This window comes from Chiroxiphia lanceolata, chromosome 2 (assembly GCF_009829145.1).
Source record: "Chiroxiphia lanceolata isolate bChiLan1 chromosome 2, bChiLan1.pri, whole genome shotgun sequence".
In the NCBI taxonomy this organism is placed as follows: Eukaryota; Metazoa; Chordata; class Aves; order Passeriformes; family Pipridae; genus Chiroxiphia; species Chiroxiphia lanceolata.
The window spans coordinates 119,819,204-120,370,462 of record NC_045638.1 but is presented as its reverse complement, the minus strand read 5'-3'; the positions used below and the strand labels follow the sequence as shown (position 1 = coordinate 120,370,462).

The following is a 551,259-nucleotide window of genomic DNA, read 5'->3' as shown; positions in this document are numbered from 1 at the left end:
TCAGGGCTTGGTCCTGGCCTGGAAGAGAGGAGAACAAGGCAATTAAGTGCACTGGGCAAGTCCAAGGCTCCTGCCCCTCACCCTTCTCTTCAGTTGCTCACTAGAGAGTTTTAGCCATGAAAAATCCAGGGGGGACGACAAATGAAACGTGGCCTTTTCCAGCATTTTTATTCCTCTCTACTTCAGGCAATAAAAGGAGGCTCATTTTTCTTACTGCATTCCTTGCCCCATTGGAACAGAACCTTCTTCATTCCAAATCCCCCTTGGGAGTTAGTCAATCCTCTGCCATTGGACTTTGGGCAAAGGAAGAGACACCTGGGATGCTGGAGCCCAGGAAATGAGGGAGAGAAACCTGACAGGGAAAGGTTTCAAGGCACTCCAGGACTCAGAAATATGTTCAGGCCTTGCCAGGCCACCCCCATTCTGTGCCACCCACCTGAGCTGGGCAGGTGAGGCCAAGGCTCCCCTTCCTCCTGCCAATCACTGTCCCAGCACACGGATCCCCGGGCTGGGCAGCCCTTGGAAAAACCTGGGAAAGGCAGAAGGAAAAGGGCCCTGCCTGTCAGAAAGTGAGTGTCTGTGAACATCCCTTCTGCACAAATTTAATGCCATCCCTCTGCTCCAACAAACCAGGGCAGGCAGATCTCTGCAGCCCAGGGAGAAGAGAAAGGAGAACTGCAGGAACACAGGCAGACATGGGCAGAATGGGGGGGCAGCAGCCCAGGAATGCCCAGCAGGGATGGGAACTGTAAACAGGGGAGGCTGGAGGAAGGTAGGGGGTGAGCACTGGCCTGGCTTGGCTGAATCCTTTTGCCCTTGACTCAGGGGCCTCAGCTCCCCTTCTGTGAGAGCAGCAGGGAACTGCTACAGGGGAAGAGTTCATTTAGGCACAAGCCAGTGATGCAGCCACTGGGGCAGGGGAAGAGGGGAGAGGAACAGAGAGGAAGTGACACAAAAATCACACAGTCACCACTGAAAGGGACTTTATTGAGCTGCAACACAAACACATTCACAGCAGGCCAGGGCAAGAGGTGCCCCCAGGACCACCACCACAGCAGCTGGACCTGCAGGAACACCATCTTCTCAAGGGATGGAGCCAGGGGCGGGCAGTTGGGATCCATCCTGGGGGGCTGGATCAGGGCATCAGGGCCAAGTCCTGCCCCCTCCCTGCAGACAGTTCAGCCCCAGCAGCACTGGGACTTTCTGCCTCTCACTCCACTATTCTTTGGGACCCAACAGCTCAGGGCTGTGGAATTTTAGCTTCATAAATGTTTTACAAAGTCAAGCTTCCTGAGAACTGGTACATTTTTGAGTATTCCTGACAGGGCACTCCAGAAAACAACTCCTCCCCAGTCATGGAATAATAGGAACAGCTTAAACAAACCCAATCCACCACCGGGGATAGAGATTGAGGGGCTACAAGAGGAAACGAGCAAGGCCTCACCTCCTGAGGGCCCCAGAGCCAGAGCTGTGGCTCAGCACAATCCCTCCCCACGGCCCCTCCCGCTCCCCCCCAGCCCACACGGCAGCCCCGGGGCAGCCGAGCCCGCAGCTCCGGCCCTGGGACAATTCCTGCGGGTGCCTCCAGCCCAGGGGAGGCTGCGGGGCGGCTCCAAGGGGGTCCCGCTGGCCAGGCTCTGCCCAACAAAGCCGGCTTTAGGCCAGGCCTGGCCCTGTGGGGCCGTGGACACGGGCAGGTTCCGTGAGCTCCCCGGTGGCCACCCCTGGAGCGCTGGGCAGGCGCCCGGCGGGGCCGAGGGTGGAGGGCACGGAACAGCCGCACACACCTTGGCTGCCTCGGCCCAGCACACACTCCCAGCACCTGCAGCCTTCAGCCAGGGCCCCTGGGCACACACAGCCCTTACCCTGCTCCTCAGGGGCAGCAGCCCCGGGGCTCAGTTCTCAGGGAACTTCTCATCCTTTCCCTTTGGGCCTTTGATACCTGGGCAGGGCAGAGACACAGAAGAAACAATTTCTTGTAATTGATCCCAGAGACAACAACTCCATATTGTTCATAAAATCAGTATAATTACTGTGATCAGGGGATGGATTAAAGGGTTCAAAAACGTGGTAGCAGATGGTGAGAATCCTGTAAATATGTCCCACCAGTGGGGAGCAGGGACTTGTTCTACCTGATGCCCAAAGGTCACTAATTGACCCCTATATTTACTGTTTGCATATGGTGATCAAGTCAAGTCTTATTTCAAATTTGCAGGGCAATAATTCGCTCTAACATTCAAAAATCCCTGGTTTACTTACACTGAAGTGTGTTATTCTTCCAGCACGATATCAGTAAGTGCACTGCAGCAATTCAGGGGACAAAATCCAGTTATTTTTTGCAATCCAGGATGTGAATGCAGTCCTGCAGATCAGTTCACTGGTTCTCATTAAGTCGTTCTGTGCCTCATTTCTTTGTATTACAGTATACACACTCTGGCATGTGCACTCAGCTCATAAATTACCACCCTGATCAATACTGGCCTCGGGAGGATGATGCCCAACTGTCCCCTCCCCTGCCCAAGCTGCTCCCTTTGCTCTTTTGGCAGCACTTCCCCAGAACAGCCCAGCAGGCAGAGCCCAGGGGAGGGCACCTGCTGCTGTGGCACTGTGGCAGTGACTGGCACCGTTCACACAGGGGGACAACGATGCCAGGGAGACCCCCCGGACCCCGCAAGGGAAAGTACAGCATTGCCTGGCCCCAGTGCCCCCAGCCCATGGAATCCCATCCATCCAATCCCACTGAGGGCACCACCAGCCGCCCGCACAATGAGCCCGACACACCCCGGCCCTGCCATAGAGTCCCCCCGGGCACAAAGGGAGACTGACCCCTGGGCAAGGGCCATTTGCTTCCCAGGTCACCTGGTCCTGGGGTCCTGTTTTGGAGCTGCTTTTCCATCTCCATCCAAATCGAACCAAGTCACCCGACCCAGGCACCTTTTCCAGGGAACTGCCCGGGCCAACAGCATCGCCCAGAGGGACCACAAGGGGTGTGAGGACAGCCAGGATCCACAGGTTCTGTAAGATATCAAGCTAAAACATGGCAATATCATTCCCTCCACTAACATTTATTCACAGGAACATATTCCCACAGGTAGGGCATCTCATTCAGCACATGCACTACTTTTGCCTCTCCCCAGCGTGACTTCGAACTCCCTCTGGCACGGGTTATAAGCTCCTGCTTTCCAAAAGTGCTTCCCACTGACAGATGTGGCTGAGCCAGCAGTGAGCCATGCATGCTCCCTCTCTTCTCCCAGCACTTGCTCTGGGGCTTTTCCCCATTTGCCCAGTGATCCGTGCTCACTGTCCAGGGGATCTACACTTGTTGCTTCAACCACAGGGCCGTTGGCAACTCCCTCACGAGGCCTCGCTCCTGCCCCGGCCCCTGCTCTGGCTTGGATACACCCTTTCCATGTCATGATCCTGCCTTCCTGAGCGTGGCCTGACCTGTGCATCCTGGAGGAGCTTTTTACCCACGGCCTTACGGGGATTTCAGGCCCTCTTAGCATTTGTGGAGTTTCCACTAAAGCCCAAGAACAGACTCAGAGCCGCTTCTCCAACAAGGGCTACCTTGGTCTGGCTTCCAGTAACTTCCTATTCCCAAATCCTAAAGGCACCTCCTTCCCACCCTCCTTCTGCCAGAGGCTCCAACTGGCACCATTACCATTGGCAGGAACCTTTAGTTCCCCCTCTCTGGCTCGGATTGGCCACAGGTCTGGAGCCTGTTGAATTGCTCCCTGAGCTGTTTCCAACCCTCCCTGCTGCTCATTTCCCACTCAAACTCACAGATCTGTCCTGGGACTTCATGGCCCAGGCCAAGGATTGGTCCCAAAGGAGGACCTTGTTGTCACCAAAAGCCAAACAAACCAATCGACTGCTGGGCTTCCACCTCGCTCTGGGGGTGACAAAGCCTGAAGTCTCCTGCCTAGTCCTGGGCAACACTTCCTGGGGACCACAATGCCTCTGAGTTCCTAAAAATATCACAGGTTGGGCAGGTGCTTGAATTTTGTGTGGATTAACTGCCCCCCTTCCTTTCCATGTGCTGCACTACTCACTCTAATGGTGCTTGTACTCCCTGACCCATTCCCTCACCCCTCCAACCATCCCTTGTCCCCTCTCTGGCAAGGACAGTGGGGCCAGGTGTTCTGCCAGGCTCCCAGGGCAGAGGGTGGGACTGTGGAGCCACCCTCGAGGGGGGGTAAACATGCCCTGCCTGCCTTGCCCAGGGAAAGGGAACTGCCCCCAGTGTTCCCAGCACAAGGCACCCTTGGAAACATCCACTGCAATGGGACACTCAGGGACACCAACAAGCACTGCACAGGACCAACAAGCACTGCACGAGGCTGCTCTGGCACAGGGCCAGTTTTATCCTCAGCTGTTCTCTGGTCCACTTCACTTTGTTTGCCACCTCATCCTGCACTCAAAACTTGCTGTCCTTGCACCCTTTCAGGGTGACCATAAATTACAGAGGCCTCTGCTCCAGCACCCACAAGGGCTGAACCGTCTGACAGGATCCATTTTTCCAGGGAATTCAAAGCTCCACCTGAGGAGCAGGGTCTTTTCTCCCCCATCCCCGTGCTGGAGCTTGGCCTCCATCTCCCTCTGCTTTCAGTTCTTTCCCTGGTTGCACATCTGCAGCCCTGGCCCTGGGCGGAGCTCGGCATCCTGATCCCATCCCTCCTGGCCCCCGGAACCGCTGACTCAGCAATGGGGGGCCCTCCATTGCCAAGGGCACGGTCCTGTCGGGGCTCACGGGGGGAGCAGGAGGTCCAAGGGCTCCAGCCCTCCTGCTACAGCCTTCCACCACTACAGCCAACAGAGGAGCCTCTCCAGCCCTGCCTCCCAAGGCATCCTGAACAAACCCAACCCAACTCCACAGGACAAACTGCTCCCTGTCTGCACAGCCCAGTCTAACCCCAGAGACTCCTAGGTCATGCAGAACAACTGCCCAGGAGATCAGAGACTCCACTCCATCTCTTCCTAGCACAGCCTTGGGTGAGTCTGGTAAACAGACAAACTCAGGAATCAGCCAATGTTTTCCCAGTCTGACCCCTGTCACACCAATCACCTTAACAGTGCCAGTCCTTAATTCTCCCTCTACTCTGTTAAGGACTGAGGAAGTTGGACCTGTGTCTGACCAGGACATGTGCAAACCAAATGCTGGGGACTGGAACACACCCCTTGCACTCCTGCAGCTCTTACAGTCACATTCCAGAGCAAACAGCCAATTGCACCATCACTGCTCATTTCTTAATCCCAATCCCACCCTTCTTTGGCACTTGGAGCCCCACTTTTATCACCCAATTACAGCCCATGAGAGAGCTCCATGTCCAGCAGGGCCAGGTAGCCCTGGGATACTGTCAGCAATGCCTGAATCCATTGCAGGGACCTTGCTTTGAGCTCCCCAGGGCCGGGCACCCCGAGGATCTCCCCGAATAATCCTTTCGGTGCGCGCTGGAGTCCTCGGGGTGCCCCAGCCCGGGGGGCACCAACAGCACTGTCCCTCCAGGGGCCCAATTTGCTGCCAAGGCTTCAATGCACAGCCCAAAAGGCATTTCAAGAGGCCTTCTTGGGAACCCACCAACGTGGACGGGCAGGAAGCCCCAAGAAGGCCTCATTTCTAAAGGCAGGGGGATCTTGCCTGTGTCCCAGACTGGTCCGGGGATCTGAGGCCCTTCCCGAGAAAATCTCGGTGCCGGCGTGAAGGCCCAGAGATCCCTTGGAGCCACGGGAGAGCAGGCACAGAGTCCCTCCTGGGGGCCAATTCTGCTGCCTCAACTCAGCTCTGCAAAGAAGCCTCTAAGGCTCAGCTGGTGAGTTTTACAAGCCAGGCATTCCTTGCTTACAACACCCTGCCATGATCCCAGCCCGCCGGGTGTCCTGGCAATCCGCTCCCAAAGGGCACACGGAGGTGCCTCCACTGCAGCTCATGGGAGGGGGCAGCATTACAGGAGGGTTCATTTTCCTTCCCTGCATTCCTGGTCCACATTCAGGACATTTCCCAACACTTATCACCATACACACCTACCCTCATAAGGTTTCCAAGGAGCTTCACCGAGGGCCTTCCCAGGTCTGCTCTGTCTGGAGCCCTCCAAGTCCTCAGTGCCTGCCTGAGGAACCTCAACACAACTCACCTGCTGACACAGCAACTTGGTGCTGCTTGGCTGCTGCCTCAGTTCCCTTCTTCCTTCTTTCTTCACCTCCCTTGCTTGGTCCCTTGAAATCCCTTGGCTCAGCTCTGGGCAGTTTCCAGGCTCCATCCCACTGCAAAAAGGATCAGCTCTTGTTACATCTCCACACTCAGACATCATTTCCCCTTTTTCCGTGACACTGGGCCATCAGGCCAGTGTCTCCTTATTTAAAGCAGAGTTTGACTCCTCAGTGACAACAACTGACAGCCCTGAATCATAACACAGGCTGAGACACAAACACGGATGGGAACTCTGAAGGATCCACTTTGTTCTGCTCACCAAGCAAAAGGAGCTTTCCTAACTCAAGAATAACAGACCCCACGTCCTCGTTCTGCAACTTTACCTGCTGTAAATGGGATCCCCAAGACCTGCAAAGGCCCTTTCCCCTTCACCTGCAGGGCTGGCAGTGCCACCACTCGACACGGCCCCAGTGGCTGGGCAGGAACGGAGGGGCTGGGGCGTCCAATCCATCGGCCCAGGCGGCACCAGGAGTTCCTGGAGGTCCTGCAGGGGAGAGCCTCAAGCCAACAAAGGATTAGGAAGAGCAGTTTCAACTTTAACATGTGTATCTCCTGGAAGATGGGGAGTTGGACAAGGCCTACTGGGGCAACAAGGACACAACAAGGACACACTCAAGGCTACCTATTCAAAGGATCTCCTAGCACTCAAAAGCTACCACTGTCCTTCTGTCAGGGGGAACTCAGCAAACTCTCTTGGCCAAGAGCCTCCAGGAATATTTCCAGCTCTTGTGGCTCTCTTTTAACCATTTTTCCCACCTTGCACTCCTGGAGCTCTCACAGTTACATTGAAGAGAAAACAGCCAATTGTACCATCACTGTTCATTTCGTCTGTGCCAGAACAACATCATTCCCCACCTCTCACTGCCAATGCTCCACTTCTCCAACAGCTCCAGTGGCAACTGAACTTGTTCTGAAGGCACAAAGGTTCCTTTAGGGAGCACCACGACCCACCTAGACTGTAGCACTGGAATTCCATCTCCTGGACATGCTGGGAGAAGCAGGGAAGAAAACCAGGACCTTAGGAGTGAACTGGGGGCACCTCTTCATCCAACAGCAGCTCCAAGAAAGGTACTGAGTCAACACCTCACCAAAGACACAGGAGGTGTCTTTGACACAGGTGTGCTAACACCTTGAAAATCACTTCAGTTTTCAACTGATAAAGCAAAACAAACAACAACAAAAAAAGCTTTTCAGACTCTTGGGAAGAGTCCATCCCACTTTAACCAGTTTGGGGGACTCGTTCCCAGCCTCCTGAGGTTCATTTCCCACCTCACTCGGGGCTGCAGTACACCTGCTTCTACACACACACACACAAGGAGCTGCTGCTCCTGGATTCCAGTCTCCTGGTTCTCCCTGCAACTCCCCCAGCTGTTTGCCCAGCTCTCCAGTGCCCATTCCTTTGCCCACTGCACTGGTTCACAGCCCCAGGGCTCCCAGGGCCACCCTGGGCTCTCCCCTGCCCCGACACTCAGGGCCCTTTCCCAGCCCCGACTCCATCCAGCACTGACCCAGCTGCTGGTAGCTGCAATTCTCCTGCTCCTGCCCTCCCTCTGCCTGCAAACACCCCTGCCAGCTCCTGCACCCCCACCTCTTACCTCCCAGGCAACATCAGCTGCATCCTCCTGGATCCTCCAGCTGGATGCTGCTGGCTCTGGGCAGCTCCCACCCTTCACCAGGGGATGCCAAAGGGAGCTCTGGGGACTGTCCCGAGGGCAGGGGACACCCACTGTGGGTCACACCAACACTCAGCCAGCTCAGGCCTGGGCTCTTCTGCCTGCAGGGCAACAAACAGCCAAGCAGGGACACTGGGACACTGAAAGGAAACAGGCACAACACACTCAGGAGCCTGGCACACCACAGCCCCCAAACCTGACCAGGCTCCAGCTGCTGCACAGACCTGTGGCCACACAGGACCCAAACCCACCCCCAGCACAGACAACCCTGGGGACGTCAAGCTGCTCATTCCCAACCACAACCAAACATCCAGTGCCACTGTCTGCCAGCCCCTGCTCCCAGGAATCAATCACCTTGCCCCTTCCTTTCTTTACAGGTCCTTGCATTCCCATTCTACTATCAAACCATGATTAGCAAATTTAGCTGTTACTGGAACCAAGGCAGATTGGCTTCCTAATTTTAAAGGATACTGGGTTTGCCTTACCAGTAGAGACTCGGGCTTAGGGGTAATTCTTACAGGTTCTGCCCTTGTCCATTTTCTTGGAATTCCACTGGCCCACACCACAGGAACAACTGCAGCTGCCACTTCAGTCAGGCCCTTGCTGCTGACAGGAGTTATTCCCTGCACAACAAGAGCTGCTGCTTGGACACATTTAGTTTCAGCAATTACAGTGTCAATAGCCCCAGTTTTCCATTTCATTGCTGCCTCAACTTTTCCACTCCATCTCTTCCTAGTACAGGTTTGGGTGAGTTTGCCAAATAGACAAACTCAGGAATCACCCAATGTTTTCCCAGTCTGAGCCCTGTCACACCAAACACCTTAACAGTGCCAGCCCTTAATTCTCCCTCTACTGTGTTAAGGACTGAGGAAGTTGGACCTGTGTCTGACCAGGACATGTGCAAACCAAATGCTGGGGACTGGAACACACCCCTTGCACTCCTGCAGCTCTTACAGTCACATTCCAGAGCAAACAGCCAATTGCACCATCACTGCTCATTTCTTAATCCCAATCCCACCCTTCTTTGGCACTTGGAGCCCCACTTTTATCACCCAATTACAGCCCATGAGAGAGCTCCATGTCCAGCAGGGCCAGGTAGCCCTGGGATACTGTCAGCAATGCCTGAATCCATTGCAGGGACCTTGCTTTGAGCTCCCCAGGGCCGGGCACCCCGAGGATCTCCCCGAATAATCCTTTCGGTGCGCGCTGGAGTCCTCGGGGTGCCCCAGCCCGGGGGGCACCAACAGCACTGTCCCTCCAGGGGCCCAATTTGCTGCCAAGGCTTCAATGCACAGCCCAAAAGGCATTTCAAGAGGCCTTCTTGGGAACCCAGCACCGTGGACGGGCAGGAAGCCCCAAGAAGGCCTCATTTCTAAAGGCAGGGGGATCTTGCCTGTGTCCCAGACTGGTCCGGGGATCTGAGGCCCTTCCCGAGAAAATCTCGGTGCCGGCGTGAAGGCCCAGAGATCCCTTGGAGCCACGGGAGAGCAGGCACAGAGTCCCTCCTGGGGGCCAATTCTGCTGCCTCAACTCAGCTCTGCAAAGAAGCCTCTAAGGCTCAGCTGGTGAGTTTTACAAGCCAGGCATTCCTTGCTTACAACACCCTGCCATGATCCCAGCCCGCCGGGTGTCCTGGCAATCCGCTCCCAAAGGGCACACGGAGGTGCCTCCACTGCAGCTCATGGGAGGGGGCAGCATTACAGGAGGGTTCATTTTCCTTCCCTGCATTCCTGTTCCATATTCAGGACACTCCCAACACCTGTTCCCATATACACAAACCTTTATAAGGTCTCTCCATCGGGGGTCTCTGGTGCTCACCTGTGCCTGCAGCCCCCAAGTTCTCAGTGACCACCTTATCAACTTCAAGACAACTCACCTGGTTGTAGAGGAGCTTGGTGCTGCTTGACAGTTGCCTCAGTTCCCTTCTTCATTCTTTCTTTACTTTGCTTGTTCAGTCCCTTTCAGTTCCTTGGCTCAGCTCCAGGCAGTTTCTAGGGTACATCCCACTGCAAAAACTACCAGTTCTTGGTACACCTCAGAACTCAGACATCAGGGAGCCAGGCAGAAATCAACTAATCCAGGGCACTGCCTCCAAATATTGGGACAAAAACACCATAACATTCCACAGCCTCCCTTGGCAAATAAACCCCAAACTGCTCAGACACAAACAATAACCTGCACACTACAACAATCTGGCCCTGTGGGTTCAACCCGGCCAAGTCAGCGGGGACATTACACAAGGTCAACTTTCTTCCACGTTTCAGTTGTGATACAAGAATCAGGGAGATCACAGACTCCCCCATACAGTTTTACTCTGAGGAGAGAAGGAAACCAAAGCCATCCCCAGGGCTGCAACAGCTCAGGTTCCCAAAGAGGCCCAGGGGCTGGGCTGGGGCTTTTGGCTGCCCTGGAGCACAGGCAGGAACATGATGTCACCACCCCACGGGCACAGCTGAGAACCCAAAGAGCAGCCACACCAGCAGCTCCTGCCAGCCCTGCTGGGCTGGGCCTTGGGGAGGAAGGGCACTGGTCTTGCTTCCTGCCTAGGAGCAAAGAGCCTCCTTGCTGAGCACCTCTCCTGCCAAGGGCATCAACTCACACGGTAAGTTCATCAAGTGCAACTTCTGGCACTGAGAAAGATTCCTGTTCCCTGGACAATCTCTTGCCAACTGAACTCACAAGTCCATACTAGGGGTTCAGATGCCACATAAAATTTCCTAGAAGAACCTCTAAGACTCAGCTGGTGAGTTTTAGAAGCCAGGCAATCTTCTATTACTGTGCTCTTGAATCATTCCAGCCCACCAAGTGCACTGGCAATCAACTCCCAAAGGGCACACGGAGGTGTCTCCACTGCAGCTGATATGGCAGCATTACAGGAGGATTCATTTTGCTTCCCTGCATTCCTGTTCCACATTCAGGACATTTCCCAACACTTATCACCATACACACCTACCCTCATAAGGTTTCCAAGGAGCTTCACCGAGGGCCTTCCCAGGTCTGCTCTGTCTGGAGCCCTCCAAGTCCTCAGTGCCTGCCTGAGGAACCTCAACACAACTCACCTGCTGACACAGCAACTTGGTGCTGCTTGGCTGCTGCCTCAGTTCCCTTCTTCCTTCTTTCTTCACCTCCCTTGCTTGGTCCCTTGAAATCCCTTGGCTCAGCTCTGGGCAGTTTCCAGGTTCCATCCCACTGCAAAAAGGATTAGCTCTTGTTACATCTCAACATCATTCCCCATTTTCTCTTGACACTGGGCCATCAGGTCAGTGTCTCCTTATTTAAAGCAGAGTTTGACTCCTCAGTGACAACTGACAGCCCTGAATCATAACACAGGCTGAGACACAAACACGGATGGGAGCTCTGAAGGATCCACTTTGTTCTGCTCACCAAGCAAAAGGAGCTTTCCTAACTCAAGAATAACAGACCCCACGTCCTCGTTCTGCAACTTTACCTGCTGTAAATGGGATCCCCAAGACCTGCAAAGGCCCTTTCCCCTTCACCTGCAGGGCTGGCAGTGCCACCACTCGACATGGCCCCAGTGGCTGGGCAGGAACGGAGGGGCTGGGGCGTCCAATCCATCGGCCCAGGCGGCACCAGGAGTTCCTGGAGGTCCTGCAGGGGAGAGCCTCAAGCCAACAAAGGATTAGGAAGAGCAGTTTCAACTTTAACATGTGTATCTCCTGGAAGATGGGGAGTTGGACAAGGCCTACTGGGGCAACAAGGACACACTCAAGGCTACCTATTAAAGGATCTCCTAGCACTCAAAAGCTACCACTGTCCTTCTGTCAGGGGGAACTCAGCAAACTCTCTTGGCCAAGAGCCTCCCGCAGCATTTCCAGCTTTTGGGGCTCCCTTTTAACCATTTTACCCATCCCTGTAGCTGGGACTATCACCTGCCCTACAGGGGGAACAGCCCACAGAGGTCACCATCAGGGATGCCATGAACTCCAAGCCCCTTCTCAGGGGGGTCACTGCACACCTTGTCCTTTCTTTGCCCTCCCCACCAAAGATGCTGCCAACAGTTCTGAGACATCTGGCAGACCCAGAGCTCTCCTCAGGGAATGCTTCAGCTGCTTAAAGGCTGCCCTTGCACCATCTAGCCAGGGCAGCAAATCCTTACAGGTTCTGTTTTTAAAAGTTGGCATCACAGTCTTACCACACATCCAGAGGGAGCAATCCAGAGTCCAGCCCGTCCCACCATTCCCAGGGAGGCAGTTCCTGGGCTGTCTGGGGCTCAGGGAGGAGTCACGGGGCTTCTCTTCTTCCTTCCCGTTTCCCCCATTTTCTCCTGCAAAAGCAAAGGTTTCTTGGCTTTCCTCGCTCCAGGAGATGCAGCAAAGGCCATCTTTTCAATCTAAGACTGCAAACTACTCCAGGTTGTCATTTCAGGGGGTTCTCTCAGGTCCTGCACTCATCAATCCCCTTGGCCATTGGTTTTCTTGGCAGGTTCTTGCATTCACGTCCTACAAGCACACCAGGAGGAGCAAATTCAGCTCTTACTGCAACCAATCCAAGCTGGCATTCTGATTTTAAAGGATACTGGTTTGGCCTTACCAGGAGAGATCCCACATCAGGGGTAATACCTACAGCTTCTGCCTCTTCCACTCTCCTGCAATTCCACTGGCCCACACCACAGGAACAACTGCAGCTGCCACTTCAGTCGGGCCCTTGCTGCTGACAGGAGTTATTCCCTGCACAACAAGAGCTGCTGCTTGGACACATTTAGTTTCAGCAATTACAGTGTCAATAGCCCCAGTTTTCCTTTTCATTGCTGCCTCAACTTTTCCACTCCATCTCTTCCTAGCACAGGTTTGGGTGACTTTGGCAAACAGACAAACTCAGGAATCACCCAATGTTTTCCCAGTCTGACCCCTGTCACACCAATCACCTTAACAGTGCCAGTCCTTAATTCTCCCCCGACTGTGTTAAGGACTGAGGAAGTTGGACCTGTGTCTGACCAGGACATGTGCAACCCAAATGCTGGGGACTGGAACACACCCCTTGCACTCCTGCAGCTCTTACAGTCACATTCCAGAGCAAACAGCCAATTGCACCATCACTGCTCATTTCTTAATCCCAATCCCACCCTTCTTTGGCACTTGGAGCCCCATTTTTATCACCCAATTACAGCCCATGAGAGAGCTCCATGTCCAGCAGGGCCAGGTAGCCCTGGGATACTGTCAGCAATGCCTGAATCCATTGCAGGGACCTTGCTTTGAGCTCCCCAGGGCCGGGCACCCCGAGGATCTCCCCGAATAATCCTTTCGGTGCGCGCTGGAGTCCTCGGGGTGCCCCAGCCCGGGGGGCACCAACAGCACTGTCCCTCCAGGGGCCCAATTTGCTGCCAAGGCTTCAATGCACAGCCCAAAAGGCATTTCAAGAGGCCTTCTTGGGAACCCAGCACCGTGGACGGGCAGGAAGCCCCAAGAAGGCCTCATTTCTAAAGGCAGGGGGATCTTGCCTGTGTCCCAGACTGGTCCAGGGATCTGAGGCCCTTCCCGAGAAAATCTCGGTGCCGGCGTGAAGGCCCAGAGATCCCTTGGAGCCACGGGAGAGCAGGCACAGAGTCCCTCCTGGGGGCCAATTCTGCTGCCTCAACTCAGCTCTGCAAAGAAGCCTCTAAGGCTCAGCTGGTGAGTTTTACAAGCCAGGCATTCCTACACATGGAGAGATATTTTAAGGCTTTACTGACTGGAAAGCATAAAGCTTTTATCATGGACATCTGACCTCCCACAGACAGCTCCTTTCCCCTTTCAGTACAACATTATTTTCATGGAATCACTCAATAGGAAGTGCCCAGGAACCCCAGATTGTTCTTTCCAGAACAGAAAATAAACAGAGGAAAGGAGCATTGCAGAAATTTAACATACTCCAGAACAGACCTGACTTTAGTTTTACCCTTTGTGTTCAAATATTCCATAGAAAAGCTCTAGGAGGAGAGTTGACACATTCCCAAGAGTGTCCTGGAAGTCCCTTTCATGAGGGCTGTAGGAAAATCGCAGTTGTACGAGTCCCTTGCGCCTGCAGATCCTGTCCATCCACCTTGTGCTCTCCCAACAGGAGAAAGGGTGCTGAAACAGGAGGAAGGAAACCTTTAGCATAAAGCTGGGGAGGAATCTAAAGCTTCCTTTCCTGGGGAGTTTTGTGAAGTCTGCAGATAAGAAAGGGAAAATTTGCATCTCCTTTGGTACAGGTGTCAACAGAGGCTGAGACTTTTTGCCTTTTTCAGACAACTGTGCCCTTTTTGGCTCCCTGGCAGTTCCCATGGCACCAGAACCCCCTTCCTGCACACCCACGGGCGTCACACACAGGCACCCACACACCTTTGCTCCAGCCCACACGTGGCCAACATTTCCTCACCTGGGACATCCCAAGGGGAGTATTTCTGCTAAAGAGCACAGCAACCCCCCTGTCCTTGCAAACTGCCTCCCTGCAAAAAAGGAATCATTTTACCAGGACAATTCCCCCACAGTCAAGGTCTTTTCAAACTGCTGTCGTGCCACCAAACCTGCTCAGGGTCCCTCCCAGCTTCTGCCTGTCCTCGCATTTAAAGGCACGGGCATATTCTATCTGCCAACAGCAAACCCAGCTCCTCCCTGGCAGTACAAGCCCCGCTCTTACCTGGACAGACTCCCGGGCTCAGCACAGCTGGGGGTCATGGAGCAGCTTCCCGAGGCCCTTCTCTCTCCCCGCAGGAAGCACAACTCGCCTCCGCACCAGGGGAAACCACGAGCCAGCCTGGAAACCGACACAGAGCGAGCAAAAAGCATTAACGCAGCACAAAAAACCAAGTTCAAGCAGTCTTTGCCTCGTAACCCTGCACGGGGAAAGGCTTTGGAATTGCAAAGCAAAACCCGAGACACCCAGAGAGCACCAGCCCCCCAGCCCTGCCCCGGCTCCCCCCGGGGGCATCCGACAGGTAACTGGCTTACCCGGTCCCCGCCGCCCAGCACAACGCGCCCCTAAACGCCCGCAGCTGCCCCGGTCCATAAACCCAGCGGCCCAGGCGCTCTCCCCTCCGCAGCCCGGGCAGCAGCGGAGCCGCCCCCGCAGCCCTCACACACAACCGCCCGCACCTGCCCCGCCGGCCCTTCTATAGCGCGGGCCGGCAGCGCTGCCCAATCAGCACTCGAGCGCCTCCGCCCAATCGCAGCCCGCCTGGCCCTGCGGCCCCGCCCCGCCCGCTCAGCCCGGCCCCGCCCCTCGGCGCGGCCTCGCCCCCCGTTCCCTCAGCGCGGCTCCCGCCGCCGCCGCCGCCGCCCCGGCAGCGCTGCTGGGGCCGGGGAAGGGCGGGTGGGAGCTCCGCGGGCACGGCCCGGCCGGGAGCTCTCCCGGGACAAGGGGAGCGGGGCCTACGGGGACAGCGGCGTTCTCGGGGGCGGGGCGGGCGGGGCGGGGGGCGGGTCGAAGGGCGGGGCCGGCAGGCCGGGGGGCGGGGCCGGCGAGAGCCGGGGGGGTCGAGATGCGGAGCCGGGCGGGTCGAGGGGCGGGGCCGGGGCGATCCCGCGGCGCTTCGCTCTGGGGCTGTTTCGGGCCGGTTTTGGGTGCGGGTGTTGGGGCCCTGCGCACACCCTGCCCTGGTCACAGCCCCGCCCCAGCTCCCTGCGCTCCCCGCACCCCTCGCTCAGCTCCGCGGGGATTTGTGCCTCCTCTGAAGGTGGCGAATGTCTGCAAAGCCAGTCGGGAAGCCAGAGAGCTGCAGCCCCCGGGCCCCGCCGCGGCTTCCCCGCCGTCACCCGGCACCTCCCGCCCGTCCCGCCCCGCAGCACCGCCCCCCGGCCAGCCCGGCCCGCCCCCAGGCCGGCCCAGCCCCGCCCGGCCCACCCCCAAGAACGCCGCTGCCACCCGCCCTTCCCCGGCCCCACCAGCGCTGCCGGTGCAGCGCTCCCTGCTCGAGTTAAGGGCCGGTTCCGGCGGCACGGCGGGACTCGCGGTCTCCCGTCTCTCCCGGGGGGTGTGCGGGGGGGAATAACATGAAGATTTTTCGGGGCGAAAGCGCAGAAATCAGCGAGGGACGCTAATTTGGGTAAACTCGGACGCCGGAATTCGAGAGCGACCGCAAGTCCTCCAAGGCCCCCGGCCCGGAAGTTCGCCAAGCCCACAGTAAAGATGGCGCCACCAGGACCGGAACTTAGCGGAGACCACAGTAAAGATGGCGGCCCCGGCCCGGAAGTCCGCCAAGCCCACAGTAAAGATGGCGCCACCAGGACCGGAACTTAGCGGAGACCACACTAAAGCTGGCGGCCCCGGCCCGGAAGTTCGCCCCAGGCCACACTCAAGATGGCGCCGCCAGGACCGCAACTTAGCCGAGAGCACACTCAAGATGGCGGCGAGAGGACCCCCTTGCCTCAGAGAGGCGTCTATCCTGTTGCCTGACCTCCGCCGCGACCCGGACCCCCGCCCCGCGCCCGCAGCGCCGTCTCGCCGCGCCACTTCCCGGTGTGGGGACAGGGCGGGGCGCTCGGCGGCGCCGGGCGCGGGCGGCAGGTTCGTGGGCGGCGGCAGGCACCGGCGCGGCAGCCCCCTCTCGGCGCCGCGGCGCGCGCAGGACGCGCGAGGACCCCCCCCAGGCGCGGCCCCGCCCCGTTCCGCTCCGCTCCGCTCCCGCTCCCGCTCCCGCTCCCGCTCCCGCCCCCGCCCCGCTCGGTCCCGCCGTGCCCTGGAGATGCTCTCGGGGCTGCGCCGCCGCTTCTTCCCCCCGGAAGCGACCCACGGCGGCAGATCCGACCGAGATCGTCCCCGGGGTAAGCGGCGGGGGCGCGGCGGGGGCGCGGCCGCTTTTCGGCCTCTCCCGCGGCCAGCGGGGACCGCGGGCAGGGGAAGCGACAGGCAAGTTTCTCGCCTCTGCGGAGAAACTTGCACCTGCGTGCCGCCGCAGGGCCGGGTTCGGGTGTGCCCTGGCATTGCACGCACCCCCCCCCCGCGGGGCGGGGTCTGCGCTGCCTCGGGGACCCTGTCCGTGCTGCCGGGAGAGAGCGATCCTTTGGGAAGCCGGGGTGGAAACAGCAACTCTGCGAATTGCTCAGCTTTTCCTAGGCGAGGGCGGGTTTTAGGGAAGAAAGGCCCGTCCTCGCCAAAGGCGCCGCGGGTCTCGCCAAGGGCGGGGGGGGGCGCGCGGCTGCAGTGGCGCGCGCGGCTGCAGTGCCGCTCCCGGCCGTGTCCGCCAGGCGGCGACTGTGAGGCAGGGCCCGGCGCTCGGGGCGGGCTCGCAAGCGGCGCCCGGGGGAAAGCGGCAGTGGTTTGGCCCTGCCGGGCTTCTCCGAGCTTAAAGCCGGAGTCGGAGGCGTCGAGGGAGCGTGTCCCTGCTGAGTTCAGCGGGCGTTCGGTGAATTTGGGCTTCTGCGGGGGAATTCAGTCCGGCGTCGTGGTTTTTTGTTTGTTTCCATCCTCGGGACGGCGACCCAAAGGTGCTTTTTCCCCTCGCCGTGGGCGCTCTGAGGAGAGCAAAGGTCCGGAATTGTGCCGCCGACTTGGCTTGCGTTGCCAGTCCGATTGCCAGAATCGAACAGGGACGGAGATTCCTCCCGGGGAAAAGGGGCCACCGCAGAAAGCTCGGGCTGCCCCCGGGAGTGCCCGGGCTGGCCCAGCACCTGGCAAAACCCCTTGGTGAAAAGGCAGGCAGCAACTGCGGTTATTGTACCGTTTCTTTAGCCGGGGACTGGAACACAGACAAAATCAAGGTGGTCTTGGAGCTGTGCGGGCTCCGAGCATTTTTCAGCCTTCCTTAGCGGGGCATTCTCCCCCTCTGAAAAGCCGGAAGACTTTAACATCTGGATCCACACCTGCAGCCGTGCAAATTAATGGAGTTTCTTTTAGGAAACGAAGGGGAAGTTTTCCCGTTGTGAGCCTGAATACCGAGTCTGCTCTGCTTTTTCCATCAGGTGACGAAGCTTATGGAAAAAAAGACCAAAGGCCTCGAGGTGAGTGCATTCTACCGAGTTCTGCTTTTCTGGGATGGGTTTGGGAAAATCACGTGACATTCTCAAAAGCTTCTCTCCGTGTTTTCTAGTTGCTTTTTCAGCCTCGGTCTAAGTTTCGTGTAGAAAAGGGCCTAGAATTATTAGAACAGAGAAACACGACTTTCTCGGGAGAGATGGAAGAAAAGTCTGCTGATTCCAGTTCTGCTTTTCCTGTCTTCCCTTCGGCTGTCATTTTCTCTCCCCTGCTGTTCAAACAGGCAGCAATTAATTCCTCTGCTGAAGAGTTTGCCGTACTAAGCGTCCGTCCAATCGATGCCTTCGACTCAAGATAGCACCTGCTCCTTAGTTACAACAAGTTCCTCCCGGGAAATTTTCAGGCGTGCCCATAAATCTCCTCGCTGTTGGTTTGGGAGAACGGGGTTTTCTCGTCGGTGACAGAACAGCCGTGGCATTTGCTATTGAATGCCGGGGGCAATCTAGTCAGAAGAGGCCCCCGTGCTTCACTAATTTTCCCTTTTTGTCCTTCGGGGTGACTTCTTACCGGGGATGTTATTCTTGACCCCCCGGGGCAAGGGGAGGTGTTCACCTGGGCAGCGTCAGGAGCCACCCTAACTGAGGCCCTGGCAGGTGAGTGCTTTTTGTGCGACTGGACGGCGAAGCCGTCCGTGGGAGTGACCTGGCTGTTGGTCAGTGCAGTCCTAATTCAAGTGGCTCTTACTCCGTGTTCCCAGGCTCCCTCTTTTCCTTCGCTCGCCGTGGCCGTGCCGGACGCCTCTGGCAGGACTGACCCCGTGGCTTTAAGGTCCGGCGTGCCGTGTGCCTGCGGGTAAGAAAAGCTGGGAGTGCAGTCCCTCCGCTTTGATTGCTGTGTCTCTTTGGCAGTGATTTGGGAGGGGAATCCCAGAGCGATTTGCTTTGAAGGGGACCTTCAAAGGCCACCCTGTCTTCCGTGGGCAGGGACCCCTTCCACTGTCCCCGATTGCTCCCAGTCCCGTCCAGCCTGGCCTGGAACACTTCCGGGGATGGGGCAGGCTCAGCTTCCCTGTGCAGCGTGCTCTGATATTTCTCCACTGGCAGCAGGAAAAGTTTTGTCAGCGTGTTTTGTTGGACGATGGTAAGCGGGACCTGGGGTGAAAATGACATTCTGTTAGGTGCAGAGGGAAATAATTCTCCTTTGAAGTCAAACGTAATTCAGTTTTGCACGAGTCTCGTCTGCCTTATGCTTGAATTGCTTTCTATTCTAGGCAGTTGTTTTAAATTCAACTTTTATTTTGTGTCTCCCCCCCGCCCCCCCAGTATCCTGTACAAGACAAAGCTGCCTTTCCTCGTGGGAATGGACTGGCCGGGCTTTGGCAATCTGGCCCCTCGAAAGACTGAAGTGACCTCTTCCAACAGGGGAAGGCTCTCTGGCGAGCGGGGCCAGGAAGAACTGGAGTTTGTGGAGAATAAAAGCTGGAAGTGTGCCCCCAAAAATGCCCCGCCCCGGGTGGTCAGTGGGCTGCCTTGCACGGACCAGGGGCCTTGGCCAGGAGCGGTCCTGCCGGCCTGTAATTTTAATTTCCTGCCCAGGCTGTAATTTCAATTTCCACTGGGTGCTGGCAGAGCCCCCCTGTGGGTGAGCCCCTGTGCCTGGCAGGAGCGGAGCGGGCTCCCAGGGCCCTCATTGCAGGCGTTGTGTTGAAGGGAAGAGCAGGGGAGCCTTTCTCTGGCCCAGAGGAGCTGCAGTGTTCTTCCTCTCTGGAGGACTAAGAACTAAAAAAATAAAAACCAAACGAGAAAGAAAACTAAAAATAATAAAGAGAATAAAAAATAAACGAAATAAAGAAGGAAATATAAAACACAAAAGAACATTAAAGAAAAAAAATAAAAGCGAGCAAACTGATAAGGCAATAATAAAATGAAAAGTGAAATGAAAGAGGGAAAAAATCCCCCACCTTCTTGGGCACCCCAGGGTTTACTCCCCGCCCCGCCCTCCGCCCCGTAACTTGGGGGTCACCCCTAAACTGTGAGAAGGGGACCCCAAAAGGTGGGTGAGGGAAGCCCGGGGAGCCGAAGAAGCGGCGGGGGGGGGGGGAGGGGGAAGCCGCGAAATGTGAGGGAGGGGCCCCGGCAAAGCGGGCGAGGCGCGCGCAGCGAGAGAGCGAAGCCGGGCGGTGGGGCGGCGGCGCCTGCGCCTGCGCAGTCGTTGGCAAGACGCCGGCGATCACGTGGTAACTAAGGGCGGCCAGGAGAGGGAACGACGACGCATGCGCAGTGGCTCTCGTGCCTCTGCAGCGCTCCCCGTTCGACTTCAGGGCCGGCTCCGGCGGCACGGCGGGACTTGCGGTCTCCCGTCTCTCCAGGGGTGTGCGTGGGGGGAATAACGTAAATATTTTTGGGGCGAAAGCGCAGAAATTAGCGAGGGACGCTAATTCGGGTAAAGTCGGGCACCGGAAGTAGAGAGCAACCGGACTGTTTTCAGCGGCGCACCGATAAAGATGGCGCCCTCCAGGACCAAAAGTCCTCCGAGGCCGCCCCGAAAGAAAGATGGCGGCGCCCGGACCGAAAGTCCTCCAAGTCCGTACACAAAGATGGCAGCCCCAGCCCGGAAGTTCGCCCCAAGCCCACAGTAAAGACGGCGCCACCAGGACCGGAACTTAGCCCAGACCACACTAAAGATGGCGGCGAGAGGCCCCCTTGCCTCAGAGAGGCGTCTATCCTGTTACCTGACCCCCGCCCCGCGCCTGCAGCGCCGTCTCGCCGCGCTGCTTCCCGCTGTGGGGACAGGGCGGGGCGCTCGGCGGTGCCGGGCGCGGGCGGCAGGTTCGTGGGCGGCGGGAGGCACCGGCGCGGGCAGCCCCCTCTCGGCGGTCCCGCTGTGCCTTGGAGATGCTGTGATTGTGTTTAAGGAATGCTGATTGTGTTTCCCCCACTTTGGCAACGCGGTCATTAAAAAGAGAAAAATAACAAGTCTATGGAAATGTCCTGCACTTGGGAGCTTGCGGCGCTCTGGGTTAAATCCTGGTTCTCCAATGTTAAAACTGTGGGCGAGGGCCGGTGGCCGAGCAGGGCCAGCGGCGGGGCCGGACGGGGCCGGACGGGGGGTCCCTTCCCGGCGGGGTCGCAGCCGCGGGACCCGCCCCCGCCCCGCGCGGCCCCTCCCGGCGCGCCCCGCCCGTCGTCGGGGGCTGCGGCCGCTCCCGGCGCTGCCGAGGAGGGACCGGCCTGTGCTCGGGGCACGGGGGTTCGTTCCTTGTGTTCGAGGGCGGCAGCGGGAGCGGCGCTGCGGGGCGGGACGGGCGGGAGGTGCCGGGTGACGGCGGGGAAGCCGCGGCGGGGCCCGGGGACTGCAGCTCTCTGGCTTCCCGACTGGCTTTGCAGACATTCGCCACCTTCAGAGGAGGCACAAATCCCCGCGGAGCTGAGCGAGGGGTGCGGGGAGCGCCGGGAGCTGGGGCGGGGCTGTGACCAGGGCAGGGTGTGCGCAGGGCCCCAACACCCGCACCCAAAACCGGCCCGAAACAGCCCCAGAGCCCAGAGCGAAGCGCCGCGGGATCGCCCCGGCCCCGCCCCTCGACCCGCCCAGGCCCGCCCCTCGACCCGCCCGGTCCCGCCCTCCGGCTCGCGCCGGTCCCGTCCCCCGGCCCGCCCGCCCCGCCCCCGAGAACGCCGCTGTCCCCGTAGGCCCCGCTCCCCTTGTCCCGGGAGAGCTCCCGGCCGGGCCGTGCCCGCGGAGCTCCCACCCGCCCTTCCCCGGCCCCAGCAGCGCTGCCGGGGCGGCGGCGGCGGCGGGAGCCGCGCTGAGGGAACGGGGGGCGGGGCCGCGCCGAGGGGCGGGGCCGGGCTGAGCGGGCGGGGCGGGGCCGCAGGGCCAGGCGGGCTGCGATTGGGCGGAGGCGCTCGAGTGCTGATTGGGCAGCGCTGCCGGCCCGCGCTATAGAAGGGCCGGCGGGGCAGGTGCGGGCGGTTGTGTGTGAGGGCTGCGGGGGCGGCTCCGCTGCTGCCCGGGCTGCGGAGGGGAGAGCGCCTGGGCCGCTGGGTTTATGGACCGGGGCAGCTGCGGGCGTTTAGGGGCGCGTTGTGCTGGGCGGCGGGGACCGGGTAAGCCCGTTACCTGCCGGATGCCCCCGGGGGGAGCCGGGGCAGGGCTGGGGGGCTGGTGCTCTCTGGGTGTCTCGGGTTTTGCTTTGCAATTCCAAAGCCTTTCCCCGTGCAGGGTTACGAGGCAAAGACTGCTTGAACTTGGTTTTTTGTGCTGCGTTAATGCTTTTTGCTCGCTCTGTGTCGGTTTCCAGGCTGGCTCGTGGTTTCCCCTGGTGCGGAGGCGAGTTGTGCTTCCTGCGGGGAGAGAGAAGGGCCTCGGGAAGCTGCTCCATGACCCCCAGCTGTGCCGAGCCCGGGAGTCTGTCCAGGTAAGAGCGGGGCTTGTACTGCCAGGGAGGAGCTGGGTTTGCTGTTGGCAGATAGAATATGCCCGTGCCTTTAAATGCGAGGACAGGCAGAAGCTGGGAGGGACCCTGAGCAGGTTTGAAAAGACCTTGACTGTGGGGGAATTGTCCTGGTAAAATGATTCCTTTTTTGCAGGGAGGCAGTTTGTAAGGACAGGGGGGTTGCTGTGCTCTTTAGCAGACATAGTCCCCTTGGCATGTCCCGGGTGAGGAGATGTTGGCCACGTGTGGGCTGGAGCAAAGGTGTGTGGGTGCCTGTGTGTGACGCCCGTGGGTGTGCAGGAAGGGGGTTCTGGTGCCATGGGAGCTGCCAGGGAGCCAAAAAGGGCACAGTTGTCTGAAAAAGGCAAGAAGTCTCGGCCTCTGTTGACACCTGTACCAAAGGAGATGCAAATTTTCCCTTTCTTATCTACAGACTTCACAAAACTCCCCAGGAAAGGAAGCTTTAGATTCCTTCCCAGCTTTATGCTAAAGGTTTCCTTGCTCTCTCAGCAGGATGTCGAGTGCCACCATGTCCCTGAGGTCACCTTTTCTGCTGTTGGGAGAGCACGAGGTGGATGGAGAGGATCCCCAGGCATCTGCAGGCACAAGGGACTCGTACAGCTGTGATTTTCCTACAACCCTCGTGAGAGGGACTTTCCGGGTACCATGGGTCATGTGCCAGCTCTCCTGCTGGAGCTTTTGTCTGCTGGGTTTGAACACAAAGAGCACAACTAAAGTCAGGTCTGTTCTGGAGTGTGTTACACTCGTGCAAAGCTCCTTCTCTCTGTTTATTTTCTGTTCTGGAAAGCACAGTCTGGGGTTCCTGGGCACTTGGTATTAAATGATACCAGAGAAGTAACTTTGTACAGAAAGGGGAAAGGAGCTGCCTGTTGGAAGTCAGATGTCCCTGATAAAAGCTTTATGGTTTTTCACTCAGTAAGCTCTAAAAATATCTCGCCATGTGTAGGAATGCCTGGCTTGTAAAACTCACCAGCTGAGCCTTAGAGGCTTCTTTGCAGAGCTGAGTTGAGGCAGCAGAATTGGCCCCCAGGAGGGACTCTGTGCCTGCTCTCCCGTGGCTCCAAGGGATCTCTGGGCCTTCACGCCGGCACCGAGATTTTCTCGGGAAGGGCCTCAGATCCCCGGACCAGTCTGGGACACAGGCAAGATCCCCCTGCCTTTAGAAATGAGGCCTTCTTGGGGCTTCCTGCCTGTCCACGGTGCTGGGTTCCCAAGAAGGCCTCTTGAAATGCCTTTTGGGCTGTGCATTGAAGCCCTGGCACCAAATTGGGCCCCTGGAGGGACAGTGCTGTTGGTGCCCCCCGGGCTGGGGCACCCCGAGGACTCCAGCGCGCACCGAAAGGATTATTCGGGGAGATCCTCGGGGTGCCCGGCCCTGGGGAGCTCAAAGCAAGGTCCCTGCAATGGATTCAGGCATTGCTGACAGTATCCCAGGGCTACCTGGCCCTGCTGGACATGGAGCTCTCTCATGGGCTGTAATTGGGTGATAAAAGTGGGGCTCCAAGTGCCAAAGAAGGGTGGGATTGGGATTAAGAAATGAGCAGTGATGGTGCAGTTGGCTGTTTGCTCTGGAATGTGACTGTAAGAGCTGCAGGAGTGCAAGGGCTGTGTTCAGTCCCCAGCATTGGGGTTGCACATGTCCTGGTCAGACACAGGTCCAACTTCCTCAGTCCTTAACAGAGTAGAGGGAGAATTAAGGACTGGCACTGTTAAGGTGATTGGTGTGACAGGGGTCAGACTGGGAAAACATTGGGTGATTCCTGAGTTTGTCTGTTTGCCAAACTCACCCAAACCTGTACTAGGAAGAGATGGAGTGGAAAAGTTGAGGCAGCAATGAAATGGAAAACTGGGGCTATTGACACTGTAATTGCTGAAACTAAATGTGTCCAAGCAGCAGCTCTTGTTGTGCAGGGAATAACTCCTGTCAGCAGCAAGGGCCCGACTGAAGTGGCAGCTGCAGTTGTTCCTGTGGTGTGGGCCAGTGGAATTCCAAGAAAATGGACAAGGGCAGAACCTGTAAGAATTACCCCTAAGCCCGAGTCTCTCCTGGTAAGGCAAACCCAGTATCCTTTAAAATTAGGAAGCCAAGCTGCCTTGGTTCCAGTAACAGCTAAATTTGCTAATCATGGTTTGATAGTAGAATGGGAATGCAAGGACCTGTAAAGAAAGGAAGGGGCAAGGTGATTGATTCCTGGGAGCAGGGGCTGGCAGACGGTGGCACTGGATGTTTGGTTGTGGTTGGGAATGAGCAGCTTGACGTCCCCAGGGTTGTCTGTGCTGGGGGTGGGTTTGGGTCCTGTGTGGCCACAGGTCTGTGCAGCAGCTGGAGCCTGGTCAGGTTTGGGGGCTGTGGTGTGCCAGGCTCCTGAGTGTGTTGTGCCTGTTTCCTTTCAGTGTCCCAGTGTCCCTGCTTGGCTGTTTGTTGCCCTGCAGGCAGAAGAGCCCAGGCCTGAGCTGGCTGAGTGTTGGTGTGACCCACAGTGGGTGTCCCCTGCCCTCGGGACAGTCCCCAGAGCTCCCTTTGGCATCCCCTGGTGAAGGGTGGGAGCTGCCCAGAGCCAGCAGCATCCAGCAGGAGGATCCAGGAGGATGCAGCTGATGTTGCCTGGGAGGTAAGAGGTGGGGGTGCAGGAGCTGGCAGGGGTGTTTGCAGGCAGAGGGAGGGCAGGAGCAGGAGAATTGCAGCTGCCAGCAGCTGGGGCAGTGCTGGATGGAGTCGGGGCTGGGAAAGGGCCCTGAGTGTCGGGGCAGGGGAGAGCCCAGGGTGGCCCTGGGAGCCCTGGGGCTGTGAACCAGTGCAGTGGGCAAAGGAATGGGCACTGGAGAGCTGGGCAGACAGCTGGAGGAGTTGCAGGGAGAACCAGCAGACTGGAATCCAGGAGCAGCAGCTCCTTGTGTGTGTGTGTAGAAGCAGGTGTACTGCAGCCCCGAGTGAGGTGGGAAATGAACCTCAGGAGGCTGGGAACGAGTCCCCCAAACTGGTTCAAGTGGGATGGACTCTTCCCAAGAGTCTGAAAAGCTTTTTTTGTTGTTGTTTGTTTTGCTTTATCAGTTGAAAACTGAAGTGATTTTCAAGGTGTTGGCACTTGTTTTCCTGTGTCTTTGGTGAGGTGTTGACTCAGTACCTTTCTTGGAGCTGCTGTTGGATGAAGAGGTGCCCCCAGTTCACTCCTAAGGTCCTGGTTTTCTTCCCTGCTTCTCCCAGCACGTCCAGGAGATGGAATTCCAGTGCTACAGTCTAGGTGGGTCGTGGTGCTCCCAAAAGGAGCCTTTGTGCCTTCAGAACAAGTTCAGTTGCCACTGGAGCTGTTGGAGAAGTGGAGCATTGGCAGTGAGAGGTGGGGAATGATGTTGTTCTGGCACAGACGAAATGAACAGTGATGGTATAATTGGCTGTTTTCTCTTCAATGTAACTGGTGAGAGCTCCAGGAGTGCAAGGTGGGAAAAATGGATAAGAGAGGAGCCACAAGAGCTGGAAATCCTCCTGGAGCTCTTGGCCAAGAGAGTTTGCTGAGTTCCCCTGACAGAAGGACAGTGATAGCTTTTGAGTGCTAGGAGATCCTTTGAATAGGTAGCCTTGAGTGTGTCCTTGTTGCCCCAGTAGGCCTTGTCCAACTCCCCATCTTCCAGGAGATACACATGTTAAAGTTGAAACTGCTCTTCCTAATCCTTTGGTGGCTTGAGGCTCTCCCCTGCAGGAACTCCAGGAACTCCTGGTGCCGCCTGGGCCGATGGATTGGACGCCCCAGCCCCTCCGTTCCTGCCCAGCCACTGGGGCCGTGTCGAGTGGTGGCACTGCCAGCCCTGCAGGTGAAGGGGAAAGGGCCTTTGCAGGTCTTGGGGATCCCATTTACAGCAGGTAAAGTTGCAGAACAAGGACGTGGGGTCTGTTATTCTTGAGTTAGGAAAGCTCCTTTTGCTTGGTGAGCAGAACAAAGTGGATCCTTCAGAGTTCCCATCCGTGTTTGTGTCTCAGCCTGTGTTATGATTCAGGGCTGTCAGTTGTTGTCACTGAGGAGTCAAACTCTGCTTTAAATAAGGAGACACTGGCCTGATGGCCCAGTGTCAAGGAAAAAGGGGGAATGATGTCTGAGTGTGGAGATGTAACAAGCGCTGATCCTTTTTGCAGTGGGATGGAGCCTGGAAACTGCCCAGAGCTGAGCCAAGGGATTTCAAGGGACCAAGCAAGGGAGGTGAAGAAAGAAGGAAGAAGGGAACTGAGGCAGCAGCCAAGCAGCACCAAGTTGCTGTGTCAGCAGGTGAGTTGTGTTGAGGTTCCTCAGGCAGGCACTGAGGACTGTGAGGGCTCCAGACAGAGCAGACCTGGGAAGGCCCTTGGTGAAGCTCCTTGGAAACCTTCTAAGGGTAGGTGTGTATGGTGATAAGGGTTGGGAAATGTCCTGAGTGTGGACCAGGAATGCAGGGAAGGAAAATGAACCCTCCTGTAATGCTGCCCCCTCCCATGAGCTGCAGTGGAGGCACCTCCGTGTGCCCTTTGGGAGCGGATTGCCAGGACACCCGGCGGGCTGGGATCATGGCAGGGTGTTGTAAGCAAGGAATGCCTGGCTTGTAAAACTCACCAGCTGAGCCTTAGAGGCTTCTTTGCAGAGCTGAGTTGAGGCAGCAGAATTGGCCCCCAGGAGGGACTCTGTGCCTGCTCTCCCGTGGCTCCAAGGGATCTCTGGGCCTTCACGCCGGCACCGAGATTTTCTCGGGAAGGGCCTCAGATCCCCGGACCAGTCTGGGACACAGGCAAGATCCCCCTGCCTTTAGAAATGAGGCCTTCTTGGGGCTTCCTGCCCGTCCACGGTGCTGGGTTCCCAAGAAGGCCTCTTGAAATGCCTTTTGGGCTGTGCATTGAAGCCCTGGCACCAAATTGGGCCCCTGGAGGGACAGTGCTGTTGGTGCCCCCCGGGCTGGGGCACCCCGAGGACTCCAGCGCGCACCGAAAGGATTATTCGGGGAGATCCTCGGGGTGCCCGGCCCTGGGGAGCTCAAAGCAAGGTCCCTGCAATGGATTCAGGCATTGCTGACAGTATCCCAGGGCTACCTGGCCCTGCTGGACATGGAGCTCTCTCATGGGCTGTAATTGGGTGATAAAAGTGGGGCTCCAAGTGCCAAAGAAGGGCGGGATTGGGATTAAGAAATGAGCAGTGATGGTGCAATTGGCTGTTTGCTCTGGAATGTGACTGTAAGAGCTGCAGGAGTGCAAGGGGTGTGTTCCAGTCCCCAGCATTTGGTTTGCACATGTCCTGGTCAGACACAGGTCCAACTTCCTCAGTCCTTAACAGAGTAGAGGGAGAATTAAGGACTGGCACTGTTAAGGTGATGGGTGTGACAGGGGTCAGACTGGGAAAACATTGGGTGATTGCTGAGTTTGTCTGTTTGCCAAACTCACCCAAGGCTGTGCTAGGAAGAGATGGAGTGGAGTCTCTGATCTCCTGGGCAGTTGTTCTGCATGACCTAGGAGTCTCTGGGGTTAGACTGGGCTGTGCAGACAGGGAGCAGTTTGTCCTGTGGAGTTGGGTTGGGTTTGTTCAGGATGCCTTGGGAGGCAGGGCTGGAGAGGCTCCTCTGTTGGCTGTAGTGGTGGAAGGCTGTAGCAGGAGGGCTGCAGCCCTTGGACCTCCTGCTCCCCCCGTGAGCCCCGACGGGACCGTGCCCTTGGCAATGGAGGGCCCCCCATTGCTGAGTCAGCGGTTCCGGGGGCCAGGAGGGATGGGATCAGGATGCCGAGCTCCGCCCAGGGCCAGGGCTGCAGATGTGCAACCAGGGAAAGAACTGAAAGCAGAGGGAGATGGAGGCCAAGCTCCAGCACGGGGATGGGGGAGAAAAGACCCTGCTCCTCAGGTGGAGCTTTGAATTCCCTGGAAAAATGGATCCTGTCAGACGGTTCAGCCCTTGTGGGTGCTGGAGCAGAGGCCTCTGTAATTTATGGTCACCCTGAAAGGGTGCAAGGACAGCAAGTTTTGAGTGCAGGATGAGGTGGCAAACAAAGTGAAGTGGACCAGAGAACAGCTGAGGATAAAACTGGCCCTGTGCCAGAGCAGCCTCGTGCAGTGCTTGTTGGTCCTGTGCAGTGCTTGTTGGTGTCCCTGAGTGTCCCATTGCAGTGGATGTTTCCAAGGGTGCCTTGTGCTGGGAACACTGGGGGCAGTTCCCTTTCCCTGGGCAAGGCAGGCAGGGCATGTTTCCCCCCCTCGAGGGTGGCTCCACAGTCCCCCCCTCTGCCCTGGGAGCCTGGCAGAACACCTGGACCCACTGTCCTTGCCAGAGAGGGGACAAGGGATGGTTGGAGGGGTGAGGGAATGGGTCAGGAGTACAGGCACCATTAGAGTGAGTAGTGCAGCACATGGAAAGGAAGGGGGGCAGTTAATCCACACAAAATTCAAGCAGCTGCCCAACCTGTGATATTTTTAGGAACTCAGAGGTGTTGTGGTCCCCAGGAAGTGTTGCCCAGGACTAGGCAGGAGACTTCAGGCTTTGTCACCCCCAGAGCGAGGTGGAAGCCCAGCAGTCGATTGGTTTGTTTGGCTTTTGGTGACAACAAGGTCCTCCTTTGGGACCAATCCTTGGCCTGGGCCATGAAGTCCCAGGACAGATCTGTGAGTTTGAGTGGGAAATGAGCAGCAGGGAGGGTTGGAAACAGCTCAGGGACCAATTCAACAGGCTCCGGACCTGAGGCCAATCCGAGCCAGAGAGGGGGAACTAAAGGTTCCTGCCAATGGTAATGGTGCCAGTTGGAGCCTCTGGCAGAAGGAAGGTGGGAAGGAGGTGCCTTTAGGATTTGGGAATAGGAAGTTACTGGAAGCCAGACCGAGGTAGCACCCGTTGGAGAAGCGGCTCTGAGTCTGTTCTTGGGCTTTAGTGGAAACTCCACAAATGCTAAGAGGGCCTGAAATCCCCGTAAGGCCGTGGGTAAAAAGCTCCTCCAGGATGCACAGGTCAGGCCACGCTCAGGAAGGCAGGATCATGACATGGAAAGGGTGTATCCAAGCCAGAGCCAGAGCAGGGGCCGGGGCAGGAGCGAGGCCTCATGAGGGAGTTGCCAACGGCCCTGTGGTTGAAGCAACAAGCGTAGATCCCCTGGACAGTGAGCACGGATCACTGGGCAAATGGGGAAAAGCCCCAGAGCAAGTGCTGGGAGAAGAGAGGGAGCATGCATGGCTCACTGCTGGCTCAGCCACATCTGTCAGTGGGAAGCACTTTTGGAAAGCAGGAGCTTATAACCCGTGCCAGAGGGAGTTCGAAGTCACGCTGGGGAGAGGCAAAAGTAGTGCATGTGCTGAATGAGATGCCCTACCTGTGGGAATATGTTCCTGTGAATAAATGTTAGTGGAGGGAATGATACTGCCATGTTTTAGCTTGATATCTTACAGAACCTGTGGAGCCCGGCCGTCCTCACACCCCTTGTGGTCCCTCTGGGCGATGCTGTTGGCCCGGGCAGTTCCCTGGAAAAGGTGCCTGGGTCGGGTGACTTGGTTCGATTTGGATGGAGATGGAAAAGCAGCTCCAAAACAGGACCCCAGGACCAGGTGACCTGGGAAACAAATGGCCCTTGCCCAGGGGTCAGTCTCCCTTTGTGCCCGGGGGGACTCTATGGCAGGGCCGGGGTGTGTCGGGCTCATTGTGCGGGCGGCTGGTGGTGCCCTCAGTGGGATTGGATGGATGGGATTCCATGGGCTGGGGGCACTGGGGCCAGGCAATGCTGTACTTTCCCTTGCGGGGTCCGGGGGGTCTCCCTGGCATCGTTGTCCCCCTGTGTGAACGGTGCCAGTCACTGCCACAGTGCCACAGCAGCGGTGCCCTCCCCTGGGCTCTGCCTGCTGGGCTGTTCTGGGGAAGTGCTGCCAAAAGAGCAAAGGGAGCAGCTTGGGCAGGGGAGGGGACAGTTGGGCATCATCCTCCCGAGGCCAGTATTGATCAGGGTGGTAATTTATGAGCTGAGTGCACATGCCAGAGTGTGTATACTGTAATACAAAGAAATGAGGCACAGAACGACTTAATGAGAACCAATGAACTGATCTGCAGGACTGCATTCACATCCTGGATTGCAAAAAATAACTGGATTTTGTCCCCTGAATTGCTGCAGTGCACTTACTGATATCGTGCTGGAAGAATAACACACTTCAGTGTAAGTAAACCAGGGATTTTTGAATGTTAGAGCGAATTATTGCCCTGCAAATTTGAAATAAGACTTGACTTGATCACCATATGCAAACAGTAAATATAGGGGTCAATTAGTGACCTTTGGGCATCAGGTAGAACAAGTCACTGCTCCCCACTGGTGGGACATATTTACAGGATTCTCACCATCTGCTACCACGTTTTTGAACACTTTAATCCATCCCCTGATCACAGTAATTATCCTGATTTTATGAACAAAATGGAGTTGTTGTCTATGGGATCCATTCAAGGAGTTGTTTCCCAGGCGTCTCTGTCCTGACAAGAGATCAAAGGCCCAAAGGGAAAGGATGAGAAGTTCCCTGAGAATTGAGCCCCGGGGCTGCTGCCCTTGAGGAGCAGGGTAAGGACTGTGTGTGCCCAGGGGCCACAATTCTGTCTCTGGGGGCAATCAGCACGTGATGCCTTGCTCATTTCCTTTTGTATCCCCTAAATCTGTATTTGATGTGTTGGATTGGGTTTGTTCAAACTGCTCCTATTAGTCCATGACTAAGGAGGAGTTGTTTCCCTGAGTGCCCCGCCTGTCAGCCAAACACCAGGCCCAAAGGATCCTGGCAAGTGCAGACCTGGAAGAGTCAGGAATACTCAAAAATGCCCCAGTTCGCGTGAAGCTCAACTATGTAAAACATTTATGAAGCTAAAATTCCCCAGCATTGAGCTGTTGGGTCCCAAAGAATATTGGAGGGAGAGGCAGAGAATCCCACTGCTGCTGGGGCTGAACTGTCTGCAGGGAGGGGCAGGACTTGACCCTGATGCCTGAGTGCTCTCCAGCCCCCCAGGATGGATCCCAACTGCCCGCCCCTGGCTCCATCCCTTGAGAAGAGGGTGTTCCTGCAGGTCCAGCTGCTGTGGTGGTGGTCCTGGGGGCACCTCCTGCCCTGACCTGCTGTGACTGTGTTTGTGTTGCAGCTCAATAAAGTCCCTTTCAGTGGTGATTGTGTCATTTCGGTGTTAGTTCCTCTTCCCCTGCCCCAGTGGCTGCATCACTGGCTTGTGCCTAAATGAACTCTTCCCCTGTAGCAGTTCCCTGCTGCTCTCACAGAAGGGGAGCTGAGGCCCCTGAGCCAAGGGCAAAAGGATCCATCCAAGCCAGGCCAGTGCTCACCCCCTGCCTTCCTCCAGCCTCCCCTGTTTCCAGTTCCCATCCCTCCTGGACACACAGCCTGTTCCCAAACAACCCCTGTTCCTGTTCCCTCTCTGTGTCTCCTCTCACAACTCCCCTCCTCTCATCTCCAGCTGCCAAGGCCCCTGGTTTTTAAGGGGCATTCCTGGGCTGCTGCCCCCCCATTCGGTATAAATGAAGTGCCAAGAGCCCCAAGTGCAGAGAGGGCTGCAGGGAATCAGTGTCTGCCTGTGTTCCTGCACTTCTCCTTCCTGTTCTCCCTGGGCTGCAGAGACCTGCCTGCCCTGGTTTGTTGGAGCAGAGGGATGGCATTAAATTTGTGCAGAAGGGATGTTCACAGACACTCATTTTCTGACAGGCAGGGCCCTTTTCCTTCTGCCTTTCCCAGGTTTTTCCAAGGGCTGCCCAGCCCGGGGATCCGTGTGCTGGGACAGTGATTGGCAGGAGGAAGGGGAGCCTTGGCCTCACCTGCCCAGCTCAGGTGGGTGGCACAGAATGGGGGTGGCCTGGCAAGGCATGAACATATTTCTGAGTCCTGGAGTGCCTTGAAACCTTTCCCTGTCAGGTTTCTTTCCCTCATTTCCTGGGCTCCAGCATCCCAGGTGTCTCTTCCTTTGCCCAAAGTCCAATGGCAGAGGATTGACTAACTCCCAAGGGGGATTTGGAATGAAGAAGGTTCTGTTCCAATGGGGCAAGGAATGCAGTAAGAAAAATGAGCCTCCTTTTATTGCCTGAAGTAGAGAGGAATAAAAATGCTGGAAAAGGCCACGTTTCATTTGTCGTCCCCCCTGGATTTTTCATGGCTAAAACTCTCTAGTGAGCAACTGAAGAGAAGGGTGAGGGGCAGGAGCCTTTGACTTGCCCAGTGCACTTAATTGCCTTGTTCTCCTCTCTTCCAGGCCAGGACCAAGCCCTGAATGCAGCCCAGCTCTGCCAAGTGCCCTGGGCTGTGAGCAGCCCAAGGCAAGAGGCTGCAGCCCCGCCGGCCGGCGCTGGGGGCTCCTGGTGCTGCCCGTGGGCTGGGGTAAGTCGCAGGGACACGTTTCTCTCCTCCTGGGGTTGCCATTTGCTCCCTGGGCACTGGAGGTGTAAGGAAGGATGGAGTAGCAGGGAAGGGCAGTGTTTCCAAGCTGTGTGAATGTTGCCCCCAGGTTTGGGCTGGAGCAGCGATGGGGGTGGTTGGGTTTGGCCTGGGCCGTCGGGGTCAGCCATAAACGACCCACCAGCCCCTGAACCCTCACTGGACACGTCCAGCCCCTCAAGTCATTAATTTTCAACAGAGGACAAAGTATTGGTAATTGCTTCTAATCTCTGGAGAATTTCCTTTGGAATGATCAACCAGAGAGTGTATCAGTGCAAAGCACCTTTTTGGGTCTTTGGTTTGTTTTGGTTTGTAATTTCCTCTCTGGCTTCAATGAGTTTGGTGTTCTCCTGTTAAGGAAGCAACCTGTTTTGATCTTGAAATTTGGGGTGGTTTGGTTTGTGTAGGGTTTTTTTCCCCCCACTGACTCGGGCCTTCCGTGCGTAGTCCGTGTTGTCCCACAGGACTGCTTTGGTTCTGGGTCAGAGAGAGAGAAGGGAAGTGGCTTTTCCTCATCTTGGATGTTTCCAAGCAGAAGTGGGGCGTCGTCCTGCCCCTCCCCAAAGCACTGCAGGCACCTGGGAGTAGCTCAGGGCTGGCCCAGTTCTCTGAGACAGAGCCATGGGGGAGAGGTTTAAGTGTTAATCACGTCTCTGGTGTCACTTGGTTGCAAAGATTGGGTCCTACAGTCCCAGAGTGTTAAGGAAAACAAGGAACTTCTGTTCTTCCTGGCAAACCTTCTGCTATTGCTTGTGCAGTGTTTGGGTTCTGTTGTCTGAGTCCCTCTCCAGGATCTTTCTAAGAGAACCTGTTAGAAATTTAGAGGTAGGATTGGAATTTGGATCTGTTGCCTACCAAACTCCCCCCAAATCCTGATGGACTGAGTGCTGTCAGCCCAGGTTATTTCTTAACATTGTGTGGCTTTCCCTGAGCTGTGGGTGAGGAATTGTGCAAGCAAGGCCTGTGTGTCCGTGTGGCAGGGCTGGGACAAGGACTCGTGCAGGGACCCAGCTGGCACTGGAGCTGCTGCCATTCTGAGCCACTGCCAAGGGGTGGGTAGAGACCATCTGGGAGGCTGTTGCCAGCATTCCATTGGGAGCTGGATCTCCCTCCGGCTGCAGCAGCCAGGGGAGGGTTCTTCCTTGTGCAGCCCAGCGGCTTCTGCTCAGCCTGGCCCAGAGTGGGGCTGGGGCAGGTTCTCCAGGGAGCTGGAGCCAGCCCTGAACGGGGCTCTGGAGAGCAGGGAGCTGCAGCGACTGAGGTTTGCAAAGCTGGGCTGAAGCTTGTCAAAGCAGCAGAACATTGTCATTCTGGTGGGTTTGTGGAGCCCGTGTTGGTGCCCAGGAGAACTGGGTCAGACTGGGTGTTGTGGTCCGAGAGCTGCAGCCCTAAATGTGGCAGGCTGTGTGTGCTGGCAGTGAAGTGCTATCCCCAGAGGCTGATGGTTTCTGTCTCCAGGGATGCCCAGGACGCTGCTAATGCCCAGGGATCTGCTCTGGGTCCAGGCTGTCCGTGCTGGAGGGCCCTGGTGGCTGCAGTCCCTGAGCCCGCAGAGACAGAGAGAGCCCCGGCCCGAGTGGCCTTTGGCCCCTTGTCCTGAATTTGGGGTGAGCCTGGGAGCGTGTGGAGGGTGAGAATGAGGGCTGTGCTCCCAATGCATCATCCCTGGGAAGATCCTGTTGTTCCAGAGCGCTGGGGACAGTTTGGGCTTGGCAGCTTCAGAGCTGGATTGGAGCAGTCCTTGGAAAGAATCAGGAGAGTGGAGGTTTGTCCCAGTGGTGCTTTCACACCCCACTGGACAGTCTGGGCTTTGTGGTTGAGGTTGTCCTGTATTTGCTCTGCAGATAGTGGGCCCTTCCCAATTCAGCCCAGCAGATCCCAAGGGCTCTGACAAGAATATTTGTTCTTTCCTTCCCTTTGGGATAACTTCATCTCCAAACTGCCATGAGCAATTCCTGAATTTCTGCTGGAGAAAACCAAGTGTCAGAGGCAGTTTGCCAAGGAGCCCAGAAGTGTCTTTGGAGCAGAGAGAGCTGCCAGCTGCGTGTGCCTGTCCCCAGCCTGGCACTGCCCACAGGGACACACTGGGCACTGACCATGAGAGGGAACAAAACCACTGCCTGCCACAGGGTTTGTCCTGGGCCAGTCAGGCCTTGGGCAGGAATTGGACTGGGCAACTCCATCAGCTGCTCTTCCTTCCCCCACAAAGCACCATCCCCTGGGCATTAATGACGTGCCCTGTGCCCACCCCTCACTGTTCACCCAACTCAAACCAAAGCAAGGCTTGCTTTGCTTTCAACAACTTAAAATAACTTGGAAACCAAAGAAATCACTTTTTTCTTCTTTTTTTCTTTTAGATGCTGGAATTGCCTCTCTGGGTGTGTGCTGAGCTCTGGCTGCAGGGGACTGTCAGGCCTTGGTGGCTGTGAGTTCCTGTTCTTCTCCCTGGGAAACTGGAAAGAGTTATTCATTGGATTGCAGAAACGTTTTCTGAAACCTGTCCCCTTCTTTGTGCCTTTTGCTGACACATCTTCTCTTTCTACCTTTGCATGTACAGCTGTTCCCTGATGTCGATTCCTTGGCCTGAATTCCTTGCAGCTCCCAGCTGGGGAAACCTGGGAGAACATGGCAGGGACAGAGGTGACATTGGTAGCTGCCAACTTGGGGTAATTTCGAGGGGACACAGCAACTGTTTGTGTAGGAAAAGGTGAGGTGCTGCAGAGGGGAGGGAGGTGCATTTTGGAGGGGTCCCACTGAGGGGGGAGTGGAGAGCCTGGGGCTGGAGTGTGAGTTATTAAACAGGGAACAAGAGAAGGATGCTTTGGAGGGAAACACTCAGGGAATGTGTAGGGATGGAATGGAAATTTGGGGTGTCCGGAAGAGCAAATGGGTGATGTAGAGGAAGGGAAATGTTGGGGGTAAGACTTGATCTCATCTGTAGAGAACAGAATGACCATTTAGAGGTCAAGTGAGGCAGTTAGTGGTGGGCAGGTAGGGAAAATTGCTGTTTGTAAAATTTCAGGTCACCTGTAGCAGAGAGGATGTACCTCCTGATGGACACTGAGGCAGTGGGCAGTGGGCAGGAGGGGAAACCTTTGGGGGTAAAACTTGAGGGAACGTCCAGGGCAGAGACTGAATATTTTGAAGGATAAATGAGGTACTCAATGGTGGACAGCTGGGGAGTGTTTTAGGGTAAACTTGGGTTAGCCCACAGAGTAGAGAATGAACCTGTATTTGTACAGAGGAGCTGATTACATGTGGGTAGGTAAGGAGAATTGTGGGAGTAAAATCTGCGCAGTCTGTAGCAGAGAGAATGAATACCTTGGGGTAAAGTGAGGCAGTCAGTGTTGGGCAGGGAGGGAAAATTTGTGTTTGTAAAATTTAGGTCACGTGGAGCAGACAATGTACATCCTGAGGAAAACTGGGGTAATCAGTTGTGGACTCGTAGGGAAAATTGGGGGGGGAAATATCTGAGGTAATCTGCATGGTAGGGAATGAATATTGAGAGATGAACATGAGGTGATCAGCTGTGGAGAGGTAGGGAGAATTGTGGGGGTCAAATCTGTGGCAATGTGCAGCAGAGGGAAGGAACATTTTGGAATAAAGTGAGGCAGTCAGTAGGGGAGAGGCAGAGAAATTTCTGAGGGTCAAACTTGAGCAAATCTGCAGGGCAGAGAATGAATAGTTGGAGGTCCAAAAGAGGTAATCAGGAGTGTGCAGGTAGGGAAGAGTTTGGGGGTTAAAAAGAAGATAATCTCTAGGGATAGAATGACTCTTTTGTGTTCAGAAAGAGGTAATCAGGAGTGGGCTGGAAGGGGAAACTTTGGGGGTTAAAAAGGAGGTTCATTCTCTCCAGGGCAGGGAATGACCACATTGAGGTAACCTGAGGTAACGAGTGGGGACAGACCCAGAAAACCGTGGGTGTTAAACTTCAGGGAATGTGCTGGGAAGAGAAGGAATGTGTTGAGGTAACCCGAGGGTCTCTGCAGTGGCCAAGTAGGGAACATGTTGGGCTGAGCCCTGAGCTGCTCCTCTGTGGGGCGGCTGCAGCGAGGCCGAGCCCTGGCCCTGATTTGCCAGCCATGGGCAGGGGGCTCTGTGCCAGCCGGGGGAGCAGCGGGGCCCCCGTGGCTGAGAGGGCAGGGGGGCTGTGGAGCTGCCCCGGGGGGAGCGGGGGGTCCTTTCCTGGGCCGCCTCCAGCCCCCCTCGATCCCCGGGGCTGCGCTGCCCCCCAAGGCTGTTTGGGGCAGAGAGTGCTGCCAGCTGCGTGTGCCTGTCCCCAGCCTGGCACTGCCCACAGGGACACACTGGGCACTGACCATGAGAGGGAACAAAACCACTGCCTGCCACAGGGTTTGTCCTGGGCCAGTCAGGCCTTGGGCAGGAATTGGACTGGGCAACTCCATCAGCTGCTCTTCCTTCCCCCACAAAGCACCATCCCCTGGGCATTAATGACGTGCCCTGTGCCCACCCCTCACTGTTCACCCAACTCAAACCAAAGCAAGGCTTGCTTTGCTTTCAACAACTTAAGATAACTCGGAAACCAAAGAAATCACTTTTTTCTTCCTTTTTTTCTTTTAGATGCTGGAATTGCCTCTCTGGGTGTGTGCTGAGCTCTGGCTGCAGGGGACTGTCAGGCCTTGATGGCTGTGAGTTCCTGTTCTTCTCCCTGGGAAACCGGAAAGAGTTATTCATTGGATTGCAGAAATGTTTTCTGAGACCTGTCCCCTTCTTTGTGCCTTTTGCTGACACATCTTCTCTTTCTGCCTTTCAATTTACAGCCTCCTTGCAGCTCCCAGCCAGGAAAACCTGGGATAACTGAGGAGGGACAGAGATGAAGGTTTTATCTGCAAACTTGGGGTAATTTCTAGAGGATACAGCAACTGTTTTTTAGGAAAGTGTGTTTAACCACATTGGCCCTAGTTGTGTTTGCACCAGCTGGGGCCAGAGGTGCAAGGCAATCCAAAGCAAATCCTGCTCAGCCTCCAAATCCCAGGGGAAGTTCTTCAAACTGCTCATTGAGGGCCTAAGGATACATTGAAATGGAACCAAGAGCACTACTAAGTTTCCTGGGAATCCCAGTATTGTTGGCCTAGAATTTTTAACAGGTTTTTAAATTTTTTATGATAAAAATTGCTTTCTTCCTTTAACTGAGTCCCTTGGTAGGATTTGGGGTTTCTTTGCATTCCGAATCCCTCCCAGTGGCCCTGCCCCTGGTCAGGAGCTGGCAGGACAAACAGAGTCAGAGCTCCTGGCAGGCACAGGGGCTTTCCCCCAGAGTGGATCCAACTGCTGCCCCCCAGCCTGGCCAGGCGGGATCTGCTTTGGCTCCCGGCTTCTGCCAGAGACAGAATGTGTTCCCTTGATTGGAATGAGGATCCCGTAGCTTCATCTCCTGGAGGTTCCCTGGGCAGCTGATCCACTCTGCCCCGTGTCCTGCTCTCAGTTCCTGCCCAGCCACAGCCAACTGTGCCAAGGGCACGAGCACTGACAGCCTGGAGAGGGAATGGGGGACTGGCTTGTGTACAATTCACCTAGAAGGCCAAACGAGGGGATTGTTGGAGTCTCTGGCTCCTTGGGGAACCTGCTGGGAGTAGAGAAGCACAGCCCCACATCTCCAGCTGTGGGTGGAGTCATGGAACAACGTAAACCAGGACAAACCGATCCCCCAAAATGAACCGTGGGAGAGCAGGACCAAACAAGGGTCACTGTCCCTGTGGAAAGGCAAAAGGAATTGGTTGGGACTTGGATTGTCCCCTTGGGAGATGGAGGTTGCTGGGAGGCAGGGAATGCCCTCCCTCAGGCTGCCAAGATCTCTCAGTGCAGCGGCTTTGGCCGACAGGGCAGCACAAGATTGTTCTCTGCGCGGGGCCCAGGTTTGGGTTCCGGTCTCAGCTTTGCAGGTTTAGATGAGTTCTACCTACAGCCCACAATTCCCTGCCGAATTCCTGCTGGAACAGCCTCCCAGTGCCTCCTGGAGCCCGGATCTTCCCCTGCAGAGCTGCCGCTCTAAGGCCACGTTTGCCAGGGAGCAGCGGCGGTTCCAGGTTTGCTCAGCGGGATCGGGACAAGGACAGGTTGATGTTGCACAGACTTTGCTGTTTCTAACCCTCCTCCCCCGGCCCCGCAGGTGTCCCTGGGGGGACTTGAGCGAGTTCCCTGGAATTGGGCCGATTCTCCGCCCCGGGCCGGGCTCCAGGGGATGTGTTCGCCCAGGAGAAGGCGGGGGCCGGACGCGCTCCCGGCCCGGGGCGAGGCAGCCCCTGGGCACGGGCGAGGACGTCTCTCCGGCCGGGAAGCCGCTGTCCCTTCGGAGCCTCGGGAGCGGCCCCGGCGAGTTCTTTTCCCGAGGAAAGGGATGCACATCCCTGCCTTCGGGGCACCTCGGCTCTGACCCACCTGTTCAAGCTGTCCACGGGTTCTGTGGTTGCGGTTGGGTCCCCGAAAAACTGCGGATTGCCTCCAAGACCAAAGCCTTTGCCTGGGAGCGAGGGATCGCTCCGGACTGGGTTGGCTCCTTTATCCCTGCAAATGAGCTCGGACGTCGCACGAGCACCTTTGCAGCCGTTGGGTGAATCCCGGACGGGGCCGGAAAACCTCCCTGAGCGCGGCAGTGATGAATTGGTGCCCGTCCCCAGCCGGGCACAGCCCAGCCGGCCACGCTCCCTCGGGCCGTGGCTGCGAAGGGCTCGTGCAGAGGAGGGAGAGCTGCAGAGATTGAATAAAAGCGCAGTTCCTGACTCTATTTCCCTGCCGTCCTTCCCTCCTTTGACTCGCGCGGTGGCATCCGGTTGGAGCATTTCTTGGTTTCCTCTCCTGTAGCCGTTTCCCTCCCAGGCAGGACCTTCCCCGTTTGCAATTAAAGATGAAACGTTTCAATGGGTTTTTTAAAAACCGGAGGGTTTGCCCCGGGAGGGTGCGAGTTGCCGAGGAAGCGGGGGAGAGGAAGGAGAGCCTCAGGTCTCACCTGGCAGGTGTCAGATGAGCTGCCCCTTCTGGATGGCAGGGCAAAGAACTGCTGTCGGCAATTGCCGAAGTTCCGCGGGCAGAGCTGGGAGCAGCCTGTGCCCGACCCGCGGCACGGTCAGTGCCGGCTCCTGGGGCTGCCTGTGGACAGACACAGGGACACGGTGACAGACAGGCATCGAGGAAAGGGCTGCCCTCATTCTTCCTTGCACCAGCACGACCCCGGCTCCCCGCGGCCGGAGTGAACCCGTGGCCGGAGCCCCGGCGGGCCCCAGAGCCCTCGTTCCCGGGGGACACTCCGTGCGGGAACCCCCCGGGGCCGCGGGGAAGGGGCAGGGGGGTGATGTTCTCCCCGGGAGGGGGTGTGTGCCGTGGCCTCGGGGGTGCCCGAGCGCGGGGGCTCCGATCCCGCGGGGGGTGCGGGCAGCGCTGCGGGCCCGGCGGGATCGGGGGTCCCGGGGCCGGGCCGGCGTGTCCCCGCGCCCCGGCCGGTCCCAGCCCCGGCTCCGCGTCTGCACGAGGAAAGCGCCGCCGTTCTGCCCTGGCCGGGCCCCGGCAGAGCCCCGGCCCGAGCGGCCCCGCCGGGATCGGCCCCAGCGCCAGCCCCGGAGCGGCTCCTCCCGCCCGCGGCGCCGGGACACAGGACCGATCCCGGTCCCGGTGCCCGTCCTGATGCCGAGCCCCATCCCAGCCCCAAGCCAACCTCGATCCTCCGGTGCCGGTCCTGAGGCCGAGCTCCATCGCCAGCCTCGCTCTCCGGTGCCGTCCCCGCTCAGCGGCCCGGGCTCGGCGCAGCGCCGGGAGCAGCCCCCGGGCCGGGGCTCCGGCCCCGAGCGCCGATCGCTGCCACAGCATCCCGGGACGAGTTTCCTGCACAACAGCGGGCCGGGCGCGGCTCTGCCGCTTTTGAGGGGCGCGGGCGGGGCGGGGCCGGGGCGGGGCCGGGGCAGGGCCCGCACAGGTGCGAGGGGAGGGGCCCGTCCAGGTGCGCGGGGCGGGCACGGGCGGGGGCGGGTCGGGGCGGGGGGTATTTAAGGGCCGGAACTCGCCCCCGCTCCCGTTTGCTCGGGCAGTGCGCGGAGCGGCAGCAGCGCCGCGGGGGCCTCGCTCTGCCGCGGCTCTTTTCCTTTGCTTTTCTTTTTCCCTTTTCTTTTACTTTTTCCTTTTCTTTTACTTTGTCCCCGTTCCTTCGTCCCCTCCCTTCCTCCGCCCTCCCCCCCCCCCTCCATCTCCCGCCTAGCCCCCTCCCTCCTTTCCTCCCCAACCCGCTCGTCCCCTGCACCCCCTCCCTGCCCCGCAGGGGCAGCCCGACCCCCCCAGCCCTCCTTCCTGCCCCTCCGTCCTCCGCCCCCCCCGGCCCCCCAGCCGGCCTGGCCGCGCTCCCTCTCCGGCCCCTGCTGCCCACCCCGCCCCTCCCTGCCCTCCTTCCCGCCCCTCCGCCCTGCCCGGCCCCGCACGCCGCCTGCCCCCGGCCCCTGTCGCTGCCCTCCTGCACAACCCGGCCACCCCTGTCCCCCGCTCCGTCCGTGCCCCCCCGCCCGTCCCGTCCGTCCCCCTGTCTCCCGTTCCGTGTCCCCGCAGCCGCGGGCTTGGGGGCGCCGGTTTTAATAAAGCCGCGAGGGCCGGAGCCGGCGCCCCCCCTGGATCCCCCCCACGGGGCCGGGCCCGCTCGGCGGGTCCCCCCCTGCAGTTGCCAAGCACCGCCCGACACCGCCGGGGCTCCGGCCCGTCCCGACATCACACGGGGGGCTCCGCGGGCGGGGGGGCAAAGGGGGCGGGTTCGCTGTCGGCAATGGACTTGGCGGTGTGTGGAGATGTGCGGTCCATTGCCGAGAGCGACCCCGCGGGCTGGGGGGGACTTGGGAGGGGCCCCCTCCGGAGGAGGGGGTCCGGGGAGTGGGGAGGTGGGAAGGGGGGTTTGGGGGGGTGGGAGGGCGGGTTGTGGGGAGGGAGGGTGGGGTTGGGGGGTGGGGGAGGGGGGGGGGGGGGTTGGGGGAGGGAGAGGGGTGGGGGGGGAGGGAGGGAGGGGGGGGGCGGTGGGTGTGGTGGGGAGGGAGGGGGGTGTGGGGGGATGTGGAGGGGGGGGTGGGGAGGGAGGGGGGGTGGGGGGGGGGAGGGGGGGTGGGGGGGGGGGATGGTGGAGGGGGGGGGGGGGGGGGGGGAGGGGGTGGGGGAGGGGGGGTGGGAGTGGGGGGTGGAGGGGGGAGGTGGGGGTGTGAGGGGGGGAGGGAGGGTGGGAGGGGGTGTGGGGGAGGGCGGGGGGGGTGGGGGGGGGGGGGGGGAGGTGGGGGGGGAGGGGGTGGGGGGGGGGGGGGGGGGGGGGGGTGGGCTCCATTGTTCTGTGGTTGTGTGTGTGTAGCACACTTCGAATTTTTAACGTTCAGAGTGACTGAAGGCAGGGGGGCTTCCAAGCCTCCCCCCCCCCCCCCCCCCTCCCCCCTCCCCCCCCTCCCTCCCCCCCCCCCCCCCCCCCCCCTCCCTCCCCCCCCCCCCCCCCCCCTCCCCCCCCCCCCCTCCTCCCCCCCCCCCTCCCCTCCCCCCCCCCCCCCCTCCCCCCCTCCCCCCCCCCCCTCCCCCCCCCCCCCCCCCTCCCTCCCCCCCCCCCTCCCCTCCCCCCCTCCCCCCCCCCCTCCCCCCCCTCCCCCCCCCCCCTCCCCCCCCTCCCCTCCACCCCCCCCCCTCCCCCTCCCTCCCCATCCCCCCACCCCCCCCTCCGCCCCACCTCCCCCCGACCCCCCCTCCCCTCCCCTCCCTCCTCCCTCCCCCAACCCCCCCACACACCCTCCCTCCCCACACCCCTCCCTCCCTCCCTCCCACCCCCCCAACCCCCTTCCCACCCCTCCCCCCCACTCCCCGGACCCCCTCCTCCGGAGGGGGCCCCTCCCCAAGTCCCCCCCAGCCCGCGGGGTCGCTCTCGGCAATGGACCCGCACATCTCCACACACCGCCGTGTCCATTGCCGACAGCGAACCCGCCCCCTTTGCCCCCCGCCCGCGGAGCCCCCCGTGTGATGTCGGGACGGGCCGGAGCCCCGGCGGTGTCGGGCGGTGCTTGGCAACTGCAGGGGGGGACCCGCCGAGCGGGCCCGGCCCCGTGGGGGGGATCCAGGGGGGGCGCCGGCTCCGGCCCTCGCGGCTTTATTAAAACCGGCGCCCCCAAGCCCGCGGCTGCGGGGACACGGAACGGGAGACAGGGGGACGGACGGGACGGGCGGGGGGGCACGGACGGAGCGGGGGACAGGGGTGGCCGGGTTGTGCAGGAGGGCAGCGACAGGGGCCGGGGGCAGGCGGCGTGCGGGGCCGGGCAGGGCGGAGGGGCGGGAAGGAGGGCAGGGAGGGGCGGGGTGGGCAGCAGGGGCTGGAGAGGGAGCGCGGCCAGGCCGGCTGGGGGGCCGGGGGGGGCGGAGGACGGAGGGGCAGGAAGGAGGGCTGGGGGGGTCGGGCTGCCCCTGCGGGGCAGGGAGGGGGTGCAGGGGACGAGCGGGTTGGGGAGGAAAGGAGGGAGGGGGCTAGGCGGGAGATGGAGGGGGGGGGGAGGGCGGAGGAAGGGAGGGGACGAAGGAACGGGGACAAAGTAAAAGAAAAGGAAAAAGTAAAAGAAAAGGGAAAAAGAAAAGCAAAGGAAAAGAGCCGCGGCAGAGCGAGGCCCCCGCGGCGCTGCTGCCGCTCCGCGCACTGCCCGAGCAAACGGGAGCGGGGGCGAGTTCCGGCCCTTAAATACCCCCCGCCCCGACCCGCCCCCGCCCGTGCCCGCCCCGCGCACCTGGACGGGCCCCTCCCCTCGCACCTGTGCGGGCCCTGCCCCGGCCCCGCCCCGGCCCCGCCCCGCCCGCGCCCCTCAAAAGCGGCAGAGCCGCGCCCGGCCCGCTGTTGTGCAGGAAACTCGTCCCGGGATGCTGTGGCAGCGATCGGCGCTCGGGGCCGGAGCCCCGGCCCGGGGGCTGCTCCCGGCGCTGCGCCGAGCCCGGGCCGCTGAGCGGGGACGGCACCGGAGAGCGAGGCTGGCGATGGAGCTCGGCCTCAGGACCGGCACCGGAGGATCGAGGTTGGCTTGGGGCTGGGATGGGGCTCGGCATCAGGACGGGCACCGGGACCGGGATCGGTCCTGTGTCCCGGCGCCGCGGGCGGGAGGAGCCGCTCCGGGGCTGGCGCTGGGGCCGATCCCGGCGGGGCCGCTCGGGCCGGGGCTCTGCCGGGGCCCGGCCAGGGCAGAACGGCGGCGCTTTCCTCGTGCAGACGCGGAGCCGGGGCTGGGACCGGCCGGGGCGCGGGGACACGCCGGCCCGGCCCCGGGACCCCCGATCCCGCCGGGCCCGCAGCGCTGCCCGCACCCCCCGCGGGATCGGAGCCCCCGCGCTCGGGCACCCCCGAGGCCACGGCACACACCCCCTCCCGGGGAGAACATCACCCCCCTGCCCCTTCCCCGCGGCCCCGGGGGGTTCCCGCACGGAGTGTCCCCCGGGAACGAGGGCTCTGGGGCCCGCCGGGGCTCCGGCCACGGGTTCACTCCGGCCGCGGGGAGCCGGGGTCGTGCTGGTGCAAGGAAGAATGAGGGCAGCCCTTTCCTCGATGCCTGTCTGTCACCGTGTCCCTGTGTCTGTCCACAGGCAGCCCCAGGAGCCGGCACTGACCGTGCCGCGGGTCGGGCACAGGCTGCTCCCAGCTCTGCCCGCGGAACTTCGGCAATTGCCGACAGCAGTTCTTTGCCCTGCCATCCAGAAGGGGCAGCTCATCTGACACCTGCCAGGTGAGACCTGAGGCTCTCCTTCCTCTCCCCCGCTTCCTCGGCAACTCGCACCCTCCCGGGGCAAACCCTCCGGTTTTTAAAAAACCCATTGAAACGTTTCATCTTTAATTGCAAACGGGGAAGGTCCTGCCTGGGAGGGAAACGGCTACAGGAGAGGAAACCAAGAAATGCTCCAACCGGATGCCACCGCGCGAGTCAAAGGAGGGAAGGACGGCAGGGAAATAGAGTCAGGAACTGCGCTTTTATTCAATCTCTGCAGCTCTCCCTCCTCTGCACGAGCCCTTCGCAGCCACGGCCCGAGGGAGCGCGGCCGGCTGGGCTGTGCCCGGCTGGGGACGGGCACCAATTCATCACTGCCGCGCTCAGGGAGGTTTTCCGGCCCCGTCCGGGATTCACCCAACGGCTGCAAAGGTGCTCGTGCGACGTCCGAGCTCATTTGCAGGGATAAAGGAGCCAACCCAGTCCGGAGCGATCCCTCGCTCCCAGGCAAAGGCTTTGGTCTTGGAGGCAATCCGCAGTTTTTCGGGGACCCAACCGCAACCACAGAACCCGTGGACAGCTTGAACAGGTGGGTCAGAGCCGAGGTGCCCCGAAGGCAGGGATGTGCATCCCTTTCCTCGGGAAAAGAACTCGCCGGGGCCGCTCCCGAGGCTCCGAAGGGACAGCGGCTTCCCGGCCGGAGAGACGTCCTCGCCCGTGCCCAGGGGCTGCCTCGCCCCGGGCCGGGAGCGCGTCCGGCCCCCGCCTTCTCCTGGGCGAACACATCCCCTGGAGCCCGGCCCGGGGCGGAGAATCGGCCCAATTCCAGGGAACTCGCTCAAGTCCCCCCAGGGACACCTGCGGGGCCGGGGGAGGAGGGTTAGAAACAGCAAAGTCTGTGCAACATCAACCTGTCCTTGTCCCGATCCCGCTGAGCAAACCTGGAACCGCCGCTGCTCCCTGGCAAACGTGGCCTTAGAGCGGCAGCTCTGCAGGGGAAGATCCGGGCTCCAGGAGGCACTGGGAGGCTGTTCCAGCAGGAATTCGGCAGGGAATTGTGGGCTGTAGGTAGAACTCATCTAAACCTGCAAAGCTGAGACCGGAACCCAAACCTGGGCCCCGCGCAGAGAACAATCTTTGTGCTGCCCTGTCGGCCAAAGCCGCTGCACTGAGAGATCTTGGCAGCCTGAGGGAGGGCATTCCCTGCCTCCCAGCAACCTCCATCTCCCAAGGGGACAATCCAAGTCCCAACCAATTCCTTTTGCCTTTCCACAGGGACAGTGACCCTTGTTTGGTCCTGCTCTCCCACGGTTCATTTTGGGGGATCGGTTTGTCCTGGTTTACGTTGTTCCATGACTCCACCCACAGCTGGAGATGTGGGGCTGTGCTTCTCTACTCCCAGCAGGTTCCCCAAGGAGCCAGAGACTCCAACAATCCCCTCGTTTGGCCTTCTAGGTGAATTGTACACAAGCCAGTCCCCCATTCCCTCTCCAGGCTGTCAGTGCTCGTGCCCTTGGCACAGTTGGCTCTGGCTGGGCAGGAACTGAGAGCAGGACACGGGGCAGAGTGGATCAGCTGCCCAGGGAACCTCCAGGAGATGAAGCTACGGGATCCTCATTCCAATCAAGGGAACACATTCTGTCTCTGGCAGAAGCCGGGAGCCAAAGCAGATCCCGCCTGGCCAGGCTGGGGGGCAGCAGTTGGATCCACTCTGGGGGAAAGCCCCTGTGCCTGCCAGGAGCTCTGACTCTGTTTGTCCTGCCAGCTCCTGACCAGGGGCAGGGCCACTGGGAGGGATTCGGAATGCAAAGAAACCCCAAATCCTACCAAGGGACTCAGTTAAAGGAAGAAAGCAATTTTTATCATAAAAAATTTAAAAACCTGTTAAAAATTCTAGGCCAACAATACTGGGATTCCCAGGAAACTTAGTAGTGCTCTTGGTTCCATTTCAATGTATCCTTAGGCCCTCAATGAGCAGTTTGAAGAACTTCCCCTGGGATTTGGAGGCTGAGCAGGATTTGCTTTGGATTGCCTTGCACCTCTGGCCCCAGCTGGTGCAAACACAACTAGGGCCAATGTGGTTAAACACACTTTCCTAAAAAACAGTTGCTGTATCCTCTAGAAATTACCCCAAGTTTGCAGATAAAACCTTCATCTCTGTCCCTCCTCAGTTATCCCAGGTTTTCCTGGCTGGGAGCTGCAAGGAGGCTGTAAATTGAAAGGCAGAAAGAGAAGATGTGTCAGCAAAAGGCACAAAGAAGGGGACAGGTCTCAGAAAACATTTCTGCAATCCAATGAATAACTCTTTCCGGTTTCCCAGGGAGAAGAACAGGAACTCACAGCCATCAAGGCCTGACAGTCCCCTGCAGCCAGAGCTCAGCACACACCCAGAGAGGCAATTCCAGCATCTAAAAGAAAAAAAGGAAGAAAAAAGTGATTTCTTTGGTTTCCAAGTTATCTTAAGTTGTTGAAAGCAAAGCAAGCCTTGCTTTGGTTTGAGTTGGGTGAACAGTGAGGGGTGGGCACAGGGCACGTCATTAATGCCCAGGGGATGGTGCTTTGTGGGGGAAGGAAGAGCAGCTGATGGAGTTGCCCAGTCCAATTCCTGCCCAAGGCCTGACTGGCCCAGGACAAACCCTGTGGCAGGCAGTGGTTTTGTTCCCTCTCATGGTCAGTGCCCAGTGTGTCCCTGTGGGCAGTGCCAGGCTGGGGACAGGCACACGCAGCTGGCAGCACTCTCTGCCCCAAACAGCCTTGGGGGGCAGCGCAGCCCCGGGGATCGAGGGGGGCTGGAGGCGGCCCAGGAAAGGACCCCCCGCTCCCCCCGGGGCAGCTCCACAGCCCCCCTGCCCTCTCAGCCACGGGGGCCCCGCTGCTCCCCCGGCTGGCACAGAGCCCCCTGCCCATGGCTGGCAAATCAGGGCCAGGGCTCGGCCTCGCTGCAGCCGCCCCACAGAGGAGCAGCTCAGGGCTCAGCCCAACATGTTCCCTACTTGGCCACTGCAGAGACCCTCGGGTTACCTCAACACATTCCTTCTCTTCCCAGCACATTCCCTGAAGTTTAACACCCACGGTTTTCTGGGTCTGTCCCCACTCGTTACCTCAGGTTACCTCAATGTGGTCATTCCCTGCCCTGGAGAGAATGAACCTCCTTTTTAACCCCCAAAGTTTCCCCTTCCAGCCCACTCCTGATTACCTCTTTCTGAACACAAAAGAGTCATTCTATCCCTAGAGATTATCTTCTTTTTAACCCCCAAACTCTTCCCTACCTGCACACTCCTGATTACCTCTTTTGGACCTCCAACTATTCATTCTCTGCCCTGCAGATTTGCTCAAGTTTGACCCTCAGAAATTTCTCTGCCTCTCCCCTACTGACTGCCTCACTTTATTCCAAAATGTTCCTTCCCTCTGCTGCACATTGCCACAGATTTGACCCCCACAATTCTCCCTACCTCTCCACAGCTGATCACCTCATGTTCATCTCTCAATATTCATTCCCTACCATGCAGATTACCTCAGATATTTCCCCCCCCAATTTTCCCTACGAGTCCACAACTGATTACCCCAGTTTTCCTCAGGATGTACATTGTCTGCTCCACGTGACCTAAATTTTACAAACACAAATTTTCCCTCCCTGCCCAACACTGACTGCCTCACTTTACCCCAAGGTATTCATTCTCTCTGCTACAGACTGCGCAGATTTTACTCCCACAATTCTCCTTACCTACCCACATGTAATCAGCTCCTCTGTACAAATACAGGTTCATTCTCTACTCTGTGGGCTAACCCAAGTTTACCCTAAAACACTCCCCAGCTGTCCACCATTGAGTACCTCATTTATCCTTCAAAATATTCAGTCTCTGCCCTGGACGTTCCCTCAAGTTTTACCCCCAAAGGTTTCCCCTCCTGCCCACTGCCCACTGCCTCAGTGTCCATCAGGAGGTACATCCTCTCTGCTACAGGTGACCTGAAATTTTACAAACAGCAATTTTCCCTACCTGCCCACCACTAACTGCCTCACTTGACCTCTAAATGGTCATTCTGTTCTCTACAGATGAGATCAAGTCTTACCCCCAACATTTCCCTTCCTCTACATCACCCATTTGCTCTTCCGGACACCCCAAATTTCCATTCCATCCCTACACATTCCCTGAGTGTTTCCCTCCAAAGCATCCTTCTCTTGTTCCCTGTTTAATAACTCACACTCCAGCCCCAGGCTCTCCACTCCCCCCTCAGTGGGACCCCTCCAAAATGCACCTCCCTCCCCTCTGCAGCACCTCACCTTTTCCTACACAAACAGTTGCTGTGTCCCCTCGAAATTACCCCAAGTTGGCAGCTACCAATGTCACCTCTGTCCCTGCCATGTTCTCCCAGGTTTCCCCAGCTGGGAGCTGCAAGGAATTCAGGCCAAGGAATCGACATCAGGGAACAGCTGTACATGCAAAGGTAGAAAGAGAAGATGTGTCAGCAAAAGGCACAAAGAAGGGGACAGGTTTCAGAAAACGTTTCTGCAATCCAATGAATAACTCTTTCCAGTTTCCCAGGGAGAAGAACAGGAACTCACAGCCACCAAGGCCTGACAGTCCCCTGCAGCCAGAGCTCAGCACACACCCAGAGAGGCAATTCCAGCATCTAAAAGAAAAAAAAGAAGAAAAAAGTGATTTCTTTGGTTTCCAAGTTATTTTAAGTTGTTGAAAGCAAAGCAAGCCTTGCTTTGGTTTGAGTTGGGTGAACAGTGAGGGGTGGGCACAGGGCACGTCATTAATGCCCAGGGGATGGTGCTTTGTGGGGGAAGGAAGAGCAGCTGATGGAGTTGCCCAGTCCAATTCCTGCCCAAGGCCTGACTGGCCCAGGACAAACCCTGTGGCAGGCAGTGGTTTTGTTCCCTCTCATGGTCAGTGCCCAGTGTGTCCCTGTGGGCAGTGCCAGGCTGGGGACAGGCACACGCAGCTGGCAGCTCTCTCTGCTCCAAAGACACTTCTGGGCTCCTTGGCAAACTGCCTCTGACACTTGGTTTTCTCCAGCAGAAATTCAGGAATTGCTCATGGCAGTTTGGAGATGAAGTTATCCCAAAGGGAAGGAAAGAACAAATATTCTTGTCAGAGCCCTTGGGATCTGCTGGGCTGAATTGGGAAGGGCCCACTATCTGCAGAGCAAATACAGGACAACCTCAACCACAAAGCCCAGACTGTCCAGTGGGGTGTGAAAGCACCACTGGGACAAACCTCCACTCTCCTGATTCTTTCCAAGGACTGCTCCAATCCAGCTCTGAAGCTGCCAAGCCCAAACTGTCCCCAGCGCTCTGGAACAACAGGATCTTCCCAGGGATGATGCATTGGGAGCACAGCCCTCATTCTCACCCTCCACACGCTCCCAGGCTCACCCCAAATTCAGGACAAGGGGCCAAAGGCCACTCGGGCCGGGGCTCTCTCTGTCTCTGCGGGCTCAGGGACTGCAGCCACCAGGGCCCTCCAGCACGGACAGCCTGGACCCAGAGCAGATCCCTGGGCATTAGCAGCGTCCTGGGCATCCCTGGAGACAGAAACCATCAGCCTCTGGGGATAGCACTTCACTGCCAGCACACACAGCCTGCCACATTTAGGGCTGCAGCTCTCGGACCACAACACCCAGTCTGACCCAGTTCTCCTGGGCACCAACACGGGCTCCACAAACCCACGAGAATGACAATGTTCTGCTGCTTTGACAAGCTTCAGCCCAGCTTTGCAAACCTCAGTCCCTGCAGCTCCCTGCTCTCCAGAGCCCCGTTCAGGGCTGGCTCCAGCTCCCTGGAGAACCTGCCCCAGCCCCACTCTGGGCCAGGCTGAGCAGAAGCCGCTGGGCTGCACAAGGAAGAACCCTCCCCTGGCTGCTGCAGCCGGAGGGAGATCCAGCTCCCAATGGAATGCTGGCAACAGCCTCCCAGATGGTCTCTACCCACCCCTTGGCAGTGGCTCAGAATGGCAGCAGCTCCAGTGCCAGCTGGGTCCCTGCACGAGTCCTTGTCCCAGCCCTGCCACACGGACACACAGGCCTTGCTTGCACAATTCCTCACCCACAGCTCAGGGAAAGCCACACAATGTTAAGAAATAACCTGGGCTGACAGCACTCAGTCCATCAGGATTTGGGGGGAGTTTGGTAGGCAACAGATCCAAATTCCAATCCTACCTCTAAATTTCTAACAGGTTCTCTTAGAAAGATCCTGGAGAGGGACTCAGACAACAGAACCCAAACACTGCACAAGCAATAGCAGAAGGTTTGCCAGGAAGAACAGAAGTTCCTTGTTTTCCTTAACACTCTGGGACTGTAGGACCCAATCTTTGCAACCAAGTGACACCAGAGACGTGATTAACACTTAAACCTCTCCCCCATGGCTCTGTCTCAGAGAACTGGGCCAGCCCTGAGCTACTCCCAGGTGCCTGCAGTGCTTTGGGGAGGGGCAGGACGACGCCCCACTTCTGCTTGGAAACATCCAAGATGAGGAAAAGCCACTTCCCTTCTCTCTCTCTGACCCAGAACCAAAGCAGTCCTGTGGGACAACACGGACTACGCACGGAAGGCCCGAGTCAGTGGGGGGAAAAAACCCTACACAAACCAAACCACCCCAAATTTCAAGATCAAAACAGGTTGCTTCCTTAACAGGAGAACACCAAACTCATTGAAGCCAGAGAGGAAATTACAAACCAAAACAAACCAAAGACCCAAAAAGGTGCTTTGCACTGATACACTCTCTGGTTGATCATTCCAAAGGAAATTCTCCAGAGATTAGAAGCAATTACCAATACTTTGTCCTCTGTTGAAAATTAATGACTTGAGGGGCTGGACGTGTCCAGTGAGGGTTCAGGGGCTGGTGGGTCGTTTATGGCTGACCCCGACGGCCCAGGCCAAACCCAACCACCCCCATCGCTGCTCCAGCCCAAACCTGGGGGCAACATTCACACAGCTTGGAAACACTGCCCTTCCCTGCTACTCCATCCTTCCTTACACCTCCAGTGCCCAGGGAGCAAATGGCAACCCCAGGAGGAGAGAAACGTGTCCCTGCGACTTACCCCAGCCCACGGGCAGCACCAGGAGCCCCCAGCGCCGGCCGGCGGGGCTGCAGCCTCTTGCCTTGGGCTGCTCACAGCCCAGGGCACTTGGCAGAGCTGGGCTGCATTCAGGGCTTGGTCCTGGCCTGGAAGAGAGGAGAACAAGGCAATTAAGTGCACTGGGCAAGTCAAAGGCTCCTGCCCCTCACCCTTCTCTTCAGTTGCTCACTAGAGAGTTTTAGCCATGAAAAATCCAGGGGGGACGACAAATGAAACGTGGCCTTTTCCAGCATTTTTATTCCTCTCTACTTCAGGCAATAAAAGGAGGCTCATTTTTCTTACTGCATTCCTTGCCCCATTGGAACAGAACCTTCTTCATTCCAAATCCCCCTTGGGAGTTAGTCAATCCTCTGCCATTGGACTTTGGGCAAAGGAAGAGACACCTGGGATGCTGGAGCCCAGGAAATGAGGGAAAGAAACCTGACAGGGAAAGGTTTCAAGGCACTCCAGGACTCAGAAATATGTTCATGCCTTGCCAGGCCACCCCCATTCTGTGCCACCCACCTGAGCTGGGCAGGTGAGGCCAAGGCTCCCCTTCCTCCTGCCAATCACTGTCCCAGCACACGGATCCCCGGGCTGGGCAGCCCTTGGAAAAACCTGGGAAAGGCAGAAGGAAAAGGGCCCTGCCTGTCAGAAAATGAGTGTCTGTGAACATCCCTTCTGCACAAATTTAATGCCATCCCTCTGCTCCAACAAACCAGGGCAGGCAGGTCTCTGCAGCCCAGGGAGAACAGGAAGGAGAAGTGCAGGAACACAGGCAGACACTGATTCCCTGCAGCCCTCTCTGCACTTGGGGCTCTTGGCACTTCATTTATACCGAATGGGGGGGCAGCAGCCCAGGAATGCCCCTTAAAAACCAGGGGCCTTGGCAGCTGGAGATGAGAGGAGGGGAGTTGTGAGAGGAGACACAGAGAGGGAACAGGAACAGGGGTTGTTTGGGAACAGGCTGTGTGTCCAGGAGGGATGGGAACTGGAAACAGGGGAGGCTGGAGGAAGGCAGGGGGTGAGCACTGGCCTGGCTTGGATGGATCCTTTTGCCCTTGGCTCAGGGGCCTCAGCTCCCCTTCTGTGAGAGCAGCAGGGAACTGCTACAGGGGAAGAGTTCATTTAGGCACAAGCCAGTGATGCAGCCACTGGGGCAGGGGAAGAGGAACTAACACCGAAATGACACAATCACCACTGAAAGGGACTTTATTGAGCTGCAACACAAACACAGTCACAGCAGGTCAGGGCAGGAGGTGCCCCCAGGACCACCACCACAGCAGCTGGACCTGCAGGAACACCCTCTTCTCAAGGGATGGAGCCAGGGGCGGGCAGTTGGGATCCATCCTGGGGGGCTGGAGAGCACTCAGGCATCAGGGTCAAGTCCTGCCCCCTCCCTGCAGACAGTTCAGCCCCAGCAGCAGTGGGATTCTCTGCCTCTCCCTCCAATATTCTTTGGGACCCAACAGCTCAATGCTGGGGAATTTTAGCTTCATAAATGTTTTACATAGTTGAGCTTCACGCGAACTGGGGCATTTTTGAGTATTCCTGACTCTTCCAGGTCTGCACTTGCCAGGATCCTTTGGGCCTGGTGTTTGGCTGACAGGCGGGGCACTCAGGGAAACAACTCCTCCTTAGTCATGGACTAATAGGAGCAGTTTGAACAAACCCAATCCAACACATCAAATACAGATTTAGGGGATACAAAAGGAAATGAGCAAGGCATCACGTGCTGATTGCCCCCAGAGACAGAATTGTGGCCCCTGGGCACACACAGTCCTTACCCTGCTCCTCAAGGGCAGCAGCCCCGGGGCTCAATTCTCAGGGAACTTCTCATCCTTTCCCTTTGGGCCTTTGATCTCTTGTCAGGACAGAGACGCCTGGGAAACAACTCCTTGAATGGATCCCATAGACAACAACTCCATTTTGTTCATAAAATCAGGATAATTACTGTGATCAGGGGATGGATTAAAGTGTTCAAAAACGTGGTAGCAGATGGTGAGAATCCTGTAAATATGTCCCACCAGTGGGGAGCAGGGACTTGTTCTACCTGATGCCCAAAGGTCACTAATTGACCCCTATATTTACTGTTTGCATATGGTGATCAAGTCAAGTCTTATTTCAAATTTGCAGGGCAATAATTCGCTCTAACATTCAAAAATCCCTGGTTTACTTACACTGAAGTGTGTTATTCTTCCAGCACGATATCAGTAAGTGCACTGCAGCAATTCAGGGGACAAAATCCAGTTATTTTTTGCAATCCAGGATGTGAATGCAGTCCTGCAGATCAGTTCATTGGTTCTCATTAAGTCGTTCTGTGCCTCATTTCTTTGTATTACAGTATACACACTCTGGCATGTGCACTCAGCTCATAAATTACCACCCTGATCAATACTGGCCTCGGGAGGATGATGCCCAACTGTCCCCTCCCCTGCCCAAGCTGCTCCCTTTGCTCTTTTGGCAGCACTTCCCCAGAACAGCCCAGCAGGCAGAGCCCAGGGGAGGGCACCGCTGCTGTGGCACTGTGGCAGTGACTGGCACCGTTCACACAGGGGGACAACGATGCCAGGGAGACCCCCCGGACCCCGCAAGGGAAAGTACAGCATTGCCTGGCCCCAGTGCCCCCAGCCCATGGAATCCCATCCATCCGATCCCACTGAGGGCACCACCAGCCGCCCGCACAATGAGCCCGACACACCCCGGCCCTGCCATAGAGTCTCCCCGGGCACAAAGGGAGACTGACCCCTGGGCAAGGGCCATTTGTTTCCCAGGTCACCTGGTCCTGGGGTCCTGTTTTGGAGCTGCTTTTCCATCTCCATCCAAATCGAACCAAGTCACCCGACCCAGGCACCTTTTCCAGGGAACTGCCCGGGCCAACAGCATCGCCCAGAGGGACCACAAGGGGTGTGAGGACAGCCAGGATCCACAGGTTCTGTAAGATATCAAGCTAAAACATGGCAGTATCATTCCCTCCACTAACATTTATTCACAGGAACATATTCCCACAGGTAGGGCATCTCATTCAGCACATGCACTACTTTTGCCTCTCCCCAGCGTGACTTCGAACTCCCTCTGGCACGGGTTATAAGCTCCTGCTTTCCAAAAGTGCTTCCCACTGACAGATGTGGCTGAGCCAGCAGTGAGCCATGCATGCTCCCTCTCTTCTCCCAGCACTTGCTCTGGGGCTTTTCCCCATTTGCCCAGTGATCCGTGCTCACTGTCCAGGGGATCTACGCTTGTTGCTTCAACCACAGGGCCGTTGGCAACTCCCTCCCGAGGCCTCGCTCCTGCCCCGGCCCCTGCTCTGGCTCTGGCTCTGGCTTGGATACACCCTTTCCATGTCATGATCCTGCCTTCCTGAGCGTGGCCTGGCCTGTGCATCCTGGAGGAGCTTTTTACCCACGGCCTTACGGGGATTTCAGGCCCTCTTAGCATTTGTGGAGTTTCCACTAAAGCCCAAGAACAGACTCAGAGCCGCTTCTCCAACGGGTGCTACCTCGGTCTGGCTTCCAGTAACTTCCTATTCCCAAATCCTAAAGGCACCTCCTTCCCACCTTCCTTCTGCCAGAGGCTCCAACTGGCACCATTACCATTGGCAGGAACCTTTAGTTCCCCCTCTCTGGCTCGGATTGGCCACAGGTCTGGAGCCTGTTGAATTGCTCCCTGAGCTGTTTCCAACCCTCCCTGCTGCTCATTTCCCACTCAAACTCACAGATCTGTCCTGGGACTTCACGGCCCAGGCCAAGGATTGGTCCCAAAGGAGGACCTTGTTGTCACCAAAAGCCAAACAAACCAATTGACTGCTGGGCTTCCACCTCGCTCTGGGGGTGACAAAGCCTGAAATCTCCTGCCTAGTCCTGGGCAACACTTCCTGGGGACCACAACGCCTCTGAGTTCCTAAAAATATCACAGGTTGGGCAGGTGCTTGAATTTTGTGTGGATTAACTGCCCCCCTTCCTTTCCATGTGCTGCACTATTCACTCTAATGGTGCCTGTACTCCTGACCCATTCCCTCACCCCTCCAACCATCCCTTGTCCCCTCTCTGGCAAGGACAGTGGGTCCAGGTGTTCTGCCAGGCTCCCAGGGCAGAGGGTGGGACTGTGGAGCCACCCTCGAGGGGGGGGTAAACATGCCCTGCCTGCCTTGCCCAGGGAAAGGGAACTGCCCCCAGTGTTCCCAGCACAAGGCACCCTTGGAAACATCCACTGCAATGGGACACTCAGGGACACCAACAAGCACTGCACAGGACCAACAAGCACTGCACGAGGCTGCTCTGGCACAGGGCCAGTTTTATCTTCAGCTGTTCTCTGGTCCACTTCACTTTGTTTGCCACCTCATCCTGCACTCAAAACTTGCTGTCCTTGCACCCTTTCAGGGTGACCATAAATTACAGAGGCCTCTGCTCCAGCACCCACAAGGGCTGAACCGTCTGACAGGATCCATTTTTCCAGGGAATTCAAAGCTCCACCTGAGGAGCAGGGTCTTTTCTCCCCCATCCCCGTGCTGGAGCTTGGCCTCCATCTCCCTCTGCTTTCAGTTCTTTCCCTGGTTGCACATCTGCAGCCCTGGCCCTGGGCGGAGCTCGGCATCCTGATCCCATCCCTCCTGGCCCCCGGAACCGCTGACTCAGCAATGGGGGGCCCTCCATTGCCAAGGGCACGGTCCCGTCGGGGCTCACGGGGGGAGCAGGAGGTCCAAGGGCTGCAGCCCTCCTGCTACAGCCTTCCACCACTACAGCCAACAGAGGAGCCTCTCCAGCCCTGCCGCCCAAGGCATCCTGAACAAACCCAACCCAACTCCACAGGACAAACTGCTCCCTGTCTGCACAGCCCAGTCTAACCCCAGAGACTCCTAGGTCATGCAGAACAACTGCCCAGGAGATCAGAGACTCCACTCCATCTCTTCCTAGCACAGGTTTGGGTGAGTTTGGCAAACAGACAAACTCAGGAATCACCCAATGTTTTCCCAGTCTGACCCCTGTCACATCAATCACCTTAACAGTGCCAGTCCTTAATTCTCCCTCTACTGTGTTAAGGACTGAGGAAGTTGGACCTGTGTCTGACCAGGACATGTGCAACCCAAATGCTGAGGACTGAACACACACCTTGCACTCCTGCAGCTCTTACAGTCACATTCCAGAGCAAACAGCCAACTGCACCATCACTGCTCATTTCTTAATCCCAATCCCACCCTTCTTTGGCACTTGGAGCCCCACTTTTATCACCCAATTACAGCCCATGAGAGAGCTCCATGTCCAGCAGGGCCAGGTAGCCCTGGGATACTGTCAGCAATGCCTGAATCCATTGCAGGGACCTTGCTTTGAGCTCCCCAGGGCCGGGCACCCCGAGGATCTCCCCGAATAATCCTTTCGGTGCGCGCTGGAGTCCTCGGGGTGCCCCAGCCCGGGGGGCACCAACAGCACTGTCCCTCCAGGGGCCCAATTTGGTGCCAAGGCTTCAATGCACAGCCCAAAAGGCATTTCAAGAGGCCTTCTTGGGAACCCAGCACCGTGGACGGGCAGGAAGCCCCAAGAAGGCCTCATTTCTAAAGGCAGGGGGATCTTGCCTGTGTCCCAGACTGGTCCGGGGATCTGAGGCCCTTCCCGAGAAAATCTCGGTGCCGGCGTGAAGGCCCAGAGATCCCTTGGAGCCACGGGAGAGCAGGCACAGAGTCCCTCCTGGGGGCCAATTCTGCTGCCTCAACTCAGCTCTGCAAAGAAGCCTCTAAGGCTCAGCTGGTGAGTTTTACAAGCCAGGCATTCCTTGCTTACAACACCCTGCCATGATCCCAGCCCGCCGGGTGTCCTGGCAATCCGCTCCCAAAGGGCACACGGAGGTGTCTCCACTGCAGCTCATGGGAGGGGGCAGCATTACAGGAGGGTTCATTTTCCTTCCCTGCATTCCTGGTCCACATTCAGGACATTTCCCAACACTTATCACCATACACACCTACCCTTAGAAGGTTTCCAAGGAGCTTTACCGAGGGCCTTCCTAGGTCTTCTCTGTCTGGAGCCCTCACAGTCCTCAGTGCCTGCCTGAGGAACCTCAACACAACTCACCTGCTGACACAGCAACTTGGTGCTGCTTGGCTGCTGCCTCAGTTCCCTTCTTCCTTCTTTCTTCACCTCCCTTGCTTGGTCCCTTGAAATCCCTTGGCTCAGCTCTGGGCAGTTTCCAGGCTCCATCCCACTGCAAAAAGGATCAGCGCTTGTTACATCTCCACACTCAGACATCATTCCCCCTTTTTCCTTGACACTGGGCCATCAGGCCAGTGTCTCCTTATTTAAAGCAGAGTTTGACTCCTCAGTGACAACAACTGACAGCCCTGAATCATAACACAGGCTGAGACACAAACACGGATGGGAACTCTGAAGGATCCACTTTGTTCTGCTCACCAAGCAAAAGGAGCTTTCCTAACTCAAGAATAACAGACCCCACGTCCTTGTTCTGCAACTTTACCTGCTGTAAATGGGATCCCCAAGACCTGCAAAAGCCCTTTCCCCTTCACCTGCAGGGCTGGCAGTGCCACCACTCGACACGGCCCCAGTGGCTGGGCAGGAACGGAGGGGCTGGGGCGTCCAATCCATCGGCCCAGGCGGCACCAGGAGTTCCTGGAGTTCCTGCAGGGGAGAGCCTCAAGCCAACAAAGGATTAGGAAGATTTTAAACTTTTCAATTTTCAACTTTAATATGTGTATCTCATGGACTATGGGGAGTTGGACAAGGCCTACTGGGGCAACAAGGACACACTCAAGGCTACCTATTCAAAGGATCTCCTAGCACACAAAAGCTATCACTGTCCTTCTGTCAGGGGAACTCAGCAAACTCTCTTGGCCAAGAGCTCCAGGAGGATTTCCAGCTCTTGTGGCTCTCTCTTATCCATTTTTCCCACCTTGCACTCCTGGAGCTCTCACAGTTACATTGAAGAGAAAACAGCCAATTGTACCATCACTGTTCATTTCGTCTGTGCCAGAACAACATCATTCCCCACCTCTCACTGCCAATGCTCCACTTCTCCAACAGCTCCAGTGGCAACTGAACTTGTTCTGAAGGCACAAAGGCTCCTTTTGGGAGCACCACGACCCACCTAGACTGTAGCACTGGAATTCCATCTCCTGGACGTGCTGGGAGAAGCAGGGAAGAAAACCAGGACCTTAGGAGTGAACTGGGGGCACCTCTTCATCCAACAGCAGCTCCAAGAAAGGTACTGAGTCAACACCTCACCAAAGACACAGGAAAACAAGTGCCAACACCTTGAAAATCACTTCAGTTTTCAACTGATAAAGCAAAACAAACAACAACAAAAAAAGCTTTTCAGACTCTTGGGAAGAGTCCATCCCACTTGAACCAGTTTGGGGGACTCGTTCCCAGCCTCCTGAGGTTCATTTCCCACCTCACTCGGGGCTGCAGTACACCTGCTTCTACACACACACACAAGGAGCTGCTGCTCCTGGATTCCAGTCTCCTGGTTCTCCCTGCAACTCCTCCAGCTGTCTGCCCAGCTCTCCAGTGCCCATTCCTTTGCCCACTGCACTGGTTCACAGCCCCAGGGCTCCCAGGGCCACCCTGGGCTCTCCCCTGCCCCGACACTCAGGGCCCTTTCCCAGCCCCGACTCCATCCAGCACTGCCCCAGCTGCTGGCAGCTGCAATTCTCCTGCTCCTGCCCTCCCTCTGCCTGCAAACACCCCTGCCAGCTCCTGCACCCCCACCTCTTACCTCCCAGGCAACATCAGCTGCATCCTCCGGGATCCTCCAGCTGGATGCTGCTGGCTCTGGGCAGCTCCCACCCTTCACCAGGGGATGCCAAAGGGAGCTCTGGGGACTGTCCCGAGGGCAGGGGACACCCACTGTGGGTCACACCAACACTCAGCCAGCTCAGGCCTGGGCTCTTCTGCCTGCAGGGCAACAAACAGCCAAGCAGGGACACTGGGACACTGAAAGGAAACAGGCACAACAGACTCAGGAGCCTGGCACACCACAGCCCCCAAACCTGACCAGGCTCCAGCTGCTGCACAGACCTGTGGCCACACAGGACCCAAACCCACCCCCAGCACAGACAACCCTGGGGACGCCAAGCTGCTCATTCCCAACCACAACCAAACATCCAGTGCCACTGTCTGCCAGCCCCTGCTCCCAGAAATCAATCACCTTGCCCATTTCCTTTCTTTACTGGTCCTTGCATTCCCATTCTACTATCAAACCATGATTAGCAAATTTAGCTGTTACTGGAACCAAGGCAGCTTGGCTTCCTAATTTTAAAGGATACTGGGTTTGCCTTACCAGGAGAGACTCAGGCTTAGGGGTAATTCTTACAGGTTCTGCCCTTGTCCATTTTCTTGGAATTCCACTGGCCCACACCACAGGAACAACTGCAGCTGCCACTTCAGTCGGGCCCTTGCTGCTGACAGGAGTTATTCCCTGCACAACAAGAGCTGCTGCTTGGACACATTTAGTTTCAGCAATTACAGTGTCAATAGCCCCAGTTTTCCATTTCATTGCTGCCTCAACTTTTCCACTCCATCTCTTCCTAGTACAGGTTTGGGTGAGTTTGGCAAACAGACAAACTCAGGAATCACCCAATGTTTTCCCAGTCTGACCCCTGTCACACCAATCACCTTAACAGTGCCAGTCCTTAATTCTCCCTCTACTGTGTTAAGGACTGAGGAAGTTGGACCTGTGTCTGACCAGGACATGTGCAACCCAAATGCTGGGGACTGGAACACACCCCTTGCACTCCTGCAGCTCTTACAGTCACATTCCAGAGCAAACAGCCAATTGCACCATCACTGCTCATTTCTTAATCCCAATCCCACCCTTCTTTGGCACTTGGAGCCCCACTTTTATCACCCAATTACAGCCCATGAGAGAGCTCCATGTCCAGCAGGGCCAGGTAGCCCTGGGATACTGTCAGCAATGCCTGAATCCATTGCAGGGACCTTGCTTTGAGCTCCCCAGGGCCGGGCACCCCGAGGATCTCCCCGAATAATCCTTTCGGTGCGCGCTGGAGTCCTCGGGGTGCCCCAGCCCGGGGGGCACCAACAGCACTGTCCCTCCAGGGGCCCAATTTGCTGCCAAGGCTTCAATGCACAGCCCAAAAGGCATTTCAAGAGGCCTTCTTGGGAACCCAGCACCGTGGACGGGCAGGAAGCCCCAAGAAGGCCTCATTTCTAAAGGCAGGGGGATCTTGCCTGTGTCCCAGACTGGTCCGGGGATCTGAGGCCCTTCCCGAGAAAATCTCGGTGCCGGCGTGAAGGCCCAGAGATCCCTTGGAGCCACGGGAGAGCAGGCACAGAGTCCCTCCTGAGGGCCAATTCTGCTGCCTCAACTCAGCTCTGCAAAGAAGCCTCTAAGGCTCAGCTGGTGAGTTTTACAAGCCAGGCATTCCTTGCTTACAACACCCTGCCATGATCCCAGCCCGCCGGGTGTCCTGGCAATCCGCTCCCAAAGGGCACACGGAGGTGCCTCCACTGCTGCTCATGGGAGGGGGCAGCATTACAGGAGGGTTCATTTTCCTTCCCTGCATTCCTGTTCCATATTCAGGACATTCCCAACCCCTGTTCCCATATACACAAACCTTTATAAGGTCTCTCCATCAGGGGTCTCTGGTGCTCACCTGTGCCTGCAGCCCCCAAAGTTCTCAGTGACCACCTTATCAACTTCAAGACAACTCACCTGGTTGTAGAGGAGCTCGGTGCTGCTTGGCTGCTGCCTCAGTTCCCTTCTTCATTCTTTCTGTACTTTGCTTGCTCAGTCCCTTTCAGTTCCTTGGCTCAGCTCCAGGCAGTTTCTAGGGTACATCCCACTGCAAAAACTACCAGTTCTTGGTACACCTCAGAACTCAGACATCAGGGAGCCAGGCAGAAATCAACTAATCCAGGGCACTGCCTCCAAATATTGGGACAAAAACACCATAACATTCCACGGCCTCCCTTGGCAAATAAACCCCAAACTGCTCAGATACAAACAATAAACTGCACACTACAACAATCTGGCCCTGTGGGTTCAACCCGGCCAAGTCAGCGGGGACATTACACAAGGTCAACTTTCTTCCACATTTCAGTTGTGATACAAAAATCAGGGAGATCACAGACTCTCCCACACAGTTTTACTCTGAGGAGAGAAGGAAACCAAAGCCATCCCCAGGGCTGCAATAGCTCAGGCTCCCAAAAAGGCCCAGGGGTTTCAGGTTTCCAAGGAGCTTCACCAAGGGCCTTCCCAGGTCTTCTCTGTCTGGAGCCCTCACAGTCCTCAGTGCCTGCCTGAGGAACCTCAACACAACTCACCTGCTGACACAGCAACTTGGTGCTGCTTGGCTGCTGCCTCAGTTCCCTTCTTCCTTCTTTCTTCACCTCCCTTGCTTGGTCCCTTGAAATCCCTTGGCTCAGCTCTGGGCAGTTTCCAGGCTCCATCCCACTGCAAAAAGGATCAGCGCTTGTTACATCTCCACACTCAGACATCATTCCCCCTTTTTCCTTGACACTGGGCCATCAGGCCAGTGTCTCCTTATTTAAAGCAGAGTTTGACTCCTCAGTGACAACAACTGACAGCCCTGAATCATAACACAGGCTGAGACACAAACACGGATGGGAACTCTGAAGGATCCACTTTGTTCTGCTCACCAAGCAAAAGGAGCTTTCCTAACTCAAGAATAACAGACCCCACGTCCTTGTTCTGCAACTTTACCTGCTGTAAATGGGATCCCCAAGACCTGCAAAGGCCCTTTCCCCTTCACCTGCAGGGCTGGCAGTGCCACCACTCGACACGGCCCCAGTGGCTGGGCAGGAACGGAGGGGCTGGGGCGTCCAATCCATCGGCCCAGGCGGCACCAGGAGTTCCTGGAGTTCCTGCAGGGGAGAGCCTCAAGCCAACAAAGGATTAGGAAGAGCAGTTTCAACTTTAACATGTGTATCTCCTGGAAGATGGGGAGTCGGACAAGGCCTACTGGGGCAACAAGGACACACTCAAGGCTACCTATTCAAAGGATCTCCTAGCACTCAAAAGCTACCACTGTCCTTCTGTCAGGGGGAACTCAGCAAACTCTCTTGGCCAAGAGCCTCCAGGAGCCTTTCCAGCTTTTGGGGCTCCCTTTTAACCATTTTCCCCATCCCTGTAGCTGGGACTATCACCTGCCCTACAGGGGGAACAGCCCACAAAGGTCACCATCAGGGATGCCATGAACTCAAAGTCCCTTGTCAGGCAGGTCACTGCACACCTTGGCCTTTCTTTGCCCTCCCCACCAAAGATGCTGCCAACAGTTCTGAGACATCTGGTAGACCCAGAGCTCTCCTCAGGGAATGCTTCAGCTGCTTAAAGGCTGCCCTTGCACCATCTAGCCAAGGCAGCAAATCCTTACAGGCTCTGTTTTTAAAAGTTGGCATCACAGTCTTACCACACATCCAGAGGGAGCAATCCAGAGTCCAGCCCGTGCCACCATTCCCAGGGAAGCAGTTCCTGGGCTGTCTGGGGCTCAGGGAGGAGTCACGGGGCTTCTCTTCTTCCTTCCCGCTTCCCCCATTTTCTCCTGCAAAAGCAAAGGTTTCTTGGCTTTCCTCGCTCCAGGAGATGCAGCAAAGGCCATCTTTTCAATCTAAGACTGCAAACTACTCCAGGTTGTCATTTCAGGGGGTTCTCTCAGGTCCTGCACTCATCAATCCCCTTGGCCATTGCTTTTCTTGGCAGGTTCTTGCATTCACGTCCTACAAGCAAACCAGGAGGAGCAAATTCAGCTCTTACTGCAACCAATCCAAGCTGGCATTCTGATTTTAAAGGATACTGGTTTGGCCTTACCCAAGAGATCCCACATCAGGGGTAATACCTACAGCTTCTGCCCTCTTCCACTCTCCTGCAATTCCACTGGCCCACACCACAGGAACAACTGCAGCTGCCACTTCAGTCGGGCCCTTGCTGCTGACAGGAGTTATTCCCTGCACAACAAGAGCTGCTGCTTGGACACATTTAGTTTCAGCAATTACAGTGTCAATAGCCCCAGTTTTCCATTTCATTGCTGCCTCAACTTTTCCACTCCATCTCTTCCTAGTACAGGTTTGGGTGAGTTTGGCAAACAGACAAACTCAGGAATCACCCAATGTTTTCCCAGTCTGACCCCTGTCACACCAATCACCTTAACAGTGCCAGCCCTTAATTCTCCCTCTACTGTGTTAAGGACTGAGGAAGTTGGACCTGTGTCTGACCAGGACATGTGCAAACCAAATGCTGGGGACTGGAACACACCCCTTGCACTCCTGCAGCTCTTACAGTCACATTCCAGAGCAAACAGCCAATTGCACCATCACTGCTCATTTCTTAATCCCAATCCCACCCTTCTTTGGCACTTGGAGCCCCACTTTTATCACCCAATTACAGCCCATGAGAGAGCTCCATGTCCAGCAGGGCCAGGTAGCCCTGGGATACTGTCAGCAATGCCTGAATCCATTGCAGGGACCTTGCTTTGAGCTCCCCAGGGCCGGGCACCCCGAGGATCTCCCCGAATAATCCTTTCGGTGCGCGCTGGAGTCCTCGGGGTGCCCCAGCCCGGGGGGCACCAACAGCACTGTCCCTCCAGGGGCCCAATTTGGTGCCAGGGCTTCAATGCACAGCCCAAAAGGCATTTCAAGAGGCCTTCTTGGGAACCCAGCACCGTGGACGGGCAGGAAGCCCCAAGAAGGCCTCATTTCTAAAGGCAGGGGGATCTTGCCTGTGTCCCAGACTGGTCCGGGGATCTGAGGCCCTTCCCGAGAAAATCTCGGTGCCGGCGTGAAGGCCCAGAGATCCCTTGGAGCCACGGGAGAGCAGGCACAGAGTCCCTCCTGGGGGCCAATTCTGCTGCCTCAACTCAGCTCTGCAAAGAAGCCTCTAAGGCTCAGCTGGTGAGTTTTACAAGCCAGGCATTCCTTGCTTACAACACCCTGCCATGATCCCAGCCCGCCGGGTGTCCTGGCAATCCGCTCCCAAAGGGCACACGGAGGTGCCTCCACTGCTGCTCATGGGAGGGGGCAGCATTACAGGAGGGTTCATTTTCCTTCCCTGCATTCCTGGTCCACATTCAGGACATTTCCCAACACTTATCACCATACACACCTACCCTTAGAAGGTTTCCAAGGAGCTTTACCGAGGGCCTTCCCAGGTCTGCTCTGTCTGGAGCCCTCACAGTCCTCAGTGCCTGCCTGAGGAACCTCAACACAACTCACCTGCTGACACAGCAACTTGGTGCTGCTTGGCTGCTGCCTCAGTTCCCTTCTTCCTTCTTTCTTCACCTCCCTTGCTTGGTCCCTTGAAATCCCTTGGCTCAGCTCTGGGCAGTTTCCAGGCTCCATCCCACTGCAAAAAGGATCAGCGCTTGTTACATCTCCACACTCAGACATCATTCCCCCTTTTTCCTTGACACTGGGCCATCAGGCCAGTGTCTCCTTATTTAAAGCAGAGTTTGACTCCTCAGTGACAACAACTGACAGCCCTGAATCATAACACAGGCTGAGACACAAACACGGATGGGAACTCTGAAGGATCCACTTTGTTCTGCTCACCAAGCAAAAGGAGCTTTCCTAACTCAAGAATAACAGACCCCACGTCCTTGTTCTGCAACTTTACCTGCTGTAAATGGGATCCCCAAGACCTGCAAAGGCCCTTTCCCCTTCACCTGCAGGGCTGGCAGTGCCACCACTCGACACGGCCCCAGTGGCTGGGCAGGAACGGAGGGGCTGGGGCGTCCAATCCATCGGCCCAGGCGGCACCAGGAGTTCCTGGAGTTCCTGCAGGGGAGAGCCTCAAGCCAACAAAGGATTAGGAAGAGCAGTTTCAACTTTAACATGTGTATCTCCTGGAAGATGGGGAGTCGGACAAGGCCTACTGGGGCAACAAGGACACACTCAAGGCTACCTATTCAAAGGATCTCCTAGCACTCAAAAGCTATCACTGTCCTTCTGTCAGGGGGAACTCAGCAAACTCTCTTGGCCAAGAGCCTCCAGGAGCCTTTCCAGCTTTTGGGGCTCCCTTTTAACCATTTTCCCCATCCCTGTAGCTGGGACTATCACCTGCCCTACAGGGGGAACAGCCCACAAAGGTCACCATCAGGGATGCCATGAACTCAAAGTCCCTTGTCAGGCAGGTCACTGCACACCTTGGCCTTTCTTTGCCCTCCCCACCAAAGATGCTGCCAACAGTTCTGAGACATCTGGTAGACCCAGAGCTCTCCTCAGGGAATGCTTCAGCTGCTTAAAGGCTGCCCTTGCACCATCTAGCCAAGGCAGCAAATCCTTACAGGCTCTGTTTTTAAAAGTTGGCATCACAGTCTTACCACACATCCAGAGGGAGCAATCCAGAGTCCAGCCCGTGCCACCATTCCCAGGGAGGCAGTTCCTGGGCTGTCTGGGGCTCAGGGAGGAGTCACGGGGCTTCTCTTCTTCCTTCCCGCTTCCCCCATTTTCTCCTGCAAAAGCAAAGGTTTCTTGGCTTTCCTCGCTCCAGGAGATGCAGCAAAGGCCATCTTTTCAATCTAAGACTGCAAACTACTCCAGGTTGTCATTTCAGGGGGTTCTCTCAGGTCCTGCACTCATCAATCCCCTTGGCCATTGGTTTTCTTGGCAGGTTCTTGCATTCACATCCTACAAGCAAACCAGGAGGAGCAAATTCAGTTGTTCCTGCAACCAATCCAAGCTGGCATTCTGATTTTAAAGGATACTGGTTTGGCCTTACCAGGAGAGATCCCACAGTAGGGGTAATACCTACAGCTTCTGCCTCTTCCACTCTCCTGCAATTCCACTGGCCCACACCACAGGAACAACTGCAGCTGCCACTTCAGTCGGGCCCTTGCTGCTGACAGGAGTTATTCCCTGCACAACAAGAGCTGCTGCTTGGACACATTTAGTTTCAGCAATTACAGTGTCAATAGTCCCAGTTTTCCATTTCATTGCTGCCTCAACTTTTCCACTCCATCTCTTCCTAGCACAGGTTTGGGTGAGTTTGGCAAACAGACAAACTCAGGAATCACCCAATGTTTTCCCAGTCTGACCCCTGTCACACCAATCACCTTAACAGTGCCAGTCCTTAATTCTCCCTCTACTGTGTTAAGGACTGAGGACAGTCTGATCAGGACATGTGCAATAGTCAGACTATTGTGTCTGACCAGGACATGTGCAACCCAAATGCTGGGGACTGGAACACACCCCTTGCACTCCTGCAGCTCTTACAGTCACATTCCAGAGCAAACAGCCAATTGCACCATCACTGCTCATTTCTTAATCCCAATCCCACCCTTCTTTGGCACTTGGAGCCCCACTTTTATCACCCAATTACAGCCCATGAGAGAGCTCCATGTCCAGCAGGGCCAGGTAGCCCTGGGATACTGTCAGCAATGCCTGAATCCATTGCAGGGACCTTGCTTTGAGCTCCCCAGGGCCGGGCACCCCGAGGATCTCCCCGAATAATCCTTTCGGTGCGCGCTGGAGTCCTCGGGGTGCCCCAGCCCGGGGGGCACCAACAGCACTGTCCCTCCAGGGGCCCAATTTGGTGCCAGGGCTTCAATGCACAGCCCAAAAGGCATTTCAAGAGGCCTTCTTGGGAACCCACCAACGTGGACGGGCAGGAAGCCCCAAGAAGGCCTCATTTCTAAAGGCAGGGGGATCTTGCCTGTGTCCCAGACTGGTCCGGGGATCTGAGGCCCTTCCCGAGAAAATCTCGGTGCCGGCGTGAAGGCCCAGAGATCCCTTGGAGCCACGGGAGAGCAGGCACAGAGTCCCTCCTGGGGGCCAATTCTGCTGCCTCAACTCAGCTCTGCAAAGAAGCCTCTAAGGCTCAGCTGGTGAGTTTTACAAGCCAGGCATTCCTACACATGGCGAGATATTTTAAGGCTTTACTGACTGGAAAGCATAAAGCTTTTATCATGGACATCTGACCTCCCACAGACAGCTCCTTTCCCCTTTCAGTACAACATTATTTTCATGGAATCACTCAATAGGAAGTGCCCAGGAACCCCAGATTGTTCTTTCCAGAACAGAAAATAAACAGAGGAAAGGAGCTTTGCAGAAATTTAACATACTCCAGAACAGACCTGACTTTAGTTTTACCCTTTGTGTTCAAATATTCTATAGAAAAGCTCTAGGAGGAGAGCTGACACATTCCCAAGAGTGTCCTGGAAGTCCCTTTCATGAGGGCTGTAGGAAAATCGCAGTTGTACGAGTCCCTTGTGCCTGCAGATCCTCTCCATCCACCTTGTGCTCTCCCAACAGGAGAAAGGGTGCTGAAACAGGAGGAAGGAAACCTTTAGCATAAAGCTGGGGAGGAATCTAAAGCTTCCTTTCCTGGGGAGTTTTGTGAAGTCTGCAGATGACAAAGGGAAAATTTGCATCTCCTTTGGTACAGGTGTCAACAGAGGCCGAGACTTCTTGCCTTTTTCAGACAACTGTGCCCTTTTTGGCTCCCTGGCAGCTCCCATGGCACCAGAACCCCCTTCCTGCACACCCACGGGCGTCACACACAGGCACCCACACACCTTTGCTCCAGCCCACACGTGGCCAACATTTCCTCACCCGGGACATCCCAAGGGGAGTATTTCTGCTAGAGAGCACAGCAACTCCCCTGTCCTTGCAAACTGCCTCCCTGCAAAAAAGGAATCATTTTACCAGGACAATTCCCCCACAGTCAAGGTCTTTTCAAACCTGCTCAGGGTCCCTCCCAGCTTCTGCCTGTCCTTGCATTTAAAGGCACGGGCATATTCTATCTGCCAACAGCAAACCCAGCTCCTCCCTGGCAGTACAAGCCCCGCTCTTACCTGGACAGACTCCCGGGCTCGGCACAGCTGGGGGTCATGGAGCAGCTTCCCGAGGCCCTTCTCTCTCCCCGCAGGAAGCACAACTCGCCTCCGCACCAGGGGAAACCACGAGCCAGCCTGGAAACCGACACAGAGCGAGCAAAAAGCATTAACGCAGCGCCGAAAATGCAAGTTCAAGCAGTCTTTGCCTCGTAACCCTGCACGGGGAAAGGCTTTGGAATCGCAAAGCAAAACCCGAGACACCCAGAGAGCACCAGCCCCGCAGCCCTGCCCCGGCTCCCCCCGGGGGCACCCGGCAGGTAACGGGCTTACCCGGTCCCCGCTGCCCAGCACAACGCGCCCCTAAACGCCCCCAGCTGCCCCGGTCCATAAACCCAGCGGCCCAGGCGCTCTCCCCTCCGCAGCCCGGGCAGCAGCGGAGCCGCCCCCGCAGCCCTCACACACAACCGCCCGCACCTGCCCCGCCGGCCCTTCTATAGCGCGGGCCGGCAGCGCTGCCCAATCAGCACTCGAGCGCCTCCGCCCAATCGCAGCCCGCCTGGCCCTGCGGCCCCGCCCCGCCCGCTCAGCCCGGCCCCGCCCCTCGGCGCGGCCCCGCCCCCCGTTCCCTCAGCGCGGCTCCCGCCGCCGCCGCCGCCGCCCCGGCAGCGCTGCTGGGGCCGGGGAAGGGCGGGTGGGAGCTCCGCGGGCACGGCCCGGCCGGGAGCTCTCCCGGGACAAGGGGAGCGGGGCCTACGGGGACAGCGGCGTTCTCGGGGGCGGGCAGGGCGGGCCGGCGCGAGCCGGGGGCGGGCCTGGGCGGGCCTAGGGGCGGGGGGGCACGAGCCGGGGGAGTGGGCATGGGCGGGCCGAGGGGCGGGGCCGGCGCTAGCTGGGGGGCGGGCCTGGGCGGGTCGAGGGGCGGGGCCGGGGCGATCCCGCGGCGCTTCGCTCTGGGCTCTGGGGCTGTTTCGGGCCGGTTTTGGGTGCGGGTGTTGGGGCCCTGCGCACACCCTGCCCTGGTCACAGCCCCGCCCCAGCTCCCTGCGCTCCCCGCACCCCTCGCTCAGCTCCGCGGGGATTTGTGCCTCCTCTGAAGGTGGCGAATGTCTGCAAAGCCAGTCGGGAAGCCAGAGAGCTGCAGCCCCCGGGCCCCGCCGCGGCTTCCCCGCCGTCACCCGGCACCTCCCGCCCGTCCCGCCCCGCAGCGCCGCTCCCGCTGCCGCCCTCGAACACAAGGAACGAACCCCCGTGCCCCGAGCACAGGCCGGTCCCTCCTCGGCAGCGCCGGGAGCGGCCGCAGCCCCCGACGACGGGCGGGGCGCGCCGGGAGGGGCCGCGCGGGGCGGGGGCGGGTCCCGCGGCTGCGACCCCGCCGGGAAGGGACCCCCGGGCCGGCCCCGTCCGGCACCGCCGCTGGCCCTGCTCGGCCACCGGCCCTCGCCCACAGTTTTAACATTGGAGAGCCAAGATTTAACCCAGAGCGCCGCAACCCCTCTGTCCCTGCAAACTCCCTCCCTGCAAAAAAGGAATCAATTTCCATAGACTTGTTATTTTTCTTATTAATGACCACGTTGCTACAGTCAGGGAAATCCAATCAGCATTCCCGAAACACCATCACTTCTCCATCCACCTGCGATCGGGGGCCGATGGGCAGCAGCCTGCCCTGGACGGGCTGCAGGGATGCTGGGAAGGCCGCTGTTCCCAGATTGGAAGGACTCTGGCCGTGATCCCTGGCCCGTGGACAGAAAGCCCAGAGCCAAGGGGAACTCCAGCCAGCTGCAGGCAGATGTTACTCCGTCCCCGTGCCGGGGGTGGGGACGAAGGTGCCCTTCCCTGTCCGAAAGTGGAAGTCGTCCCCTGTGCAGAGCCCGCTCTGATCCTCGGCCTCGGGGGAGCCAATTCCCTTGTCCCAGCCCACTTCTGCAGAGAAGAAAGGGAAAGATTGCACATAAGGGAGCCATTCTTCCCTGGGAGGGTGGGGAGGTGGCCTGGCACAGAGAAGCTGTGGCTGCCCCATCCCTGCAAGTGGCCAAGGCCAGGCTGGATGTCTATTAGAAGGTGTCCCTGCCTGTGGCAGGGGGTGGAAGGAGATGATCCCTGAGATCCTTTCCAACCCAAACCACTCCACGATCCCAGGATGATTCCACGCTCTCTCTCTGCATTTATTTGGCCTCACTTCCTCTCAAAAACAACATCTCCAATTTAGTTGATTGCTAAAGCCATCATTTTAAAATCATCCCAGGAATCAAAAGGGACTGAAAACCACACAGAAATCATTCCTACACCCACCAAATCACTAGGAATTGGAACCTGATTCCCTCATCTCCCTCCCTGTTTTTCTTGACTGGAAAACCTGCTGACCCCCACTGGCTATTTTTGGGCTGGTTTTCTTCCACAGCTCCTTTCTCCCGGCTGAAACCTCCTGGCATATTCAGGGCTTATCTGGAGGGAAGCCCCTCTGAGGTATTTCCTCTCGTGGCAATTCTGTGGGATGAAGAAGTAAAAAAAGCACGTCAGGAGCTCCCTCTCCCCCCTTCCTTCGCAAACACCCTCCCGGTTTGTCCTCGGCAGCTCCATCCCCCCGGCACCCGCCCCCGACGCTTCGGCTCCGCGGGGAAAGGGACAGCAAGTGCAGGAGCAAGCTCAGTGCTGGGCAGGGGCTCCCTGGGGAACGGCTCTTCAGCGCTTTAGTCCGTGGCCTTTCCTGCTGCCCTCCCTCCCGGAGGCAGAGGATGACCCGGCCCTTGTTTCTCCCACGCTCGCAGACCCAGGTCCTGCTCTTTTGGCCCCGCTTTTCTCAGCAGACCCGGCATCATTTTCCAGGGTCCCCAGGAAACTTCTGCACTTGACCCATTGCTAAGTGCAGAGCACAGGGCAAGGGAAGGACAAATTTCTCAGCACCCAGCACCTGGAATTTTCCTTCTCCGCAGCACGCTCCCGTTCCCGCTGTCTCTGGAGGTGCCCGCACGAGTCCTCCTTTTGTCCCAGCACCTCAGAGGACGCAATTTTCACCCAGGTCCCGCTCACCGGCGTCGCACAAAACGTGCCGACAACATTTCTCGTGACGCCAGTGAAGAGCTCTCAGAGCACACTGCACAGGGAAGCCGAGGCTGCCCCTGGATCCCTCCAAGTGTTCCAGGCCAGGCTGGACGGGACTTGGAGCATCCAGCCGGGGATGAGAGTGGAAGGGGTCCCTGCCCACGGAAGACAGGGTGGCCTTTGAAGGTCCCCTTCAAAGCAAATCGCTCTGGGATTCCCCTCCCAAATCACTGCCAAGGAGACACAGCAATCAAAGCGGAGGGACTGCACTCCCAGCTTTTCTTACCCGCAGGCACACGGCACGCCGGACCTTAAAGCCACGGGGTCAGTCCTGCCAGAGGCGTCCGGCACGGCCACGGCGACCGAAGGAAAAGAGGGAGCCTGGGAACACGGAGTAAGAGCCACTTGAATTAGGACTGCACTGACCAACAGCCAGGTCACTCCCACGGACGGCTTCGCCGTCCAGTCGCACAAAAAGCACTCACCTGCCAGGGCCTCAGTTAGGGTGGCTCCTGACGCTGACCAGGTGAACACCTCCCCTTGCCCCGGGGGGTCAAGAATAACATCCCCGGTAAGAAGTCACCCCGAAGGACAAAAAGGGAAAATTAGTGAAGCACGGGGGCCTCTTCTGACTAGATTGCCCCCGGCATTCAATAGCAAATGCCACGGCTGTTCTGTCACCGACGAGAAAACCCCGTTCTCCCAAACCAACAGCGAGGAGATTTATGGGCACGCCTGAAAATTTCCCGGGAGGAACTTGTTGTAACTAAGGAGCAGGTGCTATCTTGAGTCGAAGGCATCGATTGGACGGACGCTTAGTACGGCAAACTCTTCAGCAGAGGAATTAATTGCTGCCTGTTTGAACAGCAGGGGAGAGAAAATGACAGTCGAAGGGAAGACAGGAAAAGCAGAACTGGAATCAGCAGACTTTTCTTCCATCTCTCCCGAGAAAGTCGTGTTTCTCTGTTCTAATAATTCTAGGCCCTTTTCTACACGAAACTTAGACCAAGGCTGAAAAAGCAACTAGAAAACACGGAGAGAAGCTTTTGAGAATGTCACGTGATTTTCCCAAACCCATCCCAGAAAAGCAGAACTCGGTAGAATGTACTCACCTCCAGGCCTCTGGTCTTTTTTTCCGTAAGCTTCGTCACCTGATGGAAAAAGCAGAGCAGACTCGGTATTCAGGCTCACAACGGGAAAACTTCCCCTTCGTCTCCTAAAAGAAACTCCATTAATTTGCACGGCTGCAGGTGCGGATCTGTGGCAGTAAATCTGCATTATATGGGAAATCTGTTGTTTAAATGTGTCTTAAAATGGCTTTTGGTGGTCTTTGCAAACACATGCTTCTTCTTCCCAACACCCCCCACGGTAATGTTATCCATGCAGGAATGTCCTGGGAAGGTGTCCTGAGGTGTTTCCCATTGGCCTTTGTTAACCCCTTCCTGTGATTGGGTGTTCCTGTAAGCCCCTTGAGTCTTCTAATTGGTTACCCTGTGAATCCTCCTAAACCCTATAAATGTAACATCCCCAACAATAAACCCTCTCTTGCCTCCTCTCCACGCCCGGTGTGCTGTCTCTGTGCCTGCCATGGGACCACGTGCGTGGGGGGAGGGGAGGGCACCTCTCCCCTCCAGCCTCAGGGACAGAAGAAAACCCTGAGAAAACCTCTGGAGTTCCCTTTCCCCATCCTTCAAGACGTCGGAATGGTTCTTCAGATGGAAATGGAACTAGAACTGGGCCGCCCCACGTCATGGGTTGGGAAAGGGATCCAGACGGATCCAGATGTTAAAGTCTTCCGGCTTTTCAGAGGGGGAGAATGCCCCGCTAAGGAAGGCTGAAAAATGCTCGGAGCCCGCACAGCTCCAAGACCACCTTGATTTTGTCTGTGTTCCAGTCCCCGGCTAAAGAAACGGTACAATAACCGCAGTTGCTGCCTGCCTTTTCACCAAGGGGTTTTGCCAGGTGCTGGGCCAGCCCGGGCACTCCCGGGGGCAGCCCGAGCTTTCTGCGGTGGCCCCTTTTCCCCGGGAGGAATCTCCGTCCCTGTTCGATTCTGGCAATCGGACTGGCAACGCAAGCCAAGTCGGCGGCACAATTCCGGACCTTTGCTCTCCTCAGAGCGCCCACGGCGAGGGGAAAAAGCACCTTTGGGTCGCCGTCCCGAGGATGGAAACAAACAAAAAACCACGACGCCGGACTGAATTCCCCCGCAGAAGCCCAAATTCACCGAACGCCCGCTGAACTCAGCAGGGACACGCTCCCTCGACGCCTCCGACTCCGGCTTTAAGCTCGGAGAAGCCCGGCAGGGCCAAACCACTGCCGCTTTCCCCCGGGCGCCGCTTGCGAGCCCGCCCCGAGCGCCGGGCCCTGCCTCACAGTCGCCGCCTGGCGGACACGGCCGGGAGCGGCACTGCAGCCGCGCGCGCCACTGCAGCCGCGCGCCCCCCCCCGCCCTTGGCGAGACCCGCGGCGCCTTTCGCCAGGACGGGCCTTTCTTCCCTAAAACCCGCCCTCGCCTAGGAAAAGCTGAGCAATTCGCAGAGTTGCTGTTTCCACCCCGGCTTCCCAAAGGATCGCTCTCTCCCGGCAGCACGGACAGGGTCCCCGAGGCAGCGCAGACCCCGCCCCGCGGGGGGGGGGTGCGTGCAATGCCAGGGCACACCCGAACCCGGCCCTGCGGCGGCACGCAGGTGCAAGTTTCTCCGCAGAGGCGAGAAACTTGCCTGTCGCTTCCCCTGCCCGCGGTCCCCGCTGGCCGCGGGAGAGGCCGAAGAGCGGCCGCGCCCCCGCCGCGCCCCCGCCGCTTACCCCGGGGACGATCTCGGTCGGATCTGCCGCCGTGGGTCGCTTCCGGGGGGAAGAAGCGGCGGCGCAGCCCCGAGAGCATCTCCAGGGCACGGCGGGACCGAGCGGGGCGGGGGCGGGAGCGGGAGCGGGAGCGGGAGCGGAGCGGAGCGGAACGGGGCGGGGCCGCGCCTGGGGGGGGTCCTCGCGCGTCCTGCGCGCGCCGCGGCGCCGAGAGGGGGCTGCCCGCGCCGGTGCCTGCCGCCGCCCACGGACCTGCCGCCCACGCCCGGCGCCGCCGAGCGCCCCGCCCTGTCCCCACAGCGGGAAGCGGCGCGGCGAGACGGCGCTGCGGGCGCGGGGCGGGGGTCCGGGTCGCGGCGGAGGTCAGGCAACAGGATAGACGCCTCCCTGAGGCAAGGGGTCCTCTCGCCGCCATCTTGAGTGTGCTCTCGGCTAAGTTGCGGTCCCGGCGGCGCCATCTTGAGTGTGGCCTGGGGCGAACTTCCGGACCGGGGCCGCCATCTTTACTGTGGTCTCGGCTAAGTTCCGGTCCTGGCGGCGCCATCTTTACTGTGGGCTTGGCGGACTTCCGGGCCGGGGCCGCCATCTTTAGTGTGGTCTCCGCTAAGTTCCGGTCCTGGCCGCGCCATCTTTACTGTGGGCTTGGCGAACTTCCGGGCCGGGGGCTTGGAGGACTTCCGGTCGCTCTCGAATTCCGGCGACCGACTTTACCCAAATTAGCGTCCCTCGCTGATTTCTGCGCTTTCGCCCCTAAAAATCTTCATGTTATTCCCCCCCGCACACCCCCCGGGAGAGACGGGAGACCGCGAGTCCCGCCGTGCCGCAGGCACCGGCCCTTAACTCGAGCAGGGAGCGCTGCACCGGCACGACAGCCACTGCGCATGCGTCGCCGGTCCCGCGCCTGGCCGCCCTTACTTACCACGTGATCGACGCCGTCTTGCCAACGACTGCGCAGGCGCCGGCGCCGCCACCTTGGCTGCCCCGCCGCCCGACCTCCCGGCTTCGCTTTCTTACTGCCGCTCCCCCTCCGCTTTTTCGGCTCCCTGGGGTTCCCCCACCCACATTTTGGGGTCCCCTTCTCCCATTTTAGGGGTGACCCCGCAATTTACGCTTCGGAGGGGGGGGAAAGGAAACGGGGTCCCCAAGAACGTGTTTTTTATTTTTTTTTTCCTCTTTTATTTCATTTTCATTTTATTTCCTTTTTCGTTTTTTTGCTTTTAATTTTTTTTTTTAATTTTTCTTTTGTCTTTTATGTTTCCTTTTTTATTTCGTTTATTTTTTATTCTCCTCTCCCAGTGCACCCCAGTAACACCCAGTGCTCCCCAAAAATTGACCCAAAACCCACCCAAATCGCCCCAAAAACTGACCCAAAACTGACCCCAAAAACTGACCCAAATCATCCCAAAAGCTGACCAGAAACTGACCCAAATCTCCCCAAAAAATGACCAGAAACTGACCCAAATCACCCCAAAAAATGACCAGGGGGCCGCGCGGGGATCGAGGGAGCGAGGTGGGAAAGGGTGGGAAAGCAGGAGGGGGGTGTGCAGCCTGCAAGGCCAGAGCAGCAGCAGGGCCAGGCCAGGACAGCCTGCAGGAGAGATGGCCAAGGGCTCTGGCAGGGCTGCAAGGCCCAAAGGCACCCAGGCCTTTGTCCCCTTGCCTCTGGCAGCTGCCTCTGCCACTCAGGCCACCACAACCAACTTGCCTGGCAGGTTCTGCACTTGGGTTCTGCCTCGCCCCTCCCTCAGCAGCCTGGCAGGGGTTGCCCAGTTTTGGGCCTTTGTTGTTCCTCCCCCTCCCATCCCAGTGCCCCCCAAAGAGCCCTGAGCCAGCCGGGAGGGACAGGATCTGCTGGGCCAGGGCCTGGGGCTCAGGCCTTGGCCTTTGTGCTCCACAAAACCAAGGCAGGCTTTGCTCAGCACTGCAGGGGCCTGCCCAGAGCCTTTGTCTGCCTGCACTCCTGGCCTCCAAGGAGCTGCTCCAAGGAGTCCCTGGGGAGGCTTTGGCAGTGCCTGCCCTCAGTGGGGCCCAGCAATGCTTCAAGGCACTTGCAGTTTGGCTTCTGACTTCTTCAGCACCTGCTTCAATCTTCTCTCAGTACCTCAGCATCATGGGCTGGGCTGCAAACACACCGTGGGGCTCATTAAATTCCAGAAATCCCTCAGGATCTCTTTGTCTTCCTTTAATTGTCTTCAAGGTAGTTTCAAAACAAGTCTTCAAAGTTTGTACTTTTTTTGTTTTAATTCAATGATGGATATTTTGTAGTTCAGAGAAGAGGTGATAGAGGTGTCTGTGGGGACGGGGCGGGGCGCTCGGCGGCGCCGGGCGCGGGCGGCAGGTTCGTGGGCGGCGGCAGGCACCGGCGCGGGCAGCCCCCTCTCGGCGCCGCGGCGCACGGCGGGCGACGCGAGGACCCCAGGCACCCGCGGCGCCCGCCCCGCTCCGCTCCGCTCCCGCTGGGTCCCGCCGTGCCCCGGAGATGCTCTCGGGGCTGCGCCGCCGCCTCCCTTCCCCGGAAGCGACCCACGGCGGCAGATCCGACGTCGGGCTCTCCGGGAGGTCGTCGCCGGGGTAAGCGGGGGCTCGGCGGGGGGGCGGCGGCCGCTCTTCGGCCTCTCCTGCGGCCATAGGGGACTGCAGGCAGGGGAAGCGACAGGCAAGTTTCTCGCCTCTGCGGAGAAACTCGCACCTGCGGGTCGCCGCCAGGAGAAGGGGCGGCGAGAGCGGCAGGCGGCAGGGCCGGGGTCGGATGTACCCTGGCATTGCACCCCCCCCCGCGGGGAGGGTCTGTGCCGCCTCAGGGACAGGGGAAGCGGATCTTGCAGGACCCCTTTGTTCGCTCGTTGAGATCGCAAGAGACACAAGGGGCATGAAATCCCAGGGCAGCTGCGCCTGCCGTAGGGGTTGCAGGGAGAAGCAGCTGGGGGGGGGGGGTGTTTGCTCTCTGCCCCTTTCCCACCTTCCCCTCGCTTCCCTGGGGCTCCAGGGAATCCCAGCTCACTCCCCTTGGCTTCTCCGGGAGCCTCGCGGCAGGGTTTCTAAGTGTAGCACTGTGATTTTCTGGCCTTGGAACTGGTGGCTGTTTCGGGGCACGTCTCACTGGGCAGTCTGTCTTTTAACACTTGCCGGGGCAGGAGAATTGCGGCGGAAGAAAGCAAAGGAAGCCCAGAGCCTGGAGTAGGCAGGCCCGGGCCTCTGGCGAGCCCAGGCCTTGCTGCTCGGTGCCGATTGTGCCCGGGGCTTGTTCCTCACCGTTTAGTTCCAAACGAGAGGGGAGCAAGAGGCAGAACAGCCCGCTGCTGCTGCTGTACTGTCTGCAGTGCCCGGGGGCCGGGCAGGACTCGGCCCCGATGCCTTCGTTGCTCTGCGGTGGCCAGGGAGGGGTCCTGAAAGTCATCCCTCCGCGTGCTGTGCGGCACAGCAGGGGCTGGGTAGCCCGATTCCCAGGGGGTCCCGGGGGACCCTGCAGGAGGCCGTGCTGGGGCTGAGGGGCTGCTGCTCTCTGGGCCTCTCGGGGTTTGCCTTGGAATCCCAAAGCCTGTGCCCGCGCGGGGGGGAGGAGGCAAAGGTGACTGTCAGTTGGTTTGTTGTGGAGTGTTTTGGGGCCGAGTTCATGCTCTTGGCTTGTTGTGTGTCGATTCCCAGCCTCGGTCAGGGCTTCCCGGGGAGCCTTGCTGCTGCCGCTGCTGCTGCCCCTGCTGCAGCTGCCGCCGCCGGGAGAGAGCGATCCTTTGGGAAGCCGGGGTGGAAACAGCAACTCTGCGAATTGCTCAGCTTTTCCTAGGCGAGGGCGGGTTTTAGGGAAGAAAGGCCCGTCCTGGCGAAAGGCGCCGCGGGTCTCGCCAAGGGCGGGGGGGGGCGCGCGGCTGCAGTGGCGCGCGCGGCTGCAGTGCCGCTCCCGGCCGTGTCCGCCAGGCGGCGACTGTGAGGCAGGGCCCGGCGCTCGGGGCGGGCTCGCAAGCGGCGCCCGGGGGAAAGCGGCAGTGGTTTGGCCCTGCCGGGCTTCTCCGAGCTTAAAGCCGGAGTCGGAGGCGTCGAGGGAGCGTGTCCCTGCTGAGTTCAGCGGGCGTTCGGTGAATTTGGGCTTCTGCGGGGGAATTCAGTCCGGCGTCGTGGTTTTTTGTTTGTTTCCATCCTCGGGACGGCGACCCAAAGGTGCTTTTTCCCCTCGCCGTGGGCGCTCTGAGGAGAGCAAAGGTCCGGAATTGTGCCGCCGACTTGGCTTGCGTTGCCAGTCCGATTGCCAGAATCGAACAGGGACGGAGATTCCTCCCGGGGAAAAGGGGCCACCGCAGAAAGCTCGGGCTGCCCCCGGGAGTGCCCGGGCTGGCCCAGCACCTGGCAAAACCCCTTGGTGAAAAGGCAGGCAGCAACTGCGGTTGTTCTGCCGTTTCTTTAGCCGGGGACTGGAACACAGACAAAATCAAGGTGGTCTTGGAGCTGTGCGGGCTCCGAGCATTTTTCAGCCTTCCTTAGCGGGGCATTCTCCCCCTCTGAAAAGCCGGAAGACTTTAACATCTGGATCCGCACCTGCAGCCGTGCAAATTAATGGAGTTTCTTTTAGGAAACGAAGGGGAAGTTTTCCCGTTGTGAGCCTGAATACCGAGTCTGCTCTGCTTTTTCCATCAGGTGACGAAGCTTATGGAAAAAAAGACCAAAGGCCTCGAGGTGAGTACATTCTACCGAGTTCTGCTTTTCTGGGATGGGTTTGGGAAAATCACGTGACATTCTCAAAAGCTTCTCTCCGTGTTTTCTAGTTGTTTTTTCAGCCTCGGTCTAAGTTTCGTGTAGAAAAGGGCCTAGAATTATTAGAACAGAGAAACACGACTTTCTCGGGAGAGATGGAAGAAAAGTCTGCTGATTCCAGTTCTGCTTTTCCTGTCTTCCCTTCGGCTGTCATTTCCTCTCCCCTGCTGTTCAAACAGGCAGCAATTAATTCCTCTGCTGAAGAGTTTGCCGTACTAAGCGTCCGTCCAATCGATGCCTTCGACTCAAGATAGCACCTGCTCCTTAGTTACAACAAGTTCCTCCCGGGAAATTTTCAGGCGTGCCCATAAATCTCCTCGCTGTTGGTTTGGGAGAACGGGGTTTTCTCGTCGGTGACAGAACAGCCGTGGCATTTGCTATTGAATGCCGGGGGCAATCTAGTCAGAAGAGGCCCCCGTGCTTCACTAATTTTCCCTTTTTGTCCTTCGGGGTGACTTCTTACCGGGGATGTTATTCTTGACCCCCCGGGGCAAGGGGAGGTGTTCACCTGGGCAGCGTCAGGAGCCACCCTAACTGAGGCCCTGGCAGGTGAGTGCTTTTTGTGCGACTGGACGGCGAAGCCGTCCGTGGGAGTGACCTGGCTGTTGGTCAGTGCAGTCCTAATTCAAGTGGCTCTTACTCCGTGTTCCCAGGCTCCCTCTTTTCCTTCGGTCGCCGTGGCCGTGCCGGACGCCTCTGGCAGGACTGACCCCGTGGCTTTAAGGTCCGGCGTGCCGTGTGCCTGCGGGTAAGAAAAGCTGGGAGTGCAGTCCCTCCGCTTTGATTGCTGTGTCTCTTTGGCAGTGATTTGGGAGGGGAATCCCAGAGCGATTTGGTTTGAAGGGGACCTTCAAAGGCCACCCTGTCTTCCGTGGGCAGGGACCCCTTCCACTGTCCCCGATTGCTCCCAGTCCCGTCCAGCCTGGCCTGGAACACTTCCGGGGATGGGGCAGGCTCAGCTTCCCTGTGCAGCGTGCTCTGATATTTCTCCACTGGCAGCAGGAAAAGTTTTGTCAGCGTGTTTTGTTGGACGATGGTAAGCGGGACCTGGGGTGAAAATGACATTCTGTTAGGTGCAGAGGGAAATAATTCTCCTTTGAAGTCAAACGTAATTCAGTTTTGCACGAGTCTCGTCTGCCTTATGCTTGAATTGCTTTCTATTCTAGGCAGTTGTTTTAAATTCAACTTTTATTTTGTGTCTCCCCCCCCACCCCCCCAGTATCCTGTACAAGACAAAGCTGCCTTTCCTCGTGGGAATGGACTGGCCGGGCTTTGGCAATCTGGCCCCTCGAAAGACTGAAGTGACCTCTTCCAACAGGGGAAGGCTCTCTGGCGAGCGGGGCCAGGAAGAACTGGAGTTTGTGGAGAATAAAAGCTGGAAGCGTGCCCCCAAAAATGCCCCGCCCCGGGTGGTCAGTGGGCTGCCTTGCACGGACCAGGGGCCTTGGCCAGGAGCGGTCCTGCCGGCCTGTAATTTTAATTTCCTGCCCAGGCTGTAATTTCAGTTTCCACTGGGTGCTGGCAGAGCCCCCCTGTGGGTGAGCCCCCGTGCCTGGCAGGAGCGGAGCGGGCTCCCAGGGCCCTCATTGCAGGCGTTGTGTTGAAGGGAAGAGCAGGGGAGCCTTTCTCTGGCCCAGAGGAGCTGCAGTGTTCTTCCTCTCTGGAGGACTAAGAACTAAAAAAATAAAAACCAAACGAGAAAGAAAACTAAAAATAATAAAGAGAATAAAAAATAAACGAAATAAAGAAGGAAATATAAAACACAAAAGAACATTAAAGAAAAAAAATAAAAGCGAGCAAACTAATAAGGCAATAATAAAATGAAAAGTGAAATGAAAGAGGGAAAAAATCCCCCACCTTCTTGGGCACCCCAGGGTTTACTCCCCGCCCCGCCCTCCGCCCCGTAACTTGGGGGTCACCCCTAAACTGTGAGAAGGGGACCCCAAAAGGTGGGTGAGGGAAGCCCGGGGAGCCGAAGAAGCGGCGGGAGGGGGGGTGGGGGGGGAGGGGGAAGCCGCGAAATGTGAGGGAGGGGCCCCGGCAAAGCGGGCGAGGCGCGCGCAGCGAGAGAGCGAAGCCGGGCGGTGGGGCGGCGGCGCCTGCGCCTGCGCAGTCGTTGGCAAGACGCCGGCGATCACGTGGTAACTAAGGGCGGCCAGGAGAGGGAACGACGACGCATGCGCAGTGGCTCTCGTGCCTCTGCAGCGCTCCCCGTTCGACTTCAGGGCCGGCTCCGGCGGCACGGCGGGACTTGCGGTCTCCCGTCTCTCCAGGGGTGTGCGTGGGGGGAATAACGTAAATATTTTTGGGGCGAAAGCGCAGAAATTAGCGAGGGACGCTAATTCGGGTAAAGTCGGGCACCGGAAGTAGAGAGCAACCGGACTGTTTTCAGCGGCGCACCGATAAAGATGGCGCCCTCCAGGACCAAAAGTCCTCCGAGGCCGCCCCGAAAGAAAGATGGCGGCGCCCGGACCGAAAGTCCTCCAAGTCCGTACACAAAGATGGCAGCCCCAGCCCGGAAGTTCGCCCCAAGCCCACAGTAAAGACGGCGCCACCAGGACCGGAACTTAGCCCAGACCACACTAAAGATGGCGGCGAGAGGCCCCCTTGCCTCAGAGAGGCGTCTATCCTGTTGCCTGACCCCCGCCCCGCGCCTGCAGCGCCGTCTCGCCGCGCTGCTTCCGGCTGTGGGGACAGGGCGGGGCGCTCGGCGGTGCCGGGCGCGGGCGGCAGGTTCGTGGGCGGCGGGAGGCACCGGCGCGGGCAGCCCCCTCTCGGCGGTCCCGCTGTGCCTTGGAGATGCTGTGATTGTGTTTAAGGAATGCTGATTGTGTTTCCCCCACTTTGGCAACGCGGTCATTAAAAAGAGAAAAATAACAAGTCTATGGAAATGTCCTGCACTTGGGAGCTTGCGGCGCTCTGGGTTAAATCCTGGTTCTCCAATGTTAAAACTGTGGGCGAGGGCCGGTGGCCGAGCAGGGCCAGCGGCGGGGCCGGACGGGGCCGGACGGGGGGTCCCTTCCCGGCGGGGTCGCAGCCGCGGGACCCGCCCCCGCCCCGCGCGGCCCCTCCCGGCGCGCCCCGCCCGTCGTCGGGGGCTGCGGCCGCTCCCGGCGCTGCCGAGGAGGGACCGGCCTGTGCTCGGGGCACGGGGGTTCGTTCCTTGTGTTCGAGGGCGGCAGCGGGAGCGGCGCTGCGGGGCGGGACGGGCGGGAGGTGCCGGGTGACGGCGGGGAAGCCGCGGCGGGGCCCGGGGACTGCAGCTCTCTGGCTTCCCGACTGGCTTTGCAGACATTCGCCACCTTCAGAGGAGGCACAAATCCCCGCGGAGCTGAGCGAGGGGTGCGGGGAGCGCAGGGAGCTGGGGCGGGGCTGTGACCAGGGCAGGGTGTGCGCAGGGCCCCAACACCCGCACCCAAAACCGGCCCGAAACAGCCCCAGAGCCCAGAGCGAAGCGCCGCGGGATCGCCCCGGCCCCGCCCCTCGACCCGCCCAGGCCCGCCCCTCGACCCGCCCGGTCCCGCCCTCCGGCTCGCGCCGGTCCCGTCCCCCGGCCCGCCCGCCCCGCCCCCGAGAACGCCGCTGTCCCCGTAGGCCCCGCTCCCCTTGTCCCGGGAGAGCTCCCGGCCGGGCCGTGCCCGCGGAGCTCCCACCCGCCCTTCCCCGGCCCCAGCAGCGCTGCCGGGGCGGCGGCGGCGGCGGGAGCCGCGCTGAGGGAACGGGGGGCGGGGCCGCGCCGAGGGGCGGGGCCGGGCTGAGCGGGCGGGGCGGGGCCGCAGGGCCAGGCGGGCTGCGATTGGGCGGAGGCGCTCGAGTGCTGATTGGGCAGCGCTGCCGGCCCGCGCTATAGAAGGGCCGGCGGGGCAGGTGCGGGCGGTTGTGTGTGAGGGCTGCGGGGGCGGCTCCGCTGCTGCCCGGGCTGCGGAGGGGAGAGCGCCTGGGCCGCTGGGTTTATGGACCGGGGCAGCTGCGGGCGTTTAGGGGCGCGTTGTGCTGGGCGGCGGGGACCGGGTAAGCCCGTTACCTGCCGGGTGCCCCCGGGGGGAGCCGGGGCAGGGCTGGGGGGCTGGTGCTCTCTGGGTGTCTCGGGTTTTGCTTTGCAATTCCAAAGCCTTTCCCCGTGCAGGGTTACGAGGCAAAGACTGCTTGAACTTGGTTTTTTGTGCTGCGTTAATGCTTTTTGCTCGCTCTGTGTCGGTTTCCAGGCTGGCTCGTGGTTTCCCCTGGTGCGGAGGCGAGTTGTGCTTCCTGCGGGGAGAGAGAAGGGCCTCGGGAAGCTGCTCCATGACCCCCAGCTGTGCCGAGCCCGGGAGTCTGTCCAGGTAAGAGCGGGGCTTGTACTGCCAGGGAGGAGCTGGGTTTGCTGTTGGCAGATAGAATATGCCCGTGCCTTTAAATGCGAGGACAGGCAGAAGCTGGGAGGGACCCTGAGCAGGTTTGAAAAGACCTTGACTGTGGGGGAATTGTCCTGGTAAAATGATTCCTTTTTTGCAGGGAGGCAGTTTGTAAGGACAGGGGGGTTGCTGTGCTCTTTAGCAGACATAGTCCCCTTGGCATGTCCCGGGTGAGGAGATGTTGGCCACGTGTGGGCTGGAGCAAAGGTGTGTGGGTGCCTGTGTGTGACGCCCGTGGGTGTGCAGGAAGGGGGTTCTGGTGCCATGGGAGCTGCCAGGGAGCCAAAAAGGGCACAGTTGTCTGAAAAAGGCAAGAAGTCTCGGCCTCTGTTGACACCTGTACCAAAGGAGATGCAAATTTTCCCTTTCTTATCTACAGACTTCACAAAACTCCCCAGGAAAAGAAGCTTTAGATTCCTTCCCAGCTTTATGCTAAAGGTTTCCTTGCTCTCTCAGCAGGATGTCGAGTGCCACCATGTCCCTGAGGTCACCTTTTCTGCTGTTGGGAGAGCACGTGGTGGATGGAGAGGATCCCCAGGCATCTGCAGGCACAAGGGACTCGTACAGCTGTGATTTTCCTACAACCCTCGTGAGAGGGACTTTCCGGGTACCATGGGTCATGTGCCAGCTCTCCTGCTGGAGCTTTTGTCTGCTGGGTTTGAACACAAAGAGCACAACTAAAGTCAGGTCTGTTCTGGAGTGTGTTACACTCGTGCAAAGCTCCTTCCCTCTGTTTATTTTCTGTTCTGGAAAGCACAGTCTGGGGTTCCTGGGCACTTGGTATTAAATGATACCAGAGAAGTAACTTTGTACAGAAAGGGGAAAGGAGCTGCCTGTTGGAAGTCAGATGTCCCTGATAAAAGCTTTATGGTTTTTCACTCAGTAAGCTCTAAAAATATCTCGCCATGTGTAGGAATGCCTGGCTTGTAAAACTCACCAGCTGAGCCTTAGAGGCTTCTTTGCAGAGCTGAGTTGAGGCAGCAGAATTGGCCCCCAGGAGGGACTCTGTGCCTGCTCTCCCGTGGCTCCAAGGGATCTCTGGGCCTTCACGCCGGCACCGAGATTTTCTCGGGAAGGGCCTCAGATCCCCGGACCAGTCTGGGACACAGGCAAGATCCCCCTGCCTTTAGAAATGAGGCCTTCTTGGGGCTTCCTGCCTGTCCACGGTGCTGGGTTCCCAAGAAGGCCTCTTGAAATGCCTTTTGGGCTGTGCATTGAAGCCCTGGCACCAAATTGGGCCCCTGGAGGGACAGTGCTGTTGGTGCCCCCCGGGCTGGGGCACCCCGAGGACTCCAGCGCGCACCGAAAGGATTATTCGGGGAGATCCTCGGGGTGCCCGGCCCTGGGGAGCTCAAAGCAAGGTCCCTGCAATGGATTCAGGCATTGCTGACAGTATCCCAGGGCTACCTGGCCCTGCTGGACATGGAGCTCTCTCATGGGCTGTAATTGGGTGATAAAAGTGGGGCTCCAAGTGCCAAAGAAGGGTGGGATTGGGATTAAGAAATGAGCAGTGATGGTGCAGTTGGCTGTTTGCTCTGGAATGTGACTGTAAGAGCTGCAGGAGTGCAAGGGCTGTGTTCAGTCCCCAGCATTGGGGTTGCACATGTCCTGGTCAGACACAGGTCCAACTTCCTCAGTCCTTAACAGAGTAGAGGGAGAATTAAGGACTGGCACTGTTAAGGTGATTGGTGTGACAGGGGTCAGACTGGGAAAACATTGGGTGATTCCTGAGTTTGTCTGTTTGCCAAACTCACCCAAACCTGTACTAGGAAGAGATGGAGTGGAAAAGTTGAGGCAGCAATGAAATGGAAAACTGGGGCTATTGACACTGTAATTGCTGAAACTAAATGTGTCCAAGCAGCAGCTCTTGTTGTGCAGGGAATAACTCCTGTCAGCAGCAAGGGCCCGACTGAAGTGGCAGCTGCAGTTGTTCCTGTGGTGTGGGCCAGTGGAATTGCAGGAGAGTGGAAGAGGGCAGAAGCTGTAGGTATTACCCCTACTGTGGGATCTCTCCTGGTAAGGCCAAGCCAGTATCCTTTAAAATCAGAATGCCAGCTTGGATTGGTTGCAGTAAGAGCTGAATTTGCTCCTCCTGGTTTGCTTGTAGGACGTGAATGCAAGAACCTGCCAAGAAAACCAATGGCCAAGGGGATTGATGAGTGCAGGACCTGAGAGAACCCCCTGAAAGTGACAACCTGGAGTAGTTTCCAGTCTTAGATTGAAAAGATGGCCTTTGCTGCATCTCCTGGAGCGAGGAAAGCCAAGAAACCTTTGCTTTTGCAGGAGAAAATGGGGGAAGCGGGAAGGAAGAAGAGAAGCCCCGTGACTCCTCCCTGAGCCCCAGACAGCCCAGGAACTGTCTCCCTGGGAATGGTGGCACGGGCTGGACTCTGGATTGCTCCCTCTGGATGTGTGGTAAGACTGTGATGCCAACTTTTAAAAACAGAGCCTGTAAGGATTTGCTGCCCTGGCTAGATGGTGCAAGGGCAGCCTTTAAGCAGCTGAAGCATTCCCTGAGGAGAGCTCTGGGTCTGCCAGATGTCTCAGAACTGTTGGCAGCATCTTTGGTGGGGAGGGCAAAGAAAGGCCAAGGTGTGCAGTGACCTGCCTGAGAAGGGAGTTTCAGTTCATGGCATCCCTGATCGTGACTTTTGTAGGCTGTTCCCCCTGTAGGACAGATGATAGTCCCAGCTACAATGATGGGAGAAAAGATTAAAAGGGAGCCCCAAAAGCTGGAAATCCTCCTGGAGCTCTTGGCCAAGAGAGTTTGCTGAGTTCCCCCTGACAGAAGGACAGTGGTAGCTTTTGAGTGCTAGGAGATCCTTTGAATAGGTAGCCTTGAGTGTGTCCTTGTTGCCCCAGTAGGCCTTGTCCAACTCCCCATCTTCCAGGAGATACACATGTTAAAGTTGAAACTGCTCTTCCTAATCCTTTGGTGGCTTGAGGCTCTCCCCTGCAGGAACTCCAGGAACTCCTGGTGCCGCCTGGGCCGATGGATTGGACGCCCCAGCCCCTCCGTTCCTGCCCAGCCACTGGGGCCGTGTCGAGTGGTGGCACTGCCAGCCCTGCAGGTGAAGGGGAAAGGGCCTTTGCAGGTCTTGGGGATCCCATTTACAGCAGGTAAAGTTGCAGAACGAGGACGTGGGGTCTGTTATTCTTGAGTTAGGAAAGCTCCTTTTGCTTGGTGAGCAGAACAAAGTGGATCCTTCAGAGTTCCCATCCGTGTTTGTGTCTCAGCCTGTGTTATGATTCAGGGCTGTCAGTTGTTGTCACTGAGGAGTCAAACTCTGCTTTAAATAAGGAGACACTGGCCTGATGGCCCAGTGTCAAGAAAAAAGGGGAAATGATGTCTGAGTGTGGAGATGTAACAAGAGCTGATCCTTTTTGCAGCAGGATGGAGCCTGGAAACTGCCCAGAGCTGAGCCAAGGGATTTCAAGGGACCAAGCAAGGGAGGTGAAGAAAGAAGGAAGAAGGGAACTGAGGCAGCAGCCAAGCAGCACCAAGTTGCTGTGTCAGCAGGTGAGTTGTGTTGAGGTTCCTCAGGCAGGCACTGAGGACTTGGAGGGCTCCAGACAGAGCAGACCTGGGAAGGCCCTCGGTGAAGCCCCTCAGAAACCTGAAACCCCTGGGCCTTTTTGGGAGCCTGAGCTATTGCAGCCCTGGGGATGGCTTTGGTTTCCTTCTCTCCTCAGAGTAAAACTGTGTGGGAGAGTCTGTGATCTCCCTGATTTTTGTATCACAACTGAAACGTGGAAGAAAGTTGACCTTGTGTAATGTCCCCGCTGACTTGGCCGGGTTGAACCCACAGGGCCAGATTGTTGTAGTGTGCAGGTTATTGTTTGTGTCTGAGCAGTTTGGGGTTTATTTGCCAAGGGAGGCTGTGGAATGTTATGGTGTTTTTGTCCCAATATTTGGAGGCAGTGCCCTGGATTAGTTGATTTCTGCCTGGCTCCCTGATGTCTGAGTTCTGAGGTGTACCAAGAACTGGTAGTTTTTGCAGTGGGATGTACCCTAGAAACTGCCTGGAGCTGAGCCAAGGAACTGAAAGGGACTGAGCAAGCAAAGTAAAGAAAGAATGAAGAAGGGAACTGAGGCAGCTGTCAAGCAGCACCGAGCTCCTCTACAACCAGGTGAGTTGTCTTGAAGTTGATAAGGTGGTCACTGAGAACTTTGGGGGCTGCAGGCACAGGTGAGCAGCAGAGACCCCTGATGGTGAGACCTTATAAAGGTTTGTGTATATGGGAACAGGTGTTGGAAATGTCCTGAATATGGAACAGGAATGCAGGGAAGGAAAATGAACCCTCCTGTAATGCTGCCCCCTCCCATGAGCTGCAGTGGAGGCACCTCCGTGTGCCCTTTGGGAGCGGATTGCCAGGACACCCGGCGGGCTGGGATCATGGCAGGGTGTTGTAAGCAAGGAATGCCTGGCTTGTAAAACTCACCAGCTGAGCCTTAGAGGCTTCTTTGCAGAGCTGAGTTGAGGCAGCAGAATTGGCCCCCAGGAGGGACTCTGTGCCTGCTCTCCCGTGGCTCCAAGGGATCTCTGGGCCTTCACGCCGGCACCGAGATTTTCTCGGGAAGGGCCTCAGATCCCCGGACCAGTCTGGGACACAGGCAAGATCCCCCTGCCTTTAGAAATGAGGCCTTCTTGGGGCTTCCTGCCCGTCCACGTTGGTGGGTTCCCAAGAAGGCCTCTTGAAATGCCTTTTGGGCTGTGCATTGAAGCCTTGGCAGCAAATTGGGCCCCTGGAGGGACAGTGCTGTTGGTGCCCCCCGGGCTGGGGCACCCCGAGGACTCCAGCGCGCACCGAAAGGATTATTCGGGGAGATCCTCGGGGTGCCCGGCCCTGGGGAGCTCAAAGCAAGGTCCCTGCAATGGATTCAGGCATTGCTGACAGTATCCCAGGGCTACCTGGCCCTGCTGGACATGGAGCTCTCTCATGGGCTGTAATTGGGTGATAAAAGTGGGGCTCCAAGTGCCAAAGAAGGGTGGGATTGGGATTAAGAAATGAGCAGTGATGGTGCAATTGGCTGTTTGCTCTGGAATGTGACTGTAAGAGCTGCAGGAGTGCAAGGTGTGTGTTCCAGTCCCCAGCATTTGGTTTGCACATGTCCTGGTCAGACACAGGTCCAACTTCCTCAGTCCTTAACACAGTAGAGGGAGAATTAAGGGCTGGCACTGTTAAGGTGATTGGTGTGACAGGGGTCAAACTGGGAAAACGTTGGGTGATTGCTGAGTTTGTCTGTTTGCCAAACTCACCCAAACCTGTGCTAGGAAGTGATGGAGTGGAAAAGTTGAGGCAGCAATGAAGAGGAAAACTGGGGCTACTGACACTGTAATTGCTGAAACTAAATGTGTCCAAGCAGCAGCTCTTGTTGTGCAGGGAATAACTCCTGTCAGCAGCAAGGGCCTGACTGAAGTGGCAGCTGCAGTTGTTCCTGTGGTGTGGGCCAGTGGAATTCCAAGAAAATGGACAAGGGCAGAACCTGTAAGAATTACCCCTAAGCCTGAGTCTCTACTGGTAAGGCAAACCCAGTATCCTTTAAAATTAGGAAGCCAAGCTGCCTTGGTTCCAGTAACAACTAAATTTGCTAATCATGGTTTGATAGTAGAATGGGAATGCAAGGACCTGTAAAGAAAGGAAGGGGCAAGGTGATTGATTTCTGGGAGCAGGGGCTGGCAGACAGTGGCACTGGATGTTTGGTTGTGGTTGGGAATGAGCAGCTTGACGTCCCCAGGGTTGTCTGTGCTGGGGGTGGGTTTGGGTCCTGTGTGGCCACAGGTCTGTGCAGCAGCTGGAGCCTGGTCAGGTTTGGGGGCTGTGGTGTGCCAGGCTCCTGAGTGTGTTGTGCCTGTTTCCTTTCAGTGTCCCAGTGTCCCTGCTTGGCTGTTTGTTGCCCTGCAGGCAGAAGAGCCCAGGCCTGAGCTGGCTGAGTGTTGGTGTGACCCACAGTGGGTGTCCCCTGCCCTCGGGACAGTCCCCAGAGCTCCCTTTGGCATCCCCTGGTGAAGGGTGGGAGCTGCCCAGAGCCAGCAGCATCCAGCTGGAGGATCCCGGAGGATGCAGCTGATGTTGCCTGGGAGGTAAGAGGTGGGGGTGCAGGAGCTGGCAGGGGTGTTTGCAGGCAGAGGGAGGGCAGGAGCAGGAGAATTGCAGCTGCCAGCAGCTGGGGCAGTGCTGGATGGAGTCGGGGCTGGGAAAGGGCCCTGAGTGTCGGGGCAGGGGAGAGCCCAGGGTGGCCCTGGGAGCCCTGGGGCTGTGAACCAGTGCAGTGGGCAAAGGAATGGGCACTGGAGAGCTGGGCAAACAGCTGGGGGAGTTGCAGGGAGAACCAGGAGACTGGAATCCAGGAGCAGCAGCTCCTTGTGTGTGTGTGTAGAAGCAGGTGTACTGCAGCCCCGAGTGAGGTGGGAAATGAACCTCAGGAGGCTGGGAACGAGTCCCCCAAACTGGTTCAAGTGGGATGGACTCTTCCCAAGAGTCTGAAAAGCTTTTTTTGTTGTTGTTTGTTTTGCTTTATCAGTTGAAAACTGAAGTGATTTTCAAGGTGTTGGCACTTGTTTTCCTGTGTCTTTGGTGAGGTGTTGACTCAGTACCTTTCTTGGAGCTGCTGTTGGATGAAGAGGTGCCCCCAGTTCACTCCTAAGGTCCTGGTTTTCTTCCCTGCTTCTCCCAGCACGTCCAGGAGATGGAATTCCAGTGCTACAGTCTAGGTGGGTCGTGGTGCTCCCAAAAGGAACCTTTGTGCCTTCAGAACAAGTTCAGTTGCCACTGGAGCTGTTGGAGAAGTGGAGCATTGGCAGTGAGAGGTGTGGAATGATGTTGTTCTGGCACAGACGAAATGAACAGTGATGGTACAATTGGCTGTTTTCTTTTCAACGTAATGGTAAGAGCTCCAGGAGTGCAAGGTGGGAAAAATGGATAAGAGAGAGCCACAAGAGCTGGAAATCCTCCTGGAGACTCTTGGCCAAGAGAGTTTGCTGAGTTCCCCCTGACAGAAGGACAGTGATAGCTTTTGAGTGCTAGGAGATCCTTTGAATAGGTAGCCTTGAGTGTGTCCTTGTTGCCCCAGTAGGCCTTGTCCGACTCCCCATCTTCCAGGAGATACACATGTTAAAGTTGAAACTGCTCTTCCTAATCCTTTGGTGGCTTGAGGCTCTCCCCTGCAGGAACTCCAGGAACTCCTGGTGCCGCCTGGGCCGATGGATTGGACGCCCCAGCCCCTCCGTTCCTGCCCAGCCACTGGGGCCGTGTCGAGTGGTGGCACTGCCAGCCCTGCAGGTGAAGGGGAAAGGGCCTTTGCAGGTCTTGGGGATCCCATTTACAGCAGGTAAAGTTGCAGAACAAGGACGTGGGGTCTGTTATTCTTGAGTTAGGAAAGCTCCTTTTGCTTGGTGAGCAGAACAAAGTGGATCCTTCAGAGTTCCCATCCGTGTTTGTGTCTCAGCCTGTGTTATGATTCAGGGCTGTCAGTTGTTGTCGCTGAGGAGTCAAACTCTGCTTTAAATAAGGAGACACTGGCCTGATGGCCCAGTGTCAAGGAAAAAGGGGGAATGATGTCTGAGTGTGGAGATGTAACAAGCGCTGATCTTTTTTGCAGTGGGATGGAGCCTGGAAACTGCCCAGAGCTGAGCCAAGGGATTTCAAGGGACCAAGCAAGGGAGGTGAAGAAAGAAGGAAGAAGGGAACTGAGGCAGCAGCCAAGCAGCACCAAGTTGCTGTGTCAGCAGGTGAGTTGTGTTGAGGTTCCTCAGGCAGGCACTGAGGACTTGGAGGGCTCCAGACAGAGAAGACCTGGGAAGGCCCTTGGTGAAGCTCCTTGGAAACCTTCTAAGGGTAGGTGTGTATGGTGATAAGGGTTGGGAAATGTCCTGAATGTGGACCAGGAATGCAGGGAAGGAAAATGAACCCTCCTGTAATGCTGCCCCCTCCCATGAGCTGCAGTGGAGGCACCTCCGTGTGCCCTTTGGGAGCGGATTGCCAGGACACCCGGCGGGCTGGGATCATGGCAGGGTGTTGTAAGCAAGGAATGCCTGGCTTGTAAAACTCACCAGCTGAGCCTTAGAGGCTTCTTTGCAGAGCTGAGTTGAGGCAGCAGAATTGGCCCCCAGGAGGGACTCTGTGCCTGCTCTCCCGTGGCTCCAAGGGATCTCTGGGCCTTCACGCCGGCACCGAGATTTTCTCGGGAAGGGCCTCAGATCCCCGGACCAGTCTGGGACACAGGCAAGATCCCCCTGCCTTTAGAAATGAGGCCTTCTTGGGGCTTCCTGCCCGTCCACGTTGGTGGGTTCCCAAGAAGGCCTCTTGAAATGCCTTTTGGGCTGTGCATTGAAGCCTTGGCAGCAAATTGGGCCCCCTGGAGGGACAGTGCTGTTGGTGCCCCCCGGGCTGGGGCACCCCGAGGACTCCAGCGCGCACCGAAAGGATTATTCGGGGAGATCCTCGGGGTGCCCGGCCCTGGGGAGCTCAAAGCAAGGTCCCTGCAATGGATTCAGGCATTGCTGACAGTATCCCAGGGCTACCTGGCCCTGCTGGACATGGAGCTCTCTCATGGGCTGTAATTGGGTGATAAAAGTGGGGCTCCAAGTGCCAAAGAAGGGTGGGATTGGGATTAAGAAATGAGCAGTGATGGTGCAATTGGCTGTTTGCTCTGGAATGTGACTGTAAGAGCTGCAGGAGTGCAAGGGGTGTGTTCCAGTCCCCAGCATTTGGGTTGCACATGTCCTGGTCAGACACAGGTCCAACTTCCTCAGTCCTTAACAGAGTAGAGGGAGAATTAAGGACTGGCACTGTTAAGGTGATTGGTGTGACAGGGGTCAGACTGGGAAAATGTTGGGTGATTGCTGAGTTTGTCTGTTTGCCAAACTCACCCAAGGCTGTGCTAGGAAGAGATGGAGTGGAGTCTCTGATCTCCTGGGCAGTTATTCTGCATGACCTAGGAGTCTCTGGGGTTAGACTGGGCTGTGCAGACAGGGAGCAGTTTGTCCTGTGGAGTTGGGTTGGGTTTGTTCAGGATGCCTTGGGAGGCAGGGCTGGAGAGGCTCCTCTGTTGGCTGTAGTGGTGGAAGGCTGTAGCAGGAGGGCTGGAGCCCTTGGACCTCCTGCTCCCCCCGTGAGCCCCGACGGGACCGTGCCCTTGGCAATGGAGGGCCCCCCATTGCTGAGTCAGCGGTTCCGGGGGCCAGGAGGGATGGGATCAGGATGCCGAGCTCCGCCCAGGGCCAGGGCTGCAGATGTGCAACCAGGGAAAGAACTGAAAGCAGAGGGAGATGGAGGCCAAGCTCCAGCACGGGGATGGGGGAGAAAAGACCCTGCTCCTCAGGTGGAGCTTTGAATTCCCTGGAAAAATGGATCCTGTCAGACGGTTCAGCCCTTGTGGGTGCTGGAGCAGAGGCCTCTGTAATTTATGGTCACCCTGAAAGGGTGCAAGGACAGCAAGTTTTGAGTGCAGGATGAGGTGGGAAACAAAGTGAAGTGGACCAGAGAAAAGCTGAGGATAAAACTGGCCCTGTGCCAGAGCAGCCTCGTGCAGTGCTTGTTGGTCCTGTGCAGTGCTTGTTGGTGTCCCTGAGTGTCCCATTGCAGTGGATGTTTCCAAGGGTGCCTTGTGCTGGGAACACTGGGGGCAGTTCCCTTTCCCTGGGCAGGGCAGGCAGGGCATGTTTCCCCCCCTCGAGGGTGGCTCCACAGTCCCACCCTCTGCCCTGGGAGCCTGGCAGAACACCTGGCCCCACTGTCCTTGCCAGAGAGGGGACAAGGGATGGTTGGAGGGGTGAGGGAATGGGTCAGGAGTACAGGCACCATTAGAGTGAGTAGTGCAGCACATGGAAAGGAAGGGGGGCAGTTAATCCACACAAAATTCAAGCAGCTGCCCAACCTGTGATATTTTTAGGAACTCAGAGGTGTTGTGGTCCCCAGGAAGTGTTGCCCAGGACTAGGCAGGAGACTTCAGGCTTTGTCACCCCCAGAGCGAGGTGGAAGCCCAGCAGTCGATTGGTTTGTTTGGCTTTTGGTGACAACAAGGTCCTCCTTTGGGACCAATCCTTGGCCTGGGCCATGAAGTCCCAGGACAGATCTGTGAGTTTGAGTGGGAAATGAGCAGCAGGGAGGGTTGGAAACAGCTCAGGGAGCAATTCAACAGGCTCCAGACCTGTGGCCAATCCGAGCCAGAGAGGGGGAACTAAAGGTTCCTGCCAATGGTAATGGTGCCAGTTGGAGCCTCTGGCAGAAGGAAGGTGGGAAGGAGGTGCCTTTAGGATTTGGGAATAGGAAGTTACTGGAAGCCAGACCGAGGTAGCACCCGTTGGAGAAGCAGCTCTGAGTCTGTTCTTGGGCTTTAGTGGAAACTCCACAAATGCTAAGAGGGCCTGAAATCCCCGTAAGGCCGTGGGTAAAAAGCTCCTCCAGGATGCACAGGTCAGGCCACGCTCAGGAAGGCAGGATCATGACATGGAAAGGGTGTATCCAAGCCAGAGCCAGAGCAGGGGCCGGGGCAGGAGCGAGGCCTCGTGAGGGAGTTGCCAACGGCCCTGTGGTTGAAGCAACAAGTGTAGATCCCCTGGACAGTGAGCACGGATCACTGGGCAAATGGGGAAAAGCCCCAGAGCAAGTGCTGGGAGAAGAGAGGGAGCATGCATGGCTCACTGCTGGGTCAGCCGCATCTGTCAGTGGGAAGCACTTTTGGAAAGCAGGAGCTTATAACCCGTGCCAGAGGGAGTTCGAAGTCACGCTGGGGAGAGGCAAAAGTAGTGCATGTGCTGAATGAGATGCCCTACCTGTGGGAATATGTTCCTGTGAATAAATGTTAGTGGAGGGAATGATACTGCCATGTTTTAGCTTGGTATCTTACAGAACCTGTGGAGCCCGGCCGTCCTCACACCCCTTGTGGTCCCTCTGGGCGATGCTGTTGGCCCCGGGCAGTTCCCTGGAAAAGGTGCCTGGGTCGGGTGACTTGGTTCGATTTGGATGGAGATGGAAAAGCAGCTCCAAAACAGGACCCCAGGACCAGGTGACCTGGGAAGCAAATGGCCCTTGCCCAGGGGTCAGTCTCCCTTTGTGCCCGGGGGGACTCTATGGCAGGGCCGGGGTGTGTCGGGCTCATTGTGCGGGCGGCTGGTGGTGCCCTCAGTGGGATTGGATGGATGGGATTCCATGGGCTGGGGGCACTGGGGCCAGGCAATGCTGTACTTTCCCTTGCGGGGTCCGGGGGGTCTCCCTGGCATCGTTGTCCCCCTGTGTGAACGGTGCCAGTCACTGCCACAGTGCCACAGCAGCGGTGCCCTCCCCTGGGCTCTGCCTGCTGGGCTGTTCTGGGGAAGTGCTGCCAAAAGAGCAAAGGGAGCAGCTTGGGCAGGGGAGGGGACAGTTGGGCATCATCCTCCCGAGGCCAGTATTGATCAGGGTGGTAATTTATGAGCTGAGTGCACATGCCAGAGTGTGTATACTGTAATACAAAGAAATGAAGCACAGAATGACTTAATTAGTACCAATGAACTGATCTGGAGGACTACATTCACATCCTGGATTGCAAAAACTTACTGCATTTTATCTCCTGAATTGCTGCAGTGCATCAACTGATATCGTGCTGGGAAAATAACACACTTCAATGTAAGTAAGCCAGGGAGGTTTTGTATGTAAGAGCGAATTATTGCCCTGCAAATTTGAAATAAGACTTGACTTGATCACCAACTGCAAGCAGTAAACATATGGGGTCAATTAGTGACCTTTGGGCATCAGGTAGAACAAGTCCCTGCTCCCCACTGGTGGGACATATTTACAGGATTCTCACCATCTGCTACCACGTTTTTGAACACTTTAATCCATCCCCTAATCACAGTAATTATCCTGATTTTATGAACAAAATGGAGTTGTTGTCTATGGGATCCATTCAAGGAGTTGTTTCCCAGGCGTCTCTGTCCTGACAAGAGATCAAAGGCCCAAAGGGAAAGGATGAGAAGTTCCCTGAGAATTGAGCCCCGGGGCTGCTGCCCTTGAGGAGCAGGGTAAGGACTGTGTGTGCCCAGGGGCCACAATTCTGTCTCTGGGGGCAATCAGCACGTGATGCCTTGCTCATTTCCTTTTGTATCCCCTAAATCTGTATTTGATGTGTTGGATTGGGTTTGTTCAAACTGCTCCTATTAGTCCATGACTAAGGAGGAGTTGTTTCCCTGAGTGCCCCGCCTGTCAGCCAAACACCAGGCCCAAAGGATCCTGGCAAGTGCAGACCTGGAAGAGTCAGGAATACTCAAAAATGCCCCAGTTCGCGTGAAGCTCAACTATGTAAAACATTTATGAAGCTAAAATTCCCCAGCATTGAGCTGTTGGGTCCCAAAGAATATTGGAGGGAGAGGCAGAGAATCCCACTGCTGCTGGGGCTGAACTGTCTGCAGGGAGGGGGCAGGACTTGGCCCTGATGCCTGAGTGCTCTCCAGCCCCCCAGGATGGATCCCAACTGCCCGCCCCTGGCTCCATCCCTTGAGAAGAGGGTGTTCCTGCAGGTCCAGCTGCTGTGGTGGTGGTCCTGGGGGCACCTCCTGCCCTGACCTGCTGTGACTGTGTTTGTGTTGCAGCTCAATAAAGTCCCTTTCAGTGGTGATTGTGTCATTTCGGTGTTAGTTCCTCTTCCCCTGCCCCAGTGGCTGCATCACTGGCTTGGGCCTAAATGAACTCTTCCCCTGTAGCAGTTCCCTGCTGCTCTCACAGAAGGGGAGCTGAGGCCCCTGAGCCAAGGGCAAAAGGATCCATCCAAGCCAGGCCAGTGCTCACCCCCTGCCTTCCTCCAGCCTCCCCTGTTTCCAGTTCCCATGCCTCCTGGACACACAGCCTGTTCCCAAACAACCCCTGTTCCTGTTCCCTCTCTGTGTCTCCTCTCACAACTCCCCTCCTCTGATCTCCAGCTGCCAAGGCCCCTGGTTTTTAAGGGGCATTCCTGGGCTGCTGCCCCCCCATTCGGTATAAATGAAGTGCCAAGAGCCCCAAGTGCAGAGAGGGCTGCAGGGAATCAGTGTCTGCCTGTGTTCCTGCAGTTCTCCTTCCTGTTCTCCCTGGGCTGCAGAGACCTGCCTGCCCTGGTTTGTTGGAGCAGAGGGATGGCATTAAATTTGTGCAGAAGGGATGTTCACGGACACTCATTTTCTGACAGGCAGGGCCCTTTTCCTTCTGCCTTTCCCAGGTTTTTCCAAGGGCTGCCCAGCCCGGGGATCCGTGTGCTGGGACAGTGATTGGCAGGAGGAAGGGGAGCCTTGGCCTCGCCTGCCCAGCTCAGGTGGGTGGCACAGAATGGGGGTGGCCTGGCAAGGCATGAACATATTTCTGAGTCCTGGAGTGCCTTGAAACCTTTCCCTGTCAGGTTTCTCTCCCTCATTTCCTGGGCTCCAGCATCCCAGGTGTCTCTTCCTTTGCCCAAAGTCCAATGGCAGAGGATTGACTAACTCCCAAGGGGGATTTGGAATGAAGAAGGTTCTGTTCCAATGGGGCAAGGAATGCAGTAAGAAAAATGAGCCTCCTTTTATTGCCTGAAGTAGAGAGGAATAAAAATGCTGGAAAAGGCCACGTTTCATTTGTCGTCCCCCCTGGATTTTTCATGGCTAAAACTCTCTAGTGAGCAATTGAAGAGAAGGGTGAGGGGCAGGAACCTTGGACTTGCCCAGTGCACTTAATTGCCTTGTTCTCCTCTCTTCCAGGCCAGGACCAAGCCCTGAATGCAGCCCAGCTCTGCCAAGTGCCCTGGGCTGTGAGCAGCCCAAGGCAAGAGGCTGCAGCCCCGCCGGCCGGCGCTGGGGGCTCCTGGTGCTGCCCGTGGGCTGGGGTAAGTCACAGGGACACGTTTCTCTCCTCCTGGGGTTGCCATTTGCTCCCTGGGCACTGGAGGTGTAAGGAAGTGTAAGGAGTAGCAGGGAAGGGCAGTGTTTCCAAACTGTGTGAATGTTGCCCCCAGGTTTGGGCTGGAGCAGCGATGGGGGTGGTTGGGTTTGGCCTGGGCCAGTCGGGGTCAGCCATAAACGACCCACCAGCCCCTGAACCCTCACTGGACACGTCCAGCCCCTCAAGTCATTAATTTTCAACAGAGGACAAAGTATTGGTAATTGCTTCTAATCTCTGGAGAATTTCCTTTGGAATGATCAACCAGAGAGTGTATCAGTGCAAAGCACCTTTTTGGGTCTTTGGTTTGTTTTGGTTTGTAATTTCCTCTCTGGCTTCAATGAGTTTGGTGTTCTCCTGTTAAGGAAGCAACCTGTTTTGATCTTGAAATTTGGGGTGGTTTGGTTTGTGTAGGGTTTTTTCCCCCCACTGACTCGGGCCTTCCGTGCGTAGTCCGTGTTGTCCCACAGGACTGCTTTGGTTCTGGGTCAGAGAGAGAGAAGGGAAGTGGCTTTTCCTCATCTTGGATGTTTCCAAGCAGAAGTGGGGCGTCGTCCTGCCCCTCCCCAAAGCACTGCAGGCACCTGGGAGTAGCTCAGGGCTGGCCCAGTTCTCTGAGACAGAGCCATGGGGGAGAGGTTTAAGTGTTAATCACGTCTCTGGTGTCACTTGGTTGCAAAGATTGGGTCCTACAGTCCCAGAGTGTTAAGGAAAACAAGGAACTTCTGTTCTTCCTGGCAAACCTTCTGCTATTGCTTGGGCAGTGTTTGGGTTCTGTTGTCTGAGTCCCTGTCCAGGATCTTTCTAAGAGAACCTGTTAGAAATTTAGAGGTAGGATTGGAATTTGGATCTGTTGCCTACCAAACTCCCCCCAAATCCTGATGGACTGAGTGCTGTCAGCCCAGGTTATTTCTTAACATTGTGTGGCTTTCCCTGAGCTGTGGGTGAGGAATTGTGCAAGCAAGGCCTGTGTGTCCGTGGGTGTCTCCCGGGTGTGTCCGTGTGGCAGGGCTGGGACAAGGACTCGTGCAGGGACCCAGCTGGCACTGGAGCTGCTGCTGCCATTCTGAGCCATTGCCAAGGGGTGGGTAGAGACCATCTGGGAGGCTGTTGCCAGCATTCCATTGGGAGCTGGATCTCCCTCCAGCTGCAGCAGCCAGGGGAGGGTTCTTCCTTGTGCAGCCCAGCGGCTTCTGCTCAGCCTGGCCCAGAGTGGGGCTGGGGCAGGTTCTCCAGGGAGCTGGAGCCAGCCCTGAACGGGGCTCTGGAGAGCAGGGAGCTGCAGAGACTGAGGTTCGCAAAGCTGGGCTGAAGCTTGTCAAAGCAGCAGAACATTGTCATTCTCGTGGGTTTGTGGAGCCCGTGTTGGTGCCCAGGAGAACTGGGTCAGACTGGGTGTTGTGGTCCGAGAGCTGCAGCCCTAAATGTGGCAGGCTGTGTGTGCTGGCAGTGAAGTGCTATCCCCAGAGGCTGATGGTTTCTGTCTCCAGGGATGCCCAGGACGCTGCTGATGCCCAGGGATCTGCTCTGGGTCCAGGCTGTCCGTGCTGGAGGGCCCTGGTGGCTGCAGTCCCTGAGCCCGCAGAGACAGAGAGAGCCCCGGCCCGAGTGGCCTTTGGCACCTTGTCCTGAATTTGGGGTGAGCCTGGGAGCGTGTGGAGGGTGAGAATGAGGGCTGTGCTTCCAGTGCATCATCCCTGGGAAGATCCTGTTGTTCCAGAGCGCTGGGGACAGTTTGGGCTTGGCAGCTTCAGAGCTGGATTGGAGCAGTCCTTGGAAAGAATCAGGAGAGTGGAGGTTTGTCTCAGTGGTGCTTTCACACCCCACTGGACAGTCTGGGCTTTGTGGTTGAGGTTGTCCTGTATTTGCTCTGCAGATAATGGGCCCTTCCCAATTCAGCCCAGCAGATCCCAAGGGCTCTGACAAGAATATTTGTTCTTTCCTTCCCTTTGGGATAACTTCATCTCCAAACTGCCATGAGCAATTCCTGAATTTCTGCTGGAGAAAACCAAGTGTCAGAGGCAGTTTGCCAAGGAGCCCAGAAGTGTCTTTGGAGCAGAGAGAGCTGCCAGCTGCGTGTGCCTGTCCCCAGCCTGGCACTGCCCACAGGGACACACTGGGCACTGACCATGAGAGGGAACAAAACCACTGCCTGCCACAGGGTTTGTCCTGGGCCAGTCAGGCCTTGGGCGGGAATTGGACTGGGCAACTCCATCAGCTGCTCTTCCTTCCCCCACAAAGCACCATCCCCTGGGCATTAATGACGTGCCCTGTGCCCACTCCTCACTGTTCACCCAACTCAAACCAAAGCAAGGCTTGCTTTGCTTTCAACAACTTAAGATAACTTGGAAACCAAAGAAATCACTTTTTTCTTCTTTTTTTTTCTTTTAGATGCTGGAATTGCCTCTCTGGGTGTGTGCTGAGCTCTGGCTGCAGGGCACTGTCAGGCCTTGGTGGCTGCGAGTTCCTGTTCTTCTCCCTGGGAAACCGGAAAGAGTTATTCATTGGATTGCAGAAACGTTTTCTGAAACCTGTCCCCTTCTTTGTGCCTTTTGCTGACACATCTTCTCTTTCTACCTTTGCATGTACAGCTGTTCCCTGATGTCGATTCCCTGGCCTGAATTCCTCGCAGCTCCCAGCTGGGGAAACCTGGGAGAACATGGCAGGGACAGAGGTGACATTGGTAGCTGCCAACTTGGGGTAATTTCGAGGGGACGCAGCAACTGTTTGTGTAGGAAAAGGTGAGGTGCTGCAGAGGGGAGGGAGGTGCATTTTGGAGGGGTCCCACTGAGGGGGGAGTGGAGAGCCTGGGGCTGGAGTGTGAGTTATTAAACAGGGAACAAGAGAAGGATGCTTTGGAGGGAAACACTCAGGGAATGTGTAGGGATGGAATGGAAATTTGGGGTGTCCGGAAGAGCAAATGGGTGATGTAGAGGAAGGGAAATGTTGGGGGTAAGACTTGATCTCATCTGTAGAGAACAGAATGACCATTTAGAGGTCAAGTGAGGCAGTTAGTGGTGGGCAGGTAGGGAAAATTGCTGTTTGTAAAATTTCAGGTCACCTGTAGCAGAGAGGATGTACCTCCTGATGGACACTGAGGCAGTGGGCAGTGGGCAGGAGGGGAAACCTTTGGGGGTAAAACTTGAGGGAACGTCCAGGGCAGAGACTGAATATTTTGAAGGATAAATGAGGTACTCAATGGTGGACAGCTGGGGAGTGTTTTAGGGTAAACTTGGGTTAGCCCACAGAGTAGAGAATGAACCTGTATTTGTACAGAGGAGCTGATTACATGTGGGTAGGTAAGGAGAATTGTGGGAGTAAAATCTGCGCAATCTGTAGCAGAGAGAATGAATACCTTGGGGTAAAGTGAGGCAGTCAGTGTTGGGCAGGGAGGGAAAATTTGTGTTTGTAAAATTTAGGTCACGTGGAGCAGACAATGTACATCCTGAGGAAAACTGGGGTAATCAGTTGTGGACTCGTAGGGAAAATTGGGGGGGGAAATATCTGAGGTAATCTGCATGGTAGGGAATGAATATTGAGAGATGAACATGAGGTGATCAGCTGTGGACAGGTAGGGAGAATTGTGGGGGTCAAATCTGTGGCAATGTGCAGCAGAGGGAAGGAACATTTTGGAATAAAGTGAGGCAGTCAGTAGGGGAGAGGCAGAGAAATTTCTGAGGGTCAAACTTGAGCAAATCTGCAGGGCAGAGAATGAATAGCTGGAGGTCCAAAAGAGGTAATCAGGAGTGTGCAGGTAGGGAAGCGTTTGGGGGTTAAAAAGAAGATAATCTCTAGGGATAGAATGACTCTTTTGTGTTCAGAAAGAGGTAATCAGGAGTGGGCTGGAAGGGGAAACTTTGGGGGTTAAAAAGGAGGTTCATTCTCTCCAGGGCAGGGAATGACCACATTGAGGTAACCTGAGGTAACGAGTGGGGACAGACCCAGAAAACCGTGGGCGTTAAACTTCAGGGAATGTGCAGGGAAGAGAAGGAATGTGTTGAGGTAACCCGAGGGTCTCTGCAGTGGCCAAGTAGGGAACATGTTGGGCTGAGCCCTGAGCTGCTCCTCTGTGGTGCGGCTGCAGCGAGGCCGAGCCCTGGCCCTGATTTGCCAGCCATGGGCAGGGGGCTCTGTGCCAGCCGGGGGAGCAGCGGGGCCCCCGTGGCTGAGAGGGCAGGGGGGCTGTGGAGCTGCCCCGGGGGGAGCGGGGGTCCTTTCCTGGGCCGCCTCCAGCCCCCCTCGATCCCCGGGGCTGCGCTGCCCCCCAAGGCTGTTTGGGGCAGAGAGTGCTGCCAGCTGCGTGTGCCTGTCCCCAGCCTGGCACTGCCCACAGGGACACACTGGGCACTGACCATGAGAGGGAACAAAACCACTGCCTGCCACAGGGTTTGTCCTGGGCCAGTCAGGCCTTGGGCAGGAATTGGACTGGGCAACTCCATCAGCTGCTCTTCCTTCCCCCACAAAGCACCATCCCCTGGGCATTAATGACGTGCCCTGTGCCCACCCCTCACTGTTCACCCAACTCAAACCAAAGCAAGGCTTGCTTTGCTTTCAACAACTTAAGATAACTTGGAAACCAAAGAAATCACTTTTTTCTTCCTTTTTTTCTTTTAGATGCTGGAATTGCCTCTCTGGGTGTGTGCTGAGCTCTGGCTGCAGGGGACTGTCAGGCCTTGGTGGCTGTGAGTTCCTGTTCTTCTCCCTGGGAAACCGGAAAGAGTTATTCATTGGATTGCAGAAATGTTTTCTGAAACCTGTCCCCTTCTTTGTGCCTTTTGCTGACACATCTTCTCTTTCTGCCTTTCAATTTACAGCCTCCTTGCAGCTCCCAGCCAGGAAAACCTGGGATAACTGAGGAGGGACAGAGATGAAGTTTTCATCTGCAAACATGAGGTAATTTCTAGGGGATACAGCAACTGTTTTTTAGGAAAGTGTGTTTAACCACATTGGCCCTAGTTGTGTTTGCACCAGCTGGGGCCAGAGGTGCAAGGCAATCCAAAGCAAATCCTGCTCAGCCTCCAAATCTCAGGGGAAGTTCTTCAAACTGCTCATTGAGGGCCTAAGGATACATTGAAATGGAACCAAGAGCACTACTAAGTTTCCTGGGAATCCCAGTATTGTTGGCCTAGAATTTTTAACAGGTTTTTAAATTTTTTATGATAAAAATTGCTTTCTTCCTTTAACTGAGTCCCTTGGTAGGATTTGGGGTTTCTTTGCATTCTGAATCCCTCCCAGTGGCCCTGCCCCTGGTCAGGAGCTGGCAGGACAAACAGAGTCAGAGCTCCTGGCAGGCACAGGGGCTTTCCCCCAGAGTGGATCCAACTGCTGCCCCCCAGCCTGGCCAGGCGGGATCTGCTTTGGCTCCCGGCTTCTGCCAGAGACAGAATGTGTTCCCTTGATTGGAATGAGGATCCCGTAGCTTCATCTCCTGGAGGTTCCCTGGGCAGCTGATCCACTCTGCCCCGTGTCCTGCTCTCAGTTCCTGCCCAGCCAGAGCCAACTGTGCCAAGGGCACGAGCACTGACAGCCTGGAGAGGGAATGGGGGACTGGCTTGTGTACAATTCACCTAGAAGGCCAAACGAGGGGATTGTTGGAGTCTCTGGCTCCTTGGGGAACCTGCTGGGAGTAGAGAAGCACAGCCCCACATCTCCAGCTGTGGGTGGAGTCATGGAACAACGTAAACCAGGACAAACCGATCCCCCAAAATGAACCGTGGGAGAGCAGGACCAAACAAGGGTCACTGTCCCTGTGGAAAGGCAAAAGGAATTGGTTGGGACTTGGATTGTCCCCTTGGGAGATGGAGGTTGCTGGGAGGCAGGGAATGCCCTCCCTCAGGCTGCCAAGATCTCTCAGTGCAGCGGCTTTGGCCGACAGGGCAGCACAAAGATTGTTCTCTGCGCGGGGCCCAGGTTTGGGTTCCGGTCTCAGCTTTGCAGGTTTAGATGAGTTCTACCTACAGCCCACAATTCCCTGCCGAATTCCTGCTGGAACAGCCTCCCAGTGCCTCCTGGAGCCCGGATCTTCCCCTGCAGAGCTGCCGCTCTAAGGCCACGTTTGCCAGGGAGCAGCGGCGGTTCCAGGTTTGCTCAGCGGGATCGGGACAAGGACAGGTTGATGTTGCACAGACTTTGCTGTTTCTAACCCTCCTCCCCCGGCCCCGCAGGTGTCCCTGGGGGGACTTGAGCGAGTTCCCTGGAATTGGGCCGATTCTCCGCCCCGGGCCGGGCTCCAGGGGATGTGTTCGCCCAGGAGAAGGCGGGGGCCGGACGCGCTCCCGGCCCGGGGCGAGGCAGCCCCTGGGCACGGGCGAGGACGTCTCTCCGGCCGGGAAGCCGCTGTCCCTTCGGAGCCTCGGGAGCGGCCCCGGCGAGTTCTTTTCCCGAGGAAAGGGATGCGCATCCCTGCCTTCGGGGCACCTCGGCTCCGACCCACCTGTTCAAGCTGTCCCTGGGTTGTGCAGTTACGGTTGGGTCCCCGAAAAACTGCGAATTGCATCCAAGCCCAACGTTCTCCAAGCACCCCCTTTTCTTTTCAGGCAGCTCCGAGGGCTCTGGCTCGGGATTTAATGCCGCTGAGGGCAGATTGCCCTGGTTTTAAGGCTGCTGCTGGCCTCCGGCTGGAAGGGCAGGGATTTGGGGTGGGCGGGACACACGTGGGGGGCCCGTGGGAGCTCTGGGAGGTCGGCGCGGGGAATGGCTCCCGTGCTGCTCTGCAGCCCCGCCGTGCCGACACTGCCGAGTGCCAGCTGGATTCTTTGGGTCCTTCGGGGCTGGCGCTGGGGCGTGTCCAGGGTGAGGCATCTCAGGGTGCCCGTTCAGAGCAGCCCTGGCTGAGGAGCCGTGGGCAGCCCTTTCCCCTGCCCACCCCACGTGGGCTGTAGGGCACAGCTCCCGGGCACAGCTCCTCCAGCCCCTGGCAATAGGAAGGGCAGTGCAGGGCAGGGCACAGCTCCTCCAGCCCCTGGCAATAGGAAGGGCAGTGCAGGGCAGGGCACAGCTCCTCCAGCCCCTGGCAATAGGAAGGGCAGTGCAGGGCACAGCTCCTCCAGCCCCTGGCAATAGGAAGAGCAGGGCAGGGCAGGGCACAGCTCCTCCAGCCCCTGGCAATACGAAGCCCAAGCAGGGCTGGGTCGCTCTCTGTCGCTCCGGCCTCCTCCCGGCCCGCGTTCCCTGCCCAGCTGGGACTGCCCAGGGAGCCCCGAGAACATTCCTGGCGGGAAGCAGGAGCCGCCGAGGGCTCCGTCCAGCTCCGGGCCCGAAAAGCGGCCCCGACCTGAGCCCCCCCCGGCATTTCGGGTTCCGAACGCTCACCTGGAGGAGACGCCGCCCCGCCGGCGGGACCAGGCGGCGACACTCGAGCAACGCCTTTGCCTCGGAGCGAGGGATCCCTCCGGACTCGGTTGGCTCCTTTATCCCTGGAAAGAGACGTTGTACGAACCCCTTTGCAGCCAATGGGGAAATGCCCGACGGGGCCGGAAAACCTCCCGGAGCGCGGCAGTGATGAATTGGTGCCCGTCCCCAGCCGGCCGCGCTCCCTCCGGCCCGTGGCTGCGAAGGGCTCCTGCAGAGCACGGAGAGCTGCAGAGACTGAATAAAAGCAGATTTCCTGACTCTATTTCCCTGCCGTCCTTCCTTCCTTTGCTTCGCGCGGCAGCGTCCAGCTGGAGCATTTCTTAGTTTCCCCTTCTGTAGCCGTTTCCCTCCCAGGCAGGACCTTCCCCGCCTGCAAATAAAGATGAAATGTTTCAACGGGTTTTTGACAAACCAGAGGCTTTGCCCCGGGAGGGTGCGAGTTGCCGAGGAAGCGGGGGAGAGGAAGGAGAGCCTCAGGTCTCACCTGGCAGGTGTCAGATGAGCTGCCCCTTCTGGGTGGCAGGGCAAAGAACTGCTGTCGGCAATTGCCGAAGGTCCGCGGGCAGAGCTGGGAGCAGCCTGTGCCCGACCCGCGGCACGGTCAGTGCCGGCTCCTGGGGCTGCCTGTGGACAGACACAGGGACACGGGGACAGACGGGCAGCTCTGCTCGGGGTCCCGGAGCACGGGAGGAAGGGGGAAAGGGCTGCCCCCGTTCTTCCTTGCCCCGGCAGGGCCCCAGCTCCCCACGGCCGGAGCCCCGGCGGGCCCCAGAGCCCTCGTTCCCGGGGAGCACTGCGGGCGGGAACCCCCCGGGGCCGCGGGAAGGGGCAGGGGGGCGATGTTCTCCCCGGGAAGGGGGTGTGTGCGGTGGCCTCGGGGGTGCCCGAGCGCGGGGGCTCCGATCCCGCGGGGGGTGCGGGCAGCGCTGCGGGCCCGGCGGGATCGGGGGTCCCGGGGCCGGGCCGGCGTGTCCCCGCGCCCCGGCCGGTCCCAGCCCCGGCTCCGCGTCTGCACGAGGAAAGCGTCGCCGTTCTGCCCTGGCCGGGCCCCGGCAGAGCCCCGGCCCGAGCGGCCCCGCCGGGATCGGCCCCAGCGCCAGCCCCGGAGCGGCTCCTCCCGCCCGCGGCACCGAGACACAGGACCGATCCCGGTCCCGGTGCCCGTCCTGATGCCGAGCCCCATCCCAGCCCCAAGCCAACCTCGATCCTCCGGTGCCGGTCCTGAGGCCGAGCTCCATCGCCAGCCTCGCTCTCCGGTGCCGTCCCCGCTCAGCGGCCCGGGCTCGGCGCAGCGCCGGGAGCAGCCCCCGGGCCGGGGCTCCGGCCCCGAGCGCCGATCGCTGCCACAGCATCCCGGGACGAGTTTCCTGCATAACAGCGGGCCGGGCGCGGCTCTGCCGCTTTTGAGGGGCGCGGGCGGGGCGGGGCCGGGGCGGGGCCGGGGCGGGGCCGGGGCCGGGGCAGGGCCCGCACAGGTGCGAGGGGAGGGGCCCGTCCAGGTGCGCGGGGCGGGCACGGGCGGGGGCGGGTCGGGGCGGGGGGTATTTAAGGGCCGGAACTCGCCCCCGCTCCCGTTTGCTCGGGCAGTGCGCGGAGCGGCAGCAGCGCCGCGGGGGCCTCGCTCTGCCGCGGCTCTTTTCCTTTGCTTTTCTTTTTCCCTTTTCTTTTACTTTTTCCTTTTCTTTTCCTTTGTCCCCGTTCCTTCGTCCCCTCCCTTCCTCCCCCCTCCCCCCCTCCATCTCCCCCCTAGCCCCCTCCCTCCTTTCCTCCCCAACCCGCTCGTCCCCTGCATCCCCTCCCTGCCCCGCAGGGGCAGCCCGACCCCCCCAGCCCTCCTTCCTGCCCCTCCGTCCTCCGCCCCCCCCGGCCCCCCAGCCGGCCTGGCCCCGCTCCCTCTCCGGCCCCTGCTGCCCACCCCGCCCCTCCCTGCCCTCCTTCCCGCCCCTCCGCCCTGCCCGGCCCCGCACGCCGCCTGCCCCCGGCCCCTGTCGCTGCCCTCCTGCACAGCCCGGCCCCCCCTGTCCCCCGCTCCGTCCGTGCCCCCCCGCCCGTCCCGTCCGTCCCCCTGTCTCCCGTTCCGTGTCCCCGCAGCCGCGGGCTTGGGGGCGCCGGTTTTAATAAAGCCGCGAGGGCCGGAGCCGGCGCCCCCCCTGGATCCCCCCCACGGGGCCGGGCCCGCTCGGCGGGTCCCCCCCTGCAGTTGCCAAGCACCGCCCGACACCGCCGGGGCTCCGGCCCGTCCCGACATCACACGGGGGGCTCCGCGGGCGGGGGGCAAAGGGGGCGGGTTCGCTGTCGGCAGTGGACTTGGCGGTGTGTGGAGATGTGCGGGTCCATTGCCGAGAGCGACCCCGCGGGCTGGGGGGGACTTGGGGAGGGGCCCCCTCCGGAGGAGGGGGTCCGGGGACGGGGGGGGTGGGAAGGGGGTTGGGGGGGTGGGAGGGAGGGGGTGTGGGGAGGGAGGGTGGGTGGGGGGGGTGGGGGAAGGAGGGGGGGGGGAGGGAGGGGGGGAGAGGGAGGGGAGGGGGGGGGAGGGGGGGGTGGGTGGGGGGGAGGGAGGGGGGGGGGGGAGGGAGGTGGGGAGGGGGGGAGGGAGGAGGGGGAGGCGGTGGGGGGGGGAGGGGGGAGGGGGGGAGGAGGGGGGGGGGCGGGGGGGGGGGGGGGGGGGGGGGGGCGGCGGGGGGGGGGGGGATGGAGGAGGGGGGGGAGGGGGGGGGGGGGCGGGGGGGGAGGGGAGGGGGGGGCGGGGGGGGGGGGGGAGGGGGGGGGAGGGGGGGGGGGAGGGGGGGGGGGGGGGGGGGGGGAGGGAGGGGGGGGGGAAGGGGGGGGGGGGCGGGGGGGGGAGGGGAGGGGGGGGGGGGGGGGGGGGGGGGGGGGGGAGGGGGGGAGGGGAGGGGGGGGGGGAGGGGGGGGGGGGGGAGGTGGAGGGGGGGGGGGGGGGGGGGGAGGGGGGGGCTAGGGGGGGGGGGGGGGCGGGGTGGGCCCCATTGTTCTGTGGTTGTGTGTGTGTACACACTTCTAATTTTAACGTTCAGAGGACATGACGCAGGGGGCTTCCACGCCTCTCCCAACCCCACTCCCCCCCCCCCCCCCCCCCACCCCCCCCCCCCCCCCCCCCCCCCCACCCCGCCCTCCCCCCCCACCCCCCCTCCCCCCACTCCCACCCCCCACTCCCACCCCCCCCCCCCTCCCCCACCCCCCCCCCCCCCCCCCCCCCCCACCCCCCCTCCCACCCCCCCCCCCCCCCCACCCTCCCCCCACCCACCCCCCCCCTTCCCCCCCCCCCCCCCCCCCCCCCCCCCCCCCCCGCCCCCCCCCCCCCCCCCAACCCCCCCACCCACCCTCCCTCCCCACACCCCTCCCTCCCACCCCTCCAACCCCCTTCCCACCCCCCCCTTCCCCGGACCCCCTCCTCCGGAGGGGGCCCCTCCCCAAGTCCCCCCCAGCCCGCGGGGTCGCTCTCGGCAATGGACCCGCACATCTCCACACACCGCCAAGTCCATTGCCGACAGCGAACCCGCCCCCTTTGCCCCCCGCCCGCGGAGCCCCCCGTGTGATGTCGGGACGGGCCGGAGCCCCGGCGGTGTCGGGCGGTGCTTGGCAACTGCAGGGGGGGACCCGCCGAGCGGGCCCGGCCCCGTGGGGGGGATCCAGGGGGGGCGCCGGCTCCGGCCCTCGCGGCTTTATTAAAACCGGCGCCCCCAAGCCCGCGGCTGCGGGGACACGGAACGGGAGACAGGGGGACGGACGGGACGGGCGGGGGGGCACGGACGGAGCGGGGGACAGGGGGGGCCGGGCTGTGCAGGAGGGCAGCGACAGGGGCCGGGGGCAGGCGGCGTGCGGGGCCGGGCAGGGCGGAGGGGCGGGAAGGAGGGCAGGGAGGGGCGGGGTGGGCAGCAGGGGCCGGAGAGGGAGCGGGGCCAGGCCGGCTGGGGGGCCGGGGGGGGGCGGAGGACGGAGGGGCAGGAAGGAGGGCTGGGGGGGTCGGGCTGCCCCTGCGGGGCAGGGAGGGGGTGCAGGGGACGAGCGGGTTGGGGAGGAAAGGAGGGAGGGGGCTAGGGAGGAGATGGAGGGGGGGGAGGGGGGAGGAAGGGAGGGGACGAAGGAACGGGGACAAAGTAAAAGAAAAGGAAAAAGTAAAAGAAAAGGGAAAAAGAAAAGCAAAGGAAAAGAGCCGCGGCAGAGCGAGGCCCCCGCGGCGCTGCTGCCGCTCCGCGCACTGCCCGAGCAAACGGGAGCGGGGGCGAGTTCCGGCCCTTAAATACCCCCCGCCCCGACCCGCCCCCGCCCGTGCCCGCCCCGCGCACCTGGACGGGCCCCTCCCCTCGCACCTGTGCGGGCCCTGCCCCGGCCCCGGCCCCGCCCCGGCCCCGCCCCGGCCCCGCCCCGCCCGCGCCCCTCAAAAGCGGCAGAGCCGCGCCCGGCCCGCTGTTGTGCAGGAAACTCGTCCCGGGATGCTGTGGCAGCGATCGGCGCTCGGGGCCGGAGCCCCGGCCCGGGGGCTGCTCCCGGCGCTGCGCCGAGCCCGGGCCGCTGAGCGGGGACGGCACCGGAGAGCGAGGCTGGCGATGGAGCTCGGCCTCAGGACCGGCACCGGAGGATCGAGGTTGGCTTGGGGCTGGGATGGGGCTCGGCATCAGGACGGGCACCGGGACCGGGATCGGTCCTGTGTCCCGCTGCCGCGGGCGGGAGGAGCCGCTCCGGGGCTGGCGCTGGGGCCGATCCCGACGGGGCCGCTCGGGCCGGGGCTCTGCCGGGGCCCGGCCAGGGCAGAACGGCGGCGCTTTCCTCGTGCAGACGCGGAGCCGGGGCTGGGACCGGCCGGGCCGCGGGGACACGCCGGCCCGGCCCCGGGACCCCCGATCCCGCCGGGCCCGCAGCGCTGCCCGCACCCCCCGCGGGATCGGAGCCCCCGCGCTCGGGCACCCCCGAGGCCACGGCACACACCCCCTCCCGGGGAGAACATCGCCCCCCTGCCCCTTCCCGCGGCCCCGGGGCGTTCCCGCCCGCAGCGCTCCCCGGGAACGAGGGCTCTGGGGCCCGCCGGGGCTCCGGCCGTGGGGAGCTGGGGCCCTGCCGGGGCAAGGAAGAACGGGGGCAGCCCTTTCCCCCTTCCTCCCGTGCTCCGGGACCCCGAGCAGAGCTGCCCGTCTGTCCCCGTGTCCCTGTGTCTGTCCACAGGCAGCCCCAGGAGCCGGCACTGACCGTGCCGCGGGTCGGGCACAGGCTGCTCCCAGCTCTGCCCGCGGACCTTCGGCAATTGCCGACAGCAGTTCTTTGCCCTGCCATCCAGAAGGGGCAGCTCATCTGACACCTGCCAGGTGAGACCTGAGGCTCTCCTTCCTCTCCCCCGCTTCCTCGGCAACTCGCACCCTCCCGGGGCAAAGCCTCTGGTTTGTCAAAATCCCGTTGAAACATTTCATCTTTATTTGCAGGCGGGGAAGGTCCTGCCTGGGAGGGAAACGGCTACAGGGAAGGAAACCAAGAAATGCTCCAGCTGGACGCTGCCGCGCGAAGCAAAGGAAGGAAGGACGGCAGGGAAATAGAGTCAGGAAATCTGCTTTTATTCAGTCTCTGCAGCTCTCCCTGCTCTGCAGGAGCCCTTCGCAGCCACGGGCCGGAGGGAGCGCGGCCGGCTGGGGACGGGCACCAATTCATCACTGCCGCGCTCCGGGAGGTTTTCCGGCCCCGTCGGGCATTTCCCCATTGGCTGCAAAGGGGTTCGTACAACGTCTCTTTCCAGGGATAAAGGAGCCAACCGAGTCCGGAGGGATCCCTCGCTCCGAGGCAAAGGCGTTGCTCGAGTGTCGCCGCCTGGTCCCGCCTGCGGGGCGGCGTCTCCTCCAGGTGAGCGTTCGGAACCCGAAATGCCGGGGGGGGCTCAGGTCGGGGCCGCTTTTCGGGCCCGGAGCTGGACGGAGCCCTCGGCGGCTCCTGCTTCCCGCCAGGAATGTTCTCGGGGCTCCCTGGGCAGTCCCAGCTGGGCAGGGAACGCGGGCCGGGAGGAGGCCGGAGCGACAGAGAGCGACCCAGCCCTGCTTGGGCTTCGTATTGCCAGGGGCTGGAGGAGCTGTGCCCTGCCCTGCACTGCCCTTCCTATTGCCAGGGGCTGGAGGAGCTGTGCCCTGCCCTGCACTGCCCTTCCTATTGCCAGGGGCTGGAGGAGCTGTGCCCTGCCCTGTCCTGCCCTTCCTATTGCCAGGGGCTGGAGGAGCTGTGCCCTGCCCTGCACTGCCCTTCCTATTGCCAGGGGCTGGAGGAGCTGTGCCCTGCCCTGCACTGCCCTTCCTATTGCCAGGGGATGGAGGAGCTGTGCCCGGGAGCTGTGCCCTACAGCCCACGTGGGGTGGGCAGGGGAAAGGGCTGCCCACGGCTCCTCAGCCAGGGCTGCTCTGAACGGGCACCCTGAGATGCCTCACCCTGGACACGCCCCAGCGCCAGCCCCGAAGGACCCAAAGAATCCAGCTGGCACTCGGCAGTGTCGGCACGGCGGGGCTGCAGAGCAGCACGGGAGCCATTCCCCGCGCCGACCTCCCAGAGCTCCCACGGGCCCCCCACGTGTGTCCCGCCCACCCCAAATCCCTGCCCTTCCAGCCGGAGGCCAGCAGCAGCCTTAAAACCAGGGCAATCTGCCCTCAGCGGCATTAAATCCCGAGCCAGAGCCCTCGGAGCTGCCTGAAAAGAAAAGGGGGTGCTTGGAGAACGTTGGGCTTGGATGCAATTCGCAGTTTTTCGGGGACCCAACCGTAACTGCACAACCCAGGGACAGCTTGAACAGGTGGGTCGGAGCCGAGGTGCCCCGAAGGCAGGGATGCGCATCCCTTTCCTCGGGAAAAGAACTTGCCGGGGCCGCTCCCGAGGCTCCGAAGGGACAGCGGCTTCCCGGCCGGAGAGACGTCCTCGCCCGTGCCCAGGGGCTGCCTCGCCCCGGGCCGGGAGCGCGTCCGGCCCCCGCCTTCTCCTGGGCGAACACATCCCCTGGAGCCCGGCCCGGGGCGGAGAATCGGCCCAATTCCAGGGAACTCGCTCAAGTCCCCCCAGGGACACCTGCGGGGCCGGGGGAGGAGGGTTAGAAACAGCAAAGTCTGTGGAACATCAACCTGTCCTTGTCCCGATCCCGCTGAGCAAACCTGGAACCGCCGCTGCTCCCTGGCAAACGTGGCCTTAGAGCGGCAGCTCTGCAGGGGAAGATCCGGGCTCCAGGAGGCACTGGGAGGCTGTTCCAGCAGGAATTCGGCAGGGAATTGTGGGCTGTAGGTAGAACTCATCTAAACCTGCAAAGCTGAGACCGGAACCCAAACCTGGGCCCCGCGCAGAGAACAATCTTTGTGCTGCCCTGTCGGCCAAAGCCGCTGCACTGAGAGATCTTGGCAGCCTGAGGGAGGGCATTCCCTGCCTCCCAGCAACCTCCATCTCCCAAGGGGACAATCCAAGTCCCAACCAATTCCTTTTGCCTTTCCACAGGGACAGTGACCCTTGTTTGGTCCTGCTCTCCCACGGTTCATTTTGGGGGATCGGTTTGTCCTGGTTTACGTTCCATGACTCCACCCACAGCTGGAGATGTGGGGCTGTGCTTCTCTACTCCCAGCAGGTTCCCCAAGGAGCCAGAGACTCCAACAATCCCCTCGTTTGGCCTTCTAGGTGAATTGTACACAAGCCAGTCCCCCATTCCCTCTCCAGGCTGTCAGTGCTCGTGCCCTTGGCACAGTTGGCTGTGGCTGGGCAGGAACTGAGAGCAGGACACGGGGCAGAGTGGATCAGCTGCCCAGGGAACCTCCAGGAGATGAAGCTACGGGATCCTCATTCCAATCAAGGGAACACATTCTGTCTCTGGCAGAAGCCGGGAGCCAAAGCAGATCCCGCCTGGCCAGGCTGGGGGGCAGCAGTTGGATCCACTCTGGGGGAAAGCCCCTGTGCCTGCCAGGAGCTCTGACTCTGTTTGTCCTGCCAGCTCCTGACCAGGGGCAGGGCCACTGGGAGGGATTCAGAATGCAAAGAAACCCCAAATCCTACCAAGGGACTCAGTTAAAGGAAGAAAGCAATTTTTATCATAAAGAATTTAAAAACCTGTTAAAAATTCTAGGCCAACAATACTGGGATTCCCAGGAAACTTAGTAGTGCTCTTGGTTCCATTTCAATGTATCCTTAGGCCCTCAATGAGCAGTTTGAAGAACTTCCCCTGAGATTTGGAGGCTGAGCAGGATTTGCTTTGGATTGCCTTGCACCTCTGGCCCCAGCTGGTGCAAACACAACTAGGGCCAATGTGGTTAAACACACTTTCCTAAAAAACAGTTGCTGTATCCTCTAGAAATTACCTCAATGTTTGCAGATAAAACCTTCATCTCTGTCCCTCCTCAGTTATCCCAGGTTTTCCTGGCTGGGAGCTGCAAGGAGGCTGTAAATTGAAAGGCAGAAAGAGAAGATGTGTCAGCAAAAGGCACAAAGAAGGGGACAGGTTTCAGAAAACATTTCTGCAATCCAATGAATAACTCTTTCCGGTTTCCCAGGGAGAAGAACAGGAACTCGCAGCCACCAAGGCCTGACAGTCCCCTGCAGCCAGAGCTCAGCACACACCCAGAGAGGCAATTCCAGCATCTAAAAGAAAAAAAGGAAGAAAAAAGTGATTTCTTTGGTTTCCAAGTTATCTTAAGTTGTTGAAAGCAAAGCAAGCCTTGCTTTGGTTTGAGTTGGGTGAACAGTGAGGGGTGGGCACAGGGCACGTCATTAATGCCCAGGGGATGGTGCTTTGTGGGGGAAGGAAGAGCAGCTGATGGAGTTGCCCAGTCCAATTCCTGCCCAAGGCCTGACTGGCCCAGGACAAACCCTGTGGCAGGCAGTGGTTTTGTTCCCTCTCATGGTCAGTGCCCAGCGTGTCCCTGTGGGCAGTGCCAGGCTGGGGACAGGCACACGCAGCTGGCAGCACTCTCTGCCCCAAACAGCCTTGGGGGGCAGCGCAGCCCCGGGGATCGAGGGGGGCTGGAGGCGGCCCAGGAAAGGACCCCCCGCTCCCCCCGGGGCAGCTCCACAGCCCCCCTGCCCTCTCAGCCACGGGGGCCCCGCTGCTCCCCCGGCTGGCACAGAGCCCCCTGCCCATGGCTGGCAAATCAGGGCCAGGGCTCGGCCTCGCTGCAGCCGCCCCACAGAGGAGCAGCTCAGGGCTCAGCCCAACATGTTCCCTACTTGGCCACTGCAGAGACCCTCGGGTTACCTCAACACATTCCTTCTCTTCCCAGCACATTCCCTGAAGTTTAACACCCACGGTTTTCTGGGTCTGTCCCCACTCGTTACCTCAGGTTACCTCAATGTGTTCATTCCCTGCCCTGGAGAGAATGAACCTCCTTTTTAACCCCCAAAGTTTCCCCTTCCAGCCCACTCCTGATTACCTCTTTCTGAACACAAAAGAGTCATTCTATCCCTAGAGATTATCTTCTTTTTAACCCCCAAACGCTTCCCTACCTGCACACTCCTGATTACCTCTTTTGGACCTCCAGCTATTCATTCTCTGCCCTGCAGATTTGCTCAAGTTTGACCCTCAGAAATTTCTCTGCCTCTCCCCTACTGACTGCCTCACTTTATTCCAAAATGTTCCTTCCCTCTGCTGCACATTGCCACAGATTTGACCCCCACAATTCTCCCTACCTGTCCACAGCTGATCACCTCATGTTCATCTCTCAATATTCATTCCCTACCATGCAGATTACCTCAGATATTTCCCCCCCCAATTTTCCCTACGAGTCCACAACTGATTACCCCAGTGTTCCTCAGGATGTACATTGTCTGCTCCACGTGACCTAAATTTTACAAACACAAATTTTCCCTCCCTGCCCAACACTGACTGCCTCACTTTACCCCAAGGTATTCATTCTCTCTGCTACAGATTGCGCAGATTTTACTCCCACAATTCTCCTTACCTACCCACATGTAATCAGCTCCTCTGTACAAATACATGTTCATTCTCTACTCTGTGGGCTAACCCAAGTTTACCCTAAAACACTCCCCAGCTGTCCACCACTGAGTACCTCATTTATCCTTCAAAATATTCAGTCTCTGCCCTGGACGTTCCCTCAAGTTTTACCCCCAAAGGTTTCCCCTCCTGCCCACTGCCCACTGCCTCAGTGTCCATCAGGAGGTACATCCTCTCTGCTACAGGTGACCTGAAATTTTACAAACAGCAATTTTCCCTACCTGCCCACCACTAACTGCCTCACTTGACCTCTAAATGGTCATTCTGTTCTCTACAGATGAGATCAAGTCTTACCCCCAACATTTCCCTTCCTCTACATCACCCATTTGCTCTTCCGGACACCCCAAATTTCCATTCCATCCCTACACATTCCCTGAGTGTTTCCCTCCAAAGCATCCTTCTCTTGTTCCCTGTTTAATAACTCACACTCCAGCCCCAGGCTCTCCACTCCCCCCTCAGTGGGACCCCTCCAAAATGCACCTCCCTCCCCTCTGCAGCACCTCACCTTTTCCTACACAAACAGTTGCTGCGTCCCCTCAAAATTACCCCAAGCTGGCAGCTACCAATGTCACCTCTGTCCCTGCCACGTTCTCCCAGGTTTCCCCAGCTGGGAGCTGCAAGGAATTCAGGCCAGGGAATCGACATCAGGGAACAGCAGTACGTGCAAAGGTAGAAAGAGAAGATGTGTCAGCAAAAGGCACAAAGAAGGGGACAGGTTTCAGAAAACATTTCTGCAATCCAATGAATAACTCTTTCCAGTTTCCCAGGGAGAAGAACAGGAACTCGCAGCCACCAAGGCCTGACAGTCCCCTGCAGCCAGAGCTCAGCACACACCCAGAGAGGCAATTCCAGCATCTAAAAGAAAAAAAGGAAGAAAAAAGTGATTTCTTTGGTTTCCAAGTTATCTTAAGTTGTTGAAAGCAAAGCAAGCCTTGCTTTGGTTTGAGTTGGGTGAACAGTGAGGAGTGGGCACAGGGCACGTCATTAATGCCCAGGGGATGGTGCTTTGTGGGGGAAGAGCAGCTGATGGAGTTGCCCAGTCCAATTCCTGCCCAAGGCCTGACTGGCCCAGGACAAACCCTGTGGCAGGCAGTGGTTTTGTTCCCTCTCATGGTCAGTGCCCAGCGTGTCCCTGTGGGCAGTGCCAGGCTGGGGACAGGCACACGCAGCTGGCAGCTCTCTCTGCTCCAAAGACACTTCTGGGCTCCTTGGCAAACTGCCTCTGACACTTGGTTTTCTCCAGGAGAAATTCAGGAATTGCTCATGGCAGTTTGGAGATGAAGTTATCCCAAAGGGAAGGAAAGAACAAATATTCCTGTCAGAGCCCTTGGGATCTGCTGGGCTGAATTGGGAAGGGCCCATTATCTGCAGAGCAAATACAGGACAACCTCAACCACAAAGCCCAGACTGTCCAGTGGGGTGTGAAAGCACCACTGAGACAAACCTCCACTCTCCTGATTCTTTCCAAGGACTGCTCCAATCCAGCTCTGAAGCTGCCAAGCCCAAACTGTCCCCAGCGCTCTGAAACAACAGGATCTTCCCAGGGATGATGCATTGGGAGCACAGCCCTCATTCTCACCCTCCACACGCTCCCAGGCTCACCCCAAATTCAGGACAAGGGGCCAAAGGCCACTCGGGCCGGGGCTCTCTCTGTCTCTGCGGGCTCAGGGACTGCAGCCACCAGGGCCCTCCAGCACGGACAGCCTGGACCCAGAGCAGATCCCTGGGCATTGGCAGCGTCCTGGGCATCCCTGGAGACAGAAACCATCAGCCTCTGGGGATAGCACTTCACTGCCAGCACACACAGCCTGCCACATTTAGGGCTGCAGCTCTCGGACCACAACACCCAGTCTGACCCAGTTCTCCTGGGCACCAACACGGGCTCCACAAACCCACGAGAATGAGAATGTTCTGCTGCTTTGACAAACTTCAGCCCAGCTTTGCAAACCTCAGTCCCTGCAGCTCCCTGCTCTCCAGAGCCCCGTTCAGGGCTGGCTCCAGCTCCCTGGAGAACCTGCCCCAGCCCCACTCTGGGCCAGGCTGAGCAGAAGCCGCTGGGCTGCACAAGGAAGAACCCTCCCCTGGCTGCTGCAGCCGGAGGGAGATCCAGCTCCCAATGGAATGCTGGCAACAGCCTCCCAGATGGTCTCTACCCACCCCTTGGCAATGGCTCAGAATGGCAGCAGCTCCAGTGCCAGCTGGGTCCCTGCACGAGTCCTTGTCCCAGCCCTGCCACACGGACACACCCGGGAGACACCCACGGGCACACAGGCCTTGCTTGCACAATTCCTCACCCACAGCTGAGGGAAAGCCACACAATGTTAAGAAATAACCTGGGCTGACAGCACTCAGTCCATCAGGATTTGGGGGGAGTTTGGTAGGCAACAGATCCAAATTCCAATCCTACCTCTAAATTTCTAACAGGTTCTCTTAGAAAGATCCTGGACAGGGACTCAGACAACAGAACCCAAACACTGCCCAAGCAATAGCAGAAGGTTTGCCAGGAAGAACAGAAGTTCCTTGTTTTCCTTAACACTCTGGGACTGTAGGACCCAATCTTTGCAACCAAGTGACACCAGAGACGTGATTAACACTTAAACCTCTCCCCCATGGCTCTGTCTCAGAGAACTGGGCCAGCCCTGAGCTACTCCCAGGTGCCTGCAGTGCTTTGGGGAGGGGCAGGACGACGCCCCACTTCTGCTTGGAAACATCCAAGATGAGGAAAAGCCACTTCCCTTCTCTCTCTCTGACCCAGAACCAAAGCAGTCCTGTGGGACAACACGGACTATGCACGGAAGGCCCGAGTCAGTGGGGGGAAAAAACCCTACACAAACCAAACCACCCCAAATTTCAAGATCAAAACAGGTTGCTTCCTTAACAGGAGAACACCAAACTCATTGAAGCCAGAGAGGAAATTACAAACCAAAACAAACCAAAGACCCAAAAAGGTGCTTTGCACTGATACACTCTCTGGTTGATCATTCCAAAGGAAATTCTCCAGAGATTAGAAGCAATTACCAATACTTTGTCCTCTGTTGAAAATTAATGACTTGAGGGGCTGGACGTGTCCAGTGAGGGTTCAGGGGCTGGTGGGTCGTTTATGGCTGACCCCGACTGGCCCAGGCCAAACCCAACCACCCCCATCGCTGCTCCAGCCCAAACCTGGGGGCAACATTCACACAGTTTGGAAACACTGCCCTTCCCTGCTACTCCATCCTTCCTTACACCTCCAGTGCCCAGGGAGCAAATGCCAACCCCAGGAGGAGAGAAACGTGTCCCTGTGACTTACCCCAGCCCACGGGCAGCACCGGGAGCCCCCAGCGCCGGCCGGCGGGGCTGCAGCCTCTTGCCTTGGGCTGCTCACAGCCCAGGGCACTTGGCAGAGCTGGGCTGCATTCAGGGCTTGGTCCTGGCCTGGAAGAGAGGAGAACAAGGCAATTAAGTGCACTGGGCAAGTCAAAGGCTCCTGCCCCTCACCCTTCTCTTCAATTGCTCACTAGAGAGTTTTAGCCATGAAAAATCCAGGGGGGACGACAAATGAAACGTGGCCTTTTCCAGCATTTTTATTCCTCTCTACTTCAGGCAATAAAAGGAGGCTCATTTTTCTTACTGCATTCCTTGCCCCATTGGAACAGAACCTTCTTCATTCCAAATCCCCCTTGGGAGTTAGTCAATCCTCTGCCATTGGACTTTGGGCAAAGGAAGAGACACCTGGGATGCTGGAGCCCAGGAAATGAGGGAGAGAAACCTGACAGGGAAAGGTTTCAAGGCACTCCAGGACTCAGAAATATGTTCATGCCTTGCCAGGCCACCCCCATTCTGTGCCACCCACCTGAGCTGGGCAGGTGAGGCCAAGGCTCCCCTTCCTCCTGCCAATCACTGTCCCAGCACACGGATCCCCGGGCTGGGCAGCCCTTGGAAAAACCTGGGAAAGGCAGAAGGAAAAGGGCCCTGCCTGTCAGAAAATGAGTGTCTGTGAACATCCCTTCTGCACAAATTTAAGGCCATCCCTCTGCTCCAACAAACCAGGGCAGGCAGGTCTCTGCAGCCCAGGGAGAAGAGGAAGGAGAACTGCAGGAACACAGGCAGACACTGATTCCCTGCAGCCCTCTCTGCACTTGGGGCTCTTGGCACTTCATTTATACAGAATGGGGGGGCAGCAGCCCAGGAATGCCCCTTAAAAACCAGGGGCCTTGGCAGCTGGAGATCAGAGGAGGGGAGTTGTGAGAGGAGACACAGAGAGGGAACAGGAACAGGGGTTGTTTGGGAACAGGCTGTGTGTCCAGGAGGGATGGGAACTGGAAACAGGGGAGGCTGGAGGAAGGCAGGGGGTGAGCACTGACCTGGCTTGGATGGATCCTTTTGCCCTTGGCTCAGGGGCCTCAGCTCCCCTTCTGTGAGAGCAGCAGGGAACTGCTACAGGGGAAGAGTTCATTTAGGCCCAAGCCAGTGACGCAGCCACTGGGGCAGGGGAAGAGGAACTAACACCGAAACGACACAATCACCACTGAAAGGGACTTTATTGAGCTGCAACACAAACACAGTCACAGCAGGTCAGGGCAGGAGGTGCCCCCAGGACCACCACCACAGCAGCTGGACCTGCAGGAACACCCTCTTCTCAAGGGATGGAGCCAGGGGCGGGCAGTTGGGATCCATCCTGGGGGGCTGGAGAGCACTCAGGCATCAGGGCCAAGTCCTGCCCCCTCCCTGCAGACAGTTCAGCCCCAGCAGCAGTGGGATTCTCTGCCTCTCCCTCCAATATTCTTTGGGACCCAACAGCTCAATGCTGGGGAATTTTAGCTTCATAAATGTTTTACATAGTTGAGCTTCACGCGAACTGGGGCATTTTTGAGTATTCCTGACTCTTCCAGGTCTGCACTTGCCAGGATCCTTTGGGCCTGGTGTTTGGCTGACAGGCGGGGCACTCAGGGAAACAACTCCTCCTTAGTCATGGACTAATAGGAGCAGTTTGAACAAACCCAATCCAACACATCAAATACAGATTTAGGGGATACAAAAGGAAATGAGCAAGGCATCACGTGCTGATTGCCCCCAGAGACAGAATTGTGGCCCCTGGGCACACACAGTCCTTACCCTGCTCCTCAAGGGCAGCAGCCCCGGGGCTCAATTCTCAGGGAACTTCTCATCCTTTCCCTTTGGGCCTTTGATCTCTTGTCAGGACAGAGACACCTGGGAAACAACTCCTTGAATGGATCCCATAGACAACAACTCCATTTTGTTCATAAAATCAGGATAATTACTGTGATCAGGGGATGGATTAAAGTGTTCAAAAACGTGGTAGCAGATGGTGAGAATCCTGTAAATATGTCCCACCAGTGGGGAGCAGGGACTTGTTCTACCTGATGCCCAAAGGTCACTAATTGACCCCTATATTTACTGTTTGCATATGGTGATCAAGTCAAGTCTTATTTCAAATTTGCAGGGCAATAATTCGCTCTAACATTCAAAAATCCCTGGTTTACTTATACTGAAGTGTGTTATTCTTCCAGCACGATATCAGTAAATGCACTGCAGCAATTCAGGGGACAAAATCCAGTTATTTTTTGCAATCCAGGATGTGAATGCAGTCCTGCAGATCAGTTCACTGGTTCTCATTAAGTCGTTCTGTGCCTCATTTCTTTGTATTACAGTATACACACTCTGGCATGTGCACTCAGCTCATAAATTACCACCCTGATCAATACTGGCCTCGGGAGGATGATGCCCAACTGTCCCATCCCCTGCCCAAGCTGCTCCCTTTGCTCTTTTGGCAGCACTTCCCCAGAACAGCCCAGCAGGCAGAGCCCAGGGGAGGGCACCGCTGCTGTGGCACTGTGGCAGTGACTGGCACCGTTCACACAGGGGGACAACGATGCCAGGGAGACCCCCCGGACCCCGCAAGGGAAAGTACAGCATTGCCTGGCCCCAGTGCCCCCAGCCCATGGAATCCCATCCATCCGATCCCACTGAGGGCACCACCAGCCGCCCGCACAATGAGCCCGACACACCCCGGCCCTGCCATAGAGTCCCCCCGGGCACAAAGGGAGACTGACCCCTGGGCAAGGGCCATTTGCTTCCCAGGTCACCTGGTCCTGGGGTCCTGTTTTGGAGCTGCTTTTCCATCTCCACCCAAATCGAACCAAGTCACCCGACCCAGGCACCTTTTCCAGGGAACTGCCCGGGCCAACAGCATCGCCCAGAGGGACCACAAGGGGTGTGAGGACGGCCGGGCTCCACAGGTTCTGTAAGATATCAAGCTAAAACATGGCAGTATCATTCCCTCCACTAACATTTATTCACAGGAACATATTCCCACAGGTAGGGCATCTCATTCAGCACATGCACTACTTTTGCCTCTCCCCAGCGTGACTTTGAACTCCCTCTGGCACGGGTTATAAGCTCCTGCTTTCCAAAAGTGCTTCCCACTGACAGATCTGGCTGACCCAGCAGTGAGCCATGCATGCTCCCTCTCTTCTCCCAGCACTTGCTCTGGGGCTTTTCCCCATTTGCCCAGTGATCCGTGCTCACTGTCCAGGGGATCTACACTTGTTGCTTCAACCACAGGGCCGTTGGCAACTCCCTCACGAGGCCTCGCTCCTGCCCCGGCCCCTGCTCTGGCTCTGGCTTGGATACACCCTTTCCATGTCATGATCCTGCCTTCCTGAGCGTGGCCTGGCCTGTGCATCCTGGAGGAGCTTTTTACCCACGGCCTTACGGGGATTTCAGGCCCTCTTAGCATTTGTGGAGTTTCCACTAAAGCCCAAGAACAGACTCAGAGCTGCTTCTCCAACGGGTGCTACCTCGGTCTGGCTTCCAGTAACTTCCTATTCCCAAATCCTAAAGGCACCTCCTTCCCACCTTCCTTCTGCCAGAGGCTCCAACTGGCACCATTACCATTGGCAGGAACCTTTAGTTCCCCCTCTCTGGCTCGGATTGGCCACAGGTCCGGAGCCTGTTGAATTGCTCCCTGAGCTGTTTCCAACCCTCCCTGCTGCTCATTTCCCACTCAAACTCACAGATCTGTCCTGGGACTTCATGGCCCAGGCCAAGGATTGGTCCCAAAGGAGGACCTTGTTGTCACCAAAAGCCAAACAAACCAATCGACTGCTGGGCTTCCACCTCGCTCTGGGGGTGACAAAGCCTGAAGTCTCCTGCCTAGTCCTGGGCAACACTTCCTGGGGACCACAACGCCTCTGAGTTCCTAAAAATATCACAGGTTGGGCAGGTGCTTGAATTTTGTGTGGATTAACTGCCCCCCTTCCTTTCCATGTGCTGCACTACTCACTCTAATGGTGCCTGTACTCCTGACCCATTCCCTCACCCCTCCAACCATCCCTTGTCCCCTCTCTGGCAAGGACAGTGGGTCCAGGTGTTCTGCCAGGCTCCCAGGGCAGAGGGTGGGACTGTGGAGCCACCCTCGAGGGGGGGTAAACATGCCCTGCCTGCCCTGCCCAGGGAAAGGGAACTGCCCCCAGTGTTCCCAGCACAAGGCACCCTTGGAAACATCCACTGCAATGGGACACTCAGGGACACCAACAAGCACTGCACAGGACCAACAAGCACTGCACGAGGCTGCTCTGGCACAGGGCCAGTTTTATCCTCAGCTGTTCTCTGGTCCACTTCACTTTGTTTGCCACCTCATCCTGCACTCAAAACTTGCTGTCCTTGCACCCTTTCAGGGTGACCATAAATTACAGAGGCCTCTGCTCCAGCACCCACAAGGGCTGAACCATCTGACAGGATCCATTTTTCCAGGGAATTCAAAGCTCCACCTGAAGAGCAGGGTCTTTTCTCCCCCATCCCCGCGCTGGAGCTTGGCCTCCATCTCCCTCTGCTTTCAGTTCTTTCCCTGGTTGCACATCTGCAGCCCTGGCCCTGGGCGGAGCTCGGCATCCTGATCCCATCCCTCCTGGCCCCCGGAACCGCTGACTCAGCAATGGGGGGCCCTCCATTGCCAAGGGCACGGTCCCGTCGGGGCTCACGGGGGGAGCAGGAGGTCCAAGGGCTCCAGCCCTCCTGCTACAGCCTTCCACCACTACAGTCAACAGAGGAGCCTCTCCAGCCCTGCCTCCCAAGGCATCCTGAACAAACCCAACCCAACTCCACAGGACAAATTGCTCCCTGTCTGCACAGCCCAGTCTAACCCCAGAGACTCCTAGGTCATGCAGAACAACTGCCCAAGAGATCAGAGACTCCACTCCATCTCTTCCTAGCACAGGTTTGGGTGAGTTTGGTAAACAGACAAACTCAGGAATCACCCAATGTTTTCCCAGTCTGACCCCTGTCACACCAATCACCTTAACAGTGCCAGCCCTTAATTCTCCCTCTACTGTGTTAAGGACTGAGGAAGTTGGACCTGTGTCTGACCAGGACATGTGCAACCCAAATGCTGGGGACTGGAACACAGCCCTTGCACTCCTGCAGCTCTTACAGTCACATTCCAGAGCAAACAGCCAACTGCACCATCACTGCTCATTTCTTAATCCCAATCCCACCCTTCTTTGGCACTTGGAGCCCCACTTTTATCACCCAATTACAGCCCATGAGAGAGCTCCATGTCCAGCAGGGCCAGGTAGCCCTGGGATACTGTCAGCAATGCCTGAATCCATTGCAGGGACCTTGCTTTGAGCTCCCCAGGGCCGGGCACCCCGAGGATCTCCCCGAATAATCCTTTCGGTGCGCGCTGGAGTCCTCGGGGTGCCCCAGCCCGGGGGGCACCAACAGCACTGTCCCTCCAGGGGCCCAATTTGCTGCCAAGGCTTCAATGCACAGCCCAAAAGGCATTTCAAGAGGCCTTCTTGGGAACCCAGCACCGTGGACGGGCAGGAAGCCCCAAGAAGGCCTCATTTCTAAAGGCAGGGGGATCTTGCCTGTGTCCCAGACTGGTCCGGGGATCTGAGGCCCTTCCCGAGAAAATCTCGGTGCCGGCGTGAAGGCCCAGAGATCCCTTGGAGCCACGGGAGAGCAGGCACAGAGTCCCTCCTGGGGGCCAATTCTGCTGCCTCAACTCAGCTCTGCAAAGAAGCCTCTAAGGCTCAGCTGGTGAGTTTTACAAGCCAGGCATTCCTTGCTTACAACACCCTGCCATGATCCCAGCCCGCCGGGTGTCCTGGCAATCCGCTCCCAAAGGGCTCACGGAGGTGCCTCTACTGCTGCTCATGGGAGGGGGCAGCATTACAGGAGGGTTCATTTTCCTTCCCTGCATTCCTGGTCCACATTCAGGACATTTCCCAACACTTATCACCATACACACCTACCCTTAGAAGGTTTCCAAGGAGCTTTACCGAGGGCCTTCCCGGGTCTGCTCTGTCTGGAGCCCTCCAAGTCCTCAGTGCCTGCCTGAGGAACCTCAACACAACTCACCTGCTGACACAGCAACTTGGTGCTGCTTGGCTGCTGCCTCAGTTCCCTTCTTCCTTCTTTCTTCACCTCCCTTGCTTGGTCCCTTGAAATCCCTTGGCTCAGCTCTGGGCAGTTTCCAGGATACATCCCACTGCAAAAAGGATCAGCTCTTGTTACATCTCCACACTCAGACATCATTTCCCCTTTTTTCTTGACACTGGGCCATCAGGCCAGTGTCTCCTTATTTAAAGCAGAGTTTGACTCCTCAGTGACAACAACTGACAGCCCTGAATCATAACACAGGCTGAGACACAAACACGGATGGGAGCTCTGAAGGATCCACTTTGTTCTGCTCACCAAGCAAAAGGAGCTTTCCTAACTCAAGAATAACAGACCCCACGTCCTTGTTCTGCAACTTTACCTGCTGTAAATGGGATCCCCAAGACCTGCAAAGGCCCTTTCCCCTCCACCTGCAGGGCTGGCAGTGCCACCACTCGACACGGCCCCAGTGGCTGGGCAGGAACGGAGGGGCTGGGGCGTCCAATCCATCGGCCCAGGCGGCACCAGGAGTTCCTGGAGTTCCTGCAGGGGAGAGCCTCAAGCCACCAAAGGATTAGGAAGAGCAGTTTCAACTTTAACATGTGTATCTCCTGGAAGATGGGGAGTTGGACAAGGCCTACTGGGGCAACAAGGACACACTCAAGGCTACCTATTAAAGGATCTCCTAGCACTCAAAAGCTATCACTGTCCTTCTGTCAGGGGCAACTCAGCAAACTCTCTTGGCCAAGAGCCTCCAGGAGGATTTCCAGCTTTTGGGGCTCCCTTTTAACCATTTTTCCCACCTTGCACTCCTGGAGCTCTTACCATTACGTTGAAAAGAAAACAGCCAATTGTACCATCACTGTTCATTTCGTCTGTGCCAGAACATCATTCCACACCTCTCACTGCCAATGCTCCACTTCTCCAACAGCTCCAGTGGCAACAGAACTTGTTCTGAAGGCACAAAGGCTCCTTTTGGGAGCACCACGACCCACCTAGACTGGAGCACTGGAATTCCATCTCCTGGACATGCTGGGAGAAGCAGGGAAGAAAACCAGGACCTTAGGAGTGAACTGGGGGCACCTCTTCATCCAACAGCAGCTCCAAGAAAGGTACTGAGTCAACACCTCACCAAAGACACAGGAAAACAAGTGCTAACACCTTGAAAATCACTTCAGTTTTCAACTGATAAAGCAAAACAAACAACAACAAAAAAAGCTTTTCAGACTCTTGGGAAGAGTCCATCCCACTTTAACCAGTTTGGGGGACTCGTTCCCAGCCTCCTGAGGTTCATTTCCCACCTCACTCGGGGCTGCAGTACACCTGCTTCTACACACACACACAAGGAGCTGCTGCTCCTGGATTCCAGTCTCCTGGTTCTCCCTGCAACTCCTCCAGCTGTCTGCCCAGCTCTCCAGTGCCCATTCCTTTGCCCACTGCACTGGTTCACAGCCCCAGGGCTCCCAGGGCCACCCTGGGCTCTCCCCTGCCCTGACACTCAGGGCCCTTTCCCAGCCCCGACTCCATCCAGCACTGCCCCAGCTGCTGGCAGCTGCAATTCTCCTGCTCCTGCCCTCCCTCTGCCTGCAAACACCCCTGCCAGCTCCTGCACCCCCACCTCTTACCTCCCAGGCAACATCAGCTGCATCTTCCTGGATCCTCCAGCTGGATGCTGCTGGCTCTGGGCAGCTCCCACCTTTCACCAGGGGATGCCAAAGGGAGCTCTGGGGACTGTCCCGAGGGCAGGGGACACCCACTGTGGGTCACACCAACACTCAGCCAGCTCAGGCCTGGGCTCTTCTGCCTGCAGGGCAACAAACAGCCAAGCAGGGACACTGGGACACTGAAAGGAAACAGGCACAACAGACTCAGGAGCCTGGCACACCACAGCCCCCAAACCTGACCAGGCTCCAGCTGCTGCACAGACCTGTGGCCACACAGGACCCAAACCCACCCCCAGCACAGACAACCCTGGGGACGTCAAGCTGCTCATTCCCAACCACAACCAAACATCCAGTGCCACTGTCTGCCAGCCCCTGCTCCCAGAAATCAATCACCTTGCCCATTTCCTTTCTTTACAGGTCCTTGCATTCCCATTCTACTATCAAACCATGATTAGCAAATTTAGCTGTTACTGGAACCAAGGCAGCTTGGCTTCCTAATTTTAAAGGATACTGGGTTTGCCTTACCAGGAGAGACTCAGGCTTAGGGGTAATTCTTACAGGTTCTGCCCTTGTCCATTTTCTTGGAATTCCACTGGCCCACACCACAGGAACAACTGCAGCTGCCACTTCAGTCGGGCCCTTGCTCTGACAGGAGTTATTCCCTGCACAACAAGAGCTGCTGCTTGGACACATTTAGTTTCAGCAATTACAGTGTCAATAGCCCCAGTTTTCCATTTCATTGCTGCCTCAACTTTTCCACTCCATCTCTTCCTAGCACAGCTTTGGGTGAGTTTGGTAAACAGACAAACTCAGGAATCACCCAATGTTTTCCCAGTCTGACCCCTGTCACACCCATCACCTTAACAGTGCCAGCCCTTAATTCTCCCTCTACTGTGTTAAGGACTGAGGAAGTTGGACCTGTGTCTGACCAGGACATGTGCAAACCAAATGCTGGGGACTGGAACACAGCCCTTGCACTCCTGCAGCTCTTACAGTCACATTCCAGAGCAAACAGCCAACTACACCATCACTGCTCATTTCTTAATCCCAATCCCACCCTTCTTTGGCACTTGGAGCCCCACTTTTATCACCCAATTACAGCCCATGAGAGAGCTCCATGTCCAGCAGGGCCAGGTAGCCCTGGGATACTGTCAGCAATTCCTTGAATCCATTGCAGGGACCTTGCTTTGAGCTCCCCAGGGCCGGGCACCCCGAGGATCTCCCCGAATAATCCTTTCGGTGCGCGCTGGAGTCCTCGGGGTGCCCCAGCCCGGGGGGCACCAACAGCACTGTCCCTCCAGGGGCCCAATTTGCTGCCAAGGCTTCAATGCACAGCCCAAAAGGCATTTCAAGAGGCCTTCTTGGGAACCCAGCACCGTGGACGGGCAGGAAGCCCCAAGAAGGCCTCATTTCTAAAGGCAGGGGGATCTTGCCTGTGTCCCAGACTGGTCCGGGGATCTGAGGCCCTTCCCGAGAAAATCTCGGTGCCGGCGTGAAGGCCCAGAGATCCCTTGGAGCCACGGGAGAGCAGGCACAGAGTCCCTCCTGGGGGCCAATTCTGCTGCCTCAACTCAGCTCTGCAAAGAAGCCTCTAAGGCTCAGCTGGGGAGTTTTACAAGCCAGGCATTCCTTGCTTACAACACCCTGCCATGATCCCAGCCCGCCGGGTGTCCTGGCAATCCGCTCCCAAAGGGCACACGGAGGTGCCTCCACTGCAGCTCGTGGGAGGGGGCAGCATTACAGGAGGGTTCATTTTCCTTCCCTGCATTCCTGGTCCACATTCAGGACATTTCCCAACACTTATCACCATACACACCTACCCTTAGAAGGTTTCCAAGGAGCTTTACCGAGGGCCTTCCCGGGTCTGCTCTGTCTGGAGCCCTCCAAGTCCTCAGTGCCTGCCTGAGGAACCTCAACACAACTCACCTGCTGACACAGCAACTTGGTGCTGCTTGGCTGCTGCCTCAGTTCCCTTCTTCCTTCTTTCTTCACCTCCCTTGCTTGGTCCCTTGAAATCCCTTGGCTCAGCTCTGGGCAGTTTCCATCCCACTGCAAAAAGGATTAGCTCTTGTTACATCTCAACACTCAGACATCATTTCCCCTTTTTCCTTGACACTGGGCCATCAGGCCAGTGTCTCCTTATTTAAAGCAGAGTTTGACTCCTCAGTGACAACAACTGACAGCCCTGAATCATAACACAGGCTGAGACACAAACACGGATGGGAACTCTGAAGGATCCACTTTGTTCTGCTCACCAAGCAAAAGGAGCTTTCCTAACTCAAGAATAACAGACCCCACGTCCTTGTTCTGCAACTTTACCTGCTGTAAATGGGATCCTCAAGACCTGCAAAGGCCCTTTCCCCTTCACCTGCAGGGCTGGCAGTGCCACCACTCGACACGGCCCCAGTGGCTGGGCAGGAACGGAGGGGCTGGGGCGTCCAATCCATCGGCCCAGGCGGCACCAGGAGTTCCTGGAGTTCCTGCAGGGGAGAGCCTCAAGCCACCAAAGGATTAGGAAGAGCAGTTTCAACTTTAACATGTGTATCTCCTGGAAGATGGGGAGTTGGACAAGGCCTACTGGGGCAACAAGGACACACTCAAGGCTACCTATTAAAGGATCTCCTAGCACTCAAAAGCTATCACTGTCCTTCTGTCAGGGGAACTCAGCAAACTCTCTTGGCCAAGAGCTCCAGGAATATTTCCAGTTCTTGTGGCTCTCTTTTAACCATTTTTCCCACCTTGCACTCCTGGAGCTCTCACAGTTACATTGAAGAGAAAACAGCCAATTGTACCATCACTGTTCATTTCGTCTGTGCCAGAACAACATCATTCCACACCTCTCACTGCCAATGCTCCACTTCTCCAACAGCTCCAGTGGTAACTGAACTTGTTCTGAAGGCACAAAGGCTCCTTTTGGGAGCACCACGACCCACCTAGACTGGAGCACTGGAATTCCATCTCCTGGACATGCTGGGAGAAGCAGGGAAGAAAACCAGGACCTTAGGAGTGAACTGGGGGCACCTCTTCATCCAACAGCAGCTCCAAGAAAGGTACTGAGTCAACACCTCACCAAAGACACAGGAAAACAAGTGCCAACACCTTGAAAATCACTTCAGTTTTCAACTGATAAAGCAAAACAAACAACAACAAAAAAAGCTTTTCAGACTCTTGGGAAGAGTCCATCCCACTTTAACCAGTTTGGGGGACTCGTTCCCAGCCTCCTGAGGTTCATTTCCCACCTCACTCAGGGCTGCAGTACACCTGCTTCTACACACACACACAAGGAGCTGCTGCTCCTGGATTCCAGTCTCCTGGTTCTCCCTGCAACTCCTCCAGCTGTCTGCCCAGCTCTCCAGTGCCCATTCCTTTGCCCACTGCACTGGTTCACAGCCCCAGGGCTCCCAGGGCCACCCTGGGCTCTCCCCTGCCCTGACACTCAGGGCCCTTTCCCAGCCCCGACTCCATCCAGCACTGCCCCAGCTGCTGGCAGCTGCAATTCTCCTGCTCCTGCCCTCCCTCTGCCTGCAAACACCCCTGCCAGCTCCTGCACCCCCACCTCTTACCTCCCAGGCAACATCAGCTGCATCCTCCTGGATCCTCCAGCTGGATGCTGCTGGCTCTGGGCAGCTCCCACCCTTCACCAGGGGATGCCAAAGGGAGCTCTGGGGACTGTCCCGAGGGCAGGGGACACCCACTGTGGGTCACACCAACACTCAGCCAGCTCAGGCCTGGGCTCTTCTGCCTGCAGGGCAACAAACAGCCAAGCAGGGACACTGGGACACTGAAAGGAAACAGGCACAACAGACTCAGGAGCCTGGCACACCACAGCCCCCAAACCTGACCAGGCTCCAGCTGCTGCACAGACCTGTGGCCACACAGGACCCAAACCCACCCCCAGCACAGACAACCCTGGGGACGTCAGCTGCTCATTCCCAACCACAACCAAACATCCAGTGCCACTGTCTGCCAGCCCCTGCTCCCAGAAATCAATCACCTTGCCCATTTCCTTTCTTTACTGGTCCTTGCATTCCCATTCTACTATCAAACCATGATTAGCAAATTTAGCTGTTACTGGAACCAAGGCAGCTTGGCTTCCTAATTTTAAAGGATACTGGGTTTGCCTTACCAGTAGAGACTCAGGCTTAGGGGTAATTCTTACAGGTTCTGCCCTTGTCCATTTTCTTGGAATTCCACTGGCCCACACCACAGGAACAACTGCAGCTGCCACTTCAGTCGGGCCCTTGCTCTGACAGGAGTTATTCCCTGCACAACAAGAGCTGCTGCTTGGACACATTTAGTTTCAGCAATTACAGTGTCAATAGCCCCAGTTTTCCATTTCATTGCTGCCTCAACTTTTCCACTCCATCTCTTCCTAGCACAGCTTTGGGTGAGTTTGGCAAACAGACAAACTCAGGAATCACCCAATGTTTTCCCAGTCTGACCCCTGTCACACCAATCACCTTAACAGTGCCAGTCCTTAGTTCTCCCTCTACTGTGTTAAGGACTGAGGAAGTTGGACCTGTGTCTGACCAGGACATGTGCAAACCAAATGCTGGGGACTGGAACACAGCCCTTGCACTCCTGCAGCTCTTACAGTCACATTCCAGAGCAAACAGCCAACTGCACCATCACTGCTCATTTCTTAATCCCAATCCCACCCTTCTTTGGCACTTGGAGCCCCACTTTTATCACCCAATTACAGCCCATGAGAGAGCTCCATGTCTAGCAGGGCCAGGTAGCCCTGGGATACTGTCAGCAATGCCTGAATCCATTGCAGGGACCTTGCTTTGAGCTCCCCAGGGCCGGGCACCCCGAGGATCTCCCCAAATAATCCTTTCGGTGCGCGCTGGAGTCCTCGGGGTGCCCCAGCCCGGGGGGCACCAACAGCACTGTCCCTCCAGGGGCCCAATTTGCTGCCAAGGCTTCAATGCACAGCCCAAAAGGCATTTCAAGAGGCCTTCTTGGGAACCCACCAACGTGGACGGGCAGGAAGCCCCAAGAAGGTCTCTTTTCTAAAGGCAGGGGGATCTTGCCTGTGTCCCAGACTGGTCCGGGGATCTGAGGCCCTTCCCGAGAAAATCTCGGTGCCGGCGTGAAGGCCCAGAGATCCCTTGGAGCCACGGGAGAGCAGGCACAGAGTCCCTCCTGGGGGCCAATTCTGCTGCCTCAACTCAGCTCTGCAAAGAAGCCTCTAAGGCTCAGCTGGGGAGTTTTACAAGCCAGGCATTCCTTGCTTACAACACCCTGCCATGATCCCAGCCCGCCGGGTGTCCTGGCAATCCGCTCCCAAAGGGCACACGGAGGTGCCTCTACTGCTGCTCATGGGAGGGGGCAGCATTACAGGAGGGTTCATTTTCCTTCCCTGCATTCCTGTTCCATATTCAGGACATTCCCAACACCTGTTCCCATATACACAAACCTTTATAAGGTCTCTCCATCAGGGGTCTCTGGTGCTCACCTGTGCCTGCAGCCCCCAAAGTTCTCAGTGACCACCTTATCAACTTCAAGACAACTCACCTGGTTGTAGAGGAGCTCGGTGCTGCTTGGCTGCTGCCTCAGTTCCCTTCTTCATTCTTTCTGTACTTTGCTTGCTCAGTCCCTTTCAGTTCCTTGGCTCAGCTCCAGGCAGTTTCTAGGGTACATCCCACTGCAAAAACTACCAGTTCTTGGTACACCTCAGAACTCAGACATCAGGGAGCCAGGCAGAAATCAACTAATCCAGGGCACTGCCTCCAAATATTGGGACAAAAACACCATAACATTCCACAGCCTCCCTTGGCAAATAAACCCCAAACTGCTCAGACACAAACAATAACCTGCACACTACAACAATCTGGCCCTGTGGGTTCAACCCGGCCAAGTCAGCGGGGACATTACACAAGGTCAACTTTCTTCCACATTTCAGTTGTGATACAAAAATCAGGGAGATCACAGACTCTCCCACACAGTTTTACTCTGAGGAGAGAAGGAAACCAAAGCCATCCCCAGGGCTGCAATAGCTCAGGCTCCCAAAAAGGCCCAGGGGTTTCAGGTTTCTGAGGGGCTTCACCGAGGGCCTTCCCAGGTCTGCTCTGTCTGGAGCCCTCACAGTCCTCAGTGCCTGCCTGAGGAATCTCAACACAACTCACCTGCTGACACAGCAACTTGGTGCTGCTTGGCTGCTGCCTCAGTTCCCTTCTTCCTTCTTTCTTCACCTCCCTTGCTTGGTCCCTTGAAATCCCTTGGCTCAGCTCTGGGCAGTTTCCAGGATACATCCCACTGCAAAAAGGATCAGCGCTTGTTACATCTCAACACTCAGACATCATTTCCCCTTTTTCCTTGACACTGGGCCATCAGGCCAGTGTCTCCTTATTTAAAGCAGAGTTTGACTCCTCAGTGACAACAACTGACAGCCCTGAATCATAACACAGGCTGAGACACAAACACAGATGGGAACTCTGAAGGATCCACTTTGTTCTGCTCACCAAGCAAAAGGAGCTTTCCTAACTCAAGAATAACAGACCCCACATCCTTGTTCTGCAACTTTACCTGCTGTAAATGGGATCCCCAAGACCTGCAAAGGCCCTTTCCCCTTCACCTGCAGGGCTGGCAGTGCCACCACTCGACACGGCCCCAGTGGCTGGGCAGGAACGGAGGGGCTGGGGCGTCCAATCCATCGGCCCAGGCGGCACCAGGAGTTCCTGGAGTTCCTGCAGGGGAGAGCCTCAAGCCAACAAAGGATTAGGAAGAGCAGTTTCAACTTTAACATGTGTATCTCCTGGAAGATGGGGAGTTGGACAAGGCCTACTGGGGCAACAAGGACACACTCAAGGTTACCTATTCAAAGGATCTCCTAGCACTCAAAAGCTATCACTGTCCTTCTGTCAGGGGGAACTCAGCAAACTCTCTTGGCCAAGAGCTCCAGGAGGATTTCCAGCTCTTGTGGCTCCCTTTTAATCTTTTCTCCCATCATTGTAGCTGGGACTATCACCTGCCCTACAGGGGGAACAGCCCACAAAGGTCACCATCAGGGATGCCATGAACTCAAAGTCCCTTCTCAGGCAGGTCACTGCACACCTTGGCCTTTCTTTGCCCTCCCCACCAAAGATGCTGCCAACAGTTCTGAGACATCTGGCAGACCCAGAGCTCTCCTCAGGGAATGCTTCAGCTGCTTAAAGGCTGCCCTTGCACCATCTAGCCAAGGCAGCAAATCCTTACAGGCTCTGTTTTTAAAAGTTGGCATCACAGTCTTACCACACATCCAGAGGGAGCAATCCAGAGTCCAGCCCGTGCCACCATTCCCAGGGAGGCAGTTCCTGGGCTGTCTGGGGCTCAGGGAGGAGTCACGGGGCTTCTCTTCTTCCTTCCCGCTTCCCCCATTTTCTCCTGCAAAAGCAAAGGTTTCTTGGCTTTCCTTGCTCCAGGAGATGCAGCAAAGGCCATCTTTTCAATCTAAGACTGCAAACTACTCCAGGTTGTCATTTCAGGGGGTTCTCTCAGGTCCTGCACTCATCAATCTCCTTGGTCATTGGTTTTCTTGGCAGGTTCTTGCATTCACGTCCTACAAGCAAACCAGGAGGAGCAAATTCAGCTCTTACTGCAACCAATCCAAGCTGGCATTCTGATTTTAAAGGATACTGGCTTGGCCTTACCAGGAGAGATCCCACATCAGGGGTAATACCTACAGCTTCTGCCTCTTCCACTCTCCTGCAATTCCACTGGCCCACACCACAGGAACAACTGCAGCTGCCACTTCAGTCGGGCCCTTGCTGCTGACAGGAGTTATTCCCTGCACAACAAGAGCTGCTGCTTGGACACATTTAGTTTCAGCAATTACAGTGTCAATAGCCCCAGTTTTCCATTTCATTGCTGCCTCAACTTTTCCACTCCATCTCTTCCTAGCACAGCTTTGGGTGAGTTTGGCAAACAGACAAACTCAGGAATCACCCAATGTTTTCCCAGTCTGACCCCTGTCACACCCATCACCTTAACAGTGCCAGTCCTTAATTCTCCCTCTACTGTGTTAAGGACTGAGGAAGTTGGACCTGTGTCTGACCAGGACATGTGCAAACCAAATGCTGGGGACTGGAACACACACCTTGCACTCCTGCAGTTCTTACAGTCACGTTCCAGAGCAAACAGCCAATTGCACCATCACTGCTCATTTCTTAATCCCAATCCCACCCTTCTTTGGCACTTGGAGCCCCACTTTTATCACCCAATTACAGCCCATGAGAGAGCTCCATGTCCAGCAGGGCCAGGTAGCCCTGGGATACTGTCAGCAATGCCTGAATCCATTGCAGGGACCTTGCTTTGAGCTCCCCAGGGCCGGGCACCCCGAGGATCTCCCCGAATAATCCTTTCGGTGCGCGCTGGAGTCCTCGGGGTGCCCCAGCCCGGGGGGCACCAACAGCACTGTCCCTCCAGGGGCCCAATTTGCTGCCAAGGCTTCAATGCACAGCCCAAAAGGCATTTCAAGAGGCCTTCTTGGGAACCCAGCACCGTGGACGGGCAGGAAGCCCCAAGAAGGCCTCATTTCTAAAGGCAGGGGGATCTTGCCTGTGCCCCAGAGTGGTCCGGGGATCTGAGGCCCTTCCCGAGAAAATCTCGGTGCCGGCGTGAAGGCCCAGAGATCCCTTGGAGCCACGGGAGAGCAGGCACAGAGTCCCTCCTGGGGGCCAATTCTGCTGCCTCAACTCAGCTCTGCAAAGAAGCCTCTAAGGCTCAGCTGGGGAGTTTTACAAGCCAGGCATTCCTACACATGGCGAGATATTTTAAGGCTTTACTGACTGGAAAGCATAAAGCTTTTATCATGGACATCTGACCTCCCACAGACAGCTCCTTTCCCCTTTCAGTACAACATTATTTTCATGGAATCACTCAATAGGAAGTGCCCAGGAACCCCAGATTGTTCTTTCCAGAACAGAAAATAAACAGAGGAAAGGAGCTTTGCAGAAATTTAACATACTCCAGAACAGACCTGACTTTAGTTTTACCCTTTGTGTTCAAATATTCCATAGATAAAGCTCTAGGAGGAGAGCTGACACATTCCCAAGAGTGTCCTGGAAGTCCCTTTCATGAGGGCTGTAGGAAAATCGCAGTTGTACGAGTCCCTTGTGCCTGCAGATCCTGTCCATCCACCTTGTGCTCTCCCAACAGGAGAAAGGGTGCTGAAACAGGAGGAAGGAAACCTTTAGCATAAAGCTGGGGAGGAATCTAAAGTTTCCTTTCCTGGGGAGTTTTGTGAAGTCTGCAGATGACAAAGGGAAAATTTGCATCTCCTTTGGTACAGGTGTCAACAGAGGCCGAGACTTTTTGCCTTTTTCAGACAACTGCGCCCTTTTTGGCTCCCTGGCAGCTCCCATGGCACCAGAACCCCCTTCCTGCACACCCACGGGCGTCACACACAGGCACCCACACACCTTTGCTCCAGCCCACACGTGGCCAACATTTCCTCACCCGGGACATCCCAAGGGGAGTATTTCTGCTAGAGAGCACAGCAACTCCCCTTCCTTGCAAACCGCCTCCCTGCAAAAAAGGAATCATTTTACCAGGACAATTCCCGCACAGTCAAGGTCTTTTCAAACTGCTGTCGTGCCACCAAACCTGCTCAGGGTCCCTCCCAGCTTCTGCCTGTCCTCGCATTTAAAGGCACGGGCATATTCTATCTGCCAACAGCAAACCCAGCTCCTCCCTGGCAGTACAAGCCCCGCTCTTACCTGGACAGACTCCCGGGCTCGGCACAGCTGGGGGTCATGGAGCAGCTTTCCGAGGCCCTTCTCTCTCCCCGCAGGAAGCACAACTCGCCTCCGCACCAGGGGAAACCACGAGCCAGCCTGGAAGCCGACACAGAGCGAGCAAAAAGCATTAACGCAGCACAAAAAACCAAGTTCAAGCAGTCTTTGCCTCGTAACCCTGCACGGGGAAAGGCTTTGGAATCGCAAAGCAAAACCCGAGACACCCAGAGAGCACCAGCCCCGCAGCCCTGCCCCGGCTCCCCCCGGGGGCACCCGGCAGGTAACGGGCTTACCCGGTCCCCGCCGCCCAGCACAACGCGCCCCTAAACGCCCGCAGCTGCCCCGGTCCATAAACCCAGCGGCCAAGGCGCTCTCCCCTCCGCAGCCCGGGCAGCAGCGGAGCCGCCCCCGCAGCCCTCACACACAACCGCCCGCACCTGCTCCGCCGGCCCTTCTATAGCGCGGGCCGGCAGCGCTGCCCAATCAGCACTCGAGCGCCTCCGCCCAATCGCAGCCCGCCTGGCCCTGCGGCCCCGCCCCGCCCGCTCAGCCCGGCCCCGCCCCTCGGCGCGGTCCCGTCTCCCGTTCCCTCAGCGCGGCTCCCGCCGCCGCCGCCGCCCCGGCAGCGCTGCTGGGGCCGGGGAAGGGCGGGTGGGAGCTCCGCGGGCACAGCTCGGCCGGGAGCTCTCCCGGGACAAGGGGAGCGGGGCCTACGGGGACAGCGGCGTTCTTGGGGGCGGGCAGGGCGGGCCGGCGCGAGCCGGGGGCGGGCCTGGGCGGGCCTAGGGGCGGGGCGGGCACGAGCCGGGGGAGTGGGCATGGGCGGGCCGAGGGGCGGGGCCGGCGCTAGCTGGGGGGCGGGGCCTGGGCGGGTCGAGGGGCGGGGCCGGGGCGATCCCGCGGCGCTTCGCTCTGGGCTCTGGGGCTGTTTCGGGCCGGTTTTGGGTGCGGGTGTTGGGGCCCTGCGCACACCCTGCCCTGGTCACAGCCCCGCCCCAGCTCCCTGCGCTCCCCGCACCCCTCGCTCAGCTCCGCGGGGATTTGTGCCTCCTCTGAAGGTGGCGAATGTCTGCAAAGCCAGTCGGGAAGCCAGAGAGCTGCAGCCCCCGGGCCCCGCCGCGGCTTCCCCGCCGTCACCCGGCACCTCCCGCCCGTCCCGCCCCGCAGCGCCGCTCCCGCTGCCGCCCTCGAACACAAGGAACGAACCCCCGTGCCCCGAGCACAGGCCGGTCCCTCCTCGGCAGCGCCGGGAGCGGCCGCAGCCCCCGACGACGGGCGGGGCGGGCCGGGAGGGGCCGCGCGGGGCGGGGGCGGGTCCCGCGGCTGCGACCCCGCGGGGAAGGGACCCCCCGGCCGGCCCCGTCCGGCCCCGCCGCTGGCCCTGCTCGGCCACCGGCCCTCGCCCACAGTTTTAACATTGGAGAGCCAAGATTTAACCCAGAGCGCCGCAACCCCTCTGTCCCTGCAAACTCCCTCCCTGCAAAAAAGGAATCAATTTCCATAGACTTGTTATTTTTCTTATTAATGACCACGTTGCTACAGTCAGGGAAATCCAATCAGCATTCCCTAAACACCATCACTTCTCCATCCACCTGCGATCGGGGGCCGATGGGCAGCAGCCTGCCCTGGACGGGCTGCAGGGATGCTGGGAAGGCCGCTGTTCCCAGGTTGGAAGGACTCTGGCCGTGATCCCTGGCCCGTGGACAGAAAGCCCAGAGCCAAGGGGAACTCCAGCCAGCTGCAGGCAGATGTTACTCCGTCCCCGTGCCGGGGGTGGGGACGAAGGTGCCCTTCCCTGTCCGAAAGTGGAAGTCGTCCCCTGTGCAGAGCCCGCCCTGATCCTCGGCCTCGGGGGAGCCAATTCCCTTGTCCCAGCCCACTTCTGCAGAGAAGAAAGGGAAAGATTGCACATAAGGGAGACATTCTTCCCTGGGAGGGTGGGGAGGTGGCCTGGCACAGAGAAGCTGTGGCTGCCCCATCCCTGCAAGTGGCCAAGGCCAGGCTGGATGTCTATTAGAAGGTGTCCCTGCCTGTGGCAGGGGGTGGAAGGAGATGATCCCTGAGATCCTTTCCAACCCAAACCACTCCACGACCCCAGGATGATTCCACGCTCTCTCTCTGCATTTATTTGGCCTCACTTCCTCTCAAAAACAACATCTCCAATTTAGTTGATTGCTAAAGCCATCATTTTAAAATCATCCCAGGAACCAAAAGGGACTGAAAAACACACAGAAATCATTCCTACACCCACCAAATCATTAGGAATTGGAACCTGATTCCCTCATCTCCCTCCCTGTTTTTCTTGGCTGGAAAACCTGCTGACCCCCACTGGCTATTTTTGGGCTGGTTTTCTTCCACAGCTCCTTTCTCCCGGCTGAAACCTCCTGGCATATTCAGGGCTTATCTGGAGGGAAGCCCCTCTGAGGTATTTCCTCTCGTGGCAATTCTGTGGGACGAAGAAGTAAAAAAAGCACGTCAGGAGCTCCTTCTCCCCCCTTCCTTCGCAAACACCCTCCCGGTTTGTCCTCGGCAGCTCCATCCCCCCGGCACCCGCCCCCGACGCTTCGGCTCCGCGGGGAAAGGGACAGCAAGTGCAGGAGCAAGCTCAGTGCTGGGCAGGGGCTCCCTGGGGAACGGCTCTTCAGCGCTTTAGTCCGTGGCCTTTCCTGCTGCCCTCCCTCCCGGAGGCAGAGGATGACCCGGCCCTTGTTTCTCCCACGCTCGCAGACCCAGGTCCTGCTCTTTTGGCCCCGCTTTTCTCAGCAGACCCGGCATCATTTTCCAGGGTCCCCAGGAAACTTCTGCACTTGACCCATTGCTAAGTGCAGAGCACAGGGCAAGGGAAGGACAAATTTCTCAGCACCCAGCACCTGGAATTTTCCTTCTCCGCAGCACGCTCCCGTTCCCGCTGTCTCTGGAGGTGCCCGCACGAGTCCTCCTTTTGTCCCAGCACCTCAGAGGACGCAATTTTCACCCAGGTCCCGCTCACCGGCGTCGCACAAAACGTGCCGACAACATTTCTCGTGACGCCAGTGAAGAGCTCTCAGAGCACACTGCACAGGGAAGCCGAGGCTGCCCCTGGATCCCTCCAAGTGTTCCAGGCCAGGCTGGACGGGACTTGGAGCATCCAGCCGGGGATGAGAGTGGAAGGTGTCCCCGCCCACGGAAGACAGGGTGGCCCTTGAAGGTCCCCTTCAAAGCAAATCGCTCTGGGATTCCCCTCCCAAATCACTGCCAAGGAGACACAGCAATCAAAGCGGAGGGACTGCACTCCCAGCTTTTCTTACCCGCAGGCACACGGCACGCCGGACCTTAAAGCCACGGGGTCAGTCCTGCCAGAGGCGTCCGGCACGGCCACGGCGAGCGAAGGAAAAGAGGGAGCCTGGGAACACGGAGTAAGAGCCACTTGAATTAGGACTGCACTGACCAACAGCCAGGTCACTCCCACGGACGGCTTCGCCGTCCAGTCGCACAAAAAGCACTCACCTGCCAGGGCCTCAGTTAGGGTGGCTCCTGACGCTGCCCAGGTGAACACCTCCCCTTGCCCCGGGGGGTCAAGAATAACATCCCCGGTAAGAAGTCACCCCGAAGGACAAAAAGGGAAAATTAGTGAAGCACGGGGGCCTCTTCTGACTAGATTGCCCCCGGCATTCAATAGCAAATGCCACGGCTGTTCTGTCACCGACGAGAAAACCCCGTTCTCCCAAACCAACAGCGAGGAGATTTATGGGCACGCCTGAAAATTTCCCGGGAGGAACTTGTTGTAACTAAGGAGCAGGTGCTATCTTGAGTCGAAGGCATCGATTGGACGGACGCTTAGTACGGCAAACTCTTCAGCAGAGGAATTAATTGCTGCCTGTTTGAACAGCAGGGGAGAGAAAATGACAGTCGAAGGGAAGACAGGAAAAGCAGAACTGGAATCAGCAGACTTTTCTTCCATCTCTCCCGAGAAAGTCGTGTTTCTCTGTTCTAATAATTCTAGGCCCTTTTCTACACGAAACTTAGACCAAGGCTGAAAAAGCAACTAGAAAACACGGAGAGAAGCTTTTGAGAATGTCACCCACCCCAGAAAAGCAGAACTCGGTAGAATGTACTCACCTCCAGGCCTTTGGTCTTTTTTTCCGTAAGCTTCGCCACCTGATGGAAAAAGCAGAGCAGACTCGGGATTCAGGCTCACAACGGGAAAACTTCCCCTTCGTCTCCTAAAAGAAACTCCATTAATTTGCACGGCTGCAGGTGCGGATCCAGATGTTAAAGTCTTCCGGCTTTTCAGAGGGGGAGAATGCCCCGCTAAGGAAGGCTGAAAAATGCTCGGAGCCCGCACAGCTCCAAGACCACCTTGATTTTGTCTGTGTTCCAGTCCCCGGCTAAAGAAACGGTACAACAACCGCAGTTGCTGCCTGCCTTTTCACTAAGGGGTTTTGCCAGGTGCTGGGCCAGCCCGGGCACTCCCGGGGGCAGCCCGAGCTTTCTGCGGTGGCCCCTTTTCCCCGGGAGGAATCTCCGTCCCTGTTCGATTCTGGCAATCGGACTGGCAACGCAAGCCAAGTCGGCGGCACAATTCCGGACCTTTGCTCTCCTCAGAGCGCCCACGGCGAGGGGAAAAAGCACCTTTGGGTCGCCGTCCCGAGGATGGAAACAAACAAAAAACCACGACGCCGGACTGAATTCCCCCGCAGAAGCCCAAATTCACCGAACGCCCGCTGAACTCAGCAGGGACACGCTCCCTCGACGCCTCCGACTCCGGCTTTAAGCTCGGAGAAGCCCGGCAGGGCCAAACCACTGCCGCTTTCCCCCGGGCGCCGCTTGCGAGCCCGCCCCGAGCGCCGGGCCCTGCCTCACAGTCGCCGCCTGGCGGACACGGCCGGGAGCGGCACTGCAGCCGCGCGCGCCACTGCAGCCGCGCGCCCCCCCCGCCCTTGGCGAGACCCGCGGCGCCTTTGGCGAGGACGGGCCTTTCTTCCCTAAAACCCGCCCTCGCCTAGGAAAAGCTGAGCAATTCGCAGAGTTGCTGTTTCCACCCCGGCTTCCCAAAGGATCGCTCTCTCCCGGCGGCGGCGGCAGTTTTTAAGAGAGCTTTAAAATAAAGTAAAAAACCATCAGTTTACCAAAAAATCCTTCTGCAGTCCGCGCTGTCTAACAGCTCAAATTGCTCACTAAGAGAACTACCTGATTTAGAACAACTGAATCGTAGAACCTCAATGCTTATAAAATGCATTCACTGGCACAAAAAAAAAAAAGTTGCAAGTAGCGAGACCCACATGCAAATAAGTCTTTGCTTGAAAAACAAACAGAAAAAAGAACCCAAAACACCAAAACAGAGCTGCGAGGGGAACCAAAACATGTCCGGAAAAGAACTAGTTATCGTAAGCTCTCACCTGCAGGAGCTTTAGTTTGAGAACGGTTCCCAGCTCCCACGTTGGGCAGAGTTTGTGGTTTTAGCAGCCCCTCAGCTGCCCGGCAAGGCTCGTGTCCCACCTGAGGATGCTGCTTTCACCCAAAGGTCCGGTCTGGAAGCAAGACGTGGTATAGCAGAGGACTGGACAGAAGGACCTACTGCTGCCACTCCCCTTGGAGCAGAAGCCACTGGCTCAGGTCAATTCCATCTGAAGAAATCTTTTTCTTTTTTATTTAGTTTTTGATTTTTACTTTTTATTTGATTTAAAAAAATATTTTTATTATTTTATGGCAGTTCCAACCAGATAAAACCAGTTCCAACCTGATCAAACTGGTTCCGACCTGCCTCCCCTGGGCCACCTCTTGTCTGCACCACCAGCACTGGGGCTGGGTGCTGCCCTTCCCAAAGGAAAATAGAGTCATTCTCTTTCTGGAGCCCACCTCCAAAACTTAACCACCACCTTCGGAACACAATATGTGCAAGGATTGCTCCCACACGAGAGAAGTGCCAGGACAGAAAGCTCTGTCTGGCCTTTACCTCCACTGCAAGGACTATTATCTGCACCACCAACAGCTTTTCTGTCTGACACACTCGAAGTCAGCCAGCACCCACGTAATTTCCTTCACTCCCTTCCTAAAGGAAAAAAAGCTTACCAAGTTGCACCGCAACAACTCCTCCACCAGATGAGTTTATTGAAACAATTTTAAAAAGCAGGTATTTCGGAGTGTACTCCATCAATCCCAACAGTTCAGAAAAACAACTGTCCAGCGTCCAAAGAAGTGTGCATGTGACAAACTGTACGTTTTTACTGTAACTCATTTATACCACAACAGGAGCACAAATGTGACTCATTACGCAAATTGCTACAGTTCCCCTCAAAAAAGTAGGGCACATGTGGAAATAGCTCTTAACCCAAGGCTATTACAGCTGTCCCCATGCCTTGGACCCCAAGATCAAGTCACTAGTGTTCTGATATAAATCAACAGATTTTTTAAAGTGTTTTCTTTTTTATGTACATTTAAATTTGATCCCTGTTAGGGCTTTTTTTTGAAGGGCTATTCTTATATGGTATTTAGTGGAAAGCGTAACATTTGAATATTTACTACAATATAAATGCTTCAAAGTTTTTTTCACCTTCATTTTGCTCGACCTCTTTAGCCACACTAATCTGAAGAAACAGGTTCCATGGACAACATTAGAAAAGAAACCACAAAACAGGAAAAAAAAAAAACAACCACAAACCCAAAACCCCCAAATCCTGACACAAACAGTGGATTTAAGCAACTTAGAAAAGAAAGGAGGGTCCAGAGTTCAAGGGTAAACCATTACTCCTACAAAATGACAGGTGTTTGGAGCTTAGGAAGTGCTGCCACCTACACATGCACAACCATCACAAGTTCTAATCGTTTGCCTGCATTAAAATAATTCAGCAGCGATTTGGGATTTTCCTCTCGAAGAACAGCCTTCAGAGTTCCACATTCCGAGCGCAAATCACTTTTCAGCTACTCCACTTGGAGTGCAGCACAGCTGCTTTTTAAAGGTCAGGTTCCATTTGAACGTGTCTCTACTCTTCAGCTCAAATGATTTTCACATATTTGAATGTTTTACCAGCCCTTTGACCAATAAGATGATCATTTTATTGTCAAAATAAGTAATTTTTAGCAAATGAAAAGCTTATTGCAACAGCACAACAACTCTATATCCAGTGTGAAAGCAACATGGTGGTATAAATATGTGCATACATTGGATTACACAAAATATATTATACACATTCCAGTTAACCATGGAACAATTAACAGGAGTAGATGACCACTGATCATGGGCACAAAGTATTTCTGTAAACAAGATTTTGAGAAACTTGAAGGAAAAGTTGGTTTCTGGAAAGATGACAATCTTGGGATTCCATTTTTGTTTTCAATGAAGTCAATGATTTTTATTTTAAGGATGCTGTATATAAGAATGCACTTTGTATTAAAACAAAGATCAATACTTTACAGTTTAAGAAACTTTACATATGTACATAAATTACACATCAGGAATGGTTTTAAAGCTCAAAATGAGTTGTGGGAAAAGTCTATTTTCCTTCTATTAAAATCTTGAACTCTCTTACGTTGTGATCATTTGCAACTGTAACAGCATGATCCAGGGCTCGGATACTTGCTAAAAGCTTTATGATCTGCTTGATGTGCTCCCTAAAAGGAGGAAGGAGAAGTCAATACAGGAACAGAACCATCAATGACATGGATTAATATTACAACAGTAGATTACATTAGGAAGCCATATAGTTAATATTCCTGCTGCAGGTTTATTATATTTGCTTAATTAGGGTAATGGCAACAGCTCTGTCAAACACTGGGGAAAAGCAGGACAGAAGACAGAAATTAAATGAGAACTCACTATGAAAACAAGGCTAACTGGATGTTTCTCTTCCACTACAGACTTCTACCAAGTTATCTTTTCACCCGGTAAAAAAAGTTCTTTCAAATCTAGAAACACACTATCAAAAGAGAGAGTTCAAAAATTTAAACCTGAACCCCAAATTATTGCACTGATACACAGGACTATTGGAAGACTGGAACAAGACTGGAAGATTGTTTATTCCTGTGCTGTTGCTGTTCCCGTAGCATTTCAGGCCAGCAGTAACGGGTCTAATCTGAACTCTTCATTAAACTGCTTATTGGATTCAAGCAAAATGACTCTTGGATCTAGGGCAAAGCAGCTTCATCTAGCTGGTTGTGTCAACTAAGTCAGAACTTTTCCACTGTATACGACAGACAGTTTGGAATTTAGAAGCCATTAGGCAGGAATCAGCAACAGGCTCACCAAGTGAAACAGTCCCAACGCAGGAGCTACAGAATTTGGCAGAATCATGGAATGGTTTGGGTTGGAAGGGACCTTAAGGACCATCTCATTCCAACCTCCCCTGTCATGGGCAGGGACACCTCCCACTAGATCAGGTTACTCCAAGCCCCGTCCAACCTGGACACTTCCAGGGCTGGGGCAGCCACAGCTTCTCTGGGCACCCTGTGCCAGGGCCTCACACCCTCCCAGGGAAGAATTTCTTCCTAATATCTAACCTGCGTGTCTCCTCTTGCAGTTTAAAACCACTGCACCTGACACTATCTGCCCACATAAAAAGTCCCTCTCCCTCCTTATTATAAACCCCCTTGAGAATCTCTGACACTAAGCAGTAGTGCAATATGTATTACCAGTGTTTCAATATTTCCAGTAGTTGTTAGGTTTAGACAACTTCAAAATATCCCCCTCTACCACACTGTAACATATTTCAAGTCTGAATTCAAAGAGGTTTCCAAAGACATGCAGCAGGACGGAGACAGTTACTCATGTTTGCATGCACAGGCAAAATAAAACAGATCACAGGAACTGCAGCTGCTTTAACTCAAAGTAAGTTACCTTGCATTTCTCTTCTCTACATCAGAGCAACCAATGCTGTTTCTGTAAATTGTATCAGCCAGGTGAACAAGGTACCTACAGAAGTTTTCTAGCTGAGAAATAGTCTTGTCTCCTTTTAGATTACTGAACCACTGTTTAGGAAAGCAAGCAATTACCTAGGCAGAACAGGAAAAAGAAAGTTAGACACAATGTAAGAAAAAGTTTAAAAGCTATGTAACACGATTTGTGAAATCTGCCAGGTAAGACTGCAGTGACAAGGCCCAACTGAGTGAACAAGCGAGAAAACTACCAAAAAAAAGTAACCAAAATCCAAGCAGTAAAAATCTGAAACCCACAGTATACCTAAGCCATCTACAGATACGAGCCAATCTCTTGGTTGGCTTTAACTCTTTCTTTAGTTTCTGTATTAAGAAAATATAAAATCTGTTTTTCACTGACACTACAAACTTTTGAGATATCAAAGCCAAAATTTCACAGGCAACCTCGAATTTTAACTACATTTTCCCTTCAACTGCAATCTATGACTTTAAGCATTGTCTGATTTTACTTACACTTTGAGCTTTCTTAATGCTGTCCTCTCCATACTCCGAGTTTTGAAAAGCCATAAGAATATATCTATTTAGCAGCCCATCTATGGACAGCTCTTGGAGAGTTTTATTTGAAAGGATCCCATACCACTGGAGAAAGTTTCCTAATAACTGAAAACACAACACAGGGAAAATAAGTATTTCAAGATGTACTGAAACCAGACAGTTGATCAAACACATAAAACACTTTTAAAATATTTAGATTTTTAAAATATTTTGCAAACCTATTCAGAAAACAGTCTTCCTCACTGCTGCAATTTAAACAGAAAATTCCAGAGAAGAGTTCTCTTTGTGTGATTGTGGAGAGCAGGTGTTCAACCAACACGAGTCTCTACTTTTCTGTTTAGTTGGGAGATAATTTTCTTTACAGCCTTTTATTGGAAAGAAACGATGACAGTCACAGCTTCGAGCCCTCCCATTCCCCCAGAGCAGTGTATTTTATTCTGGCAAGCACAAGGACACAAAAATCCTGGGCTGAGCACACTCAGTGACAGGCAAGTTGAAATGACGGTGCTTTCCCTTGGCAATCTTTGAATCACAGAATCAATCAGGCTGGATCTCTGCTGAGATCATCCAGTCCAATCCTTGAATGAACACCACCTTGCCAACTAGACCATGGCACTGAGTGCCACGTCCAGTCTTCTTAAACACCTCCAGGGATGGTGACTCCACCACCTCTCTGGGCAGTCCACTCCAATGTTTAATCACCCCTTCCTTGAAGAAATTCTTCCTAATGTCCAACCTGAGCCTCTCCTGGCACAGCTTGAGGCCATCTCCTCTCATCCTGTTGCCTGGGGGAAGAGGCCACCCTCACCTGGCTACAGCCTCCTGTCAGGGAGCTGTAGAGAGTGAGAAGGACTCTCCTGAGCCTCCTCTTCTCCAGACTAAAACCCAACTCCTTCAGCTGCCCTTCTCTGAACACGCTCCAGCACCTCAATGTCCTTCCTGACCCGAGGAGCCCAGAACTGGACACAGCACTCAAGGTGTGGCCTCACCAGTGCCAAGTACAAGGGACAACCCCTTCCCCAGTCCTGCTGGCCACACTATTCCTGATACAGGCCAGGATGCCACTGGCCTCCTTGCCCACCTGGGCACGGTGCTGGCTCACGCTCAGCTGCTGTCAGCAGCACTCTCAGGCCCTTTTCTGCTGGCTCACTTTCCAGCCACCCTGTCCCCAAGCCTGTAGTGCTGCAGGGGGTCGTTGTGACCCAAGGACATGGCACTTGGCCTTGCTGCACCTCACACTGTTGGTCTCAGCCATGGATCCAGTCTGTCCACATCCCTCTGCAGAGCCTTCCTGCCCTCCAGCAGATCAACACTCCCACCCAACTTGGTGTCATCTGCCAATTTACTGAGGGTCCACTGGATCCCCTCATTCAGATCATCAGTGAAGATATTAAACAGGACTGGGCCCAAAGCTGAGCCCTGGGGGACACCAATAATGACTGGACACACTGTGCAGAGGCACAGTGCATTACCAAAGACTAAGAATCCTCAATTAGAGTTCTGGCAAATAAAATTAAAGCAGTTTCCATTTACCCTTTTCCACAAATTTGAGGAGTATTTTATTGCTACACTGTCTTAGACCAAACATTTACCAGATGTATTTACTGACTTACCTTGACAGAGGACCAAAACTGACGTTGGAAAAACAAATATGGACCAGAGTTCTTGTTTTCTAAGATGCTGGAAAGTAAGAGATTTCTTTAATGAGCAACCAAGACCACACCTCTGTCTGGAATTTCTGTCTTCCTGTCTCCAGCACACACATCATTTCCATAACTGTTCCCTTCCATCCTTCTTGTCTTTGCTAAATGCTACCAGCAGGATAACAAAAGATGTCCTGTATCCAGGCACTGAACCACACTGGGAAAAACCCCTGTTAACTATGGACAGAAGGCAGAGACTTGCTAAGAAAGATCTAACACCATAGTTGAAAGTAAACTTACTTTTTTGGATACAAGGGCATGAATACATCATCATCTAGTGTTCTCCTCATTCTTAGCAATAATGCCTTTAAAAGCATCTGAAACAGATAAATTTTTTTTAAATGTCCAAGGTGTTCCTTAGTAGTTAAATGTCAGGAATTGATTTTTAAAGCAACAAAGAACAAACAGTAAAGGCATACATATTTCAGCACACATATAGTCTTAAAGTCTCTTAATTTATCACCATATTTGACTGTCCACAACCAAGCTGCAGAGCATCAAATGGCTGAAAAATTCTCTTTCTTGCTGTGTTTTCCAACAGTAAGTGTATTAAAAATAAATTCAAATTCCTTAACTTAGGCAAAGCATTTATGAAAAAAAAAAAAACAAACCAACTTACTTGTGTATTTTTGTTTTCTGCATTCACCACTGAGGGATATCCATCTACTAGTTTCTGTACAATTGCTACCATTCTAGATGTCTGTGTGGTAGAAAAAGGATCCCAGATATTTTCTGAAATCACTGTAAGAGATTAAAGAATTGCTCCACTTTGAAAATACTCCAATACAGGTATTGAGACATTAATGCAATTATTTACAAAACAGTAAAATCTGAAAGCACAAACAAGCATCAGATTCCACAATCCTTTCCCTCCCATCTTCCAAGCCTGTACCTGTTAATTTAGGAAGAACAACTCTCTCTACAATGGTAGGCAACAGTGAAATATCAGCATCATCTTTCACTTGCTCCTGCTCTTCACAGCCATAAAACAGCAATGATTCAAACCACAACATCGTTTCAAAATCTCGACACTTGCCCTAATTAAAAAAGAACTGGGGTTAGATTCCTAAAAGGAGATTTGAAGTCAACACACAGAAGAAGTATTACGTAGGCAAGTATGATACCACCCACAAAACAGAACAAAACAACTTTAAAACAAATGAACCAATTCCCTCTACCACCACACAGTCACCAGATGTAATGAAAAGTCAAAATGGCAGAAGATTGATTTTTTTTTTTTAGCAGTTGCTGCCCTACAGATTTTAACTTCTACTTTATAGATGCAGCCAAACAAAAGCCCACAGATCAGGGTACAAGAGGGAAGTACAGCTCAACTGTGCTGCATTATAAAATTGTGATTGCTGGATTTAAAATCTCTCTTCTTTATGAGCACCTTGAAATTTTTCTCACTCAACAAAATGCTTACCAGGAGCAGTAACAGAGAGTAGTGAATACAGTTAGACTTGATAACTCTGTACCATGTCTCCAACTAATGTGAGCTTTGTTTTGTCAGCCTGGAAACTCACAGAGAAATAGCATGGGGGAAGGGACAATGTGCAAAAACAGTTTTAAATTTAATGAGGATATCTTTCATAGATTTCCCCTTGTTTGATTAATGAATCAAATTAATAAAATTAATACTCTGAATTCCCTCTGAAGAGGACTTATGCTTCCCTCCCTCTGCAATGAGCAGAGGTGACAGAAAATTCTCCTCTAAAAAAATTCTCCTAGTAGTTAAGAAAAAAACTCCACTTCTGAAAAAAGGAGGAAGAAGAGAGTGGGAGTCAAAAGGTACCTGAACTGCTTGTCCTGGTGGCATCTCATGTAAGCACACTTATGCAGGCTGCACAACAAACACGTGCCAGAGGTACTGGCTGCTGTACTGCTTTTCCCATGGTCCCTACCTAATTTATTGGGCAAGGAGGACTATGAGGAAGACCTGGAAACTGCCAGCCAGAGCTCTGCAGGGTATGAAGGTGCAGGTGAGAGAAAGAAAGATATATAATCTAGAGACATAGGTTGTAACTCAACTTAAGAACAGGCTTCTTACTTCCACTTCTGAAGACACAGCATATCTAGAGTCACAATCTTCTCTGAAGTATTTTAGAGCCTAAATGTATTTTCATAGAATCACAGAATGGTTCAGGGTGGAAGGGACCTTAGAGATCACCTAGTTCCAACCCACTGCCATGGGCCAGGACACCTTTATTTACGCTGTTTGACTTTCTGGTCTACACCACCCACTGCGAAGGTACTGGCAGGTGCTGAATTGGACTCTGGCCTGCTGGGAAACTAGAGGACAACAGCCTAGAAACTCCAGAAAAGCTCTGCCCCACGAGAGGTGCCTGTTTTAAACTTCACCCCTTCATCTCTTTAGGAGAAGCACACATCAGAGGTGCAATTTACTTTGCTCTGCACAAGTGTGAAAGAACCGCTATGGAGAAGCTTATGCAGAAGCTACTTGCAGACGACCTTACCTCCAAAGGAGTCCAGATAAGCAGCTGAAGTCTGATTAAAGGGTTAAACAGCTTTGGTAAACAGAGGCCAATGTAAGCATCCTTATAAGAAGCGAAGTACTTGGAGCGCCAGGCTTCGAACTGTGACTTAATGCAATCAATTGAGTAAAAGCTTTCCAAAACATCTTCGAACACTTTGCTGGACTCTTTCAATATACGATCTGGCAGGGGAGAGAAGGAGCAATAAGTTAATTAACTATTCCCTGTAATATCTCTTTCAAGACAGTCTTTGATGCTCACTGACATAAGCTAAGTCCTGTAAACAATACCAAAAAAAACCCCACCACCTTTAAAAGTCCTGGTCCTTCTGCCTAAAATATACAAGGCAATAAAAACACGAGCACATGAGCACTCTCCAACAGACTGTCCCGCTTTAAACAGTCCATAAAATGATTTTCATCCGCCAGATGCAGGACTGGTGATGTATTGGGCTGTGCAGTGTCAGGTAACACACAGGTACCCCCTGGAATGGCACACGGAAGGAGTTCAAGGAAATTTATTCTGAAGTCGAGAATACCAGATCTACAAGGGAAAACTGCACCAGTGCTGCAAAAGCACTGGGCCTGAGAAAGACACACCTCCTGTCCTTCTTCAAGACTTTTTATCTTCTCAGTTCTCACCCTGCCACCAGCTCTCTCCACCAGCACTGCCTGCAACATCTGTTTATCTCTCCTCATACTAGAGAGAGAGAAAGCCTGCAGGCCTCTCTGGAATGCAGAAAGAAAAGGAAAAAAAAAAACCCAACACCTAGCCACCCTTGAGAAAGGCACTTCCCAGGCAGGAAAGACTTCCTAAGCATCACCTGCCTCCTCAAAGTGAATCCTTCCAGCAGAAAGGATTTTTACCCTAACAGGCTGTATTCAGAGTGGATCTAGCTTCAAAGCTGGCCTTGCTGTGCATGGGAGTTTCAAACAGCTCATCTCCAGGTCCCTTCCAAGCCAAGTTATTCTACATCTTTGATGAGCCAAGTGCAAATATAGGAGGGCATCTCAGATAAACCAACTGAATTGGCAGCTCAGACAGAGCGAGTCCTGGCAGGCACCATGAGCTCACAAGAGCATGTAGTGACAGCACAAAGGGGAATGGCTTCCCACTGCCAGAGGGCAGAGTTAGATGGGATATTCAAAAGGAATTCTTCCCTGTGAGGGTGGGGAGGCCCTGACACAGGTTGTTCAGAGAAGCTGTGGCTGCCCCATCCCTGGAAGTGTTCAAAGCCAGGTTGGACAGAACTTTGAGCAACCTGGGATAGTGGGAGGTGTCCCTGCCCATGGCAGGGGATTGGAACCAGATGAGATTTAAGGTCCCTTCCGACCCAAACCACTCTGTGATTAAGCTTCAGTAGCTTTTCTAACCTCGCTCCAAGTTGAAGTTTGTGATATCTGTTGAAGTTTCCTCGTCATCGCTGGAAAGGCCTTCGAGGTGATCTGCCATCTTCCCAGTTTGCTCTCTTGCTTGTCTGCGGCGAGCTCTGCAAAGCACAAACCAGTCACCACTTTTTTCTTCCTACCTATACAATGAGCACACCCACCTAAGCTTGTCCTAACTTTTAATTCAAGGAGAGTCAGGGTGAAAAGAACTTTTACTATGCCACCAGCTCAAACATTCCACTATACTGCTGCCTCAAACAAAAGAAGGAAAAGAAACCAGCAGAGACCATATAGATGTAGAACAGATTTACTGTGCTTCCTTTGAGTGATTTTAAGTCAGAATCACGCAATGATTCCTTGTTTTGTACACTTGCATGGTAAATTGGGATATATAAGAATACCCCTGGCCCAGCACACCAGGTGAAGTGTTTTCTTCCCTTTGCAGGGAAGAAGCAAACATTGCCACTCGTGTTAGTATGTCACACAGGACAGTTGTATCATGTAAGCAGGCAAAGACTCCTCAGTGGACAAGAAATCTCATCCTCTACCTTCTGGCCTCTCTTTCTGCAGTTCGGCGCTTGACTTGTTCTTGATAGATCACTCTGTCTCGCCCAAAAGAATCAAGATTTGGTGCCATCAGTGCTTTATCTGTAAAATTACATTGGTGAAAATTAAAATGCTTATTTATGATTCTAGAAATGTGCTGTAGGCAGTTTCATAAGAGCCTTTTACCTACTTTTAAACTAAGTGTAATTTGAAGTAGAAAGTTGAAGTTTTAAAAAAAAACAAAAACAAAAACAAAAAACCCAAACAAAACAGAAGCCTTGAATTCCCCAAGCGTAGAGGTTAAAACAGAAAGCAGCGGAGTTTGGAAAAATTTCCCCTTAAATGTCAAATAGTTTTCACCATACTTCACTCTTGTCCGTCTCACAACAGTGCCCAACTACATAAGAGTCAACAGTTATAAGAGAAATTGCTTAAATTGAATGGTCCAAGACAAAAAGTGCTCCTTACATAAACACATTCACCATGTAACTGTTGAAGAGAAAATTAACAAAACGAAGGTCAGGGAATAGTGACTGGAGCAAGAACATAAAACGTTTCACAGTTCTAGTCATTGTGTTTCTAAGTTCACATGCTTTAGACTGCCTAAAGTTTAACACACATCAAAATCTACAGGAAGACAAATCATCTTCCTTCCTCTTCAAGCTGTGATTATCTTTGTAGATGTTCCTGGTTACAGAAAGCACGTAAGAGTGTTTCCAGTTCCTTCTTCCCAGGTAAATTTTAAACAGTGGACTGAATGCTAACTAGTGCTCAAGTCCACCCACTGAAATATTAACATTTAAAAAATCAGCCTATCCAATTTCTGGAGTAAATTTACATGTTCTAACTAAATCTATTTACAAATTCATCATTACAAGTATTAATGATGATCTGTGTCAGTATTCCAATTCAATACCAGAACTACTAAGAGCCCTCTCAAAACTTCCAGATACTGTGGAAGAGCTCTCTGTAAAACCCAACCTCAGCCATGACAACTATTCCCACACCCCCATTCAATTTCAGTCTAGAAGAATCTATTCCAAGCTTCTTTTAGGAAATACATTCCTAGTACACCAGGTTTCTGGTTCTCACATTCTCACAACAGCGTTTTCATGGCAAAACTGCAAGGCCTACGTGTGATGCCTGGGGCTCCAAATACAGTCCTAAAAGGAATATGTATGCCAGGCACTCTGTAAAGGAATAGCAGCTCTGCCACCCTAACACTTCATCACCCTCAGTCAATTCTACCTAATGGCATTAAAAGATTTCATCTCTGGGCACACTGCGACAGAACAGGAAATGGCTTCTATTACAGGATTTCACATCAGCAACAGGACAGACAAGGAAGCCATTTCTAAAAATGGGAAGCTCTCTGAAGCAGAAGGAGGACTCCAATTCCTCGGATATTTTACCCGTCAGTTTTTTTGAATAAAACCTCCAAGAAACATATATTTCCATCCAAGTTAACACTTATACTTTTGGAGAGTTTTACATACTGAAGAGTAATAACCACAAGAAACCTCCTCAGTGAGAACCTCCCATCTGCAAATGCACAGCAAGCAGGAGTTTGAACTGGCTAATCTCAAGCTGTATTTCATACAGGGTCACTCTGTATTAGTCTGATTAGTCTTCCAGTTCTTTAGCTTTACCAGTTAAGTGCCTGAAATTAAATACTTATGCTGGCTACAAACCAGAGCATTACACAGAAGTCTAGCCCAGTGCTTCATGGCTTTGTACAGAACTAACTGTAGATGTTAAATGCCATGTATAGATTCAGGAAGGTTAAAACAAATTTTTAAAAAGTCCTGACATAAGAGGAAAATGGGGAGACACATGCTACCACTATTTCCACTGCCACCATGCATACACTTTCAGTGCTAGGAAGGAGAAAATATAGTTAAGAGAAACAGAAAGGAGAGATGAAGTCAGAATTAGAGCGGTTTGGAGTTCAAAACAAAACAGATTAGAGAACTTCCATCTAAACGTGCTGCTACCCATCTCTAGAGTAAGGATAAACGTTTAAGACACTCATATGTTAAACATTTACATTTCAACTTAGTCATACTAAGTAAACAAGGTTGTTTAATGAATAATAAAAACCTTCAAGATGGACTGACTTGAATGGCTTGAAAACTCCGAAGATTCATCTTTAATATCATCTTGTCGTCTTTGGACAAGGCGGGAGGCTCGCTGTTTGTACAGCTGGTGCATTGCAGACTCCAGCTCGTTAATCAGGGGCACCTGTAAAAATACAACACACTCCGTAACACCCGGTTCTCGGGCTGCTCGGCTTCCGGGCTCCCATCCTACTCCGAAGCATAACGCTGGGGCTGTGCTCCTAGCAGCACAAACTCTTGCCTTTTACTCCTTTGAAGGTGTGGAAAACACATGCATTTACTGTTGGCAGCTTGTTCAATCAGAGCAAGAGCGTTCTGAAAGCAACTTCTGTGGACTGAATGAGCCTACACAGCAAGACAATCATTTCAGAGTGTGAAATAGCCTTTCCAGTACTCTTGCTTTCTCTACCAGGCACGTTACATGTTGTACAAGGGTTTACACTTCTCAGACCTTACTGTTTCCTATCTTTATACAAGAATGTGGAGGTATTCTATAGTTAAATGAGAAAATAACCCAACTGTACATAGTGGAAAAAAAAACACCTATCAATCCATCCTCCTGAAGCCAGCAGCTATTGTTTCACCCTAACTCTTATTACTGAAATGGAATCAAGCCCTGCATAACCATGTCATGCCAAAGGGCAATTCACATCAGCCAAATGTTCCTCTAGACAATTACTAAAACACTACAATTTGTGCGAGTTATGCATTAAGTATAACCTTGAATGACACACAGGTAAGTCAGCTCAGACCTGTCACTTTGGTTTTTTTAGCGGACTAAATTTTAGTAGCAACTCTAACAGAAATAGATGATGTTAGGACAGTCCTGACATTAAATAGCAGGTTCATTGATCACTTCTGCGAAAATTCATTTCCTGGGACAGGTTAAAACTAGATCATTCTAAATATCCAAATGCAAAACAGAGGTTTTCACGGTCTCTTAATTTGGAAAGGCAAGTCCTTTTGGCACGAACACTTCAGCCAGATCCTCCTTACCTCCAGACGAGTGCTTACTCCAGTCTTCCAGCCTGTTAGCTCAAATATTTCATTGCTGCCTACCATCCAGGATTATGGGGGTTTTTCAAAACAAAAGATGAAATCGGAAATTGTTTCCTGATGTAATTTAGGATGTGACTCAGCAGCTATTAAAGAACCTCCTTCAGTAAAATATAAGATTCTGAGATTATAGCTACAGGGCCTTTTCACCTGAGACTGACACACACATCAGAGGAGATACTACATGAAAAGAAGTATTAGCTCTTTGTGGGATAAACTGGACTGCAGGGATTAAAATGAAAGCAACTCTACGCCAACTCAAAATATGTACACCTTTCTTTTGGAAAAAAGACTAGTGAGAAAGATATCCCTGCACTGGAAGTCTATGTTGAAAATTTAAGACAATTCTGAAAACAGAAATAATAATCAAAAAATACTAGTTTTACTGCAATTTACCAGAGAAAATATAGCTTCTTCTCTTAAGTATGTAAAGGAAATTCTAACATTGAAAAGCTTAATGAATTTTTTTCCAAGCATCCGCAGAGGTTTTCTGTAATTGTCTCAGGATTAAAAGAAAAAACAACCAGTGATGTATTCAGATATATGAATCCACTCAATCCCATTTAAAACACAAGAGAGACTTAGAAGCCCTTATTCTTCTATAATCAATACCATGGTTAATGAGTCGCTGACAATTTCTCTGACTACTAAAAAGTTACAAGCCTCATTCCCTGTTTTCTTTACTCAGTACCTTAAATTTGGTGTTTTCAAGGGTTTTTTTGTTCACTTACACTGTAAACAGTGTAAGAGGAAAAGCAGAAAGCTCCCTAAACATTTAGATCACAAGGATAATTTTAAGGCACAGCCCACATCTCTGACACACAGAGTGTGTTCTGATAATTTGCTCTGCAGGTAAAGTAACAGCTCATCTCCCTGTGCTGTCAAAGTAAGCTCAGAACAACTCCATCTTTCTGCATCCACTGTACATTCCTACACTCCAAATGTAAAAACACCCTTGCCACTCGCTAGCCTTCCCAGAAAGCACCATTCTGACAGGAACTACTTCACAAGGAAGTCATGCAGGCATCTTCCACTCTCTTATTTATGGGGGGGAAAAAGATATCACAGGGATTTTGACCTTTCTAGTGCTTGTTTCTAAAACCTGCATAACAGCTGCCTCATTATACTCCTGCTGTGCCTCACAAATAGGCAAAGTGATTCTAACATTCAGAATCTTTTCAAAATATCCCAAGATATGTGTTCATATAGGTATGTATATATACACGTACAATAGCATTATTATTACACATTTTATATGCTTATGCATATTATAAGCATAACTATGCACATTATTATAAACAATAATAGCAACCCTTTAAATATGAAGCAGTTAGGGCCACAGGTTCTAGCAAAAAGCTGAAGGTAATTTATCTCTACACTCAGAACAACAATTTACTGTCCTACTGCGTTTCATTTAAATAAAAACTGATACTGATTTTATTAATTGATTTTTTTTTTCCCCTCCCCACACCTCCTTTTTAGAAAACCTTGTAGTGCCCTGTGGACTGGTGGTTCTGAACTGGATGGTACTTTTGTCATGCTGAAAGCACTGAATTCCAAACCGCACTATCTGGCCAAATAATATCATCATAAATGAAATGCTCCCGTTAGCCTGACCACATCACCTCCTGCTTTGGCAGCTCACTGCGCACACAAATACAGCAACAGCCTCCTCCTGACACCAGCAAACCTCTGTGAATGCCCCTAAGAAGCACGAGATGAGAAAAGTCACGTCTCAGGAGTTCAAGGGACTGGCGTGGCAGACGAGGAGTGGGGACGTTGAGAAGGGGGAGGAAGGCAGCCAGGTGTGGAATCCTCAAAAGACCAACTACCAGGGAAACAACTGTAGCTGCTGCTAATTTACCAAACAGGCTTGTTAGTTTGCTGCAGAATGGCTGGATGGATTTATTTACTAGTATATAGAGAGAGGCCAAAAACCTTCCTACCAACCGAACTGAAATTGTTACACTGTAACTTAAGAGTAAATTTTCCGGGTTTATACAGAATCTGTCAGATTTGGGATTATGGCTTCATCAGGAAACAATCAATTGCAGGCAATTAGTTACACTAATCCATCAGCTGGGTGAATTAACTGATCCACACTTCCTAGGTTTGTTCATGACATAGTTATTCTTCACTTTACAGGACTGAAGATTGGTCTCTCCCAGTTCCACTAATGCTGGACAATCAATGTCTAACCCATTAACACCCAGAATGCTTTTCTGTTCCTCTCCCACACCTAACGAGCTGGGCAAACAGTAGCTTAAACTACTCAGTCATTTTGACAGGTAATATATTAAGAAGCTACTATACTACTGTACTCAAGTCAGAAGACAATGAAGAAACAGCCTGTATACTGATAACTGAATTCTACAGCTCCTGTGTGTGCCTAATATACAGATAAATATACATAAATATATATATATATATTCAGGAGCTCCTACAATATTTACAACAAAGTAAGTATTCAAAGCACAACGAATATGTTTTTGAGTTAGACATATACAAAGGTATCACACTACATGAAAGAGGGATATTTTTATGTTTGGGTGTCTTTGAACAGCTACATTACTTTTAAAACTTTTCTCCTTCAGACTAGAGTAATACCAAGTAATGCCTGGCAGGAGGAAGTCTATAATAACACAAAAAAGAAAAGTCTCTGCTACTGTGTGCACAAAGCACTCCAGAAACTAGCAAGGTCATAATCCAGTCCTTATTTGTGCTAACCTGAAGTCCAACACAAGTAAAAAGCAGCATCTGAGTAAAGCTGAAATGCCAGAGTACCTACCAAAGTCCTAAAGACATAAAATCTACAAGTTTTTAGGCAACCTAAAGTCAGCGATCTCTTACACTGGGAAGAGAGGTTCCTGACAACCAGCTTAGCATGATGAAAAGTTATTTTTTTCAATCCCTGAACAACCAAACTTTCAGAAGAGTTCTCAGGGGACTTTTTTTTCGAGGACAGAGGGAAATGTGGTGTTTGGCATGTACTAAGAGACCCCCTTTTTTTTTTTTTTTTTTTTTTGGAAAAGAGATGAATGTTTTTGCATCCTTACCTTTTCACTGAAACACTCAAGCAAGTCTTGGACATACCCTCGCATTTCTTGCAAAAACTTATACTGTTCACCAATACCCCCAGAAGACCCTTCTAATCTTTCAATTGCCTTGGTAGAGTCCTCTCGGCTTTGCTGATGTTTCTCATATTGCTGCCGATTAGCCTTGTGCACTTCTTTCATAGAGTCCAACCTGAAGGGCAATGGATAAATAGTAAATTTACATCCAAAAGTCTATTTCAGACCATTGAGATATTAAACAGACAGTGCAAGTACTGAGCCCACACGCGGGAAATACTGCAAAGGCATTCTCCAACTTTCATTTGTCACTTTGTCCCCTCTCTCCACCACCAGCAAGGCTAAGGGTTGGCATCCATTTGCTGGACTCTGCTGAGTGCATGGCATGGCCACTCCCACTCCTCCTTACAGGAGCTGACAGCATTTACAGCAGTGCAAGGCTGGCCCTAAAGAAAAGATGGGCATCAAGGCTGCAGGTACAGGGGAACTACAGCTTATACAAAGCACTCTTTTTCCTCTGCTAACTCCACTCACTGTCAAAGGCTGTAACGCTACAAGGGGCATACAAACCAATTTTGAAGACATGTAAAGTGCAAGCTGTTCGTTACAAATGGTTTCTCATTGCAATTGGGTTGTTCATTCCACACCCCTTTTGTGTACCTGACAAGCAGATTACAGTGTTTAAACCAAAAAAAAAAAATAAAATAAAATCAAAAAACCCCCACCCAACCAAAAAAAAAACCCACGCCTGTATACACTAAAAATTAAATTCTTCATCTAGTGAAGGGGAAAACTCTGATTTGTAGTTTAAAAGAATGCAGCTTGATAAGCTGAACACCTCACTGGCCTTTCACTTCTTCACTATAAGACTGTGCAGTGTCCAGAAGATGCAACTCAGACCTGTCTTCAACAACATCAATGGCCTCATATTTAAAGCTTCACTTCCAGAGAAGCAATCCAAGGAGAGTTTCGAACAAAGTGTCAATGCCATCTTCATTTTGAGCTTTTTTTGTTTGCCTTTTTTTTTTTTTAAGTGGATGTGCCAGTCAGTACTTTTCCAGCGATGAAACTCTGTGTTTGCTCACCGAGACTAAAGACACCTGAGGAACAGAAACCTAGGGGACAGGTCTTTAAGTCTAAAAAGATGGTCTGTCCTACCTGTCTTTAAGCTGTTTCTTTACCAAATCAATAGTAACAGGAGTCATCTCATTACTGGGAGTTTTGAAAGGAACTGTATTATCTGTTTTTTGAGACTTGGTCTCCGATGATCCGTAGGCAGTGTAGGTGTATGGGATACCATACGAGGAACCATAAGACAGTGTCTGGTAAGTGTTCTGGTAGTACAGATTATTCACTTCAGCAGGCTGACTTGGTTGAACCTAGTGGTAGAGGAAATCCAAGTGTACTGTATTAGGCTTTAAAGAAAGGAGAAACTTGCTTTCTTACACGTCTCACACTTTATAAAGTGAAAAATGTAAGCAAATACATTTACAAAATGTCCTTATCAAGTGGATTTAAGCATAGAACTTCCAACCTCTCCTTTAAAGTGGAAGAAATTAATACCCTCAGAAGCACCTTCTTAAATGGACAAATTCTCAGTGTCATTATAATTCTAAATATTTATACTAGTTCTCTTTAAACAATATCAGCATTTACACAATGAATTTCTCAGATAAGAAAAAGCCTTCTGGAAACTACTCAAGTTTGTAACAGATTTAGCCAGTACATGCAGAAACAAACCAAAACCAAGTTCAGTTATATACATGCCTGGGGTATGTTGATTCCTTTTCGTATCTGCTCTTGCTCCCATCTACTGAGTTCTTCATCTTGCTCCCCTGCCACCAGTGCTTCATCATCACTTCCCTCAATACCTTCAAACAAGGAAAACAGACAAGTAAGGAAAAGGAGGAGATGATGCATAACTTAAAAAACCTGCGACCAGGCCTCACTGAGAACTCAGAGCATCTTCCTTTCCTCCTCAGGAGGAATTAAGGACATCGACCTGTGAATTATTAGCATAGGGATTCCACCTGAAAGACCCAAGGAGTAAATCTGCAGTTCACCGCTGGTAAAACCCTCTAATGTTAAAAACCCATGTATCTTACCAATTCTCATCTTCCAAGAGGTTATTTTAACTGCTTGTCAGCAAAGAGAATTCTATATCAAATGTTTTTTCTTTTCACAACTATATACTTCCTAAAAACAGAGTACAGGAAAAATAAGGATTGATCCTTAGTGGAAGTTTCTATTAGATTCAGCAGTGTGCACAGGAACATAGTTTTGTGCTCAACATTTTATAAGCAGATTCCATTGGGTAGTACTTTTTGTCAGCACTGGAACAGAACTCCAGATTGTCTGAAAAACACGCTCTTTAAAAACGCTTAACGGGAGAATCCGCAGTGAAAACAGTGTGAATGTTTATCAGCTGTCCTTCCAAAAAGGGTTTTACCTATTTCCTCAGCAATCTTTTGCCTTTGGGATTTTTCCTTCACCGTAAAAACAATCCTCCTCTTCTCGTCATCATCTTCATCGTCACTGGCATCGTTTTCATCCTCTCGAACGAGGCGGCCTTTCCCCGGTTCGCTCTCAGCGGGGGTGAAGTCCCCGAGCTCCCGAGCCATTTGACGCTTTTTCCTAGCGGCATGAATAAAAGCAGCATCTGGAATTTCTCCTAGAGACAGACGTGTGCACCATTAAACAACCACTGCAGCAAAACGGGCATTATGATTTCTTATCACTCATCTCTGCCACCCTACCAAATCACCTTGGCACACAGAAAAAAACCAAACGCGGGAGGAAACAAATCCATACTCACAGAAACACCTGCAAGCAACTTAGAAGCTAAACATGTAAACTTTCTGACCAGAAACCCTCAAAGGTGGGATCTTCATAAAAAGTGTGGCTCTGCTTCCGGCAGCTCACACGTCTTAAGAGCAGAAGCCTGATGTTCCTATAGGAAATACTCCTAAAGAAGAGGAAGCCCTTTGCAGGAGCTGACTATTGCAAAGGGAGGAAGAAACTGAGGTGCGTGACTGTGTCACCTCCTGTCCTGATATTGCCCCCAGCTCTTCTTATTTTGGGGGAACAAAAAGCATCAACCATTTCAACAGATGATGACAGCTCAGAGACTAAGAAGACACCAAACCAGACAAAGTTAACATGAGAAGATTGTACAACTGAAGAGAAAAGAAAAGTGGATCTAATGAAAATCTCTAAAATCTACAGCACAAAAGTAATGCAACTTATGTAAGTCACATCAAGAACAGTTCCCAGGACATCCATCTTCTATTTGGTGAGCAGACTACCACAATTAGCAAACCAGTTTCAAAAATACTTTCTCAGGCTGATTTCTTTGGCCTCAGGGTCTGACTAGAACCTCATTACACAAAACAGGTTAGGGAAATATTTCCGATCCCTTGCAGACCCGTAACTGAAACACCCGCATTAAAGAACAGATTTTAACCGACAGCAGTTAAATCTCATGTGAGGTCATCTATTCCAAATCTAGATTTTCTTACAGCTTGTCATCTGTTTGGGAGACAAATTCCTGCTTTTGACATCAAGATGAAGCACTCTGTAGCAAAACGTTTTCTCTTGTAAGGCTCGTGAAACTGAACCCCTTTAGAAAACAGCAGTTTCTTGAATTCTCAGATGCCAGATACATTGTTGGAAGCTGTTTCCTAACCCCTCATGCACATTAGTCTGCTGTAAACATTGGCTAAAGCATTTGCTAACTAATCAGACGAATTACAAAGACCAACCTGGGCGGAGAACATTCAGTGAGGACAGAGCATTTGAAAACGCCCCACCAGCTTTCGGTTTTTCATCTTCCTTCTCACTTTCAACTTCCATTTCTTCTTCACCATGCTCACTGTTTGCAGTCCCATCTTCTTGGCCTAGATCCTTATTCTGTCCTGTCTTTTCTAGTGGTGCTTCGACTGATAAGACAACAAAGCCCATGTTTTACTCCTTTTATAAAGATCACTTGGAAGTATTTTTTTTAAGATACAAAAACCAAAAGGAAAAATCAAATTAAAATTTTGAACGACAATTTTATCCCTTGTGATCTAGTAAAATATGCTTTCTTAACTGTGGTTAAGTCACCGACATCCTCTCAAAATAAAATCTGACAAGGCAGGCACACCAACAGCCACTAAACATTGTCCATATTGTCAAGTATTAAGAAAGTAAGGGAACTCGAGATCATATAGGCAACTTTGTCTCTTACATATGTGATGAGAAAGCATTGCCTGTATTACACCCAATCTTTCCACAAGAACAAACTCATCTCAAAGGAAGCTTTCATTTTCGTCTTGGGCTGGGTGTAACAACCCCTTACATCAGGTGGGTAACATACAGATAGATACAGGCAGAAAGTACAAATACTGTGTAAAACAGTGCAAGTTAAACTCAGCTATCCCATCCAAGCTGCACATATCTGAGGTTTTAGACTCAAGCATTTGAGTAGAGAATCCAGGCTGCTGACTCAAGTAGCAGCCACAAGGTCTTTACACCATAACCACATCAATTAGGGACAGTAAAACAAAGAGAAAACAGGCACACACACAGCCATGTGCAAAATGCAATTTTTCAACGATCTTTGTGACAGAAGCAAGAATTAAGACCCAGGTTTCCACAGATGACCCTGAACACTACGCACACAAATGACCATTTCTGGTTTTGTTTGTGCCCCACACCAATGCACAGGCAACTTAAAGATTCTAGTAAGAAAGAATTTGTGGGTTTTCTAAACACAGACAAAACCTTTAAAAAAACCTTTAAGAATTTTTAAAAAATAATTTAATTAAATATAAAAAGGGCATTTCCTGCACGGGACCGTGTTCAGCTCCCATATGCTTCAGCTGTACCACTGCAATCTTTATACCATGAGCCTCTCAGCTCATGCTCATAGCATTATACACTCTATGCAAAAACATAACTGGAAAAGGAATCACTACACTTTACCAATGAGCTTCCCAAAAAACAATAGCACAACTGGAATTGAAGTGCCAGGCTCCACTCCAAGCTGTGGAGGACTGTACACTGTTAAAAGATCCTTCTGCTCCAACACTTTCAGTCTGTCACCTTAATCATCAAGTCTACTCTAAGGTCCAAGTCCTGAAACAGGCAGCTTACTTAATGACAAAGAACACCACTCTGCTCACCCCGAAAGTCTTCCTCTTTGAAAAAGATGCATTACAAGGACACATCCTGTCAGACAAGCACCAGGCATATTTTTAAACTAATATAACTCCTTCCTAACTCAGTAAGAAACTCATTTGTCATAACCACAGCTGAAATTCAGAAAACTGATGTCTACTGGCAACCGTACAGAGAGCTGAGAAGTTTCATCCTTCTATATTAATTTCCACATAGGAGAGATTCAAAGAACTCTCTACCACCTTCAGAACAGCATCTGTAAGGTCCAAGTAACACATTTAATGTGTGCTTTTCTTCAGCTCTAAACATGAAATCCTCTAGAAGTCTAACAATTTCTCTTGGAAACAAAAAAAGAAATTACAATACTCCATCTTTCCCACTACAAAAGTTACTATTAGTTTTGCAGTTACCATCTGTTGGAGAATTGACCTCTGTTCTAACTTTTGATTTTTCAAGATCTTCTTTGTATTCTTTCTTCAACTGTTTTACAATCTTTTTGCTGTAACTTGATTTCTTCACTTTAAAAACTTCTTCAGTTTCTTTAAAAGAGAAATTGGAAAACATTACATTAGACCCACCATCAAGAATACTTACCTATTAAATATCTTAATTTTGTACCTAGAACTTTAGAAACGCCATTAAAAAATAACTGCCAGGGTTTTTCAAAGTCTATAGCATTATTTCACGTTTTCAGTATTTCTGTCAAGATTTCTAAGCGCAAATCTGAGAAACCAAGTTCTGGTAGTTACAAGAGAATTCCTTCTAAGACACCTACGAGGTGCCAGGGCAAAAAGGCAGTCCGACGTGACCCGTGAACAGCGGCCACAGCAGATTAAAGCAAACCCGACACGAAGCCCCGGGGCAGATGCTCCTCAGCCGCCCCCGCCGGTGCCGGGGGAAAGCGGCAGGTTGGCACAGGTGGGCCCAGCAACTCCCACGGCACAAACCCCCGCCTGCGGGACACCACGTGCAGCGAACGCAACGCGGGGGGAACGGTCAGGCCCCAGCAACACAGAAGGGGAGGCAACTGAAACCCCTACAACCAGAATTAAAGCCGCTGCCCCGCGGTGCTGGGAGCGCGCTGGCCCCGCAGGAGCCGGGCCGGGCCGGGCCAGAGCAGCGGGACCGACGGGGCGCTCCCTGCCCGCCCGCACCGCGCCGCCAGGGCCCTCCCCCTCTCAGGGGACCCCACAGCACACGCGGCAACCCGACCGCCTTCAGAAATAAATAAGGGTCCCGGCTTTCTGCGAGGGCAGAGGGTGCGCGGCCGGCGGGGCCAGGCCGAGCAGCTCCGGGCCCCTTCCACCCCCGCAAGCGGCGAGCCAAAGGCCGGGCGACCTCTCGTCTCACCCTCTTCCTCGTCCTGGAAGCTGAGCAGGCTGGCCCGCGGCACCTCTTTGTTCTCTCGCGGCCGCTTCTTCTCCTTGGGGCGGCCGGCCGCCGGCAGCCCGTTGCCCTGCTGGGGCTGCGGCGGCGGCGGGGGGGGGCAGGAGGGCGGGCGCCGGCAGAGCCCCCAGGCCTGCCCGGTCGCCTCCCATCAAGCCCAGCCCCAGCCCGAGCGCCGCGCCGTAGCTCGCAGCGCAGGCGAAGGCCGCGGGGCTGCCGGGCAGGGCGAGGGGCACGCAGCCCGCGGGCAGCGGCAGGAGCCCGGCGCCCGCCGCCAGCGACATGGAGGCCTCGCTGGGCCCTTCCCCCCCCGCCCCGGCCGCCGCCGCCGCCGGCGGCGGCTCCTGAGGCGGCTCCTCGTCGCGCTCCTCGTCCTCCTCCTCCGAGTCGTTCCGCTTCCGCACGTTCACCCTCCGCGCCTTGCGGAACATCCCGCCGGGCACCGACCGGGCGGCCCCGCGCGGCCCCGACACCGCCCGCCCGCTCGGCTCCGGCCGCCCCGCGCCGCGTCCCGGCCCCGCCCGGCCCCGCAGCGCCCCCCGCCGCCCGCGCCCACAGCGCCGCCCCCGCCGCCATCTTGTGGCGAGAGAGCAGCGCGGGGCGGGCGCGAACGGCGCCGGGGAGAGCGAGCGGAGGAGTCACCGCGCGGAGCGAGTTCATCGCCCCAAATGCGTTTTATTGTGCCGAACACACCGGTGCTGGGTGGGCGTTGCTCTGAAAAAGAAATCTGCAAGCTTCTAACGCGCAGTACTTCCACAGGGCAAAGCCACGTAAAGTTGGAAGTGGGAGAATGGGGCTCTTGGTATCTTGGAATTGGAGAGGTCGCCGCGATATCGGTGCCGTGGATTTCTGCAGTTCAGGACTTTTCTGCCGTTTTCCGGGAAACTCTCTGCAGCGCTCGCTTGGGCACAGGAGTAAAAGGTCTTTTACACCAGCCTTATTCAGAACACTTACCACCTAAGGAGCCTTTCTGCTATGCCTTTTGCAATCGGACACGTCTGTTGGCCTTATTAGCCACCAGCGCGCTTGTCACAAATGTGGACAGAGCCTTTCCCAAATCTTCGTTTGCGAAGCCTGGCCATGATTATTCAGAACGCTACAGTGGCAAAAGTAACTGAGATTTTCATTTGCTCTGTTAGAAAGCCCGAGGATTTATTAATCTCATGGTTTCTTCCCAACAAACCCCAGTTACTGCTGCGTGCTTGAATTTCTGGACACGTGAGCAGTTTGCCATCATCACAAAAGATGAAGTCAAGCTCCCCAGTTTGGGGAAACTGCAGGTGTCCACACATCCAGCATGGGCTGGCTGACAGGCCCTTCCCTGGGAAAATACAGATCAACTGAAATGGTCCGGTGGAGAGCCACCAAAATGGGCAGGGGTACATGTCACTGTGAGGAAAGTGTGTGGGAACCGGGCACACAGCCTGGACAAGGGAAGATGAGGTTAATACATGAAAAAAAAGTTGCCCCATGATATCAGGCAGGCAGTGGAGCAGGTTGCCTAATGAAGGTGTGCAGGCTCCATCCTTGAGAAATTTTAGGACCCAGCTGCAGAAAATGCTGAGCTGCCTCCTCTGATCCCAGAGGTGGTCCTGCTTGCAGCAGGGGGTTGGACTGAAGATCTCCCGAGCTGCCATCTAACCAGAGCGATTCCGTAGGAGCCTCAGGTTCTTCTGCAATGGGAAGTACATGGTTATGTCTTTTTCTGTGTGAGGCACAACCTTAAAACAAAATTTACCTGCAGATTTCAATTCTCAGCTTACAATATATTAAAAAAAATTCTAACAAGGCTTTCTAAAACATTTGTTTCACATTTACTTTGGTCTTTAAGAAAGTGTTTACCGAATTAGTCTGATGAGTCTTGTCTTAACTTCAAACACCTCCTTGTAGAGTGCTCTCACAGTCAGAACTGTCCATCCCCTAACAGCTCCTCCTGGCCAAACCAGACAGACTTAAAGATGTCCCATCACTCTCTTAGCAGATCGCCAGGCCTCCCACTACTGAATATGTTAAATAACAGGGCTACCCCACCACCTCCCAGTCCTTGCCTGTCCCTTCTGAAGAGTTCACCACCATCCATTGCACCACTCCGGTTGTGCCAGTCATCCCACCATGTCCCCATGATGGCAACTATGCCACAGTTTTCCTGTTGCACCGTGGCTTCCAGGTCCTTCTGTTTGCTGCCCATGCTGTGGGCATTGGGGTAGATGCACTTCAGGGGGGTTATTGATCCCAATGCCTTTTTGGGGAGAGAAGCTCCAGTTCCTGAGTGACCATTCTCAGGAGCTTCCATGGGTTCTAGAACATCATTAACACTTTCATCCTTGCTGTTGCATGGATCTCCATTCCCAGCCTCTGCTGAGATGGCAGACTGAAGGACCTCGCTAGCACACAGTCCCTCAACACTGGCGTGTCACCCCCAGGATTACCTCCAGTGACCTGATTTTATCCCCTCCCCCTTCAAATCCAGTTTAACTCTCACCCAGCATGCCCTGCTAACTCCTGTGCAAAGATCCTATTCCCCTCAGAGACAGGGGTGTGACAGCACGCTTGGTGTTGGCTAAACCAACCCACGATCAAAAACCCCAACATTCTGCTGCTGGGGCAGCATGAGGAGCAGCAAAGATGCTCAGCACTGACTGAAACATCCAGGGCTTATCAATGCTCTGTCCAGCACAAATCCAAAACACAGTCTCAGGGAAGAAATGGAACTCTTCCTCCCTGCCCAATGCAGCACATTCTCCACCTCTTATTCTATGCCACGTACATCCTGCTCAGGTCCCACACTATCCAATACCCAACACCACCCTCTGCTATCATACACAGGTATCATTCCCTTTGTCTGTGGACCACTCCTGTGAAAATGTCCACAAAATGTCCACAAATGTTCACAACATCATAGAATCACAGAATGGTTTGGGTTGGGAGGGACCTTTAAGTCATCTTGTTCCAACCCTGTGCCATGGGCAGGGATACCTTCCACTAGATCAAGTCGCTCCAAGCTCCACCCAACACTGAACACTTCCAGGGATGGGGCATATACCTGCTCCAGTGTGGCCTTATCCATGGCTGCAGTCCTTCCAGGGGTGTACCTGCTCTGCTGTGGGTTTATCCATGGTCACACACTTCAGGGTGCTCCAGCATGACTTCCTGCACAGCCACGGATGCTTCAGGATGTACCTTGGGCCACATTCCCTTCAGAGATGCTCCTGCTGCAGCACAGACATATCCATGGCCACAGACACCTTGGGGTTTCTTGCTCCCACGTGGACACATCCACAGGTCACAGTAAGCAGAAGCAGCCACTAATGGGAACAAGACTAATTTACAGTAAGGTGAGCACAGAAGCTCTGTGGTTTTGCTTTCCCTTCCTCCTTGGCCTCCTGGCTCTCTCCTCACACAGGAGCTTTCTCCTCGTCCCAGGGCTCCCCAAGAGGACAGTGTCTCCTTCCTCTCACCAGGGTCCCCCCCAGCTGGATTCCTGCCCCCAAGCACGGGCAGTGCCACTTGCCCACTCACGCTCCCCCCACTACAGTAAATCCTCTGTGTGCCATCCCAGCAAGATGCAAGACCCTTCCATGTCCCCAGCACCTTCAGCTCTCATCCCCCTAACCCCTCATCACCCACGGGTATCCCCCCACGTTTGGCTGTTGTCCATCTCCTCACTGGTTGATAGGGCCTCTTGTCTGGGGAGCACCCTGCTCCCAAGGGACAGGGACCCTACTCCCAAGGGACAGGAACCCTGCTCCCGAGGGACATGGACCCTGCTCCCGAGGGACATGGACCCTGCTCCTGAGGGACAGGAACCCTGCTCCTGAGGGACAGGAACCCTGCTCCCGAGGGACAGGAACCCTGCTCCCGAGGGACATGGACCCTGCTCCTGAGGGACAGGAACCCTGCTCCTGAGGGACAGGAACCCTGCTCCCGAGGGACAGGGACCCTGCTGGTGTGTGTGGTGACGGGTGAGCACGGCCGAGGCTGTCACAGGAGCAGCCAGAGGTGGCTCAGCCAGATGAATGATGATGTTTTGGGGGTTCACTTTGGCTTGGAAGTGAGGCTGGGGGCCCAGCTGTGGGCTGCCACCCCAGTGTCACCAGTGTTGGCCCCATGGTCCCCCCTTTGTCTCTGATCCTCCAAGTGTTCCGTGCCGTGCTGTGCAGACACAGGGGTTCCCTGGGAGAGATGTTGCTGCTGATCTGAGCCACAACCTACTGTGTCCTCAGCAGCATGAGAGAGGGATTGGTGCAAGCACCACACCCCTAGTCAGGAGCACCCTGACCCGCACCCACGAGGCTCAGGACACACTTCTGGCTGGGATCCCAAGGGGGTTGCTCCTGGTGGGTGACACAGCAGGGCAGGTCTCAGCTGGTGCCAGCACTGGGGTCTGGGTTGGTGCTGGGACATGTGCCAAGGAGGTGCTCTGGCCAGGGATGGAGCTGGGGGTGCTTTCCCCCAGCCTGCCCTGCCTCTCTCCACAGCCGCCTCCCAAGCCCCGCCACCCTCCCTGAGCTGGCCCTGCTCCTGCTGCCCCACCTCCCCAGGCATTTACAGAGTAACCTTCCCTGTCCACAGCACCTCGGCCTCTGTGGGCTTCCCTCAGGGGCTCTGCCCTCTGCAGAGCATCTGCTGGCCAGGACCCGGCCACTGACAGCCCCCAGCACTGGTGAGACCTCGGCCCCAACAGGAAGACATCAGGATGGGTGTAAGGATGCAGCTGAGCGTGGGGTCTGTGAGGGGCTGTCCCAGGGATGGGGGCTGGCATCAACAGGGCTTGGGGGTGCAGCAGGGCTGTATTGGGCAGGTCCCTGCCCAGGTGGCTGCTCTGCTGCTCACCTTCTCCTGGCTCCTAAGAGTAGCTGTGGGACAGGGATGTCCCCAGGAGTCTCCTGTGGTTCCCTGGACTGAGGGCAGCTCATGGGGGCTGCAGTTGGGGGCTTCTTCAGCCCCCTCTATCCCTCCCACATCCTGTGCTGCAGTGCAATGCCTGCAGCTCAGTCTTGCTCAAGGGGTCCAGGCTGTCCCACAGCCCCCATGAGCACACGAGGTAACAGGGAGGGGGCTGGCACCAGCGACCCCAGCCCCAGCACCCAAGAGCAGGAGCCCTGCCAGGACAGCATGGTTAGGGGGGCTGCCCCATGGAACAGAAGGTGGGGCTCAGCAATGCCATGCTGGGGGACAGCCCCAGCTTCCCCCAGGTGCAGAGCGGGATGGGATGGGCCTACCTCCCCGGGGTCCCTGCACCCCAGGGCTTCCCCACATATCCTCCTCCTCTGGGGCAGGGCACAGCCATAGGGCCAGGCATTCCCTGGGCAGAACTGGGACTGACCATGGTTTTCCAGCACTTCACCAGGCAGGGAGGGGGTCAGAAATGGATCCTGCCCTTTGTGGGCACCAGGGCCACTTCCTCTCCCTCCCTCCTCATCCCACAGGTGCCCTGTGCACTCATGGGCAGCACCATCCCCAGGATGCAGGTGACAACGGGGCAGCCTGGATGTACTTTAATAAACCCTGGGGTCCCATAGCCAGCTACAGGCAGGGCCGGGGGCGGCCCAGGCACCAGAAGCCCCAGGCTCAGCAGGCTGGCACATGTGGGGCCATGTGGTCCCCACAGCAGGTCACGGAGATGGGCCTCCATGGAGGTGTCACACACACACACAGCGGTGCGGGGCCTTTGGAGCAGGGACCCCTCACGAGGTGCTCCCTGGTGTCAGCCCAGCCCCCCACTCTCAACAGTGACAGGGGCTGGTGCTGGCTGGGGCCATCGCACCTCCCTGGTGTCCACACCGAGAGGGCTGAGCACCACGCAGGTGAAGTTGGTGAGCAGGTGCTGGGTGTTGAAGGAGCTGAAGTGCAGGTCACGGCGCAGGGCCGCCCCCGAGCCCCGCAGCTCCTCTCTGCAGACCCAGGGGGGACCCATCAGTGCCCACCCTGGGCTGGCAGATCCAGGGGCCCTGCCCCAAGCGGGGCCACCCCGCTGCCTCTGCCCCCCCATGTCCCCTGTCCCCATACTCACTGCACTGTCCCCTCGTACACGGCCCCATCTGGGTACAGGCTCTCCACAAAGGAGCCGTTCCCCAACCAGTAGAGCAGCGTCAGCTCTGGGAGCCCACTTGTCGCCTCACATGACACCGTCACGCTCTCGCCTGCAGCCAGAGGGGACGTGGGGATCAGGGGGGCTGCAAGGGTCCCCAGTGTCCCCCTGTTCAGGCTGGCCACAGTCACAGTCCCCCCGCACCCCTCAACAACGGAGAACGTCCTCCCACCTCATCAGCAACCCAAAATCTTGGCTGTGGGTAGAAGATGCACCCTGTGTGTGTGCCGGGTGCTGGCGCAGGAGCTGACCCCACTGTGCCTCCCCCAACTGGGGGGCTCACTGCAGCTTCCCCATCCCTAGGCCATCCCTGCCATGGCCCCAGGGGTCTCTCACCTGGACGGGGGGCCTCTGCCGGCATCCGCAGGATGGTGATGGTGGGGAGCTGCAGGGCCATGGCACCTGGAGGAGCAGAGTGGAGTAAGGCAGGAGGTCAAGAGCGACCCTCTGAGACCCCACATCTCTGGGGTGGGTGAGGGGGCAGAGTGCCATAGAGGGATGGGAGCACTCCTCACCCCCAGAACCCTGCACAGGCCCCTCGAGGGGCACAGAGCCCAGAGGTGACCTGGCCTCCCCGGCTCGCCCAGAAACCCCCACCTACCTGCACAGAGAAGAGCCAGGGCCCAGCAGGGCAGAAGCAGGAGTAGCAAGGCAGGGAGTCCCAGGGGCCCTGCAGGCAGAGATGGAGCTCAGTGCTGCACATGCCGGGATGCTCCCCACGAGCCTGGGATGGTTCCATCCCCTCAGCATCCTCCCAGCTGGTCACGGTCCCTCCAACATCTCCCCCCCAGCAACCCCTGGGCTCGTCCCCTCGCATCTCCCCAGCATTCCCCCCAGCAGGCCATGGTCTCCCCAGCATCCCCCTCCAGTACTCCCCAAGCCTAGGATGGTCCCGTCCCCTCGCATCCCCCCAGTTAACCATGATGCACCCAGCGCCTCCCCAGCATGCCATGAGGCTGGGATGGTCCCGTTCCCCCCGGCATCCCCCTCCCGGGGTCCCTCAGATGGCGGCTGGTGTCCCCAGGGCTGTCCCCCACCGCTCCGTACGGGCAGACCGTGGCTCAGCCATGAGGCGGCGGCGCTTGCGGCGGCGGCGCTTTATGGGGCGGCCCCGCTTTATGGGGCGGCCCCGGGGCGGGGCGAGCGGCAGCGCCGTGACTCACCACGAGCCGCCCCCGGCCCCGCCGACGTGCCGCGATGCCGGGACACCGGGACCCGCACTGGCCCCGCTGCGTGTCCATAGGGGCAGTGCCCCCGTGTCCCCTAGTTCCCAGAACGTGCCCGCTGTCCCCAGCACTCCACGCCCCCATGCTCCATGTCCCCTACACCTGCGGCGAACGTCCCTCAGGCAAGCCCATGATCAGCACACCGTGTGTTCCATCCGCTCCTGGGCGAGCATCCATGGGCCCCCCAGAGATGAAGGAGCAGGGCTCGGTTGGGCCCCCGCGTCCATCGCATGGGGCACTGGCTGAGCCAAGGGGCGTCACAGGACTCTGGGACATGCGGGTTTGCCCCCTGACACTCTGGGGGCAGGGGCAAGGCAGGGTCTGCACAAGAGGAGAGGGAGGTGGGTTAAGCCCCTGGGGGACTGAGCATGCACAGCGGGTGGGGGGAGCTCTGGCTGCTGACCCCCGGGTGTCCCAGCTGGGGCAGGACAACAGCTTAGCAGAGAGGAACCCCCCAGGACCCAACCCAGGCTTCACGCTGGTGCTTGGCCGTGGGAAGCCTGAGCCAGGGCAGGACTGGGCCCCTCTCCCCTGTCCCACAGCAGAACCCCCTCATCCCCTGAGCCAGCTCCTTGGCAGCAGACATGGTTTCAACAACCCACCAGTCCCGTTCCCCAGCACCCTCAAGGCCAGGAGCCAGTGCAGGCACAGCCACCTGAGCTGCAGGCCCTGGCACTGCCTGGTAAAAAGTCCCTAATTCCCCAGTGAGTTTCGTTATCCCTGTTCCCAGCAAGGCAGAAAGGTGGTGGGAACAGGAATGTTTATCTTGGGGACCTGCCAAGTGCAACACGTCCCTGTCCTCCTGCTGGGATGAGGTCAGCAGCCACATCCTTCCCACAGCACCCACAGGTGTCCAGTGGGCAGTGACGGGCCAGAGGCCACTCTCATGGCAGCACCCAGTGCCCTGTGCTCCTCTGCCACCTCCCTGCTCCCACCAACACCAAGCAGCTGAGCTCTGGGTGCCGCAGGTGCTTGTTTGCCATCCACACGATATCTGTCCCCCTGGGAGAGCCGAAAGGAGGAACCATGGCCTCACCCTGGAGCAGGGAAGACGATCAAGAAAAACCCAGTGCCACGTCTCCATTTCCAGGACTCTTATTTCAGTGTTTGGCACGACACTGCAATGTGGTTTCCCCCGAAAGAAAACCCAAATGACGCAGCAGGGCGCTGGGGTTCCCTGGGGGAGGGGGGCACACAGCCCACATGGTGCCCACAGCCATGCCACTGCTGCGGCCACTTCCCAAATCCCCCGAGCCAGGAGCTGCCTCATAGCCCCTCACCAGACCCCAGTCTCCTCAGACGACATGGTTCAAGTATCTGCATGCCAAAATACCACCACTGGCCCTTGGGGGACTTTGCCCCCACCCAGTGCCAAAAAATGAGCCTGAGCCCCTCACACCAGCAGGACTGTGGCACGGCTCCCTCCAGCACGGCCAGGAGGATGCCATGGTGCAATGCCGGGGCAAGGAAATGCCAGCACCAGCCCAACCTTCGCTCCATCCCTTTTATTCCAGTGCCAAGAAGAGCAACACCCAGCGAGGAGGCCCCCGCACCCTGGGGCAGGGGCACCCACTCCTGGGCTGCTCTTGATGTACCGTCGCCGTCACCCAAAAGGGCGCAGAGAGAGGAACAGCACCGGTCCCACTCCATGCCCTGGCTGACAACCCCGAACAGCCAGGGGACAACGCTGGCCTTCAGGGAGAAACATAGAAAATTTGGGAGCATATAAAAGGGTTCCCCGAGACAGAGCCCACCATCACCGTGCCAGTGAGCAGCTTGGTTCCTCCCAGCACACCCATGGCACCCAGAAGGGGACCCAGCAGCCTGGGGTTGCCAGGCATCCCTCTGTCCCCTCTTTCAGGGCACTGGGCTCCAGCCTCTCCTCTGCAGCCCCCATATCCCATCCTTGCTGCCAGCAAGGCTGCTCCGGGGTGCCAGCGTCGGAGCCGGCAAAGCCTCGGCCCTTCTCCCCATGGCCTCCCCCGGCAGAGCGGCAGGAGGGAGCTGGAGAACAGCCCCCAGCCCAAAGCTCAGCCCAGCGGGGTGCTGTGGAGGACCCAAGAGGGGCAGGGAAAGGGGACGAGTGTCTCTTTTCAGCTGCAATAGAAAGTTTTAAATACGCTCATTAAAATAATTGCTTTTTAAAAAAATCCTCCCTCAGCTCTGGCAGGAGGGGCCCCAATGCTGCTGTCCTCAGGGGTGGCCGAGGTCCTGAGAGGCGATGGAGCAAAGCCAGCATCCCCGGTGGCAACTGTCCCTGGCCCTGGGCACGCGTCCTCTCGTGGCTCTGCGGCTCCCACCGCCTGCGCTTACTCCAGCCCCAGGATGTAGTTGATTCCCTGGACCAGTCCGATGATCACCGGCTGCCAGGCCACCAGGTAGCGCAGCCAGTCCAGCAGCTGCCCATACATTACGTGAGGCCTCTCCCAGCTGGGCAGGAAGGAGTTAAAGAGCCATGGGGAGATGGGTGAGAGGAGTACGGCCCACCCAGGAGCCACCCAAAGGTGCCCCAAAGCAGGGACAGAGAACACAGGTGCCCAGGGAGGGACGGACACTGGCACCCAGGGAAGGACAGACATGGGTCTCTGCAGAGGGAAAGCTGTGGCCAGGCTTGCTTTGGGTTTTGCAGGGTCTCTGCCACTGTCATGGGCTGCAGTGGCTTACCCAGGTAAGATGAGCCCCTCACTCCTTATGTGCTCTACCCACTGCTCTCCTTCCCACAGTCCTGGCTCCCAGCAGAAGAAAGGATACGGATTACTGAACATCCTCTTGAGATCCACCTTCTCTTTGCAGTATGGACACGTCTGCTTCTTCCCAACAATGCACCAGCCACGGATGCAGAACTCATGAAACCTGGGGAGTGGCAGGTTAAGGGGAACTAGAGGAAGAAGGGCACACATGACTGAGCGTGGAGGGAAGCACCAAGCCTAAGGAAGTCCCCCCAAGCCAAGGGAACATCCCACTGCATGAGGACGGTGCACTGCACAACCACAGACCTTTCCTAGAAGGTGCAGCAGCTTCCAGGGACAGCAGAAGGGGCTCACGGGGCAGCAGGATGGGACCAGGGAGGCAGCATGATGGCCCGACCAATGCATGGGCACCAGGGAGACTGAAACCCTTCACTGATGGTGCCCAACACTGGGAAGGTTCAGACAGTCTGGGAGAGCTCTGTGAACTATGTGCATTTTGGAAGCCTTCTTCAAAGGCTTCTTGGGGATAGACAACATATTTATGGAATTTCTCCCAGGGTCTGACTTACTGCTATGCTCCGTCACAAGGACGTGCACAACTGAGCACTGCCTGGGGAAGTTACAGGGAAACATGAAGTGGCTGCAGCCAACTTGCCACACACAAGGGTGTCACTGAGCAAACAAACTTCCCCCAGAATCTCTCTGCTGCTCAAACCAAGGGGGAATGCCAGTGAATCAGCAACAGGAGTCACTCCCTTGTCAGCTCCAGGGGTGCCCAGCCAGCCCTCACCCCAGAGGACCACCAGGAGCATAGACCAGCTCCTCTGACAACGACACTGCCATAGTCCCAGACTCTGCACGAGTCAGCCATAAATCTCACAAACAGTCCCTAACAGTTAAATTTAGGCCATGAGTTTTGCCAGCATGACCTTTGCCTAGGCCCAGTTTGGAAACCACCTTGCAGGCAGTAACGCACGCGGTGCCAGAGGACATTCCACTTCCAGGCTGAGTCACCACAGAGAAAAAACCCTGACCTGTCTCAGCTGGGGCTGAGCAACAACCAGGACTTCCAGTTTCAAAACCCACTTCACATCAATCAGCTGATGGGAAGGGCTGAGTGACTCCAGAGTCCTGGAAACCCTGGAGGAGTTCTGGGAAAGGAGGAAGCTGCCAGGCTGTGATCAGAGCAGGCAGTGACCAGCAGTGCTGGACCCGGGGGCTGTTTTCAGAGGGAGGCCAGCAGTGCTTCCCCCTGATTTTTCCTTACAGAGACTCAGACAGGACCCACTGCACTGGCTCTCTGATGAGGGGCCAGCATGGCACAGAGCAGGGCACATCCCAACCTCAGAGCATCAGAGCTGCCACTGCCAGGCAGATAGGTCAGAGCGGATTTGGCAAAGGCAGGTGGAAAGTGAGGTGCAGCTCCATGGCCGAGCAGAGGGAGGGAGGGAAAGAAAGAGGAAATAACCACTTGTGATGCACATGGAGGTGGCAACCAAGTGATTTCATGGATGCTGAGTCAGTGAGGACACAGTCATGGATCACATGCCAATTCAGCCAGACAGCCCCAAGTCCCAGGACGGGCATTTCTTCACCCACTGTGGGAGAAGCCGTGGGAGCAGGAGCTCCCTGCTGCCCACCCCAGCATGGGGCCAGCGAGGCGAGGGGCTGGCACCTGCAGAGAAGGATACACGTGGTTGCAGGAGAGGCGGTAGGTGTTCTCGATGATCCCCTCCTCGTTGACGTCCACAAAGATCTGCTGGCCACAGACGGCGCAGACGCTGTCGGAGAGGTGCTTGGTGGGCATTCCCGAGGCGCTGTAGAACTGAGCGAGGGCAGAGCAGAGGGAGAGCGGTGACAGCGGGAGGGCACGTGTCCCACGCCCGCGGTGGCACGGCTAAGCTCTAAGGAGGGCTGGGGGCAGCACCCCGGGAGTCGCCTCGGCCTTTGGGGCTTAAAAACCCTGTTACAGGTCCGGCTGCGGGAAACAACTACAACAGGACAGGGAGCTGCTCAGTGATGCAGTGGCCCGTCACATCCCAGCCCCATGCACCCCCTTCCCGTGCTGAGGGACTTGCTGTCAACCCCAGCTCCCTAATCCCTTTCCACGGGACTCTCTCCAGGCTCTTGTCTTCAAATTTGTACCTATAACCAGGATTATGTCACCCCAGGAGGAGAATCTTGGCACTTGCCCTGCTAAATTTCACATGGCTGAAGCTTGCCCAGCTCTCTTGTCTGTCCAGCTCTCACTCCTAAGAGGCCACAGCCTCTCCTGGTTTAGTATCATCAGCAAAAACATGCCTCCCTCAGAGTCCTGGCACATTTTTGCTCTGAGCATCTGACAGAGCCCTGGGGACCTGAGAGAGACCTGAGCTGTGCCAAGGTGTTGCAGTGTGGCCTGTGAAAAGCTGGAGCAGAACCTCAAGAAGCAGCAACAGAAAGCTCAGAAAGGAAGAGGAGGAGGAAAGACGAAGTCCAAGACCCTAAACAGCTGCTGAAAAGAAGAAATATGACCTACTTCACTGGTGTCCTACGTTGCATATTTTTAGTGGATTGGGTTATTTTGATACCACACGAGTGGGCTACAGATTTTGGGCCACCAAGCCCTCTGTCCACAGGGACAGCAAAAGTCTCTGAACAACCTGTGCCAGTGCCACACCACACTCCTGGGGAAGTACTTCTTGTCCTTCTGGGGCTGAGGGGACCCAGCAGAGGCTTCACTCTGCAGGAAGGTTCTCAGAGCAATTCTTGCTATGTTATAGCCAGGGACTCTTCCTTGAGGGGGAGGTTTGATGCACTTTCCCATTGGAGGGAGGCCAGAGCTGCTGCCGGGACCAACATGTTTCAGGCCCCCCGATCTGGGGATGACTCTGGCCTGGGGGACAGCCCCTGGTGAACTCACCCCAATGGTCGAGGCCATGTAATCCGCACACATCTCAGCAAAGTCCCGCTCCAGCACCCCGTAGTAAAGACCGTAGAAGAGGAGGGAGATGCCAAAGTCCATTGCATCTTCTGGTTTGATTCTACAACAGAAGAGCCAAACCATCAAGAGGTTTTTTTGACAGCAAAGCTGCTCTTATCATATTCCAGAGAACATACGATTCTAGAGAATATTCCAGAGAAGTGGTCAACCTCTCTAAACATGAAGCTGGCTTGGACCAAACTCCTCTGCCGCCACCTCTGGGCTGGCTGCTTCTTGCAGGTACAACTTCATCAGTATAGCAAAGAAAATCCCACTGCTGCCCCCAGACTGGACACCACAGAGCTGAGGGAACTGCTGACACATGAGCTGGAAAAAGGGCTCTCCAGCAACCTGGACCAGGTCAGGTACCAGCACCTCACCCATGATCCTCTCAGGAGCAAAAGGACACCCCAATAGTCTCTTTGGTGCCATTAATCAGATTGCCAAGACAATTATTTTTCCAGAGTAATACTCAATGGCATGTTAGACCCCATTGCCCCAAGAGTAGGAAAGATTCACTCACCTGAATAATAAGTTAAGACCAAAGAGTGTAAACATGACAGCCATGTACCCCACGATCCCAGTTGCATAGCTGATCTTGTATATTAGTAGAAACCATTTATAAACCAGCCTGTAAAGAATTAAAACAAAGAATTTAACAATTTCATTTCTTCCTGAATGAAACCCTGCCAATCACCCGAAGAGTTTTATTTCTCAAACCCACAGTGTTTTTGCAGACACATCACCTACCCCTACACATGGGCAAGAGCGTTACATTCCTAATTCAACCTGCCATGGGGTGCTCACAGTCCTGACTTCCAAACCAGAAACCTCAGGATCTCCAAAGGCCATAAGGAAGCATGCTGCACACTGGGAATGCCCTGGGTGAGGCGACCAGCCCACGTGGAATCTGCCTTTCCACCACCCACCCGGGTACCAGGTGCATTGGGCTGGCTGCCAGCAGCCAATAAAGTCCTTCACACCAGGCTCCCAGGATGCAAAGCTTAACACAGTCATCTGTGGCAGGGAAACTGGAAAAAACTCCTTGTAATGGTTACTCTGGGGCTGAGAAGTTTCCTCAGGAACACACGGACGAACCTGGGTGTTGTCTGTACCAGAGGCTTTCGAGTTGCCCTGAAGGTGACAAAAGCTGTGACTGCTGAGAAGAGCACCCAGATCACCAGGAACCGCCACCAGTACAGCTTGATCGTGAAATACAGAGGCACTACCCACATCTGGAAGAGGGTCACCATCTGCAGGAACAGAGGAAAGGCACTCGGAGCTGGTTCTCTGCTCCTCAGACATCAGAAACATCCTGACAGTCGTGGCAGCCATTCTCTTGCCTGCATCAAAGGGCCCTGAAAAGCACCAGGAAACTGCAGAGATTGGTCTGTGACACCCAGAAAACAGCTCAGAGCTCGGCTGAGAGCATGAGTCTGATGGAGTGCAACTGAGGGAGCTGGGGGGGCTCAGCCTGGATAGAAGGAGGCTCAGAGGGGACCTTCTTGCTCTCTGCAACTCCTCGACAGGAGGGGGGAGCCAGGTGGGGTCAGGCTCTGCTCTCAGGGAACAAGGGGCAGGACAAGAGGAAATGACCTCAAGTTGTGTCAGGGAAGGTTTAGGTTGGATATTGGGAAAATTCCTTCCCTGAAAGGGTGATCAAACCCTGGCACAGGCTGCCCAGGGCAGCGGTGGAGTCACCATCTCTGGAAGGACTTAAAAGACATGTGGATGTGGCACCTGGGAACAAGGGTTAGTAGTGGGCTTGGCAGTGCTCGTTGGACTCCATGATCTTGGAGGGCTTTTTCAACCCAAATGGTTCTGTGATTTTGTGAGGGAGTCAGAGGCAGCAGTCAGGTGATTTCTGGTAGCAAAGGATAGAGCTGGAGGGAGAATGTAGAGGAACCATCTCCAGAGTAAGGTACAGGAGATGGTCCACCCAACCAGTTGTTGTAAGGCAGCTTCATAAACCTTTGCCTTCCCAGGGTCCTGACGCTGCAGCCACAGACAGGTATTACACAAGGCGAGAAGGTTTTGGCTTGTCTCTGCACTCCAGCCTATTCCCAAATGGATCTACAGCTGTGCAGCTGAGCTCTCGTGGTGCCGCCGGAGGGAAACGGGCAAGCAGGTTCGGTTCAAAGTTCACAGAGGATTACAGGTACTCCCAGGAAACATTAATTATGACAATATTATCATTACTGTTATGACAAGGAGGTCAGAGTGAAGTTGGTTCAGCTAAATAACAGACCCAGCCACCCAGCTGGTGGCATTGGCAAGTGGCAGGTCTGCTCAGCAGAGTGCTGCAGGTACCATCAAACCCAGGGTCCTGGCAGCAAGGAGCTCCCATTGCTTCCGAGGAAGCACCCACAAAATGCAGCTTCCCTCTGGACAACACCTGAGATCTGCTTGTCAATCCCGGGCGCCAAGGCACCACGTCACACGGAGTTATTGGTATCGCTTCCAGCGAAACCTGAGGCCTTCAGGTCCATCCATCCTCACCCCTACTTAAAATCCCCCCAAGCTGCTGGGAAGTCAAGGGAATCCCAACACCAGACAATAGGAAAACCGGGAACACACTTCTCATTGGCAAGAGGAGGGTGTCAGTCAACGCTCACATCCAGCCTCGGGCAGAACAGCTGTGGGGGGTCACTTACGTTGTAGGAGCGAGGGTGCCGCTGCTTCCACTGAACCAAGAGGAGCTGTGCCACCACCAGCGTGGCGATGAGGATGAGGACCATCTCGGCGTGCATGGCCTCGTGCCCGCGGTGCTTGGCGTGCATCCGGGCGTGCTCCACCCTGCAACAACCGGGAAAAGGCGGCTGAGACTGCACAGTGGGGGACAGACACCTCGGGAGAGCCGGGAACACCAGACAGGAAAACAGCCCAAAGAAGAATCGTGGAGTCAGGGGCTGTGAACAATCCACAGGAGAAAGGACGAAAGGTTGCTCTGGGACCAGCTCATTTCTACGCTGTGAAAGTCAAGAACAACACCCAGCCCATCCAGGTGTGAATGAGGTGGAGAACTCCCACTGACCTACCTGAACTAACGAACAGGGAGTGTACGGTCCACATAACTCACAATCCCAGAACGGGCAAGGTTAGAAGGGACCACTGGTGGGGTCATCTGTTCCAACCTCCCTGATGAAGCACGGTCCTCCTAGAGCACATTGCAATGTTTGACCCCCTGAGTGCGTGTCAATTCTCATTACCAAACTCTCAGCCCAGGTTCAGAGCCACTAACACCATTTTCCCTCTTGCCCAGCAAGGGAAAGGCTGCAAGGGTCAAGGGTGGGGGACAGCTGACACCTAACAAAACCCCCAAGTACCAGCAAATCGCTTCTCTCCACCATGAGCATGCTGGAACAAGTGATTTCCAGACTGATGCTTGCCAGATCCCTGGGGTTTCTTTGCAGCTTGTGCTGTTTGACCAAAAAGCAAGGTGGAATTAAGAGCTGTGACATCCTTATGTCTTGGTCTCCAGGTGATAATACGGTTCAAATTAGAAGAAAAAAAATCCAAATGCAATAAATATGCCAAATTCTCTGATTTTAAGTCATCCTCTAAAAATTAACACAGAAACACAGAATCAGGGAATGGGTCAGGTTGGAAGGGACTACAGTGGGTCATCTGGTCCAACATCCCTCCTCAAGCAGGGTCATCCCAGAGCACATGGCACAGGATTGTGTCCAGACAGTTCTGGTATATCTCCAGTTAGGGAGACTCCACCCCCTCTCTGGGCAATCCATCCCAGTGCACGATCACCTGCACAGGGAAGTTCTTCATGTTCAGCTGGAACTTCCTGGGCATCAGTTCCTGCCCGTTCCTCTTGTCCCATTGCTGGGCTCCCCTGAGCAGAGCCTGGTCCATCCTCTGCCCCCTCCCTGCAGCCCCTGACACAGCCTGGGGAGGGCCCCTCTCAGGCTCTGCTCTGGAGGCTGAACAGCCCCAGCTCCCTCAGCCTTTCCTGCTCCCAGAGATGCTCCATCCCTTTGGCACCTCTGCAGCCTCCGCTGGACCTGCCCCAGGAGCTCCATGTCCCCCCTGTCCTGAGGAGCCCAGAGCTGGACACAGCACTGCAGATGTGCCTCATCAGGGCTGAGCAGAGGGGCAGGATCCCCTCCCTCAACCTGCTGGCAATGCTCTTCCCAATGTCCCCCTGGACACCACTGGCCTTCTTGGCCCCCATGGCACACTGCTGGCTTAGAGGGAGCTTGTTGCCCACCAGGACCCCCACGTCCTTCTCCACAGAGCATCCTTCCACCTTCCAGCAGGTCGACCCCCAGCCTGTACTGGTGCAATAGCGAGAGACCAGTCTCACTGTGATTTTCAATAAACATCTGGCTGAAATTGGTTTAGCTTAAGGAAAAGGAGGATTTTTGAGGCCCCTTACTACAAGGCAGACATTGAGGGGCTGGAGGGTGTCCAGAGAAGGACAACAGAGCTGGGGAAGAGTGTGGAGCACAAGATTGATGAGGAGCAGCTGAGGGAGCTGGAGGGGGCTCAGCCTGGAGAAAAGGAGGTTCAGGGGGGACCTTTTCACTCTGCAACTCCCTGACAGGAGGGTTGATTGAAGTGGGGGGTGGTTTCTTTTTCCAGGTAAAAAGTGACAGAACAAGAGAAAACAGCCTCAGATAGTGCCACAGGATGTTTAGGTTGTGTATTTGGGAAAATTTCTTCACAGAAAGGATTGTCCAGCCCTGGTACAGCTGCCCAAGGCAGTGGGGGAGTCCCCATCCCTGGAGGGATTTAACAGGGGTGTGGATGTGGTGCCTGGGGACATGGGTGAGTGGTGGCCTTGGCAATGCTGGGGGAATGCTTGGACTTGATGGCCTCAGAAGGCTTTTCCAACCTAAAATATTCTGTGATTCTAATATTTAGCAAGTAGTTTAGAAGAAAAAACGTGCCTTTTAAGACAGTTCATACTTTCCCTCAGCAAAAACTGCTGGCCCTGTCCTCTCCCACTGTGAACACGGGCTGTGCTGCCAGTCGCTCTGGCCCGGAGCAGGAGCTCGCTCCAGCTGTACGCGCTGATTCACCTCCCAGCACACTCACCTCCATCTCTCCTCTGGGGACAAGTGCGAGAGGTCAACCTAGGGAGACAAGAAAAACACCCATGAAATCAGCCACTGGAGTTTGGGAGCAGCAGCAGCACCACAGCACGGGTAACTCGTTGCCTCCCCCTTCCTGAGCAGCACGGTGCTGGCTGGTGCCCACCCGAGCAGGACTCTGTGCCTGTGCTGCCCGTTCACCACCACAAACACAGCACCCAGCTCCTTCATCTCCTGGTGAGACCCTGAGCCGTGCTGACAGCCATCCCCTGAGACCTCCAGGATTGCTCTCTGAGAACTTGAAGAAGGAATCTCTGGATTCAGATACTTTAAATAACAAACCTGGATGTGCCCATGGTGACAGCACAGCCCAGAGTTGTCCTTCACCCTCCCAGGCCGCACACGGAAAGCGGTGAGCCCCCCTGCTCCTCTGCCACCTCCACTTCCCTATTTCACTGGAGCTGAGGCTCTGCCCACTATCTCACACCACCACTACCAGAGAATTGGTTTAAATCCCATGTTCAAAACCCTGCCCAGCATCTCGGGGCACGGAATGGTCATCCCAGAGTAGCCAATGCAAACACAGTCCAAAATCCCACCAGGCTGCAGGACAGGGGACAGTATCTGCACACCAGCAACGAAATAGTGCTAAAAAACCCTCAAAATCACAGAAAAAGAAAGATTTAGGCCTTGCTTTGCTGAGATGGCTGGAAGTTCCTCCCAAACGTTACGGGCAGGAGCAACCCAAGAGTGACAGGAGCTGCTGTTATTAGTGATGATTGACAATGGGCTCAGGTAATCCATCTTCTCCAGTGAGATTTTTGTGTGAATACTCTTGCTTTTGGACAGGGGAGGAGTGGGGGGAGCTTTGACACTACATTTCAGCTTTCACTTGGAGCTTTATATAGAATCATCGAATCACAGAATGGTTTGGGTCAGAAAGACCTTAAAGCTCTCCTTCCTATCCCCTGCCACGGGCAGGGACACCTTCCACTAGACCAGGTTGCTCCAAGCCCCATCCAACCTGGTCTTGAGCACTTCCAGGAACAGGGAGTCCACAGCTTCTCCGGGCAAAATCTTCACCTTCACAAAATCTTCACCTAATTGCTGAGGACCCTCCAGCCCCAATCATGTCCCCACATGGGCTCCCAGACCAGGCATCACACTGACCCACAGCACTAGGGAGGGAATCCCGCAGCTCTGGGTCCCATTGCCTTTTCTTGGTGAGACATAAACTCAGATTAAACCAAGAGCAGCTCGTCTGGGGCTGGGAACGTACACACGGGGTTTAGAAATCCTCACGGGGCCGGAAACACTCCAGCATTGCCCAGGCATTGGGGATGGAAACTGGAAACAAGCCATAGCAAGGACTTTGATATCACTCTGTCCTGCGCACACAGCAGAGATGTGTACACAGGAACAGGCTCCACCTCGCCCCACAGGGTACGGGGCCATGGGCTTGGCTCCAACCTTTACCCCAGGGCTCTCCCCGGCACGGCACAGCCCTCAGCCTCGCCTGCCCGGGGCACCACTGCCAGCACAAAGGTGTGTCACAGCCAGCAGCTCCCATGGCAGCCGGGCTTGGCTGAGGGCACACACAGCTTCCCCTGCGGCGTCTAATTACACCCCAGGGTGAGGAGGCAGGAAAGACACACAGCAGCAATCTGACTGCCTCATGTGGAACATCTGCTGAGCTTCACCCCAGAGCAACACTTGCGAGAGATTCAGCTCCTGAGGCCCTTGAGAAGTACTTCAGGACCTAGATGCAAAATCTAGAGCCACGACAATCCGTGTTGGAGCTCGCTGGCTTGTGTCAGAACCCGTGGGGAGGCGGTGACAACCTGACACCGACACCGAGAAGGGTGTTTGTATCGACCAAATTCCCCGAGTGCCTCTGCTCCTAAAACAGCCAGTTCAGATCCATCAGTTCAGTTGCTGTGACACAATCTGGAGCAAGAACAACTGTTCTGATACAGACAGGAAAAAAAGAGATTTAAAAACTAGTCACTGCACGCAGGAGAAGCTGAAAAACCCCAAGCGCTTGTTGGCTCCAGTGTAGGTCGATCCCTCTGCAAGCTCTGGCAGTCACACAGGTGCTTCCACTGCCTCCCCCCAGGAGATCCCTGCTCCCCCCAGGCTCTGGCCCCATCCTTGCTGAATAAGGATGTTTGACAAGCACCTTCCAACCACACCAATTTTTTTATCCCTATACAGTGGCTCTGCTCACTCCTCTGTACCACACCAGCAGCCACGCCATCCACAGAGTCAGTCCTGCCTTGGGAAACACTTCCCAGCCTCTTTGCTTCAGCATCTCCCCCAAATCTCCAAATTCTTCCAGCAGCCCCAAACCCTGTGGAAATCCTGCTGATATTCCACAGAGGTTCCTCCAAGCTGTGCTTCCAAGCCAACCACGGATCCACAGCACCAGACACAATTTTGTGCCTCAATCACAAGGACTGAGCTTCACCAGATTTCCCAGAGCTCAAAGCTCCTGAAATAACTTTATTAAGGGGGGGCCAGGACATGACATAAGGGATGTTGAGAGGCATCTGATGGCTGTCAGACAGGACTTGGCACAGCAGCCCCCCCAAGCAAGATGTTCCAGCTAACCCCTCCTTGATCTGCACACTCCCTTAGCACAGAAGTTTTGGGTTGGGGCTAAAAATGAACAGTGATGGTGAAGGAAGCACCTGGGCTCACCAGCAAGCATTCATTCTATTTTTAGTTCGGGGTTGTCTTATTTTAATACCCAGTTTTTGGGTCTCTTCCTATCTCTGATGACAACACTGAAGAACCTCTGCTTGTAAATCTCTACCAGAGGGGTTAGACAAGAACGACGAGGGTGAAGCAGCTAAAGACCAGCTCTATCAAGTGTTGAGCACCCGCCCACTCCTGCTGCAGCCTCCTCCAGCTGTCACAGCAACACAGGACCCAGTGTGCAACCAACTACAGCTCTTAGAAAAGCTTTTTTTTTAAAAAAATTAGGAATTAAGAATGATTCTTCCGCTCTCTGTCTCTTCTGCAACTCACGATCCACTTAAAAACCCCAACCTCCTCTGTGTGACGACTGGGAGAAACTGGATACCTTGGACTAAAGTCTAATCATCTCCTCAGACGTGGTACGATGGCCTTTGGAAGAACCTCGTGCCACTCCCCGTTTTTTTAAGGGCCTGATGCCCCAAAGCCTCCACAAACCTGTGATCCCCACCATTGGGACAGTCAGTGGAATTACCCCCTCAAGGAAAACGCAAAGGCTGTTGACAGGGTCAGCACCAAAACCAGAACCACCCGTTCCTCAGAGCCCAGGGGCTGGGGGGATCTCCAGGCACACACACGCTGCTGTGAGCCGGCTCTAATCTCCTTAGGCTCTAAATCTAAGAGCCTCTAAAGGAGGCAAGGAGAATGCCTTGAGGATGGAGAATAAGCAGCTGCTGATTTCAGTTCAAAGCTCCAGAGCAGCCACCAGCCCTGATCTCACCTTTCCCACAGCCCCAGCCTCAGTCTTTGTCTCACAGCACCCACTAGGAACAACCTGACATAATGGGAAGATAAATCTCAAAGTGCTGCACGTTCAACCAAGGCAGGTTGGGAAGAGGCACGTTCTTCAGTGAAAGTCTGGAGAGATTTTGGAATCTCAATTCTGCTTTCTTCCTGCTCATAAAACAGCGCAGGAACAAGGATCAGGGAGGAGGAAGGTCCCAACTGATCAAACACTTGGATAATTGGAAACTAAACGTTTGTTGAAGGCCCAAGCTCCCCGCAGGCAGAGCCAGAGCCACAGGACACTCGGCTGTATTCCAGGGGAATGTTAAACTGCTTTCAGGTCCTCACTGTTAGTGATTCATCAGCAACCTGCTCTGCCCAAAGAGCTGCCAGGACCTCTGGACAACACAAGCAGACAGATTTTGTCCTGACGGACACGGATCGTGTGGAATCACAGGGATAAGCACAGGTCCTATATGCACTCCCTCACCCGCTGCCTCCTCCTGACGCCCTCACTGCCAGCCCCAAAAGTAGCTTCCTGACAGAATGAGAACTGGGATTCACTTCTGAGCATCAGAGACCTTGGATCTTTCACATTTTTACATACAAAGTCACCAGAAAATATCTCAGAAATATAACCAGTAGCAACTCGACAGTGATTGCTTTGTGGTCTAAATCTCCATCACCCCACTGCACCTGCTCTCTGACAGCAACACAGGATGTGGGGAGGAGGCACAAGCTCCCACAGTTCAGCCATACACCAGGGAATCTCCACAGCTTGACTCTGCCAGGAATCTTCTCCAACATAACCATCAGCATCTGAGAATTTTTAAGCGAAACCACCTGTTCTTGAGGAAAAGCACCAAAAAGCACCAGCAGTCACCCACAGTAACACACAGTGCAGGCAGGATGGAACCACGTTCTCCACACAGAACAGACCCAGATTCTCCTGGTTCTCCACAAGTGGAAAGAAAACTCCTGAGCATAAAGCACAGGGGACGGCGAAGAGCCCCTGCAAAGCCCGGGGCATCAGTGCCGGTGCCCGTGGCACACACAGCACCCTGCTCCCAGTTCCAGCTTTCCAAATAGAGTTCTTGTTTCCAGTTTTGTAATTTTTCATCCCCAGAAACACTTGAAAGCCAGCATGGGAACAACAGCCGAGCCTCCATCCTCGCCCTCCTGCCCCCGAGACCTCCCCTGTCCCGCTGCCCCACGGGCCTCCCGAAGCCCCCAGTGCCCCTCTGCCCCCGGGACGCTCAGTGTTCCCCTACGCCAGGGATCCCCAGAGCCCCCCCCAACACTAACACTCCCCACACCCACCTGCCCCAAAGCCCTACAAGCTCAGGGTGCCCCAGACTCCCTCTCTCCCACACCAGGGACCCTCAGAACCCCTCAGCGTACACCCCGACTCCGCTCCCCCACGCCCCCCAGGCCCCGCGCCCGAGCGGCTCCCCTCCAGCCTCCCCCGCGGGGGAGCTGCCGGCCCCGCAGCCGCCTCCCCCTCCCCTCCGCGGCTGCCCCCGGCCCGGCCCGGCGCAGCCCCCACACCTCCTCCACATCGCGCTCGACGGGGCCGCCAACCTCCACCTCCAGCACCGCCGCCATCTTGCCCCGCCCCCCCAGCGGCCAGCTCCTTCCGCCGCCGTCCGCCAATCACCGGCCGAGCCGCCGCTCTTGGGCCAATCCCTGCGCGTGGCGCTGCCCCGACGGCCAATCGGGAGCGGGGAGGGGCGGGCCGCGTGCCAGGCGCGGGGGAGCCGTCCCGGCCGGGCCCGCCTGCCCTTCGCAGCGCCGCGGGCTCGGTGCCCCCGGGCCGCCCGCCCACCCTTCCCGCCGCCGCCTCACTGCTCTGCGCCGTCAGTAACGCCGCCCGCGCGGGGCCCTGCGCGGCCCGCAGACTACGAGTCCCGTCAGGCCCCGCGGCCGGGCCGGGCTGGGGACGGCGGGGAGCGGGGGGCGGGGCCGTGCGGTTCGAGCGGGAGATTCGGGCTTTGGGATCGGTGCGTTGAGGGGCCTGGGGCCGTTGGGCTGCGGGGGCACTGCCGCGGGGGGATGGCGCGGAGGGGCTGCGGGGCACAGCCGGGGTCTGATAGGGCTGGGGTCGAGGTGGAGGACTGGGGGGCTACTGCGATGAATAGCCCTGGGGGCGTTGTTTGTGTGTCTGGGAACACGGGGGGTGAGGGGAGCTGTGGGGAAGGATTGGGGGGTACTGGAGTGACAGAATGGGGCTGGGGCTTGTGGGCTGGATGTGGGTGGCACCCGGGGATGGGAGGGTTGTGGGGTGAGCGGCGGACACAGGGGTGGCCGAACAGGGATGGGGAATTGTGAGCCAGCTGTAGGGGTTACTGCTGTGGCAAAGCAAGGCTGAGGGGTGGTGGGGCGGGTCCGGGGGCACTGAGGCAGTGAGATGGGACTGGGGTGCACTGGAACTGCTGAGGGCGTGTGGGCTGAGGCTGGGAGCTGCTGAATAGTGCCAGAGCTGGGAGACACCCGAGCCCATCACAGACCTGTCTTCTTTTTCCACTAGGCACTGGAGGGCTCTGAGGGGAATCTGTGTCCTAGCAGGACACTGACTCTAGAGGATCCCGAATGGCTCCAGTCAAAATCAGCTACGTGGTGTCCTTCTCCTCACAGGTACCTGGGGGTTTCCTCCAGGGGGGCTCGTTCCCCCTGAGCTGTTGGGTTCTCTGAAGAGGCGGGTGGGGGTGCGACAGGGTGCAGCACCAGCTTTCCTTGTTAGGCTGAAGGGCACTAAGTGGGGCTGAAGGGCAGGAATTCCAGGCAATTCTCAAAGCGGGGTGTTGTTCCTTGGGTTACCAGGGAATTCCCTGCTTCTCCCCTGGGCCCAGAATGAGCTGGAGCCGGAGGGGGAGGCATTCAGGGAGGGAGCCGTGTCATGTCCCTGCTGTGCGTGCAGGACCCCAAGTACCCGGCGGAGAACCTGCTGAGTGAGGGCAGTGTCCGGCCCTGGCTCGGCTGCCCCCAGGACCGCAGCACGCGGCTGAGCGTGGAGCTGCAGCTGGAAAGAGCCAGTCCCATCGGCTACGTGGACATTGGTACGTCCCCGTCCCCGTGCGGGAGGCAGGGCTGTGCCCCCGATGGGCTCAGCAGCTCTGAACCCCCCGTGCTTCCCACTGTTCCCCAGGGAACTGTGGCTGCGCCTTCCTGCAGATCGAGGTGGGACGTTCCTCGTGGCCACGTGACCAGCCCTATCTCACCTTGGTGCCCACCGTCACGCTGATGACGCCGGACGACTCAAAGCTGGGCCGGAATCGCTGCGGGGTCCGGATGTTTAAGGAAGGTAAAGATCGATCCGAAGGAAAAAGGCACAGGGGAGAGCTATGGCCCTGGTGGTGGGCTGGCTGGGGGGGCTGGCAAGGCATGAGGGGGCTGGCAAAGGGATGGGGCTGGCTAGGGGGTTGGCAAAGGGGCAGGATGGGGGGCTGGTGGGGGAGGCAGAAGAGGACAGGTAGACCAGGGGTCATGGTTGTCCTTGGGAGAGCCATACCAGCTCTGCTCCCCTACCCCAGCCTTTCTTGTGCCCGTAATCTCCCAGTTGTTGCTGTTTCCTGGGTGTCACAGTGACAGGGCGACAAGCAGAGATGGGAGTAGTGCCAGGACAGTGGTCCCTGCTGCGTCCCCTCCACGCCAGGTGCTCTCCCCCACAGCAGACTTCCCGGTGCCGGCGGTAGGGCAGCACTGGGACCGCCTGCGGCTCACCTGCAGCCAGCCCTTCAGCCCGCGCAGCCGCTTCGGGCTCTCCTTCATCCGCCTGCGCACGCCCCAGGAGCAGGAGCCTGAGCCCCCCCGGCCACCCCTGGGCCTGGTAGGTGCCTCTCACACCTCCGTGTACTGCTGTCCATGGGGAGGCCGTGGGGATGGGGCAGCTCCTCCACGGGTGCCACTCGTGCCCCACGGAGAGCACAGGAGAATGCTCGCTGGGCTGAACCAGGGGCTGTGCCAAGATAGTGGGCAGAATGCTCCTGCTTGATTGCCTGGGGCGTCCCCTTGTCCCACAGGAGGATGCTGAGCCCTCAGACAGCCCCTGGTGCTCCAGCCCTGACTTCCACCAGACGTTTTTTCCCAAACCGCACTCGTAAGTAGCCTGGTCTGATCCATCCCATCCTCTCCCTGTGCAGCGGGGCCTGGAGCCCCTGGAGGTGCCGCCTCGGAGCCCAGAGCCCTGGCTGTCCCCTCCTGTGAGCCTGACCCTCCCTGTCCCCAGGAGATCCAGTGCAGAGGAGCAGCTGAGGAGCCGCCTGTGGCAGCTGGAAGGGGGTGCTGGAAGCCCGGCCTGCCTCAGCCGCCCGGCCCGCATGGTGCTGTTGGCAGCGCGGGGTCGGGCACTGAGGCCGGGGGGTGACCCAGAGCTGCCAGCCAAGGACCTGGGAGGGCCCGTGGTGCCAGAGGGTGAGCCTGTACAACTGTGTCCTGGGCTGCATCCCCAGCACTGTGGGCAGCAGGGTGCAAGGTGGGGGTTCTGCCCCTCTGCTCCGCTCTGCCTCTACGGAGCTGCCTCCAGCTCTGGGGCCCCCAACATCAGAAGGACATAGAGTTGCTGGAATAAGTCCAGAGGGGGCCACAGAAGTGTTCCAAGGTCTGGAGCACCTCTGTTACAGAGCCAGGCTGAGAGAGCTGGGGGTGTTCAACCTGGAGAAGAGATGGCTCTGAGGAGAACTGAGAGCCCCTTCCAGGGCCTAAAGGGGCTCTAAAGAGCTGGAGAACTGGGCTCTAAAGAACTTGGGACAAAGGCCTAGAATGACAGAAGGGGGAATGCCTTCACACTGACAGAGGACACTGCTAGATTGGATACTGGGAGGAAATTCTTCCCTGTGAGGGTGGGGAGGGCCTGGCACAGGTTGTCCAGAGAAGCTGTGGCTGCCCCATGCCTGGAAGTGTTCAAGGATGGGGCTTGGAGCAACCTGTTCTAGTGGAAAGTGTCCCTGCCCATGGCAGGGGGCTGGGACAACGTGAGCTTTAAGGTCTCTTCCAACCCAAACCATCCTGTCTCCATGGTTCCTGCCCACTTGCTGTTTCCCAGGCTCTGCACAGGACATCCCTGCAGCCTCCCCAAGCACCTGCAAGGAGCCAGGCAGGTGCCGTGCTCCCAGCCCTGCTGGCAGGTAATCCCTCAGGTCACTGTTTTCTTCCTGCCCTCGCCCTGGTGATTTACCACTCCCAGTCCCAGAGAGCTCTGGGTCCAGCCCTTCACTCCTTTGGGCTGGCAGAATGTGGCACAGGGTGCCTTCAGGACGTGACCACTCTGCAGGGCTCCAGCTGCTGCCTCAAGGCCACCCATGGGCAGAGGAAGAGCCCAAACCCACGGCCACCAAGAGAGACGGGCCAGGAGGAGGGGCAGGGGACAGGCCAGCAGTGACAGGGAGACGGGCATCTGCCCCATCTGCTCAGGTGGGTGCTTGGAAGGGGTGTCCTCTGGTGGCAAGGGGACACCAAGCAGCAAATGGGGACAGCAGTGGCATTTCCATAGCTGAGACACCTCCCTCCTGCTGGTGCCCAGGCACCAGCCTGGTGACACCACAGTGTATCCCAGTCTATCTCTGCCATAAAAACCCTCAGGGAGGGTGTCAGCCCAACCCCCGTGTCATCCCAACACCAGTGAGCCTCTGACAACCACATCACCTCTCCTTTCCACAGGCCTCTTCCTCCTGGATGTGCTCCCCACGCACGCCTCCCACTGCGGGGAAGAGCCCACTGCAGCCTGGCCCTCCTTGTCCCCTGACACCCGGGTGTCCTGCCCCATTTGCCAGCTGCCTTTCAGCATGGCAGAGGTGGAGCAGCATGCCAGCACCTGCGGTGAGACGCTGTCCTCATCCCACTGCCTGCAGTAGGACAGCAGAGCCGGGGACAAACCCTGTGTCACCACCCCCCGGGGGCTGAAGCCACAGTGCTGGACTCAGCTGTGGTGCAAGGAGCGAGGGGCAGAGATGCAGCAGCCCCAGGACGTTTGTGGCAAGACTGGTGGGGCGGATGGAGAAGGTGTTTCCAGCCCCTTGGCTGGGTTTGGGGGGGGGGGCTTAAGGGGCTGGAAACACTGTAATGGCCGGAGTTGCTGCTGGAGAAGAATAAATTAAAGGAGAGAACGAGGGAAGAGAGAGAGAAATGCTCTGCGACTGCCCAGTGCCACAGCAGGTTCCCTGGGCGAGCATTCTGCCTTGGGGCACGCTGTGCAGCTGGTGGGGACAGTGAGGGGACAAGGAGGAGGTCACGCTTTTCCTCCCCTCAAGCCCCACTTGGAGTTCCAGCAGGTGTGGCCCGGGGGAGGAGGAAGCCAGTACCCCTAAAGCAGGAGAAAAATACAATTTATTTACAAGTAGAAACATTTAAAAATGTTGCCTCGGCTTCCCTGGGAGCTGCAGGAGGGCAGGGGCAGGAGTCCCACACGAGGGGAGTGGGGGGGGCGGTGGGGGGGGAGGTCAAGGGACGCTATGTCTTACCTCTGTCCCTGTCACTGGGGCTGCAGGATATCCCTGAGGAGGGCTCAGACCCTCCAGCCCCAGCCTGGTGCCAGCCCCTGCACCCACGGGTGTTTCCAGCCCTCGCTCCCTGTCATGCCCTTGCCTTGGGTCCCGGGAGGGTTTACGGTGACAATGGGTGCAGGAAGGACACGGGGGCCCTGCCGTGCTCAGGGCAGCCCCGTGGTTGTCAGTGGGACGTGCAGGGCAGCGTCACACGGGTGGCCCCATCTGTTTCCCCTCGGTGCTGCTGGGCCCCGGGGATGTGCTCGCAGCACTGGGGGGAAAGGGAGAAGAGGCAAGGGGGTGCAGGTAGGGGGCCAGGGCAGAGCCTGCAACACAAGGACTGGGGAAACCTCAGAATTTTGTGTCCTTGAGCGATCGGCGACTGGCCTGGAAGGGAGAGAGCAGAGAGGGGACGTTAGTGACCGTGAGTGCGACCAGGGCCCTGGGGAGAGCGCGTGCTCAGAAGCCCACCTGGGGGTATGGGCAGTGCCTACCTTGCCCTTGGGGGACTTGGCAGTGGCGATGCGGGGCGAGCGGCGGGTGCTGCCGCTGGGGGTGTTCTTGGGAGTGCTCTTGCGGGCGGCTGCCCGGCGCAGCAGGCGGTTCCCCAGCTTCTTGGGGGTGGTGAGGATGCTGAACGCCATCGACTGGCGCCTCTGAGCCTGCAGGGCAGGGGGCAGGACCATCAGCTCAGCTCAGGACAAGACAGGGAGGTCCCTCCCGACCCCTCCTTTTCCCTCTGGAGCTCACCTGCTTGGCGGGGGTCGGCTGTTCGCTCTGCCGGCTGCCCTGGGAGCCGCGCCGCTCACCGCGGTCCTGGGCGGTCTGGGGCCGTGGGAAGCAGCTGGTCGGCTTCTTGGACTAGAAAAGAGGGGAACCAGCTGGGATTGTCATCCGGGGGTCACCCTGCTGGGAAGCTGGCAGCAATGAAGGAACCGAGGGGCTGCAGGGAGTGGACAGGAGCGAGGGCAGCAGCACCCAGGGAAGGCAGAAGGCTCAGCCTTGGAAGCATGTGGAATACTGGACACAGCACTGGATGCTGGGAACACAGGGCACTGGAAGCCAGGATCATTGGGAACATTTGGAGCACTGGGAGCATCTGGGAATACTGAGAGCATCTGGAGCACTGGGCAGCAGGAGCGGTAGGGGCACTGAGAGCACAGGAGCACTGGGGTGCCACCCCCAGAACTGCAGCAGCCCCCTCAAAACCTGGAGAACACCTGGAGCTGTCCCGAACCCTGTGTCCCCTGCAGGGTGCTGCGGTGGGGGCTGGGCTGGGCTCACCTGGGGGGTGTCGGGGCCCTGGTGGGTCTCATCTGAGAGGCGCTTCCTCTGCTGCCGGGTGGTGATGCCGGCCAAGGCGTGGCCCAGGGTGCTGCGCCGGGTGCCCACCCCACTGCCGGCAGGGATGATCTGCGAGGGCTGCATGCTGGCGCGTCGCAACGTCTCCTTAGGGTCCCCCATCTTCACCTCCTCATCCGTGATGGTTCCCAAGGAAGTGGAGGGCTGGGGAGGGGGCACGGAGATGTTGTCGAGGGGCACTGCCCATCCCCAGACCCGCTCCCAAACCCCACTTCTGGGGAAGGGGCCACCCGCCCTCCGTGTCCCCCCTGTACCCTGCTCTCCAGGGGGTAGCAGGTCTTCAGGTGTGGGGGGCAGGCCTGGTTCCGCCGCTGCAGCTCTGCAATGCGGTTCCAGTCATCCGGCTGCTCCGGCTCGTCCTGGCACGTGCCCAGGTAGATGCTGTTCCGGCCTAAATGCAAAGCAGGGAAGGCTGAAAGGGGGGTCCCAGATAAGAAGTGACCCCCCCCCAAGGCAGGTGGAACCCCACAGCCAGCAGCCCAGGTGCCCACCCTGCCCACACACACCGAGGCTGGAGCTGCTGGTCCCCTGCAAGCGCAAGGATCTGCGAGTGACTGGCCGGTACCCGGGGAGGCCCAGCAGTGCTGAATTGCCAGGGGTTTCCTCCGGGGAGGAGGCTTCCAGCTTGACAAGAGTTTCCCGGGAGGGAAAGCTGGTGAGGGAGCGGGTGGAGGCAGCTGAGCGCAGCCGTCTCTTGGCAGGGGAAGCGCTCGGGGACTGAGCTGACGGGATGCTGTAGAAGGAGAGGTTGACGCAGTCCAGTTCCTCAGACTTGGCCTGTTTCTGAGAGAGAAAAATCGAGAGACCGGGGAATCACAGATGCGTTTAGGCTGGAAGGAACCCTAAAACTCATCTGGTTCCAACCACCTGCCATGGGCAGGGACACCTTCCACTAGAATAGGTTGCTCCAAGCCCCATCCTTGAACACTTCCAGGCATGGGGCAGCCACAGCTTCTCTGGACAACCTGTGCCAGGCCCTCCCCACCCTCACAGGGAAGAATTTCCTCCCAGTATCCAATCTAGTAGTGTCCTCTGTCAGTGTGAAGGCATTCCCCCTTCTCCTGTCATTCTAGGCCTTTGTCCCAAGTTCCTCTCCAGCTCTTTAGAGCCCCTTTAGGCCCTGGAAGGGGCTCTCAGTTCTCCTCAGAGCCATCTCTTCTCCAGGTTGAACACCCCCAGCTCTTTCAGCCTGCCTCCATAGCAGAAGTGTTTCAGCCCTCTCAGCATCTCTGTGGTCCCCTCTGGACTCGCTTCAACAGCTCCACATTCTCCTCATGTTGGGACCCCAGAGCTGAAGGCAGCACTACAGGTGGGGTCTCACCAGAGCCAAGCAGAGGGGCAGAATCCCCACCTTCTGGTGCTGCTCATGCTGCTGGGAACCAGCCCAGGACAAGGTTGGATTTTAGGCTGCCAGTACACGTTGTCAGGCCACATCCAGCTATTCACTCCCCAGCAGCCCAAGTCCCCCTGCAGTGCTGCTCCCCCTCCCTCATTCCCCAGCTCGCGAGGGCCCCCTGCTCACGTTTGTCATGGTGATGTTGATGGTGGTGCGGCGCCGGGCCGAGCGGGTCTTGCACCCGGATTCGAGCGAGAGGTTGCCCAAGGAGTCGGCGCTGCTCTCCAGCTTGGACCGCGTCCCGCTGGGGATGGGGGTAAAGTACAGGCTCTCCAGGGACTCCACCTCCCGAGGCAGCCGCTGGGACACCAGCGACTCTTCCCTGTCCAGTGGCACTGCCGAGGCTTCCGAGCTGCTAGCCTGCCTGCAGAGACGAGGGACGAGCGTAGCACCAACAGGCTCACCCGACCCCTGAGGAACAGTGAGCAAGAGGACAGCGGGTTTTTGGGGTGCTGGCAGTCGGATGGGCTGGTACCTGGTAGAGTTGAGCGGCTGTGCCTCATCGAGGCTGTCAGTGCTCTGGTCCGCCAAGTTCTGGTGGCAAGTCTCCTGGTCCTTTAGTGAGGTGCTCTTCACCTGGAGCTTCCTGAGCTCCTGTAGCTGCCGTTCAGCAATCTCCACCTGGGTGTGAAGCAGAGAGGGATGGATGGACCCTCCAAGTGAGGTGGCAGAGGAGGAGGGTGAAGCCCCACTGCACCGTGCCTACCTGAGCCTCCAGGCTGCGGACCTGGCTGGTAAGGTTCCTGCAGCTCAGCTCCGACTCCTTGGCCTGCAGGATGCTCTGCTGTAGCTCCTTGGCCAGCCTGTCTGACTCGCTCCGGAGCTCCGTGTTCTCCTTCTGCAGCCGCTCCATGGCCTTCAGCTTCTCTGCCAGGTCCTGGTTCTGCTGCTTCTTGGCGTCGTAGTAAGTTTTTGCCTTCTCCATCTAGGATGTCAATAAGAGGAATCCTGTCAAGCCTCCCAGCAGTGCCAGGGACAGTGGGGCCATGCCAGCCCCTGGCATACCTGCCCTTTGTAGTGCTCAGCTGCCTGCTCCTTCTGGGCGAGCTGCCCCTGCAGCTCTGCAACCTTCTCCTGCTGGCGGGTGGCCACTGCCTGCAGCTCCTCTTCCAGCGCCTGCAGGCAGGGAAGAGACTGGATCAGAGGCTCTCCACACCCTGGGTGAGCACCCTGGGCAGCACCAACAGCTCCAGGGCTGCCCAAGAGTTCAGCCCCCAGGTTTTTGGTCCCTCTTTACCTTAACTCTCTGCTGCTGGGTCAAGGTGGCCTTCTCGTGCTGAGTCAGCTTTTTATTCAGCTCCTCCACCTGGAAGAACACAGCCTGGTCAGACCAGCTCCAGGCACTAAACTCCAACAGCCCTCCCACGGAGGAACACATCCCTCCTCTCCAGCCAGCTCCAGGGCAGGGCAAGGAGGTTTCCTGCCCCAGGGGGATTGTTCAGCAGCACCCACCACCAAGAAGATCCCAGGACATTACAAAGTGACAGCCACCCCACGTTAGTCCTTGCAGGGAGGAGGCTGGCACTGCCCAAGTGTAAGGAGCAGCCACGTGCTGGAAGCAAAGCCTTTTTCAGTACCCAGTGCCCCAGCAGCCATCTCTGCTGCCAACTATTTGCTGTCAGGTGCCAAACCTCAAGCCACACAGTTCAAGGGAAGCCCATGCCCAGTCTGGGGAAGAAGAATCCCACCTCCAAGGGTTTGAGAGGGGAGAGCTGGCAGCTGTGGGATGTGACACCATGGACCAAGGGCCAAGGGACCCGGTCTAGGCCTCTGGCCACAGCGGGAGTCCCCCATGGCATGGATGGGAGGCTCGTAAATCTTCTACCTGGGCACCTGCAACCTGGAGTCCCACAGGTTATCCAGCACTCCTAGCACAGGTAGATGGTTGGTGTGAGTTCTGGCCTGGACATGCTCTCCCTGCTCCAGGGGGTGCTTGGGGAGCCCCCAGCCCCCTGGTTATAGTCACAAGGCCTCTGCATAGTTCCTGGACAACTCAGGCTGGGACTAGACAGGGAAACGGGGCTTTTCCAGCATTATGTCTCAAGTGTTAACTCCCACCATGCCCAAGATCGATGCTACTGGAATGCCTCCTATCTCTGGCCACCTCTGGACCATGCTGTCTAGCAGCACAGCTGTTCCTATCACCTGGGCAAGAAGCTGAACCTCAGTTAAAGGGAGGGGGGAAAAATAGATGTGCAGAAGGAATGGGGTTTTGCAGCTGCCTCCAAATCCTCTCTATCTGAGGACAAGGCATCACAGGAGTGATGGTGCTGCGTTGAGGAGCCCTGGATGCCCCTGGCAGGCACTCACTGCGTGTGCTGCCGTGGGGCGCATGAGAAGCCGTGCCAAGTCGTGGGCACCACCGTGAGCGGGCAGGTGGCAGGCTGGGACCCCAGTTCCTACTTCCCAGGGGTGTAGGTGCCCAGAGACCTGAAGCCAACTGGCCCATGGCTGGGTCCCCACTGCAAACGGTTCAGGAGAGGAGAGGGTGGCTCCAGTGGGAAGCGGCAGCAAGGAAGGCTGTGCAGTCACCGTTTGAGCAGCCAGCACTTGGCATGCGTTACCTGCTTAGCCTGGTCTTTCCGAAATACCTCCAGCTGTTCCACCTGAGGGCACAAAAGGCAGAGGTGAGTATATGGCTGGCACACGCCAGGCTGCTTTTCATAGAATCACGGAATCGTTCAGGTTGGAAAAGCCCTCTGAGACAAATCGAGTCCAACCATTCCCCCGGCACTGCCACGGCCACCACCAAACTGTGCCCCTAAGTGCCACATTCATAACATTTGTTATATCCCTCCAGGTGTGGGGACTCCACACTGCCCTGGGCAGCCTGTGCCAGAGCTGGACAACCCTTTCAGAGAAGGAATTTTTCCTAATATCCAACCTGAACCTTCCCTGACGCAACTTGAGACCATTTCATCTTGTCCTGTCACTTGTTATCTGGGAGCAGAGCCCAACCCCACCTGGCTCCACCCTCCTTTCAGGGACTTGTAGAGAGTGAGAAGGTCCTTCCTGAGCCTACTTTTCTCCAGGCTGAGCCCTCCCAGCTCCCTCAGCCACTCCTCATCAGTCTTGTGCTCCAGACTCTTCCATAGCTCCATTGCCCTTCTCTGGGAACACTCCAGCACCTCAGTGTGACAGTCCCTTTCACACCTGGGAGCTCGTCCCAGTCCCCAAACTGATCAGGCCGTGGATTCAGGGGTGTGCAGAAGACCAAACACACCCCTTTTGCAGGAGGACTCCCTTGCCCACAACCCACCTGCTGGGAGCAGAACCCCTACCTGAGCTGTCAGTCTGTGCCTCTCCTCCAGCAGCTTCTTCCTCTCCTCCAGCAGCTTCTTCCTCTCCTCCAGCGCTGCAGCTTTGCTGCTCTCATACTCCTTACTCATCTTCTCCAGCTTCTGCGCCGCCTCCTCGGCCTCCTTCCTGCTGACGGTCACCAGCTCCTCGGACGCCGCCCGCAGCCGCTCCAGCTCCTGCACGTGCCGCTCCCTGGCCTGGCCCAGTTCTGCCTCAAGCTGCTGCCGCCCCTGGCTCCGGCTCTCGCTGAGCCCCTGGTTCTCCTCGGCCAGACGAGCGTTGGCCTGTTGCAGCCCCGCCAGCTGCGCCGCTGCCTTCGCCGCCTCAGCCCGCAGCTGCTGAATGGCCCGGTCCTGCTCCGCCGACCGCTCCCGCAGCGACAGCGCCTCGGCCACCTCCTGCTTGGCCTGGGCCAGCTCAGCTTGCAGCGCACCCGTGGCTTTCATCCTCTGCTCCAGGTCCTGGCGGTGCTGGCTTTCCAGGGAGGCACGCTCGGCCTGGAGCTGCTGGCAAAGGTGCTTCAGTGCCGGCAGCTCCCCAGCGAGCGCCTGGGCGCTGTCGAGCTCCTGCTGCAGGGCGGCCAGGAGCTGCTCCTTCTGCTGGCACTTGTCCTGGCAGACCTTCGCCTCCTGCCGCAGCTCATCCTCCCGCTCGCTCTGGCAGTGGCGGTCCCTCTTCAGGGCCTCGATGGTCATTCGCTGCTTCTCCATCTCCTCCTGGCAACGCTGCACCTCCACCTTCATCAGCGAGCACCTCTCGGCCGCGCGGGAGGCAGCGGTGGCCATCTCTGTCTGCAGCACCCGCAGCCTCTCCTCCAGCTTCTTGCTCTTCTCTGACTCGGCCAGGATCAGGCGCTTCAGCTCCTTGCTCTCCCCCTCCTTCTCCGTCACCTGCCGATGGAGAATGGAGACCTCGTGCTCCAGGCTGCCGATCAGGCTGTTCTTCCTCTCCATCTCCTGGACGCACTGGGACACTTGCTCCTTCCAGCTCTCCTTTTCCTGCACGGCGGAGCGGAGGGACGCCAGTTCCTTCTCTGCGCTCCGCAGCCGCTCCATGGTGCCTTCCAGCTCCTTGGATTTCAGCTTCTCCTGGGAGAGCTGCTGGGAGACCCCCTCCAGCGCCTCGGCAGCTCTACGGGCATCCGCCTCCAGCCCAGCCACGCGTTGGGCCGCAGTTTGCTCTGCCATGGCCATCTTCTCCTGCAGGGAGGAGACCTCAGCTCTCAGCTTCTGCTCCTCGCTCTCCTTCTCCTTCGCCCATGCCTGGGTGCTGGACAGGTCAGCCTGGAGGGCAGCCAGCCGCTCCTGTTGCTCTGCAGCCAGGCGCTCTGCCTGGGCCTCCAGCGCAGCCACCTTCTCCTGCTCGGCCTGCAGCTGCTGGCAGACCTGGCCACGCTCCCGGCTCAGCGCCCGGACCTCCTCCTCCAGCCGCACGCGCTCTCTGTCCTCCCCTCGGGCAGCAGGAGAGGCTCCCATCGGCTTCTCCCGGCTCTCCTCCAGCACCTGGTGTGCAGCCAGCTCCTCGCCCCGCTCCTGTGGAGCCTGCTCCCGGCTCTGCACCAGCTGCTGTCTCTCCGCCTCCAGCTCAGCGATCCTGGCCAGGTTGCCCTCCAAGCAGTCAGCTGCCCGCCTCTTCTCATCCTCCAGGATGCCCTCGGTGTTCCGCAGGGATTCCTCCAGGAAGAGCAGCTGCTCCTGCAGACGGCTGTTTTCCCGGGCCAGCTTCTCCTTCTCAGCCAGCCTCTGCTGGCTCTCCTTTAGCCGAACCTCCAGCTCCCGCACCTGGACTTTCAGTGCCTCTGCTGCCACTCCCTGCTGCTGCTGAGCACTCAGCTCCAGGATCTGGGCCTCCAGCTTGCTGACCTTGTGGCTCAGCGCAGCCTTCTCCTCGGCCAAGGCGGCCTGGCTGGCACCTGTGGCCTGCAGCTGGCTGCTCAGGGATGCGTTGGCCTCCCGCAGCTGCTGGAGCTGCTGCAGGGCAGAGTCCCTTTCCTGCAGGGTCTGTTCATGCTGGACACTGAGGGCAGCCAGCTGCCCGGCCTGCCCCTCAGCATCCCGTGCCTTCAGGTCCTGCTCCAGCCTCTCTTGGGCCCGGTGGCTCTCAGAGAGGGAGCTCTGGAGGCTGGTGACAAGGCTGCTCAGCTGCTGCTTCTCCTCCTCGAAGCGGCCACGTTCAGACTGCAGGGCTGCCTCCCGCAGCTGCTTCTCCTCCTCCAGCCGCAGGACCGTGGCCTGGAGCTCTGCTCCTTTGGTAGCGAGGCTGGACACCTCCTGCTTCAGCTCCTCCAGCTGGCAGAGAGAAGAGGGGGAGGACAAAACATGCACCCCCCCAAGGTGTTACCCAAGCTGCAGCCAACGTGCTCACCAGAGACCCACGTGCTGCATCCCAGTGGGAGATGCCCAATGTCTGTCTTCCCTCCCAGCACCCCCAGTACACCCCAGCACACCTTGCTTTCCCCTTAGTCTCGTGCCACTATGCTCCCTGGAATCAAACACCTTTTCTCACCATGCAGGAGCCATTCCCTTCACAACAAAGCCATGCTATGGGAGGCTGGGGGAGCCAGCAGGTTCCTTGGAGCAGATTCAGCCCAAAAGGGGCTCTCCCAGAGTGCTCAGCCCCACAACCCCCACCAGCAGGAGAGGGCAGCCAGCTCTGCCTCACGTGGCTTTGCCATGCATCCCCAGCATCCCCTGCTCTCTCCAGCTGGAGGAGCTTTCCATTCAAGCCCTCGCTGCCAGGAGCCTCAGTGTACCTTCAGAATGTCCCCCATGACTTCTCCCTTCTCCTGGCTGCTGCACTCCTCCAGCTTGGCCAGCTGGTCTTCCAGCAGAGAAACCTTTCCCTGGAGAATCTCGATTTTCTCTTCCGAAGATTTCTAAGGGGACAGAGACATGGGACTGAGCACAGTGGAGGCAGGAGGAACAGGGAGAAGCTTCCCACGGGAGCTGGCAGTTACACAGCTCCTCCCCGTGTCCCGGCACGGATGGGTGGGCTCCCAGCCACTCCACCCCGCCTACAGTTGGCACATGTCCCCCAGCCAAGGTGGGCAATGTGGGGCTGCAAGGGGGCACCCACCACTCCCAAGGTCCCTTCACCTTGTCCTGCAGGGCAGCACGCAGCTCATTCTCCAGCTGTCCCTGCTTTTCCTGAGACTGTGCCAGGGCAGCGTTGTGCTCCTCTGAGAGCTCGTTCAGGGCTTCCTGCAGCTGGACCATGTGGCTGGCGATCTCCCGCAGCTGCCAAGCAAAAATCCCCCCGGTCCAGAGGAGGGTCAGAGCGTATCCTCGCTGCCCAGCACCCTGCCCACTCCCCACTCCCGACAGCTGCAGCACACACGGGCACCTCAGGTCCTGGGTGCTCACCACATGCAGCAACCTCCACCCAGTCCCCATTCCCCCAGCAGAGTTCTCCTTCGAATCAGGATCTGGAGCCCGAAGCAGGCTCGGTCACTGGGTCAAAAGTCACATAAGCCAGTGGCAGAACCATCAACATCCCAGCGTCTGGCACCGCCACCAAATCTTCCGCCAGGTCCAACCACAACCGACTGGGCTGTGGGGACACGGAGAGGACACAGTGCCCCATACCTTGAAGGAAAGATCGCCGTTCTCCTCAGAAAGCTGGTTGATCTTTCGGTCCATCTGGGCCTTTTCAGTCTTCAGGTCCTGGCACTGCCTGAAGGCCTCGTGCAGGCGCCCCACCAGGCTGTGGGAAAGGAGGTGGTTAAAGGAGGGGGTGAGCTCCCGAGGCAGGTGAGGACATCACCAGGGATCGGTGCTGCTGAATACTGCCAAGGAAACTAAAGGTTCAAAGGAATCTCTATGCCCTGCTGTGACTCTACCAATCAACCCAGCTTTAAAAGTGAGTCCCAACGCGTGGCAAAGCAAAGATAAGCGATGTTTGTGCTTTGCAGAAGCCCAGCCACTCCAAACTGAGGGCAGAGGCAGCTGTGGGACTCCAGCCACCCCCCACAAAGTGAAATAAGAGAGGAAAGAACAAAAAGACATGGCACTTGCAGCACAGGTTGGGCATCCTTCCTGAGTAAACACAGTGCTGCACAGGGAGAGAGCAAAAACCAGGATGCAGTGGGGCACGTGATTTCAAGGGTGTGAAAGCCCAGTTTATAGGATAAAACTGAAGGGCTGAGGAAGGGGCTGGGGTCAGGAGTTCCAGGGTCATGTTAAAAGCTTTCAGTGACGCAGAGCTTATCCCAGGGCAGGCAAGACCCACACGGGCAGCACAGCCTTTTCCCACAGCAGGGACAGCTGTTCCCATGCACGGTCTGTTAGGAGTGGGCTGTCAGAACAGGCTGCGTGGCTTGGGACTGGCTCCCTGCCCACTGTGATAAAAACGGGCTGCAGGCCGTGTCTGCCTCGAGGGCGAGGCACAGCATGACAGCAGCACAGCTGTGTCCTGGGCTGATCCCCAGAAGAGTGGGCAGAAGGGCAAGAGGGGGATTCTGCCCCTGTGGCACTGGCACAGCGTGTCCAGAGAAGCTGTGGCTGCCCCATCCCTAGAAGCGTTCAAGGACAGGTTGGATGAGGCTTGGAGCAACCTGGTCTAGTGGAAGGTGTCCCTGCCCGTGGCAGGGGGTGCAACTGAATGAGCTTTAATGTCCCTTCCAACCCAAAACCTTTTTTGATTCTGTGCCTGCTGCCTTCTCCCCAGGGCGCAGCTGCAGAGGAACAAGAAGAAGGTTTGCCTTCTCCCATTTCACGCACTGCTAAGGAAGAGACAGACAGCGTGGAGTCTGGGGACAGGGGAGTAAAAAGGTGCAGCCTAGCAGGAGGGAGCAGACATTCCTGGAGGATTACCTCTCGTTCTTCTCCCTCAGCTCCTCCATTTCTTTGGGCTCCAGCTGGTCTGCAGCTTGCTTCTCGTTGAGCTTAGCCAAGCGATCAATCCGCTGCTGCATCATGGTGATCTGAGCCTCTGAGGAAGCAGGGGGAGAAAAGGCGTTACCGACCACCCAAACCCCCCCAGCAGCATTTCTGCACAAAAACTCTTTGCAGCAAGAGACAAAAGAGCCAGGCCACCAGGGCTGCTGCTCAGCACAGGTGTTGCTTCAGGCATGGCTTTTGTTGCCCAGGATATATCAAGGAATACAAGAGAGAAGAAGGAACCCAGAGTCTCACTTGGGGCCTGGCAGGATGGACCCTGCACGAGCAGAATTATGGTGGGGTGAGAACAGAAAGTAAGAGAAACAAGGGGAGGGCTCAGTCCCACAAACCCCTCCCTGCCCCACAGGACATCCCGCTGGAACTGACCTTTCTCCATGAGGAGCTTGCGATTCTCCGCCAGCTCCACCTCCAGCCCGTCCCGGTTCTCCCTCTCAAAAGCCAGCTGCTTCTTCAGCCGTCGCAGCTGGAACTGGGGGGTCTGCATGATGTCCCCCATGGGCGAAGATGGAGGGCTGGGCAGCATGCTGCAGAGAGGCACACCACACAGCTCGGGCACCCAGAGCAGGGCACGGGCCCTCCCCGCGCACCCAGACCTGCTCTGGTTCCCCCATCTCAGGGGCAGGTTCACAGCAATGACTTTGATGCCACCTGAGCAGAAAGGCCACATTCCTCCTCCTGACTGCACTAATGCCAACCTCCAAGTGCTGGGCAAAAACCACTACCAGCATGCCCAAGTGGCCAAAAAGGCCCAGGGCATCTTGGCTTCTGTCACCATAGTGTGACTCAGCAGTGTCAGGGCAGTCACCATTCTCCTGTGCTGGGCACTGGTGAGGCACCTTGAACCCCAGGTTCAGATCTGGGCCCCTCTTGACAAGAAAGATACTGAGGTACTGAATGTCCAGGGAAGGACAACAGAGCTGGGGAAGGGTCTGGAGCACCAGGAGCGGCTGAGGGAGCTGGGGGGGCTCAGCCTGGAGAAAAGGAGGTTCAGGGGGGACCTTCTGGCTCTGCAACCCCCTGACAGGACAGGGGAGCTGGGGGGGGTCAGGCTCTGCTCCCAAGGAACAAGGGACAAGATGAGAGGAAACAGCCTCAAGTTGCATCACGGAAAGTTTAGGTTGGATGCAGTGAAAATTTCTTCCCTGAAAGGGTTGTCCAGCCCTGGCACAGCTGCCCAGGGCAGTATGGGAGTCCCCATCCCTGAAGGGATATAAAAGAGGTATGGATGTGGCACTTGGGGCATGGTTTGGTGGTGGTCTTGGCAGTGCCAGGGTAACAGCTGGACTCAATTGTCTCAGAGGGCTTTTCCAACCTTAATGATCCTGTGATTCTAAAAGGAGCTAATAGAATCTGAGCTCACCCCTGTCATCCATCCATCCCTCCCTCCCCACATCATGCCTGAGCACTGTGCAGCAGGACAGCACCACGGCAGAACGGGATATTCTGTGGAGTCAGGGTGCAGCCCGACTACACCTTTGGGTCCCAGAAACCGCCCCATCCATTCCCCACCCCTCTCCTCGCTCCCCCTGGCAGCCAAGAGGTGGGGGACGTACTTGTTGGTGCTGGGGAAGGAGGCAATCTTCTGCAGCTCCAGGAAACGCACCTCCCGCTTGTGCGGGAGGGAATGTGGCAGGGAATGCTCCTCCATGCTGCTGCTGGACGTGCCAGACGAGGATGGCGCTGCTGGAAATAAAAAGGGGGAAGCAGGCCGTGATCTTTAATACCTGAGGGGCTGAGCAGCTGAAATCCCAGGGGCACAGAAACCAAAAATTCCAGTAGGGATGGAGCAGTCCAGCCGAGGAAGCCATAAACCTTCTCTAAGTCCCCATCCCACCTGCTCCACAGTCCTGTCCCAGCACTCTACTCCCACGGGCTGTGGGCACACCTCCCGCTTTGCCCCTCCAGGGAAAGGCTGTGGAACTGCTGAGCAGGAAGAGCCCAGCAGGTCTAAGGCAGCCCTACTGTTAAGGAAGAGTTCACAGGGGACCGTGTCGTACGTGAGGGGATCTGCGTGGTGCTGCTCCCTTTATGGCTGGGCAGCTACAGCAGCACAAACGGGGTGAAAACTGCAATGTTTTTATGCTCTAGAAAAGCATGATCCCGGATAGCTGGGTGCTGCCAGTGTGGGAGCTGTGCAGGAATATGCCAGCACTGCAATATCTGAAAGGTTATGGCCTGGTTCTGTCCCACTCCAAGCTGCCACTTGGACATCACCGCAGCAGACACCTGCTGCTCGTAAGATGTCGGTGTGCCAGGTGCCAGTGAGGAGAAAAACACACAATGCCCACCCTGCCTGCACAAGGCTTGGCCTGTGCATGCCACAGCACAGGTAGCCAGGGCCCAGCACTCACCTTTTGTCAGCAGAAATGGCTCTAGGTTCTCATTCAGGCTCTCCTCATTATCCAGCACAAATTTGAGGATTGATGCCAGCTCAACCTGTGTCAGAGGAGCCATGGGGTCAGCAGCTCTGCTGCAGCTCACAGGCAGCAACCACAGCAGGCCTGGGGCAGCAGGCAGCTCCCTTGCCTACCCATGCTGGTGCCCACACTTGCTGCCACAAGCCTTTGACAGACCAAAACCACCGGTGAGCACTGCAGTACCCACTCCACACTGTCTTTTAAGGGGACCCAGAATAGGAGGGCAGGTCTCAGAGCACCCCCTGAAAGCCACCACTGCTCCTGCTGCACCCCAAGGGAGGGAACCCCAGAGGGATTACCTGGGTCTTGTAGTCAAACTCATTCCAGTCACCAGGGCTCTTGCAGCTCATAGAGGTGTGATACAGGAGCAGCACAGCCACCTGAGCAAGGCAGGTAAAGTGTCACTGACCCCATGCCAGTCATCAGCACACTGGTGCCAGCCAGGACTAAAGCATGCCACACAGTTACCTTGGCCAGAGCCAGCTCCTCTCCATCCACCAGCTTCTGTGCAGAGACCAGGTTCTCTGCAGCCAGTTTGTGCCTGCAGTGCTCTGCAACACGAAGCAGGATTCCCAGTCACGCAGGATTCCCAGTCACACAGGAGTTGCTGGGCATGCTGCCTGCCCATGGCATGTGGCCATCCCCCGAGGTGACACTCAGGGGCAGGGGGGCACAGTGATGCATCCCCAAGCACAAGGGGCCAAGGGCAGGCTGGGCTCTGGAGCTGAGGACCCCAGTGCTCAGCCTTGGCCGTTAACGCTGACCGGCTTTTATTACCCTCCCTGGAACTCCACCCTAAATCTCAGCCCCCCACCTTGGCATCTCTCCCCCCCCACCAGCACAGAGTCCCACCTCTGGAGGGTGGGGTACAAGGTGGGTTATGGTGTCTCCCCTCCAGAAAAGGCTGAGCAAAAGTGTGAGGTACTTTCAATTTCCCCTCCCAGGATTCCTGCTCGGGTAAAGGTTTTCCAGTGGGATTTGAACAGCTTGAGGCCAGGTATACAGGTAAGAAAACTGCCCCAAAGCAGCATCTCCTGAGCACCCACCGGCACCCTGCCCTTCACACCCAGGACCTCCTTTGCACTGAACCCAGGCTCTGCCAAGGATCGCCATCTGGAAGTTTCCCATCAGGAAGCTTTCCTTCCCACAGGTTGCTGCGGGAAAGCTGCTGGCATCTCACAAAGCTGCTGGTGCAGCAGCAGGGGGTCACTTTGCGGAGGGGGAAGCTGCAGACAGCAGACCAGACCCCTGCGGGGGTCGGGGGCACCAAGCAGGGGCAATCGGTTTCCCCAGCGCCAGCGGAGGCTCTTACTCTGCAGGAAGCCACGGATGAAAGAGATCCTCTCCGGCAGCGGCTGCTCCAGCACGGACTCTCCCTCCTTGCTCCTGTGGCTGGAAGAGCGCAGGGGTTGTGTTATCCCGAGGGATTAAACCGAGGGTGAGTTTCGTGCAACGGGGTTTGCCGAGCGAGGGGCTGGCTCGGGGCGCCGCCGTGCCCTCCGCCCCCGCGCCGGGGCTGCTCGCCCGGGAGCCCTGACGAACAGGAGCGAGCCCTGACAAACATGGCTGCGCTGGGCGAGCAGCAGGGGCCGGGCAGCCAGGTCCCCCCGCGCCAGCCGGGCCCCCCCGCGCCGCTTCCTCCTCTGCCTGCCAGCCCCGGCATCCAGCGCCGCACAGGGAGCGGGGCAGCCCCGCCGGCCGGGGTCGGGGGGCACGCGTGGGGCCGCTGGCTGGGTTTCGGGGAGGCTGAAGCTTCCTCTTGCTCTTGAGACTCCGCTCTTCCTCGGCAGCTGCCAGCTCACAGAATATTGGAAGGGACCCACGAGGATCATCGAATCCAACTCCAGTTCAGAAACACGGTGCCCAAAACTCACACTAGCCGTGCCTGACCAGCACTGCTTTGGTACTGTCAATTGCTCCCAGGGTGCCAAAAACAGGGGCCTGGCCCAGGGGAGGGGCTGCCACAAGGATTTGCTCCTCCTGACAGATTTCCCAGCCCATCCCCTGGTGCCACGAGCTGCCGTGGTGGCTGCCCCTCTGCCACCCCACTTATCAAGCTACGGCCAGGCCTGTTTAGCGAGCACACGCCACGGGCAACTCTGGCTAATCCGAATTCGAGCACAGACCCAGGAGATTAACCATGTCCGACTAAATATATCCACGGTGGAAGGCAGCTCCTTCCTCCCCACCCACCACAGGCAGATCCCTGCTCCAAGCAGGCTCTCCTTACCCCGTGCAGGAGGTAATTATAGCAGACAGGCTCCCGACAAACCTCCCACCGGAAGGGTTTGAAAGAAATGCATGGCAGCCTCACGCCCTCTCAATTTGCTTCACCAGCTCCTTAACCACCAGGCTCAGTCCCACCTCTGATGCCCATAATGGCCCGTAGGTTTTAGTTGCCCTTGCTCCCAGGCAATTCCTGAGGGAGGCATTCCTCCCATCCCTTCTGGGCAACTCGGGTCCCAGGACAGAGCAAACAGGCTCCACCCTGCCTGCACCACACTCAGCAGCAGCCTGACATCCGCAGAGGAGAGGAGCACTTTGTGGGGCAGGAACTGTCATTCTATGTGCTGCTATCCAGATACAAGAATTCCTCAGGATCCCAAGGCTGCTGCCCAGGAAAACTTGCTGAGCTGTTCCCTCACCCAAGTAGCATCAACGGAAATGAATAATTTCCCTGAGCCACTGGCAGCACCGCTCAGCTCTTTTCTTCAGCGCCAGCAGCGAGCCCAGATGTCAGTGCCAGATGTGATAACAAGTCTCAAATGACAGGAACTCTGACCCAAATCCTCCCTGGGCAGCTCTGTGGGGCCCGACAGCTCTGCCCAGGCAGACCCCGGTTGTGCAGTGGCACAGAGGAGACAGATCCCAGCATCAGATATGCCAGAGGAGGAATAAATACCCCAGGACCCCTACTCCCACCCTGCCCAAGGAGAGACCCCCTCAGCTCCTGAAGGCCGAGGCCATGGCTCCAGGAGGCAGCCCAGCACCACCTGGGTGGTTTGGCACAGCTCCCTGTACTCACATTTTGTGGATAATCCTGATGAAGACACTACAGTCCCGGAGCTGGGACAGATCATTGAGGGGATCAGGACAAACCTTTGTGCTGTTCACCTAGAAACAGGGGTGAGATGGTCAGAAGGCAGAAGCCAACACCACACCATGCTGTGCCACCTACCACCTCCCAGTCCTGGCAGGGGACAGCAACAGGTCTGGGTGTGAGAGCAAATCCAGCCCTTCCAACCACTCCTGCCCTGCCCAGGGAGCAGATGAACGTGATCCCCTTGGCTCCACAGCAGGGCAGGCCAGCACAGGACTCATTTATCACACTGCTGGAGCACCTCTGCTGTGGAGACAGGCTGAGAGGGCTGAGGGTATTCGGCCTGGAGAAGAGAAGGCTATGGGGAGACCTTAGAGCCCCTCCCCGTGCCCAAAGGGGCTCCAGGAGAGCTGGAGAGGGACTTTGGACAAAGGCCAGCCGTGACAGCACAAGGGGGAATGGCTTCCCACTGCCAGAGGGCAGGGTTAGATGGGATATTGGGAAGGAATTCTTCCTTATTAGGGTGGTGAGGCCCTGACACAGGTTGCTCAGAGAAGCTGTGGCTGCCCCATGCCTGGAAGTGTCCAAGGCCATGGTGGATGGGACTTGGAGCAACCTGGTCTAGTGGAAGGTGTCCCTGTGCATGGCAGGCGGTTGGAACAAGATGGTCTTTAAGATCCTTTCCAACCCAAACCATTTTGTGATTCTTTGCTAGGTCACAGCACTGGTTTGCAAGGCAGATCTAATAAGCCCTCTGCAGTCCAGCTGCTGCCTGCTCCAGGCTCAGCTCCAGCTCCCAGGCAGTTTCCGTGACCAGACCAAGCCATTCCGGCATTTCTGGTTACCCGACAGGAAGGGAGAGCAAGGCTTCTCCTACAAACACCCACCTGCCCAGCTGCCCCAGCCACAATCCCTCCTGTGACCAGCCCCAGCACTGTGCCCCAGAGGAGCTACCAGTGAAACACGTCCCACCTACGGGCTGTGGCAGAGGAGAGGGAGGCTTACCCAAGCAAGGAGAGCCGCGGCTCTCGCGTCGTGAAGAGACATCTTGGCCAGCCTGCCAGGTCACTGCCCAGACCTAAAAACACCAGCAAAGGGGGGTGGGGAAAAAAGAAATGAAAAACATAGCAATTACTTTACTATATGACCTGCACTCAGCACCAGGCATTCGTGTCCATCACGGGAGGATGTGCCGCTGAGCCTGGTCGGCTGTGGGGGAGCTCCCCCTCCTGCTTTCCACAGGCACAGAGCAGGGAGCAGCACTGCCCAGAGCAGCCAGGTCCACTCCTGCAGGTCAGGATCCTGACAAGAGGTCAATGGAAAACCACTGCTCAGGCTCCTTGTCCTCCAGCCACGCCTCCTTCCCTCTCCGTCACCCCCAAATGCTGCTAACATTTCTTTTAAGAGAAATTTAAAGCCCTAGTGAGCTCCTGGCACAGGGCCTGGCAGCTTGGCAGCACTTGCTGCCCCCCCCAGGGACAGTGTCCTCCCTGCTGCTGGTCACAGCTGAGCACCAGCATCTCTGCTGGCACCACCAGCATCCCAGGAAAACTCACCTCCCTCCAGAAAACACAAGCAGCAGCTTTTAGAGGACGACGGTGTGGTCCAAAGCACCAAAAACTGGCCCTGTCCACCAGGAGGGGACTGAGCTCCCACTGTGCCACTGCCCACACCTGCTCTGGCTTCCTCCCAGCTGCGTGGCCACCCAAACCCTAGCAGCCCGGGAACAGGGGATCTCTTGCCCCAACTGCCACCACTGCAGCTGCTGGGATCTTCAGAGGGCACCAGGCTGCCCTCTGCCCCTGGCTGGGACACAGCCACCGGGGTTGGAAGCTACTGGCAAAGGTCACCTGGCCCCAAATAAGCCCAGCAAAGCAGTGGCCAAGCCGTTGGAGCACTGCCAGCTCCCCCGCTCACTGCTGCCAGTGAAAGGAAAACAACCTGCTGAGGGCAAGGGGAGCTTCCCGGGCATCGCTGCACTGGGTGGGATCAGAGACAAGCTGCCCCACCGTCCCCGGGATACAGGATCACTGCCAGGTCCCCTTCACAGCGACCTTTGCCTCTGCACTGCCCGTCCCCGGCGCCACCCCGGTAATCTTCCTGGGAAGGAAACTGCTGGGAGCCAAAAAAATCACCCGGATGGGGAGGGGGGCTCCTCGCCCTGTATTGCACCTGGATACCCCCACTGTGATGGGCCTGGATCTGCCACCACTCCCGGGAGTGCCCAGCACAGCAGGGCCACCAGCCATGGTGGCTCTGGGCGCCACGGAGCTCCCACTGCCATCAGCCCAACTGGGAAGCATAGGATCATCGGCAGGACGGGTCCTCCCTCCAGGCGGGCTAAAACACGGCTCCTTGCCCCCTGGCTGGGCCCCATGGCACCTACTGTCCCTCCATCCGGGGGCACTGCCAGGACCTCTCCCCAAAAATCCACCCGAAGGCAAAGCGGGCAAAGCACACGTGCAGCCCTGGGATGCACCCGAGAGGGCCGTGCTCTGCCAGCGCCGAGCTGGGTTTTACTGGAGCCACTCTGCACACACCCCGGTGCCTGGCGTGAGATCAGGGCGGGCAGGGCTGTCCGCTGGCTCGTCACCGGTGGCACCGGCCACGCTGAGCATCGGAGACAACGCCATGACCCCGAGCGAGGACGTGCCACTCGTGACGGCGGGCGGGCAGCGGCTGGGGCTCAGCGCGGGGCGGCGGGAGGGCCGAGCGGCGGCACTGGCGGCGTTATTGTCCTCCGCCGCCGCTCCGGTCACAGCGCCGCGTTACGCAAGCCCGCGGCCCCCGCCGCGCCGACCCGGCCGGGGGGACGCGCGGGTGGCCCCCGCCTGCCCCGGGCCGGGGCTGCGGCTGCGGGAAGCGCACGGCGGCTCTCCCGGGCGGGCCGAGCGGCCCGCGGAGCCCCCGCGGAGCGGGGCCGGGCCCAGGGCGGGCGCGGGAGGCGGCGGGAGGGGGGGGGGGGGAGCAGCTGCCGCTCCCGCGCCCGCACGTCGGCGGCCCCGACCCGGCCCCCGCGGCCCCGGGACCCGCACCCCGGTACCCGCACCCCGGGGGCTGGCGGGGCGCCGGGCGGGAGCCGCGCGGTGCGGAGAGGCGGCGGAGCTGGGAGACGGCGAGCCGAGCTGCGCCTCCCCCGCGCCTCCCTCCCCCTCCTCCTCCTCCTCGCCAGCCCCGTGGAAAACAAACAAGGAAGAGGGATAAAGTCTTTGTTGGGGCCTTACCGGGGGCGCGCGGCCGCCGTCGGCGCGCTGGGGTTAATCCGCCATGAGCGCTGGCAGCCGGGGAGGGCCGCCGAGCCAGCGGCCACGCACAAAAGAAAAGTTGTTGGGCTTCTCTTCGGCGGGGCTGGCAGGCGGCGGTTCCCCTTCCTGGCCCGGGGCCACCCCACGTCACCGCGCCGGGGCCGCGCTCGTTAAAGGCGCACGGCACACAAAGCTCCGCCGCCGCGGGAGCGGACACGGGCAGCGGGAACCGTCCGGCCTCGGCCGCGGGGAAGGGGAGCCGACCGCCCCCGGCCAGGGGTGTACTCACTGCCGGCACGCTGCCCGGGCCCTGGGTGACAGAGAGCCGGAGGGGCCGGCGCAGACCCGCTCCGGGCCCCAGAGCAGCTCACAGAAAGCCGGGGCCTCAGCAGGGAATGGCCCCTGGCGCTACGTCTCCCGCTAACCTGGCTGGAGTCACATCCCAGCTGGCCCCTGAAAAATTGCCCCCGATACGCACACACCCCGCGACCACGGATTCAGCGGGAACCGGACCCGCCGGGTCCCCAGCTGGAGCTGGCGGGGGCCGACGCTCACCCCTCGCTGCCGATGCGGAGATCCTCGGGAAGCATCCCCACAGCGCCCGGGCTACCTGAGGAAGCTCGGGCTGCAGGATGGGGCTGCCCCGAGCACGGCACAGGAAGGGCACAAGGAGAAGGTTCTTTCAAACCGGCGCTGGGGGCAGCAGAGGAACCCGCGGGGGACGCGGCCGCCGAATGCCAAGAGCTCTTTGCCAAGAGCCGGGAAACGAAAACACACAAGCCTGAGCCCCCGCGCTCCGTCCGGGTGCCCCCTTCTTAGAGAGGGGGACCCCGCTGAGCTCGGCCGGAGGCGGAGGCTGTGCCACAGGCGGGGGCCCGAGCCTTGCACAGCCTCCCCTGCGGCCCCGAGCCCCGGCCCACGGAACCACCGGCGACCGCCCCCTCCCCGCCGTGACCTCAGCACCCCGCGTACCGTGGCCGTGGCCGCCGCCAGGGCCGGGGCCGTGTCCGTGTTCGGGGCCGCCGGGGTCAGGATGGAGGTCGGGGCCGGGGGCGGGATGCGGGTCGGGATGAGGGTCGGGGCCGGGATGGGATGGGGGTCGGGGCCGGGCTGGGGATCAGGGTCGGGCCGGGCCGGGTTCGCGGCCGCCGCCCCGTTCGAACGGCAGCGCTCCCCCCGCCGCTCCCCATTGGCCGCCGCCGGCCGGGGCGCGTCACGTGCGCGGGCGGCCCGCGAACCGAGGGGTCCGTCGGGGGGACGGGGACGCACGTGGGGCTGCGGGAGAGGGCTCCGGGGGCCACGGGACACGCGTAGGGCCGTGGGGAAGAGGCTCCCGCGAGGGTACGGTGACACACTTCGGGCCGTGGGGGCGTGGGTCTCAGGCCCCCACTCCAAAGGGGGGGCACACGAGGGGCCCTGGGGTGCCCATGGAGGGGAGCGCGTGGGGCCACAGGCAGAGCAAGGAGTACGTGGAAGCCCACGGTGCGTCAGGGGACACGTGGGGGACTCTGGGGATGTGTCACATGCAGGCACCCCACTCTGCTCTGCAGCACCAGCTGGGCAGGGGTCCTCACCAGCCCCCAACGGTGCCCTAACCCACTAGTGGGACCTTACCTTGCTTGGGGAGGGGGGGGGTGGGTCCTGGGCTTGTCCCTGTGCTCACAGCTTTATGTCATCTTGCACAGGCCCAGAAAAGTTGACTTTAGTCACACTGTGGATTGTGGTGGTGCCTCCCCACCACGACCCAAGCCACACCATAATCTGGGAAATGCTAGTTAAGCCTCAGCCTTAATGAACAGCACCTGGGCTAAGCCTCTCTTCAGTTGATCAGAAACAGCCTGTTCCCAGGATCTAACAGGTGTCTAACAAGCATCTGTTTGTTAACAGCCTCAGAAACTTACTTTTCTTCCTGGAGTAACAACCCGAGTGGAGTAGTATTTTTGTTACTGAACCTTCAAAGAAAGTCACCAACTCAAATTGTGGCCAGGATAGAAAATTACAACGACTGAAGCCCACTCTCTAACAACCCTATAAACAGGGGTCCAAAGTGAGACCCACTGAGCTCTCGATCCCCAGAAGGGGCTAACACGTATGTCTCAAACACTGATAACCAGATGGCTGTGGAGCCAACAAGGGACTGTTGGTAATAACAAGATAAGAATTGTTGGTAATAACCAAGGATATTAATACGCCATAAGATGTGGCTGGAGAAGGGGCCAGGTGGAGACAGGGCAGCACTTTTCTGGGACAAACATCCTTGTTGTAGCTCCTGGAGATAAGTACAACACACTACAGCACAAGCACAGGAGTGAGGCCAAGAAGTGGGAATGGACTATACAAAGGGGATTAGGACCACCAAAGACCCCCAAAGCCCTCCAACCCACTTCCAGAAAGGCCTAAAAGAACAGACTGTGCATGATAACTAATTTGCATAGAAAGCCAGAAAACCATCTTTAGGGTGGGAAAACCTGTCCACAAAAAGGTACCCACCAATTTCCATGCCAAATGTGTCATTTACTAATAAAACTTTCAAATTGTTGGCAGATCCTCTGACTTTTGTTGTTCCTTTTGACCATGAGCCTTTAAAAACCTTTGGTGCTTCCTTCCCCTTAAGGGTGGGTCATCACACATCCTCTACCCAGGGGCACCCTCTTGGCCCCAGGGGTCGTGATGGTGACAAGGGATAGTGGGATGTGTGTGTCCCCTCCCCACCAGAGCACGGCTCCCCCTGGGCTCTCCCACCACATCCATGCTGCGGCCGGCAGAGAACGGCAGAGACAGGCACTGGATGAACATGGTTTTATCTACTGTGGCCAAAAACAATAATTAAAAAAAAAAGAAAAAAAAAAGAAAAAAAAAAGAAAAACAACAAAACAAACAACCAAACAACAAAACAACCCAAAATAAAGGTCTAAACATGTAAAAATTGAGCAGGGAGGGTGTCAGAGCCACCAGGCCCCACGCAGAGCATCACATCCACCTGGCTCCAGCCCACCTGTCCTGGTGATGTGGCACGCGGTGCTGACCTACACCGGGGCCTCCTTGTGCCAGTTGTTCCCTTTGTGCTCATCCCTGTGCAAGGCAGCGTCCAGGTGACACAGCCCCCTCCCCACACACACCCACCCACGAGGAGGAGAAAGCCTCGAGCAATGCAGGTGGGCTCGACGTGCCGGTGATGGGCGTCTTGGCATTTGGTAGGAAACAGGGTATCTGTCCAAGTTCCGTGGCAGCACCATGGGGAGGGAAGGGAAACAAAGAGGAAGAAAAATGGGAAAGAAACCCCAAAACAACCCAAAGCGGTGAAGCGGCGGTGCTGGAGGCAGGCTCAGGGGATGCCAAACTGTACAACCAGTTCTTCTTTGGCGTCGACGCGGATCTGTGAGAGCGCGCTGAAGGCGTAGGCGGCTATCCGGGACACCTGCGGGCACGAGGACACGGCTGTGGCACCGCCGGCTCCTGCAACTCCCAGTTATCCAGAAGTATCCCAGTTATCCGTCACAGGAGGTTAGCCCCCAGCTCTAACGAGTCCTAAACCTGTCCTCGACTTTGCCCCCCCAATCTATCGAGGCCTCAAACCTGACCTGCACCAACAACCTAACAAGTCGTAACAAGTCAGCTAACAAGGCAGCACTAACAAGTCGTGCCACGGCTCTGGGCAAGTGGGGAGGGCAATGCTGCTCCTCCAGGACGGGGAACACTGCAGGCTCCCAGGGCTCACCCCGGCCCAGCTCACCTGCTGCAGGTCTGCAAAGGGGACGGGGTCGCTGGCGAGCACTTGGTGCGGTTGGTTAGTCAGAGACGGCAGCAGCGGGAGCTTCTTCCAGTGCGTCAGGTTGTTGCTGAGCATGGCCAGGCGTGTGCTGTGAGGGGGGAGCAGCATCAGCACCGTGCCAAGACACAGGGAGACCCAGGAGATGGGTGTGGCACCCCTGGGCACCCAGCACCCCCGAGGGAGAGGGAGGGAGGGAGAGCAGTGCTGCCGCACTCCCAGCATCCAGCCCTCTTTGCTCCCCACAGCAAGAGGATGAGAGAGCTTCCAGCTCTCCAACACAGCGGGAGCTGGAAGCTACTGAAAGTACACCTTTCAAGCAGCAGCAGTCACATCCAGCCCACTGCCGTCTGCCCCAAGGGCCGGGTGAACACAGGAGCCCTTTGTTCCGGGCTCTGCTGCCAGCACTGCCATGGGCCTCCCCCGAGTGCTGGGAGGGCAGAGGAGAGGCGTGGGGCTGCACGCTGCTCTCCGTGGCAGGGCAGCCTCACTGCGTGCTGAGTTCACTCCCCTCAGGCCAAACCCCTGGGGCCCTGCCCAGGGACGTGGCTGTGAGGGACTGCGGGCACCCCGAGGGAGAGGGGCAGATCCCACCTGTACTGCCTAGCTCTGTCCATGTACTCATGCTGCTCCATGCCCTGGGAATCCGCTGCCGACACGTCGATGATGTTGCTGCAGAGACACAAGAGCGGGTCCCGCTGCAGGCTCACTGCTCCCCCTGAGTTCCCTCCCCATCTCAGAGCATCCTCCGACGAGGGCAGCCAAAATCCGGCACCCTCCAGCACCCCAAAACAAACATCTCAAGGCCAAACTCACCCCATGAATGATGCCAGCTGGACATGAGTGTGCCAGGCATGGGAGCATGAGCATCCCAAAGCCCTCCCACCCAGGCTGCCCCTCTGCATTTGGGGGGAAGCCTCCCCAGAAGGGGACACAGTGCTGGTGCCCCCCCAGCCATCCACTTTGCATCCCTATGGAGTCACTTGCTCATCCCAGTTTGGAGCAGGGGGCTACCCAGGCCCTGCCCCTCCTCCCAGCCCAGCAGCCAAGGGGCACCTCACATATGGATTCTCGTCCCTGTGTCCCCATGGGGCTCAAAGCCAAGGCAGGGGGTTGTCTACAGGCAGAGGGACGTGGGGGGCTCTGCCACAGCTCCCTCCTTCCCCTCAGCACCTCTGGCTGGTCAGTGGGACCCGCAGCCAGGCAGCTGCCCAGCTGTGTGTCCCTCGCAGGGTCAGTGTGGTCCCCAGGGAGTGCTGCCCGCCCCGCGGTGCTGGCACTGAGGCGGTGGTGGCCTGGGGCTTACATGGCCGTTTTGGCGAGGATGGAGGACAACATGGCCTGCTCGTCGGTGCGTGCCGAGGGCAGGTTGTGGTAGCTCTGCTCCGCTCCATTCAGCACCTTGCTGGGAGGGCTGGCTGCCGGCTCCAGCAGCCGCTTCGTCTCTTCTTCCTGAGGGAAAGGCAAGAGGAGAATCAGCCCCGGCTCCCCCACACCAGCACCGTTCACCCCAAGGGATGAGGTGCATCTCACCCTCCACCTGCCAGGAGGGCTTCCTGTGCACCCCAGTGTAACCCGGCACAGCCTCGGCTCTGCTGAGGCAATGGCGAGGCTCCTCTTCCCCAGTTCCTTTGCTTTTTTCCAGCTAAAGCCCTCACGGCCATGAAGGGACCAAGTGTGGCTGAAATCAGGCAGCGTGTGGCAGCACATCTGGAGGGGCCAATCCTGCAGGCAGGAGCCCACTGCCAGCACTGCCCTGCCTGAAACCTGGCAGCTATCGAGGACCTACAGTGGCCTCACCCCCGACCACAGAAATCCCACCAGTCTTTGGTCTCCACACCGGCATGGCCAGGGGCTCATCGAGGTCAGGTGAACCCCACCTACCACAGCCCAGGGACAGCAGGGGGTGGGGGGTTCCCAGAGTAACAGGGCATATCCCACCACTCAGTCCAGGGGTGCAGAGCTGTGGCTCAGGCCTTAATCCCCTGGCTTGGCCGAGCAGCGCCGCAGGGGCCGGGAGAAGAGCCCAGCAGAGAGACCATGGACACAAACACCCAGGAGAGCAGGATCACAGAAACATTAAAATCGGAAAAGCCCTCTGAGGCCATTGAGTCCAACAGCTCCCCCAGCACTGCCAAGGCCACCACTAACCCATGTCCCAAGTGCCACATCCACATGTCTGTTAAATCCCTCCAGGGATGGGGACTCCACCCCTGCCCTGGGCAACTGTGCCAGGGCTGGACCCCTCTCTCAGGGATATTTTCCCTCATATCGAACCTAACCCTCCCCTGGCATAACTTGAGGCCGTTTCCTCTTTTCCTGTCCCTAGTTCCCTTAGAGCAGAGCCCGATCCCGACCTGGCTCCACCCTCCTGTCAGGAAGTTTCAGAGAGCAAGAAGGTTCCTCCTGAGCCTCCTTTTCTCCAGGCTGAGCCTCCTCAGCTGCTCCTCCTCAGACTTGTGCTCCAGACCCCTCCCCAGCTCTGTTGTCCTCCTCTGGACATGCTCTGGCCCCTCACTGTCTGTCTTGTCCCGAGAGGATGCTCAGCCTGTGACCCAGGGTGAGCTGGGAATGCAACCACTCCTCCAGTCAGTGACATCTCCAGCTCCTGCCTGGACAGCAGCTCCCTCTCCCCTTCCTCCAGCTGGGCCCTGCCGCTGCCATACCCTGGCCCAGGCCCCCCTCCCTCCCTCCCCGCGGGAGCACCACGGCCCAGCCGCCGGCCGGGCTGCCCTGGGGACGGGGCCGAGCTCCCTGGCAAGGCACGGGCAGAGCCCCAATCCCGCCCGGGGATTAAGTTTCGCGGGACAGGTGACAGCCCCAATTTTGCACTGGCCCAGGCAGGAAAACCTGGCGCTGCTCCCGCCGGCGCCGCTCGAGGCCCCGGACCCGCACCGGCAGCGGGACGGGGGAACGGGACGGGGGATGCTCCGGCACGACCCCGGAGCCGCCTCCTCCTGCGGCCCCGCGGCAGGGGGGCACCCCGGGCGGCGCGACACACGCGAGGCACGAGTGACAGGGAGGCGGCCAAAGCGGGAGGGCGCTCGGAGGCTGCTCCGGGAGCGGGGAAGGGCCGCGCCCCGCCGAGGGCACACGCCGCCGGTCCCCCCCGTTCGGGCAGCCCCGGGGGTGCCGGGCCGAGGCTCCCCGGCGGCGCCGCCCCCCCCCGGGCCCTTGTCCCCACCTGGTCGGAGGCCTCGGCCTCGCTGCTGTAGCAGCAGCCCATGGCGAGCGCCGCAGCCCCGGCCCGGCCCCGCCGCCCACGTGACCGCCGAGTCACCCGCCCACGTGACCGGGGGGGGGGGGGAAACCACACAGGCCGCGCGCGCCGCCGGGAGCGCGCGCGCGCGCGCTCTCGGGTCACGTGGAGGGGGCGGTGCTCGCGCGTGCGCTGCGTCACGCGGCCCTGCGCGCGCGGTCACGTGCGGGCGTCCAGTGCGCCCCCCCCGCAGTCGCTTCCGGTGCTCCCGGTGCTCCCCGTGCCCCAGTGCTCCCGCTGATCCTAGTGTTCCCAGTGTCCTCAGTGCTTCCACCGTTCCCTATGCCCCTATGTTCCCAGTGCTCCCAGTGTTTTCAGTGCCCCCGCTGCCGCTGTTCCTAGTGTTCCCAGTGCCCCCATGCTCCCAGTGTTCCCATGCTCCTAGTACACCCATGTTCCCCTTGCCACAGTGCTTCCACTGATTCTGCTGCTCCCAGTGCTCCCAGCCCCAGTCTCGGAACCTCAGCTCCAGTATCAGGATCCCAACCCCGGTGTTGGGGCCCCCCAGCTCCAGGATCAGGATCCCAACCCCAGTGTTGGGGCCCCCCAGCTCCAGTATCAGGCCCCAGCCCCAGTGATGGGACTCCAGCTCCAGTATCAGGACTCCAGCTGCCAGTATCAGCATGCCAGTACTGGGGCCCCAGCCCACAGTTTGGGGACCCCAACCCCAGTATTGGCACCCCAGACAAGAGTGCCAGGCCCCCAGCTGACACTGTATCAGCATCCCAGGCCCAGGCTTGCTCCTGCAGCCCCGCAGCCCCAGCCCAGCCCTGGCCCCAATGAGCTGGTAACTCGAGCCAGTGGTGGCTGCAGCTAAGGTGACACCATCAATAATTGAGTGGCAGCAGGGCCCCACGCAGGAGTGCCTGCCTCTGTCTATCTGGACTGTGGGGACAGGTAGGTGCCACCCCCATGGCCCTGTCCTCTTGCTGTGTCTGGGGACCCCCAACAGCTCAGGGTGTGGGGAGCAGGCTGTGGGGGGCAGGATATGGGGAGTGAGGGCAGCAAAGCTGGGCCAAGGAGGGGTACGAGGGGCTGTGCTGGACAGTCAGTGCCCCTTAGAGCAGCCCAACCCCGCCCACAACACCAGTCCTGCAGACTCCAATATGGGGACCCCAGCACCCCTCAGACCTGGCACAGGGACCCCCAGAACATCCCAGGGTGCCTCAGCCCCGCAGGCCCAGCAGCACCAGAGCCCAGGGAGAGACATTTGCAGGGTGTGCAGAGCGCAGCCAACTCGTGGCATGAGTGGGAGCTGTGGGACTGGCACCCTGGGAGGACCCCCACTCCCACATCCCCCGGGTGGGGGCTCTTTCCCCAGCCTCGCTCCCCTGTGATGGTGTCTCCCGCGATCGCACTGGCCTTCCTCCCCTTCCTCGTCACCCTGCTGATCCGGTACCGGCACTACCTGGTGCTGCTGTACCGGGCCGTGCTGGTGGCCTGGCTGCGGGACCGGCTCACCGGCACCACGCGGGAACAGCGCGCCTTCCAGTACCTGCTGGCCCACGCCATCCCCGGGGACCCCCACCACATCCTGCAGACCTTCGACCAGTGGTGCTACCACTGCGAGCACCTCAGCTGCGTGGGGCCCGCCAAAGGTGAGTGCCACGCTCGCCCACGCAGGCCGCACCGGGCATGGCCACGGCACCACTGGCACAGCCACGGCACCATTGCTATGGCCGTGACGGTGCTGGTGCGGTGACAGCCCCGCTGGCACGGCTGTGGTTGTTGGTACGGGTGCTGACAGACACGTGCCGTGTCAGGGCGGATCGTGGAGCGGCTGCTGCTGGAGCGGGCACCGCTGCGAGTGCTGGAGCTGGGCACCTACTGCGGCTACGGCACCGTGCTGCTGGCGCAGGGGCTGCCCCCGGGCGCCCGTCTCTACACTGTGGAGGGGAACCCCCAGCACGCCGCCGTGGCAGAGAAGGTCATCCGCCTGGCCGGCTTCGACGAGCACACGGTGAGCACCCGGGCACTGGGGGAAAGGCTCTGTGTCTGATACCCGGGGGGAGACGGGCAGGGACCGTGGCACCTGCTGGGAGGTACCTGTGGGAAGAGAAAGATTCTTTCCCACGTGGACCCCTCACCAGTCTGTGAAGCAGGGTGGCGGGTGGGCACCCGGACACACCACCCCAGGGGCTGAGAGTGCTGTGGTGCAGGTGGAGCTGATCGTGGGCCCCTCGGAGGAGGTGATCCCCCAGCTGCGGGAGAAGCACGGCCTGATGAAGGCCGACTTCGTCTTCATGGATCACTGGAAGCGCTGCTACCTGCGGGACCTGCGGCTGCTGGAGAGCCACCAGCTGCTGGCTGAGGGGGCCACCATCCTGGCCGACAACGTCCTGTTCCCTGGGGCGCCCCACTTCCTGCAGTACGCCAAGACCTGCGGCAGGTACCGCTGCAAGGTGCACCGGGCCAGCCTGGAGTACTTCCGCGCCATCCCCGACGGCGTGGCCGAGCTCTGCTACACCGGTGCCCGCTGACCGGGCCACGAGCTCCCGCCCCGCGCTGCCGCGGGCACCGACTGCAACGCTGGCTGCAACACGGGCTCTGCAGGAAATGTGCTGGCTGCTGTGGTCTGTGGGGGGGTGCTGGGGGAAACTCGCTCCCCGAGTGGCTCCTGCCCACGCTGCTTCCCCGTGCCCCTGCAGGGAGCTCTGCCGGACGGCCCGAGGAAGCAGGGCGGGGAGCAGCCCTGCACTTGCCCGCGTGGCACCCCCATGGCTGCCCCTGCCTGCCCTGGTGGCCTCAGACACCAGATTTGGGGTCGTTTTCTTGTAAACTGAGTTTATTAGAAAAGACGTGTCAGCCCCAATGTGCCGGGTGACAGCCGCCCCTCCGGCTCCCCCAGGGGGGCTCCGCTCCAAGGCCCCCACACAGCACCCACGGCAGGAGGAGCTTCACTGACCTGCCCCCCAGAGCCGCGGGGGGCAAGGGCTCTCCCCAGCTCCGGTTTGGTGTGGTCGTGGCAGAATCAGATCATCCACTGGTCCTGATCCTGCTCTGCCCCCTCCATGTCCACCTGGGAAAGGGAGAGGTTTGAGATCCCCCACCAGAGCAGGGACCCAGGAGAGGGGGGTGGAGGAGAGGAGAAACTCCTCTGAGGTTCAGCTCAGGCTCCTACACGCTGCATATCCCCTACTCTGGGGTTGCAGTGGGGCCCCCGGCCCCGCTATTTACCTCATTGATCTCCCCATCATCAGGAGACTCGTTATAATCGTTCATCTCGTCCATATCCTGCATGTCCTCGTCATCTTCAGAGTCCTCTTCGCTGTCTTCATCATCTTCATCATCCTCCTCCTCCTCCTCGTCGTAGTGCTGAGGACACGACAGCTCCAGGGCCCCGCCAGTCCCCCGGCACCCCCCCAGTTCCCTGCCCACACACCCACCTCGGACGCTGGCTTTCCTATGGGCACCAGGTTGTTGTCCTTCTCGGCAATGCTCTGGAGCTGGGGAGGGCAGAGAGGCGGGTGAGCACCCCGGCAGCTCTGGGACACCCCGCGCACTCCCCGCTCGGCTGCCGGCTCACGCTGCTCCCTGACCATGGCTGTTCCCAGCTGGCAGCTGCCCGAGGAGCCCTGTTCCCCCCGTTGGGATCCCCCTGCCTGTGCCCAGCCGAGGGAACAGCGGCTGCCTGCACTCCCTAGCAAGGACACCCTGGGGGTGAGGGGACTGGCGGTGTCCCCATGTGTGGCATGAGAAGCTCAAACACTGAGTTTATCTATTTTTTTATCAAAAAAAAAGAACCAAATTCGAGGCATCTGTTCAGCCAGACTAACACGCCCGCAGCAGATAATTAAAGCTCAATTAAAATGTGCAGGACCTCCCACCCAGAGGGACTGGGAACCTCTCCCAGGTGCTGGGGTTTTAATTGACTGAAGCTGTTTTACTTAATTATAACTTAATCACCGAGAAATTGCTTTTTTAAAAACTTTAATCAAGCAGATGTCTTCCCCCCCATACTCAGGGACGACGCCGCACCGAACCGCCCTCAGGGCGCGGGCATTGTGAGTTACCGGGGTCATGGATCGGCCTTCGCCTCTCCCGGGAGACGATCCGTTAAATAACCGGGGCTCTGCAGGAGCCCCGGTTCGGCACCAGCCTGTTCATTAGCCCCGTGCCCCGGGACACCCGCGATGCCCCGCGGATGTGCCCGCTCGGGGGGCGCTTCCCCGGACCCACAGGCCCAAACCCGCTCCCCACACCTGGTGCCCACCCAGGCCTGGTGCTGCTGCTCCTGCTGCTGCAGCTCGGTCTCGTCCACGCAGGGGCGGTCGAGGTTGAACCAGAGGGGCTCGGTGAGGCGCGGCAGGAGCGACGGGAACAGCGTGGCCATGGCGGGGGCTCCGCGGCCGCGCCGGCCCGACCCGGAAGCGCCGCACCGGAACCGGCCGCGGCGCATGCGCGATGTGTGTGTGTCCGACGAGACCACGCCCACAACGCGCGGCATGAACGGTGGCTGGGGCGGGGCCAGCTCTGATTGACAGGCGGGGGCTCCGCCCTCCGTGCGAGCGGGCCCGGGGCACCCGTGACCCCAACGGGGGACGTGGGACCCCGATGGGGGGATATGTGACACCTCTGGGGGGATATGTGACCCCCCCCCGGGGCGTCCGTGACCCCAACGGGGACCCCAACAGGGGGATATGTGGCCAACCAGGGGATATGTGACCCCAACAAGGGGATATGTGAACACCCCCGGGTATATGTGACCCCCACGGGGGCATCCGTGGCCCCTCCGGAGATATGTAACATCACACAGGGGTATCTATGACCCCAATGGGGTATCTGTGACACCCCCTCCCCCAGTATATGTGACACCCCCGGGGGAAACTGTGACCCCCTGGGGGTCTCCATGACCCCCCCCCCCGGGCATATGTTACACCCCTGGGGGTATCTGTGACCCCAGAGGGGTATCTGTGACCCCCACACGTATTTGTGACTCAAGGGGAATCTGTGAGCCCCATGGGGTACCTGTGACCCCTACGGGGCATGTGTGATCCCTATGGGGTATCTGTGATCCCCACGGGGCATCTGCCCCTCCCCCCAGGGCATGTGTTACCCATGGATGGGGGTATCTGTGCCCCCCTTGGGGTATCTCTGACTAATAGTGGGTATGTGACCCCCACGGTTGGGGGTGACCCCAGTGGGGGCATATTTGTGATCCTCATGGGGTATCTGCTTCTCTGGGGACAACTGTCACGCGTGGGTGGGATCCGTGACCCCCACGGGGTACCTGAGACCCACGCGGGAGTATCTGCACCCCTACCCAGGGCATCTGGGACCCCAGGGGCATGTCTGGCCTCCCCATCAGTATGAACCTGGAGGTATCTGCCCCTTCTGGGGTATCTGCCGCCCCCCAGGGCATGTCTGACACTAGAGGGTTTCTGTCCCCTCCGAGCCACGGATGACTGACCCCCCCAGGGTATCTACCCGCCCACATCCCCAAGGGCCATCGGGAGTATCTATGGTGTCAGTGAGGGGTACCTGCCCCCACCCTGTGGTCATCTGTGACCCCACAGGAGTACCTGTCGTGTCCCCCCCCCCACGCCGGGGACTATCTCTTACCCCCCAGGGCAGTCACGGGGACCGTGCGGTGCCAGGGACTACGTCCTGCCCCTCGAGCTGGTGTCAGGTATGAAGCCGCCTCCCACAGGAGGGACGGAAAAACAGCCACGGGTAGATTTTGGCTGGCGCTGGCCCCAGCCTGGCGCCAGCAGGAAAAATCCTGGCTCCATGCAGGGCTGGGGGGGCCGGGATGGGCGCGAGGGTCAGCCCAGGACACAGCGGGGTGTCGGGGTGCGGTGCCCCGTCTCCTCCGCGCCCACAGCGCTGCCGAACCTGCTGTGTCCCCACGTCCCGTGACCAGTGGCCAAGGGTTGTGCCGCACCACGACCTTTGAGATGAGCTGCGCTCACCCCCTGGCACCTGAAGCCCAGCACCCCCTCAGAGAAGAGCCCCGGCCCCCGGTGCCCCCCAGGTAAGATCCCCAGCCCCCCGTGGGTGGTCCCGGGCCGTGCCCACGTGCTGCCGCGCTCCCATGTGCGCGGCGTGGGACTTTGTCCCCGCTGTCACTGTGTGCCTCGGCTCTGCCGTCCTCACCCCCCCGCCGCCCCGGCAGAGCGATGGCGGTGACGTTGGCGCTGCTGGTGCTGGTGGCTTGGCCAGCTGCCACCGCCGGGACGGTGACACGGGACTCGCTGCTTAACATCTGCATGAGCGCCAAGCACCACAAAGAGAAGCCTGGCCCTGAGGGGCAGCTCTACGGGCAGGTACGGTCCTCACCCACTGCTGCAGCACCCACAGGTGCCACTCGCTGTGGGGTCACCAGGTTATACTGCAGGGGGGTCTGTAGCCCGACATGGGCTCCATCACCCAGTGTCACCTCCCTGGGGGCGCTGGTGATTTCCCTGGACCCCCAGCGGGTCCAAGCTGAGCCCTGGTGAGTCCCAGCTGAGCCCTGGCCGCCCTGGTGCAGTGTGTCCTCTGGAAGGACAACGCCTGCTGCACTGCCAACACCAGTCAGGAAGCCCACGAGGACCAGTCCTACCTGTACAACTTCAACTGGGACCACTGCGGGGCCATGCCGCAGAAGTGCAAGCGCCACTTCATCCAGGACACGTGTCTGTACGAGTGTTCCCCCAACCTGGGGCCATGGATCGACCAGGTGAGTGCAGACCACCCCTCACCCACTGGACGGGACCCTTGGGGTGAACTGGAGTGAACTGGGGGCCCTGCAGGCAGACAACACCTGGCGGAAGGAGCGGATCCGGGACGTGCCGCTGTGCCAGGAGGACTGTGAGCAGTGGTGGGAGGATTGCCAGGATGCTGTCACCTGCAAGGTCAACTGGCACAAGGGCTGGAACTGGACCTCAGGTGAGTGGGGAGTGCGAGGGACCCACCCACCATAGTAGCTGGACCCCGCTGTGGGTCCCCCATTCCTGGTGGCTGTGAGTGGGTCTGGGGGTGAGGATCCCCATGGGGGGGGGGGGTGATGGGGGTTGCTGGCAGCCTGGTGAGGGTCCCTGAGCCTGTGAGTGGGTCAGTGGGGCGGGGGTGAGGGTCCTCACGGGGTGCAGGGTGATTGGGTGCCACCCTGAGGTCAACGCCCCCTCCCCCAGCAAAGCCAGCGGGACCCATCTGGACTCCAATACCATGCACAGGGGAATGACACCCCCCCCCTTCCCAAAGCCCTTGACCCACTTCACCCCCTGACCACCCCAGGCACCAACCAGTGTCCCCAGGGCGCCATGTGCCAGAAGTTCAAGTTCGTGTTCCCCACGGCGGCTGCGCTCTGCGAGCAGATCTGGTCCGGCTCCTACCGCTACACGTCCCACCACCGTGGCAGTGGCCGCTGCATCCAGATGTGGTTTGACCCAGCACAGGAGAACCCCAACGTTGCTGTCGCCCAGTATTACGCCCGTGGCGATGCCCCCCCAAACCTCCCACTCCCTGTCCTGCTGGCCCTGCTGCCCCCCGCACTCCTGGCCCTGCTCTGAGCAGGAGAGGCTGCAGGCAGGAGCGGGCAGTGGGTGGTCAGGGGGGTCGCCAAGCTGTCCTGTGCCCCCCAGGGGATGTCCCCAAGCTGTGTCCCCCACAGGCATGTGGATGGTGAATAAATACTCCTGCCCTGCTTGGTGTTGGGGTGCTGTGGGGCTGAGGGGTCCGATCGGTGGGAGGCAGTAGGATGGTTGGGGGACCCAGGGCATCTGATCCTGCTTCTCTTGAGGGGACAAAGTGAGGCATCACCCCCTTTTATCTGTAACAACCCACCTGGCGGCCTGGCATTGCCCCCCGAAACCACTGTGCCTGGTAAAGCAGGGGGCACAGGGTTCCCTGCCACTGGGGCACAGGGGGATGGGATTGCTGAATGTGTCTCAGCATCTGCCACAGCGCCAGGGCTGTGGGGGTCACCAGCACCCTGGAGTGTGCAGGGTGGGACTGGGGAAATGATGAGGAGAAGGGGGAGGACATCCTGGGGACCCCGAGGTGGGGGCATAGCTGTCGAGGGGGTCCCGCCAGCCTGGAGCCCACCCCAGGGGTCCCCTTCTCCCCATGTCCCCTGTTCCCAGCTGTGGAGTGCCGCCGCCCCGACCTTCGGGCCATGGAGAGGTCCCTGGTCCCGGTGCCAAACAGGGCCGCGCCCCCACTTCGTGACCCCCTGGCCCTGGTCCTGCCCCACCGCGGCCCGCGGCTCCCCGGTGCCCGCATACCGCCGGTGCTCCCGCCCGCCCCTTCGGTGCTTCCCCGGTGCCCCCGTCCCGGCGGTGCTCCCCCTCCCTGGTGCTTCCCTCCCGGTGTTCTCCATCCCCCGGTGCCGGCGCTCTCCCCTCGGATGCACCTCCCGATGCTCCCCATCCTTCCCGTGCTCCCCGCTGGTGCTGCCCACTCCCCGGTGTTCTACGCCCCTCGGTGCCGCTGCCCTTCCATCGGACACCGCCCCCCGCCGATGCCCCTCCGGTGCCCCCGCGAACGCCCTACTCATGCCCCGGATCTCCCCCGGTGCCCCGCCCCGTGCCTCTCCCGCTCCGCCCCCCGGGACCCCACCAGTGCTCCCCCAGTACCGCACCGCTGTTCCCCCAAGCTCCGCGCTGCTGCTTCCCCGGGATCCCCCCGATCCCCTCCGGTGCCCCCCAAGACACCCCACTCGTGTCTCCGCATCTCCCCGCCCTCGCGCTGTCGCCCCGCCGGAGCCCCCCCGGTCACGCCCGGCGGCCACCCCCGGATCTCCCCCGTGCCCCCCCGGTTACCTCGTCCATGGCCCCCTGCCCCCCCCTCCAGTTCCCCCACCCCTCCGATGCCCCCGCCCGTCCCCCGATGTCGCCGTCCGCCCCCCGTCTCCCCGCCTCCCCCCGGTGCCCGCCCCGCCGGTTCCCCCCGCCCCCGTCGGAGCGCGGCCCCGCGGCGCGGCCCCGGCGGCGGAGCATGGCGGGCGCGGGGGGCGCGGGGGGCGCGGGCGGGGCGGCCCCGGTGCCCCCCTGGTACCACCGGGACCTGAGCCGGGCGGCGGCCGAGGAGCAGCTGGCGCGGGCCGGGCGGGACGGCAGCTTCCTGGTGCGGGACAGCGAGAGCGTGGCGGGGGCCTACGCGCTCTGCCTGCTGTGAGTGGGCTGCGGGCACGGCGGGGACACCCCCGAGGGACCGCGGGAGGGCACGGGGCGAGATACGCGGGCGGTCACCGGCGGTGACCGGGGGGGACGCCGGGAGGGACCGGCGCGGGGCCGGGGGAGCCGCGGAGGCACGAGCGGAGTGACGGGGGGAGGACCGGGGGGGATCCCGGGGGGGATCCCGGGGGGGATCCCGGGGAAGCAGCAGCGCGGAGCTTGGGGGAACAGCGGTGCGGTACCGGGGGAGCGCTGGTGGGGTCCCGGGGGGCGGAGCGGGAGAGGCACGGGGCGGGGGCACCGGGGGAGATCCGGGGCCGTGGGTAGGGCGTTCGCGGGGGCACCGGAGTGGCATCGGGGGGGGATCCGAGAAGAGCAGGACGGGCGCCGGAGGGGCGCCGGGCGGGGGGGTCCCGGGCGAGCAGCCGGGAGGGTTTGGGGGAGCAGCATCGAGGTACGAGGGGGACACTGGGGTGTCATGGTGGGGGTCACTGGAGAGGATTCAGGGGAGCACTGGTGGGGTACCGAGGGACACAGGTGGGGTGTCCAGGGAAGGACTGGCAGGGGGCCGGGGAGAGCACTGGGAGACACACCGAGGGCAGGGGGGGCACCAGGGGAGCACTGGCAGGGGGAACAGTTGGGGGTCACCAGAAGGGATCCAGGCTCCAGAGCACAGAGGGAGCACCGAGGGGACACCGACACCCAGAGGGCAACAGGCAGAAGAGGGGTCACACCTGGGGGGACACCCGTACTCTGGGGGTTACTGGGAATTTGGGGGACTGGGTACGGAGGGGCTGGGACAGCTCTGGGCAGTGGATACTGGGGGGACACAGACATGAGGAGATCTGAGGGGCACAGGGGGACACTGGCACTTCTGGGTGACAGGGCATCAGAGGAATGGCACCCGTTCTGGCCTGGGGGTCCCAGGGGACCAGACACCAACAGACTGGGGGGCATTGGAGGGACTGGGGGTCCCTGAGCACGGAGGGGACATTGGACTGGCTCCAGGGGACTGTGACACCCACCCTTGCCACGATGAGGGTCTGTGAGATGGGGGGCCTGGCCTCCACCCCACACTTTTGGGATCCCTGAGTGTCCCCATGGGACTGGGGGTCCCCAGCCCCCATCCTCATGTCAGGGGTGTTCCCAGCCTGGGGGAGGAGGCGAGCTCTGTGCCCTTGGGTCACACCACGGGACTCCTGTGGCTCCTGGCTGGTGCTGGGCCATGGGTGAGTGCTGACAGCCCTGGGGTCCTGGAACGCTGCCCCCTCTGACCAGCAGTGCACCCCAGCCCCCTCCGTACCTGAGGCCTTGCTGGCACCTCGGTGGGTTGGTGGTGTGCCGTGTGCTGGGGTGCTCCTGGGGAGCTCCTGGGGCATGCCCCTGGCTCTACTTAAGGCCTGCTGCCTGTGCCAGCACCTGGACCTTGATGTGGTTGTGGGGTGGCGGTGACGGCACCTCAACTCGAAGCTTTTCTGTGCCCCGAGAGTCCGTGGGAGAACCAGGAGTGCACCGTGAGCCGGCCTGCCCTGGCCTGGGGCTGCCGTGTGCCGGTGCCATGTGCAGGTGCCAGGCACGCAGCCTCCATGGCAGCACTGCTGCCCTTCCCCGTGGACGGGGGCAAATGTGGTTTCCCATCCATGGGGGCACAGCGTGGCCGTGGGCACCGGCTCCCCACCACGAAGCTGGGCTGGCGAGCAGCACCAGGGCACAGCACTGGGAGAACATGTGGTGCCACAGGGCTGGGGGGCATGTCAGGGCACCAGGGTGGGTGACAGGGGGCTGCAGCCGGCGTCATGGTGCGGGTGCCTGGGGAAGGGGTGTCTGTCACTGGTGTTTCCCACTGCCCAGTGAGGGGGTTGTGGGTGCCACATGGCTGTGCCACAGGTTGGGACCACACAGCCTCGCAAAGCCCATCGTGAGGATGCCACGGTGGGTGACAGAACCCCAACAAGGACACTGGGAATCCCTGGTGCTGCGATCCCACCCATTGCCAGCGAGTGGGTGGCCAGGGCTGTGAAGCCATTGGCCCCGGCCACTGCCGGGGCCCTAAAAATAGCTGCGGGGGCAGGAGGAGGAAAGGGAACTGCAGCGGGATCCCGGCAGCGTCGGCTTCCTTTAACCCTCCTGCTGGTGCTCCGTGGCCTCTCGGGGTTGGACGTGGCTCACCGGGACATCTCGCTGTGGCCTCGCCATGACACACCGGGGCATCTCACTGTGGCACACTGGGGCATCCCGGGACCCCACAGTGCCGGCACACCGTGGTGGCACCCCGAGGAGTGCCAGCGTGGCCGGTTGGTGGGCAGCGCCACTGGGGTTGGTCCTGGTGCGGTGTCCCCCAGGAGGGGAGGGGTTGGAGCCCCTGTCCTGCCTCCCTGCCGGTTCACGGGGACACCGGTGCCGGGGGGTGTGTGGTGTCCCCTCGCCGAGGTGCCCGCGCTGCTCTCGGGAGGAGGGTGGCGGGTGTCCCCTGTGCGGGGAGCCCGCTGTGCCGGCCGGGCCGTGGCAGGGTGCCGCCTGCGTGTCAGAGCCGGCGGGGAGCCCCGGGGCTCCCACATAAAGGCTCTTTGTGCCCGAGCCCAGCGCTCCCAGGCCCCCCCGGCGTCGCTCATCAAAATAGCAGCCGCCAGCGGCGCGGGGCCGGGCAGCCAGGGGCCGTGCAGCCCCCCGCCCCCCACCATCCACCCCCTCGGCACGGTGTCCCTCTGGCTCCACCTCTGGTTACCCACGGAGAACCCCTTGTCCTCCCCCACAGCTGAGGTTCCTCCTAGGGGTTCCTGCCCCTTGCCTCTCCAATTTGGGGTTCCACTTGTTGGTGCTGTGCTGGGGTTCCTCTTGCACCCGCCCATCACACCCCCGTTGCTGTTTTCGCTATGGAGACCCCAAATGGGCTTTAGGACTTTCCACAGAGACTCCTTATGTTTCCCCCGTTGGGGGGATGTCTCTTTGTGCCGCCCCAATCCCACCAGCTGGGGTTCTCCCACTCTGACTCCTTTGATCTGGGGACCCCCGAGATCCCTTAGCAAGGAGGTTCAACAGTGACCCCCTCACCCCCCCGCAGGGTTTTCCATACAACCTCCCCGTAGCAGATTGCCGTTCAGCCCCCCCTCCCACTTGGGGATTCCCCATGGCCTCCCATGACCCCTGGCTGGGCAGTGGGGCACCCAGGGGCACTCCCTGCTGGGGTTGGTGGTACCTGCAGGGGAGGGGCAAGAAATGAGAGACCTGGCACTGCAGGAAGCGGGGTGACACCAGGGGACCCAGTGCTTTGAGATGGCACCAGGGAACCTGATTCTGTGGGGTGGCACAGGGAAACTAGCATCATGGGATGGCAGCAGGGGACCTGGGGCACTGTGAGGGATCTGCCACTATAGGAGGACACCAGGGGACCTGGCCCCGTGGAGTGGGAGCAGGGGACACAGCACCCTGTCCATGGATGTGACACAGTGCAGGGGGGACAGATGCTGCCTTGTCCCAGTCCTTCAGCCCCGTGTCAAGGTGCCATCGGGGCAGGGGACATGGCAGCTGAGTGGAGCAGTGGCCCTGGCGTGGTGACCAGTGGCCCTGGCGTGGTGACAGCCTCCTCGATGCTCATGGTGAGCTCCATGGCCAGAGGCCAGCCCAGGAGCCACCGTCCCTCCTGACAGCACTGGGGTGGGGGAGTCTGGCTGTGCCAGGGGTCCCTGGCTTCTGGAGTCCCCAGGATGGGGAAGGGACACCCCTGGAGTCCCTTCTTGCAAGGTCCTGCTCCTTGCACCCGCTGCTGTTGTCACCCTGTCTCTTAACGCCGCCTGTCACCCCCTGCCCCGGGATCGCGTCCCTGGTTCCTGTCAGCTTCCATTGGAAAATAAATTGTTTCCTGGCGTCCTGGCTGCCAGCTCCTGCCTGCTCCTGCCAGCTCCTGCCTGTGCCTGCCAGCTCCTGCCTGCACTGCAGGCTGGGGACACAGGCTCCGGCGCACAGACAGGGAGTGGGGCTGGGGCGGTGGCACTACCAAGGACATAGTGGTGTTGATCGTGGGATCAGAGCAAGCAGAGGGGTCAGTCTGGGACCCCCAGCACCCATCCAGGACCCCCAGGCCCCATCCTGCGGGCATTTTCCTATAGGTTTCCCTGTCAGCTCATTGGATACCGTAGGGAATAGTGGTGCTGGAGCTCCTCACTGCGGGTGCTGGATGAGTGCCGGGCCATGCAGGTGGGTGGGGGGATGCCACCCAACCCCCTAGAACCCCCTGCCTGATGGCCTCCTCCCCGCTGCCACAGGTTCCAGAAGCACGTCCACACCTACCGCATCCTACCCGACGAGGAGGATTTCCTGGCCGTGCAGGTGGGCAGTGGGGGCACGGGACACCCTCTGGCTCGTGGGCAGCGAGGGGTCTCTGGCTCGGTGGGGCTCAATCTCGACCTCGTGCCATGAGCATGCCCGTCTGTTTGGCTGTGCCAGGCTGCTGTGCCGGGTGGATGTGCCGGGCTCAGCCCTGGCCTGGTGCCACGCGCGTGCCCGGCTCTGCCGGATGGCTTGGCTGTGCCTGTCCTGGCGGGCTGCCAGCACCGGGTATTTTTAGAGCAACAGAACCCCCTTTGTGCCGGCCGGGCAGGCAGGAAAAGCCGCCCCCGGGAGGGAGGAGGCTGAAGGATGACTGCTGCCTGCACCCTGCCAGCCCACCTGCCAGCCCCCTGTGGGTGGCACCGGGGCACTGTGCCACATGCACCAGGCCCAGCTCCCCCCCATGGGCTGTGGGGTCAGCCCCCCATCCTGCATGTGGGTCCCTGCATGGTGGCATCTCTGCATGGGAGGATCCCTGCGTGGGAGTCTTTTTGTGGGGATTTCCCTGGGGGGGGGGCATCCCTCCGTGGTGGCATCTCTGCACAGTAGTATCTCTGCATGGTGACATCCCTGCATGGTGGGATCCCTGCATGGGGGTGTCTCTCCTTGGGGATATCCTTGCATAGGGACATCCCTCCCTGGGGGTTCTTGCATGGTGGTACCCCTGTCTTGGGAGATCCCTGCCTGGGGACATCCCTCCATGGGGGTCTGTGCACAGTGGCATCCCCGCCTGGAGGGATCCCTGCCTGGAGGGATCCCTGCCTGGGGACATCCCTCCCTGGGGGTCCTTGCATGGTGGTACCCCTGTCTTGGGAGATCCCTGCCTGGGGACGTCCCTCCATGGGGGTCTGTGGACAGTGGCATCCCTGCCTGGAGGGATCCCTGCCTGGGGGTCCCTGCGTGGTGGTGTCCCTGCATGGTGGGTTCCCTGCCTGGTGGTGTCCCCATGCGGGGGTCTGGTGACGGTGGCTGCAGGTGCTGATGGCCCCGGTGTCCCCGTGTCCCCGCAGACGTCGCAGGGGGTGCAGGTGCGGCGCTTCAAGACGCTGAGCGAGCTAATCGCCCTGTACCTGCAGCCCAACCAGGGGCTGGTCTGCACCCTGCTCTTCCCTGTCGAGAGGGAGAAAGAGAAGGAGACCGTGGAGGACAGGGACTACTCGGGTATGGCAGGGTGACACGGGGGGGCGGGCGGGGTCCTGGGACCCCCGGGGTGGCAGTGATTGACCCCCTCATCGCCCCGTTGCAGATGGAGAGGATGAGAAGCCGCCGCTGCCACCACGCTCTGGCTCCACCAGCTTCTCCAGTACCTCGGCCGGGCTCAGCCCCACCAGCCTGGGACCAGCTGTGCCGGAGGGGCCGGCAGAGAGGTGAGGGTCTGCCCGTCTCCTGCCGGTCCCCTGTCTGTCCCCTGCCCATCCCTGCTGGCTCTCACCCCCTGGGTGTCCTCCCCGCAGTGCCAACGGGCTCAGCAGCATCTCCCACGAGTACCTGAAGGGCAGCTATACCCTGGACCTGGAGGCAGTGAAGGGGGGGGCCAACAGCCTCCCCCACCTCAACAAGACCCTTGTCACCTCCTGCAAACGGCTGCACAGGTGGGTGCTGGGCACCGGGACAGATGGACAGATGGAGGGACATCTGTGTCACCCGCTGAGCTGGCTCCTCTTGCCCCTGCAGTGAGGTGGACAAAGTGCTGGCAGGGCTGGAGATCCTCTCCAAAGTGTTTGACCAGCAGAGCTCCCCCATGGTTTCCAAGATCCTGCAGCAGGTGAGGGGGATATGAGGACACGGTGGTGGCAACCCACCACCACGGACTGTGCCCACAGACCCCACCGTAGCACCGTCCACAGGTGGTGGGAAAGCCTGGGGAGAAACACCCACCATCCTGCCTCATCCCAGGGCGCCTGGGGGTCTTGCTTCCCTGGGGGGGAACTGGGGTGGGTGTGGGGATCCCATCCCTGTGCTGGGGTTACCTGCTGGGGGTTCCAGACAGCAGGGCAGAGCGGGGAGCAGGAGCTGGAGAGCCTGGTGCTGAAGCTGTCTGTGCTGAAAGATTTCCTCTCCTCCATCGAGAAGAAGGTGAGGCCGGGGGTGCAGGGGGGATGTGTTCTCATGGGGATGTCCTGGATGTACTGAGGGGTCTGTGGGGCTGATGGCACTGGCTGATGGTGGCACTGGGACAGCTGGCAGGGATTGTTGGGCTGGTGGAGCTGGGGGGAGCTGAGGGAGGCTTGTGGGAATGAGGCAACAGTGGGACTGGGGGCAGGGGCAGTGGAGCTGGGGCACTGGTAGGGCTGAGGGGGCTGGTGGATCTTGGGGGGCTGGGAGAGCTGAGGATGCTTGGAACACTGGTGGGACTGGAGAGTTGGAGGGGTTGGTCGAGCTGGGGGGGGCTGGTGGGCTCTCGACTGATGCCACTGGGGGCTCTGGCAGGCACTGAAGGCCCTGCAGGAGATGAGCTCGGCTGCCCCCACAGCCCCCCCACAACCCCTGTCCCGCAAGGCCAAGAGCATCCCAGTGCAGACCTTCGAGGTGAGCCCTACCCTACCCTACCCCCTCTTCCTGAGTTTCAGAGTTCTGGGAGACTTTTGGCGTCAGCTGAGTGTGTGTGGTGTAACACTGAGGGCACAGACCCCGAGGTGTCCCTAGGAGGGCTGGGTGCCAGCTGGAGTGCTGGGGTGTCCCTTCTGTCTTCCCTCATCCCAGTGTCCCCCGGCAGGTGAAGCTGGACATCACCCTGGGGGACCTGACCAAGATTGGGAAGTCACAGAAGTACACACTGAGTGTGGACGTGGAGGGGGGGAAGCTGGTGGTGCTGAAGAAGCAGAAGGACTCCCAGGAGGACTGGAACACCTTCACCCATGACAAGAGTGAGTGGGGAGGCACCCACGGGGCCCCCTGAACCCCTGAAGCTGCCTTTGTGCTGGGGAGCGTCCCCGTGGGGCTCAGTGGTGGGCTGGGAGCTATGGGGTGTCCCCATCCTGGGGGTCCCCCAAAGCGTGGGCTGGGGGGCTCCAGCACCCAGCTGGCACCCAGCACCCCCCAGCTCTCACCACTCCTCCCCAGTCCGGCAGCTGATCAAGTCACAGCGAGTGCAGAACAAACTGGGCATCGTTTTTGAGAAGGAAAAGGATAAAACACAACGGAAAGACTTTGTTTTCGTCAGTGCCCGGGTGGGTAATGCTCGGGTGGGGGGACAAGGGGGCAGGTCCCTTGTAGGGGTGGGGTGGGGGCAGGATTTAACCCTTGGGCCCTGCTAGGGCTCAGGGCCAGGTGCTGGGTGCTGGTGCTTGATGGGTGGAGGATGTCTCTGTAGTGGTCCCCCATGCCCAGGAGGTGCCGGGTTTGGCTGAGCCAAAGCAGGGGTGCTGGAAGGGGTTGTGGGGAGCCCCTCCAGCCCCCCCTCTCAATGTCCCCCCCTGCAGAAGCGTGAGGCTTTCTGCCAGCTCCTGCAGCTGATGAAGAACAAGCATTCCCACCAGGATGAGCCTGACATGATCTCTATCTTCATTGGCACCTGGAATATGGGTGAGAAGGGCGGGGGAAGCCCATGGTGGAGTGCCGAGACCCTGGGGTCCCCCCTAACCATGCTGTCCCCCTTGCAGGCAGCGTCCCCCCCCCTAAGAGCATCACCTCATGGTTCACCTCCAAGGGGTTGGGCAAGACCCTGGATGAGGTGACGATGGCCATCCCCCATGACATCTACGTCTTCGGCACCCAGGAGAATTCCCTGGGAGACAAGGAGTGGGTGGACTTCCTGCGCACCGTCCTCAAGGACTTCACGGAGGTCGAGTACCGCCCGGTAGGAACCGGGGCTCCGGGGGATCCTGGGGACTGCGGTGTGCAGGCGCCAGGGGGTGGTGGAGGTGGGCGATGCTCAGTGTCCCTGGGGTGGCTGTGCTCTGGCTCTGTGACACCGGGCGCTTTGGGGTCCTCTCGTGGTGCTGGGCGGCCGTTGGTGCTCCAGTTCTGCTGACACCAGGTATTTTGGGGTGCTTCCCTGGTGCTGGTAGCTGTGGGTGCTGATGGTGGTGGAATTCCTGGGGAACAGCCCTGGGAGAGGCTGGGGTGGAGCTGTGATGAGCAGCAGCTGTGGGTGCACCCCCCCATGGCCCGGGGGGGCCCCAGGACCTGCTGGCAGGGGCTGAGGATGCCGGGGCCGGCAGGTGGCCATGCAGTCCCTGTGGAACATCAAGGTGGTGGTGCTGGTGAAGCCGGAGCACGAGAACCGCATCAGCCACGTCAGCACCTCGAGCGTCAAGACAGGGATCGCCAACACCCTGGGTAGGGGCCCGTGGGGGCACGGGGGGTGTGCGCTGCACCGGGGGGGCCCACAAGTGTCTGGGTTTCCAGGGTGGTCCCAGTGTTGCATGGGTCTCACAGGATGGGGTCCTGGAGCACGTGTGTTGCTTGAAGAGGAGTTTGGGGGGGGGTGTTTTGCCCAAGGAGGGATCCCAGAGCACATGTGTTGCATGAGGTGGGGTCTGGAGGTTCATGCATTACGTGAGAAGGGCTCTGGGCACATGCCCATGCCAGCCAGCCAGGTGGGGACTGTGCCCCCCACCCCCCAGGGTTGGGGGACTGCCCCTGCCCCAGCCTGATCCCATCCCATGTCCCCGTGTCCCCGCAGGGAACAAGGGTGCTGTGGGCGTCTCCTTCATGTTCAATGGCACCTCCTTTGGCTTCGTCAACTGCCACCTCACCTCCGGCAATGAGAAGACGGCACGGTGAGCACCCCCACTCCAGAATGGGCCGGGAGGGGCCCTGTCTCCATGTCTGTGACACCCCTGTCCCCATGTCCCCTGCTTCAGGAGGAACCAGAACTACCTGGACATCCTGCGCCTACTCTCGCTGGGGGACAAGCAGCTGAGCTCCTTTGACATCTCCCTCCGCTTCACCCACCTCTTCTGGTTTGGGGACCTCAACTACCGCCTGGACATGGACATCCAGGTTGGGGAATGGGGATGGGGAGTGAGGGGTGTCAGGTACCCCCTGCCCAGCCCGGTGCCAGCCCCTCTGTTCCGCAGGAGATCCTCAACTACATCAGCCGCAAGGAGCTGGAGCCGCTGCTGAAGGTGGATCAGCTCAACCTGGAGAAGGAGAAGCACAAGGTGTTCCTGCGCTTTGGTGAGGACTGGGGGGGCTCTGGGAGAGCCTGGGGGGATAGCCCCTCCTGCTGGGACTGTCCTGACCCATTGCTGTCTGTGCAGGTGAGGAGGAGATCACCTTCCCCCCCACCTACCGCTACGAGCGGGGCTCCCGGGACACCTACGTCTGGCACAAGCAGAAACCCACAGGGGTAGGTGCTGGGGTAGTGGGGAGTCAGGGGAGGGGTAGACACCCCACCTTGAACCCTCCTGCACTCCCCATCCCTGCCAGGTGCGTACCAACGTGCCGTCCTGGTGCGACCGCATCCTCTGGAAATCCTACCCCGAGACTCACGTCAACTGCAATGCTTATGGTGAGCAGTGTGACCCCCCAGCACCCCCCCGCCCTCCATTCTGGGACAGTCCCTTCCATCCTGACCGTCCCCCCATCCCTGCTGGCTGCAGGATGCACAGATGACATCGTCACCAGTGACCACTCACCCGTCTTCGGCTCCTTCGAGGTGGGAGTGACATCCCAGTTCGTCTCCAAAAAAGGTGCCTGTGCCCAAGGGGACATCTCACTGTCCCCCACCCCCCATGGGTTCCACCTCTCCCTCGAGATGGGGAGGTCCCAGGGGGGTTCCAACACCTCGCCTCTCCATGGAGGGCTCTCCAAGTCCTCGGAGCAGGCGTACATCGAGTTTGAGAGCATCGAGGCCATCGTGAAGACATCCAGTCGCACCAAGTTCTTCATCGAGTTCTATTCTACCTGCCTGGAAGGTGAGGACTGGGATGGCAATGTGGGGTCTCAGGGGGGCTGACAGGGGTGATGCCATGTCCCCCCCCCCCCACCACCACAGAGTTCAAGAAGAGCTTCGAGAATGACAGTCAGAGCAGCGACAACATCAACTTCCTCAAAGTGCAGTGGTCCTCCCGGCAGCTGCCGACGGTGAGGAGGGGCTGGGGGCTGACAGGGTGGGCGCCAGGGGGAGCTGCAGGCGGGGAGACACCCCACTCAGTGCCAGCACCTTGTCCCCTTGGCTGCAGCTGAAGCCCATCCTCTCTGAGATCGAGTACCTGCAGGACCAGCACCTCCTGCTCACCGTCAAATCCCTCGATGGCTACGAGTCCTACGGTGAGTGTCCACACCAGCACCGCACCTTCACCCGGGGGTCCATGGGGTGCAGACCCCTGACCCCCCTGCTGTCACCCCCAGGGGAGTGTGTCATCGCCCTGAAGTCAATGATTGGCAGCACAGCGCAGCAGTTCCTCACCTACCTGTCCCACCGTGGCGAGGAGACCGGCAACATCCGTGGCTCCATGAAGGTCCGGGTGCCCACTGAGCGCCTGGGCACCCGTGAGAGGCTCTATGGTGAGGACTCCCCTCCCTGGGGGAAACTGTGGGGACAGGACCCCACCACTGAGCCCCTGTCCCCTGACAGAGTGGATCAGCATTGACAAGGACGAGACAACAGCCGGCAAAGGGAAGGTGCCTCTGAGTGCCAGGGCCACCCAGGACTATGCCAAGTACGGGGGACAGGGCTCGGTGGGTGGGGGGCACCCGTAACACCCAGCTGGGGGGCCCTGGGTCTCAGGGGGCTGCAGGGATGGTGTGTGGGACGTGACTGGGGACAGCTCTGTGCCATGCAGGGCAGGGATGGGGCTCTGTTGTACCTCCAAGAGTGACACTGGCATGTTTTGGTGGCTGAGCCCTCTCCTGAGTGTCTGAGCCCAGTGCTGGGCTGCTGAGACCCATCCCAGGGGGTCTGAACCTTGTTACCATCCTGGGGCTCTGAGCTCCACTGCAGGGGTTCGAGCCTCATGGGGCACCCAACACCTCCTGTTGCCCAGGTCTGTGGGGCGGAAGCCCACCGGTGCCGAGCCCCCCACTGCCAACCCAGCGAAGCTTCTGGAGGAGCCCGAGAAGGGCAACACTGCAGCAGCCCCCTGGCCCCCTGCCCCACACCGTGGCACCCCCAGGGACGAGGCTGCCCCGAGCCGGTGAGGGAATGTGGGCAGGGCTGGGGAGGGGGCCGGCTCTGGGTTGCCACGCTCACCCCTGTGCCTGCAGGTCCAAGGCAGAGGCGGTGCCAGAGCTGTCGGGGGCTCCCCTGAAGAACAGCTTCAACAATCCGGCATACTACGTCCTGGAAGGGGTCCCCCACCAGCTGCTGGCACCGGGGGATCCCGGCAAGCCCCCCAAGGCCAAGGTGCAGCTGGCGGTGCCGGAACGCCGCCGGCACCCTTCGGTGTGCCGTGGTGACGAGAGCGAGGAGGAGGAGGATCTTGGCACCCTCAACCTGCCGCCGCCGGATTTTCCCCCGCCGCCACTGCCGCGGGAGCTGGAGCTCCCCCCAAACCCCTTCTTTGGCACCCCCAAGGAGCCGCCGGTGCCCGCCGCGCGTGAGGACCCCAAATCCCACCCCGCTGCCTTTGGAGAGGCTCCCCTGCCCAAGCTGCACCCCCGGCCACCCCCGGCTGCCGGGGCTGGATTCGGGATGGAGGGGGCTTGTGGGACCCCCGTTACCGGGGGGCTGCCTGCAGTGGGGGGGCTGCCTGCAGTGGGGGGTCTGCCGGGTGCTGGGGGGCTGCTGGATGACCGCTCCTGCTCGGTGCTGCAGATGGCCAAGACGCTGAGTGAGGTGGACTACGGGGGTGGGAAGGGGAGGGTGGCCCCACCCCCACCGCTGCTGGCCAAGGGGGGGCTGCCCCCCCGCTGCCTGCCCCCCGACTATGGCCGCCCCCTCGCCTTCCCGCCCCACTCCATCCGGGAGAGCATCCAGGAGGACCTGGCCGAGGAGGTGGGTGATGCGGGGTGGGCGGGGGTCAGGCTGCTGGGCCCCCCAGCGCGCTCAGCTGGGGCTGTCTGGGGGGCCCCGTGTTGCTGAGGGTGTCGGGGTGCAGGTGCTGGGCCGTGGCGTGGGCACCGTGCCCGGCGTGGGCGAGTGGCTGCGGGCGCTGGGGCTGGAGCGGTACGAGGAGGGGCTGGTGCGCAATGGCTGGGATGACCTGGAGTTCCTCAGGTGAGCAGCCCCCCGAAAATGCTCACCCACACCCCCCAGACTTGCCATCCCCAGGGGTCCATGTCCTCCCCAGGGGGCCACAGCGATGCCTGGGTGGGGTGACCCTGCTTTAGGGAGATCCATGGGGGGCACTGCCCTCAGTGGTCTCCACTGCCCCGGGCGGGGGGGGTCCCCCCTGCCCCCTCAGGGTCTCCACTTCCTCGGGGTTTCTGCTTCCCTCGCTTCCCCTTGCTGCCCCTGGAGGTCCCCACAGCCCCCAGAGGGTCCGTGCTGCCCTGGGGGCTCCCCACCGCTCTTGAGGATCCCTGCTGCCCCTGGGTGTCCCAGCTGCCCCAAGGGGTCCCCACTGCCCCCCCAGGAGGGAGGCTGGGTGGGCACCCAGCAGCCTAAGTGGGGGCTCTCACACCCCCTCATGGGGACCTCACCTGGGTGGGGGTGCCCCCCCTGAGGCTGGGGCGTGCCTGGGGGCAGAGCTCCACGTCTGCACCCCCACCCCAGTGACATCACGGAGGAGGACCTGGAGGAGGCTGGAGTGCTGGAGCCCGGCCACAAGCGTGTCCTCCTGGAGAGCCTCCAGCTCCGCAAGTAGCTGCCGCCGCACACCTGGCGTCCCGTGCTCCCACAGCCCGGCATCCCACCTCCTGCGGCTGCACATCCTGCGGCCCAGCACCCAAAATCCTGCAGCAACCAAATCCTGCAGCCACACATCCCAGACCTTGCAGTAGCATGTCCCGTGGCCCAGCATCCTGCGTCCCGCAGCCGCGATCCCGGGTCCCGTGGGTGTGCATTCCACATCCCGGATCCTGTGGATGTGGATGCATCCCGGATCCCATGGCCGTGCATCCCGGATCCCATGGCCGTGCATCCCAGATCTTGCATCCGAGCATCTTGCATCCTGCAGCTGAGGATCCCTCCCTCGTGCCGTGGTCACGCATCCCGCATCCATGCATCCCAGCATCACCAGCAGCCAGTGGGAGCTCCGGGACCCCCACGGCCTGCCCCCCATCTCGGGTGCTGGGTAACGGGGTGGGGAGGGGGGAGGGGGGGACAGGGTGGGTGGTGGGTTCTGGTCAGACAATTTCACAGGGGGGTCCCTATGGGGCATCCTCGCATATAAGTTATTTCTTATTTATTGGAAGAAGGGCTGGGGAAAGGGCTGTTGGGGGGGGAACCCTGGGAGCCCTGGCTCCCCCCACAGCCCCTCACAGCTAGGAGGAGGAGGAGGAGGCGCTGAGAAAAGTCATGTCTCAATCCAAGTGCCTTCATGATGCCCAGCCAGCACTGGGATGGGATGGGAGGGCTTGGCCAGCCCCCACGGACAACACTGGGCAGAGCTCAGGGTCTCCATCCCCACCCCAAGGGTCCCATCCCCACTCTGAGGGTCCCTGTCCCCACCCCCAGCGTCCCTGTCCCCACCCCAGGGCACCGATCCCCACCCTGAGGGTCCCTGTCCCCAACACAGGAGTCCCACCCCTACCCTGGAGGTTTCTGTCTCCACTCCGAGGGTCCCTGTCCCCACCCCAGGGATCCGTGTCCCCATCCTGGGGATGTCCCGTCTCCTCCCTGGGAGTCCCTGTCCCCACCCCAGGGATCCATGTCCCCACCGTGGGGATGTCCTGTCCCCTCCCAGGGAGTCCCTGTCCCCACCCTGGGAGATCCCCATCCTCACCCCAGGGGTACCATCCCCATCCCTGGAGGTTTCTGTCCCTACCCCAGGGGTCCCTGTCCCCATCTCTGGGGGTCCCATCCCCACCATGGAGGTCCCTGTGCCCGCCCTGGGAGTCCCTGCCCCGGGAATCCCACTGCAGCAGTCAGATCAGTGCCTTCACCCAGACCCCACCTCACACCACCAGTGCCTCCGGGGTGTGCCCCCCACTCCCAGTTTGCCCATTAGGTACTTGCTGGGTCCGTCCCCGCCCCAGAGGTCTCTGTTGCCCTCGGGGGCAGTGGGGCTGGCACCCAGGTCCCCCCGTGGGTGCTCAGCCCCCAACCTCACCAAGTGCCCTTCCAGGGGGGTCCCTAGGGTGGGGGTCCCCCAACCATGCCTTCCCCGCTGGGGTGACCCCTCCAGACTCTCCCTGCCCCCAGGGGGGTGGTGGGCAATTTCACCCCCACACCCCCCCTCCCCTCACTCCGGCTGAGATGAAGGATGGGCCGGCCCCCCCAGCAGCCCCCCAAAATCCCCTGACTGTTTGTTACTGGGGTGTTCGGTGTGAACTTCCCCCCACTAAACCCCTGTCTTGTCGTGCCCTGTGTTTGGTGGTTTTTGGTAAATCTGGACTGATTTTTGTTATGTTTCATGCAGTGGGTGTGGTGGAGCTCTCCACATGGCAAGGGGGGGTCTGGGAAGGGGGGCAGGATTGAGGAACTGGGTCCCAGTGTGATCTGGGACCCCGAAGCTGGCTGTACCGGTCCCAGCACAGTCAGGGATGCTCCAGGCTGGCCATACTGGTCCCAGCATAATGGGGAGCTCCCAGACTGTCTGTACTGGTCCCTGCAAGTGGGGACCAGGTCCCTTCTCCTCTTCTTGCCCACCTTGGGTACCCCAGACTGCCTGCCCAACTCCCTGGTGTGCTCCTTGCCACCATCCCAGAGCCCCTAGGACCTCCCCCATTACCACCCCCAAAGGGCCCCAGGAGGCCAGAGGGGCTGTGTGGGGCATCCCTCTCCTCACCCCACTTCAGGGGCTTCCCATGTGGTGCTCCCTCAGCTCCCTACAGCTCCTTGAGGTCTTTGGGAGGGGGGCACCCAAAATAATCCCTAAGGTGCTGGGGGTCTGTGGCATCACCTAAGGGGCTATGGCAGGTTTTGGATAGCTCAGGGATGGGGGCCATGCAGCCCCCCACCCCTGCAGCCCTTGTGGGGGGTGCAGCGAGGGCTGGGGGCCAGCAGCAGCATCAATAAATTAAGTTTTATTTGGATTGGTGGCATTTGCAAACATGGGCAATAAATTACAGAATGGTTAAAAAAAAAAACCGAAAGAAAAGTGGGGACCTCACCTCGGAGGCACTGGGGGAGACGGGGGGGTGGACGAGGACACGTGGGTGGGCTGCCAGCATGCTCACCATACCACGGAGCCAACCGGCACGGCAGCACCAGTGTAGGGGGGTGGGTGCAAGGGGACCCACCAGCATCCCAGCCCCCTGCTGGGGACCCTTTGTGAGATCAGGATGTTGTGCTGGGGGGTCCTGACTGCACCCGTGGCAGCTGCAGCGGGAACACCCATCCTGCTGCTGGTGAGGGGTCCTGGCTACTCCGAGGGGTCCCACCAGCTGCTCCAGGGACTCCCACTGTCTGCTCTGGGGGGTCCCGGCTCCTCCAAGGGGTCGCACCGGCTGTTCAGAGGGTGCCCTGCTCCCCCGAGGGGTCCCACTGGCTGCTCCAGGGCTTCTATCCCTCACCAGCCCCCTCTCGGGGGGCCACCTCACCCCCAGCCAGCAGTTCTGGTGCCCCGTCCCCGTGGGCAGCACCCACGGCAATGCTGGCGAGTGCTGAACCCCCCGGCCCTGCTTTTACTCCCCAAAATCTTGGGGAACGGAGTCTTCTCACCTCCAGTCCCACCGCGTCAGGGTGCTGCTGGGGGGGATCCATGTCAGCAGGCAGGATTTGGGGGGCACCCCCTCCCCACACCGAGGAGCGTCTCCCTGCCGCGCTCCCCAGCAACGCCCACCCCGTGGCCCCCAGACCCCGCCCCATAAAGTGCTTCCTCACCCCCAGCCCAGCGGCAAAGCCCGTCGGAGGGGGTTCTTCTGGGGCGGGCACCGGGATACTGGAGCACCCGCAGTGCTGTGGGGAGCCCTGCACCTGCCCCCAACCCTGGAGCGCACCGGGAGCCCCCAGGAGCGAAGGCTGTGCCGGGGGCGTGCCGGCTGAGCACGGCGGGGCCGCCCCCGCCCCGCACCCCCGCGGTCCCGCAGCACCCACACGGGTGCCGGTGGGAGCTGCCCCAGCTCCGGGTCCATCCCGCTGGCGCGGGGTCCGGGAGGTGGCGCGGGGCGGTCCCTGCTCCATCTCCCCGTTTGCTGAAGCGTCGTGGCCGGGTCCGTGGCGGGGGCAGCGGGTGGGGGATGCAGGATGAGGGCTGGGGGGGATTTGGGGGCAGCCAGATCCGGTGACTCAGTGATCAGAAGAGGTTTGTTTTGATGCCGTTGGGTTTCCGATGGAAGGAGGAGAGGACACCGGAGAAGGGTCCCGGCACAGCCTCAGTGGGCTGCCAGGCTTTCAGCAGCTCGGCCGCGTTGGGGGCACCGCTGCCACCCCCCACCCCTGCCCAGAGGGGCGCCTTGAGGGGCTGGGGGGCATGGCCGGGTCCCATGGGTGCCCCCGCGCCGGGGCTGGGGCTCAGGCTGCCGCCGGGGCTGCCGATGGCAGCGGCGGGCAGGGACGCCGTGCTGTCCGGCGTCGGGCTGCAGTTGGATTCCTTGGATTCGTCATCTTCTGAGGAAGAGCGCGGCTCCGACTTCTTCCCGGTGGTGCCGGTGCCACTGGCACCCTTGGCATTGGCCGCACGCTCCTGCTTGCGGAATTTGGCTCGACGGTTCTGGAACCACACCTGGGGGGGGGATGGAGGGGATGGGAGCACCCCACACCACCGTCCCTGGGGGTTTGGGGAGCCTGCGGGTGCAGAGGCAGCTCCCCCCCAGGCCTTGAGGTTCCCCTCACAGCCCCTCATTCCCACGGGGGAAATGTTTTCCGCAGCACCAGAGGGATCCCCCATATCCACAACAGTGTGGATTTGTGAGGTCGATGCCGGGCACTCGCATGAGCATCGGCGACAGTGGGGGAGAGAAACGGTGAGGGGGCATTGCCAGGGCCCCTGCTGCACCCACACGTGCACCTCGCGGGGTCAGAGCCCACCCCCACAGCGGGCACCTCTCCCGCTCCCCATGGTGCCGATGGTGGGGTTGGCTCCACAAACCATCCCCCCCTGCAGCCCCATGGGTCCTCCCATCCTTGGGGCCGGGACCTCTCAGTCCTGTGGGTCCCTACATCCCCATGAGGACAGGTGTTCTGACAAAGGGGGGTCTGCACTCACAAAGAGGGTTCTGCACTAACACGGGGGGGTCTGCACTTACGCAGGGGGTTCTGAACTCACGAAGAGGGTTCTGCACTCACAAAGAGGGTTCTGCACTCACAAAGAGGGTTCTGCACTCACAAAGAGGGTTCTGCACTCACAAAGAGGGTTCTGCACTAATACAGGGGGTTCTGCACTCACAAAAGAGGGTTCTGCACTCACAAAAGAGGGTTCTGCACTCACAAAAGAGGGTTCTGCACTCACAAAAGAGGGTTCTGCACTCACAAAAGAGGGTTCTGCACTCACAAAAGAGGGTTCTGCACTTACACAGGGAGGTCTGCACTCACAAAGAGGGTTCTGCACTTACCCAGGGGGTTCTGCACTCACGAAGAGGGTTCTGCACTAACACAGGGGGTTCTGCACTCACAAAAGAGGATCTGCACCCACACAGGGGGCTTTGCATCCACCAAGAGAAATCTGTACTGGTATAGGCAGCGTCTGCACCCAGAAAAGGGGGGGGGTGTCTGCACCCACAAAGGCACCACTCTCTGTCTTCCCCGGACTCTCACCAACCTCCGGGTGTTTGGGATCAGACTAAATAATCGGTGGCGGTGACAGTGCCATGGCATGAACCAATGCCCCTACTCTGCTGGGAGCCAGACTGAGCGCCGGGGGTACCCCCACAGTCCCCATCAGAGCAGGGCGGTGCCCCGCACTGTGTCCCCGCAGCGTGTCCCCGACTGTGGTGGTGCCGAGTCCGAGTCCCCCCCGCCCTCCATCCCAACACAGGGAGCACAGCGGTAGCATCCCATAGTCAGGGTCCCCACTCTGGTGGGATTAGATCCCCCCGTTCCTTCATCCCCAACCCCCCAACCCCATCCCCCCTCCCCGAGCTGACCTGCACCCGGGCCTCGGTGAGGTCGATCTTGAGGGCCAGCTCCTCGCGGGTGTAGATGTCGGGGTAGTGGGTCTCGGCAAAGACCCTCTCCAGCTCCTTCAGCTGGGAGCTGGTGAAAGTCGTCCGGATCCGCCGCTGCTTCCGCTTCTCGTTGATCCCCGACGGGTCCGAGAAGAATTTGTAGGGAACTGGGAGGAAAACGAGGCGTCAGTGGGACCGGTACAGCAGAAGGGCAGCGGTGGGCACCGGGGAGCACCGGGCAGGGGGTACCAGGCGGGAATGGACTGGCAGGGATGGACCAGGAAGGGACAAGGTGGACAGGATGAATGGGGCAGGGATGAACCAGAAAAGGAGAGACCGTGAAGGGATGAACGGGAAGGGATGGACCGGGTAGGAGACATTGGCCAGGGACAGATGAACCGGGAAGGATACACAGGGCAGGGGTGAACCGGGAAGGGATGGACTGGGCAGGAATGGACCGGGAAGGGGTGAATCGTGAAGTGATGAACCGGGAAGGAATGAACCGAGAAGGAACGGACCGAGCAGGAATGCACCGGGCAGAGACATACCGGGGTAGGGATGGACCGAGAAGGAATGGACCGGGAAAAAATGGACCGGGCAGGGAATACTGGCCAGGGATAGATGAGCAGGGATGGAGCTGGAAGGATGAACTGGGCAGGGGTGAATTGGGAAGGGGTGCACCGGGCAGGGATGGACCGAGGGATGGACCGGGTACGATGATCCAGGCAGGATAAACCGTGCAGGAATGGACCGGGCAGGACCCCGCGGGCAGGGTGAGAAGGACGAGGGCAGGGCTGAGTCGCTGCCCCCGCCGCGCCCCTGGCCCCGTTCCTTCGTTGCCGGCGGGATGCGGGGCCTCGGGGTGCGAGCGGGGATGGGGGGGCGATGCGGCGCCGGTGCGGGTGGGGCGGCCGGTACCGATCGGCAGCTCCTTCGTTGTGGGCGCATCCCCGGGCAGCGACTCCGCGGCGTCAACGAATGCGGAGCGGGGAAGGGGGTCCCGGCGATGGGGATCTTCCCCAGTCCCGTTCTGGGGCTGCCACCGCGCCGGGGACCCCGGGGGAACCGTGGCCGTGCTCGGGGGGCCCGTCCCCACCGGCGAACGAGAGCGGGGAAACCGGGAGCGGGGGCGGTGGGACCGAGCCGGAGTCAGCCCGGGCTGCGGGCACCGGCGGCACCGGGAACCGGCGGGACCCAGCACCGGCAGTACCAGGAATCAACAGCACCGGGAGTCGATGTCACTGGGAATTGACGGCACCGAGCACCGGCAGCAGCGGTTCCCGACGGCATCGAGCCCTGACAGTACCCAGCACCGGCGGCACCGAAAACGCACAGCAACCGGGCACTGATGGCAGCTTGCGCTGACGGTACCGAGAGCCGACAGTACCGGACGCTGTCGGTACCGGGAACCGACGGTGTCTGTCGCCAACGGTACCGGGAAACGATGGCTGCGAGTCCTGACAGTGCCGGGCTCCAGCGGCACCAGGAATCGGCAGTAACGGGCTCTGTCGGCGCCGGGAACCGATGGTAACGGGCACCGACGGCACCGAGCACTGACAGGGCAACGACGGCACCGGGAATTGATGAGATCGGGCACCGGAGGTACCGGGAACCGGCGGTAATGGGCACCGGCGGCATCGAGTCCTGACGATACCGCGGGCCGACGGCATCGAGCACCGACGGTACGGGACACCGACGGCTCCGGGAACCGGTGGCACCAAGCCCAGACGCCACCGGCAACCGCCGGCCCCGATCCCCGCCAGCTTCGGTCCCCTCCAACCCCGACGGCGCGGCCGCTTCCTTGCGCCCGTCCTGGGGCTGCTCGGGGGGTGTCCCTGGTGGCTCGGGGGGTCCCGCTCCGTTACCTGCCGAGTAGGGCGAGGGCTGGTGGTCGCGGAGGGCGCCCAGGGCGCAGCTGGCGGAGGCGAGGGGGGCGCAGGCGGGCGCGGGCCCGAAGCCCCCCCGCATGGGGCTGTACTGGAAGGAGCCCGCCTGGCTGCAGGGGCTGAACTCGTAGCTCGCCTCCATGGCGGCCACGCAGGACTCGTAGGAGTTGAGGTAGGAGTAGTCCATGGCGAGCCCGGCGCGGCCCCGGCTGCCGCCCGCCCGTCCCCGCCGCCTCCTGCCCGCCGGGCCCCCGCCCGCCCCCGCCGCCGCCGCCCCGGCCCGTTAATATACTGGCGGGGGGAGCGCGGACAAAGGCTGCGCTCGCCGGGGGCTTTTGCATGACAATATCTCCCGGGGACGGCGGGAGCGGGCGGAGCCGACACCCCCCTCCCCGCAGCCCCCCGCCCCCCTTAACCCTTCGTGGGCGCCCGCACCCCCCTCCTCGAGCCGACCCCAGCAGCCGCCACTTCGGGGCGGGCGGGGGAAGCGGCCCCTCAGCACCCCCCGGAGCAGCACTCGGCGGGGCCCCCCCGGGACCAGCGCCGGGACGGTCCCCCGGTGTCCCCATTCATTCTTCTGTATCTTCTCTGTCCCCAGCCCCATCCCATCCCATCCTATCCCGTCTGCATGTCATCCCCATCTCCATTCCTGTGCCCATGCCATCCCATCCTCATCCCGTCCCGTCCCATCCCATGCCTCCGGGGCTGAGCATCCCAGGGGCAGGAGGGCAGCAACGCCAGTCCCCCCCCCACCCCTGGATGCCCTCCGCCGTCCCTGGGTGCGCGGGGGGAGCAGCGGGCTCCGGAGGGGTGCTCAGCCCCACGCCCCTCTCTTTGGGGGGGCTCTGGCCTTTGACACCTCCATCCCCAATTTTCAAGCTGGATGAATTTCAAAGCACCCCATCCCGCCCACCTCCCGCGCGGGGGCCAAGGCAAAGGCTTTGCCCCTTTCAGCGGCACCAGAGGGGGGTACGGGGGCGGGGGGGATGCAGGGGGATTTGGGGAGGATTTGGCAGGATTTGGGACATTTTCAAGACAAACACTTTCACTAAAGAGGATTTAAAAGTCTAATTGCTCCCAGTGAGGGGCTTTGGGCCGCCCGGGAGGGAAGAAGGAGAACGGCCCCTGACTGGGTCCTGTGGAATCAGCTCGAACCTGTCCTGCCCTGTATCCAATCCCGCATCCTGCCCCACCTCCTGCCCTCTATCTTGGCCCATCTCCTGCCCTGTCTCTGTCCTGCCCTACACCCTGCCCCATGCTCATCCTGCGTCCTTCCCTATGCCTCAAGGCCCATAGGGTTCTGCTCCCTCCCGGACTTCCTTCCCTGGGAGCAGCTCCCACTACCCCCGGCCGGGTCAGCTCTGTCTCCGCTCCCTCGCCCGGGCCCCCGGTGGGTGCTGCCGGTGCCCCCCCGCGCCCACCCCAGCTGCGCGGCCGAGCGGGCAGGTTGCTAAACAAGTTAATTCGATCAGGGCGCGGGGCTGGCGCGGAGCGAGGCCCCACTGTCGGGCTGCTGGAGCTGTGAAAAGTTAATTCAATTAAGTTTTCCCTCTAAACTAATTAGGCAGCAATCTGCCACGCAAGGAGCTGCTGGTGCTACCCAGAGCCGGGGGCAGCTGGGGGGGTGAGGAGGAGGAGGAGGGAGATGAAGGGGGAGAGCAGAGGGAGAGGGACGTGAAGGGGAGTAGGATAGGGTGCAGCTGGAGGGTAGGGGCAGGGAGTTGCTCTGCATCCCCGCGGCTCCCGCGGGGTGTGGATGTGGGTGATCCCTCCAGATTTTGGCGGATGAAGGGAGATGGGGGCTGGCAGCAGGGGTGCCCAGCTGTCCCCAGTGTTGCCGAGTGGGAAGGGGGGTGGAGGCTGACACCTCCTGCCCACAGAACGGGTGGCATTGGCAGTGGGGAGGGCTGGGCACAGTGGGGGAGATGGGAGAGACCCATGTCCCTCCGTCCCATTTGGCACTAGGGGGCTGCCTGTGGGCTTGGGGCTGTCTGTCTGCCCGGGACTGTTGGGGCCCTCCTGGAGTTGTGTGTGGGGGGTGATGGGACCCTCTCCAGTGAGGGAGACTGCTCCAAAGGGACCCCTCCGATGGGGAGATTCCTTCCTGTGGGATCTCTCCAACAGGTCCCGTGCTGATGGGATCCCCTCTGATGGGACTCCTCCACAGGATCCCCTATGTCCACACCCCAGGGCCCCCCAGCTCTAGCCCCAGCTTGGGTGGGGTGGTAGCACCCACCCCATCACCCCCATCTCTCCCAGAACCCTCAGCCTTCACCACCCCGTGGAGTCCCCCAGGTTAATTACTGGGGAGTCCTTGTGGGTCCCTCAGCCCCACGGCTGCTCCCAGCTGTGCTGCCACGTTCTTCCTGGGGATAAAGCCAGCATGCTCTGGGGTGCCCCGAGCCCCCATGCCAGCAGCACCCGCCGCCCTGACCGAACAAGAACCAGCACAGGGCTGGGGCGCTGGGAATTGAATGTCCTTGGCACAGCCCCGTGGTTCTCCCTCCGAATCCCGTGCTCCAAGGCACTGTTCCCGGTGGTGGGAGCCCATTCACCTGCACTGGCACCAAGAAAATCACCTCAAAGGGTCAAGGAAGGGCCCCGTGGCCCCGGCTCCTCCCCACGGGCCGGTGCACACACACCCACCCCTGAGAGCACACCCCAGGGAGCACCTGTGCACAGAGGGGCACACCCACACACGCTCCTGCACACCCACACATGCTCCTGCACACCCACACACACTCCTGCACACACACACACGCTCCTGCACACTCACACACACTCCTGCACACCCACACACACTCCTGCACACCCACACACACTCCTGCACACACACACACGCTCCTGCACACACACACACGCTCCTGCACACCCACACATGCTCCTGCACACCCACACACACTCCTGCACACCCACACACACTCCTGCACACACACACACGCTCCTGCACACTCACACACACTCCTGCACACACACACACGCTCCTGCACTCACACACACTCCTGCACACCCACACACACTCCTGCACACTCACACACACTCCTGCACACCCACACACACTCCTGCACACACACACACGCTCCTGCACACTCACACACACTCCTGCACACACACACACGCTCCTGCACTCACACACACTCCTGCACACCCACACACACTCCTGCACACTCACACACACTCCTGCACACCCACACACGCTCCTGCACACCCACACACGCTCCTGCACACCCACACACACTCCTGCACACCCACACACGCTCCTGCACACCCACACATGCTCCTGCACACCCACACACACTCCTGCACACCCACACACACTCCTGCACACCCACACACGCACACCCACACACACTCCTGCACACCCACACATGCTCCTGCACACCCACACACACTCCTGCACACCCACACACGCTCCTGCACACCCACACACACTCCTGCACACCCACACATGCTCCTGCACACCCACACACACTCCTGCACACCCACACATGCTCCTGCACACCCACACACACTCCTGCACACCCACACATGCTCCTGCACACAGGCAATGTCAGTGCACACCCACACACACACCCGTGCCCTCCCGTGCACACACAGGCACACCCGTGCACACCTCAGTGCACACCCACGTGCACCTATGGGAGTGAACCCGACTTTGGGAGGCACCAGCAGAGCTTGGTGATGCTCCCAAACCCTCCAGGGATGGGATCCTGCTCCAGTCTTCAGGATTAAGCCAGGAAAAGGCTGCTGGGATGGGAAGGGGGCTCAAAGCAGCCCCCACCAAACCTCTTTGTATCCCCGGAAAACGAGCACCAGCACCAAACCCATGGGAACACAGGGGCAGGGGGTCACAGTGCAATGGGGACCCTGGCAGCTCACTGCCACCTCCTATCCGTCCCTGTCCCCATCCCAAGGGACAGTGATTTGGGGCTCGGTAATCCTGGAGGAGTTCGATTTCCATCTGTATTTCATGTTCTACTCCTCAAAATCCACCACTGGGGTAGCTCCAGTGGTGATCATATCCCCTACGCCATCACAAGGAGGTTCCTGGAGAAGCCACCATGGGGGGCTCTGTGTTTGGACAGCTCAGTTACACCCAAGATATTAAATATTTCCAGGAACAAGGTCGGGAGAAAAAGATTCAGCAAGGATTTTGCACCAGGATGTCACCTGGCTGGGCTGGGGAGATGTGACAGTGGTGGTCCCAGCTCCCAGCAGTGTTCCCAGCTCCCAGTGACGTTCCTGGCTGCTGGTGATGAGCAGGAGACACAGGAGCCCCCTGGGATGGGGACGGGTGATCCCCACGGCCGCTCCTTCTGGGGACACAGAGGGTCGGATGTGCATGGCATGTTTATTGCCATAAATAAAGAGAAATGGGGACGATACAGAGCAGGAGCCTGGTGGCTTTTACACTCACACCTGTGCCCACCTTGCCAGCCCAGCTATCCCAGTGAGCCCCCTCCCATGAGAATGACAAATCCATCCCGGCTCCTGCATGGTCCACAATCACTTCCCCCTTCCTTAGAAAGCTCCAACACCCCGTGACACCTCAGGACCCTCCACCCACCAATCCCTGAATGGCACCAGGGCACCTCATCCCCCACAGCTGCACCCCCAGAGCCCTTGGTGCCCACCCTGGGGCAGCTCCTGCCCATGTCTGTGTCTGTGCCCGTGTCCATGTCCGTGCCTGTGCCCGGTGGTGGCACCGCGGCAGGACCCGTGGCAGGACCGCGGCTCTGCCCTTTCTGACACAGCTCACTCTGACTCTGGGGGTATTTTATTGCCGCCGGCAGTGCCCAGTGCTGCCTACAAGAAGTAAGTGATGTTTTCGGGGTTCAGCGGTGCCTGGATCTCCAGTTTTCGGGCCTTGCTGTCCTTCTCCACGATCTCCAGCCGCAGGGTTGGCACCTTGGATTTCTCTGTGCTCTCTGTGCTTTTCAGCAGCTGCTTGTCTGAGTCCTCCACGGTGATCCTGAGAGTGCAGCCGTGTGGCAGCAGGTCCTGCTCGTAGGCGGCTGCCAGCTGGTTCACCACGCGACGCTCCACCTGAGGGACAGACCAGATCCTCATAGGAAAACCCTGTGGGAAGCCTCTCATGGAGCCAAGCAGCTCCATCCACCCTCGGGCAGCGCAGGATCATGGAACCTCCTCCTCCATCCCACTTATTCCCTGTCTCTGGAGTGTGGCTGTGCTGCTTCCTCACAGAGACCACAGACATCTCCCCTGGGATGAGGAGGATGAGATCCACACAATCATGGAATCATGGAATGGTTTGGATTGGAAAGGACTTTTTAAAGCTTATCCCATTTCACCCCACCACTGCCATGGGCAGGGACACCTCCCACTAGAACAGGTTGCTCCAAACCCCGTCCAACCTGGCCTTGGACACTTCCAGGGATGAAGCAGCCACAGCTTCTCTGGGCAACCTGTGCCAGGGCCTCCCCACCCTCACAGCCAATGATTCCTTCTCAATACTCAATCTAAATCTACTGTCAGTTTGAAGCCATTCCCCTTTGCCCTGCCCCTCCAGGCCCTTATCCCCAGTCCCTCTCCAGCTCTCCTGGAGCCCCTTTAGGCCCTGCAAGGGGCTCTCAGCTCTCCCTGGAGCCTTCTCTCCTCCAGGCTGAACAATCCCAGCTCTCCCAGCCTGGCTCCAGAGCACAGGGGCTCCAGCCCAAGGAGCATCTCCATGACATTCTCTGGACTTGCTCCAGGAGATCCAAGTCTCTTTTGATGTCCTTCCAACCCTCCTGGCTCGCCCTGGGCAGTGGGGCTGGACGTGACACTGAGGACTCCCCCCAAGTGCCCCCTGCCTTCACCTCGTGTTTGATGGAGCGGGCGCCGTAGTGCAGGTTGTAGCCATCGGCCAGCACATCCATGACCTCCCTGTCCCACAGCAGAGTGATGTTGTGCCTCGCCTTGGCCTGCCAGGGGGAGGAAGAGGAGGAAGAGGAGGAGGAGTTATCTCCCAGCAAGCCTGGCACCCCACTCCTTGAGCAGTGGGGATGCCATGGTGGGGTGCTGAGGATCCCTGGGAAGGGCAGGGCTCCAACAGGCCAGGCCCCCGGCAGCAAAGGGTCACTCAAATCCCATTTAGCCCCTGGAGAGCTCAGATACGCCAAGACCAATCAGACAGATAACATTTCTGATGGTGGCTCAGAGCTCACCCCTACTCCAGCCCAGGAGGAACCGTCCCTGCTGCCCCCAGAGGTCCTGACCCTCCCCAGCACCCCACGTTCAACAGCATGCAAGATGATGGTAAAGAGACACATCATTGTGCTCATCCCAGGGCAGAGGCTCTGGCACTGATTTCCTCCAGAGTTACTTTGAGAAGCCCCCTCTAAAGCCACTGATGGGTTTGTACCTTTCTGGCCCAAAAGCTGAGCTCCTTGTTGACCAGCTGGATGAGCTCCGAGTGGCAAAAAGGAAGAAAATAGACAATTTCATTGATCCTCCCCAGGAATTCATCCCGTCTGAAGTGAGCCTGCAGGGACAAGGGGGGAGGTCAGCAGGGACAGGGCTGGTGACCCCGATGGGGATGGCAGTAACAGTGGCACTGCAGAGTGACCTCCCTGGGGACCACTCCACCTCCCACAGCTCCCAGCATCCATCTGATCCCATGCCATGGAGCTGGACAGCACCCTGAGGTGCTTCAGAAACATCTTAAAGAAACTGAAGGTCATGGGGATGCTGCTGCAGTCAGGTTTTCCTGACCTTAGAACAGAGAACTCCCAAACTGTACCACAGTACTTCCTGTCCTGTGTCCCTTTCCCCTCCCATATCATGGCTCTGCTCCAAGAAGAAGCTGTAATTCATTTTTGCTGGACTCTGACCTTGCTGAAAGGTCCCTCCATCATTTTTAGTGAAGCCACACCCCTTTTCTCGCAGCTGGGAGAGGAACATGGATATCTCAGGGAAGGAAACTGGGACCAAAGCTCAGGACACCTGAAACATGAGCCATGAAAACACCATCCATACCTTCAAAATGGGGCGAATAACCTTTTCCTTGAACTGCTTGGAGATGGTGATCTTGTCAGCCATCTGGACATCCTCTGGAAGAGAGGGGGACAGGAGGTGTCAGTGGGGACAGTGGGACAGTGGCTTCCCCTCTGTCTGGACAAGCTGGAATATAGGGGGAGGGAGGCCTGGGGGTTGCTGCAGAACAGACCTGGGACCTCCACATGTGCCAGCAGTTTGGTTTGGTGCATTTGGCACTGTGGACAGCAGTTCTGGGTGTCATGTGGTGCCCCAGGGGAACACCCTGTGCTGACATGGCTCCCTTGAAGAGCCCTGGCTCTGCCCCTGCTCCAGCCCCATGCCTCCAGGAGCTGCTCCTGGAGGTTCTGGGCAGCTGGAGTGCCCACTCAGGCTCCATGGCCACCGATGACGTGATACACAGAGCAGGCTGACCCCCTGGGGCTGCTCTGCCGGCACAGAGCAGTCCCTGGTCTCCCCAGCAAACACCAAAGTCATGTTCAGGGTGTCTGTGGCACCGCTCTGGCCGACCTCTACTTCCCTCTGCTGACTGCAGATGGAGCCAGGGTCTGGCTGCTCCTGAATCCTGGCTCCCAGCCACTCCGGATACTCGGCTGCAGGGTCACCTGTCTGCCTTTCAAGGCCACCTTCCTCTTTATCTTCATCACCCCAGTTCTTGGCACAGCTTCACTCATTCTGCACCCCTACAGCTCTGTGTGCTGCTCAGCACCAGGATGCTCCCAGGGAGATCCCTGTGCCCTGGATGGGATCCCGACATGCAGGGCAGGGGAGAGGAGAGAGACCCACGCTGGGTGCTGGGAGCCCATTCCAGCTTTGCAGTCTCTGTGCAGATCACTGCCCCTCACCAGCAGTGGCAGGAGGGGTTCTCAGGCTCCACTGGACCAAATCCAGTGCTGACACAGAACCATGGAACTGTTTGGGTTGGAAAAGCCCTCTGAGACCATCGAGTCCAGTCATTCCCCCAGCACTGCCAAGCCCCCCACTAAACCATGTTCCCAAGTGCCACATCTACACAGCTTTTTAAATCCCTCCAGGACTCATGACCTCATCACTGCCCTGGGCAGCTGTGCCAGAGCTGGACAACCCTTTCAAGGAAGAAATTTTCCCAATATCCAACCTAAACCTCACCTGGCACAAATTGAGACTATTTTCTCTTGTCCTAACACTTGTTACCTGGGATAAGAGATTGATGCCCACTTGGCTACAACCTCAGTTCAGGCAGTTGTAGGGAGTTAGGGAGTCCTCCCTAATGCTCAAAGTAGTGCAGGGCACTCTGGAATCCCCTCATCCAGTTCCAACCCCTCTGCCATGGGCAGGGATGCCATCAGGCCCATGCCAGTGTTCTGGCAGAGGAGAGCTGGGGAAGGCAGAGGAGCCAGTGCTGCCACCAGCATTCACATTTCCCATGTGTAGTATCTGCTGCTGTCACTGGTGGATGTGGAGCCGCTGGGGAAGCAGCTCCTTCCCTTTATCTTTCCATTTATCTGCCCATCAGGCACTTAGAGTGACCTCCTGCCACCACATCTCCACGCTGAGAGCCCGGGAAACAGGCACGAGCTTCCTGAAACCCAATTGAGGGCAGCTGCTGTGCCCAAAAGCCTTTCCCAGCTCCACTCCTGCTGCAGCTGTACAGTCCCAGAAATTAAAATTCAATGCTCTTCTCATTGAGCAGAGAAACATTTGGCATTTTCAAATGTTAGTCTGGAAAGTTCAGTTGCCAATGTGCTTTGTCCTTTCCCCAGCCTGACTGAAGTTTAAAGATTCTGAATTAAGTCAGTGTCGGAAGCCACTTCTCCAAAGGAAAAGGAAGAGACAAGGAGAAAGGAGCTGGAAAATAGATCTGATGCCAAAATCCAACGTTTTTTCCCGCTCCTGTAGAACTGATGCAGGAATATGGTGTATCTGTGCTGGCACAGGCTGACAGATACCCTGAGGAAGATGTGGTGTCCAGACTTTTAAGATCATAAACTGTAGGCTTTCTAAGGCTGGTAAGAAAAGAAGGGATACAGTCACCATCCAGGGCTGCCTGGTTATCCAAAGGCATGGCAGCAACTGCTGGGGACTGGCCTTCCCTCTGCTCCGTGTGACAAACACTGGCTAGAAGGCATGGCCCAGGTGCTGGAGTCACCATCCATCTCTCCACCCTTGGGGTTATCAGCAAAGGCACTGGAGGTTGCACATCGAGTTGTTCAGTTCCAATCTCAGAGGCCTCCCTTGCTCTCCTCAATTCCCCTTTTATTACCTAATTCACATTTTGGGAAATTTTTCTCCAGGGGCCTCATGTGTGGGGCAGGGCTCCCATTTCACAGGGAAGTAAAATTGATTAAGCTCAGTCCTTCTGGGAAGGACTGTGAGGAAACAAAACTCTTCCTCTTCAATATGAACCAGACACAGCCTTTTCCAGGAAATGTTTGGAAAGGTCCCGAAAGAAAGGGAAGTGTGAGGAGATAAGGGGAGTCATGGAATCCCAGAAGGGTCTGGGTTGAGAGGGAACTTAAAGACCATCTCATTCCAATCCATGTGCTCTGAAATCCTCATTATTTGAGATTCCATCCCTCAGAGGGAGATCACAGCTTTGGAGAAGGCTCTGTCCAACTCTCAGCCTTCCTTATCCTGTGTTCACTTCTCTGGAAGTGTTTCATGCCAGGTTGGATGGGGCTTGGAGTATCCTGCTCTAGTGGAAAGTCTTTGCCCACAGTAGGGGGTTGGAACGAGATGAGCTTTGAAGTCCCCACCAACCCAAACCATGCTGTGATTCCATGACTTCCTGCCAGAGGAGCATTCCCCAAGTCATGTAGACCAGTGGGGACCAGTGGAGAGAGACTGAAGGGTCGGGGTGTGCCCCCTGAAAAGTGATGCTCAAACTGCTGTCAAACGCAGTCATATTAGGAAGGAGGGAGATTGTTTAGGGATTTGGAGAAGGACACTGAAATTCCAGCACCTAAGTTTTCCACAATCCTTTTCTTGCTCATCTCCATGGCCTCTTGGCGGAGCTGCAGAGCATGCTGTGCGATCTCCTCGCTGGCCACGTTGGAGGTCATGATGAAGATGGCATCCTTGCAGTCAATGGTCTTCCCCTTCCCATCTGTCAGCCTGCCCTGCAACAGCAGTGACACGACGAGAGCAGCGTCAGCAGGTGCCACAGGACACGGCCAAAACCCCAGGAAAAAGAACACGGGTCTTGTCTCTCCCCAGAGTGTCCCTCATCCCTGTGGGACTGCCTGGTAAACCACAGCTGCCCAGCACCGTGGTGGCATCACCCCTCAGCCCCCCAGACCAATCCAGGATCTCTTCCAAAGTACTGGTGCTCTTGATTAATAAAATAAAAAAGAGAGGAGAAAAGGAAAAAAGCAGCATCTCCCCAGGCTGTTTCTTTCCTCGATCCGTCTCCAGCAGCAGAGATCCAGCACAATGACACAAATCCTTGTCGGGTGCTTGAGATTAACATTTGGGTTATTGCCCTGTCAAGTGCCTGGTACAGGAATTGATTTCACATTGAGCTGCTGCTGCGATGATCTATGCAAGAAAAATGATGTTATTAATTCTTAAAAGAAAAACAAAAACACCCTCCAAAACCTTCCAGCATGTTGCTCTGGGATTTGGTGGCCTCTGAGAACAGACCAGGGCCTTCAAAATCAACCAGAGAGCTGGAGAAGGACTTTGGAAAAGGGCCTGGAGGGACAGGACAAGGGGGAACGGCTTCAAACTGCCAGAGGGCAGGGTTAGATGGGATATTGGGAAGGAATTGTTCCCTGTGAGGGTGGGGAGGCCCTGGCACAGGTTGCCCAGAGAAGCTGTGGCTGTCCCATCCCTGGGAGTGTCCAAGGCCAGGTTGGATGGGGCTTGGAGCAACCTGTTCTAGTGGAAGGTGTCCCTGCCCATGGCAGTAGTGGGATAGAACAGGGTGAACTTTAAGGCCCCTTCCAACCCAAACCATCCTGTGATTCGATGACTCTCTGACTCCTCCACCCCTCATCCCTCGCACCCCTCACTGTCACCTTCTGCACGTCCCTTGCACCGACTCTAACCATGAAATGCAGCTTTACCTCATCAAACAGCTGCAGCATGATGGTGAGCACATCTGGGTGGGCTTTGTCCACCTCATCAAAGAGGACCACAGCATTTGGGCACTGCCTCAGCTTTTTGGTGAGCTGCCCTCCCTCTTCGTGGCCCACGTAGCCGGGTGGTGAGCCGATGAACTTTGCCACCTGGGAGGAAGGAACAGGAGAGAAGAAGGTTGATCCATGGACACTGGGAATGAAGCCCTCCTGGTAGCTTGGCAGGCAGTCACTGCTCTTTGCTGCTGATAAATCAAGTTCTGTATTCTTTGTGACACCTACCACACCCCAGGTATCCCAAAATCAGCTTAATAAGCAACAATTAAGCAAAATGAAGATTGTGCAATTACATTGTCCAGAGCTTGAACCAGTACAACTCAAGGAGCAGGAATGAGCAGGAGGGAAGGCACCATCCCTGCTTGGCTACGCAGGGTCTGAGAAACCCATCTCAGATGTCCAAGACCTGTTTTCATCCCCTTTAGCCTTTTTAAGAGCAAGAATTCAAAGGATTATGAGTGGCAGGTGGCTATGGTGAAGAATCAAAGCTTGGGAAGAGGCCACAAATAAAATAATTTTCCTATGCCACCACTTCTTGACACGGTGTTTTTTTAAACCAGGTTTAAAAATTTAGAAAGTTATACAGAAGAATATTTCTGACAACAGAAATGTTTTGGCAAAAATGACAATTTTTGACACACGGCTTGGTGCATCTTACAGCAACCCAGGTCTGTGGGTTATCCAGAGTCACAGTATGTTACCACAGAATAATGGAATGGTTTGGGTTGGAAGGGACCTCGAAGCTCATCCAGTTCCAACCCCCTGCCATGTGCAGGGACACCTTCCACTCCCATGTTGCTCCAAGCCCCATCCAACCTGGCCTTGAACAGTTCCAGGGACGAGGCAGTCACAGCTCCTCTGGGCAACCTGTCCCAGTGTTTTACCGCTCTCATTACTAGGATCTTGCTGCTTTTTGGGGAGACAGAGCCCTCCAAAGGGGTTTGGGACATGACCCTGGTGAGATATCCCCCCTCTCCTGCAGCACCAGAATTGGGCAGGTGTGATAGGAGGGGTGGACTTGGCACCACTATCCTGTATTCTGCTGGATTCTCCCCCTTTCCTCCACGGAAGCAGGCTGAGGCAGTGATCCTGCACTGGACTTGGCAAGGTTTTGGGGACAAGGGGCTTTGGGTGACTGCCTGGGTGTGGGAGGGTGATGAACAGCATGTGGCTGCAGGTTTTCATGCACAAGGTGACCCTCTGGATTCCACAATCTCTTCTCAGCTGCTTTCTCCCCAAGGGCTGAGCTCACGTACAGAGCCCACAGCACTGGACACATCCAGTTAACGCTTTCCCTGCTCCTCAGAGAGCGAGCAGCAGCCTGGTTTGGAAAGTCTCAGGGGGAGCACTGAAGTGAGGAGTACCATTCCTGAACCACAACACTCAACTGAAGTTGCTTTCTGCAATTTAATTGCAATTTAGTGCCCAACTCAGAATGATCCCTCTGACTCTGTCATGCTTCCCCTCTGATAATCCAAAATGCCCACTTTTTCTGGATTAAACTCAAAGCTGACCCCCACACACACCCTGGGCCCATTTACTGACCTCGTGCCTCTCCTGGAACTCTGACATGTCCAGTCTGATGAAACCCTGCAAGAGAATTAAGATGAGATTTGATCAATCTGCTCGCTGCCAGAGCTGGAGCAAAACTGATGGGGCTGAAACTTTCTACACAAAATGGATATTCCTGTGGTTCAGCTTTTTAGAAATCAGTCACAAGAAGAATGCAACAACACCCCTCTACAAAAATCCAGTGAAAATCATACAGCTGAGGTGAACTTGGCTTGTGGGTGATCACCTGAAACAAAGAATATTGTTAAAGAATTTACAGCTCCCACCAAAGTTTCCATTTTGCATTTGAAAAGCTGATGATTCACTGCAGGTACTGAATGTCCTGGTCTTGGAGCTGTAATCCAGCTCCTAGAAGGGAGGGAAAGAAAAGGGAAAGGAAGAGGAAGGGGAAGGAGAAGGGGAAGGAGAAAGAGAAAGGGAAGGGGAAAGGGAGAGACTCCTTTCAGGGAAGAAATTTTCCCAGTATCCAACCTAAATATCCTATGGTGCAACTTGAGGCCATTTTCTCTAGTCCTGTCACTTGCTACTTGGGAAAATCACAGAATGCTTTGGGTTGGAAGAGACTGTCAGGACCATCCCATTCCAACCTCCCTGTCATGAGTAGGGACACCTTCCACTAGACCAGGTGGCACCAAGCCCCATCCAACCTGGCTTTGAACACTTCAATTAATATTGTTCCTGTTACTGCTCTTTTCTTGTCTCATTGGTGTTTTCAAGTTAACTGATCTTTGGTCAAGTTGGAATCTCTGCTTTTCGTCTCCCTCTCACTGGAGGGTGTGGGAAAAGGTAAGCAGCTGAGTGGGGCTTAATTTCCAGCTGAGTTTAAACCACAGCAAATGGAATAGAAAGAATGGAACAGAATAGAAAGGAAAGAATGGAAGGGAATGGAACAGAAGATTGGGGTGGAATGGAATGGAATAGGACAGAATGGAACGGAACAGAACAGAACAGAACAGAATAGAATGGAAGATTGAAATGGGAGGGGAACAGAAGATTGGAATGGAATTGATTTGAATGGAATGCAAAAGAACAGAAAGAATGGAATGGGATGGAAGATTGCAACGGAATTGGGGAGCTCAACTTCAAGCACTTTGTGTCTTAAAAACTCAGACAACCGCCAAAGTGTCCTCCTGCAAAGCCACCACCTCCGTGAAATAACTCCAACCCATCTTCCCCCAAAACTGCCCACTGGGTAATGAGCTAAATCACCCAAACAGCTTCTGGAGACCAAACACTTCATCACTTAAAATCCTGAGCAGGAAATCAGTGTCCCATTGCCACAGCACGTGGCAGCACGACGTGACAAGTGGTAGAGCTGGGGAGGAGGAAAACAGATTTCTAGAATTGTATCCTTCTAACAATTTACAGTCATATTGGTAATAGAGGAAAAAAAAATATGTTCACAACACAGGATGTCAAAATGAGAGCAAGATTCAACAGGGAGCACAAGTATTGTTAGATCCATTTGAATTTTTACCATTTAAATATACTGGTGACATAGACAGGGACACTCATGTCCTGTGCTGATCCCACAGCACGGGCAGAAGGGAGAGGTGGGGATTCTGCCCCTCTGCTCTGCTCTGGTGAGACCCCACGTGCAGTGCTGCCTCCAGCTCTGGGATCCCAGCATCAGAAGGATGTGGAGCTGCTGGAGCAAGTCCAGAAGAGGCCAAAGAGATGATCCATGACCTTCACGGGTCACTTTTAGCACAGCAGAAGCCCCTTCTCAGGGCAGCAGAGCCAGACAAGGAACCCCCCTGATGAGCTGCCCCTGGCCCTTTACTGACAGCACAGAAGCTGGGATGAGCCATTACCTTTTTGACGTCCTTGTGGATGTACTTGGCCGTTTGCTTGGCCAGCTCTGTTTTACCTGTTCCAGAGACGGAAAGAAAAGACTCACATTAAACCAAGTCTGTCCATCCTCTGTCCTGTCCATCAGCTGCGTTAGCACCAGGGCTGGAACTCCCTGCAACCAGTACATTGGTTTTTCTTGGGAAGCAGGTACTGCTGTTTTATCTCAGGGATCACTCTACTGGGGTTCCTGGCCTCGGCAGGGTGAAGGGGTGCATTAGGAGAGTGGCATCTCCACACTGGCTGCTTCAGCTTTAATTCATTCTCAAAGGATGGGCGCAGAGCTCTTGATTTTTTTCCCACAAAAAGATGTGGAGAAAAAGAAAGAAAGGAAGGAAGGAAGGAAGGAAGGAAGGAAGAAAGAAAAAGATGAGAAAGAAAGGAAGGGAAAGAAAGACTCCATGGAAAACCATTAGAGTGGAAGAGCCAACAATTTACATCCCTGAGCCTTCGGACCTGCTGTAAGCGGGGCAACGAAGTATCAAAAACTTTTATCCCGGTTTTATACAGTTTTATAACAACTCATTTGGAGTTAATGCTTGGCCTGGCACTGCTCTGCAGCAGGAGCCTGGTCTTGCCTGTGCCCCTTAACCCCCCAGCACTGGAGCATCGGTACCTTCCCGAGCCCTGCGGGAGGCAGCGGAGGCAGGAGAAGCCCTGAGGTTGTTCCAAATGTCACAGCTCAGTTACTTTAAAGCTGTTTTGCTGGGGATTTTTTTGCCACAACTAAAAGTCATTTGGATCATTTCATGAACTGATCAGCTGTCATGTGGCATTTGATTGTGCTGGAGGACAAATCTTATCGGTGTCAATAAAATCCTGTCGTTCCAAAGCAATCTGTGCCCACAGGAGCAAGACGAGCAGAGATTCAGTTTGCAGGCAGCGAATTTCCACTACTACCCCACCATTCCCACTGGAATAGAGGGGTTCCCACTGGAAAGCTGTTAACATATCACTTTCAAGCTGCCCCTTTTTGAGACTAGGAGGGTGGACTGTCCCCTGGGATAACTCCCCACGAGGCTGGACGTGGCCGTGTGTGCTGGTGTCTGGCTGTGGTCACCCTGTGGGACGATGGGTGACAAGCTGGAAGGATGACAGTGCTTTTAACGCGTGTTTCGTGCAGACCCTGTGGCCCTGCTGCAGCTCCCACCCCCTCTCCTCGGGGCTCTCCGTCCCCCTCACCACAGCCCAAACGTTACCTATTCCAGATGATCCCAAGAAAAGAAAGACCAGCGGGTGCTCCTCATCATACCAGCCATTTTCCTTCCTCCGAATAGCTGCATTTGAAGACAATGAAAACAAAAAAGAGGGGGGGAGGCATATAAATCAATGCCACAAAGCAAGTGTAATTATCACTAAGTATACACTATGTTTTACTGCTCTCTACCCACTCCCAGTCCTCCCTGCCATTAGTGCTCTCTAATTTGATTAGCCAGCCAAGGCCCCAGAGATACCTAATAAGGTTAGCATGGATTTGGAAAGCTGCCCAGAGCAGATTTCGGATAAAGTTTTCCAGGATGTGCACTCAGCGTTGCCAGGGAGACAGAAGGGAGGGGGGACAAGGATGGATGGATGGACGGAGGGATGGAGAGGCATGCTGCCTCGCCAGCTCCCCAGTGCAACCTTCCTCTGAGAAAAAAAGCAGGTTTGAAGAGGTTTATGGGTTATTCCTGGCATGGAATGGGAAGAGGAAGGTGGTTGAAGGTCACAAACAGTTTGAACTGGTGCAAGGATTGGGAAAGGACTGGTGATTATCGCTGTGCCTCCCTGGACAGCAGCGTCCAAGTGCATCCTGGGTGACACACCAGTGGAAAATTTTACAGAAGGCAAGAGCCCTGATTCTCTCCAAAACTCCCAGTCCAACCAGCACAGCCCTTCCTCACAACAGACATGGATCTGCTGTGCAGAGTGGCTGATGGCTCCTACCCCCACGGGTGTCCACAGCTCCCCAAGGTGCTTTTCCGTCCCCCAGAGCAGCCCCAGGCTCTGTAAGAGTGTTCACCAAACCAGCAACATCACTGCACTGGGTTTAGCTGGAGGAGGAGGAAGTGCTTTTGAGGCCAAAAGATCAAACCTAATCCTCTGCTGGCTGGAACTGAGCTCTGCAGCAGAGAAGTTCTTGAGGTGGATCAGATCAGTTCCTGGTCCAACGTGAGAGATCAAATGACATCCCAGCCTTTCCACTTTATCCACAGTATTTAAATTCAGCCTGCATTCCAGCTCTGCCCCATGGAATGTTGTAAGGTGTTTTATGAGAGAGAACATACACTGTACAGAGTGAGGAATGACAGCAAGGTTCCACGATGGGCGCACAGTGCTGCCGGATCCAGCCTGACCCAAGATGTGGCACATTGGGAAGTAGGTCACGAAAAGGGCAAGACATCCAAAAATGATAACTGACAGTATTTTGAAAGTAGCAGGGCAAAATAGCTGTAGCTTGACCACAGTTTTGGATTAAAGCTCTTGGAATGCTCCTGCAGATGGCCACGGCAAGGTTTGGCCTCTGCTGCCTTTCAGTGGTGTCCATAGCAAAGGCAGGAATAAAACAAGAAAGAATAAATGCACTTCTCTTTGTGACTATCACCCTCACACCACGGTTCCCTCATCTCCTTCTGGCTGCCACCCTGGGCCCAGCCTCTGTCCCTGCCCCTCAGCCCTGTGTCTCCCTGGAATGAGGCATTGGCTGGCTCCACGGGGAGCTGTGGATTTGTTTTCTTCCCGAAGCTGGCAGGAGAGCATGAGAGTAACGTTTAAAATTGGGGAATTCTGAAATTCAACCTCAAAGTCAGTCCCTAAAACCCTTTATTTGATGGAGTAGGGGAAAATAAAAGATACCTAGGAAAAGGCATCCAAGGCATGGCATGTCAAGAGGGCAAACTGACATGGGAAATACTGAACAAATAGTTTGATTTTGCACGTAAAAAGATTTGCACATAAAAATATTTAATCAGTACTTTCATTTTGCCTGTAAAAAGAAGCAGAATGATACAGCCTACAGATGGATCTGCCAGCAGGGGCATGCTGGGAAGATGTTAAACAGCAGCAGCTCCAGGGAGATACTCCAGCAGCTGGGTTGTATGGCTGGGTGGAGAAGTCTCATGGGAATTAGGAGCTGCAAAACCTGCATGAAAACAAGCTCCTTGGAGCCCATGTTTGTATTCCAGGAGACCCAGGTAGGGTGGGAGCTGACAGATCCAGTGAGGATTAGGAAAACAAGAGCAAAGCCTCACTGCAAGAACAAATCAATGAGCTGAGGTTAAGTAGGAGGGGTGTGAGGAGTGACCTGACTACAGTCATTAAGGATCATCACACGAAGGCACCGAACTCGCTCAGCTACAGAGAAAATTAAGGTGCTCCAGGGGCTGGAGTGAGAGGATCAAACTAGAAATAAAGCAGAACAGTTTTAATAATGAGGGTGATTAACAACTGCAGCCACTTAGGAAGAAGGTGGGACTGAATCCCTAATCCCTGCCGAGTCTGCAGGGAAAACCAGGAGACTTCTCAAAAGGTAGCGGTAGCTCAGTATGAAGGTGAAGGTTTGCATTGTTGCCCAAATAGCCAAAAAAGCCCAAATTAACCTTAAATCCAGGGCATGTAGGGATCTTAAAGACCATCAGTTCCAACTCCCATGGAAATGGGATCGAGCACTGGGATTGTGCATTTAGTGGACCCCAGTGCTGTGAGGATTTGCCATTCCACGCCCGGACACAATCAGATGCATTACCCATCCCCTTGGCCACGCTAATGAGTCCTGACTCCTGTCAAGGTTTCATTAGCTGGGCACAGAGCCAGAGACAGCACAGGCCAGTGCCTGGCTCCATCTCACCCTGCCCAGGCACCTCAGCAGGACAGACCAGCCTGGCTGCAGCCGGCGATGTGGTTCTGTCTGAAATCCTGGGCAAAGCCTGGCGGGAATCCCGCCCTGCCCTCCAGCTGCTCACTGGCCATGCCACCCCCCAGAACAGCCACCCCAGGAGGATGAAGAGGAGGAAATGCTCTGCCACTGGCAGGGGGGTACAGAGGAGGGTCTGAGCTGCATCCCTCTGTGTGCCCTCCCCAGTGCTGCACGTGCTCCTTCCCAGCCCTTTACGGCAGCGAACAGGAGGTCAAACCCCGGGGTGGGGATATTTTATAAAAATTGATGGGGAATAACACGTTCGCTGATAATTCCTGCAGCCACCTCAGCTAAGATAATAACAGTAATAAAGGTAATAAACTTCTGCTTCAGGGCATGGAGTGACCACTCAAGGGGTCAGCACGTTTGGGGTCCGAAGTCAGCAGGGTTAAGTGCCGTCTTCTTTTCCTCCCCTCTGCAGCAAGATGCCAGAGTTTATGGATAAATGCTCAGAGCAACTCCAGGGATATAAAGCACCCCATAAAAAACTACCATAAAGTTAGAGCTTGAGATTCAGCATGTGATCCCTACTGAAAGGTGCCGAGCATTGTTTTTAGAAAGAAATTCTTCCCTGTGAGGGTGGGGAGGCCCTGGCACAGGTTGCCCAGAGAAGCTGTGGCTGCCCCATCCCTGGAAATGTCCAAGGTCAGGTTGGACAGGGCTTGGAGCAACCTGGGCTACTGGAAGGTGTCCCTGTCCATGGCAGGGGGGTGGAATGGGATGAACTTTAAGGTCCCTCCAATCCCAAACCAGTCCATGATCACTAGTCAGCAGGTTAGTCAGATCAATAGAGTGATGAGGTGTTAACCCTTTTCTACCAGCAGATTTAAAATGATGAGCCATTCCAGCACACAGCGCTCTTGAGGTTTGGAAGAGCTGAAAAACTCTGGATGTCCCCAAGGAAGGGACCACCACTCTTCAGGTCCTGCTGCCACGGCTGGAGGAGGCTCTCCCAGGCTGGCCACTGTGGAGTTCAGCAAGAGGAACAAAGGTCCCATCCCAGGCCAGAGCAGAACATCAGTGCCAGTTCCAAGAACAAAACCTCAGCTAGGTAAGCCACAGGAACACTCCTCTCCTCGGAGTCTGCACTCCCAAAGCAGCTGCTGGCCACGCTGTCTGGTCTTTATTGTCACCCACACAGGAAATCCACGCTCTGCCTCTGGGAAAGCTGTCCCCTTCCCTCCTCCCGGCAGAAATAAATAAATAATTAAATAAATACCAGGAGGGAGGTCACACTGATGTGCTGAAATCTCATTAAGACATTCAGCCCCAATGTCCAAGAGAAGAGGCTGATGATGATGACGCTGGGGCCTTCTTCTCTGGAGCTGTTCCTGGCGTGGCTGCCGTGCTCTGGCTTTATTTTGTCCATCTGTAACGGTGTGACTGCAGCCCTGTGTCTCCGAGAGGCCCTTCAGCCTGCTATTGAGCTGATAAATTCACTGTATTACTTTACACAAATCAATACCCCAGCAGTTATCAGCACTTGATGTGACCGAAATTGGTTTCAGCCAATTTGTGAGTGTAATAAATGTCCATTTATCAAATCAATTCATTCCGTGGGGCTCCTCGGCCCGCCCGGGCTCGGGGTACCACGGGGTGAAGGCTCCGGGGCCGAACCCGCCGTGGGATCGTCGCCTCCATCCAGGCTCTTCACTGCTGCTCCGGGGTCCACAGCATTCCCAAGGAAGCACTCTTCCAGCCCTGCTGTGGGCGGCTCAGGGATGTGGGACCCCAAACTAGACCAAAGCTGTGTCCTTGCAAAGTTTGACCTGACCTGCAGGCAGCAATGCACACCGAAAATCAGCCCTCATAAATGATCCTATGTTGTCCAAAACAACACAGGTTTCCCTTGGAGCAGAGCAGGGTTATATTCCTGCTCACCTATTTTCCTACAGCTTTGAAATGTTGACTCATTCAACATTATAGCTGCTCAAAATTGTTTATCATTAAAAAGCAGATTTTTCTCCACTACCCTTTCTTCAAAAACCCCTAAAAAATAAACAGTACTTTTCCTTCCCCCCTCCTTATTCAACTTCAGGAAGAGCTGGAACAGACTGTTTCAGTCCTAAAGGTTTATTCCCCCTCAAAGTGGGAAATGGTGGGTTCGAACTCCTCCACCTCTAAGTGAGCACTGACTGCAAACGTGGTGTCTCCATATAAAAGAGGTATTCTTTCCCTAGAATAATATTTAGGATATTAGACCCTCCAAAAATACACACATATATACACTTGGAAAAAATGCCTCCTTTGGTTTATAACCTCAGAGAGGAGACGCTGCTGATCCCTCCCGCCCTTGCATCTTCCAGTGAAAAGGCAAATGAGCCCAACCAGCTCCAGAGCACAGTCACTTATGGAAGTGCATGGAAACACAATCCCAAGCCTTTTAGCTGCTCATCTGCATGTACCGGTCGGAGCATCCCAGCAGCAACCTGCTTGTTTCTGACGTCAGGAGATGGAATATTTAATTTTGTTAATTTGTTTTGGGGATTTTGTTAAGATGAACCACACACCTACACCCGCTGAGGGGGGTGACCGAGCTGCCTCCCACCATCACCCAGTCGGGCACTCGGAGGAACTCTGTGTCCTCGGAGACACCCACTAACCATCAGTTAACCACCATCCACCTTCTCCCAGGCCTGTCCTGCTGCACACAGCAGAAAAGAGTGATGCAGGGCTTGGATCTATCCCACAGAGAAAACAGGGAAGGGTTTTCCCTCTGTAGCAGCCATGTCAAGCTGTCAGGACCATGGCTGCAGTGAGCTTCCCACCAGCGTTCCCAGTGCATCCCCCTGCACGAGGTTGCTGGGATAACAGCTGGACTTGACGATCTTAGAGGGCTTTTCCAACCTAAATGATTCCATAATTCTGTGATTCCATTCTATCCCCACTGCCCCAGACCTGCGCTGCTAACCCCAGAGCGCACGTTCCCTTTGTATTCCTGGCTAAGCTCCTCTGGAGACTGTTTGGATCATGCACCGAGTGACGGATTAAATCCAATTATTCAATTAAGGCAGCAGTTATAAATTAAACATATCAGCCAGGCGCGGTGGATCTGAGGATGTGGCGTGTGGCAGGTCTGCTCGCCAGCAAACAGCAGCGGCAAGGGCAGAGCGGAGGGACGGAAGGTCTACAAAGTGGCAGGAAAACCAGCTGAGAAGAAAATAAGTAACAAAAATAGCGGGGAAGCGCTTGAGAGAAAGAGTCCTGTCTCGAAATTCATCCTTCTGGAAAGAAAATTACAAAAACAGGGCAGAAGGGAAGGGGGGAGGAGGGGACAGAGAGTCTCCCGCTACCTTTTGGTCCGATATCCCGAGGCTGCGGGGGTATCAAGCACATTCCCTATAATTCAATAAGAAAAACCTCCATAAAGGAAGGGACGTTAATGCACAGAAACACCACCTGTGTCAGGAGCAGGCACTGCCCATTAATCACAGCTCCCCAATTAGCTGGGGATGCTGCCCTCAGGCACAGCCACTCTCTGAACACACAGGGTGGCTGTTGTCTTTGCAGGAGCACAGGCTCCTTCCCACTCCTTCCTGGCTCCTTCCTGGCTCACAACGGGCTCCTCTTTGTTAACTCAAGGCAATGGGTTTGTGTTTCTGATAGCATGTTCCTTGTGCTTCTGCCCTGGCCTCAACAGCTCTTATTTCGCTGTCCTGTTTTCAGGCATTAACTGGGATGCACAGATGACTCAGGAATTACTGACAGGATCCAAAGGCTTGGGACTGGCAAAACAAACCCAGCCCAGCCTGCTGGAGCCTCGATTTTATGGAATCACAGAATGGTTTGGGTTGGGAGGGAGCTTTAAGATCATCCAGTTCCAGCTCCCTGCCACGGACAGGGACACCTTCCACTGGACCAGGTTGCTCCAAGCCCTGTTCAACCTGGCCTTGAACACTTCCAGGGACGGGGAAGCCACTCTGAGCACCCCCCAACCTTGGGGACCTGCCCGGAGGCAGCCTCAGATCATGGCTTTGGGGAACAGCTTGTCTCCCCTGTGGAGCTGGTGTGGGAGGGCAGAGCAGGTGGCATGTGGGGGGTCCTACCTGCCCCCACTGTGGCTATGGCGCTCTCCTGACCGATGATGTGCTCTTTGAGCCGCTGCTCCAGCGGGAACCTTCGCCGTTCCTCTATCTCCCTCCTGCGCTGCTCCTCCTGGAACTGTGGAGGGAAGAAAACATAGGGATCAGAGGCTGTATGGAGCACTGGGTCAGTACAAAGTTTCCCCACCCCAGGGCGTCAGAGCCCTGCACAGAGACATTCCATGTCTCCGACACAGAGCCGGAGCTCCACTCCCAGTGCAGGGAAGCAGCATCCCCAGGGCAGATGCAGCTCAGTCTGGAAGCACCAGCCCAAGAGAGAGGAAATTTCTGGATCTGCTGGGGTTGGAGGCTGGGGTGAGTGGGAATGAGGATCCCACTCTGCAGCTGATGGGAAACCAGACCCTGTTCTGCCTCTGTACTAGTGTCACGGAGGAAACAATGGCACTGCTCATCAGCTCTTAACCATTAGGAGCTGCTTATTTTGGGAAATAAAGCCATGACTATTCTACCTAGATGGGTTTTTCCCACTCCACACATCTCTTGTTCAAAGACTCCAACCAGGTCCTGGTGGGATGGCAGAGTGTCAGTGTGCCTCGCTGGGGACGCTGGGGACACCAGACTCTGCTGCTTTGCAGACAAACCCACGGTAGCATGCAGGACAGCCCTGGAAAAAGCTCCTTCCTCGGGACATTGGCTTCCCTCCAGCTCACAAGGAAGCTGAGCCCTTCAGAGCTCTCTTATGGAGAGACCTATGGATTGCTTCCACCCAGAAGCTTCCATTTTCTGGAGCTGAAGGCTGAGCATGTGTAGAGCAGCTTACAGAGACACCAGACACAAGCACATCTCGGAGATGCTCGGAGATAGGATACTGGCAGAATCTCCAAGTGAGAGCAGGTCTTATGATGCAGGGAGTTTCCAGAGGCAAGAGGACAAACCCAGTCCTGCTGCAACCCCAGCAGTGCAGGCAGTAGGGTGAGGGGGCAGATTCTGCCCTTCTGCTTTGCTCAGGGGAGACCCCACCTGCAGTGCTGCCTCCAGCTCTGGAGATCCCAACACCAGAAGGACATGGAGCTGCTCAAACGAGTCCAGAGGGGACCACAGAGATGGGACCTGCTGCCCACACTGCAGGGGATCAGCCCAGGGCATGAGGGGTTTCTGGGCTTCCAGCACATGTTGTTTTAAGGAAGAAAAGTTGAGAATAAAATACTTGAACTCTTTAGGAGCAGGAGGGGGAGAGTTGTCTGCTGGGTAAATGCTCTCTGGAGCCCAGTGCTGGTGAGGAAACCTGCCCCAAACAGTTTGAAACTTGCCTTGGTTTTTATGCTTAACTAATAGCTGGAAGAGAGAAAGGAAATATATCTCTGGAGCTGTTCCCGAGGAAGATGATTGTACTTGTATATAAACCACCAGACAGCCAAGCCAGCCCGTGATGAATATTGAGCTGGGGGGGATCTGGTGCTCCCGGGGTTTCATCCTCCCCGGCAGCCGCGTTCCACCGAGAGTCTTTGAGAATTTATTGCTCATTTTAATCACTGCTAGAGAATGAATAGGCAGAACTATTACGGGATGGACACATCCCATAGATTTTATTTACATATCCTCGTGACAGAATAACAAGGAGTTTTCATATGTATTTTTAATTTATTTTGATTTCCTTTATTCTGTAAAAAAACCCCCCAGAACTCTGTGTGTGCTTTTCCTGGGCTTAGAGCACACTTGCCTGGTGTTGAGGGCTCTTGAGCTAGTTCCCAGTGCTAAACAGTCTGGAGAAATTTAAACATGCTCTCATGTATCTAGGGCTAAAAGGGAGAGAGAAGCCCTCCGTCATTGGAGGGGAAGCAGCCCCAGGACTGAGCTTGGTTCTTACAAGTCTGTCTTTGCCATTCAGGTCCTCTTTACCTCTGTCAGACCCATCTGGTATCCTCCCCTGTCTCCAACTGTGTTTGCTGAAGGATTTTTAAGGAATATTTCAGCCAGAATGAGCACATAATTGCCCTCTCCTTGGCCCCCTTCTGGAAGCAGTGGTGTGAGACCTCCTAACCTGGAGCTGGTGTCCACTTCATCCCACCAACAGGATGGACCTTTCCAAGAAAACAAGTATCCACCTGTGCCTCACTTCTTTTTCCACCCTGAACATCATGAGGTTGCTGGTTTAAACACATTTTATGACAAAAGTGTCTCTTTCGGTTGTTTGCAAAGTGGCTGTTGGTTAATCTGCACATAACCCTCTATGTGGAGTTGGGGGAAGTGAAATCTCATTCTAACCTTTCTTTAAACCCACAAGTTTGCCTTAGACTGGTGCTCATGAACATCTGGATCCCAGGCCACAAGTCTAAGGATTGGCAGCCCTGGTTGTTTGACTGGGAATTTCAGAAAATACAGTAAAAACAGACCCTGGATTTTACTGCATTTTGGCCAAGGGGTTACAGAGTAGTATGGGATTACTGGACCTGGGTAGGTCACTGGTGAGTGAGAAATGGAAACCTGGAAGAGAAAGGTATAGCCACAGGTACAGCTAAAATACTTCAGAAGGGTTTTTTTTCTTTATACATCATGTTGTTAATTTTTACAGACCTCTTTTGGAAAAGGATGGACCTCTAGGGGTGCTAAGGTGCTCCTCCATCACTTGCACCATAAAATCATAGAACGATTTGGGTGGGAAAAGGCCTTTCACATCATCAAGTCAAAGTGCTCACCCAGCACTGCCAAGGCCACCACTGACCCATGTCCCCAAGTGCCACATCCCCACAACTGTTACATACATCTTCTTTAAAACTGTTCTTGTAGTGGGAAAGGAAACCCAAACTGTCTGGAGTCTCAGGCTCACCTTCGCCTCTGACGCTCTCAGAAGGTTCATGACCTCCCCTTCACGGGCGTAATCCAGGGGTGTGTGTCCCATTTCATTCTTCTGCAGGGGGCTGGCACCTGATGGCACAAGAAATGAATAAGATCAGGGGCTCAGAGTTCAGTCTTGGGGCAGAAGGAGCAGGAAGCACATCCTGCCCGTTTCCGCTCCTAATCTTTGCTCTGGAGGGTGTCTGGATCAGAAAGGGACAATGTACAACCAGTGGTTACAAGCACGGGTGTCCAGGGAGGAAGAAAAGGCATTGTCACTGCTAACAATTGGTTTGTCAGAGGGAATGAGTGAGCACATGGTCACCAGAAGGAAATAGGGTCTCACAAAAGCACCCACTCCCAGTCCTGTGAGAGCCACGCGGGACCGTTACGGCTCCAATTGGACATGCTGCCCATGCAAGCTGGAGCTGAAGCTGGAGCCTGTGGGGCAGCTGCCCCTCCGAGCCCCAGCAGCACTTCTGGGGGGAAATCACGCCCTTCTTTAGAGTTTTATTAAAAAAAAAAAAAAGTCAAAAACCCCCAAAGACTGAGGTTGGATGGGCACCCCACAGAAACACACTTGCATGGAGAGAGCTCCCCATCCCAGATAATGTGGACTGTGGCAGAGCACTCATTGCCAAACCGGTCCCGGTTGCAGCGACGGGAAGCACATGGAGGGAATCTAGGTGGGATCAGGAGAGGGGGGTACTGTGGAATAGCTAGAGGGGCAAGCAAAGTCTCGGGACTCATCTCTCAGCATCTCAGGAGTTTTCTCTAAGGCAGAGACTCACCATTAACACTCCATGATCCCATGACAGCTCCTAACATCAAGGGTTATGAGAATGAACTTTCAAATCAGCCTCGAACCCCCCAAACCAGCGCAGGAACTGATCATCCCACCAGTTATCAAGCCTTGGGAAACACCTTGGGGGGGGAAGAGACCATAACTGTGCTCAGCAGGTCCGGGATGTCTTCCACCCCAATCCTTCCATGGCAATCCTGTGCAATCTACTCCTCCTTGTGCAGGGAGATTGGCCCAGATGACCCCACTGGCAGTCCCTTCCAACCTGAACCATACTCTGATCCTGCTGGAACCACGGGAGCAAGCCGAGTACCTTGGCACAGGCAAACCAAGCTGCTCCTGTGCCTTGGGAGAGCGTAGAGCACCAGGAGAGCTCAATATCAGCGAGCAGCAATCAGAAGAGATGAACAAGTGAGGGGAGTCAGTGGGAGCGGAGCCGCAGAGATTAGCCATTCCTAGGCATTGGCATCAGGGATCTATATTTGCTTACAGAATGAAAAATGTGCTCCATAAACATTCGACACAGAGTAATTTCTATGGCAAGCCTTGTCTTCCCAAATAAAGAATATGATTGAGACAGGTGAGATTGTAATAAACCCCACTGCCGGGGCCGTCCACTCAATATCTGTTAAAGAGACAGTGCTCCCCTGATCCTCCCCCTCCCCAAAACCCACCCAGGTCTGTGCAGCGAGCAGGGGGGCACGTTCCTGGCTGCTCCAAATTATGATATCCTTGAGGCTAGGCCTGCTCTCCTTTCCGATGGAGGGTTTGTTTGGCTTTCCCCTGGATCTATCAATAATGGCTCTCCAATATTGGCCTAATCCCCCTGTTAATGTCTTTGACGACTTGACTAATTGCTGCAATAATTGATAGAACCCGACTCCTATAACTGGTCGATTCCAACCTCGAGTACCGGCAGCAATAAAATATTATGCTGCCATAAATAACAGTGTCACTTGGCTTGCTAATAGAAGGTAAGAGTGGCCACCAGTCCACTGGCGCCCCGGCTGACCCCTCTCCCCTATCCCCACCTCCTCCCTTGCCCTCTCCCACCCTGTGGCCGGCTGCAGCAGCGGCTGAGGGGACGCCAACCTTCCGAGACTTAATAGAAGGCAATTTGTCACCTCCCACTCGCTGTCTGTGGCTGGAGATGGACACCTGGGCAGCACCTCGGGCTGTGCGAGCCCGTCGCCTCCTCCCACCCCTCCCTGCTCATATTAGGAGGCCCTGGCTGATAATATTTGATAAATAGCGTGGGGGTTCCCTCTCTGCACCCGCCCGGCGCTGCCACGCTGCAGCAGCTGCAGAAGGTCACTCATTGGGGAAATATGTTCCTGTCAGCAGGATCGAAAAAAGTTTAGTGGAGTGACAGGCCTCAATTTTTCAAATTTTATTAACTCCATCCTCTTAACAATTTGTCTTGAATTCCTTCAGATTCTGGATAACTGTCAATAGAGCTGGTGATGCAGCGGGTGCTGCTACCTGGGTCCTCTGCTGCTGTCGTGATGGGGAGGGTGACCAGGGGAGGGAGAGGTGGCAGGAGAAAAAGGAGGATGCCAAGGGCTCACAGAGGACTTGGAGGAGCATCCCAGCAATGCTCCCTGTGTCCTCAGCAGCCCTGGGACCCTGTTCCTGTCTCTCCATCCCACCAGGGCAGAAGAGTAGCAGGTCAGAGCTTACTGCAGCCAGAACAAGGCTCACACTGCAGACAGACAGCATGGGGCACACAGTGGCATTGGTGATTCACATGGACAACCAGAGAGTGACACTGCTCCTAGAACAGACAGAGCATGGCTTGGAAAGGCCCTGGGCACTGGGACAAGGAGTCTTGAGGACCTTGTTTCACAGTACAACCAGATATTGTGAGAGCTCCTGCTCCTCAGCACGCCAGGATGATATCCATCATCCTTTCTCCATATACCCACACATATGCAGAGCTCTTAAGTTCATGCCAAACATGATGTCACTGTCACGTTTGTCCCCAGAAATATTTTGAGAGGGACTTATTTGCTCCCCTGCCCTAAGGGGAAACTATTCCTAAGCGCTCTGACACAGACAGAAATGCGCTGCTACTTGGACTCTTATTGCTCTCACCACAGTGGGATGCTGGATGCCTCGATGCTGGGATATGATTGGTTTCTAAATCCCAGTCTCATAGGATTTTAATTACTGGTCTGGTGTGGCGGGGAGTGGAGCTGGCTGCGGTCGGCCGGAGGGTCGATACACCGGCCCAGAACATATTGAGCCTCGGCGCTCGCAGACTCTATTGCACTATTTAATCATCTTTTGCAAAATTTACAGTGCAACAGAAGGAATCAATACGGAATTTATCACATTCCCTTGTAAATATGAGCATGGAGAGGGAGAGAGTGGATGTCAGGCACTCTGGCACGACAGCTGGCCTGGGCAGCAAATGCCTGGGAGCAAACCTCCAGGACAGACCACTCAGGGCAGCTACCACGCCTGTGACTCCCCAAAAACCAGCCCAGCCAGCTGCTGGGACTTGCATTCCCAGGGACAGCTGCAGCCACAGTGGCTGCATTTGTGTGCTGTGAGCTGCTTGGAAGTGAAACATTTTCCTAGTTGCTCTAAAGGAAAAACGGGAGGAAGCCACACAGGCTGTGCAGAGCCTCACTCTGCACTGTGTGGTTTGCAGAGCCTGAGTCACAGAGTCATAGAATGGAATCATGGAATTGTTTGGGTTGGAAAAGCCCTCTGAGAACATTGAGTCCAACCATTCCCCCAGCACTGCCAAGGCCACCACTAACCCATGTCCCCAAGTGACACATGCACATGTTTGTTATACCCCTCCAGGGATGGGGAGTCCCCCACTGCCCTGGGCAGCTGTGCCAGGGCAGGACAACCCTTTCTAAGAAGAAATTTCCCCAATATCCAACCTAAACTGTCTGTGGTACAACTTGAGGCCGTTTCCTCTCCTCTGGTCCCTGGTTGCCTGGGAGCAGAGCCCGACCCCCACCTGGCTACATCCTCCTGTCAGGCTGCTGTAAGGAGGGAGGAGTTCTGCCCTGGGCTCCTGCTCGATCCACGAGTGCAGCAAAACCGTGATGTCACCTTCTCGGGATGTCTCAAAACCAGCAACCGGCTGCTGGGGACCCGGGAGCCTGTTGTTCCCTAGGGATATCCTTTACTCTCCCTCTGGAAGGATGGACCCTTTCCACCTGGGATACAACTGAAAACGCTCCAAGACACATTATGCTGAACTCAAAACTGAAAAAGACAGCATTAATTAGAACCTGTTTTTTCCAGAGAACACCAAGAGCACTTTTGCTTTCTGATGTCCAAAGCCCACCCCCTGCAACACTGGCTCTGTAATTCGTTTACCACCACTCATCCTACTCACAAGATCTGCAATTACACTGGACTGAGGACAGGAGTGTGCAGCATCACCAGCAAATGCACTGGGCTAAATTTACCAGCAAATACAATCCAGGATTATTATAATCTGGATTACATTATTATATATTATTATATTATTATAACCTGGATTATTATATATAGATTATTATAACTGGGTTATTGCTGCTTCAGCTAGTAAGTTTTCACAAATATATGTTCTGTCCTTCTCTCTCTTTCCCCTCTAATTAGAGATGAGGGGCTGAAGTGGGCCTTTGGACAAGGGCATAGACTTACAAGGCAAGGGGGAATGGCTTCCCACTGCCAGAGGGCAGTGTTAGATTGAATAATGAGAAGAAATTCTTCCCCACGAGGGTGGCGAGGCCTTGGCACAGGTTACCCAGAGAAGCTGTGGCTGCCCCATCCCTGAATGTGTTCAAGGCCACGTTGGACAGGGCCTGGAGCACCCTGGGCTAGTGCAAAGTGTCCCTGCTCGTGGCAGGGGGGTGGAACGAGATGAGCTTTCAGGCCCCTTCCAACCCTGTGAATTTGTGATTCCACTGAGGGTGTATTGCAGGAGGCATTTCCCACGCAGTAACAGCCTGGTCAGCCTGTGTGCTGGCTCTAGGAGGAGCTGGAAGCAAAGGGGATGATTTCTGATGGTGGGAAGTAGAACCCAGGGCAGTCAGGGATGCTGAGAGCACTGGGGAGAATAGAGCACATATGGAGCCTGCTCAGGTTTGGCAGGAGGGGATGTGTCTGTTTCTGCTGTGGGATAGAGAGAGAGGAGGTCCTGACAAAAGGCATGGGTCAGTCTCTGAAGGAGGGAACTGCTCTACTACAAGGCAAGGATACGAAATGCAAGCCCCCACCCACCTATGTGCAGCAGCAGAGTAGAGCACTGCCACACAACGGTGTGAAAACAGCACTTCCACCCGTCACCAGGTGACAGCTCAGCCAAGCCCTTGCTGCACGGACACACACACCAAACACACTGTGGAAAAGCACTTGGAAAAGCAATTTGAGATCCAAGAAAAATGACAGCTGAGCTGCTAAGCACTAGGGAAACCCTGTTTCTACACTTGTTGCTGTGCCCAGTTTCTCGGAGGTGTACAGGAGGAAGTGCTCACAGTTCCTGTAGCATCCTCTTCTGTGCTTTGTTTAGTGTAACTTTAATTCACTGAAAGGTTACCACAGCTCATGGCAGCACGAGCTGGTGAAAGGTGAATGGTATCCCATGCTGGGAGGAGGGTCATTTACCTGCAGGGTAAACCCCTCAGCAGCAGCAGTGCTGTCCCTAGGTCTAAATCACAGAATCACAGGATTGTTTGGGCTGAAGGGACCTTAAAGCCCATTTCACTCCACATCCTCTGTCATGGGCAGGGACACCTTCCATTATCCCAGGTTGCTCCAAGTCCTGTCCAACCTGGCTTTGAACATTTCCAGGGATGGGGCAGCCACAGCTTCTCTGGGCAACCTGTGCCAGGGCCTCCCCACCCTCACAGGGAAGAATTCCTTCCCAATATCCCACCTAACCCCGCCCTCTGGCAGTGGGAAGCCATTCCCCCTTGTCCTGTCCCTCCAGGCCCTTGTCCCAAGTCCCTCTCCAGCTCTCTTGGAGCCCCTTCAGGCACTGGAAGGGGCTTTAAGATCTCCCTGGAGCCTTCTCTTCTCCAGGTGAACACCCTGAGCTCTCTCAGCCTGTCCCAGAGCAGAGGGTCTCCAGCCCTCGGAGCATCTCCATGGTTCTGGTTTGTTCTGGACCCACGAATCAGTGCCTGCCTGAACTCCTCCGGCTCCCTGCATTTCAGCAACAGGTTCTGGAGCAGAACCAGATGTAGAAAGGTGGTTGATGGTGGCTGGGCTCCATGGCAGGGTTACCCCACTGCCAGCAGAAAGCAGCACCTTTTAATGCTGGCTATTTCATTTAAATACTGACATAATAAAAGCTCCCTCTAAACTGAGGAGACTCCTGTCACCAGCGAGCTGGCGACCCTGCCTGCCTTCCTCCAAGCCAAACACAAAGCCCCTGGAATCGATCGTGCCTGCAGTAGCAACTGGTGCACTCTGTGGCTGTGAGTGCCCACCCACCCCTTCCCTAAACACCGATATTTATGGTGTCACCTCAGGTCAGGGGACTGTGAAATGTCACCAACAACTGCCCGAAAGGACAACAGAGCCGCCACTTCGTCTCGCGGTCTGCTGGGCACACACATGCTGACCACAGGGCAGTAAGGTCCTGCAGGGGTCAAGCGAGTCACTGAATGGGCCACAAAAGGCCAGGGACATGGGGTGAGGGGCAAGTGCATGGGGGCTTCCCTTAAAAAACAACAGCGGGGTGGGGGGAGATGGGAGCAGAGAGGGGCTGGGCGGTTAATGGCTTTGGCCTGAGGGCAGGGCACCAGCGAGGGAAGTGTGAGGGAGAGTAAATGGAGAGTTAGTAAAAGGCAGGTGTAGAGAGGGAGCAAGAGGAGCCTGTTCCATATCAGCAACCAGGAGCCATCCTGTGCACGAGTGTCAATGGCAGCCCAGGGACATTACCCTCACAAAGGGCTGAGCCGTGTTCGATCTCCCCACCAAGACCCTCGGCCATGCATTCATCCCAGATTACACTGACAAGGAGGCAGGGATACCCCGCTTTGTTATCCCACGGAACCGGGAGGAGGGCAACACCCCCAGTCAGTGCCATGAAATCCTCATGTCACGTGCCCATTGGGAACTCCAGCATCCGAAACTTGCTGAAAGGGCAGGGAAGGGTCCGCTGTCAGCCCAGCAGCTCAGAGTCCACCTGACAGAAAGGGGAGGCTTATTACATTTAGCAAATAATCTTCATAAATCCTCATCCTAATCATGGCTGCAACGGGTAAGTGGGTAATGTGGATGGTGAACCAGGATTAATCCGAGGAATGCTCTAAACTCAGCCCCAGGATCCTACCAGGGCTCCAGTGGGATCTTTCACACCATCACAGGATGGAGATTCCCACTGGTGGATTGCTGTCCCCAGGATCTAAGCACCAGCTCATGTTTCTACAAGATGAGGATTTCCACTTGGAAACAAACCCTTAGTGTAGACTCTTGAACCTGATCCAGAAGGATTTCCATGGGGCTGGATTAAGAATGGAACAGTGATGAGTGACCATCACATTTTCTGGCTAAATTCTGAGTTTTCACTTTGATTTTAAACAATCCCTCCAGTTGTACCCAAACAAACACAGCCTCACAGACTGTTAAATGCTTTTTTTTCCGAGATTCAAGTGAGTTCTTTGGAGCTGAGATACTTTGCCACAAACAAAGAACTCTCTGTGAGCACTGGGCACAGAAGGGAACATTCACAGGGATGGCAGTGGCTCCAGGACAGATACAGAGACAGCTCTGGAACAAAAAGAACAGTCCTCTCTGTGAAGTGAGGCTTGAATTGGAATAGCACTTGGGGAGCTGAGCAGGGTACAGCTGGAGAAATAAGCTGGACTTACTCCTTGCATTGATTCATTCAGGATGGAGAAATTTTTTAGTGCCACCTTCACTTACTTCCACCCATATTTTACCTGTACTTACTATAACCAAGGAGCTGCCTTGGTACTTTCAGTGAACTGGTAATACACACGTTGTGCAAGGAGACTTTCCAAGGCAGAAATGAGGAGGTATTTTTGTAGAAGATGGTATTCCAAGTGATTCTGCCCCTCTGTTCTGCTCTGGTCAGACCCCACCTGCAGAGCTGCCTCCAGCTCTGGGGCACCAGCATCAGAAGGATGTGGAGCTGCTGGAGCAAGTCCAGAGGAGGCCACGGAGATTCTCAGGGGGGCTGGAGCCCCTCTGCTCTGGAGCCAGGCTGGGAGAGCTGGGGGGGTTCAGCCCAAACCATTCTGTGATTCTATGATTCATGCCATGCCACATGGGAAACACTCCCCAGCCTCAAGAACCACAGACTCTCTGCACAGATCTGTTCCCAGCACTGCCAGGACATGGACTTCTCCAGCCCTTCAACCCCCCTGGCACTCTCTGCAACACCCAGAGCCCCCTGCACTCCCCAGGTCTGCCCATTCACACCCCCCTGCTCCAGCAGGTAAAGCCCACTCCACTCCACTCCTCCTGTGGGCACCCCTGCCCACAACTGTGGGATCCCAGGGGTCTTGTTAGAGCAGCTCCTTCTGCCTGCCAGTGCCAGCAACAGCTGAACACGTGCCACTGGCCTGTGCCACAGACGTGCAGTGAGTCTGATGCTCTGGGACCCTGCTGAGTTCCGTGTTCATGCAGTGCCTACACGTGCTGGGAGCATGGAAGGGCTCTTCCATGTCACACAAATGCGCTGGACACCACATGGGCCAATGTTTTCATCTCAACATTTCCCAGCCGCCACGTCCACACACTCCCACAGCTTCCAGAGCAGCTGCCTGCTTTTCCATCTCCCTTCCCTGCAAGCATCCCTGAGGAACCCTGCCTTTGCAATAGGTTTTCTTTCAGTGGCTTTGTTTTTGGGTTAATTTATGGCCAGGAGCTGGGGTTCTGGTATCTGGCAGGCTCCCAGAGAAACCCTGACCTGGAGTTCAGTGCTACCGAACCTCAGCCTTTCACTCATATTTTTCTATTTCTACTCTTTGTGAAAGATAACAAGCATATAATACAGATGAGTATCAAGGTTCAATGTTCCCACAATTACTTTTTCTTATCCCTTCTGGGGATGTTTAGCCATCACAGATGCTACTTTCCATTACCTTTTTAGCTGCTTTCTTAAGGAATGAGCCTTATGTGAGCATGTCATACCATTATCCACCCAGAATTAACTCCTGAGATGCCCACACCATGCAGATGACAACACTCCTCAGATTTTTGCAAAAATCAGCATCTGGCCAGCCAGACTCTAGGGAGCCTGTCTCTGGCAAGGCCAGGCTGGGGCTGTGGCCACTTGATGCTGCCCCTGGCAGCAGGCACCTGAGAGCAGGCACAGCACTGCTGCGTCAGGCTCATTCTGAGCTGGCCTTGATGGCCTTTGCAGGGAGGGGAGAAGTTGAAATTGTTGGGGCAGGAGGAATGATGGGGAAAAAGGCCACTGAGTCTGGAGGAAAGCAGAACTATAGACCAGCTTGGTGGTCTGAGGAACAATGTGCTAAGGTAAGAGCACTGAGACGGTGCAGGTACACACTAAGCAGACACCAGCTCTGGAGAACAGCATAACACAGTCACAAATGTCATCCTGGGAAGGAGCAGCAGGAGGATACATGTAAAAACAGCTGTCATGGCAGCACATCTCTATTCTGTTAGCTAAATGCATCTTCTTATTCTACTCCACTAGTGCTGATGAGCTTTTTGCCCACAAAGACAGTCAAGCATTGAACAGGTTGCCCAGGTGAGTACCCAAGAGAGGAGAGTGAAGCAGGATCCAAGAGGAGAAGGGCTTTGTGATTTAACTGTGAGGACCAATAACTGCACAAGGTAATTCCTACCTATTCTTACAAGAGCTGCCCAGGCACCAACAGTACTTAAGCCTCCACCATTTCATGTGGGTACCAGCACCTATCCTGTGCTTTGTCTACGGGATGACCTCTAAGGTCCCTTCCAACCCAAACCATTCCAGGATTCTGTGATTCTATGGCCATTGAACTGCAGAAGGAAACAGAAGACTTGATGGTTAAGATGAGGAAGGCCAACAAAAGTACATGAGAAAAACCACTGGAGATGAATGGGAACACAGCAACTAAAAAGTAAAGAGATCAAACCAAACAGTAAATCACACCTAATCGTGACAGTGACACAGTGGGGTCCGTGTCTGAGCCTGACAGTTCTGTGGGATGGGCTGGCTCAGAAGAAGTGCTCCTGGCCCAAGAGCTGGGTGGAACTGCAAAACTCACCTGCATCCAGCAGCAGTTTGACTGTCAGGTAGTCGTCAGCCAGCACGGCGTAGTGCAGAGCTGTGCAGCCCTTGAAGTTGGCTCGGATGTTCAGACGGTTGCTGAAGTCGTCCTCCCGGGTGACAAGGACTGGAGGGAACAAAGTGTGAAAACTCAGCCACGGGCAGGGACACCTTCCACTAGCCCAGGTTGCTCCAGGCCCCGTCCAACCTGGCCTTGGACACTTCCAGGGATGGGGCAGCCACAGCTTCTCTGGGCAACCTGTGCCAGGGCCTCACCACCCTCACAGGGAAGAATTTCTTCCCGATATCTTATCTAAATAATTATTTCAGCAAACAGAATTGAAGCTGTGAGAGAAGAGAGTGCTGCCCTGCTATGGCTTGACCTTCAAGCAAATTTCTGATCCTGGGAGTGCCCAGCAGCCCATGAGTCTGGGCAGGGCACAGCTCTGCAGGAAGGTTCAGATCTCCTGTAGCTGGTCTAAGGGTCAAGCTTTAGAAAACCTGGATTTTAAGTTCTTTGCTCTAGTCACCAGCAAAAAAAAGGGAGAATGACCTTTTACAGGGGCAGATAGTGACAGGACAAAGGGGAATGGCTTCAAACTGCAAGAGGGCAGGGTAAGATTGGATACTGGGAAGAAATTCTTCCCTATGAGAGTCGCGAGGCACCGGCACACGTTGACCAGAGGAAGTACTACAGCACCCAGCCCCACCACAGAGCCTGAGTGACAGCGGGGCTGGTGTGTGCTGTCTCCTAACAAATAAACACCACCCACCCGGTGGGCCAAATCCTGCTCCTGGAAGTGTGCCCAGCTCCCTGGTGAAAGAGTCTGTACCCAAAACTCAGCAAACCCAGGTTCAGGGACAGGGAGAACTTCCAAGTGCTCTGAGCACCTTATACTTTGTCACGGCAAAGCAAGTGGAGCTGGAAAATGGGTGGCCCGCAGGGACACCTCCACGGTCCCTCCTAAGAACCAGTGACAGATTTCCAGAAGATTTGAAAAGTTCAGAAGAGAGAAACACTGTGATGAATACCTGATGCCGTCTGAGCCCAGCATCTCCGCTAATGAACCGCAGTCCCTCCAGGAAGATCAATTAATGCCCTGGCTCCTTTCCTTCCCTGGGTCCTTTCTCCAAGCACACAGGGTGAGTATGTATATTTATTTATTTGTCGTCATTTCCTACCCAGGGAGGAGCAGGATAATGAACTGCGTGCGTCAGGGAAGATGAATCTGAGATACTAGGGAGCAGTGCAGTAAAGAGATTAAAGTGTTATTATTGTTGGGTTTTTTCCCCCATGGTCCGTTGTGACAGCTCGGCCGTCATCCGTAAAAAATGTCTCCAAGAGAGATAATCATCGGAAACTCAATAAAGCGTCAGGGGAAGCCTCGTCCACCATCAATCACTGGGTGCCTGGAAATTTTCAGCCCTCTGTCTCCCTTCCTGCCATCCATATAAATGTCTGTAATATATTTTGTGCAGTGGTTGTGGAGCATACCCTCTCGATTTGGATGTTTTTATGAAAAAATATTTATACACGAAATATGTAAATGTCTAAAAAAAAAAGAGAAAAAACAAAGGCAGTTTCTCTCTCTCTCTTTTTAAAAACGCAACTGAATTTATTCTTTTTAATAAAACATGTCAACCAAAGAATTAATGCAACTTCTTACGGAGTGGCCTTATCTTTTCTTCACCCCAAAATATATAACATTATAGAGGGATGAATGCAGACAAAAACAATTAACTTCCTTGGTTGATATACTTTGTCTTAAATAAAGTCTATGTACATGCATTATGTATTGGCATTCCATTGCTCATTTTTTAATGTTGTTTCATACATTTTGCAATCCCTGCTATAGGGATCTGATCTATGTACGCTCTCCCTCCCATCAAGGAGCAGGTCTGCTGCTTGGTCACAGTGAGGGATGAGAGCAGGGAGCTTTTAAAAATATAAAATAACGCCCTGTCAAAGCTGTCACCTCACTGATCCATCTTCTTAACTCAACCTGTGCTTTATGAAAGGTTCAAATATTACACCTTCATTAGGCTTTCATAGAGCTTTTGTCTCTTAGCACTGAGGCAAAAGCACAGACAGGCCAGTGGATAATGTCACCGTGTGTCAGCAGCAGTTGGGGTTGTGTCACCCACAGTGTGGCTGCAGGACGAGGGAGTGACCATCTCCTTGTGTCACCCACAGTGTGGCTGCAGGATGAGGGAGTGACCACCTCCCTGTGCCGGGCGCTGCTGAGGCCACACCTCAAATCCCGGTTCAGTTCTGGGCCCCTCATGACCAGAAAGACATTGAGGGGCTGGAGGGTGTCCAGAGAAGGGCAACAGAGCTGGGGAAGGGTCTGGAGCACAAGATTGATGAGGAGCGGCTGAGGGAGCTGGGGGGGCTCATCCTGGAGAAAAGGAGGTTCAGGGGGGACCTTCTCACTCTCTGCAACTCCCTGACAGGAGGGGGGAGCTGGGGGGATTGGGCTCTGCCCCCAGGGAACAAGGGACAGGAGGAGAGAAAATGGCCTCAAGTTGTGCCAGGGAAGGTTTAGGTTCAATATCTGGGAAAATTTCTTCCCAGAAACAGTTGTCCAGCTCTGGTACAGCTGCCCAGGGCAGAGGGGAAGTCCCCATCCCTGAAGGGATTTAACAAACGTGGGGATGTGGCACCTGGGGACATGGGTGAGTGGTGGCCTTGGTAGTGCTGGGGGAATGCTTAGACTCAATGGTCTGGCAGGGCTATTCCAACCTAAAAAATTCCACAATTCTATTGCATGACTCTGTGACTCAGACCCTGCAAATTACACAGGCAGAGTGAGGCTCCGCACAACCTGTGTGGTTTCCTTCCTCAGAGCAGCTGGGACAAGGTTTAACTTCCAAGCAGGTCACAGCACACAACTGTGTTGTGTCCTGGGAATGCTGTCCCTGGGAATGCGAGTCCCAGTGGCTGACTGGGCTCTGGCAGGGCAGTGGGGATGGCTGGGACACATCCCATGACTGGGCTCTGGCAGGGCAGTGGGGATGGTTGGGACACATCCCATGGCAGTCCAGCTCAGATGTGGGGTCAGCAGGTCAGCACAGCGCTCAGATGGGGAAAAGGCTTCTGGAATGGGGAAGGAAACAGCCAGGGAATTTTAGGAGGGTTGAGTCCTGCCAGCATTCCTGCCAGGTTGGAAAACAGAAGCATGCCTGAACATGCAGCTGGCTGCTGCTGTGAAGCACAGCTGGGCACCGAGAATCCAGACATCCCCCCTGAGATTGCACCAATAATCACAAACCCAAGAAAATTTAACCACCATTTATCATCACTGGAAGTGGAAACAGTCTGGGAAATTTAAATTGGTCTGTGTAAACAAAGCAAATGTCTGAGCAACCTGGTCTAGTGGAAGGTATCCCTGCACATGGCAGGGGGTTTGACTGGATGGGCTTTACAGGTCCCTTCCCACCTCAACCATTCCATGATCCTGTGATTCTGAGTCTGCCTCAACATCCCAGTGATGGGGATAATGAAGGGGGGAGACTGGAACCTGAGACATCCACGAAGAATAATCATAATGAGATGACATGACTCTGCAGAAAATGTCCTTGTTTCCATGGAAAGGCTTCCAGGGCTGAGAGCTGGCACTGAAGCCTGCCCAAATCCAGCAGCAGTCACTGCAACCAGTTACATCATTCAGCTTTATTTCAATTGGCCAAGTCTTTCTGCATTTTGTATCTCCTGACAAGATCTGGATTAAAGCTGCTGGTGGAATACACTGCCTTGAACCCTTCTCCTTCCCCAGCACGTGGTTGCATGTGGGTCAGTGGGATGACATTCCTATCTATGACTTTGTATTATGTTCTGGCTATATAAAACCAGTTTCCCTCTGGGAAGTTGAAAGATTGCTTCTACATACCATCTACATAAGGTTTCTTTCCTCTTTAGACACACACTCACCCACATACCATCAGCTACTTTGCATTTAAATGGAAGCTGAAGCTAGCTCTAAAAAAACCCCACAAGGAAACAATATTTTGGGACCTGAAAGGCAAATGTTGGTAGCTGCACATAAACTATCTTACCTTCCAAGGAGTGGAGGCCTTTTTCTTTGGCAATCTCATACACGCTGCTGAAATCATCGCCAAGGTTTGGATCTGCATTAGCTGTGAGCAGGGCCTTCACCACACTGTCACAAAACAGAAGGAAAGTAAGGCAGAAGTAGGATATGAGGAATTAAAGTCCTTCAGGGACCGGGAAGTGCTCAGAAAGCCCTCCTCAAACACTCCCAGGAATGTTAATATGTTAATATTGTTAAGAAACCACAATTACAACTGAATATTCAACAAACAGGATTCCACCAGCATATTTTAGAATGAATGAGACGGGGGAGGCACTGAAAGAACAGGTGACATCATAGGGATACGCAGCTCTCCCAAGGAGACCTGCACAGAACATGCTCTGAGCACGTGGCATTCCCAGATGCAGATCTCGGCTCCAAGGTCACCCTTGTCCCTGCAAGAAGGAAAATTATTGTAACCTATATTGGTGCCATCCTACCACCACAAAAAGAGCAAACAACTTCCATGGGAAGCAAGTCTGCAGGAGGCCCTGAAGATGATCAGAAAGCTGGAGCACCTCTGCTATGGAGACAGGCTGAGAGAGCCGGAGGCAGCACTGCAGGTGGGATCTCACCAGAGTGGAGGAGAGGGGCAGAATGCTCTCCCTCATCCTGCTGCCCATGGTGCTGGGGATCACACAGCTGCATTTTGGGCTGCTAGCAAATGCTGCACACTGTGAAGACACTGCAGCAGGACAGAACCACACAGCACACACTGTCCAGGCAGTTTTGGTGTGGAAGTCCTCAATCTCTGCTTCTGAACCCAAACAATCATCAGGTCAGAATTAGATTTCTCACCACTTCTGAAAGTAGCTTGAAGCCAGTTAATTCTTAATTTTTTTCCCAGGGTTCAAGCTTCCCATGACAACTAGACAGTAACTCGTTTGTTAGCATTCATCAGCGGTGACACGGCTCACAGGCTGACAGCGCCGCAGCCTGACTGACACGTATCTGCAGGCTCTGGCCTGTCAAGTCACATCTGGAATTTAACTTAAGCTTCTCTCTCATTTACCCTATAAATGCATTAGCAGAATCAGAGGTGGTTATTTTATTCTTTGAGGATGGTGCAATAGAGGCCGGCTCCTTACCGGCACCAGCGCGCTCCTCACCACGTCCAGAGTCCCCTTTAGTGAGCACAGCACCAGGACAGGGGCAGGAGACACAATCACAGGAATTTTCAGGTTGGAAAAGCCCTCTAAGACCATCGAGTCCAACCATTCCCTCAGCACTGCCAGGGCCACTGCTAACCCAAGGGCCACCTCCACAAACCATTTAAATCTCTCCAGGGATGGGGACTCCCTCACTGCCCTGGGCAGCTGTGCCAGGGCTGGACAGTCCTTTCTGGGAAGAAATTTTCCCAATATCCAACCTAAACCTTCCCTGGAACAACTTGAGGCAGTTTCCTCTTGCCCTGTCTCTCGTTACCTGGGAGAAGAGACAGACCCCCACCTACATAATACAGCCATTGTATAAACTCATTCCCTCCAGTAAAAAGCCATTCCTGCAGTATAAAGTCACTCTCCCTGTTATAAAGACATTCACAGAATCACAGTAGTTTCAACTTCCCTGCCATTCTCCCCAGTACAAAGCCATTCTCCCAGTGTAAAACCATTTAACCAGGATAAAGTCATAGAACCACAGAATCATTTGGATTGGAAAACCCTGTGACACCACTGAGCCCAACTGTTCCCCCAGCACTGCCAAGGTCACCACTAACCCATGTCCCCAAGTGCCACATCTACATGGCTGTTAAATCCCTTCAGGGACAGGGACTCCACCACTGCCCTACGAAGCCTATGCCAGGGCTGGACAACCCTTTGAGGGAAGAAATTATGTGCCTCAATCAAGCCTTTGACAACCTTGCCCTAGCAGCTGACTTACTGTGATCCTTGCACAGACTTACAGTGATCCTTGCATCAAGTCTTCCAACATCCCCACCAGGGAGCTGAGTCTCTGATCACTCAAGTCCTTGGAAGTACAGGCTCTGACATGGTCAAACCATCCTTGTAGGACCCCAATCTTATGGCTGTCACCACCAAAGAGATCCCTCTACTCCAATTTTAGCTCGCAGGCTAAAATATCTTCAGGTCCCTGCATCTGCCTCATTTTAAGGGAAATGATCCCAAGTCCCAGTGTAGGACTTTAATCCACAACCTTGTAGCCCATGGGTGAGCTTCAGGTACCGAGTGAGTCATGTGGTAACACAGGATGACTTGCCATTTTCTTGATAACTCCATCCATCTTCCTTTCCTGCTCTCAGTGACTACAGAGAAATGAATGTTCTTCCCAGGCACTCCATCAGATATCACCTCTGTGTGCTCTCAGACACTCAGGAAGCCCCTTCCTCTTCATCCTTCAGCATTCTCTGGGCAGTGACCTTTTGTGAGAAGTTGAGCAGAGGACCATAACTGCTACATGCAAGGTGGTGTAAGAGTGATGTGGTGGGTGATGATGGCAGAACTGCTCTGCCCTCTCTATGAACTACCCCCTGCACCATATTCACCCAGCAGTAAGAAACATTCCCGTAGCTTTTACCACAGCTGGAAGGCTCAAGTTTAATAAGCACAGATATCACTTCCTGGCAAACTCTGCTCTTCCAAAATCCTGGCACTGGTCTAGTAACAACACACCACACATCCAGGCTCTCTCTCCAATCATCTTTCAATCTCATCTCCTGCTTTTGGGATGTGCCGACCCCTCCAGGCACTTCTCCATCAGCCAGACATTCCTGGAATCACAGCTATTGATTGTACCTATCCAATTCGCAGGTAATGGGACATTCAAGCAAATTAGGCTGTAGGAGAGGTAACAGTGCCATCAAAATGCAGAGGAACTGCATTCAGTGGTGCAAAGCATGTGAATGTCCCTGGAACATGGAAGTGACTTGCAAAAATCAGGAGATTAGAGGAGCTCCAAGAGAGCTGAAGAGGGACTTGGGACAAGGGGTAGAGGGACAGGACAAGGCAGAATGGCTTCCCACTGACAGAGGGCAGGGTTAGAAGGGATATTGGGAAGGAATTCTTGGCTGTGAGGGTGGGAAGGCCCTGGCACAGAGTGCCCAGAGAAGCTGTGGCTGCCCCTGGATCCCTGGAAGTGTCCAAGGCCAGGTTGGACAGGGCTTGGAGGAACCTGGGCTAGTGGAAAGTGTCCCTGCCCATGGCAGGGGAGTTGGAATGAGATGAGCTTTAAGGTTCCTTCCAAACCCAAACTACCCTGTGATGAGTGAGTTTTAAACAGTGGATTCTCTGGCCAGTACACCTCCTGAGTTCCTCCTCTTGCTGCCAGGCATTTGGGCAGAACAGCACCCCATGCCAGATCCTAGAAGGAGCGGGTCACCGATGGCTGGCTGGGCTGCTCCAGCCTCCCTCATAACTCACCTGTGCTCAACAGCCTCAACAAGCTGAGTTTTAATTTGCTGATCAAGTTTTGATTGGATTAGAGGCAGAGCCTATTCATCAGCGTGAATATAAATCTGAATTGACCCTGGTGATGACTCAGAGGGCAATGCTGGGCTGGAGTTGGCTGGGCAGTTCAATCGATTGGGGAAAGTGCTTTCTGCTTGTAATGGCCGGGCCAACATATTGTTCAATAAATAAATACATATACACAATGCAGGGGGTGGGAAATCAATGACAAGATGCATCAGGAGAGGCGCTGTGCCTGGGCCAGGGCGCCGGCAGCTGGGGTTGGTGAACCAAGGAGGCCGGTGATCCCCCTGACCGTGAGGCAGCGGCACAATGCAGGCGCCGAGCTCGTGTGGGAGCCACAGCTCCTGCCTGCACACAAAGGAGATCCTTCTGTGCCTGTATCTTAGCTGTGTAAAGCTCAGTAGGGCTGGGAGGAGCTGTGCTCGCACTCCAGCCCCTGTCCACTCCTTTTTTTTCCCTTGGATGAGGCTAAACGTGGAAGTGTGCCTTCCTAGGAATGTGTGCACACCTACCCATGGCACAGAGAGTCAGGCAGCCACAGCATTCCCTCGCTCCGTGGTGGTTTATTATTGACCTAGATGAAAGTGATTGACTCCTCAAACAAGGATAAAAAGGGACTATGAGATCCAAAAAAGCCTTGCTCCCTGCCTGGGAAAACAAGCAGAGAGGCCATTTCCATGGCTTGGAGAGGTGCAGGAACCTGCTAAACTGACAGTATCTCACTGTGCCTGACCTACAGGACAGATGCTGTTAATCCCTGAAAAGAGGGGTACTCATGCCCGGAGGTCTGAAATGGGGACACAAGGCAGTGGTGTGGGGAACAGTTGCAGGAACAGCTGAGTGGACGCTGTTCATCAGAAACACCCAGAAAGGGAGTGGTTGAAAGCCAATGCCCCAGTTTGTAGGATTCAGCCCTCCGAATGTCCTGCCATCACAGCTGAAACCCATGTCCAACTCCTCAGCCTTCTGACAGGTGACACACTCGGCCGTACCCGCTTCCAAAGGCACCCAGATATTTCTCCAGCTCCACTGCAGACAGCTCTGAATGACTTGCCTGAAGTGAAAGGAGTGAAAAACCCCCCATGGAACAGATGTATGTACCTAATATAGATAACAAGACTGCTCCAGTTCATCATGTCACTGCCTGTAGACAGGGAACTGCTCCAGATCAGTTACCCTTCACCAGTCTCAGAACAAACCCACTAGAATACCACTGTGCGTGAGGAATTGTTATTACCAGTATAAAACACCCACACAGCACCTTCAGTGCGCGTGTGGAAGAGACACAGGTGCCAGTGAGGCCCAAGAAGACAGAGCTCACCTGACCTGACAGTGTGCTGGCAGCCCAGAGCCCCCCTGGATCCTGGGCTGACCCCACAGCACGGGCAGCAGCTGAGGGGGGGCTTCTGCCCCTCTGCTTCACTCTGGTGAGACCCCGCCTGCAGTGCTGACTCCAGCTCTGTGGAAGCAAAAGTAGATTCCAGTGTCTTTTAGAACTACTCAAATTCATCCCACTGGGACTCAGAGTTTCCATGCCTTAGTTTCCCTTTCCACACAAGCAGTTTTCAACCTCAGAGACGGTTGAGAGGATGATTCAATATTTCACTGTCATTTTATTTCTGCAGAAACGATGAAAACTGGAGTAGCTGGATAAAGAAAAGGTCACTGTGCTACAAAATACAGACACACAGCTAAGTTCCTACCTGCTTTGAGGTTTAATTTACGATAGCTGTATTGCTTATTTTAACAAATGCACAAACACCTCAGTATGCATTTCATTAAAGCTTAATTACTATAAATATGCCAAAGCTATGGTAAATTCCCCCAGCAATGGAACTTACAGCACAAAACCTTCCTCTGCTCCTGTTAACATCGTCACAGCTGATGTGTCATTAGCCCATAACCCAGTTACAACCCGTATTATCTTCATGGAGCCAAGGAATTTGGACCTTCACTCCCTCTCACATAAAAAAAGGAACCCTAAGTGTCCCTCTGCACTAGATCCACCACTGTATCTCCACTCACAGCTAGGAACTGGTCTCCCCTATCTGTGAGAACACAGTGGAACACAATGCCTTGCCACGTTTTGGATACAAGACATTTCCAAGAGGAAGAAAATGACCGTTGTTTTGTTGTAAAAAGAAAAGACAGACCCTAAACTTGCCTTCCAGCACACGGGATTTTATCTTGTAGCTGATGGCAACTGACAGGAATCATTAAAGCAGTGCCTCTGGAATTAAATTAAACATATGGATTGGGGCTGTCTAATTGGAAGAGTGAGGGCTGTGAAAATTGGGAAACATGACAAAGCTAAAGGACAGGTCACAGAAATCTCCAGCAGTACAGTGGAGACCGAAAAAGACTTTCTTCTCAGAAAAACACCTTTGGAAAGGCAGTAATTTGGGGCTGAAGGCTTCCTTTTTCTTTCTTTCTTTCTGAAAACCCCCATCTCAGTTCCCAGCATCCCAGCCCTTTGAAGCTGTGCTGAGGAACCTGTGCAGGTATCAGCAACCTTAAAAGTGGAAGTGCTGAGAGAGCCAGTGACCTTGGTCTTGTTGCAGGCAAACAGTACCTGCAGGTCCTGCCATCTCTGAGCCAGGGACAGCCCCAGCTCACCTCTCCAGAGCCTGCTGGGCTGAGGGGCTAAGGACCAAAAGTCACAACAACTCCAAATCCACAAATCGGGCAGATTACACAGGCAGACAGCAACAGGACAAGGGGGAATGGATTCACACTGACAGAGGACATGGGTAGATGGGATACTGGGAAGAAATTCTTCCCTGTGAGGGCGGGGAGGCCCTGGTACAGGTTGTCCAGAGAAAGCTGTGGCTGCCCCATCCCTGGAAGTGTCCAAGGCCAGGTTGGACGGGGCTTGCAGCAACCTGGGCTGGTGGAAGGTGTCCCTGCCTGTGGCAGTGGGGTGGAACTGGACAGGCTTCAAGGTCCCTTCCAACCCAAACCATTCCACGATTCTGTGATTCTGTGAGATCAGCTGCTGAGGTTGAAGAAAGCAGATTTAGAGCATCACATTTTACAGAGGGACCACACTCTAAAAACAAGAACATCCAGCATCCTAGTGCCTCTGATTCCTCCCCTCCCCAGTCCACCCCAGGCACAACGTCTAGTTTGGGTTACAAAGCTCACCCTGTGGACTATGCAGGGAATTTCAAACCCTCCGTGGTCTTGTTCCAGCTCATCGCATTTCCCAGTCCCCACTGTGGACATTACAATGCTAGAAACAGGACCAAGGGCCAAAACCTCATCTGGCACAATCCCAGAGCTGTTACACCAGGAGTAGGTCTGGCTTGCATTTATGTTTGCCTCCATAAAAGACGGAATCACAATCACTAAGGTGGGAAAAGACCTCTAAGATCATAAAGTTCACCTGCATCTAATTACTCTTCTGCTATATGGAGACAAGTCTTACTGTGCTTCAGGTACTGAAGGGCTTCCTAATTTTCAATTAAAGTCAGTATTCATCCAAAATGTGGGAAAAATAAACAGAATCTGCCCAACAGAGCCAAAAGCTTTTTCTTTTGGCCAGGTACACAGCTAAGGCAGATGCGGTGCTGGCCCTGCCCTCTCAGCAGGGACCAGCCTGGGGACCGCACGTTTTTTACTGCAGAGATGTTTTCATTAGCATTTCCACTTGATTTTAGGCCCAATTTTAGGTAATTATTGTCCCACGAGCAGCCTTTCTCCCTGCCTCCTCTTAGCCTTTGCAACTCGGGAAGCCCTGTTCTGCTCCACCAGTCACTCGGAATGGTCAACAGTCGTCACACTCCGCTGCTGGCCATTGTCCAGTGGGAAAGGTGGGAGGCTCCCGAGCCCGTCCCTTCGCGGACGGGCAAACAACGGGGCCCGTTGCTGCTCGGACATCAAAGTTAAACAAACAGCCCCGAGCCCCCACCTCTGGGCCTGGCCTAAGGAGCTCCCCGAGGAGGTCACGACTTCCAGCTTGTCATAGCACACATCAAAGTTTGCACCACACACGAACTCGGCACACGGATTGGAATCGTGTCGCCCGAGAGCGGATATTCAGCCTTTGTGCACTGCTTTAATCCTGTGTTTTCCCAAGTAATTAGGCTTTTTTGCTTATGAACTTGTGACTAAGTAAAGCATCCCTGAGAGGTTGTAACATCAAAGCTCATTCTCCCGCCTGTCCCACGTTTTCCAAAATTGGATTTCTTTTCCCCCTTTTTTTCCTTAAATAAAAAAAGCTAATTGAATTTAGTTGTAGACTGAATATATTTAGGAGTGTCTTTAAAAGGTTACGAGAAGGCAGAGTGATCATCATGGGAACTGCAGAGAGAGGGCACAGCATTCAGGCTTTTTGCTCCAGAAAGGCCTGGATGAAAGCCCCAGCCACGGCCCCACCAGTGAGGAGGGACACGACAGCCCTTATGGGAGTGATTTTGGATGGTGGGGTGTCCGACTACCCACCACAATGACATCCCACAGGCACAGGATCACCAGAGGCCAAAACCTGAGAGCTGCTGTGGAATGGCACCATCAGTTCAGATGTCACGTCCCCGGGACTGTGGAGCAGCCTGTCCCCATCCCTCACACCGCAGACTGGGCACAGCAGGACTGACAAGCTCCCCCGGGTTAAGCTCCACAACACATCCCAAACTTTACGGGAGCTCACTGTGGGTTGAAGTGCCTCAGTGAGGACGTGAGACACACGTACCTGGAGTTCCTGCTGATGGCTGCCACCATGAGAGCCGTCCAGCCCAGCCTGTGCCTCGCGTTCGCATCCGCACCTTCCTGCAGCAACCTGGAGAGGGGAGAGACACGGTCAGGAAGCAGACACGTGGAGAGCACCCCAAGCATCCCGGATCTGATGAGGGAAAGCAGAATGTTTTACTGTGCAAGCACCTGCTCCGGCACAGCCCAGAAGACCCTACATGAAGTTGATTCAATCCAGTTTCTCACAGCTGACCAAACTGGAATGAACATCCAGGTGACAGCAAGCCCAGTCCTTTCAGAGGCTGCAATGCCAACATCTCGTTTTCTTTATTTTTTTATTTCTTTCTTCTATTCAGTCTAATTCCTGAAGAACCAATCAGCAGCAAAGCTGATAAACCCAAATTCCAATGATGTTTGGATCCTTTGGCTGCAGAGCACCCATTAGGCTTTAGAAGTAGCTCAGTGGATCTCCAAAGCCCGTGTCACCAGCAGATATTTTGCAGTTTTCTCACACAACATGACAACAAATAAGACAACCCCCAAAAATATGAGGCACCAAACTATCCCTGGTGCTTTGCCCCCAAAATTTTCTCAGCCTTTTTACAAGAGAATAGCAAGGGAGAGGTTCTCACAGCAGCTAATTTAGATCATCCTAAAACAAGTACTGAACCCAGACAGAATGAAATTACAGTTCTCTCTGCAGACCACAAGGAAAGAGGGAAGTTCAGAATTCAGACACAAATTTTACAGTGCTCAAGTTAAATGAGACAAGCTCTGAGCCCCACGTGTCCATAGAATCACAGAATGATTTGCAGAAGGTCTGGGCTGGAAGGGACCTTCCAGATCATCTTGTTCCACTCCCCCTGCCATGGGCAGGGACACCTTCCCCTAGATGAAGTTGTTCCAAGCCCTGTCCAACCCGGCCTTGAACACTTCCAGGGAGGGGGCAGCCACAGCTTCTCTGGGCAACCTGTGCCAGCTGGGGTTGGAACAAGATGGTCTTGAAGCTCCCTCCAACCCAAATATATATCCTTCAGTGATATGATGATATATGATATGATAATCCTAAAGTTATTTTCAACCAGCCATACTGCTGCCTAAGCTTTGGCTCATATCTCAAACACAGCTGAAACACGGTTGTCCCAACTGACTGGAAAAACCAGCCAGATAAACATCATCCAAATAAAAAACCTGTATCCCCCTCCAGTTGAACTTTATGCTCTATTTGACTTAGACTGGGACATGAGAGCCAACTGGCAGATGGCTTCAGCCAAGCTCTACACAGAAGCACGTTGGTGAACTCTTCTGACTCAAGTAGAGGTACAATAGGTTGGTAATGGGTCTGGGTGGACAATTTGACCACCCTTTTTTGACATAAGGGGTGGTTAGCACTGGTGCCCTGGTTCTGGATGCTCTAACTGTTCACTGGGCACTTGGACAGAGATCTAAACGCATAGAGTCATGACTGGCAGTCTTCCTTTGTAGCTCCCAACTGTGATTCAGGGGGCAGTAAGCGATCACAGCATCAACAGAAGGTTTATGCTCTCTCTACCAGGGTTACAATTTAAAAGTTTAATAATAATGAACTATATGGCAGGTCCTTGCTCCAAAACAACTTGATACTTGATCCTACACGGTAGTAGAGGAACAAATTTTCATGTAGAATCCTTCTCAGACCCAACTTCTCTTTCTTTTTTTCTATGCAGTGTAATATCCGAAGAACCTCCCAGCAGTGTGATGAAGAGCAAGGATGGAGAGCAAGGATGATTAGCCTAAAGCCTGGTGGGGGTGTTGGATCTCCTTCTGCCAGCACCTCATCCGTGTAAGTGAACGCTAAGAGCAGCAGACGGCTGAGAGCAGAGATATCCCCGTGCCTCCCCCAGGCTTTCAGTGCCGGTGGGGCCGGATGTGCCCGGACACACGGGGGCTGGCAGATTGCTATCTGCAGCGATCAGCTCCCGCTGCAGCTCTGCTTACAGAGGTGTTTGCACTCACAACAGAGACGAGCCAGCCTGGCTCAGACACACGGCCCCTGCTCCGGCTCAGGGACACTGCCTGCGGGAGAAATGCACACCGCGGCTCCATCTGTGCCCCGCGTGTGCCGTGTGCTCTGCGCAGCACAGGGCGCTGCTCCCTCTGCCTGAGGACCCCTCGCTCGCTGCCCCCGCAGGAACCAGCTCCAGACCCGGCTCCCCCAGAGCCTGCGGAGCCGTTCCCCCAGCGCCACAGCTGCCTCGCCCCAGACACTGCGATGGCCAGTCCCCTTCCACTTGTCTCTCGGAGCGGCACGGAATGATGCGTCCCAGTTATTGCTGAATCCCACTGTATTTACTCGGCCATTTGAAAGTCCTTTCAAAGCAGCAGTATTCACATCAGTCCCTTCCTACAGTGTGTCAGTGTGACAGCCTCACAGCCACAGAAAATCCAGGAAATAAAGGAATCTATGACCACAAAGGAGTGGCAGCCTGACAGAGGAACCCAGGAGGGGCAGGGGCACCCCAGTGCTGAACCTCCACAGGTAAGAAGGCATCAGCTAAGCCAGGATGGAGGCACTCAAACCCCTTCAGGTGCCTGATAACTAAAACCTTTAAGCCCAACCCCTACCACTCATTAACATCTTCAACGAGGTTTAATGAACGCAATTCACAAAGTATCAGTCCCATTTGGACTTGGCCATGGTATTATTATAATTTTACATTAAATGGGCAAACAGACCATCCTGGTCACCTTCCTTTAGCCACTGGGGCACTTTGCTGCAAAAGGTTCGGTCTTAATTCCATACATCATGTATTTTAACATTTCACAGAAGGGTTTGAGCTGGAAGGGACCATAAAGATCATCCAGTTCCAACCCCTCTGCCATGGGCAGGGACATCTCCCCCTAGACCAGGTTGCTCCATGCTCTGTCCAGTCTGGCCTTGAACACTTACAGGGATGGATATTTCTTCCCAATATCCAATCTAACCCTGCTCCCTGTCAGTGTGAAGTCGTTCCCCCTTGTTCTGTCACAGTTATTTTCTCATGAATGGAACCTGCAGTGAAACTCTTCAGCATCTCCTTATGAGATGAAGCACAGGACATCAGTCTTCATTTAAACTAAAGAGATGACGTTTCAAACTAAAAGATGAGAGATTGAGATTAGATATTGGGAAGAATTTCATTCCTGGGAGGGTGGGGAAGCCCCAGCACAGGCTGCCCAGAGAAGCTGTGGCTGCCCCATCCCTGGAAGTGTCCAGGGCCAGGTTGGACAGGGCTTGGAGCAACCTCGTCTAGTAGATGTCCCTGCCCATGGCAAGGGGCTTGGGACTAGATAATCTTTAAGGTCCCTTCCAACCAAAACCATTCTGTGATTTCAGGATTCTTAAGGCTCTTTGGAGCCACTGAAAAATACCTGTGAACTCACTGGTAGGCTTTTTTCTCTACAGACACACTGAACAATGAATTATATTCATTCCTCAATAAAAAGATAACAAAATAAGATCCTAGTCCTGCAGTCAAACCTGTTAAACCATCGTGCAACCAACAGGAAGGATGCTGGAGTCTTTGCTGTGGGATCTGCTTGGAGCAGAGCTATTAGAATTAGTCAAGTAGTTTTCCATTCAGGAACCCAGATCATCATAAGCATCTGGAATGCCACGTCGCTGAGCCCAGCGCGAGAATTACTCGCATCACATCATCTCCCATAATATGCATTGACATTTCATTTAGGAGCTGGATTCTTTTTTTTGTTGTTGTTGTTGTTAAATCATTGCAAGATGCTCAGCAACTTAGCAGATTTTCAGACAACTGAACTTTATGTTCAGGGTCTTCAGGCCCATCATTAATTTTTCCCCCGCCTGATTTAATGATATGACAATCGATAAAGCCACGACCACTGCTCAGATCCCAGACAGCCAAATGTATTTACCAGCAGGACTATTTTATTTTAATTAAATAAATCCTCTGATCAATGTTTAGGATGTTTATCCACATTTTAACCAAGTAAGATCCAGGACACTCACTCTTACCTCCTAAGGAGTATCTCATGTGGATACAGCTTTATTAGCACCATTTTCAGTGTTTCTCAAATGACAAACTGTTCCTCGACTGCAGCAATGCCACCAAGATGTCTCTGCCCATGGCAGGGTATTGGACTAGATGACCTTTAAAAGCCCCTTCCAACCCAAACCCTTCTGGGATTCTGCGATTCATGACCCAGTCAGGAGAAGAACCCTGCAGCTGTTTCTGTTTGGGGGTGTGTTTGTATTTTAAGGATTTCAGATAAACCTGGTCTAGTGGAAGGTGTCCCTGCCCACGGCAGAGGGTTGGAGCTGGACGAGCTTTAAAGTCCTTTCCAACCCAAACCATTCTGTGACTCCCTGATTCTGTGAACATCACCGTCTGCTCTGGAATTTGCCGGAGGAGCTCAGGCAGAGCAGCACCCACCGCTTTGTGCACACGGCCTATTTTACCTCGAGACAGCAGCTCCCAAAGCTTCAGCACTTTGATCCCCGCAGAAGAGATAAAGAGCCCACGTCAGCAGCCGACGAGCCTTCTCCCCCCAGTGCCCCCGGACAGATGTGCCTCCTATTCACCCCGCCGCTGGGGTTCTGGGTGACTAACTCGCTGACACTGCCGAGCCCAGAGGGCATGTTTGAGTTTGTGCTCAGTGCCGGGAGCATGCCCAGCACTCCCTCCTGACAGGTGGAGGAAGAGGAAGCTGGAAACTTGAACTTTTGCAACAACAATAGCTTCTGTTCCTCTTGGCCTCTTAACCATTTCCCCCAGCCCTGTCCCAATATGTCACTGTTTAACTGCAGGGCGGGCGGTGCCCACCCTCTCAGGAACTGCCCTCTGCTCTGCAGGAGGAGGGAAGAAAAACAAACCTAACTATCTCAGAACACGAAAGCACAGTCCCTGTTAGAGGCCAGGGAAAGGATCTGCCTGGGCAGGAGGACGTGGTGAGCTGTTCAAATCCCTTTGATGTGGCTGCTGTCTTCCTGGAGAGAGCTCACGGCTGTTTCTCACCGTCCTTCCAGGGCCAGTAACACACCACGGTGCTCTGTGAAAACACACGGACCTGCACAGTGTGGGGTAGGGTAGATGCAGATGGGCAGGGCTTGGAGCAGCCTGGTCTAGTGGAAGGTGTCCCTGCCCATGGCAGGGGTGTGGAAGTGGGTGAGCTTTAAGGTCCCCTCCAACCCAAACCCTTCAGCGATTCTACAGTTGGCATCGCCAGGTTTGGAAGAGAATGTGCAGCCTCACACAGAGGAGCCCTGATTCAGTCAGTCACCCCAATGCAGCAGCTGAGTTGAGCCTTGGAAAAATACCCCACCAGCCTGCTAGCCTGGCTCTGGCAGTGGCCAGCAGCAGACAGCCAGGAAAAGAACATGAGTCATCATCACTGATTGCAGACAGATTTGAGCATAATACACTAACCTGTGACGATACACTTCCACTGGAGGTGGCATGTGTTACCTGCTCAGCTCACTCTGCACAGATACAAATTCAAGGGTCAGACTCCCTCACATCCACTGAGAGTCACAGTTTATGTGCTGTGGAAGACAGCGTGCAGCCTCTGTTTGTAACCTGCTGCCTTGACATCTCCCTGGGTGCTCCTTGGCTCCTGAGCTGTGAGGGAAGGGGAATAATTGCTCCCATGGTTGTACAGGCCACATTAACACTGGTGGACTGCTTCTCCTCCAAACCCAGAGCTGCTCGCTGAGACTACCCTACACTCAGCTCTGCTGATAAACCTGCACCAGCCGCAATTAACCATGTGATGGTTCCCAGATGTATTCCAAACACACGCAAACTCCCACACATCCAGGCGTGCTGGTGTCTGCTTCCAGAGACAGGGACAGTTAAGGCTTTAAAACTGTTTTGGGAAGAAGCATGAGGTCTCCTGTCTCCTGTGGCCATCTGGGTGCTGACTGCAGAGATATCAGCCCATGACTCAGTGTGCAAACCCCAACAGTCCTGGGAGGCCAAAATACACCAAGAAGCATGAAAAAAGGGCAGTTTTCCAGTTATCCAGTACAGGAAAGCACAGCACATGCAAGTCTCCCCCAATACTTCACAGTCAACATGAAGAAATCTAGGCTGCTGTATCTGAGTTCCCAGGGCCGTGGGCCAAATCAAACTCAATAACCAGTCACAAAACTTCCACTGAAACCCAGACCTGGATGATTTGGTCATTTAGAAGAAAAGATTAAAGGGGACATTTACAGGAAAAACATCTGTTTATCCTAAAAACCCAGGTGTCTGTCAACTCAGATACGCACAGTCAAATGCAGGCCCAGCATCATACAAACATGGAGCAATGGAAATAAATGTAATTATAAATCATCTCCCAATCCTGTCTCCAACCTGCCCTTGCTATCACTGCTGAAGATGTCTCACAGCTGTTCAGGACAGAGATAAGGTACATGCTGGCTGGAGGCCAGAGGCCATCATGCTCTGTGAGCCAGTGGCATGACATCTATGCTCACCCTAAAAAGCATTCAAGCGTCCCTTGAGCCTCAGGCATAACACTCAGAGTTATTCTGTGAGAGAAAATGCTCCAACAGGTACAACAGAGGATGCCTGCTCCTGTAAAGGCTCACCCACTCCCCACAGTGCCTTCCCACGATCAGATGTCCCAAGTAACCAAAGCCTGACTCACTACTCAAATGTTGTGTGCAGTTCTAGGCCCCTCACGGCAAGACAGACACTGAGGTGCTGGAGTGTGTCCAGAGAAGGGAATGGAGCTGGGGAAGGGTCTGGAGCACAGGTGTGATGAGGAGTGGCTGAGGGAGCTGGGGGGGACCTTCTTGCTCTCCACACCTCCCTGACAGGAGCACGTAGCCAGTAAAGGGTCAGTCTGTTCTCTCAGGTAACAAGTCACAGCACGAGAGGAAGCAGCCTCAAGTTGTGCCACAGGAAGTGTAGGTTCGATATTCGGAAAAATTTCCTCATGGAAAAGGTTGTCCAGCCCTGGCACAGCTGTGCAGGACAGTGGGGGAGTCCCCACCCCTGGAGGGTTTTAACAGCCGTGTAAATGTGGCACTTGGGGACATGGGTCAGGGGTGGCCTTGGCAGTGCTGGGGAATGGTTGGACTTGACGATCTCAGAGGGCTTTTCCAACCCAAACGATTCTGTAATTCTGTGACAGAGCACAGAAACAAAGGGGAGGCTGTGGGTGTGCAGCAGGGTGTACAGCCACCAGCCCTGCCCTGACCAGTGGGAGCACAGAGCAGTCCTCTTGCTGCTCTGCCTGACCAGGCTCACAAATCACCCAGACAACCCTAAGCAGCAGCTTCCTGCAATTACAAGCAGCAGAACACATGTGCCAATTAGCTGCACACCAATATCCTCTTTGGCCCTTGATCTAGGCCAGACCTCAGCCCTGGGGTGCAGCAGAGCCAGGCTGCTTCATTTGAGATCCTGGAGACTGGATGGAGTATCCCCTGGCTGCAGGCCAGGAGGGCTCTCCCCTCCCTCTCCTTTTCCTCACCTCTCCATCTCCTCCCTTCCCTTCTGCACAGGGACAGCAGCTGCCATCTCTCCTGGGTGCCCGTGCTGGGTGGGAGATCTCAGCCTGAGACACACACACACACACACACACACACACACGTGTGTGGTGTACACAAGGGAGCAGCAATGCCTCTTCCCGTCCTACACAAACTGCCAGGCTGCCAAAAGATCTGAATTCCATACTAGCTGAGAGCAGCACCTGGGGCCTGGGAAACCTCTGCGATTCTGAGAGAGGCTAGGCAGAAGGACCAGGCTCTCCTCAACAAGCAGCTCCAGGGTTCTCACACTTCTCTTCCCCTTTACCAGGAAACCTGTTTTCCTCCTACAGTCCCAGACCTTGTCCCTGACAATGGCTGCAGCCAGCGGTCAGTGACAGGGCACTGCTGCTCACAAACCATCCAGGGAGCCTTTGAGTCGCTCCCCAGAGGTCTGGCCACAGGAGGAACACACCTCCTGGGGACCGGTCACACCCTGGGCCTGAGAAACTGGTTCATTTGTTACCATCTCAGGGAACGTGATGCTGCCAGACACTCCTGAAAGGTGCCACAGCACCACCCAAACAGGGCAGGCACAGCCAACTGTGACAAGAGGCCTGTGGCCATGGGCTGGAGCTCTGGAGATGCTCCACTCCCTATCAGATATGCCTTTGGTCACCCAACCACTCACCTCCCTGACTTCCTTGGCTGGGCAGGGCTCTCTCCCATGCTCCTCGTGGGGGACAAGCCCCTGGAGACCTCATGGCTCAGGCTGAGGGGCACACAAGGGCTGTTTGTTCAGAGACAGATCCCCACAAATGAGCCTCTGCAGGGTCTGGCCCAGAGGGGTACGTTCATACCTGCTGCACAGCACGGCCTCAAACTTCGTCCTCTCTCGGCACGAGGATCTGCAACCCACCTCCCACTTCACAGGTAACAGTGCTCCCCGCCCCTCCACACCCGCTCTGGATCTGAGATAGCAAGGTGAGCACCCCACAGGGGCTAGGAGCAGCCAGCCCTGCTGCTTTATCCCAAGAACAAGTGACGAGGCACAGCTGGTGGAGAGGACGAGCCCCTCCTTTCCCCAGGTGCTGGCAGAGCTTCCTGCCTTCCCAGCCCTTGGCACGCTGTGTTCTCACATGGCTCTGAACCCTGCTCACCTGTTGACTTCCAAAACGTTGTTGATCCTTGCAGCTTCCAGCAGAGCATCCTCTGAAATGCAGGGAGAAAAGGGGGTTGGCACGGAGACACACAAATGGACATCCTACCCCGGAATGTGCAGGGGCTGAGCTCACAGCTCTCACCCAGTGAGCACGGGGCGGTTCCTGCGTGCAGGTTACCCCCAAGCCCCTCGCCCCAACACCTGGTGAACAGGAGGCTGTGGGGTGCACTGTCACCCCAGCCTGTCAAAGCCTCAGATAGAGGTTTCCACAGTAGGGCCAGCGAGTTCCCACCACAGGCTCAGAATGACATCTCCTGGCTAGAGAGGGGAAGGGCAGCACCCAGCCCTAGGAGACGGGAAAAGGCATGATTTGGGGAGGGAGGGACCTTAAAGCTCATCTTGTTCCAGTCCCCCTGCCATGGGCAGGGACACCTTCCACTAGCCCACGTTGCTCCAAGCCCCATCCAGCCTGGCTTTTAATATTTCCAGGGATGGGACAGCCACAGCTTCTCTGGGCAACCTGTGCTGGAGCCTCACCACCTTCAAAGGGAATTATTTCCTCCCAATATCTCATCTAACCCTGCCCTATGACAGTGGGAAGCCATTCCCCCTTGTCCTGTCCCTCCAGGCCCTTGCCCAAAGTCTCTCTCCAGCTCTCCTGCAGCCTTTCAGGCACCGAAGCATCGCGGATAACCCCTCCCCTAGAAGGTCCCCAGGTCAGTGCCAGCAGGCAGGCTCCGTGCCAGGCAGGGCCCCGCACGCCCCCAGCAGCGATAGTCACCCTTGGACAGGCGGTCCCGCAGGTAGCAGTAGGCCAGCGCGGCGATGAGGGCGGGCAGCCCCGCTGCCGGGGGGCAGCTCCCGGCTCCGCTCTGATGCCCGCCGGGGTCTCCCGCGATGCAGCAGCGCTGCTCCGCATCCCCGGGCCGCGGCGTCGGCTCCCCGGGGGATGGCGGCACGAGGCTGGGCCGCGGCCCCGGCACGGGGCGGCTGGTGCTGGCCAGGCCGGCGGGGGGCGGCCGGGGGAGCTGCAGGGGGGCCGGGCCCGGGGCAGGGCCCTGTGCTGCGGGGGCCCCCGCTGTGCCCGGCGCGCTGGCTCCGGGGGAGCCCCCCGGGCCGGGCCCCACTGCCGGGGGTCGCCCCCGCGCTGCCCCCTCCGGCCCCCTGCAGGCCGTGACCCGCCATTGCAGCCTCTGCCCCGGCGGCCGCGCGAGCTCGCGGCGCCCCCTGGCGGCCAAAGCCTGGAGCAGCCGCGGCCTGGTCCCCTCGGCCGCAGCCACCGCCGCCGCGCCATAGGCCGCCCGTGACGGTGACAGCCACGGCCGCGCCCGGAGGAGCCGCGCCAGCCCCTGCGGCGGCGGGCGGAGCGCCAGAGAGGTCAGCATGGTCCCCCCCGCTGCCCGCGCCGCGCGGCGCCGCCCGCACCTTACCCCCCCTCCCCCCAGCCGCTGAAGCCGGCGGATCAAGATGGCGGCCGCCAGCGCTCCGGTGCGGCGCCGTGGGCGGCGCGCAAGGCATGCCGGGAGATGTAGTCGCCAACAGCGGACTACAACCCCCGGGGGGCGTCGCGGCGGGGTCCGCCCGCCCGGGGCATGCCGGGGAAGCGGCGTCAGCTACGGGAGCGGGGCAGCGGCCGGCGGGGCCCGGCAGGGGGCGCTGCGCGGCGGGGGCGGGGCCGGGCGCGCTCTCGGGGACACGCGCGCTCACGGTCACAGGTGCGCGCTCACGGGCACGCGCTCGGGAGGGACCCGCAAGGATCGCCGGGTCCGACCCTTAGCCCGCGGTTTGCCGCCGGCTGTTCCCGTTCCGCCCCCAGTCCCCCCGTTTCCCCCCACTCCTTCCATTATCGCAGCTGCCGCTTGCCCGGTTTGCCATTCCGCCTTTACTTCCACAGGCTCCCACAAGCTCCGTGTCCTGGGTTAAACTGGGCTGCTGAGAAGGTACGTTTTAGGGAGAAAAATAAAACCAAGGAGTTCATTAAAAGAAAAAAAAAATGTTTTTTTTCTTTGAGAAGAGTTGGGCTCGTTGCTCGAATTATTGAATCCCTGATTTAACTGCACACTGCTGGAAGATGCGGGATGGTGGAGCAAGGATAAGGATTGGGAGTGGAGAGAAGGGATGGGGTTTAGGGGAGCCGGGGTGTATGAAAAGACCCTGAAGTTGGAGGGGCGTCAGAAATGGGCATTTCTGCACCCAGACTGGGGTCAGCAGGGCTACAGTTGTCACAGGCAGCCCAGTGCTCCCAGTTCCCCAGCTGAGTTCCCCCAGCTCCATCAGCCCAGCGCTTCCCAGTTCCCCAGCCCAGTTCAACCAGCTCCATCTGGTCAGTGCTCCCAGTTCCCCAGCCCAGTTCCCCCAGCCTGACTGCTGGCTCCCTCAAGCCCGGTTCCTCAGTCCAGTTCTTCCAGCTCCAGCAGCCCAGTTCCCCCAGTTCCCCAGCCCCACTCCCCTCCCCAGCCCATCTCCCTGGCTCCTGCAGCCCAGTTACCCCGTTCCCCCAGTCCATCCCCCCCCCCAGTTCCTGCCGTGCTGGCTGGGGATGTGGGTGCTCCTGCTGGCAGCTGGGAGGGGCTGCAGGGTGACGGCACCCACCTTCCCACTTCCCTGGGAACAGGGTGGGAACACCCCAGATTTTCACAGTGGAGCTGCCTGGAAGGGCAGGGAGAGGATGACAGGGGGAGAGAGTCCCCTTGCACCAGCCACAGCACCTTGTCCTCTGCCCTGCCTGTCCCCAGCCTTGCCATCACCCACTGAGGTTGGCAGCAGGGTTTCCACTTCCAGTGGGACAGGATACCAGATGCTCCCTTGGCTCCTTTCCCCAGGTGAAGGAGCAGTGGTGTGGCACGGTGAGCCCACTGATGCCAGGTCTCTGTGTCCCCATGGGTGCTGAGCATGGTGACACCTCTGTACCGCCCTTCTCCTCCGGTTACTGCATCCTGGGAAAGGCCTCACCCTGGGTAAAGGGCTCGGTGCCAACCACCTTCCTGCTGCCGGCACGGGCTTGGCTTTGCCAGTCTGGGCACATGACACACTGCTTCGTCATCTTTTACACAGTTATTCAGGGGAGCTGGGAGAGAATTCCTTGGTGTTCCCAAGCAGAGGGAAAGAAATCCTGAGTCTGCAGCATTTTCAGAGCTGGATGGGAAGCCTGAGCTCTTCCAAAAATAACATCCTAGTCAGCACTGCCAATGGCAGCATGCCCACCTGCCACGGCACCGAGGGGATGCCACAGCAGGGCCCGGCACTGGCACAAAGGATGGACAATGCTCATGGGCTGCATGGGACAGGGCATGGGACCACAGTGACAGTGTCACAGCAGAGCTGCCTGGAGAGGGGCTGCGGGTCTCTCTCCTGCACCCGTGTCCCCTTCTGCCCCACATGGAATCATGGCATCGTTTGGGTTGGAAAAGCCCTCTGAGAACATCGAGTCCAACCATTCCCCCAGCACTGCCAAGGGCCACCACTAACCCATGTCCCCAAGTGCCACATGCCACCTCTGTTAAATCCCTCCAGGGATGGGGACTCGCCCACTGCCCTGGGCAGCTGTGCCAGGGCTGGACAACCCTTTCTGGGAAGAAATTTTCCCAAACACCCAACCTAAACCTTCCCTGGTGCACAGTACAGGTGTCCCTGTCCGCATCTGTGCCCCCCAGCTGCTCCCGGTCGCCCCCTCCCCGGGCTGCCCTTCCACCCTGCTCCCGGTTCCCCCCTCCCGGTGCTCCCGGTCCCCCGCTGGCTGCCCCCGGGATCCTCCCCAGCTGCCCCCGCCCGGTGCTCCCGGTCTCCTCCCCGACATTCCCGGTTTCTCCCCGGCTCCTCCTCCATAGTTCTCCCGGTGTCCCTCCCACCATCCCCCCCCCCCCCCCGATCCCCCCGGCTCCTCCCTCCTGCTGCTCCCGGTCCCCGCTCTGCTCCCCCAGGATCGCCACCGGCTCCCCTCCCTGCCGGGTCCCCCCCGCTCCCCTCCGGTCCCCCCGCCCCGGTGCCGCCCCGTCCCGCCCCCGCCGGTCCCATCGCGCCCCGCGCACGGCGATGCCGCCGTAGGGGCGGGCGCCTCCCGCGGCACCGGCACCGGCACCGGCGGGGCGGGGGCGTCCTGGGGCCATGTCGGGGCACGACAGCGGCATGTCGGGTCGCGACAGCGTGCAGATCCCCGACGACCGGGACTTCGGGGCGTTCCGGGCGCAGTGCGAGTCGGAGCGCGGCTGGAGTCTCACCTACAGCAAGGGCGGGGTGGCGGTCTGGGTGCAGCTGCTGGAGCCCGAGCGCGCCCTCCACAAGATCAAGGTGAGACCTCCCGCCCGGCACCCCCTGGGACACGGGGAGACCCCCCCCCTCACCGCCTCGGCATCCCCCGGGACCGCGGTACCCAGCGGCGCGGGGGGAGCGCGGGGGGAGCGCGGAGACCCTGCGGGGCACCTGGAGGCGACGGAGACCCTGGGGTGATGCTGCCCTTTGGACTTGGAGGGGGGCGAGTGGGGACTCTACAGCGAGGAGGGACCCCACAGTGAGTGGGAACTCGGGGGTGAAGCACCACCCAGGGGACCCAAGGGGATAATGGGCCCCCTCGAGTGATGCAGCACCCTGGGGCGAGCAGGGACTTGGCCGAGCTGGCCCCTGATGGCAAACGGACCTCAGGACAGGTGAGGTCCCAGGGGTAAGCTGGCACCCCAGGACAGGTGGGGACTTTGAGGGTGAGTGGGGACCCCAGAACAAGCACAGCCCCAGGGCTGAGCTGGCACCGTGGGATGAGCAGGCACAAGTAGGGACCCCTGGGAACAAGGAGGCTGCAGAGGGGTGACTGGGGACTCACACAGGGACAAACAGAGACCGTCAGGGTGTGGGACCATGGGTCCCGGGTGCTGCCTGTCACCACTTTACCCATAGGAACCCACCTCCAGCGTTTGCTGCACCCCAGGGCTGGGCTGGGGGACTCCTTGGAGCCTGTGGCCATCAGCCCACTGTCACTGGGGTTGTTCCCATTGTCCATCCCCTGACCCAGGGCGCCTGTGTCCCCCCATGTCCCCACTGTGTCCCCAGCGGGTCCCTTCCCCCTTGGTGCTGGTGTGCTGGCACAGGCTGGTCCGTGCTCATCCTGGCTCATCCCTCTGGCAAAGCAGGGACACCAGGAATCCAAGGGACAACTTGGGACAGGAGCAGTGTCCGAATGGTGTTGCCGGTGGCCACGGGCCACCATGTCATGCTCGAGCCTCTGGCTGGTGTCCTTGTCCCTTTGGCACCTCCGTGAGGCTGTCCTGGCGTGGTGGTTGGCACAGCCCCCCCCGCGGCGCCGAGCCCGGGTGGCGGCGGTGACGGTGGCGGTGCGGCCTGCTCAGACTGCTCCTGCTGCTCAGACTGCTCCTGCTGCTCAGACTGCTCCTGCTGCTCACACTGCTCACGCTGCTCACGCTGCTCACACTGCTCACACTGCTCACACTGCTCCTGCTGCTCAGACTGCTCACACTGCTCACACTGCTCCTGCTGCTCACACTGCTCACACTGCTCACACTGCTCACACTGCTCACACTGCTCACACTGCTCACACTGCTCACACTGCTCCTGCTGCTCACGCTGCTCACACTGCTCCTGCTGCTCAGACTGCTCACACTGCTCACACTGCTCCTGCTGCTCACACTGCTCACACTGCTCACACTGCTCCTGCTGCTCAGACTGCTCACACTGCTCACACTGCTCACTCTGCTCACGCTGCTCACACTGCTCCTGCTGCTCACACTGCTCCTGCTGTTCACCCTGCTCACACTGCTCACTCTGCTCACTCTGCTCACTCTGCTCACTCTGCTCACGCTGCTCACACTGCTCACACTGCTCACTCTGCTCACACTGCTCACACTGCTCCTGCTGTTCACGCTGCTCACACTGCTCACACTGCTCACACTGCTCACTCTGCTCACACTGCTCACACTGCTCACTCTGCTCACACTGCTCACACTGCTCACACTGCTCACTCTGCTCACACTGCTCACACTGCTCACTCTGCTCACACTGCTCACTCTGCTCACACTGCTCACACTGCTCACTCTGCTCACACTGCTCACACTGCTCACTCTGCTCACTCTGCTCACACTGCTCACTCTGCTCACACTGCTCACACTGCTCACTCTGCTCACACTGCTCACACTGCTCACTCTGCTCACACTGCTCCTGCTGCTCACACTGCTCCTGCTGCTCACACTGCTCACACTGCTCACACTGCTCACACTGCTCACACTGCTCACACTGCTCACACTGCTCACACTGCTCACACTGCTCACACTGCTCACACTGCTCACATTGCTCAGACTGCTCACACTGCTCACATTGCTCAGGCTGCTCACACTGCTCACATTGCTCAGGCTGCTCACACTGCTCCCGCTGCTCCCGCTGCTCCCGCTGTTCACACAGCGCTCTGCAGCAGCCAGGCGAGCGCTCGGCGCCGGCGGTGGCGGCGGGATCTGTCCCTCGGGCACTGGCATCGGCTGTGCCCGGTGCCGCCGCAGAGCCGCCGGGCTGCTCCCCCCGCAGCACATTGGAGATGTTGGGGCTGCCGGTCCCTGCCGTGCCCCGGGGGGAGTGGTGAACCCCGAGGAGGGGGGGTGGTCCCTGGGGTGTGGGGACTCCCTGGTGCCGATGCTGCCCTGCCCCACCCCCACAGAGGTGGGGACCCGTGGTTTGCGGGACACTGAGCATCCATCGCTGTGGTGTCTGGGCATGGGCATGGCTCTGTAGGGTAGTGCATCCTGACTCTCCACTGCTCCCCCCACCAAATCCCCCATGTTCCCCAGCCCTGCTGCTTGCTCTTGGGGTTGCTGCGTCCCAAAACATCTCCCAGTGGGACGCTCGGGTGTGTCCCCTGCCCATCCCACAATCCTGGTGTGCCACGTCGGCGCGGCAGGGACCCAGCCCACTCCAGGATGTCCTGGCACAGCTGCTCCTGCCATGGCACCACGAGCTGTCCCTTGCCTGCAGGGGTCCCTGAGCCAGGTCCTGCCCCTTTCCACACCCTTCTGGCTGGATCCTGCTTGGAAAGATCCTGCTGGGTGTTCATGTGTTGATGGCATGCGTGTACCACTGAGTATTGGGGACCTGGGGGGGGGGGTAACAGTCCTTTTCCCCACGCTGTGGCCCCCAGCAGCACCCGGACCCACCATCCTACCCAGGATGGGATGCTCCTGCTGGACTTTGATGGGATGGGCACATGTGGCATTGCTGACGTGGCATGGTGAGGTGCAGCCAAGGGGTTTGCCCCCCATGCTGAGGGTCTCTGTGTGGGTGCTGGGGGTTCTCCACAGCCCCCCAGGAGCTGATTTCTCCCAGGATTCCTCCTGGATTTTTCCTGGATTGCTCCTGGATTCCTGCTGGATTCCTTACGGATTACTCGCCTAATTAAGTGGAACCTGAAGGTCTTGCCCTGCTTTGAGGCTGCAGCCCCCCTGCCCCTCCTCCCTCTTCCATTAGGGATGCAAGTCCCGTCTAACCTGTTTCCTGGAGTCTGGGAACAAGTTGGTGCCACGGCTGATTCATCACCGGGACATTCAATGGCCTCAGGGCTGGGATTTGGTGGCCTTGGGACTGGCTACATGTTGGGGGACCCCAGCCAGGACCCCCGTCCCACCCCTTGGGGCACTGAGCTGCTGCTGGGGGATCTGAGTTCCCCCAGGGGAGATGGTGTCCCTACAAACCCTTGGGATGCAGTGGGAGGGTCTGGAGTGTTGGTGGAGCTGCCTGGGGACCCCCCAGGCAGAGGGCTGGGTCTCCCCCTTGGATATTCTCCTGTTCCACACAGTCTGATGCCCGTTGGCTGTTGCCTCGGGCTGGCATAACCTCAGCCCTGGGGACTTCATTGCCCTTCCTCCTCCTCCTCCCCCTCCTTCTCCCTTGCCCCGTCAGTCAATATTGACTCAGGGCTGGGGCGTGCGCGTGGCTCTGGGCGCTTCCCTTCCCGGGTGGCACTGTCCCCTCTCCTGCTGCGACCCCCTTGGCACCCTGGGACATGAGTCACCTGAGGCAGGTCCTGCTCTACCAGCTGGACCAGGCTCACTGCTCTGCACTGGGAATAACTGGGAGCAGTGCAGAGCCTGCTCCCACATCCACCTGGGCACGGTACCGGGATCTTCCTGGGTGCACCTGGGAGCAGGGGCTCTCCAAACATGTCACCTGGGGGGCACTCCCCAAAACCACCCTGCAAGGGTGTCCCTGGCTGAGTTTTTGGGTGAATGGGGGGGCTGGAGATGGGCTCTGTGGGGCAGGGTAGGTCTCTGGAATTGAGGATAAGCACTGTGGAGTTAGGGTTGAGTTCCATGGGGCAGGGATGGGTCTCTGGGGTTGAGGGGGCAGGCTCCATGTCCGTATCCCACTAAGGGGCCACATGGGGATGTTCCCCATTGCTGGTTGTTGCTGTGCCCCTTCCCAGGTTGGTCAGCGAGTGCTGGGGTGGCAGCTCCACCCCTAAATCCTGAACCCCAGGGCCTGGGGGGCAGGAGGGGTTGGTGCCATCCCTGGGGATAACCAGGAGCCGGTGGCATCCCCAGGGACAGCCGCTGGCTGCTCTCCCTGCCCCATGCTCGGCTCTGGCGCCCTCGGCAGATGGCATCTCTGCCGCTCGCACCTTCTCCTTGTCTCCTCGCCTTCCCTGGATCTGGCTGCCATGGTTACGGAGCAGCTCCTGACCTCGGGTGGTGCTTCCCACTCTGCTCCCCCCACCTAGTGTGACCCATGCTGCCCCACAGCACCAGGCACAGCCCCACACACGGGCTCCCCCTGGCTCCCCCCTGCAGGGATGCAGCTCTGGGGGGAGCCCCATGATGAAGGGGATGGGGGGCAGATGGGAAGGTGGCCCTCCAGAAGGAACCCCCAGCACCCAGGGCTCAGTGCCACGCTGCCTCGAGGTGCTGCTGGCCCTGTGTGCCTGGGCTATGGGGTGCCTCTGGGTGGCAAACTGGGCCAGACAGGGCAGAGCTGCTTGTTGGGGTCCAGGTCTTCTTGGAGGGGGGGTTGCATTGGTTTTTTTTGGGAATCTAAGAGGAGACCCTGCCACCCGGGGGTCCCCACAGCCACCTTCCCACCTGGGGGTCCCCACAGCCACCCTCCTGCCCAGGGGTCCCCATGGGCACCGTTTGCCCCCAGGGCCCCCCTGGGAGGTGTCTCACAGCCCCTGCCTTGCAGTGCAGGATGGAGTGCCGGGACGTGCCGGCGGAGACGCTCTACGACGTGCTGCACGACATCGAGTACCGCAAGAAATGGGACACCAACGTCATCGAGACCTTCGACATCGGCAGGCTGACGGCCAACTCTGACGTGGGCTACTACGCCTGTGAGGAGGGGCTGGGGGTCCCTGGGGAGGGCTGAGCCCCGGGGCTGCCACCACAGCACCCCTGGGTTTGGCACCCGGGGGATCCGTGGGGCCTGGCATGGCATGGATGAGCCCGGGTACCGGTCTGGGGGGGATTTGGGGGGCAGGAGGGGACCCTGCACTAGGAGGGGGGTGTCTCACTTCTGGAGCGTGTGCTGTCCCCAGGGAGGTGTCCCAAGCCCCTGAAGAACCGGGACGTGGTCACGCTCCGCTCCTGGCTGCCCATGGGCTCCGACTACATCATCATGAACTACTCCGTCAAGCACCCTGTGAGTTTAGGGGGGCACCAGTGCTCCTGTGGGGCTGGGCTGGGGCTGGGGCTCACTCAGAGCTTGCGGGCGGGTGGGTTGGAGGGGGTTGGGGGCAGCTGTGGGGGGTCATGACAGCCCTGCCTGTGACTGGTGCCTGCTGTGCCTCACCTGCCCTGCCACTGACTCGTGTGCCCCCGTTGTGCCCCACCACAGAAATACCCCCCCCGCAAGGACATGGTGCGAGCAGTCTCCATCCAGACGGGATACCTGATCGAGGGCACGGGCGCCAAGAGCTGCACCATCACCTACCTGGCGCAGGTGGACCCCAAAGGTAAGGGGGGGACCCCCCTGTCTGTGCCCCAGGACTCAGTACCCCCCAGTCCTGCCCTTGTGTCCCTGGGGGGCAGTCTCTCAGTGTGTGCCCGGGGGGGCTCAGTGGGGTCTTGGGGAAGCTCATGGGGAGCTCAGTGGGGGCTCAGGGTGGGTTCGGGGGGCTCAATGGGGGTTCAGCTGGAGCTCAGTGGGACCTCAGGGTGGGTCTCAAGTGGAGATCAGGGGGATTCAGGGTGGGCTCAGTGGAAGCTTAATGGGGGTTCAGGGTGGGGCTCGGGGGGGCTCAGGGTGGGCTTGGAGGAGCATCTCAGGTTGCAGTGGGAGCCAGATGCAGAGCGTGGAGCAATGCCAGGAGGAAGCGTTTTGGGCCTGTTTTTTTGAAATCTTTTATTCTGGGGGCTGAAGAGGTGCCCAAGATGCCGAAATTGTTGGTTTTGACCTCTGTGAGAGCAGAGAGCAGTTTGAGTTGAACCCTGTCCCCTCTCCAGCTGTGTGTCCCCAGTGAGGGTGCCTGGGGGGTCCCATGTGTGTGAGGGTCCTGGCTTTCAGGCACCTGGGGGGGTGCTGGGGGTCCCACTCCCAGCCTCCCCCCTCCCTTCTCTCCAGGTTCTTTACCAAAGTGGGTGGTGAACAAATCCTCCCAGTTCCTGGCCCCCAAGGTGAGTTGGTTGCACTGTGTGTGGGGGGGGTGTCCAGTGTGGGGATGAGGGGTCCCCGTGCCCATCTCGCCCTTCCTCCCAGGCGATGAAGAAGATGTACAAGGCGTGCCTCAAGTACCCCGAGTGGAAGCAGAAGCACGACCCCCACTTCAAGCCCTGGCTGTTCCCCGAGCAGAGCCGGCTCCCGGCCCTGGCGCTCTCCGAGCTCTCCCTGCAGCATGCAGATTCCCTGGAAAACATCGATGAGAGCTCCCTGGCCGAGAGCAAGGAGGACCGTGGCGAGGGCAGCGACGAGGACAGCCTGACCTGATCCCCCTGGAGGCTCCTCTCCTTGTTCCCCCAGTGAGGACAGCCTGACCTGCCCCCCCCTGGGGGCTCCTTTCCTTGTCCCCCCACTTCCAACACAGTCTGTGTCCCTGTCCCGCACGCCCGTGCACGTGCACCCCCACTCCGGGCTCGGGGGGACTCCCCACTGCTGGACCCCCGTCTGGGGATAGTGGGGACACACTGGGCCCCCCCAGGGTGGGAAGTTGGGGGTTGTCTGGTCACTTCAAAGCCCTCGAGGGACACCAGTGTTGTCCCCATGGGTGGCAAAGCCAAAGTGCCCTTCAGCTTTTGGGGGGGGGCAGAGGAAAATGGGGGCCCTGTGCCTGCTCCCCAGCCCTGGGGACCCTCCCACTGCACTCCCCCTTGGCCCCCCATCCCTGCTCCCTATCTCTTTTATGGCCCAACAGAACTGCCTTCATCCCATGGGACCCCCCACCCCCAGCAGACCCCCAGGGGCAGGGGAATGGGGGTCTTGGGGATCTGCCTGCACCCCCGGGCACACAGAGGGGTTTGGGGGTGCTCCTGGCACTTCCTGGCATGCTGGGGAGGAGGGGCTTTGGGGTTTTGGGGCATCTCCAAGCATGTAGAGGGGGGGCTTCTAGGCTGCCGGCACCTCCAGCATGTTGGAGGGGACATTCGGGGTCTTACAGCACCTTCAGGAATGCGGGGGGATTGGGGAGCTCATGGCACCTCCAGATGTGCTGTGGGGAGTGCTCTGGGGGCTCCTGGGACCTCCGTGCATGTTGTGGGGCCCTGGGGGGCTCCCGGCACGTCCCTGCGTGTTGGGGGGTCTCGTGGGCTCTCAGCATCTTCAGGGTGGTTTGTTGGGGGCTTCGGGGTAAGCTGGCACCTCCAGGTGTGCTGAGTGTCTCTGGGGGCTCCCAGCATCTTCAGGCATGTTGGGAGGACTTGGGGGGGCTCCTGGCACCTCCAGATGTTCTGGGGGTCTGTGGAGAATCCTACTCCCCCCTCTTTCCAGGATGGGAACCCCAAGCTCGGTGCCTGAACTCTTCCTCCACTGGAATTCGAGGCCTTGACTGGGGGTTTGGGAGCTGGTCCTTGGCCATGCTCCTGGCCCCCCCTTTTTCCGGGGGTGCACAGGGAGGAGGGAGATTTTGTACCTTGTACTGGAGCTGATTATTTAGGAATAAAACAGTTAAATCCGGCACGGGGGGAACTCGACCTCTGTCCTCTGGGAGCTGTCCCAGTCCCTGTAGTGGGCTCAGGCAGGGGGATCCCTGTTCATGGGGGCTGCTGCTGGGACCCTTGGGGTTTGTGGGGACCCCTCGGGGGCTTTGGGTGATGATGATGCCACCAGAGGGTGATGGAAAAACCCCTAAACCGAATTAGCGCCGGGCACTAATTAGGGATGAGGCTGCAGACCCCTGTAGTGTGTCATCCCACAGCCCCAGGCAAACCAGTAACACCAGTAGCAAACTGGGGCATAACCTCCCCCCAAAAGCACCTCTGGGAGAGGAGACATGGGATGCTGAGCTTTGGGAGGCACTGTTTGGGGGTACATCCTGGCTTCTCCAGGGGGGCAGAGGGGTCTGGGAGTCTGTGAGATGTTGGGGTGCCCAGAGCACTGGGGTGGTCAGAGGGGATGATCCATCCCGAGGGACAGGCTAGCACTCCTTGGGGTCTGGGAGCCTGGGAGGTGTTGGGGTGCCTGGATCCCTGGAAGCACAGGTCAGAGGGGATGATCCATCCTGGGAACACCCCCAGGGAACTGTGGGCCCTGTGTGGAGCCCTGGGACCCATGTATCCTCCTGGGGTGCTCCTGTGGGCAAAGCTGCTGGTGCACCCCACTGCTTCCCCCTGGGTGTGCTGGGCACCCCAACACCTCGGCAGACCCCAACCCCTCTCTGCACCCCGGTGGGGTCATGCTGGATGGTGGGGTCTGGGGTCCAGTGTGTGCCACTCCCTGTGCCTCTGTGTCTCTGTCACCCCTGGGGCCAGGGTGGGCACCGCGTTGGGCACTGGGGACTCGCTTCCCGTTTCTCCTGTTAATTTCCACCTGCTGTGCCTCCTCCCCTGCCCCCCCTCCCATACCCTCCCGGCACCAATCCCAATTAAAAATAGCACCCAATTAAAAAGGGACCCAGCTGCCACCCTCACACCCCCCCCCCCCCGGCAGGGTGAGAATGGAGCCGAACTGGAGCCAGGACACAGCACAGCAGCTCCAGAGCCACGGGGACACGGTGGGGGGCAGGTAAAGTCCCTCCTGGGGGGAGTTAGGTCTGTTGGCTCTGGGAGGTGCAGCTGGAGACCCAGAGCTGGGGGACCAGAGACAGGAGATGGCTCCATAGGGAAGCAGAGGATGCTCTGGCACACGGCTGGTCCCCGGGGGGTTCCAGCAGAGCCGGGGGCTCAGGTAGGATATGTGTGGGGTGACATGGATCTCGGGGCTGTGCTGGGGACTTCCTTGGGCTGCTGACATGGATGATCCCCCAAACTCTGCTGGGAAGGGCTGCGAGGCCTCAGCCCCTCCCAGATGAGCCTCGGGTGTTGGCACTGGCCCCTGGCACCTCAGTGTGACACCCCCTGACTCGGGTGAGGCCATGGCACCCTCATCCTCTGCCAAAGGCTTTGGGAGGAGATCCCACCAGGATGGCTCTGATGGTCGCGGAAGTGGGATAGGGAAGCAGGTGGATGTGATCTGGGAATCAGGAAGGGAGATGTGATGGTTCTGGGGAGCGGGATGGGAGAGGGGAGGTGTGGCGTGGATCTGAGGAGGGAGATGGGAGATCTGAGGGGGGATGCGATGGCTCGGGGGAGCAGGATGGGAGAGTGGGGGGATGCGATGGACTAGGGGAGTGGGAATTCTGTGAACGGGGAGTATGCAGGCAGCGAGGCACTTTTTGGATATCTCCCGCCGGCGCCCGGGCTGAACCCCGCAGAGCACCGTCCCCTAATCGTGGGGCTGAGCCGTGGCCCCTCCTGCCTGCGGCCTCGCGTGGGCGAGGGGCCGAGGGGGGGCCTTTTCCCCCGGAGCAGGCAGCCAGCGTGTCCCGGTCCCTGAGCGCTGGGATGAAAGGACCATTGTCCGAGGCTGGGCGGCCGGGAGGGCTGGCCTTGGGCACCCCACGTCCCCCCCGTGTCATCAAACCCTCCCACTCTTCTTCTTACCCCCCGTCGCGACCTTGGGAATTGGGTGGGGAGGGACATCCCCCCCCCAAACACACACACACAACCGATTTATTATTTTTTTTTGGGAAAGTCCCAGCGGTTTTCCCCTCGAACCCTCTTTCCATGAGGCAGCCAAAGCTCCGTGCGGGAACAAGTCCGGGCTTGGCAGGGGGGGCCCTGGGTGCCCCCGCCCCGGGAAGCGCCCCGGCATCCTCCGGGAGCCGCCGCCGCCACCGCACAGAGGTACCGGGTGCTCCAGGGGGACTGGGGGGCAACCCCAGCTGGGGGGGGGGGGGAACCCCACCTCCCCAGCCCCGCTTTCTCTCCTGGGGGGGTTATGCTTCTCTCCACGTGCTGCTGTAGGTCCCCGGGTAGACGGTGCTGGGCGGGGGGGGGTTACTGGGGGACTGGGAGCTGCTGGGGGGTGGGGGGAGTGTGTGTTGTTCCCCTGCTCGGCTGCGACAGCGCTGTGCCCCCCCCCCCCAGCTGGGGCACTCGAGCCCCCAGCACGTCCCAGGTCAACCCCAGTACAACGCAGATCAACCCCCGTATGCCCCAGCTCACACTCACAACACGAGTACTCCTCAGCTCAATTCCAGTATGCTCCAGCTGCCCCCCAGCAGACCCCAGTTCACCCCCAGCAGACCCCAGTTCACCCCCAGCAGACCCCAGTTCACCCCCAGCAGACTCCAGCTCACCCCCAAGGCACCCCAGCTCGATCCCAGTGCATCCCAGCCCAACCCCAGTACACTCCAGTTTAACGCCAGTATTTTCCCGTTCCCCCTCAGCAGACCCCGGCTCCCCCAAGCAGACTCCAGCTCAACCCCAGTACATCCCAGTTTACCCCCAGTACTCTCCAGCTCCCTCCCAGCACCCCGCAGCTCCTCCCCAGAATATCCCAGTTCACCCCCAGCACAACCCAGCTCAATCTCAGCACATCTCAACTCCAGCCCAGTTTAACCCCCGTCCCCCCAGTTCAGTTCCACCGTATCCCGGCTCCCTTAAGCAGAGCCCAGCTCAAGCCCAGTGTAACCCAGCTCAGTCCCAGTCTCCAGGGGGCCGTGGCACTGCCGACAGCCCTCATTCCCTTGATGCTGTGGGGGTCCTGCTGCCTGGCCAGGAGGAGGGATGTGTCTGGGGACACTGGGGACATGGTGGTGATGCCGATGCCAGGGCTGAAGCTGGGAAAGGGGACCCCGAGGGCCCGTCTGGCAGATTAGTTTTCCGTTGGAGACCTGGCACGTCCCAGTTCCCGGGTTCCCGGCCAAACAGCGGCAGCAGCTGCGGCTGTGCCGGGGCCCCGGGACCCCCACCAGCCGTGCCCGTGCCACACTGACTGCCACCAGAGGTGCCCAGACACCAGGTGATGCTGCTGGTGGGCTTGCCTTGCCTTCCTCCTCCTCTTCCTCGCTGGTTCCCAGTCTGCCTGGCGAGGCCTGGAATGTTACCAGTGCTGCGCAGCTGGAACGGGGATGGCGGCAGCTCCGTCCCGTGGTAACCTTGAGCTGGCTCCACGCGTCACCTTCGTGCTGCTCGGGCCACTGGGACGGGGTTTGGGGTGCCCAGGGGGTGCACCTGCATGGGGGGGGGAGTCCAGCACGGCTGCAGGGGCAGCAATAGTAATTTGTGGGTTCAGCCCAAAAAAACAGCTTTTGGAGGCACAGAGCTGAGTGCAGGGGTGGGTGGCTCTGCTGGGGTGCTGGGAAGAAGGTGCCAGGGAAAGCTCCTCTGAGAGCTGCCAGTGGTTTTCCAGGGGTGCTCCAGCAGCTACTGGGTGTGAGCTGTTATGGGCCACAGCCAGGACATCAGGGATGGGGATGTTCAGAGCAATATTGAGGATGCATTTGCTGTCAGAACCTAGAAAATCCCACAACAAAGTGAGCCGTTGGGATTTTGGGGGTGTCGTGGGAGAGGCAGGGAGTGATGCTGCCCCATGCCAGCATCCTGTGGCTCCTGTGGCAGGACCCTGTGGCTGTGGGGGGATTGGTGCTTGGGGAATTTTTGCAGATGGACCCCCCAAATCTACAAGGGATGGGGTGCTGGCTGTGTAGAAAGGCTTTTGCAAAGAGGGGGTGGGTGCGTGCGGTGGGGGGTCCCTGTCCCTCTGTCCCTGCTGCAGCATCCCTATGACATGGCTTGGCTTGTCTGCAGCGCTCTGGTGCCCAGGGGTGGACCTGGCACGGGGTGACCCTGCTGCTGGGAACAGGGCCTGAGCATGGGGTTGAGGTGCCCACTGCACCCTGAGGAGAATGAAGAGGAGGCAGGAGGGCAGCAGGGCTGGAAAAGGGACCCCCCATCCACACGAGACTTTCACTTCCCACTTATGGGAAGATGAAACGGGGACCCACACGGTCTCGTTGCTGGATGCGGGGTGCCACGAAGGAGGGGTCGTGTGCCCAAGAGTGACCTGTCAGGGCACCCTCCATCTTCATCTGGGCTGTTGGCACGGGCCCCCACAACATCACCAGAGCCCGGGACACGGGGGGTGCTGTGGGAGGGCTGCGCACGTGGGGTTTGGCTTCCCGACCTAGTTTGCTTCCAGAAAGTGTGTCAGGAGCTGAGCACATCCCAGTGAGGCTCGGTGGGCAGTGACAGCATTGCCAGATGGACTTGCCCCTTTTCTGGCTGGATTTGCCTGTTTCTGGCTAGATTTGTGAGGCAGGCAGCAATGCTCTGGGAGGAAATGCAGGGAGCTCAGGTGTCCTTGTTCATTGGTGCCGCAGCCTAGGGCGTGTTTCACCTTTCCAGGTTTTACTTCCAGGGGAGAAGGGGAATGCAGGTGGGACCTCGGGGAGATGAGGAACCCCCAGTTTTCCTGCCCCCTTGTCCCTGACTCCTCACCCCACTCCTCATCCCCCACCTTCCACCTCTTTGCACTCCCCCCCCATCTCCAGGCGCAGGCATCTCGGGGCGGTTCCCACGTTGGGGCGGACCCTGGTGCCCCTGGGCGCAGTTGGTGTGTGTGGGAGCACTCAGGCTGCTCCACATGAACCACCTGGAGATGGGAACACCTGACAGTGGGAGGAGGCTCTGAGAGAATCTCTTACACCCTTGGATTGTGGCTCTGCAAGCCTGAACTCGATCCCTGAACAGCTCCTTGGGAGGTTTGAGTGCAATTTGCATTTTTTGGGCTGAGAAGATCTTGAAAATTGAAAAGCTTCACCCTCCCAGGTGAAACCGTGGGCACTGCCACACAGATGGGCACCCCCCGAGGTGGAGTGGGGAGGGGTTTGGGTGGGAGGGGGTCTGGGAGTGCTGAGTGCTGTCCCAGGACCCTTCTTCTGCTTTTGAGTGTTTGCTGCGTGCTGAGGATTGCGGTTGGGCAGTTTCAGGGTGAGGATGCAGTGCTTTCGATTCCCAGCCAAGCATGGCAGTGTCTGCGGTAGCGCCAGCGGGTCTGTGTCCTGGGTCCTGTGGGGACACCGGGGACAGCGGGTTCATCCACCACATCCAGTAGGGATGTTGGGGACATTGGCCCCATCCGGGCTGGCCACGGTCCCTGGCTAAGGATGTCTCCTTAATTTTGGCAGAAGAGGGTAAAAGTCGCTGTGGTGTGAGGCTGGTTGCCCAATGCCGCTGGAGCGTGATGGCTGAGGAACCCCCTTCCCACTGGTGGCTGTCCCTGTCCCCACAGGTTCCTCCACCACCCGGCTTTGTCCCCTTTGCCTACCGGGACACGGGTGGGTGACAGCTCAGTGCCCTCCCTGGGGATCCACACGGGTCCTGGGGTGGTGGGGCCACGGCAGCCACCCACCCCCTTGTCCCATTCTGCCTGGTGGCCAGGGTTTGGCCTGTGCTGCTGCCCGGGTCACCCTGTCCTCGGTGCCTGGTCCCTGCTGTGCTGCTGGGGAGCCCTCACTTGGCGGGGACCACCCTGCCCAGTTCTTCCTTCCTCTCTGGCCAAAGGCCCTGCCCCATCCTGCTGTCACCTGGGGCTCAAACGGCCCCAGGGTCCGGCCTCCCTGTCCCCGTGGTGGCTGTGGTCAGCAGTGGCTGTGGTCGGCGCGTTGCTGGGCTGAGTCCCTGCAGTTCTGCAGGGGCCCAGGGCGGGTATTGCACCACGTCCCCGCTCAGAACCCGCTCGGCTTTCCGGAAAGTTCCCATCGCTGAGGTGGCGTTTGAGGAAGTCCTGGTGTGGGAAGAGACTCCTCAGCAAACCTCTGCCGCGGCAGCCGGACCACAGGCTCACAGGCACAGCGGCCACCTCCTCCTGCTGAGCCCAGGGACCATGTGCGGGTAATTAGCTCTTCTTGATTAACAAGCCCACGGGGCTGGGCAAGGGGAACATGGGGTGCAGGCAGAGTTTGCCTTCACTGGAGGAGGAATTGCAATGGGAACTAGATCCATCAAGAGGGTGCTGGGCGCCCGCCAGGCTCCTATGGTGGATTTTCCTGGCTCATGGCCACCATCCTGGGTGCCAGCAAAGGCACGGGCAGGGAAGAGCTGTGGACAAACCTGGTGCTCGGGTGCTGTTGCTGGAGCCGCTGTGCAGCTGTGCCAACGAATACTGATGGCCCTGGTCAAGCTGCCTGATCCCCAGCGCCTGGTTAGAGGTAATGTGGATCACCTGGGCCTGTGGTCACCCCCGCAGTGCTCCTGGCTTCAGTGGAGCCAGGGGAGGAGCGTGCTCGCCTGCTGTACACAGCTCGTTAATCTGAGGAGCCTGGCCCTCGTTAGTGCCCCACCTGTGGGATGGGAAGCCACCACCTTGAGAGCAGCACAACAGTGGGATGTGGTGGGCTTCTGCCTGTGCTGGGATCCTCAGCTCTGCTGGGGCAAGAGGTGAATCCCAAGCCCTCTGAGCTGAGGGCATCTGAGGTGGGCTGGGGCGGCTGGCAGTGCCCCCAAAAAAGCAGCCAGCACCAAAGTTTGGGGGCAGAGGGGCTCAGTGAGCCCCTCAGTCCAGAGAGTGGAGACCAGCCTCAGGCACCCCCAGGTCCTTCATCCCCAGCACTGGGAAAGTGAGGGCTGTGTGGGTTTGAGATGGGGCTGAGGGGTCTGGCCCCAGTGTTTTTTGGCATCCTGGTTCATTCCCTGGAGTGCTGGTTCCACAGTGCCAGGGTGGTGGCAGCTCTCACCGTCCCCTTGTCATACCACTTGTCCAGCCTTTTAAGTCTCTTACAAAACAGCCCCTGTGGTTTTGCCTAATCCCAGGGAGGAATGTGGTGGGTCAGCACAGTTAGGATTTGGGCTCGGCAGGGGCCCTGGCCAGGGTGACTCCCTAATCCCCAGCAACCGGCTGGGTTATGTCGTCTCCCTGGGTTGATTTTTCTTCTGGAACATCCTCGTCTCGTTTAGGACAGAGATTAAATGATTAATGACCGGAGGAGGGAACCCAGTGAGGGCCTGATGAATGATTTACTTGGTGAGGGCGAAGGGCGGGAGCGGGACATCGAGCTGCCAGCCCAGCACACCAGGGACCCCACGGGGCCCTTCCAGGAGCTTTGTCCCATCCCTGGTGAGCAGCAAGGAGGGCCCTCGGCCACCACGGGTGGTGCTGAGACGGTGCTGGTGGTGAGCCCCTTCCTGATGGGTCTGTCCAACCACTGCGTGGATGTGCTGGCACCCGTGCCAACGGGTGACACTGGTCAGTGTGACTCCTGGGCTCTGGCCAGGAGGGCACATGTGTGGCAGTGCCATACTGCTGTCGCCGTGCTTCCCTCTGTTTCTCCACGGTGTTTTGCCTCAGCAGGCAGCGCCCGGCTGGGGTTGAGCCTGCCCGTGCTGGTGTCGCTGGAATCCGGTGACAGCAGAGTCACCCGGCACCACCACTGGCCCATTTTCAATAATAGATGAGGGGTTTTTAGGTGTGGAGGTGGGAGAGGGACTTTTATTCTGATTCAGGGATTTTTGTGCTGTTGGTGGGGATTGCTGGGAGCAGTGGGAAAGTCCTGGATGCCACTGGTGTCTCTGGTGCTGCCAGTGAGGAGCCCCACGGGTCAGCCAGCCCTGGGGTCCCTGTTACTCCTTCCTTGGACACTTGGCCCTTGCACAGGACCTTTTGCAGCCCGAAGCAGAGCCAAACTGTGCTGGGAGGTGCCAGGGAAGTGGCACTGTGGCTGGATCCCAGTGGCACCAGGATACCTGTGTCTGGAGGTGTGGGGGTCACTGGCTATGGGGACCCCACGGTGCCACAGGCTCGTTGGTGTCCGGTTAGTGCCGGGTCAAGGATGAGCTTGGCTCGGCTGCACCCTTTGCACCAAAACCACAAGTGCTGCCGGGGGCTGGGACCTGCCTGAGTCACAGAAAATGTGACTCTGACGGCAAATCAGACCGGCCTATTTACGGCTCAGGAAATCCTCCAGCTCCTTCTTAGCAGGTCTAAAAAAGCCTCCAGCCAACCCAAAATAAGACAGTGCCGGGGTCACTGGCAGCGCTGCGTGTGCCGGCACGGCTGGAGTCTGCCTCCCTCCTGGAATGGGCACTGCTGGGGCTGTGATGCCGGTGGGTGGGAAGGGCAGGGTATCCCACCTGCTGCTGGGTGGGCTAACAGGGATCGGTCCCACTGGCAGCTACAGCATGGCATGAGGGCTCTGCCAGCAGGGCAGAGACCAAGCAAGCCCCTGTCTGGCTGGGGGGGCTTCATGGCCAGTGTGGGACCTTCCCACACGCTGCTCTGTCCCTCAGCCCGCATGTCACTCCCCAGGAGCATGCTGGGGCCCTGTGGTGCCATCACCTGTGAGGCTCAACGTAGATAGCTTCGATATTTTGACACCTAAATGGGGACTGTCCAACATTCCCACAGCCCTGCAGACCCACAGTTTAGGATTGGGTGATCCTTGGGGCATGGGGGGGTTGGAGACCCTAGGAAAATGAGGTGACTTCACTGGGAATATTGTTTTTGGACCCCTGGCTTCAGCTGGAGCGCATTTTGGGACTGACCCTGACCCTATTGTCTCCATCTCCAGGTCCTGATGCCATCCTGAGCCTTGCCAGGCACGGGAGATGCACTGAGTGGCACGGGGTCTCTGTGGCCAGTCCCCTGCCATGGAAGAGGAGGGATCTCTGCCAGTGGCCACCTGGCTGGCTGCCCTCCACCTTGACCAGTACGTGGAGAGCTTCCAGCAAAGCAACCTGTGGTCGGTGTGGGACTGCCGGGCGCTGACGGACGAGGGGCTCACCCGCCTTGGGGTGCTGCTGCCCGGCCACCGCCGCCGCATCCTCCTGGGGCTGCAGAAAGCCTTCGCCGAGGCCCCGCTGCCCGCTGGGACCCCCCTGGCCCCCGCCGGGAAACCCATCCCCATGAAACGCCACATCTTCCGCCTGAGCACGGCCACGGCGCCGGAGCAGCCGGAGCCCCGGGCCCTGCCTGTGCCCAGTGGGATGCCCGGCAGGACCCCGCCGCTGGAGCTGGAGCGGGATGCGAGCTTCGCCCAGCTGCCCCCACCCATCCCACCCAGGGTGGGCTGCCGCCCCCCCCTCAAATTCTCCTCATCGCTATCGGGGGGCAACCCTGAACCCCCCCCCGCACCCCGCAGCCACCTCCCTGCCCCGGAGGAGCCCTCACCACCAGCCCTCGTGGAGAAGCCCGCTGCCGAAAGCAGGGCCAGACCCCCGCTGCCACCGCTGCCAGCCAAGAGACACCAACTGGAAGCCAAGGGCCAGTCCCTGAAGGGCCCCCCGCTGCCTGACCGCCCCCCCGTGCTGCCCCCCAGGGCCGTGTCCCAGAGGAGGTAAGGGGGTGGCAGAGGGGTGGGCCTGGGGGTGCCCCAAGGAGCGGGGTCCCTGTGTGGGGCTGCTGTGGTGTGGGTGGAACCCTCAGGTGGGAGCACATCATTGTGACGTGGATGGCTTGGGGAACCCGTGCCCTCCCCACAGCCCAGCACATCCCCCTGGGGGTATCCCTAACCCTGCCCAGCCCCAGCCTGTCCTGTGGGGTACCAACCTCCCTCCAACCCCAGCACATCCCCTGTGTGTACCCCCACATTTCCTGGGGGTACCCGCACGGGGTGGGGGGGGCTAAGATACTTATTTTGGCTGCAGCTGGATGTGGCCACCCTGATCACCCCAGTCACCCTGGTTACTCCAGCCTGGCTCAGGCTGGGGTTCAGTCCCCCCCTCAACAATGCAGAGCCCTGCCTTGCCCCTGCCTGCAGCGTAGGCGGTGCTGAGGCCTGAGCAACTCGTCACAGTGGTGGGTGCAAGGCAGTGAACTGCAGCACAGGGAAAGGTGGAGGGAGCAGGGGGCAGGTTGCTGCTGGCTGCTGTGGCAGGATGACATGGGAGCAGGCTGGAGTTTGGGGACAGCAGTGCTTGCAGCCCCCCCTTGATGTCCCACCCCCCCAGTGCACCCCCGAGTGCTGCGGACCCACAGGCAGGTGTGAAGTGGGGTCTGGGAGCTGAGTTTGGAGCGGGCAGAGGAGCCCCTGGGTGCCAGCACCTGCCTGGGGCAAGATGGGGGAATGTTAGCAAGGCTGTGTGGCCCCCCCCGGGAGCTCCCACCCAACCTCCCCAGGACCCATGGACTCCCCAGCAATCAAGGGACATGTTGCTGGAGCTGGGGTGTCCAGCTGGTCCCCAAGGGGAGGCAGAGCCTGCACCTGGGGGTGAGGGGGTCAGTCCTGAGTGATGATGCTGGATGGGACCCCCTGTGTAATCAGGGTGAGAATGGGGGGGCTGGTGGCTGGACTGCCCCTCCCAGCTTCCCGTCCCTGTGGGCTTTTTGGGGTGAGGGAGATGGAGGTGACCCCCATGCCTCTGCTTTGCCCCCTACCTGGCACTGATGCAGCAGGGAGCAGGCTGGGATGCTGAACCAGAGAGAGGGCTCAGGCAGCTGATGTCAGAGGTCTGGCAGCCCGTGGGGTGGGCAGCACCCACCGCTGGGGCTCCGTGGGCTCTGGATCAACAGCATCCATCCTGGCACCCAAGGGACTGGCCCCACCACTGCATTTCTGCACCGAGGTGGTCCCCAAAATCCCCTGGAGCCACTCTCCATCCTACTCTGGCGAGGAGCCTGCCAGGGCTTGGCCAGGCCAGTGGCTGCCAGTTTGGTGCCAGCTGTGCCAATTTGGTGCTGGCCATGCTAGGTCGGTGCTGACCATGCCGTGGTTTCGGTGCTGGCCATGCTGGTTTGGTGCTGGCCCTGCAGTGGGTTTAGTTCTTGCTATGATGGTTTGGTGCCAGCTGTGCCGTGGGCTTAGTGCCAGCCCTGGGGGGGCTTGGTGCCAGCCACGGCAGTGTTTTGGCACTGGCAGTGCCGTGGGCTCGTTCAGGCTGTGCCGTGGGCTCGGTGCCGGCCATGCTGCCGCTTCAACCAGCTCAGGAAGTTTTGCTGCAGTGCAGGAAGTGCCGGGGTGACAAACTCCGCTTCCCACCAGCCTCCCCGAGCCCTGCCCGTGCTGCCGACCGGCCCTGCGGGGTCCCTGCCGCCTGCCCAGGTAGGGGGGTCACCGCTGGCACGGTGCCGAGCGCGGGCAGGCGGCGGGGCCGGGCCTGAGGGGTCTGGGATGGGAGCCAGGGCTGCCGCTGCTCCCGGCTGCGAGTCTCGCTCCGCCGGCTCCAGTGGGTGTTTCCTGCCCTGGCCTGTGTGCCCACAGGCATTGTTGGCACCCCAGTCCCTGCTGGCCCAGAGCGGGCGCAGCCCGCCCCGGCACAGCGCCCCGAAGGCTGTGCCTTAGAGTCCTGGGGCTGGCATTCCCCCCTGGAGCTGTCCCGGGGCATTTGGGACCCTTGGGAGCTACGTGCAGGACCACGGGATTCGGGAGGGATGGGGCTGTGGGCTGGCCAGGTGCCAGTGGCTGAACAGCACCCCCAGGACAGAGGGGTGCTCCAGTGGCCTGGGGGACTGGGGTCACCATGGGGGAGCCCTGTGGGCTGTGCCAGTGCGGGGCAGGGGGGCGGCCGTGGGGCCCTGGCACCCGCTGTGCCCTGATGCACATGTAACATACAGGTTACATATCTGTGCTGGTGCTTGGTAGTGGCAGAAGGGGATACGTGTATGTGTACAGATGGGTGTATATGTGTACAGTTGTGTATATATGTATGATATCTATCTATCTCATATATATATGTGTGTATATATATATGATATCTACCTATCTCATACATATGTGTGTATATATATATACACCTTATATATATATACACTTTGATGCTCTAGTGAATATACACAGGTGAATACCTATGCATCCATATATGCTTTATATGTGTATTATATGTATGTATTGGGGAGATCAAAACTAACCATCTGAACCCCAAAATTCTTATTTCAAAGTCACTTTAATTGTAAGACCAGCAATACATTGGTTATAGGTGGGTTCTTGTTCTGGGAACATTTAAAAAGTAAAGAGCTATTATCTCCTAAGAAATTCTTCCCTTTGAGGGTGGTGAGACACTGGCACAGGTTGCCCAGAGAACCTGTGACTGTCCCATCCCTGGAAGAGTTCAAGGCCAGGCTGGACAGGGCTTGGAGCAACCTGCTCTGGTGGAAGGTGTGTCTGCCCATGGCATGAGACGAGCTTCCAAACCAAACCATTCCATGATTCTGTGACTCTTTGGCCAGTGGCAGTGCCTGGCCATGCCCGTGGCTGGAGGAGGTGCTGTGGTGCAGGACAGCCGGCACGGACAAGGGGTGCATTCAGGAGGGTGTGGGTGTGAGTCACCCCATGGCAGGCGTTGGGTCCTGGCCCTGCGTGCAGGGCAGCACGTGCTGGGAGCTCAGGGGACCCCCTCCCTGGGGTGCCCTGCGGTGATGGGTGCCCTGTGCTGGGGCTGAGGGAGCTCTACAGCCCCAGGGTGTTGCTGCTGGCCCCCACACCCTTCCCCTGACCCCATGGGGGGACCTGCCCCGGGTGCCTGCGGCCGGTGAGCACAGGGGGCCAGGGGCAGGAGGGACGGTGCTGGGCTGCCCAGGGACCAGCAGCAGTGGGGATGCTTGCCCATGTAGGGCCAGTGCTTGCCCACATCAGGGTGATATTTGCCCATGTCTGGATGGTGCTTGCCCACATCAGGGTGATATTTGCCCATGTCTGGATGGTGCTTGCCCACATCAGGGTGATATTTGCCCATGTCTGGATGGTGCTTGCCCACATCAGGGTGATATTTGCCCATGTCTGGATGGTGCTTGCCCACATCAGGGTGATATTTGCCCATGTCTGGATGGTACTTGCCCACCTCAGGGTGATGCTTGCTGCATCCAGGCTGGTGCAGGGCTCTGGCTCCTTTGGGCAGTGAGGCAGCTGCATGGGTCTGGCCCTGGTGGCCCTGTCTCTGGGTGGGGGTGAGTCCCCCACCATAACCCCCTGTGGAGGTGGGAGTGCCCACGGGGGAGGTACCTTGGAGCATGAGACCTGGGCATTTCTGGGGTGACGCCACCCCCCCAGCTCCCCTCGCTTCCGGCTGTGCTGCCATGGTCCCCGGCACTTCCTCACAGCTGCTCGCAGAACATGTTGTGGTTTCCTCCAGGCCACGTTCACCTCTGGGGTCTCACCGTCCTCCCAAATGCTGGGCCACCCCCGAGCACCCCTGTGCCAGGAGGTGATGGGAACATGCCAGCTCTGCTGGGTGCGGGATGTAGCGACGCCACCTCCCACGGGATGATACCAGCATCCGTGTTCAGCACCAGGAGCTCTCTCTCACCAGCTCTGCATTTGATGGTCCCCTCCCTGTGCCAGCAGTGGGGCTGTGAGCCCCTCAGTTCTGGCCACTGATGGCTCAGACCTACAGACCCCCCGAGGGTCCCAGCAGCAGTGGGTGCTCATGTCTGCACCCTGATGGTGTAGTGAGGCTGTCGGTGTGAGGGCACCCCCTCTCCATGGTCAGGGAGTGGTCTGGGTGCAGAGCAGCTCCCTGAGCAGCTGGGGGGGGGGGTGTTGAATCCCGAGGGGGTTGTAGAAGGGCAGTGAATGATGTCCAAGGAGGTGATGACAAAAGACTCCTTCTTGGAGGGCTGGACAAGCTGGGCAGGGGTGGTGGCATGGGCTGAGGTTTGGCTTTGAGGTGGTGTTGCCTGTGGGAGAGCAGTCCCCCTGCTGCCCTCCTTGGGGGAGAGGCCCAGATAGGGGACAGCAGATAAGGCACCGTTTGCCACTTCTCTAATGGCAGATGTGGCACTGGCCAGACCCTGCCTGGAGCAGGATGGACATCCTTTGGGCATGGCTGCATGGGGGGTCAGGGGGTGATGGGGCACGTACACTGCCCCACAGAGCCATGGGGGGACATGAAGCCCAGGGATGCTACAGCACCAGAGGATGTCATGGAGAGAGGGCACACCAGTGGGGAGGCCGTTTTGGGGAACTGGGGTGTTATCTGTGCCTGGGCTCTGTGAGTGCCCATCCTGCGTGTCCCTGGGGTGGCAGGACTGGGGCTTGGCCAGAAACCCTCCTGAGGTGTCCCCAGCCAGGAGATGGAGGTTTTCCTGGCCTGGGCTTGCTTCCCTGGTAGTCATGGGGCTCATGCTGCAGCCTCCCAGCCCCAGAGCAGGGGCTGCACAGATGCAGACCCCAGCTGGGCTCTTGCCGGGCCCTCTGTGGCTTGTGCACTGCCACCTCCTTGTCCCTGGGTCCCCGCACCCCCTGGTGCCTCGGCAGCCACTGCCTGGCAGTGCTAGGAGCAATCCTGTTGGGCTCCCCTGCCCACGCTCCCCTGCCCACGCTCCCCTCCTTCCCTGCCAGCATTCCCTAATGTATGGATGGTTTGTGGCTGGTTCCCATGGAAATACTGCTGAGAAATGAGGTCAGGCTGACCCAGGGACAGCCAGCGCTCCCGTCCTCCTCTGCTTCCTGCTCCAGCCAGGGAGGTTTCCTTTCTGGCTCAACCCCAAGCCTGGGGAAAGCTCCTGTGCACCAGCCGTGGGGCTGGGAGGCACCAGGGTTCACCATCTCCAGTAACAGTGGGGTGCTGGTGGCTCACTGACTATGGAGAAGCTCCATTTCCAGGGGTTCTCGCTGCCCTAGCAGCCACCCCAGATCTCCAGTGTCCACTCCACTGCGAGGACCCTGGTGGCATGGGACATTCCCAGCACCCCCCATCCTGCTCAGGGGACCCTGTGGCCACCTGCAAACCAGCCAAGGAAGCGGCTCCGCCGTTGTTTAGACTGGAGAAGAGAAAACAATCTGCTCTGGGACGTAGCTTCAAGGCTGTGGGCAGCTTGGGGTGTCCTGGAGCCAGATAAGGATCCTGAGCTGCAGAGCAGACACAGGGAAGTGAGGTTGGATGCCAGGGAAACAGTTCCTCTTGCACTCTGGGACCCCCTGTTGATGGCTGCTGGGGTGTGGGGGTTTGGGAAGCGGGGCAGGGGCTGGCATAAGGCAGCACTCCCTCCTCTCTCCTGCAGCACCCCTGCCAAAGAGGAGGTCCCCATCCCTGACAGAACACCCAGTGTCCCCCTGTCCCCACTGTCCCCCCTGCCCCGCACGAAGCCGCCAGTCCTGCTGCCCCCGGAGCTGCCCTGCAAGGCCAGCGTCCCCTTCGTGCCCGAGTTCGGTGAGTACTGGGGGTCCTCTTATCTTCCCCTGTCCCAGATCTTCCCTTGGGATATCTGGGTACCCATCCATCAGCATTCAACCTGTGGGTGCTGTGCCTTCCTCCCCTGCCAGTTTGTCCCTCTGTCCTTGCTGGGATCCTTCTCTCCTCCGTCCCCTTCCTTGCCTGCTGGGGGTGTCGGGGTGCAAGATCTGGGCTGAGGGTTTCAGGGGGTGCAAAGTCTGGGCTGGGGCTTTGGGTGCAGCCTCTCTTAGGGGAGAGCGAATGTGTCCGAGGGTGCTGGAAGCCCCTGTAAGCATTCATGGAGGAAAAGTGAACCTGACAAGGGGGTGAAATGTGGGCCCCCTTGCATGTCCCTGGTTCTGGGGTCCCAGCACCATGCCTTTGCATCCCCCAGCCCCCTCCTCGGGGGGGTCCCCGGAGCTCAGCCAGCTGCAGGGAGCGATGCTGACCCCCACGGAGGATGCAACCCTGGTTGGACTCTAATTCAGCTGGAATAGCTCTGCTGCAAAGAAGAAGGGCTGAGCTCTGCGGGGCCCTGGGTGCCTGCTCAGGGCCAGTGGCCCTCCAAGAAGTGGCACTGATTTAACTGAGAGCTGGGCTGTGTTTCAGAAGCTGGGAGAAGCCATGGACAGGAGCTTATCTGTTTGTCATGGGGTTGCAGGGAGGAAAGCTGCTCCCACCCCGTGCCTGGATGGGTTGGGGATGCAGAGTCTGCAGAGGGAGTCCCTGGTGCCAAGGGCAAGCATCTACCTGCACCTCTCAGCCCCCTGCAGCCTGGGAGCATCTTTGCCTGCTGCCAGTGCCCAAACAGCATCACCCGGGTTGCCATTTTGGGAGGAGTCTGCTCCAGGTTCTCAATGGGATTTGGGAGTGGGTGTCTGCCAGGGCCAGGCTATCTGGGGCCACTTGTTCCCTGTGGGGTTACAGTCTTGGCCAGGAGTCCTGTTGCTGTGGGTGCCGGGCGAGGAGGAACCATCTCCTCGCTCCCATCCTCCTCCGGGATCTTGTTTCCGTGGGTGCACAAGCTCGTGAGCTGATAAGGAACAGAGGAGGAGGGAGGGGAATCCACCCTGGAAAACAAGATGTGGGAGAAGCCCCTGGGACCCCTCAGCAGCAGGAGCTCCCCGGTAGAGACATGAGAGCCTGGACAAAGCCATGATGGCACCAAGTCCTCCCCCAGGCAAAGCCAGGAGGGTCGTGACAGTGCTGGGAGGTGCCACTGGCAGGACTTTGCCCTTTCCCAGCTCTTCCCCAAACTCCTCGATAAAACCCTTGTTGTCACAGGAATGGTGTGGTTTGTTTGCCAAGGGTAAAGCAAGGGGGAAGCCAGCCCAGCCATGCCGGCATCCTCTCCACAGGCTCTGGGGTGGCAGGGGGGGATGGGACCCCTTGCTCCACCCCAGCTGATTCCCAGCATCTTCCCTTTCCTTTGTCAGATGACTCGGACTACGAGGACTCAGCCTGGGAGGAGGAATTAGCCAGACCCATGGGGGAGATGGCCAAGGTTGGTCCCACCATGGGGTGGGAGGTGGGCAGGAGCTAGTAACTGTCCCGAGGAGAGGTGCTGGCCTTGGGATGCTCCAGAGATACCGGTTAGGGCTGGAGGAGCACGTCGGCAGTACCTGGAGAGCGGGTTGTGCCTTGCTGAGCACCCACCGGGTCTCCCAAGGGTACCCGGGGAGCACCCACTGGGTTTCCTGCGGGTGCTGGAATCCCAGGGTCACAAGGGTCCTTGGGAAGCACCCACCAGGTCTTCCAGTGCTGCTGAAATGCCAGGGTCCCCAGGGAGCACCCACCAGGTCTCCCATGGGGGTTGGAACCCCAGAGTCACCAAGAAGCACCCACTGGGTCCTTCAGTGTCCCTCGGAGGTACCCACCTGCCTTTCGGCCGTGCTGGAGCCCGAGGGTTCCTGGGGAGCACCCACCGGTGTCCCCAGGAATCAGGCGCTGGGTCCCCCGGGCTCTCCGCAGAGCACCCGCAGCCGTGCAGCGCCCCGGCACACTCCCGTGCCCAGGGTGCATGCTAGTGGACACCTCCGGCATTGCATCCTGAATTTAAGCCCTGGATTGGGAGCTTCTGTCTGCCCCCCGCGCTTCCTGGGGCGGGAATGGATGGATTTGAGGGATCCCAGCAGCTGCAGGTCCCCATGAGCTCCTAGAGCCCCCCACTTGCCTCTGCTTGGGAACGCTGTGGCCGAGGAGGGGGAGATGTCGGATTTCTTGATAAGCGCCGACATTTTTAGCTGCTATAAATAACCACCCCGGTGTTCAGCTCCTCCCCTGGCTGCGCTTCCCTCCCTCTGCAGGCCCCAGCGTGTCCCTTCCTGGGCATCCTGCCGTTGTGGGCACCTGCCAGCCAGTGCTGCTGACACGGCATCGTGTCCCCTCTCCCTTAGTCCCCCGGCACCCTCACGGTGCAGCGAGGGCACCCAAGGGACCCCACGTGTCACCCCTGCCCATCCCTCCTGGTGCAGGGGGGCACCGTGGGGGCCCCGGGTGCCACCTGCGTGTGTCCCTGCAGGAGGATGCTGAGCCTGGGACGGGGCGACCGCGGTCCCTGCGCTTCAACAGCCTCTTCAGCGACGACGAGCTCGGCGAGGACCAGCCCGAGGTGTCCCCTGCAGAGTACGAGCTGGGCTGCCACGCGGCGGGCAGGGGACGTGTGTGTGGGCAGGGGACGTGTGTGTGGGCAGGGACACACGCACAGGGAATGTGTCTGCGTGCGTGTGGGTTCTGTGTGTGTGTGTGTGCCCTGCTGGGGACGCGTGTGCAGGGGCTGCACATGCGTGTGTGCACGGACGGGACACGTGTGCACGTGTGTGCATGTGGCTGGTGATGCTGTGTGTGTGTGTGCCCTGCTGGGGATGCGTGTGCAGGGGCTGCACACATGTGTGTGCACGGACGGGACGCGTGTGCACGTGTGTGCATGTGGCTGGTGACACTGTGTGTGTGTGTGTGCCCTGCTGGGGACGTGTGTGCAGGGGCTGCACACGTATGTGTTCATTGATGGGATGCGTGTGCACGCGTGTGTGTGTGGCTGGTGATGCTGTGTGTGTGTGTGTGTGCGTGTTTAGGCAGGGGATGTGTGTGCGCGTGCCAGGGGCTGCTTGCGCAGGGGGTGTCTGTGGGCACGGGCACAGAGCACTTGTACGTGGGAGTGCACAGGTCAGGGCCTCTCGTGTGTGCACAGCTCCACATGTACACGTTCAGGACCATGGGGGAGCACACGTATGTGCGTGTGAGCAGAGAGCAGCTCTGCACATCGCTGGGTTGGGGCTGTGGTCCTGGGAGTGCCCTGTCCTCCCTACCGGGGCTGGGACCCAGGCCTGGGCTGCTCCAGGAGCTGGCGGATGTGCCCATGTCCCCGCTCACACACAGCTGGCGTCTGCAATGCCTGTGCCTCGGGGAAGGGCACAGGGAGGCTGAGGCAGGCGGGGGGAGCCTCAGCCCCTCCCGGGACCCACCAGCTCTTAACCCCCTCCCTTGTCTCCTGGTGCCCAGTGGCAGCAGCAGCTGGAGTGACAGGGACCCCAGCCCGCGCCCGCCCGCGCCCGACGCCTTCCCCGGCGGCAGCCCCGGCACGCTCGGGGACAGCATGGAGGGCACCGGTGCCACCGCCCCGCTGTCACCCACCATCAGAGCGGGGTGGCTGGACAAGAACCCACCACAGGGGTGAGTCATGTGCTGGGGGTCTCTGTGTGCCATGGAGGGGTGATTGTCCCCCCCTTTTCCCACCTGTAATTCCTGCTCGTGGGGGTGTAATTTTGCTTTGGTGAAAGTACATCACGAGGGGTTCCTTCTGCTCCCTTCTAACCCATGATTTAGGTTAGAATGACCCAGTTTTGGTGAAAAAGCCTTTCTCGGAGTGGGTGACACCAGTGGTTATACTGAGCTGGCTGAGGAGGAGAAGGGGGAAAGGCTGCAGCTTGAGCTCCCTCCTGGACCCTGTGTCACTGGGAAAAGAGCTGCCTTTGCTCTTGGGGAGCCCTGGAATAGCGGTAACCCCAAAAGAACCTGTCAGGGATGAGGCGAGGTGTCTGGGATGACCTGTGGGTTTGGGGATTGCTGTGTTTGCCACAGGAGGAGGCAGTGATGGCCCCCATCCCATGGGATGCCAGCCCCAAATCCCAGCGTGTGCAGCCCTGGCCCCTGAGGCTCATGGTGCAGATCCATAGGGGTGCAGCAGAAAAATGGGGGGGGGTGTCTGTGTGCTCCAGGGCAAGCAAACCCAGGGGTCAGAGGGAGCCCAGCGTGCCCCCAGGGAGTCACAGGGAGCCCAGGGAGACCCAAGTAGTCCAGTGAGCCCAGTGAGCAGAACAAGCACAGTGTGCACAGGGAGCCTACTTGCCCCCATCTCAGCAGGGAACCCACTCAAAGAGCCCCTGCTCCATCTGGGAGGCAAAAATCAAGCAGGAGACGTGAAGGATATTTGGGGACTTCTTAATCTGGGCTGTGAGGAAGCCCCAAGGCAGCAGTTCCACTGAGGAGGAGGAAGCTCCCCTGTTTGCAGCAGAGCACCCGTGCTGCTGGGGAAGTGAGAGCAGCTGGAAGGTCCCTGGGAAGCTGCTCCGGCAGCTGCTTGGCAGGGACTCAGAGCCTGGGAGGGCAATGAAAGGAAAACCAGGAGCCCCAACCCTGCAGCACTGAACAGCAGTGGGAGGTGAGAGCAGGGTGGGGGTCTCTGCCCCCCGGGGACAGGGCTGAGCTGAGAGGGAGCCCACGGCAGAGCCGGGGGCCTCAGTGCCGGATGCTGGAGGTGGTTACATAAAGGCTGAGCGTGGGGTCACGTGTGGCCATGGCCAAACCCTTCCTGAGCAAACAAGCCCTTGAGCAACCACCGTGTCCCTGCCCGTGCACCAGCCCCCGGCCCCTCCAGCCGCGGGGGGCTCCGGGGATGCAGTGCTGGCAGGGGCTGCATGGCAGGGCTTGCCAGAACTGTGTGGGAAGGGGCTCGGCATCTCCTGCAGCCCTGGTGCTGCACGGATGGGCTGAGGGGTGTCGTGCCTTTCCCTGTGCTGCCTGGCTGGTCTGCATGCTGGGCTGGGGCAGGCAAAGGGGTCCCTGGTGGGCTCTCCTCCAGTTCCGTGGGGTCCTCCCTCTCTTCCGTATCCCCATCCTGATAGAGACACCTGGCTTCTCCCTCTGCCCCTGGTGCCACTGTCCCCTTCTGGAACGTGTCCCCTGGATTGAACTCTGCCTGGCTGTTAGGTCCTGAGCAGTAAATAGGGATTTCGGGGAGCTTTTAGGAACGGCCCTTGTTCTCAGCTCCATGTTTTAATTGGTACCTGGAGGAAAGCATGAAGCCTCCATTGCTGTCCCCAGCAGTGACACGAGGGCTGAGGACCTGGCACAGGATGGAGGGCTGGGACATGGTGCAGTATGGAGGGCTGGGGACATGGCACAGGGTCAAGGGTGGGGGATACAGGGCAGAATGGAGGGCTGGGGACATTGAGAGCTGGGGACACAGCGCAGGATGGAGGGCTGGGGATATGAGGCAGGATCAATGGTGAGGTGGCCCCAGGCTTTTGGCAACTGGGGCATGAACACAGAAGCAGAATCGTCCTGAGTTCAAGGGCATCCCCTCCAATGGGTCCCTCTGGTCCCCTCCCAGGTCCTACATCTACCAGAAGCGCTGGGTGAAGCTCGACGCTGACTACCTCCGCTATTTCGACAGTGAAAAGGTGGGTGGACAGATCTGGGGGTTCGGGGTGAGCAGGTGGTAGAGGAACTGCTCCAGCAAGGCCACTTTCCCCTGGGTACCCCAGCTGAGAGGTGTGGCTGTGCCAAGGGGCAGCATCCCAGGGACCAGCCGTGGCTGGGGTGAGATGTGGGACGCTCAGAGTCCCATGTCCCTGAGGCCCAGAGATGAGCAGCGTGTCTCCCCACTCCCTGCCCCAGGACGCCTACTCCAAGCGGCTCATTCCCGTCTCCTCCATCTCCCGCGTCGCCAGCGTCGGGGACCAGAAGTTCGAGGTCATCACCAACAACCGCAACTTCGTGTTCCGGGCCGAGAGTGATGGTGAGCAGTGGGGGGCCCTTCTCCCTGGCTGCTCCCTGGCTGCTCCCCCTCCCCAGCCCATGGGATGAGTCCCGTTGGCTCGTGGCTCCGGGCTGATCCTGATGTGTCTCCTGTCTGGCCCCACAGCGGAGCGTAACGAGTGGATCCGGACCCTGCAGCAGATTGCAGAGGAGCGGAAGAGCAAAGCTCCGGAGAGGACATTGATGTCCTTGGCCACCGACGGTGCCCCTGAGCCAGCCGATAAGAGCGGCTTCCTGGAGCTGCGGGGCTTTAAGCACAAGCTCTTCGTGGTGGTGGCTGGGGACAAAGTGTTCCTCTACAAGAACGCAGAGGTGGGTGGCTGGGGGGACTGCGGCACTAAGAGGGACCCCGATGCTGTTTCATGGGGGACCCCTTCCCTTTCTGCTCACAGCCTGAGCAGAGCAGCAGTGAGCCGGGGCACCCGGGCCTGCCACCCCTCAAATGAGGACAGCACAGATCCCACAGCGTGGTGAGCTCTGAGCTGCAGCCCCTGCTCCCCGCTGGCTCTGAGCCTTGGGGTCCCCCAGGAGCGTCATACCCACAGTAGCTGCCCCAGAGTCTGCAGTGCCCCAAGGATAAGAACAGGGCAGAGAAGGGACATGGTTACCCCAGCTTCCAGGCACTGGATCCCATCATCCTGCTCCAGAGGGGTCCCTGCTTCCCCCTCACCCCTCACCTGCCCTCACCCACCAGGACTATCGGCTGGGGATTGGCATCACCTACATTGAGATGAACGTGGGGAACGTTAAGGAGGTGGATCGCCGGGGCTTCGACCTCACCACGCCATACAGACTCTTCAGGTGAGCCCAGGGTGGGGAGGGCGTGCCGGGGGTGCTGCCCACCCCCAGCTGTGCTGTACCTCACCCCCATCCCCCCTGGCAGCTTCTCTGCTGACTCGGAGCAGGAGAAGGAGGAATGGGTGGAGGCCATGCAGCAGTCCATCGCCGAGGCACTCTCCAACTCCGAGGTGGCTGAGAGGATCTGGGCAGTGGAGTCCAACCGCTGCTGTGCTGACTGTGGCTCCCCCAAGCCTGAATGGGCCTCCATCAACCTCTGTGTTGTCATCTGCAAGAGATGTGCAGGTACCCGCGTCCTGGGGGGCACAAATGGGGATCCCCGGGGACCCTTAGACCTCCCCCACCCCAAAATGAGTCCCTAACAGCTCGTCTTGGTGGCAGGGGAGCACCGGGGATTGGGCCCTGGCATTACTAAAGTTCGGAGTCTGAAGATGGACAGGAAGGTGTGGACTGAGGAGCTGATCAAGGTATTGGCACAGACCAGCCCCCAAAAGCCTTTTTGAGGGAACGACACCCTGTTCCTTTCCCATGGTGGAGCCGCTGGCTGCAGGCTGGAGGCTGGGGCAGGGACCCCCCCAGCAGCCTTTCATCCGTGTCCCTGTGGACCCCTGGCACCCACCCAAGCATTCCAGCGACGGCAGGCAGCACCTGTGTGCCTACACCACGGACAGACGGTGCCTGTGTGTCCGTGGGGACACGGCTGTGGAGCCGCTGGAGTGGCCGTGGGGAGATGGCTGTGGGATTGGCGGGGGGCCAAGGGCAGAGCAGTCCCTGGAGCCCTACGGCCGCCGGCGTGGAGGAATGTGTCGGTGCAGCCAGAGCCGGGAATGGGTGGGCGGGGAGAGCTGGGATTCGTTTCAAGACCTAACCTGGCAGCCATTTCTCGCCGGCAGAGCCTGACTGGCTCCGTTCTTCGCATCCATCCTGCTCAGATCCTTCATTCCTGCCTGGCGTCCCACCCGCGCAGCCCCCGCCTCCGGCACTGCCTGCTCCCCGAGCTCCCAAACGCTTCCAGCTGCTGCCTGTGGCTGCTCCCTTTCCCCTCCCCTCTCTGGGAACGCTGCCCGAAACCCCTCCAGCATCCCCAGGCTTCCCGCCCGCGCCGCCCCCCCTCGACCCCCGCATGCACCCGCCCCACCCCAAAGAGCTTGGGGGTGCTGGCAGAGCCCCCCGTGTTGAGTGATGTGGGGCTCCCTGAGACAGGGCTAAACCTCTTAATGGCACTGCTCAGTGCGGACAGTGGAGTGGCCAGGGGCCACCAAACGCCCTTTAAATCTGCCCCCTTGGATGCTGAGCACCACCCCGCCTCCCACAGCTGAGCTCTGCTTTCCAGATGTGATTTCCCGGGGCAGGAAGGGGGGTCAGCGGCTGCGGGGGCTGTCGGATGCTACATGCCTGCAGTGGGTGGGTGCTCCTGCACGCTGCCCACCCAGGCTCCCCATTCACCTTACACCACCTATAAGCTCTTCCCCTCACCACCACCCCCCGCCCCACCGTTCTTCCTGCATCCCACTGTTCTCCTGGGCAGCACCCCCTGCTTCCAGCAAAGCCCCCTCCCCAAGCTCCACCCCCCCAAACCCCCTCTAGCATGGTCACATCGGCGTCTCCTTGTCCCTGTCCCTGGCAGCTCTTCCAGCAGTTTGGCAATGCGATGGCTAACGAGTTTTGGGCTGCAAATGTGCCCCCGAGCGAAGCCATCGGCCCCACCAGCGGCAGCCAGGAGAGGAGGCGCTTCCTCATCGCCAAGTACCGGGAGGGCAAGTACCGCCACTACCACCCGCTCTTCGGCAACCAGGAGGAGCTCGACAGGGTCAGTGGCCCCCGGGACCGGGCACCTGCTTGGGGGTTCTGCCTGGGTCCTAAGTGGTGCTGAGCTGGGGTGCTGGGGCTGTTTTGGGGAGTGGGGTCTGTGCCCAAGCAGACTGCCCACCATCCCTCCCTGCCTGTATCCCTGCCTGTACCCCCTAGCCCCCACTGCACACCTTAAGTCTCCACTGTGTATCCCAAGCCTAAAGCCTGGGGTCTCCAGGAGGGACAAGCCAGCTGTGAGGACAGGGTGACACCTCTGCGATGGGGCACATGTCCAGCTGAAGCATGGAGCTTCATGTCCAGGCTGGAGAGCTTTGTCTGGAGTGAGATCCCCCTCCCACAGCCCAGACAGCCCCAGGGTTCGCCTCTCCCTGGCTTGAAAATTGTTTTGGGGGTCCAGCCCTGGGCTGGATGGGGCTCAAGGGGGCCGGTGCTGGTGGCACACACTGGTTGAGGCAACTTGAAAACCCTCCCCAGAGCACCTGACCGGCACCCCCAGCCTCCAGCTGTGTGCCGGCTGCTGGCAGGGTGCCAGACCAGGGCAGTCACCAGGGAATGCCATCCTGGCACTCCAGCCTTCGCCTCCCGTTCCGCCGTGGCTTCGGCTGTGCCGTGGCTTTGCCGGTGTTTGCACAAGCGCTGGGGGCGCGCGGGGCACCCGGGCGGCTGCGGGAATTCGCATGTGGGCTTGTTTGTTTTCCTACTCCGGCTCGGCCGTCCCGCCCCGCTGCTGCCGTATGACTTCACCCTGGCTCCTTAAGGGAGGGATTCGCTGCCTGCTCCAAACTTTTTCTTCCAGTTTGAGCCTCCTTTGTCCAGCCCAGGCGGCCGGGAGGCGGCCGGGGGTCCGGCAGCTCACTGCGCTCGCTCACCTGGCTCCTTTCGCCGGGGGTCTCTTCCTTCTCCTCGGGAGCCTGTGGTCTCACCACCCTCCTCCTGGCGCTGCTGCAGGCTCTGTGCGTGGCCGTCACCACCAGCGACCTGAAGGAGACGCAGGCTCTGCTCTTCTGCGGGGCGTCGGTGACCTGTGACACCGGGGACTCCCAGTGCCCGACGCCCCTGGCCCTGGCCGAGAGGAGTGGGCAGCGGCTGCAGATGGAGTTCCTGCTCCACAACAAAACCTCAGGTAAGGGCTGACCCCCCTGAAACCCCACCATGGGCTCAAACCCACCAACAACATTCCTGGAGTTGCTGCTGGGGCGTCCTGGGGGACACAGGTCATGTGTTGAGCCGGTCCCAGCTCTGTGTCCTGCCCAGCAGCTCCCTGGCAGGGGGCTCTCCGTCTGCTGGCACTGCTGGGGCTCTGTGCGCCCTGGGAGAGGGAAGGGAAGCTTTGGGGAACCTCCTGTGCCCTTGGGGGGTCCATCCCAGCTGGGAGCTCAGGTCTTGGAGTCCTGCTGGGGAGGCAGGCTGGTGCTGTGGACACCAGGAGGGACAGGAGGCAGTATTCCTTCACCATCCTGGCACCATGCTGCAGGCATACCTGGCAGCCTCAGGGGACGTGCCAGATGGGCAGGCCCCATCTCTAGCATTGCCTCTGAGGTGGGGGGGCCGAACCCCTAACGCCCTCTCCCATTCTGCTGGTTGTTCCCCCACCCCCCCGCCCCCAAACCCAGCTCCAGGTGGGCTGGTGACTCCCACGGAATCCGTGCCCTAGCGTGGGGGGAGCGTCTGGCCTTGGAAGGCTTGGGCAGGCGGGATGGAGGTGTGGGGGCAGCCAGCGCCCGCCGCAGCCGTCACCTCCCTCCCCGCCTCGGCGGCCAAGTCCGGCCCGCGGAAGTTGGAATTTGCCCAGGATTGGGGCTGGCCCGGCTCTTCCCTGACATGTCAGCACTAAAGGGGTCTGGGAGAGCTGCGGGGCCTCCCAGCTGCCCCGGTGAGCCAGAGGAATCCAACACTGGGCTCGTCCTGCTGGGGCCAGCAATCTCTGGAGGAGCAGTGCTGGGAGGGGGGAGTAGGGACCTGCCTCCTCCTGGGTTCCCCCTCTCTAGAGCTCCAGGCACTCCATGCTCTGACCTGGGCATGCTTTAGGGGCATCCCTGCACCCCATCTCTGCCTCATCCTGGAGAAAGTGGGGGATGCCTCTTGCTGGCAGGCAAGGTGGGGAAACTGAGGTAGGGGGACGTGACTGTGGTCAGATGGGGAGGCAGTGGCAGAGCCCCGGCCTGTTATTTCAGCTGCAGGACAATGACGCTCTGCCCTGCTCCTCCCACAGAGCAGCAGGAACCTGGGGCAGCCGAGGAGGGATCTTGGTGGTAGGGGAGCCTAGTCCCAGCCTCTCCATATTGTCCCCATCCAGTCCCAGCTCAATGCTTAGGGAGGGTGCAAGGGGGACGCAGAATGTGGGATGCAGGATGGTCTCCCAGTGGATAAACCTGACCCCACTGGCTCCCAGGCAGCCCTGGATTTGGGGACTGGTGCTGTTCCTCACACCCCGGCCGTGGTGGGAGCTCAGGGTGCAGCCTGTGGGATGTGTCTCGTGCCAAGGTGGGGGACACCCAGCTGCCTCACAGGGCTGGGGAGGGGGCTGCAGCCCCCCATAACAGACTGGTCTCCCTGCTTGCAGAGCTGCCACGCCTGGAGATGGTGGGCAGTGAGGAGAAGCCCTACTCTGTGCCCCTGCCCTCCGTCACCCACAGTGGCTTCCTCTACAAGACCCCCTCCATGGCCAAGCCCGTCAGCGAGCGGAAGGGCCTGGAAGGTACGTGGGGGTCTGTGAGACAGGGAGATGGGGATAAAGGGGACTGGGGGACTTGGAGCCAGCCCTGAGAGGGGGAATCACACCCTCCCCTGCTTCCTCGGGCAATGAGAAGGCAACGGGGAAGCGCGGTGCCACCTGGTTCGAGGGGGGTCGTGTCAGGTGGGCACCCAGCGGGTGCTGCTGGACCACTCGGGCTGGTTTGGTGGTTGTGTGGGCTGGGCAGAGCTCGGGGGGCTGCCCAGCGCTCTCGTGTGCCGCGCAGAGTTCAGCCGGCGGTGGTGCACGCTGCAGGACGGGGTGCTCAGCTACTACGAGAACGACCGCAACGCCGTCCCCAACGGCGAGATCCGGGTGGAGGAGATCGTCTGCCTGGTGAACAACCCACCCCACTCCCACGGGTAAGGCCCTGCCCCCCTGGAGCACCCAACAGCCCCTCTGCTCCTGCAGAGTCCACACCACTGGAGCTGCACCCACGGGGGGGTGGCACGAGGAGGCCACAGTCCCCAGCCCCACCAGTGGCCCCTGAACCAAGTGGCTTTGCAAGATGTCTGTGTATATCACTTGCAGCCCCTTTGGAGCCTCTTTGCAATCCGTTTGTACACCTTTGCAACCTCTTTGTGGCTGCTTTGTAATCCCTTTGCAACCCTGTCTCAACTCCTTTGCATCCATCCCCTCTGTAACCCCTGTGCAGCCCCTGTGCCCGATGGTAGCACAGCTGGAGGGCCTGGGGCTGTGGTGGGGGATCCCACACCCCATCAGCCATTGGCTCCCACCCCTGGGCCACCCCTGTCACTTCATCCCACCCACGTGGGCACCCAGGCTCCCCTTCTCCTCCCTCACAGGATTGAGAGCACGTTCGAGGTGTACACCGAGGCAGAGCGACTCTACCTCTTCGGGCTGGAGAGCTCTGATTCCGCTCAGGAATGGCTCAAGTCCATTGCCAAGGTGGGACAGGGAGGGCTGGGGCGGCCGTGGTTGCTGGTGGCAGCCAGCTGTGGTGGCACTGATGGGTCCCTCTCCTCCCTGGCTCAGTCCTTCGTCCATCCCTGTGCCGAGGAGCTGCTGGCGCTGGACTTCGAGCGGCTGGGCCGGCTGCACTACAAGGGGGGTCTCACCCTGGAGCGCACCCAGGAGGGCTGGTTCTCCCTGGCCGGCTCCACGCTCCACGTCTGCTCCGAGGACGGCCAGCGGCAGGAGCCTCTCCAGCTGCGCAAGCTGCAGGAGCTCTGTGCGTGCCCCTGCCCCACCGGTGGGACCCCCTGCCTGGGAGGGAGGGGGTGTCCCCCAAATCCTCCCCCGGGGTCCACTCAGCTTTTGGTGGGAGGCTGGTGGGTGCTGCTGCCATGGAGCTCAGTGGCTCTTGGATGAGAGAGGATGCGATCACTCTGCCTCCTCTCCATCCTCTTCCTCATCCCCACCCTCTTCTCTCCATCCTCTTCTCCCTCTCCATCCTCTTCCCATCCCTGCTTGTTCCATTTGGACTGGAGCTGGACCTGTTGGCACAGCCTCCCCCCAGCATGTGGGTCTAGGGGGGCTGGGTGCCCCGTGTTCCTGTACTTGATGGGCTCCTTCCCTTCCAGCCATCCAGGGGGACCACGAGGTGCTGGTGCTGGTGGAGAGGCGGAGGTAAGAGGGGAGGGTAGGGGGAATGAGATGCCCCCTGGCAAAATACTACGCCCTGCCCAAGCCCCTGCCTGTTCTGGGGTGTCTTTACTCTCCCTTCCACGATGGGGACCCGCAAAATTGAGTTGGGACCACCTGTGGGCCCCCAGGGCCAGCCTTCCTGGGGGTTGTGGACACGCAGTGGGGTCTGGGGGGTGCCTGGCCCCCTACTGAGGCCAGTCGTGCTGGCAGGACGTTGTACATCCAAGGGGAGCGGAAGCTGGATTTCCTGGGCTGGGTCCATGCCATCCAGAAGGCCGCGGGCAGCTCGGGAGACACCTTGTCGGAGCAGCAGCTGACGGAGTCGGACGTGCCGCTGCTGGTGGATCGCTGCATCGACTACATCACACAGTGCGGTACGGCCAGCGCCGCGCTGCTGGGATCACCCCCTCCGTGGGGCACGGCAGGCTGAGAGCCCAGCGCTTGTGACACGTGCTTCCCTCCCTCCCTGAGCACCCGCGCCAGCTCCGTGGGAGGGCTCCACTTACGGCAGGGCTTTGGCTCCGGTCAGGAACACCTGCGGGATGAGACGCTCCGCGGCATCTGGTGGTGTTCGGTGGGGAGCTGGTGGGCCGGGGCTGGAGCCTGTCCCTCGCAGAGGGGGTCTCATCCCCGCTGGCTCTGTTGCAGGGCTGACGTCTGAGGGCATCTACCGCAAGAGCGGGCAGAACTCCAAGACCACCAGCCTACTGGAGGTGCTGCAGCGGGACGCGCGCCGCGTTCGCCTGAAGGAGGGCGAGCACCACGTGGATGACGTGGCCAACACCCTCAAACGCTTCTTCCGCGACCTCGGGGATGGGCTCTTCACCCGGCAGTGGGCCCCAGACTGGCTGTGGGCCACCGGTGAGCCCTGGGGGCTGCTGGAGGGTGGCAGGAGGAGTGGGGTGGGCTACCTGGTTCTGTGCAGCCCCTTTGTCCTCTCCATGGGTTGGGGGAACACGTCTGGGCTCCACGTGTTGCCCTGTGCCAGGGTCTTGACTAGCGGGTGGGGAGTGGAGCGTGACCGGTGTTCTGGTATGGCTGGGGCTGAACCAGAGCAGAGCCAGATCCCCTCACCCTTCCCTTCTGGATCTGGTCATTGGACACTGGGGATTGATGCACCTAGCAGAAAAACAGAGGCTATGGCCTTCTGGAGCTGGGATGCTCCGACTTCGGAGAGCTGGGATGCTCCAGCCCCATGGAGCTGAGACGCTTCAGCTCTGGGATGCTTCAGTCCTATGGAGCTGGGATGCTTCAGTCCTATGGAGCTGGGATACTTCAGTCCTATGGAGCTGGGATACTTCAGTCCTGTGGAGCTGGGATGCTCCAACTTCAGAGAGCTGGGATGCTCCAGCCCCATGGAGCTGAGATGCTTCAGCTCTGGGATGCTTCAGTCCTATGGAGCTGGGATGCTTCAGTCCTGTGGAGCTGGGATGCTCCAGCCTTGTGGAGCTGGTATGCTCCAGCCTTGTGGAGCTGGTATGCTCCAGCCCTGGCATACTCCAGCCCTGCAGAGCTGGCATGCTCCAGCCCTGGCATACTCCGGCCCTGCAGAGCTGGGATGCTCCATCCCCATGGTAGGACAGGAGGGTTTGAGGTGGGGTGTGCAGGGGGGGATCTGAGTCTTAATCTCCCCTTTGTACTTCTCCGTGTTCATCCTGTTCCTCACGTCCTTCTGGCAGCGCTGGAGGATGAGGAGGCAAAGGTCAGCGAGTACCGGCAGCTCCTGGGTGCCCTCCCCCCGGTGAACCGGGCCACGCTCAAGGCTCTCATCAACCACCTCTTCCGGTATGGAGGGGCTGAGCCCAGGCTCCCCAAGCCCCTGTGGGGCATCAACCCACCCCCTCCGGGGTCCTGGGGGACTCTGGGGCATGGGAGAGCCCTCATCCCTTGGCTCATGTCCCTTGGGGTCAAGCTGTGCCCAGCACCAAGTGTCATGTCCTGGCATGGGGGGCTGAAGGAGGGGGTCCCGGGGAGGCTCTGGGGCAGGAATCTCTATGGCATTCTCCGCAGGGTCCAGTGCTTCTCTGGGGAGAACCAGATGAACACGCACAACCTGGCCATTGTCTTCGGGCCCACGCTCTTCCAGGCGGATGGGAAGGACTACAAGGCAGGGCGTGTGGTGGAGGACCTCATCAACCACTACGTGAAGATCTTTAACGTAGGTTCACCCCTGGGTCAGACCAATGTGTGGACATTCCTAGGGGATGTGGAGGTGGAAGGAGGAGGAAGCTGGGTCTGCTCTGTCCGCAGACATCTCCCTGCTTTGGAGATGAGGGGACGGGGTACCGTGTCTTTTCAAACTCTGGAAACCCCAAGCCTGGAGCCAGGGTGGTTTGGTCAGCCCTGATGGCTCCTCTGGCAGGTGAATGACCAAGAGATGAAGAAGCAGCAGGACGAAATCATGGCCATCATGAAGATGCGGGAGGCATCATCCAGCGGAATGCAGGTGGGTCCTGGACATGGGGACCTCTTCATCTGGGGCCCCCAGTGCCTACTGTACATCTCCTGGAGATGCCCTGTGCAGGGGGTGTCCGTGCTGGTTGGGGGGATTTCACCCATGCATGGGAAGCTGTAGCTTGAAGCATTTTCCTGTTGCCCTCCAGCAAGCTGGGGACTTCATCTGCACCGTCTACCTGGAGGAGAAGAAGACAGAGACAGAGCAACATGTCAAAGTGAGCCCTGGGATGGAGGGCACAGAGGGTGAAGAGGGGGCAGGGACACCCTTGTTGTGTCCCCAAGCCTCTGCAGTGGCATGGGGACACACGCTGAGCTGGCACCTCTGTGGTGTGAGGATGGAAGGGCCCGGGGCACCAGCTGATGGAGACATGCCCCCTTCCCCCCAGATCCCGGCCACGATGACAGCTGAGGAGCTGACCTTTGAGATCCTGGACCGGAGGAAAATTGTCATGAAGGAGAAGGACTACTGGAGCTGCTTTGAAGTGAATGAGAGGGAGGAGGCAGGTTGGTGCAGGGGTGTGAGGGTGGTGAGGAGGACAGGGGTGGATATGGAGATGGGGATGCAGATGGGGATGGAGATAGAGATGGAGGTGGGAATGGAGTGGAGATGAGGATGGAAAAGGTGATGAAGATGATGGGGATGCAGATGGAGTGAGGATGGGTATGGGGATGGAGATGAGATGGAGATGGGGATGGATATAGGGATGGGTATGAAAAAGCTCCTGTGGGGAATCACTGCACAGGGCAGTGCTGGGATGGACTGCAGGCACTCAGGGGAGGGCAGCTGCTCACTGTGTCCAGCTGGCATGTGACCAAGTGCCCAAGTGCTGCCTGTGGGCTGAGTTCGGGCCAGCACTTATCTGCATCCTTAGGGGTTCAAATGCCTCTGAAGCTTGATGGAGGGAGGTGTCTGGGCTCTTCAGCCACCAAAGGGAGCAGCCTTGGATTGCCCATAGGCAGCAGCAAGTGAGAGCTCAGCTTGAGCAGGATGAGATCCTGGTCCTGCCTGCTGTTGCCCTGACCTCCTGCTGACAGTGCCTGGGAGTTGGTCTCTTCTCCCAGGTAAGAAGTGATAAGAGGAAACGGCCTCAAGTTGTGCCAGGGGAGATTTAGGTTGGATATTAGGGAAAATTCCATTGCCAAAAGGGCTACCAGCCCTGGCACAGGCTGCCCAGGGTAGTGGTGGAGTCACCATCCCTGGAGGGATTGAAAAGACACGTAGATGTGGCACCTGGGGACATGGTTTAGTGGCAGGACCGTGGCAGACCCTCAGGCCACAGGTGTGACCCCCAGGATGGGAGCTGGCCCTGGGGGTACTGCCTGAGACCTGCCTGTCCCCTGCCTGACAGAACGGCCCTTGCATTACTCTGAGAAAGTCCTGCCCATCCTGCACTGCCTGGGGACAGAGAGTTACCTGGTGGTGAAGAAGCAGATGTCCATGGAGAACATGCTCATCTACCTCGGTGAGAGCCAGGGTCCACAGTCTGGGCAGGGGGAGGAGAGAGGGGATGGGGTGGGGATGGGCAGGGATGGGGGTACGGAGTGGAGGGCAGGGGATGGGGAAGTGGATGGGAATGGGGAAGGGGATGGGATGGGGTGGGAGGGGATCCATGCAAGTGGAGTAGGCTCCAGCCCAGTTAGCACGTGGCTGGGAGCCCCCTGATACAGGGTCACCCATGGATGCTGTGCCCAGTGGGTGGGGGAGCTGGTCCTGCCTGCCCTGCCTGGGCTGGGCACAGAGGGGCAGTGCCGGGGCCCTGCAGCAGCCAGAGCTGCCACGGTGTGGGTGAGGGTCTGGCTGCACCCTGCGCCCTTCCTGGGGGGGCCTGACCCCCCCGGGGGGCCGGAGCCGCTCAGGCACGTGCCCCCAGCCAGCAGAGTGGGTGACTGCAAGCACGGCATGATGAAATTCCGGGAGGAGAGGAACCTGCTGGGGCTTGGGCTGAGCACCGGCTTCCACGATCGCTACTTCATCCTCAACCACTCCTGCCTGCGCCTCTACAAGGAAGTGAGGGTGAGCCCTGCCTGCTGCCTGCCCTGCCCCTGCCTTCCCTTCCCCTCCCAGCCCTGCCACGCTGTGACTGTGTGGGGCGTCCCTGGGGACACAAGACCCGTGTGGGCTGGCATCGCTCAGGCAGTGCAGGCAGCGGTGGGGCTGGTGTGGCATGGGCAGTGCAGGCAGTGACAGGCAGGGTGGGCAGTGCCAGGGCTGACCCCAGAAGCGCTCTTGCCAAACCCAGAGTTTCCCGGAGTAGATCCCAGAGCTCCTGGTCAGTGCCAGGGCTGAGGGGGGCACACTGACATCCCGGCTGTGCTGGGACAGCCACTCCCCACGCCCAGTTCCTGCTCCCCCTGATCTGACACTGCACCCTGGCACGTCGCTGCTCCATCGCCATGCCCTGCCCCTGGGCACAGGGGGGGCTGCAGGGAGGGGTCCCCCACCTCTGCTTTAACCCCTCTCCTCTGTTGAACAGAGCCTGAGGCAGCGGAGCCCCCCCTTGGAGAGCGTGAGTAGGGAGGGGAGCGGGGGGCTCAGCTGGGGTGCAGGGGCTCCTGCGCCCTCTGCCCTTACAAGCCTGCCCAGGGTTGATCCCAGATCCAGTCCGGGGTCAGTCCCAAATCCAATGCCTCAGCATGTGTGTGCCAGTCACCGAAGCCGTGCCCGGCGCTGCCATCCCTCCCCGTTAGCCCCTGGAGTTCTCTGCTCCCTCCGGTTCGGGGGTCCCGCTGCCCTTCACTCCAGGCAGCCAGAGCTGGGTCTGGGAAGGGGCTGGAGAGGATGGGGATGGGCTGAGCTGCTTCCCCATCCCGCGGGCATTGGATCGGGCTCTTGTAAGCCAACGCCGCTTGCACGTGAACACAGATGGGGGGTCCCCAGCAAGGGTCCCCAGCAGGGTCCCCGGGGTCCCAGGGCATGGCAAGGCACAGCCAGCACTGCCGGTGGGACATTTAGGAATGTGCTCCAGGCATTGTGGGTCTGGGACCACCACTGCTGTTGCAGTGGCCATGGTGCTGAGGAGGGCTGTGACGTGGGACCCCCACAGGAGATGTCTGGTGCCCTCGAGACCCTGTCTCAATGTGTCAGTGCTGGTCCCAGCTCTGAAGGCAGCTGGCACTGTCTCTGGGGGACTGTGCCGCAGGGACAGGCCTTCTGTGTCCCTTTCCTGCTACCTGTGGCCCTTACCATGGGTGATGGAGACCTGCTCTGCTCCGTCCTGGGCTTCACCCCCGTCCCTGTCACTCATCACCCTGGGTTTTGCTCCCTGCCGGGGGGATGGACCCCATCCCAGCATCGGTGGGGACTGTGGTGGGTGGGGACAGGTTTGGCATCCACCAACCCAGTGCTGGTTCCCTGTCCCCTCAGAGCCACAAGCCGGAGAAGGAGTGGCCTGTCCGAAACCTGAAGGTCTACCTGGGCGTCAAGAAGAAGCTTCGACCCCCGACATGGTGAGCAGCCTGTGGGGCTGGGAACAGGGCTGGGAAGAGGCCTGGTGATGAGGATGGGGTGGGAATGGGGATGAGGATAGGAGTGGAGATGGGGATGGGGACAAGGACAGGGACAGTTTTGCTGCTGACCGGGCCTCCTGCCACCAGGTGTCAGAGCAGCCCCGCAGGACCGAGCCCGGTGCCACCAGCGAGGACTGGGCACCCAGCCCTGTCCCCAGCCCCTGTTCCCTGCCCTGTTCCCGGCGCTGTCCCCTGCCTTGTCCCTGTCGCCGGGGGGAAGTTGTGGGGCTGGGGGGCTGTGGGGCTGTGGGAGAGTGAGGGGCTAGGAGCAGTGCAGTGCTGGGGTGTTGTGGGGCTGGAGGGAGTTTGCAGGACTGGGGTAGGGTGTGTGGGGCTGGATGGGGTGGTTACAGAGACGAGGAGTTTGCAGGGATGAGGGGTCACTGGGGTGGGAGGGTTGTAGGGACAGGGGGTCGCAGAGATGGGGGTGGCAGGGATGAAGGGGGTTTGTTGGGATACTTGACCAGCAGAGGATGGCAGTGTGGGATGTTGGGGTTCATGTTTTTACTCCTCTCTTCCAGCTGGGGCTTTACAGTCTTCTATGAAAATGAGAAGCATGAGAAGCAGCAATGGTGAGGGAAGGCGACACGGGGACACTAAACTCATTCAAATATGCAGCAGCTCTCTGGAGCTGTGGCAGGGGGAGGTGGGGAATCACAGGGTATTGAAATGGTTTGGTTGGGAAGGGACCTTGAAGACCATCCAGTCCCACCCCCCTGACGTGGGCAGGGACATTATATGTGTGGACACAGCCCGGTTGAGCACCCACAGCCCCGCTCAGGTTCCCCCTGGGGCCCATGGCTGTCCCCTTCAGTCCCCTGGGCTCTCATGCAGAGGCTGAGGCCCCTGCAGCAGGCAGGGGCCCCTGGAGCGGTCAGAGGGGACACCCACTGCCTCCTCCATCTCCTCTGGCTGCTGACACTGTGTCCCCACAGGTACCTGTGCTGTGACACCCAGGCTGATCTGCGGGAGTGGTTTGCCACCTTTCTCCAGGTGCAGGTAGGGGGCGGACAGACCATCACTCCCTGCAAAAGCGGGACACCCCGTGGGGGTCAGCCCCGGAGGGGCGCTTGGCCAGCAAGGAAACCCTTTGGGGTATCCAAGTATCCCTAAACTCCAGCGTGCCAGGGTGAAAGGGAGGTGCTGGGGCGGCCGAGGCTGTGGCCTCCATGGCTGTCCCCTCTGTCTGCAGAACGGGGGGGCCCTGTGGCCCTCGGAGCGCCCCAGGACGCGGGCGGCGCGGCCGCAGCAGGACACCAGGTTGGGTAACATCTCCCTCATCCCGCTGCGGGGCAATGAGAGCGAGATGAGGAACAGTGTGGCTGCTTTCGCTACTGACCCCCTAACCGTGAGTGACCTGGGGGCACCGGGGGGCCCTCCACGCGGGGCTGCATCCCCCCTGCATCACACGCCGGGGCGGCCCTGGTCCCCAAACCGGGGGGGGATATCCCTGCTCCCATCCCTGCTCCCGTTCCGTGTGTACCACATCACCTCCAGTGATCTGGGAGATCTGGCTGATCCTTTGGGGGCCCATGGGGGGTCTCCTGGGTCCAGGGGTGTCCCAAACCCTGTGATGCAAGAAGAGGGGATGCTGCCATGCTCCTGATTTTTCCTCTAACAGGGGTGGGATTTCTGTCCTGGTCACAAATCAGCTCCCGATCCCGCTGTCTGTCTGTCCGTCTGCTCCAGCTGTCCTGCCCAGGGGTTGTCACGCGTTGGGTGTCCCCACACCACACGGGTGCTGATGCTGGAGTCTTGCCCAGCCACGGGGCCGGTGGTAGGACAGCGATGGTCCCACCGCCCCCGTTGCTGTTATAAACCTGGGGACACGGCCATGCTGGCGGGATCCCATTGCTGGCATGGGTTGGGCATCACCCAGTGGGCACCCAAGGGTGCCCCAAGGACAGAAAGCAGCGTCCTTGCTGCCCTGGGACTTCCCCCAGGCTCAGGTTTATAACGGGGCAGCGGCAAAGCCCCCCCGGGCTTTGCTGTGGGCTGTGCTTGGCGGTGTGCGTGTGCTGGTGTGGGCTGGGACAGGGAACCAGCACACCGGGGCTCCCAGGGACAGTGGGAGAGTGTCCTTGACCATGGAGCCAGCATGGGGAGGGGTACTGGCACCCCAGCGACCCTGGGGAGACCATGATTTCCCTTGGTGGGGGTTTTCCCTGTGTCCCCCCGGGCACCACGCTGCCAGTGATGCCCAGACATGGAGGAGAGGAGGCTGAGGATGAAGGGTGACCTGTCTGCCCTCTGTTCCCAGCTCCTGCGGAACGTCTGAGCTGAAGAACTGACATGCCAGTGAGTGTCCCCCCTGCCCACACCCCCTACCCAGACCTGGTGGCAGTGGGAGCCAATGGCCCTGCCCGTCCTGTTGCTACCCCGGCTTGAGGACATGGCACGGCTCCCACAAGGTGGGAGAGGGATGTGAGAGATGGAAGTGGCTTCCCCCTCCCCTTCACGGACCCTTTGCTCTCCACTTGTGCCACAGGTTCACGCCCAGGTGGGGCAGCCCTCGAGGTCCTGTGCCAGCCCCACACCCTGGCCCCTGCTGGGGGTCCTGCTGCCTCTGGAGCCTCCAACGGCCTCTCACCTTCCACCATGGTGACCCACGGGCAGGCAGGAGTGGAGATGGCAGTGAGGCCACCCACCCCCTGTGGAGCTGGGCTCAGGAGCCATGGCCAGGCAGCCCATGGGATGCCAGCCCCCTGACCCCGCTGCCTTTGGCCACCACTTCTTCTCCCAGCTCCGGGCAAACAGGCAGAGCCCGGCGGGGGCTGCGGTTGGGGGTTTTTACTTTTCCTCCTCCATCCCCTATTTTTAATTCCTTCTCCTCTAAAACGACAAGGCAGGTGGGAGCTGCCCTTACGGTGGGATGTGGGACCAGCCCTTCCCATGGGACGCATACCTGGCCATAGGCACCAGTGTCCTCATGCTCCTGTCACTCCTGGGGAAGGGTCCCCTCCGTGCTGGACAGGGCAGGGTGACAAAAGCCTCAGCATCCCCCCCAAACTGGGGAGGGGGTGCACCCGGCCTCTGTCTCTCATCCACCAGCGTGCAGGTGGCAGGAGCAGCCCCTGCTTCCTGCTGCTGCCTCTGGACAATATTAAAGGTCTTGAGAAATGGAGTGGGGGTGTTCATGTCTGTCAGTGGGGTGGGGGTGTCCATGTCCCTGCCAGCCATGCAGGGCAGGGGCACCAGGAGCTGGTGACCCTGCGGGTGCAGAAGGACAGCCCTGGATGCATCCACTGGGTGCTTGCCAGAGGATGGGTGATGGGGCCCTGCAGCGTGAGGCACAATGGGCACTTCAAAGCCAGAGGTTGGAGCGGCCTCCTTGGATCGTGGCAGCCCTGGGAGTTCCTCCCCACAGCCCGTGGCTGATGCCACACACTGCCACTGCCTGCCAGTGCCCGTCACCTTGGAACCTGCCGTGGAAACCCCTCGAGCTCCACCCGGGGATGTGGAGATGCAGGTCCCCAGGGACGCAGAGATGTGGGGACGGATGGATGCAGGGGGCTGGGAGCATCTCTCCCCACTGATGCAGGGGGCTGGGAGCATCTCTCCCCGCTGAGTTGCCTGCGACAGCCCTGGGTGGGGGTGTCCCCCGCCCCCTGCTCACGCTGAGCCCCCCCGGGGCTGTCGGTGAGTCACGCGTGGGAGTGGGAGGGTTGTCAATCACCCGCGGGCGCTGCCAGGTGCAGGATTGGGGACTGGGGACTGTGGCGGCGGCGCTGGTGGCACCTGCAGCTCTGGGAGGGGTGGAGGAGCCACCCAGAGCGACACAGGGGAGGCACCTGTGTCCCCAGAGACCAGCACCCCTCAAGCCTCAGCTACACCAGTGTGTGGTTTGGGTCCCTCCTTGCTGTGCCAGGGTGAGAACCTGGGTGTTGGGGGGTGGGGAAGAGCCTCCACCAGCCCTGACTCCATGACCCCTCTCCCCTTCTGCTGTGCCAGGCAGTCCCGTGGGGCTCCTGGTGCCCAGGGCTCTGCGGGCAGGGAAGGGGTGCCTGGCACCAAAGCCCAGGGAAGTGCCATGAAACACAGTTAGTGCTCAGCTTTGTTCAGATACTAATCCATCAGTCTATCCATCCACCAATCCATGCATTCATCCATCCATCCATCTGTCCATCCATCAATCTGTCCCCTCGTCCATCCAACCATCCATCCATCCATCAATCCATCCCCTCGTCCATCCAACCATCCATCCATCCATCAATTCGTTCCCTCATCCATCCAACCATCGGTCCATCCACTCATCCCTCCCTGCCTCTATTCCTCCCCCTATCCCACTGCCCATCCCCCTCAGCAGCCCTCCTGTCCCTCTGGCCATGCGATTGTCCCTCTATCCTCCTCCTTCCCACTCTCTCACCACCAGGACACCCAGCACTGCCCTGCTCAAGGACCTGAGCGAGCTCTTCCCGGCTCCCAACCAGCCGAGCTTCCATCCAGGGCTGGGTCTCCCTCCCTGCACACCCCACCAGGCGGGGGGGCTGAGTGTGGGTGCGGCAGCAGGATGCTGGAAACCCCTCTGGATCCCATGGGCATGAGGTTTGGGGTTCCTTTCACTTCCATCCTGGTTTTTTGGGGAACGGATGGGCAGAGAGCTGCTGACAGCCCATTAGAGGGGATCCAGGATGCAGTGGTGATGCTGGGGCACCCCTGCCCTGACACCCCCCAGCTCAGCGCAGGCAAGGGGGCCGGGGTGCTCTGCAGCACCAGCAGCACTGCTGCACTGAGCTGGTGCAGTGCTGCCCTGGCCAGGGGTGAATCCAGCCGGGAGCCCGTCACTCCGGAGCGGGATGGATGGGGCCCCTCTCCAGCTCTCTCTATACATAGCACTGAGGAGGCGAGCACCATGTGACACCCCACACCGGCGAGTGATTAATTGCAGAGGCATTTACAAACAACTTAATAAACCCCAGCGGGGGGGGGGGGGGGGGGGTTAGGCACGTGAGGGTGACTTTTGTTCCCTTTGCAGCCACCGGCTGGGATCCCACTGGGACCTGGCTGGGACCTGCTGCCTCTTCCTGGGGTGCTGGAGCCCCTGGCATGTGGCAGAGCCAGAACTGTCCCTGTCCTTGCCCATAGTCTGGGGGTGGTGGGAGCATCAGTGACCTTGTGTGCCAGACACGTGGATTTGGTGAATGCCAGCCTTGGGTCATGGTGATGGTGCTGCCATTCCTGGGGTGCTGCCGTTCCTGAGTGCTGCCTTCCCTGGGTGTTGCCTCTTGTGGGGGGAAAACCCCACATTCACCCTCCTCACTTTGGGTAATGCCCAGACAGCCTGGTGTGATGCCACAGTCGCCCCATGGCACCAGTGTGGGATGTCTCCACGGGTTTTCCCGTGCATCTGTGCCCACGGCAGCTCAGCCCCCCACTCCACATCCTGCCCAGTGGCTTCTACCCCTGCACCCCCCTCCCCAGTAATGAACTCAGCAGACTCTCAGCTTCCAGGTTTAATAGAGAGCAGCCACGCTCTGGCAGACTTTAAACCAGTCATTATTCTATCAGCGACCCCATTAAACTGTCACTGGATTTTTCCAGCCTTTCTCCCATTATTTTTTACTTTTCCTTTCCTCCTGCCTTTCCCCCATCTATGTGTGTGTCTGCCACCCCACTCAGGATGCTCCCAAGGGGTTCACCACCTTCCTCTGCCATCAGTTTATCCGTACAGAAAATGGGCTCAGGCTGGGGAAAGATTTGGGGAAGCCTGCTGCTCCCCAGACTGACACGGGGGACCACCCATCCACTTCCAGCCTGGCCAGAGCAGTGGGAAGGGGCTCTGGTTGGGGAGGGTGGGAGAGGAGAGCCCCTGGGAGGGTTTTAAGAGCAGAAAGTGATGGGGCAGAGGAAAGGCCCGGCTGCTTGAAGTCTTTTATCCCTGGCAGTGCTCCCCCTGCTCTGCCTGCTCCCTCCTCCCTCCCTGGCAGCCGCCCACTCGCCACTCCAACTTAATAAGAAAAATAAAGGAAATTTAAATAACTAAACAAATGTCGGGCTGGTGGGGGGGGGAGGAAAGGGTGCAGAGGCGGGTTGTGCCCAGGAGGGTCCTGTGGGATGGGGGATCTGCCTCTCCCAGTTCCCATGGGATGCTGGCAGTGGGGGTGGTGAGCGTTTGGGGCTCTGTGTCTGGAGGGAATTGAGACCGTGTTTGGGGAAGGGTGGCTGCCCTTGTCTTGGCAGGGCCAGAGCTGGGCAAGGAGACATGACCAAAGCAAGGTGGTGATGGGTGGCAGAGGTAGGAGCCAGATCAGGATTTTCCTGGTGGGGGGGACCTCCTTGGTGGGCACAGGGACCAGTGGGCACAAGCAGCTGCCAACCCCCTGCCCAGCAGAGGCCAGTGGTGTCATTGCATCCCAAAGCACTGGGGTCTGGCACCTGAGGAAGGATGCTCCGACTGGTGGCTCTTTTTCCACTTCTGTTGCATCACTGGCTCTGAGGGGGAGCTGGGTTTGTCTTTCTCCATTAGGCAGACCTTAATTTGCACTTATTTAAAAATAACGGAGCTTTCAATCTCTCTGTTAACATTGGAGCAGCGATGGTCCTGGGTTGTCAGCCCAGAGATATCCCTGCTGCATCCCTGTCTGGGGCTGGGCATGGAGCTCAGGGAGCGGGATAGGATCCCCAGGGAGGTGTGTGCAGATATTTAGGATTGCTGACCTGGCACCACGCCGGCTGCTGTGTGTCCCCTGGGAGACAACCCTGCTCCTCTCCACTCTCCGAGTCTGATTGGGATGGGGAGAAAGGAGGACGAGATTTCCAGGGATAGTGAGGATCCTGGGCTGTAGAAGGGTCAGAGAAGGGAACTGAAGCATCTCTGGAGCATCCTTGGAGCATTCTTCCCCGGGTGGAAGCCGCAGACAAGCTGCAGACAGCCCCAGTCATTTCTTCAGTGAGAGAAGGCAGTGAAATCCCTGCAGAATCCATCTCCTGGAGCCCCGTGGGGAATGACCACAGCGCTCCAAGCAGGGACATAAATGTGCCAGGTGTCCTGCAGGCTGGGCACCCATCCCCAACCCAGCCCTACACCCAGATGCACCCGAGTTGGGGTGCAGCCTCAGAGGAGCAGGTGCGGCTCTGCCCATCCACTCGTGGAGGACAAATCTCAGGTGGCATCTGGCTGTGGGTCACCAGAACTCCAAAATCTTAATTTCCTCTTGTTCCACCCCTGGGAGGCTCCTGAGGAGCCCATGCTGGGCTGTGACTCCCGTGACACACACGTGTGCATGAGCCTGCCTGCACCGACACAGCGCACCTGGATCTGCAGCTCCACGCACAGCCACCCATCCAAACACACGCACACGGGCACTCAGGTGCACACACGTGTGTTTATCCCACCCAAATACGTGCCCAGGTGAGCAGCAGCTCCATGCACACATGGCCCTGCACCCCCTGAACGATTACACCCCACTTGTGTGTGTGCTGCCACTGGAACAACAACGAGCTTCGGCTCATTGACGACAAGGAAGGCTGCAAGTCCCAGTCTTGAGTGTTCATAGGGCTCAGGCCTGGAGTTGAAGGAAAAATAATAAAATAAAGAAAAAAATAAGAAAAACAATGAAGTAAGGGAAACCAATAAAACAAAGGGAAAATAATAAAAACGTAAAGGTAAACCTAAAAAATGGCTGGGACTTTACATGTCAAAAAATACAGGGGAAAAAAAAAGCTCTTTGAGGAGAATCACTTCAAATTGGCTATTTATCGGCACAGCATCCTGCCGGGAGGTTTCCATGGCTACCTGGCAGCCAGCAGCCGGGGCGGCAGCGTGCCAGCCCCATGTGCCACACCGCGTGTCCCCGTGGTCCCCCCTGGGGACGAACCTTTGTACCGCACCCGTGCCTGATGCTGCGGGTGTTGGGCGAACCCCAGCGCCCTCAGCCCTGCTGTGGGGGGCTGCCCCCAAAGGCCAGACCCCGAGGGTTGCTACCCACCTGGGGGGATGCCCGAGGGGCTGGAGGGTGGCAGTGGAGGCACTGTGGGAAGGGGATGCCCTCGCAGAGCCCCCCTGCGTGCTGGCACGGCTGCGATGGGATGGCCAGAGGGTGGGGTTATCCCAACCAACATCTCTGTCCCTCTGGGGAAGGACTGTATTGCTTTAGTGGGGGGTGCCCGAGATTGCTGGGCTGTGTGACTCCAGGTTTGGTGTCTCTGGGTGCAGGGCTGGGCTGGGCTGGGCATGGGTGCTTGGCCCACAGGACACGTGACGTGTCCACGTCTCTGCTCCAAGGCCTGTGGTCACTAAACTGTGGGACTCCAGGAGATTGCTTCCACGGGGAATTCACTGCCTTGTCCTGCTGGGAAGAAATATCTGAGAGCTCGTTTGCGGGTGAGAGAGCAGAGCTGACCCCCCACCTGGGAGGGGAGGGGGCGATGCTCCAAGTCACTTCTGCAGCCCAGAGGAGCACCAAGTCCCTCCCATCACCCCTGGAAATCCCATCCCTGCTTTCCCCCACCCCAGGAAGCCCTGGAGCACGGTGGAGAGCAGGGCTGTCCCCCAAGGGACGGATGCTGCCACCTGGGCAATGGCACCGCGGGGACGTTGCTCCAGACTTTGGTCTCGGGGATGTATCAGACTGTGGGAGGTGGGAAGCGTTTGAGGGGCAATGAGAACGGGGGTTGGAAGGAGGGGACAGAGGGTCCCCCCAGGCCCAGTACTGGCCACGAGCGCCCCATCCCCCGGCTCAGCACGGGGCAAGGTCACCCGTGTGACGTCCTGAGCGCGGTGGAGCCGGCGGGTCCCTGTCCCCTCCCGCAGCCGGCTGACAGATGTGAGCAGGCAGGGGACGCCGGGAGAGGCCGGAGGGCAGGCTCGGTGACAAGCGCTGGACGGGGCTGCAGGAGCTGGCACCAGCCGCCCTCCTGCTGCCCTGTCAGTCCCGGGGGCTGCGGGGGGGGGACTGGGGGGCTGCTGGGACCAGCCTGCAGTGGTGTGCTGGCTGACCCAGGTCTGTCACCCTTCCACCTCCACTTCCCCTTCCCCATCCTTACACTTCCCATCCTTCCCTTTCTCTCTTACCATTTCCCCTTCTCTCTTACCATTTCCCCTTCCCCTTCTTTCCCCTTTCCTCTCCCCTTCCCCTTCTTTCCCTTTCACCCTCCTTCCCTTTCCCCTTTTTTCCCTTTTCCTCTCTCAACCCCGTTTCCAAACCCTGGGAAAGCTCTTGCCCCCTCAGGCTACCCAAGCTGTTTCCTGGGGTGTTGTTATGATCCGGTTATTAAAATTATTAGATAGATGCCTCTGCCTGAATTAAGGTGCAAATGAGACCATGCGTCAAAGTCAAAATGTTAATTAACCATTTCAGTCTCTCACAGGTGTTCAGGAGCTCCATCCCAGAGCTAGATCCTGGCCCTGCCAGCATGGGCTGTCCCAGGGCCTTGACTGTGGGTGCAGAGCTCCAGCACCTTTCCAGCTAGCATCCAAACCAGGATGGCTCTGGCACAGGATGGGTGGGCACTGGCGACAGCAATCTCCCTGGCGCGGGGATGCAATGGAAATGCTGCACCCTGACAACCCCCAAACAGCTCCCTGGGACACCCATCCCCACCCCAAAATACATGTGGGGGGTTTCTCCCTGCTCTGCCCACACCACGGTCAAAGCTGCTGGACCTGTGGATGTGAGGAATAATTTTCCAGATCACTGTAAATTTCTTTCCTTTTTTTTTTTTTTTCTTTGAGAACAGCTTGTACCGACCTTGCAATAAAAACAAGGCTTCGGGTTCCTCTGTGTGTTTTTTTCTGTTCTTTATCTGTTCCCAGGATAAATGTCAATGAAAATGGAAAAGCTTTTCTCTGTTTCGCCGTTTTCTTCCCTCCCTGAAAGAGTCCTCATATTTGAGAGGGAAAATGGTGGAAAAATCAGAGAGGGACCCCCCCCCCCGGGAAATTGCTGAAATTGAACTTTCTCATGGATATTTCTATGGGCGTGGCAGGACCAGGAGGGATTAAACAGATATGTAGATGTGGCCCTTGGGGACGTGGTTCAGTGGTGGCCTTGGCAGTGCTGGGGGAATGGCTGGACTTGGTGGTCTTGGAGGGCTTTTTCAACCTTAATTAATCTGCGGTTCCACGATCCGAAGCAGGAATCAGCGTGGCTCGGACCATCCCAGGAAGCTGGGCTGGGTGTCTCCAGAGGAAGGAAGGTATCTCCTTGCATGCACAGCATGGGAGCTCACAGCTCTGAGCGTGATGTAGAACCCATTTGCAGGGAAAGGATCCACAGAGCAAATTGCTTTGTATCAGCAAATACATCTCCATTAGCGCTGGAATTGGTATCCTGCACAATGTGCACTCGAGGACAAAGCCCGGCTATTCAGAGCTCACAGAATTCAATCCTGTGGCTGAGGAGTCTCAGCAGAAGGCAAAGCAAGGCTTGTTTCATATTCACGCCACAAATACCGGTGCGAGGGCACAGAGCTGGAACGCTGCCTTCGGAACGCTGACAGCACCTCGCCTTCCTGGAAGGAAATAAAGACATGCAGCCTGTGTCAGTGCCCAGTGCAGGATCACCAGCAGCTCTAGCAAAGAGAAGCAAGAGAGATTTGTAGGAGACACTGTGTTGGACTCTCCCAGGACCCTCTCCTGCCAACCAGGAGGTCAGGATAAGGCGTCCCCACCAGATGCACCAGGAGAAAGTTTCTTTGTGAATCTCACTGGCCACCTCTGAGCAGCAGGTTGGACCAGGGAAGTCCATGCCCTATAGCAACCCAACTAGACAGGGGACATCGCAGGGAGGGGATGGGCCACCGCAGGCAGCATCCCCACTGCCAGGCACATTCCTCCGCCTCTCCGTGGGCTGGAAGGGCTACCCAGCAATGTCCACCCAGCAATGTCCACCCAGTGATGTCCACCCAGGGACGCCCACTCAGGGATGCCCACCCAGGGATGCCATCCTGGGTGCTTCCAAGCAAGAATGAGCGGGGACTTCTCTGCCAGCCCCCAGCCAACGGAGAACCCAGGGCAGGAGATCTGCAGGTTCAAGCTGGGGGCTCACCCATGTGGTTGAGACCTGCTTGTGGGCAGAGACCCACTCTCTGTCAGGGACCTGCCTGTGGCCGGTGCTGTCCAATATTACAGAATCACAGAATTCTGATTTGGAAAAGCTGAAACCATCAAGTTCAACCATCCCCCCTGCACTGCCAAGCCTGCCACTAACCCTCGTCCCCAGGTACCACATCTCCAAGCGTTTTAAATCCCCCCAGGGATGGTGACTGCAGCGCTTGACTGGGGAAGAAATTGTCCCTAATATCTAATCCAAACCTCCTTTGGCACAACTTGAGGCAGTTTCCTCTTATAGAAGAGGAAATATATCGCTTAATGCCGCTCAGCGCCTTTGGGAAAGCAACCTGCCGGTCGGGTGTTGCCTAGCGCTGCTCAGCGCCCCTGGGACAGGGACCGGAGGGACCGGCGCTGCTCGGTATCGCCGTGCGCTGCCGACGTCCCCAGGCAGCCGAGTAGACGAGGCTTGCGGTCCCGGCAGGGCCGGAGGCGCCGGGAGGGACGGCTGCCGCCGCGCGGAGCGCGGGGCGGGCAGGGCCGGAGCGGCGTCCCCAGACAAAGGCGGGCTCCCCCCGGCGCGGAGCGGCGCACGGGCGAGGCCGGGCGCGGCGCGGGGTGGGCGGCGGCGGGCGGCAGGTGCGGCCCCTTCGGCCCCTCCGCCGAGCGCTCGGCCCCCGCCCAGCCCCGCGGAGCCGCAGCAGCGCCGTCAATCAGCGGCGCCCCCCCCTCCGCCCTCCCCTCCCGCACGCCTCGGCGCGCTGCATCGGGCTCGGCGACAGCGGCGAGCTGAGCGCGGCGGGAGTCTCCGCTCCCAGCCGGCACCGACAGTCGGGCGCGGCGGCGGCGGGGCTGGCAGGGCTGCCGAAGCATGCGGAGCCATGGGCCAGGGCTGCGGACACTCCATCCTCTGCCGGAGCCAGCCGTACCAGGCGGCCGCGTCTGACCTGTGAGTCCCCTCCCGCCGGCACCGGGGATGGGGGGACCGCGACAGGAGGGAGGGATGCTCTGGGAGTGATGCTGGGCAAAGGAGGGAAGGAGACATCAGGGAGGCAGGAAAAAGTTCCTCCTGCCTGACAGCTGGCAGGGAGGAGGTGGCAGGAGAATGACAAGAGTCTGCGACCCCCCTTTCCCCCACCCTGTTCCCCACTTGCCACCTATGTTAGCCCAGGGCAGGTCATCGCTGGTGTCCCTGTGACAGAGGGCTGGTGTGAACAGAATCTCCCTGTTTCCCCACCTCCCTCACCCCACGATCATTTCCTGCAGGGGTGGAAGGCTCCTGGCCCAGTGGTGGGCTGCAGGGGGGCCCTGGGTGACTTTGTGAAATGCAGGTCAGGCCTCTGAACTGTGTTTTCGGTGGCTTCACGCAGGTCAAGAGAAGCCGCCCCTTGCACACCCACCCACGTACACAACAGGTCTGGGGGTCCCGGTGCCACAGTGCCTGTCTGCGTGTGGCGAGGGGGGAATGGGGCTCCAGGGGTCACACTGGTCTCGTTCTGCAGCAGAGACATCAGGGGCTTTGCATGAGAGCGTGGGGTGACCTTGCTGAGGGATGACAGTGCTCCCTGGAAGCGGGGAAGGGTGATGCTCTGAAGAGCCCACGTGGGAAGAGGGGCTGAGCTGGATAACGGGAATCTGGCGGCGCCTCAATTCCCGTGGCCCACGGGCTCGGCTGGGGCTGGCGGAGACCCCCCGGCTCTGCCCGCGCATGTGCGGCACTCACGAGGCTCCACAGCTGCCGGGGAGCAGGCTGGGCACGGGCCATTCACGGGACGTGGGTGCTCTGCCTCCTGGGCACCGGGAGATCTGGGGTGCTCCCGGTCACTTCCCATCCTACCCCGGTGGGATCGGGCTCCACATTGCCGGAGGGTGAGCTGAACCACGGGAAAGGGATACAGGTGTAGGGCAACGAGGAGGGAGGCTGCTCAGTGCTTGGATTCCTTTGTCTGACAGTGCCAGCTCCACATGCTCGGGCTCTGGCTGAACTGCCTGGCTCAGCAGCTCACGCAGGGAGCACCGGGACCACTGCTCCCTGGGGGCACCTTGCTGCACTGGGATGTGCCCAGCAGCAGCCCCAGGTCTCCTGGAGCAGGTGCTTTAGGTGATGACAGGAGTATTGGGGTGCAGGGAAGTTGCTGCCCAGTCCTGCCCCAGCCCAACACATCACCCTCCAGCATCACCGGTTTTTGCAGCTTCGTGAGGTCACCTTTGGATGAGAACTTTACCCCTCTCTGTAGAAAACACCCTCCAGCATCTCTGGGGTGTGGGGCTTGGACCCACCTTGTCAAGGCCCCAAGAGCTGCCAATCCTCCTACGCTGCCACGGGTGCTGGGTCTGTCTCTGCAGGCAGCATCCTTCCCCCAGCTCTCCCGGCTCACTCCCTGGTGCTGTGTGTGCTTTGTTCCCTGCAGAGATCCTTCCCTGGTGCTGCCTGCACATGTGCACGTGTCCTTTTCTTTAAGCAAAACACACAAAGGTCTTGAAATGCCATGCAGCCCCCATGTTCCCTCCGGCTGGAATGCCTCTGCTGCTTTCTAAAGGCTTTTAAAAAAGGTAGATGACACAAAAACTTGGCGTAGCCGAGTTGGCTGTGCCCCTCAAGCTGCCCCGGGCAGGAGAGGTGGGAATGGTGAGCCCAGCTGCTTCCCCCTTTTACCCGGGATATAACCACATGTCCCTCGTAGATATTTGTCCCTGTCCCTGCATACCCCGAGGGTTATACAGAAGCGGAAAAGCTTCCCAGGAGCTGTCAGAGGACGATGCCCTTGGCCTCGCAGCGCTGGCTGGAGGGGTGGCCGTGGTGATCCCAGCGCTGCGGGGGGATGCTGCCGCCTCCCTGCTCCCGCTCCAGCCCCCTGGTGTCCGATGCTGGCCCGGGAATGCCGCGTGCGGCCGGGATCCAGCGGCGGCCCGGCTCTCCCACGTGCACGGTGCGTTTCATGCAGGGAGATGCAGGTGCAGCCAGCCAAGTGCCATTTTGCCTTATCCAGGTCACGTTTTAACCCATTTCCGCCTTTTCCCCCGGCGGGAAGCGGGTTCCCGGGTGGGCGGCCGCTGACCCGGTTAGCGGTGGGTGGGATGTCGGAGTGCCCGTAGCTGCTGCTGTCGCAGCATCCGAGAGCAGCCGGGGCAGGGGGAGAAGCCGCCGAGCTCTGTGGATGGAAAACACCAAGGAGGAGACGCTGCTTTGAGCATCCCTGCGGGAAGGACCCGGCTCAGCGGAGCTTGGGAGAGGTCAGGGCTCCCTTCGGGCCGTGGGCAGGGCTGCCCGCCCCCTGCCCAGCCCTCCCTGCTGCCTGCTGCTTGTCTGGCAGCTGCCTGGCAGGAGCAGCCGCACAAATACGTGAGCTGGGCAAGTGTCACCGTGCTCAGCGCTGGGCCGGTGACGGGGTCAGTGCCCGGCACGTGACGGAGGAAGGACCGTGGCTGCTGCCACAGCTGGGATGAGGCTCCGTCCTGCCCGAGGCACGGCCGGGAGCCCCTGGGCAGCGGCAGAGGGACCAACCCCGTGTCCTGCGGGGGGACAAAGATGGTTCTTATGCATCTTTGCAGGGGGGTGTTAGAACAGTGCTGGCTGTTCCAGGTCAATGCCAGGGCCCACATGGTGTGTCCCCACGCCACTGCCAGAACCTGGATGATGTGTCCCCATCAAGGCTCATGCAAGGGTGATGTGTAACACTCCACCCCCATTTTACCTCCCTGATGCACCCAACGGGGAGCTGCTTTCTCTGGAGTCCCAGCCTGGAGGGTACCCGAGGGAGCAGCTGGAGGGGCTGATGGCATGAAGTGACATTTGTGATGCTGCTGATGTCCCTACCTACCACTGCCCATGTGTCTAGGAAGGGAAAGTCTAGTCCCTCCACACTGTCCATCCTCACACTCCTCCTGCTTGCCCCTCAGCATGCAGCCCGGGGGCATCCATGGGAGTTGGACTAGGTGACCTTTAAAGGTCCCTTCCACCCCAAACCATTCCACAATTCTGTGGCTTGCTCCAGTGGCATTAGCCCTGCAGAACCCAGAGAGCAAGGCTGTCTGGGACACAGGGGCACAAGCTGGGCTCAGCCACCTTTTGGAGCATCTGCAAAGGTGAGGGTGGGCTGTTGAGCCCCCTGGAGAACTCCCCAGACCCTCTGCTCTGTGGTTACTGCTGGTCCCTGGGCTGCATGTGTAAAGTGCCATGGAAAATACCGACTCCATCGCCCCATCAGCGTGGCTGGGGTGGCTCCACTTCCCAGGGAAAGGGGTTCAGTGGGGTGAGGGCAACCTGGACCCCCATTGCTGGGGTTCTCAGGTGACGTTCTCCAGGTTTTCCAAAGCCTCAGGCTCTTCTTGCCCCTGTATCTGGGGCTCTTCAGCATCAGCCACCTGCCTGGGCACCCAGCCCTGGAGCTTGGAGGTGCCTGGTAAGGGAATGGAGAGGAAACTCCTGGCTGTGAGCATCCTGCATCCTGCACCTCACCATGGAAGATCCCCAGGGTGAGCCAGGAGCCTCCCCTCTGTCACCCTGGGACATCCTCCTGAGCATCCTCAACTTCAGAACAGCCAGTGGTTTGGAAGTGTTGGGAATCAGGCTCTGTTAGTGAGGGATCTCACTAAGTGTGTCCTGGCCATCATCTCCAGCAGAGCCCTTCACATTCCCTGTGAGCTGTGCTGCTCTGGGGGCTCCGGGAGGCTGATCATCCATCTGGGAGTGAATGCAGGATTCCCCAGGGCAAGGATGGATGCAGCAGCCCTTTCCGGGAATCCTTCCTTCCTCCTCCTCCCCTCTGACCCTGGTCCCTGCTTTGGCTTTTGTCTCCTTCCCAGCTTCCACGTGGCTCAGCGGGAGCTGTGCTGGGCTGTGGCCAGAAATGCCGGCAGGGCCCGGAGCTGCCTGGGACTTTCTGCCTGTCCAGCTTTCTCCTGTCCTCCTTAATGGATGGGCCTGTCTGGAGGGGGAGCGAGGGGGATGGAGAGTGCTGGGAGATGCTTTGCCTGCCACTGCTCCATCGGCACAGCAGCGGCGGGGTCAGGGATGGAGAGGCTGCTGAGTGTGGGCAGCCTGGGGCTCGGATCACCTGGGTGATGATCCCAAGATTTGATGTTTGGGGGGGTTGGAGCCTGGACTGTGGGATGGACTGGATGGTTCAGGTTGGAAAGAATCTTAAAGCCCACCCAGTTCCAGCTCCCTTGCCATGGGTAGGGATACCTTCCACTAGACCGGGTTGTTCCCTGTCCGATCTGGCCATGCAGGAAAGTGTGGGAAGGTGTTTGGGAACACCTTGTAGGAAGATGTCCCCAAGCCTTGTCACCCACATAGCACCCTGGAGGGATGGACCAGCACAGTGGTCTGTGGGACTTGCTGAATGCCAGCTCAGGAATGTCCCTGAGGCTGATTGTTTGGCAGCAGCAGCCCTTGATCCTGCTCCTGTCCCAAATCCTGCTCTCAGCCCAAAATGCTGCTTCTGGACCCAAATCCTTGTGCCCTGCCTGCAGCACCAGTGTATGGAGTCAGAGGGGAGGAATGACTTGGGAGCATCCTGGGTGGGTTCAAGCCTTCTGGGTCTTTGTGTTTTCTATGATAAATCAAATAGAGAGAGGAGGAGGATTTGGAGGTGGGGTGGGGTGAATTTCCCACTGAAAATATTAACCCCTGATTTTTTGGCTGGTGCTGGGGGGGTGGTTAGGGCCCAGCCTGAGCATTGCAGCCATCGAGGACAGCCTCACCACGTGTTTTGGCATTCCCAAAGCCCTCTGCTCTCCATATGTGCTGGAGGTCTGATGCACCTGAGGATGGAAAAGCAACCAGTAGCTGCTGGTGCAGACCTGGCATGAAGTGCTGACTGAGCCAGAAACCTCCCCTGGCTCCCAGTCTCTTCCCAGCCCCTTCCCAGCCCCTTCCCAGGCTGTTATTAACTTGCACGTTTCAGCTGGGTGACTCAGAAGACACTGAGGAGCTATTTATAAGGAGGATTTGAAAGGCAGAGACTGGTGGAGGGTTTTCTCCCCCCTTCTCTTCCCTTGAGCTGTTGCTGACCAAATGTGGCTGTGCCCTGCTGGGCTGTGGAGTGGGGTCTGGAGAGGGATCTGTCTGTGTCCCCTGGGGTTCAGTGTCTGTTTGTTATGGGGTGAGGATGCTGATGCTCCAAGTGAAGCCTCCAGGCAAACCCCTCCTTGCTGATGGGCACCCCAAATCTCACCCCGTTGCAGCAGAGCCCTAATGCTTCTGCCTGCGAGGGCAGATAACAGGCAGGGCTGCTGGAATTTGAGAACAGAGGGAGCTGCAGCCTGGAACAGGAACCCTGGCAGGTCTGACGGCCCCAGCCTGGCTCTGAGGCGTGGAGCCCTGCCAGGTGGTGGCATCGATCAGCCTGGTGAGGGTGTCACTGCTCGGTGGTGACGCTCCATCCCTCTGCTCCAGGATGTCCCTGCGGCTTCGCGGTGGTTTGAGGTTTATCCTCACGCTGGAGCTGCCCCATGTCCCTTCTCCTGCAGCCAGGATGGCTCCACAGCCCTGTCCTCGAGCAGCTCCTTGCCTGGAGCTCAGCTGGAAGGACACAAGTCCGTGGGTGCAGCTGTGTGTCTCCTTGCTTAGGGTTTAGGGTTAGCATTAGGTGAGGATTAGATTTTGGGCTAGGGTTAGAGTGGAGGTTACTGTTACCTTTAGAGCTAGAGCTCGGGTTAAGGCTAAGTTTAGGGTTAGGCTTATAGTTAGGTCTCTGTTTAGGTTTAGGGGTAGGCTGGGTCTAAGTTTAAGGTTAGAGCAATGGCTAGGCCTTGGGTCAGGGTTAGGGTTAGGGCTGCACTGAACAAAGCGTGAGTCTCCCAGGACAAAGGCATGTGGCCCACCCTGTGCTCCCTTGGCACAGCACGCTCCGTCCTCCCCATCAGCACAGCCTTGTGGCCTCCCCATCCACGGCTTTTCCCCTTTGGCCGTGCCAGAGCCTGGCTGGGACCTGCCCTGGGGTTTGGTTTTGTCTCCCACCCGTCCTGGCCTCCCCGGGGAGGGGACAGGTGCTGAGTCAGCAGCGCTGCTGGAGGGAAGCCCCAAAACTCGAGTGTTTTGCCGAAGCTCGGCCGAGGAGCGACGGTGCTGGGTGGGGACCAGGGGGGTGTGAGAAGTGTCCGTGAGCCCCAGGGTGCTGGTGCTCCACGGCACTGCCCCGGGAATGGTGTGGGAGCCGGGCTGTGTGGGTGGGCTGTTTGGGGAGGACAGAGGGGCTCTGCGGAGGAGGGGGCTTGGCGCTGCTGGAGACCCCCCCGCCTCCCCCCGCTGCGCAGGCAGGGACAGGGACAGCAGGTCCGTGGGCTGCAGAGAAGTGCCGAGTCAGGCGGGGTGTGCGTTGCCATGCACGGAGCCGGGAGCGCGCCGGGAATGAGCTCCACGTGCCAGCCGAGGGTGTGGAGAGCCGGAGCGCAGGCAGGGGGACCCCAGTCCCCTCCCTCCTGCGACCCCCAAATCTGCTGGCACGGCAGAGAGCCACAGTGCACCCAGGAGAAACCATGGTGACGCCCTGGGAACCCCGTTTCCATCCTGACCTGTGCGGTTCAGTTGGATTCTGGCTCCTGAACCGGCCCTGTCGTGGGGATCCCAGCTCAGGGGAGGGGGTGAGGCTGGGGACTCTTGCCAGGTGGCACCTGCTCTGTCCAGGCTCCGTGAGGCAGGGGAGCTGGAGCCAGCCGTTCGACCACAGAAAGGCCATTAATTAATGGAAAGCGCAATCCAGGATTAAAAGCCTGACCTGCTCCGGCACCGGTCCCAGCACCAGGGGGATCTTGGCTGTGCCAGGGACCATCCCGGAAGGATACACCAGGGGAGGTTTGGATGGGATATTGGGGAAAATTCCTTCCCTGAAAAGGTCCAGCACAGGCTGCCCAGGGCAATCCCCATCCCTGGAGGGATTTAACAGCCCTGTGGATGTGGCACTTGGGGACATGGGTCAGTGGTGGCCTTGGCAGCACTGGGAGGAATGGTTGGACTTGATGGTCTCAGTGAGCTTTTCCAGCCTCAACAATTCTGTGTTTCTGTGATTCCACATGGCATCTCCGTGGCCCATTCCAGGACTGAGCTGCATCTCTCTGCCAGCTCCATGTCTCCCCCAGTACCACACCTACCCTGGGGCTGTGCCCCCACTGCCACTCCCCTTCCCCAGCTGCCCCTTCCTCTCCTCTCAGGGAAAGCTGAGGCTTTGGAAACTAAAAACTCAGCTCAGCTCCAGGGAATGGGGTTGGAAGTCTCAGACAAAGCTGTTCTCACCCTGATGAGCCTCCGAGGCACGAGTGGCTTTGAGCTGTGTCCTCTCCTGTCCCTCCACAGAAGTCCTGCTCTCTGCACTCTGGCTCATAGGGATATTTGGATCATCTGGGAGGAGATCCCAGGCCACTGAGTGGCTCTTGCTCGTGCCATGTTCACAGATGGAGGATCCAGGGAGAAACCTGTGGTGTTGGTGCCTTGGAGAGGATTCCTGCTCCGAGGGGGCTGGGGTTCCAGAGAGGGATGGGGCATGGAGAGCAGAGGCAGGATCCTGGGTACTGCTCTACTGCCACTATTTTCAAGAGAAAAAAAGGCAGAAAAGGGGAAAACCAGCAAAGGGCAGATGATGAACACGTGCTGAACCGCCACCACCTTTTCCCCCCCTCTAGTTACCAACTAAACTGACTAATTTAAAGATGAGCTGGCAGCGTCTCTAGCACTGTGTCTATCCAAGGACAATTCCCCAGGGATTCAGGGTATCTGTGTGTTGTCTCTCTTGCCTTGCCATTCTCCTACCTGGTTTGGCTCCCTCGGGGTGCTGGTGGCCTCGCTTGGAGGTCCCTGTGGTGTGGCACTGCTGCTCGTGTCACCAGCATTCCCTAGTGACCCACCCTGGGGACAGCTCGGTGGGGAGCTCCCTCCTGCATCCAGCGGGCTGGGTCCTGGACTCATGGGGTGCTGCAAAATGAGAATGGGGATTTGCAGGGCTGCCATGCAATGGGCACAGGGATTTGCAGCCTTGCAGCGCTGCCAGGCTTTCCAGCCCCATCACCAGAGCCAGCTGCATTCCTGTGGCTCCTGGCAGCCCCAGGAATTTGCAGAGATGCTGTGGAGTGGGGACAGAGATTTGCAGGGATGCCGTGCAACAGGAATGGGATTTACAGAGATGCCATATAATGGGGATTTGCGAGGGTGCTGTGCAATGGGCACAGGGATTTGCAAGGGTGCCACGCAACGGGGACAGGGATTTGCAGCCTTGCAGCGCTGCCAGGCTTTCCAGCCCCGTCACCAGGGCCGGCTGCATTCCTGTGGCTCCTGGCAGCCCCCAGAGCTGGTCTCCCAGCCTGGCCGTGAGGCAGCTGCCTGCACAGGACCCGGTGCTCCAAGGCCAGGAGCACCTGGAGCAGCGTGTTTGCCGAGCAAACAGGGCTCAGCCTCCTGCAGCCGGATCAGCAGCCTCCCTGCGTTTGCTCAGCAAACAAATCCCACCTGGCAAAGCCTCGGTGCCGTGAGTCCCCTTCCCGCCGCGCTCCCGCAGCTGCCGTGTCACTGCCCAGCACCCCTCAGGGCCTGCCCAGGGTTGTGCAGGTCTGGAATTACCCAGGGCTGATGATGGCTCCAAAATAAGTGTGGGAGCTTGGCAGCCATCCGTGCCTGTCCTGCCCACGGATGCCAGGGTGGTGCTTAACCAGGAGCGCCCACGCCGGGATCCGTCCTGTGGATGTGCAGGGTGAAATCCTTCGGCTCCAGAGAAATCTTTTGGCTCTGGGCTGGGTGATTGCAGGAAACAGGCAATTTTCTGTCACTGCTGGAGGCTGGGGAAGGTGGAAGCTGTGTCGGCAGGTGCTGGCCTTGCAGGTTAGCTGTTCTGTGATGGAGGAGAGGCGTCTGGGTGTTTGGGGACCTCAGAGCTCCCTATCCATGCCAGACCAGCACATCCCACCATTGCTGCTTCTCTTGCTCCAGGCTCAGCCATGCTCCCCCTGTGCCCCAGCCCGTCCTCCCGCTGGGGTCCTTGTCCCCCCATCACACACTGCCCACAACAAAGGCTTTATTGAGGCGGGGACAGACACCCCCTTCCCTCTTCCCTTTGCCTGGAGACTGGGGGATGTGATCCCAGCCTTCCTGGTTGGCTGCTGCTCCAGCTGTCATCTTCCTCTGCCTCCCATTTATTTTCCCCTCCCAGATACACTCTCGAGCCCCAGAGCCAGGACTCCCCCCTTTGCCCAGGCACTGGTGCCCACCTCAGGGACCCGTTTTCCTCCTGTTCCGTCATCCCTGGCGTGCTGGAGGCGTATCCTGCCTTTTGCCTTGGCTACCAGAGCAGCAGGGCTGTACTGTGGCCGGGATGGGGCTGTGGGTACTGAGCCTTCCTGCTCGCTGCCCACCACCCCTGCAGGGCGAGCAGGCCCGGGGGTCACCCCTGTCACCTCGTGGGGACACCTCCACAGAGCTCTCTGGTGCCAGGGCCAAGCCACCCTCCAGGCTTCCAGCTCCTCCAAAGTCACCAGAGTCACTTGTGCACTTATGGGCCACTAAGTGCTGTAATTACAGATATGCTTTAATTAACATAATTGCGTTTCTACACAAATAAAACATTTGGCACAGCTAATTCCAAGGCTGCAGCTCCAAACACAGGGCTTCCTGCCCCCCCTCAGTGGTGGCAGGGGGGGCTGGCAGAGTGTGGGGTTCTCACCTCCCTGCAGGAACATCATCCCAGTCCCAGCCAGAGCCCGAGCCAGAGCCCCCATTTCCCCCTGGAGTCCCCTGCCCTGGTTTGGTGGGGACAGCTGTGCTGTCAGACACAAGGGTTGCTGGGACACAGTGCTGGGACTGCTGGGACACAGCCCGGGGTTTGATGGGGCTTGGTGAGACACAGCACTTGGTTTGTTGGGAAGTGGCCTGGAATTGCTGGACCACTGTACTGGGCTTCCTTGGATGCATCATTGTGATTGTTGGGAGGCAGCACTGTGCTTGCTGGGCCATGCCACTGGACTTGCTGGGTCACTGCACTGGGCTCAGTGGGAAACAGCCCTGGGATTTCTGGGATGCAGCAAACCCAGTGGTTTGTTGGGACACGGGACTGGGCTTGCTGGGATGCAGCTCTGGGGTTGCTAAGACGTAGAACAGGGCTTGCTGGGGCACAGCACTGGGTTTGCTGGGACACAGCACTGGGTTTGCTGGGACACAGCTGGAGCCCAGCCCTTGCAGCTGTGCCGGTGGGCGCTCGCCCCAGCCGGACAATGGGCGCTGTGGATCCAGCCTCTCCATCCCATCCCAGAACTTCCCACTGAGCTGCCCACAGGGTGCTCCTCCCTCCCAATATCCAGAGACCCTACCCCCCAAAGGCTCCCCAACCCCCTGTAGCAGCCCCCCAGTGCCCCCCAGGCTCTCGGGAGGCTTTGGATGGAGGCTGGAGCTGGCGGCAGCGTCCTGGCCCTTCGCCGGAAAGATGCCAGGAAGAATTGGGAAAATGGCCGGTGCTCGTTTGCTAAATGCCCTTTTCATTTAAAAAACAGAAGAAAAGGGGAAAAAAAAATAATTCCATTTTTCTCCTGCTGAAAATGAAAGTGATTATGTAACGAGCAATAAATTACGGAGAGGAATGAGTCATTGGAGCAAATCCCGAGAAAGGCACACGGTATTTTTAGCTCCAACACCCCGTGCTGTACCCAGCATTAACCCTTGCAGAGCTTGGCCCCCCTCCTTTCAACCTGCCCCCAGGGTGACCTCCCCCCTCAGAGGTGCCACATTGGGTTCTGTGAGGATTTTGTCCCTGTGACGTATTCCCAAGGTAGGATGGAAATGATGGAAACTGTGGGTCCCCCATCCCACAGCCCTCCTTTGGGGGGATGCTCATGGGTGGTCCAGGGGATACTACTCACCCTAGATCCATGTTCCCATCTTGGGATGAGCCTCTGCTCCGCTTCCCCTCAGCTTGTTCCTGCCAAGATAATTAATCCTGATCCCTTCCCAAGACCCTGGGCACCACTGTTGTTTCACAGCCAAAGAGCCTGAAGAATTAATTTGGAAATAAAAGCAAGGAACAAATTAATTGGAGGAGAACCAGCTAGGGAGCAAATGAGTGCTCCTGGCTTAATCCAGGTTAAAGTGGGGAGTGATTGCTTCGTTAACAAAAGAGATAATGAGGGAGGATTGGAGCAAGCAGGTGCCAGGTGAGGCAGTGGCAGAAAGCACCCAGATGCCAAGGGATGCCTGTGGAGAGCTGTCCTGAATGGGGAAGAAAATCCTGGGGACACCGGTGAGAAGCTGGAAGAGGGATGTGGAAGGGAGGCTCAGGGCATCCTGGGACTGGGGCTCAGATTGTCCCAGGATCAGCACTCAGAGCATCCCTGGGGGCTCGGAGCATCCCTGGGGTCAGGGCTGGGAACATCCCTTTCTTGAGTGATGCTATCATTCATGCCTGCTTTTGAGAATCCTATGGGATCAGGTATCAGCATGGGGACAGGGACCCCACTCCTTGTGTACCAAAGTCCTCTGGAGCCTCAAAGCTGGTGGGAACCAGGCCTGCTTCTCTGTCCCTGCACAGAGCCCTGGGTGCTCACGGTGACACCTCACTCCACTCTCTTCTGGAAGCAAAACCACCCCCAAAGGAGGGGCCGAGGAGAGTGGCAGGGACAAGCAGGAGCTGGTGACCCAGTCCCCGTGTCCTGCAGCTGGGGCTGGGTCAGCTCAGAGTGATGGAGGCAGTGCCAGTGGATGTCACCTCCTTGTCTTCTATTTGATCCGGCAATAAATTCCTGTCCTCCATATGCCTGGGCTGAGCTGGGATCCTCCTTAGTGCCACTGGGACACCTGGAATTGTGGCGTGGCTGGGGGCTGCTGTCCCCCAGTACCTGCTGTCCCTCAGTACCTGCTGTCCCCCAGGCACCCGCTGTCCCTCCTCCTGCTGTGTGCTCTCACTCCAGCATGTGCTGTCCCCAAAATCCATGTGTCCCTCCAGACACATCCTGTCCCTCCAGGCAGCTTCTATCCTTACAGGCATGTGCTGTCCCTTGTCAAACACGCTGTCCCTCTGCACACATGCTGTCCTTTCAGGCACCTGCTGTCCCTCAAGACACGCTGTCCCCAGGTGTGTAGTGTCCTTCCAGGCACAGGATGTCCCCCAGATGCACGCTGTCCCCAAGGATGTCACCTGTCCCACTGGACTCGTGCTGTCTCCCTGGATGCAGGTTGTCCCTCTGGACACGTGCTGTCCTCCTGGATTCAGGCTGTTCCCATGGACACACACTGTCCCTCTGGATGCATGCTGTCCCCATGGATACATGCTGTCCCTCTAGACACACGCTGTCCCCATGGATACGTTGTGTCCCTCTGGATTCAGTTTGTCCCCATGGACACATGCTAACCTGGGTGCAGGCTGTCCCCAGGGTGTCCCGTGTCCCTCACCCCTGTGAGGGTGCAGTGGGGGTGTGCTCTGTCCCTGCACACACAGGACACTCTCTCAGGACAGGCTGTGTGTGACCCCGGGGATGAAGGCCCACAAGCCAGGCTGGAGATGCCAGTGGCCACCATGGCCAGAGCTTGTCTGTGGGGACCGGCCAAGCCAGCTAGGAAAGCAGCTGAGGAGTGGGGGGAGAGGTGTGGAGACCGAGCCAAGAGCCATCTCAGCCTGGCAGGGAGCTGGCTGCCCTGGTGGGACCAGCAGGGCTCTGCCATCACACTCGTCCCCCTAATTAGCCCTGTGGGGTGTGGGGGCTGCTACTGGACCCCGGCCCCTGCCGTGCTCTGAACTGTCTCCATAGAGACCCTCCAAGGGCTTCATCACTTATTCATCAGTGGTATCACTCGATCAGCCGGGCCCTTCCTCATCCCTTCCTCATCCCTTTGTTATCCCACTCCGAATCCAATGATAGCCTGAGCCCTGGGCCTGCTGCCACCAGGTCTCTGCAGCTGGCACCTCTGGGGACCGTCCCCACTGAGGGGCTGGTGCCAGGACACCCCCATCCCTGCCCAGCCTGAGATCGTTCCAGGCTCTGGCTCCTGTGGTGGATCAAGGGATCCACCTTGATCCTGGATCCCACCCTGCCGGGGTGTTGGGTGTTTCTGGGGCTGTCTGTGGTGCACACACATGTACACACTCACACACACGTGCACACACACACACACATGTGCACACACACACACACATGTGCACACCTATTGACGGCTGCAGGCACAGCTCCTCCTCGTTCCCATGCATTCTCAGCTCTCCCACTGCTCCCAGTAGGTCCATGCCATGGACCTGCCTGGTCCCATGGAACCTCCCAGCACCCCCAGCCTTGTGGCTGGCATAGCCTGGGTGAAGGATGCTGCAGCATTCCCTACTCCACAGCCACATTCCCTGCCCCGCAGCATTCCCTACCCCACAGCCACACGGCATTCCCTGCTCCACGGCATTCCCTGCTCCACAGCATTCCCTGCCCCACAGCATTCCCTGCCCCACAGCCACACGGCATTCCCTGCCCCGCAGCATTCTCTGCTCTACAGCCACACGGCATTCCCTGCCCCACAACCACACGGCATTCCCTGCCCCACAGCCACACGGCATCCCCTGCCCCGCAGCATTCCCTGCCCCGCACCCACACGGCATTCCCTGCCCCGCAGCATTCCCTGCCCCACAGCCACACGGCATTCCCTGCCCCACAGCACTCCCTGCCCTGCCCGGACACCAGAGCCCTCTGGGGGGGGGGGGGTGGCTGCATCCCAGGCTCTGGGCGGGATTTATCCATGGGGAAACCACCGAGCAGTAAATGGGATATCGATCGGGTGCCATTGTGGGGATTAGTGCCGAGCGGAAGAGCAGATGGATTGATTTCTGATGGGATTTAGGGCTGTCAGTGTAGTGTATCCCGGATTAGCAGCTCTGGAGGAGTAACACCCCAATTCATCCATGGATCCAGCAGCTCCACTGGTGGCTGCGTCCCTCAGGCTCGACTGAGTCCCAGTGCCCTCCGTCCCACGGGCAGAGCCCGCAGCCCCAGACACCCCTGTGCCACCTGCAGTGGCCACCACTGGAGGACAGGGATGCCCCGAAGGTGGCACAGCCCTGTGCTTCCCCAGAGCCAGGACCCGGCCCCTGGTCTGTCCTGGTGCCGCGGTTTACCGGAGCATCGCTGATCCGACCTGACTCACGGCAGCACCGACGCCGCTGGGAACCACACTCCCCTCCCCTCCCAGTGCCCCCCGTGTACCCAGTGTCCCCACAGATGCTGCTCTGGGGGCGGGTTGCTGCAGTTGCCCCTCCTGAGAGTGATCCCAAAGAGGGCTGGGGATGGGGAGAAATGGGATTTTGGGATTACACAGGGTGTGAAGGCCCATCTCGGTGCCTTAGCCCCCCTCAAAATCCTTCCACTTTGGCACTTTGACACCATTTAGTGCCAGTACCCCCCAGGGAAAAGCTGGAGTGTGTTTATTCCGGTGTCTCTGGTGTGGAATATTCCATTTCCATGGAATAAGTGTTAATATTTACTTGCCTGTGTGAACTTTGCTCCCTGTGATGCCATCAGACACCCTCCAGCTGGGATGCGGGGTGGCTGCTCCCCAAGGGCCTGGGGAGAGGCAGGATGCACAGCGCTGATTGATCCAACCCGGGTTGGGAACAGGGAAAAACCACAGGGAGGATGGAAATGTGGGAAGCCCAACTGGGAAGCCCCCACTGCTGCCTCTCCCCACCACCCACAGTTATTTCCCAGCAGCTCTAGGACTGGGTTCTGGGGCTGCATGTGTCCATCTGAGTGCTGTGACATTCCCATCCAAGGGATGCCATTCCTGGGGCACACAGAAGAGCCAGGGAGCAGCTCGTAATTACACCGGGTCATTGACAAGCCAGCTGGGAGATGAGCAGTGATGCATGGATGCAACGGGGTGCTGCAGCACATGTCCCTGCCCCACTGTGTCCCTGCTCCCCTGTGTCCCTGCCCCACTGTGTCCCTGCCCCACTGTGTCCCTGCTCCCCTGTGTCCCTGCCCCACTGTGTCCCTGCTCCCCTGTGTCCCACTCCCCTGTCCCCAGACCCCTTTGTCTCTGCCCCCCTGTGTCCCATCCCTTGCACCCCTGAGCAAGCAGTCGGGGACAGGGATGCAGGGACAGCCCCTCACTGTGTCCTTGTGCCCAGCAATAGCTCTGTGTCCCCCGGGCTGTGACCTGCTCCGTGGGTGGCTCTGGTGACAGGGACATGCCAGGCTTGGCACGGATCCTGCCGGCACCCGGCTCCTCGAGGTGTTTCCGCTGCCAGCCCCGCAAGGAATCTGCAATTCCCACTGGGCATCTGCTTCGTTCATGGAGCCCAGGACCCACATCTGTGCCGGCAGGACCTGTCCGGGCTGGGGCACACTCGGTCCCTGCAGCAGGGTGTCCCCAGAGCTGGGGACCCCACGCCTTGATCTTGGGGGCACAGTGGCTCTGGTGGTGGCCTGGTCAGGGCCGTGGGCACGGTGAGACGCTGTCCTGGAGGGGCTCTGATTCGGGATGAGGAGCCCGTGATCCTGTGCCACCCCGGGAAGAGGTGCCTGTCGCCCTGGGTCACCCCCGGGGGCAGGAGGACCTCTGCGGCCGGGGGGTCTGCGGGAGGGTGCCCGGGATCAGTCCCCTGGAGTGGCCGCGGTGGCTCTGGCCACTAGATGGCCCCGCGGCTCCACCGGCCACCCTGACCCTCCTCCGGGACGGGACCCCCTGTCCCGGCATCCCTGGGGTCGGGCTGCAGGAAGTGGGGTGCGGGGAGTGGGATGCGGGGTGCAACATGCAGGGCGTCCCAAACCCTCCCCTGCTCGGCCCGTGCCTCGAGGTGGCATTTCCCTGCGAAATAGTGCGACGGGGGCTGAGCCCTGACGAGCCACCAGCGAATCCCCAGAGCACCTCGTGTCCGAAGAGCACCAGGGACACGGGAGTGCCTGGGGACACACACTGCCGGGATGAGGAAGAAGAGCGGGAGGCTTTCCTCCCGCAGCCCAGATCTTCCTCTGCCCTGAGGCGGAGAATGAGGAAGGAAGGAGGTTGTCGCGCTGCCGGTGTCCCTCTCACCGCGTGGCATGTGGCCACCGTGTCACGGCCGAGCACCTCGATCCTCCACGTGGGTTCCCCGGGGCCGCTGGGGTGGGGGCAGAACCCCAAAATCCCTGTACTTGTCCCTGGGAGAGGGCGGGAGGCGTGATGGGGGTGATCATTCCTCAGCGAAGGCGACGCGGTTACATGGGAGGGTGGGGGTGAACAGACCCTATGAAGGTCTCCAACATGGGGGTCCCTCCCTATCCAAGTGAGGGGTGCTGGGTAGGACACCGCGGGTATCCCACGGGATGGGAGGCACGGGAGCCCTTCTGTGCTAAGCTCTGCATCAGGGTTACCCCAGGGCCAGGGGTGGGGTGAGATTTCAGTGCCCCACTACGGAGGAGGAGGGGAGGACCCCCCAACTCAAATGTGAGGTGCAGCCCTTAAGTGTGTGGGGGTCGCTTTATCCGGAGACTGCACGGGGGGTGGGGGGAGATTGGCAGGTGACCCCTGCCCAAGAAGGGGGCAGGGGGGTGGCCCGAGCCTCACGAGAGGAGTTTAACAAGGTTTAACGAGTGTCCCCCCAGATGCCAGAGCCGTGGGGGCACAGCCGGTGCCTGTGCAATAGGAGGGCACTGCCAGCCCCACGGCCCGAGCGGGGCCACCCGAACTGGGCAGTGATGCCCTGACTCTCTCCCCATTTGGGGACCCTGGCACCACCCCGGGACCCCCCATCACCCTTCTCACACTGGGACTCCCACCCCTCTCCCCTCTCCATGCCGGGGAGTGATGTCCCGGCCCCCTCTCCACATCGGGACCCTCAACGCCATCCCACACACGCACTGGGACCCTCACGCCGACCCCCTCCCCACAGCGGGGAGTGATGCCCTGGTCCCCTGTCCGCATCGGCACCACCACCTCGACCCCCGCCCCACGACCCTCACCCCACACTGGACAGTGACGCCCCGACCCCCTCCCGACCCCAAGCCCCCCGCCCATCCCCGCCCCTCAGGACCCCGCGCAGCAGGTGCGGGCCGTGTCGTGTCGGGGCGTGTCGTGTCGGGGCGTGTCGCGGCGGGGCGTGCCCGCAGCCCGCGGGCGGTGCGGGGGCGCGGGGCCGGGATGGTGCCGGGATGGTGCCGCGGCTCCTCACCGCGCTCCTTCGCTTTTTCAGCCGCGGGTTCCTGCGGGCGGGGGACGCCGCGCCCGGCCCCGAGGCGCTACAGGTAGGGACGGCGGGACCTCCACCGCGAGGGACCCCCGCACCCCTCTCCCATCCGGGACCCTTCTCTTTCCGACCGGGATCTCCATCCCCGAGCGCCTCCCCTCCCATTCGGGACCCCCATCCCACCATCTCCCGTTCCACTCGGGACTCCCAACCCACTTCCCCTCCCACCTGGGACTCCCGACCCTTCGACCCTCCCATCCAGGACCCCGACTCGCCTCCCCTCCTACGCGGGACTCCCACCCCAACCACCTCCCCTCGCAACCACGACACGCGACCCACCTCCCCTCCCACCCAGGACCCCCATCCCACCCGCCTCCCCTCCCACTCGGTCCCGGGGGTTCGGGGGGTCCCGGTGTTCATGCTGGGGGGCGGGATTAGGAGCCGGGGCTCCCGGCCCGCCGTGCTCGGTGCTGCATGGGGCAGGGGGCCGATGGGACTGGGGGTTGCGGGACCCCCACCCCTTTCTCGCCCCGGGGGGGGGGGGAGGTGGGTTTCCCGAACACAACACGCTTGTACCCGCTTATCTCCCCCTTTTCTGTGGGGGGCTGTGAACCCCACCGGGAGAGCCCGGTGGGGAAACTGAGGCACGGATGGGGCTCCCGGGATGGGGGGCGGCGGTGCTGTCTTGTGGCCCCCCCACCCTGGGCTTGGGGACACGCTGCGCTCCACGCAGGAAGGAGGCGGCGTTGGGGGGAAGATGCAGATCCCGGCGGGATCCCGGGAGGAAATGGGCTGGACCGGGGGGGGGGGCCGGTCCCGGTCCCGGGGGGGCCCCCACGCCCTCCCGCAGCCGCGCCAGGAGCTGGGCCGCGCCATGGGGACTCTCCAGGACACCGTGAGCCACCCCGGGGAAGGGGGCACCCAGGAGGTCCCGGGGGGGTCGGTGGTCTCGGGGTTGGGGGTCCCTTGTGTGCTGGGGATGTGGGGGTGTGATGTGCTTAGGAATGTCCGGGGGTCCTGTGTGTCTGGGGGCTTTGAGTCCCCGCTTCCCTGTGTCCCCTCGCTCTGCTGGCGGTGGGAGCCCCACGATCTCGGCCGTGTTCCACCCGGCGGCCAGCCCTCGGGGTGCGGGGTGCTGGGAAGGAGGCAGCCCCTTCAGCACCCCCAGCAGGACCCTGCCCTGAGCCCCCCACCCTCTTTGAACCAGCTGCACATTCTGGGGAGGTGGAGGCTGCGTCCCAGTACGTGGGTGGAAAAACATTTGGTCGTCGGTGCTCCCGCGCCTTTGAGCACACCCAAATTTGGGGAGGGGGTGGCTTGGGGGGGAGGTTCTCTCCCTCTTGCGACCGTCTCTTCAGCTGGATGGATCCCTGACCTGTGTGCTGACGGTTTTGGGTGTAAGAGCCGTGGCCTTGGTCTCCTTGGGGGCACAGCTGCTTGGGGGACATGGGGGGGCTCGGGGGGGCTCCAGGGGGCTGTGAGTTCAAGGCCGGAGAGAGGACCCATGCTGGGAAACGAAGGGAAGGAAACGCTCTCCGGGAAAGAGCTGAAAGCTGCTGACGGAGGGAAAGGAGCTGAGCAGGGCCGGTGTGTCCTGCGGGGGGGCACTGAGCCCCCGCGAATGGGCAGGTGAAGATTTGAGGGCACCAGAGCTGCCATGCAGTGTGGGGACGGGACGTGAGAGATGGGGATGGGTCCTGCCGACCTGTCCCCCTCCAGCACATCCGAGCCCGGGGTGGGTGAGGGACAGCTCATGCCCCACAAAATACCTCAGGCACAGGATTCCCATGCCCGTTGGGGTCCTGGGTGCTGGCTGCATCTGGAATCTCCATTCCCGAGCCTTGCGGGGGCGTGGCATGTAGGGCTTGAGGGGTTGCTACCCCCTAACACCAGCCCCTTCCTCCCCACCACCCTGCGGTGGGGTGAGACTGAAGATGTCTGTTCCTCCTCTCCCTCCCTGCCTCCAGCCCCAATGCAATTACCCGCGGACTGAATCATGAATCAAACCCTAATTGATACTTGTTCGCAGCCGGGTGGAGCAGGAGGGGTTGGGGGCCCCCGCTGTTCCCAAGGGTCGGGGGACAGGGGGAGGGCACTGTCCCCCGTGGCTGTGGGGGCTGCGCTGGGGCACCTTTGCCCACCCGGATCAGGGTGCCCCGGCCGGCACCGCGGGGCTGCTCCTGCCTCAGTTTTCCCCGCGTGGAACCGGCCGTGTTCGGGGGCCAGGACCCTCTGGGGGCGGTGAGGAGACGCGTGTGCGGGCGTTTGTCCCCGCGCTTCCTCCGGCGGACACAAACACATCAGCAGGGCAATAAAGGGGAGGAAAGGGCCGCGGCGGCTTCTTTCCGTGACGTGGGGCAGGGCTGGCTTCCTCCCCCACCCAGCAGGGCCGGGGGGGCACAGCGAGACCCCCAGACCGGGGTGGGTGGGTGTGCCCCGGTATTTCCCAGCCTGGTGGTCCCCTCGGGCCAAAGGTCTTTTTCCAAGGAGTGACAGCTCACGGGTGTGGAATCAGCCCGTGCCAGAATTGCAGTGCCCTGGAGCTGATTTTTGGGGGACAGTGGGGTTTGGTGTATAGGTCCCAGTGCTCTCATGCCCCATGGCATCACCCGGGAATGGGGATTTGGGGTAGGGGTGCCCCGCTGCACCCTGAGCAGGGGGAGCTGGGATGGGGGTGTTCCTGCTGCACCCTGAGCAGGGGGAGCTGGGATGGGGGTGTTCCTGCTGCACCCTGAGCAGGGGGAGCTGGGATGGGGGTGTTCCTGCTGCACCCTGAGCAGGGGGAGCTGGGATCAGTATGCTCCTGCTGCACCCCATCAAGATGGCATAGTGGCATCTCCCCCAGAGCGTGACAGGCCCTGTGGGTGACCTTGGCTTTTTGGAGCCCAGCTGTGACATTTGGCAGGGAGGTGATAGGCTGGGAGCCCCTGCAGGGCTGAGTCTAGGGGGGCCCCTCTGGGAGCCAAGTCCATAAATTTGGGGACTGGGCTGGGGTCTTTGCAGCTGAATCTGATTGGATCCCTAGCCTGGCCACCCCATGGGTATGGGGGAGAGGATGGTGGGGACCTGCCCGAGGGGTGCATGTGGGGTGGGAAATGCCAGGGAGTAGCGCTGGCTCCCGAGTGTCCCTCTTCCTGCTGCAGGAGAGGAGATCACTGCTTCCAGCCCGACTCTGGCAGGTGCAGGATGCCTGGCAGCTTTGGGTGCCCTGGACATGGCTTTGGGACCCCCCATAGACGAGGAGGGCTGGAGGCCAAACCCTTGACTGGGTTCTGACCCGTTAAACACCAGCACTGTGATCCTTTCCCCATGTAACAGGCTTTGGGCTTCTCCTGGCTGTGCCTCAGTTTCCCCATCTGAGTAGTGAGACCCCCTGTGATTCCTAGACCCCTTCCTGGCAGCCAAGAGCTGGATCCCATCATCAAACCCTCACAGACATGGAAAATAAGAGCGGTCCCCGTACGGAGAGAGCGGAGCCCCAGGGGGAGGCAGCTCTGCCAGCCCCCCACGTCCTGCTCCAGAGTGCTGCCCCAAATCGAATTCCTCCCCAGCTGCAGATGGCTGGCAATTCAATTTTCCCAGATCCCATCAGAGGCTGATAAATGAGGTCCCTAATCACTGTGCAGATCCCATTAGTGCCAGCCGTGCCAGGAGGGGTTGCAGGGATGGATGCGGGAATGCCGCGTTCCCCTTCCCGTCCCACTGCTCCCCGTTCCCCCTGCATGGGACCTGGGTGTCCCTGACCCCAGGAGCCCCACTCTGGCTGCACCTCCAGAGCTTTACCATGATGCTCCCAAGCAGAGCCAGGCCTGGAGAGCCCTGGCATGGCTAATCCACCAGGAAACATCCATGAAAGTCCTGGAAACCTGGCTGGGAGGTGCTGGTGGCCAGTGGGGATGGGAAGGGAACTGTGTGCCAGGGAAATCTTTCCAGGAATGCCATGTCCCAAGGATGTACATCATGCCAGCTGCCTCCTAGCACTCCTGGCAGTGCCAGCACCCAAGGCTTGGTGCCAGGTGGGTGCTGGGATGTCTGTGTCCTTAAGGGCGAAGGCATCCTCATACCAGGGATGCTCCTAACCATGGAGCAGTTTTCCTGTGGCTGCCACAGGACACCCTGTGCTTGCCATGGCTTAGGGACAAGTGACACGGGGCTGAGTGGTGTCCCTGTCCCCCTCCACACCATGGGACATGGGTTAGGGACAAGTGACAGTGAGACCCCCAGCGCTCGCCACCTCCCTTCTTAGAACAGTGAACTAATTAGAGACAAAGCAGTGACAGATCATTAGCCAGTGTTGGCTGTTCCAAGAAGGCCACGATGTTCTGGGGACGGAAATCCTTGAGGAGAGTGGCTGCAGTCCCTGTTTGTCCTGCCTGACAAAGGGACATCAACAGGAAGCAACCTTGACTCTGGCCCCATTCCCTTGGCCACAGGGGGCTGGGCTGGGATGTGGGGGGATGGATTAGGAGCACCCCAAGGGCTCAGGGGGTGCCAGAGGTTGGGAAATTTGCTTGGACCAGTAAAAAGTCCCGCTGAGAACGTGCAGGGTCCATGGGGAGCAGTGTCTGCCTGGTTCTGGGCTGTGGAAATTCCACCTGCAAAGGGTCTGTGCAAGTGCCCTGTGCAGCGCGAGCATGACAGGCCCTGGTGAGGCTGAGGCATGGGGGAGGAGGAGGATGGGGTGAGGGATACCCTGAGCTCTGGGGAGGTGCTGGGCCCAGCATGGCTCATCCCACCTGGACCCAACTCCAGAGCCACCCTGAGAAGGTCTTGCACGGCTGTGACCCTCTGCAGGTGGGGACACCGAGGCAGGGAACCTCCACAGACATGGAAACTGAGGCAGGCATGGGCATGCAGGGCCCCTTTTGTGCTTTTTTGGGATGGCTGATTCCATGGGTTTGCATCCTCCATTCCTGGGAAGCCTCAGTGCAGATCGCTGGGTGCCAGTGTGGTTCTGTGCCAGGCTCCTGCACCCCAGCCCCTGCTCCCCATCCATCCATTGCCAGGACCCCAGGCAAACGACCATGGGGAGACGAGAGATCCCAGAAGTGTTTCCTTCCCGTTTGCCCTCATTATCCCCCTGGAAAAGATGAGGTAATTAAGGAGCTACCGTGGGTTACAGGTTGTTGCTGCCTGATTAGATTAAAGCAATGTAATTTGGGACTGAGAACGGGGCTGGGAGGAGATGGATGGATGGCTTCCCGGCCGGAGTTGGGCAGAGCTGCCAGCCCTCACCTCCATCCATCCCTCCATCCGTCTCTGCATGCTCTGCTGCCATGGACCTTGCCCCAGGGATGCTGCTGGAGGGTTATCAGGGATGCTGCTGCAGGGGGATCAGGGATACTGCCTCTACTTCCCCACCACTAGAGAGAGGATTCCCCACGGAACTGTGGCTGTGGGGCTGAGGGAAGAGGCCTGAATCGATGTGGGGGACGGGGGGACAGGCTTTTCAGCAGTGTCACCCAGCCCACGGCAGAGCTGGGGGTAGCAGGAACGCTGTTTCCTCAGCCCTACGGAGAGGATTCCCAGGGAAACTGTGGCTGTGGGAGGGAGGGGGGCAGGGACAGGGTGACAGGGTGTTCGCGGTGTCACTCTGCCCACAGAAAAGCTGCAGCCTGCTGCCTTCAGGAGCTGCTTCCCTGCTCTGTGCCTCAGTGCCCCGCTGGCACCGCGGGGTGAGAGGCCGGTGATGCTCCCGCCCGGCCCTGCCCTGTTGTCAGCCCCGCGTTGCCAACACAGGGCCAGGGCTCGGCTATATTTAACCGCCCGGGCCGGAGCACGGGGCCGAGCAGCCGGGGGGGAGCAGCCCCCCGGGAGGGGAGTGGGGCTGGGGGGGGGCTTAACATCGCCGGAGGCGGGAGAGGAGGATGAATCACGGCTCGGGGATATTTCGGGATATTTTTAACGCCGCCAGATTGCTCGGCAAATGCTTGGGCAGGGCGGCGCGGGCGCAGGCTGGGCGTTTGCTGGCAGCTGTGGCTCAGCCTGGGGGGCCCGGGGGGGATCAGCTGCTCCCCCTGGCGCTGTCACCCTGCGGCCGCGCGCTGGAGGGGTGACAGAGGCGGGGACATCCGTGCCCGTGCGCTTGGAGACAGCCCCGGCTGCAACGGGTGGGGGCAAAAGGGGGTCCTGGACCAGCATCTTTCTCCTTGAACGGGAGGAGGGAGGGGAGAAAGTTTCCCCACCACTTTTCCTGGAAAGGTGAAAGTGATGGGAAAAGGTAGAGCTGGGGCAGAGGAGAGGGTGTGGGTGTCCCTGCCTGCAGGGATGGGGCAGGCAGGGAGCCCTTGGCCGGGGCCAGGGACCCGGGGTGGGGAGCAGTGAGGGGCTGTGCCGGTAGAGATAGGCTGCCTCCCTGGAATCTGAACAGGATTTTGCTTTTTGACTGTCAGATGTAACAAGATCTAGAGGCTGGCAGCTAAAAATGCATCCTATGTGAAGAGCCCACAGTGGGAGGGAGCCCTGAGCCCCCAGCCCCGGCTTGGTGGGACTGCGATGGGGGGACTCCAGGGTCACCCTCCTCATCCAGGGCTCTGCTCCATGGGGAATGCCCTGGGGAGCAGCTCCACTGTCCTTGAAGCCTGCAAACCTCCTGTGAGAGTCATGGGGCTGGTGTGAAAGAGGCTGCAGGGGAGTCCTTTTCCCTGCCCCAGACCCCTCCTTGCTGTACTCTGCGCTCCCAAGCATCCCCATCCCTTTGCACCTTGAGCCTGGCACACCCACCGGGAAGCACACGTGTGGGATGTGGGTACGGGGATGCGCTGCCCATGGGCACAGATAGCTGTGCAGTCAGTGTCTTGGATGCTCTAATTCGATTTGGGGTCCCCAACTGGGGGTGAAGTTGTCCAGACGGAGTGATGTCCAGCTCCATCCCAAAGGTGATCACTCAGGCAGGGGCTAATGCACTAATAATCCACTGCCAGAATTAATTGGGCTCATTTCCCTTGCGTTCCCCGGTGGAAGAAGTCCCACTGGAAGGGCAGGAGCTGAGCTCCGAGGGCTCGCAGTGAGATGGACGCCTCAAGCTCAAGGGGTCACCTCTGGCAGATCATTCACTTGGAATCTTTACAGCAAAGCTGGGCTGGAAGCTTGGCGGGGAGATGATTCACTTCCTTGAGGTTCCTTGGGGAGAGATGTGGCAGAAGCCTGCCATGGAAGCCTGGTCTGCTGCCAGCATCCTCCTGTGGAGCCAGCACCCATAGGTGCTCCAGCAGTGATGGCAGGATCCATCTGGGGCCCCCTCGGCCCAGGATCCCCTTGCAAGGCAGGGTGGGGGTCCTGCAGCCTGGCTCAGCATTCCCCCAGGAGCAGGATGCTCCCAGGCACTAGGCATTGCTGCCTGGCTCAGCTTCCCTGTGGCTAAAGAGGAGTCCTGTGCATGGCAGGTCCTGGATTTGAGCTCTGCCTGGTACAAGCTCTACTTGCCAAGTGGCCGAGTGTTCCCTCCCGGGAGAGATCCCAAATTCCAGGTACCCTCAAGGGGGCTGCACACCCCAGTGGGTGCCTCACTGCACTGGATCTGGCCTCTGCCTGCTCCTGGGGGCTCCTCCTCACCCTGGGGGTCTCCATTCATCTCCCAGGAGCAAGGCCAGGGGAAGGGGTGCAAGTCCAGGGACTGAGACCCTGTGAGGTCAGTGAGACCCCCCAAACCCTTGGTGTTCTCCCCACCCTCCCCATGGCAGGTGTGAAATGAGCCTTTCCTGAGAGGAAGCCATCCAGGATGGGATTTCTCTATTCCATAAACATCCAGAGGGGCTGAGGGTGTCAGGGGGGACAAACCAATGTGCTGTGGCCAGTGTGGGGAGCAGGGCAAAGACGTGGCTGTCCCTCCTGAAAAAAGGAGACAGCCTCCTTTTCACTGCTGCTGAATTCCCTCCACTGGGAGGGAAAAGCTGCTTTTCCATCCCAGCTGGGTCTGTGTAAGCCTGGAATGGGTGTTGGGAGGACTGTGCTGGGGTTTCCCACCACCTTATGGCTGGGGATGGGATGCTGCTGCCACTCTCCAAAGGGAAAAAGTGGGGAAAAAATAGAGAGAAAATTAAAAAGGGCCATTTTCCATGTCAGGGAGAGCTGGCAGTGCTCCGGAGGCTGGGCTGTGGTAGGATTTGGCTTTGCTGGAGCCAGAGCAGGAGTCTGTGTTGGAGCAGAGACAGATCCTTACTCTAAGGAGATGAATGGTGTCATTAATCACCCACCAGCTCCAGCAGGAATACTGAGGCAGATACAGCTCTGGTGTTGCACCGCACCATGGGATGCTGGCCAAGGGCAGCTGGCAAAATTCCTGCTGGCATCACGGTCCCCAGGGTCACCCTGTCAGCTCAGGAGTTCAGCAGAGTGAGACCACCATCCCCGCCCTCTCAGGCCAGAGCAAAGGTGACAACATTCTGTGGGTGAGAGTCCCAGGGGGCCATGTGAGTCTGCCATGGGGACAAGGCAGGAACCTGGACAGGGACAGGGTGCTGCTCACCTGCTCTGCAGCAGCATCATCCTCAGCTCCTGGGGCTGTTGGTGATGCCATGCCACGTCCCCTGCCCCACACCCTGTCCTGGGATCTGTTCCCAAAGTCCTCTCCATGCCTGTCTCCAGGCATCCCATTTCCAGGCAGTATTTTCCTCCGGAGTTGCTGGGTGTGCAGTGCTTGGGATGAGGGCATCGGGCTCTGATGAGGGCATCGGGCTCTGCTTCAGCAGCTGGGAATTGCAATCCCTCTGCACCTCCTCCTGTTTCAGTGAAGTTAATTAACCCGCCATGCCCCCTTGGGAAACATTACCATAGCTCTGCTCTCCACAGAAGCTGGGATGTGGAGCAGGCACTGGGAACTGCCCCCTGGGAGAGGGGTGCAGGTACAGAGCTGGATGAGCTGGATGAACCTGGCTTGGTGGGTCCTGGTGACATTCCTGGTGACAGGCATGGGGTAGCCAATAGCTTCATCTCCGTGCTGGTGCTGGAGCATCCCATTGCACCAGGGATGCATCCAAATGCCCCGGCATCTGTGGAGTAGAGATGGATCTGGAGGAGCCTCACCCAAACTGGGGTGGTGCCTGGATGGGGCCCATGGCATGGAGTCCTGGGAGTGGGACATGGGGAACCCCATGGGAGAGGCTGTTTATGGCAATACCCAGGATGTGGCTGTGCTGGCTCCAGGCCCAGGCCGTGTCTTGGCAGAGCCCCCAGAGAGGGGCTGCAGCACCCCCGGGACTGAGGGACATGGGGTCACATGGGGTGAGGGTGTCGGGGCAAACCCCTGCTCTGGGCTGGGAATGGGATGAGTGGGACAAATGGGATGAGTGGGGTAAGTAGGATGAGTGGAACAAGTGGAATGAGCAGGATGAGTGGGACGAGTGGGACAAGCTGTTGAGTGGGATGAGTGGGGCGAACTGGATGCATGGGACAAGCAAGGTGAGTGGGATAAGGGGGATGAGTGGTTGAGTGGGATGAGCAAGATGAGTGGGACAAGTGTTTGAGTTGGATGAGCCATTGAATGGGATGAGTAGGATGAGCTAGATTAATATGGTGAGTAGGCTGAGTGGGACGATGGGGTGAGTGAGACGAGCCATTTATTGGCATCAGTGGAACAAGTGGAATGAGTGTGATGCCCTTCCCAGCCCACCCTCACTCCCCCTGCCTCCTCCTCTGCAAACTTCCCTGCCTGCCCGCGCCGCTCTCGCCTCATCTTGGGAACATCTTTTTTTTTAGCTCCTGCAGCTTTCCCCTCACCATTCCAGAGAAGGACCCGCATTCCCAGCCCTATTAAAGCCACCACCCATGTCCAGTTGCCACCTGTCTGTCCCCGTGCCAAGTGTGCCACCGGCACGTGACGCCCCAAGCAGACCCGGGGTCCTGCTCAGACTTTGCCCCATCTCCCCCCCCCCCCGGGGGGGCCGCTGTGGAGGATCCGGTGGGACAGAGGGACGGCAGGACGGCCACCTGGCCCAGGCCTGGCTGTATTCTACAGTGCATGTGTCTCCAGTGTGTGTAAGTGACTGGAGATGCGGCCCTGTTGGAATAACATCCAGCGCCGCTGTCTCCAGCCGGAAGCGCCCTCGCCTCCAGCCGCGCTCCCACGCGCCGTCGGATCCCGCCCCGCGGCCGAGGGTGTCCCCGGGTGGAGGGCTGGGGTGGCATGGAGAGGGGCTGCTGTCCCGGCTGGGATCCCTGGGGGGCAGGGTTGGGAACGGTCCCCGGATTTGGTTGTCAGGGATGCAACCTGGAGCTGCCTGGTAGAGCAGGGACTGAAGGAAGAGCAAATCCCAAAGCTGTTGTCTGGTGTCTGACTCGGAGCATCCACTATTCTCATCATCATGTCATCCTCATCCTGGTCTCCCAGACGAGGGCTGGAGGCAGGAGCAGAGCTGGGAGGGTTGTACCACGGAGGCCCCTATGCCCCCAGCTTTTCCATGTGTCTGTCCCAACACCTCCATCCCTCCACGGGGTTTTAATCCCCAGATGAGCTTCTATCCATCTTGTCCCATTTCTCTTCCCAGTGGTGCTTGGCTAGCTGCATGGCTAGCAGCGAGAGCAGTGTGGCTCAGTGTCAAAGCCTCCCCCCCTTTCTGGGATGTTTCTGTATCCCCCATCATGGACATTGACCACAACAGGAGGGCTCGGCCCCCCAAAAGTCTCCGGGCAGTCTGGAGGCAGCTACGAGGGGTCTGAGGGCAGGCAGACCCGTGCCATGGTGGGGTGAGGGAGGGTGGGTCCCACAGTGCCCCTCCCTCTGGTGTGGGGCCCTGGTGACACCCCGTTCTGCTGTGCCCTCCCTGCAGGATGCTCTGCTGAGCCTGGGCGCTGCGCTGGATGCCCCCGCCCTGCGGGATGCCCTCCGCCACGCCCTCGTCACCCTGCTGCCCGCCGTGGTACGTGGGGGCCTGGGGGGGAGCGGGGGGCAGAGCATCCTGGGAGTTGTGGGGTTGCTGAGACCCCCTGGGCTGGGGGGAGCCCTGGGAGGGCATGGAGGGTGGATTCGTTGCTTGATTTCTTTGGTTGATTCTGGGGTTGAGCCTGGGGTGGGGTCTCCCTGTCCCCATCCCTCTGCACAATTCTCCCCCTATATGGGCCAGGGTGCTGGTGTCCCTGGGGGTGCTGGTGTCCCTGGGGGTGCTGGTGTCCCTGATCCCTATGGCCCTGGTGCTGGTGAGCGTTGTGCCAGAGCCATTCCACGGGGAGCCCTGGCCATGGCTGGGTGTGGATGGTGCACGTGTGCAGGTGTGTGCACATGTGTGCAGGTGTGTGCACACGTGTGCAGGTGTGTCCAGGTGTGTGCAGGCATGTGCACACGTGTGCAGGTGTGTGCACATGTGTCCAGGTGTGTGCAGCGTGTGCAGGGGTGTGCGCACATGCATGACTCTGTGTGTGTGTTCAGGATGCATCCGTGTGTGTGTGTGTGTGTGTGCAAATGTGGGTGTGCACGTGTGTGGGTGTGCACGTGTGTTTGCACACACATGTGTGGGTGTGCATGTGTGTTTGCACACACATGTGTGGGTGTGCACGTGTGTTTGCACACACGTGTGTGGGTGTGCACGTGTGTTTGCACACACGTGTGTGCTGCCCCCCTCCCCCCAGGAGCACGTCTACATCTACCTGCTGGATGGGGACACGCGGCTGCTCTGCGACGACCCCCCCCACGAGCTGCCCCCCGACGGGAAGCTCAGGTGAGCTCGGCCACCCCCCGGCCTGGGCGTGGGCACACGGGCGTGGCCTGGCTGCTGTGCACCCACAGGCGTGTGCACAGGGGGCACGAGGTTTCCCACCCCTGACCCCATCCCCGTCCTCATTCCTGCTCCATCCTCGTGCCCATCTCCTTTCCCTTCCCATCCTCATCCTCATCCTGGGTGTGCACGTGTGTGCGCAGGGGCTGTGTGTGTGTGTGTGTGCAGGGACACACGTGTCCCTGCCCGGGAGGTTGCCCCTTTCCAGGGGTTTCTCTGCCCAGGTGCCCTTCCCAGGGGGTTCTCAAGGTGTCCCTGTCCCCGCAGGGATGCTGTGCGGAAGCAGAAGCGGCTGGAATGCGGGGGGCTGCTCCCTGCCGAGCTCCCTGGCCGGCACCTGGGCCCCCTGGCAGCGCCCCTGGCCCCTGGCACGCAAGGTGGGGGCTGTGGGGAAGGGGGGGTCTCAGGGGATGGGTGATGGGTAGGTGGAGGGGTGGAGGTGTGAGGAGGTGGATGGGTGGAAGGATGAATGGATGGATGAATGGGTTGGTGGGTGGATGGAGGGTTGCAGGGGAGGATGGCTGGGTGGGTGGGTCACGACACATGGGGGCACAGTGAGGGCATGCACCCCAAGAGCTGAGCTCCACAGCTCTGGGCTGCCCCTGGGGCCCACCCAGGACTGACCCTGTCTCGCTCGCAGTGCTCATCATCCCGCTGGTGGACAAGAACAGTGGGGCCGTGGTGTGTGTCATCCTGGTGAGTGTGGGGACACGGGCAGGACTCTGGAGGACAGGGACAGGGCCCGGACATGGGGGCCCTCACATCACTCCCCCTCCAGGTGCACTGTGGCCAGCTGAGTGACTCGGATGAGCAGAACCTTCGTGCACTGGAGAGACATGTGAGTGACTCCCTCTGCACTGTGGGACCTGCCGCCTGGGGACCTGTGAACTCCCCCAAGCCTTGCTGTTCCTTGTCCTTTCTGCCCCACTTGCAGGCCCTGGTGGCATTCCGGCGCCTGCAAGCCCTGCAGAAGCTGCAGCCCTGGCCCCAGGTCAGCCTCTCCACCAGTTCCTCCCAGACCTCCCTGGCCAAGCCCGAGAAGGCGCCTGAGAGCAGCTACAGCGACCTGGACTGCAAGATCCTGCAGCTCTGTGGTGAGTGGGGGACTCTGGGAGGGGTGTGTGTGTGCAGGGTGGAACCGTGCCCGGCCCCTCACCCCTCACGGCACTGTGACCCCTCCCACAGGTGAGCTCTACGACCTGGATGCTGCCTCGCTCCAGCTCAAAGTCATCAACTACGTGAGTAGTCCCCCTGCCTGCCCCAAGCCCCGGGACACACCAGGGAGCCCTGTTTTATTTCAAAACAGAAGAAAATTCCCCAAAGCAGAGAAATGCCTTGAGCGTCAGCTGTGCAACCATCAGCTGTGACCAGAGCGAACAGCCTCGTCACAACCATCCATAGTCTCCAGAGTTAACAGCGCCACCCTCATCCCAAAAACTGCTCTCTAGCACCCTGTACACAACCCCCAGTAGTGTCCAGTGAACAGCCTTGCCCTTGCCATCAGTGATTTCCAGAGTGACCCTGCCCAGGTGCAGGGAAGAGGTTCTGGGGCGGGGCACCTGGTTTTGTAGGGCACATGTGGGTGCCCTGGGCACAGGGAAGCAGAGGAGGGGCCAGGTCCTGCCCTGGGAGTGCTCAGGGCAGGCTGGGGTGCTGACCCCCTGCTATCCCTTCAGCTGAAGCAGGAGACCCAGTCGCTGTGCTGCTGCCTCCTGCTCGTCTCCGAGGACAACCACCAGCTCTTCTGCCAGGTGGGTGCCACGAGGGTCTCCCAACCCTGACCCCCCCAGCGGGTGCCAGGACACCCCCTGAGCATGGTGTCATCCTCAAGGGCACCTCCTTCCCCCCGTCTCCTGCAGGTGGTGGGGGACCGTGTCCTCGAGGAGGAGATCAGCTTTTCGGTGAGCGGGGTGGGAGTGGTGAGGGGTGGGGGGTCTGGGGGGGTGGGCAGGAGGTACCACGGGCTCACTCGTCCCCTCCCCCCGCAGCTCACCTTCGGGCGCCTGGGGCAGGTGGTGGAGGACAAGAAGCCCATCACCTTGAAGGACATCAGCGAGGTGGGTACCAGCCGTGTCCCCCCTGCCCCTGGTGCAGACACACAGGGCTCACTCCGGTGCCTCCCGGGGGCGGCCGGCGGTACTGGTTCCACCCCCTCCTCACCTCTGCCCGCAGGAGGAGCACAAGCAGCTGAGCAGCATGTTGGGCTGCGAGGTCACCTCCATGCTCTGTGTCCCTGTCATCAGCCGGGCCACCTCCCAGGTGGTGGCACTGGCCTGCGCCTTCAACAAGCTGAGCGGGGAGAGGTGAGCGGTGGCTTGGCCGGGGCTCTGTGGGGCTGCACCCCCTTGCTTTGGGGGTGCTGGAGCATTGTCACCGTGGAGGAAGGGGGGTGGCCAGTGGGGACAGGAAACTGAGGTGTCCCCCCGCCAGCTACACGGACACGGATGAGCACAAGATCCAGCACTGCTTCTGCTACACCTCCACGGTGCTCACGAGCACCTTGGCCTTCCAGAAGGAGCAGAAGCTCAAGTGCGAGTGCCAGGTGAGCACTCGTGGGGCTGTGTCACACACGTGTGTGTGTGTGTGTGTGTGTGTCCCACCTCGTGCTGGTCACTGATGGCATCCCCTCTGTCCCCCCAGGCTCTGCTGCAGGTGGCCAAGAACCTCTTCACCCACCTGGGTAGGTGCACGGGAGAGCCCCCCTGGCAGGGAGCACACGGGGGGCAGTGGCACTGGGGTCTGTCCCCAGCCAGGGAGGACCCTGTCCCCTTACTGGGGGATGGCCACAGAAGGGTGACATGAACTGGCACAGAGCCTGGCATACAGTGACGCTGCATGGCTGCACGTGTGCATGTGGCATGACCATGGAGCTCTTAGAAACACGTGTGCACACGTGCTGCTGCAGAACACACGTATGTGCTGCTCACACGTATGGGCACTGCTGCACACACATATGGGCACTGCTGCTCACACTTATGGGCACTGCTGCACACACGTATGTGCTGCACACACGTATGGGCACTGCTGCTCACATGTATGGGCACTGCTGCACACATGCCTGTGCTGCTCACACGTATGGGCACTGCTGCTCACACGTAGGTGCACACACGCATGTGCTGCTCACATGCCACACACACACACACAGAGCCCTGTCCATCCGTGCCCCCCAGCCTTCCTGCTGTGCCCCTGAGCTGAGCCCGCCCCTTCCATTGCCCGAGTGTGGGGTGGGGGGGCCGTGCTGCCCCGCTGGGGGTCCCTGACCCTGCCCTGCACCCCCCACAGATGACGTGTCCGTCCTGCTCCAGGAGATCATTACGGAGGCCCGGAACCTCAGCAACGCCGAGATGTGAGTGGGAGGGGGGCACACGGGTGGGGGGACACGGAGGGGACGCGGGGCTCCCCTGTGCGTGCCAACGGCAGCGGCGCCCCTTGCAGATGCTCCGTGTTCCTGCTGGACCGGCTCAGCCACGAGCTGGTGGCCAAGGTGTTCGACGGCGGCGTGGTGGACGACGAGGTGAGCGCGGGGCCAGCGGGGTGGACTTGGGCGGTCCGGGGGTGTGTCCCGCCCCCCAAGCCCTGCTGGTGACGCCCTCCCCCCTGCCCGCAGAGCTACGAGATCCGCATCCCGGCGGACCAGGGCATCGCCGGGCACGTGGCCACCACCGGCAAGATCCTGAACATCAAGGATGCCTACTCACACCCGCTCTTCTACCGCGGGGTGGACGACAGCACCGGCTTCCGCACCCGCAACATCCTCTGCTTCCCCATCAAGAACGAGAGCCAGGGTGAGGGGGCCAGGGGGGCACACTGGCATGGGGGGCACACTGGCATGGGGGGCACACTGGCATGGGGGGCACACTGGCATGGGGGGCACGGGTGCCTCCGTCAGCACGTGGTGGTCTGGTCACCCGTCACGTGGACGTGGCACTGTCCCCAGCACACGGGCCTGACCCCCCCATTGCCCCCCCTCTGCTCCAGAGGTCATCGGGGTAGCGGAGCTGGTCAACAAGATCAACGGCCCTTGGTTCAGCAAGTTCGATGAGGACCTGGCCACCGCCTTCTCCATCTACTGCGGCATCAGCATCGCCCACGTGCGTGCTGGGGGGACCAGCCCGGGGGGGTCACACACAGGGGGGGCCCCGGCTCTGCCACAGCACAGAGGGACGAGGGGACGTGTTGTGTGGTCCCTGTTCCGTGGGGACAAGCGGTGGTGGCCGTGGGATGGGGAGGGCAGACGTGGGGATAAGGATGTGCTGGGGTGCCAGGGTGGGCTGGGGGTGCTGGAGGGTGTCTGCCCACCCCCAGCGCTCCCGTACCCCGATCCCACCCCGCAGTCCCTGCTGTACAAGAAGGTGAACGAGGCACAGTACCGAAGCCACCTGGCCAACGAGATGATGATGTACCACATGAAGGTGAGGTGGCATGAGGACAGGGGCGGGGATGGGCAGGACAGGGGTTGGACCCCTGCTCCCGGTGTGGTGCCCCCACACTTCACCCCGAGGTGGTGGCACAGTGGGGTGGCGTTGATATCCCAGGGCTCTCTGCTCTCACTGTGGCTCACGTGGCCCTTGGGTCCCTCTGGGGACCTGGTCACAGCATGGGCCACCGGCTATGGCTCCCGCAGGTCTCAGATGATGAGTACACCAAGCTGCTGAGCGAGGGCATCCAGCCCGTGTCCACCATCGACCCCAACTTCGCCAGCTTCACCTACACACCACGCTCCCTGCCCGAGGACGACACCTCCATGGTGAGGGCTGTGGGGACAGTCCTCAGCTGCCACTGTCCCCTGCTGCCCTCTGTCAGGTCACGTACATCAGCTCTGGGGGGCTGGGATGGGGGAATGTGGCTGCATCCCTGAGCATTTCCCTGTGGGCAGGGGTGGTTCATGGTGGGCATTGTCACCCCCTGCCACCCACCCTGTCCCCTCTGCAGGCCATCCTGAGCATGCTGCAGGACATGAACTTCATCAACAACTACAAGATGGACCGCCAGACGCTCACCAGGTGGGTCCCAATCCTTCTCCATTATCCACCTTCTCATCCCCATTCTCATCACCGTCCACCTTCCCTGCACCTATCCCACTCCTTTCCCTGTTCCCTTCCCTGTCTCCATCCACATTCCCATTGCTGTTCCTGTCCCTGTCCCAGTGCCTATCCACAACCACATCCACATCAACATCATGATCCACCTTCCCTGTCCCCATCCCTGTCCCTTTCCCCATTCCCAACCCGTCCCATCCTCATCCCCATCCCATTCTCCATCCCCAACCCCATGACTGCCCAGGGACACCTGGCCAGGTGGAGGTCCCCAGGAGGTGAGATTGCCCCCTGCATGGGCCTGTTCCCCTGCCAGGTTCTGCCTGATGGTGAAGAAGGGGTACCGTGACCCGCCCTACCACAACTGGATGCACGCCTTCTCCGTCTCCCACTTCTGCTACCTGCTCTACAAGAACCTGGAGCTTGTCAACTATCTGGAGTAAGGCCAGGTGCCATCCCTGTCCTTGTCCCTCATCCCCTGGCCCAGCTGGGGTGCTCCCTGCCCTCCTGCCTCCCTCAGTTTCCCTCCTCCCCCTCCCCAGAGACATCGAGATCTTTGCCCTCTTCATCTCCTGCATGTGCCACGACCTGGACCACAGAGGCACCAATAACTCCTTCCAGGTGGCCTCGGTGAGCCGAGCCCAGCGCTGGGATGGGCAGGGGTGGGGGGCATGGGACAGGGGCAGAGCTGGGGGGCCTGTTCGCCCCCATAGCTCCATCACTCCGGCTGCTCTGCCTTGCAGAAATCGGTCCTGGCCGCGCTCTACAGCTCCGAGGGTTCTGTCATGGAGGTAAGACCCCCCAGACCTCCCCCTGCCTTGCTCTCTGGGGTCCTGGCTGTGTGCCAGCATCCCTGCCTGCTCCCTGCCTGCTCCCACCATCCTGGTTTCTCCCACAGAGGCATCACTTTGCCCAAGCCATCGCCATCCTCAACAGCCAAGGCTGCAACATCTTTGACCACTTCTCCCGAAAGGTGAGCCCCCCCACCTTGATGCCCCTCCTGGGCCACCCCCTGCCCGTGCTGAGCCCCTGTGTCCCCTCCAGACCCCCAGCTCCCCATCCCTGGATCCCTGGGGATGCGGGAGCTGGCGGGGCACAGAGCTGGTCACGGCAGCTGCCTTGTCCATAGGACTACCAGCGCATGCTGGACCTGATGAGGGACATCATCTTGGCCACTGACCTGGCCCACCACCTCCGCATCTTCAAGGACCTCCAGAAAATGGCAGAAGGTGAAGCTCCCGGGATTGAGATTGGGACTGGGGGGGTGGTGGGAACTCATCCCACCAAAGCTGGGAGGTGGCATGGGAGGTCCTGGCTGTCCCCAGAGTCCTCATGTGTGGAGTGGTGGGGCTGTGGAGCTCCTTCCTAAGCCCCCCACTCCAACCCCTGCCCACTCTGCCCGCAGTGGGGTATGACCCCAAGAACAAGCAGCACCGCAGCCTGCTGCTCTGCCTGCTCATGACCTCCTGCGACCTCTCTGACCAGACCAAGGGCTGGAAGACCACCAGGAAGATCGCAGTGAGTGCCACACCACGGGACTGCCCCCTGAACAGCACCCCACAACCCCCCCAAGTCACCTGCATGGCACCAGGGACCCACCTGCCCCTCGTGCAGGGGGTCCCTCCCCGCAGGACCCTGGAGGGTGTAGCAGTCCCCCCATGCCAGGACTGTGTCCCTGCCCCATGCAGAGCTGTGGGGAGGGGTCTGGAGGGCAGGGGTTGGAGGGTCAGCCCAGGCTGCACCCCCTGCACTGACACGTTTCCCTTGCAGGAGCTGATCTACAAGGAGTTCTTCTCCCAGGGTGACCTGGTAGGTGCCACCTGGCAGGGCTGGGCTTGGCCAACGCCCTTGGCAAGCACCAAGGAGAATGGGATGTGGGGGTGGGTGGTGAGCAGAGAAGTCTTGCCCAGGAATGGGGTGGGGGAGTGCCACTGGCATTGACCCCCCTCCCACTACGTGTGCAGGAGAAAGCCATGGGAAACAGCCCTCTGGAGATGATGGACCGGGAGAAAGCCTACATCCCCGAGCTGCAGATCAGCTTCATGGAGCACATCGCCATGCCCATCTACAAGTGAGCCCCGGGGCTGGCACTGGGGTGGGGGGGACCCCCTGCCACCCCCACCCCTCTCAGGGGTGCTGCACGGGGTGTCTTGTTGGGGATGAGGGTTCCAAGCAGTAGTGATGGGGCTCCACTCAGCTAAGGAGGTGCAGCCCCGTGCTGATGGGGTGTACCCCCCACCCCCCAGGTTGCTGCAGGACCTGTTCCCCAAGGCAGCAGAGCTCTACGAGCGGGTGGCCAGCAACCGGGAGCAGTGGACCAAGGTCTCCCACAAATTCACCATCCGAGGCTTGCCCAGTAACAACTCCCTGGACTTTCTGGATGAGGACTATGACCCCCAGGCCCCGGACCCCCAGCTCAATGGCTGCCTGGACCCCGAGGTGGGGCAGCCCCCCGAGGCCGCGGCCGAGTGAGGGAGGCGATGGGGGGGCCACAGCCACGGCTGGGCCAGGAGCATCCCCAAGCCTCAGCCCCCAAACCATGGGGGGGAGTTTTGGGGGGACATCAGTGACTCTGGACCATGACAGCAAGGGCTGTGCGCTGCCAGCACCCACTGCTGGCCCTTCCCCACCAGTGGGTGACTGTCTCCTCCCTCTGGGGCAGGTGTTCAGGTGTCCCCTCCACCCGGTGGGCCCTGGGACACTGCCCTGTTGGCTGGGAGCACCAGGGGACACTGTGGGGCTGGGGGATGGATGTGCTTTAAACTGCCTTAAGGCTGCAAGCCCTGTCCCCGTGGGGTGACGATGAGAACGAGTCCTCAGTGGAAGCAGCCCTGGAGGGGACAGTGTCCCTGAAATGGGTGTGTGGGGGTCAGCGGGACAGAGGGGGCTGGCAGGATGGTGAGGGGCAGTGGGAGAGCCACGGAGTGGCTGCAGAGTGGAGGTGTGTGTTTCTGTGGATCTGGCCCACGGAAGGAGGTTGGCTCCAGCTGGAGGAGGGAAGAGGCACCTGGAGCAGGATGGCCATGGGGATACTGTGCCTGCATGCCCTGCTGGGTCCCACCCCGGAGAAACTGCTCTGCCCTCTTCCCAGTAGCTGCTGAGCATCTGTTGGCTAACGTCCCCCCTCCCTGGGACCCCCGGATCCACTCGCCCATGGAAGGACTCGTATCCCTCGCCCAGCTCAGTCCCACGCAGCCACGTCCCCTGCAAGGGCTACACGTGTGCCAAGGCTGGGGGCCCTGCTTCTTCTTTGCACACACGGGGAGGGGGCTGTGCTCCACAGGGGGTCCATCCGGTCCCATCCGTGTCCCTGCTGTGTCCCCACCGTGTCCCCGCTGCGTGGGTGTTCCTGTGGTGCCCACCCAGGAGCCTCCTCACTGCAAGCAGCTTCCCTGGTGCCCAGTGTGTCGGGAGCACCCCTGCCTCGCAGTGGCTTCACACCTCCAGCCATACGGACCCTGCTGGTGCCCTGGGCTCCCTCTGCTCCTACTTGGCCCCGTGCACGGATGCTGTTGGTCTCCCGTGGTCACTCTGGCCGCCCATGGACCCTGATAGTCTCCCACCACTCCCCTGTCATGCTGACAGCCGTGCATGCACCCCACCAACCTCCTGTGGTTCCTCTGGCCCTGCAGACCACCCTACCTGGACCCTCATGGTCTTTTGTGGTTCCTCCTCTCCTACAGACCACCACGTGTGGACCTTGCTGACCTTCCTGCGGTCCCTCCAGTGCCACAGCTGAACCCCTATGGACCCCCTCAGCCCCAGGGGGTCCACCAGCCCCACAGGGTCCAACCGTGTGTGACCCAGGGCTCTGTCACCCCATCCAAAGCCACTTGAAACACCCACGAGCAGGGGAACCGTGGTGAGCAGCTTGCCCTGCCGGGGGTCAGCCAAAGGGGGTGTCGGGGATGAGGGTGGGAGCTGAGCCCCGAGGGATTGAGGTGCACTGAGCCCCCAGGCTGCATCACCCAGCTCGTGGGAGCTGCATGGGTTCACCACCAGAGCAGGGGCAGGCGACGGGAGCAGCGTGGTGAAATTCTGGCACTGCTGGCATCAGTCCCACGGATGCTGGTCCCACCAGGCTCAAGAGTGGACGTGGGGCCATTTGCTGTGCCATCCTCACTCCTCTGCAGCACTCCATGGCACCATCCCAGTGGTGCACAGCAGGTCCCTCCAGGATTTGGGCGACACTGAGGCCGTTCCTCTCCTGGGCTCGTCTGTAAGCAATGCCTTCATTCCTGTGTTCTTGGGATCCCTGGAGCGTGTGTCTGCAGCAGCCACGGGAGAGCCCAGCGCTGAGCTGCCCCGCGCAGATGAAGTGACCTGAGTTCCTGTTGCCTTACCTACTCGGAGATGCCTTGAGCGAGACGCTTTGCCCGAGCCCTGGTGGGACCCACCTGGTGACCGTGTCTGGCTGCTGGCCCACGGCTTTGTCCCCAAGGCCCCCTCAAGCCCTTCTCCCTTCCCCACGCCACCCGGGGGGTCCCAGAAGGCAGCAAACCCCCAAGCTGCAAGAGGAGGACAGCGGCTCCATCCATGGTGTGGCGCTGGCGTGGCTGTGGCACCGATGTGCCAGGGGGTACAACTGCTCCCAGATGGGCCCCGCATCCCAGTGCCGACCCAGGGGTGCCTGGCGATGTGGGGGTCTCTCCATCCGATGGATGTGGGGGTGTCCTGCGCTTGGGTTCTGCATCCAGGGTGCCACACCACGGGGGGGGGTCACGCAGGGATGCCTGTTTCCCAGCTGTATCCCACTTTTCCAGCCCCCCGCTGCTGGTGTGCGTAGGTGGTCGATGCTTTCCTGGCTCCCGCCCCTGTACATACCCCTCTGGATCCGGGGGAGCACAGCCAGCCCAGCCCAGCTCACCCACGAGTGTGCCTGGGCATGGGTGGGTGTGCAAACCTCCTCCAGCTTTTCCGTCCTTCCCTCTCGCAGCACTGGTTGTTCTGGGCTCCAGCGGAGCCTGAGGAGGAGACGGCTCTTCTCTTTCTTCCTCTCCTCCTCCCCTTTCTCCTTCTTTTTTCCTCCTCTTTTTCCTCTCCTCCTCCTCCTCCTCCTCCTCCTCCTTCTCTTCCAACTTCTCCACCTCCTTCACCCCCTTCTCCTCCTATTTTATTATTATTTCTCTTTTCTGGTGGGTTTTGGTTTTCCTAAATAAATTTCATACATCGACCTCCCTGTGACGGGTTGGTGGGTGGCCTCGTTGGGAACTGAGGGGCTCCAGTTGAGACTTATGCACTCCAAAGTTGCCCTCGGGGGGGCGACTCAAGCTTGGGCCATGTAGTTCTGACACCACCACTCCCCCCCGGAAGCTCAATCCCCTCCCTGGATGTTCCAGTCCTGTGGAATGCTCCAATGCCCCAGGATTCACTGATCCCCACCCTGGGTGCTCCAGCCCCCCGGCTGCTCCGGTCCCCCCACCCCTCCACGCCCTGTTCCCTCCTGGAATGTTCCAGAATCCCAGGATGCTCCAATCCACTGGGATGCTCTTTCCACCCCCATCTGCCAGCTGGGGACTCCCCATGCCTGGCCAGGAGCTGGGCCTGGGCAGGATCCAGCTTGGGCTGGGACTGCAGTGGAGTCCCGGGCTGGGATGCAGGATGGGGCCTGTGTGGGACCCCTCTGTGCCTGGGCTGGGACTGGGGCAGGATCCAGCCCTGGGCTGCTCCTCTGGCTCCAGCAGCCATCCCTGCACGGCAGGAGACACCCCAGTCTGCCCGTCATCCTCGCATCAGGGCTGTGGTTTTCATTCCTGCCATCCTGCTAAGGAGCAATTTATTATCCGGGATCAATGCGGCGCTTTCATCCCAGCCCAATGTGACAGTTATCCTGGGCCATGGAATTTGATGCTGGAGAAGAAGTCCCCGGAGGGTTTGGTGCTGGCACGCGCTGGCGCTGCCCAAGATGCCAAAACTGGAATGAAAAACTGCCCAAACTACCAAGCGCCCCCTCCACCCGCCCTGCTCCCAGCCGCGGTTCAAATCCCGGGATTAAATCCTTTAATCTTCCCAACTAGTCCCAGAACAGGGCCTGGGGCTCCCTGCCAGGAGCTGCCCCGCTCCAGCCTCTTGCCACTGATGACTCCGTGACATCCCTTCGCCTTCCCGGACTCACGTGGGGTATCACGGCCCCCCCTCCTGACCCTCACCCGCCTCGGGCCTGCCTTCGCGTCCTGGCTGTGTCACCACCCTGTCCCCGCTTCCCGGGTGTCCCTAAGGTGGGGTGCAGGTGTCCCCTGGGGGGTGCAGGTGTGCCCTGGACGCCCCACCTGGGCGTCCCCAGGTGACGTCCCTCGGTCCCAGGGGTGGGAGGGGGTTCTCCAGCGGGGGTCTGGAGGTGCCACCGGGGTCGCCTGGAGGTGCCACCGGGATCACCCGGGGGGCCGCTCCCCTTGGGCTGCTCTGCGGCAGGGGGCGGGCGGGAAGGGCAGGCAACCAATGAGGAGGGAGGGGCGGGGCTGCCTGCGGGGAGGGCGGGATCCCATTGGAGGAGGGGCGGAACGGGGGCGGGGCAGGGATATGCAAATGAGAGGGTGTGTAACACGTGTGTCTGTGTGTACACACGTGTGTGTGCACTTGGGGGGGTGGGTGTGAGTGTGTACACACGTGGGGGGTGTGCACGTGTGTGTGTGCGTGCGCGTGTGTGCGTGTGCACATGGAGGTGTGTACGTGTGTGTGTGTGTGCACACAGGGGTTTGTACATGTGTGTGTGTGTGCACATGGGGGGTGTACATGTGTGTGTGCACATTGGGGGGGGTGTGTTTACACATCTGTGCCTGTCTGTGCACACGTGTGTTTGTGTGTGCTTTTCAGCACGGGTGTCTGCCCATGTGTGTGTCTGTGCACACACCGTCTCTGTTTACACGTGTCTCTGTATGTTCATACCTGTGTCTGTCTCCGTGCCCGTGTCTGTTCACACCGGTGTCCGTGTGTTCACACACTGTGCTCACACACATCTGTGTTCACAGACATGTCTCTGTGTGTTCTCCCGTGTTCACACGCATGTCTTTGTTCACACACGTGTCTGTGTCCAACTGCATCTGTGCACACGCATCTGTTCACAGCCATATGTGTGTATGTGTGTCTGTGTCTCTGTGTGTGTCTGTGGTGTCTGTCTGTATGTCTGTGTGTCCCTATGTGTGTGTGTGTGTCGCTGTGTGTGTGTGTCCGCGTCTATGTGTGTGTCCCTATGCGTGTGTGTGTCGCTGTGTGTCCCTGTGTGTCCGTGTGTATGTGTGTGTGTCCCTGTGTGTGTGTGTGTGTGTCCGTGTCTGTGTCTCTGTGTCTCTGTGTGTGTCCATGTGTTTGTGTCTGTGTGTCCGTGTGTGTGTGCGCCTGTGTCTGTGTGTCCGTGTGTGTGTGTGTCCCTGTGTGTGTCCCCGTGTGTGCGCGCGCCTGTGTGTCCCCGTGTCTGTTTGCATCCCTGCGTCTGTATCCCTGGGTCTGTGTGTCCGTGTGTGCGTCTGTGTCCCCCTGTGTGTGTGTCCATGTGTGTGTCCCTCTGTGTGTGTGCGCGTATCCGTGTGTTTGTGTGTGTGCGCCCGTGTGTGTGAGTCCCTGTGTCTGTCTGTGTGCCCGTGTGTGTGTCCCTGTGTCTGTGTGCCCGTGTGTGTGTCCCTGTGTCTGTCTGTGTGCCCGTGTGTGTGTCCCTGTGTCTGTCTGTGTGCCCGTGTGTGTGTCCCTGTGTCTGTGTCCGTGTGTGTGTGCCCGTGTGTGCGTGTCCGTGTGTCTGTGTATCCGTGTGTGTGTCTCTGCGTCTCTGTGTCCCCGCGCAGCCCCCCCCGCCGCCGTTCCCCGCCCTCTCCCCCCTCCCCGTCCGTGCCCCCCCCGCCCGGGGCCGCCGCTCGGGGGCGGGCGGAGGCGGCGGCGGCGGCAGCGCCCGCACCGGAACCGGGACGGGCCGAGCCCTGCCGAGCGCCTCCGAGCGGCCCCGAGCGTCTCCGAGCGGCCCCGAGCCCTTCCGAACCGGCACGAGCGGTTCCGAGCGCCTCCGAACCGGCACGAGCGCCGGCCTCCCGGCCCGAGCCGAGCGGTTCCGAGCGTTGCCGAGGCGGCCCGAGCGGTTCCGAGCGGGCCCGAGCAGGGCCGCACCGGGCCGCACCGGGCCCCGCGCCCGCCCCGCGCCGCTCCCGCCGCCGCCGCACAGCCAGTAATTTTCCAAGCCCGGCCGGCGCTGCCCGGCTGAGCCCGCAGGATCGGCGGGGCCATGGGAGACAAAGGCACCCGGTGAGTGAGCACCGGGACCGGCACGGAGCGGGACCTCCCGGGGGCGGCCCCGGGCGCGGCGGGGTGGGTGGGACGGGCGCTGCCCGGGGCCCGCGGGGGCTGCCCCGGGTCCCCCCCCCACCCGCGTGCGGTGCCCCCGGGGGGCCGCGGGGACCCGGCGATGGCGGGGGGTGTTCGGGGGTCCGGTCCCCGCCCCGCCGGGGGTTCGGGGGGTGCTCGGGGGCGTCGCTGCTCCCTCCCCGTCAGATGCGGAGCCCGGAGGGATCGCGGGGGGGGGGAATGGGGGGGGTCTCACCCCGGTGACCCCCGGGGGACCCAGGTGCTGGTGTCACCCCCCGCTTGTGGCACGTGCCAGCCCTGGAGCGCGGGGACACGACGTGCGACAGCTCCGTCCCACGGGAACGCTGCCGTGGGGATGCCGTGCTTTGGGGACCCCCCCGCCGTCCTTTGGGGACCCCCCCGGGCTCCAGGGGCAGAGCGTGGCAGGGACCCGCCGGGCTGCCCATCCCGGGAAGGGGCTGTCGGGATTTCGGGGAGAGCCCGCTGACCCCTGCCGGCCCCTGCGGCTCTGACGCCCCCTCCCCGGCTGGGTCTGGCTGTTGGCCCCGCTGTGGCCGAGGGGTTGATGCTCCCGTTCCTCACCCCAGTCCCTTTCTGTCCCCTAGGCCATTAATCGGGGAGGACCAGGGATTTCAGGGTGCTTCTGCTCACCCCTCAGCACCGCTGCCCTCCCCTTGCTCACCCCGTGTCCCCTGGGCAGCGGGGCCTGGGGGCTGCGGTGCCACCGCTGCCCTCGCCGTGCCCACGGCAGGAGGGAAGGATGGGGGGGTCTGGCCCTGCCGGGGCAGAACCTTCCAGAAACACTGCAGTGTTTTGGGGTGGCAGGATGGGATTTGTGGGTTCCTGTTGAATCCCTCCAGCATTTTGGGGAGGGGCTGTCCCTGCTGGACGGGCTGCCTGCGTGTTGGTACCCCAGGCATGGCCAATACCATCTGCTTCCCCATGGCTCAGCATCCCGAATCCTTGAGGGCCGGCAGGTTGCACCCCCGGAGCGGGCAAGTAGTCCTCCAGATCAGGGGGCTGGAGCCCCCCTTGGGTTCCCCCCACCCCTGGGTGCAATCCCTGGGATGAGCTGGCTCGGCCCACAGATGTTTTCGGGTGCCGGGGGAAGGCGCTGAGCGGCATTCCCATCGGCATTCCCATCGGCAGGCATGCCAGCAGGAGGGGCAGGAGCTGATCTTCTCCCTGCCTACGCAGCGCGTACAGAGGGAGCTGGGGAGGGGAAGAATTAGGCTGACAAATCCTCCTTCGTCTCCAGTTTGGATCTCCAACCCCAAATCCACTTGGATTGGTCGGGAGGTCGAGCTGCAGGAGCTGATTTACCATCTGACACGCCAAAAGCCCATTTCTGCTGATTCCTTCTGTGCACCCCACTTTTCCTGGGAGCCACCGAGCCCTGCAGTGGGAAGAGCTGGAGGAAGCAGCTCCATGGAGGAAACAGCAGAGCTGGTGGCTGTTGGCACCATTGATCATCCTTCCTGGCTCTTCCCACCCAGCACCCAGCCAGGGCTGCCACTGCCCCACGTGGGATGCCTGGACGCTGGGCTTCCTGGCCAGTGGCTCGAGGGTGGTTTCCCGGTGGCTGGGAAGCTCTGTGGTGGTCCTGGTGCAGCAGAGCCCACCTTGGTTGGCACCAGGCACCCCTCGCACCCTTCCTGGCACCCCATGGTCCCATCCAGCCCCTCTGCAGCATTCCAGTGTGCCGGGGCAGCCCAGTCCCTCTGCCATCCCATTCGTTCCCCCAGATGAAGCCATAAGATCTGGGAGCAGGACAGGGATCTCCACTGGGAAGATAAGAAGCCCTGGAAGGTGGCCCAGGACAGGAGACTCCTGCTTCCTGGATGTTGTTTAGAGAGCAAACTCTGGTAATAACAGCAGGATCCAGACACATCCCGGATCCCACAGCCAAGGCGTTTCCTTGCCAAGGAAGTCGGTGGAGCTCCGACCTGGGTGGGGGATGCTGCTGCTGAGCCTGGCAGGGGATAGATGGATGGATGCAGCCGGCAGGGATGGATGCAGCGGGGATGCAGGATGCAGGACTGGGCCTGTGGGATGCTTTAGCTTTGGGATGGGCTGGCGTGGTGCTCCGGGCTCATCCCGGCGTGGCTGGCACGGAGCCACCGGCCGCCACCGCGGGGCTGTGCCGGAGCGTGTGATGTGGTTGCTGGCGGCTCCTTATCCCTGGAGGTCCCTTCTAACGTGGCTCTGGCTAATTAGAGCCGCCCGCCAGCCTCGTTAGCGTGAGAGCCGGTGAAAACCCCGACTCCTCCGCCCTGGGTTCAAAGGCAATTGATGGCGTTGCCATCAGACCCCGCTCCAGTGCCCAGGGGAATCAAACCCTCATAAATCTTCCCAACCGAGATCCAGTGGACCCCACTCAATTATTGGCCACCTAATAAAGCCATCGTTAGCCCTGGCCGGGTGCCTAACGAGCTCATTAAGGGATGGGATCCATGGCAGGGAGAGGGCAGGAGAGTGGAATCTGGCTGTGCGGCAGCGTGCCAGGGTCTCGGGGGGCATGGGGCCTGCCAGCCCATGGCGTGGGGCCCCAAGTCCCTGATGGGCAGCGGCGGCCGCCACTTCCTGCCTCGTGTCTCCAGTGTTTCGACACCAGGAAGGGCTGGAGGGGGAGGGATGGCTTCACGCTTCCTCCTTCCCTCCCTCCGGATCCGGTGGCGGGCGAGGGTCACCCCCCTGGCAGCAAGAGGCCACCGTGTCCCCACATGCCCCTTCCCTTCTCTCACGGGTGCTTCTGGAGACACCTGGCTGCTGGGATGTGAATCTGGGGAGATCTGAGCTCCTGCACCCACGGGGTGGGGCCAGGCAGGGCTGCTGCACCCACAGCGTGGGGCTCAGGCTCTGTGGGGCTCCTGCACCCGTAATAGGGAGCTGTGTGGGCATCCCGTACCCCCAGTGTGGGGCTGTGTTGGTCTTGAATTCTGTGAAGCTTCTGCACCCATAATATGGGGCTTCTGCATCCCCAATGTGGGGCTGTGTGGGGCTCTTGTGCCCACGGTGTGGGGCTGTGCAGGCCTTGGGCTGTGTGTGGCTCCTGCACCCCCAGTGTGGGGCTGTGTGTGGCTCCTGCGTCCCCAGTGTGGGGCTGTGTGTGGCTCCTGTGTCCCCAGTGTGGGGCTGTGTGTGGCTCCTGCACCCCCAGTGTGGGGCTGTGTGTGGCTCCTGCACCTGCAGTGTGGGGCTGTGTGTGGCTCCCGCGTCCCCAGTGTGGGGCTGTGCAGGTCTCAGGTTCCTGCCCGGCGTGGGGCAGTGCCAGGCGGGGTGGTGAGGCTCAGCTTCCCGCAGTGCCCGCCATCGATCTGCTCTCACCGGATTCATTAGTGGCTCCATCGGTGTCCCGAGGGCTGGGAAGGAGCATCGCCCCGTCCCGGGGGGGCTGGAAGGCACACCCGCTGAGCCTCCAGCCTTGGACGCCTTTTCCAGGGCTTCCCGGCACAGCTTGGGTTGGGATCCGGTGTGCTGGATGCTCTCTGGGGTCTCCCCTGTGTCTGGGCTGCTGGGGAAGTGCGGGGTTGTTCCCCATCCTGCTTTTCTGTACCGCCTCATTAATGGCCCAGGAAAACCCCGCTGCGGGTTGCTCTGGGCTCTCAGGAGGATGCATCCATCGCCCCTCCATCCCTGCCTCTGGAGACTGGGTGCTCTGATCTCCCAAGGCCTTCAAACCCAGTTATGGGGTGCTGATGCCCTTCTGTGGCAAGTTGGGCCCTTTATCCCCCCAGTTTTTTAACTGGAGCAGCATTCCCATGAATTCCATCTTTCCTTGCACTGGCGCAGGGTCCCGCCCTCACCGCGGTGCCCGTAAACCCTCATGACAAACATCCCACCGTGGAAGTGCTGTCCCATCTCGGCTGGGAAAAGTCAACCCCCACCACTCTGCAAGGAAAAGCCGCCTGGGAAGGGCCGGTGGGATGTTCCTGACATTCCCAGTGGCTTGGCTCAGCCAGCAGGGTGTCCCAATGTTTTATGTGCCTGGCAGAGTGTTCCTGAGGCTGGTCTGGGGGTGAGGGAATAAGGGGCCTGGGGGACCCAAAACCACATACTCACTTATCTGGGCTGGATCCTCCTTCCTGGGCAGAGCTTGGCCAGGCCATGCTGGGCTCCACAGCTCTCGAGGGGGTGGGATGTGGGGACATGGGGATACAGGGATGCGGGAATGCAGGGACACACATACGCAGGGATATGGGGATGCTGGGATGTGGAGAGGCAGGGAAGCAGGGACACAGGATTTCAGGAATATGGGGATGAGGGGCGTGCCCACACATCTCCTGGTGCATCCCAGCCCATTGCCAGGTGGACACCCTGGAGTGGCACCCTCTGGGCCGGCTGCGGGCAGCGGGATGGCCGAGGGCCCGTCACCCCGGAGCAGCCCCGGGCATTTTGGCAGAGCCCAGCAGCTGCCCTGGGAAATTGTTTTTTCCAGCCTGAACCACCACTGCTAATCTTCCCGGATGGTTTTAATGGAATTTAAAGGCGAGGAGGGATTATCCGAGGAGAACCCATTATGGGTGGCTTCGTGCCAGGGCAGGCTCTGAAATCCAGCAGCGCCGGGCGAGGGAGCCCTGCCTGCCCCTGCCCGCTCCCTGCCTGCAGCAGGCAGGCTGGGAATGCTCCAGCATTCCCGCCGGTGACATGTTGGACCCACGTCCTTCTCCCGTGTCTCTGTGGGATCTTGCAGAGGGAATCTGGGGGGTGTCTGGGGGCTGTTCCCATAGGATGGAGGATGAGGGTGCCCCCTCCAGCACTAACCCCCCTTTGCTGTTTTGCAGGGTGTTTAAGAAAGCCAGTCCCAACGGGAAGGTAAGGGGCACACGGCAGGGCAGCCATGGGGGCACAGGCATGGCTGGGAGTGGGGACAGGTCCCTGCACCCCAAAGCTGCCCTGCTGTGGCAGCGGGAAGGGAGACTGAGGCACAATGGGGCGGGGGGGGCTTGTCCCAGGTCGAGGTTGAGCAGATGGGTTTTGAGGTGCTGGGGTGCAGGCAACCCTGCTTGTGGGGTTTTGGGTCTGGCAGCAGGGGCTGACAGCACCAGCCTGGCAGCTGCCTGCCCCGTGCCTCAGTTTCCCCATCAGGAGAAAGGTGGGAGGGTGGCACCTGGGGGCTCATCTCTGTCTCACGGGGGGACAAGCCCCTAGGGTACCACCCAGGTGTCCCCAGATACAAAGCTTCTCCAGCTCCGGGACAGCTGGAGGGATTCCAGGCTTTGCCTGGGATGGGGGGGGTTGGCTTTTGGGTGCCAAAGGGACAGGGTGACACATGGGGATCATGGGAAACACGGACCTCAGTGGGTGGTTGACTACATGGGGAGACCCTGGGGGGCTGCTCTGGACACCCCTGACCCCCTGTTCCCCCCACAGCTCACTGTCTACCTGGGGAAGAGGGATTTTGTGGATCACATCGACGTGGTGGACCCCGTGGGTATGTGGGGGCAGGAAGGGGGGGCTCAGCTGGGGGGAGACACACATGCTGGGGTGGGCTGAGCCTGTCTGGGAGGAAGGATTCTGGGGAGCAGAAAACAGCTGGTTTGGGATAATATTCATGTCCCCCTGTAGCTTTGCATGTGCCCTGGGTGTGGTGGGTGCCAACTGTCCCCCTGCTGCCAGCATGTCCCTCCCCAGCCCCAGCTGGCAGCTTGGAGGTGATGCCTCTCTGTGTAAAGGAGGGGCAAGTCCCCCCTTAACCATGCTGGTGTTCCCCCAAACCTTGCCTATACATCCCCCCCTAACCCTACCAGTGTGTCCCCTGACCCTGGCAGTGTGTGTGTCCCCTCCCAGCAGTGTCCCCTGACCCTGGCAGTGTGTGTGTCCCCTCCCAGCAGTGTCCCCTGACCCTGCCCTAACCCTGCCATGGTATTCCCTGGCCCTGCCAGTGTGTCCCCGTGTCCTGGTAATGTATCTCTGACCCGGCTGTTCCCTTGCAGACGGAGTGGTGCTTGTGGATCCCGAATACCTGAAGGAGAGAAAAGGTAACAGCTCCCCTCGGGATTGCTGGGGCCACAGAGGTGGTGCTGCCACAGGGGGTGGCTGGTGTCCTCACGTAGTCCTACCCAGGCACTGGCATCTCTGGGCTCTTGGGTGACATCTCCCAGCCCCGTGTCCCCACGGAGGGTGCTCTGTCCTGTTGAGGACGGGAGTGCTGTGGTGGGCACCCCAAGGCACAGGTGGCTGCTGCATCCCCATGTCCCCACCACGGCACGTCCTCAGGCCCCCACTGCTTCCCGGCGCCGGCGGGACCGGCACGAGCCCCCACGGATCTCCCCGTGGTGCCCCCCTGGCACCACCCTGCCCTTGTCGCCCTGGCAGTGTTCGTGACGCTGACCTGCGCCTTCCGCTATGGCCGCGAGGACCTGGACGTGCTGGGGCTGACCTTCCGCAAGGACCTGTTCGTGGCCAACTCCCAGGCCTTCCCGCCCGTGCCCGAGGAGAAGAAGCCCCTGACGCGGCTGCAGGAGCGGCTCATCAAGAAGCTGGGCGAGCACGCCTACCCCTTCACCTTCGAGGTGGGGGGCAGCGCCCCTGGGGCTGGAGGGGACCGTGACCCCTGCCCCGGGGACATTTCCTGCCTTCCAGCAGCCCCCCAAAAGCTCCTCACCCCTCTTTCCCCTCCAGATCCCCCCCAACCTGCCTTGCTCCGTCACGCTGCAGCCGGGCCCGGAGGACACGGGGAAGGTAAGGTCCCCCAGGTTCCCGTGCCACCGGGCTGTGGTGGGTGGCTGCTGCTGGGGTCACCTCTTGGGGAGGTGCAAAGGAGTTTCCTTGCCTCCTTCTCCCCCCTTCCTGGTTTCCAGGCCTGTGGGGTGGACTACGAGGTCAAAGCGTTCTGTGCTGAGAACCTGGAGGAGAAGATCCACAAGAGGTGAGTGGAGAGGATCTGTCCAGCCCGGATGGGAGCGGCATCCCTGGGGTGCTGGCAGCAGGAAAGGGGCACCCTGCTTTGTTACCCACCTTGGGGAGGGATGGGGCTGGGGTGGAGGTGTCCTCCAGGATGCACCCACTCTCCAGGGTAGTGCCGGGTCAGAGATGATCCTGGGGCTGGGATGGAGACACTGTGCAAGGAGCCCAGTGGTTGCTGTGGGCAGCCTGGCCCGGCCATGGGGCTATCCCTGTGCAGCCCTGGTGGGCACCCATCTGAGGCCTTCCACAGCACCCTTCTGACACAGCAGACCAGAAGAAAAGAGGGATTTCACCCAAAATGGGCCAAGTAAGGGTGGTCTGCGAGCGCCTGGGTTCTCCTCTGGCTGTGTCCTGCAGGAACTCGGTGCGCCTGGTGATCCGGAAGGTCCAGTATGCGCCGGAGCGGCCCGGCCCCCAGCCCATGGCAGAGACCACCCGGCAGTTCCTCATGTCAGACAAACCGCTGCACCTCGAGGCCTCCCTGGATAAAGAGGTGGGCGAGGACCGCGGAGGGGACGCTGGTGGGGCGACCCTGGGGACCTCACCTTCCCCCTGCTCTGCTGCCCTGCAGATCTACTACCACGGAGAGCCCATCAGCGTCAACGTCCACGTCACCAACAACACCAACAAGACCGTGAAGAAGATCAAGATCTCAGGTGAGGAGCGGGGCCAATCCCCCCCCCACACCAGTGGTGTCCCTGTCCCCATCCCTGTGCCGACCCCCATCTCTCTGTCTCGCCCCAGTGCGCCAGTACGCCGACATCTGCCTCTTCAACACTGCCCAGTACAAGTGCCCGGTGGCTGTGGAGGACGCTGAGTGAGTGACGGCTCCTTGGGGACATGAGGGGCCCCGGAGACCTCAGGGGGCCCTTGGGGGAGCCTTGGAGATCTCCCGTCCCAGTGCAGCCCCGGTGGGACGTTGCACTCAGCAAGCAGGAACTGATGGGAGGAACAGGGAGATGGAGACCTTCCTTCTGGTGGCATCCTGGGGACATCACCCTCTGCATCCCCCAGGAAGGAGATGTTCACCAGGCTGGGGCAGGGATGGAAATGTGTGGAGAAGTTAACCAAGCTGGGATGGAGGTGTCCAGGGTGATCTGTGGGGGCTGTGGGCAGCTGGGGCTCTGGCTGATGGTGGCTGTCATCTCCAGCGATATGGTGGCCCCGAGCTCGACCTTCTGCAAAGTCTACACCCTGACCCCCTTCCTCGCCAACAACCGGGAGAAGCGGGGCCTGGCGCTGGATGGGAAGCTCAAGCACGAGGACACCAACCTGGCCTCCAGCACGCTGTGAGCCCCTCCACCCCCCAGGGCTCCTGTCCCCCTGGCAGCACGGGGGCAGGACCCGGCCCTGGTGGGCATCCAGCCCCTGTTCCAGGGGTGATGCTTGGGGTGGAGGAGACCCTGTGGGGGGGACCTTCAGGATGACAGGGTCCCCATCGCTGTTCCCTCGCTGATGCCCACCTTCCCCTTCCTCCAGGTTAAGAGATGGAGCCAACAAGGAGATCCTGGGCATCATCGTCTCCTACAAGGTGAAGGTGAAGCTGGTGGTGTCACGAGGAGGGTGAGTGCCACACCTGCTCTCTTCTCTTGCTCTCCTTGGGGCTGGTCTGTGCTGCAGGTGGGGCCCATCACCCCTTAGAGCTCCCTTGGGACTCAGCAGCACACGGGGGGACAAAAGGTGGGGGAGGCTGTGTGTCCTTGGGGGGATGGTGACTAATGTGTTGTCTCCTTTGACCCACGCCAGCCTGCTGGGAGACCTCGCCTCCAGGTAACGCCCCACTCCCCTCAACACCCCACAGTCCCTGCTGCAGCCCCCCAGTGGCACCCCCAGCCCCTCAGGGTGCTGCCACCCTGGCCCCATGCTTGTCCTTGGGGTGCCACTGTGCTGGGGACACTGTCTCACCCAAAGCCAAAGCCTGGCAGAGGTGGGTCGGGGTGGTGGGGCTGGGGATGCTGGCAGTGTTTGGACCCTGCATCCCCCTCCCCAAACCAGAGAGAGAGGCAGTGGGTGCTGCTGGGGACTGTCACCAGAGCATGGAGGTGGCTCCTTGGGGCTGAGCATCTCTGGATGTGGGGAGGAGAGTCTCTGGAGCTTTCCAGGTCTCCATCTTCACGTTGCTCCCCGACCATGGGGTCCTGCAGAGACCACGGGGCCTGCTCACCCTCCCAAGGGGACACTTTTCTGTCTGAGCCCTGTCCCTGTCCCTGGAGCAGCTTGGGCTGTCCCACCCTGCCACCCCTGTGCCTGCTGAGCACTGGGAAACTTGGTGCACCTCCTGCTATTCCCATGGCACTGCCAGCCACAGCCTAAACCCCAGGGATTTGGATCCTTTAAGCTGCTAAAAGGCAGATTTCTGCCATGCTGCTCTCCCTCCTCGTGCCCCCCTACATCCCGGGGGGGCTGTGCTGATCCCCCCCAGGGTCAAGCTCAGCCAAGAGGCACGAGAGCTGCCGAGCAGCTCTGTGGGGGATAACATGGGGTTTTAGCAGCTTTGTGGGCTCTGCAGCGGCTGAAACGGCGGGTGCTGTTCTGCCCTTGCCCCCCACGCCCAGATCTGTCCCACCCTGCCTGCAGAGTGCAGGCAGGCCCCTGCTTTACCCCGGCATCTCTTGCAGCGACGTGGCGGTGGAGCTGCCCTTCACGCTGATGCATCCCAAACCCCGGGAGGAGCCGGCACACCGGGACAGTGAGTGCCCTGGGGGACGGGGGCAGCGTCCCTGGGGGGCAGGTGGGGGCACAGGGGGCCACTGAGGGTGCGTGGAGGGCGATTTTTGGCTCCTGTTGAGCCTGTGGTGACCTGTTCACTGGGTCCCAGGGTTACAACCATAGGGGTGCCCCCATCACCCTGGTGCAGCCAAACCCTGGGGGGGTTGCACCCACCCAGTGTGACAGTGGTGATGACCCTAGGGGGGTGTGTGGGATGGCGGTGACCACCCCATGACTGTGCCATCCCTCTGTTCAGTTCCAGAGAACGAAGCGCCCATAGATACAAATCTGATAGAGCTCGATACAAAGTAAGAGACTAAAATACCCCCACCCCCCCCGTTCCCACATTCCGTGTGGGAATGCGGGATGTTGGCAGTGGTTGCATGGCACCCCCTAACCCGCTAATGCCCGCTGTGCCATGGCATCAGCACGTGTGACTAACCCCCCTGCACGTCGCCTGTAATGCATGACACACGCCATCCCCCTCTCTCTTCTCTCCTCCCTCGCCCTTCCCTGCATGGCTTTCCAAAAAACAGGAGAAACCGCAGTAAGAGCCCGCCGGGGTCGTGTGTTGGGATGGGAGGGGATTGTCCCCATGGTGTCCCCTGGGGCTGGTGGTGTGTTTGGGAGGTTCTGGGGTGCCTCACCCACCCAGCTCCTCCCTGCAGGGCCGTGGTCCCTCCGGAGTGGGGCAAACGCTGCCGATGGCCCTGGTGATGCTGCACCTGCCGCTCTGGGGCCCTGCATCCTTCCCTGGGGGGCTTGGGGGCTTTTTTTGGGTGCATTGCCCAACAATTAACAGAGCTTTGAGAACTACGGCTGTTTGCTGAAGGACGGGGGGGCTCAGGAGCCCCCCGGGCTGCTGGAACACCGTGGGGGTGCAGGCTGAGCTGTGCAGTGTGGGAGGGGGGCTCCCCTGCACCCCACCTTCCCCTGTCACACCCTGTCCCCGTGTCCCCGCCAGTGACGACGACATTGTGTTCGAGGACTTCGCCCGCCAGCGGCTCAAAGGCATGAAGGACGACAAGGAGGACGAGGAGGAGCGGACAAACTCCCCGCAGCTCAACGACAGATAAGCGAGCTCCCCCCCGCTCGCCGCCCCGCCGCAGGGACACCCCTACATTAGGCTGCTTCTCTTTTCTATAATTAATTAATTAATTTTGTTTTCTACCTGTACCGGGAGCCTACGGATCGCTCGATGGCCACAGGACCTATAACCGTCCAGCTGTGCCGTGTTGTCACTCGTCATCCAGCTGCCAGAGCTGCTGTTTCCCGTGCAGGGCACAGCTGGGGGGTGCTGGAGGCAGGGGGGCTCGCTCTGACCCCGTCCCCGTCCAGCCCCTTGCCACTTCCCATCCCAGAGCCCTTTCCTATGAGCTGCCTCTTTTATGTGTTTTATATAAGCCCAATCTCAACACCAGTTTGCTATGGGGAGGGGGGTTGCAGCAGAACAGGGGAGGGTGTCTTTTTTGGGCAGCCTTCTCATGGGAAAGGGCACCTGTGCACCTCGGTGTCCCCTCCTCTCCCCCACGGCCAGTGCCCCCTGTCCGGCCCTGCTGCATGTGATCCCTCCCTGGGATGCACGAGCCTGGCTTTGACTATGGCCCCTGCCCCAGCTGCTCCAAACCAAGCGGGTGGGCAGCACCCCCTGCTCTTCCCCCGAGCCCCCGAAGTGGCCGAGCACAGGGGTCCTCCCAGCTGAGTCCCTTTCTACAGTGGAGCTGCCAGGGCTGGGTCTCAAATGCCTCTTCGCAGCCACGGCAGGGTCGTGGTGAAACAGCCTTGTCCCCAGCAGGGTGACACCAGGGATGCTTTGCTCCTCCCGAGCTGCAAAGCCCCCCTGGTTGATGTTTTCCTCTCCCTGCATGGGGTCCAGCACCCATCTGGGGTAGGGGAGAAGGGGAGCAGGGTGTTTGCCACCCTAATCAGTATTTCAACAGATTCTTGTGCCTCGTGGGGTGGTGGTGTCTGGACCTCCCCCCCCCAGGGTCTCAGGTCTCCCACCACCCCCTGAGAGGCCATTCCCAGTATTTATTGTGCTGTTGCAATCAGCGTTGTCATCTGAGAGCATTCTGGGGGGTAGCTCCATCCCCCCCTCCCAGTCTGTGGGGTGCTGAGCTGAGCCCCCCCCCCCCGTTATTTTTGGGTAAAGCTGAGGGGCAGCGTGGTACTTCTTTTTGTAAAGTGGTTCCTTTGTACTGATCATTGATACTGGCTGCTTTGGTTTCTTCACCCTGTCTGTGATGTTTCTGTGTTCTGTCGAATAAATTATTCTAGTTTATTAAACTCAGAAAAAAAAAAAAAAAGAAAAAATGATAAAATAGTCCCAGCCTGAACACTTCTGTTGGCTCAGGACAGGGGAGCTGGCACAGGCAGAAAGTCCCACAGTCATGGAATGGTTTGGGTTGAGAACGACCTTAAAGCTCCCCTCACCACGCTGATGCTGTGGGGACAGACAGACCGTCCTTAAGTTGGTCCATCTCGGGGCGCCCGTGTTTTTGCTGGAGGCAGGAGCTGTCCCAGCCTTCCCCACCAAGGACAAACCTGGCTCCAGCAAAGCCAAGGTCTCCAGTCACACAGCTGGACTCTGACCCCCCACGGGCTGCTGGGGGCTCCACGTGGTGCATTCCTGGGAGCAAGGTCCCTACTGCCCACTGCGATTTGCAGGGTCACGTTTACAGGGAGGTCCCTCCTCTGTGCGTAATCCCTTCCCACAGCAGCTCTGAGTACTTCATAGTTTGGACTCCAGTCTCCTGTTGAATCTGGTTCAAGCTGGACAAGAAGGCTTAAGTTATTTTGGGAGAAAAAAAGGAAGTTTAGATGGGAACAAACCGTGCTGTTGCTTAAGCCCCATTTCTTTTGAAAACCAAGCAAATTTGCTTCCCTGTCCTTGCTGAGCTACCTGCATCACCATGGTCTGGGAGGGATCAGCAGCTCCACCACATCTGGCAAAAGAGGCAGTGAGGAAGCACCTCGGGTGCTGGGAAGGCTCCAGTGGTCTTCTCCTCAGAGCCCACCTCCTCCACGGCCAGACCTTCACCCTGTGGGTGTCTTCCCCAGGAAGGAAGAGCCACAGCAGCCGAGCTCTGCACCTTTTGTTTGCCAAACCAACTGCTCCAGGGGTGCTTGAGGAAAACCCACCAAGCTCCAGGATCCCACTCTGGAAACCTCATGTCTGTGTACCCACAGTCTGCCTGGGGTTGCTGGGTTCTGGGGCTGCTGCAGGTCCCCATCGCGGGGCAGAAATGCCACCTCCTAAACTCAGGAGCCCAGAGGTCTTGCTGCAGGGGAAGGGCAGGCTCAGCTCTGCCACAGCAGGAAGGAACTGACTCAAGAGCAGATGGAGAGCCAGGAGGCCCTGGTCAGAACCCATTCCCCCCAGTCTGACTCTGGCTCAGCTGGACTGGTTTTGCTGTGGACCCTCAGGGGTGGAAAGGAGGCTCAGTCCTACCTGCAGGAGTGCCCAGCTTCTCCAGGGCTCAAACAGGCTTTTCCCTTTGCTGCTGCTGGTGGCACAGCCCCATGGCTTCAGTAGGTGACAAAGCATCAACCCCCTGGCCTCGGGCAGGACACTCTGCCCCCGTTTCACATGCTGCCAGGGGAAGTTCTGGGACTGGAGTGGAAGCGCTGACATGGCCTGTGCTGGGAGGAGGATGGGGCAGGCTCCAGCCTCAGGCACACAGCTGTTGCCATGGCACAGGTCAGTACAGCACATTCCCAGTGTAAGGTTTCCCCAGGTGCTCCTGAAGTACAGCCCTCACTGCACCTCACCTGCTTTCAGCCCCCCTTGTCCCAGCTGACACCACCCAGAGCAGCAGGGAGCCTTTTGCAGGCAGATTTTTTCTCCCCAGGTAACACCTTGGTAACAGGGTGTTGCAGGAGTCATTGCCTGCTTCCTCAGGCCCGGAAATCACATCAGCTCCATCAAACCTAAACTTGCAGTTGGTGGGAAGAGAGCCAAAGGACACCAAAGCCTGTCTTAGGCCAGGTGCTCTCAGGGTGCAGAGGGGGAGGGTAGAGCTTGGAGCAGGCTGGGGCTAGAAAGGTTGTTCCTGTTGCTCTGGCAGGCTGCAAGCAGGCTCTGTGGTCACACTGCAACTTCCTGAGTGGAGGCTGCTGCTCGTGATACATGCACGTGACAAGTGCCAACACCCCTCGGGGAGTGCAGCCTCCCCTCGGTGCTCTGGGCCTGGAAAACAGCGGGGAAATATCCCACAGAACAGCCTGTTTCCTCAAACTCCTGGTTTTTTAATCAAATCCCAGAATGGTTTAGGTTGGAAGGGATCTTAAAGCTCATCTCGTTCCACCCCCTGCCACGGGCAGGGACACCTTCCACTGTATCCCAGGCTTCTCCAAGCCCCGTCCAACCTGGCCTTGGACACTGCCAGGGATCCAAGGGCAGCCACAGCTTCTCTGGGCAACCTGTGCCAGGGCCTCCCCACCCTCCCAGGGAAGAATTTCTTCCCAATATCCCATCTAACCCCACTCACTGGCAGTTTGAAGCCATTCCCCCTTGTCCTGTCCCTCCAGGCCCTAGCCAGAACCACAAGCACAGCTCTCATCTGAAGGCTGGTACGCAGGAGAACAAGTAACACAACCACAATTTTTACTATTGGTAAAATAGAACCTTTACAGTTGTTTCTGCTCCCTACGACAGTCTCCAAACAGTATCTGCAGGCAGACAGACACCCCACAGCCCACGCAGCTAGAGCAGAGGCAGGAAACACACCCCACCTCACCACAGCACCGTCTACCCACGCTTCCCTCAGGGCTGCACCCAGTCCCAGACGTGCAGGGAACCGTCGCTCGCCGCAGACAGCACAGTGCGGGGTTTCTGCGGGTGCCACGTGTGCACAGTGACCAGGGCAGGGTCCCCACTGCCGCCCAGCACGTGGCCTTTGTGAACAAAGACCGGCTCTGCTTCCCTGCCAGAGCTGTCCCAGCTCTGCGTGTCATATACGTGCACAGTCCCATCAAAACCTGGGATAAAGAGGGAGTCAGAGAGCGCAGGGATTAACTGCTTTGCTCCGGTCCGGCTGGGCTCAGGCTCACCTCCCAGCAGGAACAAGGACACACAGCCCAGACTGGGCTGTGAGAGCAGAGCAGCCATGCCTCCGAGGAGCACAGCTCAGGTAAACAGAGCCTGGGTCAGATCCCAAAAGCTTGTGGAGTGACCAGTGTGAATGTGAAGGCTCTGGCCAAGAGGCAGCCCTGCTGCCCCTGCAGCCAGGCTGTCGTGGGCAATGTCAGGGCAGTGCCTGTGGTGGGTCTGGGGACTTTGATCACCCGAGAAGGCAGCAGGCACCTCCCAGAACCCATCCAGACCCCTTCTGGAGTTGCTGGGGAGAGGCAGCTGCAGAGCACGATCAGCTGGATCTCTGCTGGCTCCAGGGGCAGCTCTGAACAGCCACCCCATCACTGGGGGGTTTTAGGTGAGGTGAACTGGGCCCTGACAAAAACACAAATCAAAAAAGCCCCCAGAAAAGGAGATGCCTGCCCAAAGCACCTACCTGAAACGGCAAGGCAGCCTTGCAGAGCGGGAGCCCAGGACACGCACAGGAACTCGGCGCCCGAGCCGGGAGAGGGGACTCTGGCCGTGGCCGAGGCCAAGGGCTCGGAGGCTTTCCTGAGGTCCGTCAGGGTGAGGAGGCCCCTGCTCGAGAGGCGAGCCACGGGCTGGGTGCCCGTCCCCGAGCCCTGGGCGGCACAGGGGGTGCCCAGGCACCAGCGGTCCCCGGCGGGCGCGGCGGGCGCGGGCAGGGCCGTCAGGGCTCCCTGCGGCTGCCGCACGTCGGCCACGCAGAGCCGGCCCCGCACACAGCACAGCAGCGCCGTGCTGCCGTCCAGGAACGCCAGCCCCGCCAGCTCCTCCCGGCACAGAGAGCCTGCAGACACAGCCGGGGCTCAGCGCCACTGCAGGGCCGCGCTGCAGCCCTGCCCGGGGCAGCCAGCAGGGTGTACGCTCAGCAGGCACAGCTCACAGCCCACAGCAGCACAGGGGAGCTGCTGGAGGCCAGAGCAGGCCAAGGGGGTGCTCCAAGGGCTGGAGCCCCTCTGCTCTGGAGCCAGGCTGGGAGAGCTGGGGGGGTTCCCCTGGAGAAGAGAAGGCTCCAGGGAGAGCTGAGAGCCCCTCCCAGGGCCTAAAAGGGCTCCAGGAGAGCTGGAGAGGGACTGGGGACAAGGGATGGAGGGACAGGACAAGGGGAATGGCTTCCCAGTGCCAGAGGGCAGGGAGAGATGGGATATTGGGAAGGAATTTTTGGCTGTGAGGGTGGGGAAGCCCTGGTACAGGTTGGCCAGAGAAGCTGTGGCTGCCCCATCCCTGCAAGTTGGACAGGGCTTGGAGCAACCTGTTCTAGCAGAAGGTGCCCCTGCCCATGGAACCCTCTGGCACACACCTGAAGGCACCTGCTCAGTGGAACAGGTGCTACTCGAGCTTGCTTTGCCCAACCCTCCCAGCTCCAAACAATCAGACATTAGGCTTGCTTCGAATACCTGCTGTGTAGACATTTTTCCTCAGCTCCAGCTCTGTGATTTGGACGCTGTCCAGCGTTGAGCCATGAAGGACCCAGGGGGCTCTGGCCGAAACGGTGGCAATTTTCGCCCAGGGCTGCCCTGTGGCATTTTCTGTGGCTATGGTGCTCACAGATTTAATAACATCTGCCAGGAAGAGACAGAAACAGCTGCAGGACACATGGGGAGCCAAGCAACCCAGCAGATTAAGCTGTTTCACAATGACGCCTCACACAGCTAAAAGTGACCTACTACACCAATAAGAAATCTTATCATGCCTGACCCCCTCTCCAGGATAAATTCCCTCTTTCCCACACATCCAGCATGGACTGACAATAAGCAGAACAAAATGCATGGCAAGCTGTGAAGGGGGAGCTGGAGATGTTTGATGCAACGACTACACTGAGAAACCCCGTGAGCTCAGAAACACGTCCCCTTACCAGAGTCCTCTGCTGACACCTGCCAGACCTGGAGGGAGCTGTCAGGGGGGCCACTTGTCACCAGCAAGCTGAGGAAACAGGAAGGGTCTCACAAACCTCCTCAGGAGCAGAGAACAGTCCCGTTTACCCCAGACAAGACAAACTGGTCTGCTCCTCCTGTGAGCAGGAGCTTTGCCTCTGCTTGGAGCAGAGCAGGGGCTGGAAGGACCATAATCTTGTGCAGGGTGCTCCACACAGCCCAGGCAAACACAGCCCCAGGCAAAGGGCCTTTATGAGGATATTTTATGGGGATATGATGAGGAGAGGCTGAGGGAGCTGGGGGGGCTCAGCCTGGAGAAAAGGAGGCTCAGGGGGGACCTTCTGGCTCTGCAAGTCCCTGACAGGAGGGGGGAGCCGGGGAGGGGTTGGGCTCTGCTCCCAGGGAACAAGGGACAGGAGGAGAGGGAACGGCCTCCAGCTGTGCCAGGGGAGGTTCGGGTTGGATATTAGGGAAACTAACTAGGGAAACTGGGTATTCCCTACCCAGATTCAGGCTGCTCTCGGGGTTGGCAGCCCTGACCAGCTAGGCAGGGAAGCAGGTCTCAGTGGATAACTCCCCTTCCACCTCCAGTACTCCCTGGAAGGACCTGGAGGCCATACCTGGTGTCTGGCACATGTTTCAGGCTGTACACCGGGTGCTTCGAAAATCCACCACACTCCACCTTGAAGTCTCTCTCTGGACACAGGCCCTAGAAGGCAGAGGCAAAGCCACTTCTTCACACACAGTGGTGCACAACCCGGGCTCGGTTACCACGAGAAAAGGCAGAGACACGAGACACACTCTCAGCCCCTGGCCATGCCCCTGTCAGAGCAACGGGGAGCAGTGAAGGCCACCAAGCCCTGGTCCCTGAGGACACCAGGAGGGCAGAGAGGTCTGGTGCCCCCTGGCCGCACACCCACCTGCGCCTCCTTCGCCTGCAGCGCCGGCGGTGGGATCAGCTGCAGGATCTCGTTCCCACCGGACTGTCCGTACCCGGCCACACAGACACCTTGGGGGTGGGCACGGCGGGTCAGGGACACAGCGGGGACTGAGCCCTGTCCGGCCCGCCCTCCCTCCCTCCCTCCCCGAGACACACCCGAGCTACGGCCCAGCCCACGGACCCCCGGAGCTCCAGCCCAGGCTGAGCCCGGCACAGCCCCCCTCCCGGTCCGCACTCACGGCTCCCGCGGGCCCATTCGATGACGCGGGTGGGCGCCTGGAGCTCGAAGGTGTGCAGGTCGCGGTACCTGCGGGGAGAGGGCGGGTGTGAGGCCGGCGGGGCGGGGGGATGCCGGGAGGATGCTGGGGGTGCCGGGGGGGGTGCGGGGTCCCGGGGGGATGCCGGGGGTGCCGGGGAGTTGCCGGAGGGGGTGCGGGGTCCCGGGGGGTCCCTCACAGGCGCAGCGACTGCAGCAGCCACTCATCCGCCGCCTCCATGGCAACGCCCCCGCCCGGCGCGTCCGGTGACGTCACTCGGCGGCGCACGACAGTGACGTCACCGGAGCGGTGCCGCCGCCGCCATGACGGAGAAGGGCAGGAGTGACAGTGCCCAGTGTGACAGTGCCCAGCCTTGGACACCGCGGGATTGCGTCCTCCTGGAAGAAAACGGAACCCCAGTTAATATAAGAAACGTTTTGGAAAGGGAAAAAAAAAAGGTTTCCTGCTCGCTGTGGCTGTGCCGCTAAAGCGGCCCATGGATGGTGCCCTCCGGTCTACGTGTGCAATAGTCTGGAGTCCGCACTGATTTTGAAAAAAAAAAAAAATAAAAAAAAGTCCCAATAAATTTGGAGTTACTTATTTTGCTGTACAGAAGGTTTCTTTTCCCCCAGAATGAAGGAAAAAGGAACAGGGAAAAAAAACCCAACCAAACCAACAAAACCTGAGCCAAGCCAGAAAGAAGGTGCTAAAGAAGCAAATCAGTGAAATAAGTGATCAAACGTAGAATCATGGAAGGGCTTGGGCTGGAAGGGACCTCAGAGCTTATCTCATTCCACCCCTGCTGCCTGGGGCAGGGACACCTTCCACTGGAGCACGTGGCTCAAAACCCCATCCAGCCTCGTCCTGGCAAAAAGGTTTAATAGAAATCTCAAGCTGCAAACCACATCATATAAATTATTATATATATGTATATATATGAATGAAAGAGTGGCTTGTGCGTATGAAAATGACTAAAGCCTAAAAACGAGACGGAAATAATTCCCCTGCAGACAGCTGTATCAGAATCGGAAATGAGCTCTGCACTCTGGGTGTTCAGGAGCGGAGAAACACAAAAGGGGAGACAGCAAAAGGGGAAAATGAATTCTTGTATCAATTTACATGACAAATATGTGCTGATTAGTACATGGGCTGGCTAAGCTGTTCCTTTTTTTTTTTTTCCCCACACAAGATGTCACTGGGACAAAAGACTTATCAGCGTCTACGTGTAAAAATTAGTAGAAGCAGGAGATGGAAATATTCTTCCTCCCTGCTTATCTCCCCAGAGCCGGTGTGTGAGCTGAGCAATTAACAATTAATGTGAGCGACAGCACCCTCTGACACCAGGCAGCAAACCCAGCAGGTCCAGGCTGTGACCTGATGGCACAGCCCCTCTGCTCTGGGACAGGCTGGGAGAGCTGGGGGGGGTGTCTCCTGGAGAAGAGAAGGCTCCAAGGAGATCTTAGAGCCCCTTCCAGGGCCTAAAGGGGCTCCAGCAGAGCTGGAGAGGGAATGGGGACAAGGGATAGAGGGACAGGACAGAGGGAATGGCTTCAAACTGCCAGGGGGATGGGATATTAGGAAGGAATAGATGGGTTAGATGGGATATTAGGAAGGAATTCTTCCCTGTGAGGGTGGGGAGGCCCTGGCACAGGTTGCCCAGAGAAGCTGTGGCTGCCCCTGGATCCCTGGAAGTGTCCAAGGCCAGGTTGGAGCAACCTGTTCTAGCAGAAGGTGTCCCTGCCCATGGCAGGGGGTGGAACCAGATGAGCTTTAAGATCCCCTCAACCCATCCCCTCCTGTGACTCTGTGATTCTGTCACAGAAGACAGGAAGAGCTGGTACCCCTGGCACCCCTGGCACCCCCCCTGGGCACCAGCTTGTCCCCGTGTTATTCATGCAGGAACCAGTTTCCTGCTCGGGCTGAAAGACCCGAGCATGCCATTTATTGTGGTGTATCCAGTAATTCAGTGGAGCTTCCCGTGTCACTCAGTTTTGAGTGGCTGGTGGTGGATGCACCAGCCCCTTGTAGGTGCATTCCCGCAGCAGAGGGTGGAAACTCTCCTGCTGCTTTGGAGGACTCGGAGCGAGAGGGAGGTGAAGGGACAGGTCAACCCCAACCACCTGCCAGGAAGCATTTAGTAACAACAACGTGTATTCCCAAGCAAGTGTTTTAAAGGGCTGATGTCAAAATTATCTTTACACTGGCTGGACTCACGCTTGAAGCAGCTGAACGGTTGAAGTGGGTGTTGCAGCACCGAGGAACACGTCGGTCCCTGGTGGAGTGGCTGCAGTCAGGCACAGATCATTCCTCTTTTTCCCAGGGCAGTGGCCTGTACAGGCAGCCAGTGGAGCAGAACAGTGACTGTTGCCACGTCATTAAAACTCACTGTGTTCAGGAGGTTTCTTATGGACGTGAACAGATGTACCATCACAGTTTGGTTGCAGGGATTAACTTTAAACTGAAAGGGGGAAGGGCTGGGCTAAGATAATGTCTGGTGGGCACAGGGCAGAATCTGCAGACCAGGAACCTCCTGGAAGTGAACAAATGACTCTGGGTTTTTGCAATGCAGTGTAAGCTTTAAAGCTCCTGAGCATACCTCAGTAACTGCAAAGTGGTGTTAATCAAACTAATCCAGAATTTCCGTCAAGTACAAGAACACGGAGCAATTATGCATTAGAGAAGGATTAGTGAAGGTAATGGGTAATCAGGGTGAGAGCAGAGCGATCCAGAGGCACGGCACAGCCGTGGGTGGGGTTTTCTTGGCAGCAGGGGTGTTGCCTGGCACTGCCCGTGCCCAGCCAGCTCACTGCTGCAGGCTCCTCCACGTGCTCTGACCATTTCTTCACCGTTACATCTGACACCACAAAAACTGCCTCAAAGCGAGAACTGAGACATGTTAGCATTCCCCTGGCAGAGTTCCCAGGTGCTTTGATGGTAGGAGAGAGGAGGAGGAGTTGCTTGCTCTCTCTCAGAGAAACAACCTTGTAAATGCTTTGGCTTTTGCAGAACTATGTGTGGCTAAAAAAAAAAAAATGCTACTGCTGCAGTCATTTTAAGCACGAGGACTCACCTCTCTTCTCTGTTGAACAAATACCACTTTATTATTATTATTGTTATAAATTATCCTCTTGCCCTGGTAGGTTCTCAGTAAACTCAGTGAAGCTGTAGCAATTTATAAACCTGTGTTTCCGTCATGAGTGCTGATAAGTAATATTTTCATCTGAGTGCTTCGTATTATTATCAGGAGGCAGCATCTCTGAATGTCACTCCTTATTTCACTCACCCAGTGCAATCACGGTGTGCTGGCAGAACCCAGGCTGTCTCTATAAATAATCCACACTCCAAGGTACAAAAATAACACTTTGTCTCAGCTCTGTCGAAAGCAGGAGCAGCAATGACAAAAGTTCTCACAAGCTCTAAGAGCATTCGCGAATCAAAGCAAATAAACTATTTTTTCTAACCCACCTGTTTCTGAAAACAACTGTGTCAGTCACATCCAACACCAAACGATGTCAGAGCAAACAGATTTCCTTCAAAAACATGGAAACCGAGTTTCTCAGCAGCAAAGAACCAGCGGAGGTGGGCATTTCCACATTGCTAAAGCATTTTTGTGTGTAATTTAAGCAAACTGGGGCAGGACAATTTAGATTTGCTTACTATAAGGTGTGACTGGGTGGGGCCTTCACTACCTGCAGATGTGGTCAAGTAACGAGGAGAAAAAGAAGCTGAGCCCACCCAAGCCTGGAAAACTGGTGCTCAGAGCCTGCAGCTTCTTCTGCTTGATGTAATTCTCGTCTATTTTTTGTTTCATATAAAACTGAGACGAAGGTTTGGAGCAGAAAACACATTATGGGAATGCAATGCCTTGTACGAGGCAGCTGCCTGACTCTCTGGATATTAGGATAATGCTATTGCTGCAGATAACAAATAATATTAGTTGAAAATGGTTTCTAGCTCTTAGGCAAAATTATTGTATTGTCAGATGTGATGAGTGAGGGAAGTGGAAAGGGGTTTAGTGTCCTATCTTGGCAGTTATGTGATATTATTCTGCTTGCAAGCCTCTCAACCCTCCTTGCTCCAACCAGAGATCCTGCAGCCTGCAAGAGGGGACACAAGTCCAAATCATGGTTAAACAATCTTACACATGTCAGGAGAGGAGTGCTGGAAGCATTGGGTAGTGATAATCTCTGTTTCATGATGCTGCAGCCAATACAGGATGATTACACAGAGTTTTTATGGTTATCCTTTAAACAGGATGCTAAAACACAAAGATGTTAAAACATCAGAAAAATCCTGAGAATGGTTGGAAGTTTGGAAAGTGTGTATTACAGCCAGAGCCTCTGGACACCCATTTGCTAGGGAAGAGTCGGATCATTGTATGTGAGTGTACCTGGGCAACAGGGATCTGGTGTCAGACAAAAACCAAAAAAACATCCTATGGTGGGAAACGAGTCACACCAAACTGGAAATAAGGCTCGAGTTTTTAGCAGTGAGAATAATACAAAAAGAACATTTTGCTGGTTGTTATGAACGGGTCTTCACTGCTGAACACTTTGTTAGGGGGAGGATTTCAATGAAAACTGAAACCACCAAACCAGAAGTGGTGGGTCGTTGTGCTGCAGGGAGACTTTGGCTCTCCCAGACCCAAAGGCCACGGGGCAGAGATTTGCACTGGGCTGTTGGCCTGCTCTGGAGGAAAAAGGAATTAAATGAGCTCTGAATGAACAATCCCCCTTTCTGATGCTTGATAGCACTGACAATTCATGGTGGTTTATTGTGTGTTGCTTCCTACTGGCTTTCCTGGTGCAGGAGCCTGGGGCTGAGGCTGTTGGATATCAGAGGTGGTTACACACAGACATGGTTTCACCCGGCTGTCCACGCTCCATTTTTAATTGCCTTTAACTTTTCCCACCGTTCTGCAGTCCTGTCAAGTGATTTTGTAGTTTTCTTACCCGGGAGCAACAGAGTCCAGGGTCACCTTTGTCATTTGTAGGGAAAGTAATTTCTGTCACCCCTGAAGGCCTTAAATGGAGGAATTAAAATAATGCATCCTCCGTGGGGGGGGAAAGTGTAAAGAAACACGGTACTGCTCTAGTTCAGCTTTATTTAGTGCATCCATGGCTTTATTTAGTATATTTTCAGGGGTTTTTAGCGCATTCACAGCTTTATTTAGTGCATCAGTGATTTAGTCACTGGAGGATAGAAACCAAACCAGAAAATCATAAATATTACAGCAAGTCTACTAAAAAAAAAAAAGAAAAAATCGTCAGAATGGGCTGGAATACGTTAACAGGATATGCCCCAGTTCAGGGGAAGCAAACAGAACTCCAAAGGCAACAAATTTACCAGAGCACTGAAATAATAAACAACACGAGGCTGCCACACTGCTGCAAATTTTACCCAAATAAGTCTGAATTATTTTAGAAAGGGACTCAGATGAAAACATAGAATTTCTTTTGACTTCCAGGTCATTTCCTAGTACACGAAATACTAATGGTAATAATTTTCACTGTAATTTTTTGGGCTGATGGAGGTCATCATCATGTCTTTTACCATGGTGAGAAATGTTCCATGATGTTCAAAGACACTGTAATAAAAAAGTAGAAATAAGTATGTGTTAGTGAGTTCAGCTTAGATGGAGGGGGACACAACGTGTGGCAGCCCTCACTGATCTTTATTTTATATAATGTAGCTCTACAGTTGCATTATTCACATAAACTTGGGATCCTTTTTTGGGTTTCTCCAGGAAGGGTAGGACAAAGTGTGCTGTACTTTTCCATTTATTTTACATTACGAGCATTTAAGGTTCCTGAGGTACAAAGATTTTCTTCCTTCTCAATAGAAAATACTTCCTTTGTTGCTCATAAAGATTTCATGCAGATTGGAAAGGACTGTTCTGCCCAAACCCTATGGAATATGCTTGTTTGCTGTGGAAAAATAGAGCAGCATTTTGGAAACTTCCAACAACTTCTATTCAAGCCACAGAAGAGCTGCTGCCCTTTCACGGGTACAAATTCCCTGGGAATTTATCTATTTTCTCTAACACTGGGCAAATCAAAATTAAGAAAATGTTCAGAAAAAAAAACCAAAAACCAAAACCCACCCTTATTTTCGTTAGGTTTAGGCTAAAAAAAGAAGGAGAAATGATGCTTAATTAAGTTTTTATGCCTTTTCTCAGTTTCCTTATCCTAATTTAAGAGAGGGGGAATAAAGCTTACTTGGAAATGTTTTGTGTAAGGCCACAAGTAGCTCAGAGTGATGGTTGATCTCATGCAATTTCCAAACTTTATTAAATCTCTGGTAATTTTCAGATTGTTTTGCCTTTCACCCAGAAAATCATCTCCATAACCATATAGGAGAGACCCACTTAATATTACAAATAAATAGATTTTTCTGCCACCCCGGGATTTAAATACAATTGATATTTTGTTTACTCTCTACCTCTCGTCTAATCTAACCTTCTCCATTTCTCATCCTTGTTGTTATTTGTTTCTAAACTGGCGAGCTTTGAGGATGTCATTTGTATTAAAAAATGCCAGGCTATTAAAAACCCAAGATAATTTATTGTACCAAAATAAAATTGCCAGCATGTAATCTCCTTAAAATTAGCATCGATTTGAACTTGTTTTCAGACACAGTACATCAAACTCTCATCCCTTGGAGCCTGTTGACACGGATTACAGTCATATTTTTCCATCCTCGACCCCCATAGAAAAAAGTAAATCAAATTGAAGCACTTAATTAAGCCTGAAAAATATTTTCCTGTTAACAGAATAGTGGCAGCGATAACTCAGTTGTCCTTTGGAGCTGTAACAAGGTTTCCCCCTTCCTTAGTGTTACCCTTAGTGGGAAGTGTGTAACTCCTGCAATAAATCAAGGGGCAGAGCTGCTGCTCTGGATCCTGTGCTCCCAGGGGATGCTCCCGGGGAGGTTTTCCTGGATGTGGCACCTGGGGACATGGGTTAGTGCTGGCCTTGGCGGCGCTGGGGGAACGGTTGGATTTGATGATCTCCGAGGGCTTTTCCAACCCAAACGATTCCGTGGTTTTATGATCCTGTGACTGCCGGAGCAGTTTCCCCACTTGAATTTCCGATTGCATCCCAGTGCCCCTCGCGGTGGAGTCCCTGGCTGCTCGTGTTAAAGATCCTCCCTGTAAACATTCGGGAGAAGCTGCATTTCCAAACATTTTCATTTGTCTGGAAATACTGATTTTGTTTTGAAATACTGATTCTCACGCTCGGGTGGCAACGCCACTGAAAACAGTGCAAATTGGTCTCTCAGTGACTTGGAGATCTTTGGAGTTTTAGGAGTGTTTTTCAGAATAATTAACATCCAGGGACAGCGCGATCAGAGCTTGCAGAGCTGGGGCTGGAGTGTGCTGAAGCCTCAGGGAGCCCGAGCATCAGCTGGCCTGGGTCCTAGAGAGCACGAGTGGGAGCTTTAAAGGCATTAAAGCCTTTCAACTGTATTTTATTTTGCAGCTCTGACGCGATGAGGAGCTCCAGGGGACTTGTTCTGTGGAGAGATGTTACACTTTGGGCCGCTCTGCAGATGTGGGGCGTCATCCTGGAGCCACGTTTTGTCCAACTGTAAATAAACTCATGAGCACTGCTGTGCCCTGAGGGTGTCCCACAGTACAGCAAGGGTTTTCATTCTCCTAATTATGCCTTGCTGGGAAATGCTTTCATTTTCCTCACAGATGCTAGAGTTAAAGAGAAAAGATTCAGTGAAGCATTAATTTATGTAAAAAAATTCTTACATTGATGCTGTCTGAATTAACGTTTACTCTCTTTATTTCATTTTTCCTTAAAGGAAATTAATAACATGTCTGCACACCTGTTTAAAACCATCCACAGAACCAGAGCATCACAAAATCATAGGACCACAGGATGGTTTGGGTTAGGAGGGACCATTAAAGGTCACCTAGTCCAAGCCCCTGCAATGAGCAGGGACATCTTCCACTAGACCAGGTTGCTCAGAGCCCCATTCCCTCCTCCAGTAGATCCCTTTGCTGGTTTTGGAGAGCATCCCCTACTCCTGCCTTTGGGGTGATTCACATATCAGCTCTGCATTCACCTCATCTTCCTCCCCTCCACCCTGCTCCCTGGGTGGGTGTGATCTCACACAGGAGCAAGCAAATGCTTTGGGAATAACGATCCCAGCTTGCCCCAGTTTCAAAGATGATTGACCACACCATTGATTTTGAATTTCAAAGGATCTGGGTAGGAAAATGCCCGTTTCTCTCTAAGGAGATAAAAGGCTGGATGTGACTCCTCAGCTCCACAGTTTCACCGAGCGTGCACAATCAGTTCTCAACAAAACAGTGGAATAAGGGCAGATTAATAAATGGATAAGCTGTGAACATGCTGAGTGACACAGCTGGATCTAATCTGTATTTGGATGCCGTAAAAACGCATTTCCCTACAGCGTGTGAGTTTTACATAAATCACTCCCAGAGCTCAAGCAGCAAAAACAAGAGCAGAGAGGGATGTGGGGTCAGGGGGACAATGGCCCCTTCCTTCCCTGTCGTCCTGGTGTTTTTCCTGTGCACCAGGCACGTGCCATCCTGTTCCAGGGGGCTGAGGGATTTGGGGATTCCCAGAAGCACGGGCAGTTTTGTGCTGTGCAGCCTCCGGGGGGCCGTTCAGGTGAGCACCCCCAAATTTACAGGCAGGGCTGGGGGGTTTCTCGGGGGGTGAGTTGAGAGGTGAGTGGCAGTGACTTGATTCACGGGGCAGCTCCTCTGCAGAGCCCTGACCTGGCAGATGGGGACACCGAGGCTGCAGGAAACCACGGGACCCGTTCAAAGTGCGGAGGGCAACCCCAGCTCCTACAAATCTGCGAGCAGAGGGAACCCAGAACCGCTGTTTGGTTTTTCCTTTTGCTTAGCTAAAAAAATCGGCAGTTAGAGTCATTATTTTTTAATTTCCTCAATTCGCCCAGAGATATGCACAGAAATAAAATTAAACCCCAGCCCCAGGACTCTCTGGGAGATCTCCTGGGCTGCGGGATAAAGGATGTTGAAGTCTCCGGGCGTCGCAGCCGCGGGAACTCCGCAGGCTCCCTGTTTGCACGCAGGAGCCTCCTCCTTCTGTGCTCTCACAGTGCCACCCCCTGGCACATCGGCGCTGCCAGGGACGGCACAGGCACACGCGCACAGCTTGTGCCGCTGCCTCCCCACCCTCGCAGGGAAGGATTTGTCCCCAGTACCCCCCACCCAGGCGCCGGACACATTTCTAGGAGCTGTGAAGGGCTGCGTGGCAAATCCCCCTGCTCTTTGCAGCTAAAAGGGGAAATGAGTGCAAATACGATGTTGAGCCCTGGCTGACCTGAAAATAAACCCCAGAGGTGAGTGAATATATCTCCTCCAAGCTTTCACCTTTCCCTCTGCGCCCCTCTGCTCTCCCACACTGGCATTGTGTAGGGAAAGGCACATCCACGCTGTGGAAGTTATTTTTATGCTGCCCTGTATTTGCCGTAAGAACTGGAAAACCATTTTGCTCTTGATTTTGTACAGCTCACCCAGTTTCATCAGAGTTTATTTATAGAGAGGAAAAGGACACATGAAGACCTTGCTGGTCTCTCTAAGCTGGAACAAATATTCCACTACACTCCTATTATTTTCATCCTGTAATATTTTAGCTGAATCGAATTTTAACACAATCACAGGAAAGCCTTCCAGCATTAAAAAAGACCAGCTGCAGCCAGCGACAACAATTAACTACTGCTCGCTTCTGTGGCGTCAAACTCAAGGTACAATTCAGATAAAAGCATTTTCTGACAGGTATATCAGTGTGAACATGCAGATGTACATCCATATTTACATCCATCTGTGTGTAGATAAATGTCTGTGTGAGTGCAGGGACTCAGCACCCACTCACCACGAGAGGGCAGGCAAAGAATACCGAAACCAGTTGTCCTTTGTGTCCCCTGTACGTGTCAATGAGCGAATCGTTCAGCGGCCAGGAAACATCACCACTGATTTCTTTGATCATCTCCAAGGACTCTCTTGCCATAGAACGGCAGAACGGTTTGGGTTGGGTGGGGCCAGTCCCACCCCCCGTGCAGTGAGTGGGGACACCTCCTGCCTGAGCAGGCTGCTCAGGATCACATCCAGCCTGGCCTGGGACAATTCCCGGGATGGGGCAGCCACAGCCTCTCTGGGCAACCTGTGCCAGTGTTTTGCCACTCTCATTTAAAAATTCTTCCTAATATCTAATCTAAATCAACCACCTTTTAGTTCAAAACCATTGCCCCTTGTTCTAGTGCAGCAGGCCCTGCTAAAAAGTTTTCATCCTGAATCTCAACAACCTTACAACAACCTCCTGTGGCACAGTGTGATGGCTGTTTTTTTGTTTCATTTGTTTTATTTGTTTTGTTTGCTTTGTTTGTTTGGAAATTCTCTGCATCTTTCAGGGATGAAATGGGCTGAGCTGGGAGCGATTCACTGTGGGGTAACCACGGGGAGTGTCACAAGTGAAAGGGGAGAAACTTCCTCCCTGCTGAGGCTGGAACCTCTTTGATGGATATGGCAGAGACAAACCTCCTGGATAGGATGGGTCAAGAGGTCTGTAAGGATCCTTGTGTAAAACACAGTGCCTTTGACCTGAGGAGGAAAAGGAGATACAATCTAACCCCAGGAGCTGCATCCCAATTTAACAAAAATCTTTACATTTGTGTCCAAGGTGATGGTCTCACTGAGGTTCTTGAGAGAGGGATTCTGTTCAGGGGGTGATGGATGTCAGACCCTCAAAGCAACAGCAGAATGAATGGCAGAATCACTTATCACATGTGTAACACCTCCAGAGATACCATCCCCAAGTGGCTTCTCTCAAGGAAACCTGGGAAGTGTTTTAAGGGATTGGTGTGCCCAGCCTGGGCTGGAAAGCTGGGATGTACACCAGCAGGAGATACACTCACAACCAGCAAAAAAAATCCCGTTCTCTGTTTCCTGACTGCAAGAGGGACTCATTTCCCTTAATTCTGAATCCGTGTCTGAGTTAGTCACTCACCACTCCCTTCGTGCTCACAGGAGAAAGCTGGAGCTCCTTGTGGGTGACTCATCTGCTGGAGAACCAGATGAATCACAGGCAAGAAGGGCTTCCATTTCCCTCCATGGGCTGCAGATGATATCAAAATCAGTGGCTCCTCTGACAGGTACCCACCTTGCAGGTGCCTGCATTTGATCAGAGCTACCTCATCTTTTTCACCCGTGACATCACTCTGGGATTACAAATGTCTACGAGAAGAAGGAGACCAGGACTTTACCCAGCTCTTCAAAGCTGCTGCCATCACTTCTTCTACCTGTCAGGAGGCTGGTGATACATATTTGAGCATAATTATCTGTGCTTCTGTGTTCCCTGTATGTCATCACTCCAAAGGACTAAACTTCCTAGTGCAAGTGTAGCCTGTGCACTGGTTCAAAAGGTTTTTCTGAGTTTTTGCCTCCCACCTCTGAAACCCAGAAGATGTTCAGCAGCAAATTAGATTTTCAGCATTTGGAAAAATCAGACACATAAGCAGGATTGTTTCCTTCAGGTTGTTGCCCTGTGCCTGCTGTCTCCCTCCACTGAAATAACTCCAACACCTGCCCAATGTACCCCCTGCTCCATTCTCTGCTCCAGAGGGGTTGTTGGATGGTGCAGGTCCCTTTCTGCTCCAGCAGTGTGTTCTGCCTGGAGCACTGCACCACGACAGACTGTGCCAGCACAGCAAGGACCATGCTCAGGGCTTAAGTCAGGGTTTCAATCTTTTTCCTTCATGCAAAAAAAAATAAATCGAAAATACATCACTGGGGGTGGAAGTTACACTGTTCCAGAAAAGCTGACACACTCTGCAGGAAGCAAAGACATTTTGGAAATAACTCAGAATCCACCTGTGAACTATTAAAAAAAAAAAAAAAAAAAAAAGATGACCTAGTGATGGAACAAGGGGCTTGTTATGGGGAGGATCAAAGGGTTTAGGGAACATGACAAAATTAGAGCATTTCTAACTCATTTCTTCTCTCCCTAGGATTATTGCAAACTTATTTTCTTTTCAGTATTTGCCAAAAAAATTCAACACAGAAGGAGCAAAACACAGGGTAGATCACACTCTGAACCAACTGTGGTGAAATCCTTTTCTGCAAGAGCTGAAAATTACCTGTGTCTTGATCAGCTTCAAGGCCCTGTAGATATAATGCCAGTAATCCCTTCACTACAGCTTCCCTGCAGTAAGACACCACTTAGCCAAAGGAAACACAGTAAAGAGGTGGAAAGAAGGGACAACAAAAAGGGAAAATTGATTATTTCAGCGGTGGTTGATAACTTAAACTCATTTTTGTAAGGTCTGAGTCAGTAGCAGGGACTGAAAACGCCAGGGGGAGAGACCAACTTTCCTCTCCATTCTCCCACCCAAAAGGAAACGAAAAGACAGAAGAAGAATGGATGACATTTCACACTTTAAATGGAGCAGGAGATTTAGAGAGAAACATGCTCTTTAACCCCATTAGCGCAGTCAACAGAGAAAATTGTTCTGCAGCTTGTTTGGCACCGCCTGATTCATCAATCCTCCTGCTGCTGCAGTGGTGGAGCAGAGACAGGAGAAATATTTGCAGGAGAAACCACATCAGTCTCACCGGGTTTGCATTTCAAGATAAACCAGGTTTATCCATGGAGCGCAGCTTTCCTGCTGATAAAGCTTTGGGATGTTCAAACCCGGGCTAGAAGATGTCCCTGGGGATGGCAGCGAGGGGCAGAACAAGCCCAGAAACACCTGGAAGCTCTGGGTTGGCTGCAGGCTGCCTCCAGCCTCCTGAGCTGGCAGGGCAAGGGCAAGGCAGGAGGTCTCTGCCCTTATTCCTGCCTTCTCCAGATGTTCCCCTGGCACCTCGAGGGCTCTCTGGGCAGTGGTGTATGTCCGAGGCCCACAGGGGCTGGAAAATAAAATCAGGGGACCCTGGAGACAGTTTTGGCCCCCCACGATTCAAACACAAATTCCAGTTGCCCCATTTCAACTCCCCCCAGACCACGGGACTCTGCAGCTCCTGTGATGTGAGTTTACTTGCCTGGGAGTTTTGCCCACGTGTTTTCCCTCTCTCTTTTCCCTTTCTGCCTCGCTGCTGCACGCCCCAGGACCCCCCACACCTGGGGCATTGTTTCCCCCTTCTCCCCCCCAATTTATGTGTGTTATCTTCTGTGGTCTCTCACTCTGCAGAAGACCCTTGTCACCACTGCCACCTCAGCTGTATCCTGCAGTGGTTCCTGCTTACTCCAGGAGTTTCCACAACATCTGCCACTCCGAGGGATGTACAACACCCCCCAGGCACCCCACAGATGTGGATCTTGCAGTGCCAGTGCCTTCATGGCCCAAGGTGAGGTGGACCTGAGGAAGGTCACGGTGGGTATGAGAGGGACTGAGCCAAGCCTGGTCCAGGGAGGTGCCAAGAGCAGCTCATCTCTCAAGTTCAACTAGACACAGCACCTGAGACCTGCAGGCACCGTGTGAAGAGGGTGATGTGGGACAGGAATCACAGCTGACCTGGTGACCAGGACAACTGCCCTGTGCTCCTCAGCAGCACCAGCAGCCCCAAGCCAAAATCCTGGCGTTTGACGCATCATCACGTTCCCATCCCAGCCACAAACTTCCCTCAACAGCAGCAGGAACAGAAAAAGAGGGGCCAGAGCAAAGCTCTTGGACCTCTTGTTCCTCATGTATTTTTTTTTTTTACAGAATGGGCTATAATCAGAGCTGGAGGAAATGGAGCATAAATATCAAACTTTGTTTAGTCTGGGGAAATATCATTTATAATTAGAGCTGGGCATCCTGTTGACATGATATAACCTATTTTAAGTGTGAGGTGAGCACATGGTCAACTTCTAATCTTTTGCAAGTGATTAAAAACTGCCAGTTCTTGTGTTCCTGAGTCCTTTCTTCTGAATTCTCTTCTTTCCTTTTTTTTTTTTTTTTAAGTGTGATTTCTAAAAAGCAACTGGACTAACGTCAGCTCAAGATAATGATGCTTATACTGGCAGGGATGTCTTGGAGCATCTCAGCAGCTGGGAATTTTGCTTTCTGCTCGTGCACCCCTACTTGTCTCCACGCCAGCCCCCCCCACCAAGCCTGTTCACCTCTGCCTTGGACGAGTGGGAATCCCATGAGGCTTGCAGGGGGAGGAGATGGTCCAGGACTGACTTTGTGTGACCAGCACTGACCTGTGGCCTTTTTTTTTTTTCTGAAGTGGGATTTGCCCCTTGCCACATCCTGCTGCCCTCGTACAGAGGAATGTAGGATCTGTGCATGGCAGGTACCAGCAGAAGTTATTGCAGAACTGCTGCTTGTAAGCAGTTTTGGAGGCAAGATCCTACAAGCCTTCGGGGTGCGGTGTCCCTCTGGAGTCCCTGGGCTCTTTCTGGGGGTATGCACGGGTACCTCGGTGCTCTCAGGTAACCTGGCTCCCCACACTGAGGGTGAGCTCTCCCATGGGCACCCTTCCCCACCAAACCAGCCTGTTCCCTCCAAGCTGGGGGTAGTTCCTGGGTTTCCTTCGGGGTCTACATCAGGTTTGGCTGCCCCTGCTCTGCACAGCCCTCCTACACCCTGCAGGAGCAGCTTTGCTCAAGAAAGGGACACAACGACCTCAGGGCTGTGGGGGCACCACCCAGGGGCAGGTACCCGAGTGCTACACACCTGGACACATCCAGCTGCCCTAGGGAAGGGCCAGGTCTGTGTGGATCAGGCCAGGGATCCCTCCCTGGGAGAGATACCTTTAGTGGGAGAGATTAACTGGAGAAGCACCTGCACTCAGGTGTCACTGGGAATCAGCCACAGGCTGACCCAAGTTTCTGCTGCCCACACTCCAGAGATGGAGGTCTAACAACAGCAGGATCTGTGGGAATAATTCCTTCTGCTTCCATATGAGTCTGAAATCTCCTGTCAGGAGACGTCCTGTTTGGTCTTTAATAAGTATGAATATGCAGCTGCACATGCACACAGGCAATAGCCAGTGCAGTGACAAAACCATTACTGTTTGCTTCTTTACCATTATGTGCACGTTACTGTTAAATCGATTATTCCTGTTACAATCTTGCAGCAGCAACACGAGAAACGTGTGTTTACTGCGCTATTTAACGAACCACATCTCTCACATCTGGAGGCGTTTTCATCTTGAATCTGCCACCGTGGTGCAGATCTGGAGTGACTCTGTCTCACAGCAGCTGGTGTCCTGCAGAGAACAAACCTGTTGCAGAGACTCAGGGGCTGCAGCCAGCATATGTTTATTAGCAGAATTCACGAAGCTGCTCGGCACATGGCATAAGGGGACAGAGCTTTTATCTCATTTTAACAAGCAGATGCTGGGAAGTGGGACAGAATTGATGCTGTCCAGGAGAAGGGAGCCAGAACCCCATTTTTTGGGGTGAAAAATCTTGGCAGATCTAAGTGCAAAGGGGGGAAAAACATGTGGTGCTGCAGGCAAACCTCTCCTCCGAGGGGGAGGCCACTCAGTGGAGATGCTCCTCGTGCACCCAGGGGAGAAGGTGGGAGGTTTTCTTTGGGCCCTGGTGCCTGTGGATGCTCCCCCGTGGGGTGGCCCAGGGGTGAAGCCAAGACTCAGTTTGGTCCACTGAGGAGCTGACAAAACCCTGCCAGGAGTTTGTGCTGCTGCAAACGAACCTGCAGAGCCGGAGGGCACGTGCCCAGGTGTGCCCAGGTGTGCCCAGGTGTGCCCAGGTGTGCCCAGGTGTGCTCAGGTGTCAGGGCTCGGCTGAGCACAAGGAGACAGCACAGAGAGTCTGTGCAAGCCCCCCACTGATTTCCACAAAAGCGCTGCTTCAGAAATGAAAGGGAGCTTCACACCCAAAGGAAAGAAAGCACAGTCCATCCCCCTGCCCTTTTCAGAAGGCGTTGACGTCATTACCCATTGAAGCACTAAATTGAATTTATCCTTTCCCCCAGGGGTGAGTTGGGCCGTGCCACTGCTGTGCCACCAGCCACACCTGAGGTTCTGGGACACCAAACACCATGTGTTTGCCCTGCTGTGGTGCTTCCCTCCCATACACCCTTTTCCTGTGCACCCCATCCTGTGGATGGACTTGGAATTCAGGGTTTGCAGCGGGCTCAGTGGCCCCGGTTTCCCCCAGCCCCTGGGACTCGGCAGGCTGACAGCTGTGGGACAGGCACGGCCAACTTCAGAGACAGGCACGTGTGCCCAGAGCCTGCAGAGGGGACTTTTTGTGGTGCTCACAGACTGTTTCATGTGTCAATGCGAGAGGAGCGTAATTACCAGCTGAGAGACTGCAGGAAACAAGCCAAGGTTGAGTGAACGAAATGGAAAATAAAGAGGAGCGCGGGGGACACGCACACATCCAAACTCTTACGGAGGTTCGTGTTCACGTGCTTGGGGCAGCCTGGGAAGATATAAGAGCTCATGACTGCGAAGGAATGAATTCAAGGACCGGTCTATGGGGAGCATTTTTTTTTTTTTTCCCTGTGACTTCAAACTTCTCTGGGAGCTCGCGGAGTTTTTAGTCAGCTGGCATGCAACAGAGGTACGACTTCCCCAAGGAAACTCATCCTCGGCTCGCGCTGGAAAGGCTGCTGGGAGAGTCCGGGAGGCAGAAGGCTCCTCCTCCTCCACCTCCAGTCTCAGAGCAGGTACGTGGAGCCGCGAGCGAAGCCGGGAGCTGCGGGAAAGTTGAGCTTTCAGCTGCGGGAGAGGTGAGGGCTCTGCTGGCTTAGAGCTGCAGCCTTTGGAAATAACACAGATGAGGCAGGTACTGTATCAATAAAATGTACTGCGTTTATGACTGGGCTGAGGAACTGGCTAAACACACCGTGGAGGTGGCTCTGTCCACACAGCTGTACCTTTAATCCATCAGGGACTTGCACTGCAGCGAGTTGGATCCTTTACGTTAAGGAGGCAACCGAGTAGTTTATAACGATCCAGTTGTCATACACTGGCTTTCATTCGTGTTTGCATAGAAGATGGGGAGAGGGTTGTTTTTTTTTTTTTTTCTTTCTTCGCAGGACTTCAGTCTATTTATGGTATTACTGCATTGTAGCGTTGTGAACCAGGAGTGCTGCAGAGATCAGCACTGAACACCAATTCGGTGCCACTCACCCGGCTCTCCGACACCGAACCCTGACACAGCCCCGGGCAAACCACACCGGCCCCGGGCAAAAGAGGCAGAACGCTGCTTGGCTTGTCTGCCCTCGCTGTCAGAGCTGTCATTGAGCTCTCCCTGCCCCAGCACGAGGTGTGAGATGGCAGGGTTATTGTGCTGCTCCTCGGATCCTGACAGCTTGAATGTCACCTTGGGTGAGCGGGGACTTACTGAGAGGGTTTTGCTGCATCTGGACTGTTTCCATGAGAATTGGTGTTTAGGCAATATTTGGAACTAGTGAAGTTTTAGAAAATCACAGTTTATATAAAAGTCACAGAAAATTGTCCAAGGCTGAGCCCTGTTGTGATTTTGGTAAAAGTATTTTTGATAAAAGGCAAATATGTTTCCCTTAAATAGAAGGAAAAGTTTGGGCTTGCACAACGGTGAAAATTTGGATTCTTTTACTAAGATGTAATAATTTCAACTTTAAAACCAACTTATTACTCTAAAATGCTGACATCCTTTAGTTTTCAAGAACGAAATTTCACAATCAGTCATCTCTTTTTAAAGTAGATGGTTACATCTCAGTGACTGTATTAATGCTTGTCCCTTTACTAACACAATGGATGGATTCAAGGGGGAACATCAGTACCATGGAAATTGAGTCTATCAGAAATAATTTTCATCACCTCATTTTGTCACCTTGGATCATATAAACTGAGTACACTTTTTCCCAAATACTGACTCTGCTGTCAATAAAAAAAAAAAAAATTGCTGAATTAAAAGCTTATTTTACTCTCTTTTTTGCTGCACTTAGATTATAAACTGGTGAGAAAATATTCTGGTTTGGTTCCTTGGGAATTTTGTTCCCCAGGGAGAGTATTTCATGGTCACATAGTTTAATCTGCAAATGCCAATACATTTCACCTTTTGCTCATGTAAGAGTTTTTGTTTTCCATCTCCTGCTCTCCCTTTGCCATGCCCCTCACTCACAAATTCTCCAGGCAGCTGGGTTTCATGCAACTCTTGTTCATTTACATTTTCTTTCCTGCAGAGAGTAGTAAAAAAAAAAATGGGTGAATAAAATAGGGAAACTGGCCAACCCTCAGTTAATTGGACACGTTAATTTTGGGTGGGGAGATGCTGCTGGCTGAACACCTGGTAGAGGTGCATGTGGAGAGAGGACAGAAAGAGTAGGAAGGTTCCAGGACATGGAGGAGTCCCTGTTTTGACAGGTGGAGTTGACTCCAGGAGGATGGGAGGCTGTGTGTGCCGTCAGACACCGAGCAGAGCGCGGGTGGCACGAGCGGAAGGAACCGGGAGATGCTGTGGAGTCTCAGGAGCTGGAGCTGTGCCTCCTTCCCAAAGGCTGTGGCTGAGGGTGGCATTGGCTGCTTATTTTTTAACAGGGTTGATATTAATGTTGTCTCCAGCTCCTGGGTGGGATGCATCACAGGGGAGCTATTCCAGCCAAAAGGGAGGGAGGCTCATCCCGCTCCTGTCCTTACAGTCCAGAGCCACTTTCTAAGGCAGGGACTTGGTCTGTGCCCTTCTCTGGAGAGTTTGGTTCACACACGGGACCCACCCCAAGAGCAGTGCCTCAGAAAGCAGCAGGGCTGTGGATGGGCAGGCTCCCAGAGGTCTGCAGGTTCAAGACACGTGATTGCCAAGACATTTTCTTGTTTCTCTGAAGCCCCGAGGAACCTGCAGCCGATTGCAGACCAGCTGGGGAGAGCCAGTGGCTGGGATTTGCTTTTCCTTCTTGCTCTGGGCCATGCTGGGAAGAGGGTTTGGAGGAGAGGAGAGGTGTGACGAGGTGCCCCAGGCCTCAGGTGACGTGGGGTGACGTTCATCTGATGCAGGAAATTACTCTGAGGAGACCACTGGAAAATCAGGAAGGGCCTGATTTCACGGAGCTGCAGGTGCAAACCCTGTGGCATCGGTGGGATGGGAGAGCCCCCCTTGCTGTTTTGTGGGCAGAAGAGCTCGATTCTCCAATCTGCCTGATGGAGATGAGGCTGGCTGGGGCTCTGGGTAACCAAGCCCACACCCTGCTAATATTTCAACACCGCTCTGAGGTGGGAACTGCTGGGTAGCCCCAAGCACAGAAATGCTGAAAACGGGTAATCAGCCAAATGGTTCAGTGTCTTTGAAACTGTTTGCTGGCAGATCCCCTTTGGGAAAGGACAGAGATGGTAAGGACAGCACAGACCTCTCCCAGCACGGCTGGTGTCCTCTGAGAGTGTGGTTTTAATGGAGCAAAGTCCTGAGCAGTAGAATCAGTGCATGCCCTTCCCTCCTGCTTTGGCATTTGTTTCTGTCCAGGCTCTTCACAGTTGGGCTGGCACAACTGCCTGGCCACTCAGGAAAACAGCCCGAGGAACAGAGCTGGCTTTTTAAAAAGCACAACCAACAGAACCTCTGCTATTTTTATCCCTGCAAATCCAGACTTCCCAAAGTGCCCTGAACATCCAGGTGTAGCAAAATGTGATGCTGCCATCGCCCTGGCCGCTCGCTGCTCTTCACTGCAGGCATGAGATTTGTCCTCCAGATCCAAACCAAAGCAAAATATCCTATTATAAAAGAAAAAAAAAAAAAAGAAAAGTTGTTTTTGTTTTTTTTTTCCCTTGGAGACCTCAGCTATTTGAGGTTTTCCTTGCAAAAGTGTCTGAGCTTTTCAAATGCTGTTGCACACTGCTGAAAAGGCTTCCAAAAGGCATTTAAACCTCTGGACATCACAGAGGTTCCCAGTTTCAGCCCGAGTTTCCTGCTTACCCCAAGGGGATTGCAGATGGAGAGCCTGACTCCAGGGAGTGTGCCAAAGGGACCAGGTGAAGAATAGCACTGCAGGCAGCCCTGACCAAGGGAGCTCCAAACATGCTGTGCTGGGAGAAAGGTGATCCAAAGTGGTCTGATGAGAGCCCAGCCAAAGGGAACCTGCTCTGGGTTGTGATGATCTCACTGGTGGACTGCTCTCCTGAGAGTTTAACATGGATTTTCTATCCATTGCACCTAATCATACCCTCCCCTGTTGCCCTGTCAGAGCATTTTCACAGCTAGACGAGCAACCTGGTCTGCTGGAAGGTGTCCCTGCCCATGGCAGGGGGTTGGAACGAGATCATCCTTAAGGTCCCTTCCAACCCAAACGATCCTGTGATTCTGTGATTAATGCCTCTCATTTCAGGGTGCATTGACAAGCAAACGACACGTTAAGAGCCCAGCTCTTTGGTGTATTGTTTCAGCCATGGGGAAAGCGTTTTACAACAGCTCGGACTCGTGTCTTTGGGAAAAAAACAACGGGGAAATCTACGTAAAGGCGGGGTTTCCAGAAGCAGGGCTTAATTAGCAAAAGGAAGTGAGGAAACCAGCAATTAGGCAGCTACTCCAGCCCTAGAGGGCAGCACGAAATAATAAATAAAAAGCTGAGCTCGCAGGCAATTTGAATTCATCTTCTGTGTGACAGAAGTACCCCTTTGCAACGGGAATTCTTCCTGGCAGATCCAGTAGATTCAGCACTGTGCACTTGGAGTCAAAAGATTCAGCAGCTCGCCTGAAAATGCCTTTATAAAGGTCCCTAATTCCTGCCTCGTGCCATAAACCCCCCCCCAAGTGTGTTGTAGCCAGGGCTGGAGCCCCGTCCTGCCCCAGGCTGCTGTCACACCCTCCTTGGTGGGGCGGCTGCAAAGAGAAAGAGCGATTTCTTCCAGGACAGGTTTCCAAATTCCTGGTTTTATGATTATCAGCCATGAATTTTAAACATTTAATCCTCGAGCGCTGCTTCCCAAAAGATACGGGGGGAGATTTAGGTGCGGGAGGCTGCAGTCCTCCAGGAATGTAAGACACAACCCCCCCGGAGTAAACACCCGCCGTGCCCCGCACGCAGCCGGACAATGGCATTGCCCGTAAGTCCCTTATTCCCCCGAGCAAACCCACGGCCCGATCCCGACGGTTCCTCTGGCAAAAATCCCCCTGTTTCCCAACGCCTGCCCCAAGGAAGGGCTGCAGGATGTCGCACAGTAGCCGACTCCGTCCGGAGCACAGCGGTGGCTGGGACCCGGCGAGAGCCCGGGGAGCAGTGCAGAGGAAGACAGGCAGCATAATTTAAAGCAGACACTGGCCCAAATAAGGCTATTTCCCTGGAAATGCCTCCGTTCTGGAGTTACGAGTGAGCCTCCAGGAGTCCTGAATGGGCGAAGGCGAAGCTGAGGAGTAATTCCATCGGTCCCAGGACTGGATCGGTTCTGAAGAGCTGGATATGCTTTTTAAAGGGATGATAAGCGGTGTTTGGGGATGCGAGAAACCCTTGAAACAAGGTAACTGTGAAATAGTCACTCTTTTTAACCCTGAAGGCTCTCACGTAACAGGAAAGAGTCTTGTGTGGAAAAGGATCAGAGCCCGGGGAGTTTGATTTGTGTTCTGTGTGTTCTCTTGTACTTAACTTCCCTTGGCACAGGAGAATGCCTCTGCTAATTGTCTAAGCAGTAACAAAAATTACCTTTGGGGGAAATTTGGAAGGTGCTGCTGTTATCAGCTGCAAGGAACATCTACGAAGTTTCAGGATAGTATTGTAATAGAGAGGGAGGCAAACACTCTTCTGAAGTGGGAACTGGGAAAACTGGGATTAAATCCTGATTATTCTATGGTTTCAGACATGTCTTGGGGCAAACCACTGCTCTTCTCTGCCTTTGCCCTCCCATTTGTTAGGTGGACATGCTGATCTGGTTTGGGTACCACGCTTTTTCTAGGGGCTGAATTGTTTGACCCACTTACTGATACTCCTTAGGGGTGATGTTCACTGAAACCTGGGTGTTCACCGACACTGAGGTGTTCACAGATGTTCACTGAAACCACCTGTGTTTTTCAGCTGGGTCTGGGTGATTTGGAAGCCCTGTGATGGAAAGCTGTGGCACTGCACAGGGTTCAGAGCTCAGTCCTGCTCTGGGGTGTGCTGGGATTTCTCTCACAGCTGCCACTGGGAGCAAACTGGCGCTGAGCACGAAGCTGCTTCCACTCTGGGAAAGCCTCAGAGCAATAAAGGCTCCTTTAGGTCGAGTTGTTGCTGCTGCTGCTCCCAAACTGCTTTTGGAAGCTGTGCTTAGAGGCATCAGTGCCAGCAGGAAGGGATTAGGGTCGGGGGAAGTCCCCTCTGACACCGAGGGAACGGGGTCCTGTCAGCCCTGGGCTCTGCACTGGGAGGGGGTGGGGGGCTGCTGAGACCTGCCCAGAGGGTGGAGAGGAGGGGGATGCAGGGCTCTGTCACACTCACAGTTCTTGAGGAGGTTCTGAAGGTTGTCCAGAGAAAAGCTAGGCAGGAAAAGCTCCCCAGCTGGACAGCTGAGCTGAAAACCCCCCTGGGAAGGGAACCTCCCTGAGCAAGGAGGTTGGGCTGGACCATGGCAGGTCAAGAGGAGGTAGCTTTAGGTTGTGCAAGGGGACATTTAATTTAGATATTAGGAACAATTTCTTCACCCCAATGGTTGTCCAGCCCTGGCACAGCTGCCCAGGGCAGTGGGGGAGTCCCCATCCCTGGAGGGATTTAACAGCCCTGTGGATGTGGCACCTGGGGACATGGGTGAGTGGTGGCCTGGGCAGTGCTGGGGTAATGTTGGAATCAATGGTCTTAGAGGGCTTTTCCAAATGAAATGATTCTATGAGAACAGAGTCCACGTGGTCTTGTGCTGGAAGAGACCCCCATGTCCTGATGCTTCAGGATGCAACAGCCACCTCAGAGACACCTTGAGGGGCAGCATCCTTGCTTACTACACCTCTGCCTTACACAGCAAGCCATTAAATCCCATTTTCTGTGGTCAAATACATCAAAATACATCAAATACTCAAAATTTAGGATGTTTCAAAGTATGTTCAGAGCCTGGATTGTGCCCAGGGTTATTATTTAAGAAGCAAAGGGGCCGTGTTTTTGCACTGATGGTGTGACAAGACATCACAGAGCACACATGCTGCCCGCCAGGGTGGTACCCAGCTGTGAAAAGCATCCTCAGCTGAATTCACTGGATCTAAACAGAAAGGATTTCCCTTTGTGGGCTCTGAGAAAAGCCTTGTGATCATCGGAATGATTCTCTTTTCCCTCCATCCCGGCAAACTAACAGTCAAATGGTCAAACTGATTTTCTCCTTGTTCCTACAAGGCACCAACTCCTGTAAGCACAGGGCTGAGGAGCAGAGGTGGGTCGTTAGTGCTGTGTGCTCAGAGAGGGGTTAATTTATAGCACTGCTCTTGTCCTTCCCCGGGTTGGATGGTGACCTGGTGCCAGCTTTCACATGTCCCACTGAAACCTAACCATAACTACTTTTACCTGCAGAACCATGAAACTGTACATCCTCCTCCTCCTGGCAGTGCTGAACACAGGGACCTCTCACTGTCAGCCCTCAGAGGGGCCATCCTGTGAAATGGTAAGGCTGTCTCCCTCCCTGGGGCCCTGGAGATCCTGGCTGGACCCCCTTGCTCCAGGCACTGCACAAAGAGCTGCAGTCTCTGAGAAGGGAAAGCCCCCAGCCCAGGCTCCCTGTGGCGGCAGAGGTGGGATCTGCAGGGTTAGGGGGGGTTTAGCAGCCTGTCCTCAGGCTGTGCCCTTGTTGTAGTGACAACACACAGAAAGGGGGAAGGGGGAAGAAGGGTCATTATCTCAACTTTTTTTTCTAAGGAGGAGCTGGTTAAAAGAAATATAACCTGATTTCCCCAAGACTGGATAGGGATTCTGAGACAGGGAAAGAATTTAGACCTAAAATCAACTCCATTATATTAGCTATTCTTTGTGCTTTAATTAAAGCATCCCCTGTGAAATACATCTCTACCAGCCCTTCTGTGATAACAGGAGACTGATCTCCTCTGCCCTGGCACAGCGTTTCTGCCAGGGAAGTTGCACCTGACTCCTGCTGGAGGGAAGAGAAATGACAAAGCCTCTTGCTCCAGTACAAAATTTGCTCCTTTAATTTTTGCAAGCACCTGGTGCAATATTATAGATGTTATTCACAGCTGAACTTTCTCCCTTCCCTCTCCAAGTGCTTCTGACTGTACCAGGCCGTTTAAAAATACTATTTTTTTCCCCCCTGAACGTTGAAGCTGTTCAGCACAAATCCTCAAGGATTTCCAAAATAGGGAAAAAAAAATAATTTGCCAGCTGTACACATCTCCCTTATGGGACTCATTCCATTCCTGCCCACCCTGCCATATCGCTGCACTTCCTGAATTCCAGAGAAATTAAGACCTAGGGTATATAAAAAGACCTTGGGAAGGTGACTGGGTGGCTCAGTTCATTGGCTGGAGAGGGAAGATGGATGAAGGCACTGTAAACATGCCCCTGGGGTCCCGGGGATCACAGTCACACGGGGCCGGACGGGACACGCAGCGATCCAGGCGGATTCATCCCGGCCCATTCCTGGATGGGTCACAGCCCAGGCTCACTGCTGAGAAGCAAACACAGGCTTGTTTCCACTGTAAACTGCTTTCGTGGAGCCAGCACCACAACTGGGCTGGGCTCAGCTGAGCCCTGACAGAACCCACGCTGCCGTGGGGCCGGGATGTTCCTCTGGTGGGGATCGGCAGCGCAGCGTCGCTGGTGTCCTTCTGCGGGGGGCATGTGGGGGGGATCCAGGCACAGCTGGAAGAAAGAAGGAGCTCCTGGGTTAGCTGATGGCTCCACTGAGAGCCCAGCATTGTTATCTTTCATCACAGCCCCGCTGTTCCACGTTGTGCTTTCCCTGTGGTGACACCTTTGGAACAGCAGAGGCTCTGAAATGGAAACTTTCACCCCAAATCTCGTGGAAGAGGCATGAGTCAGAAACCTGTGCTCCTCTCTGACTCACCCCTGGTGCTTCTGTCGGTGAGCTGAAGTCTCACAAAAGAGGCTGTGGGAAGTAAGCAGTCCCTGCCAGCCCCTGACATGGGAGTGAGCTGCACTGATGACACAAATCACGGCACATCGGCCGGTTTTTGAGACAGCAAAGGCACAGCTCAAATGTCAGGAGGCTCTTCCTGACTCACATTGCTTTCCAAGGATAGGCAAGGCTTCAACTAGGTCATGTTTTACCTCCCAAAGAAAGATGATTCTACTAATTCCTGTTAATTGGCAAAGGAGGAGCTTACAAACAATTTGCAGAAGGGAAGGGATTTAAGGCAATTTTCTCTTACCTTGCCTGGAGGTGATGCAGGGATATAATGCACAGCCAGTTTTCATGGGCCAGCTGCTGTGTGGCACCTGGGCAAACTGCTCAGGTTTGTGAAGTGAGAACAGGAGACTGACAGAAACCTCTTCTCCAGTCTCAGGCTCCCAACCCACTGGGCTCAGGGGGGTAGAGGGGAGAGATGCACCAACCAGGCGCTGTTTGCTGCATCCCACTGAGATGTGCTGCATCCCACTGAGATGTGCTGCATCTCTTCTTCCTGCTGCTGCTGAGATCGAAACTCGTGCAGTTTGCACCAGAGACGGTGCAGAAGGGACAAGATAAGAAATTTAGTGAGGGTCAAAATAAGTCAGTGAAGAGAAATGAAAGCTTAAAAAGAAAAACGGGAGGGGAAATGTTATAGGAACAAATGGCAGATGGTGGGAGGTATAGATTTTATAACCTTTTATAGATTTTTATAGATTTTATCAGTCCCTGTTACCACTGGCAGGGTTCTGTGGACGCAGATGAAAGGCCAGATCCTGCAAGGCTCCTGGTGAGCTGGGAGTGACCTCTTCCCAAGGACTCCAGGGAAAACCAGCCCGCTGGCATCGACAGGAGCTGTGTCAGGGCTTTGCCAAGGTCTGGGTGCCCAAGGGGAGTGGGGGCTGCCCAGCACTTGCTGAGATGTGGCTCCAAGGGTGAGAAGAAACCTGGCATCTGCCTCAGGCTGCAAAGCAGTTTCTGCTTTTTCGCTCTGGATTTTTGTATCCTCCTGGCTTCTTCCTCTTCCACAAATGAATAAGAAGAGCCTTCCTGTTCTTGTATTTGCCTCAGAGACGAGCCCAGCTATGGGCACATTTGAAGTCAAAATGAGCAAGTCTGGGGTGACTTTGCAGGAAAGAAACAGTGTCAGGGAGAAGCCAGGAAATTTCCTTCTTTTTTTCTTTTTTAATTTTTTTTTAGGTGGAGAAGATTTGAGTGAGTTGGAGGGAAGACAGGAAGGGGTTCAGGTTTTGATAGTCAGTTTACTTGGGATCTTTGGGAAGGATGTATCATGGGAAGGACTGTAGAGCAGCTTGTGTTCATCTAGAGCTTGGATGAGGACTTGCACTTCTCTGGCACATTTTTGTGTGGTCTCCAAAACTCAGATGATGCAAAAGAGATTCACAAAATGCTGACTAGTGTCCCACTTCTCCCAAACAGATCTGCCACTCCATTCTCCTCGAAATTCATATGAAACAGATGGGGTTTAATATTTTTGAGTTTTAATGTTTGTTTAATGTCTGAAAAGCTTTGCGTCATGGAATTTGGATTCTGCTTCTCCACAGAAGTCAAGGTTCAACAGATTTTTTTCTTTGTTTTTTTTCCTTTCTTCCTTTTTCTCTTTTTTTCTCTCTTTCTTTTTCTTTCCTGATCTTTCTACCAACAGTACACGACCCAGACACCCAAATACATTAATAACATGAGTTTTCCTCCAGTAAATTAAATGCTGCCTAAGCCTTTCACATTCCACTTCCTCCTGCTGCTGTGTGTTCTCCTTAATAACAAAATAGAGCTTGACATTTATGCAAGGATGGTCAAATTCACGTTTCCAATATTCCCTATGAACACACACTCCAGATTTTGCTCTGGACACAGACTCAGTCATAGCTGCAATTAATGTTTCAGTTGGTGAAGGACCCAGTTTGGTTGAAGATGCCTTGCTGAACTAAGCCATGGCTAAAGAAAGGCACCATCAAACGTTGGAGGGGCTGACTATGAAGGAGAGAGGGGTTTTGTGCTATAGGATCCTTATATGTTTTTACACCTCCTGCTGTCAACAGAGAAAAGCTGTTACTATTACTATTGAAGGTAGAGTTTGTAAACTCTAATACAGTGATGAAAGTGAGAAAATTAAACATCAGCACAAAAGTGAGGAAATGGTGCTTGATTGCAGAGAAAACTGAGCAAAACTTCTTCCCTTGGAACTATTAAAATGAGTCCAGGAGAAAGGCACAAAAAGGAGACCATTTAGTGGGTGTCACATGCGGATAGAAGTCTCCTGGTCTAAGTCAGAAACACCTTTAAAATGAAATGAGTGCTCTTAGCTGCAGAGCAGCTAATCAGGGTTAGCAATTAGTGTTGTTGCTCTTGCTGTCTGGACACTCAAAAAAAGTGGTGTGAGCAGTGTTTCAGGTGCAGCATCTGCCTGGATGCTGAGTGTTATCTCTCTTACATTAATGCAAAGACATTTTTCACTGGTCATGCGATAACCCCTTCTCTCTCTTTTTCTGGCAGGCAAACTCTCAGGCATTTTGCCACAACAGAGACCTCCACCAGATCCCTCACGGGCTCCATCCACGTGTAAACAAAATAGATCTGTCTGGAAACCTGATTCAGAGCATCCCTGAGACGTCGCTGTCACTCTACAGCTCCCTGCAGTGCCTGGATCTGAGCTCCAACCAGATCAGCTCCATCGCGCCCGGAGCCTTTGCACACATGAAGAGCCTGCTGGAAATAAATTTAGCCAACAATCACTTGTATGAACTCGCTCAAAATGGCACGGAGGGGATTGGACTCTTGCCCAGGGTGGAAGTGCTGGACCTGTCCCACAACAGCCTGTACAATGGGATGGCTGAGCATTTCATCCAGCGGGCTCCAGCGCTGCGCTACCTGTCCCTGGCAGACAACAGCATCATAGTCATATCACACAGGATGTTCCAGGGCTCTCCCAGCCTCGTGGAGATAGATCTTCAGAGTAATATCATCATGGAGATACAAGAAGGTGCTTTTGAGACTCTGGTGAACCTTTCCAAACTCAATCTCTCAATGAATTCAATTACTTGCATCTCTGATTTCAACCTCAGGCAGCTGGAGATACTTGACCTTAGCAGGAACAGCATTGAGACCTTCTACACCACAAAGTCAGACGATGAATATAGCTTAAGATGTTTGGATCTGAGTGAAAACAAACTGCTTCACTTCCCAGTGTTCCCTCAGGTAAATAAGCTGGCAACTCTGAATTTATCAAAGAATTTAATCCAGCTCACTGCTGAATCCCCTCCTAATAAAATGGACTATGTGGAAAACGAATGGCTGGATGCCTCTTTCCATCTTCTCGATCAGAAGCAAAGTAGAAACAAAAGTTCTCTTTATTTATCCCACCTTGTATATTTAGACTTAAGTTATAATGAAATCCAATCCATTCCAGATGAGTTCTTTGAATCCATGTTGTCCCTCCACACCCTTAACCTCAGTAAAAACTGTCTTCAGGCCTTTGCAGTGACTTATGACAGTGCATTGACCTCCCTCACTGTCCTGGACTTGAGCTACAATGTCCTGCAGAACCTTCTCCTCGATGCTGGTGTGTTGTCAAATTTGAAGGAGCTCTACATTCAAAACAACCACCTTCAAACCCTGCAGTTTGACATCTTCTCAAGCCTTCCCAGCCTCAGGCTGCTCAATCTGCAGAGCAACAATGTCAGCCTTTGCAGCATGTACTCAGGATTAGCTAAGCAAAGGCTTGCAGGGGAGGAAAGTGGCTGTGTGTCCTTTGTGGATTCTCCTGCTCTTCAGTGCCTGTACCTGGCTGACAACATGCTGAGCATCCTCCCAGCATACACCCTGTACAAGACTCCTCTGGTTGTCTTGGACCTCTCCCTGAACCCTGGGCTGAAAATAGAACTGAAAGCATTATCAGGTCTGGAAAAGTCTCTGGAGTATTTGTATTTACATGGTAACAGGCTGATAGATTTAAATATTGACTTGCCTTGTTTTAGTCACCTTAAACATTTAAACCTCTCTGAAAATCAGCTGAACTGGCTGCCAACGTGGGGGAGCGACTCTCCACTGGAAGTTCTGGACCTACGGAACAATAGGTTCAGCACATTACAGAACAGCAATATTTTAGCATTAGAAAACTCACTTAAGAACTTGTATCTCACTGGGAACCCACTCAACTGCTGTGGGAACATCTGGCTTTCGTCGATGATCCAGAACAAAAACGTCCGGATCCCCAACGTGGAGCACTTGACGTGCCAGTACACCCAGAACTTCGGGTACCAGGAAGAGATGCACGTCGGGAACATCAGGCCGGAAGACTGTGAAAAAGAGGATCTGAAGAAGATCAACTTCCTCATCATATTAACGTTTGTGTTGGTTCTGTCCGTGCTCGTCATCGGCGTGGGGTCGTTCTTCTGCTTCCGCAGGCAGAACTTCAGCCCTCAGTTTAAAGCCAAGGGGACACAAAGTGCCCTGAGGACCGAGAGGATCAGGTGCTGCACCGACAGCGTGTAGAGACGAAGGGAGAAATTCTCGCCTTTGGTTTGTAACTGTGGGTTTGAGGACGCTTTCGAAGTGCCCCTCGTGGTGGCCTCTCTGGGCTGCGGGGACTGGAGGGAGGATTTGCCGTGTCTTGCAGGTCCACAGTTCAACTCAAAGAGGAGAAATTCGGCCCTCGCCTGCAACACGTATTTAACTGGGTTTAATGTGAAGAAATTCCTCTCTGGGGTGAACACATCTAAACAGAAAGAGCCCGGAGAATGAATTTCAACCAGCTGACATTGGACTGACTGAAATGTTTGTGTTTCTAAGGAAAACACAAACTCACTGCATGCGGTTGCATTTCAGTGCGGAAGAATAATATATCTATTTTTAAAGGTCACAGGAGGTTAGACTGCAAAAAGGTGTTTTGAAGGTGCCAGTGTGAAATAAGGCCTAGGGAACATAGTCCTGGCCATTATTCAGACCAGATGTCCACTGTCTTTCCATAAAAATATATTGTTGTCTACAGGATGGGCTGCCAGAAATGTTATGCAGCCCCTCATTCTGGGAGGGGTTTAACACGGCTAAGCTGTTCATTGCTGACACTGATCAATGTTATGCCCTGCACTGACAGAAAATTCACCCTTTTAAAGGGAACACAACAGTGTTCCCTGCTAACAGGGACCTGCTCACAGGGTTCAGTGGCTTTGAAAAGGAGCCAAATCAGGTTTTCTGTTAATGCCAGGAACTGTACATTCAGAAGAGAAACAGAGGTCAGACTGAAACCTGCCCAGGTAAATAACTCAGAGCCAAATTGCTGCTCCATTTCTGTTTCTTCCAGCTGGTGAATGTCAAAATTAACACACTACAAAAAGGTGTAAAATTTTAGTTTTTAAGCGGTTATGTAAGAAGCTGGCTGGTGATTTTCGTTGTGGAATTTTGTACAATAAAAACACCTTCGAATTTTGCAAAAAGCACAAGTCTGTGGATATATTAAAGCACCAGCTTGGAAAGCTCCAGAGATGAAAAGAAACGTCTTCCTATTTTTCCATGGTGTTCAGACTCCACCTCAGACCTTTGCCTCCTGGTCCTGAAGCAGGGACAGCTGCTCCATATCTTGGAGTGCAACCAGTGGAAGAACAAGGAGATCTACTGGGGATGTGGGCAAGAATTTGGCACGGGTTGCCCAGAGAAGCTGTGGCTGCCCCAGCCCTGGCAGTGTCCAAGGCCAGGCTGGATGGGGCTTGGAGCAACCTGGGCTAGTGGAAGGTGTCCCTGCCCACGGCAGGGGGGTGAATGGGGTGAGCTTTAAGGTCCCTCCCAACCCAAACCATGGTGGGATTTCTGTGATTCTGTCAATTTGCACGAACCATCAGCAGCAGTAGGGCCTGATCCCACAGAGCAGAAGCCAGTGGGCAGCACCATTAATCCTGTGGAAGGTTTGCACCAGCAGCACTCCCAGGGATTGCTGGAAGCCCAGTGCTGAAGGTGGTGTGAGAGCCCCTGAGCTGTGCCCAGCTGAGGGCTGATGTGCCACTGTGAGGAGCATGGCAAGGCTCTGTCTCCCCCTGAGAGTCAGGATTAGCCTGGCTGCCAGGACTGGAGTTAGTTAATAACCTGATGACAGAGCCAAAAGCCACTTAATTAACGTTTTTAACACTGCTTTTGTTTGGCTCCACCGAAAGGAAGTGCTTGTTATTACTAAACATCTGGGACTAATTAGACTTCCATGGACTTCCCTGGGAGCAGAAACAGCTTTCTTGAGGAATAAAGCTCAGGAGTAAAGCGCAGCACGGCTCATTTGGATTTCTCTGTCAGCAGCACAAGCAACCAAGAAGTGACACGAGCCTGCTCTGGCCAGTCCTGGCGTTATGGATGGGATGAGCAGGTTGGGGGAAAGAAAATACGAATAAATTCACAAAGAGAGGGAGGACAGGGAGAAATGGGAGCTCTACATTCTATTATTCAAAATAGTGTGTGATGAATGCAAACAGAGGAGGACCCCAGCTCATGAGGGGTGACAAACAGAAGTACCAAGTAACCAGGGAAACGGAGGGAAACTGAAATGGGAGGGAAAAGAGGCAGGAAAAGCCTGGAAGAACTTCCTGAGGAGAGCTGTGCAACGTTCTTTGACGAGCAAAGACATTTGGAGGCTGATGCAACATGATATTAAACAAAACATTGGCAAATACGAGGGAGCAGTCCTGCAACACTGTGAGAGTCACTTTTCTCCCAGGCTGCTGCTCGTGGCTGCTCTGCTGTGCTGCAGAGCCAGGGCAGTTCCACAGATCTCCTCCTCCTGCCCATTCCCAGCAGTCGTGGCATTAGAGACACACATATGGGAGACCTGACTGCAGCCTTTCTGTACTGAAAGGGGGCTGGAAAAAGAGAGAAAGAGTGGCTTTTCACATGGGGGGATAGGGGCAGGGGAAGGGGGAATGGTTTTAAACTAAAAGAGGGGAGGTTTAGATTAGCTGTGAGGAAGAAACTCTCCCCTGGGAGGGTGGGGAGGCCCTGGCACAGGTTGCCCAGAGAAGCTGTAGCTGCCCCATCCCTGGAAGTGTCCAAGGCCAGGTTGGACGGGGCTTGGAACAGCCTGGAATAGTGGAAGGTGTCCCTGCCCATGGCAGGGGACTGAAATTAGGTGATCTTTAAGGTCCCTTCCAAGCCAAACCATCCTGGATTCTATGATTTTCCAGTTCCTGATCCATATACTCTTTGAAGAACCATTCTGGAAGGTGACTGCAGGAGAGATTCCTCTCTGCTGTTCCTGGCTTCCCCAGAAAATGGACTGGAGAAGGGAGTCCTGGGTCCTGAAGACCAGAGAAGCAGAGAACTGCATTCTCAGGTAGGAACCCCACCAAAGAGCAGAAGGTTTGGGACAGGCAGCTGGGCTGGAGATATGGCACAAGGTGAGCAGAAGGGGAATGAGAAGAGCTAACCCAGGAATTTGGAATAGAAATTACAGAATCACAGAGTGGCTGGGGTTGGAATGTCCCTCTGGAGATGATCTAGTCCAGCCCCCAGCTAGAGCAGGTTCACTCAGGGCATGTTGCACAGGACCGTGGCTTTGTGGGTTTTAAATCTTTCCAGAGGAGGAGATTCCACAAGATTTCCTCCTTCTTTTTCTCCCTCCCCTCCAATTTATAGCTCAAAATTAATATTTTCAAAAATTTCCATAAAAATTCTGAAAAATATGAAGTTGGGAAATGTTTCCTTTGTAAGGCCAGAGCTCCAGTTTGGATTCAGATATTCCTACAGCAGAAAGCACATGCTCATACAGTAAAATAAACATCCAGTTTGCTTTTACTATTTGTGTTCTAGAGAAGATAAGGAAATGTTTCAATCAGTTAATACTAAATAACATCCCTCCCAGTCATCACTAAAACAAAACAAAGCAAAATAAACCAAGGTAATACAGACATAAAATATTAGGCTGTTGAAACTATATAAATCTCCTCATGTTTTAACACATCAATTAGTGCTGGGGCACAGGAAGAACACCAAAAAAAATGATGGTGCTCCAGACCCTTCCCCAGCTCCATCCCCTTCCCTGGACACCCTCCATCCCCTCAATGTCCTTCTTGGAATGAGGAGCCTAGAAGTGACCCCGGGATTTGAGGTGTGGCCTTGGCAGTGCCCAGCCTCTCAGCACCCAGACCCTGCTTTTTCCTTACCACTTCTTATTTCACAACTTGCTCATTGGGATCTTGCTCTTGTGCAAGAGTTGTTATGGGAATAAAGCCTTATCTCAAAGAAAGATCTTGCTTTATATTGATGAAATAAAACGAGCAGGTCTCCCTGACTTCCCTCCTCCAATAAGAATAACCCTTTATTCAGATAATAAAGGCTGTATTTTCCATACAAACATTCAAAAGTCCCTTGCTTTTCCACTGCAAGTGGAAAGTTTTTCAGATATCCCACAAATCTGAAAGAAAGACACAACCTGCTGTGCACATGGGGAAGGAATGGCAGTTATTCTTCTGGTTAAACCAGTGCAGTTTTTGAAGATGTCTCAGCTGTAAATGAATGAGGTCAACTTACAGCCTGTTCACCAGCCAAGCCCTCACAACTGTCTGCATCTCTGTTTGTGAAGCAGTTCAAACCGTGTTTAAAAGCAGTTTTAAATCACGTTCATGTTTTCCTTGACAAAAGGGATGGGCTGAGACGACGTCCAGCAACATTTGCATACTGACAGGGGCTAATTCATTAGGTCATGAGCCACCACCCCGTGGCAGCTGCTCCTCTCTGCCTTCTGCTGCCTTGCTTTGCAGAGCTCCCAGGTGTGCCCCTCAACACCTCTCAGGAATGAGGTTACAAAACCTGGCGAAGTTTTTCACCCAGGTGCCGTGAGAGAGTTCAGAGGGGGCCCAGCAGCCACTGGGAAAGGTGTGAAAAACGGGCAGAAAGGTTGTGAGAACTGGTTCACTGGCAGAAGGGGGAGAGTTAAAACACGTAAACACAAAGGGATGTTTTAAACATTCTGAGTCAGCAGGGAAGAAAGAAGAAACATAGAGAAAATGTAAGTCAAGTGCTGGGTGGGTTTTTACAGTCTCGGCGCTGGCAGAGGTGTAAATGGATGTTGGGATCAACCCTGGACCAGAGGAACCCAGCAGTGTCTGTGTCCTGGAGGAGCCTTTCTGCAGGGATACTCTCCTGTCAGTTTGGAATTACACATGTTGGAATGCAAATTATTCAGGCCTTCAGAGACAACTCTTATTATCCTGGAGGGTTTTCGGATCAGCCTGAGTGCCTGAGTCCTTCTTGCTCCATGGATGAAGGAAAATTGTCCCAGAACAGGTTAACCAGCACATCCAAGTTCCTGCCTGGGAGCAGCCCTTTGGTGGGATAGTTTGTGTCCCATCAGTGAGGGCACTGCTGTGGGTGCTGCTCACATTTTCCTCTACAAAGGGTGCCAACAACACGTATGGGACTGGTGATGACAACAGGGGATGCTCAGCAGGTTCAGTGCATCCAGCAACTTTTTGGACTGTGCTCAGAGGCCAATCTGGGTGAAAGCTGGAGACACCATCCAAAGTGAGGCTTTATACAAAATGGTCATTGTTTAATGCATTTTTCCCTGTTTTGTTTACTCCACGTTGACCAGTGCCTTTTCTTCTCCCTCTGTTTTACACTGGATTCCTCTCTGTTTCACACTGGATTCCTCTCTCTGTTTCACACTGGATTCCTCTCTCTGTTTCACACTGGATTCCTCTCTCTGTTTCACACTGGATTCCTCTCTCTGTTTCAAGCTGTCTGTCCTGAACAGGACATAAACTCAGCAAGGTTTGATCCCAAGCTGAACTTTTGAACTGTATCATATTTGAGTGGACTGGAGATTAAGTCAAGGGAATTTGTGCACCCATATTTCATCAAGAGGTGAGGCCTCTCTTCCTTGTTTATTATTTCTAAAACATTTAAATTTTTGGAAATAATATTATCGACTAGAAGAAAAAAAACCAAACCTGCTCCAATTGGACCACTCATTTCAGTGCACTAAATTATTATGGGATCAGCCAAATCTGTGCTCCAAAGGGTGCAGGCAAGCATGAATTATGGGCTGGCACTCTGTCAAAAATGCAGCTATTGTTCTCAAAAACAGGATGCAGACCAAGGGGAAATGGTGTCTAGTCTTGACTGTTCATAGTGTAGGCATAAAAAAAAAAAAATAAAAATCACTGTAGTCCTGAGAAGGTGGGAGGTCAGACCTTCAGGGGAGAATTATTTTATAGACACATTCTCCTGACGCTGCTGATTCCCACTGTGGAAGGGTCTGGCTCCCCAGGCGTGGATGAAAGCATTTGTTTGCTCCATCATGTTGGGGGGGGGGGGTGTGTTATCCACGTCACCTGCAGAAGACTTCAAAGCAGCAATTGATAACTTACAGACTTGGAAAGTTCCTTTCGAGCCAGACAACGAGGAGGCTCCATTTGGAGCGTCCTTATCCAGCAAGTGTCTGCTGGCACACAGCTCCCCCCCTGCGGGGTGTGGCAGCAGCTCACGCACCAGGTTTGCAAACCAAACGCATTCTGCACCGGCCAGGGCTGAAACTGGGCACAGAGGGGGGCTCTGCACTCACCTCAAGGCACATTTGCTGAATTTCCTTGCAGTGGCCGTTCCCCAGGTCCCCCAGGGTAGGAACTAAACCTGAGGCTTCCAGTTTAACACCCAGACCAACAATCTGCTCCTTGGCCAAAGCTCAGCTGAATGGGACTTCCCTGTATTGTTCCAGTGGCAGGATGGCTGCCCTCCTCCCTCCCTTGGGTCAGGAAAACTGATGAGGGGCTCCCCAAAGGGAGCTGGACCCTGGCATGTTGTGAGGGACAGCACCTTTCTGCTGTTCAGCAATACTTAGGGACATTGAAGAGCAGCTCCTCTTTGCAATGGAGGGAAGGAGAGAGGGCTGGAGCAGGGAACACAACCCAGGGGGCTCAGCAGCAGACCTGCTGCCTTTCCAGGGTGCTTTTGCGTAGAGGTTGAGTCCTTGCCATACATCAGGCATGATTAGTCAGCACTGGCAGCCCCATTTCCCTTCAGGGTCCTGCAGAAAGCTGTGATGCCTGCAGGACAGCAGCCTCTGGGGGGGAACAAGGTTTGGTGGCTGTGGATGAAGCAGTAAGTAAGGATGGAGCCAGTTTTGCAGTCAGCTCCCATAAACGAGTGGGTGTCCCACCCCAGGACTGCCCTGGGAGCAGCCCAGTCCTTCCCGGAGAGGAGCAGTGACCCAGCCCTGGCTGTCCCTGCCCCATGGGCACAGGGTGGATGGGGCAGGGCTGAGGGGCAGCTCCCCCTGGCACAGAGCACAGCCCTCTGCTCTCCCCTGGGCAGGGGAGGTGGGCTGGGAGGGTGCAGAGAGGCCGGACAGCAGGGCAGGGCAGGGGCTGCTGGTGAGTCAGCAATGTTACTCACACAGGATCCTGGCTGCCTGCCTCTGGCTGGGGATGGCTGACAGATAAGCAGTTCCCTGATTAGCACTTGCAGAAGGGATAATCGATTTAGTCACCCAGGTACCACGTTTTTCTCACAGTGAGAGTGTTGTCCCCAGCGGGGTGGCCTGGGAAATGCCCGGGTGGGCATGAGAAGTCAGCTGGGGTGCAGGCAGAGGTCGGGCAAGGTAGCAGATCCTCTCGTCCTGGGCTACTTTTAGGTCTTCAGCCTCTACTTGCAAAGTGCCAGGGAGTGCAGGGGCAGTCTGAGCAGCCTGGGGTGCGTGTGGGTACAGGCTGCAGGACAGTGCTTTTTGCTGTTTTTTTTTTTTTGTTTTGTTGTTTTTTTTTTTTTTTTTTTTTTCCCTTGGTTTTTTTTGTTGTTGTCACCATTTTTTTTTCTACCAAGTTATGTGTAGCTGTGTCTATGAGGCAAAACAGGCAGCCTCTCTTCTGGAATGGCTTCCCTTTGGCTGTGTCCTGCTCACTTGCAGGTGGCTCTCCCTTGCTGCAGAGATAGCAGGACCTCTGCTGTTCATTTTTCCTATAAATTCTGGCTTGAATGACAGTTCATGTGACCTGCATTGCTGGGAGGGCAGAGGTCTGGAGGGGAGCAACTCGCTGTCGTCACCGGGTACGAATGGAAATCACAGCCAATTAATCATTATCGTTTATTGATTTACAGCCTGTAAATTAATTAGCAGCATTTGAATATCTAAGTCCCTTTCTTCTGTGGGTGCCAAACCTGCTGCACTGCAGGCAGTGGTTCCTGGGCTCTGCAGAGGGCTGGGCCTGAGCCTTGCAGGAGTTAACGGAGGGGAGCAGTGGAGGTGGAAGCTGAGTGTAGGAGCTGTGACTCACAGTCACTTGTTCCTATCCCTGCATTGTTTGCATTGCTTGTGCTGTTTGCAGAGCTCCCATTTCTGAGACCTGGCAGCTCTGGCCAGCCCAGTGGAAAGAAAACAACAATCCAGAATTAACATCAGAGGAATAAATGCCCCGAAGACTAACCAGGACACAGAAAAGTCACCCGAAAAGCCAAGTATGGAAGGCCCTGAGTGTTGGGGAGGTTGCTCTTCACAATAAGGTTAATTGATGGCATAACCAAACAAGGGCCACTTGGGGATGTGGATCCAAAGGGGAGGTGGCAGGAGTCCAGCCAGGGCACCACTGCCAAGTCAGACAGGAAATCTGAGAGCCCACTAAGGAAACTAGAACTAAAAACTCAAACCTGATAAGGGACACTGTTCATGCACAAGGGAAAAAAACAGTGCCTGTACATACACAGCACTTACTTGAGGTCTTTTAAGCCACTCATGGTGCTATGGCATGAAAATATGTCATAGAAGGGATTGGAATCATCCTTCTCTATTCCAGGGACATTCCTTTGCCCCAGGGTTGATACTGAGCTGCTCCTAATCTTCCCTCTCATGAATGGCACATAATCCCAGCCTTGGTTTCTGCTGATTATTCAGTCTAAATACATCAAACTCTGCATCAAACTGCACAGCTCAGCCCAAGTGCTTTATTTAAGGACCCCGACAGCAGATGGCTTCAAAATTTTATTTGAAGTTGATATAACCTGCCTGTTTAGTTTCTTCTTTGGTAACTGAAGCAGCAATATGTACGAAGGGATTCACCTTCACCAACCAGAGCTCCACAAGCTCTGTTCTAGACAGACACAATCCCTCTTCAGAGCAGCACACAGAGCCTTGGCTGGGCCCAGGAACGACCTGTCAGCCAGTGAGATGGCACTTATGTCTTTTATTTTCTGGGGGAAAAAAAAAAAAGAACAAAAAAAAAAAGAACAAAAAACCCCAATGAAACAAAAAAACTGACTGGAAATTTATAGCTGAAAGCAATTTTGCAGTAGTCCCAAGGAAATCCAAAGCAGATGTCTTCAAGCAGCAGGAACAGGGCAGAGCTGACTAATGCCTCTGTGGCACAGACCACTTTAATCCGTGTTTCAAAGGCTGAACTGAGAGTGGATCTGTGCTTCCAAACTCGGTTTGTGCTTCTTCCATAAAGGAGTTATCCTAAACAATGTGTTGGGGGCATTTGTTTTCTCATAAGCAATGCAAAAAACACTACTCATTTTGTTATGATCTCTTTCTTATGATCTCTTGTCTGTGTTTGGGAATGTTTGTCCCCAGTTCTGACTCCTAGCAGATATGTCTTTGGTATTTTGTTGAATGGTGCAGATTTATTGCGTTCTAGTTTTGGTATTCCTGTCTCATTTACTTCTCTGGCATCACCAGAGATTGGGAAGAGATCTGGGATTCACAGAAGTCCAGGTGAAGCCCAAGTACAACTGGTTGGGCACTTGAAAAGCACTAAGAGTCAAAAGGATCCAGCCTAAATCAATGCATCATTGCTATTGGAAAATGTGCAGCTTCAGTCTCAGAATTTCCAGAACATGCAGACAGCATTCTGACACCAACAGAGATTACAAACATGTGTTTGGGCTTTGTCAGAAAACGGGAAAGGATCAGAAAACAGTTATTGGGAGAACGAGTTTGATTCTCAAAATTATACTTCCCATTACAGCAAAGTGTTGCCTGTTTCATAACGTGTTGATCTGGGGAAAACATTCAAGAGGAAAAAAAAAACTTCATAGATCATTAATGAGTGCAAGAACAGCAAAAGCAATGATGTACTGATCCCAGTAATTAGAAACATCACCACGTGTAATAAAATGGACTATCATCAAAGGAATCTTATATTAGAAAAACGTGGGGATTACAAAGGGAGGCTGTTAATGATATATAAAAATTGCATAATAGTGTAATGATTAACAGTCATCTGAAATCCTGTCCTAGACACGTAAGTAATTCCCTTATTTGTGTAATGGCTGTCCTCATTCCTTCCCACAATATTTACTCTCTTATGCATTTTGCAAAGTTAGTAACATAACTTTGAGATTGGGGACTGTGTGTGCACCTCTGCTATTGAAAAATCCTGTGAAAAAAGAGGTGTGGTTTGACCTGGGAGCTCTGAAAGGATCAAAATGGGCCATTTACAGCACTGGGACTGGGAAAAAAACCCCAAACAATTTCTAGGAAGAGCCTTTCACTTTGCTATTTCCCCCCTAAAACTGGGGGGAATTTTGTTGGGATTTTTTTCCCCCAATCTTAATTTTGTTTCACCACAAGTCAGAAATGCTCTTCAAACACAGAGAATTCAGCTTACCCAAGTAGTCCCTTTAAATGCCCATTGAAGCTGTGATATGACAGCAGCAGCACTTACAGTCCTGAGGGTCAAGAAAATACCCTGATATCCATTGCAAATGACACAAAAACTCCTCCTATTTCCACAGAAGCTGAGTGCTGGATTTTTGAGATGCTCTTTGTCCATCAGGCCCTGATGGAAGGATAAATAATAGACAGGTGGGAGAGAAGACTGATGGTCTTCTGGTCATTTAGCTCTTCCCATTTGGGTCTTGCAATAGTTTTGACGCCACTTTTGAATCAAATTGGGCATTTGAGGAGCTCAGGTCTCAGCTTGTCACTGGCAGATGTTTTTGTCACACGTTGCTGATGTCTTTTCCCTCAGGTGACCCTTCAGGTGACCCCTTCAGGACCTTCCCAACCTGTGTCTCTCTAAGACTGCATGGAAGAAAGATCAGTTGCTGGATCAGACTCTTCTACAATCAGTCTCTAAAAGTGCCTCTTGTTTTTTTTTTTGCCAATGGCAGAACCAGTGAGCTCAGACACAAACATTAACACCACCCACGTCTGTATTTGGCCTGACAAATGCCACCAATATGGTTCCAATACAAAACACATCTTGTGCAATCTAGTTTCAAATATTTGAAGTCTTGACAGTGCAACTGGGTATCCCCTGCACTGCAGCAAAGGAGGAGGATCTCCAGAGCCACTGCTCTGCACGTGATGTTTATTGGAAGTAAAGTGTCTCTGATATCTGCTGTTGAGTGATGCTGTGAGAGGTTGAAGAGCAGCCTCACAGTTTATATCTCAGCACACTTTCTGGTGGTCCAGAGACCAGATGTTTAAGCAAGAAGATGATTAGCACTGAGGAGGTGGAAGGTTTGAGGACGGGATGATAACGTAGAACTGAAACTGCACATTCTCCGGAATCTTCCGTGACTGTAAATCACAGTGGGCTTCTTCATAGTGTACCAGGAGCCAAATTCCATGCATGTCCTCCACCAAAATGAAATTTTATAACAGTGAGAATAGTTATGGTCTGGCTTTGAACAAGCAGTAGTTAATAACTAGGGGGATGAAAGAAAATATCTTCGAATTTCAAGGTAGCATGAATTAAAAAAAGGAACTGATCACCTTCTGCCACATTGTTACAGTGAAGTTGAATGGACAAACGAGTGCAGCACATAATAATCAAAGCAATTCATAGAATTAGTCTTTGGAGAAGGCAAAGATTTCTTTCAAAGGTGTTGAAATCCTGGGTACCCATTCACCAAAATGCCAAACCAGGGATTAACAGAGAGATCCTCTTGTCCCTCTGTCCTCCACAGTGACATCTCAAGAGTCAGAAACAGTTCACAACAACTGTGTTGTGCTAAATGGGCCTCTCCAAGGGGAGCAGGGATGGGACAGATCAGTCTCATCAGAAGATGGGTGGCCACGTGCACATTTCCAGGTGAATGGTACCTCTTGGGCTGCAAATCCCAGACACTCCTAGGAACAACACCTTACACTTAGCTCAAGAGGAAGATAACCCCATTTCACCTCATTGCCAAGCCTGATGACATATTAACTTTACACTACGAGTTGGCAGCTTGACATGTGTTTTTTTTCTAACGAGCTCGAAGCCAAATGCCAGCACTACAATTCTGGCATTGGTGAGAACAAGGGTTTTGAGTTCAATGTGGCAGAAGTTTCCCTCAATGTCTGAGCTCTGGATGCTTCTCCCTCACTCTGGACATTTCTGATCCATTTTAGCTCAGGGAGCTGCACAGATCCTGCTGTAGGTTTGGGGAAAGGCCCTGTAACCCCCTCGAAAAATAAATCTCAGTTCTATCTCAACACTGCCTCTTTCCAGAAGGAGCAACACTGAAAAGGTTTGCACAGCTGAAGTGATTACTGACACTGCTTGGAAGCATCTACCTGAACACAGTGACTCCTGACTGGCAGGACGATCCAAAAGAGACATTTTAAGGAATTCTTCCTTTATAAATCACTTTTTTTGCTGCATCTCTGCAGTCCCAAATTTGAGAAGTGGCAGGCAAACCAAGAAAACCTGAGGGTAAAATGTAACTATGAAAATCTGGCAGCTTCTCTGAGTCTTCCTCGTCCACGCAGGTTGAACCAGCAAGGTTCAGAAATGTGAATTTTGTCTGCCAAGCTCCCCCACGGAGCAGGGAGGGCTGTGTTAGGCAGCAAGGCTGTTAGGGCTTTCTGGGATTTCCTATAAAAGGCCTGGAAGGATATAAACCCCATAAACAAATGTGACAGCGCTGCAGGTCTGACAGCGTGCGCTGAATAAACCTGAGTCACGGGAATTACAACTGCTCCTTCCTCAGAAACACGGGGTGTGCTGGGAGAAAGGGGAGGAGGAACACAGCTCTTGGCACCAGCAGGGAGAACACACCAGATTCTGTCAGGATCACTCTCATAAGGGATCTGTTACACGATCTATTAATATATTAACAGATCAAAACTAGTCATAAGAGATCTTGGGAAGGTCTATTGTAATATGCCTTCCCAAGATCTACTGAGAGGGCTTTTGAGCAATATTTCTTTGCAAAACTCCTGTCCTTTACAGAGTTCTTTTGTTTGTTTGTTTGTTTTTAATTAGGTTAAATATTGGTCTAAGCTGCAGAAGCAGAGGTGAAGCTCTAAGAATCTGTGACTATAAGAAGAAGATAACGTGATGCTCTGAGCTTGGATGTGGTCTTTTGGTTTAGGTTTCCACTCAGACTTGCCAGGATCAGTTCTCTGATCTGACCTCCTTCCTCAAGGGTGCAAAGTCGTGAATGGCTGAGCACCTTCAAAGCCCCACAAAGCAGAGCTCAGCACCCCAACTGCAGCTGGCTGCAGCAAAACTGGGACATACCGGAGATTCCACGGGGCTCAGGCCAGGGCAGCTTCCTAAAAGATTGCAAATGTAAGTGGGAACTTGCACTTTCTCACTGACCTCAGAAAAACCCTTGCTTTGAGACGCGAAGAGTTCTGCAGAGGAGGGTAAAAAAGTACCTGTCAAGTGTAAGTCCAGTGGAGTGTGTAACTTCCAGGAAGAGGTTGGCACTTTGCCACTGAATTGAAGGGAACAGGATTTCCCCTTCTTTGAGCAGCCTCGCAACCAGAAAGGTCAAAAGATGGCTCTTATCCTGATTTCTGCTCCTTTTGCTGAACAATTCATTCCGCCCTGTGCTCTCAGCCTCTGTATTCCTTACCAGCACTTGGTACCAGATTTCCAGGGGAAGTTTTATTGCGTGTATTAATAGTGCCTGGAGGCAAATGATAGTTTTGTTACAGAAACAGTGAACCAGGTCTTTCCTGGTGTGCAACTTCTGCCTGTTCATAAAAGCTCGGTGGGTGGGATTGTTCAGCAAGAGGTAGCAGATTAAACCCCTATGGGATGTTTTGCTCAGTATCATGTTAAAGATTGGCTGTATATTTACAAAACTTTGCCCTCTCCTTTTTTTGCTGTTTCCTGCATTGAATATTTAGTAAATACATATATGTATGTGTATACACACTACATATACAGTTTCTTCTTGCAGAAGAAACTAACAGCAAGGGTGATGTTGCATGCTTCATTACACACTGCAGAGCAAGGACATTTTTTAATGAGAATATAAGCTGTTGTCCTGGATAAATATTTTTCCCTTAAAAATAATTTGGGTTAGTCACAGCTTGGATATATGAGAGTGAGATAGTTATCTTTGGCTGATTGCAAGGGTTGTTATGAGCTATCTTAATATTTGAAAAGTGACTAAGGAGCCCTGACGCTCATCTTTGAACCCTTGACCGAGTTCAGAGGGCCAGTGCTGTCTCCTCAGCAAGCACTGCTGGGCTGCCCATCCCTCATTTTCCATGGAAGAAAGGCTGTGGGTGAGCACAGGAACAAGACAGGTCTCCCAAATCAGCAACAAGTGGGTTTTCCTTCCACGGGACCCGAAGCACCACATCAAGCTGCATCAGGTCAGTCAGACAAAGCCTTTCCTTACACAGTGGCTTCCTACGGCTCAGAGTCATAAACTTAAGGGTTCGGTGGCAAAAGATGATCCACAGCTCCTGGAGTGGGAATGTCTCAGTCCTCTGGCACCTCAGCACCTCCTGCCAGGAGGGGCATGAAATGCAGGGAGTTCTCAGCGGCCAGGAGGGAACGAGCTCCCCAGAAAGAACCCCCCACAAACATTCCAACTGTAACACACTTCTGACCTCCCTCCTCTAAATAAGTGCAGAACACTAAAAGCTCCCAATGATCCTTCCAAAACAGAACAGCCCACTCTATCTCCTCTTCCCCAGGGAGAATGAGGGAACGAGCACATGATACATTAGTCATGGGCTGTAGGATCAGAGGAGACCATGGCGATCCTCTTGTCTGACTTCTTAAGAGGTCACTGGGCTTCTGGCAGTTCATCCAGGCTGGAAAGGGAGACAAATATCCTGTGGTGATTTGGAGACTTGCTGGCAATGGAAATTCAACCACGTTCCCTGTGCTGAGCTGCTCCAATGACTTGTTACGTGGCTTCATTTTAAATCTCAGTTTGTATAGATCTCCCCTCCACCCTCGAGGTCTCATTCTACTTTTGTCTCTTAATACTGAAAATTCTCCTAAGTCATATTCCAAAGTAAGTACTGTAAGAATCTGATCAAGATACATTTTTTCCCCTGGCTGTGACAGCTACCCAGTCTCAGTACCTTGTGGCTTTTGCTAACACGCAAATTTTTTCAACACCTTAATTATCGTTGGTTCTTTGGCCTGAATGTTTCCAAACATTTGGTCGTCTGTTTGGGTTCCCCTGCTAATGTATTTGGAGGTGCCATGAGATGGTTTATGTTCATCTGAGCAGCAACCTCATAAGTCTCTTCCAGTCTTGGTGCTTTCCATGACCTGATTCATTGTGTGTGTGCCTTTCACTTTTGATACTCTGTGCTTTTATGTTTTCTTATGTTCTGACTTTTCCCCTTTATCCTTTGCCTTTCCCCCCGTGTTTGTGCCATCTGTGGATAACTGACTCTGATTTTTAGTGACACCTGACCATCAAACTGCACGTGGTCAGGAACATCTCTCCCCAAGACCTGGTGTTCCCTAAGGAAATGAGTAGGGACTGAGAACTGAGACAGCAAAACATGGAAGGGCTTGCTTTGGTTAAGTTTACTTATTTATAAATATTGTCTCTGCAAACTGGAGCAGGTTCTTCATCTGCAGATGGAAATTCTTCGCTCAGTTTTTTGTTATGTGGAATATCAGCTTTTAGTGCCATCACCTTCTCACAGCAAGCTGCATCAAGAGCACCTTATTTCAGCCCTGGAGAGGTCAAGTTCCACTTGGAACTTGGACAAAAGCCCAAAGGTTTGTTCCCAGTCCCCTCTTTGCTCAAGGATTGTCCTCAGTCCTGTAGTTTCCCTTTCCCACACGGAAGGAGCTCAGTTTGGCTCCTCTGCTGTGCAGAGCTTCTCCTTCACTCCCTGCTCATTCTGGGTTTCATCCTGCAGCCTTTTTCAAGCAGTTTATCAGGTCCAGCTGACACGAAGCAAGCCATTGACACATTTATTACATGCGAGAAAAAAAAAATAAAATTAGGAGTGTACCAAATGCTGGAGCCTCAAGTTCCCCACAAGCTCATTTCCAGCAAACGTTGTCCACAGATCTTCCTCCAAGTTATTGCAAACACCACTACTTCCTTTGATCCCAAACCACCAGAGGTTTTGATATGAGCTGGCTCACCACAAAGCCATCTTGCTGTGACCTCAAAACCAACCCACTGGTTTGGTCATTGAAGAGACAACTCACACAGCCCCTTTGAGTAGACAATCATGTGGGAATGTCTCAAAGCACAGATTTTCCTGCTCTTGGTGTGAGGTCTGACCCAACAACGAAGCAGAACAGAACCCAAATGACCAACCTCCCTGAACAAAAATAAAAAAAAAAAAAAAAGGCACAATTTCCTTAATTTGAGAACAATGTCATAGCCTTCAAAAAAGGACACGCTTTGCTGAGAATTAAAAATCAGCCCTTTACATTTCTTCAGTGGCTGTAAATTAGTTAACCAAGGCTCTGGTACGCATGTATATGCATATAAATAATGCAGGCAAGATAGCAGAGTTCTGAGAAAAACTTAAAGGCAGTTCCCAGCTGAAAAAAAGTCTATGTTGCAGGGAGGTTGAATCGTGGCCCTGAGGGTCTGGTGGGTGGGTTGCTGCTGTGAGTCAAACGGGAGGCAGGGACTTGGTGTTTGGGAACCAGACTCTGTAGAACTTGTTGCAGGGTATTTAATTCTTCTTGGCTTTAATTCCTGGTTTTTCTCATTACGAGGAAAGAGGAAACGTGCAGGTCAAATTTCACTTTCATTTGTGCCACTTCAGCCCCAGGAGGTCTGCAGGACCCTGCAGAAGCTCCCCCAGAGGCTGGCCAGGAATGGGAGTGTTGAGCAGAACTGACTCATCTGCCTCTCCAGCTCCTCGAAATCCCAGCCCAGGTGGCTGATGCCAGGAGGGAGCCCGTGGTGTCCTGCTCCTCCTCACAACTACCTGTCTTTGCTTGTTCTCCTCTGATCCTCGCAGGACGGGGGTTCCTGGGGAACTTGCACTTGGAAAATCCCTGCTGTGAGCCCATGGATTTCCTTGGCCATTCCAGGAACTGAGGTTCCTTCAGGATTTCACCTTTGAATCCTCGCCCTGTTTTTTTGTGTGAATATTTTATTAGCAATGTTAAACCACAGCTGAAAGCAACTGGGCCACCTCTACTTTGCTTGGAAGGTCATGTCTCTGCCTCCTCATCCAAAGGCACAGGACTGACAGGATTCAGAGAAGGACAGACACCTGCTCGTGGTGATGTTTGCTGTGCAGATATGACTTTGTTCTTAGCCAAACTGGTCAAATTGAGTTTGATGAGGTTATAAGACCAGGGTGGATCAATTTGATTTTTCGGCCTGATTGCCTGTGTAATGCAAGGAACAGGCTCCTTTGGGTGAGTTTCTATTTGCACAAAAGAGTATTTTTGTAAGAAAGGCATTCAAGTTTTACTGAAACACGGCCCTGATTAAATGCTACAATAGATATGTGTTTTTCCTGACTGCTGTTAATAATGTGTGCTTTAATTAGAGACCAAAAAAAAGGGTTAATAAGGAATGTTTAGATCTAAGATTACAACTTACAGTTTGTTCCTTCTGGGGGAAAAAGCATGCTGCTAGTTCCTGATCTGGGTCAAAGTGTTCATCCTTTTTGAAACACTAGAGAATTCAAGAATTTCAGAAGCAAGGACACGCTGGTCCATCCTATCCTTGAGTTTGTGGTGACCTTCCTCCAGGACTGGGACTGAGCATCAGAGCGGGTTCACAATTTCACAATTCTTCTTCCCTGACTTATGGACAGGATTCCCAAGATGCTTGGCCTGCATCTCAGCAGCTGTTCCTGGGAATACTGCATTCCCATCCATCCCTCTGTCCCAGCAGTCATTCCCAGTTCAATGCAACCAACGGGTATATTTTGAAGTCAGCAGGACAGAGGAATTGGGAGGGGTTTGTGCTGTTTTTGTTAGCTTCAAACATTTCCTTATTACTTTATATAATGTATTTCATCTGGAGGCAAACACGCTATAGCTCCAACTGCCATGAAAGTGTGTAAAAATAATTAATAAATCAGCAGCAATGAAGTTCACAAAGCAGCAGGAGGTTCTCTCCGTGAAAGGATGGAGCAGCCAGGGATAGTGATGGAAAAAAAAGTTGCTCAAAAGAGCTTGAGGGGGTCTGATGTCCTTGGTCAAAGCAGAGGTTGAGTCTCCCATTTTCCCAATCAGGCTAAAGCACTGGACAGTCCATGTTGTTCATTTCCTGCCCTAAAGCTTCCCTGAAACCAGGAAAAACTGCTGAAACTGGCAAATTCTGCCAGAATTTGGGATAAGTTTGGAGATAAACCAAATAATTTTAGAATTATTGATAATATTAGTTTTCCTACTTCAGCTCTTGCGGTACATAATTACAGAATCACAGACTGGTTTGGGTGGGAGGGACCTTAAAGCTCACCCAGTTCCACCCCCTACCACGGGCAGGGACACCTTCCACTAGCCCAGGTTGCTCCAAGCCGGCCTTGGACACTTGCAGGGATGGAGCAGACACAGCTTCTCTGTGCCAGGGCCTTCCCACCCTCACAGTATTTAACATCCCACCCGTGCCTTGCCAGCAGGATCTGACTCAGGACTCAGCCTGGTTTCCAGTATTAGGTCTAAGGGACAGCTCTTACACTCTCTTACAGACCACCAAGAACCACACTGAGCCGGGAACATTTCAGCAGGTGATAAAACATATCAAATGTTTGCTGACTCTCTTGTCCCTTCTGTCCTCTCTGCCACTCAAGGGCTGCAAAAAAATCAGGGACAAAACTCCGAGCGAGGAGGCCGAATGGGAAGGGTTCACATTAAAGCCTACAAATACTGCTTAAAAGGAAAAAGCACAGCTTGGAGGCTTTTTGTCTCTTCTCTGACCTGCAGAGCCGAGGGTGTTTCCCCCTCACCTTCCGTGCTCTCTGGGGGCTATCGGGGTTTTCTGCCAGACCCAAGACTGTCTCACCCTCATTTTCCAGAGAGCAAAGATTTCACGTGAATTGCGGTCACCCAACGATGATGCTCTGAAAGCTCCACTGGAAGAAAAAAAATGAAGGAGTTGTCTCTTCTCCAGACGAGTCCCTGCCCTTGTCTGCCAGAGCTCTGGGTTGGAAGCCCCTCACCTGCTCAGTGTCTGCCAGGGATCCTCCCAGCAGGCGTTTTTAAGGCAAGGTTCCCAGCAGAGGGCTGCTGCTGTGAGAGGAAAAGAAAGCACTCCTGTGCTTATTGCTGCTACCACATCCTCCTCTCGTTTCGGTTTTGGTTTGTTTAAAAATTTCCTCAGTTCCCTGGGAATTTTCTTTTAACATGATGGAAAGTTGTTAGGCTGTTAGGTTTGGAGAAACCAGGAGAAGAAGCTTTCAAAGTTTAAATGCTGGATTCCACCAAAAGACTAAGCATCTGTTTGTTACTTCTGGCACCAGTGTAGTGCCAAACCCCTTCAATTAGCTGCCTGCTAACCCTAAAGATCCCTAAAATCCCCACTGTCTGTGTTCCCAGTAGCAGCATTCCATAGTCTCTTGGTGGTATGAAAAGGACTGCATAAGTTTTGGCAGTAGCTTTTTTTTTATACCCAGTTTGCTCCTAAAATCCAATGGAGCTCATAAATCAGATGTTTTACTGTCTCCTCTTCAGCATCTGCTCTGGTAAAGACATCCAGATGTTGCCCAGCCCCCTAAATCAGCAGTGGGGAAATGCTGCAAAGGGCACTGATTTTGGAGAAGAGTTTTATCTTCCAGTCACCTGAGAGAGAAGGAGGAACTTGGATTCAGCATGTCAAGTGTTCAGTGAATGCTTTAAGGTCACCTTGAGTTAAAAGGAAGCTGCATTCCTTCAACAGACCATGTGAGAAAGGAGCCTGAAGACAAACCCTGTCCTCCCGTTACATTCCCTGTTTGCTGTCCCAGGTACCTCTGCTCTGCAGCACAAAGCTTGACCTTGGTGCACAACATCTTATGGCAAATCCACATCCAGCGAGAGGCTGGGCACCTAAATCCCTGCTGCTCTGAGCAATCCTCCCTGCAAAGCTGACCCTGACGGGCACTACCTGCTGGTACCGAAATAGCTCTCAGAAAATAGCTCCTCGGGTTGGGAATTGCAAAACCAACTTAAAACAAGTCCCCGGAGTCTTTCCCCAAAGCAATTACCGCTTAATGAGACAAGCAAGAAGCAAGAAGCAGCTTTCCCAAGGCTGGCAAACAGATGGAAAACCCGGGGAGAGGACCCCGGCTCCAGCTGCCAGGCTGCGGCTCTGCCGTGTTTTATCGTGATTGCATCACAATGATTCAGCACCTTATCTAGCAACTCACTGCTTGCCCCGGGCATCTCAAACATGCCTCCAGCTTCCCGAAAGCCTGGCTGACGCTTTCCTTTGGGCCCCATCCCGTTTGTGCCGTTTCCTCTCGGCAGAGCCCGGTGAATAATCCTTCGCTTCCTCCCGTGTTCGCAGCCCTCACATCTCAGCTGACTCCCGTCCTCCGGTCCTGCTCAGCCACCTCCGTGCCAAGCTCTGCCCAGACACCCCTCTAAGCCTTTCTCACACGTCTCTGGCTATCCAGGAACACGGTTCCCAGAAGGGAATGGCTCTCTCCTGTGGAGCCCCAGCACGGCTGTGGAGCACACCCACGTCTGTAGTTTGGGAAAGGGCTGCAAGCAAAGCTCTGCTTAAACTTTGTCCCGTCCCACTCTGGACCACCTGAAGCATGAAGGCACCTGAAAAGCTTCCTTGCAGCCGTATTTCAGGGGCTGGCACAGACTGAGGGCTTCTGGGCAGACTGCTGCTGAAGTTTCAAGCAGATTTTAGAGCTACTTCATGGCAGCAGTGGCACAAAGGCTGCACCTCTGCCCTCGGGCAGTGTGGTCAGTGATTGGAATTGTTTAAAACAGAGCAGTTCCTTTAGCTGGAGCAGGCAAGGAGTGGGAGAACTGATGGGGGACCATTCTATGATCCTCAAGAAGAGGACAGGACAACACTTACCCCTGAATTTGAGTTTGAGTTTTGCATTGAATGGGACTTCAGGCAGAAAAGGGTGAGATTCAGCTGACCCAGCGCAGACATCTGAGCTGTCAGCTGAGCTGATAATATCCATCTAAAGTGAAATACATAGTGATAGGGTAAAAACCACCTCTTCCCCAAGGAAATAGGTAAAATGAGGCAGATGAGTCTCCAAAGTGCCTGTTTATCTTCCCTGATTATAACAGGAACTTAGGCAAACAGAACTGCTGGGAATGTCCCTGCTACACAAACATCAAAACAGGCGGAATGAATTTCACTTAAAATGCTGCAGCAGCATCAGAAGACTAACCAGACAGTGGTGTGTTTCTGAAGAGCAGTGTGAGAGCAGTTGGTAACCAGAGAGCAGAACACTAACCTTAAACCACAGCTGGAAACGTGCTCTTCAATTAAAACCCAGCTCTTGCTCACTTCGACTGGCAAGGTCTGGAAACTGGTTGTTGGAGGATTATGAGAGCGAGACTGGGAGTTCTGAAATGAACTGTAACATTTATTGACTTGGAAATTACCTCTGAAAGTGTATTTTGGAGTTGTCATCCTCCTTTTTAAGTTGTGTGCAGCCAGGGAGTTAAATGATTCCATATGAGGTACATGTATAACCCACCCCCCCCAATAACAAAACCAGAAGCAGAGGCCAGTCCAGACCCAAATGAACAGCACAAAACCAACCACAAATCCAGCAGCAGCTCCCAACTGAGTTATGAATGTCATGAAGTTATGAATATGGTTGTGAGACTGGTGGAAATTAACGCTTTTAAAAAATCAGGACATCGGGGTGATTAAAATGGAGATAAATTTCAGAGCTGGAGCCACAAAAGGAGAAACTGGGAACTTGTATCATGGAACAAAAAATTTTCAGTGAAACTCTCTTCTTACAAATAATGAAGTATCAGAAATTTAAACTACTGAAAGAACAATAGTTCAACCAACCAAGGATTAATTCAAAACAACTGTATTTGATATGAATGCATAGTTACTATAAGAAATAGCTAAATCCTCTTTTGGCAAATCCATGATAGAAGCCTCTGTATTTTCTACAACTCTGGATGAGTTAAATTAGTGTCTTCCTAAGAGCCAGACAGTGAACATCTGGTTTGCATCACTAAGATCTGAAGTGTGTGTTTGCATGTGTACAAAATAACTTCATTACTGACCTCCCCCTTCGTGGCTTCTCTCTTCTCTCTGCTTTGAGACCAGAAGAAAAGAAAAAAAAAGGAAAAAATCACATGCCCTGTGATCTCAACACTTCACTGAGAACAAGACCTCAGCTTCTCACAGGTGTCCTCTGAAAAAAACATCCCAATAGAAACATTCTGATGGAAGCATCAAGGAGGAAAAATGAGCTAGTCATGAAATCAGTCATTGCTGTACGTTTGCCATCCCCAAAAGATGCCAAGTTCGGGCTGTATTTTCCAGCTGAAGGTTTGTTTCAGAGGGTTAAAGAATCTTGTCCGAGCTGGGATTGTCCCTCTCTCCCAGATCCTCCAGCTGAATCCAGCTCTGTTGGTCTGGGCTGTGTTCTGGGAGACGCCCCTTTGCTTCAGATGTTTATCTGCTTTATCAGGACAAAGCAAATGTTTATCTGCTTTATCAGGTTTGTGAACTCAGGGCTGGTTTCAGGTCTCAGAAACCTTGGCTGTGGCTGACGACAAAAATGAGGAAGGGAAATCAAACCAGAAGGCAGAATTTTGAATGAACACTGACAAGGAGATGCTGTTGGTGGCACATGTGGCACATTTATACGTGCATGTGTATCACAGACACTTCACACTGCTGATTGTGTCAGCTGGACAGATCACAAGTGTCTTGCAGGCATAACTTTTTCCCAGGCCTGCTCTAGGGCTGGACCCTTTACCCAGGCAGCTGAATTGAAGATGCTGTTTTCAGACCAGAATCCAGCCAAGACACAGAGCTTCAGGGAGTTAGAGGAATGGGACACAAAATCCAAATGTCCTGACACCACTTATTATCTCATTTATTATGCTCTGAGGAACTAACTGAACAAAATGGAAGTGAAAATCACCTACGTGTTGCTTTTCCCTCTGCTTGGCTTTCAGTCCTGTGGACATACAGATGTTTCCAATTCATCTACCCCAAATATTAGGCTATTTTTCTGAATATGTGTCCTGGTATGCATAGTTATCAGTCTTGCTTCTCCTACCACGCCCATGGGGTGATGAGCTGACCCCATGGGACTATGCATCAGAAGAGAGGGGAAAGGAAAGGTTGCTTCTGAGCAAGGGGGGATCTTTCTCCTAATGGAGTTCCTCTGGAGCCTGGAAGAGTAAGGCCGTTCCCTGGCCTGGAGACCACCTGATACTTAAAAAACTAACGTGTTAAAAATAACACCCTAATTTGGCTCCTCTTCCGACCTGGACAACGGCAACAACAAGGAATTTGAGAGGCCAAAAAAGCTATCAGATAATCAGCTGTGTGTCAGTCCCTGGCAATGAGCCACTGCTGTCCTGCTCAGGGCTCCAGCCTGTGCCACTGCTGGCTCAGCTCCTCAGCAAGGAGGGCAGCAGGGCAGAGCTGGGACTGACACCCCCAAAAGCACTGGCAGGAACCCCAAACAGATGCTGGGGGCAGATCCACCCAGGGGAGCAACACCAGCCTCTGGTACGACCAAATTCAGGTGGGGAAACAAGTGTGGTACCACAGCTCCTGCACAGCCCAGGGCCCAGGAGGGATTTCCCCTCCCTGCCAAAACACAGCCTCGGAGGAAACCACCGTCCTTGTGGGTGGCAGAGTGAGGGCCTGGCAGAGCTGTCCCCAGTGTGGGGACACCCTGCTCCTGGCAGTTGTGTTGTTAGCACTGCTGTCTGGTTTTGCTTTGGGAAATAAACTGATCTTCCCTCCAGAGCCCCAGCCTCTGATGACATTTGTCTGCAGCTGCTGACGTTGAGCCCGGAGCTCACTGTACAACCCTCTCTGGGACAGGAATGTGGAGGGAGGAAACGATCTGTGCTGATTTAGAACTGTTTGCTGTTGACTGGCCTAACCTTCCTGGCTCCATCATCTGAGCATTATTCATTTCTTCTCTAACTCAGCTTGAATCCTAGGAATTTCTGCAAGCTTCGCTGCTTGAGACATTTTAGCTAAGAATGACTACATTTTTTTTCTGCGTCCCTATATGAGGTCAAACTTGCTTAAAGAATTGCAGGCAGAGGCTGCAATAACTTCAGTTATTCTGAAGTTGTCTCGTTCACCCCCGTGGGCTTTTGGATAAAAAAAAAATCCCCCTAATAAATTTTATTAGACTCCCAGGGTCCACAGTTTTCCAGGCAACAAGCAACTGATGCTTGGGTTCACAGCTACCTCCTCTGCTCAGACAAGAGTGATGTGATATTGACAGTCACAGTCAACTGGGAGAGCTTTTTGAACCTTCAGTATGTGGCTTTTCCAGGGCACAGCTCCTTGCACTTTGGTGAGGAGGGGAGTCTTTATGTTGGGTTAATCCTCCAGGGGACTAAAAATATTGTGAGACATTTAGGATCTGGCCCAACACCTTCAACAGCCACTGTGAGGGGAAAGAGCCATGTATTTTCGCCCTGTTCAGCCTATCTAATGAAGCTTGCTGGTGTTGCTATTTTGGTGATGTGTGTCCCACCCATCCCTCTCCCTGCACGCCCCTGCACAGCAGCTCATGGTGCTGAAATAGGTCTGTTGGTGTAGGCTTGGACTACCTTCAAATTCCTTACCTTTATTATTGTTGTTTTGGTTTAGAGGGCAATCTTCTTTTCCAAAAAACAAACCTATGTAATAACTACCATCAGGATTTGTGTTGGTACAAAAGTGCTGTATTCCACATCAGATCATTTCCTTTCACTTGCAGTAAACACCTGTCCTAAAATAAGCCTGAGTGCTCCTTTGGCTCGTGGAGGATGCTCTGCTCTTTCATTACCTCCTTTTACGTGCATGGAGAAGTCTCAGGTAGAAGAAGACCACACTAAATATCAAATTTCTAAAGAAAGGAGATGTGAAGGAGTTGTCTCATATGTCTCTGGAGGTCTGCCTGCAGGACAAGCCCCTGGCACACAGAGCACTTGAGCCTCCAGGCAAAGTTCTTATGAGTCCAAATGTCCCCCAAAGGACCGAGTGGGTCTCTAGGAAACAAACAGCAGTGACCCAGACAGAGCACATCACCTTTTACTCATTCCTCCCAAGAACTCGCCCTGCAGTGCACAGCCTGCAGGAGCCCTTTCCCTTTCCCTTGTGGCCAACAGAGCTGCCAGCAGTTTCCCCATTTTTATCACAGAGGTGACCCTGCTCCTTCCCCCTGATGAACATCTGTGAGCAATCCCCACTGGGGTCCCTAAGGATGCAGGCTGTGAATCAGTGCAGTGCTCCACCAGAAGCCCAGCCCATCAAAACTGCCAGGTCTGGAGCATGATCCAGCAACGTTATCTTCTTTAATTCCTTTTTTCCAATTTATCTTAAATTCTGTCATCCAATTTTCGTCTCTACAGACATGACGTTGAAACACGTCTTGTTATTTACCGCCGAAGATAAAGAATTATTTCCTCTCTTGCACTTGTCGGGTCCAACAGGGCAGGGTAACCACACCAGGATGGGTTTGCTGGAGCCTAATTCGAGAAATCACGTAAGAATTTGAAGTATGCAGGAACACAGCCTGTTATAAGTGTGTGAGAAAGGAGGCGCTGGTGCTGTGAGCACAGGAGCTCCCACGTGAGAGCTCCTCTTCTTTCTCCTGGGGCACAGCAACCAGCTCCTCTTCTTTCTCCTGGGGCACAGCAACCAGCCCCCCTTTGCCTCCCTGGACTAATGGGACGTGAGGCCAGGTCCCTGTCACTGTCCCTCTGGCTCAGTGGCACCGAAAGCACTCCCTTGCTGTGAGTGGGAGAGAGCCTGGAATGACGTGCCTGTTACATGGAAAGCACAGCTCATTGCCTATATTTAGGTAGGATGAATCCAGGCCCTTCTAAAATGTTTACAGTGCCTTTTATTTGCGGCCTGAAGCGGAAGATAGCAATTATACACATCCCAGATGGAGAGAGATGTTTAAAGGGAGGCTTGGTTATATCAGGAACCCCGTTGCTTGCTTTTTCTGTTGGGCTGTTTTTTTCGGTTCTCCTACAGAAGCAGCAGGAAATCTTTAGGGACTGGCTTTCCCTCCTCTGCTGATTCCAAGAAACAGCTCCTCTTTGATCTCTTTTGGTCACAGAACCAGGAAGCAAGTGACAAACTCCCAGGCTCAGATCCTTATCTGGCTGTAAATTGGCACAGCCTCTGCACTTCAAAGAAACTCCCCTGATTTACACTTCTTTAAGACCACAGTCCTCCGGGTCTTCATGGGAGGTGGGACCCCATGCTGCCGACCTCGGTCAGCAAATTACTTAATTAAAGACAGTCATTAAATAATCTTTAGCCTGATGTTTATTTCTCCGGGCTGCCGTGTTTACGCTGCTCGTTGCTGCTCCCACCGTGCCAGAGGGACAGACAGCTGCAGCAGGGCTGCTCTGCCTTGGTGCTGGATTCCTGTGCCCCTGCTGCAGCTGCGAGCCTGGGATGTGTTTAGTGTTTAGGTGGGGAGAGAGAAGGAAAAGAGCAAAACACTGCGAAACATCCCGGTGGAAATGTCAGGTGAGCATCTCCTCCCTTCTGCCTTCCTCCCTGCTCTCCAGTGAGCGAGGTTTACCTTCAATCTGAGGCTGAAGCTCACCCAGAGCTCAGCTCTCTGCAGCTCCCTGTCCCAGGAGCAGCCCCACAGCTCTCTGTGCCCTTCATCCACCCTGAGGATGGCCATAACAGGAGAGTGGTCTCCTTAGCTCGTGCCATTTCAGCTTTCACCTTTTTTCCCCCCAGACTGTGTTTATGATGTTAAATCTCAGTTCCTCCCATGAAGGGATCCCTCCAACCTCCTCATTGTGCTTTGGAGGAGAAAGACTTGGTTCATTCTTCCCTATATGGACAACTGCTTGTCAGTCTGTGAGAAAGGATGGGACTATTGATACATGCCTTTGGATGCATCTTAGATGAGCCACTAAAAAAATGCAGTTTCAGATGTAGTTCTGGTGGGGATGGGTTCTCAAATGTCGAAGTTATTCTGTCAGGAAGGTCGTGCTGTCACAACAAACAATTCGCCAAAATAGAAACAATACCCTGGGAATCTGAACGTTGGAGTGGAAAGTCAGCTTCCTGGCAGATATTTGTGAAGTGCTTTGAAGATGTGAAGAGTGACACTGCTGCTAAGAAGTATTTGTTCCCCTTTTTTGTACTATGATGTTGCCAAGCACGTGTGCGATGCACAGAGGCAGCACCTACTCCACACTTGGGGGTTTGAAAACAAAGAACACACAAAACCAACCAACCAACCAAAACCAGAACAAAACAAATAAAAATGACCAACACCAACAACCAAAAACCAAACCCAAATAATAATAATAAGAAAAACCAAACAAAAAACCCAATTAAAAAACCCCAACAACCCACCCCTCCATTTATATGAGAAAACCTCTGTGACATCTCTGCTATCAGCAGAAATATAAACAGCTCTGATTTAGCTATAGATTTTTCCATAGCTCTCACCACTGTGGTATCTGAATGACTCCACAAATATTTAATAGCTACAATAATGTGAAAGATTGAAGTATAGTTGTTTATATTTTGCCCAGAGGGAACTTAAGCACAGAAGTAATTAAGCAACACAAAGTGAAACAGGAGATTAGATACTGAATGCTGATCTCTTGAATCTCAGTTTATTGTTTGTTCTATAAGATAACGCCTGTTAGCTAAAAAAAAAGGAAAAAAAAAAGAGATAAGGGCTCTATGCAGAAATCCTTCAGTGAAGTTGTTTGGCCTGAGTTGTACAACCCAGATAAGATTATCTCAAAAGTCCCAACTAGCCCCAAAGCCCTGGAAATGAGGAACTTTCTCTAATTCCTTTGCATTTGGGTGTAAGTCATTCTGACAGTGTCTAATCCCCCGAATCAAGGCTTCAGTGGGTTGTGATGGGTGTTTGTGTCTATCCCATGTCTCAGCTGTGTCACGTTCCCATCACAGGGGCAGGAGGGACATCCTCCAAAGGCTCGTCTGAGAACGGGGGGAAGAGCAAGAGAGGGAAGGTTATAAATGACCCCCCAGCAGAAAAAATGTGAGTTAGAGTTCACAGGCTTTACAGGAACCAAAGGCAACCACCCAGGAGCTGCAGCTCAGCAGGAAACTGGGCCTTATTATTCCGAGGGTTCGCAGAGCTGCCGGCATTTCCACAAGTTTGAGATGCACCTTTTATACTGGAAACCATTTCTCCCCTGGGGAGGGGATCATCACACTGTTAATTTTTAGCACCAGTGGAGCCTGACAGTAGAGTCTGGCTGCAGGTGAGACACCATCTGATGTTCAGTCAAGGCCCAGCCTGATCAGTCATTCAGAAGGCAGATTTGGGGCTGGTTCGTGTTCTTCACCTCTGAGAGCACTTGCAGCTACCCTGGAACAGCCCCACCACAGCCAGAGCTTTGCCTCCCTTGGCATGTGTGTGTCTCACATAATCCAGCTGCCTGCTGGTCTTCCCATCAGGATGGGACAGGATGGCACACCTGGCATCTGCTGGGGTTCATCAGAAGGGGATGGGGGGGTCAGTTCTCCCCAAATCCTCACACAACCCCCACTGCTCTGGGGTGACTGGTACCCTCCAAAGTTCAAAGAGTAGCCCTGACACTGAAAAACATTCTGAGCCCCGTGACATGACTGTGGTAGTGCAGTCTGAGGTGATTCAAGTCAAGCTTTTTGTTGACAAAGCGGTTCCTGTGGCAATGGTGAATAAAGTTCACTGCTCCCAAACTCAGCTGGAAGTGAGCTCTCCATACCATACACCCTGGGGAGAGGATGGCAATGGGAAATTTCCCTGGATCACTGCACACAATCTTCAGGCCAAACCCCCCCAAATTTTTTTTGTTTTGTTTTGGTTTTTTTGTTTGGTTTTTTTTTTTTTGTTTGTTTGGTTTCTTTTTTTTTTCTCTTTTTTTCCTTTGGACCCTTTTACTCAAAAAAGACCAATAACAGATGAATCTGTGGTGATACCTGGAATGAGCTTTGCCAGCTCCATTTACATCCAGGTATTCAGATTGCAGAGGGCATTCCAAGGGGGAAGCAGCTTTCCTATCCACTGTTGCCCTCGTTTGCTGTCTGATAACAGAAGTGGCTGTTCTGGAGACACTCCTGTTCTCAGCTGTTGTTCCCTCTCTGAAAGGAAGGTGGGCTGACCACGAGCTGGTTGGTGTCTCCAACAAGCTGCTCCCAGCTGTTCCACACAGGAGCATGGACGGGAAGAGACAGGGAAATAGTTTTGGATGGCTGGGTGGTTGTCTGTTTTTTTTCTTGCTTGCTTTTCTGAGAGTTTTAAGAAGTTTAGGAGGGCTAGAACTAGACACTTCTTTTGTTTTAATCCTCCCTAGCAGGAAGACCATTTTCTTGGTCTGTAAGCCAGGACATGGCAGGAGGTTCTTGACTGCTGAAGCAGTCAAGGAGTTCTACAGAAATGTTCACTGAAAACTCAGTTGTGGCTAAAAAAAACGTTCAGGAAAAGCTGTTATGGGGAAGTCATTACTTGGGAAGGGACAGAGAACTACAGGATGATGTCACTTAAGAAACCACAGAGTATACAAGTCTTGAAAGTTCCTTTCCTCTCTGAGCTTCACTCCTCCTCAAGGATATAGCAGAATTAGAAAGGTTTTAAAAGGATCAGAATGAGAAATGTTTTTTTTCAGAAATGTATGGAGAGCCTCTGACTGCTCAGCCTCATAAGAGATTCCCCGAGACAGACACAATAAATGTCTCTACAAACAGGCACTCCGTGGAATGGAGAATAATTACACATTGTTTCTAGGAATGGCAGCCTTAAGGTCATCAAATGATGTTTTCACCTCTGTTGCAGAGGAGCAGAGTCCCGGAGCTGGCTGAGCAGTCTGGCCAAAAGCTCTCTGGGTGGGACAGTGCAGGAAGCAGTTGGATGCCAGTTTCCCAAGTTCTGATCCCATTCCTTGCTTCCTGCAGTTCTGTGAGACATCTGTGACGCTCTGCAAGTAATTAATGTCAATTCTACACTAAACTAAAACCAGCAGTGGCCGAACAATGAGGATTCAGCCAGGAAATGCCTATTCATTGACCTTCCAATCCACTTGCATGTAAAACCTAGAGCAGACAGATTAAACAAAACTAATTTAGCTTCAGCTCCTCTTGCTCTGTGTCATCTCTGGCCATTGTCCTCTTGCTCTAAGTCAGTATTCATCTCTGCTACCAGGGAGATTTCGGGCTGTTTACATACTGAAATATTCTCCCTTTTATCTCTTGGGGTGGCTTCATGTCTCATTCCCTCTTGGCTTCACTGAATTTCTGATTCAAAATTTCTCATATGGGGCCATGCAAATGTGAAACAGCTCTGACCAAGGCAGCTGCTGCCCTGTCAGCTCTCATTTCTGTGGAATGACTAATGCTTCATCTTAACATTTGGGGGCATTTTTGTTCTCTGCCCCAGTGCCTGGATCACTGGTATGGGATTTGCAGTCTACAAGGTTCTCAGCACGTTGGTCCCATCAGGACTTTGTGACTGATGCCATCTCTGGGAATGGCTCTTCTCCCAACCACCCAGTCTCATTCATGTCCTTGGCTTCTGTGAACATGCCCTTGGCTCACCCTGAGCAGAGGGCTGGGACCAGCCTCACACCCTCCATCCTCGCGTGGGAACAGGCTCCTGGCTGTCCCCTGGGGCCTCCCCAGCCCCACCCTTGCTCCGTTTATGTCTCACAGTCCTGTCTGGAGCCTCCAAACGACCGGAGCTTCCTGTGGGCTGGGAATGGCAGTGGTGGCTCCCCCGAAATGCCCATCATGGGCTGTGTGAAAGCTGCTGTTGGAAAGAAAACTTCCCTCCTGCTCCTGACAGGAGCAAAAGCTTCGAGGTGAAGCTTTCTGGAAGCCCAAATTTTTGGAGGCCCGAAATTTCCACCCAGAAAGCTCTCCTCAAAAATCTGAATGGGAGACACTCAGAGAACATTTCTCACCCCGTGCCAGTAAGGATCTTGGCAGCTCGTGTCCTAGGAAAGAGTGAGAGAAGCCTTGGATACGCCAGGGTATCAAGTCAAGTCTCTTCCTTACATCCAGTGGAGCAGGAATGAGATCCTGGCTCACCCATCCAAACACAAACATTGTCACCTGGCTGCCCCTGGGGCAGGATGTGTTCAGCTCAGGCTCAGAACTTCTCCCCAGGATCAGGCAGCAGAAGGGACCAACCTAAGGCTCCTCTCTGGGGCTTTGACATGAAGTCTAATCAAACCCTTGGCTCCCAGCAGAGTGGAGCATCCCCAGGCCTGGCCAGTGGCTGAGCAGCAGTTCTGTCTGTCCTGGCCACCACAACAATGACAGACAGTTACTAATGTGTTTAGTCCACATCTCTCAGAGCATCTCAGCCAAGATCACAGACTGTGATCCCGCTCTGTGGCAGATCTGGGAACAAAACCTGACCCTCTGAGCTTCAGTCTAGTGCTTTAACCACATGAGCACATTTGTGCTGTCATCTGCTCTCCCTTTTCATGCACTCTGCTGTATTTTTCATGTCTAATTTGTTCCTGCTCATAGGAAAAAAAAAATCCCCTTTCAAATGCATATTGAAATGAACAAAAAACAGATTCATGGTCCTTAAAGGCCTTTCCTACTCTAAGTCTCTGTAAAATATGTTCTTTGGCTGTCCATTAATTAAGAAGATTGTGAGACAGGAATTTTAAGTCCAGTAACCAATCTATTCAGTTAAACAATGGTACTGGGGATTTCATCCAAGCAGGGGTTTATGCCATTACATTACAGGAGCAAGTCAATACTGGAGCCTGGACTTCCCATGCTCTTCACTACCCCGAGCCTTTAGGTATTGCATCCTTAGAAAGCCTGATCTAAACACCTCCTGCCACGTTTGGTCCCTGCCCTCGTGGCTGTCAGTGTGTGCTCACTGGTGCATTTTCTGCCTCTCCACGAGGAGCCTGTTCTGTGACTTCCCACCAGGTCCTTCCCAAACCCCTCCTTCCCCCAGGAGTTAAACAGCTACAACAAAACCAGCTCCTGGTGGGGACAGCTGATCATCTTCCCCTTCATGGCTCAGCAGGAACAGCCTTTGAGGCACAAGGTGTGCACGCTGCTGCTTCCAGCCCTTGCAGGCTCCTGCCCTGGGGACTCCCAAGTTTTACTCCTACTTGCCCAAACTTGGTTGTCGGAGCACCTTTTGCCTTCTCTTGGGAGAAAACCCCCTCACAAGTGCTGTTTCAGATGCTCTCCCTGCTCCCTGTTTTTGCTCTCCACGACTCCTGGCATTTTCCATCTGTGCTGTTCCAGCCACTTTGCCCTGTGGCTTTCCAGCTGGGTGGGGCTGAGCTATAAACGGGGTCTGGCTATCTGCTGTCTCTTGGCACACAGCCCTGGGCTGTACACAGCTCAGCCAACCATTCCAGGCATTCCTTTCTCTATTCCTTGCAAAGGTCCTTTTCACCAAGCCCTCCCCAGACAGAAAATCACCGCTTTGCACACCCAGGGCTTGGGATGAACTCATCTCCAGCACCTCGTGTGCAGGAAGATTCCATGGCAGCCTGGAATGATGACCAGCCCCTGGAAGTGTGGGTGATGTGCAAACAGCCACAGAGATGCTCCGTGTTTCTGGACAGGCACTTCCACCCAGATCCTCCTCCTGCTGCCATTCCCAGCCAGAGCTGCTCAAATGGCAGCGTTTTATGGAATGTGCTGCAGTTACTTCTTGGTGAACATGATGCAGCTGCCTCTTCCACTGCTGCTGGCTCTGCAGCTCCAGGTGGGGGTTTTACACTGTGGTGGCAAGGACATGTGTCCTAAAGATAAATTAGCTTCTCTGTACTCTTGATGATCAGGGACTCAGAATTGGGAACTATTCAGGGAGAGAAATTATAGGATTATATTGACAATGGCCCTGTGTCCTGCAGTCAGAGAGAAAAGTGTGGGGCAAGGTAGCCAGAGTTTTCAACACCTAGTTGTATCTCCCAGAAGCCTTCCATGCCAAAAGCCCATCCAAGTCCCCTGTTACTGCTCATCTGCAAACCCAGGCTGGATATCCAAAGTACAACATAGCTAAAATTTCCAGGATCCATCAGCTCTCAGTCTGGCTGTCTGGCCTGTCTCAAGATGGGCAAAAAGAACTGAAAATACCCCAAATTTGTCTGATCATTTTAACTGAGAAATTGCATCCTTCAGCATCTGTTCTCACTGTGGCCATGGTAACCTCCTGAGAGTTTCACATCCCCTTCCTAGAGGGTCACCAGCTTTGCTTTTTCACTCGCACACCAAATTTTTCTTGCAGTAACTGAACACATTTTGGAGTGAACACACAGCATCTCTGGTCTGCTGGGAGTTTGGAAAGGTCACCACAACAGCATGCCTTCTCGGTCCTCTGCAGTGCAAACTTCAGACCTCTGAATAAATATTTGGCTCGTGCTATGGACAGCTCCTGGAATGTGGCTTCTGGAATACCTGGTCAGGCTGAGAGGGCACTGCCTCCCTTCAAAGGGTCTTATAACTGGAGAAAGGACTTTTTGGAAGAGCCTTGCCATGGAGCACTGGGTGTGCTGGGTGTTCCCCAGGGGATGCTCCAGAGGAAATGGCTTTTCTGCAGCACAGTCAGACCCTGCAGTCCTGCAGGCTGTGGGTGCTGACCTCGTCAGGAAAAGGGCACTGGGGTTTTCAGTGAGAAGCTCAGGCCAGGAGGGAATACTTTGTATGCTCTCTGATCATCTGCTCCAGGGCTTCTAGAGCACATCCTGTTCAAAGTGTCCATTGTCAGTGAGCAAAGAGCTGGAATTCCATTGGCAGTGCAGGGGGTTTAACGTGTGCCCCTGTGCTCTGATCAGTCTGGAACACCCAGCACGGACTCAGGGTTTTGGTGACTGCAACCAGAACAAAGTTCTGGGGGGCTGCTCCAGTGGTGACTGATGAGTTACAGGCACACCAAGCCAGATGCTGACCCCAGAGTTTCAGCTGAAATCTGACTGTCATGTTTCTTGTGCTGGCTTTGTCTGCATTTCTGTACTGATGGACCAGCTGAGGCCTATAAAGTACTCACAGTTAGTTTTAAATAAATTTAACCATCTCTCCTAATTTCATACACCAACACAGGCTTCTCTTTTTTTAGCTCATAATGAAAAATAAGCTGGTTTTCTTACCTCAGGCCTCTTTCCATGTTATGCTCGTTCAATCTTTTTCAGATCTAAAAGTTCAGGTTCCACCTACAGTTGATGTATTTGCTATGTCTTAGAGCTCTGAGAAAATCATATATGGATCTGGATGACATGTTTCAGTTCCTGGCAATGTCCTTCTTATGAGATTTTTTTTCCTGTGCTTCAGTTCCCACACAGGATACAGAAGAATAATCCTTTCACCCACTATTTTTAACCACTTATGCCAGTTATGTCTGCTTACTCCCTGTTTGTAGAACATCTCACACAGCCCTGATCAGAGGTGAAGTCTTCAGACACTAAAGGAACCTAAATAAAAATGACATTTTTGGGAAAATAAATTCTATTATCCATGAGGAATTCCCAGTGATGTGAGCTGTTTGGGTGCAGAAATGTCTTCAGAAGTATTGAAAGTATGTAGGTTATGGTAGATAAGCTGTAATAAATACTGGGCACCTGTTCTCGCTGTCATTTGGGGCTGGGGCAGAGACCATCAGGCTCCTGAGGTCCTTTGTGCTGGAGTTCAGTAAAGAAATCAGGATGCCCTGAGCAGGAGAGGCAGGCACTGCCAGCAGCAGGCTGGGGACACTGCAGGGGGGTGAGTTCTTCTGACACCCTCTCCAGCTGTTCCACAGCAACAGGTAGCAGTCCTGAGCCTGGGGATGTCTGGGGAGTATGTGTGTTTGTACTTCGTTTCTTTACGTAATTTTTTTTTTCCCCATTCATAATCTGATCACCTTCGTGTTCCAGGAAAAAAACCAAAGCCCCAGTGCAAACAACTATTGCCCCACACAGTCAAGACTGTTTTCATTTACTCCATTACGGCACAGACGGGTCGGAAAAGAATCTTAGTCACGACTCTGATGCTGCACGAGGGGAAATTCCTGGGCAGTGAAAGAGCACAGCAAGACCTCAGAGCCTTTTCTTTTTTTTTTTTCATGAGCCCTGTACAAGGAAACGCCAACCAAACCCTTTTTAATTATTTGTCGCCGTTTTATTGTGGTTGGTACTTCACATGCAGCCCTTCTCCTCTGTGTGGACTTGACCTGTATTGATTTCACCTTTCTGGTGTCATGGCCAGGTGACTTTTGGCTGGGAGCAGGTTGGACAGGGCTTGGAGCAACCTGGGATAGTGGAAGGTGTCCCTGCTCATGGCAGGGACTTGGGACTAGATGGTCTCTAAGGTCCTTTCCAACCCAAACCCTTCCATGGTTTTACGAAATCAGAGTTCAAATAGCACTGGAACCTCTTACATGTATATTCCTGTGGCTTCATATTTCACCCTTCAGGCTTCTTATCCCTACCACAAATTAAGTAATAAATGACCACATGTAATACATTTCATACCACTCCTGAACGCTCCAGGGCCTTGACAGTGCAAACCACAGCTTGTGAGGTGTTAGTTACTCCCTGCAAAGAGCACCAACATCAACCAAGCGACCACATTGTCCCAGGGGGGAAGGTGGGCCCGTTTTAGAGATGGGAAACAGAGGCACAGGCAAGGCTGGGATCAGTCTGACCCAAAGCAGCCTCGGGTTTGAGTCACTCCGGGCTCTCCTTGGGGAGGACACTCCCGGGGGCGATTCACCTCCTTGGGAAGGAAGGCAGTGCCTGAAGGACACCAGATGAATCACAGCCCAAAAGTGCCCCCTTCTCAGTCCTGACTGCGAGGGGAGTCAGGGCTGACTCGGTCCTGCACAGACATCCAGGGCCACGTGTGAGGAATCACATCCTCTGGGGCTGGGCCAGGACCTGGCAGCCAATTAAGCAACTGCAGCAAAGCCCAAAAGCTCTTCTTGAACTGGTAGTATAAAATAAAAGAGTATAAATAAAATAATAAATACATAGATCGAACCGGTGCTCTGGTCTGATGGCTTTATCATATTTCTCATATTTATCCTATTTACACCTCTGCAGTGACAGGAACTCAGCACACTGTGGGCTCCAGGAAATGTGGCAGCCTTCTGCTGCAGTGGCATTGCCAGGGACAGTGAAGGCCCTTCACTGGGGATCAGCCTTCACATCCCACAGCACGTTGCACCAAGTGTGGAAGCTTGGAACACCACGAGTGGAAAACCTGATCCCCAAATACCCTGCAATTTATGGTTTGTGTTGTTACTCTCTGTTCCCACAGTTACTGCTGCACTCCTGAGCTCAAAACAGCAGTGGAGGAGCCTCTGCCACGACTTTTGTGATGGAATTCCTTGGTAAACCCACATTCCCCTGTCAGGGATCACGGCTGCCATGCGTGTCCTGTGAAAGCCCCTGAAGTTTTGGGGTTTGCTTCAGTTGGGAGGCTCAGTTTAGTTCGTCTTTAGTTTGGGGACGCAGTTCTACGGAGTGAAATTTTCAGGTAAATGAGTCAAACCCGTGTGCCTACAACCATATTTAGGTTTTCTGAGAAGTGTGATCTCATTCACAGAAGCGTTGAGAAGTTTTCTGTGTCGATGGAAAGCAGAGGTGCTCGTCACCTTTGAAATATTATCAGCCTTTAAGTGTCTAAATATAGGTTTTAAGGCTTAATTTGAGAACATGGTTTAAAAACAAAGAAAATTCTGTGGGTTTTCTTCCCTTGAATATCTACAGGATGTAAAAGTTCTAGTGCCATAAGCTGTCAAAGACTTGTGCTTTTGATTATTTATCAAATTAACACTATCTGATGCATAAATTTAATTATCTCATTTTAGGATCAGCTGTACGTTTTAACAACAATTTTCAAAAACAAAAGGGACTTTTATAGCTGGTGTGAGTTTTCAAAGGACACCCACTGAGCATGTGTATTATCTTCAGCAAGATGACATGTTGCCCAAAGCTTAGACATTTTAAGTCACATTCAGACACAATTTACAACTTGCATCACTTTTTCCAAACAACCTGTCCCATGGAAAGTCCCCAGCTGTAAAGGTTTCACAAAAAGAGCGATGGAGGTATTTGGCACCAAGCCCCACGGACCATTTTAAAAATTAAACTCTAAAGAAAAGAGTTTAGGGAAGGAATGTGTGGTTTAAAACAACCAAAAGCAGCTCACGCTGTCCCCTCCCTGGGAGCCCACGGTCCTGCTGCACAGCCCTAAAGGAAACAAAACCCTCCTTGGCCCCGGGGTCCTGCACACAGAGGGCTCACAGCACACACACCTGGCCACGGGGATGCAGCCTGGGCTGGTCCAGGGCGGGCTGGGGGGGGACAGAACCTCTGTGCTTGCCCCTAAACCCCCCCAGCACGCCCAGAGCCCCACAGAACCTCCCCACTCCCCGGGGCTGGCTGTGATGTTGTGGAGAACCATTCCTGAAAAGAGGAGAAGCAGGCGAAAGCCTGGCTGCCAGTTTGTTTGAGTTTGGGCAACAAAAATGTGTCTGGGCTGGCTCTGAGCAATCTTGGCCACTCCGGGGTGAAAGCGTCCAGGGTTCCCTCAGGTGACTGGCTCTCCTCTGGCCTTGTGCTGGGAGCACTCCCCGGGGAAATGTGGTAAAAAGGAACAATTTCATGGCCGTTATTCCAAAGACTTGCACAAGATGATTTATCTTGGCAGCAACAATATCTCAGAAAGAAACTCCTGCTCGCTGCAGACACATCCCAGATGTCCAGTCCCCTCACGGATTGAAGGGGGACAGTGAAAGACCTCTAAGGACAGAGCTCAGGACATCCCAGTGTCGTTTGTTTGATCTTTTAAGGCTCTGTAGGCTCTTAGCTGTTTGGTTCTGCTTGTTACTGACCAGCAGACAACTCCCAGACAGAAATCCTGCTTCTTTATGTTCAATTTCAGCCAAATTTGGAACAGCAGCTTAAGAAACCTGACCTTTCTGCAAAGCTTAACGTGAATCCATTCCACGCTCGAGGCTTCAAACACCCCTGACAGCTTCAGGAGAGAAGAGTTTAAGTGTTCACTGCCTTCAGACCCGTAAGTCTGTGACCTTCAGAAGCAGTTAATTGCGTGTGATGCTCCAATATTACACTTCAGCCCCTTTCTTGTGAACCAGGACCCAGTTTCCACCAGACACAGACACGAGACGTTCTCACACTGGGTTAGAAAACAAGCACTGACAAAAGCAATTGAAATGAAAGCTGCTCTGAGTGTGCAAAGGTCGCCAGGTAGGAGTGAAAGCAGAGGAGACGTCGGGGCCGGAGCAGAGGAAGTGCAGAAATGGCAGCAGACGGCGCCGTGGGGACCTTGGTGCTGGGGAAACATCGCATCACACCCCGCAGGGCATCCTGCGGCTCTGGGGGAGCTTCTCCCCTCCAGCCCCGCGGGCGGGGGGGTCCAGCTCAGGCTGGCACAGAGCTCTGCCCACGCACGGGGGCAGGAGCGGGTTTTCGTGTCTCGCCCTTCTCAGAAATCACCGTCACACCCGGGGGGGAGGGAGTTTGAAATCCCGCTGAACCTCCCCAGGCCACGAGTGCTCAGCAGCTCATGGCGGCTGAGGCAGCCCTGAGCACACCTGGGCTGCCGAAGAGCCAGGGCTGTCACACAGGACAGGGTTTGGCCGCGGAACATTCAGCCCAACACGGGACTCAGAGTCCAGGGGCAACCTGAGTAACAAAGAAGGTCTGTCTTTTTTTACCTGCGCTGTGCAAAATTGAGTTTAGCAGCTGTCCCAGACAAATCCCCTGGAAAATCAGGCCAGCAGGATGATACATCACTGACTGTGTCCCTCTGCTGCTCAACGGGAACCCTGATGCAATGTTTTTCCCCATTCATGTCATTGGAGCAGATCCAGTGTTTCCTGCTTGCCCCAATACGCTGATTAATATAATTAACAGTCATATCTTAGGATTATTCCAACCCACTTATTCCACTCAGCCTGACCAGAAATTCATTTCCCTCTCAAGAAAGGGAATTACTTTTATTATTATTATTATTATTATTATTATTATTATTATTTTGTTTCAGACTCCAAACACCCTTCAGTTTCTATCTGTGAGTCAATCCCCTCCAGCTGTGAACCACCCCAAGTTCCCTGGAAAAGCAGCTTTCGTGCCTCCCAGCATTGCTGTGAGAGGATAAAAGCATCACACTAAGGGAACAGTCATCTTGCTGTTATTCTTCAGCACCTTTGCCTTCACTCTGAATTTTAATGTGGACTAGAGGTGCCAGCTGGGGAGTTTTGCAGACTGAAGTCCCCGAGCAAATTCCCTGCACTGTTGTAAAGCAGGAATGAGCATAAACTTGGTCTAATCTCATGGAAGCAATCATCATAGATCCTGTGAGTCCTCCTGAGGACTTTATATGGGTTTTGGATAAGGAAACCCATTCCCTTCTTCAGGTGTGAGAGATGGATTAGGCATAAATGGAAGCATGGAGTTTATAAAATTTAGCCTAGGAGACAGCAAGCTTTGTGTCCTATATTGAAGTTAATCCCATTGGATACAAATAATGGAAATTTCACAAGGTCGGAGGTGCAGGTTGCACTTGGTTACATCTGGGCTGGACCAGGAAACAGAGTCTGGGTTTAAATAAACAGCCTAAAACCATGGGGAGGGTCAGTCACTGCAACTGTGAACTCGTTGGTCCTGATCCTGAGCTCAGTGACACCCTCTTTGCCTACAGGGCAGATTCAGGGATGCCTTTAGACAGACATTAACTCAGACATACAGAGAGAGCTCTGCCCACCCATCAGAACTGTCAGGAAGCCCCAAAACTGCCTTCAGAGCCAGTCCTTCCTCACCCTCTGGACGTGCAGCTCCTGTTGGATCTCTGTGCAAACTGGGGATGGGCTGGAGCCTCGGGAGGGTTTTTTAAGCCTTGTTCCTTTATTAGCTCTGTTTATCTTTCTGTTCCGTGATGACAGCTGAAGTAATCCCAGCCCTCATGAATAAACTCAGAGCTTCACCTGTGTTTAGTTAAAGACCACGAGGTCCAACACTCCCCACAAACACAGCCTGCCCAGGGGAGTCACACATCCTGCGCTGTGCTGGAAGTGACACTGTCCAAATTTGGTGTCCCTTTGGTGCCCAGTGAAGCTGGTGGAAATACAAAAATGCTGGCAGCAGCTAAGGAAAACAGCTCTTTGGGTTTTGTTCTGTTTCATCTCAGCTGAAAGTTTGCCAAGAGATGCCCAGTCCACCTCCTGCCTTTACAAACCGGCTGAGTCTAAACTTACTCTGCTTGTTTGTTTGTTTGCTTGGTCGGTTTTGGTAAGTGTCTGACAGTCCATGTAAAAGAGTGAGACAGAGTGTTACTGGACGAGTTTCAACCTTGCAAAGAGAAGGAACGGCAAAACAAAACAAACAAACAAAACCCTCTCAATAAATCTCCAGTTTAAACGTCACATCTGAACAAGCCACTGGCAGCCCTTTCTGCTCTGGGGTGAACCTCCATCCATCCCCCAGTCAGCCCTTCAGCCAAAGGCTTTTTTGGCCACGTACAGTTTCTTCAGGAAGGTCAAGCCCTCAACCTCCAGTCCTTCTTTTGCTGGCAGTCTGGAGCCTGAATATTTTGGGACAGATGTTCAGGGCTGTGGGTTACTTAAGAAATAGGGGATCTATTTGCCTTTCTTGGAGTTAGTCTGGAAGATATTATTCAATCCATCTTTTTGCTGCATGATGGATTTTTCATTTTAGTTTTCAACTCGGAGATCTGTTACCTATTTTCTTGCTGCTGACGAAATAAACCACAAAGAATTTCTAATCTCATTAAAAAAAAAAAAAAATCTAACAGTGCAGTTCTTAAGAAAAGGGCATGTAAGAACCACAAAATGTTCAAGGTAAGTGGAGAGAGCCATAACCTTCATCCAGGGGACACCGACAGCAACAATTTGTGGTGCACAACTTGGGCTTTCATCCAGTTGCTGCTCTGTGCAGGTTGTGTGGGTGCACCAAGGTAGTATCTCTAATAATGTCCGTGGGGACAAAGAACAGAAGAATTTACATCCTCAGTGAAGCAGGGATCCAACAGAAGATGACACTGAGTTAATGCCTGGATGCCCGAGCTTGTTCCCCAAATCCATACTTGAAAAAGAATGTGGAAGGAAAGGGGATTTTGCAGCAGGATGGGAAGACCCAGCTTGGTCTTGATGAAGTTTCAAGGACTTTGAATGATTGTGGGCCAATCTAATATGGAGCCTTTTCTCTAGACAATAAGAACAATATAAGGGACTGCCCAATTTCTGAAGAAACTGTAGAGTATCAAAAAACTCTGGAAGATAAGCAAACACCTTGTGGCAATTAATACCCAACCCAGTATAGGCTTTCAGGCATCCTCTCTCCATAAACCAGACACCACGAGGACTCAGAACCAGCCCTCTCCTCAAGTGCCACTAGGCACAGCCTGGCAAACAGCACAGGATGCTCAGACACCATGTTTTGGTGACAAATAACCTTCAGCAGTGTGGCCATGGGCTGTCAGGGCCAGCTGGTGTCAGTGCTGCAGGGCAGCCACGGGCAAGTCCAGTTTGCTGGTGTGGGCACAGCCTTGGAGGGAATGAATGACCCAGGCATGCTCAGGGGACAGGAATAACGGGGCTCTGGGATGGCACAGTTCATGTGCAACTTCCACCCAGAAGAAAAGGAGTGTCCAATTAATTTCCTGAGCCTAACAGGAACAATACTTGTGCCTTCAGGGAAAGGAATCACAGAAATGCCAACATTTTACTACAGACTTAGGACCTGAGCCCTACTCAGGTGCCCTGGTGCCTCCTGCAAACAAACACTGGAAAACAAACAAGCAAGCAAACAAACAAACAAACAAACCCAAAAAAAGGGAAGAATTTCTGATAACTTCTGCCAGGAAATGTGGCTGCAGTGGCTGTGAATAATTGATAACAACATAGACACAAACCAGACACACTGTCCTGGTATTTGTTGGCAAGAATTGTCCAGCGACTCAATCCAAACTGCTGCAAGGAGGGTGAGGTGGGAAGGGAGCCCGGGCACGCTGCACAGAGCAATTTATATCACATGCTACACTTCACATGTGGTGTTTTTTCCCCCACCTACTCACACAGGAGGTTTGTGACTTTAATCTGTTTATTTTTAGTAGGAAGCATGAGTAGGTAAATACGTGCTCTGAGTCGGTATTTTAGGCAGGAAGGTTTAATTGTGCGTGTGCTAATTGTTGTGTTTCTGGGGTTGTTGGTTTTGGACTGGCTCCTGCACACCCCCACAGCCCAGGGGAACAGGTCGTTTGGCTGCTGGCACAGACACTCCCTGCTACTGCTGCACACACGGAGCAGGGCGGGGATCCCACCCCCCCACACCCTCCCTGCCCTTCTTCCCTAAGAAATTTGGAGCTGCTGGAAGCAGCCAAGTCAGTCTTGGGAAAGAAGCCTCTTGTTTGTGTGCAGGATGAGTGGAGGGGAGGCTGTGGCCACACAGGGTGTCCCTGCTCCACACCGAGGTGTTCAGGTGAGACCCGGACTGAGCCTCTGCTCTCGCTTTGGTTCTGCTTCTTGTGCTGCAAGAAGTGACAGGATCAGCTGCCCCAGCCTGGAAAGTGGCTCCAAGCTGTGCCCACTCGTTGGTGACCTGCCCCTCTCTGCCTCCAAGAAGATGCTCAGGGCTCGGGAGGGTGGGAAAGGGAGACTTTCCCTCCTGCCCCCATGGGAAGCCTGCAATCCCACAGGCACTTGTGCAAGCACTTGGCCCGGCCCCAAATCCCACAGGCAGCATGAGATTCCTCAGGCAGGCACAGACATCTTCTACGACATCCCTGCATGGGAATGGTTGCTGAGGAAAACTCTGTAACCTGCTAAATCTGCGCTGGACTTGGAACCAGCCCCCTCCTGATTCCCTCTCCTGATCCCTGCTCCCTTCAGACTTCCGGGCTCAGAACCTCTGAGGGTAAAATACCACCAGATTTTTTTTTAGAAACACTCAAGTCAAATTCCAGACTTGATTTATATGCTTTGGGTAACGTCACTGAAATAAAACCCAGTATAAATAATGCCAAAACCCATAGACCAGATAGGTAAATAAATTACAAGGTATTGTAAAATGACATGATTTTGATTAAAACCAAGAACAGAAAGGCAGACCAGAGTTTAGTCTTCAAATGACCCAGGTCACCTTGGACTAGCTGAGGACCCATCAACCAAAGTGTTAACGTGCTCCCCTTATTTTCTAGACTGTAAATCAAACTCCAATTAATCACCACCACCCCAAGCAAACAATCTCCTCTAATCACCTTGTTGTGCCAATACATCTTTGTAGTATTGCAGATGCTCAGGGACATCTTGTAAACAGGATGCAAGAGAAAATATATTAAAAAATTAACTAGATTACTGTAGTTGCTAAATATTATTCCAAGTTTCATAATACTATGTACTTTATGGCCCACATATAAAACAGCAGCTGCTGTTAGAAGAGTTTGTTTTTCCACTCATAATCAAATTTTGGCTCGTGGAGGGCTGTTATTTTTCTACACCCATTTTTTTTTCTGGGAATTGTTGCACCAAGCACAGACAGAAAAAAAAAAAAAGAAAAAAAAAGGAAAAAAAAAAGCTGTCTTCCTAACTCTTTTTTTATGGGTTTCCTTATTTTTGTCTGTCATCCACCCACCTCCTGGTAGCTCTGCTCTGTTCCGTTTGTGCTGCTGGAGACACTCATTCTCTCTGCATTTCTATTGCTAAACCAGGGCATTTCTCACATCCTGTGTCCGGGCAGGTTTTTGGTCCTCTGTGTTTCCCTCTGTCCCCCTTCTCTGCTGAAGTATTTCATCTGTGCTTCTGCTGCCACACAGCCCCCAAGTGAACCCTGGCACTGGGCTCTGACCTCTCTTCCCCCTCGATCTTAACATACCCACAGGGAGCTCTCACTACCAGAACCTGCATTTCAAACACACTTTTTTTTTTTTCCCCCAGAAATGAACACGTTTTCCTCCCAGATCCCACCTCTCCACCTTCAACTCCCGGATCTTTGACTCTTTTTCCTCCTTTCCTGTCCTTGCTGCAGCACTTCACTCACTCCTTTTCTTTTGTTCCCAAGTCCACACTTTCCTCTTGGAGACCAACCCCTCACACAGTGCTCAGTCACACAATTGAAGTCACAAACACAGCTGTCCTAAGACCTCTCCTTTTCTACCTGTACTGCTCCCTGACCTTCATAACTGGGGCTCTCCCTGCTGGGACCAAGATCCAGACTATTATTCCACAGTGCAATGGCTTATCTCTATCTTCTCATCTAATTTCTTTTATCTCTTCACATTCTTGGCCTTGTGCCTTTGCCCTTTCCCTGTGCTCATCCGTCAAATGTCCTCTTTTCTTCAAAGCACTGCTTAAAATTCAGCTCTCCAAGCAGCACTCCTCTTTTCTAATCCCTGGCAACCTCAGATAATCCTCGTGAAGAAATATTTTCTCATGTTCTGCCATGTGTTTGACTCAACTACATCAGATTTCAAAGCCTCCCAGACAGGGAGTATGTCTTATCTGTAATCTATAAAGTACTGTTCACATCTAAGCCACCCTACAAAGGTTATCTACTAAATGGAATTCACTGTAGTGTATTTATGATCAGCTGCAAGAGGATGAGGAAGACCAGCTAAGATGTGAAGTTAACTGTTTAAAGCCTAAAACAAAGCACCAAGTGACATGGATTTAGCTTTAAGATGAAAGAGGGTAGATTTAGATTGGATATTAGGAAGAAATTGTTGGCTGTGAGGGTGGTGATGCCCTGGCACAGGTTGCCCAGAGAAGTTTCCTGGGAGTGTCCAAGGCCAGGTTGGACAGGGCTTGGAGCCACCTGGGACAGTGGAAGGTGTCCCTGCCCATGGCAGGGGGTGGGAATGAGATGGGCTTTAATGCTGCTTCCAACCCAAACCATTCTGTGATTCCATGATTTTCAAGTGAGATTTTGCTTTGCAGTATAAAGGAATTACGATTTGCAGCTCCATTTGAGCAAACAGCTGAGCTTTGCTTCATCACCTCCACCCAGGAGGAACACACTGTGGGACACGTGCTCAGCCCTGTGGAGCATCACCTCTCGCTGCCTTGCACTGATAGTGATGGTTGTGGTAACAGTTAAGGCCTTGACAACCACATGGCCCCTTCAGGACCATGCCCTGACCCTGCCTGGCTCTCTGGGAGAGCTGCAGACAGGCTCCTGGGAGCACATGCTAGGTACTGGCACCATGTGTACTGCCATAAGACAGGGAATGGGAAAAGAGAAAAGTGGCTTTTGAGAATTCAGAACAATCCAGGCTGACCCTCAGTTCTGCTACAGTCACTGAAGTGGTACCTCCGGACTTTCCTCATAGTAGGAAGATCATTTTGGAATAAAGGGAAAGGCAGCTCAAAATATGCCCCTCTCACTGAAGCAAGTTCCAGCCCAAAAAACTCCATCCCTGCAAAGAGACTCAGGGCTTGCCCAGCCACCCTCAGCAAACAGCTCAGCACATGACAGCAGCTGCCCTGTCTTGCACACAAACTCAGCACCTGGACTGCTTTTCCTTGGGAACTGAAGTCAGAATGTGTGTCTGTTCCCAATATCCCTGTATTCCTCCCAAGGGAAGAAGGACTCTGGCTTTGCAAGTGCAGCCTTAGTGCTGGGGCCAGGAGGGAGGACAATGGGTGTTAGCAGCAGCTAATAAGGCCCAATTGCTGTGAATGCTCCTCAGAGCACCTCAGCATCGTTGTTTTGGAGCCATGTGAGTTCTGCTGCCAGGGGAGAATAAAGGAAGTGCTGTCACGTGTTTTCAACGAACTAACCATTAGGTGATCCCACCATTTAAACATATATGCATTTATGTATATATAAAATTGCCAGAAGTGTTGGAAACCTGGGGAAACAAGTAATTTCCTTCTCATTTGAAAAACAAATCTCAGCATATAATTAACTGGAACCTCAAAAGCAGGTTTCAACTAGTGCAGCTCTGCTGCCAGCAGCGTGGACTGATTGATGTAGATTCCCTTTAAACCCAGTCAAAACACCTCAGCCCAACCCTGTCAAACACTTCACCTCACTTCAGAACTACAGACACCCTGGACATCACTGCGTGGCTGCATCTGCACAGTCACAGCTGTGACTTCCACGGATTCCTCAGTCTAACTCGTAAACTTGGACTCAAAGGAAGCAATAAAGGTTACAGATAGATGGATAATCTCTCTCTCTATAAACAACATGTAATCTAATAGCAAAATAAGGCTAAGAATGAGCACACCTCATTCTCAACACCACGGGCTTCCTCTGAGGAGCAGCCAGTGCAGGGAAAGCCCTGGAAGGGGATGGCAGCTGGGTCCTGCTCTTCAGGCACCACCCAGGGACCTTGCAGGGGAGGGAGGAATCGTGCTGGAAGAGGGATGATTTGCCAACTGGAAGCCACACCAGTTAGGGACAGAAGTTGCAGGGCTCTGTGGAGAACTGCTGAGTGAGGACATGGGATGAGCAGCAGCTTGAGGTGACAAAAACTGGCCCAAGGAAAGACACAGCAGTTGGTTAATTAGGTGAGGGGGGCAGGAGACTGGGGGGGGGGGGGAATCCAGAAGATGCATTTTTCTATTTATATGATTTTTATTTCGCCCTCAGTTCATGCAGTATCCAAGCAACCCAGAATCCCAACTGGATTTTCTCTTTACGCTCCCTGGGGAGCAGGGAATGGCCAAGGGCTGGGGGAGCCAAGGCAAAGAGCAGAGCAAGTGGTTTCTCAGCCTGGGGTCAGAGAGACTGTCTGACCACGATGATGCCAGCCCTGCTCAGCCTCTTCACCACAAAGACCTGCCTTCCCCAAGGGAGGGAACTGCTCAGCAACCTGCCGGGGTTTACTGGAGAGGAAAGGCCTGAGGACAGGAGAAACACTAATCATAGAATCATTAGGGCTGGAGAAAGACTCCCAGGATCATCGAGTCCAACTGTTAACTCAGCACCACAGTGTTCAGCACCAAACCCTGTCCCCAGCTGCCACATCACAAAGTATCACACCCCCCACACCCCTCCCAAATCACCCTGTTATTGTAACAGTTTTCCACTGGGAAAAAACCCCATTCTCATCATATCTGCCCCAAGCTGAGGCAGAGCTCTCACTGCACTGCACTGCTGGCCAGCTCAGGAGGGACAGCAGTGGGATGGCCCTGAGGAGAGGCAAGATATGGGTCACTCCAGCCACTCATGGGGGGATTTTGCCACAGGTTACATGAAAAGGATTCCTGCATCCTTCTCCACCAGGAAGCCAGAGTTTTCCAGCTGTGCTTCCCTCCATCTGAACGCATTTTCCCCACCACAAAAGCACTCCCTTGTGGATTTTTAGACTGGCTGTTCAGTACTGGCACAAGAAGGAACATTGCTGGGTGATGTTCCAGTCACCTGGTTCCAGCACTGTCTCCCTTGCTTCAGCAAAAGGCTTTTGTGCTTAGAAGTCTAATTTTAAAAGTCCACCTGTAAAAGCAGAGCAGAGAGACACGTGAACAGCAGAATAAGGAATTGAAAGCAGACTGGTAAAAAGCATAATTCTTCTATTCCGGTTGACTCACGGAATCATTTGGGTTGGAAGGGACCTTAAAGATCACCCAGTTCCAACCCCATAGTGAAGAATTCCCTCTCACAGTGAAGGATTCACATTTATAATGTCATGGTACACAGCACGATCAGATCCAAGAATTTTGGTGTTTTCTGGTAGCAACGTGATTTTTTTTTTTTGAGCTATTTCCTTTGTCAAAAGATCATGAAGCAGCACAGCCCAAACTGCAGCAAAGTGCAGAAGTGTTATGGTTGTTCACAGGAAGCTGCTCACAGGGGGATGCAGTTTGGGCTGTTCCAGCTGAGGTTCAGTGGAACATCTGCACAGGACTGTTTATGCCTCCTCACTGCCCAGCTGGAGAAGCCTGGCCTCGTCCCTGGAGAGCTCCATGCAGGTGACAGCCAGCACAGACACCTGCCCTTCGTGTTTTCCATCAGCAGTGGTGTGTTTTTGAGGGGGACAGGCTGGGATCACACCTTTGATTCCCAACTCAGGCACGTTTGCTGCCAGCCCAGTCCTTCAGCACCCACAGAACACAAACACAACCCCGGGGCTGTGGGTCAGAGAGGAGGCACCCGCTGAGGGGTCAGTCTGTCCCTCACAGCAGCCTTTTCTCACTCCTGTTATAATCAAGTTGTATTATTTTGGCAAAGCAATTTACTTTTTCAACATGAAGAACTCCTAGAAAGTGAGAGCTGACAGAATGTTTTGTTAGTGCCTCGTGTCTGTGCAGTCCAGAAGTGGCTGCAGGGACAATGCACCAGTTAGAAGTCGGGAGAGGAAAACAATCTCCCTGTTTCTGGGAACACTGCAGCTACAACACTTTGTTCTCACTAAATTTGTGCTACTTCCTTGTGGCCTGTTCTCATGCTGTTGTCAACCTCTTCTCAGACCAAGATAGTATTTCTATTTCATGTCCAAAACAAACCAAGGGCAAAACCCAGAAAACACAGCACAGACCAGGAAAAAAAGAAAAAAGAATGTGTGGGTGGGCAAACACTGGAACAGGTGGTTGAGTTTCCATCATGGGAGATTTCCAAAAACCCAGCTGGATGTGGTCCTGAGCACTCTGACCCTGCTTGGAGCAAGAGGGTTGGACCAGATGATCTCCAGAGGTTCCTGCCAGCCCCAGAGATCACGTGTGGGCACGAAGGGCCGTTCCCAGCCCCTGGCTGCATTCAGGTCTTGGGCACTGAGAAGCTTCTTGTGAGGAACTTCCCCCTCTCTCCAGGGAAGTCAGAGATGGAAAGCTGACAAAAACACTGAGATGCCATTAAAAAAACAACAAGAAACCCCCCTGCTTTTCAAAAAGAGGCCAAGCACTAGGCAAAACTAAAATCACAGGGAGTTTTGAGTAGGGTCTGATCTGGAGCAGTGTTTGCTGGACAATTCTAACAGTCAGCACAGAACCACTGAATGGTTTGGCTTGGAAAGGACCTTAGAGACCATCATTTCAACCCCTGCTGTGGGCAGTCCTGGGCTTCAAAAATGATTCCAGACCATGTGGTTACTCTTCAGTCCACAGTGCTTAAAAACTTCCCCATATCTTTCCTGCACCAAATAATTCAAAGGCCCTTTTGTCTAGAAGCAATGAGCAAGTTCCCAGGCACCATTTTCCCATTTACAGCACTCCAGCAACTCAAGTCCCATAGGAAGGACACTTTGCACAGGCTGTTGGCAAACATTCCTCGTGGTTTACACCAAACCTGAGGAAAGGAGAAAGTCCTGAGCCCAGCACAGACACACAGAGCCTAAAAATAGTTTTCTGCAGCACAGACGAACCCCAAAGCAGTGTGATTTTTCTAGTTCATTACCTTAAGTTATGATCAGTCTCCTCTGGATTGAACACTGCCCAGCTGAAACCACCTGCCTTTGCAGTGCACCTGTGGGGATGACACCCACCTTCTCCTGGGAAACCCTGAGACTTCAGCAACTACTTATGCATTAGAAACAAAGGCATGTGGTCTTAAGTTTCCCTGAGTTTTGATTTTTTAAAAGCTCTCACGTAGGTTTTGGTGTTTTTTTTTTTTTAAAAATCCCATTTATTTAGTCATGTGTTCTGTCCAAATTCCTGACACCCAAAATTATCACCACCACCCCTACCCTTTGTTCTCCTCCAAGGAGGGACATCAGATTCATTTCAGGAATGAAGATGCAGCTTGTCAGGGGACAGGCTATGGAAATGTTACCTTGCACACTGATGTATTTTTAGCAGCTCAAGGATATTTATAGGGCTGTGAGGGGCTCGTTCAGGGCTGCAGGATAAAGTCAGTGTCCCAGGGGCAGGGAGGAAAAAGCTGCACATCTGCCAGGCAGGGCAAGGAGAAGGCAGTGATGCCTGGAGTTCATGGAAAGGGGAGAAGGCCAAATGCTCCAAGGATGCCTTCTTCCAGTCATTAGCAAAAATCAAGTAACCAGGGAAAAAAAATTAAAATATTGGCCCTAAATATTAGCTCCTCTTGTATATTCCTTATTATTACAGGTATTCATATGGTGAAGTGCTGAAACACACAAATTCAACAAAGAGAACGCCCAAAGCACAGCTCCAGTTTGGGAAATCAGCAGGAGAGGAGTCTCAAGAATGAACACACTGATCACCAAAGTCCCTTCTTCTAAATTTGTGCCACCAGCCCCAGACATCCCCAGCACGTGCTCCAACCTGCCAACCTGGAATCAGTCACTTCTCACACCAACAGGAGAAGCTTTTGGGTGTTTAACAGAGATTTGGTGCCTTCAAGGAACTGTCAAAGAGTTCACTGCAGTTGTGAACTAGGAGCTCCAGGCGCTCCTAAAGAGGCAAAAAAGGTCTGGCATAAAATATCAGAATAAACCGGAGCAGAACTCAACAGTGCAGTGAGAGCATCAGGTGTTAATTCACCTCAGGCCATGTCTTAGCACCTGTTTTTGGCTGGGGAGAGCACACACCTTCACCAGAACTGAAACTGGAATGTAAGGAACGTTCCTGGGCATTAGCACTTCAGAGAAATCTTACTTTCTCTGATATTCTCATGGCCTTCCAGTCCTGGATTTGTCAGGGACACCTGAAGCTCTGCAAGAGCCCAGGTGACCCTGAAAATCTGATACAAGCCAGAAGAACCGTGTGTGTCACCTGCTTTGGGCTTCTCCCAACTGGGGATGGACAACTACAGACCCTTCCTGGGCAGCAGAAACCAAACCAACACCCATTTCAACATAAAGGTAACACAGAAATCATTATTTTTGTAACCCATTATTCCAGTATTTGCATGTTGAATTTATCAGGACACTTCTCTACCATATTGAACTACATTATTTTGGAACTAGTGCTGATGGAAGAAGAAAACAGAAGGGGAAAAAAAAAAAGTATATGAAAGTCATAGTGACTTAATTTCTAAGATAACAGAGGTTAGGTGAAAACCAAGAGCCCCACCTAGGGGTTACTGTGCGTTCTAACACAGGTGGATACTCAGGACAAGTGAGATGAATAAATGGGTTTTAGGGTTTGTATTTTTTCGTTTGAGTTACTCCAGTTGGAATTTAACCTTTACTACAATATCAACAGCAAAATCACAGCTTAAAAAAAAAAAAAAGACTGAGGCAAAGAGCTGTATTAGACTTTGGATGAGATCTACTTACAGTAGTAGTTGAGCACCGAACCGTGGGCAGTTAGGCTTCCAGATGTATGTACAATTAAATGATATGGCAAAGTCGTAAAACGCTTAGTTATTTATAATGAAATCTATACAAAACAGTTAAAAACGTGGGTTTATACACATTTGGAAAAAAAAAAAAAAGTCTTGATTACCAGAATGTATTAAAACTGGTATTAAAACTGGTTCTCTCCTCCCCTCTGAACCCAAACCTGTCTCCGTGACCTGGAACTATCACAAACCCCAATGTATTGCTTCAACAAGCCAAGGCATAAGGCTCATTTTGGAAACCTGCCCCTCTATGCCCATTTAAGCCTTTAAACTACCCAAATGGTCAACTTTAAGAACAGCATGTAAGAGTAAAATACAGATTTTTAAAAGCCTTACATCACTTCTAAATTCACAAGTTCAACTTGGAAAGACGTTGAACCACTTATCCCCAATTTTGAAAAACTGATTTATAGCAAAAGACACCCCCCCAACTCAGTTTGTATCAGAATTAACACAACTGCCTGTTTCACAGGAATGTCTTCAACAACTTGGCCTCACTTTAATAAATAATCAAAGATTAACTGGAGTAGATGAGCATTTTGTGCACTTATGGCAAAAGAAATGCCTCATATACCATCTCCCTACTTCTTGTAAAGCATGAAAACAAAATCCACCAGCAAATCCACTTTTCTGTCAGTTAGTGATTTTGCTTATTTCCAAACATTCACCAACAAGAATTTAAAAAAAATATATTTTTAGTCTTATGAAAAAAACCCCACCAAATCTTATCTCTAAGTGAGCAAGAAAGCTGACCAATTCCAAAATTCCAGCACTGTCAGAGACACTTCTTCTCTCACATGCTGTTTGAAAATACAAGCATTTATTAAATGTTCTCTCTCTTTTTTTTTTTTTGATGGTGTTTTTCTCAAGGGAAGGACCCGGCAAAGCGACGACCCCTTTTCACTGGGAGCTGTTTGAATATCTGGGCAGGGGCTTCCAGAGCACGAGCTGCAGAGTTTGCTGCAGTCTGGTGTTTGAGCAGGAGTACATTCCACTGTCACAGCTTTACTAAATCTTGGGAACTACATCTTTTCTTCTCTTTTTTTTTTTTTTCTTTTGGAAAGAGTTTTGAAGACGCAGCTTCTGCGCCGCCGCCTTGTTAAAACACACCGATGCTCCGAGGGTCCAACGAACAACTCTAACGGGCAAAGTGCTCCAGGACATCACAACACGAGGGCATCTTGGATCCTCAGAATCCCAAGACATTCTAAAGTGCACTCCAGCGTCCCAGTTGCTCAGGATTGCTCAGCAGAGCTCCGGGAGGGGCTGGGCTCGGGGCCATCCTCGGGGCCACTGTCCCCATCCTGCTCCATCGCCGTCTCCTCGTCATCCAGGCGCTGACTGGTGAAGTTGTTGAGCTCCAGGAGCCCGCTGGGTTCCACCACCACGTTGGAGCTGGAGTGACAAGGGATGGAATAGTGAGGGATAGTCTGAAAGAAAGAAAACATCCAAGTTTAGCAAACGGTTTGGACAGGGAAAGGCGTCTGTGCGAGCACAGGCACTCGGGGAAAAAGGTATTTGGTTTCCAAGGGCAGTTTTCCCCAGCTAAGGCTTCAAAGCATCCTTTCACTGGAGTGTGAAAGGTAAAATTTGAATGATCTTCCTCTTCAGGCCCTGATCCTGGCCTTTGATCTTCCCTACAGGTCTGTGACAGCATAACCAATGCCCATCATCCACCGCTCCCCAAACCCAAAGCAGAGAGAATATTTTCTTCAGCCTTATCTTGTCCTTATCTTTTTCAGACAAGCCATTCTGGTGTCCTGGGTTAGAGGAGACTCACAAGGATCACTGAGTCCAACCCATGGCCCTTCACAGGACACCCCAAGAATCCTATGTGAGCATTGTCCAGCTGCCCTGAGATGACTGACTCTGTTTTCTGTACTAAACTCAATACAAGCTCCAGCCCCACTCAGAGCTGCAGCAGCACAGAGGCTGTGGAAACACCACAGCTGTTTATTTCTAACCTATTGTTATTATTTATATCTATTTATTTCTGTTTATACTTTCCCAGGTTGTAGAAGCGAAATCTACAACTTCATGCAACTGAAATTCTGGGCAGCATTTGCCTTTTGAAAGAGCTCATTGGGTGCCACGTGGATAAACAGGACAGGTTCTCAAAACATACAGGTCTGAAGTAAAACAGAAATCTACTTTTGCCTATTTAGGGAAAGGAGGACCATAAATGAGTACAAAAATGATGATTTCTACCACAGAGAAGTTAGTCAGCCCCAGTGAAGATTTTACGAAGTAGCATGAAAAATTTGAGACCTCTGTACACAAATTGTTTCCCACATCAGCAGGATTTTCACTGTAACACAAATGATACATAATACAACCATTTCAATCCACCTCTCATTTGTGCGAGCATAGACTGTGTCAGCTATTACTTGTAACCATATTATACCACTCAGAAGACTTCTATATTTCTTTAGTTGACATTCAGACAACTTATTACAACATAAAACATCATATTTAAGACAGCAGAACCAATGAAAGTATCAAGCATCAGTTAAGCAATAACTCCAGGCATATAGGCTGAAGATCAATAATCATTTAATCTCAGAAGTGGTAAGTCTGGTCATAAGTGAAGTTAAAAAGCTCCCTTTTGAATTCAGACCTTATTTGCTAAACTTTCCCAGTAAGTAAAACTGCACTATGCCATTTTTTGTACTAATTTTATACTCAGAGGTAACATTAATAGATATCACAAAAGACTCTAGAACACAGTTCTGTACTAGGTGTCGAAGGCCACATTTTTACCCATCTCAAATGAAAGTACTTTGTAAAATGAGATGAGCTTGGTTGTTTTAACAGAGAGAGGAAGACACTGAGGATGCAGTGCTAGAGAAACTCCAGCTCAATTTAAGAACAATGGCACACTCTGAAGTAGCAATCCACTACAAGTATAAGAGTAGAAAAAGGACCCAAAACCACTGAAACATCACCCAGTGGCTGCCACCCCATCAGCCACGAGTTTGCTCCGCTCGACCTTCTGCCTCATTTGCTCTGCTCTTCCCTTACCTGGACGACGACCTCTGAGGAGCTCTCTTCAGCTTTCTTCTGGGAGAGGTTCTGAATGTGCACAAACTGGTTTGTTGGGGGCACTCCCTGTGCCTCGGTGGGAGCAGCAGCAGCAGCAGCAGCAGCAGGAGGGGCTGGGCTGGGCTCTGTCCGGGGCTGTTGCTGGGGGGTGGAGGTTGTTGCCGTCGTCCCTAGAGCAGCCACCCGAGGCACCTGGGGACAAGGTGACGACTCTGCTTCACTAGAGACTTTACTAGTGGACGTGGCCTGGTCTGGGGGATCCACTACCGTGTGCTCTATGTTTGCATCAGTGTGAGCTTCCACCACAGACACTCTCAAAATATCTGCTACTGCTGCCTCCGGGGGTGCCTGCATGGGAAATAGGGCTGGTAACCGGCAGTGCCAGCTGGGGCACACCACTGCCACCTGCTACCTCTGCAACCACGGGAGGCTGACACCCCCCCAGAGTTAACTCTGTAACTCCTTGCATTAGAGTTCGATGTTGCACCTGAAAATCAAATTTCTGTTGTGCATATCACAGTTAATCTTTTCTTACTGAAAACCTAATCAGTATTTCCGAGGACAGAATGGCACAAACAACATACTTGCTGTTAGGAAGACAGTTGAAACTCAGTGTTCTAACAAAGGAACTAGAAATGATAGGGCAACAGTTAATTGAAGCCTGGGGAAAAGCAGCTTCTTAGGCTGCTAGGTAAGGATTGTAGCAGTATAATACCACAGCAGCCTCATTTTCCTCTGGGATTTACAGCCCCATGGGATGTCTGCTAAAGCCTCTAGTTTTTACATGTATTCCTGAAAGGGCCAAAAAAAAAAAAAAATTAAAATTGTACCTTTCTGGAGTTAGTTAAAATACATTTTTTTTTCCATGTTCCTCAGTCTTTACATTTTTCCCTCCCAAGGAAAATCAAATTACTCCTGTACATGAAAGCCATATAACTTCAGGAAGATGTAAACTACAAAGGAAGAGGAACAATGGAGAGCCTTAGGAGACTGTAGTCTTCATTTCCACAGAAATAAAAAGTGCTATGGGAATGGAAATTAGCAACGTGTCACACCTACAAATTAAAGGAAAATAACTAGGGACAAACTCCATGCACCAGTGGTGGCTGAAATCAATAAGAACTGTCCAACAAGACACGTTTGTGAGCTCTGTGGATCTTTCCCCTGCAACATGTGCTGCTCTTCCCTAGTGCCAACCTTCTGGCGATGGACACCAGCGGAACGAGGGGTTCTCGTGCCAGGACAAAACACTGCTACAGCCCAGGGCTGGCTGGGTGGTTTTGCCTGACCAGCAGGACGTGCATGCTATCAATATTCCGTTACCTGGCTCGCTGGCTGCTTGTCTGAAGAGGCAGGGAGCTGCACTGGGCTCGGGGGGGGCTGGGGTTGCACGTAGATTTTTTGTGCCGTTGGTGCCTGCTGCAGTTTGGGCAGCTGCTGCGTGGTTTTTACTGCCAGCACCTGCACTACAGTTTGCTGTGGCTGTGCCACTAAGGTGGGGAGTTGCCTCTCTTTGGCCATCATGTGGTGGGGGGGGTGCTGTGCATCTGGTTTGCTCTGTGCTTGCTCCTGCTGCAGGGGGGTTAGCTTTTGATGCCTTATGGAAAGCTGGGGCATTTGCGGGAGTTTGTGCTGGATCTGGTCGGCCTGCAGGTGGATTGTCTGCTTCTGCTTGGTCTGGAAGCACTGCAGAGTTTTCACTTGCAGTTGAGTCTGTTCCAGCTGTGGCTGACTCAGTTTTTGCTGCTTTTGTGCCTGTGACTGTGTCAGGGCAGATCTGTAAAACAGGCCAGTCTGAGGATCTAAGGTGTCCATCTCTTCCACTTCTCCCTCCTCGGTCCCAAGTTGTTCACTGTGTTTCGTAAATGCAGTGTGACTGCTTAAGGCCTTAAGGAGAAGAAGTTAGAGCAAGTTAGTGAAGAGAAAATGTAAGAATACACAATCTAGAAACAGTTTTTAATGTTTCAAATGGACTACTTTAACTTATTTTACCATTACAGGCTCCCAATTTGTGTATACAAAGATACTATTACATGGAGATTCCACAATACATATGCAAGAAATAGCTACTTTTATCACAGTAAACTGAGGTATATCTCTAGGTGAGAATGTTAACTGCATCACTAATCCTCAGGGGGATTTTGTACACCTCACTTGAGTCAGACTGAGGTTCAAAGCCCCCCAGGGTTGCCTGGCAGGTGGACATGAAGCAGCAGGGAGTAGTAGACGGCTGAACCAATAGCTCCATGTTAAGGCCAGAGTGTCTCTGCACAATTTTTACTCTGCCTCTTGAAAGCCTAGTCATCTTATCCATGATTTCCTCTGCAGGTCCCCATAGGCCTACAGTCTACCTTGTTTCAGCAGAGATCCTCCCTTCTCCTTCCTTTCTCCAAACTGCAATTTTTCTTGGGTGTGGCACAAACGTCTGATTTTCTGAGGGATTTGAGGGAGTGAGCAACCTACACTCTACACTTTGAACACCACCAGGATAAAGGTACTGACAAATGGCCTCAGCAAGGAGGAAGCAGCCTCCTCCAGCACCCATGGAAATCCACCCCCTGACAGGGGTTTGGAACCCCAACACAGAACTGTTCTGGAGCACAGCTGAAGTGCCCAGAGCTTAAAGCACTTCAGAGCTGAGCAGGTCCTGACCAAAGGCAAAGGAGTGGCTTCAGTAAGACTTCACCACAAGCTGCAGTGTTTGTTTGAAGTGTTTGGGATCCTCATGGTACTGATCTAAATACCATCTGACTTCTGATTCAGAGAAGTTTGCCTTTTCACCAGCTGAAGCCCTCAGATGGCAGGGACAGTGTGTGCTCTGGGTACTGCCCAGGTTCTGCTCAGCCCTCCTCCCCCTGCACTGCCACCAACATCAGCTGAAGAGTCCAGGCCCCTGCAACACAACCACCACCCTCACCACCAAAACAGTCACAGAATGGTTTGGGTTGGAAGGACCTTGAAGCCCATCCAGTGCCATCCCCTGCCATGGGCAGGGACACCTTCCACTATCCCAGGTGGTTCCAAGCCCCGTCCAACCTGGCCTTGGACACTTGCAGGGATGGGGCAGCCACAGCTTCTCTGGGCAACCTGTGCCAGGGCCTCCCCACCCTCATAGTAAAGAATTTCTTCCCAATTTCTAATCTAAACCTGCCTTCCTTCAGGCCATTAAGGTAATCCTACAATTACTAACTTGCCTGTACACCAAACATTTTCGGTGGCAGCAACACGACACATTCACCCAGAACAAGCCCCGGTCCTACACAATCCATAGAGCCTGCTGCTGTGTACAGACTGCTGGGAAAAGAAAGGCTCCAACCTGCTGCATGATGTGGGTGATGGCGCCCGTGGAGGAGGCGGGGATGGATTTCACCACCACAGAGGTCTGCGTTGCCGTCTGCGACTGCGCCACGTGCTGCAGGAGGGTCCGCGGGGGCTGCGCCGGCGCCGGGGGCTGCCGATGGCTCACTGCAAGCAAAGAGGTCAGTGCCACTCCTCCAGAGCCTCCTCAGGGCTGCACCGGGCACTCCAGCCTCAGCTGGCACTCCAGCCTCAGCTGGCAGCACGGAGGAGCGGGAAAGGGCTGTCTGCTCCGGCCTTGAGGGGCACAGCTACTCTGAGAAACCTCCCCGGGGGCTCGCTTTGCTCTCTGTTTCCTGAGTCACCACGCTCGGTCCAAAGCTCCTCTGGCCTCCCTCTCCCAACACACCAACTCTGCTTATGCTCCATTGTCAGCTGGGTTCTTTGTACAGCACCAGTGTAACGTGCAGAGCATGAGTTATTCTGGTTTTACGCTGGTAAAAGTACCTCCACAACTGACTGCAATTAAGAACAGCACTCACTGAATTTCTACCACTGAGAAACTGCACAAAAGACCCTCCAGAGCACAGGCTAAATTTGGAAGATTAACACATTGAAAATATTTGTGTGTTATGAAAACAAGTGAGGCTGATCTGACATGACCTTGTCACAGGTCTGTGTCACTTCTGAGAATAGATCCAGCCTGAGTTACAGAGTTATGGTGTGGGTCTGTAATTAAACAGTGGATCAACAGAAAAACTACGTGCTGCTGAGAAAAAAACCCAAACAAACCATTCTATATTGCAGTCACTGATATGAATCCAAATCACTTTATACCTGTCCATATTAATAGGCAAATATTTACTTTATATCTTAGTTACAAAATATTTCATAACTGAAGGAGAAGAAACAAAAAGTTGTAAATTCAGTTGTAACATAACTTAAAAAGTTTCTAGTGACCTTCCTGAATGTTACAAGGAAGGTCATATTTTGAATTAATATGGTAATTTTCCTTTCTCACTCCAAGAAAGGAGATGGATTATATCAACACCGGCCTGCATGCTGTGCCAGATTCATCCTGGGCACCTCCCAACAGTTCCTACGCAATTGAAAACTTAATTTAAAAGTAAAGTTTCTAACCTATATGGTTGTGTAGATATTCTTCCGAATGTGAACCAATACAGTGTTGTCTTCCTGAGTCTGCAGACAGACAAGAAATGGTGACACTGAGATGTGTGAACTGCTTCCTTCACCTCAGGAGGAAGCACACGCTGAATCCCAGCTCCCACAGGGATTGCAGTGTGCCTAATCCTTTGGGCCAGGGGCATGCAGGACATTTCACACCACACTACAGACCCTTTACTATCTTACTACTGAATTTTTAGCAGAAAATACAGCTCTGTGGGTTACTGATAAATCCAGAGAAGCACAAATTAAAAAAGAAGAAACACTCAATGACCTGCATTCCCTGGCAGTGTTCACAGAAACTGGGGGAAGGGACAAAAATCTAAGAGCAAAATAAACACTTTTGTGCTGCAGCAGAATCTGCTGCTCCTCAGCCCGCAGCAGCCTGCACTCCTCTGGGAGATTCCCAGATTTGCAATCAATGTTTACAAAACTCCCAGTGTTTCAAACAGTGACATCTCCAGGAAGTTTTCAGCTTTTGTACTTTGCGTGGCTTCTAAGCCGCAGAAAAGGACAAAAATACTGACTGCAACTCCCCATCCTCCCTGCCAAAGGCCCTATTTTACATCAACTTGCACAGCAAGACCTGTCAAAAACTGGAACCTTGACCATGTGCTCAATGCACAATATCTGTGCCAGGGAAGGAAGAGTGCTCTCCAGTTAGCAGGCAGTCATTTGTTGTGCTTTGGAGTTTGTTTTAAGAGAGATCCCAGGGAGCAGGACTCAAACATTCAGAATTGTAGCAGATACAGTGAGTGTTATTTAGAAGAATAACAATAACATCCTCCCCAGCTCCAGTTTCATACAAATTTAGGCCCTACAAGGGATGGAAGCGAGGGGAGGAAGCACAGAGCAAAATATCAGATTAGACATTCAGCACTAAAACCACTGGAGTTACAGATATGTACCTAAACAATTCAACACAATTAAGTTTTATTTATTCCTCTATTCAATGTGGATTTTCAACACACTTCTGCTTTCCTTTTCCAAAGAAAGTAGGGAGGGAGACCAACAGTGTGGACTTAAGAAATTAAAATGGAAAACAGGCCATCTGATCCTCTCATAAAGTAGCTCACACCTAATGTTCTGGAGTGGTGGGGAGCATCAGAGAGACAAGGACTTACACCAAATGGATGTCCAGATAGGAGGAGTCAGGAGTTTAAGAAGTTAAGCACTGAATTCCAATCAGAATTTGAATTATATAAAGTGCAAATTTATTAGTTCAAAGTTTTCTAGCAAATGAAGAAACTGGGGACCACGTTAGCATGCTAAATGCACACCTGGCTTTAACTCAGGACTAAATGGGTTTTAATTCAATGTCTGACTCCTCTCAATATGTACAAAAAACAGGATACAGTTCCTGTAACTTCACCTTCCACTTTGTCCTTACTGGACATTTTCCTTTAAGACAAGTGGGACAGTCTGTCTTCTTCATCCAGGGACCAGAAAATCTATTCAACCGTCATGTCTTAAAGCAACAACCCTTTGTATCAGTTAGAAACGTGTTCCCTTATGGCCCAGCAAAGCAGATACAGTCTCTGTCCCCTCACAGGGTCTCAAGAATGGAAGAAAAGACTCATTTCCTCTACAGAAAATTACAGTGAAAACATGAAAGTGAAACCTATTGTGAGAAAACTCCAAAATTAAGTCCCCAGACCTCAGCTGCAAACCCACCAGCACACTGCCTTAGACACACACTTACCAGTTGTGATATATTCAGCCACTAATTCTGACTCTACAACAGCAATTGAAGGACTTTCTGGGGAATGCCTCTTTTCTTGAGTCATCTGGATTGGGACAGCCATCTGGCTCAGGTCAATGGTGGGCTGCCTTGGCTTCGATTCCAACTTCTCCTTCACTGCTTCAGCAGAAAAACATTAAGTCAGCCTCTGACATATAAACCTCCATAATAAAACAAATCTCCAATATAAATGCACCAGTTTAATTAAACAGATCGTGAACACCAGAGAACAGATGCACCAAATACATGCAAACAAACTGATACAGGATAAGAGGAAAGGAATCAAGCTGATTCAAGAGAGGTGCTTTTCAATTACAAAACTTATTACAAAGGGCTGCTTAAGCAAAAAATAACCTTTGAAGTTATCCTAGACAATCTCATGGGTTTTCAGACCTGTTGTCTGCTGAAGTTCCAGCAAAGCTTTTATTGTGGAAGTAGCTGACTGAGATTCACTGGATACATCCTGGTAAATTATTGTAGGGCTTGTGTCCACAGCAATTTCGTGTTCTGACCAGTCTTGACTTCTTGAAGCAATCACATGGACCACAGGCTGAGAATCTGTTTGTTAAAGAACAAAAGGCACATCACAGAGTCATGGAATGGTTTGGGTTGGGAGGGATCTTAAACCTTATCCAGTGCCACCCCCTGCCACGGGCAGGGACACCTTCCACTAGCCCAGGCTTCTCCAAGCCCTGTCCAACCTGGCCTTGGACACTTGCAGGGATGGGGCAGCCACAGCTTCTCTGGGCAACCTGTGCCAGAACCATTTTGGGCTGGAGGTCTCTTGTCTGACTTCTAAGTTATTCATTATTCATTAGAATTTTGACCACTGCCAAGGATGCATACTCTGATTCTGCAACACTAGTTTTTATTACAATTGACTCGAAGTAAAACACTGCTGATGTTATGAAGGATTTCCAGAAAAAAAAAAATCCTGCATCTTAGGTTTTTTTCCAAAGACTTTGTTCCGAAAATCAAAGTTCAGAATGTTTCTTTGTATGTTGAATTTGCCTTGGATCGAACTAGGTTTTTTCACAAGGTTTCAGCAGTTCAGGTGATCAACATGTATTCAGCATTCTGAATTAATGGCTCCTAAATTTTGGTAAGTTGGTTGAATCTTCAAAACTTCTTAAAATTTACTTACAATGGCAGTATAGACCAACAGTCACAGAATTATATAGAAGAGGTCCAAAGGATTCTGTGAGACATTTGCTTTTATTTACTGCAGTGACACATCCTCTGGTCACTTCCAACCAGAGGCTGGGTGCTGTTAATGCCCTATTATTTATGCTCCTCTTCCACACACACAGAGCTGCATCTGTGCCATGGCTTGAAGCCAGGGCAGCATTCCCATGGGGACTGCATGGCTGGTCCATGTCCTGGTGCACATGCATGTGCATTTGTAAAAGGACCAGAATCTGTGCTGTCCCACGGCAGCTGTCAGTCATGCAGCAGAGATGCTGTCACACAGGGAAAACCATGAACTGCCAAAATAACCCCCAAAACCTGCTACACTGCCTGTCCCCTGGCAGACCCCCAGACACAGGGAACAGGGGGCCTTGTGTGACAAGCTGGAGCCCAGCAAGGAATCGCTGTGTCCACTTTTCAGGAGAAATGCCAGCACACAGTAAGCAGCTCAAAAGAAACATAAACGAAAAAATAAGGGCACAATGGCACTTTGGTGTAACAGGCTGGGTGAAAACCTGTGCTGGCAGGCGACACAGAGCTATGTGACACCTTGGGGACAGTCCCCTCGGGGTTTCTGTGACACCAACACACCTTGAGAGCTCTGGGAGGACTCTGTGGACGAGGAGCTGCTGTCGGTGTAGGTCTGTGGTTCCTCCTTCACCTCTGGCAGAGCTGGGGTTCCTGTCTCTGCCACCCTGGATGCCTGCTGCAACGTCTCTGTCACCAGCTGCCTGGTCTGCTCACTCACCACTGTGGCCTGGAACGTCACTGGCTTTGGTTTGATCAGGACCTGATCACACAGATACATTTGTGTACAGTCAGAGCACTCGAGAAAAGGGGTCTGAGCAATCAGAGCACAGGGTGCCACCCACAGACCTGGGTGCACCACCTACATAATATCCACATGAGTCACAAATCTACCTCTAAATTCAGCAACTGATTCTTAAACCACAAAGCCCAAGTAAATGGCAATGCACAAGAATGCACTTCTCACTCGGTAACTTGAAGTCTTAACAAAATAAACCACTAAAGAGTCATTTTTCAGGACTAGATACTACTCTGGTGTGGTAAGAGAAAGCTGTGCAAGTGAGCTGGGACATGCACTGCACTGGGAAGGACAAGCACCTCCACAGGAAATCCAGTCCTGAACAATCAGGCACACAACACTTTACATCTGATAGAAGTTTCATTCTTTTAAACACTAAGTGCAGCCAGAGAAAAAGCTGAAACTGAAAGCACCCAGACTCCAGAAAGGAGCCTGACTCTGTGTATTCAGCCCCATCAACCACACAAGGCTGCAGGGACAACCTGAACAGACACTGAGCGGAAAATAAACTTCGATAAAACCTCAGATTTGACGGATGACCTATGTCCAGACTGTGCATCTTTATTTCCCAGGATCTAACCATTAGCTGTCAGTCTTAAACAGGCACCCAGAGCCATGACCAGACAGTTTCAGCTCTGGAACAGGCTTAGTAAATCCTTTTGGAATGCTCAGGCCTCCAGAAAGAGCCAACTAATTCAAATGCTGCTTGAGAAATCAGAATCAAGGCCACCTCGTTCCACCACTGAGTCTCATTCCCCACAGACATACATTAATCCTGCAACAAATGAGGCAACACAGTGAAAAATGATTTACTTCCCATTAAAATGGAGGGGTACATTCCAAGACAGAAATGGGTCCTCACTGTACCTGCGTTTTCCCTTGCTGCCCATAAACAATTTTAGTTGGGATGATTTTGGTGGCTGGCTGGACCGTGGACCCTATTCCTTTGGGCTGTGTAACAATCATTTTTGTGATGGGTCTTGTGGCAGTGATGATAGCAGGTTTTGCTCCTGCTGGCACTGCCTGAATAGTTTTCTCCCCCTGTAGAGAAGCCAAAGTTTACAGGTTAACTTTATGAAACTGTTCAGTGAGACCCACTTCTCTAAAAAAAAAAAATACAGTTACAGATGAGTGTGTGTACCATGAAATAAACTTGCTGCTGCAACTAGACTTACTTGAGACAAAATACATTAGAAGACCTACAAAGAACCTACAGCTTTGAATGGAAAAAGCTACCAAAATCCCCTTTTCCATTACTTTATCTTCTAAACAGCTCTGAAGGGGTGAATAAAAAGGAGTAACTAAAAGACACTGAGAAGTTTTTTGAAGTTGCTTCAAAGAGTTTACGTAAGTTGGAACTTCCCTCAAACCCTTCACAAATGTTTTTGAAAACCTCTGATTTCTATTAACACTGACTGTGGCAAGACATCTACAAAACTTGAACTGAGATTCTAAGAGGGAATTATTTAAATATAGATTTTTGTATTATCCTCAGGGCCAAGACATTAATTACACATGGACTTCTTTTAAACAAAGTTCACTTCATCAACAAATGCAGATTCACAGCTGTGCCACAGGAATCATTTGACTATGGAATAGTGCTGATATATGAACAGACTTCTGATAGCTTAAGAGCAAAGACACTAAACGTGTTTTTTTTAAGCTCTGCAGAGTAACAAACCAAATGAGAAACAACATTAGTTGCCAGTTCTCCTAATATTCCTACTAACATCCATCAAATAGGAGGAAATCCCGAAAAACATACTTGTTTCAGAAACATCCTCCCATACTCCTAGCTCCTACTGTGTAACAAAATAAGATTTCCACTTGTCTGAAAATACATCTTGAATTCTGAAAATCAGGAAAGTTCAAAATTTAAAAAAAAAAAAAATTCCTAAAAGGTTTAGAAAAAAACCTCTGTAGTTCTGCTACTAAGCAGCCTTTAAAATGTTACATTAAATCTCACAGTTCACTGTAAGAACATTCATCATTTTCATTTACTAGTATGTAGAGGTGAACTCAGTTGATGCTGGAAACTGGATTTTATTCTTAGTACATGTGTCAGGTTATCCAAAAAATAATTCAGCACAGTACAATGCTCAGGTACAGGATGGTACAGTGTCACACACCACATACGCTGAAAGGGGGTTCCCCTGCTGGGAAGGCACAATTTATTTCTGCCTGTTTAATATAAACAGTTGGGGGATGCAAGTTTATAACCCAGGACCCTGGTTCTCACTAGAGCACAAACAGGGGAGGATTCCAGTCATTTTCATCTACTTCATCACTTCAGCAGTACAAAGGGAAAAAGGGAAGTTCAAAAGTTTCTATTTTCCTTTAACTCTGAGAACGTTCCCCGTTGGCTTTAAGCACAGAATCCCATCCTGTGGCCCACAGTGGCTTCCCAAGCAGCCCTGACACCAAGGCATGCTGGGCCTGTCAAGGAGCTCATGCAGCTGGCTTTCCAGAGAGCCCTGGGCAGCAGGAATGCAGCAGCACACACGGCTCACCTGGCTCAGGGACAGTCAGAGCCTCACTTACCCCAGCGTTCAGCAGCGTCGTGACAACGTTCTTGCCTGGAAGCCCTTGGATTGTAGTTCCTTTCCCAGTAGTCTTTTGCACAACAATCACATTGGGTTTGGATGTCATTGGAATTGTGGTGATTTTGGTTGTAGTTCCTAAATTTTTGCGGGAAAACAAACAATGTGCAGTTTATCCCATTTTGTGTATTCCCCTTCACTGTGGAAGTCAGGGAGCTACAGAGGAATCATTGCATTTAAATCTGACAGGCAGAACAAGAAGCCAGCCTCATCTGGAATGGGAATCATTATTACCCTCATCAGGATCAGTCACAGTTTTCCCCACATTAGCTGGTGCTCAGGAGAATGATACTTGCACTTGTGTATAAATTCACTAGTAGACCTAAAAATCATCTTAACAACTCATCATACCCACAACAGGCTAAAAAAAGTTACTTGTTCCCAAAGAACTGCTGTAGCATCCCTATATATGATTTTGTAGAAATCAAGACCTGAAAAAACTGAGGTACCTCTGCCAGATTCCAGCCCAGAGTGGGTTTCCTGGATAGCTTGTGCAGCACTTCCCAGGGACTGGAGCTGGCAGGGGCCATGTCAGGTCTTTGCTAAGCAAAGCTAAAGTCCAAAACATATGCTGAGAAATTGTTACTGGTATAAGTGTGCTTGGACTTGGTCCTAAAGAAACCCTATCTTTAGAGGCTGGAGAATCCCAGAATGGTCTGGGTAGGAAGGGAACCTTTAAGATCATCCAGTGCCACCCCCTGCCATGGGCAGGGACACCTTCCACTAGCCCAGGTTGCTCCAAGCCCCGTCCAACCTGGCCTTGGACACTTCCAGATGTGGGGCAGTCACAGCTTCTCTGAGCACCCTGTGCCAGTCTGGAACTGGCAGAGAACCCAGGCTGGTCAGCAGACTAACAATAGGCAGCAGGGTCTGCAAGCAGCTGGGAGGGAAAGCTTAAGTTAGAACGTGGGCTAAAGGAAGGACAGGCTGACACTGATAAAATACCAAATAAGGTGGAGACTGCACAGCTGAATTTAACATATACAGTTCATTTTTATTCTGGTTCTTTGGACATGCAGTGGAACAGAGAAGGGCACCATCAAGACTATAAAATGTCTTAAACTGGGGCCAATGGTGTTTTCTAACCTTTCTGCCCACTGTACAGCACAGCAGTCCCACCCCACATTTCCCTTTTCCTCCCAGGCTTCCCTCACATTTGATGTTTCCCTCTTAAACACAAGAACTGCTGCCACCCTTGACAACACTTCACCCTCACAACTTCTACCTATTCCTTCCTTCTTCATGCTCAGCTATTTTTCTCCCGAATTCTCCAGTAAAGTTCCTCATAATGACCCGAGCGTGGGACCCACCGGGCAACCAGAGCAGGCCTAAAGTTATTTTTGATATTGTCAACATCAAGGTACTCGTATGCCTACCAGAGACAATATTACTGCTGATAATCTTCCCTCCCAGAGTGGCCAGGGACTTTGGGACCACGGTGATGATGCTGCCACTGGTGGTTTTGACGTAGGTGGCAGCCCCCGGGGCCCCAGCCATGCGAGCCCCCAGGGACGGGCTGACGGTGGGCCGGGTGTATGTCGCTGGAGCGCCTGTTGGAAAGAGAGAAAGAGGTAGGTCACTGTCAGAACACGATCCTCTGCCAGCTGTTTGTGGAAAAATAAGTTAGTTTAGGGGAAAAAAAAAAAAAAAAAAGCATCAGATTCATTCAAAGAGAGAGCCCACACTGCGGTCTGTTGCCACCCTTCATGATTCTTTAGTAGCTTTTTTATACCGACTTCAAATTAATGTCCCAGTCTTCTGAAGCATTTTAACAAATGTTCCATGACTGCCTTAATTCATGTCCTTGTGCCTAAGGCTGTAATTCTCAATAGATGTTTGGATTCTGCCAGTGTTTTTGCCTTGTGCTCCCTTAGAAGCCCAAGAGTCAGGCACCTGATTGCGCTTCTAAAACTCATCCCTCCCTCTCATGAAAGACACTCCTCTTAAAGGACAGACTGTTCACAAAGAGCACCAATGACTGCTCTAAATAACACTCTTAGACAAAAACAAAATTTACCATGATGATGCAATTTTATGGACTTAGCACACAGCAGCACAAAAGAAACCTAACACGCTAAAAATGCTGTTTTTTCAGAAATAGTCCTTTTCTGGATGGAAACACAACAGAGTCCACAAAAGAAACTTGCTCAAAAATTGTAAGTCAACAGCTCCACAAACACTGCAATTCCATTCTGCTTGTACTGCTGCAGATAGCACACTTAATGGGTAAAGATCACACAGCAAAACAGTTTGTTATAGCAAGAAAGACGTGTGCACATCCAAGAGAGCACAATACATGTTTTACCAACTAAATAAACTGCAAAACTGCTATTTTTTTAAAATGAATTCAAGAATGTACCTGTGAGGTACCTGAAAAGTTGTAAAAAGAACATGAACCCCTAGTTTATGCTAAGGACAAGAGGAGATGGCCTCAAGATGCACCAGGGGAGGTTCGAGTTGGACACTATGAAAAAAGTGCTCGTGGAAAGGGTGGTCAGGCACTGGAACAGGCTGCCCAGGGAAGTGCTGGAATCCCCACCCCTGGGAGTGCTCCAAAGGCATGTGGATGTGGCCCTTGGGACAGGGTTTAATGTGAACATGGTGGTGTTGGGTCAGTGGTCGGACTTGGTAATCTCAGAGGGCTTTTCCAACCTTAACATTTCTGTTACTTGAATATTCCCAACCCATGCTAAAAAAACCCAGGAAATAAGAGTTTTCTGAAAACCAGGATAAACTGCCTTTCAAGTCTTCCTCATACAAGTTTACAATCTGAACAGCCTGCATTATTTCTGATCTTTAACCAATTACAAACACAAATACAATTAGATGCCCAGAAAAACACTGGGAGTTGAAATGTCAATTTACTGGCCTTTCTATAAATTCACTGCAGGACTATGAGCAAGTCACCTGTCTTTTAAAGCCCTTATATGTAAAACAGGAATGATGCTGACCTGTCTGCTGGAGTTAAATCAATGTAAATTTTGTAATATAACGTGCTACAGAAGTGCAAAGTATCTGCAGAAGCCGAAAGAAAACTTCCTTTAAAAAACCCCAGTGGGGAAGGAACAATGATATTTTTGTGTAGCGATTCAAAGATCACAAGAGGAGTAAAAGAGCCCTCAGTGCACAAATCCTGACGTAGAATAAATAACAGCAGGAGTGTGAATGTGCTGTTGTGCTTCCTGCTCAGGAGAGAGAAGTGGGGTTTTTAACTCTACTGAGCCATGCCTGGTCACCTGGATGTCTGGGTTTACCCTCCCTTCCCTTCTCAGAGCCAGAACTTACCAGTGGGAGTAGTGCCCAGTTTAGTTGTCATGATAGTCCCATTACTGCTAACCACCATAATGGGTGAATTGCTACTGCTGGGCAAGGTCGCTGTAACTGGTTTGGGAAGGATTTTACTGGGCTGCACCTGTTGAGTGATTATTTTAACACCTAGGAAAGGAGAAAGTCACTGTTAAAATACAGGCACGATAAGTTACTCTCTGAAATGCTTTCTCAGACCAAGGCCCAGCGGGCAAGTAGCCCCACAAGGCTTCAATTCTGAGCCCATGTATTCTTGATCCTGAAAAAAAATGATTTCATTTTTGGGGGCTGGGGTTTGTTTTGCTTGGGTTTGGGGGGTTTTTTTGTTTGTTTTGCAAATACCAAGACAGCCATCATCTTTGCCTGTCAAGTGCCTGTTTCAATTCCTAGCTACTCCCACTGAGGCATAGGATTCCATACCATCATTGCTTTGTCTGATGTCATTTTTAAACTTTTCCTGGTCCACGATTCAAAAAGAAGAACTTTTCCCAGGAGACAGCAGGTTACAATCAAGACTGAATTGGTTCACGTATAATGAACCATCTAAAAGTGAAGTAATTCTTCAACAGTTTAATCTGTAAATCCTAATGGGTCTTAATTAGTCTAGACAAACTTCGCCACCCTGAACAAATTAAAAAAAAAGCCTTTTGCACAAGCAGCATTAGTGACTGTAAGGAAGCAACTGTGACACTGGTTAGGGAAGGTTATTTTAAGTAAACTGTTCTCTTTCCTCTTGATTTATTGGTTACCTTGAATCCAAAAGGAACTGGGCTTAAAAAAATGGTATTTCTAAAGAAACTTTTAACTAAAAAGCACATTGAGCCTAAACCCATGGGAGAAGACAAGGAGTGAAGCTCTTATTGATCAAATATTGTTCAGTGATGGGAGGATGGAAGCCTTTTATCTGCCTTCATTAGTAGCTATTTTTAGCTCAAGCAATGGTCCTAGAATCCTTCAGGAAGTTTTATCAAAGGACAGAAGCAGCTCTGTTTATTTTTTCGTTCTATGGTCTATTTTAATTCCTTGATCTAAATAGTATGACTATAAGATGGTAATTTTACTGACATGATTAATATAAAATACTAATTTTATATTTATATATATATATAAAAATACTTTGCACTTTTATAGCATTTCTTCCTTCAGAAGTGGGTAACTTTGCAAGCATTACTTCTTACTGAGATAAGAACTGTATGCTACAGCAGAGAAAAGTCAAGGAAGAAAGATTACATGACTTGCCCAAAGTCAGCTGAATGAATCAGTGTTACAAAAAGGATCCAGTCCAACTTCCAGATCTAATTGTATTTGTTTTGACAAGCACCTCAAAAGTAGGTTTTGATTTCTGGACCAAAGAAAAGAATTAAAACATGGATTAACTTCTTTTTCCAGTTGATACAGTTGAAGAGCTCCTGGATCTTCAGAAAACTGGTCTCCTCCAGGCTGCCAATCACATTACTTTTGAAGTCATTTACATACCTCTCAACCTCTAGAGACAAAACATGGTCTGTAACACCCGAGCCAAACAAGAAGAACGAAAGAACCAAAGTCTTTAAGGAACGCTGGCTGCAAACACGCCAACATCTCCTCCTGCTGAGGGTCAGAGCCCAGCGCTGCGCTCAGAGATCATCCAGCTCCCCGTGCACAGTGTGGGCAGGACCCTGCGGCCACAGCTCCCAACACGACCCCAGAGCAGCCCCCACTACCTGATTCCTGCTTGATCTGAATGGTGGGCTTGATGCCAGGGGGCAGCTGGGCCTGCTGGGGCTGCTGCTGGGCCCCCGAGGAGGGCACCAGCTGCTGCTGCTGCTGCTGGGCCGGCGGGACCTGGTGCAGCTGCTGCTTGGGAGGCTGCTGGTGCTGCTTGGGGAACTGCGCCAGGAGCTGCGAGGGGCTGCCCACCAGAGCCTTCGGGGAGGGCAGCCTGCTGGAGGCCACCTTGATGGCTGATGTGGACACACCTGCGGGACAGCAAACGGGGGGAGAGTCAGCAGTGCAGCGCCACACAGAGACACTGCCATTCCCAAAATAACTGTGCATTCCAACTGGCCTTGCTGCTGGAAAAGGCATGGGGATCTGCGAGGGAACAAAGCTCCCACGTAGCAGAACTGCTCTGTCAGGAGGCAAGGGAGTTTAACTTTCTTTACATTTGGAGGGATTATCAGTTTATGTCCCAAAACGTTTCACCAGCATCTTCTGCAGTGACACTGACAGCTGGAAAAAAACTGTTACAGAGATGCTCCACCTACTGTACTTTAGAATTAAAGTCTCTTCCACGAGCAAACCCAACTAAAAATCAATGGTTTCAACAGTCTGCTGTAAGCCCTTCTGCTCTGTGGATTAGTATCTGATTATATTAATAGAAGCATTATGGAAGGAAAATACCTCCTCAGCCTTGATATGGTTACCCAGTTTTGTAGCGTGGAACAAGAATGGAAAACAGGAGCCAGGAAAAACTGTGATGTGACACTTGTCACTGTCAGGTGGGGGTTTTTTAAGTGCTGCTCATTAAGAACCCTTCATTCACTCCCAGCTTCCCTTTCAAAGGTTAGCTGGTGGCTGTGAAGCTGAACAGTCCAGCTGGCACACACAGCTGCAACTTGAGATCAGAAACCTGGAAATTTTAATCAGGCCCACTCAGGCCTTAATTATAAAGGACTTTTTTGCTGATAAAATACACAGATAACAAGATGTAAACGCTTCTCTACCTTTCATAACTGTCATCTGGGCGTGTTAAAATGAAGTTGTGTTTCTTTGATGTTAACTTTGCATGTTTTTGTAAATCAGGCTTTTAAGAGAAGCAATCACCTTCAAATATTGGAAACATCCACTTCCATGCAGCAGGTGGAGTTCTCAAAGCCAGTCATTTGGAGGCTACAGCGTTCTAATGACGCACGTCACAGTTTTAAAAACCAAAAACTACGTCACACCGCCCCACCACATTCTCCCTGAAAAGAGGATCTGCACACTAACTGTCGAAGCAAAGGGGAAAAAAAGAGTTCAGCAAGAACTTTTGTGGAGTCTCTTGGCTTACTTCCATCAGCAGACTCCTCCCACACCTCCTGTGCTTCACCCATCACGCACCAAGTGACACTGCCCGAAGCGTCATTCTCCAAAGCGCAATTCCTCAGACAAGAGCCCCTGGAAAGGCAGAGTCAGGGCCATACCTTGTGCCACGGTGGACATGACCACGGAGGGCGTGGAGGACACGACAGCAGTGACAGCAATGGTGCTGGCAGTGCAGGGGGCAGCGGGGCAGCTGCTGCTGCTGCTGCCCACCGAGGGCTGGGCCGCCGTGATCACCACCGGCGGCTTCTGCGTTGTCGAGGCGATCACCGAGGTGGGGACCAGCTTGGTGACTGCTGCATAGTTGTGGGACTTGGACAGGATGTTGGGTACGAAAGTTGAGCTTGGAGAGGTGGTTACTATTATCACCTGAAAGAAGGAAAAAAAAAAGAAAGAACAACAGGAAATTCGTTTGTTCTTCGCACGCGTTCAGAAGCATAAAATTGCAGTTGTGCGCCCGTCTGTGTATTTAGTTTTAGAGATACGTGATTATTAAGAGCATTTAGGAGTGTCATAATCACATTTTCTGGCAACAAGGAGTTTCAATTATTTTAAAGAAGTGGTGGTAAACATTTCCTCAAAATTAGAAGGATTTTTTTTTAAGGAAAACCATTACTATGCAATTAAAATAGCATTATCTCATGTCTGAAGGCAAACAGACAGAAATGAACTGCTTGACTTCATTATACTGAGCCAGGAAGCCTGAAGCCCATTTTCAATGGAACTGAATGGAGGTTCAGCAAGATTTAAGCACCACTCTCCCAAAACTTGCACAAATAGCAAGAAATGGGAATGAGAGAGACTAGATGATGGGGTTTTTCTCTTTAACAATTAACAAGCACTTGCTGAGTCAGTAATGGGAAATATTTTTGACCCACAAGGCTGTAAACAATATTTCATCAGTGCAAGAAAAATGGTTGAGGTTTGAAACATTTTCTGCTCTAATCAGTGCTCTCAGGAACTAGAAATTCTTCCTTATATGCCTGAAAACCATTTGTTTGAAGAGAATAAACATCACCCCAGTGCAAGTTACAATTACAACTCTATGAATCTGATCTGACATAGAAAACCAGAGAATTCACGACAAGATTGGAAGAGGTCTGTCCTTAAGCAGCTGACCTAGAAAACTAAGCCTTTATTATTATTTATTATTGACTATGGGGACAGTTTACATAAAGAAAACTTTTATTCTACTTATATGTACCTTCTTGCACTGACACAGTTAAAATAGAAAAAAAGCACAGAAATACAACATATCTTCAGTTTACCATGCAAGAGTATTGAGAAATTATTTTAATAATGCAATTGTTCCAATAAAAATTTAGTTTATTAAAACCTTGAAAATATCAACTTATTAATGATTCCATGTAACGAGAGCAGACAGAACAAAACAGTACAGGAGGAGCAAAGAAACCTGGGTCAGCTCACACACAAAGTCTTACACTGCTACCCAGGGACTACTGAAACCTCGCCTGATAAAGAAATAATATGATAATGGCACCAAAAATACACTTAAGCAAAAGATCGAGCAGTTTATAATTTGTTTAAAGAAAAATGGAGGACAAAAATAAAAGGCAATAACCATGTGAATGGAGTAAGAGCAGCAAATTTCCCCACTGTGGCTACGGCTGCCTCTGCCTCTCCTTTTGCCCCAGGCCTCAGTTTTATGGTCTCTGCTCCTCAGCTCAACCTTTCATGTCCTGATCTGAGGAAACCCAAAACTTCCCTGTCCCCTGGAGCAGGCTGCCCACACCTGAGCAGTGCCTGCACCTTCCAGGGAGAACATTTCTGTGGATCAGTCTTAATCTTGCCTTCTGCCCAACCTGGATTTAATTAAAACCCCCTTCTCCAACTGCTCTTAGGCCACAACCATGTAGAGGAGCTGAACGTGGCACAGCTTGGTTCTGGTGGGAGAACTGCAGGGGAAAAGCTCCTACGATGTGGCTCTGGAGCTTCACCTGTTCCCTACACTGTCAGTGAACACCAGAAACACCTCCCAAGTGTCTGACTCGGGGTCAACTCCATTCCACCCAGGGTAACTCACTAGGAGTACAGTCAAAGGACACCCTGCACTTACAAAAGGCAGGTTAGTGTGAATATAAACCACAGTGCCACAGGGCAAGTTCAGCATCTCTCCTGAGTACAGATACATAGAATGAATCTGGGCACAATCAAAGTCCTGAACACCATTTTCTTCCTTCAAAGACAGAGAAAAACCACCAGTCCAAGACTATCACTTAAAAACACGTGATTTAATCATGCAAAGAGCAGGGCCTGTAAAGCACTGCAGCTCAGCAGTGACTGCTGTACCATGAGTAAGCAGGTTTGGGTCTCTCTCTGTGCCATTTCACCTTTCAAAATTAACACAGCAGAACAAAGTTCAGCGAACTTCCTGTGTGAAGTGCATCCAGAAAACAAAATTCAGACAAAAATGTAAAAGCTCAAATCACAACTCTCATACTTCTGAAATACTGTTTTCTCATGTATATGTTGAAAGGATCAAAAGAATCTCTCATGGCTACCAAAACTGCATCACATGTTTTACAGCAGAGACTGCCTGGTTTTAAACACACACACACACACACACACACACACACACAAAATCAAGTTGGCTTTTTTGTTGTTGACTGTAATTGTTACAGTAAAAACTAATTCCCAACATACACTGAAATTAGTCCTGTCAGCTCTATTTTGACAGACATCCAAACCTGGTTCCTGAAAAATAAAGGCTCTGACTGCCAGGAACTTCACTAACTGGATTCCTTCTGTGTCCCAGACAGGGGACTTTATTATCAGACAATCCAGGAACCAGAGCTGTGACATTATTAGTTGTTACCACAAATCTGCCTTTGCCCTACTAAAATGTCAAAGCAATTCAAAAAGCTGCCATGCAGAGACGAGGACTTTCATTCATATCCAAGAGCTCACAGTGAGCTTGGAAATGTGCTGCTGGATATGAGGGAACAAGTCTGACACTCCACTGAAAACTACGGAAGGGGACTTCTCCCACCAAAACGATCCAGTGACATGTTTTGGTACATCTAAATCCAACAAAAGAGGGCAGTGTGACAAGTTCAGATACAAACTCTGCCCTGGTTGCCTCACGAAACCAGCACTGAGTTTCCTGTCACTGCAGATTAGTAAGAGTCAGATAATACTGTGCACAGCAAACCCTAAAATTCCCATGTCAGAACAGGCAGAGGCACAACTGCAGCAAGCACCAACAGTCCATTCTTTTGGAGATTTAATACTCTCTGTCTTTAATTACCATGATATATAACACCCATACTTAATCCAACCCTACAGAGATTTAAGGCAAAACAATTGTTTGTGCACAAAAGATGAGCCTAACGAGCAGCAGGACGGGTGGTTAAGCCCTGTAGTAGCTGTGGATTTGCTGCACTCAAGTGCAGGACGTTTACTGGATGGTTTATGCTCACTCGTGGATTTCTGTGAAATTTGATTAAGGACACTTATAGAACAGTGAATCAAATGAAAGCATCAAAGAGCCCTGGAGTGGGAAAAGGCCAGAGAGAGCAGGATCTTTATTGCACACTACTTCAGTTAATCTTACTTGGTTTTAAAGTTTCCAAAAATCGGGACATGGGAACCTGCTAATCCAAAGAGAGTCATAAAACAATTAAGACTAATAGAACAAACGCCATGTGAAGGTTTGAGCTCAACAGTCAAGTCTCTCACAGTTGGAAAAAAATGCTTGTTAGTGGCCAGCCTACCATCAGTCTGTCAGCATCGAGGCCAAATTAACTCCACAGAGACACCCCCCTCCCTGAAGTCTGCCTTAATTAATAACTGTGCCAGGAATGAGCTTGGTCTGAGCCATTCATCTTTTTTTTTTTTACATCTTAAGAACAGAAAAACAGACACATCTGAAATGCTTCCTAAAGCATGGGAAAATAGTCATGCCATAGATTAGGCACGTAAAAATCTGAGTCTAGTACACAACTTCAACAGGGAAAACCTTTCCCACACACTGCACCGTGGTGAAAGCTGGGCACACTCAGCTGAAATAATGCAACTGAGTTTGACCACTGTTAATGCAGAATGAGAAATGGCACACTAGTACTGAAAGGAAAATAAAGCCCCCCAGTCTTTGATCAGCTCCAAGAATATGCTTTATAGAGCCAAGAAAACTAGCCTCTAGATAAAAAGCTTGGCAAGGGTAAGCCCGTGCCATCTCTCCTGGAATTCTACTACCGCAAAGAATAATTATAAATAAGGAAAATAGAAATAAGAAAGATTACCTTTGACCAATAGTTGTTACCATCTGAAGGCTGTTCAGTGGCCTATGTGATCCAGTTCTCAGTGGACTAGTGTCCATATCACAAAACCCAACACCACAAAGGGTACTAACTGGCAACCTTGCTGGCAGTCTCACCAGAGAGGCCAAGAATTGAATGAGCATGGAGACTGAATCCCCTCTCATCCCTAGAAGTGGTCCCTTCAGGTCAGGGTTGAGGCACATGGCTGGGGCAGTCTGGGGGAAGCTTGCACTCCCGCTGCCTGTGCTGTACCTGTTCTGTGGATAAAAAGAGGGCTTCAGTCTCCACGGCTGTCAATCCAGGTCCTTTCACACACAGCTGAACTAAAGTCACACAAGAGCTTGGTTTTCTCTCGGTTCGGTTTAAAGAGGGATTACCTTATCCCAAGGGCAATCCTTAAAAACCAGCCAGACAGTTCACAGAAAGGAAGAGTCAAACATCACATCTTACTCATTGACAGAAGCAGAACAGAGGAGCATTTGGCAGCTTCCCCCACATACCTTCTGTGTTGTGGTGTTTGTCGTCTGCGTCGAGGGCTTCGTGAAGGTTATTTTCACAGGCGACATGTGTGGTGGCAGGGAGTTGGCAATGCTCTGCATTATGTTACTCATTTTGGGGCTGCCACTTACAGGCACCGTGATAGTTTTAGTGACAGGAGTCACTGCCTTCGGGACTTCTTTCAGGAGCACGGGGGAAGAGCTGGAGGAATTCGTTCGCCGCCTTTTGCGGGGCTTCTCATCGTCGTCCGAGCAGCTGACGCCTGGAAAAGAAACACTTCTGCTGAATTACACTGCCCCTGCCTGCAGCTCCCAGTGCTTCCCAAAACACTACACACTCCTGGAGTCTGACACCCTCTTGCAAGTAAGACAAAAAGGAACAGAGGGTAAATTACATCTCACGGTCGCAACCAAGCTGGATCACACCTCGGACGCTCTTAGTCCTCGGCACAGACCACACTCACAGTGCCAGGAACCAGAGGCAAACCCTCCCAAAAACCCCAGCTGCTCAGTTACTGGGTTACTTCACTCAGGTTGACAGATTCAAAGAACACAAGAGCCAGCACGGGGATTTCATTCTGTCTCCACAAGTTTGACTACTGAGGGGTTAGGGTTGGCACAATGCCATGCACATTTCAGTTTCAAACTTCTCACTGCATTGGTGGTGGAGGTGGTTTTGTTTGCAGCAACTGCAAAGTTTATCCTCCTACAGTCTTCTTGATTTCAGCCTTTGCACCTACTTTCATGCCATGCTTATCCCTACAGTACCCTTCTCCCTTTCACCTCAATACAGCATCTTGAGATCCTTTTTCCAGTTTAACTACGAGGATTTAACCTCACTTTATCAGCTTTTCCCTTCTTTGGTGCATTTTGAGCAATAGATATAAAATGGATATAAAACACGGTCATGAAAAACAAACCAAGCCCAGGCTCAAAAGAGTTCCTTCTGCCTCACAAGCATCTACTGCACACATATTAAAAAAATCTGCTGCAGTATTCAGCTCAGCAAAGGATAAAAGCGTGATTAATGGATCTTAAATCCAAATGAAACTTTCCCAAGTAGCAAGAGGTTCATAAGTTGGTCTAGGTTACAGAAAGACACAATTTAATAACCAAATTCTTACAGCTAGTGGGTAGCATTGAAGGCAGTGATTCTGAGATTTATGTTAACCAGTGTCACTCTGTTTAAAAAAAAGAAACCCAAACAACCAGAGAGAAGCTGAAGAGATGCAATCCTGCTTGTGCAGAAGACAACTGAAGATCCTGTTCCCTGTGCCTGGGGCTTGAAGACAAAAAGCCCCATCACAGCAAAAAGTAGCCTTTGCTGCTGGTAACTCGAGGAAACTGGGTTGGCAGTCAACCTCTAATTAGGGTCAAGGTCTAATTATGGCCAATATCTAATTAAAATCACTAAATACTCAAGCATTCAAAAAGTGAAGATGCAGGAATTAACATGGCCAAGGAAGTGCCCAGTAGCACAGCAAGTAACTTCTGAGAAATGGGGTTCTGTGCCAGCAGGAGCCCCAGCTCCTCTGCAGGTCCCTCCCCAAGGACAGCAGCTTGGTCCCCCCACAGAGGGACCCTGACCCAGGGGAGAGAAGCAAAGGCTTCATCTGAAGCTGGCTTTGAACTCCAGCCCACAGTTGTGGCTGCAGCAGCACAAGAAAACTCTAATCACAGTTTACTGCACCAGCCTCGTGGTGATCTCCCTCCACACAGGAGAGGTTTGGTTACATGACTTCAGGGTTTATCATGGACAGGCTTTTAAGTACTACTGTGGGTGCACTGTGCAAACTTACAACTGTGAGTGCACTAATCACATTGAACATGTGCAGGACTTTCAGAATCTCAAAATCCATTTGAATCCAAAGTCCACAAGCAGCTGGAATGTTAGGACACAGCTGTTATTTTGCTGGGGCATCAAGAAATACAGAAGAGAGAACTATTTATTTGTGGTCTTCAACCACAAAAAAACCCCAAAACAACCAACCAACCAAGAAGTAAGAAAGTAAGATTAAATTAGCAGAGCATTATTTGATGTTAAGCACAGCTCATTTCATCCCCTGTTTTCACTGCTGGGGTTCAGCAAGAACGTTTTTCCTTTCATGACACGTTAGAAATTGCATTTGTACAAGGTCAAGCACAGGCATTCAGCTCAAAGGTAACCCAGGTCCACTGTAAGTCAGCCCTGACAGGTGAGGAAGCAGAGGCAGGGAGGGGTTAATGGCTCAGTGAGGCTCTGGCTGGGGAGAGGGCACCCCACACACCAGTGCCAAAGGCAGGACTACAACTCACACCTCCCAAATTTGCTCCTGAGCAGCTTTGTGAAAACTAATGGGACTGATGCAACATACTTCTGACAGACACGTGATTTCTTAAAAACAAAACAACAAAACAAAGCTCACAAAGTGGGGGAAAAATGAAATCTAGGGACAGGCAGAATAAAAATGATCAACCCTCTATCATGTGTCTAGACTGGTTTGATACTCATCACCATGTAATAATTCAATAGAGGTCTACATTAAATTTTTAAGATGTTAAGAACATTCTCCCCTGAATCTTTAAACTGAAGCCAAGTGATTAGTGCATAAATCAGAAGAACCTTAATGCAATGGGTTCCCTGGGCTGACACAGCCACTAAGGATGGTGGTGTGCAGGTAACATTATATTTATGTACAGTGTGACATTTCTGACTGGCTAGCAGCTTATACAAATGCACACATAGAGCAGAAAGACTAAAATAATTTAAAAAAATATTAAAGATAACCACAGCAAGCATAAAGATACCACTTATAACCTTCGCTGTTAACCTTTCTTTGTCATTTTGGCAGAAGGACTGAAGGAAACATTTTAATTATTAGTAAAATAAAACTACCTACGATGAGGGCATACACATGAGGCTGCACTCTGCTTTTAGAACTAGCTGATTTATTAGCCAAACAAAGAAGGGGACACACACGACACAAAAAAGGACTGTTTCTATTTCCAAATTTAAATATATGAAGATGGGAATCTGGTTGGAATTCATATGAAGCCTTCACAGCTGCCCAGGAAGGCAAGTCTCACTAAGACTGACTTCCAAATCAATCACAAAATGGCCAGACATAGTCAATATGTAAGCACATAAATGCCTGCCAAACTGCATCCTAAAAAAAAAAAAAAGCTGTGTCAACTGTGAAAGTGGAAAGGAGGGACCTCTTCTAACTCAAGTAAGTGAATACTATGCATTATTTAAGGAGAAAGAAGAGAGAAGTCCTCTGCAGAAGCAACCAGCAGAGCCACCTTAAAGACAAGTTCTCAACAAGATGGATTAGAAATCCACTGATACACAGCAATTTCTATATTTTATTTTCAAAATCTTTTCCCCTCCTGTTGTCCTTGCAGCATTACTGCTCCCTGCAGCATTTTGCTGCCAGCGGATTCATCCTGAACGCAATTTCTCGGGAAAAGGGAAGCAATAAATTCATTCTTTGACCTAAACGAAGGCCCAGAGGCCTTCAGTGACTCGCCCAGGGTCTGAGTGTTTAACTCAGCCTGTGCTGCAGCCCCCAGACCGTCCCTTTCCTTCCCTCTGGTGCAGCAGGTGCTGGGATCACTTACTTTTGACGTACACAGCACTTCCACTTGGCAAGACGACTACACTGGAGGCTGGGCTGGCGGGCCTGGGGGACTTCACTGTTGCTACACTGCCACTTGGAACTGGGGTGGAGGTTGGGGTTGAAGTGGTACTTGTGTAGGAATAGCAAACCACCACTGAAGAGGAGAAAAGACACCTTCCATATAACTGCAGTGCAGAATCCCATTATTCTATCACTGTGTTAAAAACTGGAAAGGAAGCCAGAGACTCACTGGGTCATTATCCCCATTCCTGCCTCTGCAATCCTGGCACTGTGGAATGCTCCCCAGCTTGAGCTAAGCATGGCCACGGAGCTCATGGCCTTCAAAGACAACATAGAAATCTAACCTCCCTCCTCCTCCCACCCCCAGAAATCTGTGCTGCCAACGTGAGGTTTTTTGGTATTAACCTGATGTTTTACTACATAATTTGTTCTTTTTTATTTTAGCATTAATTCAATGCTTTGATGTTTTTGCTTTTCTGGAAATGACAATATCTAGACCTGTAACTGATAGAAAAGTGCTGTTGCCTCTCCCCAGCAGTACACCAGCTGAAACAACCAAAATATTCCTTTGGTAAGGAAGATTGATTTTGCTAATCAGCTTTTTTAAACCATTGCTTATATGTAATAAAACAATGATCCAGTATCTCACAAAAGCAGGATGAAACAGCCTGTTTCCAAGAAGTGTTACACATGTTCCAGTTGCATAAAGCACAATTCAGGCCTGTTCAGCCAAGCCAGCTGGAATGTGTACTACCATTATTTCAAAGGCACAGGGAAAGCAGAGAGCAACCTTTTAACGTGTTACCTTAGTATGTCTGACCTGAGAAAAAAAAAACCAAAACCAAACAAAAAACCAAACCAACATTTTCTTGACTTCCACCAAAATCTGCTTACATTCTTAAAACAAAGCGTTCTGAAGTGTCTTTGATCGCTTACAGAACTTTACCAAATCTTAAGCCACTGGTACAAGTTTTTAAAGCTTACAGAGCTGAAGGAGTTAATCGGTGAATGCTCCCCTCATTTCCTGACAAACCGGGATTTTTTGTCTCAGTTGCCAGCGTGCTCACCAACACAAAGCTGCCAGATTTATGCTGCAGAATACTGGAAAGGTATCTTTTAAAAAAAAAGGGGTTTTTTATATTTTCTGTGAATAACGTTTAATAAGAAAGAATCAGAAAGATTTGGGATTCTTTTTTCTTTTTCATAGAACCATAGAATCAGAAAGATTCGGGATTCTTTTTTTTTTTTTTCACAGAACCATAGAATCAGAAGGGTTTGGGCTGGAAGGAACTTTAAGGCTCATCCAGTCCCACCCCCTGCCACGGGCAGGGACACCTTCCACTAGGCCAGGTTGCTCCACGCCCCGTCCAGCCTGGCCTCGAAACACCACCTTTGATTTCTAACACCGATTTCTGCCGTGAGGTTATTCCTACGCTCCCCCGGGTCACAGCAGGGTCCCCTGTGTCCCTCACCTTCCTTGCTGCCGGTGTCTGAAGGCAGGGGGAGGGAGGAGTTGTGCTGCACGGCGGCGTTGGCCACGGCGTTGGCGGTGACGGTGAAGGCCGTCTGCGGCACCAGCCGCGGCATCAGCGGCACCAGGCGACGGCCCTCGATGGACCACTCCGAGGAGCTGTTGGGTCCAGACATGCTGAACAGAAAGGCACATCCTGTAAGTCTCTGACCAGTTTCTGAATGCTCAGGATTCTTATTTAAGTACCTTTTCCCCCCCCCCTCCCCAAGGGTGAAAGCCTAAAAGGCAGTTCAGGACATACTCCAGCACTAACATTCAACTTTCTTCCTTTCATGAGGGCCCTCACCTCTCTCAGCTGACACAGAAAACCTCCCACATTAAACTGAAGAGGTGATTCTTCTCTTACTGTTTTGTTTTACAGGGCTCAGAACTGTGTGGGCATCACACTCAAACTCCCTTATTAGGTTTGCTACTATTCAGGTAGAGTTGGTACCCTCTACTTCTGGATAACAACAATACCTACAAACCCAACAGATTTCATAAAAGACTCCTGAAATGGACTATGTTACAGGGAAAAGCCCTCAGCTTCTAATGCTAGTCTTGTTTTGGCTGAACAGGAGAGTTCAAGACTTATTAAAGTAGTCCCAAACAAGGTGACAGAACATGAAATAATTAAAGTACACCCTGAGCATCTTCCTAAGCAGAAACCTGTCTCCTGCTATCACTTGCTCTTACCTTAGTACTTACACACAAACTAGAATGTTTGATAAAAATGCTGTTCTTACCTAAGTGGAGAAGTGTTTCTGTTTATGACTATTTTACACGAGTCATTTGTCAAATCAGCAAAACCAAAATGGTAAACTGTTTTCCAATGCTGAAGTGTTCTTAAGCAAATCAACCCATTTAATATATTAATATATTCTAAAGAACAACTTCTCACATGAAATATTGCAAGCAAGTTGCAGCAAAAACTACTACAAATTAGTTTGTAAAACACACAGGATCTGCTCTGTTGTTAAATCTCGATATGCTTCAGCCTTCTTCATACATATTCATACAGTACAAAAGGAGCTTCATGAGCCGAGGTAAAAGTACATTTTAAAACCAAAAAATAGAGAGTACAAACATTCCATATAGTAAAGTTGGCAAAGTCAGCCTTCCTAATGAGTTGAAGAATGATAGAAATCAAATACTGTATTACCAACCATCACTCACAAGGAATTACCACAGGAAAGATAAAGAGAAGCAGCACTTCACAACTGCACTTTGTCTGGATTATAACACCTCACTGAAGTACAACACCTCAGGGCAAACTATGCATGATCTGTAAAATTCTAAGACCAGAACTACTAACTTAAAAAGAAAACCTGATTCAAGAAAAGAATCCTGATTTGACAACTACACGCTTATTTTTCACTATTTTTTCCCCTTTCTTAAAGATTGTTAAGTAACTCTCAAAGGGACATAACTACTTGTTCTCTTGCTCCCCTGCACCTCTCAGAGGCAGTGCCAGCACACCAAGGAGGAACCAGCCCTGCTGGTGCCAGCCCAGCAGCTGCACTGTCACAGGATGGGGGACACTGATGTCACCAACTGCTTGCTGCAGTCCTTTCTACTCTGACCATTTCTCCCCTCTGTGCTGATGCACTGCTTTGCACTCATCTCTTCCACCTCCTTCCCCTCCCTTTGTCTTTCCTACGTAGTTAAGTCCCTCTTCACACAACCTTTCCAAACGGATTAAAATAAAACTAAAGGCAAACCAAGAAGTGAGTAATAAGGCAAACATGTTCATCCTGCTTAGGAACTTCTCTGTTTTCTCCATTCTCTGTTTCTTCTGGTCTGTCTTACAGAAAGCTTTTCATGCCACCAGACTGTGCCTTATATTGTACTTGTACAGTGCATGGGATAGCCTCAGATCCAAAATCTAAGTGTACTAAAGAACCGCTTCCAGTCCTTGAGGTAGACCTGACACAGTAATTCTCTCACCCACACACTGTTTTAACTACTGTTCTTAAAACCACCATCGATCTTCAGAGTTCCATCATTCAGCTGAGGCCTAATGGGTTTTTCCAGGGGGTACTTGTGGCAGTGAGGGCACCAAGGCCCCGTGACTCACTTGTGTGCGATGGTGGTCAGCCGTTCATCATTCACCGCCCGCCGAACCTCGGCGCGGTGTCGCTCCGTGGAAATGCTGTGGAAAACCAGCCATTTATTTCAGTCAGGGGGAGAGACACAAACATTTATCTAAAAACTCCAGCTGAAATTAAACTTATGATTAATCTGCCTCAGAGAGGAAAGGGAACGGGCGTTTATGTTTAAGAGGTTGTCACTTAACTTTCGCGGTCACGGGGAGAAAGGGTGAACTGTATAATTGTTCCAAAACATTACTGAGGAACAAAAAGAACATTACTGTTTACAGGGTACCCCTGCAAAACAGCCAGAATCCAACCTCCTAACGGGAGCAATAAATTTAAAGGATACAGCAGAAAAATTCACCCAGAACATGCAGCTTTTGTTCTTGAGGCACCCTGCGCTCCAAGACCTTGGAGTCCCACCTTGACAGAACCCCAAGCCAGCACACACTCATGAGCTGGCTGCAGTCCTCCAACACTGCCACAAAGCACCAAAGAAAAGAAAACAGGCCGTGGCTCTTGGTTTAAAGAGGTCAGGGTTACCTAAGCACTTTGGAGAGTTCTCCCAGAAGATCCTTCTTCTCCTTCGTGAGGTCTCCCTGCGCTCGTAAGGCACTGATGACACCTGCATAGGCCTCCAGCTCTGAGGGGAGAGAGCAAAGGGTGGTTCTGTTTAATGCTCACAGCACAGGGGAAAAAAAACACACACTGTTTTCCTCATTACTGACAGCATTCTATTAATTTTCAAAATCATTAAGAGGAACATGTCTTCCAATTATTTAGCGCTTTTCAAAAGAGATTGATGAGCTACGACTCTCTCAGTCAATTACTCTGCAGCACGAAGCATTTCTGTGAAACAACTGTCTCATCACAGAGGATTATCTGGTTTATAAACCCAAGTGAATATGTCAAGCTCTCTCTGAGCTGACAGTTCAGGCAAAAAGCTTGAAGAAACCGTCCCCCAGTCTGGAGAGTAGCTCAGAATTCTCTAGGAGTAGGAAATCTTTTAACACGTATCATTATTACAAATTCCATAGCAAAGCTTGGCCTGGAAAAGAAATACACTATCAAAAGAGCAACTTGATTTTTGGTAATGCCTATCCTTAATTAGCATGGAGAACATCAGCTCCAGTTTGTTAAATACGATCATCATAAATCTTTTATGCCCATTTACTTGATATGTGCAACTGCTTGCACCTGAAAAGAATGCAATACACTGAATTAAGCCTGCTCTCAAAAGAAACAATCCAGCTCTTCCGAAACTTAGAGCCACCACGAAGACTAACTCACAAAAATGCAACTGATTCACAGGAAATGTGTAATTCTAGGTGACTGCGATGTCATGCCATTGGTGTTCTAAAAAATACAACAGCAAAAGGTACTGAAACTTCTGAATTTTGTCCTACTGAGCAGGGTGAAGATACACCTAATGCAAATAATGGAGTCTGCTAATTGGCCAAAGAATAACTTGCTATTCTCAGCTTCACAAAGTTCAAGGAAATGCTCATCAAAACTCCTGCTTTAAACCAGAAATACAGATTCTTTTGGATCCTTACAAACGTGCCTCTCATTCGACACGCCCGTTTCAGCAGCCAGTCCAAACCAACCCCACAACAGATCCCAGCTAACCAAAACCAGGAATAAAAGGTGCAGGCCAAAACCTCACACCTCTGAAGTTTGCTGCAAAAGAAAAGACTGATGCTGTTCTGAAAGGCTTCCAGTTCAGGATTCCAAAGAGCTAATTTACAAATCAAATCAGGGAATTGTGCTGAAAAGAAGTCCTGCTCTCCTGTCCTGCTTAAGCAGCCAGAACACAAAGCAGAGTCACTCTGGTTAACTATGCAGCCTGCACAGGGATGTTGAGTGACCTACAGAAGCATTTACAGCTTCAGTTATAAAACATTTGCTAATTAATGCAATGGTTATTACTAATATCAACATTTATTTAGACAAGCGTGTTACAATATTTAAGATACTAATGATTTTCCTCTGTTAACAACTTAAAGTAATTCTCAGCCACAACCATATAATTATTTAGCAAGGATAGACTTTTTTTTTCCCTTCTGCATTATAAATAGAGATCCTCTACACTAGAGCTTTAAAAATACACATTCTGGTCTTTTGGAAGGTAGTGAAGATTACAGAGAGTTGTAACCAGCTTGTGTCTGTGCAGCAATCACTAACTGGGGCGTTCTCTTTCCAACACAGAACACATCAAAGCCCAGCCAAAACAGGTTTCCCAAAGAAATACCATTATTTCCAGTGGGAGGTGCCACCATCACCCAGCTCAGTGACACCCAGGAGCAGCAGTAGGTACCACACACCTCGGGATGTGTCCCAGCCTCACCTACTTGACTCCTGCTGGAGTAACCCCGCTGCTGCTGAACCATCAGCCCAGTGGGATGTGGTGCTGAGAGCTGGGAAAGCAGGGCTCTGGGATGCAGATGGATGTTGCTGGATGTGAGGGTCAGGGCCCTGCAGCCTGTCTGCAGGGAGAGCTGCTCTGCTCTGCCTCAGCCCTGCCCCGCCGGCAGGGCCCCCTCGTGGGGACACGGCTCGTGCCAGCAGAACAAAAAAAAAAAGGGATTCTTTTTTTCATTTTTTTTCCCCTTCCTGTCGGCCCAGGTTATGTCAGTGAGGGAGGTGTAGCTGCAGCCCTGCTTGGCTCAGCTGCAGGGCAGGGCTGTGCCAGCACACCCGGCAGCTCGGGGGGAGGGTTTTTCCGCGCTCCCGGCCAGCACAGCTCCGGTCACAAAACTCAGGAGTGCAGATTCAGCCCAAAGCCTTTGGCATCCCGCACTTGCTCCTCGTTTTTGTACTTCTGAAGCCTTGCTTGAGACTCAGGGCTGCCACCTTAAGAGATGCCCATCTTATTGCAGGGTTGGGTGCGACAGCTGTGCCACCCTTTCAACAGAATACACATCCCGCATTCCCAAGGAATGAAATTAAAAGGGCAAAAGGAGGGAAAATAAACTCTCAACTCTCAAAACATGAAGTGGATGGCTTAACAAAGTGTGGGAACCTTGGCACAGCTAGGAAATACAGCACATCATCTCTGAGCATTCAAGCAAAATGAGAACAGGGAAAGCTGTCACTTGATGGTCAAAGGAAGTCAGAGGGAGCTCAGCTTTCTTCCTGACATCATCTCCAACATCATGGTCCTCAGAGTGAAGTCTCAAAAGAAATCTAAGGCTTTTTTTCTTCCCTTCTAGTATTATGCATCATTTAACTGGCAAGAAGCCCCCTTAACTAAATAAACTCAGCCCCAAGAACTCAAAACCAACTGTTCTGGATCAGATCAAAGGTCTAACAAAGGATTCTCTCTCCTGTGCCAGCCAAAAGAGGATGCTTGAGGAAAGAGCAAATGTTTTTATAACTTTACAAAATACAAAAGCATCTCTCCTCATACAGACCCACGAGGGCAGAGCACAAAACTATCTCCCAGTACCCATGCTTTGGGCAGGGGGCTCAGACACTGAGCTGCATTTGAAACAATGCAAAGAGCTCCTGTGGCTGTGGCAGCTGAGCCAGGACACGGTTCTCCCCCTGCCCTGATGTGTGTCACTGCAGGTCACAAACCAGCACCATGTCCTTCCCCCCCTGTTTTAAGTCTTCACAGTAGTAACTTTAACACTTGAACTCAGTCCTACAGTGCCAGTTAAGCCAGGGTTCCACGATATATTTCTGGGGTACAAAAAGGTGTCTAAACGCAGAACTGGGGGAAGGGGGGGGGAAAACAAAACAAAAAAGAACCCCAAAGACTCTCCTCTCACAGAGCATATTGTTGCATGATAACAGTGGCAAAAAAACCCCCAGCAGCGCAACACTGCAACCAGGACATCCACGAGAGATTGGACCACACCACAACCACTCCCCTCCATTCACTTTGCTGGGGTTGAGAGTATCTACCAAACCTCACTTTAACATTCTGAGCCAGGGCTGTCAAACCAATGACACGTGGAAGATGCAGGACACTACTGTAGACATATTATTCCATGGAAGCGGCAGGCAGGCAAATGTCAGAAGGGCAAACACACAGAGCCACAAATCGCATCTTACTGTACCCAGTTTGCGCAGGATCCTCTTGCACTCATCCCTGCTGAGGTCCAGCAGGGTCGGCCACACCACAGGCATCCTTCCCTCGCGTCCGTGCTCCCACACAGCTCAGCCTCGCTGGAAAAGGAACAGAAACGCTGTGAGCCCAAGTCCGTAATGTATCGATTTCCCAAGCCGATGAACGCGGGCTCCTCTCAGCCTGCTCCCGACTCCAGGACACGCTCGCTCCATCCTTCGCAATGGCCCGCAGGAATCCGGTGGTTTCCCGAGGGTACGGACTTCCTACACCCTCTCGCTCAGATCGTCGCTCAAGCCTTTTGACCGAGTTCCCCGCCTCCTCCTCCTCGAGGCTCTTCCCCGCCGGGCGCCGCCGCTCCCGGGATCTCCGCTCAGCCTCCTCCCTCTCGTTATGCACAAGCACCTACTGCGGGAACTCTCCCGCACGCTCCCCTTCCCCCCGGGGCACGCGTTTTGCACAGCCCATTATACGGCAGCGTGGCAAAAACACCGTGAAGATCCGCGCTTTCCGCGCACCAACGCCAGCCCCTTCCCCCCAGAAAACACGGACCGACCGACCGACCGACCGACCGCGGGAGCGCCTCCCGGCCCCAGCGCATCGCGGACCGGGGGCGGCGGGGCGGGAGCGCCTCCCGCTGCACCGGAGGGAACAGAGGGGAAAAGAGGAGCCGGGGGCTCGGCACGGCGGGGGGCGGAGGGGGTGGCACCGGGAACAAAAGCCCGGGCGCCACCGCGGCTCCGAGCGCGGGGCTGGACGGAAGGACGGACGGACGGAGGGAGGGAGGGTCGGTCTCCCACCAGGGCGCCTCCCGGGCACTCCCCGCCCGCCCTCCCCGGCCCCTGGGCGCTGTGCCCCGCCGGGCTCGGGGGAAGCATGCAGGGAGGGAGGGGAGGGGGGAGCGGGCGCTGCTGCTCGCGCCGGGCGCGGACGGGGCGCTGCCCCCGGCTCGGGGGGGGCGGCGGGTCCGCGCCGTCCGGGAGAGCGCAGCTACCCGTGCCCCCGCGGCGGAGCACTGCGGGGCGCGGGACCCACCTGGCCGGCCGTGCCCGGCTCATGGGAGGCGCGGTGGCGGCAGGACCCCGCGCTCCCGTTCCCGGGGCCGCGCTCCGGTTTGTTTGGTGGCGGTGGCGGCGGCGCTTCCCCGAGCCAAGATGGCGCAGCGGCGCGCTGCGCATGCGGGCGCGCCGCGGGGCACGCCGGGAGTTGTAGTCTCCGCCGCCCAGCGACAGTGAGGAGATGGCAGGAGCGGGTGCCAAGATGGCGCGGGGCGCGTGCGCGGCGGCGCGGAGCACGCCGGGAGCTGTAGTTCTCTCCGTGTCTCCCGAAGCGATGCCCACCGTCCCGCCATGGCCCCGGCGGGCGGCTACGGGCACCCGGAGCGGACAAAACACCGCGCGTGTCCTCTGCGCGGGCCGGGGCGCGCGGCGCGCTCCTGGCGCTCCCGCTCGCCCCAGAATCCAAAATTTCAGGGATTGACATCCCACCGCCGCTCCTGGAGCAAAACCCCGGGCGGCTATTGGCCGCTTCCAGCTTCCTGAGTTAAAAGCGGCGCCGGGGGCGCGCGGGGCTGCGGCGAACCGCGTGTGAGCGAACAACAAAGGGAACAGATCCCGCACCTCCGGCCCCCTCCCAGCGCTGCGGGGGCTCCGCGCCCCAGGACCCCGCCGCCGGCCCTCTGCTGCATCTCACAGCCAGCAGCACTTGCTTTCCTGCGCTTTTCCACGAAACCCCCCCCAGTAAACCCTATCGATTTAAAAGCCCTCAGTCCAGACTAGAAATAGAAAATAAACTGCCTCCGGGGTGCAGCTGGAAACCAACGCGCCCGATTCGTGACTGCACAGAGTTGTTGCAGCGAGGAAGCGTTAAAAAAAAAAAAAAAAATTAAAAAAATCCCATCCGTGAAAACGCCTGCAAGAAACGGCTGGAAAACCTCCCCAGGAGCCTCCGGCTCTCGCTGGTGGACTCTTTCTCCCTGGCTGTTCCTGATGGACACTTTCTCCCTGGCTGTTCCTGATGGGACACTTTGTCCCTGGCTGTTCCTGATGGACACTTTCTCCCTGGCTATTCCCTGTTGTTCTCACAGCGCGGTAAATCTCGACAGGCTGGTCAGTGACTCGAGATGTCCTCCTGGCACAAGCATCTCTATTTTATTAACTTCATTCTGTTGCCCTCACACCGCTCCTAAATCCCCTCTTCCTCATCGCCCTCCCATCCCATTCTTCCCCCTCCTCGGCTCAGAGCAGAGCAGGAGCCTCAGCAATGTTCGGGCACTGGCACCTTGCCAGAGGAGCCTTTTACACACAGCCTTGTCAGGCGGAGATTGTCACCCGGGTCTATTTGCATTTAAATCCACACGGATATGTGAGCTGCTTTCACTGGAGATAGCTTTGTGTTGCCAGTCAATAGATATTTTCCCCCCTTCTATTATAATACGTATTACATTCAACAAACAAATCTATTTTACAAATCCTAACAGCTTCTGAGCTCAAAGTATCTAAATTCAGCAAGGCTCAAAAAGACATCAAAATGCCACTGTGTATCCAGTTGAGCATCTATTTAAATACTTTGCTACACCGAGGCAAAATCTCGATTGTGTAACCTCGGATAATGACAAAAATCCCTTCCTTGTGTCATTCTGCAGCATATCAGGGGAATTAAAGCTGGTACCCTCTGCAATCTGGGGAGGCAGATGCAAACCTCCACCCTCTGTGGTGTGCTGTGTTGGCAAGGAACACATAAACCCGCTGGGAAGGAAGCAAAGCCACTCCTCGGGATAGGAAGCCTCAGGATAAGGGGAAATATTAACGTTATCGCTCCTCTGAGCCACTTCAGTCCTTATCTGTGGCCACACTACAAATCCTGGGTATCTCTGACAAACTCCTGCCACTCAAAGAACGTGTCCCAGACCAGCAACTGGCAGAATTCAGCCCCTCTGGGACCTGATTTGCCTGGGATTTTAGGGCAGCTGGCACCTTCTCTCTCAAGTTACACTTTTAACCCACCAACAGACTGTCTGCTGCTTTTAAGCCCAAATCAACTCCCCAGCAAATTCCTTGCTCCTGATTTTGACCAATCATTTTCACAAGGCTTGGTGTGCTGTAGGTGCTGGGGGAGCGAGAGAATGTTAATGATTGGAAATATAAATAATCCTAATGTAAACACCAGAAATTACACCGGTCCTGGAACACCTTGCAAGTGAAAGTTTAAGTAAACTTACAGTATTGTTGCAGGGTGAAAACGGCAATGGGAAACGAAAGCATTTGCAAAGCAGAGAGGCTGATATTGCTGGCACTGAGCAGTTCCCAGGGCAGCTTTGGGCAAAAGTTCCTGTGCTGGAGGATCTCAGCACTGGGGATTAATTAGCAAGGCTTGTGCAGACAAATAAAGACAGCAAGCAATCAGGGGAAAGAAAAGATGGCTCAGACCCTCTCACTCTTGACCCCTTCATGCTGATGTGACTGTTTCAGAGTGAAACCTGATGGAAAACCTACGGAAACCGTCATTCTTTGAATCAGGACCATAAAAAGATTCCAGTGAAACTGGGAAAATGCAACGGGAATTGGGTCTGATGAACTCCTGATGTTGTTGTAGATGTCATTAACTTTAATCTGCAGAAAGTGAACCTTGAGGGAGGAGCTGGGATACAAACCCTGAAAATTGGCTCTGTGGGATTAACCTGGTGTCCATTTAGTTCTGACACATGGGTTATCCCAACAACAACAGGGCTGTGAGGCTTGCAAGGCAATGTCACAGTGAAAACAGCCAGGAAAGCATTTCAGACCTCAAATATTGTCTTGGGAACAAATGTTTAACGGAGGGAAATGTGCAGGAGTGCACTGTCACACTTCAACAGGGCACTCAGACAAAAAAGGCATCCTGACTTGCACCCTGGGAAGGAGACAGGCAGCTCAGGCCCAGAAGCACACAGAACGAGTTGCTTTACACTACATTTTCAGTATTATTACACCATATTTTCAGTTTTACGCCACTTATTTTTATTATTATTACACTGTATATTTTCAGTGTTACTACGGATGACAATAATAATAATGGAACACAAATACCCCCGGGGGTATTCAAGCAAAGCCTGGACATGGACACTGACACTGGAATGGGCTGCCCAGGGAAGTGCTGGATTTGTGTGGACACTGACACTGAATGGGCTGCCCAGGGAAGTGGTGGATTTGCGTGGACACTGACATTGGAATGGGCTGCCTGGGGAGGTGGTGGATTTGCCGTCCCTGGAGGTTTTTAAGATGAGACTGGATGTGGCACCGAGTGCGATGGTCTGGGAACCACGGCGGGGTTGGACTCGATGACCTCGGAGGCCTCTTCCAACCCGGCTGATTCCATGATTCCGTGGCGCTCAGTGGCACAGTTCAGTTGACAGGGAGGTGTTTTGGTCACGGGTCGGACTCGATAGCCTCAGAGGTCTTTTCCAAGCCCAGTGATCCCGCGATTCTGGGTGTGAAAGAGGGGCAAACCCCGCCGGAGCGCTGTCCGGACCCGACCCGGCCTGACGCCCGGTGTGAGGGCACACACCCCGGAACACAGCGCGGTCCCGCCGCGCATGCGCAAGGGGCCCGGCAGCGGCCCGTCGAGCGCAGGCGCGGGCGCGGCGCGGTGCCCGCGGCGCGGGGCACTGTGGGAAGGAGGCGGCCCCGGCGCGGCGCTGACTCCTCCGGGCCGCTCACAGCACTGTGGAGCCGCCGCGGCCCCTCCGGCCCGCCCGCCCTGCGCGCCTTTAAAGGGGCAGCGGCCACCATGCCGAACTTCTGCGCCGCGCCCAACTGCACCCGCAAGAGCACCCAGTCCGACCTGGCCTTCTTCCGCTTCCCGCGGGACCCGGCCAGGTGAGCCCACGGCGGGGCCGCGCAGCGCCCGGCTCTGCCCTCGGCCCGGCCGGGCGGCACCGCGGCGGGCAGGCGCCTCCCTCCCTCCTTCCTTCCTTCCCTCCCTCCCTCCCTCTGTCCTCCGCCCGCCCTCCCTGCCGCTCACCGCCGTGCCGGTGCCCGCAGCTCGGCCCTGCCCGCAGCTCGGCCCTGCCCGCGGCCGCGCTCGCTCTGCCGCCCGCGGGGCTGCGGCAGCGGGCGGGCCCCGCGCCTGCGCCGGGCGGGGCGGCCGCGGGGGCGGAGAGCTCCGGCCGTGGGAATGGGAACGGGGATGGAGAGCTCCGGGAACGGGAACGGGGATGGAGAGCTCCGGGAATGGGAACGGGGATGGAGAGCTCCGGGAACGGGAACGGGGATGGAGAGCTCCGGGAACGGGAACGGGGATGGAGAGCTCCGGGAACGGGAACGGGGATGGAGAGCTCCGGGAACGGGAACGGGGATGGAGAGCTCCGGGAACGGGAACGGGGGTGGAGAGCTCCGGGAACGGGAACGGGGTGGAGAGCTCCGGGAACGGGAACGGGGATGGAGAGCTCCGGGAACGGGAACGGGGATGGAGAGCTCCGGGAACGGGAACGGGGATGGAGAGCTCCGGGAACGGGAACGGGGATGGAGAGCTCCGGGAACGGGAACGGGGATGGAGAGCTCCGGGAACGGGAACGGGGATGGAGAGCTCCGGGAACGGGAACGGGGATGGAGAGCTCCGGGAACGGGAACGGGGATGGAGAGCTCCGGGAATGGGAACGGGGATGGAGAGCTCCGGGAATGGGAACGGGGATGGAGAGCTCTGGGAATGGGAACGGGGATGGAGAGCTCCGGGAATGGGAATGGGAACGGGAACGGGGATGGAGAGCTCCGGCCGTGGGAATGGGAACGGTCCCGGGGATGGAGAGCTCCGGCCGTGGGAACGGGAACGGGGATGGAGAGCTCCGGGAATGGGAATGGGGATGGAGAGCTCCGGGAATGGGAATGGGGATGGAGAGCTCCGGGAATGGGAATGGGGATGGAGAGCTCCGGGAATGGGAATGGGGATGGAGAGCTCCGGGAATGGGAATGGGGATTGAGAGCTCCGGGAATGGGAACGGGGATGGAGAGCTCCGGCCGTGGGAACGGGAACGGGGATGGAGAGCTCCGGGAATGGGAACAGTCCCGGGGATGGAGAGCTCCGGGAATGGGAAAGGTCCCGGGGACGGAGAGCTCCGGGAATGGGAACAGTCCCGGGGACGGAGAGCTCCGGGAATGGGAACGGTCCCGGGGATGGAGAGCTCTGACCGTGGGAATGGGAACGGGGATGGAGAGCTCCGGGAACGGTCCCGGGGATGGAGAGCTCCGGCCGTGGGAACGGGAATGGGGATGGGGATGGAGAGCTCAGGGAATGGAAATGGGAACGGGGATGGAGAGCTCCAGCCGTGGGAACGGGAAGGGTCCCGGGGATGGAGAGCTCCGGGAATGGGAACGGGAAGGGTCCCGGGAATGGAGAACTCTGGGACAGCTGGGAATGGGAATGGTGCTGCTCCTGGGAGAGCTGGGGATGGAAATAGTGCTCATCCTGGGGGTAGAGAGCTCCGGGACAGCCAGGAATGGGAATGGTGTTGGTCCCGGGGTGGAGAGCTCCAGGAGGGCTGGGGACAGGAATGCTTGGTTTAACTGGATGCTCACAGTTTTGGAAGGTGCACAGGCATAGGGCAACACGGGTTACCTCTTTCCTAACAAACAGTAGATGCTTAAGGCTGAATTTTTTTGTGATTTATACGTGATATTTGCTTCCTTCCTTCCTCCAAGCTGCTTAACCTGCAACTTTGAGTGTGGTTTGAAATCGGAAGGGGTTTTGTTTTATCTTAAGACTCTCTAATTCCTTTGCTCACGTGCAGGTGCCAGAGATGGGTGGAGAACTGTCGAAGGGCAGACTTAGAAGATAAAACTCCAGATCAACTCAACAAACATTATAGACTGTGTGCTAAACATTTTGAGACTTCTATGATATGCAGAAGTGTGAGTGAAAACAAGCAATTATTTATTGCACCTTGCAAAGCATAACGTTTTTCATCAGAACGCTCTGCCTTTTAATCTTTGAGCTCCTGGGTAATTGGTCACTGGGAAAATTAATTTCTTGGTGTTAATGTTGTCATGGTGTGGGACACCACACAGGCTGTTGGCACAAAGGGTGAGGTGGAAATGAGCAGCTGGGGGGAGAGAGAAACAGCTGCTCCTGCTGGTTTAAGGGGTTTGTGGAACACTGGCCTTCGCTGCAGTTCTTTCCTCATGACCATCTACAAGTCTTTTCCCTTCAATATAATCTTTCACAGTAGTGCTTTGTGGAATTCACAGTTCTACTTGAAGCAATAGAACATTTTCACAGTGAAAATGTTTAGTGGATGTTTTCTAGAACTGTGAAATAAGTGATAAACCAAACACACAACAGTAACAAAATGTTTCCTTTCCATTGCACAAATGTCTTTTTATCCAGAATGTTGATTTTTTTTTTAATTTTTTTATTTTAAATCATAATATTGCAGTAAATTAAAATGATTGCCTCCAGGGTATTTGATGTGAAGATAATGGGGAGGGAAAAAAGTATTTGTGGTTCGGGTTGGAGTTTTCTTTAGTACCTGTCTTCTCACTTTCAGTGTTCTCTTGGTATCTCCGGAATGTGCATTGCACAGCACAGCTTTCTCTTTGGCAGCATCAGGAACTGAAAACACTATAAAATACAAAAAAAAAAAGAAAGGAGAAAAGGAGGAGGAAAATTTTTGTGCGCACAGAGTGAGAATTTCCGATAGGATTCCCTAATCCCAGTCTGTGTTTGCTTCCAGAGCCCCTACAGGACGGTTCTGCGGGATAATGCTGTGCCAACCATCTTTGACCTCACGAGTCACCTGAACAAACCCCACAGCAGGTATAGGAAAAGGATAAAAGAGCTGGTGAGTCTTTTGATGTGAAATGATAATAAGTAATGATAAAAGTAATGATAAAAGTAAAAGAAAATAAAAAAAGGAAAACAAAAGAAAATAAAAAGTTGCGAAAGGAGAAATTGTGAAAAGAGAATCTGTTTACTAAATATTATAAAAGTTTAAAATGCATATTGAAGAAACTTCTAATATAAGCATGGGAATGTTAGCAGTAGTAACAGACTATTTTCATGTAGTTAGCAGATACAGGTAATGGCAGCAAAACACTACTTGAAGAAACCTCCTTGTCTTAGACTTTCTAGCACTTTCTGGTAAATATTGTCTGGTCTTATCCACAATATTTGTATCTGATCTTGATGTGTGAATAGTTAAGATTCTGTGCAGGACATTATCATCAATGTGAGTTCTTTGTTTTTCTTTAAGAGTGAAGAGGAAATAAGAACACTGAAGCAGCAAAAGAGTAAGTGGGCAAAAATAACTGAGATCATAAAAACTTCATTTACTAAAGCTGACAAGGTGATGCAGGACACATAACTATTAGTTTGTACGTGTACAAACTCTTTCCAAACAACTCATTCACTTTTAAACTGGAAACATTCTCCTCTGGTCACTTAAAGGTGATGGGTTTGGTAAGGGGGAAGTAAATGCTGCGTCTTATTGTGGACACTGATGGTATTTCTCATTTTGCAGTTGATGAAGCCTTTGAACGGCAACAGGCAACTCAAGAGTGCAATGAAAGCAATGCCCAAAATACTGTCTCAGAGGAAGGAGGGCAGGGACAGGAGGAAGAGGCTGTTCCCTTGACAGTGGAGGAGAGAGAAAACAAGGATTACCTGAAATCACTGTTTGAAATCTTGATCCTAATGGGGAAACAAAATATCCCTTTGGATGGCCATACCGTCGATGAGCTTCCAGAAGGTATTTTTGCCTCGGACAACTTTCAGGCTCTGCTGGAGTACAGGATAAACGGTGGTGATGAGGTCCTGAGGAAGCGGTTCGAGATGACTGCGGTCAACCTCGAGTACTGCTCGAAAACCCAGCAGAAACAGATGCTCGAGATCTGTGAGAACTGTGTCAGAGAGGAGACGCTGAGGGAGGTCAGAGACTCGCACTTCTTCTCCATTGTCACGGATGAAGTAGTGGACATAGCAGGAGAGGAGCATTTGCCGGTGCTGGTGAGGTTTGTGGACGACTCCCACAACCTGAGAGAAGAGTTCGTAGGGTTTTTGCCGTACGAGGCCGATCCTGACATGTTGGCCGTTAATTTCCACACAACTATTACTGAAAAGTGGGGTCTGAACATGGAGCACTGCCGGGGTCAAGCCTACATTGTCTCCAGTGGGTTTGCTTCTAAAATGAAAACGGTGGCTACGAGACTCTTGGAGAGGTATCCCCAGGCTGTGTACACGCTGTGCTCCTCCTGTGCCTTAAACGTCTGGCTGGCAAAATCCGTCCCCGTGGTGGGTGTTTCCGTTGCGCTGGGAACGATGGAAGAAGTTTGCTGTCTCTTTAACCAGTCTCCACAGTTGCTGGTAGAACTGGACAACACCATTTCTGCTCTCTTTCAGGACAACGAGGAGAAGGGCAACGAGCTGAAGCAGATCTGCCGCTCCCAGTGGACGGGCAGGCACGACACCTTTGAGGTGCTGGTGGACCTCATGCAGGCCCTGGTGCTGTGCTTGGACGCCGTGAGCAGCGACTCGACTGTCAGGTGGAACAACTTCATCGCCGGCCGAGCGTTTGTGCTCTGCAGTGCCCTGACAGACTTTGATTTCATTGTCACCATCGTCATCATGAAAAACGTCCTGTCTTTCACGAGAGCGTTCGGGAGGAACCTCCAAGGACAGACGTCGGACGTGTTCTTTGCAGCTGGCAGCTTAACGGCGGTGTTGCACTCCCTGAACGAGGTGATGGAGCACATTGAAGTTTACCATGAATTTTGGTTCGAGGAAGCAACAAATTTGGCTACGAAACTGGACGTACAAATTAAGCTGCCGGGAAAATTCCGCCGGGCGCAGCAGGGGAACTTCGACCCCGATATAACGTCAGAAAACTACTACAAAGAAATCCTGAGCGTCCCCACAGTGGAGCATATTATCCAGGAGCTAAAAGATATATTCTCAGAACAACATCTGAAAGCTCTTAAGTGTTTGTCTTTAGTGCCCTCGGTCATGGGGCAGCTCAAATTCAACACGTCGGAGGAGCACCACGCCGACATGTTCAAGAATGACTTGCCCAATCCAGACACGCTGTCTGCTGAGCTGCACTGCTGGAGGATCAAGTGGAAGCACAGAGGGAAAGACATTGAACTCCCAGCCACTATTTATGAAGCACTTCACTTGCCTGACATAAAGTTTTTCCCCAATGTTTACGCACTGCTCAAGGTCCTGTGCATCCTTCCACTGATGAAGGTGGAGAATGAAAAGTACGGGATAGGGCGGAAGCGCTTAAAGGCCTACCTGAAAAACACCTTGACAGAGCACAGGTCCAGCAACCTGGCCCTGCTGAACATAAACTTTGACATAAAACATGACTTAGATTTGATGGTGGACACCTACATTAAGCTCTATCCAGATAAAGTAGAATTTCAAGAAGATGGTATTCCCCCAAACAGTTCTGAAGTAACAGAAAATGCTTAATTTTTTAAGCTCTAACCAATCTGTTGAAACAGCTTGTTCTTAACTTAGGTTTCAAAGCTGAGGAAAAAAAAAAAAAAAGTGAAATGTTAAAAACATCACTGCAATTGTGTTTCCATTTTAGGCCTCGGACTGAAGAAACTGTGGTCGGTGACCTAAATTATGTGTTGTTGGTCCACACTAAATGTGTTTGGCAAACAAAATCAAGCCTGAAAATAAGCCCATGCTCTTGGCAGAGGGGCTTTCTACACCTGACTGGCTTACCCAGGGTGCTCCTTTACTTCATTGCATCGTGGGAAACGTACCTGATGGTTGTAGGTCTGATGGGGCTGTTACATACTCACTGAGGAATTAGGATAAGGAAAAAAAAAACCCAAAAGGTTCAAAGGAGTATAATCCGTTTAAGTTCTGTTACTTAGGATTTTATTCTTTTCGAAAACAGTTTTCAGAGGAGTCTTTGGTGTGTGTTTCAGTGGCATTTGGGAGGGTGGTTCAGGTGTTGCACGAGCCCGGTGTGGGGCAGTTCTGGTGTGAGTGACTGTCAGTGACACAGGGGTACATTTACAGTGTCCTTGGCAGAGTCATCCCCCTTGTTTACATTCCTTTGTGTGAGACACAAACCGGTGATTTCTTCAGGCTTTTAACAGGTATGGCAGGAGTATTGGAATTCCTGAGAGCCACTAAAAATGTGTTCCACAAACATCTGCATCTGTTCGCTCCCTCCCGACATCCTATTGTATGTTTATTTGTAAACTCACCCAGGACAGATTAACAAAAGAGTTTGTTTGTTTGTCTAGAAGTAAGATTGAAAATATTGCTGTTATTTTTGGCAAGAACGAAACATTTTTGTACAGTTTATTGCGATTTAAAATAAAATGTGAATTGCTTTGTACGTAGTATTGAATTTCTCAGTAGAGCCTTTTAGTCTTGGCACCTTTCTTCTCCATTGTTTTTGCAGTTCTGGTGAGCAGCACTGTCTGAAGACACAGGTAGCTGTGACAGCACTGCTGATCTGTGTGTTCTGCTGAAGGTTTTGTGAAGCATTTTGAGGTAGCATTAATTGAGATAGCATTAATTACTGTGCTGTGGAAGTTCTGTCAGCCAGGCAGGAAGAGATGAAATTGGAAATGGCTGGAAGGTAAGGGTTTTGCAGCTATCCTGATGCATGCCATTTTATAACTTATTTATAGAATCACAGGGTGGTTTGGGTTGGAAGAGACCTTAAAGGTCGTCTCCTTCCACCCTCTGTGGATTCCCCAATGTCTGGTAAAGGGTAAGGCCACATCCAGCCATGTGCCGGAGCCAGGGGAACTGCAGGGGCTCTTGTGACTCTGCAGGATCCTCCTTCCTTCCCCATATTTGTATGGAATTGGCCAGTGGGTTCAAAGGTACTGGTGGAAGCCTGATAAACTCACACAAGCACCCCAGAACATTTACGGGGGTTTTAAAATCCTTTTTATTTCAGGAACGGGGCTAAAAATACCAAGTAAGAAGAGCATGCAGAACTGTTAACACCATTTCTGCCTGGCAATTTGGTATATTCTAGCAGACAAACAGGGTAATTCATTTACCCTTTTTTTTCCCCCTGTTTAAAAGCCAGGCATATCAGGATTCTTTTAGCTTTTAAATGGGATACATCCACCTCCTTTGCGCTCAGCTGAACGTGCTCAGGAGCTGTAGGGACGTGCAAGGAAAACCAGAAGGGAGAGCAAATGTCACCAGTAAATGCATCCTGAGTTTCCAGTGGGGTGGGAGAGCACAGGTGCCTCAGATTTAAGGTGGTTAATGTGCAGCCCCCACCCCAGCTGTGTGTTCGTGGGCAGTGCCTTTAAAATCAGGCACCATTAAAATGTCTTCTTTCACATATTTTCAGATTTCTGGACCATCAAAGGGACTTAAAGATTGTATTAATTTGGTTATGGATTACAAGAAGGTTGGAGAGGGACTTGTGACGAGGGTAGTGCAGTGATAGGACAAGAGGGAACGGCTTTCAACTGAAGGAGGGGAGATTTGGATTAGAGGTTGGGAAGGAATTCCTGGCTGGGAGGAGGGGGGAGGCCCTGGCACAGGTTGCCCAGAGAAGCTGTGGCTGCTCCATCCCTGGAAGTGTCCAAGGCCAGGTTGGAGCAACCTGGGCTGGTGGAAAGTGTCCCTGCCCATGGCAGGGGATGGAATGAGATGATCTTAAAGGTTGCCTTCCGAGCCAAATCGTTCTGTGGTTCTATGA

At 55.7% G+C, this 551,259-nt stretch overlaps 21 protein-coding genes and 9 long non-coding RNA genes across 48 annotated transcripts; 14 read left to right on the top strand and 16 right to left on the bottom strand.

The window, feature by feature from the left end:
* Window positions 1-39,097: 39,097 nt before the first annotated feature.
* LOC116782267 lies at window positions 39,098-40,411 on the bottom strand. The gene is made up of 4 exons (XR_004355189.1): window positions 40,286-40,411; window positions 39,584-39,723; window positions 39,358-39,460; window positions 39,098-39,217 (listed from the first exon to the last, which is right to left on the bottom strand). It is a non-coding gene; the product is annotated as an uncharacterized LOC116782267 (long non-coding RNA).
* A 3,088-nt stretch (window positions 40,412-43,499) lies between these two features.
* Window positions 43,500-44,813, top strand: LOC116782266. The gene is made up of 3 exons (XR_004355188.1): window positions 43,500-43,625; window positions 44,188-44,327; window positions 44,451-44,813. It is a non-coding gene; the product is annotated as an uncharacterized LOC116782266 (long non-coding RNA).
* Window positions 44,814-59,110: 14,297 nt separating this feature from the next.
* LOC116782259 lies at window positions 59,111-64,600 on the bottom strand. Of its 3 annotated transcripts, none has more exons than XR_004355180.1 (3): window positions 61,046-61,334; window positions 59,654-59,791; window positions 59,111-59,307 (listed from the first exon to the last, which is right to left on the bottom strand). It is a non-coding gene; the product is annotated as an uncharacterized LOC116782259 (long non-coding RNA). The 3 variants fall into 3 exon arrangements; XR_004355181.1 differs by having other exon boundaries at window positions 59,687-59,791; XR_004355182.1 differs by lacking the exon at window positions 59,111-59,307 and adding an exon at window positions 64,561-64,600 and having other exon boundaries at window positions 59,598-59,791; window positions 61,046-61,175.
* A 2,865-nt stretch (window positions 64,601-67,465) lies between these two features.
* Window positions 67,466-69,814, bottom strand: LOC116782263. Its single transcript, XR_004355185.1, has 3 exons — window positions 69,751-69,814; window positions 68,139-68,255; window positions 67,466-67,687 (listed from the first exon to the last, which is right to left on the bottom strand). It is a non-coding gene; the product is annotated as an uncharacterized LOC116782263 (long non-coding RNA).
* A 685-nt stretch (window positions 69,815-70,499) lies between these two features.
* On the bottom strand, window positions 70,500-71,485 carry LOC116782258. Its single transcript, XR_004355179.1, has 2 exons — window positions 71,446-71,485; window positions 70,500-70,604 (listed from the first exon to the last, which is right to left on the bottom strand). It is a non-coding gene; the product is annotated as an uncharacterized LOC116782258 (long non-coding RNA).
* Window positions 71,486-82,667: 11,182 nt separating this feature from the next.
* Window positions 82,668-83,599, top strand: LOC116782264. The gene is made up of 3 exons (XR_004355186.1): window positions 82,668-82,724; window positions 82,919-83,035; window positions 83,564-83,599. It is a non-coding gene; the product is annotated as an uncharacterized LOC116782264 (long non-coding RNA).
* Window positions 83,600-99,681: 16,082 nt separating this feature from the next.
* On the top strand, window positions 99,682-101,843 carry LOC116782265. The gene is made up of 3 exons (XR_004355187.1): window positions 99,682-99,711; window positions 101,585-101,652; window positions 101,785-101,843. It is a non-coding gene; the product is annotated as an uncharacterized LOC116782265 (long non-coding RNA).
* A 29,005-nt stretch (window positions 101,844-130,848) lies between these two features.
* Window positions 130,849-131,500, bottom strand: LOC116782260. The gene is made up of 2 exons (XR_004355183.1): window positions 131,461-131,500; window positions 130,849-130,979 (listed from the first exon to the last, which is right to left on the bottom strand). It is a non-coding gene; the product is annotated as an uncharacterized LOC116782260 (long non-coding RNA).
* A 5,889-nt stretch (window positions 131,501-137,389) lies between these two features.
* Window positions 137,390-138,375, bottom strand: LOC116782257. 2 transcript variants are annotated; one of them, XR_004355177.1, is made up of 2 exons: window positions 138,336-138,375; window positions 137,390-137,494 (listed from the first exon to the last, which is right to left on the bottom strand). It is a non-coding gene; the product is annotated as an uncharacterized LOC116782257 (long non-coding RNA). The 2 variants fall into 2 exon arrangements; XR_004355178.1 differs by lacking the exon at window positions 138,336-138,375 and adding an exon at window positions 137,919-137,977.
* A 2,743-nt stretch (window positions 138,376-141,118) lies between these two features.
* Window positions 141,119-163,863, bottom strand: LOC116782256 (PAX3- and PAX7-binding protein 1-like). The gene is given in 19 exon segments (XM_032678673.1): window positions 141,119-142,638; window positions 143,861-144,015; window positions 144,412-144,558; window positions 146,067-146,133; window positions 146,397-146,473; window positions 146,776-146,897; window positions 147,049-147,193; window positions 148,634-148,833; window positions 150,025-150,140; window positions 150,588-150,687; window positions 152,703-152,826; window positions 156,815-157,004; window positions 157,988-158,208; window positions 158,597-158,700; window positions 159,279-159,500; window positions 160,591-160,767; window positions 162,400-162,528; window positions 163,340-163,475; window positions 163,477-163,863. Coding segments are annotated over 19 exon segments (2,880 nt in total). The 5' UTR covers window positions 163,807-163,863; the 3' UTR covers window positions 141,119-142,520.
* Window positions 163,864-169,063: 5,200 nt separating this feature from the next.
* IL18BP (interleukin 18 binding protein) lies at window positions 169,064-171,667 on the bottom strand. Of its 2 annotated transcripts, none has more exons than XM_032679822.1 (5): window positions 170,836-171,667; window positions 170,068-170,136; window positions 169,803-169,868; window positions 169,389-169,518; window positions 169,064-169,269 (listed from the first exon to the last, which is right to left on the bottom strand). In XM_032679822.1, exons 1-5 carry the CDS (start codon window positions 170,966-170,968, stop codon window positions 169,083-169,085), a joined length of 585 nt encoding a protein of 194 aa, XP_032535713.1. In that variant the 5' UTR covers window positions 170,969-171,667; the 3' UTR covers window positions 169,064-169,082. The 2 variants fall into 2 exon arrangements, with proteins under 2 accessions (XP_032535713.1, XP_032535714.1); XM_032679823.1 differs by lacking the exon at window positions 170,836-171,667 and adding an exon at window positions 170,514-170,546.
* Window positions 171,668-172,817: 1,150 nt separating this feature from the next.
* RNF121 (ring finger protein 121) lies at window positions 172,818-186,523 on the bottom strand. Its single transcript, XM_032679820.1, has 9 exons — window positions 186,424-186,523; window positions 181,397-181,434; window positions 178,999-179,140; window positions 177,443-177,597; window positions 176,868-176,975; window positions 176,285-176,405; window positions 175,074-175,207; window positions 173,444-173,545; window positions 172,818-173,122 (listed from the first exon to the last, which is right to left on the bottom strand). The coding sequence occupies exons 1-9, from the start codon at window positions 186,478-186,480 to the stop codon at window positions 173,002-173,004; spliced, it is 978 nt and encodes a 325-aa protein (XP_032535711.1). The 5' UTR covers window positions 186,481-186,523; the 3' UTR covers window positions 172,818-173,001.
* Window positions 186,524-186,805: 282 nt separating this feature from the next.
* LOC116782309 (short transient receptor potential channel 2) lies at window positions 186,806-191,199 on the top strand. Its single transcript, XM_032678764.1, has 10 exons — window positions 186,806-186,875; window positions 187,403-187,509; window positions 187,793-187,931; window positions 188,021-188,176; window positions 188,544-188,701; window positions 188,895-188,971; window positions 189,101-189,285; window positions 189,917-189,998; window positions 190,145-190,284; window positions 190,531-191,199. Exons 2-10 carry the CDS (start codon window positions 187,465-187,467, stop codon window positions 190,722-190,724), a joined length of 1,176 nt encoding a protein of 391 aa, XP_032534655.1. The 5' UTR covers window positions 186,806-186,875; window positions 187,403-187,464; the 3' UTR covers window positions 190,725-191,199.
* NUMA1 (nuclear mitotic apparatus protein 1) lies at window positions 191,179-211,803 on the bottom strand. Of its 3 annotated transcripts, none has more exons than XM_032678762.1 (26): window positions 211,568-211,803; window positions 208,773-208,845; window positions 207,753-207,841; window positions 206,040-206,119; window positions 205,196-205,278; window positions 205,027-205,107; window positions 204,662-204,746; window positions 203,864-203,993; window positions 202,677-202,834; window positions 202,224-202,341; window positions 200,997-201,114; window positions 200,508-200,648; window positions 200,165-200,287; window positions 197,394-199,700; window positions 196,677-196,718; window positions 195,350-195,418; window positions 195,118-195,228; window positions 194,819-195,037; window positions 194,588-194,733; window positions 194,239-194,476; window positions 193,223-193,499; window positions 192,971-193,107; window positions 192,639-192,860; window positions 192,105-192,215; window positions 191,849-192,016; window positions 191,179-191,741 (listed from the first exon to the last, which is right to left on the bottom strand). In XM_032678762.1, exons 2-26 carry the CDS (start codon window positions 208,812-208,814, stop codon window positions 191,706-191,708), a joined length of 5,331 nt encoding a protein of 1,776 aa, XP_032534653.1. In that variant the 5' UTR covers window positions 208,815-208,845; window positions 211,568-211,803; the 3' UTR covers window positions 191,179-191,705. The 3 variants fall into 3 exon arrangements, with proteins under 3 accessions (XP_032534653.1, XP_032534652.1, XP_032534654.1); XM_032678761.1 differs by lacking the exon at window positions 211,568-211,803 and adding an exon at window positions 210,992-211,156; XM_032678763.1 differs by lacking the exon at window positions 211,568-211,803 and adding an exon at window positions 210,992-211,156 and having other exon boundaries at window positions 203,864-203,990.
* A 1,635-nt stretch (window positions 211,804-213,438) lies between these two features.
* Window positions 213,439-218,081, bottom strand: LAMTOR1 (late endosomal/lysosomal adaptor, MAPK and MTOR activator 1). The gene is made up of 5 exons (XM_032678766.1): window positions 217,966-218,081; window positions 216,088-216,233; window positions 215,376-215,453; window positions 214,746-214,872; window positions 213,439-214,430 (listed from the first exon to the last, which is right to left on the bottom strand). The coding sequence occupies exons 1-5, from the start codon at window positions 218,005-218,007 to the stop codon at window positions 214,338-214,340; spliced, it is 486 nt and encodes a 161-aa protein (XP_032534657.1). The 5' UTR covers window positions 218,008-218,081; the 3' UTR covers window positions 213,439-214,337.
* Window positions 218,082-218,270: 189 nt separating this feature from the next.
* Window positions 218,271-220,588, top strand: LOC116782726 (transmembrane O-methyltransferase homolog). 2 transcript variants are annotated; one of them, XM_032679635.1, is made up of 4 exons: window positions 218,271-218,937; window positions 219,362-219,638; window positions 219,804-220,000; window positions 220,200-220,588. In XM_032679635.1, exons 2-4 carry the CDS (start codon window positions 219,377-219,379, stop codon window positions 220,518-220,520), a joined length of 780 nt encoding a protein of 259 aa, XP_032535526.1. In that variant the 5' UTR covers window positions 218,271-218,937; window positions 219,362-219,376; the 3' UTR covers window positions 220,521-220,588. The 2 variants fall into 2 exon arrangements, with proteins under 2 accessions (XP_032535526.1, XP_032535527.1); XM_032679636.1 differs by lacking the exon at window positions 218,271-218,937 and having other exon boundaries at window positions 219,122-219,638.
* A 218-nt stretch (window positions 220,589-220,806) lies between these two features.
* Window positions 220,807-222,451, bottom strand: ANAPC15 (anaphase promoting complex subunit 15). The gene is made up of 4 exons (XM_032680535.1): window positions 222,254-222,451; window positions 221,427-221,486; window positions 221,218-221,355; window positions 220,807-221,059 (listed from the first exon to the last, which is right to left on the bottom strand). Exons 1-4 carry the CDS (start codon window positions 222,437-222,439, stop codon window positions 221,012-221,014), a joined length of 432 nt encoding a protein of 143 aa, XP_032536426.1. The 5' UTR covers window positions 222,440-222,451; the 3' UTR covers window positions 220,807-221,011.
* A 65-nt stretch (window positions 222,452-222,516) lies between these two features.
* On the top strand, window positions 222,517-225,667 carry LOC116783197 (folate receptor alpha-like). 2 transcript variants are annotated; one of them, XM_032680533.1, is made up of 5 exons: window positions 222,517-224,014; window positions 224,153-224,306; window positions 224,513-224,701; window positions 224,775-224,910; window positions 225,259-225,667. In XM_032680533.1, the coding sequence occupies exons 1-5, from the start codon at window positions 223,938-223,940 to the stop codon at window positions 225,531-225,533; spliced, it is 831 nt and encodes a 276-aa protein (XP_032536424.1). In that variant the 5' UTR covers window positions 222,517-223,937; the 3' UTR covers window positions 225,534-225,667. The 2 variants fall into 2 exon arrangements, with proteins under 2 accessions (XP_032536424.1, XP_032536425.1); XM_032680534.1 differs by having other exon boundaries at window positions 222,529-224,014; window positions 224,156-224,306.
* A 1,292-nt stretch (window positions 225,668-226,959) lies between these two features.
* Window positions 226,960-241,820, top strand: INPPL1 (inositol polyphosphate phosphatase like 1). Its single transcript, XM_032681186.1, has 28 exons — window positions 226,960-227,135; window positions 231,401-231,464; window positions 232,475-232,625; window positions 232,711-232,831; window positions 232,919-233,056; window positions 233,139-233,229; window positions 233,451-233,540; window positions 233,895-233,993; window positions 234,181-234,331; window positions 234,528-234,634; window positions 234,887-234,989; window positions 235,067-235,263; window positions 235,628-235,745; window positions 236,092-236,188; window positions 236,273-236,411; window positions 236,489-236,588; window positions 236,672-236,760; window positions 236,841-236,922; window positions 237,014-237,103; window positions 237,215-237,328; window positions 237,409-237,497; window positions 237,596-237,683; window positions 237,765-237,920; window positions 237,991-238,075; window positions 238,400-238,549; window positions 238,620-239,349; window positions 239,453-239,571; window positions 240,070-241,820. Exons 1-28 carry the CDS (start codon window positions 226,960-226,962, stop codon window positions 240,158-240,160), a joined length of 3,825 nt encoding a protein of 1,274 aa, XP_032537077.1. The 3' UTR covers window positions 240,161-241,820.
* LOC116783521 (proline-rich protein 2-like) lies at window positions 240,787-242,492 on the top strand. The gene is made up of 2 exons (XM_032681187.1): window positions 240,787-240,957; window positions 241,000-242,492. Exons 1-2 carry the CDS (start codon window positions 240,814-240,816, stop codon window positions 241,933-241,935), a joined length of 1,080 nt encoding a protein of 359 aa, XP_032537078.1. The 5' UTR covers window positions 240,787-240,813; the 3' UTR covers window positions 241,936-242,492.
* On the bottom strand, window positions 242,475-247,604 carry PHOX2A (paired like homeobox 2A). Its single transcript, XM_032681189.1, has 3 exons — window positions 247,370-247,604; window positions 245,484-245,671; window positions 242,475-244,123 (listed from the first exon to the last, which is right to left on the bottom strand). The coding sequence occupies exons 1-3, from the start codon at window positions 247,575-247,577 to the stop codon at window positions 243,695-243,697; spliced, it is 825 nt and encodes a 274-aa protein (XP_032537080.1). The 5' UTR covers window positions 247,578-247,604; the 3' UTR covers window positions 242,475-243,694.
* A 4,118-nt stretch (window positions 247,605-251,722) lies between these two features.
* CLPB (caseinolytic mitochondrial matrix peptidase chaperone subunit B) lies at window positions 251,723-304,939 on the bottom strand. Its single transcript, XM_032679293.1, has 16 exons — window positions 304,321-304,939; window positions 303,538-303,589; window positions 294,911-294,997; window positions 286,758-286,861; window positions 282,700-282,828; window positions 272,690-272,787; window positions 269,866-269,980; window positions 263,124-263,201; window positions 261,888-261,943; window positions 260,047-260,091; window positions 258,433-258,594; window positions 257,328-257,484; window positions 254,369-254,442; window positions 253,755-253,874; window positions 253,210-253,314; window positions 251,723-252,436 (listed from the first exon to the last, which is right to left on the bottom strand). The coding sequence occupies exons 1-16, from the start codon at window positions 304,922-304,924 to the stop codon at window positions 252,197-252,199; spliced, it is 2,226 nt and encodes a 741-aa protein (XP_032535184.1). The 5' UTR covers window positions 304,925-304,939; the 3' UTR covers window positions 251,723-252,196.
* A 2,603-nt stretch (window positions 304,940-307,542) lies between these two features.
* Window positions 307,543-315,640, top strand: STARD10 (StAR related lipid transfer domain containing 10). Its single transcript, XM_032681188.1, has 6 exons — window positions 307,543-307,826; window positions 312,702-312,849; window positions 313,054-313,157; window positions 313,353-313,470; window positions 314,079-314,131; window positions 314,214-315,640. The coding sequence occupies exons 1-6, from the start codon at window positions 307,644-307,646 to the stop codon at window positions 314,439-314,441; spliced, it is 834 nt and encodes a 277-aa protein (XP_032537079.1). The 5' UTR covers window positions 307,543-307,643; the 3' UTR covers window positions 314,442-315,640.
* A 1,102-nt stretch (window positions 315,641-316,742) lies between these two features.
* On the top strand, window positions 316,743-353,087 carry ARAP1 (ArfGAP with RhoGAP domain, ankyrin repeat and PH domain 1). Of its 9 annotated transcripts, none has more exons than XM_032681180.1 (35): window positions 316,743-316,832; window positions 324,496-325,260; window positions 330,861-331,009; window positions 332,449-332,516; window positions 333,534-333,637; window positions 334,514-334,684; window positions 336,624-336,693; window positions 336,911-337,031; window positions 337,158-337,363; window positions 337,746-337,852; window positions 337,935-338,134; window positions 338,231-338,316; window positions 339,477-339,659; window positions 340,610-340,784; window positions 342,225-342,359; window positions 342,622-342,757; window positions 343,202-343,304; window positions 343,392-343,587; window positions 343,940-343,985; window positions 344,214-344,377; window positions 344,652-344,864; window positions 345,683-345,788; window positions 346,014-346,161; window positions 346,366-346,449; window positions 346,607-346,675; window positions 346,847-346,964; window positions 347,810-347,923; window positions 348,332-348,474; window positions 348,935-348,967; window positions 349,825-349,907; window positions 350,489-350,539; window positions 350,903-350,966; window positions 351,160-351,227; window positions 352,228-352,265; window positions 352,456-353,087. In XM_032681180.1, exons 2-34 carry the CDS (start codon window positions 324,575-324,577, stop codon window positions 352,256-352,258), a joined length of 4,431 nt encoding a protein of 1,476 aa, XP_032537071.1. In that variant the 5' UTR covers window positions 316,743-316,832; window positions 324,496-324,574; the 3' UTR covers window positions 352,259-352,265; window positions 352,456-353,087. The 9 variants fall into 9 exon arrangements, with proteins under 9 accessions (XP_032537071.1, XP_032537067.1, XP_032537075.1 ...); XM_032681176.1 differs by having other exon boundaries at window positions 351,160-351,315; XM_032681177.1 differs by lacking the exon at window positions 316,743-316,832 and adding an exon at window positions 317,593-317,830 and having other exon boundaries at window positions 351,160-351,315.
* Window positions 353,088-361,714: 8,627 nt separating this feature from the next.
* PDE2A (phosphodiesterase 2A) lies at window positions 361,715-400,981 on the top strand. The gene is made up of 31 exons (XM_032679920.1): window positions 361,715-361,906; window positions 379,071-379,122; window positions 389,831-389,920; window positions 390,627-390,715; window positions 391,040-391,149; window positions 391,413-391,468; window positions 391,551-391,610; window positions 391,707-391,866; window positions 391,958-392,010; window positions 392,449-392,523; window positions 392,632-392,673; window positions 392,761-392,829; window positions 392,945-393,075; window positions 393,203-393,314; window positions 393,413-393,452; window positions 394,055-394,118; window positions 394,208-394,286; window positions 394,380-394,557; window positions 394,751-394,863; window positions 395,107-395,184; window positions 395,397-395,519; window positions 395,705-395,775; window positions 396,125-396,247; window positions 396,351-396,438; window positions 396,552-396,599; window positions 396,707-396,781; window positions 396,938-397,037; window positions 397,214-397,326; window positions 397,579-397,617; window positions 397,773-397,879; window positions 398,055-400,981. The coding sequence occupies exons 1-31, from the start codon at window positions 361,839-361,841 to the stop codon at window positions 398,278-398,280; spliced, it is 2,832 nt and encodes a 943-aa protein (XP_032535811.1). The 5' UTR covers window positions 361,715-361,838; the 3' UTR covers window positions 398,281-400,981.
* Window positions 400,982-403,861: 2,880 nt separating this feature from the next.
* ARRB1 (arrestin beta 1) lies at window positions 403,862-416,033 on the top strand. Its single transcript, XM_032680034.1, has 17 exons — window positions 403,862-404,034; window positions 408,879-408,909; window positions 409,468-409,528; window positions 410,031-410,075; window positions 410,413-410,609; window positions 410,719-410,778; window positions 410,898-410,965; window positions 411,361-411,496; window positions 411,575-411,659; window positions 411,748-411,820; window positions 412,155-412,292; window positions 412,483-412,566; window positions 412,750-412,773; window positions 413,622-413,692; window positions 413,969-414,020; window positions 414,677-414,784; window positions 414,890-416,033. The coding sequence occupies exons 1-17, from the start codon at window positions 404,015-404,017 to the stop codon at window positions 414,927-414,929; spliced, it is 1,293 nt and encodes a 430-aa protein (XP_032535925.1). The 5' UTR covers window positions 403,862-404,014; the 3' UTR covers window positions 414,930-416,033.
* A 2,271-nt stretch (window positions 416,034-418,304) lies between these two features.
* On the bottom strand, window positions 418,305-422,147 carry WDR73 (WD repeat domain 73). Of its 2 annotated transcripts, XM_032679192.1 has the most exons (8): window positions 422,081-422,147; window positions 421,864-421,931; window positions 421,605-421,693; window positions 421,305-421,393; window positions 420,666-420,733; window positions 420,208-420,372; window positions 419,223-419,597; window positions 418,305-418,692 (listed from the first exon to the last, which is right to left on the bottom strand). In XM_032679192.1, exons 1-8 carry the CDS (start codon window positions 422,119-422,121, stop codon window positions 418,478-418,480), a joined length of 1,110 nt encoding a protein of 369 aa, XP_032535083.1. In that variant the 5' UTR covers window positions 422,122-422,147; the 3' UTR covers window positions 418,305-418,477. The 2 variants fall into 2 exon arrangements, with proteins under 2 accessions (XP_032535083.1, XP_032535084.1); XM_032679193.1 differs by lacking the exon at window positions 421,605-421,693.
* Window positions 422,148-443,029: 20,882 nt separating this feature from the next.
* LOC116783427 (transforming growth factor beta activator LRRC32-like) lies at window positions 443,030-454,227 on the top strand. 2 transcript variants are annotated; one of them, XM_032680978.1, is made up of 4 exons: window positions 443,030-443,275; window positions 445,282-445,372; window positions 449,363-451,212; window positions 454,027-454,227. In XM_032680978.1, exons 1-4 carry the CDS (start codon window positions 443,253-443,255, stop codon window positions 454,031-454,033), a joined length of 1,971 nt encoding a protein of 656 aa, XP_032536869.1. In that variant the 5' UTR covers window positions 443,030-443,252; the 3' UTR covers window positions 454,034-454,227. The 2 variants fall into 2 exon arrangements, with proteins under 2 accessions (XP_032536869.1, XP_032536868.1); XM_032680977.1 differs by lacking the exon at window positions 454,027-454,227 and having other exon boundaries at window positions 449,363-452,291.
* A 47,836-nt stretch (window positions 454,228-502,063) lies between these two features.
* Window positions 502,064-539,748, bottom strand: EMSY (EMSY transcriptional repressor, BRCA2 interacting). Its single transcript, XM_032679025.1, is given in 22 exon segments — window positions 502,064-503,705; window positions 505,297-505,680; window positions 505,682-505,804; window positions 506,641-507,204; window positions 508,634-508,782; window positions 509,755-509,814; window positions 511,502-511,657; window positions 511,934-512,098; window positions 513,320-513,518; window positions 514,422-514,595; window positions 516,096-516,232; window positions 517,531-517,704; window positions 519,440-519,589; window positions 521,164-521,418; window positions 522,625-522,892; window positions 527,304-527,563; window positions 530,901-531,053; window positions 532,393-532,568; window positions 534,508-534,582; window positions 535,067-535,166; window positions 538,588-538,696; window positions 539,631-539,748. Coding segments are annotated over 21 exon segments (3,987 nt in total). The 5' UTR covers window positions 538,658-538,696; window positions 539,631-539,748; the 3' UTR covers window positions 502,064-503,510.
* A 3,478-nt stretch (window positions 539,749-543,226) lies between these two features.
* THAP12 (THAP domain containing 12) lies at window positions 543,227-549,394 on the top strand. The gene is made up of 5 exons (XM_032679024.1): window positions 543,227-543,451; window positions 545,359-545,479; window positions 546,301-546,408; window positions 546,820-546,856; window positions 547,087-549,394. Exons 1-5 carry the CDS (start codon window positions 543,363-543,365, stop codon window positions 549,033-549,035), a joined length of 2,304 nt encoding a protein of 767 aa, XP_032534915.1. The 5' UTR covers window positions 543,227-543,362; the 3' UTR covers window positions 549,036-549,394.
* Window positions 549,395-551,259: the final 1,865 nt, after the last annotated feature.

What these genes read in the sequence shown, in the direction of transcription:
- IL18BP (XM_032679822.1), bottom strand. Translation starts at nt 170,968, where the DNA reads ATGTCCCAGAGTCCTGTGACGCCCCTTGGCTCAGCCAGTGCCCCATGC. An exon ending in AGGAGCGGATGGAACACACG is followed by an intron (nt 170,137 to 170,835) that starts GTGTGCTGATCA and finishes CTCTGCCTGCAG; the next exon opens with GGCCCCTGGGACTCCCTGCC. An exon ending in GTGTACGAGGGGACAGTGCA is followed by an intron (nt 169,270 to 169,388) that starts GTGAGTATGGGG and finishes CTGGGTCTGCAG; the next exon opens with AGAGGAGCTGCGGGGCTCGG.
- RNF121 (XM_032679820.1), bottom strand. Translation starts at nt 186,480, where the DNA reads ATGGCGGCGGTGCTGGAGGTGGAGGTTGGCGGCCCCGTCGAGCGCGAT. An exon ending in GGCACCCTCGCTCCTACAAC is followed by an intron (nt 177,598 to 178,998) that starts GTAAGTGACCCC and finishes CTGTTCCTGCAG; the next exon opens with ATGGTGACCCTCTTCCAGAT. An exon ending in AAGAGGATGTTCAGTAATCC is followed by an intron (nt 173,123 to 173,443) that starts GTATCCTTTCTT and finishes CTTCCTGCCCAG; the next exon opens with CTGGGAGAGGCCTCACGTAA.
- LOC116782309 (XM_032678764.1), top strand. Translation starts at nt 187,465, where the DNA reads ATGGCTCCAGTCAAAATCAGCTACGTGGTGTCCTTCTCCTCACAG. An exon ending in GGTCCGGATGTTTAAGGAAG is followed by an intron (nt 188,177 to 188,543) that starts GTAAAGATCGAT and finishes TCTCCCCCACAG; the next exon opens with CAGACTTCCCGGTGCCGGCG. An exon ending in CATCTGCCCCATCTGCTCAG is followed by an intron (nt 190,285 to 190,530) that starts GTGGGTGCTTGG and finishes TCCTTTCCACAG; the next exon opens with GCCTCTTCCTCCTGGATGTG.
- NUMA1 (XM_032678762.1), bottom strand. Translation starts at nt 208,814, where the DNA reads ATGTCTCTTCACGACGCGAGAGCCGCGGCTCTCCTTGCTTGG. An exon ending in CCGCGGCTCTCCTTGCTTGG is followed by an intron (nt 207,842 to 208,772) that starts GTAAGCCTCCCT and finishes CCCTGTTTCTAG; the next exon opens with GTGAACAGCACAAAGGTTTG. An exon ending in TCAACATCACCATGACAAAC is followed by an intron (nt 193,500 to 194,238) that starts GTGAGCAGGGGG and finishes TTTCTCTCTCAG; the next exon opens with AAACAGGCCAAGTCTGAGGA.
- LAMTOR1 (XM_032678766.1), bottom strand. Translation starts at nt 218,007, where the DNA reads ATGGGCTGCTGCTACAGCAGCGAGGCCGAGGCCTCCGACCAG. An exon ending in ATCCTCGCCAAAACGGCCAT is followed by an intron (nt 215,454 to 216,087) that starts GTAAGCCCCAGG and finishes GTGTCTCTGCAG; the next exon opens with CAACATCATCGACGTGTCGG. An exon ending in GACAGAGCTAGGCAGTACAG is followed by an intron (nt 214,873 to 215,375) that starts GTGGGATCTGCC and finishes CCCCCCTCACAG; the next exon opens with CACACGCCTGGCCATGCTCA.
- LOC116782726 (XM_032679635.1), top strand. Translation starts at nt 219,377, where the DNA reads ATGGTGTCTCCCGCGATCGCACTGGCCTTCCTCCCCTTCCTCGTCACC. An exon ending in CTGCGTGGGGCCCGCCAAAG is followed by an intron (nt 219,639 to 219,803) that starts GTGAGTGCCACG and finishes GTGCCGTGTCAG; the next exon opens with GGCGGATCGTGGAGCGGCTG. An exon ending in CCGGCTTCGACGAGCACACG is followed by an intron (nt 220,001 to 220,199) that starts GTGAGCACCCGG and finishes GCTGTGGTGCAG; the next exon opens with GTGGAGCTGATCGTGGGCCC.
- ANAPC15 (XM_032680535.1), bottom strand. Translation starts at nt 222,439, where the DNA reads ATGCGCCGCGGCCGGTTCCGGTGCGGCGCTTCCGGGTCGGGCCGGCGC. An exon ending in AGCAGCAGCACCAGGCCTGG is followed by an intron (nt 221,487 to 222,253) that starts GTGGGCACCAGG and finishes TGCCCTCCCCAG; the next exon opens with CTCCAGAGCATTGCCGAGAA. An exon ending in ATGATGGGGAGATCAATGAG is followed by an intron (nt 221,060 to 221,217) that starts GTAAATAGCGGG and finishes TCCCTTTCCCAG; the next exon opens with GTGGACATGGAGGGGGCAGA.
- LOC116783197 (XM_032680533.1), top strand. Translation starts at nt 223,938, where the DNA reads ATGAGCTGCGCTCACCCCCTGGCACCTGAAGCCCAGCACCCCCTCAGA. An exon ending in CGGCCCCCGGTGCCCCCCAG is followed by an intron (nt 224,015 to 224,152) that starts GTAAGATCCCCA and finishes CCGCCGCCCCGG; the next exon opens with CAGAGCGATGGCGGTGACGT. An exon ending in AGGGGCAGCTCTACGGGCAG is followed by an intron (nt 224,307 to 224,512) that starts GTACGGTCCTCA and finishes GCCCTGGTGCAG; the next exon opens with TGTGTCCTCTGGAAGGACAA.
- INPPL1 (XM_032681186.1), top strand. Translation starts at nt 226,960, where the DNA reads ATGGCGGGCGCGGGGGGCGCGGGGGGCGCGGGCGGGGCGGCCCCGGTG. An exon ending in CCTCCCGGCAGCTGCCGACG is followed by an intron (nt 237,498 to 237,595) that starts GTGAGGAGGGGC and finishes CCTTGGCTGCAG; the next exon opens with CTGAAGCCCATCCTCTCTGA. An exon ending in AGGAGGACCTGGCCGAGGAG is followed by an intron (nt 239,350 to 239,452) that starts GTGGGTGATGCG and finishes GTCGGGGTGCAG; the next exon opens with GTGCTGGGCCGTGGCGTGGG.
- LOC116783521 (XM_032681187.1), top strand. Translation starts at nt 240,814, where the DNA reads ATGTCTCAATCCAAGTGCCTTCATGATGCCCAGCCAGCACTGGGATGG. An exon ending in ATCCCCACTCTGAGGGTCCC is followed by an intron (nt 240,958 to 240,999) that starts TGTCCCCACCCC and finishes CCCAGGGCACCG; the next exon opens with ATCCCCACCCTGAGGGTCCC.
- PHOX2A (XM_032681189.1), bottom strand. Translation starts at nt 247,577, where the DNA reads ATGGACTACTCCTACCTCAACTCCTACGAGTCCTGCGTGGCCGCCATG. An exon ending in GCCCTCGCCCTACTCGGCAG is followed by an intron (nt 245,672 to 247,369) that starts GTAACGGAGCGG and finishes TTTTCCTCCCAG; the next exon opens with TTCCCTACAAATTCTTCTCG. An exon ending in TCACCGAGGCCCGGGTGCAG is followed by an intron (nt 244,124 to 245,483) that starts GTCAGCTCGGGG and finishes TCCCCCCCCCAG; the next exon opens with GTGTGGTTCCAGAACCGTCG.
- CLPB (XM_032679293.1), bottom strand. Translation starts at nt 304,924, where the DNA reads ATGCTGACCTCTCTGGCGCTCCGCCCGCCGCCGCAGGGGCTGGCGCGG. An exon ending in AGTTCCAGGAGAGGCACGAG is followed by an intron (nt 258,595 to 260,046) that starts GTCAGTAAATGG and finishes CCTTCCTCCCAG; the next exon opens with GTGGCAAAGTTCATCGGCTC. An exon ending in TTATTCGCCCCATTTTGAAG is followed by an intron (nt 253,875 to 254,368) that starts GTATGGATGGTG and finishes TTGTCCCTGCAG; the next exon opens with GCTCACTTCAGACGGGATGA.
- STARD10 (XM_032681188.1), top strand. Translation starts at nt 307,644, where the DNA reads ATGTCGGGGCACGACAGCGGCATGTCGGGTCGCGACAGCGTGCAGATC. An exon ending in GGCGCAGGTGGACCCCAAAG is followed by an intron (nt 313,471 to 314,078) that starts GTAAGGGGGGGA and finishes CCTTCTCTCCAG; the next exon opens with GTTCTTTACCAAAGTGGGTG. An exon ending in CCCAGTTCCTGGCCCCCAAG is followed by an intron (nt 314,132 to 314,213) that starts GTGAGTTGGTTG and finishes CCTTCCTCCCAG; the next exon opens with GCGATGAAGAAGATGTACAA.
- ARAP1 (XM_032681176.1), top strand. Translation starts at nt 324,575, where the DNA reads ATGGAAGAGGAGGGATCTCTGCCAGTGGCCACCTGGCTGGCTGCCCTC. An exon ending in CCCGAGGTGTCCCCTGCAGA is followed by an intron (nt 333,638 to 334,513) that starts GTACGAGCTGGG and finishes CCTGGTGCCCAG; the next exon opens with TGGCAGCAGCAGCTGGAGTG. An exon ending in CGAGCGGAAGGGCCTGGAAG is followed by an intron (nt 342,360 to 342,621) that starts GTACGTGGGGGT and finishes TGTGCCGCGCAG; the next exon opens with AGTTCAGCCGGCGGTGGTGC.
- PDE2A (XM_032679920.1), top strand. Translation starts at nt 361,839, where the DNA reads ATGGGCCAGGGCTGCGGACACTCCATCCTCTGCCGGAGCCAGCCGTAC. An exon ending in CCTGGCCCCTGGCACGCAAG is followed by an intron (nt 391,150 to 391,412) that starts GTGGGGGCTGTG and finishes TCTCGCTCGCAG; the next exon opens with TGCTCATCATCCCGCTGGTG. An exon ending in TTGACCACTTCTCCCGAAAG is followed by an intron (nt 396,782 to 396,937) that starts GTGAGCCCCCCC and finishes CCTTGTCCATAG; the next exon opens with GACTACCAGCGCATGCTGGA.
- ARRB1 (XM_032680034.1), top strand. Translation starts at nt 404,015, where the DNA reads ATGGGAGACAAAGGCACCCG. An exon ending in GAGGAGAAGATCCACAAGAG is followed by an intron (nt 410,966 to 411,360) that starts GTGAGTGGAGAG and finishes TGTGTCCTGCAG; the next exon opens with GAACTCGGTGCGCCTGGTGA. An exon ending in CTGGGAGACCTCGCCTCCAG is followed by an intron (nt 412,774 to 413,621) that starts GTAACGCCCCAC and finishes CATCTCTTGCAG; the next exon opens with CGACGTGGCGGTGGAGCTGC.
- WDR73 (XM_032679192.1), bottom strand. Translation starts at nt 422,121, where the DNA reads ATGGAGGCGGCGGATGAGTGGCTGCTGCAGTCGCTGCGCCT. An exon ending in CGAATGGGCCCGCGGGAGCC is followed by an intron (nt 421,694 to 421,863) that starts GTGAGTGCGGAC and finishes CCCACCCCCAAG; the next exon opens with GTGTCTGTGTGGCCGGGTAC. An exon ending in GAAAAATGTCTACACAGCAG is followed by an intron (nt 419,598 to 420,207) that starts GTATTCGAAGCA and finishes CTGTGTCTGCAG; the next exon opens with GCTCTCTGTGCCGGGAGGAG.
- LOC116783427 (XM_032680977.1), top strand. Translation starts at nt 443,253, where the DNA reads ATGCGAGAAACCCTTGAAACAAG. An exon ending in CGAGAAACCCTTGAAACAAG is followed by an intron (nt 443,276 to 445,281) that starts GTAACTGTGAAA and finishes TTTTACCTGCAG; the next exon opens with AACCATGAAACTGTACATCC. An exon ending in AGGGGCCATCCTGTGAAATG is followed by an intron (nt 445,373 to 449,362) that starts GTAAGGCTGTCT and finishes TTTTTCTGGCAG; the next exon opens with GCAAACTCTCAGGCATTTTG.
- THAP12 (XM_032679024.1), top strand. Translation starts at nt 543,363, where the DNA reads ATGCCGAACTTCTGCGCCGCGCCCAACTGCACCCGCAAGAGCACCCAG. An exon ending in TTCCCGCGGGACCCGGCCAG is followed by an intron (nt 543,452 to 545,358) that starts GTGAGCCCACGG and finishes GCTCACGTGCAG; the next exon opens with GTGCCAGAGATGGGTGGAGA. An exon ending in CTTCTATGATATGCAGAAGT is followed by an intron (nt 545,480 to 546,300) that starts GTGAGTGAAAAC and finishes GTTTGCTTCCAG; the next exon opens with AGCCCCTACAGGACGGTTCT.